Raw genomic sequence first — 576716 nt, forward strand, 5'->3', positions numbered from 1 at the left:
CCGCACTATGTATTCTACATTATGAAGTGGAAACATACAACAGAGACCAGAGCTGGGATAGATTTACTTGCCATGTTGCATTGATTTCTCACACTGTGATTGAGCTGTGCATTCCTAAGTGACTTGCTTTAGATTTAAAAATACATACCAGTTGAATGTAAAAGAATGGAAAAAGATATTTCCTGCAAACACTAGCCACAGTAATATCAGACAAAACAGACTAGAAGACAAAAATTATGAGAGATGAAGAAGGTATATAATAATTATAAAAGAGTTAATTCACCAATAAGATATAACAATTATAAATGCACCAAACAACAGAGCCCAAAAACCTGCTAAGCAAAAACTGCCAGAATTGAAGGGGGAAAGTTCAACAAGAGTTGGAGACTTCAGTGTCTCACTTTCAATAATAGAACAAGATGCAATATCAACAAAAAAAAAAGAAAAAAATACCAACTCTATAAGCCAGCTGGACCTAATACACCTAGAGAACACACCAACCCACGACAGAATACACATTCTTATTAAGTGCATATGGAACTTTCTCCAGGATATCAATCACATGTTAAACGACAAAACAGTAAAGATTGAAATCATACAAACTAAATTGTCCAATGATAATAGAATAAAATTAGGAATAATAATGAAATTGTGAAATCCACAAATAGGTGTAAATGAAACTGTACTTGATAATGAGTCAGGGACGCCTGGGTGGCTCAGCGGTTGAGCATATGCCTTCGGCTCAGGTCGTGACCCCGGGGTCCCAGGATGGAGTCCCACATTGGGCTCCCTGCAATGGAGCCTGCTTCTCCCTCTGCTTACGTCTGCCTCTCTCTGTGTCTCTCATGAATAAATAAATAAAATCTTTTTAAAAAAATGAGCCAAAGAAGATATGAAGAAGAAAAGAAGACCTCGAATCAATTACCTAATCTCTTAAGGAAATTGAAGAAGAGAACAAACTAAGCCCAAAGCATCCAGAGGAAAGGAAATGGTAAGGATAGAGTGGACATAATGAAATAAGCAGGGGGGGGGGGGGGGGGGAATGGCGAAAATCAACAAAACCAAAAGCTGTTTCTTTGAAAAGAACAGCAAAATGATGGACCTTTACACCATGAAAAAAAGACTACTAAAGGTCAGAATTAACCAACCAGAAAATTACTTGTGATTTTACAGAAATATAAAGGATTATCAAAAAGTTTTATGAACATTTATACACCAAAAACATAGATAACCTAAACCAGAATGCAGCAGAAAGAAGGAAATAATAAATAGAGCAGAGATGAATGAAATAGAAAAGTCAATAGGAAAAATATCAATGATAACAAAGTTATTTCCTATAAAAGATGGACAAATTGACAAACTTAGCTAGACTAGAAAACAGAGATGACTCAAATTACTGACCTCAGTGATGAGAGTGGGGATATTACGGCCTGGTGTGAATAAAGCAGATTATAACAGTGCTAACAGATAATCTTGATGAATTAAAAAGTCACTTGAATCACACCAAATACAAAAACTGACTCCAGAGGAAATAATCTTATGTAAAATGAGAAATTGAGTCAGTACTCAAAAAATCTTCCAAGAATCGGGGGATCCCTGGGTGGCTCAGTGGTTTACTGCCTGCCTTCGGCCCGGGGTGTGATCCTGGGGTCCCGGGATCGAGTCCCACATCAGGCTCCCTGAGTGGAGCCTGCTTCTCCCTCTCCCTGTGTCTGCCTCTCTCTGTGTCTCTCATGAATAAAGAAATAAAGTCTTAAAAAAAAAAAATCTTCCAAGAGAACCTCTAGTTTCTGGTCCAACTTGTATGGAGTTTAGTCATCACTTTCCTAACCAGTGAAAAGCTGAACAAACAACCACCCTTCTTGGATCTATCAGAGGAGTGAGGTCACAGGACACGCCACTCCCCAAAATTACAGATACAGAGAATTACAACTTACCAGACCAGTTATAACCTGGGCAGGAAAACCTGAACTGTAATTGGCAGATTGCTGAAAGCTCAGTGCAGCGCGAAGTCCAGGAGGGCCCCAGCATAGGGGACCCTCACACTTAGGTTGAGTTTTACCTCCAGCAGTGCTCTGCAGGATTCTCACCGTGGGTGTCACGGATGAGTCCCCTCAGGCTTCTCTCCTGCAGCAGAAGGGGAAAAGGAGACATTTTGAAATATCCTAGAGCATGCTGCTCTTAACCAGCCCTCCTCTCAGGACAAATTATTTTACCATGGCCTAGGTGACCTGCAGGAAGGGAAATCCCCATCTCCGGTCCCCTCTGGCCATCCTTTACTACCTGAAGGAATGAAAAACAAAAAAACAACTGTCAAGCCCTTGTGGAGTTCAGAGCCCAGGGACACAGGTGGTCTAATCACAGACCTGGTTGTAAGCCTGTGGAATGCTTCCTCTTGCCGCCACCTTGCCAGTATATTACTAATGCCTATTTACTGTGGTTCCCTTTCCCCAGCGCATCAGTCTGGCTTTCAACAAAGACTTAAGCATAATAAAATTAAAAGGAAAAAAATAAAACCTCAAACACTCTGAAAAGACCGAGTAAGTATCAGAACCAGACTCCAATATAGCAGAAATGTTGGACGTATCAGACCAGGATTTTTAAAATGATGTTGACTAATGTTGAGAGCAGTAATGGAAAAAGTTAGACACCATGTAGTAACAGATGGGTAATAGAAGCATAGAGATGGAATGATCTAAGAAAGACTTTAAAAACGCCGAAAGAGGGACACCTGGGTGGCTCAGTGGTTGAGCATCTGCTTTCAGCTCAGGGCATGGTCCTGGGGTCCTGGGATGGAGTCCCACATGGGGCTCCCCACAGGGAGCGTGCTTCTCCCTCTGCCTATGTCTCTGCCTCTCTCTCTCTCTCTTAAAATCTTTTTTTAAAAAAGATCTAAAATCAATAATTAAGTTGTAAAACCTCAAGTTATAAAATTTGTAGGAGAAACCATAAGGAGAAAGCTCCTTGGAATGCCTGAGTGGCTGAGCGGTTAAAGGGCCTGCCTTCAGCTCAGGGCATGACCCTGGAGTCGAGGGATCTCACAAATGAGAAGGTGCTCAGAATCACTAATCATCAGAGAAGTGCAGATTAAAACCACTATGAAATTTCACCACACACATTAGAATGGCTATTGTTGAAAATACAAAGGATAACAGGTGTTGGCAAGGATGTGGAGAAAAAGGAAACTTTGTCACTTGTCTTTGGGAGTGTAGACTGGCGCAGCCACTGTGGACAACAGTATGACAGTTCCTTTAAAAAATTAAAAATAGGGAAAACTGGGTGGCTCAGCGGTTGTGCATCTGCCTTTGGCTCAGGGCGTGATCCCAGGATCCGGGATTGAATCCCACATCAGGCACTTCTCAGTATATATCCAGAGGTAATAAAATCTGTATCTCAAAAAGGATACTTGTATTACCATATTCATTGCAGCATTGTTCATAATAGCCACGTGGAAACAATCTGAGTGCCCATAGATTGATGGAGGGATAACAAAATCTGGTATATATACAGTGGAATATTTGCTCAGCCATAGAAAGAATGAAATATTGCGGTTTGCAACAACATGGATCTAGAGGGTATAATGCTAAGTGAAATAAAGTCAGGGAAAGACATACCATATGATTTCACTCATGTGGAATTTGAGAAACAAATGAACAAAAAAAGACAAAAACCAGACTCTTAGATATAGAGAACAAACGTGGTTAACAGAGAGGAGGTGGGGGAGTGGGTAGGGAGGAATGGGTGAAATAAGTGAAGAGGATTAAGAAAACACTTAAGTACTGAGTAATGTATAAAACTGTTGAACCATATTATACACCTGAAACTACCACTGTATGCTAATTATGCTGGAATTAAAATTTTTAAATGCAGCATATATATATATGTGTGTGTGTGTGTATGTATATATACATATATGATGGAATATTATTCCTCAACTAAAAAAAGGAAATCCTGCCATTTCCTTTTGACAACATCGGTGGCCCTTGATGCTCAGTGAAATAAAGCAGAGCAAGACAAATACTGTATGACCTCACTTATATGTGCAATCTTAAAAATCCAAACTCCTAGATAAAAGTAGATTGATGGTTGCGAGGGGCAAAGGTGAGTGAGTAGGGAAAAATGGGTAAAAGTGGTCAAAGGGTACAAACCTCTGGTTATAAGTAAGTCCTGAGGATATAACGTACAGCATGGTAACTACAGTTAACAGTATTATACACTTGGTTGCTAAGAGAGGAATTCTTAACGTTTAAGTTTAAAGTAAGCAGAAGAAAAATAAAAATTGGAGCAGCAATCAATGAAATTGAAATAGGAATCAACAGAGAAAAGTTAATGAAACCAAAAGCTGCTAATTTGAGCTCAGCGGTTGTGCATCTGCCTTTGGCTCAGGGCGTGATCCCAGGATCCGGGATTGAATCCCACATCAGGCTCCCTGCGTGGAGCCTGTTTCTCCCTCTGCCTCTGTCTCTGCTTCTCTCTCTGTGTCTCTCATGAATAAATAAACAAAATCTTAAAAAATAATAAAAGAAAAATTAAAAATAGAACTACAATGTAATCCAGCAATTTCACTTCTCAGTATATATCCAGAGGTAATAAAATCTGTATCTCAAAAAGGATACTTGTATTACCATATTCATTGCAGCATTGTTCATAATAGCCACGTGGAAACAATCTGAGTGCCCATAGATTGATGGAGGGATAACAAAATCTGGTATATATACAGTGGAATATTTGCTCAGCCATAGAAAGAATGAAATATTGCGGTTTGCAACAACATGGATCTAGAGGGTATAATGCTAAGTGAAATAAAGTCAGGGAAAGACATACCATATGATTTCACTCATGTGGAATTTGAGAAACAAATGAACAAAAAAAGACAAAAACCAGACTCTTAGATATAGAGAACAAACGTGGTTAACAGAGAGGAGGTGGGGGAGTGGGTAGGGAGGAATGGGTGAAATAAGTGAAGAGGATTAAGAAAACACTTAAGTACTGAGTAATGTATAAAACTGTTGAACCATATTATACACCTGAAACTACCACTGTATGCTAATTATGCTGGAATTAAAATTTTTAAATGCAGCATATATATATATGTGTGTGTGTGTGTATGTATATATACATATATGATGGAATATTATTCCTCAACTAAAAAAAGGAAATCCTGCCATTTCCTTTTGACAACATCGGTGGCCCTTGATGCTCAGTGAAATAAAGCAGAGCAAGACAAATACTGTATGACCTCACTTATATGTGCAATCTTAAAAATCCAAACTCCTAGATAAAAGTAGATTGATGGTTGCGAGGGGCAAAGGTGAGTGAGTAGGGAAAAATGGGTAAAAGTGGTCAAAGGGTACAAACCTCTGGTTATAAGTAAGTCCTGAGGATATAACGTACAGCATGGTAACTACAGTTAACAGTATTATACACTTGGTTGCTAAGAGAGGAATTCTTAACGTTTAAGTTTAAAGTAAGCAGAAGAAAAATAAAAATTGGAGCAGCAATCAATGAAATTGAAATAGGAATCAACAGAGAAAAGTTAATGAAACCAAAAGCTGCTAATTTGAAAAAATTACTAAAATACCTAAGTAATCAGGCTAAGAAGAAGAGAAAACAAATTGTTCATATCAGAAATGAACAGAAAGGGCATCACTCCAGCTGGATAAAAGAACAGTAAAGGAATACTATGAACAACTCTATTTGATAACCTAAATGAGATGGACCCATTTTTTACTCATTATCTATTTGATACCCTAGGTTAAGAACAGTTCCTTGTAAGATGCAATCTGCCCAAACTCACACAAGAAACTAACCATTTAAATTGGCCTGTATTTATTAAAGATATTGAATCAATAATAACTCTCCACGATGGCACAAGACCAAGATGGTTTCATGTAAATTCTACCAAAAATTGGGCAGCCTGGGTGGCTCAGCGGTTTAGCACTGCCTTCGGTCCAGGGCGTGATCCTGGAGTCCTGGGATCGAGTCCCGGGTCGGGCTGCCTGCATGGAGCCTGCTTCTCCCCCTGCCTGTGTCTCTGCCTCTCTGTGTCTCTCATGAGTAAATAAAAGTAAATAAAAATAAATTCTACAAAAAATTTAAGAAAAAAACTTACATCGGTTCTCTATAGTCTCTTCTAGAAGATAAAAGAAGAGGGAATACCCAATTTCTGCACTTACCAAAAGCTACAGTAATCAAGATAGTGTGATATGTATTGGCAAACAGATCAGTGAAGCTGAATACAGAGCCCCAAAGTAGACCAATATAAATATAGGGAGCTGATCATTTACAAAGGAAGAAAGGTGATTCAGTGGAGAAAACAGTCTTTTCAACATATGTTGAGAAACAGGACAACATTTAAAAAAATGAATGTAGGCAGTTAATTTACAAAAATTAACTCAAAATGGACATAGACTTAAATGTAAAACACAATACCATAAAATTCCTACAAGGTAACATAAAATCTATGACTTTGGACATGTCATTGACTTTAGATACAAAATCAAAATCACAGTCCATAAAATAAATAGTTGATAAGCTGAATTTCATTAAAATTAAAAACTGCTGCTATGCTAAGGACATGGTTAAAAGAATTACAAGATAACCCCCAGCCTTGGAGAAAATATCATAAATGGCTATTATCCAAAGTATACAAAGAATTAAAACTCAATGATAAGAAAACGTATGATACTAAATAATAAGTGGGTCAATGAGGAAACCAAAGAGAAAATAAAAAACAGATTCAGACAAATGAAAATGAAAACACAGTGGTCCAAAATCTTTGGGATATAGCGAAAGCAATTCTAAGTGTGAAATTTGTTGTAATACAGGCCCGCCTCAAGGAATAAGAAAAATCTCAAACAATCTAATCTTGTACTTAAAAGAACTAGAAGAACAAACAAAACCTAATGTTAGCAGAAGAAATAATAAAGAGCAGAAAAAAATGAAATAGAGACCAAAACAAAAAACAAAAACCCCAAACCAAAAACATAGAAAAGATCAATGAAACCAAGAGCTGGTTCTTTGGAAAGAGAAACAATCTTGATGAACCTTTAGCAAGACTCATCAAGAAAAAGGACCCAAATAAATTATATTGAAAGGAAGAGAAGTAACAACCAATATCACAGAAATATAATGGATTATATAAAACCAGTATGGAAAATTATGTGCCAACAAATTGGACATTGGACAATAGGAAGAAATACAAATATGAACAGACTAATTGCTGGCAATGAAATTGAGTTAGCTATTAAAAAACTCCGAACAGAGATCCCTGGGTGGCGCAGGGATCCCTGGGTGGCACAACGGTTTGGCGCCTGCCTTTGGCCCAGGGCGCGATCCTGGAGACCCGGGATCGAATCCCACATCAGGCTCCCGGTGCATGGAGCCTGCTTCTTCCTCAGCCTGTGTCTCTGCCTCTCTCTCTCTCTCTCTCTCTCTGTGACTATCATAAATAAATTAAAAAAAAAAAAAAAAAAAACTCCGAATGAACAAAAGTCGAGGACCAGCTGGATTCACGGGTGAATTCTACCAAATGCTTAAAGAAGAGTTAAACTATTCCAAAAAATAGGGGAGGAACAAATGCCTCCAAATGCACTTTACAATCCAAAAAGAGAGAGAGAGAGAGAGGAGGACATCTGGGTGGCTCTGGTTGAGTGTCTCTCTTCAGCTCAGGTCATGACCCTGGGGTCCCAGGATTGAGTCTCTCATCAGGCTCCCTGCATGGAGCCAGTTTCTCCCTCTGCCTGTGTCTCTGCCCCTCTCTGTGTCTCTCATGAATAAATAAATAGAATCTAAAAAAAATATTTTTTTACAAGGCAAGCACTGCTATGAAACCAAAACCCGTCAAAGATACTGCAGAAAAGAAAACTATAGGCCAATATCACTGATACACATGGATGCAAAAATCCTCACCAAGTATTCACAAACTGCATTCGACACTACATTAAAAGGATCATACACCATGATCAAGTGGGATTTATTCTGGGGATGCAAGGGTGGTTCAATGTTTGGAAATCAATCAATGTGATGCATGAGGTTAAAAAAAATCATGATCACCTCAATAGTTGCCGAAAAAGCATTTGACCAAATTCAACATCAATTCATGATCAAAACTCTTAACAACATGGGTTTAGAATATACCTCAAGATAATAAAGGCCATATAAGAAAAACCCACTGCTAGCATCATACTCAGTGGTGAAAATATAAAAGCTTTTCTTTTAAGATTAAGGACAAGACAAGGATGCCTGCTCTCACCATTTTTATTCAACATAGTACTGTTAGTCCTACCACAGTGATCAGAAAAGGAAAATAAAAGACATCCAAATTGGTAAGAAAGAAGTAAAACTTTTGCTATTTGCAGATGACATGATATATATACAGAAAACCCTGGGGTGGGTGCCTGGAAGGCTCAGTCGGTAGATCATGATCGCAAGGTCATGAGTTTAAGCCCCGTGTTGGGCATGGAGCATACTTACAGGAAAAACAAACCAAAAACAAACAAACAAAAAAACACACAAAAAAACCCCTAGGCTCCACTATTAGAATAAGTGAGTTCATATGGTTGCAGAGTACAAACAATACACAGAAATCAGTTGCATCTTTATACACTAATAAAGTAGCAGAAAGAGAAATTAAGACAACAGTTTCATTTACAACTGCACCAAAGAAGTCAAATACCTAGGATTAAACTTAACCAAGGAGGTGAAAGACTTGTAGTTTGAAAACTATAAAACATGAAAAAAAATTGAACAGAGCACCTGAGTAGCTCAGTGGTTGAGCATCTGCCTTTGGCTCAGGTCATGATCTCAGGGTCCTGGGATCCAGTCATACATCAGGCTCCCCACAGGGAGCCTGCTTCTCCTCCCCCCCCCCCCGCCCCTCCCCGTGCTCCTGCACACATTCTCTCTCTCTCTCTCTCTCTCTCTCTCTCTCTCTCCCACCCCCTAAATAAATAAATAAATAAATAAATAAATAGATAAATAGATAAATAAATAAATTCTTTAAAAAATTGATGACACAAACTAATGGAAAGGTAGTCCATGCTCATGAATTTGAAAGAATATTGTTAAAAGCCCATACTACCCAGTAGTATCTACAGGTTCAATGCAGTCCCTATCCAAATGCCGACAGTACTTTTCACAGAACTAGAACAAATAATCCTAAAATTTGTGTGGATCCACAGAAGACTCTGAATAGCCAAAGCAATCTTGAGAGGAAAAAAAAAACAAAGCTAGAGGTATCACAATCCCAGACTTTGAGAGATACGACAAAGCTATAGTAATTAAAGCAGATTTTACTGGCACAAAATGACAAATGAATCCATGAGACAAGATAGAGACTCCAGAAATATAGCCACATGTATATGGTCAATCTACAACAAAGGAGACAATATATGACAGGGAAAAGCCAGACTCTTCAACAAACGGTGTTGGCAAAACTGGACAGCCACATGCAGAAGAATGAAACCGGACCACTTTCTTACACCATCCATAAAAGTAAACTCAGAAATGGATTTAAGACTTAAATATCAGGCCTGAAGCCATGGAACTTCTATAAGAAACAGTAATTTCTCTTACATTGGCCTTAACATTTATCTCGCCATGTCTCCTCAGGCAAGGGAAGCAAAAGCAAAATTAAACAATTGATACTACACAACAATAGAAAGCTTTTGAACAGCAAAGAAAGACATCAACCAAACAGGCAACTACTGAGTAAAAGCAGGTATTTGCAAATGATATGACCAATAAGGAGTTAATATATAAAATATATAAATAACTTATGGGCAGCTGGGTGGCTCATTTGGTTAAGTGACTGACTCTGGATTTCAGATTTCACCTCAGGTCATGATCCTTGGTCCTGGGACCAAGCTCTGTGTTAGGCTCTGCATTCAGTAATGCTATAATCCACTTGAGAATTCTCTCCCTCCCCCTCTCCCTCTGCCCCTGCCCTTGCTCTTTTTCTCAAATAAACAAATCTTTTAAAAATAAATAAGAACTTACACAACCCCACACCAAAACAACCTCCCAAGTAATCCTATTAAAAATGTACAGAGGACCTGAAGAGACATTTCCAAAGAAAACATGCAGATGGCCAACAAACACACATAAAAAGATGCTCAACATCACTAATTATCAGGGAAATGCAAATCAGAACCTCAATGAGATACCACCTCACACCTAGTCAGGATGGCTAGAATAAAAAATACAAGAAATAACAAGTGTTGATGAAGATGTGGAGAAAAAGGAGCCCTTGTGTGCTGTAGGTGGGGATATGAATTGGTGCAACCTCTATGGAAAACAGTATGGAGATTCCTCAAAAAATTAAAGAGAAATACCATATGATCCAGTAATTCCTCTGCTGGGTATTTACCCAAAGAAAATAAAAACACTAATTCTAAAAGATAAGTGCACCATTATGTTTACTGCAGCACTGTTCACAATAGCCAAAATATGGAAGCAACCCAAGTGTCCGTGGATAGATGAATGGATAAAAAAGGTGTTGTGTAGGGACACCTGGTTGGCTCTGTCAGAAGAGCATGCAAGGGTTGACCTCAGAGTTGCAAGTTCAAGCACTGTGTTGGGCATAAAGCTTAGTTTTATTTATTTTTTATTTTTTTTAAATATTTTATTTATTTACTCATTTGAGACAGAGAGACAGAAAGAGAGAGAGGCAGAGACACAGGCAGAGGGAGAAGTAGGCTCCATGCAGGGACCCTGACGTGGGACTCGATCCCAGGACTTCAGGATCACGCCCTGGGCCGAAGGTGGCGCTAAACCACTGAGACATCCAGGCTGCCTTGCCTCTATGAATTTGATTATTCTATGTATTTCACATAAATAGAATCATATTATAAATAGCCTTTTCTTTGCCTGTATTATTTTCACTCACAATGTATTGAAGGTTTATCTATGTGGTAGCATATGTCATAATTTCATTCCTTTATACCATATTTTGTTCATCTATTCACCTGTTGGTAGACAACTGATTGCACCTTTTTTGTTACTGTGATTAATGCTATTAACATTGATACACAAATGTCTGTTCTAGTCCCAGCTTCAGTTTCCTTAGATATACACCCTAAAGTGGTATTGCTGGTCATATGGTAATTTTTAATTTTTTGAGGAAGGAACCCCTATACTATTTTCAAAAGCAGCTATACCATTTTGCATTCCTGCTGTCCTATGAGCAGTGCACAGGTATTCCAATTTCCCCACGTACTTGCCAACACTTGTTTTCTGTTTTTTTTTTTTTTAAATAATGGGCATCCCGGGTAGCTCAGCAGTTTAGCGCTGCCTTCAGCCGAGGGTGTGATTCTGGAGACCGGGGATCGAGTCCTGCATCGGGCTCCCTGCATGGAACGTGCTTCTCCCTCTGCCTGTATCTATGCCTCAGTCTCTCTGTGTCTTTCATGAATAAATAAATAAAATCTTTAAAAAATAAAAAATAAAAAAAAATAATGACCATCCTAGTAGGTGTGAGGTGGTGTCTCATTGTGGTTTTGGTTTGCATTTTCCTAACATTAGTGATGCTGATCCTTTTCTCATGTACTTATTGGTGATTTTATATCTTTTTTGAGGACATCTCTTTGCCCATTTTTAAATTGGGTTGTTTATTTGTTGTTGGAGTTTTTGTATACTCTAGATATTGATCTCTCATCAAATATTTTTTCCCATTCTGTGAGCTGTGTTTTCACTCTCATAATTGTGTCTTTGGACACAAAAGTTTTAAATTTTGATGAAGTCCAATTTATCGTCTTTTTTCTTCTGTTGCCTGTGCTTTTTTTTCTAAAGATTTTATTTATTTATTTTAGAGACAGAGTGTGTGCATATGCATGATGGGGGAGGGGTAGAAGGAGAGAGAGAGAGATTGACAGAGTCTCAGGAAGACTCCATACTGAGCATGAACCCAAATCAGGGCTCCATCTCATAACTGTGATATCATGACCTCACCTGAAACCAGGAGTTGGACTCTCAACCGACTGAGCTCCCCAGGTATCCCACTGTTGCCTGTGCTTTTAGCTCCCCAGGTAACCCACTGTGCCTGTGTCACGTCCAAGAATCATCGCTAAATCCAATGTTACAAAGCTTTTGCCCTTTGTAGTCTTTTGAGTTTTATAGTGTTAGCTCTTAGTTTTATTTTATTTTTTAAAAATTTTCATGTAAATTCCAGGTAGTTAACATACAGTGTCCTATTAGTTTCAGGCGTACAATTTAGCGATTCAACACTTCCATACATCACCTAGTGCTCATCACAAGTGCCCTACTTAATCTTCATCACCTGATGGAGGGAGGTGGGTGGGGGATGGGCTAAATGGGCACTTGTCAGGAGCCCTGGGTGTTGTATTAAGTGATGGATCACTGAATTCTACTCCAGAAATGAATATTGCACTATATATTAACTAACAAAATTTATATATTTTTAAAAGATTTTATTTATTTATTTATTTATTTATTTATTTATTTATTTATTTATGTGAGATAGAGAGCGAGAGACAGAACACAAAACACAAGCAAGGGGGAAGGGCAGAGGGAGAGGGAAAAGCAGGCTCCCCGTTGAGCAGGGAGCCTGAGGTGGGGCTCAATCCCAGGACCCTGAGATCATGACCCAAGCCAAAGGCAGATGCTTAGCCAACAGAGCCACCCAGCTGCCCCCAAAATTTAAATTACAAAAAAAGTGAGGAAGTGGGCAAAAAACAATAATCCCCATGAGCTGTTCCACCCATCACCCACTCACCTCTGGTCTGGTAACTATTAGTTTGTTCTCTATAGTTAGGTGTCTGCTTCTTGGTTTCCTCCCTTTCTTTTTTCCCCCTATGATATTATTCAGCCATAAAAAAAAGAATGAAATCTTGCCATTTGCAATGACATGGATGGAGCTAGAGGGTATTATGCTAAGGGAAATAAGTCAGAGAAAGGCAAATACCATTAGATTTCACTCATATGTGGAACTTAAGGAACAAAAGCTCTTACTTTTAGTTCTTTGACCCACTTTGAGTTAATTTTTGTATATGGGGTAAGATAAAGGATGAAATTCATTCTTTTGCATATAGAACTACACTTTTCTAGCACCATTTGTTGAAAAAACTGTTCTTTCCTCATGGCACTATTGTCAAAAATCATTTGACCATACACACTCAAGGGTTTATTTATTTATTTTTTTTCAAAGTCTTTTTTTTTTTTTTTAATTTTTATTTATTTATGATAGTCACAGAGAGAGAGAGAGAAAGGCAGAGACGGGTGCCCGATGTGGGATTCGATCCCGGGTCTCCAGGATTGCGCCCTGGGCCAAAGGCAGGCGCCAAACCGCTGCGCCACCCAGGGATCCCTCAAGGGTTTATTTTTATGCCACTACTGTACTGTTCTGATTATTATAAATTTGTAGTAAATTTCAAAATATTCCTATTAATATTTTTGAAATTGTCTTAATTTCATTTTCATATTTGTTACTAGTCTAGTTAATGGAAATGAAACTGATTTTTGTATTTTTTCCTACTACTTTGTTGAACTCATGTACTAACTAATATTGTGTGTGTGTGTATTCCTTGGAGTTTTATATATATATATATATATATATATTTATATATATATATATAAAATAATGTTCTCTGGGAATATAGTTTTACTTCTTGCTTTCCAATCAGCATGCCTTTTATTTCATTTTCTTGCCTAAATTCCCGAGTGGGATTTCCAGAACAATGTTGAATAGAAACGATGAGAGAGGACATCATTGACTTGTTTCCGATGTTTAGGGAGGAAGCTTTCAATCTTTGACTATTGAGCATGACGTTAGCTGTGAGTTTTCATAGATGACCTTTATCAGCCTGAAGAATTCCCTTTTATTCCTAAGTGGTTGGGTATTTTCTTTTGTGAAAGGATGTTGGGGTTTTTCAAGTGAACTCTGCATCTATTGAGATGGTCATGCGGTTTTTTTCTCTTTCATTCTATCAGTGACGTTATTACATGACTTTAATATGCTGAACCACTCTTACATTCCTGGAATAAGATCCTGGTTGGTCACAGTGTATAATCACTGTAATGTGCTGCTGGATTTGGTGTGCTAGTCTGTTGTTAACTTTGCATTTACATTCATGAGGAACATTTATCTCTAGTTTTCCTTTTTTTTAAATATTTTATTTATTTATTCATGAGAGACACACAGAGAGAGGCAGAGACACAGGCAGAGGAAGAAGCAGGCTCCCTGTGGGGAGCCCAATGTGGGACTTGATCCCAGGACCTCGGGAACACGCCCTGAACCAAAGGCAGTCGCTCAATCACTGAGCCACCCAGGCATCCCTGTCTCTAGTTTTCCTTTCTTGCTGTGTCTTTGTTGGGCTTTTGTATCAGCATAAAACTGGCCTCTGAAAATGAGTTGGGAAGTGTTCCTTGTCCACCTATTTCTTGGAAGTGTTTGAGAAGGACTGGGGTTAACCTCTCTTAATGTTTTGTAGAATTCCTCAGTGAAGCCATCCTGTTCTCAGCTTTCCTTTGTGGGAAGGCTAAAAATAGACTATTTCATTGTCCCATTAAACCCATGGTTTACATTCAGGTTCACTCTTGGTCCTGTATATTCTGTGGATTGTGACTTGTATCTACCCTTCATCATCATATCAAAAAGAATGATTTTGGGGATCCCTGGATGGCTCAGCGGTTTGGCGCCTACCTTTGGCCCAGGGCGCGATCCTGGAGACCCAGGATCGAATCCCACATCGGGCTCCCGGTGCATGGAGCCTGCTTCTCCCTCTGCCTATGTCTCTGCCTCTCTCTCTCTCTCTCTCTGTGTGACTATCATAAATTAAAAAAAAAAAAGATTTTATTTATTTATTCATGAGAGACAGACAGAGAGAGAGAGAGAGAGAGAGAGAGAGGCAGAGACACAGAGGGAGAAGCAGGCTCCACTCAGGGAGCCCGACGTGGGACTCCATCGGGGTCTCCGGGATCATGCCCCAGGCCGAAGGTGGTGCTAAACTGCTGAGCCACCCAGGCTGCCCAATCCCCACGGTTTCTGAGGAGGAGTCCAACATCATTCTTACCTTCCCTCCTCTTTAGGCAGGCTATTTTTCCTGCAGTTTGAATGTCCTCTGCTAAGGTGTCACTTCATTTGGCATTTATCCTGTTTGGGGTCCTCTGATCTGTGGTTTGGTGTCTGACATTAATTTGGGGCAAAAGTCTCAGTCATTATTGCTTCAGCTATAGCTTCTGTTCCTTTCTCTCATTTTCCTTGTTTGAGTGGTCGCCCTATGCACATGTTACATCCTTTGTAGCTGTGTTGGATATTCGGTGGCATTGTCCCAGTCTTTTCTGCTCTTTGCTCTTTACTTTGGGAGACTGTTGGCACATGCTCGTGCCCAGAGGCTTCGTCACCAGCTGAGTCCCGTCTACTGATGAGGCAGTCACAGGCATTCTCTGGCTTACTTTTGGTGGTCTCTAGCATTTCCAGAATTTTTTCTTAGATTTTCCATCTGTTTACATGACCCATCTGTTCTTACATGTTGTCAGCTCTTCCAGCTGTGACTTTAGCATATTAATCCTACTTATTTAAAATCCCCCATTCTGATTCTTTTTTATTTAAATTCAATTTGCCAACATGTAGTAACCTAGTGCTCACCCCATCAAGTGCCCTCCTTAGTGCCTGTCACCCAGTTACCCCCCCTTTCCACAACCCTTTTTTCGTTTTTCAGAGTCCAGAGTCTTTCATGGTTTGTCTCCCTCTCTAATTTTACCCACTCAGTTCCCCTCCTTTCCCTTTTATTATTATTATTATTATTATTATTTATTTATGATAGTCACAGAGAGAGAGAGAGAGAGGCAGAGACACAGGCAGAGGGAGAAGCAGGCTCCATGCACCGGGAGCCCGACGTGGGATTCGATCCCGGGTCTCCAGGATCGCGCCCTGGGCCAAAGGCAGGCGCCAAACCGCTGCGCCACCCAGGGATCCCCCTCCTTTCCCTTATAATCTCTTTCACTATTTCTTATATTCCCCGTATGAGTGAAATCATATAATGATTGTCCTTCTCCGATTGACTTACTTCACTCAGCATCATACTCTCCAGTTGCATCCACGTTGAAGCAAATGGTGGGTATTCGTCCTTTCTGATGGCTGAGGAATATCCTATTGTTTGTAGACCACATCTTCCCCGTTCTGATTCTTCCAACATTCCTGCCATTTGTGAGTCTGGTGCTGATACTTGCTCTGTCACTTTAGACCATGTTTTGTCTTTGTGTTATATCTTGTAGGTTTTCCCTGAGAGCCAGGCATGATGTATTGGGCAAAAGGAACTCCAGTCAATACCTTCAGTGGTGTAGTGTCGAGTATGGGAGCAGGGCAAGGGATCTATAGGGTATGATTAGATCTCAGTCTTTTGTGAGCCTGGCGACTGAGCTCTGACCTGCACACGTCCCTCAGGGTTTTCCCCACCATGTGTGGGACAGGATGGCTGGAGGAGGCTGGAGCTGGGTATTTCCGTCTCCCCATGGAAGGGTAAAGGGGTGGAGCATGGGTATGTGCCTTCCCCCAGGTTGCTTAGACTCTGATAAAACTCCAATAGGTGAGGCCTCATAAAATAGTTTCTTCTGAAGGTGGATCTTTTTAGGAAGAGCAGGATGCTCTGCATATTTCAAAATGGTTACTTTACCCCTGCCTGCCGTTTTTCAGAGTTGACAGTGAGACCCTGATGGCCTCTTGGAGGTACTCTCATAAAAGTGCAGAGGTCCCAATGGCTGGGTCCCCGGGAGTTTTTATTCTTCAGTGTTGTCCACACGGAGCCTCCAGCAATGAGATCATTATAGTTCAGGTTTTCAGGCCCAGCACCGACTTCTGCAGGTATTTGAGCATTTCTATCCTGGTATTTGTGCTTCCCTGTGTCTGCTGGTTTGGCTTGTTTCTCCGGCGGCAGCTTGCCCTGTTACCTCACTTCTCTGACAGAGACTTGTCGATTTTTAGTTCAGTTGTTTGCCTTTTGGAAGGACAGAGAAACAACTTCCCAGCATTCTAATGCAAGACTGGAAACTAGAATTCCTCTATATGTTTAATAGGTAACATCCATATATTCAAAATTCAGGAAGGAAAACAAGGATATGCAGAGTAAAGATTTTATTTTCACCACATTTTATTTATAATATGTAACTGTTACTAGTTTGTGTATTATCTCAGAGATAGTGTATACTCATGGGAATATTTGACTTATTATGTGTTTATCTATCATCTATCTATCTATGTATCTATCTATCTATCAATCTATGTATCTATCTATCTATGTATCTATCATCTATGTATCTATCATCTATCCATCTATGAATATTTAATAGGCTCCATGCCCAATGTGGGGCTTGAACTCACGACGCCAAGATAAAAAATTTTGTGCTTTCTGACAAGACGGCCAGGAGGTCGTATTGCATATTTCTTATACCAGTGGCATCATGGTATACCCAGTATCTTATAGTTTACTTTTTTTCACTCAACAATGTGTCGTGGAGATTGTTCTTTGTAATGGCTGCATAGTATTCCTTTGATGGATAATTTAGATGTTTCCAATAGTATTTTTTGGTCAGCTACGTGCATTGCCGTTTTCTGAACTATTGTGCAGAGATTTTAAATTTTTTTTAATGTGGTAAAATATTTGTAACCTAAAATTTACCATTTTAATCATTTTTTTTAAAGTTTTTTTTTTTTTTTTTTTTTATGATAGTCATACAGAGAGAAAGAGAGAGAGGCAGAGACACAGGCAGAGGGAGAAGCAGGCTCCATGCACCGGGAGCCTGATGTGGGATTCGATCCCAGGTCTCCAGGATCGCGCCCTGGGCCAAAGGCAGGCGCCAAACCGCTGCGCCACCCAGGGATCCCTAATCATTTTTAAATTCAGTGGCATTAAGTACATTCATGTTGTACAACATTCATACCACCCATCTTCAGAACTTTTGCATCTTCCCAAACTGGACCCCTGTCTCCATTAAACACTAATTGTTCATCCTCCCTCAGCCCCTGGCACCCACCTTCTACTTTGTCTCTGAATTTGACTACTCTGGATACCTTTAATTTTTAACGTAGATAAGTTACCGATCTTGTCCTTGATGGCTAGTGCTTTTCTATGTTCAGAGATGACAACGATGCCCTCATTAGGAGGGTTAGATGACCTCCTTGGTCATGCTGTAGCACAATCACCTCCTTGCCTGGATTTCCCTGGAGGGTAAAAGCTGGAGAGGGAGGTGAGCAGGTGGACAGAGAGCAGACGCTCTGGACAGCAGATCCTGAGAATGTGACCAGTGCAGGAACAGCATGTTCAGCATCACTCATATCTTTGCATGAGAAGGGGCTGTGTGCCAGGAAGGTGCCCCGACTCAGTGTCCAGTTTAGGGCATATTGGAGTTGATGGGATTGGTCAGGATAGCAGGATTGTGCCCATGATGAGTTCAGGTGACCGGAGTATCTCAAGGTTCATGCTCCAGAACAGCTGCCCCATTTCCGGTACTTGAGCGCCTCAAGGCCACTGCAAGCAGGATGCCCCTCTCCTCCTAATTACAAAGGTCACTTATGTCTTTAATGCCAAATTCAAATGTTACAGAAAAATGCAGTGCTCCTCATCATGGTCTGATCCCCAAAGAAAACCTCAGTCTAAGTAAGGCACATATATTTTTATTTACTTTTCTATTCAGACACAAACATTCATTCTTGTACTTTACATACATGGCCATCTTTCACATGCACATAGTGATGGATCTACCTCAGTTAAAAATAAATAAGTATAGAGAATGTATTCATTTAAATTTTATTGTAGAAGTGTTTCATGAATACATTCTCCGAATCAACAATATATGAGGAAAGTGGCATTGCTTTCTTGCTTCTCCCTCTTACCTCCTCCCAGACAGAATAATTTCCATCCCCTCTTCTTTGTATTTACACACACACATTTGCTTCACAACTGCAGACTTGGAGCAGCACTCACGCCAGCGCATTTGACTCATTTTCTCACTGGCTGTGATGCTCGAGTATTCCATGATTCAGTGCTTGAGAGCCACCTGGGGAACCTGTTAGAACAGGCCTGCAGAGCCTTGTCTCCTGGAGTGGCGGTCAGCGCAGCCTGGGCCTGTTGAGGTGCCCACGTTGGGAACCATGTCCTGTCCAGGTGCTTGTACAAACACTCTGTGTATTTGTTTTGTAGGGTGGTTTTTAGGCATGGAAATGGTGAGTCAGAGGATTAGCTGTGACTGCTTTTACTGATGTGGCCAAATTGAGCCCCAAAAACCCAGATCCCGCTCCCCCAACAGCACGTGTCCTGTCTGTCCCTTCCTCATCACCTGGGGCAAACGTTGTAAAGATTGCTTTTATTTTGCCAGTCTGATGTATTTTAAAATACGTAATTAAGTAATTACAAAAGCTGAAAAATGAATTCCTTTTTTGTAAGTAAACTTTTTATTTTGGATTTACACAGACGCTGCAAGACACTGAGTCCCCAGCTTCCCAGCATGTTGTACCTAATTATGGTTTGTTTCCCAGAATGAAGAAATTAACATTGATCCAACTCAACTATTTGGAGTTTACCATTTTTCCTACCAGCATCCTTTTCAGATCCCACATTGCGTTTAGAGGTAACGCAATGTCTCCTTAGGCTCCCGTGGTCTATGTCTCCCATGTTCCAGACACTTTGAGAAATCCTGGTCTGATATTCTGTGGAACACCCCTCAATTTGGGTCTGTTTGGTATTTTTCTTATGATTAAACGGGGTTACAGGTTTTGGAGGGAAACAACAGAGGTGACTTGCCCTCTCAGCAGCTTACGTCACATCAACGGATACATGTGGCTGTACCCATCCTTCAGACCTAACTGTGAACGTTCCAGACTCACATGACAGCAGCAACAGGAGGTACTCATCACTGGCCCCTACTTACCAGTGTTTTTGCCATCTTGTTTCTGGATGGCTCCTGGCTTCTTAGTCACCCAGCTGAGGATGACTCTCCCCATGGTCACTTCAACACAAGCCAAAGGGGTGAGCTTCACTGGGTGAACCTGCATCATCTCTACACCCCCTGAACCAATCCCTGGGTTGATGTAATTCCTTGAAAATACAGCTCTTGACTACACACAGGCTGAGGTTATAAGCCAGCCTTGAGACTAGGAATGAGGATAACTTAGGTCAGACCAATGGGCTGAATAGAGGACGAGGTACTTCTCCTAATGCTTTTCTAGCCTTTCCTTCTTGTCCTCCAGCCTCTGCAGGTGGATCCACTTTCATCCATGTTGTTACTGTGCTGCTTTCAAAGCACTGTCTCTGCCTGTTGTCAGCAATATATATACCAAGCTGGGGACTAGGTGGTGTGGGGTGGGCATGGTCTACCAGGTGCATCTGTGGAGAATTTAAAAACAATCATGAAACCAACATGTAATCTTTAAGATTTTATCTATTTATTCATGAGAGGCCCAGAGAGAGAGATGTGGGACTTGATCCCAGGACACTTGATCCCAGGCCTGAGCAGAAGGCAGACACTTAACCAGAGCTACCCAGATGCCCCCCAAATTTAATCTTTTTATCATCATATGCTAGTACTTATAGTGTGACAAAATTCTTTTTGAAAAGCAAAAGCCCAGGTCGAGAACATTTTCAGCGCCACAGAAGCTTCCTTAAGGAAAAGTCTTAATACTTAGTGTGATCCTAATTCTCTGTTCAGATGCTGATAAACTCAATCTCGAAATATTTGGGGTCCCCTGGCCTTGTGAGGGTGTGTGAAGGCCTTCGGTCAGTCTCCCTTGTGGACTACTTCCGTCCTGAGTGGGCCGTTTCTACTCTGCCTTCAATCATCCCTGGGGGGTTCCCGAGCAGCCTTCTACCTGGGCCAACCCTCAAGGCCACAGCTGGTTTTCCTGACTCACTGGCTTCTGTCTTATTGCTGTTCCGCAAGGACCTGCTGGGTGCCCAGTGGTGTCTATGCCATCTTCACAGCTGGGTCTGTAGCTCCTTTTGTGTTGAATGATTCTGAGGCTGGATTTTCCTCCTATACCTCAACGCAGTGTATTGCAACAGATTAGATTGTAGAAACAGATGTGAGAATCCAGCAATCTTCTGTGAATCCAAACTTTAAGGAAATTTGCAAAATTGTAAAACAGTTAACACTGGGAAATATGTTTTTAAAAATGTAATGTTTATTTACAAAGATCTATCCATTTATTTTAGGGAGCGCCCTGGAGCGAAGCCCAATCCCACACAGAGGTGACGACCAGAGCGCACATCAAGAGTTGGACGTCAATCCACTGTGCCACCCAGGCCCCCAAAAGTGTAATGTTTATTTTTAAAGGAAAGGTAGGGACGCCTGGGTGGCTCAGCGGTTGAGCGTCTGCCTTTGGCCCCCAGGGTGAGATCCCACGGCCCCAGGATCGAGTCCCCGGGCTCCCAGCATGGAGCTTGCTTCTCCCTCTGCCTCTCTCATGAATAAATAAAATCTTAAAAAAACAAAGTAAAGTATTCTTAATAACGGCAAACATGCACACACACACACAACCCGCATTAACAGCAGCTTTCTGAGGCATCAGTCATCTTCGGAGAAGAAAGTGGTCTTGAGAGTGGGAACCGCTCCTCTTTCGGTGACTGCGGCCCAGGAGGCCATGGGGTGGGCGCTGCGGGAGGAGGGGGCGAGCCTCCCGGCCCAGCCGACCCCTATCCCCCAACCGCCCCCAGCAGGGGGTTCACGCCCCGGCCTAGCGCTCAGGGCTCCGAGAAGCCCGCTCCGCCGGCAGGGCGCCTCCCCCGCCCCCGGTCTCCCCCACCCCACCGCACGGGACTGCCGGGCTGACTCCGCGTCAGGTAACAGGCAAACGGAGAACCACCCGCATGACGTGAGTCACATGCCTTGTTACAGAAAAAGAAGCGGGAGCTCAGACACGCCAAGGGCCTTGCGGGGCTTGCCCGACTGAGCAGACGAGGCTCATGGACCACCCCCACCCCCGGCCCGCCTGCGCGCCCCCTCCCCGCTTGCTGGCCCGGCCGGCCCGCGCGGCCACCCCCGCTCCCCGCCCCACTTTCCGGCCCGCCGGAGCTCTACTCCCCGTCAAGCCAGTCCTGGGCGCCAGACAGCCGCCGGTCCCCTCCCGCTTGCCTCACTTCCGGCGCCCGAGCCGGAACCTTTCCGATTCTGAAATCCGCGCTCCGGAAATGAGTCACTGTGCCAGCATCAAAGATGGCTCCCTGCCCTTCCGCCGCAGTGGTCAGTGGAGGAGAAGCGGGAGCAAACCCGGAAGTTGCCCGGCTCATCCATGGCAGCCACCGGGGGCGTGGCTTCCGGCGGCTGGAACCTGGGAGTCGGGGCGGCAGGGTCGAGGCGAGGCCGCGGCTGCGGCTGACAGGGGCTCCTCCCCCGACGGCGGCGGCTGGTGCCCAGGCGGACCCGCGGCCCCCAGCTCGGGGCCGCGAGAGGCGCCAGGGCCGCACCGGGGAATGGACGAGGGGAAGATGGACGAGAATGAATGGGGCTACCACGGTGAAGGCAACAAGAGCCTGGTGGTGGCCCACGCGCAGGTGAGCGGCGGAAGGTCGGCGCGGTCCCGGGCCCTCACCCCGTCACGGGGCATTCCGCGTCCCCCAGGGTGGGCTCCACGACCCGCCAGCCCCCCGTCCCCCACCTTCCGCCCCCGCGGTCCCACACCTCCCCCAGCACCCTTCCCCCGCCCCGGACGCACGCGGTGCCAGCTCCGAGCGGCCCGCCGGGAGGCCGCCCCGGGGAGGCTGGCGTGGGGGTCGGGGTGGCCCGGGAGGGTGTCGGGGCAGCCCAGAGGGTGTCCGGGCGGCTCGGGAGGGGGTCGGGCAGCGCTGCAGGAAGCATCCAGGGGCCTGGGGCGTTGCTGCAGCTGCTGCTGGTAATGGGGCCTCGCGCGGGCGCGTCTCCCAACCGGTAGAACGTAAAGGGTTTCTCGTAATCCCGTGAGGACACCCCCGGGACTGACCCGGGGAGGAAAGTTCGTGGGTCTATGTGGCCTCCCGCCCCGCTGGCGATTTGCTGCTACCACTAGGCTGGGGTGGGGGGCAGGGGAAGAGTCCCGGGTCCCCAGCGGGTAGGAGTTTGGTGCCGTCCCAGCCCTCTCGTTGTCGCCCAGGGCACTGTCCACCTTTGCGGAGTTCCCAGCGTGGACTCGCTGGAAGGAGGAGGCAGCCGGTGGGGTGCAGGAGAACCGAGAGAAGGTCATCCCCCTGGACGCCAGTCGGCAGCCCCTCCGGGGGTTCTGCCCGGCTGTGCGGGGTGACCTCGAGGGGACCTGCAGTCACCTGGTGGCCGCTGGAGTCTGCCTGGGTTTTCTTTCCCCCGTTAGCACATCAGGGGGCTTCGCTCCACGTCTTCACACCGGTGACCGACAAGGCTCAGCTAAAGCCATATTTGGTGGGCGGCTGTGGTGTTGAGGGGGGGGCGTTGACTGGTGCCCCCCAGCCCCTCAGAACAAATGCCTTCATTCCAGTTCCTGGGAGGCCGGTGCTGCACGGTCATGTTATCAGCCCAGGCTGGTTTTCCTTTCTCTCTCTCTCTCTCTCTCTTGACCTCATGGTCAGGCCTCCCTGGGCCCATGCCCTTCGTGTTCAGTGTGAGTCCGAACTGGTTCTGCACTTACTCCTTCCTGGTGGTTGTGGGTGTGGTGGGGAAGGACTCCTATCTGCTGAAGTTTCTGGTTGTGCCTCTTGAACGCAGGGAGGCCTTCTGCTTCTCGTGGACCTTGAGGCGTGGGGCAGAGCCCGGGAGGCAGCGCAGGGGAGGCCGAGTGTGCAGGGGTGAGCACCCCAGACTCATTTCACGCCTTCCCAGGGCAAGGGCAGTTTCGCCAGGTTCTCCAGGTTGGGAGAGCACATTCCCTCCCCTCCTGCGACAGAACAGCCAGCCAGTCCTCTGCCCCAGGGTCTGCCCTGAAGGAACATATGGTGGAAGAGCTTCTGGCTGGCAGGTGGGGAGGCTCTGAGGGGGCAGGATTGTGAACTGCGGGGCTCAGGTGTGCAGGAGCATGTGTGGGCTCCGGAGGTCTGGGCAGTGAGCCCTGCGGGGAGGCTGGTTCCTCACAGGGTGCTTCCAGGTGGTCCCTCCTCAGTGGGCCAAGGGCTCGTATCTGCTGCCCTGGGCCTGGCACTCAGCACCCCTGGGTCCAGCGCTGGCCCTTCATGCTACTCTGATGCTGGGGCCTGCCCAGCACTGTACTGCTGGGACTCTAGGCACCCACCGCATGGAGGGGTCCTGGACAAGGGCATCTCCCCAGTGGGCGTGTGCTGTCCTCCCCCACCGCAGCCCGAGGACGCTGTCACTGTTCTAGCAGTGGTTATACCTGTGCCCTCACGGAGCTGTGGTCAGGCTGTGGCCACCCTCGCCGGCTGTCTTGTGGGATTCCTGTCTCTGCTGCTCCTGCAGTCACCCTCTGTGCCTTCTTGTCTCAGTGGCTTCGGGTCTGGCCTGACCTGCGAAGGTCCTTGGAGTCCTGGCCTATATGCCATCTCTGAAGCGTCCTCACCTCAGGGTCCTCACAGCCCCAGGGACGCCTTGCTCTGTTGGCAGGCAGACATGAACGACCTCCCAAGTAGAGTCTTCTGCGAACGTTCGAGGGAAGCAGCTTGTTTCTGCCTTTTCCGGTTTGACAGGCTTCCTTCTGAGATCCCGCGGGGGTGTTGGATCCTGTATCTGCAGCGTTTTGATGCCCGGGTTGTGTGTCTGGGTCCCTGCGATGTGAGCTTTGAGCAGTTGGGGCCGTCGTCTTCTGTCTTGGGTCCAGGGTTTCTGTCCGTAGAGCAAACGTGCTGGCGATGTTGCAGGCAGACGAGAACTGTGCTATTTTGGGTTTATGTGTTGGAATATGGCACATTCCCAAGTCCTGGCCACTCCCTTCTTTAGTTTTCTGCTGAATCTAGTTCAAAGAGTCTTAAGTTTTTGTTCCTTCTAGTATTTTTTTTTTTTTTAACAAGTAACTTATTCTGTATTTGGGATGTTTAGTGATGGTTGTCCAGGTCGATGCAGCCGATGGGATTCCTTCCCTGGGGAGGCCTCAACAGTGAGCTCTGCATGGCCCTGGCTGTGATTTGCCCCCTGGGTCACTTGGGCTCACACATTAGGCTTTGTTATTTCCAAACCATATTCCTTCTGGCAGTTTCCAGCCCTGCCCCTGGGGAGCTGAGCTGGCCTTCCTGGCTCCCTGGGCTGAGCGGGTGGGCCCCAGGGCCAGGTCTCCAAGGTGGCTTGCAGGCTTCCCCTCCTACCTTGCGCTTCCTGGGTACAGCAGTTGCCCTGTTGACTAGGGAGTTCAGCAAGGTTTCTATGTCTCCTGCAGGAGGACCAGGTGCAGAATGGGGTCCCCCACCTTGCTGTGAGTGTGTTTGGACACCTGGGGGGCCTCTGGGGGCTTCGAGGGCTCCCTGCATACTTGCTCATGCTTCTCTGGGATGCCCTCACTGTGTGTTCAGACCCTTCTGTTTCTCTTCTGGCTCTCGGGTTTCCCATCCCTTCAGGGAGACCACCCAAGGGTCCCTTCTACCGTGGCCCCCAGATGTCGGCCTCGCTCCACTGTCCTGTCCTCAGCCCCACTGCTTGAATCCCTGACTGTGGCAGCGGTGGGTGCAGACAAGGCAGTCGGAGCTGTTGAGGAGAGTCTTGCCTGTGTGGGCCCCTGCTGTCCCACGCAGCCCTCCCGTGGCTTGGCCCACGACCTGCCCTGTGTGAGGCTGTGTGACTCTTGTGCCCCCAGCGTCCTGCGGGTGGGCATTCTGAGCTTCGGCGGGGCCTCCGGAGAGGTGGGGCTGGCCTGACTCCCCCTCACTGAGGGCTGAGCCTTTCCCGTGAGTTGCCTGGTCCCCACTGCCTTGGGGTCTTCCAGGCGTGTCTTGAGCCTAAGATGGCTGCCCTGCTGGCACCTGCGGGTGCACTCCAACCTCGTCTGTGCCCAGGGCCCTGGAGCCTCGATTCGGCCACAGGTTCCTTCCCTTGGGTGTCTCAGGGCCCCTTTAGCATGTTGGATTTTGTGGTCTTTCATTCTTATTTCTAATCACTGCTTGCTGTCTCTGCCCAGAAAACACAGAATATCGGAGGAAAGGCAGTGAAGAGCACACAGTATTTTCCCACTAAGAAAATCATTTTGTCACCACTTTGATGTACTTTCATTTTTATGCTTATGAATCCTACATTTCCTTTTGTGTTTCCCACTTTTTCACCCGCTCTCACAGCATCAATGGGTAGAAAACCCTTCGCCACTGCGTCAGGGCTGGAGAGCCCTCCGCCAGTTGGACCCAGCTAGGCTGCACCGTTAGGGTCTTAGTGTTTGGAACAGAGCTGGGTTCTTGCTGGCTCGCAGGTGTGTCTCCGAGGCTGCCTGGAACAGATTTGCTCCCTTGGAAGCAGCAAACGCTTCTGTCCCCTTCCTGAGTGACAACTCGTGTCCTCCAGTGTGGGCTTCGGGGGGTTTGATATGCATGTGTCATGTCTGTGGGAATCCTAGATTCCTGCGTGGTGTCCTTGAGGGCATGAACGGGGTGGAAGGCCCTCCGTTTCCTGCAGGGTCTCCCCAGCCCCTCCCTTTCTCTCCACCTTCTTGGCATTTTGTGCTGGATGTGAAGAAATTCCAGTTGTTGCTCCCTGGGGACACCATCACTGCTGTTGAGTCCATTCAGACCGTTCCATACAAACTGAGTGTGCACATACCTTTTTTAAAACTTTTTATCGGGCAGCTTGGGTGGCTTAGTGGTTTAGTGCTGCCTTCAGCCCAGGGTGTGATCCTGGAGACCTGGGATTGAGTCCCATGTTGGGCTCCCCGCATGGAGTCTGCTTCTCCCTCTGCCTGTTTCTCTGCCTCTCTATGTGTCTCTCATGAATAAATAAATAAATCTTAAAAAAATAAAAAAAAAATAAAACTTTTTATCTTCTGAACTTTTAAAAATGAAGTGTAACAAACCTACGGAATGTGCCTGGATTTTAAGTGTATTGCAGAGTGTCTGGACCTGTCATCCGGTGACCAGGCCTTTCTAGAACGTTCGTCAGGGATGGTCCCACCACCTGCGGGGTTGCCATCAAGTCTTGGTCTTCCCAGCTTTTGAACTTGATGTGAGCGGAACTTTGCCCATATGCCTCTCACCCGTGCGTGTGTCATATATGCCGTGTGTACCCCTTGCTCCTTCACCAGTGGATGACGGCTGCACCTGTGTCTGTGGACGTTGGTCTTAGTTTCCGGCGCCCCACACTGTGGACGGGTTCAGCCCCAGTGCCATCGTTGGCACCTTGGGTCATTTCCAGTTTACTTGGAATTAACCACACTCCCGTGTCCGTGCACTGCAGTTACTTCCTTGAGGTTGATTCCTGGGCATGAGCTGGCGGGGCCAGAGGTGTTCCGTCCCTGTTTGCCCTCCCCACAGCCACCCCGCGGCCCCAGACTTGGGCGCGCACTGACCGGACTTCGTTTTATTTCCCAATAGCGTTGTGTGGTGCTGCGTTTCCTGAAGTTCCCTCCAAGCAGGAAGAAGGTAAGATTGGTGGGTTTGCCAACCTGTCATTAAAACAGTTATTTAATAAAATTGATTTATTTTCCTGATATGGAAGTATTAGTGCTGATTGTAGACACTCAAATGTGACGCAGCAGTCAGTGCAAAAGTGGGTTGTCCATAGTTCCTGCAGGGCCAGTGTTCTGACCCCGGGTCACTGTGGGCCCCCTGGGGAGACTGTGGGTGCTGAGCCAAGGGTGGGCAGAACCCTGGGGCTGGGCTCCGTGCTGTGCTGCGGGCATATGCTGGTCAGAGTTCCAGCAGGTGGCATCAGGCTGGCAGGTGGCATGTGGGGTTTCTGGCCTGCACAGTCGGTGGGTGCTGCTCTGCTCCCCACCCCACCTGGAGCAGAGTCTGTCTCCCCCCAGGTGGGAAGCGGCAGGGGTGGTTACAAAGAGCAGGCTGTGGGGTGGAAGCTGGGCTCTGCAGAGGGATGAGTCAGTGCCTGGGTCAGAGATGTAGCTGGCCGGCAGGTGAAGTGGATGACTGTGGAAATGAAGGTTGTAGGTGAGGTCAGCCTCATAGAGGGAGGCTGGGGCACTGTTGGGGGGCTGCTGCGGGGGGGGCGGAGCTAGAGTTGGTGTGGTCAGCCGGGAATGAGGTGACCCCGGGCTGGCGAGAAGCATGCAGGGTGGTGTGTTCCCTTTGGGATCAGAGTGGAAACCAGAGCCTTGTCCAGGCAGCTTGCACCACCCCCCACCCCGAGCCATGCACACCCGGAGAGGCCACGTTCTCTGGGTGCCTCGTCAGCCTTTCCTGCAGGCTCACTGGGTTAGCATCTTCCAAGGCAGTAGTTTGTAATTGTTTTATGACTTGCATGACATGACCCCGACCACGGGGAGAGGGGACTAAGATGGGGAGCCTGACGCCAGGAGCTCTGGCCACAGCTGTCAGTGCCTCTGGGCACCCCGGGGTCTCCTGTCAGGCGTTCCTCCCACACCAGCCTCGGTCTGCTCGTGATCTGGGACCCTACAAGCATCCGCAGCCTGCTGGCCCCCCCAGCCCTGCCATTCCCCCTGGGACTTGCCACCCTGGGCCAGAAGGAGGGATTCACTGATTTCCTTTCTCTCCCAAACCTCACAGCCTGTGAGGTAATGCCCCTGACTGAGGAGGAGGTGCTCTACATCTGGGTGCTGAGGATAAATCCAAATACCTAGTGGTTTTGGGCCCAGAGAGATTTTCAGAGTGGCATTTGTCAGAGGGCATGTCCTGGGTGGGAGGAGGACAGGGGCCTGGGCTGTGGGACGGGCGCTCCCTCTGCGTAGTGTGATCCCCGCCATCCAGGCCTCCTTGTGCTTGTGTTTTACAGACGTCAGAAGAGATCTTTGAGCACCTACAGAACATAGTGGACTTCAGCAAGAACGTCATGAGAGAGTTTTTGGGGGAGAGCTACGTCCATTGTGGGGTGAGTGACTTATTTACACAGTGAGAGTTCACAGGCCCGTTCTATATCAGGAGTACCATTAAGAGTAGCAGCTTATCCACTGTCATTTGGACCTCTGTACTTCGTGACGACCCCGTGTTCCTATCCTGTGTGCTTCTCTCTGTGCTACACGGCAGGATCAGAGCCACTAGTTCTCTTCCTATTTTCTAGCTGAGAAGCAGGAGGTTCGGAGAGACCACTTAAGACTGCGTCTGCCGGGACCCCTGGTCCCTGCCACCCCGCCATTATGGGGGGCGCTCCAGCTTGGTGCAGCTCCCGGTGGGGGGGGGGGAATCTGCCACAGGTTGGCCCCCTGGGGAGCTGGTGGGGCAGTGTTGGCTGAGGAGCTTCAGCCCTACCCAGTGTGGGCTCACGGGAAGGGGTGTGTCCCTACGACCTGACCCTGGCTGCCCAGGTCCCAGTCTGGGGGATATGCTGTCCTGGGGTCATGTCTCCTTCCTATGGCCCCCTGCTGGCCTCCTAGATCACCCCAGGGTGGGGGTGGGGGCTGCACCGGTGGGGAGGCTCCTGCGGTCCTCCTGGGGCCCCCCAGAGTTCAGTTCAGCTGTGAAGGCAGAAAACCCCTGGCTGTGGGGGCCCGGTGTGTCTGACTGGCCTGGATGGTGTCTGAGTGGATGCAGCCATGCTGATTCCCAGCGTCAGCTTGAGGAGAGGGTGATTCCTCTGCCTTACCGCACATGGGGGGCTCTGGGCCTTTTTCTTGGGAGGATCTGTGCCGAGGGCAGTGGGGAGCTGGGGGTTCCAGCTGACGGGGACTGGCAGGTGGAACAGCGTCAGGATGTGCCCCCAGGGCCCAGGGGGGCGCTCTGGCTCCAGGTCGGGTTGTGTTTGTCCCAGGTGGACAGGGCTCTGGGCGAATGAGGGAGCCTGCTAGGTCACATCCTGGGAACATCCACCCCACGGACATGCCTCCTCTGCATCCCCTCCAGGGCAGGTGCCTGTCAGCGGGCAAGTTGGTGGGCTACGCCGTCCGCTGAGCACATCTGGGGAGGGAGTCCTCAGTTAGTACTTTGTGTGGTGCTGGCCACCTGCCCTGCTGATGACCGCCCCCGGTCCATCCATCTGGCAGGATGGCTTGGTCCATGCAGGCTCAGGAGGCTGAGTGAAGGCTTGGTAAATGTAGCCCGGTGTTAAGGATCCCTAAAACAGAACTAACTCATCATAAAATTGGGAATTTAAAGTTGTTGGAAGAAATGCAGTTCTACTTTTACCTGGTGTCTGACGTGGCAGGGTGGTGGGTGGACTCAGGGCTGGGAGTAGCTGCATCACTTTTGGCTCCCCATGGGTCCTGTCCGCCGCTTGCTGCGCTCCCCTCACAGTGGCCTCAGCTGTTGTGGGTGCCAGCGTGCAGGCACGGTAATCTGCTGGGGGCGCACCTTTCACCTGGAAGCCTGTCGCTTCCTCCGCAGGAACCTTTGTGTCTGTGTGATCGGGTTGTGTCCTTAAGATAACAGCAGTTTTTCCTACTGAACTCACATACTGAGTCATTTGTTACTATGGGAAAATTAACGTAACATAAAATTAACCATTTTAACCATTTTTGAGCGTGCAGTTCTGTGGCGTGGGCACATTCTCGCTGTTGTCTGGCGCGCCGAGTGTTTCCTACATGTTGTTACAGGAAGTGGTGCAGCTGCCGTTAGATTTCGTGAAGCAGCTCTGTGTGAAGATCCAGTCCGAGAGACCAGGTAAGCCTTCCACCTGCAGCTCTTGTTGGTGATTTATTTTATTTATTTATTTATTTATTTTTTCTTGGTGTTTTAAATATTACATTTGGAACATGTTTGACAACGATTTGTATGATATGAGGTCAATGTAGTTTTCAGCAGTTTTGCCAGAAACTTCGTTCTCAGCCTGAAGTGCTAGGAGCTCATCTGAGCCATGCCCCACACAGGGGGCCGAGGGAGCTGGTGCAGCGTGGACGCGGGGAGGGGACGGGGCTGCCTGGGCGCTGTGGGGTCAGCTGCCCTGAGGATCATCTCCCAGAAGCTGGAATCCACCTGCCTGCCCGTCCTCCTGCCTGCCGCCCTTCTACCTGCCTGCCCGCCCGTCCATAGGCCCACTCGTCCTCCTGTCTGTCCACCTGCCTGCCTGTCCACCTGCCTGCCTGTCCTCTTGTGGGCGGTGGAGGGTCGTGAATTTCAGTGGGTGGAGCTTCCCTCTTTGCCCCCGTGCCTTCCTGCACTTGTTGGTGGCAGTAACAACAATAAGTGCATCAGAGCTTTTCCTTTCAGGGACTGGATGTGGTGCCCGTGGTGTGGACGGAGGCCCTGCTGCCTCCTGAAGCAGCGCCAGCTGATGTCTGGTCCTGTGGTTGTGAGGGAGAAGGCTTCTGGTCTGGGGCACCTTGCGGAGCAGGGCTCCCTGGCGGGGGAAGGAGGCTGGGCTGGGTCTCGGCCACTCCCCTCGGGGTGGGGACAGACAGGCGTGCTCTGGGGGCTCTGCATCAGCCTACATTTGAAACGACTGTCTAAACGTGTGCCATGTACAGTCGTGAGAACTGCCCTTGTGGTAACGCCTCGCGATTGGCCTTGTTGCCTGAACAGGGGACAGCCCCCCGCCCTGGGCCCTGAGGCTGCGTCCTGCTCGTCTGGCCTGCGCCCAGCAGTGGTGGGGAGCATGAGGCCCCCGTATGTTTGGGGGCCCCCACAGTGACCTCAGGTCTGCTGGTTTGCTAGAAGGACCTGGACCTCTCTGTGGCCTCATGGCTAAGGCTTCTCGTCCCGCAGGATGCAGATGACACCCAGACGAGGGCAGTGGGGCACTCGGGTGCATTTGGGAGATGGTGAGCTCCCAGGCAGCCTTTCTGCCGGCCCCACATGCACGGGGCTGGCTTCTCCCACAGGGTGTGACTGCACACAGGGAGGGCGCTGGCCACACTACAGGGCCTGTGCCTCCCCTCCCCAATGGAGCACAGTGTCATACTTGTGTGACCCAGAGGCCCTAGATAAACATGGCAGGACCCCAGGAGCCTGGGGCCACAGCCTCTAGGGCAGGGATGAGCCTCCCCTGCAGAGGTCCCCATGTAGCCAGCAGCCATCTCTGAGTCTTGCGCCCGAGTCTTACAGCTTCTCTTGGCTCTTCCAGAATCTCGCTGTGACAAGGACCTGGACACTCTGAGTGGCTACGCCTTGTGCCTTCCCAACCTAGCCCGACTTCAGACCTACTGTTTTGCAGAGCACCGGCCGATTCTGTGTGTGGAGATCAAGGTGAACTGTGTCTACGGAGGGGGAGGGGGTGGGGGTGGGCTGAGGGTAGACATCTGTGTCTGCTGCCTGTAGTGCAGGGTGCAGCCAGCCAAGGCTCCCCTCCGCGCCTGCTCCCCTCTATGTCTTCCCCCTCAGCCTCCTCTCCCCACTCCTCCCCAGCCCCCTCCCCTCCTCCCTATCCCACAGGGCCTCCCCTCCTCTCCCCCCATCCTGATCCCACCTCTCACAGAGTCTGCTTGCTCCCCCTCCTTTGCATCTGTCACCTCACCTGCTGCTCTGGTGCTTCCCACTGGCCAGATCCACAGGTTGATGCCCATGTCTGGTGCTTCCCATGGGGCCAGCTGGGGACCAGCCCTGGCCAGTGGCCACCAGAAAGGACTGTGCTGGTTCTGCCCTCCCTGCTTCCCTGGGGGAAGCTGCCTGCCAGGCCCCATCCCCTCCTTCTAAGCTGAGCCCCTTGGCTGCTGGGTGACACTGTGCACGGCCCTCCAGGAGCTCCCACTAGGAGCTTGTTCAGGTGCCACATGTTTGATGGGTGGCCATGCCCTTCCTTTGCGTCCTACCCAGGAGAGACGAGAGAGCCTCGTGTTACTCTTCCAGAGGCACATCCTCCCCCCTCCCCCCGCCATGCAGGAGAGCCAGGGCATGGCATCAGCTGTGCTGCCCAATGTGCCCGTGTCCCCCCTCCCCCCGTGTCCCCCCCCCCCAGGGAAGCCTCCCAGATGTCCCAGGCCGTGATTCCTGGGTCGTGTCCCCTGGGTGCTCTGTGGGGCCTGATGTCCTGTTCGCCCAACCACAGGGTGAGTGTGCTGGGTCCTCAGAGTGCTGACACCAGGCACTCATTGTCTGTGCCCCGAAGGCAGCAGATGGGGGTGCCTGGGTGGCTCAGGCGTCGGACCCATGACCTCAGCTGGGGCTGTGACCTTGGGGCCATGAGACCGAGCCCTGTGTGGGGCTCTGTGCTGGGCGTGGAGCCTGCTTGACGTGCTTTCTTTCTCTGTTCCTCTGCCCCCTGCTCACGTGTGTGTGCTTGCTCACTCTTGAATGAATGAATGTTGGATGGCAGTGGGTGTTCTGGGAGCCCAACAGCTGTGGATGGGCCTTCCTGGTCAGCCTGTATCCCAGGGAACAGGGCTGCTATTTCGAGCTGGGGCAGACTGCACTCCTATAGGCCTTCTTGTCGCGTCCTGTCACAGAAGAAATGCAAAGCTGCCCTGCATTGTCCTCTGGCCACTAGTAGGGCACCTCTGCTTTCCCCACGAGAGCTCTGGCCTCAGACTCTGTAGTGGCAAAGATTTTATGTGCTGTGAGGAGGCAGGTGCCCACTCCTGCCGGGGCTGCAGATAAAAGCAGCTTTTGGGGACAGATTGATTCCTCCAGTATCTTATCTGTCATCTCGTCTCCTGAATGGATTTTTTAGGATTTATCCCTAAACGTTTTTTTCTTCCTTGTTTATTTTGCAGCCAAAATGTGGGTTTATTCCTTTCTCAAGTGATGTTATGCACGAGGTGAAGCACAAAGTGTGCCGTTACTGCATGCACCAGCGCCTCAAGGTGAGATGCGCGGCCAACGGCGTCTGCCCGGGCCCCAGGGCCAGCGTGGGTCCCAGGTGTGGCCGGATGAGTAAAAGAAAGTGTAGATCCTCCTTTTTTCCTTTACTTTTTCTTTCATAAGTAGTTCATGTTCACCTTTTTTTTTTTAATCTCAAATTGAGATGTAGTTCACATATCTTAAGTTCACCCATTTAAAGTGCATAATTCAGTGGATTTTAGTGACTTTGCATGATGGTGCTGCCATCATCACTCAAATTCCAGAATAATTTCATCACCCCACAAAGCATCCTGTCCCCATTAGCAGCCACTCCCCAGATCCCATCCAGCCAGCCCCTGGTAGCCACCTGCCCCGTGGATCAGCCTGTTCTGGACATTTCACATGGATGGAATCCCGGCCCCTGTGGCTTCAGCTTGAACACTGTTCCATTGTATCATTCATCTCTTGATGGCCGTGTAGGTTGTTTCTGCCTTCCAGCTGTTGTGAGTGGTGCTGCTGTGAACATGCACGTACATGTGCTTGCTTGTTTGCATCACTGCTTTCATTTCTCCTGGGTTGAGTCCTAGGAGTGGAATTGCTGGGTCTCAGAGAGATTGTTTAGTTTTTTTTAGCAAATGTCAAGCTGTTTTTCACAGCTTATGCGCCATTTTGTATTCCTGCCAGCAATGTCTGAGGGTCTGATCTCCTCACATCTTTGCGGGCACTTGCAGTGTCTGTGATTATAGGGGACCCCGGGGGGGCATGAAGTGGCACCTCCCTGTGGTTTTCATCTGCGCTTCCCTGATGGTTTACTGATGTTGCCTATATTTTCATGTGCTTATCGGCCATTGATATTTCTTTTGAGGAACATCAGTTCAAGTCCTTTACCCATTATGAATTGGGTTATTTTTTGTTGAGTTTTAGGGGTTCTGTATATATTTTGGATATTCTTTATCAGATGTGTGATTCGCAAGTATCTTCTCCCATCCTGTCAATTATCTTTACTCTGTTGAAGGTGTCCTCTGATGCACAAAAGTTTTTAATCTTACTAAAGTTTAGTTTGTGTGTTTTTCCTTTTCTTGTCTGTGCTTTTGGTGTCAATAGCTAAGAAATCATTGCCTAATCCAAGGTCATGAAGCTTTTCCCCTATGGTTTTGATCCATTTTATGTTAATTCTTGTATTTGAAAGGAGATAAGTCTCCAATTTCTTTTGCATTTACTTCTAGTTTTCCCAGTACCATTTGTTGAAATGACTGTTCTTTCTCTATTGAATGGTCTTGGCTCCCTCATCAGAGATGTTTTGGCTGTAAATGTGGCTTGGTCTGGGCTCTGTTCTGTACCAGCGGCCTCTGTGTCAGTCCTTATGCCAGCCTGGTGCTTTGTTTTGATTCTATAGCTTTGCAGTCAGGTTTGAAATCAAGAAGTTTGAGTTCTCCTGCTTTGTTCTTTTTCAAGATTGTGTTGGCTTTTTGGGACTCCTTATACTTACATATGATTTTGAGGATTGGATTTTTCATTTTTGCAAGAAAAGATTGAGGTTTTTGACAATCGCAGGAGCTTGTAGATCACTTTGGGTAGTGGTATTGCCATCTTAACAGTATTAAGACTTAAAATCCATGAACACAGGCCGTTTTTCCACTTATTTAGGTCTTAAAATTTCAGCAACATTTTATAGCTTTTAGGGTGCAAGTCTTTTACCACTTGGGGTAAATATATTTCTATGTATTTTATTCTTTCAGGATATTGTAAATATGATAAATGGAATTACTTTAATTTTCTTCTCAGACTGTTTATTGCTGGTTTATAGAAACACAATTTTTTTGAATATTTTATCCACTTATAAGAGTGAGAGCACAAGCAGGGAGGCAGAGGGAGAGGGAGAAGCAGCAGACTTCTCACTGAGCAGGGAGTCCAATGTAGGACTCAATCCCAGGACCCTGAGATCATGACTTGAGCTGAGGACAGACACTTAACTGACAGAACCACCCAGGAGCCCTGAAGCACAACTGATTTTTGTATATTGATCTTGTACCTGTAGCTTTGCTGAGAGGTTTTCGTGTAGATTCTTTGGAATTTTTTAAGTAGAGGATCATGTCATCTCTGAATAGAATTTTCTTTTCCAATTTATTTATTATTTTTTTAAGATTTTATTTATTTATTCATGATAGACATAGAGAGTGAGTGAGGCAGAGACACAGGCAGAGGGAGAAACAGGCTCCATGCCGGGAGCCCGACGCGGGACTCGATCCTGGGACTCCAGGATTGTGCCCTGGGCCAAGGGCAGGTGCTAAACCGCTGAGCCACCCAGGGATCCCCTCTTTTCCAATTTAGATGTCTAGCTTCTCAGGGAATTGATAGGGATCCCACTGAATTGCAGATCAATTTAGAAGGTATTGCCACCTCTGTATTCTGTGAACACAGGATGTTTTTTCCTTTATTTAGGATTTTTTTTTTTTTTTTAAATTTTTTATTTATTTATGATAGTCAGAGAGAGAGAGAGAGGCAGAGACACAGGCGGAGGAAGAAGCAGGCTCCATGCACCGGGAGCCCGATGTGGGATTCGATCCCGGGTCTCCAGGATCGCGCCCTGGGCCAAAGGCAGGCGCCAAACCGCTGCGCCACCCAGGGATCCCCCTTTATTTAGGATTTTAATTTCATTCAGTGATGTTTTATAGTTTCAGTGTCTAAGTCTTAGACTTAAAAAAAAAAAAAACATTTATTCATGAGAGACAGAGAGAGAGAGGCAGAGACACACAGGCAGAGGGAAAACCAGGCTTCCTGCAGGGAGCCCAATGGGGGACTTGATCCCAGGAGCCTGGGGTCACGCCTTGAGTCAGAGTCAGACGCTCAATCACTGAGCCACCCAGGCATCCCTCTTAGACTTCTTTTGTTAAATTTATCTCTAAGTATTTTATTATTTTGGATGCTCTTGTAATTTTTTATTTCATTTTAAGGTTATTACATAAAAATATAATTGATTTTTTAAATATGTGTATTTCACAATTAAAAATATATAACATAAAACTTACCATGTTAACCATTAAGTTACATTGTTGTGCAGCCATCACCACCACCCATCTCCAGAATTTTTCATCATCCCAAACTGAAACTGTTAAAACAACTCCATATTTCCTTTTCCTCAGCTTCTGGCAACCATCATCCTAGTTTCTGCCTCTGAATTTCACTACTGTAGCTGCTTCAGATAAATGGAATTATACACTATTTGTCCTTTTGTGACTGACTCATTTCATTTATGTTCTCAAGGTTTTCCACATTGTGAAATATGTCAGAATTACCTTCCTTTTTAAGACTAATAGTCCATTGATTATATATACCACATTTTTAATCCATTTATCCAGTGATACACACTGAGTTGCTGTCTTTTGGCTTTTGTGAATCCTGCTCTTTTGAACATGGGTGTGCAAATATCTCTGAAATTCTCCTTTCGGTTCTTTTGACTGTATACCCAGAAGTATGATTGTTGGTCATATGGTAACTTTGTTTTTTTAAAGGTTTTATTTATTTGTTCATGAGAAGCAGAGAGAGAGAGAGAGGCGGAGACACAGGCAGAGGGAGAAGCAGGCTCCATGCAGGGAGCCTGATATGGAACTCGATCCTGGGTCTCCAGGATCACGCCCTGGGCTGAAGGCAGTGCTAAACCACTGAGCCACCTGGGCTGCCCGGTAACTTTGTGTTTTTTGTTTTTTGTTTTTTTTTTTAAATTTTATTTTTTTTATTTATGATAGGAATACAGTGAGAGAGAGGCAGAGACACAAGCAGAGGGAGAAGCAGGCTCCATGCACCGGGAGCCTGACGTGGGATTCGATCCCGGATCTCCAGGATCGCGCCCTGGACCAAAGGCAGGCGCCAAACCGCTGCGCCACCCAGGGATCCCAACTTTGTTTTTAATTACAGGGAACCACCATACTGTTTTCCACAGCACCTGGGCCATTTTACATTACTGCCCAGGGTACATCAGAGTTCCACTTTCTCCACACCCTTATCAACACTTGTTTCTGTTTTCTGATAGCAGCCATTCTAATGAGTGTGAGGTGAGAAATGCACCTGTTTTTTGTATATTGATATCCTGCCATCCTTCATGAACCTGTTTCTTTGCTCTATTTTTTTTTTTTTTTTTTGGGTGGTGGTGGTTTTTTATAATTTTCTGTGTACATGACCAGATCACTTGCAAAGAGGGATAGTTTTACTTGGTCTTTCTAATCTGGGTGCCTTTTGTTTTTTTTCCGTAATTGATCTGGTTAGAACTTGTAGTAGAAGCTCGAGTGGACATCCTTATCTTGTTCCTGATCTCAGGCGGAAGCTTTCAGTCTTGCATCACTGAATGTAACATTCATTGTGAGCTGGTCGTAGACATTTGTTTTGAGTTTTTTCTTTTTTTTTTAATCATAAAAGAATGTTAGATTTTGTCCTACATTTATTGAGATAATCATGAGGTGCCTTCCTTTCTATTATATTGATTGACTTTCACATGTTGAACCACCCTTGTATTGCTGGGATAAAGTTCATTTTTATTGTGGGTATGTAGTCCCTTAAATGTGCTGCTAAATTTGGTTTGTTTTTATTGAAGGTTTTTTCTTTTTCTTTCTTTTTTTAAAAGATTTTATTTATTTTCACGAGAGACCGAGAGAGAGAGAGAGAGGCAGAGAGACATAGGCAGAGGGAGAAGCAGACTCCATGCAGGGAGCCTGACGCAGGACTCGATCCCGGGACTCCAGGATCACACCCTGGGCTGAAGGCAGGCCCTAAACTGCTGAGCCACCCAGGGAGCCCCTTGAAGGTTTTTTCTTAAGAGATGTTGGCCTGCAGTATTCTTTTCTAGTGAAGTTTTGTCTGATTTTGGTACCAGGCTGGTAACTTTGGGTTCACAGAAACAAGTTAGGAAGTGTTTCCTTCTCTCCCTTCTAATTTTTGGAAGAGTTTGAATATCGGTCTTGATTCTTCTTTAATCATTTGATAGAATTAAGTGAAGTCATCTGGTCCTGGGGTTTCCTTTTTTGGGAGATTTTTGATTACTGATTCAGTCTCTTACTGTTATTCTGTTCAGATTCTCTATTTCTTCCTCAGTTTTGGTAGTTGTGTGTTTTTAAAAATTTGTGCATTTCATCTAATTTGTTGATTCATAATACTCCTCTAAAATTCTTTTTTATTTCTGCAAGGTTGGGAGTAATATCCATTCTTTCATTAATTTTTTTCAGATATTTTTTTGATCTGGCCAAGGGATTGTAATAGTTGATCTTTTCAAGAAACAACTTTTGATTTTGTTCTTTTTCTTCATTTTACCCCCTGTTCTTCATTTCATCTTTCTCTGCACTAATCTTTACTCTTTTTTCCCCTTTATCTGCATTGGACTCAGGTTGGCCTTATTTTTCTAGTTGGTGAGTGTAGAAACTTAGGTTATTGATTGAAGGTTTTTCTTTTTTTTCATATAGGTATTTTACAAGTATAAATTTCCACGTAAGCACTGCTCTTTCTGCCTCCCATAAATTTTGGTATGTTGTATTTTCATTCTATCTCAATTTTCTGATTTCCCTGTTGATTTCTTCTTTGACTCATTGATGGTTAGGAATGTGTTTAGATATCTCATATTTGTGAGTTTCTCAAGAAAATTTTGTTTTTTTGCTATTGATTTCTAATTTCATTCCACTGAGTTTGGAGAACATTTGCATGACTTCATGCCCCCTTGAGAATGTTCCATGTTTACTTGATTAGAATGTGTATTCTGCTGTTTTGGGGTAAAGTGTCCTCTAGATGTTTATTAGGTCTAACTGGTTCAGTGTGTGGTTCAAGTCTTATGTTTTGTTGTTGATTTTCTGTCTAGTTACTCGTTTAACATTGTAAGCTAAACAGTCTAGCTCAGTTAATAACAATTTAATTTCACTGGTGTACAAAAACTCTGCCTCTTGTAGCTTTGTTGCCTCCCCCCTCGTAAATTAATCTTTATACAAAAAAAAATTAATCTTTATACTTATTTTGCTCGTCAGTACAGATTCCTTTGGCCAGGTGAGGGACATTCTGTTTTTAAAAGGGGATGGGATAAAAAGTTATAAAAAGAATATATATTGTCTTTTATGTTTACCTACCAGTGTAGTTCCTTTAGCACTGTGCTCTTTATTTCATCATGTGAATTCAAGTTACTATCTAAGTGTTCTTTTCAGCCTGAAGGTTTACTCTTGTAGGGCAGGTTAGTGAACACGTTTGGTTTTTTTAGTTACCATTTATCTGGCCGTGTCTTAATTACTCCTTCATTTCAAAGGATAGTTTTATAGATGAACTTTTGGTTGACAGTCTTTCAGCACCTAGATTTCCTTGAATTCCTGCAACTAGTAAGTCTTTGCTCAGGGCCCCTGTGTGTACACGGGGCCACCGTCAACACTCAGCCAGGCGCTTGCAACTCTACTTAGCCTTCACTTCCTCAGATCCTCAGATCAGCAGAAGGTGAAGGCCTTTTTAAGGTCTTTCCAGAGCCTGTGCATGGCCTTGTAGATGCTCAGGTCATGCTGGAGCTTTCCAAAGCCCTGTGTAGATCTCATTCCTCAGCGTTTTCTTTTTTAGCTTTAGGTTAGCCTAATTGTTTGTTAAACTGTTATCCACTCTCTCAAATAGCCATGAAGTTAAACATTTGCCTCTGATGGTTTTCACAAATGCCACTTGGGAGAATGTCCCTTTTGCACCTGGAAAGCTCTGAGTCAGGTAATGAAGATGGGAAATGAAGAGAGGTCACATAATGACCATTCTTTGAGAATGAGAGTTTGGAGAAACTCCTGCTTAGTTCAGCCCTGAAGCCTCTGGTGGCTGCTGGGCTTCTGTTTTTACCAGCATCGGGCTGTTTTTTCTTTTTTAAGATTTTAATTTATTTATTCACGAGACACAGAGATAGAGGCAGAGACACAGGCAGAGGGAGAAGCAGGCTCCATGCAGGGAGCCCGATGTGGGACTCAATCCTGGGTCTCCAGGATCACACCCCGGGCTAAAGACGGTGCTAAACTGCTGAGCCATCAGGGCTGCCCTGGGGCTGTTGGTTTTTAAGATTTCCTTGGAATTAGAAGAGTGGATAGAGCATTAAAAATACCACAAACTTCACTGTTTTTAGATGTGGTCATTTTTCTTGAGTAAATGGTCCCCAGAGTGTTGCAAGCCTTTGGTTACTTTTCAGAATTCTGAAAGTTTTGATTCTGACCGTTTTCTCCTTGCCTCCTTATGGAGGAGAGACTTTTCCAGAGGTCTTTACTCCCCACTTTTACTGACTCACCTCACCTTTTCTTGTGGTGTTAACAACTTGAGCTATTCCTTTTAGGAGATGATTTTCATTGTCACTATTCATTTGATGGATTTTTAGGAACTGCTTTTTACTATGAAGCAGTACCTGCTCATTTAACTGGTAAGATACGGAATTGTAGGAATTAGGTCACCTGATTTCCCAGAGGTAACCCAGTCAGTTTCCACATCCTTCCAGACTTCTCTCTCTGCCAACACAAATATACATGTTACCCAGCTGGAAATGAGATGATGCTTTTTCCCATGTGTATTCTAGCGTGTACTTACATGTGCATGGACACATACTTTTATAAAGCAAATATGGGGTCTCACTATATGTTGTTGCTTTGTTAATTGCTTTTTTCACTTAACTAATCCTTGAGGACTATTGTGTATCCTTCAAGGCTTTTTCAACATATATTTGGATATATGCACGTATGGAGACAGTTTTTTTTTTTTTTTTTTTAAGCAAAGTAACATCATTTCCACTTACACAAATTGCTTTTTTCCTTGAGTAAATGTTGGTGATTTTTCATTTTGTCTTTTTCCCGTAAGTAGCTGGCTATCATTTATTCATTCCTTCATTTAGCATATGGCTGCCTTTTTTTTTTTTTTTTTTTTTTTTTTAGGATTTTATTTATTCATGAGAGAGAGAGAGAGAGGCAGAGACACAGAGGGAGAAGCAGGCTCCATGCAGGGAGCCTGACGTGGGACTCGATCCCGGGTCTTTAGGATCAGGCCCTGGGCCAAAGGCAATGCTAAACCACTGAGCCACCTGGGCTGCCCAGCATGTGGCCTTCTATGTTCTGGTCCATGGAGCAGATGCGCTGCCAAGTTGTTTCCAGATCTCGCTATTAGAGTCAAGCTGCAGTGAACATCCTTGATCTTGTGACTCCTCAGAGATTTGCCAAGTCAAGGGGTACCCATATTTAAAATTTGATGGAAACCAGCAGGTTAACTTTCAAAAGGTTGTGCCAATTTATCTTCTCTCTGAAAATATGAAATTATTTGTTAGCCACACTCTCCTCTTCATGAATATTACAACTTTAAAAATTTGTTCATCTGATTACCATAATTTAGCTGTGTCATTTTGAGAAGGTCCCTGCTGCTAGCTTCCCTGATCCTGTGGAGAGTGGGGCTAGAGCTCCTGAGTTTGGGTGAAGCCCTGGCTGCAGCTATGGCCTCTGCTGGGCCCCTCAGCACCCTGTCAGCTCACGGAGGCGTTTGCCCAGTGCTGCCCATCAGTCATTTACTCCACTTGCTGCTTTAACAGGTGGAAACTGGGAAGTGGAAGCAGATAAGCAAATACTGTCCCCTTGATCTCTACTCAGGGTAAGAGAGCACACCTTGGTAGTGCCACCTCTGGGAGGTGGGGTGCAGGGAGCGGGGCCCTCTCCTGCTGGTGTCTAGGGCCCTGGGCAGAGCTCCAGGCTCTTGGCTCCCACAGGTGAGCCGTGGGAGGCAGCAGCTGGGGAGTGGAGGGGTTTGGGGGCAGTATGGGCGGCCTCCCCCACTAAGATGGCTCCTTAGCCCACAGAGCCTGAGGACCTCTTAGGCTCCCAGTAGCACGTCCTATCCCCTGAGCCATGGGCCGGTGAAAGCAAAGACTGCATGTGATTCTATCAGCAGTGTCTTCTCCTTTTAGAAACAAGCAGAGGATGCACTTTGCCTTGAAGAGCTTGTTGCATGAGGCCCAGAACAACTTAAAGATATTTAAGGTAAGAGTTGTGTTTGCATGGATTTGAGATGTGGGTGAGAAGGGGCTTCGCCGTCCAGTCCCTCAGCCTCACAGGCCTGGAGTGGGGGTTGCCGCCACTGCGTGGGGGCTGCAGTGTCTCCTGCCCCAAACCGCAGGCCTAGCCCTGGCCCCCTCTTGGTGGCAGCCTCTGGTGCCTGGTCCTGCTAGCATGTGGCCTGGCCCCGCGCCCCTGCCCTGGCCCTAGAGCTCCTGCTCACCCTTTCGTGTGCCGCCTTCCTGCCAAAGGCCCATCTTGGGTCAGTGGTCTTATGATGGTTTTCCCGGGCCTCATGGTCATCAGACACCCAAGTTGTGTGCCTCTTGCTCTGATGTGACAGGAGACCCAAGTGGGGGCAGGGGGGGCATCACACATTCTCCTGGATCCCAGGGCCCAGGGGTATGAGGAGGGCCCAGTACACACTTTGTGGACTGACATGTTGTGTGCTACCTGGGGACAGGGCAGGCTTGTCCTCTGTCCCAGCAGCTGGCTCAGGCTCCCTCTTGAGGCCACTGACGGCCTGGTCAGGACCAGAGGTGGTGCTCCAGGGTTGTGTCCCTGACAGGGTGGGCAGGATGCCATGCTTTCTGGCCTCAGGGGGCTCCTGGGGCTGCTCAGCATGGCCTGTGGCTTGAGAAGGGTTAGGAGGGAAGTCCTGCCCCACGGGGGACAGCCACAGGCTGAGTGTTGAAGGACCTGGATTGTCCTGAGGTTGTTGACCTCATCTTTCAGGTAAGGGAACCAGGGGACAAGGAGTCGGTCACACCTGGGGATGGCTGCTGCTCAGCGTGCAGGGATCAGGCCCCGAGGGGTTATAGGACAGCCCCCCAGGGGTCCCTGCTTGCTGTCCTGGGAATGTTGGTGCCATGAGAGTTTCTTTGCTGGACATGGTTTAAAGGCAGGGATGGTCTTGGGGATGAGGCTATCCACAGTGACAACATGGGTGGCCTCTCCGCCTGCAGGAAGGACAGAGGTCCCCAGATACAGGTGCCCCTGACTACTCAGGGTCATGCTGACCCTGTCTTCGGGGAGCACGGGGGTCACAGGGCTCCTTGAATACCAGGCATGAGTCTTCTGGGGTTTGGGCTTCGGGTGGTGCTTGCCTGAGGTTCTCTTTCCTTTGTTCTTTTCCCCATCAGTCAGCGACGCGGTGCGCGTGGGGGCAGTTTCCCTGGAGGGTCACGGTGTGCAGGGCCCAGACAGGCACCCATCTTGCACAGTGGGCATGGCCATGGGGGTGACGGGTCCCTGTCTCTCTTCTTGAAGAATGGTGAGCTGATCTATGGCTGCACAGATGCCCGCAGCCCTGTGGCTGACTGGACGGAGCTCGCGCACCACCTGAAGCCCTTTTTCTTCCCTTCTAACGGCCTGACTGGCGGGTCCCACTGCACGAGGGCTGTGATCCGGGACCTGGTGCACGTCATCACCCGGGTGCTGCTGAGCGGCTCCGACAAGGGCCGGGCGGGGACCCTGTGGCGGGGGCCTGGGCTACGGGGTCCCCGTGTCTGTGAAGCCAGCCCTTTCAGCAGGAGCCGCCAAGGTAGGCCGGGCGGGGAGGGCTCTGGGGGACGGGGGGTACCTGCCAGGGTCCTGCCTGGCCTCACGGAGCTCTCGGAAAAAACAGCCCGGAGCTCTCGCGGGGGCAGCTTGGGCCATTAGGGCCTCCTTGCGGCCACCCTGCTGGGGATGCTCCTGCCTCACCTTCCCTGGGGATCTGGGGCCTCCCCAAAACCACCACCCTGTGTCTCTATGTCCCTGTAGTTTGCTGAGTACCTCCCCACTGGCCTGTGGGCCTGCCTGGCCACCCTGCAGGGGAGGATCTCCTGGGGGCCCGCAGCTCCAGGCCCCAGGGTGGGGTGTCCCAGCTTAGAGGCAGCTCGGCGGCCCACCTGGGTTTGTGCTGAGTGTTCTCGGGCTCCTTGTTGTCCCTGGGCTGCTTGTGGCCTGTGCACAGGAGCCGAGTCAGGACCTCCTTAGGCACTGACGAGGAACGCTCCTCATTCCTGTTTTGGGTTGAAGGCCCCATGGGGTGGCACAAGGGCAGCAGCCTGTTCCTGCACAGTGTGGGTGCTGCTGTACTGGCCAAGCAGTTACCCCGGGACTGCACGGCACCAGCTGTCTGCTGCTTCTGCGAGTTGTTCTCAAAAACACATTTTTTGGCCTTTTTCTTGAAAAAGTGATACATGATCATTTCAGAAAATTGTGGTGGAATTATGCCCACATTTGGGCTTCTGAGCAGATGGCAGCATGTGGTGGGTGTGGAGAGCCCCAGGGACTGCTCCCCTGGCCCCTCCCGGACATGTGGCGTCAGCAGGACCCTGGGGTGTGTCTGAGGCCACACAGCCACCCTGGAACCTGGTATTTTGGCCTAATTACCAAATGTGTGTCCACAGTTGTAGTTCTTGAATTTTTACTGATGATGAGGTAGGCATTCCGCGTTGGTCCCCCATGGGTCTGTGCTCTCACGTGGTCGTGTGGCCAAGTGGGTCCTGCCAGCAGTGGGATGTCAGAGGTCAGAGTGTCTCCCACTGAGGGGAGAGGGGCCAGGACTCACGGATGCCCTGGTGCCCTACCAACCCTGTGCTGACTGCTCTGCCGTGGCATGTTGGGCGGTTCTGCCCGCTGTCCTGTGTGACCCTGGGCTCTGCAGACACGGCCTTGCAGGGGAGGATGTGCTTGTGATTTTACACTTCATGTCTGGCTTGCTTGTGTAGGCAGAGGGCTGTCGAGGCACGGAGGTTGGGGCTGACGTTTGACCAGGAGAAGTGCGCAGACACGCAGGTCCCTTGCTGTGTCTGGCGCCTGGCCTGGCACCCCAGCAGCTCCGTGAGGCAGGTGCGGCCCATGCCCAGGCTTCCTTCGGTCCTTGACTGTAAACCTCTTGTTTTCCTGATGTTCTTGGTAGGAAAAAACAGCCCGGAGTGCTCGGGGTTACCGAAGGGCTGTCTTCTGTACAAAACCCTCCAGGTGCAGATGTTGGACCTGCTGGACATCGAAGGCCTCTACCCCCTGTACCGGCGGGTTGAGCGGTACCTGGAGGAGTTCCCTGAGCAGAGGTGAGGCCCGGGCTCTGAGCATCCTGGGTCATCCCAGCAGGAAGACCACCTGCCCTGCCCCGGACTCTGCTCCTATGAAGACCCGACCCTGTCCTGTGTCGGCTGAGCCTGCAGGGGGCAGTGCTGCTCCACAGCTGACCAGCAGCTTCTGCCCCGGCTGGCGGGCCTTCCTGGACAGGGTCCTGCGGTCGCTGGGGCCACAGGCATGGGGCCGGCTGTGGTGTCCCCCAGTCTGGACCCCCCTCCGCCCCCTGTTCCCTTTGCCTCTGGCCTGGATGCCATTGGTCATGAACAGGACACAGCCTAGGCTCCTGTTGTGCTCTTGCTCTTTTAAAACTCTTGCTTCAGACAAAGCCTAGTGTTAGGAAGATGCGGGTTTTTAGATGTTTAAAGGCAGGGGTGCTATTGTTGAATTGTTAGCTGTTTAAGAAACCCTCTCCAGGCAGCTCTGCCATCTGGTTTTTTGTGCTTTCTCCTTCAGAAAAATGTTGCAAATAGACGGGCCTTATGATGATGCGTTTTACCAGAAACTGCTTGATCTTTCCACTGAGGATGACGGGACGGTGGCCTTTGCGCTGACGAAGGTGGGCCAACCCTTCTGGAAACACTTGTGCTCCATAGTCTCTGATTTAATGCAGACTTGGAGCTTTCCCAGGATGCGTCGCTTCCCTTCCCGGCTTCTGAGGTTTACCGCACAAACCCTGGGGAGTTCCACAGTGGCATTTTTGCAGGGGCCCGGGTGGTGGTGACCCACACCTCAGCTTTCAGGAGAGGAAGATTTCCTTCCCCCACGTATGTCCCTCCCCCTGCAGCTCCCACTGGGGCTCCCCACCGAACCCAGGCCTAGCCCTGCCCCTCGGGGCATCAAGGCTCCCGGGACATGGAGAGCAAGAAAACTGCATCTTAATTTTCACTCACCTTTGACTGAAATTCAGCGTTTCCTCCACTGTGAGTGTGGCAATAGCCACTGTCGGGTCAGCAGGACCCTCGATGTTGCCCTGAGAGAACCAGGGCCCTTGTCTCTCACTGTGGTGGCTGCAGACACCCCACATTTCCTTTAGCTGCTGCTCCTGAGGTTTTGTGCTTTGTCCTCCAGGAGGCAGGGATTGTCACACATTGGTTTGAAAAATATTCTGATAGCTGATATTGTTCTGCCATTTATGATCTGCGTTTAAAAATGTCAGTGGGAGGGAGATTGCAGGCACCCCGGGCTGTCAGGGTTTGGAGCGCGGCACAGGTGGTGCACTGCCCAGAGGCTGTCTCTGTGCGAAGGGGTGGCTGCCTGCAGCCCTCGGCTTGCCTGCCGCCCCCGCCTTTGTCTGGTCCCCACTGGGCGTTAGTTGCTTCCTCTCCCGGGGCTGTTGTGGTGCCAAGGAAGAGGATAGAGGAGGTTGGGGGCCATGCCCTGAGGTACTCAGGGCAGGAGGCAGCCACACATGGAGTCCTTGCACCGGAGTAGAGCCACAGAATCTCCCATGTTGTCTGCAGCTTGGGCACAGGGATTGAGGACCAGGTAACCCACTGCTGCCATTTTCCACAGAAGCGGGTATTTGACTTCTTTTATGTACGTTTCTCTAGGTTTCAGAATTGCTACAAGATAAACACGGATTATTTTTTTATTTCTGTTTTTAACCTCATATGTAAACCTAATCTTTGGTGAGGGACTCAGGCAGTCCTTACGCTGACCAGAGTGCATAAAGTGAGCACCAGGCTGGGCTAGTGCGGGCACAGAGACAGCTCACTCATCCCTGCTGGGGGCAGAGAGGAAGTCACCTGGGGAAGCAGTGGCAGCCTCTCACCTGCCACCTGCAAATGCCCTACCCACCAGCCTCACTCCTGGGCCTGGGCCGTGGAGAGGGGACTGCTCATGCTCATAGCCCTGAGCACTGGGCACAACCCGTGTCCAGCAGCAGGCGGTCCACAAGGCAGCCCACAGCAGGTTGCATACACAGGCCGTGCTGGCAACAGATGGCCTGGCTGGGTCTCCAGGTAGCTGTGCAAGGTGACAAAACCAGTCCCAGAATCTCACACACTAGGACTGTTTCTATGACATTCTTGACGTGAGAGTGGTGAGCAGTGGCTCTGGTTGGTGGCGGGGGGGTGGGAGGAGGGCGGGTATGGCTCCACCAGGCCAGCCTGGGGCATTCAGGTGGTGACAGTGCTCCGCCTCCCTGTGGTGGTGCATGTGGGCCTACATGTGACCACACCCATGTGTGTGCACACGGACTGGACTAAGGTCACAGAGTGGAGCAGTGTCACTGTAGTTTTTCCAAGATGTCACCATTGGGGGAGGCTCGGTACAGGGTCCTCAGGATCTGCGTTATTTGTCTCCCCCCTGCACGTGAACCTGCCATGACCGAGGTGGTACGTCTCCATGGTCAGCCATGTGTTTCTAGGCACCCCCCCGCCTCTCTGGGGGACGGACCCATTCTCTGCATCGCTCACGGGCGGCTGGAGGTGTCCGTTTGGGGATGCCAGCAGCCACCTCTCTGTTTTAGGGACTTAGGCTCTGGGGGTTGGATTCTGAGGAAGGTGATTGTGAAGGGAAGCGGTGGAGCAGGGTGAGAACATTCTGAGGCTACAGACTTCATTCTTTCAAGGGCTTGTTGAAAGAAGCCCTGTAGCTCTGAGGAGGGGGTCATTGCCTTTATTTACTGCCATCCAGGGAGACCCTGGCCCCCTGGAGTGTGGAATCCAGAGTCCACGGGCTTGTTCTCTAAAGGGCAGACACTCGAGACTGTGCAGATCAGCTGGCCTTTTGTTGCACCTGCTTGCACTTGTAGCCGTGGGCACACCGAACGAGAGCAGCTGCGTTCTAGTAAAACTCTTCACAGAAACAGGTGCAAGGTGCAGTAGGCCCCTGGCCTAGAGTTTCCTGACCTCTGTGTGCTTTTGCTTGTCAGTTTTTTCCTAAAGATTTTGTTTATTTGACAGAGTGGATGTGAATAGGGAGGAAGGGCAGGGGGAGGGAGATGCAGATGCCCTGCTGAGCAGAGAGCCCCATGCGCCCCAAGATCGTGACCCGAGGCCAAGGCAGACATTCAGCTGATGGAGCCCCCAGCGCCTGAGCCTTTTTTCTTTCTTTCTTTCTTTTTTTTTTTTAAGGAAAGTTTTTTTTTTTTTTTAAGATTTTATTTATTTATTCATGAGAGAGAGAGAGAGAGAGAGGCAGAGACACAGGCAGAGGGAGAAGCAGGCTCTGTGCAAGGAGCCCGTTGTGGGACTCAATCCTGGATCTCCAGGATCACACCCCAGACTGCAGGCGGCGCTAAACCGCTGCACCACCGGGGCTGCCCCGCCTTTTAGCTTTCATGTCGTGTGTTGCCCTGCTGCTTGGGAAGCTGCACGCTATTCCTTTCCCTGTGGTGCTGACTTTTCTAGCCTGCTCTGCGCCTTCCGAGTCTGATGCTAATTGGTGACATAGCACCACGTGGACCTCCAGGGGAGGAGCTACGTCCTTGCCACTTCTCTCCCACCTCTTGTGCAGCTGTGGTCTCGATTCCTCTTGTCTTGTTCTCTAAAATCACAGTTCACAGAATTGCTTACTCGTATCTTTGCCCAACGTTCTTGCATCTCTGATCTTTCCTGTTTCCTCTTTTTTCTGTAACAGCTTTATTAAGATATAACTTATGACTGGCCTCCTTCACTTAGCATGTTTTCCAGGTCCATCTGCTTCATAGCATCATGTATCTATACTTCATTCCTTTTTACAGCTGGAGAGTACTCCATTCTGTAGATACATTTTATCCATTTATTATTATTTTAAAATTTTTTTATTTATTTACTCATGAGACAGAGAGAGAGAGAGAGGCAGAGACACAGACAGAGGGAGAATCAGGCTTCATGCAGGGAGCCCGACACGGGACTTGATCCCTGGTCTCCAGGATCATGCTCTGGGCCGAAGACAGTGCTAAACCGCTGAGCCACCCGGGCTGCCCCCATTTATTATTGATGGACATTTTGTAGATTATGAATAACACTGCTGTAAATATTTGGGTACAAATCGTGTGCATATTTTTACTTTTCTCAGGTAATATTTAGGAGTGGAATTGCTGGGTGAAATGGTAACATATGTTTAATTTTATTGGGATTTGCCAGACAGTTCCAGACTGGCTGTCCCATTTTATGTCCCCACCAGCAATGTGAGAGGGTTTGCCTCACTTTTAATGATGTAATTTGTCTTGTTGAGCTATAAGAATTCTGTACACAGGGATACCTGGGTGGCTTAGAGTTGAGCATCTGCCTTTGGCTCAGGGTGTGATCCCGGGGTCCTGGGATCGAGTTCCACATCAGGCTCCCCACAGGGAGCCTGCTTCTCCCTCTGTCTGTGTGTCTCTGCCTCTCTGTGCCTCTCATGAATAAATAAATAAAATCTAAAAAAAAAAAAAAAATTCTGTGTACTGTGGGTAGTAGACCCTTATCAGATATGATATGCAAATAATTTTCTTCATTCTGTTAGTTGTCTTTTTACTTTCTGAAAATGCTCCTTGATACAAAAATGGTTTTGATTTTGATGTTTAATTTATCCATTTTTTTCTTGTAGTCATGTTTTTGCTGTAATATCTAAGAATCCATTGCTAAATCCAAACTCATGAGTATTTTCCTGTTTTCTTCTAAATTCTTTTTGATGTTGTTAAAGATTTTATTTATTTATTCATGAGAGACAGAGAAAGAGACAGAGACACAGGCAGAGGGAGAAGCAGGCTCCTTATAGGATCACATCCTGAGCCAAAGGCAGATAGATGCTCAGCCATTGAGCCACCCAGGCACCCCTCTTCAAAGAGTTTTATAGTTTAATCTCTTATGTTAATTCTTTGATCCATTCTGAGTTAATATTTGTATATGATTTGATGTAGGGTTCCAGCTTCATTCTTGGCATGTGAATGTCCAGTTGTGCCAGCAACATTTGTTGAAAAGACTTATTTTTTTTTTCCCCACAGAATGGTCTTGGCACCCCTGTTCAAATCAGTTGACAGTAGATATATGGGTTTATTTCTGAATGCTCAGTCTTGTTCCTTTTATCTATATGTTGTGTTTATACTTTTGTTTGTTTGTGTTTATACTTTGACTTAACATGTTTATATTTATGTCTGGGTTACTATTGCTTTTTAGTAAGTTTTGAAATTGGGAAGTGTAAGTTGTCCAATTTTGCTATTCTTTTTTCAAGATTGTTTTTGCTATTTGGAGCCCCTGGTGGTGATTCTATATGAATCTTAGAATCAGCACACCAGTTTCTACAGAGAAGCCAGCTGGGATGGTGACAGGGGTTGTGGTGAAACGGTAGATCACTTTGGTTAGAATGGCCATCATTACAATAGCAAGTCTTCCAATTTGTTAACATGGGATATTTTCCAATTTATTTAGATATTTGGTTTTCTTTCAACCATCATTTGTAGTTTTTAGAGCTTGCATTTTGTACTTTGAGTTTATTCCTGAGTTTTATTTTTCTTGATGTTGTAAATGTATTTTTCTTAATTCTCTTTTCTGATTCATTGTTGCAAGTGTATAGAGATACAGTTTGATTTTGTATAGTGATCTTGCAACTTGCAACCTTGCTGAATTCCTTTATTAGTTCTGACAGATTTTTAGTAGATTACTTAGAATTCTCTCTGCATAAGGTCATCTGAGCATGAAGAAAATTTTCTCTGTTTCCAATTTAGATGCCTTTTAAGTTTTTTTCCTGCATAGCTGCCCTTGCTAGAATCTTTAGTATAGTGTGGAATAGATGTTGCAAGAACAGGTGTCCCTAATCTGTTCCTAGTCTTGTTGGGACAGTGTTCAGTCTTTCATCATTATGTATATGTAATGTTAGCTGTGGGTTTTTCACAGATATCCCTTATCAGGTTGAAGAAGGTACCTTCTTTAAAAAAGAAAAAAAAAAAAGGTACCTTCTTTTCCTAATTTGTTGAGTGTTTTTATCAAGAAAGGATGTTAGAGTTTATTAAATGTCTTTTCTGCAGCAACTGAGATTATTGTGCTTATTTATTTTTTTGGTAGACAGGGCATAATATTACTTTGTTTTTGGATGTTAAAACCAACCTCACATTCCTGGTATAATTATCACTTGGTCATGGCATATGATCTTTCGTGTATGTTGCTAGATTGAATTTGCTGTTATATTGTTGAGGATTATTGCATCCGTATTCATAAGAGATACCGGTTTGGAATTTGCATTTGGTTTTGGTATCAGGTAATACTGGCATTGTCAAGTGATCTAGGAAATGTTGTAGCCTCTCACTTTCTGGAGGGGTTTGAGAATGACTGATGTTAATTTTTCTTTCAATATTTGATAGAATTCAATGGTGATGCCACCTGCACATCCACTTAGCTTTGTAATTGGTGTTTTTTTTTTTTTTTCCTTTTTTTTTCTTTTTATTTATTTATGATAGTCACAGAGAGAGAGAGGCAGAGACACAGGCAGAGGGAGAAGCAGGCTCCATGCACCGGGAGCCCGACGTGGGATTCGATCCCGGGTCTCCAGGATCGCGCCCTGGGCCAAAGGCAGGCGCCAAACCGCTGCGCCACCCAGGGATCCCTGTAATTGGTGTTTTGATGCCCAGTTCAGTCTCCTTATTTGTTAGAGATTTGATGATATTGTCTATTTCTTCTTGAGTCAGTTCTGATAGTTTGTGTCTTTTTAGGAATTTGTCTCTTTTATCTAAGTTGTAGAATTTATTGGCCTAAAATCTGTTTTTTCTCTTCTTCAAGTAAACCCTTTAGAAATTACGTTAGTAACGTAGTGAAAGTCTTTCGGAAAATTCTACACTCTGTTTATCTGGATATGTTTATAATTCTCCACAGTATTGAAATTTTTTCTATGTAAGAAGAAGGGGTTCAGTGTTTTTCTCCTAGTGTTAAACCATTCTGTGGAACATCATCTGACCAGGGAGTGTGCTGCTGACAGGTCTTCTAACTGTCCTTTCTCAGGAGGAGAGTGTTTCCTATGCCTGTTTTAGGAGCTTGTTGTTCTCATTATTGGACATTTCAGTGCATTGTGATTAGGTATGGGGTACCTTGTATTCATTTACGCAGCTCTCTATGAACATGTGCTTCCTCTATTTGTGGATTTATATCTTCTATTTCTGGAAAATTCTCAGCCATTTTCTCTTCACATATTTTCTGTTCTCCATTATCCTGTTCTCTTCTTTGGGGACTCTAGATATAGAGCAAACCTCATTTTATCTTCTCACATGTCATAACTGTACTTCCTATTTTTCATCTTTTTGTAATACATTCTAGGTATTTTTTCAGTTCTGCCCTCCCATCCACGCAGTCTTTCTTCACTTGTGTCTAATCTGCTAGTTTGTTGAGTTTTCCCATTTCAGTGGTTCTGTTTTTTATTTCTCAAAGTTCTGTTTGGTCCATTTCCATATCTGCTTGGTATTTTTGATAGTTCCTCGTTACTTGCTCAATTTTAAATTCCTTTTTAAAAATTTTTTTATTTATGATAGTCACAGAAAGAGAAGGAGAGAGAGGCAGAGACACAGGCAGAGGGAGAAGCAGGCTCCATGCACCAGGAGCCCGATGTGGGATTCAATCCCGAGTCTCCAGGATCGCACCCTGGGCCAAAGGCAGGCGCCAAACCGCTGCGCCATCCAGGGATCCCTCAATTTTAAATTCCATCTTTTACTTCTTTAAACAATCTTTGAAGCTATTTATGTTCTTTACTTGATATCAGATAATAAAACTTCAGAGATAATTTCTGTGTTGTTTTGGCTGATTCATCAATGCTGTATTGTCTGTCTGCTTGGGTCTTTAGTGGTCCATGATTGTGAGTTCATGTTTGGTCTTTAATCTGTGGGAATTCTGGGGACCCAAATAGGAGATGCTTTCCTCCAGGGAAGATACAGAGGTTCTTTGTAGAGAAGATACAGAGCTTCTTAAGCTGTGGCTTAAGAGAGAAATCTGTTTAGACCCCGTACTAACTGGGGCTTATTCCTCGAAGCAGTGCTTCCACTGACATCTGCCTGCAGAACAGCTGAGACTTCTTATTTGCTCCTTGCTCAAAACCCTAGTTTTGGCTCTTTTAGGGGTGAATGGCAAGAAGAGGGGATTGAATTAGCGATTTCCGATTTCCCTTACCTTCAGTAGGCTGAAAGTGTACTGAAAGAAGGTATTTTTTTTTTTTTAAGATTTTATTTATTTATTTATTTGAGAGACAGAGAGTGAGTGAGTGAGCATGACCTGGGAGAGAGGTAAAGAGGGAGAAGGAGAAGCCGACTCCCGGTTGAGCAGGGAGCTTCATGTGGGGCTGAATCTCTGGCCTCTGAGATCACACCCTGAGCTGAAGTCAGAGGCTTAACTGATTGAGCCCTCCAAGTGTCCCTGAAAGGTATGTTTATAGGGATTTAGTTGTTTTGTGGGAGGGCCCCTGGAAATCCTCTGTATTCCCTGAAAGTGACATTCTCTGTAGTATGGTCATGTTACTGTCATTTATTTGGGTATTGTTTTTAATTTGTTATTAAAAATAATGTTGACATTCCCATTTTTGTACTTTAATCCTCATGCACTTAGGCATATCTGTGAAGTACATTATTGGAAGTAAAATTGCTAGATTGATAATAGATTCCATCAGTATTGTCCTTCCAAAAAGATTCTGGCAATTTATGTTCCTTCTTGCAACAGTTGAGGGCCCTCTTCCTGCGTGCCCCCCAAAACGCTATTTGTTACCAATATTTAGAATTTTAATTTTCTAAACTTTTATTCTCAACCATTTATATTGTGAAATATAGCACGGCCCAGTGATGCGTCACAAAGCAAACTCTTGTGGAATTACTTATGTCTGGACGTAGAACACTGGGAGCCAAACATAATCCCTGTTGTTATTCTGCCACTTATTCCTCTTTTTTTCTTCCAAGAACTGTTGTATTGACTTATATTTCTTGAGTTTAGTTTTGCTTTTGAGCTTTATGTATGGAATTCTACCTTTTTTTAAAGAAGGAAAAACAACTCTATATACTGTTTGTAAGATTCACTCATGTTACTGTGTGCATTTCTATACTTGCATTGCTTTATAGTGATCACTGAATAGATATACCATGATTTATCCATGTTACTGTTGATGGATGTTTGGGTTCTCTGTTTTGGGCTGCTGTGGATAAAGCTGCTTATAAAACATTCTTACCCAGATCTCTTGGTGTACATGTTACATGTTTCTCTTGGATGTGTTCCTAGAAGTGGAATTTCTGGGCCAGAGATTTGAGCATATTAGCTTTAGGAGATACTGCAAAACAGCTACCTCCTTATATTCCCTACAACTGACTAGAGTAGTTCCCATCGCTCCTCATCTTCTCCACCACTTGGCTGTGGCTTTTTTAGCCATTCTGGTGACTAGTGGTGGCTTGTTGTGGTGATGAGATTAAGCACCTTTTCATATGTTTATTGGCCATCTGTGTTTTGCGTGAAGCCTCTTGCCCAGGTTTTGTATGACTCTCTTTCTTACTGATTTGTAGGAGTTCTTTATGTATTCTGGATAGAAGCCCTTTGTCAGATATATGTGCTACTGGTGTCTTTGACTGTAGTTTGTTACTCTACTCTCTTACTGGAATACTTTTAAGAATTCGGAAGTTCATAATTTTAAGGTAGTTTAATTTATGTCTTTCTTAAGAAGTGTTTATATTGGGCAGCCCAGCCCAGGTGGCTTAGCGGTTTAGCGCCACTTTCAGCCCAGAGCCTGATCCTGGAGACCCAGGATAAGTTCCATGTTGGGCTCCCTGAGTGGAACCTGCTTCTCCCTCTGCCTGTGTCTGTCTCTCTGTCTCTCATGAATAAATAAGTAAAATCTTTAAAAAAAAAAGTGTTTATATTTTATCAATCTTAGGGTCCTCCAGGTATTAAGAAACCTTTATTGTTTTGCCTATCTCATTTGGTGGGTATGGCATGAGGTAGGGTTTTATTTTATTTTCATATGGAATTGTCCCAGAATCACAGGAATTATCCTTATCACTAGAGTCAAAACAAGCCTTGATACCCAGTAGAGCAAATCCTTTTACCTTCTTCAAGAATGTCCTTTTCCTTGTATTCTTAACCTTTGCTTGTGTACATAGATCTTGGAATTAACTTGTTCAGTTCTACAAGGAAAAGCAGTAACAAACCTGTTGGGATTTTGATTGGTTTGGCATTTAAAATGACAACAGGAGCTAACAACTATATGACTCTCTTTCTTACTGATTTGTAGGAGTCTTCCAACATGGGCATTTTCTATTATTTTAGGTGTTATTAAAAACTAATAAAAGTGTTTTAGGGTTTTCTTTCTTCTTTCTTCCTTCCTTCCTTCCTTCCTTCCTTCTTCCTTCTTCCTTCTTCTTTCTTCTTTCTCTCTCTCTCTCTCTTTCTTTCCTTTCAAGATTTTATTTATTCATGAGAGATACAGAGAAGGGGCAGAGACACAGGCAGAGGGAGAAGCAGGCTCCATGCAGGAAGCCTGACTCCATCCCAGGACTCCAGTATCACGCCCTGGGTGGAAGGTAGGCACTAAACTGCTGAGCCTCTGGGATTCCCTGGGATTTTCTTTAGAGAGGTCTTATATTTTATTAGATGTACTCCTAGATATTTGATGGTTTTAGATATAAATGGTATGTTTTAAAATATATTTTTTAAAGATTGTATTTATTTATTCATGAGAAACACACACACAGAGGCAGAGACACAGGCAGTGGGAGAAGCAGGCTCCATGCGGGGAGCCTGATATGGGACTTGATCCAGGGACCACATTATCATGACCTGAGCCAAAGGCAGATGCTCAAACACTGAGCCACCAGGTGCCCCTAAAATATTTCTTAAAAAAGATTTTGAGAGAGAACTCACACAAGCAGGGTCAGCAGCAGGCAGAGGGAACAGGAGAAGCTGTCCTCCCTGCTCAGCAGGGAGCCAGACATGAGGCTCAATCCCAGGACCCCAGGACCATGATCTGAGCTGAAGGCAGATGCTTCACTGACTGAGCCACCCAGGGGCCTCTCTTTTAAAATATTTCATTTTAGGGGCCCCTGGGTGGCTCGGTTAAGTGTCTGACTCTTGGTTTGGGCTTAGGTCATGATCTCAGGGTGCTGGGATCGAGCCTCACAGGTTTCCTGTTCAGCGGAGAGTCTCTTTGTCCTTATTTCCTCTCCCTTGCCCCTCCATGTGCACGCACTCTAAGATAAAGACATTTTTATATTTCATTTTAAAGTGTTTGGGATATAGAGGAATGCAATTGGTTTTTCTATTTGACCTTTTATATATGTCAACCTTGCTAAACTCACAGATTCTAACCACTCACTTACAGCTTTTGGATTTTGGTTATATGGAATCATATGTCTATGAATTTGATTATTTGCTTTCTAATTCTTATGCCTTTTACTTTGGTTTGCTTAGCTGTATGTAGTTATGACAGTTAGAAATCTAGTCTCATTCCCATTCTCAGAGAAACCATTTTACCACTAAGTTATTTGTTGTAGGTTTTTGGGGTTTTTTATTTATTTTTTATACAAATAACAAATATTTTGATTAAGGTGTTTTTTGGAATTAACTTGTTTGTGCATACACAAACATGTATGCAAACACACACACAAAAAAAACATTGTGGGTGATGTTTTTTGTAATGTCTTTGTTAAGTCTTTGTATTGACAGTATGCCTGCCTCATTAAACATATGAAGAATGTTTGCTCATTTTCTGGTTCTCTGGAAGAGGTGAAGAAAGAACTGTATCATTTTTTTCCTTAAATGGGCACCCAGGCGCCCCTCATAATCTTTTTTGTATCGACTACTAGCAACATTCCATTATGGTGGGAGAACACAGTCCATATGGTCCTTTGAAATCTGAGATTAGCTTTTGATCCTTTGAAATATGTTGTAAATTGTTTTATATATAAAGGTCAATATATTTAAAAAATGCTTCTGTGCATACTTGGAAAAAAGGTGTCTTCTCAAATTGTGCAATGTTTTATATCTTCCCATTAGGTCAGAATGTGTTCAGATCTTTTATAACCTTATTTTACTGTCTGCTTCTTCCAAAAGGAAGATGTTTTGAAGTTTTACATAATAATTATGGAATTTTCTGTTAGTTATTTTGGGGCAGGCTATATTATCAGCTTCCTTAAATTTGTGATTGTTAAACCCTCTGGTAAATAAAAATTTTCATTTTCAAGTGTCATTTATAATTTTCAATGTCCTTATCTCTGTAAAGTTTCCTTTGATACCAGTGTAACTTATCTAGGTTCTTTTGGTTAATATTTGCACTGCATTATCTTTTTTCTGTTTTTGTTTTTCTTGTTTTTTTTTTTTTTTAATATTTTATTTATTTATTCATGAGAGAGAAAGAGGCAGAGGGAAAGGTAGGCTCCGTGCAAGGAACCTGATATGGGATTCGATCCTGGGACTTCAGGATCACGCCCTGGGCCAAAGCCAGGTGCTAAACTGCTGAGCCACCCAGGGATCCCCTCTTTTTCTGTTTTTAATATTTGTGTTTGTAATTAACCATTTATCATGGTTTGATATTTTTTTACTTGGGTTTAATTTTTACCGCCTATTTTATTAGGTTTCTTTTCTTTCAGGTTATTTATTATTATTATTTTTTATCATACCATTTCTCCTCTCTGTTGGAAGTTTCTGAGTCTCTTGCTTTTTTTCTCTTAGTGGTTATCCTAACCTTTGCAGCAAGCGGTTGACCTCTAGCACCTTCAATCTGTTTTTGGACAAGAAAATTCTTAGAGTGTATTTTACTGTCCCTCTGACTTAAATCCTATTGCTGTGTATTCTCTTGTTTTTGTTTTTGTTTTTGTTTTTTTTTGCATTCTCTTGTTTTAAACTCCAGGAGATGATTACCGTTTATACAGTCTGTGTCCTTTTACCAACATGTTTCTCTGGTGTTGCTCTTTCTTGGCCCTGCACCCCAGAGCTTTTACCTCTGGGATGATGATGTCTGAAGATACTCTTGTGTCTCCTCTGTGTAGGTCTGCTAGTGACTCAGCCTTGTGTTTGTTTTGTGATGTGTAAAAGTGATTTTGTTTTTTTAGAGTCATTCTTGAGTCTGTGGCTTGATGTCTTTACTCAGTTTTGGAAAATATTTGGCCTTATTAACATCTTCAAATTTGATTTCTGTCCGTTTCCTTCGTATTTTCCAGCTGTTTTACTTAACATGCTTCATTCTGGATATTTTTCCTTGGACCTATCTTCCAGTGTAGCAAGTCTCTTGAATTTTTCCTAATCTGTTAAAACTATCTCTTAAATTCTTAATATTGATTTTTATATTTTTTCAGTTCTAGAATTCACATATAGTCTATAGTCTCCAGCTCTCCTCTCATTCTTAATTTTGGTTTTTATTCTTTGACCAGAGCAGCGTATCTGTCTGGTACCTATAGCAGTTGGGGACCACGTGTATGTCTGCTAACCTGGGACTGGGGTATTTTTGCAAATTTTCACTCATGTCATGTGTTATACCTGCATATTTTAATTTGTGTGCCAGTTACTGTATTTTACAGTTCTTTAGAAATTATTTGTAAGGCCTGGGATAATGTCTTCTTCCAGAGGAGATCTTGGGTTTGCTTCTGCTGGGGGCCAGGGAAGCCCTAGCAAGTCGGGGGTCCTCTCACCCAAGTTTTGGTGACTCCTCTCTTTGAAGCAGGGCTGCAGGTCCTGGAAGGCTGCTAACCTGAAGACAGGGTTCACGGTTCCCCAGCTTTGTGTGGTTGTGCCGCAGTTGGGCTGGCCCTGAAGACACAGGCTTTACTCAAAGTGAAAGTCTAGCCTTTCCATTCTCCATTCTGTGTCTGACTATATTTGTAGTTTTGTGCATCTGATAAGTGAAAAATGTTTGGTATAATTTGCATTTCCTTGATTAGTAGTGAGTGAGAGCTGTTCAATCTAACAAATTCAAATGATAATGTGAAACTTCGAAAAACAAAGGGGGTTTTGCAGCTGGTTCCTGGACTGTGGTGGGGTGCGGTCCTGGTGCTGACCTCTCCGTCCCCACAGGTGCAGCAGTACCGGGTGGCCATGACTGCGAAGGACTGCTCCATCATGATTGCGCTTTCCCCCTGCCTGCAGGATGCGAGGTGAGCTGCTTCTGCTGTCCCCTCACACCTAATCGTGCACTGCGGTTTGCTTAGCTGCTTGCTCTCTATAAGTTTGCGATTTTTTTTTAAAGATTTTTTTGAGAGCAAGCGACTATGAGAGAGGCCACGAGCTAGGGGGAGGGGGAGGAGAAGCAGACTCTCCACCAAGCAGGGAGACGATGTCGGGGTGCGATCCTGAGACACTGAGATCATACCTGAGCTGAAAGCAGATGCTTCACTGACTCAGCCACGCAGGCACCTCTATAAGCTTGTGATTCAGTTGGAAAGACATTTAGAGAGAATAACTTACAATGTCCTATTAGGGACTACTATGATTTTCTAAGAATATACTCCAAAGACTTAGCAGCAGTTTGGATCCTATGGTAGAAATTCCTCTTAAAGCCCCACGTGCCCACTGATGTGTGGAGGCCAGAGGAGCCTCCTTGGCCCTCACCTCGCCTATGGGGCAGCACGTCTGCCATTCGGCTTCCTGTTGGCAGGTCTCCTTGGATGTTAGTATTGTGTCTGGTCCCCTCCCCTTCCTTTTTTTAGGAATTCAGGATGAACCTGATAATCTTTTCTTGCTAATTAGATGGCGTCCTCAGCAGTGATCCTTGTGGTGCCAAACCCCACACAGTGTTTGTGGAATGTTCTACATTCTTCTGACATGTGTTCCTGGGTCATGATGACCTTATCGTTGGCTGCCAGCCACCCCTTTTTGAACTAAACATTCCCAGGGCTGCTGTTCCCTGGCAGGCACAGAGCAGAGAGGAAACACATAGGGATGTTCAGAAGGTGTGGCACACACAGAGGCTGTTCTGTTTAGTTGAGGACCCCCGTGATCCCGTGAGGAAGTGCCTGCCGTGCGCTGGCGTGGTCACATGACAGGAGCATGCAGAGGTCACCCGCTGCCCTTCCTGAAACAGGCCTGCCCTCAGGAATGCACGGGGCTGGCCCGGGCTTGGCAGGCCCCACCAGCTGCTTGGCAGATGCGGTCGGGGCAGGGGTGGAATACAGGCCCCGGAGCCCCGTGGGGCAGCGTGGAAGAGTCCAGCATTGGAGCGGAGCCCTGGGCTCACGGGAGGTTGTGCTGGACACAGCGACATGTTCTGTAGCTTGAGCGCCGGTTGGGTCATGGCTGGGACCCCAGTGGCTGAGCCCGGATGCCCTCTCCCCACAAGGAGCACTTGAGAGCAGGCATGGAAAGTGAGAGCCTCGGCCTTGATTAGCTTCCTTAGAACAGGAGTGTGTTCATTTTCCCCTCCTCCCAGGCAGGAGCTTGGGAAATTCGTGGTATTTGGGATGCCTTCCAAATCTAGAAGAGTAGGAAGTGTGGGGAAACTAGGACTTCTGAGTATTTTTCTTGGGCTTATCTGAGCTTATGTATTTAACCAGTCGTCGGACGTGAGCCTCTGAGGGCTGAGTGAGATGGATACACAGCAGTTTTAGTACAGAGTTCAAAACTGGCCTCTCAGTGGTTGGTTTTAATACAAATAATTGTTCGTTTTTTTGTTATAAGCACATGACTGTTCTGATGTTTAGAAAACACAAAACTAAGCCTTAAAAACAAAACATCAAACACTGCAGATAAGATGTGAGACTAAGGCACGAAACCAGATCTCTCTCCCCAGAGGAGAGGAGCCTCGGGGAACGAATGGGCTTCTCAGCAGATGTGGGAAAAAGTGTGTGAAGGAAGTTTGCTGCGGCGGCAGGCTGAGGAAAGGCTGGGCCTGTGTGCTCCTGGTGGGCGTCACAGGGTGTGAACCCTGAGCAGGGTGGGGGTTTGAGGTCCGTGTGTCTTCAAGCTGCTCTTTCCTTTGCAGCTCCGATCAAAGGCCTGTGGTTCTTTCATCGAGATCCAGGTTTGCTTTCTCTGTGTCTGTGCTGGACCTTGACCTCAAGCCCTACGAGAGCATTCCTCACCAGTACAAACTGGACGGCAAGATAGCCAACTTCTATTCAAAGACTGTACACGCCAAAGACACGGCCATGATGTCGCCCAGGTTCAAGGAGAGCGAGGACTGCACGTTAGTCCTCCATAAGGTCTAGGCGCTTTCTTCGGGGTCTCGGAGCCTCGAACACACAATGCGAGGGTTGGACGAGAGCGCTGTTCTGTTGTGCTGGGAGACCTCTGGCTGTGAACATGGTTGCTGTTTAGCCCTTGTGCAGGTGGGACTGCGTCTGGGGGACCGGGAATGGAAGGTCAGCAGACGCACCCTCCGGGATGAGGAGGTGGGGGCTCGTGCGCGTGTCCCCACCCCTTCCTCCCCACCTGGGCTCATGTCTAATCTCTGATGTCAAAGCCTTAAGACCCAAGGTTTGGCGCTCCTACCACCACATGCTAACGTAGAAAACTTGAATTGTCCCATACATCTTATAGTTTGGACTTGAAGGAAAACATGGATACTACTGGACCTGTCCCAGCCGAGTTACGTGGTCACTGTTTTCTGTGCGAGCCTCTGGTCAGCACAGATGTTGTGGGCGCTGTGCTGCCAACAGGCGGGTGGCTGATGTGGACGTTGGTCCTGAGTTGTTGTGGACTCGGGGTCTCTGTGGAGGTGCCACGGCCACTGCTCTGCACAGGGTCATTGGGGAGTGGGACTCAGGTCACGGGCAGACACCACTCACATGAGCACTGAGTCTCTTTTTAGCTCAATGATTTTCTCTTTTACTTCAGTGGAGATGAGGTGTTCCTGCCCCAGTGTGGTCGCTGCTGCCCAGAGCAGGGGTCAAGGCGACTCCACGCCAGGTGCTCTGGGTGTGCAGGGAGCCCCGCCGGAGCTAGTGTGGCGCATCCCTGCTCCCTCAAGATGAGTGACTCCTGGCTGGCACCAAGAGGGTTCTCGTTGGGGTCACCGTGGGTGTGCCCGGCTGCTATGAAAACTGTGGGGAATCTTGGCTTCGGTTTTTTATTCCATGGTAGGTTGTACAGATTATTTATATCATTGTTTTGAGGGACTAATGAAGGTTTATTGTAACATAAGATTATAATAGTGAAACCACGGGATTGTATGAAAATGCTACATGAAAAATAATATTTTGCTGATTGTAAATTTTTGTGGGGAATTTTGTGATAACTTGAGAATTATACTTGTTTGAATCAAACCAGCTCTCAGAATTTATTCAATGTTCTAACATTTACATCCTCCACACTTGAAGGTTCAAAAAGGTGCCAAATGACTTGTGGCTCCTCTGTGTGCACTGGGGGGCAGGCAGCTGGTGAGATGCCCCCACAAGGACATGGGAGGATGGAAGCATCGGTGTTGCTGGTGTGTGTGAGGTGGGCTTGCCCGGGGTGCGGCCCTGGGGTGTGACAGGGGGAGGCCCTTTGGTGCAGAGGCCTCGTGTGAGGGGACAAGGCTGCATTACTGCATTTTTTAAGCTGATTACTCCACTTCTATGTGAAGACCACAAAGAAAGAGTGGGGGGCAGAGCAGGGTGGCAAGGTGGGTAGTGTGTCGCCCTGGTGTCTGGAATGTCTAAGGACTGTGGCCCCTGCGTGGCAAGGGGAGGGCCAACCCTCAGGACGCCTCCACCCTTAGACTTGGTGAGAGGGGACCAGCTGCTCCCCCAGATCCAAGGATGGACACTTCTGTACTTTCTGAAAAGTTAAGCTTTTTTTTTTCTTTTATTTTTTTTAGTAATCTATACCAACATGGGGCTCACCTCATGACCCCAAGATTAAGAGTTGCATGCACCCCCAACCAAGCCTGCCAGGCATATGATCCATGTCTGGCATTTTGTTTTCAAATAGTCGTGTTTATTTTTCCACATCCCATCAGCTTATATATCATGTGCTGAAACTGCACAGACACTGTGTCCTAAAGGTGTGGTTTTTCTCTGGAAGCCGGTAACTGTTTACGTGGGATGAAATCACACACCTGCGTGTTTGCCGGAACCTGGTTGTCTGCTGGGCACAGAGATGTTATCAGGCTTTCTAGAGCAGCTTCGATGCCCAGCACACCCAGCAGGGTTCTGAAGCGGAGGGGCGCTGTCTCCAGGACATGGTGCTGGTCTAGCTCCAGGGCTGCAGGGAGAACATGTGGCTGAGATGCTCTGCCAAGGCTTCCCCCAATGCCTCCACCCCTTGACAACTGTCATGACTGTGAGCCAGGCATGGACTAGGCACGGACCTGCACGCCAGGGCTGGGAACTGTCCCTTCTCACCTGTACTTTCAATTATTGGTAAATGGATATAAACCGTACAGATTTCCAACTTTTGATTCTTGCCATGAAAACCAGATGCCAGAAGCAGGCGTCAGTTGGGCACGTAAGTCCTCAGCACTTCCCCTGTGGGCCCCTACCTTGCTGTGGCACTTTGGGGAGAAGATCCAGCTTCGGAAAAACCTTCCCTTCTTCCTCCATGTGCATCCTCCAAACGATGACCAGCTCGAACCTGGAAGACGTGAAATCCATTCCTAAGTGCTGTTTGGAATCTGGTGAAGCGTCAACAATGTGGCACTGTCACCCTCCCTGAGCAGGTGCCCCTGCATACATCTGCCCACCAACAAAGAGGGAACGGACCCCAAGACCCAGCAGAATGCTGTTCCATCCATGATGTAGAGCAACAGGGATGTGTGCTGCTCTGAGAAGCAGCAGCGACAGGAAGTCGAGCTGCTACCCCCAGGCTCCTGCTGCCAGCACAGGGCCCATGGACTCAGGGGTCAGAACCCAAATGCCCAAGACCTGGAGGTGGCAGGAATACACTGCTAACGGAGCAGAAGCACCGAGGCCGAAGTGCACACAGCTACCCGAGCCCACAGGAACTTGCTCTGGGGTGATGCTGACGGACGCAGGACGTCCGAGAAGCCCGCAGTTATGGAGCCATTTTAAGGTCTGAAAACAAATCGTGTAGGCCGTGCACATGCCTCAGGTGTGTGGGGGGCGGGGTCCCCACAGGCACACAAGGGCCCCAGGGGTCCTCCCTACCTTTACCACAGCCAGCCAGTGAGGACAGAGCCTGGCCTGCAGGGGGCCTAGCACCACAGCTGCGGCTGCACTGCCCTCGCCCTCACAGTTCTGTTGTCTCGAGGTCACCTGACACTCGCATTCTACCACTTGGACCCCTCATCTGGGTGCCAGGGAGGCTGCCCTGTGGGGCGTCCACACTCACCCTGGCTGGCAGGCGCTCCGGACCCCCATGCAGCTGGACGCAGCCCCCTCTGGTAGGTGCACGACTTCCGGGTACTTGTCCTGGGGGAGATGAGGCAGGAATGGGGCATTCAAGCGGCATCCATCCATGCGTGTTGCAGTGCCCTGGCTGAGGCCTGCTGCCGGGACCGTCCTGGTCCCCACACCATGCAGGCTCCACGCCACACAAGCCCCACGGTGCACACGGCACATCCTCATGAGGGACAAGGAGTCAGGATTTCCCTGGAGTAGTGCGTCTAGGGCCGGCTAGGGCTGGGCCAGGGCGTGCAACTGGATCTCTCCCAGGCATGTTCCCGTGCACCCACCCCTGGCTCCAAGGAGTGACACCTGGTCCCTTGTCTCTGTTCCATCAGTTCCCGGATGTCTGCAGGGGACCCTGAACAACACGGGACTCCCGCCTCCTTTCCATGCATCCAGACATGCTGTCCACCTGCTGGCACGCGGACCCTCCATAAATTCTGCTCTCACTTCCACTGCCTTGAGTTTGACGTCTATCGCACTGTCAGGGCCCCTCTGCTGGTCCCCACAGGTGACCCCATCCTCCAACCCAGCCGACCCATTCCAGATCCTTCCGCATCTGCATGGCCCCCACATGCCCACACGCTCTTCCCTGCAGGTCAGCAGATTAGGGAACAGTATCCTCCCCAGGCCCCTCTGTGGTCCTGCTCCTTGGAGACTTGGGTGACCTGCACCCCTCGTTCTCTGCAGCTTCAGCACTTGGCCTGACTAGGCCCTCACGCAGAAGCGCCCGGGCAGGCCCCTGCCACCATGACCTCCCACCCTGCCCATCTGAGCGGGGGGCGGGTGCCACAGTGACCTTGTGTTGCTCTCCCCCAGAAGTGTGCCCACCACTCTGCTAACGGGATCTCAACAGCTGTGCCAAGTCCGCTTCATGAGACCACATGCCATCCTAGAGTCAAAGGTTTTCTCTCTGAGAAGGAAAGAAAGTGGAATTTCATAGATTTCTAGGCTTGTGACTATAAGGCAGGCTCAGCTTTCCCCTCCGCCTAATATTCTAGAAAAGCCACAGGGGCGTGGGGAGCTCTACTCTCCCAGAACCAGCACCTGAGCATGGCCTGTGGCAGAGGGCCCGTGGGCTCCCAGGCTGCATGGGGGACGTCTTCTCTCCCTCCGCCCACTGGGCAACCCTGAGGTCAGATGTGAGCCTGCCCTTGCTCCCTGGATCCTCATGGGACAGAGTGGCCAGGCTGGTGGGGTGGATGGCGGAACCGAGGCTTCAGACTGCTAAGGACACATGTGCTGCATGTGCAGAACGAGGTCTTGTGGGGACAAAGATGTGGCATAGCCTCTCCAGGAGCAGCCTGTGGAGCCAGAGCTCCCAGACCCACATGTGAAAGATGCCGACGGAGCAAGAACACGTCCAAACACCAGGCCATTCTGACCAAATCCTGGGCTCGGCCTGGTTTAAGCTTACAGTTTCTAATTTCAGTAAAACTGCGTATGAGAAAATATATACCTACGTGTTTTAAGTGAAAGTGCTGGTTGATTTGTAGACCTCAAGCTCTTCTAAATTAGTAACAGCTGCAGGAGGGACACCCGGAGGATACTCAAGCACCGCAGGGCCGGGGCCCAGGGGCAAGGCCACCTCACCAGCAGGAGGCGGCAGTGTTCACTAAGACTCCCTCCCTCCCTCTCGCTTATAAAATAAAAAGAAAACAATCAGTAGAAATGCTGACACAAGGAGGAGGTCAGGCACTTGGTGTTTGTGCAGAGTGCATGGGGCTGCGTGCGGCTGGGGGCAAGCTCCCTCTCACCCACGGGATGGCCGTGGCCTACACACTGGCCCCTTACGCTTGCCTGGCGACCTCAGGTGCTTGGGGCAGAGGCACACATGTGAAGGAGGTGGCGTGGGACAGACCCCAGGCGGCCAGTGGTGCCCAGAGATGGGTCTCGTGAACCCTGGTACGCGCTGCTGCAGCTCTGAGGCCAACGAGCACACTTCAACAGCAACTTCGGGCCACGTGTGTTACTGCGTGATGGGAGTTGTGCTTTCCTGGTGGTGAGAAGGCTGGGAAGAGGCTTTGCACACGGGGCATCAGCCTTCATCCTAAGTGGGGATTTGACATGGGTATCTGTTCGGATGTTTGCCCCATGCCTGGGGGTCTGTGCCAGCTGGTGGTGGCTGCAGGGACGCTGGTTTGGGGTCAGACCCTTCCAAGCCCGAGACTTGCTGTGCAGTTGAAGTAGTGGCTGGTCCTAAGGGAACAGAGTCTTCAGGAGCAGACTGGAGAGGCCCGGCCTCGTGTGCTGAGCCCAGAGGGGAAGGCGCAGGGCGCCTGTCTGCCTCCCCCTCACACATGAAGCTGAGATGCACCTGAGTGTCCACACACACGTGGAAGCCCCGAGCCCACACCTGCCGTGTGCCCCAGGCACTGACCCGTGTGACCAGCCTCTCCTGTGCATGTTTTCAGGGATGTGCCCACCGTGTGGGTGCCAGTGCCCTTCTTGCTGCCCGGTAACACCCCCTGTGGATGGCTGAGCTCTGGCTCCTGGAGATGATGCTGCTGCGGGTGCTGTGGGCACCTGTGTTCTACCTCGTAGTTACGCACTGGGGGGTGGCTGCTGAGCCGTGTGGGGCTCCACCCCCTCGTTTGTAGGATTCTATGGACAGCATCTGACCATCCTTGTTGCTCATGGGTTTAAACAGCGCCGCCCTCCTGGTGGGAGATCACCGTGGGTCTGCTGGTTGTTGGTTGTCAGGGATGGACATGGATGCTGAGCCTCCTCACATGGGCTCCCTGGTCATCCTCACCTTCTCTGGGGAGATGTGTGTTCAGATCCTTTGCCTAATTTTCAAACTGGGCTATTTTTATTATTGATTATAATAGCTTTTTTTTTTTTTAGATTTTATTTATTCATGAGAGACACAGAGAGAAGGCAGAGACATAGGGAGAAGCAGGTGTCCCACGGGGAGCCCGACATGGAACTCGATCCCAGAACTCTGGGATCACGCCCTGAGCCAAAGACAGATGCTCAACCACTGAGCTACCCAGGAGTCCCTATAGTAGCTTTTTATAGAGTCTGGATACAAAGCACCTGTCAGACTGTGGATTTCTCCCATTGTGTGGACTGTCTTTTCATGTCCTTACTGGTGTCACCTGCATAAAGTTTTTAATGTTGACAAAGTCCAATTTATCTATTGTCTTCTTGTGCTTCTGGTGCCACAGCTAAGAAACCACTGCTGAGCCCAAGTCACAGAGATTGACACTTGTTTTTTTTCTAAGAGTTTTTATATTTTCAGCTTTTAAAATTATTTCTTTGCTCCACGTTTACCTCTCTGTAGCTGGTGAGAGGCAGGCCACAGGCCATGTTCATTCTCCAAACTGTGACTGTCCAGCTGTCTCCATATTAGTTGTGGAAAAGACTGTTCCTTCCCCCATTTAATTGGTTCTGGTTACGTGCTAGTAACATCTTGTATTTGAAAATGGCTGGTCCAGAAATGTGTGAGGTTTCACCAAAGGACAAAACAGCCCAGACTTTCCAACAGATGGTGCTAGGATGACTAAATGTATTTATGTAGAAAAATGAGCCTCCATGCTTCTCTCATACACAGAAATGGATCACAGATCTGAGTGTAAGAGTGAAAACCATAAAACTTATGAAAAATTTAAAAATCCTTGTAGTTCTGGGGGATCCCTGGGTAGCTCAGCGGTTTAACGCCTGCCTTTGGCCCAGGGCGCGATCCCGGACTCCCGGGATCGAGTCCTGCGTCGGGCTCCCAGCATGGAGCCCGCTTCTCCCTCTGCCTGTGTCTCTGCCTCTCTCTCCTCTCTCTATGACTATCATGAATAAATAATAAAAAAAATTTTAAAAAATCCTTGTAGTTCTGGGTTAAAGATTTCTCAGATACAAAAACCAGGATCTGTAAAAGAAAAATAAATTGGTAACTGATATATTAGCTTCATTAGAATTAGAAATTATCAGCCTCGGGCTACATGGAAAGGCCACTAAAAACTCATTAACAAGACAACCCAAAGCATGTAATGGTGGAAAGATTTAAAGATACCTCACCAAAGAAGAGAGGTGGCAGGATAATGGAGGTATTGGTGCTCGCTGGGGAAACGCAAATGACATCCAGCGAGATAGCCACCCTGGTAGGTACGTGGTGCTAACAAGAGAAAGACTAAAATACCAAGTTTAGGGAAAGATGTGTGAAGCGCAGCATCATCCGTTGCTGGTGGGAACCGTGGGTCTGGTGGCTTAAGGGTTGATACCTAGCACGTACCACATGATCAGCCTGAGTATTCTCCTGAGAGAACCCAACACGTGCCCAGAGAATTGTATGCAACTGTTCACTCATCAGGGCCCAAACCCAGAAACGAGGCCGGTCCCCACCGCAGGTGTGCAGACCACCCGGGCCGTCTGCACAGGGACATCCAGCAGCGTCACCCACACAGGAGCATGGACATGAGCCTGCAGGGGGAACAGAGGTCCCGGGGAGGGGGGTATGGGCTGCAAGGGCATCTGTCAGGACTCAGCAAGCCAGCAAAGCGAGTGCGTTATCCTATGAGAACGAGACTGTTTCCACAGGAAGTTCCTCCAGTGTTGGGGCTGGGGCAGCTATGCCCTCTCAGCTCAGGGCGCTCTCCCTGAGGGCCTGCTTGGCACCGTGCTAGGTGCAGGGACCCTGTGGTGAGGGCCAAGCAAGTGGCCCTGGGGTTCAGGCCTGAATGAGAGGAGGTGGGGGCACCCAGAGCTCAGCTGCTGCTCAGCTTTCCTGGCTGTGCTCCTAGAAACATCCCTGCCGTCTGTGCCTGGGGATCTGGGGTGAGAGGCGGGGAGCAGCCCCAGCCTCCATGGGTCCCTGCCCGCCCTCAGATGCAGGCTCCCAGCCCCACACCCAGGCTCCCAGTCCCAGAAACCAACTGGGAAATGCTGAGCAGCTCTGGCCAACTGCTGGCCGGGCACAGGGAATATGCGTTAGTAACACTACCAGCTGACCTGCTCCCGGCCCCCAGCGTCTGCAGGTGGTGTCTGGCCCCAGCCCATCCAGAGCTGCCCCCCCACCCTCTGTCTTGTTCTGGGGCTCTTGGCAGGGACCGGGGATCCCAGGGACCCAGCCCGTCAGAAGTGAGGACATGGGGGTTTTCCGACAGAAGGTCCCAGTGAAGGGTCCCTGGCTGTCAGGAAGGGCTGCACGTCCACGTCAAGTCTGCAGCAGCCAGTTCCCACACTGTTTACATTTGTAAATGGGGAAAAAAAATCAAAAGCAGATTTGGTGCTTTTGGTGAAAATGATACAAAATTCAAACCCAAGCGGCCATGATGAGGTCCCGGAGGCGCAGGTGCACCCTCTGTCTGGTGGGTGCACCCCCCCCCACTCCCGACACTGAGCACAGGAGTTGGGAGGGAACTGTGCCACAATCACCTGTGTGACGCCGTCTCCTCTTGGGAAGCGACCCTGGATGACTGTTGAACCCAGTGACCGGGGAGCATCTGTGCCACAGGGGCCTCAGCACCTTTGTTCCTGAGGGCCCAGGATGCCACCTGCTCCGCTCTCTTCCTTTTGACTCACTGTCCCCAAGCCCCCCCTCATCCCCAGGCCTCCAGCAGAGGTGTGAGCCCTGTCTGTGCTGCTGTGTCAGTCGCAGGACAGTCTTGAGACCTCCACAGGGCAGCCTTCTAGCCTAAATTCCCAGGTCCCATAACCATGTTTCTTTCTATTTCCCTATAGTTTCTGCTACATTTTTTGTATTTCATTTTACTTGTATTAAGCTAAAAAAAAATTCTCAAAAAACCCCTCAGTTGCACATTTACAGTTGCCTGTTTCAGTTTTATTTATCCTGGGTCTGACCTTGCATCTGCAGGGCTTCTGCCTGGACAACAGCGTGCTGTGCACGGCCCAGCCCAGGGGCGTTGTAGAGCCCGTTCAGTCCGTGAGGTGGAGAGTGCTGTTCTCCTGTCAACAGCCCACCGGCCCCCCAGAAAGTCTAGATGCACGGTGTCCCCTGCACAATCCTGCCCCCGACCGCCCACCCGGTTCTGAGAGCAGCTCCCAGGGGCGGGGGCCCAGCGCACGGGGGACACGCCATCCGTATCACCCACCCCCTGTCCATCCAGCTCAGGGTGAGGAGGGCCCGTCTGTCCCACAGACCTCCAAACCTGTCCGTGCTCCCTCTCCACAGCAAGCAGCACTTTTAGGAAACCAAGCCGTTGCCAGCATGAGAGGTCACAGCATGAGGTGTGGCCACAGGCACCTCATCTGGGAAACATCAATGGGAGGAGGAGCAGAAGGCTACGGGATGCATAGGGAGAACCATCTACAAACACCATTCTCTCCCATTTGAGAAACCAGCTGGGGAGCGTGTGGCGGTCCGTGCGCAGCAATGGGTTGGGGTGTGAGGCCAGAGCCCTCACCGGCGAGCCCTCACCGGCCGGCGTGGACGGAGCCCCTGCGAGCGCGCGGCCCCTCCTCAAGCAGTCATCACAAAGGTGAGCTACACTAGTTTCTTTTAAAATCATCAGAAATGGTCATTAAGAAGCTGAATACACACGTGTAAATGGAAACATGCTAGAAACTAATCTTTAGAGGTAATTTCACAAGTTTCCCTTCGTGTAAGTGTGAATATGCAATCGTGCTCGCAAAAGAACAACATGCATGTGGATAACGGAAGTAACAATCTAAATATTCACAGGTGATTTCATCATCACTAAGGTGTGAACTCTCGTTATCTCATAAATGTCACAGGAACATTGCCCAAAATATTGATACTGGCTTGATAGTTACCAGGGTCTCATTTAATTTTTTTCCTCACTTTGACTTTTTAAGGTCTTAAGTTTATCTGACAAAAATACAAATCTCACACACAAACGGCCACACACAATTCACCTTTACCCGAGGGCCTCATGCCCCCAATGTGCACGCACTCACGCCGGCCTCACGCCTGCTGCGTGCTGCTACCAGCAGAACGCACATTCAAATGAGCCTGACAGGCATTCAGGAGGAAATCCTGACAGTCACTCAACATGACACAACAATAAACTGATTCACACTTCAGGCTGTCAGGTCCCGACCTGAGCTTGTGAACGTTCCACCACAGAGCAGATCCTGAGTTTAAACAGTCATAACACAGGGGACCCTGTTATTACAATCAGCTAGTACCGGGGTTCATGCTGGCAACACGACCCTGACAGCAGCCACACAAACGTCTGCTGGGAAACACGAGCATCCTTCAAGGCTGCTCACATGCTCCACAGCACAGGCCAGGTGAGGACGTGGCCCGGCTCCCGACCCTATGGGGAATGTGTGTCTTCCCGTCTCTTACTGAATGTGCTGTTTTCCTGGCATTCCTTTCTTCCTCAGACGACCCTCTGTCACTGTGGGGCCACCTTCCCCTTGCACAGGCTCCAAAGGACAGACTCAGCCTTTCTGTGGTGGGGCCTCTGTGTCCTGTCTTCACGGGGTGCCCCCACTCTGCCTGCTGCCTCCTCTATGCATGCCTGCCCCTGTGCGTCCTCTGTGGCCATTCCAGGAGTGCTGGGCAGGCCCAGGGAAGGCCATGTGTTTCCATCCTTGACGTCTGAGGCCTCTCATAGTTAACGATTTTTTTTTTAAACATTTATTTATTCATGAGAGACACAGAGAGGCAGAGACACAGGTAGAGCGAGAAGCAGGCTCCCTGCAGGGAGCCTGATGTGGGACCCAATCTTAGGACCTGGGAATCATGACCTGGGCTGAAGGCAGACACTCCACCGCTGAGCCTTCCAGGGCTCCCACGGTATTTTTAATTAAACTTGATGATTAGTTTGGATATAGAATTTAAGAGTAACTTTATTTATTTTTTTTTTTAAGAGTAACTTTATTAATATCTTATTTACTTATTGGGGGGGTGCAGAGAGAGAAAGAGACTCCATCCCAGGACCTGGGTCACAACCTGAGCCGAAATCAAGAGCTGGGTGCCCACCTGCCTGAGCCCCACAGGCAGCTCCAGGGCGACATATGTAGATTTATTTTACACACAGAGCTGATGACAATGGACACTGGGTGGGCCTGTCCCTCCTGTGTGCAGGATGGCCCAAGTAGCCCAAGTTCTGTGTCATCTCTACATGTTGAATTGCAGGATCCCTTCATGAGGTGGGGTTTACAATGACGCCCATTTGAAGAATAAGAAAAACATGCCTCAGAGACACACATGCAGAGCCCCTAGGGCAGCCAAGCTGAGCCGGGCTCCTGACCACAGGTGACCCAAAGTCCAGCTCAAGGCTGCACGCCGACTTGGGACAGTCCTGCCGCAGGCCTCTGTGCAGAGGATCTTCCAAGATCCTCTACCAAATTAAAACAACAAATAAACCTTACTTTGAGGACAATGTCAGATAGACAGGAATGGGGTCAACGGGGTGCAGTTCCCACAGGATTTCCATCCAATGTGAGGTGGCACGTTTGCCAGGACTACGAACCCGTATTGACACATCCCTTTCATAACTGGCGCCTATACTTGGTCCAGTTTCCTCAGTTTTTACTTGCCATCCTTTTCCAGCCTCAGGACTCCCAGCCTGGATCCCACAGGGCAGCTGAGATGAGAGGGAGAGGGAGGAAAACCCAACAGGGCAGCCGCCATCCTGCAAGGTTCACATGGGGCTCCCATCTGTCACTCCAAGGGGGAAGCACAGTTGCTCTTTGGTCCTAGAACAAGGGCCACAGGCCCCGTGGCTGACCCAGCAGCACTGTCACCGCTGGCCTGGGCAGGGTGGGGGGAGGCCATGTGGCCTTGGGCTTGACCAGAGACTCAGAACACGTGAGAACACGGAAAACACTTGGACCTATTGGTGTCTCTTCAGACCAAGAATGCGTGCTGATCCCTATTTTCATCACGGAGTTTCTCTTGGGGAAATGAGGGCAGAGGATTTTCCTTCTTGTCCTGAATTGCTTTCTCCTGCTCAAGCAGCTCCTGTAAACATGCTTCATGTTCCTGCGCACTTACATGATGACCTGGCCTGACCCACGTGGGGGCGGCTGTGGGCCGCCGACCTGCCCACTCAGGAGATCATCCTCACAGACTATGGGCTCTTCACAAACGGCCGATGACCAACCTGCACCAACTAACAGGTGGACCGAGCCTTTGCCTGCAGGGCCCCTCGGCTAAAGAGAGATGAGGGGGTCACAAGCGGCTCCTCCAGGCTGTGCAAGGTTGCATGCTGCCCTGGCAGGTGCCTATGGGGGCTCATCCTCCACCTCGGTGCGACCCCACGCTTGGGTGACCCTTTCTTGGACCGTTTGAGCCATTCCAGCCCATATTGCTCCCGGAGCCACTCACTCCCTTTCTGCTCAGCCTGTGTGAGTTAGGTTTCTGTTCCAATCCTCGGTCACCTGTGTTAAGAGAGTTCTAATAAAAACCCTGGAGACTCTGCTAAACCGTGGCTATGTCCTGATAAAGGACAGTTCATTTCCTGAACACCAGGGAGATGCAGCAAAAACTGTGCTGGGACGTCACAATACACCTGGATGGCTGCAAACAAGTGACAAGGCAGGTCTGGACATGGTGTGATGATAGCCCTCCCATGTTGCAGGCAATGCCCCTGAAGCTGAATGTGTCTCCTCAGAGCTTTGCAGTCCCACCCAATCTAAATCCGTACCCGTGTCACCGGGAGACATGTGGGAAGCAGCACTATTTACAAACGCCAGAACCCGGGAGGCACCAGAACAGAGTCCTGGGTGAATACACTGTGGCTCACTCGCAGAACAGAAGGCCACGCTCCACGTGGGGAGATGCCCAGACACAGCACAGTCACGCTCCGTGGTGGCGGGGTGGCAGGCTTTGGCCCTGCGGGGAGGGGGTGTGGGGGCTCGTGCTCTGCTTCCCCATCCGGCTGGTGGCCCTGCAGGTTCATTCTGTGAACAATTATCCAACAGCATGTTTACAATGTGTGCCCTTGTATTTCTATCAAAGTAAAACCAAGGAAGAGAGCATCCCTGAGTGCGTGACGCTTCGCTCTAGCAGAGAAGGCAGACAGAGGGGCCCCCCTGTGCTACCACAACCTCGGTAAAGGACACCTCGTCCCTCCTTCATCCGGAAGTCTGCTCAGTGGTCTGGGTCTTTTCGGCACTCATGTGTGCCCGGAGGAGCAGTGACCCTACACGCAGTCAGTCCTTGCACGGATACTCCAGGGCTTGGCGCCGGGAACTGATCCTCCTGCAGGACGAGCACCTGGAAGCCCCCCTCTTGGGACAGAGGTCCCTGAGTTACTGTTTTGGGGGCTTTCGAGCCTTTTCCTGGCTCATGACTGATCACAAGGGCACACCTTTCAGTAGGTATTTTTTTTATTTTTCCCTGGAAAAATGCACAGTAGTTTTTACTGCTTTTCTGTGCATTCTGAGTCATGTTTTCAGGACATTACCACTCTCCTGGTATTTCAATGTGTGGAAAAGCTTAAAGTTGTCTGAAAACATGGAGATTTTCCTGTTGACTCCCTGTTGGCTCATTTACACAAAAGCTCAATTGCCTAACACTCTCTATTCTGAAAACACAATCCACATGATTTTGTTGAACTAGAATTAGTTGGATCACATTTGATATAAAAGGGCCAAAACCTGAAACTTAGAAATCTTTGCTGCATGAAAATCCGAATGTAAAAATGTTTGCGCGTCTATAAGCTTTTATTTATCTTTCTTAAACTTCTTCTGTGAATAATTCAGCTGATCAGAGGCCGAGGCTGAAGTGGGAAAGGCCTGAAGAATATTGAGCTGTACTGGGAACAGAGCGCTGCTGAGCAGAAGGGCTGAGGGGAGCTCAGGCTTGGGGCCCCAGAGGCTGCGGCATCCACGGTGCAGCTGGCAGCAGCGGGAAGTGGAACCAGAGGCCGGGTCACAGCTAGGTTGACCATTTCTTTTCTTTTTTTTTTTTTTAAGACGAAACAGCCAAAGGACAGATTCCAGTTTCCTAAAAGTGGTATTTCAGCCTTGGACAAATACAAATTCTAAGCTGTTTTTAAAATCAAGTAGCTGTAAGCACAGCATTTACACTTTTGTAACAAAAGGAGGGTTCTTTTTGTACAAGTGCCACACACAGGATGCCAACCAGATAGGGTTAACTGTCCTCATAAAGCAAGAAAATGCATAGATAACAAAGCTTGATTCTGGAAAAAAAACTTAGAACAAGTAGTTAACAGTTTGTTATATTTGCTCTCATCCTGCAGAACAGGAGGGAGAGGGCCCTTAGCCCAAGGGTGCCCCACGGACCCCGGGACTGGACTGGCTGGCCTTCCAGGGTCACCTGCACACACTGGTTCCTTTCCGTCCACACCTTTGTATGCAATCGTGGTGATGACACTCTTGCTGAGGCCACTAAGGGCTGGTGGACAGCCTCAAGACCTGCTGTATGCAAACATGGTTATGGACGAGGGAAAGCATGACTAATCAATCACAGGAGGTAGACAATTACCTCAAACACGCTTCTCCTGAATAACTAAACTTTTAAGTTCTTGGGGAAAATATAATCAGCACTTTTTTTGGGGGGGGCGGTAGACAGTGATGGTCACACTGTGCAGTTTGTGTTTATCAGGCAAATACACTATTTTAAACACATTAAAAGCATCATAGTCAAAGCCAGAATCAAAGCTGGTAGACTCAGGATATATGAACATATGGTTATTCTCAACTTACATTACAACTGTACTTTGTAAGATAAGGTAGTTTAGAAAGGCATTCAGTAATAATTTTAAATTATTCATATACAGCTTGAGACAGGATAGTTCCATAAAAAAAATTTCTAGGATGCTTAGGATAAAATCTACCATAAAAGCTTACAGAATCCCTTCACACCCACTAGACCAGCTACAATAAGAAAGAGACGGACACCTGGTGGTTCATTTGGAAGAGCATGCAACTCCCGATTTCAGGGTCCTGAGTTTAAGTCACATCAGGGGTAGAGGTCACACGAATAAATAAACTTTATTTTTTTTAAATTAATTTTTATTGGTGTTCAATTTACCAACATACAGAAAAACACCCAGTGCTCATCCCGTCAAGTGTCCACCTCAGTGCCCGTCACCCATTCCCCTCCAACACCCGCCCTCCTCCCCTTCCACCACCCCTAGTTCGTTTCCCCGAGTTAGGAGTCTTTATGTTCTGTCTCCCTTCCTGATATTTCCCAACATTTCTTTTCCCTTCCTTTATATTCCCTTTCACTATTATTCATATTCCCCAAATGAATGAGAACATACACTGTTTGTCCTTCTCCGATTGACTTATTTCATTCAGCATAATACCCTCCAGTTCCATCCACGTTGAAGCAAATGGTGGGTATTTGTCGTTTCTTTTTTTTTTTTTTTTTTTTTTTTTTTTTTTTTTAGGTGTATAAACGATTTATTAACAGACAAGGTTTTTTTTTTTTTTTTTTTTTTTAGGTGTATAAACGATTTATTAACAGACAAGGTTTTTTTTTTTTTTTTTTTTTTTTTAGGTGTATAAACGATTTATTAACAGACAAGGTTTTTTTTTTTTTTTTTTTTTTTTTTAGGTGTATAAACGATTTATTAACAGACAAGGTTTTTTTTTTTTTTTTTTTTTTTTAGGTGTATAAACGATTTATTAACAGACAAGGTTTTTTTTTTTTTTTTTTTTTTTTAGTATTTGTCGTTTCTAATTGCTGAGTAATATTCCATTGTATACATAAACCACATCTTCTTTATCCATTCATCTTTCGATGGACACCGAGGCTCCTTCCATGGTTTGGCTATTGTGGCCATTGCTGATAGAAACATCGGGGTGCAGGTGTCCCGACGTTTCATTGCATCTGAATCTTTGGGGTAAATCCCCAACAGTGCAATTGCTGGGTCGTAGGGCAGGTCTATTTTTAACTCTTTGAGGAACCTCCACACAGTTCAACTGTGTGGCTGCACCAGTTCAAACGTTTAATGAAGAAATCATACCTATTCTACTAAAGCTGTTTGGAAAGATAGAAAGAGATGGAGTACTTCCAAATTCGTTCTATGAGGCCAGCATCACCTTAATTCCGAAACCAGACAAAGACCCCACCAAAAAGGAGAATTACAGACCAATATCCCTGATGAACATGGATGCAAAAATTCTCAACAAGTTACTAGCCAATAGGATCCAACAACACATTAAGAAAATTATTCACCATGACCAAGTAGGATTTATCCCCGGGACACAAGGCTGGTTCAACACTCATAAAACCATCAATGTGATTCATCATATCAGCAAGAGAAAAACCAAGAACCATATGATACTCTCATTAGATGCAGAGAAAGCATTTGACAAAATACAGCATCCATTCCTGATCAAAACCCTTCAGAGTGCTGGGATAGAGGGAACTTTCCTCGACATCTTAAAAGCCATTTACGAAAAGCCCACAGCAAATATCATTCTCAATGGGGAAGCACTGGGAGCCTTTCCCCTAAGATCAGGAACAAGACAGGGATGTCCACTCTCACCACTGCTGTTCAACATCGTTCTGGAAGTCCTCGCCTCAGCAATCAGACAACAAAAAGACATTAAAGGCATTCAAATTGGCAAAGAAGAAGTCAAACTCTCCCTCTTCGCCGATGACATGATACTCTACATAGAAAACCCAAAAGCCTCCACCCCAAGATTGCTAGAACTCATACAGCAATTTGGCAGTGTGGCAGGATACAAAATCAATGCCCAGAAATCAATGGCATTTCTATACACTAACAATGAGACTGAAGAAAGAGAAATTAAGGAGTCAATCCCATTTACAATTGCACCCAAAAGCATAAGATACCTAGGAATAAACCTAACCAAAGAGGTAAAAGATCTATACCCTAAAAACTATAGAACACTTCTGAAAGAAATTGAGGAAGACACAAAGAGATGGAAAAATACTCCATGCTCATGGATTGGCAGAATTAATATTGTAAAAATGTCAATGTTACCCAGGGCAATTTACACGAATAAATAAACTTTAAAAGAAAGGGGCAAGTGTTAGTGCGAGTGTGGCACAGGGGAATGTAACACGGAGCAGCCACGTGGTGAAGCAGTGTGGGAATTCCCCTAGAATTCTGGAATGATCCATTTGTGCAGGAAGCAGGGTAGTAATGGTGCTTAGTTACCAGGTGCCATGTCTGCCCACAAGCCAGAAGGACACAGACCATCTGTCCATCCTGCCACCCCAACGCCCCTGCATGGAGGGAGCCCAACAAGGCCTCTGCTGTCTGTGATGCATCACCTCCCCTCCGGGACCCAGAGCAGGGCCTGCTGATCCAGGCTTCTTAACCCAACTCACATTTTCTATCTAATGATACTTCGTTGTTTTGAATGATTTTTTCAAATAAATCTCCTAATTTTCTCTGTAGCAATGTTTAACCTATTGTTTGATTTATCCACTGGCTTTAAGATTTTAAAAATTCAATGACACTTTTAAAAAGCACATATCAATTTGTTTCTTTTTTTAAATAGGTTTTTGTAAAGACCTGTCCTATATCTGAATTAGATTTCTAGTTGTTCAGTTATTATGTTGATGACCTTAAGCTTCTACCACAGAGTTTTTGTCCAGGGTTCTAGAATTCTCACTTAATGCAAGTTTGTTTTTTTCAATTAATGTGTAGTTTTTAACATGCACTAGCTTCAGCGGGTTCATTTCCTCATGTGTCAGTTCTGCAGGAAGGGCTGTAACTGCCCATGGCCACAACCTACCTTCCTTCCAGGCATCTCCTCCTACCTGGCCCCCTGCAGCCCTGGGGACCTGCCCTGGCTTTCGTTTCTCCCCTCATTTCCTACTCTTCTTTTTTTTAATTTAACAACATACTTAAAACATGTTAAACTTAATCCAAAATTTCTGTACATTTCAAATGGGGGTGGGTGGGTGGGCAGGAAAACAGGTGTATTATCTCATCCTATTTCTAGAAGCATCCCACTCTTCTTTTTGGTAAGAAATACCCCCATTTCCCTTTCTCTTACATTATGCAGGTGTTAACACCACATTCCCACTATGGCAGTTAAGTGGTTAAAGATCAGACTGCACCCTCATCACCAATTCCAGGCCTCAACCCCTCCATAGTGAGGGTCTTACGGTTCTTCTCCCACCTGCACACTTCCCTAGCCCCACAGCCAATAGAGGAATCATGGAGCAGAAGCTGCTGGCGGGGATGCATGATGGTGCAGCTGCTCTAGCAAACATACTCACCGTGTGGCCAGCAGGCCCCTGTCCAGTATTTATACGAGTAAAGTAAAGCTTATATTCAGAAGGGCTCAGAGGTACAAACTTTCAGTTCCAAGTCTCGGGGACATTATGCACAGCACAGTGACCACAGTTAATAGCACAGTGTTACATGTTTGAAAGCTGCTACAAGAACTTAAAAGTTCTCATCACAAGAAAAAGCAATCTGTGTATACCCAGCGCGTTGATGGACGTTAGAGTCACCGTGGAGATGATTCTGCACTGTAGACAAGTATTAGATCATTATGTTGTACACGCAGAACTAATATAATGTTATAGGCCAATTTCACTTCAATAAAGAAACACTAATGTTCACACAAAAATACTAAAACGTTTATAGAAGCTTTAATTTTAATCATCCTAATGTTCTTCCACTGGTAAGGCCCATCGCCTGGCCATGGACATGCATACACTGTGCGTTATTCAAGCACATTCTGCTCAAAGACCCAGACTGGAAAGCCTGCATACCGTATGGGAGTCTGGAAATGACAAAATTACAGGTTCACAAAAGAGCTGGATGGTTGCCAGGGGCTGGAGGTGAGACTGACCGACCGCCAGCTGGATGGTTGCCAGGGGCTGGACAGAGACTGACTGACCGCCACGGGTCACCAGGGAATTTGTGAGGATGGAGGGAGTTCTTGATTGTGGGGGTGGTCACAGGACAGTGTGCATTTGATGAGTGACTGAAGATTCACAGGTGTATGAAGATCATCCCTCAGGTTAAAACAGCTCAATATAAAGAATTTTAATAAATCAGATCACACTACACCCACTGTTTTCTCTCATTCTTTGCCCAACAATGTGTACTGCAGACCTTTTCCTGCGTTCCTTTAGTGGCTGCGGCCTATCCACCATGTGCACGGATCAGGAGTGTATCAGCACACTGTGGTGGTGGTGGTGGGAATCTCCTCAGGGGAGGGCAGGTGTGGGCACCAAATGGGTGTCTACCCACTGGCACCTTGTGTCTCTGGGCGCTCTCCTAGGGCATAAGGCTGTTCTCCAGACACAAGAACTCAGTGTGAACATCAGGACTGACAGTGCCACACATCACCAGAGGGCATGACTGAGTTCTGACTCCTACAGTGAGGGTCCTGGGGAGCGTGTGTGACTGGCTCTGTCTCTCACTATGGCCGGGTGAATGCGCTGGCACCAGTAGGGAGCAGATGTGCAGGGGGAGGAGGCCAAGGTTGGAGACTGGTCAGCAGTCTAGTATCAGAATAGGGTCCGGCTCCTTGTTACATATTATCACTAATTTCTTGATTCTCTAAACAGCATTCACATCTCTCCAACAGTGTCCTCCCTCAAGAATGTAAAGTGATTTTTTTTAAAGATTTTATCTATTTATTCATGAGACACACACATACACACACACACACACACAGAGGAGAGAGAGGCAGAGACACAGGCAGAGGGAGAAGCAGGCTCCACACAGGGAGCCCGACGCGGGACTCGATCCCAGGACTCCAGGATCATGCCCCAGGCCAAAGGCAGGTGCTAAACCACTGAGCCACCCAGGGATCCCCGTAAAGTGATTTTTTTTGTGGAGTTGAGAATAAAGGCTGAATCTCTAAAATATGTATTCAAGGAGCACAAGGCTGGCATAGTCTGTGGAGCATCCAGCTCTTGATTTTGGCTCAGGTCATGATCTTGGGCTGTGAGACCCAGCCCTGTGTCAGGCTCTGAGGAGTCTGCTTCCCCTCTCCCTCAAATAAATAAATAAAATCCGTAAGATGTGTATTCAAGACCTTCTGTGACATCCCCCCCCCCCAGCTGGCTTGCTAGCTTTTGTGAATGTGTTGCCCCATTCATGAATGTACACAACCTGTAAGAGTGAAAGGAAATAAAAGGGAAGTCTTGGAGGATGACTGAGAATCAAAGTTTTAAACAAGAAAGTAAAAACAGGGAAGTTTTTAGGTAGTTGCTTTAGCATAAATCCTCCAGGAATTCAGGAAACACTTGGCACAAGACATTAGTGACTACTGCACCTCCTGGCACAGGTGCCTGCACAACAGACCATGGGCCTAGTTGGCTACAACAAACATGGAAACAAACCCTGAGCACCTACTCTGTGCTCAAAGCATGTGAAGCACACAATTGGGAGAGGCCTCCTCTGATCTAGAACACCAACAGTGGCTGGAACCAAGTGGACACACACCTGGAATCGCTGCCCGCAGTGGACACAGTGGACGCAGCTGCGTGATGGACGGGGGCGGGGGGGCAGAGGAACCAAGAGAGCGGCCCCCCGAGAGAACACGAAGACAAGGCAGGCACAGCAGTTCGATTTGGCTTCATTTCCCACTTGACACAGGGCCCGAGCGAGGCTCAAGGTGGGTCAAGAGCCGAAACAAAGGGGAGCCTCTGCTCCAGGGACAGAAAGTTTGGCCATGGCCCAGGGCTCTACTGGCCTATCCTGCCCTCCACAGACACAAATAAGGTATTTCCACCATGAAAACATTAAAAATTTACTTTTGCTGTTCTGAACTACAGACACCAAATGTCATAAACAGATGATGGCATGGCTGCTATCATGCTGATTTCAGAATGGAATTATTGTTTCATAGAGCCTACTTGAAATTAGTCTAAAAGCAAAACAACCCTCATCCATTAAGGAGTTTGCTCTTTGTATATTATGACTAATGGTTTTTAACCACCCTCAAGAGAAAAAAAACACCTCTCAGTAATTTAACTATATATTCAGAAAAATGCCAAGGATGAAATAAAGCATTTACAGTCCTGAATATGATTAAAGGACAATTCTCCTGAGAGAGCCATAAGCCATTCAAAGTTTCTATAATCAGGGCAGCCCAGGTGGCTCAGCGGTTTAGCGCTGCCTTTGGCCCGGGGCGTGATCCTGGAGACCCCGGATCGAGTCCCATACAAGGGTCCCATATCGGGCTTCCTGCATGGAGCCTGCTTCTCCCTCTTCCTGTGTCTCTGCCTCTCTCTCTGTTTCTCATGAATGAATAAAAAAATAAAATCTTAAAAAAAAAAAAAAGATTTCTATAATCAGGACACAGCCTGGGTGGCTCAGCAGTTTAGCACCTGCCTTCCGCCCAGGGCGTGATCCTGGAGTCCCAGGATCAAGTCCCACATCAAGCTCCCTGCATGGAGCCTGCTTCTCCCTCTGCCTGTCTCTCTCTCTCTCTCTCTCTTTCATGAATGAATAAATAAATAAAATCTTAAAAAAAGATTTCTATAATCACTTATAAATACTGTTGTAAATGAATCAAGCTAAAAGGAAATAAATTAATAAATACTCACGGCTTAACAGGTACAAAGTTTGCAGTAGGCCACACAACAAAGCATCAACACACGTCTCCCTCACCAAGTGAACATAAACACTGATTGGAAGAAAGTCATATTAAGTCTTTTCTTTTTGCTACCAAAGCTTCCCCTTGGACACAGGCTCTGTGCAAGTTGTTTTGTGGAACATGCGCACACACACACACACACACACGCAGACATGCACACACACACACACACACACACACGTGCACACTCCTTCATATCACCACTGCCTGGCTGAATTTGTCTGACTGCACTTGACCTTGACCCCGGAAATCGCAGCTGACAGGACCAGGGTGAGCGTGGAACGCAGTCAGGCCCCTTCAGGTTCTCTGAAGAAAGGTGACCCAGGGTCAGACCACCCATCCGGGCAGTTGCACACACTGAGGGTTTCCAGGCGTGGGCTGAGTCCTGCCCACATGCCTGTCCACACAGCAGGAGCTGGTCTGCAGGAGGAAGACGCACAGAGAGCAAGGGGAGTGTCCTATGTAAGGGCTGCCTGGAGCATGAAGGCCACCCCACTTCTGGTCCCCGGCCCCCGAGGTCCCTGCTGCCCTCTGAGACGAGGGTGTCCTTCCGGGACACAGTCTTGGGACGTGGGCTTCTAGACTTTAGCCAGTGTCTCCACAAACACAACAGTCCTAGCTCTCTTAGTGACCATGCAGATTCAGGGTGAACATGGAAGATGACTGTCTAGGACAGGAGTGAACAGGGATGTGAAAGGAAAGGACTGAAGCAGGCTCCAAATTACTCATTTTCACCATTGGTCAATCCCGAGAGTCCTGAGACAGTTTTTAAACAGTTTTTTCAGCTTTATACTTATTTTCTTGTGGAGAAAGCTCACGACCTCTTTGTTCTGCTGTAGTTTAAAAGTCTCACCACAACAGACTTTTGTTAAATTTTTTGCTCTTTGCCTTTTTTCTGAGCTTTTTAAACATCCCCCCTACCCTCACCCCGGGCTGGGAAGTCACACCTTTTTCCGCTTGTCCAACCTGAGACACTTGGTCATGCTCTGCTCCTTGGAGACAACATCAGTCTCTGTCCTCCCTGTGAACAAATGACTGCACAACAGCACTCTCACTCACTCTTGTACTGCTGTGTATTCTTAAATTCTAGCTTAAAAACACAGACCTCTGCATTCTTTGGATTTTATTATACAGTCATTGTTTGATGTATTTACCATATTCTTTGCTCTTTATTGCCTCTTGTATCTCAAATCTTCCTTCTGGGATAGTTTTCCCTCTACCTGAAGAATATCCTTTTGCTCTGACAGGAGACTCTACATTGTCTTTTTCTTTCACGTTTTCCCAGTTTCCTGAAGATGTAATGGAAACAAAACGTGTTGGCAGGCATTCAGGGGTAGGATGAGTGATCTGATGCTTGTATGTATCATGAACGACAACCATGTTAAGTCTAGTCAACATCCTGTGATGAGAACTTTGAGGATCTACTCTCTGAGCAAGTTTCAAGTAACGATACTTGCCCTGCACCCCCAGGACTGACCCCCCTCCAAACCTTCTGAAGGTCCAAACCTTCTGACCCCTCCACCATTTCCCCAGCCTCTCAGCCCCCATCCCTGGCAACACCCGTCTGCTCTCTGTACTGATGAGTTTGATCATCTTTTTAGATTCCACATGAGAATAGGCGGCGTTGGTCTCTCTCGGTCTGACTTGTCTCACTTAGCGTCATGAATGCCCCAAAGGTCTGTTGTTGTTGTCAGAAACAGCAGGATTTCATTCTCCTCAGGGCTAAATGACATCCCATTGTGTGTGTGTACGTGTGTGGGCCACATTTTCTTTATCCATTCCTCTGTCAAAGGACACCAGGTAGTTTCCATCTTGGCTACTGTGGTAATGTTACAATGAACATGGGAGTGTACATATACTTCACTTTCATTTTTGAAAGATTTTTTTTTTTTGCCGAATGTAGCAGGTTTGATTGCATTTTCTCAGTATATTGAAGTTATCAGTGGACTGGTTTCTGGTTTACACAGCTGCTGCAGAAAAGTCAGTTTGCTACTTTGAAGGTGAATTGGAATTTGTTGTCCCGCTGGCTGTTCTACCGATGTTGTTCTTCTCTTTGGTATCTGCAGTTTCACTATAATGTATTTAGGTGGGATTTTTTTTTTCCTGCTTGGATTTGATTTGGTTTCTTGAGACCAAATCTTAAAGAGTGAATGGAACATATATAAAGAATGTAGGAGAACGCATGAGTGTAATGCACATGTAGCGGTCTGGCTGGCATCCCAGGGGCCGCTGCACCCTCTGCCCAATCACATACCTTCACTTTCCTCTGACAGCAACAATTACCTTGACTTTTTTTTCTTTTAAAGATTTTATTTATTTGAGAGTGACAGAGAACAAGTGATGAGGAGAGACAGAGAGAGGGAGAAGCAGACTCCCCGCTGAGCAGGGAGCCTGATGCAGAACTCGATCCCACGACCCTGAGATCATGACCTGAGCTGAAGGCAGCACTTAACTGACTGAGCCACCCAGGTACCCCAACTACCTTGACTTTAATGAAAGTAACTTCCTCCTATTTCTTTACAGTTTCCACATAATTGTGCAACCCTAAAGCCTGTCTTCAGCTTCACCCAGTTTTAAACCCTGTGTAGACAGATTCATAAAACATATTGCTTCTATTCCCCAGAATTCTATTGGTGAGAATCTTCCACTATGCTGTGCATAACTCCATATTGTCTGTTCTTTCCAATTCTCAGTGATACTTCATGACATGAATATACCAATTTATCATTTTTTCCCATTCTACTGTTCAAGAACATTTGGGCTATTATGAATAATGCTGTGTTGTTCTAGTGTGTGTTCTTTTTTTGTTTGTGTAATTTTATTTATTAGAAAGACCAAGTGCGCATGAGCAGGGAAGGGGGCACTCATCCCTAACAGCTGATCCTGTCAGTATTTTTACTATTAGTCATTCTGGTAGTTATGCAGTGGTATCTCATGGTGATTTTAAATACATTTTTTCCTTGGGATGCCAGGGTGGCTCAGTTGGCTATGCGTCCAATTCCTGGTTTCCCCTCAGGTCATGATCCAGAAATTGAGCCCCACATGGGGCTTCACATGTACCTCTTCCTGTCTCTCTGCCCCTCCCCACGCTCATGCTTGATCTATGAATAAATAAATCTTAAAAGAAAATATTTTCCCTTACTTTACTACTGAAGTGGAACATTTACATGTGTTTAATTTGAACTCTTATTTCTGTGAACAGTCTGTTCAAACTACTTCCCTCTTATTTTACTGGTTATCTTTCCCTATTGATTTCTGAAGTTCTTTACATATATTGACTGGTATATACCAAACACTCAATAAATGTATCTCCCATATACACTGTGTATGATTGCTCTTGCCACTCAATGTAGCCACACCAACAAATACAAACCTACTTTGTTATTTTGACAGCAGTAAGTAAAAGCTCTCTCAAACTCCCCTTCCTCTGTCTTGAACCACTACAGTGGTCCTTTCACTTCAGAAGCCAGGCTATGCAGTTCTCTTTCTGAAATGCAGAACTGGTTATGCTCCTGCCCTGCTGCTTCTGGGTAAAGCCCCAGACCTTCAACATCACTTTCAAAGTCTCTGGGGATCTAACTGCTGTTCTCCTGGACTCAAGCCTGCAGAACTCACGATTGCCTTTGTTTCCCACCACCCATGGGTTTCATGGCAGACCCTTCCCCTACACTGCACTCTTGACAAGAGCCTCGTCCTTCGCCTTACCCATCTGTATCTGATGCTTAAGTAACCTTTGAGTTTCGGTTTACATGTGACTGCAGTCATATTTAACAAACTTGCATTTGTTAGGCTTGAGACTATGCCAGACATACAGACAAGTCAAGAAAGCAGCCAGAGATTACCAGGCAATCACATTCACCTGGAGAGAAATTATAGCCTAAGGTTAGGAGAAGGAGGAGGAGGGACCATCAAGGATGAGACAGGGTTGAAAAGACCTAGAGACCTGAGTTGGATGGAGGTGGGCCATGTGCTGCGTGCTACTGACCCAGCTCTGACAGCTCCACACAGGTGTCCCCTGCCCATTTCCATCGCGTACCACATTCCTGCCACAGAAATCATCACATGTCCAACACAGAGGCAGCCATTTGTCTGATCCCTTAGCAGACATGACTCTAATCAACTCTAAGGAAGAACTATGTTAGCTTTTATCATTGAGAGATTTCAGCAACGAGCTTGAGACTCACTCAGTAAAAACTTGGTGAACTGAATCACCAACACACACATGTGTGCGTCCTTGAGTTTACACACCACTTGGGGAAGACGGAGTAGGGTAGCCAGGTGCCAGGGGAGAGCTGCCTGGAAATGGGGGCCTCTATGAGGGTGTGGGAAGAGCAGGCATCAGAAAGTGCAGGCTCAAGCTCATATAAGGGGGATCTTCGTTTGCTTTCAGTGCTATTTACAGCACTGTGGCTAGATGGAGGTGACACCTGAACCCTTCACTGGCAGAAAGATGCAGGATAAAGACGGGCATTGCATTTCAGGTAGTGTTATATATGCATTACTTGCCTCAACAGTTGGTATGCTTATGGATTATTTTAGGCTTTACATTTTCTAGTAATATCTAAATTTTCTATTCTGCTATAATTTGGGGAGAGAGGTTAGTCATTCTTTTTAAAATCAGCATTTCATTTGGGCAAAATGAGAACTTATATCAAAAGCAGTATCTTTGCACATATACAAAAAAGTCAGTAATTTCCAGAACACTAGTCTTACAAAAATCCCATAAATCCTTAACAACAGTTTGAAGACTGTATCCATATTTCTGGCAGAATTAAAATTAAGCTTTCTCCTTAAGAATGGAAATACAGCATAATAAATGAGGTGAATATGAATTTTTTCCTACTCCTGGACACAAAGATTCAAATGGAAATGAAAACATGACATCACCCACCAGTAATGAGGAAAAAATGAAGTCGTGGACAAACATACTTTGTTCTGATTTATTAAACCTCAGGCGAGCTTCACTTTATCCCCCATGAGTGATGGGCAACACTGGTTGCCAAAGCCTTCATTTTTACTAAATATCTTTGTAAACATTGTGGTTGCTCTGGTCTGTGGCCATGTCCCTCAGACAGTGTATCAGTGGAAAAGAATCCCCATTCCCAGCAAATGTTAAAACTGCCATGTGTCATCTTCTCACAAACCTCACGCATGGGTTTCAGAGTCTCTGCAGGACAAATACAGGAAAAGGCTAGTTCTGGAGGCTGTGGAGCAGCAGCTCCTCCCAAAGCAGGAACGCCACGTCTAAAGCGCCAGGGAGAAGCACGTGAGGGGAGGGCAAGACCCTGCCCCTGAGGAGGGTGTGGCCTGGCCACCGACCCTCGCTGGGGGCAGCTCCCCATGCCAGCTGGGCCCTGACCGCTGGTGGTGACGGTCACTCCCTCTGCTATCCAGGCCCCGGCACTCTGGCTCTCACCCCCTAGTAGCTGCCTCTCATGGCCTGACAGGCATGGGGAGCCGTGTAGAGAGGAGGGCTGCCGCTGCCCGGGTGGCACCCAGCGTGGTCTAGCTCAGGTCCCAGGGTGGAGCACTAGGGGGCCAGCGGACCAGCAGCTCCAGCTGGACAGTGGTGGAACACAAGACCGGACCAGCTCAGAGTCGCTGGTCCCCCACATCCCAGCAAGCCAGGAGAGCTATTCAAGTCCAAAAAGCTCTAGTGTCCTCAGGTTTGGGAGTGCCTCAGCTGTCCTCCTTTGTGGATTGGAGGGTAGGCTGTGTGCCATCGGGCCAGAGGGCCTACAGAGCTGGTAGGTGCAGGGCACCCAGAGCATGCCGGGCCCAGTGCTGAAGCCCTCACTGTCCATCCTTCGCTGCCCTGCCTGGTGTGCAGGGAACAGGGAGGACTGCATTCTGCCAGGGGATGTCCTGGGAATGTCTGTCCAAAGTTCTTTTAAAATTCGACAGAAGTATTTAACTGCCGAGTGACGTGCATTCCACCTTTAACGTTGAATGTACACTCTTATGGCAAAAAAATGACTGACTATAGTTTTTAAGAATGGAAATTAAATTATAAATACCAAATATGAGGGGCTTTTTGGTACAGAATTTATCTTGTAACTGTTGTCTTGAACTCTGGTCAGAATATTACAAGTGTAACAACAGGTTGGTTTGGAGAAGCAAAACAATACGCTGGCTTCAGGGACATAATATAAATGCATGTCTCCAACCAAACCTAAACCTAAATAAACAGCTATAAAAAGCAGAAAATTGAACTAACTTTTAAAATCTTTCAACCAGCAGAACCAGTAGATACATAAATCTTGCATCTCTTTTAGAGCTTAGGACAGATCTGTGGCTCATGGGCATGTGTTAGAGCAATGTGACCAGTGCTTGATCATGTGGGCTCAGTGAAGGAACAAGATCACTGGGGAAAGCAAAGACAGGTTGACAGGGGGCCAGTAAAAGATGAGGAGAAAGAAAAGCAGCAAGAGGGAAGAACAGATTTACTTCCAAGGATCGGGAAGCCAGTAAGATGATGACAAGACAGGAGAAGGCTGGCCAGGAGGCTTTAGGGCTGCTGGGACATTAGCAAGGGCCCTTCCATGACAGATACCAGCATCGCTGCTGCATGAGGGACAGGTGGGAGGGAAACAGGGAGGTGCTTCCTATACTTTTCTAGAACTTGAGAAAGTGGGAAGAAGGGACAGACAGGGCGCTGAGGACAGCCAGATGGGACACAGGAAACTCAAGTGTGCCAGTCAGCGAAGAAAAAATCAGGCCTGCCCAGTGCCACACTCCTGCTCCAAGGACACCATGCATCAGGCTCCACCATGATCCCTCTGAGACAGGGGCCATGTCCAACACCTGTGTTTACAGTCACTCTCTCAAGACAGGTGAGTCACCCCGATTCAGGCCACAACTGCCAAAGGATGGGCACTGGGAGGTGTGAATTCACATCAGGAGCAAGCTGGGACACCCAAGCTCATGGAGACACTGTGCAGTCCTGTAGGCAAACCTGCTCGCCCCTCCCAGTTCGGCCTGCTGTGCTTCCACATCCCCCAAACCAGATTATCGCAGAAGGGTGTCCTTGGTTTGAGTCGCACTCTCAAGAGCATTCCCCTAATCTCAGGAGCAAAGTACATTTAGAAACAGGTGGCATCAGAGGTCATCCTGGGGAGCTGAGCTGTGTCACAACGAAACCATACATGCAAGCCCTTACGTACCTGGACTTCTCCACCCATAGTGTTGTCTTCCTTAAATACTATGGTTTCCACTGATGATCCTCCTTGGCTTCCAATCTTAGTCCACCCTTAGTCCTGGGTGAGAGGGGGTCTCTGGATGGGGCCCTCCTCTGGCCACTGACACCCAGAGCTCCAGCCCAACTGGTTTTGTTTCCAGGGGCCTCACAAGCCCCTTCCCTGGCTTGGTCACCCTGAGGACACACTGCAATGCTGTGGGTGACCTTGGCCCACAGGATTTGCCTGTATGGGCTGGGTGTTCATGGCTCGGGGCATCACACAACACCAGGTAGAAGGGAAGTGTGGCAACTCAGCGCCTGCTCCTCCCTGAGCCACCACATCACCATGTTCTCACGGATGCAAACTCTGAGGAGTTCAGGATTCTAAGTGTGATCCCAGCTCTCTGGGTCATTATAAAGGATACACGAGAGGGGAAGAGAACGGAGCCCAACATCATTGATTGGTGTGTAATTCTGCACGTTTGAAATATTGCACATGAGCCTTTATCTGAACCCCTCTCACTCCCTTCATCCTTTCCAGTCTCTCGGACTAAACGTTCCTTACAGCAAAGCAGGGAATGTCACTCTGGATGCTTTACTCAAGTCTCAAAATAAGGAACTGGACTCCATCAGATTTTTGCCTCCCATCCAGGCTTCAGCACCCGGCATCCTTGCCTTCTCACCTGGCATGTCCAGCATGGAGATGTGGGGGCTGGGCCCAGAGAGCTGACCTAGAGCTCTCTGGCAGCCCACGTGGGCCACTCTAAACCTGATCACTTGGGAGAAGGGGAGCCCCCAAGAAGGACGGACCCCCAAGGTCCTGTGGCTTCACACACCACCTCCAAAAAGCAGAATCAATGGGATACAATGGTCAAGTCTGTGTATCTGGGTCCCAGCAGAATGTCTTCCCAGCTGTGTGGATGCGTAACCTCACCTGGCAGCTCAGGCGGCAGGTGTGCTGGTGAGAAAGGGGGTGTGCGTGTTGGTTTACGCCAGAGCCCACATCAGCCTGTCTGTACCTCTGTGCACACATACCGGCTCTGGTCTCCAGGCTGCAACAGGACATAGCCGCTTCCCACGTATAGCCTCTCGGGTTCCCTTTCTCAGTCCCTGCAAACAACCAGCTGAAGCGAGGCAACCCCATGCCTGGCAGGGCCACTGCTCTCATGCGACAAGGAGCCGAATGGACCAGTTGCACCAACGGTCACGACCAAACCATCCTAATTACCCCAGCTCCTTCTCATAAGAACTAGAAATGGGGGAAAGTCTTCTGCTTTGTTCTGCTTCAACAATGGCTTGGCTATCCTTTCATCCTCATATTCCATATACCTTTTAGAATTTGTCAGGTTCCACTGGAAAAGGGGGGTATAAACTATACTTAAACTGATGCATCAACTCCCATCAGTTTAAGTAGAAATAGTGTCTTGTCCCCTGAGGGTGGGACCTCCTTCCTCATGCTGCTTCTTTAATTTCTTTCAACATTTTCTCTAAAGAGACCTTGCTCATAATTGCTTAGATTTATTCCTAAATACTTGTTATATTTTTAAATATATTTGCTATTTTAAAGCAAATCTTCCTTTCCTTTCATTCTCTAACTGTAGAAAGAAACAACTGATTTTTATATATTGTGTATCTGGAACACAAGTTGTAGGATTTAATGATTTCTCTGAAAATTATTTTTGATTTTCTACATATATAACCATATCATCTGGGACTAATAAGAATTTTTTTCCTTCCATTACTTAATTTGTTTGTTGTATCTTTTTCCTTTCTTCTTTTTCTTGCTTTCCTCCACTGGCCAGGACCATCATGAGCCTCCTCATCTTGTTCCCAGAAAGGGGAAAATTTCAGTATTTCACCACTGAATATTTTTTAAATAACAACTTTACTGAGATATAATTTACATACCATAAAAGTCACCCTTTTAAAGTATACAATTTAGTGGTTTTTAGTACATTCCTAGTGGGGAGTCATCCCTACTGCCTATTTCTGACAAATGTGGTCGCCCCATAAAGCAACCCTGTCTCTACCCTGCCACCCCAGAGACCACTCATCCATTCCCCACCACGGATTTGCTTGTTCTGGACACTTCACATAAATGGAATCTTACAGTATGTGTCCTCCTGTGACTGGCTTCTTGCGCTGAGCACCGTGTTTCTGATGTTTATCCACATGGAACAAGTATCAGTGCCTTCTTCCTTTTTATTGCTGAAAAATATTCCACTGTGTGCATGGACCACATTCATCAGATGGGACATTTGGGCTATTTCCACATGTTGGCTGTTATGAACAGCATAGCAATGAAATTAGAAATTCATGGATAAATTCTTGTGTGGATATGTATTTCATCTCCTCATGGGCACACAGCTAGGGGGTGGAAGTATGCTGTTTTGTAGATACTGTCAGTCTAAGGAATTCCTCCCTTCACTAGGATGCAAAAGTTTTCTTTCTTTCTTCTTTAAATAGTAACATGATCGTATTATGTTTGGATTTTTTGTTTTGTTGTGCTGTGTTTTTAGTTTGGGTTTTATCCTTAAATTAAGCAGGTATTTCTTGAATAAGCCCAATGTACTCATGATGTATTACCCAATATATATTGCTGATTTGGTTTGTTAATATTTTAAGTTTTGTGAATCTATGCTCATACATACTATGATCGATACTTTTCCTTTCTTGTAATATTCTTGCAGGCTGTTATATGGTTATATGAGCCTTAAAACACTGTCTGATAAAATTTGTTGATCAATTATACAGGCCTGTGATATTCTTTGTGGGAAGATTTGAAACTATGAATTTGACTCCCTTAATAGACAATTCTGATTTTTTATTCCTGAGAGTTTTATTAAATTGTATTTTCTAGGAATTGTCAGATCATCTAGCTTTGCTGGCATAAAGCTGTCAATAATGTACTCTTTGTGTTCTTTTACCTGCTCTCAGAACCTATATGACGTTTTCAAGTCTTCACACTGGTGACCTGTACTCACCCTCTGTTCCTTCATCAGCCTTGCTACTGGTTTTATTAGGTCTATTAAAAAACAAACCCAGCTTTTGGCACTGTAGATACTATAGGCTGTAAAACTGTTTTCTATTTCATTGATAATTTTGCTCCTTGACATTTCTGGCAGACTACCCCAAGGCAGGAAGCTACCCAGAGGCTCCAAGTGTTGTTTACACCACACTGGCAATTTTAAATTCTTATAGTGATCAAGAATTTTGTCTTTGATGTAGAACCACCCAACCTGCCAGTATTTGATACAAAAAAACCATGCACTTTTAAAATCTATGCCACTTGTATGTATTTGTATTACCTATTCCAGAATATGAAAATCATTAAAAAAAAAAAAAAGCAACAGCGAATTGGGCATTCTATATGTTTATGGTAATCGTACACATTACAGAATCTTTGAAGAAACATGGGCAATGACTCAGGAAGGGGCACATTGACGACGTCACGGGCGCATTCACACACTAGCCCTCCACTTACATGTGAATATTCCTCAGACCTAAGTCAGGGCCAGCAAAAGAAGCAACTGTCGTGTCTTGGTGTGAATTAGCTGAAGGCATCGTTGGCATAGGAAGGGAGACAAAACAGATCCCAGGAGGTAACACCCATTTCTGAGAGGGACCTCTGTAAAATTTCCAAAATTTTGCTGTATTGAGGTGCTACCTACAAGGTTGTCACATGGAAAACAACCACACCCTTATAAGAAAAACTAACTCACTGGTACTCCACACCACAGGGGTAAAAATTCTCCAAAGCGGACTTTCCTCAAACACATGTTCTGGAGCTGAACCCAGGCTGGCTGCCCCTGTGGCCTGGGTGCCAGAGACCCACTCGCATCCTGCGTGGGCTCAACGCCAAACTGCAGAGCAGCTGTCGGAGCTGAGTTTCAGGACATGGTTATGGCTGCAGTAATAAAGGGGAGGAGACCTCCAATACCAGTATTTTCCATGTACTATGTGGTTAAAATAGTTTCTGCAGAAGGATTCACGTAACAATCAATTAAGCCACAAAATGTTAGAGCTGAGACCTCAGAAACAAGAGTCCTGGTCTCTGCAGCCCCTCTGTCCTTGCATCATGCTAACTATTGCTCTTCCTCCGCAATGCTACTTCAAGTCACCTCTTTCTGGTTGTTTAAATTCTTTTAAAAAGTTATTCTTTTTCTGATCTGGTTATGAAAAGCTCAAAATGTTATAAAAACATGGATTACATAGTAAAGTCCCTGCATAATTCCAACACTCAGAGAGAACCATTATTAATAATCTGAGATTTACTTATTCTTGTTTGTTCTGCAGAAGGGTGCTCACTCTTTGCATTAGAAGAAGGTACAATAACAAAGCACATGCACAGTTCTGTCCTCTTTTCCTCTGGGACATTGTAGACAACTTTTCAGGCCTCTGTAACAAGTATCCATCTCTCCACATAGCTTTGTGGCAGCACACCTTTCCCTGGTAACACAGACCTCTCCTGCTCCCTCTGCTGCTCCCCCTTGCTCTCTCTTGGTCTGCATGCTCTGTCTCAGATAAATAAATCTTTAAAAAAATAAAAAATAAATTTTAAAATAGCCATTATATAATTACCTAGCCTATGACAGGCATTTTGCATACGTTACTGATTTTATTTGCCACAAAATTCTAAAGGTAGGTACTATCATCTCAGTTGTACAGAAGAATAAACTTTAATCAGAAACAACAGTAATTCATCCAAGGTCCCCATAAGCGGCAGCGGGGATGCGGGGCAAGTCTGGAATCCTGATTGATCTTTGACCTGCTCAATTGTAGATTAAAAAAAAAAACCTAGGCCAAAGTAGACAACCAATTCGCCTGAGTAACCATGATCAGAAGGCTCAAAGCTCCTTTGCTCATTTTCCTGTTATGACCTCAAGGTTGGAAGTTACATAATTTCAATGATATTAATATGTAACAGCTCTTTGATTTGTCTTCCTTTGTTAACAACACTGCCTTCTGGACTGAGGGAGCAGGCACAGAGGAGCCAGTGAACGCTACTGAAGGCATCCCAGGAATGCACAATGGCAACAATGGCGTCTCTGTAGTCTGGTAAAGCTCAAGTGGTATCATGTTGGCGGGTGTGAGCTTTAAGATTTTCTTAAATGCAAACAGTCAATGGAAACCACATTCTTAATCAGCCTCTACTGTGCTTCCAGCCCCGCCTTCCTGGCCTCCAGACTAACGCCTTCCCTGCTTTCTGCTTCTTCTGCAATTTAGAAAAAATATTTCCCTTGGTAACCATCTTCCCTGGTTACTCTCTTGGCTGTTCGCACAAAGATCTGAAAAGCATTTATCCCCAAGGGAAACAGTTATTTTAGATTTTACTAAGAAGTCAGTTAACATTTCTCAACAATCCTCTTTCTTTGTTTTAAAGAAAGCTCTGGTTTTGTTTCATTTTCAGCTGGAGACTTAAATGACACCAAGCAAAACCTACTTAGTTTAGAATTTCAGGTAAAAAAGCTTTAAATTTTAAGTTTCTACTAAAGCATGTGGAATGGTTTTAATATTTGGGCGTTTTATGTTGCAAATGTGTTTAACACTTGAGGATATTAGCTCTTACTAATAGATTTTAAAAGCTTAAAGTGTGCATTATGCTGCTTACTTGTTTTTTTCAGGATGAATACTTCCCAAGTATTTTGAACTTTTATGGAATTAGGATTAAATTTATTCTTATATGTTTAAATAGAATTACATGTTCAATAGAAGTATAAAAGTTGGTTTGAAAATTATATTCTTTATTTTTAAGACCTAAAAGAACACAAAGTATTAAAAATGTTTCTCGTTTTTAAGCCTGTTGAGTAAAGTTAAAAGAGACAACAGACATTTTGTTTTGTGTAAAAGTTTAAAATTCTCAATTTAATATTCTAAAACTTACTTAAGACAGTTGATGAAAAACTTTACATGGAGAAAAACAGTAAGTTAACCAAGACTTACAGATGGTATTTATGTCAGGATAGAACAGGAAGTGCTAGAAAGAAAAATTTACTTGATCAAAATAATACCTACTGTGATTAGAGTACCATAAAATTTTACCTCTAGAAACATATTTACTCAGTTGTAAAGATGATTAAAGTATTAAATGCACTGAAAAGGTCTATAAATCACTGAAAATAACAAAGGCCTAGGCATCAATTATAAAATCAGTATTTTGAGGCCATTTTGTAAAAATATTTTAAACATTTCAATGAGACTACTTAGATTCGGACTTTGTTAAAATTGAGATATCTCTGTAAATTTATTTTTGTACATGTATTTAGATTTCTGGATAAATAAAGGTGAGCCAATTTGGGGGAGGGAAGAGAAAGCCTAAGGGAGATATCTCCGGGGGAGGGCGAGTCCAGGTAAGGCCCTGGGACTATGGACACCTGAGACCCTCCTGGAGTTTCCCCAGAGCCCCTGTCCAGGGCTGAGCTCCTCATAACTCTCACCCATTTCAGAATGGGGAGTCTGCACAGACGGCTGTCAATGCAAGACAATTTTGAGAACTTGCTGCACACGAGGCGCAGCCACAACGCTCTCCATCAGAGCCCACATCCCCGCCTCTGGCCCAACTCCTCACCCTCTGCCCCCCTGCAGCCCACTCGGGCCCCTTGCCTACCTGTCTGCTCACTCTCGAATCTTTTACCATATCAACTGCCCGGTGGCTAACATGCATACCCTTCACATGTTAGTTCTCCTAAAACTAGGGTAAATTACATAAATGTGTTTTAATGTAGTTTCATCTCAGTGACCTCCAGCAGAGGTTTTGAAGAGACAGTAATTCCTGGACATACATACTGAGCAAAGGTCTGCATGCTGAGGTTAGCAGACAAGACAGGCTGCTCCTTGTGGAGTTGGAGTGAAGTGGTGGTGCGTCAGAGGGTAGTCCATGGGTGAAGGGCCCGGGAGGAGGACTTGGAAGATGGAGTTATAAAAAGAATCAGTGACTTTGAAGAGGACAAACCTAGTGGACGGCGCCCGCTCTCCTCTCACTACACCCCGAAAGTAACAGAAGATCTCTTGCAAACAAAGGCCAGGGGAGTATGCAGCTGTCCTAGGAGGTAAGAGGGGAGAAGCCCCTCAGACTAGGAAGAGGATGAGCAAAGGAGAGCTTGGGTGGAAGAGCAAGATGTCCGTAGATCTAAAAGATCTCAAGAACAAATTAAAACCAAAACTGAAAACAATCCTACTCATTACAGAAAGACTTGGAATATTAAAGATGAGGTGAAAATATTGCAAGGGGGGGGAAGAGATTTGTTACAAAGAGATGAGGCTGACATTTAACTTAGACTTCTCATCAGTAACACCCGACCTACAAGCGAATGGGCAACAGCTAACATTTTGGAGGAAAACAATTTTGAAATCATTATTCTACTTCCAACTAAACAATGATATATTCTGACTTAAGATTTCAAACATTTTAAAACTCAAAACATTCTTTTAGAGAAAGAGGATATATTTTAGCAGGAAAAAAAAGTGATCCGACGGAACTTCTGGTTCTGATAATGCAGACTAAGCATTTCAGGGCAGAAGCTGCTGAGAATAATCAGAGAGGAAAAGAGCAAGACTAATATTTGGGATAGAACTGAAACAAACCAGCTTTTGAACAGCTTTTCTTCTGAAGGCATCTAGAAGGAAGGTCCAGAAGAGGCAGCCTAAGAATTTCTGTGTAGCTTTAAAACAGCTTCGGGGGGATGCCTGGGTGGCTCAGGGGCTGAGCATCTGCCTTCAGTTCAGAGAGTGATCCCAGGGTCCTAAGATCGAGTCCCACATCGGGTTCCCCGCAGGGAGCCTGTTTCTCCCTCTGCCTGTGTCTGCCTGTGTGTCTCTCTCGAATAAGTAAATAAAATCTTAAAATCAATCAATCAGCCTCAGGAGGCAAGAGATAAAACTCTAGGAACTGGGGCACCTGGGAAGGCTCAGTGGGTTGAATGTCTGACTCTTGATTTCTGCTCAGGTCATGATCTCAGGGTCATGGGATGGAGCCTGTATCAGGCTCTGTGCTCAGTGACGCATCTGCTTGAGGTTTTCTCTCTTCCTCTGCTCTTCCCCACCCTGCTGCACCTGTGTGTAGGCTCTAACTCTCTCTTAAATATTTATGTGAAATCTTTAAAAACAAACACAACAGAAAAACGCCATCTAGGAACAGGGCCACAGCAGCAGCAGGGTGAAGGGAGGGTGATGCGCTTTAGTCCCAGGCTTTGGTTTGAGACCAGTTTCATCAGTAACTAGGTACAGAGAGGCTGCACTTCACATCACTCAGTCTATACCTGCTGGTGCTTAACTTCATGCCCGAAGCAGATGTAAATCCTTCTGGGATAAAGAATGTATCATCCAAGGCTTATACAACAGCTGATGCGCAATCAAAAACCATGAGGCATACAAAGAAACAGATCAAGACTACAGCTCCAAGGAAATAACAGACAATAGAAACAGACAACTCAAGCGTCCAGAAAATGGGAGTTTTCAGACACAGAGTTTTTAAAAAATGTGATTAACATGTTCAAATAGTTAAAGGATAAGAATGACACTGAGAATCAGAAACAATGAAAAGTCCCTGAAAACTTAAAAATGAAACCCCACAATAACAGAAACAAGGTGTCAATGGATGGATTTCTGCTGGAGAGACAGTAACCTGGGACAGAGGTTAAAGGAATGACCAGAATAATTCATGGAGTGACAGGGTGAAGACGACGAGAGAGCAGACACGGGGAAGCCATCACACCTGCAAGCTTGGCTCTGAATAGAAACAAGACCGAAGTGGGACAGTATTAGGTGGAGATGAGGGCTAACAAACCTCCAAATTTAATGAGGGCTGACAAGTCTCCAAATTTAATGAACATGAGGCCACAGATTCAAGAAATTCTCTAAGTCCCAAAAAGGATAAAAACAAGAAAATCTGTACAATAGAGCAAAGCAGCTGGAAACCAAAGCCAAGGACAATATCTCAATAGCAGCCAGGAAAAACGTTACTTTTAAAGGAGAAAGTAAAAAAAATAATAATAATAAAGGAGAAATCATCAAGTTGGCAGATGACTATGGAATAAAAACTAAGGAAACAAGATGTTGGAATGAAATCTTCAAAATGCTGAAACAAAAAAACTTGTCAACCTACACTTCCATGTGAGCAAATAAATTCTTTCAGAATGACATAAAATATAAATCTTTTCAGATACACACACAAAAAGAACTGGTCGCCAGCAGTCCTGCATTAAAGCAATTACTAAAAAGTGTTCTTCAATCAGAAAGAATATAACCCTGACAGAAGACTGGCCCTGTGGAACAGAATAAATAGAAACAAAAGGATAAATGTTTAGGTGATTCTAAAGCAGTGGTTTTCGGGCGGGGGCAGGACAATCCCTCCATCCCCCAGGATACACCTGCTGATGTGTGAAGACATTTTTGCTCATCATCATGGAGGAGAAGGTGCTGGTTGTTTCTACTGAGTAGAGGCCAGGGATGCTACTAAATATGCAAAGGCCAGCCTGCCACGAAAAAAGAATATCTAACCCAAATGTTAATAGTGCTATGGTTGAGAGAGCCTGACCTACATGAACAATCACTATCATCATCTTCTGAGGACTTAACATATCTAAAGGGTTAACACGATGGATACAGCAACCATGCTAGGATGTGGTGACTGGAGGTAGAGCTGTCCTGGCCCTTGTATCATCCAGGAAGAGGGAAAGGTACTAGCTCATATTTATACTAAGACTTGATAAGTTAAGATGTATGTGGTCGTCTCTACAAAGAACAAAACAGTAAAAAGTGTAAATTAGTAACAGAACAATAAAAACTCAGTAATCAATTTTAAAAAGCAAGCAAGAATACAAAAAAACAAAAACAAAAAACAAAAATCAAAAAAATCCCACAAATGAACCACAGAACAGGCAGGACAAAGCTGGAAAACAGATTTAAGCCCAAACATGTCAAGCGTGACATTAGGTATAAACAGACTAAATACTCCAATTAAAAGACAAAGATTGTCAGATTGCATTTAAAAAACTCCATGGTATGTAATAGAAAGTATATTGAAAATATAAGACTATAGTAAAATTAACAGTAAAATGATGCAACAATTATATCAAGCAGATGTGTACCAAAAGAAAGCATCTAAGTTACCAAATAAAGTAGATTTATGCAAAAACTACTAGAGATATAAAAAGTACCTAATAATAAAAGCACCAGAAAGATGTAACAATTCTATAATTATAATTCTATAATTGTTCTATATAATTTGAATATACCTACAACAGTCTCAAAATACAATAATAAATATGACAAATGACTTATAAATATTACACTGTATCCAAAAATAAATCCGAGGGATAATATTGTTCAAAAACAAAGGAGACTCTATTATTATTTTTAAACTGAAAATTAAAAGAACACAAAAATACTTCCAAAATGGGATCCCTGGGTGACTCAGTGGTTTAGTGCCTATCTTCAGCCCAGGGCATGATCCTGGAGCCCCGGGATTGAGTCCCACTTCGGGCTCCCTGCCTGGAGCCTGCTTCTCTTTCTGCCTGTGTCTCTGCCTCTCTCCTTGTCTATCTTTGTGTCTCTCATAAATAAATAAATAAAATCTTAAAAAAAAAAAAAAAAAAACTTCCAAAAGATATCTGCATGAGAATATTTGTAACAGTGAAAACCTGGCAAAGAATTTAAATATCTGTCACCAAATTGTTAAATAACTTATGGAATGAAAATAGAGTGGACAGACTAGATGGATTTATATATATTGACATATATGTCCACAGTTTATTAATGAGTGAAGGGAAAATAGGTTGTAGCATAAGATATATTAAACAATTCCATTTATGTTTAAATATATGAGTTTATATATGTTTAGAGGGGTCACAAAAAATGCACTGAACTAGAGAGTGGAAAACTAGGTCCCTTAAGACAAATTCTGTTTTTTAAACAAGGTACCATGAGAACATAGTCACGCCCATTCTGTTTACTTACTGCCTGGAGCCTACTTTGGGCAACAACAACAAAGCTGAGTAGTTTCAACAGAGACGGTTGGCCCATGAAGCCTAAAATATTTACCTTCTGAACCTTGGAAGAAAAAGTGTGCCTGTCCTTGTACCAAACTATGAATTATGATTAAGGCAATGTATTTTTTTCTGCCTTATAAACATATACATCGTTTTGTATATACTTTAACACATTTAAACATCTAAGGAAGATGTTAAAAAAACTATAAACTCTGGAGAGAGGAAAGTGTGTGAACATGGCTTGTATCTTTATTTTTTAATTTAATTTTTAAATACATTTATTTATTTAAGTCATTTCTACTCCAACATGGGGTTTGAACTCATGACTCCAATATCAAGGGTCACACATTCTTCAAACTAAGCCAGCCAGCCACTCCCACAGCTTCTATCTTTAGATCTCTTCTGGGCTTTCCTATGGACAACAAACTGGAGCCCACCCTAGCGAAGAATGTGCAGCCAGAGCGACCTGAGCACTAAACAGTCTGCCAGTCCTGGGGAAGGAGACTTGTAGGACTCGGGGCAGGTCTGCATGGTACACAGTGGAGCACCCTTATAAATGCCCGAGGTTGCTGAGAAACACAGCTGCACCTGAGCACAACAGAATTCAAACCGGAAGTAGGATCATTCAAGGACCATTCAGTTCCCGTCACATGAGCATATAAGACTTGGAAATGAGAGCAAAAGAAAACGGCATCTAAACAGGAAAAAACCCTGGCAAAGAGATCACCGTATGGAAATGGTTTGTTTATAAGTTATCACTAAAGACCCCACCTAGTCATGATTCATTAGACTGTGCCTGTAAACAGTGTGCGTCTATCTTATTAAAAACCTCTATATCTGCTCCTCTAAACCAGGGCTTCTTTATGTAGACACTGACATGGTGGGCTGCCAGGGCCCTGTCACGGTGGGTGGTCCTGGGCTCTGTGGGAAAACCCCCACACATGGGGAGTCAAGAGTGCCCCTCCCATTGGTGACTAGGAGGGGAGTCCACACACTACCAAATGTCCCCAGGGGCAAACGTGTCCCTGGCTGAGAAGCACTACTGTCAGTGGTGGGCTGGCAAGCTTGTCCTGCACACAGTATTTATATTTGCAGGCCGTCTGTTAGCATCTGTTCAACTACTCAACCACGCCCTTTAATGGAAAAGTCGCCCAAAGTAACACACAGATAATTGAGCATGACTGCTCCTGTAAAACTTTATGTAGGAGTACTGAAATCTTAATTTCATATGATCTGTCAATTATTCTTCTTTAAAATTTTAAAGCCATTTAAAAACATAAAAGCCACTTTAGCTTGTCAGCTGTATTTAGAAACAAGCAACAGATGACTCTATTTGGCTTCTAGTCTCCCAGTGTCCTGAGCATGGATCTGACCCATGAGCCCCAGAGTCTGGTCCCCATAGTCCCCCATGACAGGACTCCACCTGTGTCTGAGGGAAGTGTGAGGCCATACAACATCACTAGAAGGTTCCCACCAGTGGGGATTTTGTTCATTATGACTTAGATGTGACCCCAAACAGCCACCCTGATATCAAGGCAGTACCCCAATCCAAATACAATGGCGAGGACTGTTGAAAATTAAAGTGCGCTTGAAGTACACACGTAAAACCATAACCACAATCAAGAAAATGAATATACCCACCATCCCCAAAAGCTTCCCCATGACCCTTGGTAATCTCCTACACATGCCTAACTGCCAACTCACCCCCATTCCTGCTGAAGCAAGCACAGATACATTTCCGTGCAGAAAAGTTTGCATCTCCTACAAATGGAATCATGTATACGCCCTCTGTATAAGATTTCTTTTATTCAACATAATTATTCTGAGGTTTATCCAGTGTTGCTATGTAGTATTCCACTGTATGGATATGGTACCATTTGTTTATCTACTAACACACTGCTAGACATTTGGATGGCTTCCCCTTTTTGTCTAGAGCAAAAAGCAAGCTGCCATGAACATTCACAATTAAGTCAGTGTGTGGACATATGTTTTTGTTTCTCTTGAGTGAACATCTAGCAGCAGAATGGCTGGGTAAATGGTAGGTGAATGCTGCACTTTAGAAGAAACTGCCAAACTGTTTTCCAGAAATGTTCATGTGGTTTTGCATTACCAACAGCATTGTAAGTGAATTCTAGTCACTCCACGTACTTGTCAGCACCTGCCACAGCCTCTTTTAAGTTGTTCCAACTGATGTGCATTGCTATCTCACTGAGGTTTTAATCTGCATTTCCCTAATGACGAATGGTTTTGAACACCTTCTCATGTGCTTCTTTGCCATTTGTGAATCTTCTTTGGTGACTGTGTTCAAAACTTTGGGCTTTTAAAAACAGAGTTTTCTTTGCATGATTGAATTGCAAGACTTCTTTACTCTTGATACATGTTCCTTCCTGAATATATATTTTGCAAACATTTTCTCCAGTATGTGGTAGTATCCTATTGTTAATAGTGAAGAGAAAAAGCTTTCAATTTTGATGAAGTCCAATTAAAAATGTATTTCTTGCTTTTTATTGCATACTTAAGTAATCTTTGCTAAATCCAAGGTCATCAGAATTTTTCTTATATTTTCTTCTACAAGTTTTATACTTTTTGCTCTTATATTCATTTATGATCGATTTTCTGTATTATACATGACTATGCACTTACTCTAGGTACCATGTGTTGAAAAGATCCTCCTCTCTACATTAGATCGCTCTCCCAACTGCCTGTGCAGGTTTGGTCTCCTTCTGAACCGCCCATTTCGTCCCAACACCAGCATCACACTACCACTACTTCCTCACCTTTATAGTGATAATCCTCCAAATGTGTTTCTCTCTCTCTTCCAAGGTTGCTTTGGCTATTCTAGGCTCTTCACATTTACATAAAAATTTTAGAATCACCTTACCATTAAAAAACAACAAAACAAAAAGGCCCTGTTGGAATTTTGGCCAGCTTTGTGACAAACCTATAGATTAACTTTATAGAATTGAGAATTTAAACCTGAGTCATCTAACCTATATACACTGTATATATCCCTTATATAGGTGCCTTTTCCATTTACTTCAGCCATACTTCATAGTTTTCAGGACTGCAATCTTTTACGTCTTTTGTCAGAAGTATCTCTAAGTATTTCACATTTTAATGCCTTTTTATTTTAGAAATTTTTTTTTAATTTTTATTTATTTATGATAGTCACAGAGAGATAGAGAGAGAGAGGCAGAGGCACAGGCAGAGGGAGAAGCAGGCTCCATGCACCGGGAGCCCGACGTGGGACTCGATCCCGGGTCTCCAGGATCGCGCCCTGGGCCAAAGGCAGGCACCAAACCGCTGCGCCACCCAGGGATCCCTGCCTTTTTATTTTAAATGATGTTGTATTTTTAACTTAACTTTCTCATTGTTGTTAGCATATTGAATTAATCTTGATTTCTGTATATTGATCTTATATCCTGAAACCTTGCTATAAACTCAGCTGCAGCTTTTTTTGTTGGCATAGGATTTCTACATACATGAATAAGACATTTGTGCAACATCAATTTCTTTTCCAGTCTGGATGCATTTTGTTTCTTGGTCTTATGTTACTGTACCAGCCAGAACACCCAATAAAATGTTGACTGTGGGTCGTGAGACCAGACATCCTTTCATGTTCCTAATCTTTTTTTTTTTTTTTTTTTTTAAGATTTTATTTATTTATTTGAGAAACAGAGGCAGAGACACAGGAAGAGGGAGAAGCAGGCAGAGGGAGAAGCATGCTCCATGCAGGGAGCCTGACATGGGACTTGATCCCGGGTCTCATGCCCTGGGCTGAAGGTGGCACTAAATCGCTGAGCCACCCGGGCTGCCCCATGTTCCTGATCTTAATGGGAAAACACTGTATTTCAAAATTAAGCACGGTGTTAGCATGTTTTTATATATGACAATGATCAAATTTAGGTTCACAGAAAGTTGCAACTCACAAAACTACATTGACATGTCATTATCAAGTCCATAATTTTCATTACAGTTCACTCTTGATGGCATACATTCTATGGATCTGGACAAAAGTGTCACAATAGGTGTCCATCATTATGGTACCATACAGAGTATTCTGACTGTACCCTAAAAATTCTCTGTGCTCCATCTATTCATCCTTCCCCCTGGCACCAATTCCTGGCAGCAACTCATTTTTACTGTGTCTACAGTTTTGCCTTTTCCAGAATGTCACAGAGTTGGAATATTACAATATTAGCCTTTTCAGATTGGCTTCTTTCACTAAGTAAAACTTTTGACTGGCCTAACTTTTCATGGCCTAATGGTCCATTTTTTTTTAGTGCTTATTAATATTCCCTTGAGTAGATGGACCATTGTTTATCCACCTACCTACTGAAGGACATCTTGGTTGCTTCTAAGTTTGCTGTAAACATCCGCATGCAGGATTTTGTGTGAACATATGTTTTCAGGCCCTTGGGTAAATACTGAGGAGCATGATTGCTGGGTTACATGGTAAGAGTGTGTTCAGTTTCTAAGAAACTGCCAAACTATGTTCCAAAGTGGCTGTGCCAGTCTGCATTCCCTCCAGCCACGAATGTTGAGTTCCTGCTGCTCTATATCCTTCTTAGCATTTTGTGTTGTCTGGTGTTTTTTTATTTTGGCCATTCTAATAGATGTATAGATGTCCAGTGGTATCTCATTGTTTTTTAGTTTGAGAGAGAATGTGAATGGGAGGGTGGGACAGAGGGAGAGAGAATCCCAAGCAGACTCGATGCTCAGCACAGAGCCTCATGCAGGGCTCAGTCTCACAACCCTGAGATCATGACCTGAGCCAAAATCAAGAGTCAGATGCTCAACCAACTGAGCCACTCAGGCACCCCATTTCAGTGTTTTAACTACTATCTACTATTTTTAAAATCTGTATGAGACAGCAGAGTAGAAATTGTGGATGTTGACTGTAGATTTATCTTCTTTCTGTAGTTCCACTTGCACCTTCATGCTATTTGGAAACTGTATTATTCAGCATATAAAGGTTTGAGATTGTTTTGTCTTCGGGAAGAATAGATCCCTTTAACATTATGCAAGGCTTTCCTCATGCTTGGCAATATGATTATCTTATCTACTTGAACTTATGTTAATACAGACACTCCATTTTTCTTTTGATTAGTGTTACCACAATATAAAAATTTCCCACCCTTTTAATTTTAACCCATTTGCATCTTTATATTTAGCATGAGTTTCTTACAGGCAGCAAAAGTTGGGTCATGCTTTAAAAAAAAAAATCTAACCTAATAGTCTATGCTTTTTAATTGTGGCATTTAACTAATTTACATTTAATGTGTTCTATAAATTTGTTTTGGATAATTTTTATTATTCCATTCGATCTCTTTTATTGCCTTATTTACTATAACTCTTTTTTTGTTTAGTGGTTATCTTAGGGGTTCAAGCATATGCATCTTTAACTTATTATGGCTTGGGAATCCCTGGGTAGCTCAGTGCTTTAGCGCCTACCTTTGGCCAAGGGCGTGATCCTGGAGTCCCGGGATTAAGTCCCACATCGGGTTCCCTGCATGGAGCCTGCTTCTCCCTCTGCCTGTGTCTCTGCCTCTCTCTCTCTCCTCTGTGTCTTTCATGAATAAATAATAAAATCTTTTAAAAAATAATAACCTATTATAGCTTATCTTCAAGGGATATTATTCCACTTCATAGAAAAGAACCTTACCACAGTATGTGCACATCTCCTCTTTCCTCCTTTATGCTTCTGTTCTCATACATTTTAATTCTACTTATGTTGTAACCCCCCTAAATACAGTATTATTATTATATGAACATAATCTTTATGGACCATTTTTCCTCCACCTTTGTGTGCCTAAGTTTTCACCAGACTCCCAAACACCTACTGGGTGATCTGGAACATGGTCACATTATTGCATACAGTGGATTCTTCAGAGATGCATGCTGTTCATTAGTCTGGGGTGGACTGTTTCCCTTGTTGTGCCAGGGCCCTTCTGAACACTTTACCTGATGCCCTGTGCAGGTTTCCCAGGCTGACTGGTGGGCACCCAAACTCTGGCCATCTTTTACAAGCCCCAGAGATTTTCCCTTTTGTGTACAGTAGTTCTTTCTGCCGTGTCGAGAAGTTCACTCATGCAGACATGCTAATCAGAATTCAGCTGAAGACTTGAGGTCTCTGGAAGGCTTTGCGGGGGCAGCCCTCCTCTCTACTATCTGCTCTGCAAACTCTTGCCCCAGGGAAACCAGGACTTTGCTGGGTCCCCTCCCTGAGCTGCAGCATGAAGAGAGGCTCACCTTGGACTTGTTTGCCCTCCCGACCTGTCCAGAGGTCAATGTCCTATGCTGCTTCATGTCTAATGTTTGAAAAACATAGCCTCATGCTTTTGTCCTAATTTTAATAAGTTATCTTGGGTGGTGTCTCTGTTACCCCATTTTGGCTAGAAGCAGAAGTCACAAAACTGCTATAATGGCTGATGGGTTCTCTATGAGGTGACCATGAACTAACTTTTAGCTTCTCTAGGAGTCGCTGCCTCCTGGATCCACTCTGGTCACTAATTGCACAACTGGAAGGAATATCAGCAATGCGGGGATGGCAACCCCGATGAAGAGTGCTCACATTCTTGACCTCTTGGTGATGTACACATGGAGAATGTGTGTGACATCTGTACTTAGGCAAAGACCCGTGGTGGCAACCTTGTGTTTGCTACAACCATTATAGGTTTCTATTGGTAGAAGTCACGATATTTGGCTAGACTGACACAGATCATCCTCAGTTCCTGTACATTTAGGGGGTAGGCACTGTGGCATGAGGAAGGCCTCAACTCACCTCCCTGTACATGGTTTTCCATTCAGATGCCCTTTGGGGTTCCTACAACCTGCCCACAGATTTTCAAAGCAGACCTGTAACATAGTAGCGTCTGATGTCAGCAGAGCACTTTATTTCACACAGAAAGGTTGAACCCAAAGCTTACAGGGCCTATTTCCTAAGGTCCCAGCAAGATTGCTGGGTTCACAGTCTATGGCCAAGGTTTTGACCCTTTGAGCCTTCAAAATCCCTCCTCTGCAGCTTGGAATTTTAATCTCTGTACATGCATCACCTTAAACCCTTTACCATTCCTTCCAGGGTGACATTTTCTGAAATGTTAACAGTTTTGCTCTGACCAACAGAGGTGTCACTCAGTGAGGCAGGCTGTGAGGAGGGGTAAATCTCATCACCAAGCAAGGCTGCCACTTAAGCTAATGATCCTAGGTCCTTAGCATCCCTGAGGTTTTAGGTTCTCCTCCATCTTGCGGTACTGACAGCGAGGGAACCTGAGTGAACAGCAGAGGGGAGAGCTGCCAGGCAGAGGCCATGGGGGAGATGCCGGCTCTCAGTTTAAAGGGGAATAGATGCCATGCAGACTTCCTTGCAGGACTAACCATGGTCAAAGTTGTGGCCAGGTGAATCCTTTAACCAGCCCCTACAATCAATCACCTTGTGGAAGGTTTCTCTGTATTTTCTCTGCTCCCTGACTTCACAGGGCCTGGACAAACGTGTTTAACCACACTACCACAACCACATGTGGTCTTCAGCACCAGATGTATGAGTATTCATTTCACCAATACCTTTTTCACCTTTACAACATGCAAGGTCCTGTGGTGCTCTTGAGACCAGTTACTTAAGAGTTTTTCTTTGTCTGTCTTACATCTTTACAACTGACGCTAGTTGGCTGTTATTTTTACAGGGTGCAGTCATGCCCCTTCTTCCTAACAAAGGAAATTATAAAGCCAGAGGACAGAAGAACCAAAGAGCAGAGCAGGGGACAGGGCTGAGGGTGGGGCAAGTCAGAGGATGACCTGGCAACCCTGGGTAGAGCAACCCTGGGTAATCTGAGGACACAGCAAAGCTGTCCAGAGATAGCTCACCAAAGCACAGCTTAGAGGCCAAGCAAACGGTCTAGTAATTGGAGCCTTACTAGCACACCCGTTTGTGTACCACTGTCTGTTCTCACACTGTAAGAGCCAAGTGGAGTAGCCGTGACACACAATGTGTAACCTGTAAAGCCTAAAATATTTAATATCTGGTTTTTAATAGAAAAAAGTTGCCTTATGCCTGATCTAGAGGTAAAGATATTAATTAAAAGTTCTTTGATTCTGATAGAAGAATTCTAGATTCTGATTTGGCAGTAACACAACAGCACATAGTCCACATATTATGTGTGTCATTTCTCCAAGATGCTGTTGAGGCACACAAGCGATAATAAGCCAATTTTCAAAGGTAAAAATTAGGCACTACTAAATCTAAAATTCTGCTTCCTTTTCATTCTAGAAATTGGATGGTGAAAAAGGCAAGCATGAAGTTTGCAGGTCTGCTTTGTGTCCTTCTGCTTATCGTTTTTCAAACCGATTTTGGACAAAATGAAGAAACACCTAGGAAACAAAGGAGGAGGGTGTATTACAGAAGATTGAGGAAAAGCTCCTCACCCAGCCGCAGATCCAGCGGGCAGCTGGGGATCCAGCAGACAGTGGTCACACCAACAGCAACAATTCCTGTGCTTAACCTGGATTATAGCACAGAGGAAAAGTCTGACTCCTTTTTAAGTTTTCTTGTAGTAGAATCAAGCTATAATGTGTTACCAGGTAAGAAACCAGTAGGGGAGGGAGGAGAAACAGAACCTCCATAAAGATAATTTTCCAAAAAATTTTTTCAAGTTATTATATGGTTATTAATATATTATAATTTTAGGTTATATTTTCAAATTAATATATACTAAATATATATTTTCAAATTATTATAATATCAAGATACTCTATCTTTTGGTTTAGTCTATAATAAGTTTTGAAATAATTTAAAATTTCATTTATAGAATTTAATTATAATACAAAATTATAGCTATCCCACAACTATATTTATAAAACCATAGTTACTATTTTGGTCTATTATTTTCTAGTATTTCCTATGCCATGTATTTCAAATAGCTGGATTCATAATACAGATAATATACCTAGTAAGGTTGTAACTTGCTTTTTCATTTATAATGATAGAGCATCTGGGACACAGAAACAAATTATTCAGATGATTCTATGAATACATAGCTGTTAACTATTTTCAACCAAAAAGTTGCCTTAAGCCACTGAATTTATCTTATGCAGATGAAACTGCTGGGTAGGTCCTGAATGGTGAGGGAAAGGAGGGGATGGGGGGAATGAATGTGAGAGCCCACCCACAGGTGGGACTGGGGATTCTAGGTTGGAAGGCAGCATCTGCTCTCACATTCCAATCAAGGCAGGTGGTCTGATGGCTCCCTTGGTTGACATACTTGTCCACATGTCTACAACCCTGGACATAGAGAAATCGCTGTACTGAAAACAATTCACAGGAACGGCACCAATGATGTGTGAGCTAGTTTTCAGTAACACAGTAACTCTAAAGAAACGGTCAGTTGCAATGCCTGGCTCTGCCTTCCCCGTCTGCACACTGGCAGGAGTGAGACGTGGGCTCATCATTGGTGTCATTCTTGCTCTCTGCCCTCTGGCACCCAAGGGAACTACCACGCCGTGTCTCTTCTGAATTTAGGTAAGGCTGCATCATTTGTTTTGGTCAAGGTACTGAGGCACTTTTAGGGCTTGTGTGGGATTCACAACCTCCCATCCCTCCCTCTGCTTTGGAGATGCAGAAGCTGCTGTCTCTGTGACCATCACTACCGCAGCCCCAGTGTGCCCAGTGGACACATGGCACAGAGGAGGAACTGCTGAGATCTGGGGGGGAGGGGGGTGCTGCTATATAACTAAGTCACCCAGACAGATATGGTACAGAGGTACGGCTCAGAGCCTAAACCACAGGCTGAAAGCAGAGCACACAGAAGCCTCTATTGGGTCACGTATCTGGGGTCTATTTACCCCATGTGAGAACGCACCCTGGTGTGATCCTATCCGTTCAACTCGACACTGTGCTCACCCTCATCCACCATACTGGCGACCATATGAGGAACTTACTATGCTCCCACTTCTCTTCTAGGAAAGAAGGGACACTGTCTGGTGAATGGGATGACCATGTACAACAGAGCGGTGTGGTCTCCTGAGCCGTGCACTACCTGCCTCTGCTCAAATGGAAGAGTGCTTTGTGATGAGATGATGTGCCACCCTCTGACGTGCCCCCAGACAGTTAGGCCTGAAGGGGAGTGCTGCTCTGTCTGCTCTGACACAGGTACAAGTATTTACCCACAACAAAGTATCACATGTGACAGTCTTCAATTCTGTTGTTTTTGTTACTACCTTAGCTTTTAGATTATGGTAAACTAGTCATCAAGGTACTTAGAGTACTGGCAAGTAATGATAAACATACCAGGTATTTGGGAAAATCAATGGTAGGGGACAGAAATACAGATCTTGCCTGTGTAGTTCTGGCTCCATCCGGAACCCCTCTAAGGGGCAGGGACAGTCTGCAGAGCCCACAACACCCTGTGCTGTGCAAGGGAAGAGCATGGCTTGGCTCCCTGCATGGAGTTGCTCCCCTAATTCAACTCAGTGCACGCATAGGTTAAGACTGCAATGAGGGATGACCAAGGACTCCTGACGAACACAGGGAAGGGGGTTTACACTTCGAGAGAACAAAGCCCAGTGTCTCCTGCCACCAGCAACCTGCACTCATTACCACTCAGGAAAGTGGATAAGTGCTGGTGCTTGGCCCTACAGGAAAGCCCTGGGGCCTGCGGGGCACTCACCAGCCCCTGCTCTCCATGGCTCATACTCGGGGACAGCAGATGCCCCCAAGAAGAGCCCAACCAGTGCCTCAAGAAAGAGACAAATGGGTGGTAAATTCATGGGAAGGAATAGGCATTTCCTCTTATCTACAGTTAAGGCAGCTTGTTTCCATGCACACAGGACAGCCACGGGGTGGGTACCAGGAGGACTTCAGAGCACTTAGGAGCTAGCTGTATGCTAGTGCATACGACCGCCTGTCTCACTTGGGGGCTGTGCCTCTAATAGTGTCAGCAAACACACAGGTAGGATTCAGGAATGAGCAGACAGGGTTCAAAGGCCTTGTAATAATCTTGAAATATTGAGGTTATTTTGGAAAAATAAACTTGGATGTACAGGAAGGACTGTAAATGTTTCAATATGATCGCTTCAGCTTCCTGTCCCTTATTCTTTCCTATTTTCCTCCTGCATGTTCTGTGAAGGATGTGAAAATAACCGACTTTATAATATATACTGGGTTGAAATCTCAAGTATTCATCAAGCAGGCCTATCTCCTGAGTCCCTTTCTTGGGTGATTTGTGTACAGTATCAAACAACAGCAGAGCAACGACCCAGGAGACCCGCATGCATGGGGCCCCCTTCTCCCCGCGCTCCTGTCACCAGTGGGCCTGCCCCCCTTTTTGCTAAACACACACGCAGGTGACACCGGCTGCAGTTCACTCTGCTCCCATCATTGTAGAACTTTTGAAAGGATGGTTGTGTGCACCTCTAACCCAAAACAGCATTATCTGGATCCAGGAGGCCTCCCCTAAGTGTCAAGCAGTAAAAATTTAAGTAGAGAGTCTGGAAGGGAGAAACAGGAGAACTTTCTATAATCCTGAATTTCAGAAGATGCTTTTGGGCCTATGGGGCTGAAAGAAAATCAGACAAAAATAGCAACAAATCTACAAACATAAGCCAGTTCCAGTAGCACAAGCAAGTAAATACATGTTTGTTTGTTTTTTGTTTTTTTTTTTAAATCTACGATAGTCACACAGAGAGAGAGAGAGAGAGAGAGAGAGAGAGAGGCAGAGACACAAGCAGAGGGAGAAGCAGGCTCCATGCACCGGGAGCCCAACGTGGGATTCGATCCCTGGTCTCCAGGATCGTGCCCTGGGCCAAAGGCAGGCGCCAAACCGCTGCACCACCCAGGGATCCCACATGTTTCAGTTTTTTTTATCTGACTCTTACATGATCAAAACCCCGATAAACTGAACAGTATCTATTATAAAGGTCACCTCTCATCGTAGCGAAACCTCACACAGGTAGTACTTCCCATTTTGCATCATGTGGCAGTATTATTCCCTCTTTATTACCAGGTAGCAAGATGTTTTAGTAAAAATAAATATTAAGGCCACAGGAAAAAAAATTGCTTAAAACAAATCTTATAAAATTGGTTTTAAAATTACTCAAGCAAAAATTTCAAAAATGCACTTTACCTTTAAATTGCACTCAAATACCTGGAGGGAATAATATTTACTAACCTGACTTTCACTATGAGTTTTCCTTTGACTAATGTTACACTTCACCCCTGCTGTATCCTCCCCGCATGGCCAGCAACCTCCCATCTGCAGCTCACTGGTACAGCATTAAGTGATAGGAGTGAATTTTCTGGTGATTCTTCAGAACAAACAGAACCTACCAACTCACCTCACCAGGTGGAAATGGATCAAGCACTACAAAAAGAGGAACTTCAATTTGAGGAGAATGAAGAAGAAATTAAAGAAGATAAAGATAAGGAGCAAAAGAAAAAGATCCTTGGACCTGGAGGGCAGGGAAGATCTCTTGCTGAGGAGCAGAGGAGAGGAGCGACAGGGAGACCACGAGCAGTGGGGAGGCCAGCTCATCAGCAGGGATATCCAGCAAGGGAGGAGGCTGAGGAGGACAAGGAGGCTGAGGAGGAAGAGGAAGAGGAGGAGGAGGAGGAGAAGGAGGAGGAGGAAGAGGAGGAGGAGGAGGAGGAGGAGGAGGAGGAGGAGGGCACCATCAGAGGAGACATGTTCAGGGTGTGGTCCAGACCCCGGGGCCCCCCTCCTCCCCGGGGCATGCCGTCTGTGCCGAGCGGGTGCTCCCTGTCCTACAGGACCATCAGCTGCATCAGCGCTGGCCTCTTGCAGATACCACCACTGACAGGACCAGAGATAACAAGCCTGGAGCTCGCTGGTAAGACACGGGGATGTATCTTCTGCTTTGTGCTTTCCAAGTAACTCACTCGCCTTGCCTTGTGAACGTCGTATTTTTAATCTCATGATATGAGTTGATCCCAGACTAACTTCACATCCACAATTACATATATAAACTTTGCAGAACAAATAGCATAGTTAGGTACAAAGCAAAGTTCCCCAAACCAAATCAGGATTTCCCACTGACTTTTTCCCTAAAGTCAGCTTTGCTGAGGTATAATTTACATGCAGTAAAACTTATTTTTAGCAAGTTATTCTCTGAGCTTTGGCTGATGCATACAGTTGCAGAACCACCCACACAGTCAGGACCCACGGTCGCCCCTCCTGCGACCTGCCCTGGGCTCTGCTGAGGTGATGGGTCTCCAGGGCTTGGCCCTATCCTACTGCGTCACCGTGGAGGGTCACTCAGGACCCTGCACTCCTCAGGAACTGGTCCTCCCCACTGCTGAGTGTGTTGTGCTTATGTAGATGGACCACAGGTGCCGGTGACCCTGAGGGGCATTGGGGTCACTCCCAATTTGAGGCGACCATACATACAGCTCTATAAACATCCACACACACACACAAAAAAAAACAAAACAAAAAACATCCACACATAGGTCTGTGTGGACTAGGCTTCTGCTAAGGTGCACACCAAGGAGTGGAAATGCTGAGTGACAGAGTAAAGGCACATTTAGCTTTCAAGGAAGCCACCCCATACTTCCCAAGGGGGCTGTGGCTTTCATGCAGGAGGGTTCCTGCTGTCCTGCATCCTGCCACTTGTCTTTCCATCACTGCAGCCATTCATGTGGGTATGGAATGGTCCTGAGCAGAGGAATGGCAGGGCCAGGGGGTGTGAGGCTGGTTGGTGGGAACCCCGGGTGTGTGTCCATCTGTGAGACAAGACCCACAGCCCAGCTGCACTCTGAAGACGCTGGGGTGCGAGAATCTGAATGGGATTTCAGACGTGTCTCAGGGGCAGTCACAGAAATAAACTGCCAGGAAATAATAAGTAACCTTATAAATACATATTCAATAGATGACATCTGACAGCTTGGTTCAGGATGGCCAGTCTTTGAGAGGACACCATGCTCACATGATCCCATAGGGAAATCTCTCATGCCCAGCAGCTCAGACACTAGCAATATCCTCCCTGCCACAGTGGGGATGTCAGGCCCCACCATAAGAAATCCCAATCTGTGGAAGCCTGAGGTCTTATGAAATACGAAAGACTTATGCTCAGTCACGTGGTCTTGGTTTTGAGAAGGTCACCACATGGTTCTTATAGGACTGTTTCTGTTAAGCTTACTTACAGTCTGGGTTTAAAAATCATCAACTAGCCACTTAACCAAACCCCATAAATGTAAAGCATGTAGAAAGTTGTGTAGACTGAAGCCATGTAATTACAACATTAGATCTGGAGCTCCCTGCGCTCATCTAGAGAAGGAAATTTCAGCAAGGTAAGTGAGATGACAGCATCCCATGGGTGACAGTGTGGGGTTTCTGGCCCAGGGACACATCAGTGGGAAAATCAGTTTCTATGTAAGCTTCCAGAAACACATCTCTGTTATAAAATGCTAACAGTTGTCTAGCTGTCCTCATAGCAGCTTCACCTAAAACAGGAAGGCCACCAGCACAACAAGCCTGTGACTGGAGGCCCCAGGATGGTGTTTTCTACATTTGCATTTGCTCATACAGATGCTGTCCTTGTTATGGGTATTACTTTCTCCTCTGAGTAGAGCTCCCCTGCTGTCTATGTACATTCATGAATACACGTATGCAGCCTTGCACATGTGCACACAGAGGTCAAAACCACACTGCTGTGTTTTCTAGGCAATTCCATCACCGCCATTCCCGACGAAGCATTCAATGGATTGCCAAATCTGGAAAGGCTTGATCTGAGCAAAAATAACATCACCTCCCCAGGCATAAGTCCCAAAGCATTCAAGGTAAATATACATGCTCCACCTGGTGAGGAAAGATCCCTGTGGACAGCTCTGTGCTGGCAGAAGGGAAGGGAGCAAAAGGAACATGTTTGCACTGTAGTGTGCTCCTAAGTCAAGAAAGTTCCCTCTTCGACATTCCTAACGCCTTCAAGGTTTACCTTGAGTACAGTCTGTTGTTTACGTGATTCTAGCTGGTTTTTCTATGCTTCACCCTTAGAGCAGCTACAACAGCAAAAGTGACAGGACTAATGTTTTGAACTTATAGAGCAGTTTCTCCCCAAGCAGCTGAAAATATATTGAAATATGATCTCTTAATATGTGAGGTATTTCTGAGAACAAAGGAGAGCTTCTCTGGAAACTGTTAACATTCTCAGGCCAGAAAGAGCTCTATTACTTTGTGTCGTGGGCAGGACCTGATGAACACGTGAGCCAGAGGAGGTTCTGGAAACACAAGTGGGCTCAGATGAAAATCAGCACAGGGAATAGTGGGGGAAAGACAATGAGCCTAGGCAAACTTTCCCCCCTTTACAGCCCTTCGTACAAATCCTGGGCTGGTGTCCACGTTCAAGCCGCAGATGCAGAGTCCTTGTCACATGACAACTGGGACTCACGTTTCCTGTTTGATTAGAAAGATTCATGGGAGAGCATCTCCCTTTCTGTTTTTGGGATCCTCTGTCCCATTCTCAAACTGCTGAAGCCTGACTGAATGCCTGGAGCTGAATCATCTGTGAGGCATCGCCCAAACCCACCAGCTGCCATGCTTCACTGTAGTGGGGCAGGCAGTTAGGCAGATGGGCACATACCCACCAGGCTGTGTGGGTGCCACAGAGGAACAATCTACCGCCCTGATGCACTTCTGCCATCATTAGTGCTGTTTTACCACTGTTTCTACTTAGCGTACAGTACCTGGTAAGGATTCACATGACTGCTCACTGCCAGCATCCATGAGATTCAGATTACCGAACTACCTAATTAGCTTTGTGTCTCAGGCTGAGAAGGTGGAAACCTACGATCTAGCAAAGTATGAGCGGTCTAGCAGAGACAGCTTTGTCCCGCTCACTAAAGCCACAGTACAGAAAGGGGGAGTGGAGGGGAGAACACACAGCTTATGAGGGCCGGAGACAGGGCACGCAGGTGTGTAAGGCAAAGGTGTCACTGCACTCTGACTCCTGAAGCAGACGCGCAACTGTACGTCTGTGACCACATGAAAAGGTAATCTTGAGATTTGCTTTTTAAGCATCTGAAGAAATTAATGCGCCTGAATCTGGATGGAAACAACCTGGCAGAGATTCCTTCAGAACTGCCATCTGCATTAGAAGAACTTAAAATCAATGAGAATGGTCTGCAGGCTGTCAGTGAGGAAAGCTTATCAGGTATGTAACATCCAGTTCACACATGCCCTTAGGGTCTTTCTCCTGTGGTCATGTGGGAACTTTATGGGCACCACGGCCATATGAACAGCTGATAAGTATCTTAGGCCACTTTACCAGTTAAGTTGATGAAATTTATTTTCTCCTCGGATGGCTGACTCTGGACCAAACTGAACTGAAGTGGTCACATTGTGAACTCGGCACAAAAGAGGCAACGACATTAACTTTTCCCAAATGCTAGCCAGGGTCTGTGGTGGGGTTACACGCTTCTCCAAACACAGCAAATGTTACCTTCTACCCTCCCAGCAGTCTAGCAGCTTCTGAGGTGCGGTGTCCCACACTTTCTACCTATTTGATTTGAAATATTTTTATGTTGATGTTCATAACCCAAGCCAGAAGCAGAATAATGCAATTTCATTATTTCTTTTCACTCCCAAAAAACTTCATAGGAACAAAACAGTTCTGATGATGGGAAAAAACACAATACCAAGAATTGCCAAGTCTGAAAATTACCGAGTTATGGAAATACTCTGTTTCCAGATGGATTGCAGGGTACACATGAAACATGAATAAACACAAATTGCGATGGGCTTTGTCATATGGAAAAGACATTAGAAAGCACAGTTTTCGACTGTGAGGTGAGGCAGAGGCTGGAAGAGCAGCGTACTGACGGGCTGTGGGTGAACTGCTCACCTTTCTTGTTGCGTTTTCAAGATGACAGGTCACAGAACAGAAGCACCTACTTGGAAGGGGTGCTCACACACTCCCGGCAGCTGCTTCTTTGCACACACCCCCTTCCTGTCTCCATAGTCCAAGCACCACGCAGGCCTTGGCCATGACCAGGGGCTCAGGTCACTGTGCCCACACAGCCTCCACACCCTGCGCTGAGCCCACCACCTGGACTGTGAAGCAGCTGCCAGCACGCAGGGTGCACCTGACCGCAGCCTCCCCATTGCTAGATGCTGCTCTGGCTGCAAGGAGGCCCTGGCTTGGCCACCAGCCGCCTGCTATTCTTCCATGTGCTCTTGTGGCAGATGTCACATTACAAATAGCTCCATAAGGAGCAGAGGAGGGGCGCTACAGGGGGAGAAACAGCAGGCGCAAAGGTGTGTAGAAACAGAGGTTATCAGGTGCTGTGGGGAGCACGCGCAGTTGGCCCCCACTCTAGATACCTAGGGACTGCAGCCTGCCATGTCCATGACCCCATGTTGCTCCCCGCCCTACAGCGGGAAGACATCCTGCGTATAAACTCCTGTCTCCCACACCTGACCTATGGGAAACTGCTCTAGCCCCACCCTGTCTCCTGTCACAGGGGGACACACACCTATGTTCCCTACACACATGATACATGCGTAAACCAGAGAAGAACTGTAGACTGATGTATGATATCATGAATCTACACTGTGTGCCATGTCTCTCATCTCTCTGACGTCACATACTGACCATTAGTCTACTTTTATTACTTGTTTTTCATGGGAAAACTTCCATTACATTTCAAAACCTCAACTACGTACAAGATAAATATGCTGGATACTCAATATCTTTAGTTTTGGAAATCAAAGGAATATGAGAAAATATAACCACTTCTCAGTTTATTGCTTGGGCTTCCTACTTCCTCTGATGCTAAACACATCTGTCAGGTGCGTGTTTTAGTCGCACTGTCACTGCCTGCAGAGGAAAGCTAGGCCTTACTGCCTGCACCCTATTTGCAGATGGTCAGCGTAGGGCTGGCCCCGCTCCTCCGCTAAGCACAGACACGTGGGTTCTGACCTGCCCGTGTCTACCTGGCTGCCTCCGCCTCCCCTCTTGTACCTACACCCTCCTGTCCCTGGGAGCCCAGCCCCACCCACTCTCCCACCCCACCCCTGATGGTACTGTGCCTTGCTCTTGCTTGGATCACGTCTTGTTTCTCTGGTAAGCCTGGAAGCAGGAACAGAGCCGTACAGGGTGTTCAGTGCAATGCCCATGACTTGAGTTGAAGATGAAAACATTCCTATTCTGGAAATCTTGGCTACTGAACAAACTCCAAAGTTACACCCTGAATGTCTGACTCAGATGCCTCTGGGTATCATCACTGCTGAGCTGTCCATTCTCCTGTAGAATTCCAAGTGATCTGGATCATACCACTCCTGAGGCCAGGAGAAACAATGCAGGGAAACTTGTTTGTAAAAAAGACTTTCTTGGTATCTCAGTTCAAGTGCATGGACAATTCTTGATCCTTCTTTCCAAACATCCATTTGGCTGCCAGGACGTGAACAAGTGTGACAGGAATTCATTGCTGTAACTCCCTTGTTCAGAGACTGACATTTGCCAGGCATTGTGCCCCCATGTTCCCCGTGCACCCCTAATTTTAATGCTGCTGTGTCATATGCACGTCCATGTCTTTGCAAATGTTTAAATGACCTCCACAACCTTCTACTTCTTGCCCACCTGTGTCCTGAGTCCCCAGTTGGCCCTCGCTGCCCTGGGGGGGCCGCTCAGCTTCTGTTCCTTAGACATACTATAGCACGGTGACTGCTCAGTGGGCCTCTCCCTTGGACCACGTGTGGCCAGCATTTGGTCCCGGCTGAGCAGGGCATCTGGGGTGCACAGAGCACTTGGGAGAAGACTCACCATGGGCGATACCAGGAAAGAAGCAACATCCACCATCCAAATAAGCTGAACATCTCACATGACATTTTGAAAGATACAGAAACTGCATGGTTCTTTGATTTTCCTAATATTCTGATAATTAGGTTTTATTTTTTACAGACCTCAATCAACTGGTCACCTTAGAACTGGAAGGAAACAATCTCAGTGAAACCAATGTCAATCCCTTGGCTTTCAAATCTTTGAAGAGTCTGTCCTACCTACGTCTGGGAAGAAATAAATTCAGAATTATACCACAGGGTCTTCCTGCTTCTATTGAGGTATCTGTATCTTTCCAACAATGTGCTACATTTTAAGTACAACATGCTTCAATAGGACAAACAGTACTATTCTAAAAGATTACTGTGATGTAGGTTAAACACACAACATCACACTGTGATGTTTGGGGGCTGTATACTGAATTTGCTATAATTTGAGCACTGTCGTTTCTTCAAACAATACCAAACTGTGAGTCAAAATTATTAGTAGTGACCCTTGATAAAGTAGAAAATTGGTCTTACTGACAGCTCTTGGGGAGAGCACGGAGAAGATGGGCTGAGAATTTAAACAGAATTCCAACTTGCAAGACAGCTTCCACCCCCCCACCCCAAGGCCTTTCCCACCCTGGGCCCAGGCGTGTGGCCTTTCTGGCTGCAGCAGGGGACACACTGCACACAGTCTGGGGCCCTCACTGCCCAGTGCGCCAGACTTCCTGCCCTGAGAGCAGAGGGCACACACAGGATTCCTCGGCAGGAATGCAGGATGGAGCCTCCCCACAGCTGGCGGCCTGGGTCTGACATAGTGCCACAGCACTTCCTTTCTTTGTCTTCCTATCTTGTTAAACATATCAGTTTAGAATTTATCAAAATTGTAAAAATGAGGTTCTGATATTGGGCTTTATGTCAGAATCTCTTGGATTCTAAAGAAATACAGACTCCTTATCCTACCCCATATATCCTCCATCAGGTTCTTTGGAGGCTGGGGTCAGTAATTTATAACTTTTTACGTTAAGGTTTTAATACATAATGCATGCACACAAAACACAACCTGAATAATATGGAGCAGCAATGTGTCTCCATCTGTGCCTGATTTTCTTTCCAGAGATCCCAGTCACTGGCATGGGAGGCAGCGTACATGCAGGCCTGCGCACTCTTCTTCCAGGACCCTGCCGCACAGACACAGAGTCCCGTGTGTGGATGAGTGTGCTCTGACTGCAGTACATTTAGGTTGGAAGTTACGCTTTAAAAAGCTCACATGTGATCCTAATAGGCAATCAAGTTCGGGACCGCTGATATGATTCACCCCTAAACACATACGAAGTTAAAAGCAAAAAGCTAGAAATTGCCTTCTTCATATTTAACACATCACAAAATTAAATGAAAATAAGGGAAAATTACTACAACAGGAATAGAGAATGAGGACATAGACCAATGTCTATTTCTCATCTCCCAGGTTCTTGAGTGAAGAACTCCCAGTAACACTAACTGAATTTAACCTGAAGGCAGCTCACTGTTGAAAATAACAGCTCTAGGAACGCCTGGGTGGCTCGGTGGTTAAGCGCCTGCCCTGGGCTCAGGGTGTGATCCTGGAGTCCTAGGATCGAGTCCCACATCAGGCTCCTTGCATGGAGCCTGTTTCTCCCTCTGCCTATGTCTCTGCCTCTCTGTGTGTGTGTGTGTCTTTCATGAATAAATGTATAAAATTTTAAAAATTTTTTCTTAAAAAAAAAAAAAAGAAAAAAGAAAGTAACAGCTCTAGGGCAGCCCGGGTGGCTTAGCGGTTTAGCGCTGCCTTTGGCCCAGGGCGTGATCCTGGAGACCCGGGTTCGAGTCCCACGTCGGGCTCCCTGCTTGGGGCCTGCTTCTCCCTCTGCCTGTTTCTGTCTCTCTCTTTCTCTCTCTACTCTCTGTGTCTCTCATGAATAAAATGAATAAAATCTTAAAAAAAAAAAAAAGAAAGAAAAGAACAGCTCTAGCAAACTTGACCCTGATATTAAATGAAGGCTCTTAATTAATTTTTAATTAATTATATAATACAAGCAAATCTAAAAGCTGGCCGGCAGCATGGACTCCCTAGAGCCGGGTTTTGGTGGGGACATGTATCTCCTGGGCATAAGGTGTGGGACCACATGCCTCATCCTCTCTCCAGGCCTGAGCATCTCAGCTACTGACCAGGAATGGTCATTTCTACCCATTTTCTAGGGTTTTGAAGCCCAAATGACATAATTTACATGAATGAGTTTTGTAAATTAGAGCGCTTTATACAATTATGGTATGCTGTATTTTGCAAAATTACATAGTTTAAAAAACTCGTTTAATTCCATGACCATGAAAGACAGTACCTTTTATTTCACTAAAAGGACAACTTATGAGTTCACCCAGAAGCACAGCAGAAGACTCTCCAGATAATACTAATGAGAACAGTCCACAGTACCATCTCCGTGTCTATGAAACTCAATATATGTACCAACCAACACAAAGGAAAACAGTCTCTTCTCATCATTACAGGAATTATACCTAGAAAACAACCACATTGAAGAAATAACTGAGATCTGTTTCAACCACACCAGAAAGATCAACATCATTGTGCTACGTTACAATAAACTTGAAGAAAACAGGATTGCTCCTTTAGCCTGGATAAATCAAGAGTGAGTACACAATGCTCTTTGGCTTCTGGGTTTCTGCGGTTTCTGCACGGTGGGGAGGTTAGGGTCCAGCCCTGGGGAAGTGCATTTACTGATGGCGCCCCTCTCCCTCCCACAACTTGGCCCCATGCCTGAGCTCCTGTCATTTACAGCAGGACTGGGGTTGGGGCGACCATGGTCACTGCTGCTCTGCTCACCCTGCCACAACCCCAAGTAGTGAGTTACCCAAGGTCTCTCCACCTCATAGCTGGTCATGAAGCTGAAGGGAGACCATCTCTGCTCCTGAGGAGGATGTAAGAGGCCCCCAGCCTCACCCCACGATGGGACCTCTCAGGGTTCCCTTGTCCTATGTCACACTGTCTTCATTCCTTCAAACCATTTCTCTATCTCATAAAATAGACTCAAGGGGCTTGACCTGATAGGGAAGGCTGGACGTAAGGTCCATCTTCCTGGCAAGGACACAGGGGTCCTGCCTATTAGGAGGAGCAGGACAGGTCATGGCAGGGAGCCTGGCAGGCTGTGTGGTGAGGGCACGAGGGCAGGAGAGAGGGATGAAGGGTGTCAAGGTTCAGCAGGGCCCAGCAGGACATGGTGGTGGCAGGGCAATTCAGAAGCCAGGCAGCCACCTTTCCTAGATCTCATTTCTCTGCAAGCCCCAGATGCCAGGCCATGAGAGCAGGTGTGGAGCAAGAGCGCAGATTCCACACCACCACCATGTCCTTGCTGGAACCAGGGGTGATCTCAGGCAGAGGCAGCTTGACAACAGCCAGGACTCTGGACTTCATTTCTTTCTTTCTTTCTTTTATTTGTTTTTTTTAAGATTTTATTTATTTATTCGAGAGAGAGAGAGAGAGAGAGAATATGAGAGGCAGAGACATAGGCAGAGAGAGAAGCAGGCTCCATGCAGGGAGCCTGATGTGGGACTTGATCCTAGGACTCCAGGACCATGCTCTGGGCTGAAGGCAGGCACTAAACCTCTGAGCCATCTAGGGATCCCTGGACTCCATTTCTGATTCATGTTTGACCCTAGAAGAGAGTGGCTGTGTCTGAACCTGATGCTCCTGGTAATGGAGCAGGCTGCACACAGCCACCTGACACAGGAATCTCTACGGCCAACCAGGTGGTGGTGGGAAAAGGGCCAAGCATCCCAACTGGACCTGTCCGAGCCCGGAGTTAATGGTTCCTGCCTTATGCTCCCCCCTCTCGCCTTTCTCTGCTGCAGAAATCTCGAGTCCATTGATCTCTCTTACAACAAGCTCTACCACGTCCCATCCTACCTGCCCAAGTCGCTACTGCACCTTGTGCTCCTTGGGAACCAAATCGAGCGCATCCCAGGCTACGTGTTTGGCCACATGGAGCCAGGCCTGGAGTATCTGTACTTATCATTTAACAGACTCTCAGATGATGGTGTGGACCGAGTCTCCTTCTATGGGGCGTATCATTCTCTCAGAGAGCTGTTTCTGGATCACAATGACTTAAAATCTATACCACCAGGGGTACGAGAAATGAAAGCACTACATTTTCTGAGGTTGAACAACAACAAGATACGGTAAATTTTGGCCTTTTCAAGTATTGATTTAAATTATTGTAGTTGACAGAGGATATGATTACACAATCATGCATGATATGATGTCTGGGATTTACTTATAAGGGGAAAAAGGAAAGAGATCACATTAAACAAGACTGGAACACATTTGTAATGACTGAAGGGGGTGATAGGTACACGACGATCCATCATAGCTCTTTCCTACATGTGTGTACATTTGCAAACTTTCACAGTAAAAATCCTTTAGAAAAGAACATGACTACATAATACTGGGAACCAGCTTCTACTAACGTGTGATTTTAAGAACTAATCGGCAGAGCATAAAACCCAAATATATAAACTGATCTATCCAGATTTTTTTCTGAAGGTAAAATTCTGAATAAAATTATTGAGACTCAGCTTCTCTCACTTTTGGGGACACAGTTTCCTGTCTGCCTGAAGAGAATGAAGGTCTCCAAACACAAACTCCTAAAAAAACAAGAGGGAAAGAATCATGGGTGGGAGTGGGGAGGCTTTGTAAGAGGTTGTGAAAAGCCATGTGGCTGAGTGCTTCCTTGCTACTGCGTGAGGACACACACAGGGGTTCCGCTGTGCTGGGATTCAGGTGGTTGCAGTCTGGAACCTCCATGAATATTGTTCTCCTCCACCTTTGAACCAGCGGTCTCACTCACAGATGACTTTGCTGCAAACTCTGACTTCCTGAGGGGCAACGAAATGGCGACTGGCTTTTTTGTTACCTTTTACACATTTGGTAGCTAGAATCCCTTTGTCAAGGATTTTTCCCATCAGCTAGGGCCACTTTGTTACTCTGAAAGGTAAGATAAATGCTCAGGTCTTTCTTTAAATGTCCAATCAGACCAGAAGCTGGTTAGAAATATCTGACTATGTGAGGAGACAGATGTGAGCTAAACAATGTGATGATGATCATTCTGAATATATACAAATATCAAATCATGTTGTATACATTAAAGTAGTATCATGTTGTATGTTAATCCTGTCTTTATACAACTGAAAAATGATAGATATGTATTATGTATGAATGGGAAGGACCATGCAATATATAAAAATGTTAATAGGAGATGTCTCAGGGGGAACAAAAAAGAAGTTGGTGCCTAACGGCTTCTCTTTTATTATTTTGTTTTTGACTTTCTCTCTCTGGAGAATCAATGTTAACTTATAGTTTAATACATGTGGAATGTTTTAATCAACGATAACTACTGTTCTTAAACCCCACTCTTTGGCCAGTGGGAGCCCTGTGTAGGGCTTTCTTCCGGAGGGCCCCACACCCCCTCACTGCAAGCAGCACTCACACACCCAGGCTGGGGACCAGACATGTCCCTCTCTTCTATTTCGAGGCCTTTTTTTTTTTTTTTTAAAGATTTTATTTATTTATTCATGAGAAAGACAGACAGACAGACAGAGAGAGAGAGAGAGAGAGAGGCCTTATAGTGAACTGTCAGGAAATATATATTTTGTAAAGAAAAAGAACAAGACTTCATACTAATGTTCTCAATTCAAATGTAACCATATAGATTAAATTTGTTTCTTTGTTTTGTTTATCTTCTACTGGGAATCTAGGTTCCCAACAAAATTAACTTTTATTTTACAATATACAAAACACAGTTTCAAAGTGAGAATGCTAGTATTATGACTACAAAAGTATCAAATGAAGAAAACATTGTTTTCAGGAGCGTTCTCTTAGTCTTTAGCCTATGTTCCATGAGGGTCTGTCGCAGAAATACAGTGGTTTTCTCTGTGACAACACATCAACAACCTGACAGATCAGGGGTTTGTTTTTGGTTTTTAGAAATTGTAATTTCTTTTTTAATGTTACTGTCACTATGTTAAATGTTTATATAATTCCAAAGTTGGAACTGTAAAAAGGTATATGAAGAGAAGTCTTTCTTCTATGGTCCCATATACTATATTCCATCATTCCCCAGAGTTTAATTCTTTTAAAATTAATTTGTACCTTTCCCCAGTATTTCTTTTTGCAGACATAAGCATACATGCAGATTCATATTTCCCATCCCCTCCCACAATTCCAACACAAATTATGACACAGAAAGATTTTTCTTTTCTCTCTCTCTAGTGTTTTTACTTCTTACATTCCGTAATTATCAGCATATCTGCTCCTTACCAGTAAGTATAGAGAATTTCCTTATTCTTTTTACAAGTGACCAGTATTCCATTACATGATTATTTCATTTAACCAGCTCCTTACCTGTTTCCCTTCTTTTACTACTACAAATAATGCCATGATGCCTAACTTTGTTTGGACAGCATTTTACATTTTCCCGGTCTCACTCTGCGATAGGTTCCTAAGCTGAGCAAAGGGAGATGATGCTTCCTGGTCCCTGCACGTGGGGCTGTGCTGTCCTGAGCTCCCACCACGGTGTGTGGTCCTGCACAGCCCCAGGACCAGACCATGTTGATGAGCTTTTGAGTGTTTTTGTGTTGAGGCAAATCTGGTAAGTGGCAGTGGTGTGCCAGGGTACTTGAAGTTTGCATTTCTCTTCTCATGAATGAAACTAAGTGTCTCTTCATGTTCCCACAACATTTCATTTTTTTCTTCAGTGAACTGGTTAGCCAAGCATTTGCCCCTCTTCTCCTTTCTCTCCATAGGTTTTGAGGAGGGCTTTGGATATTAGCCCTATAACTGTAAGTTGCAAAAACATTCTCCTAGTTTTTCATGTCTTTTAACTTTGCATTTTTAAAAGACCTGTAGCCAATTTATTAATCTTTTCTTTTAGTGTTTCTCATTTGTGAGTCAAGGGAGATTTTTTTTCACACTCCTAGGACATACTTTATTCTACTCCTATAGCTTCATTTTTCACATTTACATCTTTGACATATTTGAAATTTTTTCTAGTGTCGAAGAAAAAGATCCAATTTTATTTTAAAAACAAAAATTTTAAACAAATGTACAACTAACTCCGAAATGATAAAGCCTGAATATTGCTTGGACCATTTATGACTTGTACATTTATTTTTCCTCAGGAATATTCTTCCAGAACAAATTTGCAATGCTGAAGAAGATGGAGATTCGACCCTGGAACATCTTCACCTTGAAAACAATTATATTAAAACAAGAGAAATATCATCCTATGCATTTTCGTGCATAAGATCATACTCAAGTATAGTTCTTAAGCCACAAAATATCAAGTGATTCCAGGTTTTTGTTCATCTAACTCGTATTCCTGCATGTGTTGTAGCCACTCTTGTCATTGATAAAGAGCACCCACCAGACCAGCCACCCTACACAGAAAACCAACACCTACCCCAAAGTTACTTCACTAGCAGTTTTAGTGAAAGCTTCAGCTTCACACTCCAGAAAAAAGCCCTCTCACTGCAAGCTTCCTTAGAGAACAGGATGTTATTCACTGTGGACTAAGACTGGGAAAATCTGGAACAAAATAATCATGTTCTTTACAGCTGACCTGAGTATTGCTGTTAACTGAAACCCTCCAAGTCCCTTTAAAAATTACATGTGTTATGGTTCAAGACCGAGAAGTGTATGGCAAGAAAAAAAGAACAGATGGAATTTATGAATAAGTGTTCTGTTAATGATCCTACTGTTAAAACAATAACCTATTCATTTTCTATAAGATGCTATGCTATAATTATTGGTAAAAATATACTTAATGATTGGCCTTATCTAGTACCTTCTGTTAATCACACATGTGAAATTAAAACACTACTGTCATGTTAATTTCTTGGTTTTGAGAACTAGTGTGGTTACATACTGGTTACTAACATTAGAGGAAGCTGGGAAAAGAGTGTATGTGAATTCTACACAAATTTTTTTTTATTTATTTATGATAGTCAAAGAGAGAGAGAGAGGCAGAGACACAGGCAGAGGGAGAAGCAGGCTCCATGCACCGGGAGCCTGATGTGGGATTTGATCCCGGATCTCCAGGATCGCGCCCCGGGCCAAAGGCAGGCGCCAAACCACTGCGCCACCCAGGGATCCCTCTACACAAATTTTTGAAACTACTCCAGGTTAAAAATTTCTGTCAGTCTAAAAAATTAAATATTTTAAGATCACCCTCATTATTCTTTATTCAAGATCAAAAGATTTTATGGAAAGTAGTGGATTTGCTTAAAACATATTAATTGTCCTTGCTACAACCTTATGAATATAACCGTAAGGCATGCACTTTTGAAAATTTTTGCTACACTGGTCATTGTTAGCACCTACCTTTTGTGCCCTAATGTGTTCAAAAGTATCATTTTATTTAGTTCAATTTAACATCAAGCTCAGTATTTACTATGTACTAAAACTTACCAAAACCATATGGTATTAAAATTTTCACTATGTAATAATCTTTTGTGCTTATTTCTAGATAATTTATAAAGGACACATACAGAAAATGTGTTGACTTCTCTTGCTGCTCTCAGTTTTGTGTCTACAAAATATCAGACTAGGAGCTTATATTTAGGTCACTCTAATTTTTCAACTTCAGTGACTTGATCTCATAATAGCACTCTCTCCAACTGAGGAAGAGAGTTGCCCCACTTCACAGGCCATCAGAGAACCAGGGAGCAAGGGAAATATCTGTGTGTGGCATGCAGGTGAATGCACTTATAACCAATCTCTCAGATAAAAGTGACAGCCACCAGCATATTCCATGTTCACCGAAGCAAGTTTCCTGAACTTTCAAAGATGTGAGTTTGATTTTATCCCATTTAAGCTAATTCTATTTATTATTTTCAAAAAGATTCATTCATTCATTCATTCATTCATTCATTCATTCATTCATTCATTCTAGAGAGACACAGAGGGTGGGGGAGGTTGCACAGGCAGTGGGGAGGGGCAGAGGAACAGAATCCCAAGCAGACTCCTTTCTGAACACAGAGCCTGCCACTAAGCTCGATCTCACAACCCTGAGATCATGATTTGAGCCGAAACCTTAGAGTCTGATGCTCAATCAACTGTGCCACCCTGATGCCCCTTATTTTTTTTTTTTAAAGATTTTAAGTTATCTCCACACCCAGTGAGGGGCTCGAACTCACAACCCTGAGATCAAGAGTCACATATTCCACCAACTAAGTCAGCCAGGCACCCCAAGCTAATGTTATTTCTTAGCTCTTCCTTCTCAGCACCCTCTCATAATAGCTAGGATTTTGATATTATAACATGAATAATAATAATAATAATAATAATAATAATAATAATAATAATACAATGAAGACTGTTAGAATCAGGACAGGTGGCTAAGAGCAGAAGTAGAATCTTATAGAACAAAAAGTTGAGATTTATAACCAGTTTAGGAAAGTAAGAGATTGCTAATTTAAATTGGCTACATTGAACATAAGAGACAGGTAAGCACAAGAACATACAGTTACTCATCCCTTTGACAAGAACCCTTCTAATACACTTCCTGCCATGTGAATATAAATGCACTGACATCAATTGTTTAAGGCAGACTGGGCAGCAAAGTTTAAGGGGAGTCAACAGAATTTGCATCCGGGGACAGTGCAGATGGATACCGAGCCATTCCTTCACTCATTTCTCATTCTGACTGGACTCTGTGTTCCAGATGCTGTTCTAGAGAGAGACAAGGATAATAAACAGAATGACAAGGTCTCTCTTTTCTGGGAACACATGGTGTGGTAGGGGAAATAAGCAGGACATCACAGAGACAGTAACATCAGATACAACGAAATCAGCAGAACAGGGTGGTGATGTGGCGAAACATGCTGGGGTCCTTAGCCCACAGATCCTGGGTCTTGAGAGTGTGCAAGCCCCATGAACCACAGTGAGGCACTGCCACCACTGCAGCCTTGGAGGGAGCCCAGGCCCTGGTGTAATTACAACCCCACTGTGTAACTGGGACACTCTGACAAGAACAGAATCTCTAGGAAGGCTGAAATTCAGAGTGACTGGAGAAAGCATTGCTCTTAAGTTGGAAGACACTTTTATTTCTGATTTTAAACTTAAAATACAAAAAATATGTCTAGCACTGAATTTGTTCAGTCTTGAAATTTCATCATGTCCTGGATAGGAAGTTTTAATTCCATTTAAAAAAAAAGATAAATGTCTTTAAAGCAAATGATCTTCACAATATAATGTTAAAAACAAAACAGATGTTCTGTTTGGCTTCAGAAATATGTTGTAATTACTAACACATATGTACACTAGGAAAGTTCTGGTATAGCTATGACCTAAAATATTCATGCTGTGTCATCTTTGCACATACATACAAAGAACGCTAACTATATTTTTAATTTTGAGATATGACTTAAGATTATTACAAAAAGCACTAAAGATATGACATGGTCAAAGACACATAAAGCCTGGAATTATAAGGAAATAACTACACCAGCAATTAGGCCTGGGTGCCCACCTTGATTTCCAATGATTAATTATACAGTTATTCTACTTGTCTGGGATCCCTTGGTTCAATTATAAAATAATGTGTCTGGAACAGATCAGTGGTTTTCCAGCATGGTGAGTCACAGGTTTGTGGTGCCCTGGGGTGGAAGTGTCCCTGAAGACTACACAGACTCTCCTTCAGACAAAGCAACTTTGCTACCTTCAGATTAGATGCTCCTGCCTCTCTTCCTTTCCTTAAGAACCAAGAGACAGGGGCCATCTGAATCACAAACCAAGTTTTAAGATTCACCAAACATGCACCTGATCCTTCACTAACCCTCTGCCCAGTTCCACCACAATGGGGTGGGACTGCTGCCCTCTTATTTTGGGAACACAGATGAGGACGCTGCAGCAAGGGTGGGTGTCACTTGGAAGCAACACAGGGTATGTGTCTGAACCTGGCTTACTCTGCTTCTTCTGACTGAAGTCCAAAAAGTGGAAAGTCTAGACACCTGAGTGGGCACTGGGCACCTGGTATGGTGGGTGCTGCCAATAGGGGTGAGCAAGATATAACGCCCTCTCTGTGAGTTGGCGCTGTCCACTGATTCCACACATCACCTAGGGAGTCTGCCTCACCAAGACAAGTTAATTACTCTGTAAGATGACTGCTTTCATTAACATAGAAAAAAAAGAAAAATTCATTTTTTTTGTAGTGTCTTTGTCTGGCTTTGGTATCAGGGTAATGCTGGCCTCATAGAATGAATTTGAAAGCTTTCCTTCCTCTTTTACTTTTGTGGAATAGTTTGAGAAGAGTAGGTAATAGCTCTTCTTTAAATGTTTGGTAGAACATGGCCTCTGTGAAGCCATCTGGTCCTGGACTTGTTTGTTTTGGGGAGTTTTTTAATTAGTGATTCAATGTCTTTGCTAGTTATTGGTATGCTCAAATTTTCTACTTCTTTCTGACTCCTTTTTGGGAGGTTATAGGAGTCTAGGAATTTATCCATTTCTTCTGGGTTGTCTAATTTGCTGGCAAATAATTTTTCATAATATTCTCTTATAATCCTATTTCTGTGATGTCAGTTATTATGCATTCTCTCTCATTTGTGATTTGAGTCCTGTCTCATTATATTTTTTAAAGACTTTATTTATTTATTCATGAGAGACAGAGAGACAGAGAGAGAGAGAGAAAGAGAGAGGCAGAGACACAGGCAGAGGGAGAAGCAAGGTCCATGCAGGGAGCCTAATGTCCCGGTCTTGATACCGGGACCCCAGGATCACGCCCCAAGCCAAAGGGAAACACCCACTGCTGAGCCATCCAGGCGTCCCAAGTCCTGTCTCATTTTTTCTGGCAAAAGGTTTATCAATTTTGTTTACCTTTTCAAAAAAACCAGCTTTTGGTTTCATTGATCTGTTGTATTGCTTTTAGTCTCTATTTTACTTATTTCTGTTATAGTCTTTAGTATCTCCTTCCTTCTATTGGTTTTGGGTTTTGTTTTTCTTTTTCTAACTCCCTTGGGTGTAAGGTTAGGTTGACTGAGATTTTTCTTCTTTCTTGCGGGAGGACTGTATTGCTCTAACTTTCCCTCTTAGAACAGCTTTTGCCGCATCCCAATGATCTTGGATTGTGTTTCAAGTGTGTTTTCATTTGTTTCCATTTACTTTCTGATTTCCTCTTTGATTTCTTGGTTGACTCATTCATTGTTTAGCAGCATGTTATTTAGTCTCCATGTATTCGGTGTTCTTTTCAGATTTTTTCTTGTGACTGATTACTAGTTTCACAGCATCATGGTCGGATAAAATACATCATACGATTTCAATCTTTTTGGAATTTTTTTGAGGCTTGTTTTGTGACCTAAAACATGACTTATTTTGGAGAATGCTCCATGTGTACTTGAAAAGAATGTGTATTCTGCTGGTTTTGAATGGAATGTTCTGAATATATCTGTTAGGTCTATCTGGTCTAATGTGCTGTTCACAGACACTATTTCTGTGTTGATTTTTGGTCTGGATTATCTGTGCATTGATTTAAGTGGGTGGTTAAGGTCCTCTATTATTTGAAAATTATATATTAGTATCTCTGATGAACAGAGATGCAAAAATCTTCAAAATATTAGCACTTAAAACCTACAATATATTTTTAAAAAAGTTATTCACCACAATTAAGTGAGATTTAAAGGGTGCTTCAATATTTGTAAATCAATCAATGGGATACATGACATCAATAAGAAAAAGGATAAAAATCATATGACCATCTCAATAGATGCAGAAAATGCATCTGATAAAGCACAACATCAATTCATAATTAAAACTCTCAACAGGGGTGCCTGGGTGGCTTGGTCAGTCGGTTCAGTATCTGCCTTTGGGACAGGTCATGATCTTGGGGTCCTAGGATCAAGCCCCACATTGGGCTCCCTGCTCTCCCTCTCTCTCTGTCCCTCCCCTGCTCATATTTGCTCTTGTTATCTCTCTCTCTCTCAAATAAACAAAATCTTAAAAAAAAAAAAACCTCAACAAAATAGGCTTAGAGGGAATATACCTCAACCTAATAAGACCATATATGATAAACCCACAGCAAACATCATATTCAAGGGGGGAAAGTGAGAGCTTTCCCTCTAAGGTCGGGAACAAGACAAGGATATTCAATCTCACTACTTTTATTCAACATAGTATTGGGAATTACTAGCCATGGCAATCAGACAAGAAAAAAGGAGTACAAGGCATCCAAATTTGTGGAAGAAGTAAAAGTTTCATTATTTGCAGATGACATGATACCAAATATAGAAAACCCAAAAGATTTCACCATAAAACTACCAGAAGGTAAATGAATACAGTAAAATCAGAGGATACAAAATTAATATATAATAATCTGTTGCTTTCCTATAAACTAATAATGAAGCAACAAAAAGAGAAATTAAGAAAACAATCCCATTTACAGTTGCACCTGAAATAAAATATCTAGGAATAAACTTAACCAAAGAGGTGAAAAACCCATACTCCAAGATCAATAAGACACTGAGGAAAGAAATTGAAGACAATACAAATGGAAGGATATTCCATTGTCAATGGCTTGGAAGAACCAATATTGTTTTTAAAAAAAGTCCATACTACCCAAAGCAATCTACAGATTTAATACAATTCCTACCAAAATATCAACAACATTTGTCATAGAACTAGAATAATCCTAAAATTTGTACAGAACCCCAAAAGACCCCAAATAGTTAAAGCAATCTTGAGAAGGAACAAAGCCAAAGCTAGAGCTATCACAGTCCCAGATTTCAAGATATACTACAAAGCTGTAGGAATCAAAATGGAAACAGACACGTTGAGGGGTGCCTAGGTGGCTCAGTTGGTTAAACATCTGACTCTTGGTTTCGGCTCAAGTCATAGGGTTTTGAGATCAAGCCCAGTGTCAGCTTCTGTGCTGGGCATGGAGCCTGCTTGGGATTCACTTTCTCCCTCTCCCTCTGCTCCTCCTGAGCGCTTGCACTCGCTCTCACTCCCTATGAAGAGAAGAGAAGAGAAGAGAAGAGAAGAGAAGAGAAGAGAAGAGAAGAGAAGAGAAGAGAAGAGAAGAGAAAAGAGAAGAGAAGAGAAGAGAAGAGAAAAAAAGAGACACACTGATCAATAAACAGAATACAGAGCCCAGAAATAAATCCATCCTCATATGGCCAATTAATCTACAACAAAGAAGACAAGAATATACAATGTGGAAAAAAGAGTCTCCAACAAATGGTGAGAAAACTGGACAGTTATATAAAAAAGAATGGACTGGACTACTTTCTTATCCCATACACAAAAATAAACACAAAATGGATTAGAAATCTAAATGTGAGACCATAAAACTCCTAGAAGAAAACACAGGCAGTCATTTCTTTGACTTTTGACTATGATTTGTCAATCATAGAAGTATTTTTTCTGGATATGTCTCCTGAGGCAAGGAAAATGAAAGCAAGACTAAACTATCGGGACTACACCAAAATAAAAAGGTTTTGAATAACAAAGGAAACAATCAACAAAACAAAAAGGCAACCCATTGAATGGGATAAGTTATTTGCAAAAGATATAAATGATAACAGATTGATATCTAAAAACATAAAGAACTTACATAACCCAACACCCCAAAAACAAATAATCCGATTGTAAAGGGCAGAGGATCTGCCCTTTCTCTAAAGATGTGGAGATGGCCAACAGACACATCAAAAGATGCTCAAAATTACTCATTATTAGGGAAATGCAAATCAAAACCACAATGATATTTCATTTCACACCTGTTAGAAGGCTAAAATCAATAAGACAAGAAATAACAAGTGTTGGTGAGGATGTGGAGTAAAAGGAGCCCTTGTGCATTGTTGGTGGGGATGTGAATTGGTGCAGCCTCTATGGAAACAGTATGGAGGTACCTTAAAAAATTAAAAATAGAAATACCATATGATCCACTAATTCCACTGTTGGGTATTTACCCAAAGAAAATGAAAACACTAATTTGAAAAGATATATGTACCCTTATGTTTACTGCAGCATGATTTACATAGCTATGATATGAAAGCAGCCCATGTGTCCAATAGATGAATGAATAAAGATGTGGTGTGTATGTACAATGGAATATTACTCAGCCGTATAAAGAATGAAATCCTGCCATGTGCAACAACATGGACAAATCTACAGGGTGTAATGCTAGGTGAAATAAGCCAGACTAAGACATATACCATATGATTTCACTAATATGTGGAATTAAAGAAAAATTAATGAAGGGAGAGAGGAAGGAAGGAGAGAGAAACAAAAAATCAGACTCTTAAATACATAAAACAAACTGGTTGACAGAGGGGAGGTGAGTGAGAGGGAGGGGTGAACTACGTGAAGGGGATTAAGAGCATGTTTATCATGATGAGCACTGAATAATGTATAGAGAATATTGAATTCTCTACACTTGAAACTAATACTGTATGTTAATTATACTTCAATTAAATTGAAAAAACATGACAAAAATTACCCACAGCACTAGTTGAAATCTGTGTCTGCACACTGTCCTCTGGTATGTATGGACACTTCCCAGAGCAGTGAGCTCAGCATGACTGGCCCATTCACATACAAGAAGATGATTATTTCAGTAACTGTTCAATGGTATGTAGTATAGATCTTTAAATTCATTCGGGGGCCCCTGGGTAGTGCAGTCGGTTAAACATCCGAGTCCTGAACTTGGCTAAGGTCATGATCTCAGGGTGGTGAGATCAAACCCCGTGTTGGGCTCTACGCTCAGCAGGGAGTCTGCTGGACACCCTCTCTCCCTCTGCCCTCCCCCCCACTGACATGCTCTCTCACATAAATAAATCTTTAAAAAAAATTCATTGGGAAGTGTTAAGAAATCATAACACTTGCTTTAAGATATCTGTAGATTTGGTAAGTATGTGAAAATTTAAACCACAGATGATTGGATATATAGCTAAAGGATAAACCCCACCATTTTTACAGGAGGCACACACTGCATTAAGCATAGTGTTATGTGCTGTAGGCAGAAATTGTTTCCCTGAATTGACAAATTTAGATCTGGGGTAACAAAGCCTATAGTGTAACAAGGGGGTAACTGGCACTGAATTCAGAGGAGGAAAGAGCACCATGCTTGAGGGGCTTTGACACGAGACCTGAGTCAGAGGAGTGGAGGGATGAGTGGAGTCAGGAGGCTCAGGAGAGCTGACCGACCACAAGGACAAGTGAGGGTGTTATGAGATCTGAGGGAGGGCCGTTCTGAGCACTGGTGTCGGGAAGGGGCATGAACAAGCACCTCATGGCTGGTGCGACCGGCACAGGTGACAGGAGGAGGAGCAGAAACAGGAACAGGTGTGGCAAAGACTTGTGCAGAAATATGCTGGGACGTCTGGTTGCCAGCTAAGACACAGAAGAGAAGGGAGCCAGAGAGAACGTGGCAGAGAGGCTGACAGGGACAGTTTGGGCCGGAACATGATGAATTTGGGGGTTGCCACAGAGTGCAGGCAGAGTGGTAGGAGGAGTGGTAAAAATGGGAATTCATAGGCAAGGACAACTCTGAGGGGCCTGTGACAAGACGGGTAAGGGAGCTGAACCCTAGTGGGCACTGGCTGCCAAAGGCAAAAGGGAGAGGAGGAGCCAAGCCCACAGCCAGTCTCCATCTGACCTGACCATGTGGTCTGACCACGTGGTGCTTCTGGGGAACAAGACAAGATGCATCTAGAAGCCTGGCTCTGCACAATGTGCCCCCTTCCCACCTGGCGCTGGGGATATGTGCCACCACCCTGGTGACAGATTTCATAACAAAAGTTAGGTGCGCACTGAGTATTTATTGCATATGGGGTACTGCATGTAGACGGAGAGGGGATATATCGTGTTTCTCAAAAAAAGTTGTAAAACTAGAACAGAGACAAGCTGTTGCTTGGATTCCTCCACTCTGTGCACCAAGTTGGTGCTAAATGACTGCTGATGCCAGGTCTCAACTGATCAGCTCACAAGCCCTCCAGCATTGAAATCAATACCATTCCTGAACAAAACAGAAAGGCTTCTGCAAACTTTGAGGACTTTTAAAGGAAAAGTGAGAAGCTGAACTGAAAAAGATTTATATAGGGTCCTAAAATTAATAATTTATCTTATTAATATTTCCTGACATGGACAATCAGAAAACACAGAGTATCTCATAAACAACTAAGCACTGCTTTGACGACTGGGAATATGATTGTTCTGCATAACAACAACACTGACTATGTTCTGGAAAGCCATCATTTAAATATACCAAGAATTACTAGGTTCATGGATGCTGACATAAAAGAAGGAACTACTCAAATTCTGCTGTTTCAGTGAAACCTCAAAGGGTGGTTAAAACCCTCTCTGACATCTATTCTGCCTCCTTCTCTTATTTAGAAAACAGTTTCCTTCTAAGAGATACATTTACAGACTGAAGATGACTGAATTATTCTTCTGTCCATAGTTGAATGTGAACACAGATCCTCAGTCAACTTAAAATTCGTAAATATTAGAAGGGTGCATGAGGGGTGTCTGGGTGGCACAGTGGGTTAAATGTCTGACTCTGGATTTCAGCTCAGGTGATGATCTCAGGACCATGACACTGAGTTACTCGTTAGGCTCTGGCTGGGCATGCTGCCTGCTTAAGACTCTCTCTCTCCTGTCTCTCCTCCCCACTCCTTCTCTAAAAAAAAAACCAAAACACAAAAAACCCACACATGGAAACAGAAGTTTCCGGTCAGCTCTAACTTACACAAGAAGACTCCAGGGTCTGCAAATCCAGAAGTCTACTGAAACATGAGGTATCTCTCTATTTTTATGAATGTCTCTTGTAGCTAAAAATCAAGAACAAGTATGCTGGCTCTGACCTGGAGCCCTTATTAGCTGTGGACTTGGTCATATAACTTAGACTCTGATTTCCAGTCTCCTCACCATGACATTAGAGGGACCACCATCTACTTTTCCAGGCTGCTGGAAAGGTCAAATGAGGGAACATCCATGACGTGTTGGGCACAGGGTGGACATCTGTTCCTGCAGTGACAGGTATCAGGAAACTGGCAGACAGGCAGGTTCAGTGACTCACTCAAGGTGGCCTGGTCTCTTACTATGGTAGATATTAATTATTCAAGGTAATCAATTCCTTAACAGGGTGGAAAAAGGAGTGGGCATATTGCACTGGGCCAGGGGTCAGCACACACTCTGAGGAGGGCCAGGCTCCAGCGGCATGCTGTGGCACGTCAGTGGCCCTCCCAAGCTTGGAGCCTTTGCTCACACCCTCTAGAGGAGCAAAAGCAACATAGAGTATGCTCAGCCAGGGTCTCCAGAAACACACAGTGAGTGTGAGATTCAACAGAGTCAAAATTACTTTTCATCACAGACTTGGGAGTGATTTAGAAACTGATTTGAAAAAAAATCCTCATTATTATAAAAAAGAAGAGTAAGTCTGACTTACTGTCTCACTGTGATTACTTATAACACCTAAAATGGGGGAAAAACTATTTAAAATAACCAGTCAAACTAGAAGAGTATGTGATCAAGGAACATGTCCTGCAGATAAGATTCCGACCTCAGAGATGAACCACGAGGGGGTCTGTAGCCTTGGCCTCCCCATCCCCCAGACGGTTCTCCAGGGGAGTGTGTATCTCACAGCTTCCCTGTGAGCAATAGCTCCTAGAGAACCTAATCCAACAGCACATGGGCGTTTGTAAAGGGTCTAAAGAGACAGCAGAGACTGCTGTCAACAGGGCAGGGCAGTCGTGTGTTTGCACACATCTGAGCACGTGCGCCCGAACGCCTCTGCGTCCTCTAACATGTTATTCACATGTCTCTGCCTTGACACGCTGAATGGGGATGGTTGAGACTGTGAGCCATGCTGGAATTTGGTCTGTCACCAAAGAAGTGAATGTTTCTAACTCTACAAATAGGTCTCAGTGATCACACAAATGAAAATTAAAGGCATGATTATTTCTTCTTTGAAGTTACATTTCGCTCTACATGAAAATGGATACAATCAAAATTTAGAGTCAAGCATAGTTTTTCCTTTACACAAAATGTGAAGAATGTGAATCCACACAAGGGAAAGCAGATTACATTAAAAATAACATGTGATTGCACTGAACACGTCTTAGTTTGGAACAGAAAAGGAATGCATCATGCTATTGAAATGTCATGGTGTGTTTCTAAGTAACAGAGTCTCTGTGGTCAAATAAACTATCAATTGATAGAAGCAAATCTTTTTATAAGTTGGAATCTGCTAAAGGTTGATTTGTTTTACATAAGTTGAGAATTCTGTTCACAATTACAAATTTATACTGTCTAAAATACTAAGTCTAGGGCAGTAGTTCTTAACTATTTGAAGGATGGACCCCTTCAAATCATATCGAGGATACAATAAACCAATGACGATCCCTCCATGCAGAAAAACACACGTCTAACTCATGCTTCACATCTATCAAGAGATTTATAAAGCCTTTTCAATCCTCTACGGATTCCTTGAGCCTGGGTAGGAAACCCTATGTAGGGTGACAGCTTACTTAAAATTTTACATGTAAATATTTCCCTGAGGTAAGGATAAATCAGTTAAAATTAAGGCAAATTGCCTCCCCACTCCCCAGTTACTTAGCAATACTTTTAAGGCCATAGAAAAGTTGAAAGAACAAAACAACAAACATCTCTACACTCTTCATACATTAACCAATTAATACTATTTTGTCCATTCATTTTATCTCTTTCTCCTGTGTCCGCATCTATGCACACATAAGAATTTGCAGGGGACAGGCTAGAGCATCTGAATGCAGATGTCACAACACCATCATCCACGACCGGAGGAGAAAACCCCTGAGAACACAGCTTCTGACGTCACCGTGGGACAATGATCACAATCACTCACATTACCAAACACAGGAAATACAACACTGACTCAGGACTGTCGCACTCAGCGTTCCCCAGTCCCAATCACATGCTTGGAGGCTGTGTGTGTGAATAGTTCATATGTGGACCCCCAGTCTCCTGTGAGCGACCTACAGCAGCACCCTTGCCCAGGGGAGTGTTGCCCCCTCGCTGTTTTGAAGCATCCCCCAGCCAGCTATCTTGTAAAATGTCCCCTGACCTGCATTTGTCTGGTTAGATGTACATATCTGGCAGGAATCCCACACAAGTGATGTTGGGCAGGCGTGTTACTGGTGATTCTGGGATATCTGGTTGAGGGGCCAGCACCTCCCCCTGGTCGTTAGACACAATCTATAAGGTAAGACTTTGGGTCTGTGTGAGTCTCTCACCATCCAGTAACTCTCCACATAGTTGTCTGAGCATCCACAGACTATCTTTGCCTAAACCTGTTAGCACTCTGGAGGGGCCCCGCAGGTGAATTTCCAGCTCTGCTTCCTTCTCTTCTGACCAGCTAACACTCTTCTACAGGAAAACTGTTGTCCCTTTGACTCTCTTTTCTGTTATTACAGGACTTTGCATGTGACATGCTACTGTCAGGGCCAACCTTGTGCGTTGTAAGGGGGTCATGCTGTGTCTTCCCGCTAGCTTCTGCGCTCCACCCGTGCATCCACAGTAAACTCTGCACACTCTGGTGCTGGCTGGTGTTAGATGTTTCAGGCATATCTTACGCCTTCCCTGACCCCAACCTGTTACTTGTCATTTCTCCTAGGAGCCTTGGTCCTTCTAGTGGGAAACGGTCCTTAGAAACACAGATTTGGAAGTCAGATGCATGAACTTCTGGGTTTTCTCAGTGGGAAGAGCTAAAAAGTTTATTTAAAATAAAACTACAAAAAAATAATAAAAATAAATAAATAAGATAAAACTATTAGGACGCCTGGGTGACTCAGTGATTGAGCATCTGCCTTTGGCTTGGGACGTGATCTTGGAGTTCTGTGATCGAGTCCCACATCAGGCTCCCTACAGGGAGCCTGCTTCTCCTCTGCCTGTGTCTCTACCTCTTTCTGTGTCTCTCATGAATAAAATCCCATAAAATAAAATAAAATCCTATAAAATAAAATAAAAATAAAATCCTATGAAATAAAATAAAAAATAAAATCCAATAAATCAATCTTATAAAATAAAATAAAATCTTATAAAATAAAGTAAAATAAAACTATTACCTGTCCTCACTCCCCAAGGCAAACAGACTTTTGAGGCATTATTTAAAAATATCTGACACCCATACAAGATTGTAAAACGTATTGCAGTATGTCCTTCAATATTCATAAATTCAATTCATTTTATTTTTTTAAACTTTTATTTTTTTTAATTTTTATTTATTTATGATAGTCAGAGAGAGAGAGAGAGAGAGAGAGAGAGAGAGAGAGAGAGGCAGAGACATAGACAGAGGGAGAAGCAGGCTCCATGCACTGGGAGCCCGACGTGGGATTCGATCCCAGGTCTCCAGGATCACGCCCTGGGCCAAAGGCAGGCACTAAACTGCTGCGCCACCCAGGGATCCCTCAATTCATTTTAAATGACAACTTATGTCATTAACTCATTTTCAGAGCAAACCCTGCAATGGGCTAAGGGCACAGGGGGTAGTGGAGGGCAAGAAGACTGGGACCCGGGACCAGGAGCCTGCAGGAAGGAGGCTGCTGCCTCAGTTCAGACAATTGCTGGAACTGCACAGGAGGTCAGGGCCAGCTTTGTTAGACTGGTTTTTTAAGATATGCTATAAATTTGGGCTTTGACATAAAACTTCCTGTTTTTTAAAAATACCATATGCTCCAAACAAAACACATCTGCAGGCTGAATACTGTGCACAGATCATGACCTGCAGTGTAAGTAATTAATCCTAAACCACAGAGCCCAGTCCACCCTGACTGCCCCCCCATACAGCCTCCAGATTACAGTATTTATATCCTCAGGTTTGATAGCTCTGAGCATTCCTAACATCGTACTTGCAGGGCAAACTCCCTCACATCCTGCCAGGCTTCCCCCACAGTTCTTCCCTGCTTTTCCTCACAGCATTCATAGCATTTTGTGGAATGAGTGATCAACCACACAAGTCCTTGTAGCAACTGGGGGAGATGCCCCACAGTCCACCCCAATGCTCTCAGAAGGCAGAGCGTACCAGATGTTGCCGGAACAGACATCACACAACTCAACCTCCTGGTGATTCCTGGGCTTGGGAAGGTGTCTCCTGAGGCCACAGACACCCTCCTCCCTCTCCACCCACTTCATTCGAAATTTGCCAATGATGCCCTACGGCCTTTCCAGTTCTCCTTTGTTTCGGCCATGACCACTGCTCCCCATTTCCCAAAAAGGAGGAGGTCAGGAAGGGGTTGGAGAAATTATACACAAGTATGCTTGCATGGCGCAGTTGGTTAAGTGTTTGATTTTTGGTTTTGGTTCAGGTCATGATCTCGGGGTCATGGGACTAAGCCCCATGTTGAGCTCCACATTCAACGGGGTGTCTGCTGGAGATCCTCTCTCCCTCTCCTATTCATGTCCTCTCTCTCTGAAATAAATAAATCTTAAAAAAAACCATATGCAAGTTTGGCTTAAGCAATTTATTTTTATTTTCACTATGGTTGGAATAGATCAGGCTATACAGGAAATCTGTGGTGAGGTTCCTTCTGTGACCATCAGCATTTCTGTTCATAAAATGCCAGTGTAGAGAATATCACTTGTTCTGTTTTGTTTATAATAATATGCAGATTATTCATAATTTCTAACAATACTGTTTTGATAGAGTAAAACTAATTCTCCAATGTTTAGAGCAAAGCCTGATGAAGGAAAAAAAACAATAAAGATAACAAACGTGTAGAAAAGAATCAGGTCCCACCCGAAGGACGACGTCTACCAGAACCAAAACTGGAAGATTTTCTCCTCACGACACTTTAGGGAGATGAAGCACATGGTGGTGTTTGGAATGACTATAGCACAGGTGCAGGAGAAAACCTGCAGCATCTCTGTGGTGGTGTTTGCAGGCATTCCCGCAGGGCCGGGGAGCTGAGTTCACAGAATAGGGCAGAGCAGCCTGGCACCCCCACCCCAGCACCGCTCCTGGGCCTGCTTCTTTCCCCACACCTCTAACCAAAGATTGAAGCCATGTGCGGGGGCAGACATGGTGGGGGGGGGGGGCTCGCAGCAGGCAGAGGAGGAAGGGGCTATGACACACTGTCAGCAAAGCAGTGTCAGAGAAGAGCCTCCCGGTCTCTAGGTGTGAGGCAGAGGCAGAGGCAGAGAGGCAGGGAGCCCTCATCCCATGGAGGAGCAGCTACTACTCACCCCTGCCCAGGGCTGCCAGGTGAAAAACAGGAGCCACAGGCTGGCAAGGCTCCACCTGTCAGGAGTGCTACAAACCCCCTCACGCTAAGAACAGCAATTCTAAACAGATACACACAAGAGCCCTGCGACAGACTGAAGCTCGCCCGAGTGCTCCCAGGTGCACCCCGAGGGAACATACACGTGAGCTCTGACTGGGGGCACAGTCGTACACAAGAGCACACCGCACAGTACCAAGAAACGGACTACTGCACTGGAACAGACCCCAAAACACTGCATGCCAGGTGAAGAAAGCTAGACCCAGAGCAAGCTGCCACGGCCTCACTGACGGGGTGGCAGGTTCCCGACCCATACCCGGTTTGTGGCCGAGCTGTACCAGTATGATGTACTTATGTATTTATTATTGTAATACAGACTTGTGAAAGTCAAAAAAGAAAACAACACATGATGCAGGACAACAGAACTCTGCTCTGATGAAACCCAGGTTAGTATGTGCAGTCCAACGCCTCAGTTACTCAACACATACACACAGGAACTACACACAACAGAATAAATGGGAGCACGTGCACCAGAACCAAACAGGATTCTAAGCCAGAGCAGACCTGCAGCTCTGGGAGGCTACACACTCGAGCTCCAAGGAAGTGCATCTTCTTTATAGGGACTGACCGCCCACACCCAGGGGCACCACACGCTCCCTGTGGCCATGGCTGCTTCACTATGACATGTGCCACTTCTTGGGGTGGTGGCAAAGGACAGGAGAGTCGACTCTGCGAACCCACGGGAAACACACTTTATAGACAGGCTGGCCCCCAAATCCAGGCATCAAGAGACTGCTTGCAAGTACCTGGCACTGGTGGTACAGAAAGAGGCCTCTCTGGAGGGATGAGGTCCCAGCTGCTATGGGAACTGGGCATTCTCCTAGGGGTGAATGGTAATGTGAGTGAACACTGTCCGTCCAGACAATGGTGTCCTCCTGCTGCCATGTGCCCCTAAATGCCCGTGGTGACAGCTGATCTCCCCTGGAGAAGGAAAGCCCAAGCTGGGGTGCCCTGGAGCCATGGGTCCTAGTCCCTCCTCATATAGGGCCAGGGCCTTAGGCAGGGCCCAGTGTGCAGGGACCTGGCCCACCTGTGCAAAGTCTGGGTGAGTATGCTTGGTGTGACAGCTTCAGCTATCAGAACGAGGCAGTAGCATGGCCCCCTCTCAGGTGTATTTGGAGCTGGGTTTACACTTCAGTGATGTTAGTACTTTTTACCAAGATTTGTAAATATCTTGTTAGTCTATAGGGGTGAGTGATTTTTAAATTTGTAATATATCAGTATTTGTTCATGTAAGAATTTCATAAAGTGTTTTTTCAAATCAGGTATTTCTTGAATGACTTTGACTGCACTTTCAATGGCCAGTTGCCATGCATTATTAAACCCTCTTTTTTTCTTCAGAATCTTCCAGTAGACGTCTAGAGTTTAGCTAGAAGTCTTGGCTACGATACAAACAGTGATGGAAAACACATGAGCAGTAACAAGTTTTAATCTCGCCCCTTAGTACTACCATGGGCTAATCTGTGGAAGCAGTGTATTCTGGTGTCGGCCAGGGTGCAGCCACAGCAAGCTCCGGAGCAGTGTGTTCCTCCGTTCATGTGACCCCTTCTCACCTCTCCTTCCCCAGCACCTGGGAGCAGTGACACTACAAAGACGCAGTAAGTGCTGGGAGCTTCTGCGCAAGAGGACTGACCCTCTTCTTACAAGGTATGTTTTCAAGCCTCTTTTTCATGTACAGGGAACAATTATTTTACAGTTGATACTAAGGAGACATTAATGTTATTAACATAAATGCTTGCAAATTATATGATTGAGTTTATCTGCATAATTCCTTAAAAATCAGTACTTAAATACATAACTTAGAATTTTATATGGGGTGGATTTATTTTCATGTAACTGACTTTTACAGTTAAATGAAAACCTGTTATTATGTTTCACCATAAATGTAAATATGACTGATTTTAAAAATCGCCTAAACATTTTGCACATACAATGTTCTTTTAGGAGAATAACATGATCTTAAAATAATTAATGATGATGAAGTTCAGGGCTATCACAGATACATGGAGTCAGACAGTTAATACGTCTTTCAAAATGTATGAATTATTCACATATCAGTTTCATGTACACATTTGAAGTCTCCTATTTTTCTTGATAAATGTCTTCCTTATTCTTATGCAATAAGATGGCCTTGGACAGTTAATGTGGAGTTCATCTAATTCCAAGAAAGAATAGTTATCTGCAATCCTTCAACTAGCGCCATATCCAATAGGAAAGATCAGAAACTTCTTTTCACAGAATTCCTTTGCCAGAATTTAAAATAAAGATTTCCTCTTTCCTCTCCCAAAGTAAATTCTTAAATTAAGTCTTACATGATGAGAAATTAAACCGTGTACTTGATACTCTACTCGCTCACTTGACGCAGAGCATTCCGTCTGGTCAGCGTGCTCAGAGGTGTGGCAGCCACAGCTCAAGTCACAGAGAAACCCCAGGGCTCTGTCTCTCTAAGAATCAAGTGTTGTCATTTTTTTTTTTCAATCCCACCAAGAATCACTGAGTTGTTTAAAAAGAAACTGCAAAGAAATCACACAAGCCCACACACATGTGAAAGTACCTTCATGTTTTTAATTCGTTTTTGGTATTTCGCAACACAGTGTGGTGGAAGTAAGTCTTTGTTTCCACCAGCTACTCCACTAAAAAAAGAATATTTGGGTACCTGATCTGAAGCCTGATTAACTTTACAAGGTCAGATTAACTTTACACGCACAAGTCTCAAGGCACCGTAGGAGATGGTAGAGAACGAAAGGGTAGGAGTTTTTGTTAAGATGTACTGAAAAACTAAGGAGGATCAAAAACTGGATTAAGAGGAAAGGCAGCCAACAGTTTTTTATCAGACACAATTGATACTTCTGGGGTAAAGATAATTATGTCTTTAAGGACAGTGTGGTCTTTAAAGGTGTCCGTTTCCTTCCAGAAGGTCCTGTAAGTGTCCCCGTGCATGTCTGGATGCTGCACCTCCTTGCTTGCTCACACACAGGGCTCAGCCTTGACTGACCCAGACCCAGCCCGATGCCCTCTGGGAGCACACCTTTGGTCACATTTACATCCTGAAAACTACTCCTGGCACTCTCGAACTGATAGGGATGGGTCAGCCAAGGGGAAAGCTGCAGACCTTTAAGCACGGGATTTAAAAACACAGTAACTTATTTTCCTAATAATAGCGTCTGAGAGGAAATACCATTTCACTTAGACAAATTTTCCATTCTAAGTTTGTGGAACATTTAAGTGGAAAATAGGAGTTTATGCAAATTCAGAAAGCTACTTCTTAGCTCCATTTCCAGTCCTAACAACCCAGCCAAACCGCGTGCCTGTCCTCTCTGAAGGGAGTCTGGTTACTGTCTGGAAGTCACTGTGGGATTGGGCCTGCCTGGGGGAGCCGCGGGGGGCCAGAGGGGGAGGGCAATGCAGAGTGAGGAGGCTGGCCTTGGCCCCTCTGCTGTAAAAGAGGGCAATGGGAGCAATGTCTCAGAGGCCCTTCCTGGCTCCAATGAGCCAGGGCTTATTAAGAACAGCAGTAGCACTGAAATACTATTCCAGATAGTATTCTGATTAAAAGAAACTTGAAACCAAAGTCCAAAGCTTTCCATGAGTAATAAACTCTGGCAAAACTGGTATAAACTGGGGAAACACTGAGTCTTCCTGAGAACAAAACACAAAGTTTTAAAAATAGCCTAATTTAACTACTGCCCAAACTAATCAAATAAGAACTTAAGCCTAAATATAATAAACTCAAAAATTAAAAAATAAGACAACCAGAAGTCACATTATTTTAAATAATATTCCATATTCTTTCTGAATAATAGGGAAAAACACTGCTATACAGCGTTCCCTCCTGGACATCCCAGTATTTTTCCACAGATATAAATTGGTCAAGTAGAATAGGGCAAAGTTTGGGGCCTACCCTCACTTGTACTTTATCACCTCAGATGAATGGTGTAAATGGTGAATTCCTCATGGAATCAAGGCTCACCTGACTTCTCTTAAGGAGCCAGGATGTAAAAGAGTGCTAAGGTCATATTAATCTTATATGGCTAACAGAAGTCAGCAGTAGCACAGAGAGAAGGCACTTCTGGTCTCAATATAAAGAATTTCCCATCAAGCACAGATGGACAACAGTGGAACAGATGCCCCTCGAGGAGCACTCCCTGGAGTTATGCAAGTAGAGAGAGGACACGCTAACTGACCCAGCATGCTCCAGGGAGGCTCCAGCACCTGAAGGGAGTTTCAACTAGGCCTCCGCAGGTCCCCTCCCTCAACAAGGATGCAGGAACAAGGGTGCTGCTCCACCAGCCAGCAACCACAGACCTGCCACTGCATGCTCTAGCAGCCAGTGTCCCCACCTGCTCCGGGGCAGGGACCTCCTGACCCCATGGGTGGGCTGGTCTGCAGCCCTGAAGCCTGGCTTGCCCCTCCCCTTCACCTGTGTGTGGCCGCCTCACACTGCTGTCCCTCTTGACTTAGACACACTGGACCTAGCCTCCACCTGGCTCCCAGGCACTGCTTGGTTTGGGCAGGGGGAGTCAAGGCCAGTCCACAGCCCCATGGCCAGGCCAGGGAAAGCCCAGAAGTGTTCCTGGCTTCCTACTTTTTGGAGCTCTGACATGTTTCTCTTATTAAGTGTATTTGTTAAGGTTCTATGGTTTTCTTAGGTCTATCATTTCAGGTAGAATTCATGTTACATAGATTTCTCTGGTCTAGACTGGGAACCTACAAGCCCATGTATCTACTCTTCTCTAAGAAAGTACTAAAACTCAACCCAGCAATTTAAAAATAACTCTTGATTAAACTCCTCATCTCCCATGGACCAGGGTAATTGGTGATAGGACTCAGGAAACCATGGCCCCCAAGGATTCCCCAGGTGGGCACTGCTGAGTCTTGATTGTAGACAATGTCTGATGCTACAGAAGTTGTGGGAAAAGGCAAAAATATATGGAGGACTAGAGCAAATTCTGTCAGCAGGCTGTTATTTAAAATATCTAAAAACCAACATAATTTTTAAAATATGCCCCTAAAAAGAGGAAAAATAATCCTTCACTCAGCAGCCTGAACTTATTAGGCTTGTATATTCCCTTTCAATCTTTTTTTAGTGTGTGTTTTATAGATGGTTTTATATCCATTGGTCTCTAACAGTAAACTGAGGGTATGAGGAGTAAACAGACCTCTCGTGAAGAATTCTGCTCTAAAGTCTGGGGACCACACACCTGGAGATACCTCCAAAGTGCCGGCCACAGGGCACACAGTCAGCACGGCCTACTTGGAGTTCAGCTCTCTTTACTAACTTAAGTATTTGTTAGTTTTTCCATGAATGCTCCTGACATTCCAGCATTGGCTTTCACAACAAGCCCATGCTTGGCTGAGAGTAACAGATCAGGAGCTGTGGTTTTATTTTTTGAGGAGGGAAAGAGGAGAAGGAAGAAGAGGAGGGAGGGGCTTTTACCTCACAGATTCTGCAACTTAACACTGTGGCTGGTACACAGCAGGGCCCTGACAGATGCCCACTGGGACACTGCAACAACCTAAAGCAAGAGCAGAGCCAGGGGCAGCTGTGGACATAGAAGACAGAGCTGCAGAGCAACGTTAAAGAATAAGATGGTACCAGGGATAGGCTTTGGGGTGGCTAAGGACCCATCCAGGGCTGAAGGAGCTGGGGAATGGGGGTTCTGGAAGGTCAAAGTGAAGCTGGGAACCAGGAATCACACAGAAGCCTAAGGTCAAGAAACATAGTGGATCAAAGCTGGGTATGCAGTAAGCAGAAATAATAGTGGAAATGGAGTCCAGCTGACCTTCCCAGGTGCCCGTGTCAGGGTTCCTGGGGGACCGGACACACAGTGGGAACCTGTCCGTCCCTGGGCCAGCTGACAGACACTGCCAGCACAGGCTTTCTGCACCGCTTAGTCTGACCACACAGCCACGCCCATACCTGCTCCCCCAGCCCAGGCAGTACACACACCCCTTCTTGTGCAGACTGGCTGGAGAAGGAGAGATGACAGAGTGTGTGGGCGAGGCCACTGCATTTTAGGATGCAAGAGTGTGCTCCCACATAGTCGGCAGGAGAAAACGTAGACAACAGGCTGGGAGTGTGAGCTCTACCTCGGGTTCTAATTCTTTTGGTTATTTGGCCTTGGGGGTAGGGGGCACTGAAGCTCTAGGTGCCTCCTGTGCCTCCCTGTTAACGCAGGGGCGTGTCTGGAATCACGTGCATTGATGCTTCCATAAGGCAGGGAAGTAGGAGGAGGCCAGGGCTGGTTCTGAAGTGAATTATTAAAAGTGTTGGCCATTCTCAGGAATGTCCTGTCCTTAGTGTAATCAAGTGTGGGTTAGCACAGAGAAATCTCACGTATCTGGCTGGTGACATCCAGCTACACTGTGGAAAAAGTGTTCACATTGCCATTTTGATTTCTAAAAGTTAAATAACATTAATTGTCAGGTTAATAACTGATGATAGAATTTTTCATCTTCTCCTAGTGATTAAAAGGCATATCACATACAGATGAACACTTTAATTCATTTCTGATGCCTAAGTCCAGAAAGAGCAAGGCCATGGAGAGAGGTTAAAGCTGATTTCTGGGTTCTGGGAAACTGTAAGCAGCTGGTGTGATTCAAGGATTTGGAGAACCAGGTCTTCCTGAGACTGGACGAGCTTGGACTGAGTCTGGAAGTCCTGGGGAGCTAAGGCACGGTGGTGTTCAGGCACAGCAGGCCAGCTGCACTGCTGGGGACCTAGCTAAGGGGTATCTTGGGAGGGCGTGCACGCCCTCTGGCCAGGGCATGGCCCTACCAATGGGCATCTGTATGCCGCCAACGACATGCCCCAAAGAGAAGACCAGCATAAGTCTGTTTTAGATGATTTCATAATGCTTTTAATTTCAAAAATTACAAAGACTATGCTTCACAAATGATAGTTACAAAACCATAATATGTAAACACACCTATGTGAAAATCTGCCATGAGATGAAAACAGATCTATGCTCAGAAGGTTCTGGATCATTTGTTCCAGTTTTGTGTGGGCTTTAAAAATACAACTGAAAACAACCCCGCCCCTCAAAAAAACCAAACAAATAGAACTCAGTAGGAAAATGGGTAAGAAAAGAGTAAAAAAGGCTGGCCCTCAGATGCTCTGGATCAGGTATTAGACAATGGAACAGATTAGAAGGAGGAAATCCAAGTACACTGTGGAAAAAGTGACCAAGTCTGAGAGTGAGGCTGGCAGTGGGGAGAGGGGTCATTACAGATGACTTCCAGATGTGAGGCCAAGGGGACATGTGGGTTTTACTTAAAAAGGGACATAGATTTAAGGTAATGCAAAGATATGGGGAGTAGGGAGTCAAGTATGATCATCTGTTTCTGTTGTTAAAAGCACTCATTAGTTTCCTAGGTATAAGAGTAGTACTTATCAGCCATTATAAGTTAGGGGGAAAAAAAAGAAAGATGACTCATGTCATTCGTTTTACTACCCAGGATTGTCAATTAGCTATATCTGTGACAAGTTTTTGTTTGAGTGCGAATATACTTTACATGTGGATTGTTTTATATTTGCCTTTTTGTAATTTCAAAATTACAATGCTCCATATTTTTTTAAAAGATTTTATTTATTTATTTGAGAGAGAGACAGGGACAGAAAAAGTATGCACACAAGTAGCAGGGAGGGGCAGAGAGAGAAGCAGACGTTCTGCTGAGCAGGGAGCCTGATGTGGGGCTCGATCTCAGGACCCCGGGATGACGACCTAAGCCAAAGGCACATGCTTTACCGAATGAGTCATCCAGGCACCCCAATATTCTTAAGCTTCTGTGTAAATATTCTATGGGTTCAAAAGTATTCCGTGGGATATATACACCTTATTTTACTATTTTGCTTTAATCATTAGTATTATCTTTAACTTTTTGCTATTGCATATAATTCTGTGATGGACATCTTTATGCACATTAGAATTATTTCCCTAGGCTAGATTACAAAAAGAATTAATGGATGAAAAATAAAGATATTTTTAAAACTTCCAATGCATACTTGCAAACTGCTTTCTAAGAACTTTTTATAAATTTACTCTCATCCTAGCAACAGGTCAGAATGCCATTTTGTTGTGCACTTACCAGCTCTGAGAAATGCTCAGATGCAAAAACGGATTCTGTTTAAACTTTAACTTAATTTCAGTGTCTCCTCAGTCGTAGGCTGGGCCCTGACACGAGACGATATGAAGGAGTGCGTGTTCCTCGTGCTCCTGGTGTTGTGCTCTGCCAAGCCATCATCTCGTCCTTCATACATGATGCTGAAGAACATGATGTTGAAGGACACGGAAGATGAAATGGATGGCGACCCTGATGACGACAACTCTCTTTTTCCAACAAGAGAGCCAATTAACCCCTTCTTCCCCTTTGATCTGTTCCCAACATGTCCATTTGGATGCCAGTGCTACTCAAGAGTTGTACACTGCTCTGATCTAGGTAAGAACATTTCGCAACTTGTTCTGGAGAAAATACCATTGACAAAATTAAAAGGATAGGAGGAATCCTCACTGAAATTTCAAAAATCAGCTAATTGTAAAGCAATTTTTCATTTAAGTTTTTTGAAAATACAACAAACCCAAAGTACATCCAAACTTATCTTAAAAATCCAGAACACCAAGGGAAGCAGTGGGAATTTCATATACAGAACATCATTCCCTTCTCTTCTCAAATTTGAATCAAAATGGTTCATTTCAATTTCCCTCAGAGAGAACGGACATCACTGGTTTCATTTCAGGATGTCAGCAGGTTGACAGTGTGCTTCCTACTAATATCCTACAAGGACAAATAGCCTGTCTAGAACAATAAACAGGTTATAGAGTTTGTGAAATCTCTAATCTAGACATTTTAAAGTGAATGTTCTTTGTTTTGAATGATTTAGACTTAGAACTGTCTTGAAGTGATTGAACTAAATCACTTTCTAAAGTCTTAAAAATGCAGAATTCTCAGCTGAGTACTTTATTTTTAAAAATATTTCTAATGGGGATCCCTGGGTGGCGCAGCGGTTTGGCGCCTGCCTTTGGCCCAGGGCGCGATCCTGGAGACCCGGGATCGAGTCCCACGTCGGGCTCCCGGTGCATGGAGCCTGCTTCTCCCTCTGCCTGTGTCTCTGCCTCTCTCTCTATCTCTCTGTGACTATCATAAATAGATAAAAAATTAAAAAAAAAATATTTCTAATGAAGATGCTCTCTTCATGAGAAAGATAGAGGGGTACCCTGATACCCCACTCAGGAAGAGGTGTGATGGAGAATGCACACCAGGGGTCACTGTACCTGGCCATTTCCAGACGAGGGGAATGCTCAGACCTGCCCCACTGTGGGAAACCAAGGTGTGGCACACATCTGTCATTTTGAGCCTGGAGGCCCATGACGGCCACTTCTAGGGTACATATGAGCAGCTGGTGCCTCTGACAGCTTTAGACTTACTTCCCACTGCCACGGCATTTGTGGCAATGTCAAAGCTTGTTACAATCCACTGTGGAGACTTCAATAAGGTACATGTTTGAGGGACAACTGAGCAAAAAGCATTCATTAAAAAAGAAGCTTATGATAAGCTAGTATCACTGGGAATGTCTTGATATCTTGTGAGGAAGAGATGACAAGCTGCAAGTAAGGTCCAAGAATGGCTTGAGTAGAAGCACATCAGAATGGGAAGAGCAGTAGAGAGGAGAAATGCAGGAGCCAGGACAGATGGGGCAAAAATAGGCCAGGGTTAAGAAACAGCAGAATGTGCCATTGTTTCTGAGCTGCATCACAGGCAGGAAAAACTCACCCTAAGTATGTAGAGTTAGTGCAAGTGAAAGCACTTTGTAAGGCAAAAGTCAGGATGAAAACGTATATATCCACTTTAACGCAGCTGCATGCAAACTTGACCGACTCTGGGGAAGAGTGACCAGGGAGACACTCATCTCTGGCACAGACCATCCTCGTGTGGTAGCCTCCACACCCGCTCCCACTTGTAGACTTGGGTGGAAACACTGTGCAGCTCTGTTCTAGGATGTGACTGTCACCACAGAACTGAGAAAAAAACCAACTACTACTTCAGCCATCTGGCTGGAAACTGTGTGTTCCTTGCACAGTCTCTTAGATATTTAGCTTTGAAAAAAATCTGACAAAATTTACCTATGAATTATCTGTAAGAGTCTGATACAGCACTGTGGGTGGTACATACCTCACCTCTCTCAGGTGAGGACAACCATGAATAGGGTCTGGAGCCCTATCACTCTTTCTCCCTCAGTAAATGAATCTCTTTTCAGAGCTTCCAATTTTATCAAGGGTGGGGTGAGCAAGGTCTGTACAAGTCTAAGTTATCCAGTGCTTGCTTTCTGCAGAGCTGCCAGCTTCCTCTAAGACCTTCTACTTCATTTCCTAAGACCAATATCCTCTCCTAACAAAACAACTACCTTGGTAACCTGCCAAGCCCCCCCCCGCCCCCCCCCGCTTTTATCTATGGTTAAACTTCGTAAAAGCAAAAGAGTGAGTCATCACTGTAAACTATGGAGGGAAAAGTACTCAGGGCTTCAGAGTCAAGTGCTGACATTCCCAGTATTTTGATACTAAACCCTTCCCCAGGGCTTTTAAATATACTCTTGCTCTTTAAAGGAGCAAGGATGGCTCCCCCGAAAGCATACTAACATCTGAAACTCCCTGTAAAATGCATAAAAAAAGATGAATTGATGAGTGAATGGTAAGTATAGTAAAATGTTGATGGTAGAAAGAATGTGGGTTTTTACTGTAAAATTCTTTCAACTTTTCTGAATGCTTGAACATCTCTACAATAAATGTTGGGGGAAAAAAGAAGGCCCCATGTTTGTCAAGCCTAACTACTGTAATGGCCTGTCTGACAACGAGCAGGGTGGGAATGCTTGGCCATCTAGGGAAAGCCTGAAAAGTAAGGAAGAAATGCACCATGTACCTACCCCTCTTGGTAATTTCCTGCTGTTACTGAATTCAAGACAAGAAAAAACAATGAAGTCTTTTGGTAATGTAACTAACATGACTGAGCACCTATCCAGAGAGCACAATGCAACTGTACCCTAACCTGAGCTGAAAGAAAGAAAGCCACTATTGAACCTGCAAGGAGGAGTGCTGACGGCGGGGGGGGGGGGGGGGGGGGGGGGGGGGGGGGGGGTGCCCAGGGAGCTTCCAGCCAAAGCAATGAGGGAGAGGGTTTCAGCAAAGGTCTATTGCACATCCAGACATCAACAGGGAGTTAAGGAGGAGTAAGTTTTTGTAAATCAAATAACTGAGTTCATTATTAAAGGAAATATGCAGTAACATTTTCAAGAATGTACATGAGAATAATTAATTTTCTAAGCACAACTTCCTACATGTTGAGGCTTCTTAAAATGATCAAAACCCACAGGTTCCAATTCAGCCCTACTACAGCCAGAGAAGCAGCAGAGAATGTTCCTGCTCCTCAGCCCAAGTGCATCAGCAGATGCTGCCTGTTAGTGGCAGTCACCTGCCTGTTGTTGCATTAGCATACCTTAATTTACCTCCTTATCTGTCACCTTGTGCAAAGGAGCAGTGACAGCTAGACCCAGCTAGACATCTTGCAAAAATACATAAGTTACCTGGAAAGGTCTTCAAGCCTTTCCAAAGAGTAATGTGTTTGTTGTTTCGTAATGCTAACAATGGATTTTAACAAACATGTATTTCTATTATATTAGAAAACTCCTCCTCAGCATATCATGTGTGAATAACATGTTTGTTTATTTCTCAGGTTTGTCCTCCGTCCCAAGCAACATTCCATTTGATACTCAAATGATTGATCTTCAAAACAATAAAATTAAGGAAATCAAAGAAAATGATTTTAAAGGACTCACTTCACTTTACGTAAGAATATATATGTTCATATTTAAGTGAAAATCTATCATTGCTAAAAGGATTACTCATATTTTGTGTAAACAAGTCTTACTTTTCTGTGTGTGAAGAATGACAAAATCCCTGATATTAAGTAGTGTTCTAGTTAATGAGAAATTAGAATTAATTCAATTTAATTCAAGTGATGTTAACTAAAACAAAAGCCAAGTGAAAGGCAAGGGGCTAAGAATTTAAGTAAATGGTCCTAAAATGGGCTTGTGATCTACTTAGGTAATCAGTCACTATACACTAAAATGATTAAGATGATGATTATTTCTAAGAACTCACTAGCATACAGTATAAGAAAATCTATTGACTTATCTGAAGACAGCATAAATCTGAGAGTAGGACATACATTGTATCTAATTAATAATCTTGTATGGCTTTTTTCCCTAGGACTTTAAAAATGAAAAATAATTTTCCCTTATAATTATTAATATTTTAATTTTCCAAGATTTAAAAGATTCTTGGTTTTCTATGTAACACTTAAAGCCTCCAGATTCTAGCAAGTAAAATTTCTTTTTTTTTTTTTTTTTAATTTTTATTTATTTATGATAGTCACAGAGAGAGAGAGAGAGAGGCAGAGACACAGGCAGAGGGAGAAGCAGGCTCCATGCACCGGGAGCCCGATGTGGGATTCGATCCTGGGTCTCCAGGATCGCGCCCTGGGCCAAAGGCAGGCGCCAAACCGCTGCGCCACCCAGGGATCCCGCAAGTAAAATTTCTAATTTATTTTGGACCTGGGTTTGGGAAGAGCCTGATTCCACACATCACAGCCATGGGAGGGTGTGTATCCATTCTTCCCCTCCCCATGGTGGGAGAGTGGAGGTTGCCCTTTGAGGCCATGTTTGCACATTCTCGTGCTGTGCTGGAGGGCGGAAATATAAGGCCTGTCACGTCCAGGGCAGCTATAGCACTGAGAGGAGAAGGCAGAGACGCCATATCAGCCACCCATGTAGGCCTATTCTCCTCCTGTCCTCTTCAGGGCCACCCTGCCTTCCCATCACCTTTGGGTCAGCACATGGACCCTGAGGACCTGCCCCAGCAGGCAGGGAAAGGGAACTATTCAGTCCCATAGTGCAAACAGTTCTTGTCAGCTGCACAAGTAAGGACAAGGAATGTGCTCTACCCTGCCAGCAGAGCCATGCTTTCCTGTGCTGCCAGGACTGGGCTCCCAAGGGCCATGACTGCTCCTTCCCCTTCAAATATAGCGTGCACACAGCTTCGATCTGGTAGGGCTCCCTATGTAATAAAGTTTTCACATTAAAAAAAGAACGTTTGGAAGAGCATGTATTTATCTTATAACTGAGGTTCCACTTAAATATTAGGACAATCCCACCAAGAACCTATCCAGTTCATCCCACCAACTTCAGATCACAGACATTTCTGGAGAATGGCAAGGCCATTATTAATTCTCAAAAGAATACCGCCTATGAATGCTTCTTCAACTTTATATTGAGCTACCCAACTGCAAGAATAAATTAATGTTGTACTCAAGTTGTTTTTTTTTTTTTTTTTAAGATTTTTATTTATTCATGAGAGACACAGAGAAAGGCAGAGACACAGGCAGAGGGAGAGGCAGGCTCTGTTCAGGGAGCCCTGCAGGACTCGATCCCCAGACTCTGGGGTCACACCCCAAGCCAAGAGCAGATGCTCAACCATTGAGCCACCCAGGTGCCCCAATGTTGTATTCAATACTAATATCATAAAGAGTTTAAAATTTCATTTGTCATATAATTTTATTACATTTTTTGGAGTATCTCAGGGACTTGGCCCACTTGTGCTCCCATTATTCACTGAGAAAGGAGACTGAAAGGTGTCAGGAGCTGTGTTAGCCCTTAGTTTCCATCTGGTCAGTTTATGTGGCACTGCGTGGGAGGGGCAGTAGCTTCTGGAGTCAGGCCGGCCCGGCTCAAACCATAACCCCGTCAGAAGTAGGCACCAGGACAGTGGCTTGCCTTGCTCAGCCTGGCCTTCCCCTACTGTGAAAGAGCTGTAACAAAGCTATGGGATTCAGAGCGGCTCTTCAGGGGAATGAATGCACCTGAGACGGCTCTGGAAGCACTGCTGGGGGCTCTGTGACTGCCACTTCTGGAACTTCCATGTGAAGGCCAACACTGCAAGTCTGCTGTGACTGGAGATACTCTGCTAAGCCAGGGTGCAGGGGCAGCCCCAGGTGGCCCTCCATCTGCACTCACTCCATTCTGCATTCCTCACACTTCCTTTTAGGCCCCTCTGGCAACTGCACATCCCACGGGGAGGATACAAACAACTGCCATGCACATAGCTGGATCTTACTGAGGTACACACTCCCTTTGGCAGCCCTGGCAGGGGTGGCCTAAACAAGTGCCCACCATGGCAGAACAGCAGGACACAGGGCCCAACAGGACAAAGGTCCCTCCCTTCCCTCCATGGTAAAGGAGAGAGAGCATTTCTGCCAACTTAGTATCATAGGCTTGAGTAAGGACTCAGCAAGTTCTAATTCCACTCTTCCCCAGACATCAGCACAGCCAAAGGGGAAGAGCACACACTTAAATGGACACGTTCCTGATTCCAGTTCTGCAGCCAACCTTGCTCCAGGTGAAACCTGTAATGGACAGTTTGCCTGAGAGGAGGGGCAGAGAGGGGCCCATAGGGCTCCTGGCTGGCTCAGTCCGTGGACCGTCCAACTCTTGATCTTGGCTCAAGTCTAGATATTGAGGTCATGAGCACAAGTCCCGCATCAGGCTCCCCACTTCATGTAGAGCCTACTTGAAAAAAAAAAAAAAAAAGTTGGGCAGCCCTGGTGGCCACCGAACAGTTTAGCGCCATCTTCGGCCCAAGGTGTGATCCTGGAGACCCAGGATCAAGTCCCATGTTGGGCTCCCTGCATGGAGCCTGCTTCTCCCTCTGCCTGTGAATCTGCCTCTCTCTCTCTCTCTCTGTCTCTCTCATGAATGAATAAATAAAATCTTAAAAAAAAAAAAAAAAGCCTACAGTAAAGAGAATAATGAAGGGAGTTTAGCTCCCAAAGCATGTGTATTTCTTCTGTGGAAGAAGCATCCCGTGAATAACTCTATAAGGGCATATATCAAGTCTGGAAACATGGGGAAGGTTGGGGTAGGATGGCATTGGTGACAAAATTCATCAACAGAACGATTCTAGAGCTGCTCTTTAAAGGAAGCAGAGGTGGGGATCCCTGGGTGGCGCAGCGGTTTAGCGCCTGCCTTTGGCCCAGGGCGCGATCCTGGAGACCCAGGATCGAATCCCACGTCGGGCTCCCGGTGCATGGAGCCTGCTTCTCCCTCTGCCTGTGTTTCTGCCTTTCTCTCTCTCTCTCTCTCTCTCTCTGTGCGACTATCATAAATAAATAAATAAAAATTAAAAAAAAAAAATAAAGGAAGCAGAGGGATGAAAGGTCCCTAGGAATGAAGCCACCAGCTACCGCTCTTGGGACACATGGTGTAGCCCCTGTTGCCCAGCGCACCCAGACACTGAGCTCAGGCGCCGTCCACACATCTCATGGGTTTGACTCTGGACACTGCAGAGCTGGGCTGCTGTCTGGGAGTGGAGCTGCTCCGAGGCTGCTCCTACGGGGCCCTTAGAAGGGGTTGAGGCATTTCTCAGTTCTGCTGCCTCCCCAGTGTCTGAGATATGCCTGCATGCCAAGGGCACGATGTAGCAGTTTACCCTATAGGCCTCCACTCTGGGAAAAACACTTCGCATTAGCAAACATAAAAGAGGTAAGGTTTTAAAAGGTGATAAAAATCATACAAAAACATATTTGGTGTGGCTGAATAGATATTTATTTGCAAGTATGTGTGCTGAGTGGGGGGTGGGATAGAAGAGGAACAAAGGGAGAGAGAATCCTCAAGCAGGCAGACCCAAGTAGGACTCAATCCCAGGACCCTGAGATCAGGACCTGAGCTGAAAACCAAGAGTCCGAGGCCTAGCCAACTGAGCCACCCAGGAACCCCCTCAAGAGATATTTAGATACAATACCATCAATCACTTCTATGAAGGGAAATGGGGCACCAGAGGGGGAGGGCCTGACTACATGAACACATCACCTACTGAAAGATAAATCAAAGGCCTGGAACCACTCTGTTCCAACTCAGTAGTAAATATCTGTTTTTGGTTAGATTGGACTGGGGAATTATTTACATAGTTAATAAAGTATGTGAATGATGTAATTTGCAGGGGTTTCCACAAGTGGCTAATCACTGCAGAATATTGGTAAATCATGTCCACTTCATAATATGGTGTCACTCTTTATGCTTTATCTAGGCTTTGATTCTGAACAACAATAAGCTAACAAAGATTCACCCAAAAGCCTTTCTAACCACAAAGAAGTTGAGGCGGCTCTATCTGTCCCACAATCAACTAAGTGAAATACCATTTAATCTTCCTAAGTCACTAGCAGAACTCAGAATTCATGATAACAAAGTTAAGAAAATACAAAAGGAGACATTCAAAGGAATGAATACTTTACATGTTCTAGGTAAGTTTATGCAATTGGATGAGACATTTTGGAATTATATGCAATATGCAAAGATAGAGATCTTCATCACCAACAATTTAAGACTCGTAATTTCCAAAATTAACTTTTTAAATCTAAAAATCTTTATTTAGCTAAGCCATTTATAAATCAAAGTATCAAACAGCACTTATAGCCCTTAAAAAAATATGCCATTTGTAACACACTCTCTCAAGAATCCCCTTTGAAACACCTATTGTGGTTTCAGTTTTCTGACTTCTTCCTAACTGGCAAAATCTGTTATTTGACTTTAATTTAAAGGTAGTATTAAAAAAAAATAGTTATGCTTACACCAAAAAAAGGTAGTATTTTTAATGTATTGTATAAACTACTCTAATACAATGTACAAAATTAATTCAGAGATTATTTGCAGTGTATATCTAATTTACAATACCTGCTTTAAGACTGAGCTTAGGAATTTCCTGTGACATTGTAAACTCCACCATATTTTACTTCTAATGCCCACTATCTAACCATGCCACCTCCCTCTCAAAGATTCATTTAAAATTCTAGATCGATATTCTCATTCACTTCCTCACTTAGGTCAGGCAAATGCCTGGCATTTACCAAATAGTTTCACTTACTGACATCTCCTCAAACTTATATTTGTTAATCAAATAATTTCTAATTGAGTAATAATTTTAAAAGCTTAGGTGACAAATGTATACTGGAAAACACATGTTTTATGAGGGATTATCTTTTTTCTAATATAATATTAATATAACAAAATATCATGCTCACGGTCAGAACAAAGTTGATAACAAGTCACTGACTTAGTAATTCAAAGCAAAAATCTTTTATATTCTATATAAGAAATCTACTCTAGTATTAATCTACTGTAACATAAGCATATGTAATACAAAGCCGTCTTTTACTGACAGCAACAGAAAGGGGAACAGATAGACACAGAAATTAACACCCGGAGTGAAAAAGGTGCAGGATAAAACTCGAACTTCTCAATGTTCTTGGGATGTCTGTGCCTGCACTAGGTCTCCTCCAAACACAATGGCTGCATGCTAACTTATGTCATTTGTCTCCACAGAAATGAGTGCAAACCCTCTGGATAATAATGGGATTGAACCAGGGGCATTTGAAGGAGTGACAGTGTTCCATATCAGAATTGCAGAAGCAAAACTCACCTCAATTCCTAAAGGTTTGTATTTATTTAAGATAAGGTATTTTAAAACATTGTCACCTTTAAATGACCATGAAATGTATTACTATAAACTGTATACACTGTCAAAACCACAAGGCAGTCAGAATCCTTTACATCAGTGTGTGTGGTCAGGGTACTGTGACATTTCCTGTTTTTTCACAAACATAAAGAGCCCTACATAGTGCCTTTTTCCCCCTCCAGTGAGAACAGAATCTTTTTGTCTCCCCAGTGAGAATAAACATTAAGAAGTAATGAACTTTTTATTGCTTCTCCCTCCTAACATTTGCTCATTTATACCCATCATTCTGTGAAGTATCTGCTAGAGGTGCACATTCTCTAGAGAAGGTGGTCAGGGAAGATGCAAGGGGCCAGAGGACCTTCCCCAGCCATGCAGCAGTGGTTGGGGAAGGGGCCTGGAGGGTAGACCAGGGCAGACACTGGATTTGGGGGGTGGGGGGAGTGTGTGCACCCTGTACCCTGTTTATTCACTCAGGTGCTGTGCATATTAATGGGCCAATGCACAGAAAGGTCTGTACCATTAATTCACAAGCACCCAGTGAATGCTCCCGCCTGACATGATGGAGACTTGCTCTTTATGACAGAACCTAAAGCCTAGTGCCTCAAAATAAAATGCTCCTTAAATTTGCTACTGGACCAGTTTTCTAATGTTTTACTGAAAGCTCTCAGTGCGGCGATAAGCTGGAGAGGTTCTCCTTTCTTGGGAACCCTACTCAGAGTCTGTTCCTCTTCTCTGACAGGGATGCTTTCTCTCTGCTATGATGATGACCTGAGTCAGAAATAATCCCTGTGGTTAATAGTATAGTTTCCTTGCAAACAGCTTTGTCTTTCAGTGTCCACAGAAAAAGCAGAGACTTCATCGAAATTTTTTTCTACTATTCACCTAATCCAGAAGAGATTAACAAACATCAACTCTTAAGTTAAAGGACTAAACAAAGCTGCTCTTAGGAATCAAGTGGTGATCTTCCACTTAGGAGGAAAATCATATAAAACAAAAGTGGAAAGACAATTTGTTTATACAGGAAAAAATCAGTTTAATTCAGAATGACACAATTAAAAAGCTGCCTTATTTAGCTTTCCATAAGATGGCGGTTTTTCAACAAGATACCCAAAATGATTTACTTCTCATTTTTACACCACCACCAACACAAATATATGCCACCTAACAGGTTCCATACATAAAATGCCTCTGACAAGCTGACAGTAGACGAAAGAGAGGGGTAGGCAGAGGGCAGGACAGGAGGGTCAGGGAGGAGAAAGACTGGCAATCATTGCCCCAGGGCTGTGCCCAACAGCAGCCTCTCCTGCCCTGCAACACATCCTGAGAGCAATTCTCTTCAATTTTCAGTGTACCTTAAAAATGAAGGTTTAACTTCTCATGATGTTTTCAAGATTTTTCCAAAGGCTTAAGGAATGTATCCCATCGTTAGATTTTATTTAAAAAATTTTATTTATTTGATGGAGAGGGAAAGCACAAGCAGGGGGAAGGACAGAGGAAGAGGGAGAAGCAGGCTCCCCATGGAGCAGGGAGCCCGAAGCAGGACTCAATCCCAGGACCCTGAGATCATGACCTGAGCCAGAGGCAAAAGCTTTAACCAAATGAGCCACCCAGGTGCCACTATCTTTGGAAATTTAAATTGGAATTAAATCTCTCAACTTATATAACTACTCTTTCAAGGTCTTTACCACATTCAAAAGCCAGTTAAGTTTTTATCATTTATTTGCTAAAATGTGAAGGCTGACTGCTGAAATCCGATCATGACTACCCCTCACGGCAGGATGAAATTAGGCAGAGGTCCCAAGGGCCCTTACAAGTGAGACCTGACACATTAACACAAGTTGAGTGAAATGTGCCCTTCTCCTGGTTCATTTGGAAAACTCTGCTACAGAAGAGTACTGCATGGAGGGGAGAAGACACCTATTTTTTTTTTTAAGATTTTATTTATTTATTCATCAAAGACACAGAGAGAGAAAGGCAGAGACGTAGGCAGAGGGAGAAGCAGGCTCCAGGCAGGGAGCCTGGTGTGGGACTTGATTCTGAGACCGCGGATCATGCCCAGAGCCAGGGGCAGGTGCTCAATCGCTGAGCCACCCAGGTGTTCCAAGAAGGCACCAGTTTGACCACAGCGTGGGAATAGAAATATCTGTGCAAAAGCATGAAGCACGCTAGGGTTTGCTGATGGTTACTGAGCTCTCACCCAAACTCCTACATTGCTCATTTACCCTCCAGGGGCTCCCCTTTTCTCTCGGGCTATCTACTTTCTCCACACCCTAGCAAAGGGAACAGTCCCCTCAAGTTCTACAAACCCTCTTCCAAAAAGTTTCCCTGACTGCTCAACATGAACAGATTTGGGACGCCTGGGTGGCTCAGTGGTTAAGAATCTGCCTTCTGCTCAGGGCATGATCTTGGGTCCAGGGATCAAGTCCCACATCGGGCTCCCCGCATGGAGCTTGCTTCTCCCTCTGCCTGTGTCTCTGCCTCTCTCTCTCTCATGAATAAATAAATAAAGTCTTTAAAAAAACTAAAAGTTTAAAAAAAAAAAAACATGAACAGATTTCTCTGATTTGCTACAACATATTCTACAATAGGCTGGAACACTCTGATGCTTTTTTATTGACTTCTGTATGTGTGATGGATTTACTCAACTAGTATATAAGTAAGTTCTCTGAAACAGAACCTCCCCTCCTTTCTTTGACATATTGGAGTCAAGCATCAGAATTCAAGTAATCAGAACTCTCTCAGTTTAGAATTGTTTTCTTGCTCTCTAGTTTTTTTACTTTTAAAACCCAAAGTAGACTCCGGAATCAACATAAATTAAGCCAGCAAGAGTACTGATATTTATAAGGATGCTTCAATTACCTTCAACAGTCTTAACCACTAATAAAGGAAGGAAATGTTTTTAGTAAGAGTTGGAAAAAAGAATACTTTCCCCAGGTAGCGAACTAGAACCCATTGTTGACAAGTAACACATTATATATACATATATATAAGCCTAATAAAATAAGGTGTGATTTAATTTTCTGGTTGATCTGGGGAGGGCTGCGGTCAGAACATACAGGGCTGAGAGAAGAAGGTACCCACAGTCATCAGGTACCCTGCATGTGCCAGGTTACACTGTGGATGCTTCTCTTTATGGATCCAATATATCAAACGGAGTAAAAACCCATGTGTTCATAAAAATACTAAAAAAAATTTCACTGGTTATCTCTGGGCATTGCACCAATTCATTACTTAAAAGAAGCAAGCATTTACGCTGCCTTTTCTGTAAAAATTGTATTACATAGTCACTAAATAATTGATGCAGGAAAATTCTTTAGCTATGAATCCTACCTGATAAATGCGTTACGCATGAAAAAAATCAGAAAATCACCATTTTCACAGTCATAAAGAAACAATGATCTTATAGTACTCATAAACAAACCCTAAGATCCTCAGGTGAAAGGCTGATCTATTAAATTTAATCCCATCTCTATATCTAACCACTAGTTCATAAAATAAATGATATGTGGAAGGCATCATTAGTCCAATCCACAAATGAGTATCTCAAATCACTATCTGAAAGAAATCAATGCAAGACAGGGAAAAAGGAAGAAGTGTATACTTAATAATAGAAGAAATTTTAAGAGATGGGAGAACCCAATGCATTCTGCAAAGTTGTATTTGGATCCCGACCTGAACAAATCAACTGTAAAACAACGTATCTAAAGTATCATCTCAAATCCCATTAGCCGAAACACTGACAAGATGCTTCTGTAGACACAAGAGGACCTGATGAGTTGATGACATCTGGTGATGAAATGACAATATGTATGGAATTTGATTTTAAATGCTCCAGCAAAAAACAAGTGAATGAAGAAAAACAAATCCATGAACAAGCCAATGACAGACAAGTAACATGGTGGATGAAAGACATGTGGAAAACTGGACACTACAGTGTGGTGACTCATGACAGCAGCTTCTATTTCTGCATGTGCTTGAAATTTTTCATGATAAAACGTCGAAAAAAATTATCCCTTAAAGACTGCCTAAGTCTACAGCGTGAAACCTAACAAGTACATAAATAATCCATGGGGGCTTGGCTTTACTCAATCTAACATGTCGCTCTCTTTTCTTACTCCTAGAACTACCATCAACTTTACTGGAGCTTCACTTAGACTATAATAAAATTTCAACTGTGGAACTCGAGGATTTTAAACGCTATAAAGACCTGCAAAGGTAAAATCTCTTCTAACCCCAACTCAGAAGTGGTGGTGATACACTGGAGATACTAATGAGACCCCTGGGGGAAGCAGAGGGACCTAATCAAGTCTGTCAGTGTCACGAAGATAAAATGAACAGGGATAGCTGTTCCTTACTCTGTCTTGGGGATGGTAGAGGGATAGCAAGTGAAATAAGGGAAAGAACTTTTCAGATGTCCTTCTGGTTGGTAAAGGTTAGCTACAGAGTTTAGTGATAGTGGAGGAGAAGGACAGCCATCACAGCTGGAGATAGGTTAGGAAGTGCAAGCAGGAAGTACCTTTCTGTGAGCACAGATGGGTCCAGCTTCTATTTCCCACACAACTGTGGTATCTTCAGCCAACTATCAACATCTGCTTAAGAGTTGATACAATTCACACCATGTTTAGGCTGGGCCTCGGAAACAACAGAATCGCAGATATCGAAAATGGAAGTCTTGCTAATATACCACGAGTCAGAGAAATACACCTGGAGAATAACAAACTGAAGAAAATCCCGTCAGGATTACAGGAGCTCAAGTACCTGCAGGTAAGATGCTCTTGCACTTATGGTTTGTAGATACTAATACTCTCCTTTGTTTTTGTGAGACATACGAGTATCTGAAGCACACACCAGGCAAACAGCAAGGGTAACTCACATGGATGACTCTGCAGGTTGCCCGAGAGGTGTTCTTAAGATCTGGCTTCTAAGCAGACTGTAGCTAAAATGCTCAGGTACCCTTCCATCCTCCATGTTCTCCTACTGCTTAAGCCACAGCTACTGTTGGCAACATTACTGATTTGGCTAACTTCAGGTTTCAGGGGTGGCAGGGGCTATGCAAAGGCATAACTGGTTAGGAGTAATCCAAGGAGGATCATCTATCCTTTCATTCTGGAAACATTTCATGAAGATCATGTGGACAAGATCCCAGGCATTTTCATTACCAGTGCGGTGCTAGATTAGAAGTGTATATGATTTTTAAAACTTGAGGTCAGAATAATCAAAAGTCAATATTTGGAGTGTCATAGATTCACATTTCTTCTTCATTGTTAGGAAGAACCTTTTTGTTTGAATCTAGCAACTCCTGACTAGGTGGGAGGGACACTAGAGTCCTTGAAGCATCTGATAAAGTTTTAGATTCTCCCAAGAACAAAAAATTAAGACAATATTTTGTACATAATTTTAGGAGTTTCACAGATCTCCCTGATTTTTATCTATGTTCCTCAACATAGATAAATTCCTCAATTAAGAGGAATTTATCTTAATTCCTCAAATTAAGAATCCCTACTTAATCCCATTTCACTTTAGTCCACTTTTCTCATGGGTTTTCCTTGATTTACAACATCCTCATCTTCCAAGAAGCAAAACCACATTGAAATAAAAACTGGGCCTTGAGTCACTTGCTTCTTCTAGATTTCTTCCCAATTTATCTTTAAATAAGTTTTATCCACTACAGTTCTCTGAGACAAAAGCCATCAAAATGGGAGGGGTATAAGCAGATGTTCATCTCAAGGCTATGAGTTTTACTTTTTCAAATGCTGCATCTAAATGTCTAACTAGTGAGCATAACCTGAGTCTTTCCTTTCTTAAGCTACCCCCAATTTGCATTCTTTATTCACAAGTTAAGAATTTACTCTGATTCCAACTTCTGGCTGCTCTTAATCTACCTATATTCTTGCTAGCATTGTTTTTTTTTAATGAATAGAATTAGAACACAGAAAAAAAGAGAACTCTAAAGAAGAACACATGAAACATGCATGAACCATACAAAGCACCTGTCACAGAATCCCCAACACTGACAGATGGCACGGGGAGGGGGCTCAGATCAATCTCACTATAATGGAAAGCACAATGTAGAGGTAACACTAGCCAGAATTGGTACCTTAGCTTTGCCTGCAAAAGGCTTCAATTCTTTCATATGCCAATATGCTGTCGGTAGACTGCTCTCACTTCTCAGAAATCTCAGTTGCCAAAAAGACCAAAGAAGAATTTAAGGGGCTGTTAAAGGGGGTGGAGGGAAGACCCTATACTGTCCGTTATGAGCAATAATTTAAAAGACATATACATAGTTATATTTATTCATGAGACACATACAGAGAGAGAGAGAGAGAGAGAGAGAGAGAGAGAATGGCAGAGGCACAGGAAGAGGGAGAAGCATGCTCCATGTGGGGAGCCCAATGTAGGACTCGATCCTGGAGCACCATGACCTTGCCCTGGGCTGAAGGCAGGCACTCAACCGCTGAGCCACCCAGGCATCACAAGACATATACATAGTTATAAATCTCTTTTTTTCATTGGTGCAAATAAAGATTTGACTACTGATTCTGTATTACACATATGTATTCAAGTTGTTAACAGACATATTTTTCTATAAAGCAACTTACAAAAAAGCAGCTTTACATTTCTTTGCCTTGATCAAAGAAAATGCTAACTAACAATTCATATTTACAAAACCTAATCTTGGGAGCACTGAATTTCATTCTTCTGCTCATCACTAGTACTTTTAAAACACAGTATTGTAAACATGACACTGCAGTAAGTGCACACACACACCCTGCTACATAGGTAAGAGGAGAGGAGGAGGGAGGCATGTGCTCTGGGCCACAGCAGGATGACTCTGATGTGCTACACTCCCACAGCACTTCTGTGCATCATAAAAGATCCTGAGTGGATATAATAAATATTTAACAAGCATAAAAAGATATATTTTAAGAGAAATACATTCAAATCAGTGTGAAATAAATGGACAAATGAACCCATGATCAAATGTGGACTATAAAATGAAACTCTTAATTTTATATTTATTGTGTACTTTTAATCCATTCTTTTCTCCTGCCACAGATAATCTTCCTTCACTCTAATTCAATTACAAAAGTGGGAGTGAATGACTTCTGCCCAACAGTACCGAAGATGAAGAAATCTTTATACAGTGCGATAAGTTTATCCAACAATCCGGTGAGGTACTGGGAAGTGCAGCCTGCAACTTTCCGCTGTGTTGTGAGCAGAATGAGCGTTCAGCTCGGGAACTTCAGAAAGTAGTAATTAGTAATATCCATTTAATATAAAATTTAAGAAGTGTTACATTTGGAATACTTGAACTCTATTAAAAATGGTGGTATTATGCAAACAAGCAAAAACTGTTCCTAAATGGTAAGTCTGACTTACTTTATGACAAAAAATTTCAACAGAATTTTGCAAAACTATTGCTACATCAGGATCAAGAGAAACAAGCATTTACTGCAGTTTCCCTTTGTATACAAATGATTTTGTATAAATCATATGCTTGAACATTCTTTTCTTAGTAACAAAAAAAAATAACACATTCAGTTTTTAACACTTTGTTATCAAGTGCATTTAAAAAAGAACTGTACTGTAATTGGAATGCTTGACTTACCAAAATTTGTGCTCTTTTATTTGCTGTTATGTTAGCAAACCAAGATTGACAAGAATGGTTACGAGAAGAGTACATTACACTCTTCTTATTCTTTCTTTAATAACTCGAGTAGTACTGTAATACTTCTTTCTGTTAATGTTAAAGTATGGTTTCATATAATCTTATTCACATTCTCCTATCTTAGAGCTTTACTGTCTTTATGTTAAACTCCTTATAATAAGGCCTTCCGTGTTTATTATCAATTTGACAGATGCTATTCATAACATCTGGTTTCAGATTATAGCACAAAGTTTTTTTTAATTTAATTATTACCTGATTATAAAACCTCCATAAAAATACATGAGTGTTTATATAAAATCTGTAATTCACAGTCTTTATTATCTCAGTTATTATAAGCTTTCAACAATATGTTAATTGTTGGGTCATAGGGCAATGTCACCTCAAAGCTAAGGAGTACTTTCAAGATGTCCCTTGTAAGACCTTGGCTGGAGGAGTCTAGACACTGTCCATTCTACACAAATTGTCTACTCAAGTACGATAAAGGAAACAAATCTGTAAACACAACTGATACAACTGTACAGAGTACAAAGCAAAACACAAAGAAACTAAAGGTCTATATAAAAGCTAAGAGTATCCTATGTATTTTTTATTTACATTCAACATAGGCAGAACTAGAAAATTAAAAAAAAAATTAAAATACTGGCTTGAAATAAAATACTTGTGCTTTGGTTTAATTTTTCTTCTCCCATCCAGGAATAAAAACTATTTTTTCAGAAAACTATAACATATATATAACACTTTTAGCATAGTATTCATGCCTTCGCATAGGACCATTACTGAAATACTCCAAATTATGCTTGTGCTATGAAACAAAATCACCTTTATTTTTTTAAAGATTTATTTATTTATTTATTTATGAATGAATGAATGAATGAATGAATGACAGACATAGAGAGAGAGAGAGAGGCAGAGACACAGGCAGAGGGACAAGCAGGCTCCATGCCATGAGCCCAACGCGGGACTCGATCCCAGGACTCCAGGATCGCGCCCTGGGCCAAAGGCAGGCGCTAAACCGCTGAGCTACCCAGGGATACCCAAAATCACCTTTATTTTAAACTACCACAAAAACTAGATTTTAAATAATTTTGAGGGTAGTAGAAAAATATTCCAAATATGTAAGGTGGAGCGGAGGGTTTGACCATCCCGGTCAGGAATGAGTAAATAGGTCTGTTCTTCCTTGCAAGGGTCCCCAACTTTGGCACTGTTGGCACCCATGGCTGGACTGTTCTGGGATTGGGATAGGGGGTGGACTGTCTTTTCCTTTGGTCTCTGCCCACAAAATGCCAGCAGCACCCGCGTGCCTAGCCCCACATGCAACAACCAACAATGTCTGCAGACACTGAGAGTTGGGGCAGGGAAGTGCAAGTAGTGAGGGTGGAGTCCAAAGGCAACTGATTGAGAACAATGCTTTACAGGAAATTTACTTAATTTCTAAATTCTGACCCAAATTTGGAAACCTGGAGCAAAATAGCTACTTTTGTTTTATAAAACTATAGGGACAAGATCAAAGTTTGATTAATACAATTAAAGTGCCTGAGTGGCTCAGCTGGTTAAGCTTCCAACTCCTGATCTCAGCTCAAGTTTTGATCTCGGGTCATCAATTCAAGCTCCACACTGGGCTCCATGTTGGGTGTGGAGCCTACTTTAAAAAAAGTAAAGAAAATAAAGAAAATAAAAGTTAACCACCAGTAGCGATATGACAGGATGACTCCAGGGATGTAGAGCTTTGAGCTGGAGGAACAAAACCAGAAATCCAGTTCCATTTATAGTCCTGGCAAGTCACAATCTCTTTGAGTCTGTCTCCTCATCGACAAAGGGTAGTGGTGACAATACTTATCGGTAAGATTGCCATTTAGATTAAATTACAAAACATATATGAATTTTCACAGAACAACAACAAATAAAACTAGAATTTGCAAGGTGCCACAGAAGACTCTAAATAGCCAAAGTAATCTTGAGAAAGAATAAAGCTAGAGGTATCACAATCCCAGATTTCACGGTATACTACACAAAGCTGTACTAATTTAAAAAGTATGGTACAGGCACAAAAATAGACTCAGATCCATGGAACAAAATATGAGCCCAGAAATAAAGCTGCTTATATGGTCAATTATAACAAAGGAGACAAGAATATGCAACAGGGAAAAGAAAGTCCCTTCAATAAACAGTTCTGGGAAAACAGGACAGCTATATGCAAAAAATAATGAAACTGGGCCACTTTCTTACACCATATACAAAAATAAAGTCAAAATGCATTAAAAACTTGATTTTGAGACCTGAAACCATAAAATTCCTGAAAGAAAATAAAGGCAGTAATCTCTTGAACATTGGCCATAGCAACATGTCTATAAATATAGAGGCAAAGAAAACAAAAGCAAAAACAAACTATTGGGACTACATCAAAATAAAAAACCTCTGCACACCAAAGGAAACCATTAACGAAAAGGCAACCTTCAGAATGGGAGGAGATATTCGCAAATGATATATCTGATAAAGGGTTAGCATCCAAAATATATAAAGAACTTATTTAATTCAACACCCAAAAGAGGAAACTATCCTATTAAAAAATACGCAGAGGACCTGAGAGATTTTTTTTCCATAGAAGACATATAAATGCCGACAGACATATGAAAATATGTTTGACATTATTCATCAGGGAAATACAAAGCTAAATCATAATGAGATATCACCTCACACCTGTCAGGATGGCTAGAATTAAGACGACGAGAAATAATAAGTGTTGGTGAAGAGGAGAAGAAAAAGAAACCTTCATGCACTCTTGGTGGGAATGTAAATTCATGTAGCCAATATGGGAAACAGTATGGAAGTCTCTCAAAATTCAATGTCAAAATACTGTATAATCCAGTAATTCCTCTATTGGGTATTTACCCAAAGAAAAGAAAACTAATTTGTAAGGATATACACACCCCTGTGTTTACTGCAGCATGATTTACAATAGCCACGAAACGGAAGCAGCCCACATGTCAAACAGATGAATGGATAAAGAAGATGTGGTGTATATGTACAACGGGATATAACTCAGCCATAACAAACGATGATATTGTACAATTGACAACATGAACAGACCTTGAGGGTATTAGCTAAGTAAAATAAGTCAGAAAGACAAACACTGCATGATTTCACTTATGTATAGACTTAAAAAACAAATGAACAAATAGACTTAAATACAAAGAATGAATTAGTAGTTGCCTGAGGGGAGGTGGGTGGATCGATGAGTAAAACAGATAAGGGGATGAGGTACAGAGTTCCAGTTATAATATAAGTCAGTCACAGGGATGAGAAGCACAACACAGGGAATGTAGTCAATGATGCTGCAATAATGTGTGCAGACAGTGACTACACTTACCAAGGTAAGCAATGAGTAATGTACAGACTTGTTAAATCACTATGTTGTACATCTGAAATGAATAGAATACTGTGTGTCAACTATACTTAAATTTATTATTTATGTATTTATTTTTAAATATTTTATTTATTCATAAGAGACCTACAGAGAGAGGCAGAGACACAGGCAGAGGGAGAAGCAGGCTCCATGTGGGGAGCCCGATGTGGGACTCAATCCCAGGACCCCAGGGATCACACCCTGAGCCAAAGGCAGATGCTCAACTGCTGAGCCACCCAGGCGTCCCAACTATACTTAAATTTTAAAAAAGTATGTTAAGCTGCTCTGTAATCCATAAATGTTCATCAAATATGAGTATTATATCAATTACTGACTAATAAGACAAATTAAAGATTAGGAAGATGTTAACATAAAGAGAATATAGTACAATAATCACTTTAAAATTAAAATATTCTAAAGTTCCAATAATTCATTTTTCTGTAATATATCATAAAAATAAAATTTAGCCACTTATAAGAACATAAGTAAAAGTCAAATGTTCACTGAAATAGTAGGAATCCAAGTCTTAAAAGTAATAATTCTATTAATAAGGTTAATATTAAGGTTAGAATCATCTGGGCAGCCCTGGTGGCTCAGTGGTTTGGCGCTGCCTTCAGCCCAAGTCCTGATTCTGGAGACCTGGGATCGAGTCCCACGTCAGGCTCCCTGCATGGAGCTTGCTTCTCCACCTCTCTCTCTCTCTCTCTCTCTCAATCTCTCTCTCTCTGTGTTTTTCATGAATGAATATATAAATAAAATCTTCAAAAAAAGAAAAAAGGTTAGAATCATCTAATCAGATCAGTCTATTATCTCAGTAGCAGAGCTTAAAGTAGCTAAGCTCATCTTTTTCTAAAAAGAACAAAAATTTTTAAATGTGGGAAATGATTCCTGAAATCACTGCAGTTAATTTCCTGTTGTTAATGTTGTTTTTCATCCTACAGCTGCTAACCACTTTTGGTTGTAAGCTTACCAAAAAATGAATCACTAGTAAAAATCATAAACAACCAAACTGAATTAAAGTTTTCTACCACAAACCCATTCTACGGTAAGCACAAAATATTACTCACTTTAAATCCACTAAAATTTGGGGAAAAAAATCACTACAACTTACTGGGTTTATTAAGGACTTCAACATAGAAAAAAATCTCAAAGACCACCCATGCATCCATATTTTCTCCCAAATAGTACAATAAAAATAATCATTGGATTTATGGAAAAAAACATAATACTTTTTGAAAATCACTTGAAGTCATCAAAACTAAAGTTTATTATTTTTTTAAGATTTATTTATTTGAGAGAGAGTGAGCACGAGCAGGAGGCACAGAGGGAAAGGGAGAAAGAATCTTAAGCAGACACTGTGACAAACAAAGGTGGAGCCCAAGGCAGGTCTGAACCCTGAAATCAGGACCTGAGCTGAAACCAAAAGTTGGATGCTTAACATGCTGCACCACCCCAGCATGAAAGCTAAAAGCACCGCTGAAGTTTTAAAATCAATTGTGTTCCTCCTTAAACTACTGCATTCTTTCTCTTTCCTTCAAAATTCCATCTTTTTTTCCTTGGAAAGAAATGCCTTCCTTCTGTCCTCATCACCTCTATGCTCACATGGTCCTCAACCTATTGTACCTGACTTACCAATTCTCTTTTCATAAAATCATACTGTGTGATAACCTTGAACAATACTAACTGGTGCTTAAAGAACATTTTCACCTGCACCCACTAACTGCTATGAGGCAGGTACCTGTACTTGTATTTTAGGTGTGGAAACTGGAAAACAAGCTTAAACATCTGGCATGGATCTAGGGCTGGGTCCTGGCCTTTACCCTTGATGGCACACTCCTCGATCACCTCTCATTCTTACAAAACTGTGTAGGCTGCTTACTTCCGGAGGCTCTTTGCTACTTAGCCTCCAAGACCCCATCTTCCAGGCTGCTCTTTCATGACTAGCATCCCCCAATATTCTTCTGTTGGCCTCTTGCCTCTGCCCCGCAGCAGTCTTGTCTATTTCTACTTATTCAGCCATAACCTTTAACTCTGAAGCCCACTTCTCAAATGTGAGCCTTGCTGGGCAGTAACTAACTCTTAAAAGCAGACACAAACATCGGGAGCTTGAACACTCCAACAAAATCAATCCTCAACGATGTCCTCAGATTCTCACCATCCCTCTTGGCCTTTTCTTCCCCAGTTGCTTGGGTTATTCCTGCCGTTTTGCCTGTCCCTCCTGGTCATTCTCATGCACTATTTCACAACGGTTTCATTTTCTAGGTGGAATATTGAAATAGTCTAGGTTCCTGGACTCATTTTGCCAATCCAACCCTAACATGACCCACCAAACAGACCTGCATGCAGGCTGGATTCATTACAGTCAGTCCCCGCGTCGAAAGCCTAAGACTGTTCTCACTGATCACTGAATTACAAAAATTTCTTAACCTACCTTTCAGGACTGTCCCATGATCTCCATTTGAAAATAATGATTCTAAAAATATTGTTATTTCTTAAAAATTTTAGTTCCAGTAGTTAACATACAATGTTACATTAGCTTCAGGTATACAATGCAGTGATTCAATAATTCTAATACATTATCAACACTCATCACAACAAATGTACTCTTAACCTCATCTATTCAAACAATGATCTTTAAACTTTTTATTCCATGCTAATATCGTTTTATGCCCCAGCCCAAGATAACTTACTGTTTCTCCAAAATACTCTGTACTTTCTGGCTTCTCTGTACTTGTTCATGCCATCTTTGCGTTCACCAAAATCATACAAAACCTCAAATGTCTGTGAAATAAATCACTCGCTAGTTCTTCCTGGATTCGACCAGAGCAGAGGTGCTTCTCACACCCCACCCAAATCTCCCTAATATTGTGTGCTTCTCCTTTGCACTAATCACAATCGAACTTAGCTCAGATTATTCCCTTGGTCTTTCTCACATTCTCCAGAGGGCTTTAGCCATCCCGGGTACAAGCACTGCTTCCTCATCTGTGTTCACCCCGCACCTAAGGTGAGCACACAGCCTTGGCTCAGTACAGGTTTCTGAATTAAATCACTGAGGGCAAAGGAAAAACTTTTATCCTCACCGTAAGAACATGATGTGTTTTCATCCTGCACATCTCTTCCTGGTAGCACCCTGTCCCCCCAGCTCTCCCACAGGCCGTATGCTCTACGACACCCGGGGGACAGCACCCCATCCCCCAGCTCTCCTGCAGGCCATATGCTCTACACACCCAGGGGGCAGCACCCTGTCCCCCTAGCTCTCCCGCAGGCCCTGTGCTCTACGACACCCAAGGGGCAGCACCCCGTACCCCCAGATCTCCTGCGGGCCCTGTGCTCTACGACACCTGGGGGTAGCACCCTGTCCCCCCAGCTCTCCCATGGGCCATATGCTCTACAACACCCAGGGGGGAGCACCCCCCCAGCTCTCCTGTGGGCCCTGTGCTCTATAATACCTGGGGGCAGCACCCCTAAGGCATTCACTGTTATCGTGGAGACTGAGGACAGTTTTATCACAGGATCTGGGGATCTCTGAAAAAGACTCTCCTCCCAATTCAGCTAAGGAGCGGGGAAGCAAGGTGTGCTTTTCCAGGTGTGAACATGGAAATAAAGAGAACCTCTTTAAGATGAACCTTTCCACGGACAGAGGAAGAGCGTACAGGGGGCTGAAGAGGCAGAAACACAGGGACAAATTAGGCCAAGGCAAAAAGCAATGTGCCATTCATAGCTTTCCATGCAGGGCACAACAGGTCATGAAGTCCTGATATTAAGGCTTGCATCTTGGGCTCAGTCAGTTGAGTGTGTTGTTCACACCTTCAGTTCAGGTCACGATCCTGGGGTCCTAGGATCAAGCTCCCACTTTAGGCTCCCTGCTCAGTGGGGAGTCTGCTTCTCCCTCTCCCTCCCCCTCCACTTGCTCACACACACTCTCTCAAATAAGTAAAAAATTTTTTAAAGATTTATTCTTTCATGAGAGACACACAGAGAGAGAGAGAGAGAGAGAGAGGCAGAGACATAGACAGAGGGAGAAGCAGGCTCCTTGCAGGGAGCCTGATGCAGAACTTGATCCCCAACCACTGAGCCACCCAGGCATCCCATAAGTAAAATCTTAAAAAAGAAGATAGATACATACATACATACACAGATACATAAATAAATAAAAGACTTGTATCTTGAGTCTTATTTGTTCAGGAAAATATACAATAGGAACAAAAGCAGACAAAACAATATAATGAACTTCCATGTACTTCTCAGTTTCAAAACTTATCAACTCATAGCCAATCCTATTCATTTATGTTCCCAATGCTATTTTAATAACAGCTTTATTGAGAAACAATCCATGTATCATACAATTCACAACTTTAAAGCACACGGTTCTTTTTTTTTTTTTTTTAAGATTGATTGATTGGTTGATTTAAAGATCAAATGCATGTGCACAAATAAGGAGAGGGGTAGAGGGACAGAGAGAATCTCAAGCAGATGTCCCGCTGAGCACAGAGCCCCACACTGGGCTGGATCTCAATACCCTGAGATCATGACCTGGGCCCTGATCAAGAGTTGGATGCTTAACCAACTGAGTAACCCAGGTGCCCCAGTTCAATGGTTTTTACTGTATTTGGGGTTAGCATCATCACCACAATCAATTTTGTAACATTTCATCACTCCAAAAAGAAACCCTTTACCTGCTGAAGGTAATTCCTGCATTAGGTAACTGCAAATCCACGTTCTGGCTCTATGGGTTTTCCTATTCTGGATACTTTGGAATCATTCAGGATGTAGTGTTTTGTGTCTGGCTTCTTCTACTCAGCTTTTTTCAAGATCTATCCATGCTGCAGCTGTGTTTATCACTGAGTAACATGTCACTACCTGGACAGCCCACATTTACTGATCAGGTGGTGGACATACAAGTTGTTTCCATTCCTTGGCTATTACGAATAATATTGCTATAAATACTGGTGCATTGCAAGATTTGTGTAGACATCTGTCTTCATTTTTCTTGGATACATACTTAGAGGTGTTACTGGCAGGTAAAACAGTTTTGTGTTGAACTTTTTGAGGCACTGCAGACTACTTTCCATAGTGGCTGTGCCATTTTACATTCCCATCAGCAACACACAAAGGTTGCAATTTCCTCACACCCTCACCAACACTAGTGACTGTCTCGCCATTTATTTTTGTTGTAGTCACCTTTTTCACTGCAGCCATGCTAGAGAGACTGCAATGTGGTAATTCACTATGGTTCTGATTTGCATTTCCCTGATGACTGGTGATGTGATGTGAAGCATCTCTTCTGGTGTTTAGTGATCATTTGTTATCTTCTTTGCAGAAATATCTGTTCAGATCCTTGACTCATTTTTAAATTGGCTGTTGCTGTTATTATTACTAAGCTGTCTGGTTCTCCATCTATTCCAGACCCAAGTCCTTTATCAGACATTTGACTTGCAATATTTTTCTCCCATTTTCTAGGTTGTTTTTCTACCTTCTTGATGATATCCTTTGGCACAGAAAAAAAATTAAATTTTGGTTTTGATTAAACTTCTTTTGTTTATTGTGCTTTTGGTGTCATACCTGAGAAACTGTTGTCTAATCCAAGGTCATAAAAACTGACATCTATGCTTTCTCCTAATATTCAGGAATCTCGGCTCTTACTTTTAAGTTTGTGTTCCATTTTCAGTTAATTTTTGTGTGTTACATGATGTGGACCAGGATACAAACATGCTCATCACGCCAGAGGCTCTCCTGCACCCTTCCCAGTCAACACTTCCACCTCTCCAAGTAAACAGTTTATTAACTCACTGCTCTAATCAGAACTTCACCAGCAGCAGCACAGCTCTCTCCTTAAAAACTTTTTATAATTTTTCTTCATAACTGTTAACCTGAGTAAACAAAAGTAAAGACAGTTCTGCTTCCTGGGTCCATAGATACCCCTCTAATCCATATGTCTAATCATTTCAGTACTCTGAAGAAATGAATGCATTCCTCTCACCTAAAGGGTACTTGCAGCAATATTATATAATTCCACAGAGAACACACAGAGGATGTCGACTACCAAGTCTTAAAGGTGACTCCAAGAATTCTAAGATGGAATTAAAGCAAAGGGTTGGCTATGAAGTGGTCTCTTCCAAATAACAGAAAGATAAGGTGGCATACAGAACAAAGGGAATGACAGAACTTTGGATCTAAAAGCAGCCTCATTTAAATTTCTAGGATGAGGGAGCCGCTTCCCCTGAGGGAATAGGTGTTGTTATACCTCCTGACAAGCCTCTGGGGTTGGTTAGCAGCTGTGATCCTACAACTATGGGGATTCTACAGTCTCTGTCCATTCTGAGTCCACAGAAAAGCCTATCTCTAATTCCTCACATTATCTTTAAAAAGATACATTTCTAGATATTTCTAGATATTAGACAGATTACCTAATTTTCACCATGGGAGGGCAGTCTTATTCTAAGATGCTGCAGAAGTCTGAAAGTAAAGATAAGAACTAGATATATCTGAAAATAGTGTTAAACACTACTTTCACATTTTATTTTTATTTTTTTTTAAATTTATTTATTTATTCATGAGAGACACACACAGAGAGAGAGAGAGAGAGAGAGAGACAGGCAGAGGGAGAAGCAGGCTCCACGCAGAGAGCCCAACATGGGACTCGATCCTTGGTCTCCAGGATCACGCCCTGGACCAAAGGTGGTGCTAAACCACTGAGCCACCCAGGCTGCCCTACTTTCACATTTTAAAAAGGTAAACAATGACACTTATCTAGAAGCAGAAATTGTCATACATGGTCTAGTAAAAAATACACTTAGGAAAACAAAGGAATGGAATATATGAAAAATTCAATAAGCAGCATTATGCTTCGTATACTTATAAAATATCTAAGTATCCTCACAAGACTGTAAGCTCTTACAAGAAAAAAAAAAAAAAAACCCAGGGGATCCCTGGGGTGGCTCAGCAGTTTAGCTCCTGCCTTTGGCCCAGGGCATGATCCTGGAGTTCCAGGATCGAGTCTGACATCAGGCTCCCTGCACGGAGCCTGCTTCTCCCTCTGCCTGTGTCTCTGCCTCCCTCTCTCTCTCTCTCTCTCTCTCTCTTTCTCATAAATAAATAAAATCTTTAAAAAAAAAAACAAACAAACAGCAGCCTCTAGCATTTATCAAGTCCATACATATGGCAACAACAAAGTAAACATTTTAAATGCCATGTTCCAATACCAGCACTCAATCATCCTGCTAACTTATGAAGGTACACATTCACACACTAATCCCCCAAGTCACAGAGAAACACAAAGGGTTTGCAATAATGAAAATGATTTGGGAAAAGAACAAAGTTGGAGGGTGTGTGATACCTAATGGCACAATATTCTGTAAACCTGCTATAAGCAGGAAGCCAGCAATGGGGCAGAACTGAGGATCTAGAAACAAACGTTTGCATTCATGGTTAATAGATTTTTGACAAAGATATCCAGGTAACTCAATGGGGTAATTAATCATCTTTTCAACATATTATCCTCAGAAGTTGAATATTGATGTAAAAAAACTGAACTCAGACCCTGACCTCACAACACATACAAAAACTAACTCAAAATAGATCACAGACCTAAATATAAAAGATCAAACTACAAAATTCTGTGAGAACATAAAAAATCTTTAACCGTTTAGCCAATTAATTCTAGCCTTGACACCAAAAACCATAAAACAGTCATAAAAGAAAAATATAATTTGAGCTTTACAAAATTAATGTGTATGTTAAAAGACACTATTTAGAAAATGAAAATCTCTGTCATGGATGGGAAGAAAAAAGATTGCAAGCTGTATATCTGATAAAAGAACCTGTATTCAGAATACATAAAGAAACCTCACACTCATAATAAGACAAACAACCTAGTTAAAAACAGGCAAGGGGCGCTGGGCTGGCTCAGTTGGTGAAACAGTGTAATCCTTGATCTTTGGGTTATAAGATCCACATTCAATGTAGAGATCACTTAAAAATAAAATCATTAAAAAAGGGGCAAAATTTGATATACAGGTTTAATTTCAGTCTTATCTAAATTCCAGCAAGACTTTTTGTAGATATAGACAAGATTATTCCAAAACTTATGTGGAAAGGCAAAAGCATCAGAAGAGCCAAAACAATTCAGAAAAAAAGGGAGGAATCTTTCTGATTTCAAGGTAGCACCAGATGCTGAGGAGGATGTATGATCTCTCATTCTTGGGGAGTGGGAATTTAAAATGGTGTAGTCACTCCAAAAAATTTTTTCAAACTAAACATTTGCTTACCATATGACTTAGCAATTACACTCCCAGGCATTTCCCTGAGAAAGATGAAGACTGATGTTCACATAAAAACCTGTATATGACTGTTAACAGCAACTTTATTAAGAATAGCCCCAGACTGGAGCAACCAGATGGGCTTCCACAGATGAGGGGGTAACCCAACTGTGCACATCCTTATGATGGAATAGTACTCATTAATAAAAAGGAATGAACTATTAATATACAACTTGATCAACAACCTGGATGAATGTCCAGAAATTATGCTGAGTGATAAAAGTCAATTCCAAAAGGTTACACATTACATTGTTCCAGTTTTATAACATTCTTGAACAAATTTTAGAAACAGATTAGAGGTGCCAGGAGCTAGGGATGGGAGGGGAAAAAAAAAAAAGATTTCTGTGCCTATAAAGGCAGAACATGTGGAATCCCTGCAGGGATCATAAATGTTCTCTCTCTGACTGTATCACCCTCAATATCCTGGTTGGGATAACATACCACAGTTGTGCAAAATGTTATCATTAGAGGAAACTGGGCAGAGCATACATAAGATCTCTCTGTACTATTTCTCTTCTTTTCCTTTTTTTTTATTTAAAGATTTTATTCATGAAAGACAGAGAGAGAGGCAGAGACATAGGCAGAGGAAGAAGCAGGCTCCCTGCAGGGAGCCCAATGCAGGACTCGATCCCAGGACCCCAGGGTCATGCCCTGAGCCAAAGGCAGATCTTCAACCACTGAGACACCCAGATGCCCCTCTCTGTACTATTTATTACAAATGTATGTGTCTATAACTATCTCAAAATAACATTTTAACTAAAAAACAATATCAAGGAGTACTGATTATAGTAGAATGCAAGGTATTGGATAAATCAACACCAGGGACCACATTAAGGATGGTTTTATAAAGTAACCTGATAGTTAACAGACAGCTCAAGGGAAAAGAACGAAAAGTCCAAAAACGACTCCGTCAGTTGTGGGAACAGGGAGGCGGGGGGGCTTTCACACTGGACAGGGGAGGCGGCTGTTCAATTAACGCTGCTGGGACATGGGCAGAGCTGCCTACAAAACAGGAGGTAACACTTTACAAGAACTATAAATTCTAACAAAGCAGAGATTTAAATGCAAAAACAAAAAAACAAGACAAAACAAAAAAACAACAGTGGTCCTAGAAGACAGTGTGCAAACCAATGGAAAACTTTTCTGATCATGTAGAAGTGGGGGAGGTAATTCTGACTCTGACACAAAGCTCAACAATATAAAGTCTTCGTGGCAAGACTGTCAAGAGCAAAGCCAAAGACAAATGATAAACTAGGAAACATGGGATCCCTGGGTGGTGCAACGGATTGGCGCCTGCCTTTGGCCCAGGGCGCGATCCTGAAGACTCGGGATCGAATCTCACGTCGGGCTCCTGGTGCATGGAGCCTGCTTCTCCCTCTGCCTGTGTCTCTGCCTCTCTCTCTCTGTGTGTGTGTGTGTGTGTGTGTGTGACTATCATAAATAAACAAAAATTTATTTAAAAAAAAAAAACAAACTAGAAAACAATGGTTTTGAGTGACGGCACATAGACCTAACTTCCCTTATAGAGAAATCCTAAAACTCAGAGAAGACCTATAAAACACAACAGAAAAGAAAAGCAAAAGATACAGATAGCTCCAGAAAAAAGCAAACACAGCTGTAAAATACGAGAGAGATTCAAACAGACTCACAGTAAGAGTCATTTAACCTAGCAGATCACCAAAGACAAAACCTTGATACACTACACGAAGGAGGATTTTACACAGGCATTCTGTGGAGAGCAATTACATACGTGCATGCCCAGCCTACAGATGTAACCCTCAAATATAGTTGCACAGATGTGCAATGACATACAAAGTGTTATTAACTGCATCAATGTATTAAACAAAGACCTAGAAACACTGAAAATTTCATGCAAGAATTCTTTTAAAAAATGGCAATTTTTAAATATACATATTTGCTTCTGGGTATATCAGATATCTCTGGAAAGATTCACAAGAAAATGACAACACTATATTCTACCAAAGGTCTTAACAGAGTGAAAAGTGTCCCTGAGTCATACAGTGTGGTGGTCCTTAGCAGTGGCCGCTGGGATGGGAACCTGGTGGTTGGAGACAGAAGCTGCAGGAGTTTTTGTGGTTGTACCCTTATGACATAAGAAATACATATTTGGTGTCTGCCCCCAGTTCCTGATACAGAGCTCCAAAACCACTTGGAATTTCCTGGGCGACGGGAATATCATTCATTCTAAGGAGGGGACTCTGGAGTGGACTCCAAGGGAGTCCAAGGAGTGGACTCCCTGATGGCTTATGGATGAGGGCTGGTCATGAGAAAGACCAGCCAGGACTAGAAGCTTGGAACTTTCAGCCCCTCCACCCACTCTCTGTTCTGATGAAGAAGGGCTAGAGATTGGGTTAATTCATCCATCACAATTGCATGAGGAAGCCTCCACAAAACCCCCTAAAGTACAGGGTTCAGAAAGATTTCAGGTTGGCAGGCACATCCATGAGCTGAGAGCAGAGCATACCACAATTCCAAGGGGACAGAAGCTCCTGGGCTCAGGGCCCCTCCAGACCTCATATCATATATCCCTTCACCTGGCTGTACACCTGTATCCTTGACCACGTTCCTCATTAAATAATAAACCAATAAACATAAGCATCTGAGTTCTGTGAGACATTATAGCAAATAATCTACCCTACAGAGGGGGCGGTGGGAAACTGGAGACCTCCTAGTTGTGACTGGCACCCAAAGTGGGGCAGTTTTGTGGGACTGAGTCCTTAACATGTTGCATGTGATGCTAACTCTGGGCAGACAGAGTCAGAATTGAGTTGAACTGTAGGACATCCAGCTGGTATCTGAAGGAACAGGAAGGAGCAGGGCAGCTTGAGGCCAGAAAGCAGCCCAGACACACAAGTCAACTGGTCCAAGGACAAGAACAGGCAAGAGGTAGGCTGTCAGGGTTTTTCCAAAGGAGAAGTTCATGTTTGGGATTTATTTTTAATTTTTTAATTAAGTAAATAAATAAGCAAGCACTACATTTTAATTCATTTATTTATTAAGATCTATGCTCAACATGGGGCTTAAACTCACAATCCAGAGATCACGAGTCACATGCTCTACTGACCGAGATCTATGCTCAACATGGGGCTTAAACTCACAATCCAGAGATCACGAGTCACATGCTCTACTTTTTTTTTCTTTAAGATTTTATTTATTTATTCATGAGAGACAGAGAGAGAGAGAGAGAGAGAGAGAGAGAGAGAGAGAGAGAGGCAGAGACACAGGCAGAGGGAGAAGCAGGCTCCATGCAGGGAACCCAATGTGGGACTCAATCCCGGGTCTCCAGGATCAGGCTCTGGACCAAAGGCAGGCGCTAAACCACCGAACTACCCGGGCTGCCCCTTAGGTTTGGAATTTATTTTTAAGATTTATTTATTTATTTTAGGGAGAGATAGGGTGAGGGGAGGGGGGCAGAGAGAGAAGGAGAGAGAAAGTGAGAATCCTCAGGCCAACTTCCCGCTGAGCGTGGGGTCCCACAGTGCTCAGTCCCAGGACTCTGAGATCATGACCTGATCATGGTGTGGATACACTGAAAGTCTAACCGACCAAGCCACCCAGATGCCCCTGTTTGGAATTTATTTTAAAATATGAGGCAACACCAGAGGATTTTATGCAAAAGCTCTGTACAATTAGACTTATTTTAATAAGTCTATAATGAATAATGGAGTGGAGAAGGAGAAGGAGAACACAGGGAGATGAATCAAGAGACTACTGAAACATCTGAGGGAGAAGTCAGTCCCTGGAAAAAAGATGGTGGCAGGGTAGACCATACCAAATAGATACTGCTGTGCTAGATCTCAAAGGACTCAGTAACAGATCCAATTTGAAAGTGAGGGAAAGAAGGTGATTTAGATCAGTGGTTCTCAAGTTTTCACGGCACCTGGGACATTTGTTAAAAATATAAGTTGCTGTGGGGCATCCAGAGCTGTTGGTTCTGTGGGTCTGAGGTACAGAGCTGCTGCCACCTGAGTTTTAAATTAGCAGCCCTGGCAATTCACACACTGATGGGTCTCCTACACATTTTGGGACGCGCTCATTTCAACAACTCCCAACCTTCTGGCTTACATCAGACCGTGAGTGAAGCTAGGACAGGTACATCATTTATGGGAAAAGAGAACAATGTGGGAAATGGAAAGCAGTAAGGGTGGACACTCCTCACAGCCCACACGGGTTAGAGGGACAAAGTCAGACTCCACTGGGCACAAGTGGTGGCTAGTACTGGATTACTTCCGTAGGGCTTCCTGAAGGCTCTGACAGAAGCAGTCGAGTGTGCCTCCTTTGAAACGTGATTTCATGTGGAACGCCACGAGGCTGAGGCCTCCACGCATGTCAGAAGCCTATGAGGACCATGATGCTGACGCTGGCTGCCTCTCCAAGTGTACCCTCTCCCTGCCCAAATCACTCAGCCCCAGCCATACTGTCTTTTCCATTTTTTTTTTTTTTTATTTATGATAGTCACAGAGAGAGAGAGAGAGAGGCAGAGACACAGGCGGAGGGAGAAGCAGGCTCCATGCACCGGGAGCCTGATGTGGGATTCGATCCCTTGTCTCCAGGATCGCACCCTGGGCCAAAGGCAGGCGCCAAACCGCTGCGCCACCCTGGGATCCCCTGTCTTTTCCATTTTGATACCAACTTGGCTTGCTCCCTCACTATGCTCAGGTCTCTGCTAAACTACCTAAAATACTAACTCCCTTTCTTAAAAATTTATTAAATAGACTTTATCTTTTAAGGCAGTTTTTAGGTTCATGGCAAAAACTGAGAAGGTACATAGATTTCCCATATCCCTTTCTTTCTTAGCAACTCCTTACTTTCTGGTGCTTGTAAGGTATCCAAGGCTCATCTTGTATGCTCCATGCCCCAGTCCTGGAATCAGCCATTTCTTCAAGAAGGCTGTTTCTTTTTGTTTTGTTTTGTTTTGTTTTTTTTTTTTTTAGTTGCAGAAGGTGTTAGAAGCCAAGATCTTGGAGGCACCTGAGTGGCTCAGTCAGTTAAGCATCCAACTCTTGATTTGGGCTCAGGTCATGACCTCAGAGTCCTGTGACTGAACCCTACTGGGGGCTCTGTGGTCAGCGCTGAGTCTGCTTGAAATTCTCTTTCCCTCTCCCTCTGACCCCACCCCTGGCATGTGCACTCGCTCTCTCTCAATAAATATATAAAATCTTAAAAAAAAAAAAGAAGCCAAGATCTGTGTGCTGGGTTTTTGCTGCTGCTGGAGAGTCACTGCCTCTATGCCTTCCCAGACTATGGCAAGGAGACAGGTGTGTGTACACCGGCCCATGTACACACACGTCTACAGACATTTCTAGATGGAGCCACCAGTGTATGTATTAAGCTGAACATGGGTTCATATCGATGTCTCCAGTTCTGACCTATTACCATGTGCACCCCCTTATCTGTAGCCTCCCTCCAGCAGGGAGACACTGTGCTCCTCCACTGGCCACACAGATAGGTAACCTCTCTGTTCCAGAGCAGGAGGGTGAGAACTGACACTGTGCTCATGCTCACTCATCTTTTGCTTTATTCTTCTTCACTGTGCTCTGCACCACTTCATATGTTTATTCTCTGTTTTCCAGTTCCATGTCAACAGGCAGTTGTGCTGCTGAGTCCCCAATACTTAAACTCCTTTGAACAAATCAGGTGCTAAATAAATATTAGCTGAATGAGCATAATGAAAAAATCCCTAAATTTCCACAACTAAGCAGATCTGTTTGGCCTTTTCCCGCCAGCACTAGTTAACTTAGCTATGAAGGTACTATATCTACTTCAAATAATTTAGACTTTACATCAATTCAATGGACTTCTTTCTTCAATTGCTGCAATTATATGCACCAAACTGAAACAATGAACTATCAGAATCACTTAGAACGTCTACTTTTCCTATAAGGTCTGACTTGAACCAGTGCTCCCCATACTCTCCTGCCTCCCAACCTAAACTTCCTGGACACCATCCACCTCTTTCAGATTTCCTAGACATGTGATTCTAAGTACTCCAGCTATCTACTGATAAATATTCTTTCCACATGTGTTAGGAACATGAACAACAATCATGATCACAAGTCCACATCACAGTGTTAAATGAAGAATTCTATGAAAATTAAGATTTTGATTTTACATTCATCTTCCAAAAGAACTGTGAGGGCACATAAACTTAAATTCTTGGAAAAATTCACATATTTGCTCTCTCTTACTTAGTATGGAAGCCTGAGGTTTAAGAACAAAGACTAATAGAAAACATATGGAAAAGATCAGTAACAAGATGAAATCTTGGCCCAAATACAGTCTGCCATGTTTCACATACCAGTGTCTCAAATAATAGACAAGATTTGTACAGTACTGCCAAGCATCACTTGAAACACAGCATGCTTTTAAAAAACCTGAAGTATAACAAAATAAACCCTGTGATTTCTTTGTAAAAACCTAGTGGTAAACACTATTTGAGGACACAAAAATAAATTCCAGAATTCACTTTACCTTATTAGTTTGTACAAACATTAGAGTCTTCCAAAGCACAAACTCAAAGTTCACTGCCAAGAAGTACAAGTTTAACTTTCTGTTTAAACTATGAAAACACTAGTAAAAAAATTTAGCATTTAAGCTGTTAATCACTACTCCTCAGGAGAAAAAACTCAGTGAAATGAGATTTTCTGTATCTACAAAATAAAGGAAATAGAAGTCAGTCAACAGAAGTTCCTAATGCCATCTTAGTCAATACGATAAAATTATTTTTTGTACTAACCTAAAGAGGCAAATCAGAGATCTATCTTCTGAGTGCAAAACACTAAATTCCATCACCAGATTAATGTTTGTTTCAAAAGTTAGTAGCAGGCATTCTAGTGCATATGTTTAAGATAAAGGTGAGAACGGTGATAGCAAATAGAAAAGAAGGTAAATTCTTTGTGTGGAAAAGTTATATATTTAATGTGTCACTAATGATACATCCCTTCATTTAAAAAGTAAACTAGAGGAGTGCCTGGGTGGCTCAGGTGGTTAAGCGACTGCCTTCAGGTCAGGTCATGATCCTAGGGTCCTGGGATCAAGTCCCACATGGGGGGCTCCCTGCTCAGAGGAGAGTCTGCTTCTCCTTCTCCCTATGCCTCTCCTCCTGCTCGTGCTTGCTCACTCTCTCGTTCTCACACAAATAAATAAAATCTTAAAAAAAATAGTAAGCTGGATATGAAATGCTCTATGTTTCTAACCTTGGTTCTTTGTCTTCATGAAGGGAAGCCCTGGTGTGAACAAGAGATTTCAGACAAGCAACATTTCAAGATCTGAGTTCCACCTTAAATTGCTGGGACATGAGCTCCATGTTACAGAGGACCTTAATTTGGAGAATTCTTTGGCATGAAAATGAAAATAAAAACAGTAATCAGTACATGCTGTTTCATTTAGTTCTGTTTGCTTTTCATATTAGAGGAAATTCTTGCCACACCTCAAACCAAAATTAAGGGGAAAAGAAAGGGACATAAGCCACATCAATCTGACCAACAGCACAAGCATCTCAATTTGAATCCACAAAGTTTTGGATAATGAAAAGAAATACATAATTTTAATTCAACCCAAGTGTTTTCCAAGCAGATTATATTTGCTTAAATTGCTACAGTAATTCAAGGACAGCCCTGTCTGGACACACAGTTACTGTGGATTTTTAAGAGACTCAGTTAAAGAATTTAGGAATATCTGATTCAATTTACAGGATTTGCAAATTCATCAACCCCTGAAAACTAAAGCAAACTCAACAGGTATGATGATAAAATAATTTTCAATTTTTTTATAAAGAAACTGTTCCTACTGTTAAAACTTTCTAAGTATATTTGATTTGTTTAACATTAAAATAGATTGCAGCCATCATAAAAGCACAGTATTTGGAAGCAATATCTGATAAAAGCTACATTAAAACTTTGATTAGCAAAAATATTCAGAGAAAGAAGTAATATAGTGGTTTTAATTTTCTAATTTAAGATTTACCCAATAAATAATCTTTGTTTAGATTTTTTTTTTTTGATTCAGAATGAAAGATTCTTAAGTTAATGGCATCACTGTCTCTTCTCGCACTCTCAACTTTAAAAGACAGAAACTGGCAAATACTTGTGAGCCGTACATCTGAGCAGGGTGACAGATTCTGCTTGCAGGGAAGAAGCGTATTTGTACAGATTTCACTAGAAATTTTCTTAAAATTTCTGTTGACCAAATTCCTGCTACTAATGTAGTTTTGCTTTCTTTTGCCTCTTTCTGAAAGGGAAGATGTGAGTGCTCTATCTGGTACTAAAGAAACAGTTTCTTGGGTTCCAGTTAACTAAGATTTAAATATATTATGGCTAAAAGTAATTTTGAAACTTTCATATTTTTAACAGCAAAAGAGTCTTATTACTTCCTTAGGCCCTGGGTGTAATAGGGATGTATACTACTTTACTTTTATACAGTTAAATTTAAAACTGCTTCGGAAAAAAATCTGAGTCCATATACTAATATCCTGGCTTCTTATATCCTAGTTTCTATGGCATACCAATAAAATGATTGTCTTTAAAATAATAAAATGCAATGAGGCTTTACAAGTACTTTAAATATTTGAGAACAAAGTTTGATCTCATTTTAATTAGAACTTTCTTAAGAAAGCACCAAGTGAAAAAAAAAAAAAAAGAAAAGAAAGAAAGCACCAAGTGCTTTTTCCCAAGAGAAATGTTATGATATAGAAACATTTATAGCTATAATATGAAAAATTCACATTACTGGATATTTTTTAAAACCGGTAACATATATTTTCCTTTAAAGATTCCTTCTCACATCTGTTAATTTTTTACTGCTATGTGTAATGGGAATAGCATGCTGTGATGGAGATACCACTAGGAGAGAACAGCCATGTTTTCTGTGACCATGTCCATTTAAAGAAACCATTTCTATACCTAGAAAAAATCAGTATTAGTGGCGATAAGCATCGCTGACAGGATGTAATCTGTAACTTACTAATCTAATTATCCATTCAACAAATATTTGAGCACTTCTACACTGTGCATTGTACTAGATTCTGCCAAAAATTAGGTCAGGAAGTGGGAGGACTGACTGTTTTGCTATGAGCTATCCTATAGGGAACAAGACATAAATTGTAGATCATAAAATGCGGAAGTAATAAAAATATGCTTAGCAAATGGCTGGGGAGAGGTCAGTTGAATGGAAAGTTTGGATAAAAAAATAAATAAAGATGTCATTAGAACTGGGACTCACCAGTGATGAAGTTGAAGACTAAGATGAACAGGAAATAATGGGCCTGTGGATGGAGACGGGATTGATTTCAGACCAGAAAACTGGACTTGGTCAGAGGAAGTGGGACCAGGCTGGGCTGCAGAGAGCCAAGGTCCTGATGATTCAGAAGAGAAACTGTCCTTAGGGAAAGTCTGTCTCCTCAGGTAGCCAAGAAGACCAAAAGCTGTCAACACTAAAGAATCCCTGTATTTTCAGAAAGACTCCCATCATGAGGTCTTGATCCCAAGTCAAAGGTACACAATTAAGTGCAGGATCAAAAGTACCCCCCAGGTCTCCTTTTCCTCCAGTAACTTCTCATAGTTGTTGAATAGAGTCATGACTTTCATCCTCAAATGTAAGGTTACTAATTGATTATTGCTAATATTCTTAATACAAGGATGAAATTCAGAGCTCTGATGAGCAATGCTCATTTTGAAGTTCATCTGGCAACAGGCAGCTTCCGAGACCCCCCTCTGTGCCTGACTGCTCCCCGCACCCCCGCACCCCATAGCTGCATGCCTCTGCTTCTCTGTATACCTTTGTGAAACACAGCAACCTTACAGTAGAATCCCCTGGTGCAGTAAGACTGAGGTATCACTGAGGCATATGTATTTTTTTTTAAGATTTTATTTATTTATTCATGATAGACACACACAGAGAGAGAGGCAGAGACACAGGCAGAGGGAGAAGCAGGCATCATACAAAGAGCCTGACGTGGGACTCGATCCAGGGTCTCCAGGATCACGCCCTGGGCTGCAGGCGGCGCCAAACCGTTGCGCCACCGGGGCTGCCCCGGCATATGTACTTTAAAAAGTTAATACGCTTCACTATAATGAGTACCATAAAATACTACATATTTAATACATAAAATATTATCAACTAGTGAGTAAAATGTATAGCATGTTCTATATCCATTCCTGCTAATCTTCCAAGATCTGGACCAAATGATACTTATAAAGACTGTATGCCCAAAGCAGGGTTAAGCCACTGTACCCGCAGCACTGGGCTCTAGGCAGTAAACCTGATGTCCCTCTGTCTGAGAATACAGTTTGCCATGTTGGGTCTCTCCATAAACTATACGCTCTCCACAGAGGGGACTACGTCTTCACATCTTCATTTCTGTGTTCCCCACCAAATACAGTGTCTCACCCCCAGAACCGCAGACAATCATTAAGTGAAGTAAACCAGCAAACTAAGTAACTACTACTATTTGTAAGGTGGTTGACTAGCCATGTTCACATACATCTAGCACAGGTCACTAATGAATGCAACACACCTACTGAGAGCTTCCTGGCACCCAGTGGGGTTAGCAAGTGCTAAACAATGCCCTTGGGTGAGACCACACTCCCCATGGGACTCTTTCCTACTTCACTCACAAACAATACAGTGTAAAGATCACGACTCAACTACATGAATGAATAAATTAGGTGTTCATTCCCTGAGTGCAGATTCCACAAGTCAGAATTCAGATCCCGTACATTCTGGTCCAGATTAGCTCTAACAGTCTTACTTTGCTCCTTCAACAGCTAACCACTATTTTCCAAACACCCTGCTCTTAATTGCTTATGCATTTTGCTCATCTCTTCTATCTGGAAATCTTCCTGGTCTTTCTCTATAACAACCCTAATATTCCTTCAAAGGCTATCAAACGTCACATCCTCCACGAATCCCATGGATAAGAAGGAACAATGCATGTAGTCTATTTAGATTTGTAAAAGAAAACTATGAGTTTCAAAATCACAGATTGTTTTGAAAGATCAAGCCATTGCAATTTTGACATATTCTATAGGTAGGGATGAGATTAAATATAACTATATATATAAATATATATAAATATACATATTCATATATATATATGAATAAATGATTGTTTTGTTTGATCTATTCTCTTGACAAAAAAAAAGTTCACAACGTCATCATCCAAAACTGGTAGAGAATGAAGCTTTAGAGGCTCATCTAGGAGCAAGGAAAAGGAATGCAGTAAGGACATATCCTGAGCAGTACTGAGTGGTCATGAATTTAAAGTGAGACCACCTGGCATGGTCTGTTTTCTCTCCACTTATTCTGCTGCATGAGTCAAGCTGCAAGTAGACAGACAACTGAAGGAGTGGAGTTGGAGTTTACTGGAAGAATACAAGGATGAAAGGGGCCAGAGGGTCTGGGGTGTGAGCAAACGCGGGACAACAGTGATGTCTGCCAACTGTGGGGTCCAGGCCACCAAGAGGAACCAAGTGTGCTGGGAAGTATGAATGATGGGCAATGAAAACACAGCAGGATCCATGTATTTAGATCCCACTGAAACTGAGGAATCACTGCAGTTGGAGCCATTACGTGGAGAAGGCTATAAAGTTTGGGTGGGAAGGCCCATGTTCTGGGTATATGCGAGGGGGGAAAAAAAGAACAAGAGTCCCCGACACTACTTAAATATTGACTCCAAATCCCACATAAACACATAATTACACTTGACACATTTTTTATTTATGACAAGAAAATATACAAGAATCTAAGATGTTAGGGTCTAGGGCAGACTTTCTCAAATAGGATCTGTCAGAGACAATGATTTACATAACTATTTTTTCCAATTATCTCAATGATGAAAAATAGCTCGTACTATTCTAATGGCTAATAGAATAGGAGATAAGTCATTCCACAACACACAAGGACACATTAATGTTAATTCTCATGAAACACAGAATGGGAGAGGGAGAAAAAAATAGCCTCAGAATCAGAGGCATGTTCTTCTTCTTTTTTTTTTTTTTCTTTTAACTTTTACCTAAATAACAAACTTATTCCACCTGGATCACTTTCTAATTTGCAAAGCACTTGTCCATGCATATCTCACACGACTGTCACAACCACGGTTGAGTTAAGCGGACAATTACATTTCTCATTTTCTTGATGAGGCAAGAGGCAGATATGTTAAGTGGCTTGACCATCCTAAGTGACAGGCCGGAAATAAAGTCTTCAGGCTCCTCGTCCAGTACAGCAACCATCACTCACCACGACTTCACATTAACAGCCTTTCTCAAGCTCAGTGCTCCCTCCTTTCAATCGTACCTGCCATATACCCTCCTACTCCCTGTACTGTGCACATCTTTCTGATTTTCCACCAAACCTCAACTCCTGGGAGACAAGACAGCGTGTTTTCAATATCTGTTTATCTAGGATTTAACTCAAAAATATTAGTGGAAAGAAGAAAATATACAGAATAACCTATTAGAAGATAGAAGTTTGTAGGGATCCCTGGGTGGCGCAGCGGTTTGGCGCCTGCCTTTGGCCCAGGGCGCGATCCTGGAGACCCAGGATCGAATCCCACATCAGGCTCCCGGTGCATGGAGCCTGCTTCTCCCTCCGCCTGTGTCTCTGCCTCTCTCTCTCTCTCTGTGACTATCATAAATAAATAAAAAATTAAAAAAAAAAAAGAAGATAGAAGTTTGTAAATATTGTGTGTATTTGGGATTTGAAACAGTTATTCAAGTAGAGTCAGAGACAAAATAATTGGATTCTGGAAATGGTTTCATGGGGGAAAATTTGAAGTCATGATTAGGCTTGGACAGAAACACTGAGATGAAACATGATAGGTATTTTTAATATCTCAAGCTCTTACATAAAAGGGAATGTTTCATGTTTTTCTAAGGGCAGAAAAGAGCATCAGCAAACAGAAGTTACAGTGGGAAAAGGTTGGTCTGGGTGTTATTCTATATGTTGGCAAACTGAACACCAATAAAAAATAAATTTATAAAAAAAAACAAAACGAAAAGGTTGGTTAATATTAACCAAGACCAAGACTGTCTCCTCTCATAGGTAGTGTCCATTGCTGAAGGGACCAAATAGTGGAACACTCAGCATTTTCAGTGGAGGGAGTACCTAGCTTTGGGGCTGAGTGAGGTTGTGTTATCACTGTGAATATATAGTAAGCAAGACAAACTAGGATTCTCTTCAAAGCTGGGTATGTAGTCCAATTCAATGCAAAATGTGACTTTTTTTTTAATACCATCTTATTGGTACTTAAACATTAATTTTGGCTTGAGTATTGCCCATTTATTTTGGACAGTCTTTTATATATTTTAATACAGATACAGATATTACACATTTTTATGCAATTGTTAATTTATACAAAAATTATTCTAGGATTAACTCACTTTTCCCACAATATATTTGCTTTCTTTTGTAATAGGACAAAAAAAGAACATGGGCTTTCTAAGTCAAGCATGTGTCCTTTTCTTCTTTTTTGGAGTTAAAGTATATTGCCAGTATGAAAGTTATCAATGGGATGAAGATTATGATCAAGAACCAGATGACGTCTACCAACCAGAATTTCCATTTCATCAAAATGAGGACTTTCAAGTTCCTTTTCATCAGCATATGTTAGGCTGTGCCACTGAATGTTTCTGTCCACCCAACTTTCCATCATCAATGTACTGTGACAATCGCAAACTCAAGACTATCCCACGTGTCCCAGCACACATACAGCAAGTCTACCTTCAATTCAATGAAATTGAGGCTGTGACTGCAGATTCATTCATTAATGCAACACATCTTAAAGAAATCAACCTCAGCCACAACAAAATTACTTCTCAAAAGATTGATCTTGGTGTGTTTGCTAAGTTGCCAAATCTACTACAACTTCACTTACAGCATAACAATTTAGAAGACTTTCCATTTCCTCTCCCCAAGTCTTTGGAAAGACTTCTTCTTGGCTACAATGAGATCTCTAGATTGCAGATAAACGCCATGGATGGGCTAGTGAACCTGACAATGCTTGATCTCTGTTATAATCAGCTTGAGGATTCCATGTTACAAGAAAAAATACTTGCCAAAATGGAAAAATTAATGCAGCTCAACCTATGTAATAACAGATTGAAAGCAATGCCTCCTGGTCTGCCTTCTTCACTGATGTACCTATCTTTAGAAAATAATTCAATTTCTTCTATACCAGAAAATTACTTCAACGAACTTCCCAAACTTCAGGCTGTACGAATGTCACACAACAAACTACAAGATATCCCATATAATATTTTTAATCTTTCCAACCTAATAGAGCTCAATGTTGGACACAACAAACTGAAGCAAGCATTTTATATTCCAAGAAATTTACAACACCTATACCTACAGAACAATGAAATAGAAAGTATGTAAAATTTCATTATTTTAAAAGACAGGATAGTATGCTGACCTTTTAAAGAACAAATCTTTTTCAAACTCTATGCTTTACATGTTGCTGAAAACAGTTAATTTTAAGTAGCTGGGGAAATGGCCGAAACTGGCCTCAGAAAGTGTCTTATAAAGTTGATAGCCTTTCCTATTAAATGTTATCAATATGAACACTGACAAGTAGTACTGTGGAGTATAAGGAAAAAAGAGGAGTATCCTGAGTAGTTGGAACTATAAGTGATTTTTACTTTTTTCTTTTTGAGATTATTTTTACTAAGAATTTACTACATAATAAATAACTAAATAGCAATGAACCTATCATTTAAAAATTTTTTAATCCCAGTATAGTTAGCACACAGTGCTGTATTAGTTCCAAGTATACAACACAGTGATTCAGTGCTTCCATACATCACACTGTGCTCATCATGATAAGTGTACTCTGAAAGCCATCATTTACTTTGATAACATATAATTTATCTGTAATTTTCTTCATTTTATTATTTGATTACTGTAAAAGCTAATTAAACCTAATTCTACCTGTAAGCATTTTAATTAATAAGACTGTATCTCATATTTTAATAAAATCCAATGTAGGACTCCAGATGTAATGCAGCAGGATTAATCTTTATTTTGTATTTTTCAGGTATCAATGTTACAGTGATGTGTCCGTCTGTTGACCCACTGCATTACCACCATTTAACATACATTCGTTTGGACCAAAATAAGCTAAAAGAGCCAATAACCTCATACATTTCCCTCTGCTTCCCTTATATACACACTATTTATTATGGTGAGCAAAGAAGCAGTAATGGTCAAACAATACAACTGAAGACCCAAGTTTTCAGGAGATTTCAGGATGATGCTGATAGTGAAGAACATGAGGATCACCAAGAAGGTCCAGAACAAGAAGAAACAGAAGAAAACACTGACCATCACTACTATGGAAGTTAAGAATGGCAAGAAACTATATAGGTATATGGTTATGATTTTATACATTATTATTCAATATAAGTTTAACTGAACATGGAAGGCTCACAGTAATATACCTAGAATCATGTATTAGTATAAGATCAGACTGAATTTAAGTTGTTGCTAACACTGGCATCATTACATAGGATTCAAACTTACTTAAGAGGATACCAGTCTTTGGAAATATAAATTAAAATGACAAGTGGGAATAAAAAACTAAACTTGAAAGCTGAAAAAAAAAAAAAAAAGCAAGTATGCCATCTCTAGTAATAGTAACTGTTCTAAGAGTGATGAAAACAGTAGCACCAGAAGCCGAGAACTAGCAGAGGACAGGGTTGAGCTGCCTGGGCTTACATTCATATAAGAGGAAGCCATTCGCTTAGGAGTAAATTACTTTCTTTGTCCTGACTCCCAGAAAGCTTTCACACTTTTTTTTGTATATATTTTTTTTTATTGGAGTTCAATTTGCCAACATGTAGCATAACACCCAGTGCTCATCCCATCAAGATTTCACATAAAAGTGTGAAAGCTCAAGTGACTGAGGGGGGCACTTGAGCTTTCACACTTTTATGTGAAATCTTATCACCATGACATCCACTTTCCTGGCTTTACCACTTAGAGCAATAGAGCATGCTCCTGATTTTCAAAGAGGCCATACTACTAAGGATTCAAGACATGTGGCTTCATAAAATCAACTGTTTTTTTTTCTCTCAGAGCACCAAAGCAACAAAATTCTCCAATCTGTATTAGGATAACTGAAAAACTACCAAACTGTCTCATCACAATCTGTATTTTAGCAGATTTCAGCAATTGTCCAAAACAATCTGTCCTCCATTTTAACTGGGATGTTTTTATAGTAAACTCACGAAAGTTTTTTGGTTGTAGTTACATACAGATTTGCTAATAAATAACTGCTTTGCCCATAAGGTTAATTTAGTACACAATATACCAGCATTATTAAAACACTTTCATTTTCCTAGCACAGTACAGTAGAAACATATATATGCATCAGCCAGGATTTATTTAATTAGTGCTAAAGTTGAATAGAGTTCCTTTACAATTTGAACAAGCTTTGATATTTTCTTTAAAACCTTAGAAGCACCTATTATTTAATCTATCATTTTGAAGTATTTTAAGTACGCCTTGTAATGAAGATAATGGAAGTCCTGCGATGAACTCTCCTGGTTTACCAGCTAACATTTCAGTCTCTCAGATGAAGAATAAACACAGATGGGCTGACCTACAAGGGGAACCCAAACAACAAATGGTAACAATTTGGACAACCGGCCAGGACCAGACAAGTGAAACTTTATTTTAAGTTTTCAAGTGGTGAGTCTTTATTTTGCTAGAGATAAGAGTGCAAAATGAAGCCCCTAATGCTCTTTATTTCTCTGAGAAGTTATTAGCATTTAGCAGAAACAGAACACCCACCTGTCCCCAAGAACAACCTCAACAATTCATAATGAACACAAACACTCTATTCATTCATTTAATTAACATTCATCAAAGCAGCTGGTGTGTAAGGCTTAGCAATAAGGGCAAGAAACAGAACTATGTGCACCTGTGACATCTCAAGATACAAGGGTGAGGGTAGCAGAGCAAAATGCTGGGAAGGTGGACAAAGCACACTTTCAACACAGGTTAAAAAAAATTAAGGACCACCTCCCCCTTTATTGAAATTTTTAAAAATAGGCTTATAAATTTAAATATTATGAGCTAATATTGTAAAATACTATGAGTGTTTTAGGAGATAAAAGAGATACAACTATTTCTAACCTAAAGCAATTTAAAATCTAATGAGAGGCCATCAGGGAAATGTAAATGAAAACCCTAATGAGAGACCCTCTCTCACTCACTGGGATGGCTAGAACTTAAAAGACACATAACAGATGTTATTAGCAAGGAGGCAGAGAAAGTAGAACACTCACACACTGCTGGTGGGACATCCTATGGGTGCAGCTGTTTTGGAAAGCAGTCTGCAGTTCAAAAAATCAGAGTCACTTACAATGCAGCAATTCTACTCCTAGATACATACTCAAGAGAACTAAACAACACACATGTTCACACAGAAATATATAAACAAATGTTCAGAGCAGCACTATCCATTAATAGCCAAAAAGTAGAAAGTGCCCAAATGTCCAGCTGAAGAATGGATAAATAAAATGTGGTCCTGTACACAAAACGGAGTATTATTCAGCCAAGAGAAGAAATGAAGTACTGATACACCATTCTACCACATAAATGAACCATGAACACATCATGCAAAGTGAAAACTCAATCACAGAAGACTGCACATAGTATGATTCCATTTCAGTGAAATGCCCAGAACAGGAAAATCTATAAAGACAGAGTTTTGGTTGCCTGGGACTGCAGGGGTAGGGAAGAGAGGGAATGTGGAAAATAACTGTTAATGAATAGAGGGTGTTTTTGAGATAAAAAAATGTTCTAAAATTGACTGTGGTGATGGCTGTACAAATCTAAAAATACTAAAAATGATTCATAGATTTTTAAAGGGTGAACTGCATGAGATGTAATTATCTCAATAAAGCTGTTAATAAAAAAAATAAAAAAAAGCTGTTAATAAAAAGTTTAATGAAGAAATTAAGATCAACTCATTCTAACACAAGGAAGAAAGAAAATCTAACATGGCAGTAACTATGAAAGACGATGTGAGCACAGACGGATACCCTAATTTTATTTCTGGTCAGGACGTGGTAAAGTAGCTCATGGTTTCAAGAAGAGTTCAGGGGTGTGTCTGTAAACAGGTTACCCAGCTGCAGGGCCCAAGGAGGAAGCAGGTTAACACCATCTTTGCTACCTGAAAATGACCTTGAGGAATGCATACCCACCCCAAGTATCTCTCATTAAAAAACAGAACCCAATGCTTTCCGTCAGAGAAAGTGAAGAATAAAGTACTTCACTAACCAGCACATCAAGATTGCACAACTATCTACCATAGCTATAGGCAAAACCAGTTGATCTAGTATTTACAAGAGGGGGGGAATGAAAATTCATCTGTTTTCTTATTACACATAAAAGTATTAATTAGCTACTAAGCTGAACTGTATTTGTGACCATTGACAAATCCAAAGCATTCCATGAACCAGGTTTAGTTAACATACAAAGGCATAATACACAACTAGTTTTTTAAAGGACATAAAGGATATTTCATAAATTTACTCACAATAAAACTGGTTGAAAATGGTTAGCTTGTGCTTACATACCGGAAACCCTCTACATTTTCCCTTTATTCCTCAGGTTGGGACCACTAAACTAAAGTGCAGATGTGTGCATATCATGTAACACACTTAGCCAACTCCAAGGGGAAAAACAGAAGAAATCAATCTTGTCTCTACTGTATACTTTTGCTGTTGCAAAGAATTCATAGGACCTGAAGGACGGCTAGAACTAAAACCCTGGTTTCCTGATTCCAAAACCATTTTTTCCCCCAAATCCTGGAAATAAAGTTTAACAGCAGCTGGAAACAAAATTAAACCATAACAGCTAAAAAATCTAAAGTTTCTTATATGTCCCAAATTCCTAAATAAATATAACTGTCTAGCAAGTAAATATCACATCTCATGAAAATTACATGGAGCTTACATTACTTTACTAACTTAGGCTGCGAATTTGCTATACAGGGATGTATATACTACTTGGAAAAACTCACTAGTACAGTATGTTTTTAACATGAACCCTTCCTCACATCAGGTCATAACTCTCCCCTCATTAAAGTTCACCCTTCAGTCTGGTAAATACTTGGGTTCTCATCTTTATCTCATCTCACCACATGACTAACTAGGCTTCAGGCAAAAGAAGATTTGAGATGGAGATCAAATCATAGACTTTCCATAAAGTCCTAGAATGTTGCCTAAAAGGAACTATAAATATCTAGTAACTCAGCGATTCTCAGTGGCAGCAATTTGGCCCTCCAGGGTAGGATACTGTGATTTGTAAGAAATATATTAGGTCTTTATATTCATGGTTCCTGGCTCACAGCTCCCAAAACCTCTTTCCTAAGCACAGAGGGTGATTAAGACGTCTTTTGTTATGTTAATGAAGATGACTTTGGGGGCTGCCAGGAGAACCAAATGAACTTCAGTCCCAAAGCCACGTGCAATCTGTGGGGAGGGGAGATAAATCGGCTAGAGGTTGACTTGGCCAATGGCCAATGACTTAGTCAATTAGGACTATGTAAGGAAGCCTCCATAAAAACCCAGGATGGGTAACTGGGGCTTCCAGTTGAACAGAAGAAGATGCCAGAATTGTGGTGCACCTAAGCTCTATGCCTTCCCTAGACTCTGTCCTCTGCATCTCTTCAATTCACTGTGGAGTCAGTTCCTTTGTCACAACCTGTAATAAACTGGTAAGCTTAAGTGTTTGGAACTTCCAAAGATGGAGTGGTAGGGACAATTCTCTGTGCCATGACCCTTTGTGAAGCCTAGAATAGGTCCTATGGCAAGAGCCTGTGAGGGCCTCTCAGGGCTGACTGTAAGAACTTTGGACAAGAGAATTAGTATTTGAGGGGCTTTACTAGCATGTCTAGGATGCTGCTGCAGGAACTCCCTAATGGGGATGGCAGTGCCCGGAAATGCAAGGAAGAGATTCTTATGAGCAGGGAACCTCTTTTCCATGCCCCCAGGACTGATTCTGGAGCTGTGCAGAAGGCTGCACTCCACTGTCACGTGGACAGTGCCCTATGGACAGCTCTCTACTGAAGAACAAAGAGCTGCCTGGTTTAGGGACAACAGTTCCAAGGTAAATGGACAACATCCTGTCTGGAAGGCCACCACCCTGACTAGAGAATATAAAAACAGATCAGTGTGGTGTGTGGAGCTGCATGCTGTTTTTCTAGCAGTGATGAGGAATCGAACAATGTTAAGAGACCCTATGTATAGATTTTTACTCATTCATGAGCAGCGTCCAATAGCCCAGCCATATCGTCAGGTAGAACGGCATTGGAATCTTGGCCTACTAACAGGAATGTCCATATGGAACACAGCTCTACGGAAATAACTGTGGGTATTTTAGAAGTGTATTAATGTTGGACATGTCAATACCCACCAGAAAACCTGCCTTCTAGTTTTGGAAGATGAGTAGATTCAACATGCATGCATCCCCAAGTGCTCCCTAGAGACGGCCACCTGGGCCTAGGAAACGAGTACATTTGGGGAGACTGCAGCACTGCAGGGACTGGCTGAATCTAGAATCTCTTGCACCCTCTGAGGCACAAAATGCCGATATGAACTGTTCTGGCAACAGGAGAGACAGAGGCTACAGGTGCTGTGTAGCAGAGACCCTATGGGAAGGTCCTGACGTGTCTGAGAACGCACCCCGATGTGGTCACCTTGGAGGCTATCAAGGGTTCCTGACAGGAAGAGGTACTGACTCTGGACTGGGCTTTGCTGACCTGGTGATAGATGCAAACGTTCAGAGTGATACAGAAAACCAGAAAAGAAGATATTCCACAGCCAGCTGTCCTCTCCTCAGACCAAGGAACTCACCTAATGTCCAACCGCAAGCAGAGAGAAACAGCTTACGGAAAGAATTTTATAGAGCACTAGGATGGGCAATTAAACATTGGTTGTCTAAAACAGGAAAGGTTGGCTTACAAGCCTGCACAGGTGTGCTCACCTCAACGTGAACATGAATGTGGCTAAAGGAGTGTCCCCACTGGATACATTTATGTGTTTTCTGGTGGATCTGGGAAAGAGTGTGTGTGGGGGGGGAGGTGCCTTTGCTCTTTGTTCTCTACATCACCTCAGCTTTTTCTTTTTTTCCCCTAACTGACGCCACTACAAGGGTTGGAAGCAAGGATGATTCCATGTCTACAGCCTTTCCAGTGGAATTCCTAGGGGCCTGATGGGGCAAAATGTGCCTTCCCCCACCTGATAAAAGTGGAGCTAACCATGAGCAACACTGCGCTTCCTGGTGGTAAAATGAACCTCCAGTGCTGAATGTGCCTAACCTCATCTGAACAGAAGTGGACTGAAGGGGATGGACTCACCATGCCAGTACTGCTGCCTGCAACCTAGACCAGGACAGGAGCCTGATCCAATACCCCTCTCTGAGATGGGGAAGTTTGGGTATAAACAGAGAGAATAAAAAGCAGTAGCTAAAGGTAAGGGAATAAGTATGTTATGTAATGAGGGAAATCCAGCGTTACCCAGACACCCAGACAGAGGCTCAGAACAAGAGATACTGTCTCAGCTCGATGATACCAGATACCTGAAAGGACGTTACTGAGACCACTCCTGCTTTTAGAACCTCACAAGTTGGCACAGAAGCCTGCAAACCTAAGTGGCCTTGCCCTGGGAGACATTTTCATAAGATATGAGCATGGACTGAACAGTTTTTTTTTTTTTTAAGATTTTATTTATTTATTTATGATAGAACTAGAGACAGAGAGAGAGGCAGAAACACAGGCAGAGGGAGAAGCAGGCTCCATGCCGGGAGCCCGATGTGGGACTCAATGCTGGAACTCCAGGATTGCACCCTGGGCCAAAGGCAGGCGCTAAACCGCTGAGCCACCCAGGGACCCCATGACTGAACAGTTATTAATGACTGAATGGGATTCTGGCAGTGCACCAGCATCTTTTGACTTTTATCATTGTTTGGCGGTGAGGGACCCATGTTCAAGGACCAGGGGATGGATTGCCGTGCTGTGATTTAGAAGTATGTGTTTGGTCATTCAAAGGGACAAAGTATTGAGATAATACTGGTTTGTCACAGCTGATGGGGGTGAGGGGTGGAGGAATGCTACTGGCATCTAGTGGGCAGAGAGTGGGGATGCTGCAAAATGTCCTACAACGCACCACAAAGAATGATCTACTCCAAGATTTCAATAGCGCGGAGGTTGGAAAAACTCAGCAGTAACTACAGTCCAACAGATAAAAACACTGAAGTCCAAAGAAGTTAACTTGTTCAAGATCACTGCAAACCAGGGAAGTGCCTTCAGGGGAGAAATGGCATTTTAGTAGTCTGAGTGCATTTGTCTGCACTTCTGGCAGAAACTGGTGCCCAATAAATTTACTTCACGGATGAATACCAATAAAACTGTATTCACTGGTCATGACTTCCCAAGGAGAGATGTTATAATTCACAGTATATTTTTCTGTAGTACAAAGGATCACACTGTATTTGACATTAGTAAAGCGTCCCATCTCTAGGATTCTCTAAATCTGACATTTAACATCTATCCTGTTCACTTCTCAACAAATCTGCCACACAGTGCGAAACAAACTAACCAGTATTTGCTGTTTCATTTTAAGATATTTGCAAAGACTCTGAATATTTTATTGTATCCTTAAAGCCATAAAATTGACAATTTCTATCAGCCCAAACCAGAGAATATCACAAAATGTAAAATAATTCACATTCAAATAAAATCATGAGCATTCAAGTCTTAGATTTTCCAAGCTATAATTTGAAAGACTCTAAAGACAATTTTAAATAGAAAAGGACAAATTGGTATTCTTTTCTGTTTTATAATAAAATTTATTCATACCCATATCTATTGGATTTTTGGTTTAGAGGAGAAAGAAATGTTACCCTGAATGCTAAGAGCACCAAAGAGTGATAAAATGAAAGTGAATCTTTACGATGGTCATATATAGTTATCTAAAATACCATTTAAACTTTTAAAAATCAAATTTACAATTTAAATGATTTTTATAGTTTCCTTATTTTAGCAAACGAAGCTATCTTTACTATCAAAACTCTGAATTACAAATCAAATGTATTTTTTAAAAGCTGATTTCTCAGACTTGGATTTTTATTACATGTAACTAAAATAAAGGAGGGGGGCCCCAAATGATTAAACTACATGATAATTTATACTAAAAGTAATTTTTGCATTGGAAATTTCTTGACTATATACTAATTATGGTACTACAGCAATATTTTTACCCCTCATAAAATTAAGAGCACAGACTAGGTTTTGATTTGGTGTTTTATTTCATTGAAAAAGCAGAAGTTTTTATCTTCTGGGAAAGCATTAAAATAAAAAGCAGGACTTTAAAGCTATGTCATCTTTACAAATAATACTCATGAAACCTTAGTGCTCATTACACAAGGTACACATGTGAAAAATAACACAAGCTTACGGTAATTAGAAGCAGACCAAGCACGGCAGCTGAAAATGTTTCAAGCACAGCTCTCCAGTACAACACACTACATTTCACCCCAGAGAAAGAATGTTGGCAAGGATCTCTACCACATGCAAACTGCATTTAAAGCTGCTGGGCCCTGAAACTCCATGCAGCAGTTTGAAACTGATCCACAGCTTTCCTCCTTCACCTACCACTTGGGGCTAATACACACGCATGAACTTCTATTGAGGAAAACCACAAAAAGCTTCAAAAAGCTACAACGGTAGGCTCTTCTTTCACATATTCTTTTAAATATCATTTGTTAAGATGTGGGATTCATCGAACAGTCTTGATAAATGCAAAGGCCACCTCTAATTTTTAAGTTTCAGTTACCTTGAACAATTGTAACAAGCACTTAAATATGTCACTAGATAATTTTAACATCCCTGCAGGCAAGAACCTTGCTGCAAAAGTCACAAAACCAGGCTTTTTAGCCACTGATTTTTGACAAGCTGGCATCTACAATGCAGCACCAGCAACTCTGATTCTGTCTGAAATTACTTTAAAACTCTGAAATGCGCATCACTGAGAAGCCTAAGAGAATCTTCCTCAAAATCCTTGATTAAATTCTGTATTTTTTCTAGTCTGCAATACTGTGTTTTTCATAGTATAAATTCCAAAAGCAATGCTATTAACTAAAAACAATGATGTCAATGAAAATTACAAGACTAAGAAAATTAAAATTATGGCTTTTCCCATATGCTTTATCACCTAGAAGTGTTAATGATTACTTTTCATGTTAAATTTAAAGTTTTAAAACTCTTGGAACTTATTTCTATTCCTACCATTCCTACCATTACAAATCAAGGTTCTTATAAAATAGCAAAGTTGAAATATGATATTTTTAACTCACATGAGACAGGATCATGAGTCTTCATTTTAACTATTTAAACTACAGGTATCCTAAGACTTCAATTGCATACAAGTACCTTTGTTTAAAGCACCTTAATTATTAACGAACTGAAATTTTCAACATTGCTTGGGTTTTGACAGAAAAATAAATAAAACCATTTTCTGAAACTATTTTTAAGAACGTCACTGATACATGAAAACTTTTAGCATCTAATTAAAGATCACTAAGGGTTAAATATTGTTCTCTGGCCCCTACTGAGTATACTCTGCCAAAAGTCCTCTAAGCTTTTAAATATTGCTTCGATGGTCTGCGTTTTTACTTCCAGGGAAAAAGAGAGCATTGTCCCACAGTCAGCAGGCCACTAGCTTATTAACTTCCAGTCACCTTGACTTTGCTGACATGAAGACTCTGCAGTCTACACTTTTTCTGCTCCTGTTTATACCTCTGACAGAGCCAGCACCACCAACTCTGCAGGACTCACGCATGACCTATGATTATGGAACAGATAATTTTGAAGAAACCTTGTTTAGTCAAGATTTTGAGGACAAATATCTGGATGGAAAAAATATTAAGGTACTTTATTTCTACCCTAAATTAAACTTCTAAATTAGTCACCCATTTAAATGCATGGGTTTTTTTCTATTGTGTCTGATAAGGTAAGGGGAAAGAAAAAGCACTTTAAATGAAAGTAATTCAAAATATGCCCAAGATTATATTTTTAAAGTATGCATGTCTCCCAAATTAATAAAAAGAATCTATTGTAACCAAACAGTATCTATAGCAACCAACATAAAATTTAAGATGATCTCTTACTGGTTGAAGATTTATAAGTAGTGTTATACAATGCCCTATATTTGTGTATTATATTGCCTCAAAATAAAATAGGAGAAATGTGTATTAGGAGAAATAATCTTGGATTACCAGCTTAAGGTTTATTATTTTAGAAAGAAGTGGTTCGTGGAAATAAATACTGCTTATTTTGGTTTCTACAGCATTTCACAATAACTTACATATGGTAACAAAAAATGAAAAACGCCTCAATGTGAGGCTTAATTTTTAATCAGTTTCAACAATTTAGACTAACAATTTGTACGAAGTGACTGTAATTGTCCTTCAGTTAATACTCTGCAGGGATGACTTCACATCTTTCATACTCCACTTGCATGGGCTGAGTAATTACTTGTGGTTTTCTTGGCACACAGAAATGAACGCTGGGTAAGGAAAAAGTTAATGCAGCACATAAGTATCTGCTCCTGCCTACTCTGTGTATGCGTGTGTGCCATGCACGCATGCACACATAGAATGGAAAATGAGAAAGGCAGCCAAATATATAACAATGTTGATTTTTTTTTCTTTTTTAGTACACAGGACCAAATGTTAACACTATAATTTCTTTCAATGGAGTTAATATGCTGGTATTATTTTTGCCTAATATTAAGACAAAAAGGATTGGTACCACTAGTCATAGCTTCAGAAATTCTTTTTAAAAGTGCTTATCATAACAATCAACTATTGGCTTACATGGATGATTAGAATCTTTAAGTTAAGAAAATAATTTCAAAATTCCATGATCTCTAAAAAGTAGTAAGTTCTTTGTTTCTCTTCACATTGCTTTAGAAGTTCTGCTCTTAATATAAATGTAGGAACTCGTATTTGTGGATTAAAATTCAACAGCACTTAATATACAGATTCAGAGTGGAGGGGCTGTTCAAGCAGAAGCCATGTGGGAGGAAAAAGGAGTTAAGATGGAGATGGAAGGCAAATGTGCTTTCAGAGGGTACACACTGGTGGCCCCACGCCATCTACATTAAGTCTAATGGCAGAAAATGTTCCCTTCCAGGATAGGAGAGAGTGATACAGACCCCCAGGGCTAACAGCCTGGACTGGAGGTCCCAGTGGGGCAGGCAAAAAGAATAAAAGGGCCAGGTGTACTGCAGGCATGTAGGTAATGATGGGCCACATGCAGAAGAAGCCAAAAGCCTGCTCAGTGCCCAGCACAAGCACCATGACTTGTGCTTCAATCCTGCTGAACATGGTAAAATCTGCCATCAGGAACTCAATTAAGGCAAGACCATAAAGAATAATTAAAAGACCTACCCTACATAAAGAGGATCTCATTTCAAATTTCACTTCAGAAAAACTAAATTCTGAGTCAGAGAGCCCCTTTCAGCTCCCATTTGAAATTTCAATATATTAATTAGGAGGCACAGAGTTCAGCTTTTGGAGATTTAAAAAACAAACAAACAAACAAACAAAAAACAGACCTGGTTCTTTCTTATACTCATGGAGTTGACAGTCTGGAGTGAAAACAAGCTACACAAATATTTGCCTTATAAGTTAATGAATGATGAAGTGGAATTATGTATGCAGCACAAAAGAGATGCCACTATGACCATGAGAAGACAGGTGCTGTGATCCTACGCTCTTTAGTTTTAAGATTTATTTATTTGAGAGAGGTGAGGAGGGGTAGAAGGAGAGGGAGAAAGAATCCCGAGCAGACTCCCTGCTGAGTGTGGAGCCCAACGTGGGGTTCCATCCCATGATCCTGAGATCACAACCTGAACTGAAACCAAGAGTTGGATGCTCAACCCATTGAGCTACCCAGGCACCCCATAACCTTAAGTTAAAACTCAAAATTAGGCTTTTTCAAACCTAATAACAATTTTTTACTTTTCTAATAGGAAAAAGAAACTATACTACCTAAAGAGAAAAGTCTTCAATTACAAAAAGATGAGCGTGTAATGCTACCACCCCTCAAGAAGGAAAATGATGGTAAGTGTGCATACCCTCTCATCTAATTATCTTAAAAGGAGCTTTAATAAATAGATAATGGAAATTTATTCCTTATGGTATAAAAAATGACCTCAAGCTATATTAAATTCAAACAGTGGACTTTTATCTCCAATGATAAAGTCAGCTGGTGTGTTAGTTGGGACATCCACTGCCACCCCGTGCTATGAGTGAGAATCATGGGGCAGGAACATTCAAGAACAATCCGAGTCCCGAGTATATACTGTGTGCTTCCATCTGTATAAAATCAATTTCAGAAACAGTGACTTAACAACAATGATCTGCAAATACTATGTGCAACCTGAGGATAATGGAAATAAAATGAATTCTTAATTGCAACAAACAGAAGACACAGAGATGGCTATATATATAAATAATATATGCTTCAATGAAAACAGAAAATTATAAAATAACATCTTTCTTAATTGTTCCTATGTATTTATTTTTGATCAAAGAACAGCATTTCACATGACAACATTAAAAAAACACACACACACTAATTGGAAAGACATCCCTTGCTCTTGAATAGGATGATTCTGTATCATAAAGATGTCAGCTCTCCCTAAATTTACAATAACCTACTTTAAAAGCTGGTGAAGTTGATTCTCAAGTTCACATGGAAAAATCAAATCTGCACAAATAGCTAGAGACTCACAGAAAAATGACAGTTGTCCTCAGGAACCAGATGTATCTCATAATAGAACACAAAGTCTCTGTGTTTAAATACATGTAATACTGGTGCAAGTACAGAAAGTTCAGAAATAGAAATACATATAGAAATTTAGTATATCATAGAGAAGTCACCTTAAATCACTGAAGGAAAGATGGTATTTTTAAAGATTTTATTTTTAAGTCATCTCTACACCCAACATAGAGGCTCAAACTCACAACCCTGAGATCAAGAGAACAAGGCTCCACCAACGGAGCTGCTAGGGGCTTCAAATCATGGTGATTGTTAAAAAAAAAAACAAGGCTGTTAACTAACTGGAATATAAATAAGAACTTCAGGGGCACTTGGGTGGTCAGTTGTGAAGCGTCTGCCTTCTGCTCAGGTCATGATCTCAGGGTCCTAGGATCGAGCTCCACCACGGTCAGGCTCCTTGCTCAACAAGGAGTCTGCCTCTCCCTCTCCCTCTGCCTCTACTCCTGCTCTTGCTCGCTTGCTCATGTTCGCTCTCTCTCAAATAAAGTCTTTAGATAAATAAATGAAAACAAAAAAAATTTTAAAAACTAGTGTTGGACAACTGAGTGGTCAACTGAAAAGAGACAAAAATTAGATCCATACTTTACCCAGAAAAACAAATCCCTCCATATAAATTAGGGTCTACATGTAAAAAGTGAAACAATGCAAATATGAGATGATAATCTGGGTGTGGGATGCCTCAAAATCCAGACAAAATACTAAAAAAGATCAATAAATTTGACTTGATGAAATCAAATGTTTTCGTGGTAAAGAGCATCATCATAAATGAAGTCAAACACAACTGAAACCTGAGAGAAATAAAGTTAGTATCCCTAATTTATAAATAACACATAAAAATCCAGGAAAATATTGACTAAAAATCCATTGGAAAAAAACAGCAAAAAATATGAGGACAATTCAAAAAGTGACATAAAAATGACCCTTAAACATGTGAAAAGATGTTCTATCTCACACATAGAGAAATGTAAGTTTAAATTGCCCTGAGATATAAATTTTTAACCTATCTGATAGCCACAAATTAAAGCTGTTATATTATACCACTGGCAAGGCCATGGAGTATCAGATACCCTCATATATTGCTGGGAGGAATACAAATTAGTATAATGTCTTTCGACAGGAGTTAAAAAATTATCTAACAGAACCAAACATGCATTTACTTTGTGATATAGCAATCAACTTCTAGGAATTTACCCTACAGATATACCTCTGAAAGGAAGAATATACATACATACCATCATAGAAGCATTGCTCACAAATGCAAAATTCTGGAAACAATCTAACAATCCATACAATGAAGACAGCTTGGATGAAGTATAGCAAATCTACACCAGGGAGGGGGATCCCTGGGTGGCTCAGCGGTTTAGCGCCTGCCTTCAGTCCAGGGAGTAACCCTGGGGTCCCAGGATCAAGTCCCACGTCGGGCTCCCTGCATGGAGCCTGCTTCTCCCTCTCCCTCTGTCTCTGCCTCTGTGTGTGTGTCTCTCATGAATGAATAAAATATTTATCAAAAAATCTACACCGGGGAATACTACTCAATTATAAAAATGAATAGGGAAGATCTCTATGAACAAGAAGTGATTTCCAGAATATATTACATGAAAAAAAAAAAAAAAAACCACCTCTCATCAAAGTGCAAAAGACTATGGCATGCTGCCTTTCATCCAAGAAAAGAGATGAAAGAATACATCAGCTCACTTGTGTGGGAAGAAACTCAAGAAAGGCAACCTGTCACAGAAGGGACCAGTGGTGGAAAGGAGAGAGAGATGGGGGGCAGGAGGGTCTGGGACTTCCCTGAGTATACACTTTCTGTATAGATTTGATTTGAGAACAAGGCTATATTTCACACAGGTAAACTAACAAATCTATTTATAAAAAAAAATCAACAAAGATGAGATAGAAATGGCATACAATTGGAAACAATTTCATTTTAAATGAATAACATAACACACTAAAAGGAAACAAATTTAATCCAAGTGACCCTTAAACACAGGATTTTGACTATAGGCCTTCAGGCTAAAGACAAAATAGAATGGACAAACAGTACAATTCCAGGTTTGTTTTCTACTGTGTTACAGGTCAACAATAATGAAACTAATGCGTGAGTGCTGGGTAAACACTACACTGGGTAAATTACTAGTACTGAGTAAAATACTACCCTGGATAATGAGAGCCAGGTTTCTCAGAGTGGGAGAAATTGCTATAAATGTGGTGAGGGGGAAGGCCAGAGTGAGCATGGTGGTGCTGGACTACAATAGAAGACCATAGTTTGGACACAGAGGTACAGACATAGGTACAGACCCCCGTTTTACTCTACTCTGCAAATGCTGCATTTCTTATTTTTATTTTTTAACACAAATCGAAGGTTTATGGCAACCCTGTGTGGCACCAGTCTACCGGCACCATTTTTCCAACACCATTTGCTCACTTCATGCCTCTGTGTCACACTTCGGGAACTCTCAAAATATTTCAACTTTCCCCATTTATTTGTAACGGTGACCTGTGATCAGTGATCTTTAATGTCAACACCATAATGTGGGGGTACCATGAGCCATGCCCATAGAAGACAGGCAACGTGACTAATAAATGTTGTATGTGCTCTGACTGCTCCAGGGACCAGCCATCCCCCCATCTCTCTACTCCTCTTGGAGCCCCTCTAGGCCCTGAGACATGACCCTATTGACATTAAGACATTGGATGACCCTACTGTGGCCTCCAAACATTCAAGTGAAAGGAAGAGTCACACATCTCTCACTTTCCATCGAAAGCTAGACATGAAGCTTCCCCCGAATACCCGTCAAAACCCAAGACAGGCCAGAACTGAGGCCTCTTGTGCCAAACGAGGAGCCCAGGTCTGAAGGCAAAGGAAATGTTCTTGAAGGACATTCCAAGGGATACGCCCTTGAACTCCCCTGAATGATGAGAAAGTGAAACAGCCTCACTGATGACATGGAGAGTCTGGTCTGCATGGAAGCTCAAACCAGTAACAACATTCCCTTCCGCCAAAGCCTCACCCAGAGCCAGGCCCTGACTCTTCAGTTGTGCACAGGCTGAGCAGCTGTGAGGAAGCTGCAGAAGGAAAGCTGGAAGCTGGCAGAAGGTGGCGGGGGTAAGGACAGAAGCTGTCTCCATGATGTAAACGTGCAAGGTGAAGCAGCGAGTGCTGACAGAAAAGCTGCAGCCAGTGATCCCGAAGATCCAGTGAAGAGAGTGCACGGAGGTGCTCACACTCAACTACAGATTTTCCATACAGATGAAACAGTCGTCTGTGGGAAGATGCCATCTAGGACTTTCACAGCTAGAAAGAAGGCAATGTCTGCTGCAAAGCTTCAAAGGACAGGTAGACTTTGTTAGGGGCTAATGCAGCCAGTGACTTTAAGTGGAAGCCAATGCTCATTGACCCTTCTGAAAAGCAGCCCTTGGCAATCATGCCAAATCTCCTCCACCGACGCGCTTTACATGGAACAACAAAGCTGGGGACAGCACATCTGTTTACAACATGGGTGACAGAATATTTTAAGCCCATGGTGGAGACTTACTGCTCAGGAAAAATCATTCCTTGCAAAACATTACTGCTGGATGGCACTGCACCTGGTTACCCATGAGCTCTGAGGCAGATGGAGAAGATTCACATCACTTTTGTGCCTACTAACACAACGTCCATCTTTAGCCCATGGAGCAACAGGTAAATGACTTTTTTTTTTCCTAAAGATTTTATTTATTTATTCATGAGAGACACACACACACAGAGGCAGAGACACAGGCAGAGGGAGAAGCAGGCTCTCTGTGGGGAGCCTGATGTGGGACTCAATCCCAGAACCCTGGGATCATGATCTGAGCTGAAGGCAATCACTCAATCATAGTCCTCAATCACTGAGCCACCTAGGTGCCCCAATTTTTCACAATTTGCATATTTAACTCAATAACAATTAAATTTTTAGCAGGCTTTTTGAAATCAAGAAGCTGACTGAAACTGATGTGGAAATGCAAGGAACTCAGAATAGGCATAACAGTATTGAAGAATACAGTTGGAGGATTTACAGTACCTAAAATGCTACAGGAAGCACAAAATTGTATATTAGCATAAAAATAAACAAGAAGGGGCAGCCCCGGTGGCTCAGGGGTTTAGCGCCGCCTACAGCTCAGGGCGTGATCCTGGAGACCCAGGATCGAGTCCCACATCAGGCTCCCTGCATGGAGCCTGCTTCTCCCTCTGCCTGTGTCTCTGCCTCTCTCTCTCTCCTCTCTGTGTATTCTCATGAATAAATAAATAAAATCTTTAAAAAAAATAAAATAAATAAACAAGAAGCATCCAGGAATATATTTAGACAATAGGGTCAACTGGTTTTTTACACTAAAGCCAATGCAACATACTGGGAGAAAGATAATCTTTTCAAAAAAATGGTGCTGAAAAGTCAGGTAGTTCTAGGTTGAAAAAGAAAGAGCTTTGACTCTTTCTGAGACCATATATAAAAATTAACTAAAAATGGACCCCAAACCTAAATATCAAGAGCTTACCCTATATAACTTTTAAAAAAAGGATAATAATGTAGTGTTGCAAAGATCTCTTAAATACAACACAAAAAGTACAACTATAAAGGAATTAACTGTTCTTCATTAAAATATAAAATGTTCAGAAGGAACAAGCCTCAACATCATCAAAGCCACATACAAAAGACTCAGAGCTAGTATCATCCTCATGAGGAAGAATTCAGAGCCCTCCCCCTACAGTAAGGAACATGACAGAATGTCCACTCTCACCATTACTATTTTAACACAGTACTGGAAATCCTCATCACAGTAATCATACAACAAAAAGAAATAAAGGCATCCAAATCGGCAAGGAAGAAATCAAACTTACTATTTTCAGGCAACATGATACTCTATGTAGAAAACCTGAAAGACTCCACCAAAAAATTGCTAAAATTGACACAAATTCAGCAAAGTCGCAGGATATGAAACCAACATACAGAAATCTGTTGCATTTCTCTACACCAATAATGAAGCAGCAGTAAAAGAAATCAAGGAATTGATCCTATTTACAAATGAACCAAAAATAGTAAGATACCCAGGAATAAACCTAAGAGGTAAAAGATCTGTACTCTGAAAACTATAGAACACTTATGCAAGAAACTGAAGACGACACAACAAAATGGGAAAAAATTTCATGATCACGTTTGTTCCTAGAACAAACGTTAAAATGTCTATACTCCCCAAAGCTATCTATATATTTAATGCAATCTCTATCAAAATACCAACAGAGCTAGAAGAAACAATCCTAAAATTTGTATGGAACCACAAAAGACCTCAAATAGCCAAAACAATTCCGAAAAACCAAAGCAAAGCTGGAGGCCTCACAACTTCAGACTACAAAGTCATATTATAAAGCTGTGGTCATGGGCAGCCCCAGGGGCACAGCGGTTTAGTGCCGCCTAGAGCCCAGGGCGTGATCCTGGAGACCCTGGATCGAGTCCCACGTCGGGCTCTCTGCAAGGAGCCTGCTTCTCCCTCTGCCTGTGTCTCTGCCTCTCTCTCTCTCTCTCTCTGTGTGTGTGTCTCTATGAATAAATAAATAAAATCTTAAAAAAATAAAAAAACAAAGCTGTGGTCATCAAAACAGTATGTTACTGGCATAAAAGCACACACATAGATCAACAGAACAGAATACAGAACCCAGAAATGGACGACCCACAACCATATGGTCAACCAATCTTTGACAGAGCAGGAAAAAATATCCAATGGAAAAAAGTCTCTTGAACAAATGGTGCTGGGAAAACTGGACAGTAACATGCAAAAGAATGAAATTAGGCCACTTGCTTAAACCACACACAAAAATAAATTCAAAATGGATGAAAGACCTGGGGTGCCTGGGTGGCTTAGTGGGTTGAACATCTGACTCTTGGTTTCTGCTCTGGTGGTGATTGATCTTGGGATTGTGTAATAGAGCCCCATTTGGGCTCCGCACTTGGTGTGGAGTCTGCTTGTGATTCTCTCTCCCCTTCTCCCTCTGCCCCTCCCCCCATTTACACACAACACTCTCCCTCTAAAAGTAAGTAAAATCTTAAAAAAAAAAAAAAGATGAAAGATCTAAATGTGAGACAAGAAACCATCAAAATCCTAGAGAACACAGGAAGAAACCTCTTTGACCTCGGCCACAGCAACTTCTTATTAGCCATGCTGCCAGAGGCAAAGGAAACAAAAGCAAAAATGAACGATTGGGACTTGGTCAACATAAAAAGCTTCTACATAGAGAAGGAAACAATAAAACTAAGAGGCAGCATAGGGAACGGGAGATGTCATGCGCAAATGACATAATCTGATAAAGGGTTAGTATCCAAAATCTATAAAGAATTTACCAACTCAACACCCAAAAAGCAAATAATATAGTTAAGAAATGGGCAGAAGATATGAATAGACACTTATCCAAAGAAGACACACAAATGGCTAACAGACACATGAAAAGATGCTCAACATCACCTGGCATGAGGAAAATACAAATTAAAACCACAATAAGAAATCACCTCACACCTGGCAGAGTAACTAAAATTAACAAGACCAGAAACAACAGATGATTGTAGGGATGAGGAAAAAGGGGAACCCTCCTGCACTGTTGCTGGGAGTGGAAACTGGTGTAGCCACTGTGGAGAACAGTGTGGAGGTTCCTCAAGAAGTTAAAAATAGAGCTACCCTATGACCCAGCAATTGCACTACTGGGTATTTACTCAAAAGATACAAAAATACACATTCAAATACACATTAGAAGGGGCACATGCACCCCAATGTTTATAACAGCATATCAACAAAAGCCAAACTATGGAAAGAGCCCAAATGTCCATCGACAGAGGATGTGGTGTGTGTGTGTGTGTGTGTGTATATATGATGGAACATTACTGAGCCATCAGAAAGAATGAAATCTTGCTATTTGCAATGATGAGGATGGAGTTAGAGGGTATTACGCTAAGTGAAATGAGTCAGAGAAAGACAAATGCCATATAATTTCACCCATACGGGAAATTTAGGAAACAAAAAAGATGAACAAATGGGAAGTAAAAAAAAAAAAAAAAAAGAAAGGAAGAGAGAGGGAAGCAAACCATAAGAGACTCTTAACTCTAGAGAACAAACCGAGGCTTGATGGAGGGAAGTGGGTGGGGGAGGAGCTAGATAGGGAATGGGCATTAAGGAGGGCACTTGTGAGGAACACTGGGTGTTGTATGTAAGTGATGAATCACTGAATTCTATTCCTGACCAATATTCTAACCAATATTATTATTCTATTCTAACCAATATTACACTATGTATTAACTTACTAGAACTTAAGTAAAAATGTGGAAGCAAAAGAATGTTTCCCAGTCAAAAGACATTGATAAGAAAATAAGACAAGCCACATGGAGGAAAAGATTTGCAAAACAGAAATGTGACAACTTATACCTACAATATATACTCATAATTCAATAACAATACAAAAAATCATTTTAAAAATAGGCAAAAGAGGGCAGCCCTGGTGGCGCAGCGGTTTAGTGCCACCTGCAGCCCACGGCGTGATTCTGGAGACCCAGGATCAAGTCCCACATCAGGCTCCTGCATGGAGCCTCCTTCTCCCTCTGCCTGTGTCTCTGCCTCTCTCTCTCTCTCTCTGATGAATAAATAAAAATCTTTTAAAAAAATAAATAAAAATAGGCAAAAGATATGAACACTTTACCATGAAAATATGTGGAAGGCAAATAAGTTTATAAAAAATTGCTCAACTTATTAGTCGTTGTGAAAATATAAATTAGAACATGAGATACCACAACATACCTCCCTGGAATGGCTAAATTAAAAAGTCTGATCAAACCAAATGCCAAGGAGGACGTGGAGAACCTAGAATTCTTAGGCACTGCCGAAGGACTGTGATACCGCACAACCTGTATGGAACACAGTGTGGGGCTTTCCTCTGCAGGTGCTCAGCCACTCTGATCTAGCCTATTCTCCCTAGAGAAACAAAAGCATTGCATCCACACAGACTTCTACATAAATGTTCACAGCAGCTTTCCCAGGAAATAGCCAGAAAACCTGGCTGAAACTGAAAACCAAAAACCCATAAGGAAGGACTATATTAATACCATGAAATACTACTCTATAATAAAAAGGAATGGACTGCTGATACATGTGATAATAGATGATTTTCAAAATAATCATGCACAGTGGAAGAAACTGGATAAAAGCATATCAGTTTGTATTTTTATGGTTTTGTTTCCCAATTTAGAAATGCCCACGTGCCTGTTGTGTGTTTGCTTAAGTGGTTCTGTATACTGTGAAGAAGTTGACATTGATGCTGTACCACCCTTGCCAAAGGAATCAGCCTATCTTTATGCACGATTCAACAAAATTAAAAAGCTGACTGCGAGAGATTTTGCAGATATACGTAAGTTAATTTTAAATAATTCATTTTAACTCATGTTAGTATTAACCTCATATAAACACATTTTTAGGCACTTGTGGCCCATCACATCTAGGGTAGTCACAGCTGGAGTATTTAAGTATCGACATACTTCACAAAAATCGACTGGTTTGTTGGTTCATCTCCTATCCATTCAAGTGTCCCCTCTCATCTTTCTTTATTGGTGACTTCAGTGTCTATGTTGACAACCCATCTAACATTTGGGCAACTATGCCTTCTCAACCTCAGGACTTTGAGACTCGTTTGCCTCAGCCCAGCAGGAGCACCAGCATAGTTGGAGTGCTTCTCTAATCCCAATGACTGATTCACAATGCTACCTTCACCACAAGCATAGAGTCTGCTTTTCTGTACTCTAACTCAGGGTTCTTAAACCTGGCTGTGTACTAAAAACAAAAATACTGCTACCAGGCCCTAGTCTCAGAGATTTCAATTTAGGTCTAAGGAGAGGCCCAGGCATGGTCACAAACCAGCACCAAATTCCTCACACAATTCCCATGTGGAACTAATGCATTTTTTAACTCCTTTCTGGGATGCTGGCCTCTAGGGGCCGTGAGTGCACCACATTGCCCCACTTCTGTATTGCCAAGTCCCAGGCCTAGATCACAACTTCTAAAGGATCCTCTCGCCTGCTATGTTGTCAGGTGCGTCTGAAGAAAATCACGCCCAAAAACGCACACTGGCCCACTGCACATTTAGGAGACCCACCTTAAGAGCATTCATGCTGTAACTGGTAGCTCCCAACCGGTCCAAGGACAATTTTGCCTCTTTAGTTGTGGATGTACACTTTCAAACTCACCTACTTGGTAAAATTTGTGACCCAAAGTCTCTATATGTAGACATGTGCATGGTGGCAACACACCTGGGTTACCCAGCCAGTGTCAAACAAAGTGACCTCTGCCATCCTGTATCAGCTCTTACACTGGAAAGTGTCCTATCCAGTCTTCTGAGCATCACACCTTCCAAACTGCTGTGCTTTTTCCTATTTAACGTGGTCCCCAAGTGCAGTGCTCAAGCTGCTCACAAAGACACTGTGTGAGGTCATCTTCATTCCAGCGTGAGCTGCAGTGCTCATGGCCATGATGAGTTCAATGTTAACGTATCACTAATATATACTAACTACAGTGCTTTACAACAGAAACATGCATAGAATTTTGTACCAATTGATTGATGTAAATGTGTGACCAGAGGCTCACAGGAACCCAACCCTGTATATTCCCAGGGAGCAATGGTCCATAGTCATTAACTCAGTGTTTGCAGGGACCACCACAAATAATGAATGAGAAGTGACTCCATTTCCTTACCATCCTAGACATATAAAAGTCAAACACACAAACTGAATGTCTGTGTCTGCATCACTTTAACAAATTAGGGAATGTTCCTATTTGTTGTTATTAAGCAGTAAGGTATAGAGAGATTAAGATAACATACCTACACTCACAATGCAACATGCTGGTGTAAAGTCCAAAATATACCTACATGATTCTATTCAATCAAATATTATGCTTACTTCCTATGATTTGCAACCAGAATTTGTTTCAAACTGCCTCAGCATCCTGAGAATTCAAACACAGAAGGATGGAAGGACACTATGAACTTTAAGTTTCCTTCCAACCCTGAGATTCCAGGACTTAAGTGAGAAAGGCCATCAGGACCAGGCACAGAGCAGATGCTCACCTTGAGTTCAACAATGTTTACTGATCTACTAATTACACTCTATTAGATACTAAAAATAAAAGGTATTTGAATGACCTGTTAAACCAATGCTTTTCTTCAGTCCACATAAATGAAACTTTAACTTCAAATTTTTTGTATATTTTCTGTGTATTTTTCCTTCAAGCTAACTTAAGACGACTTGATTTTACGGGAAATCTGATTGAAGATATAGAAGATGGTACTTTTTCAAAACTTTCTCTGTTAGAAGAACTCACACTAGCTGAAAATCAACTGTTGAAACTTCCAGTTCTTCCTCCTAAGCTCACTTTATTTAATGCAAAATACAACAAAATCAAGAGTAGAGGAATCAAAGCAAATACTTTCAAAGTAAGTATTTTATACTATGACCACAGTATCAGTTTTATACAACCAATGATGATATGATAAAAGAAATACTGTTCTAAAATTTTTATATTTAAAAACTATTTTAATTTCATAAATGAAGACATTATTTCCACAATAAATAGTCCTATTATTGGGCTCATTCAATCTAGTTTTCGTGCACCTCACTTGAAGTACATAACTTTACCTTGTTTCGTGGGACTACATTGTGTTGCAGCTTTTTCACCTGTTCACACAGCAAATACTCATTTACACAGATGTGGTTTGTACCCTCATGGCACCAGAATGCTATAAAACCTCAAAATGGGAGTTTTCCTGTGTTTCTTTTCCTTACCATATTAGTAATTTACACATGCCAGAAAATTATTGTTCCAAAAATAAACACTGAATTTTACTTTTTCTACTGAAAAATATTAGCCCATAAAATTCTATAGGCTTTCTTTTGAATTCTAATAATCACAACTAGTATAAAATCCTATATGTACTAACATTAAATACATTTCTTAATTTAATAACTCAAGATACAGGTACAGGAAAAAGGTAAGGTAGCTAGGCTGTGTCCAAATGCACAGCCTATGGAGAAATCACTGTTTCAGCCCAGTCCTGCACAGGTGATAACCCGCTCCAGGTCCTGGGAGGAACCCCAGATAAAAAGATGATTGTGCTACTATTGGCAGCACACCTCATCAAAAGGGAAGTTTGTGGCTTCTAGTGATAACAACTAATAGAAACTCTATCAAGTATTATAAAGTTAATGATAATCACACAAATGTACAATTTGTCCACAAATGAATAATCTGTCAGAAGATGTAAAATACTCCATTTTTCTTTTTTTTTGTTTTTTGTTTGTTTGTTTGTTTACACTTAAGGAGTTCTTTTTCAGCTGTAAGGAACATTATTCTAAAGGCACATCAGAGTTCCTCAAAAGTTAAGGGATTATCAGGAGACTTTTCAAAACAGGACTCACATTAAAAACAAGCAAACAAACAAATCCATATAATGTGAAGCTATGTGATTCTGACTGGTAAGCCATTGACTAACTGGAATAGTAAAGACCAAAAAGGAGTGGATCAACACTTCACAAAAGAAGGGTTTGAATATTCTGAATTTTACACTTGCATTTCATCTTGAAATCATAAAACAATACACAGCAATGAGCTTGCTGATCATGAAGAGTAATTCAACATAGACCTTTCCAGGGAAAAAGTCAAACCTAACTAAAGTATTTAATAAATTGCTCTGGGAAACATCTTACTAACAAGCACATCAGTTAGGAGCATGGGCACACATCATTTTATTGTACGTCATTTTACTGTGCTTCACAGAGACTGTGTTGTTACAAACTGAAAGTCTGTGCCAACCCTGCATGCAGCAAGTCCACTGGCGCCACTTTTCCAACAGCATTTGCTCACTGTGTCTCTGCACATTTTGCTAATTCTTGCAATAATTTAAGCTTTTTTATTATTATTACATTTGTTATGGTGATCTGTCATTAGGAATTACAACTCACTGAAAGCTCAGATGATGGTTAGCTTTTAGCTGTATTCTTTAACTAGGATATGTACACTGTTAGACTTAACACTACTGCACACTTCATAGACTGCAGTATAGTGTAAATGTACCCTTAATATACAACAGGAAACCAAGAAATTCACTGGACTCACTGTATTGTAATATTTGTTTTATTGTGGTGGTCTGGGACTGAACCCACAATACCTCTAAGATATGTCTGTATTCATTTTGCTAGAAATTAGGTCAGATGAGCCAAGAGAAATGTGGGGATGCAGGAGGGCATTATCATCCTTCATAAAGGACGAAAATACACTACTTCTGAAAACAAAAAAATCCTCAAAACCAAATAACTACCAAACCAGCAATTAACAGCACTGATAGGTGTTACACCAATACCTATATACACTTGTATACACACATATATATATTCACATACACAGGTACACACATGTATATGCATGTACATGTGTACACAGCAGGAGTCCTGTGAAAGTAATGTACTGATCTCAGTGATGCTCAAGCCAAGTACCTTTTCCTTACAGAAACTGAACCACCTCTCCTTCCTCTACTTGGACCACAATGCCCTGGAATCTGTGCCTCTTAATTTACCAGAAAGTCTCCGTGTAATTCATCTTCAGGTAGGATTGCTCCTTTCACAATATCTGACTTTAATTTAAATTACTACTGGTCAGTCTTGGGACTCACTAGGAAATTCATTTATTCACATGTAAATTTTGCCTATCGAAATATTACTATATTTAGAGTCCAGCTCATTCACCTGCCTGAAAGCCCCGGCTGTCCAGAGAACCAAGAAAGGATCAGCAACCTAGGTATAAGGCCTATTGTTAGAGTACAGTCTGTTGTCAGGTGTGCCTTTAGCATCTCCCAGTTAATCTGACACATGGGGAGGCCTGGGTGGCTCAGGGGTTTTAACGTCTGCCTTCCGCCCAGGGTGTGATCCTGGAGTCCCAGGATCGAGTCCCACATCGGGCTCCCTGCATGGAGCCTGCTTCTCCCTCTGCCTGTGTCTCTGTCTCTGCCTCTGTGTGTGTGTGTCTCATGAATAAATAAATAAAATCTTAAAAAAAAAAAAACTAAGCTAAAATTGGTCTTTCATCAACACAAGAATTCACATTTGTCCTTTTTACTTTTTTAAGGAATTTTTAAGGACATGGTACCCATTTTGAATTGACACTCTAGAATGGGATGGTTTCTCTAGCTAGTATAATCTTATTTATGCTTAGAATTTTCTGCCACATGGATATTACTCTGAGTAATATGTAATGTGTTCTTCCAACGTAATACCATAGGTGTAAAAAGGCGGGGGTTGGAGGGAGACTCTGGTCGTGCTGAAAGAGTTTTATTATTACGAGGATACACAGGATACACAATATTTTCAAAATCAATTTTTAGATAGAATATTCTGCAAGATCCTATTACATAGCATACAAAAGGTTGATTTCAAACTTCTGAACAATTTTTCCCTTCTATTTTTCAGTTTAACAACATAACTTCAATCACAGATGATACATTCTGCAAGGCTAATGACACCCGTTATATTCGGGACCGCATTGAAGAGATACGCCTGGAGGGCAACCCCATTGTCCTGGGAAAGCATCCCAACAGTTTTATCTGCTTGAAAAGATTGCCTGTAGGGTCATACTTTTAACCACTACCAATGCAGCATATAAACCAAAGTATACACATGCATGTAATCTGTCTCAACAATGTCTAAAGGAGCATAAATATTTAATATTAATTTTGTATCCCACTATGAGGAATTTTACGTTTTAAACAAGGATGTTCAAAAATCTTATACATAATAAGCAAAATTGAATCCAAAGTTCAAAACAAAGTAATGTAAAAATATTTAAACAGCATTATAAAATCCTTATAGTTTATACCATACTGCCATTTAAAAGGTATGTTTTTCATATAAATACCCAAATTTAAGAAGCATTAATTCCATTAATATTGAAATGAAATGATTAAGTCCAAGAAATTTTCAACTATTTGTCTTTCCTGGCCTTTACTGGATCCCTAAAGCATTTAAGGAAGAAGTTCCAAAAACTTTGAAAAACTAAGTATTTCCAGTGATCTCCCATTTTTCTTTTATGATTCACACATTATTCATTATGAAGTAGGAACTCTGTTTTCCCTCTATTAAGGCAGCTATTATATTTTTCTACCCTGAGAAATAGGGTATTACTCTCCTATCTAGGCAAACCTTTCCAAATAAAGCATAATTTTACTCTCTGATAAAGACCTAATAGAGTAATATGCAAAGTTATTTTGTTTTGTAGTCACACAGTTAAAGGCTTTAGTAAAACAGTACAAAATTTTCCTTCCTGTAAATATTAACATTCCAAGTCTACCATAAAACATTTTAAGGAGTCAAGCAGACCACAATCAGTACGCTCATAAAACAAAACGAAGAAGTTGAATGTCCATTCTATTTCTCAAAAAATAGCTATGAAGTTCCTCATTGTAAAGGCTTTCAAATATGACAGGTACTGAGGAATCCTTTTTTACCACCATAGCAATGAGAATCTCATGGTTAAATCTGTTCAAACCTAAGACATGAAAACAGTTCATTTTATGGTGTTACTGCACACCACAGTCATGCAAACTGACTGTATCTTCACAAGAAAGCTTTGGAGCAACATTTTCTAAAGACTCAGGATTAACTGATCATTTCACAGTGTGAATTCATCTGCACTCTAATAGTGATGACTCATGATGGAACAACGCTGCAGGATTAAAGTTCCTAAAATAACCTTCCCTCTTGCCCAAAACCCACTCAAAAGTCCCCACACTGCACTGGGGTTACTTCCAAAACTACCAGTGCTTTGGACACATGAGTCTGAACTATGTACATAAAAATTTCCAATACTGTTTCCAACATAAATCATACATTAGAATCAAGTTGGTCTCCATTTACCATATTTTTAAACATTTGTTTCTGGCTTTCCTTAAGTAGAATGAGCTCCTATCTGTTTTTCAATCTTTCTCCCATTTGTCAAGGTTGACCAAAAGATGAGACTTTTTCATTAAAACATCTGTGATCTCTTAAGGTCATAATAATTACCCCTATACGAGTTATTAACTCATTTATTTTGATAGTAATCATTAACTATATACTAGTTTCTCATTATTTTGTGTGCATGCCTCATTTTTCTGAAAGCTCACTAAACACATCCAATATTCTCTTTATACTTTCAATGTACCTAGCATAATAGTGAGCACATCTGAACTGAATATGCATGAATAGTGCAAAATAAAATTCATTTAAACCAAGGGCTCTGTTTTATTGGGGAAAAATAGAATTTTTATCACAATTTTGAATAAATGAATGGAAACAAATTATAACTTTATCTGGAAAAATAAATTTGATAAAAAGGAGAGCTGAGTGGTGGGACTAACACCAGGAAAAGTGGTCAGAGGAGACATCTCTCATGTTTCTCTCACTCTTTACCTAACTGAAATTAGAGAGGGGGGAAAAAACCAAAGTAACTCGAATTTTAGAGAATTCAAAAGAATGTGATTTACATAAAATAATTAGGAAAGAACACTGGTAGGAGGTCTGAATTACAGAATTATCTTAAAAGACTATTTCAGACTTCCAGATAAGAAGATATGAATAGAAGTACCTGACAACCTCATATATGCCATTTGGTCACAAATAAAGGAATCAGGGAAAGTAAAATTTTGTTGATCCCATTATCTTAAAGAAATAGTATTCATTCTTGACACTGATAATTAAAGAAATTAAGGTTTAGGAACACTGGGTGGCTCAGCGGTTGTGCGTCTGCCTTCAGCTCAGGGCGTGATCCCAGAGTCCTGGGATCAAGTCTTGCACTGGGTTCCCACAGGGAGCCTGCTTCTCCCTCTGCCTATGTCTTTGCCTCTCTCTGTGTGTCTCTCATGAATAAATAAAATCTTTAAAAAAATTAGGGTCTAAAAATAATTTACCCTTACAAAAGTTCCTGAAACTAAAGAAGCCGTGCGCCAACAGGGGGGACACCCTGTGTCTATGGGCTGGAAGACAGAACAGTTACTATGTCCGCATCACTCACTGCAATCCAGACTCAGCATAGTCCCTATCAAAGCCCCAACTACATATTTTGAAGAAACAGAAAAACCCACGCTAAAATTCATAAGGAATCTCAAGGGATTCCAAATAGGCAAAAGAAATTAGAAAAGAATAAGATTGGAGAACTCACACTTTCTCATTTCAAAAGTGAATTACAAAGCTACATTAATCAAAAGTGTGGTACTGGCCTGGACAGGAACATATAAGACAATAGAAGAGACCAGGGATCCGAGAAACAAAACTTTGCATTTACAGTCAAATGACTTTCAACAAAGCTGTCAACCTAGGAAAATCAGATATCCGCATGCAAAAGAATGCAGGTGGACCCCTAGCTTTAACTCAAAAGTTTAACTCAGGGCAGGCCTGGTGGCACAGCAGTTTGGCGCCGCCTGCAGCCTGGGGTGTGATCCTGGAGAGCCGGGATCAAGTCCCCCATTGGGCTCCCTGCATGGAGCCTGCTTCTCCCTCTCCCTCTGCCTGTGTCTCTGCCTCTCTCTGTGTGTCAATAAATAAATATTAAAAAAAAAAAGTTTAACTCAAATTGGATCAAACACCTAAACTTAAATTTACAAGCTTAAGCTATTCAATGTCTTTATGACATTGAATTTGACAATGATTTCTTGGATATGACATCAAAATCACAGATAACAACAAAAATCAATAAACTAGATGTCATCAAAATTAAAAATTTTTGCACATCCAAGGATACTATCAAATGAAAAGACAATCCAAAGAATGGGGAAAAATATGTGTCAATTATATATTTGATAAAAGATTAATATCTAGAATATATTTTTTAATCTCCTATAACTCAACAAGAAAAAAAACAACCCAATTTAAAAATGGGCAAAGAATTTATTTTTTTTAAATATGGCTTAATTTTTTTTTTTAAGATTTATTTATTCATGACAGACACAGAAAGAGACAGAGACATAGGCAGAGGGAAAAGCAGGTTCCCTGCGGAGAGCCCTCATATAAGACTCCATCCCATGACTCCAGGATCATGACCTGGTCTAACCAAAGGCAGATGCTCAACCACTGAGTCACTCAGATGTCCCAAAAAATTGGCCAAGAATTTAAATAGGCATCTCTCCAAAGATCTATCAATGGCACAAATAAGATCTATGCACATGAAAAGATGCTCAACCATCACTAATCATTAGGTAAATGCAAATCAAAATCACAATGAAAATACTACTTTACATCCATTAGGTTGGCTATGAGCCCCAAAAATCAAAACAAAGACCCAAAACATTGGCAAGTATGTGGAGAAACTGGAAGCTTTATGCATTGTTGTTGGGAATGTAAAATAATATAACCACTGTGGAAGAGAATATGAGGTGCTTCAGAAAATTGGACAGAATTACCATATATGACCCAACAATTCCATTTACAGGTATTTATGTGCTAGAACTGAAAGCGGGACTTGAACAGGTATCCGTACACCAATGTTCACAGACGCATTATTCACAATAGTCCAAAGATAGAAATAAAGCAAATGTCCATCAAAAGATGAATGAATAAACAAAATGAGGGATATCCATACAGTGGAAGGAATATTATTCAGCCTTAGAAAGTAAGGAAATTCTTCACTGTGCTACAAAATGGATAAACCTTGAGAATATTATACTGAGAAAAATAAACCAAACAAAACATATTAGATTTTATGATTCTGCTTAAATGAGATACCTAGAAATTCACAGAAACAGAAAATGGAATGGTGATTTCCAGGAGCTGGGAGAGGAGGGAATGCCAAGTTAGTATTTAATGGGAACAGTTGCAGTTTGAGGCCTAAGACGTTCTGGAGATAAATATCGGTGATGGCTGCATAACAGAGTGACTGTTTCTTTCCATTCTAGTGACATATCACCAACAAAGACCAGCTCACAGAAGTACTAAATCCTTTACACTTTTACACCTGCCTTGAAAGCACGTAGAGGCAAATTAACTTTATAAATGGGACTAGCACTCACAATTCCCATAGCCTATTCAAATGTAGAAGTAAACCAGCTAGTTAGGTGGTGCATTACCACCACCGCCAGCATACTCCCAATCATGACTGTATTTTACCAGTTGTTGTGAAGCAGTTATTTCACTGTTCTCATGCAAGACCACATGCCAGTAAACAACAGTAAGAGAATTCCTCCAGGGGCCACAGTACAGGTATAGGCATATTTCATCCTAAGAAAAATTCTATGCCTGACAGGTTTTACTAGCTCAACCAAACAGAATGCAAATAATAACAGTAGTAGTGGTAATAGTAATAATGATAATAAAAAAGAATCCAAATAAATAGTACCAGTGATAAAAACAATAGTCATGAGCATTATTAGTTAGCCTTTTGAGATACTATTCTCTTTCAGAAGTGGATTTTGTGTGGACCACTGCTGTCAATATTGCTGCCTTCCAACTAAGTAGAACGTGATGAATTGTAATGCAGCCAAACATAATTCTAGTTATGCCAGAAAACAGAATAAAAGGAAGTCCTTGAATGTATCCGTATTAGACTTAAGAGGCATTACTATACCAGAATCAGGTTTCAATACTTAAACCTGAAATATACAATAATTAGAAACTCAAAATACACAGAGTATGACTCCGGAAGTAAAGATTATAGTGCTAGGTGATAAGACCACTATGATTACATTCTTTTCAGCATTTGTATTTTACTTCAAATGTCCTTGACAGATTAATTTTTCAAAATGTGTATAAAATAAGAATATAACTGCTTCTTTCCAGATATCCCATAATACAAATGACTCACTGGTTTGTACAAAGGCATTCCTAAGACCTCATTTATTTCAAATAACTGCAAATTCCAGAACCCAATGAAAATATTTTCTATTGTTTGAAAACTTTAAGGAAAGAATGTTATGTTAAATCCCCAAATTAATACCAGCTTCACTTTTTGGATATGTTTAAATTTAAATTAGCTTCACTTTTCAAATATATTTAAATGTAAAAACTTCAAACTCACCTTCAAGTGTTGAAATGTGCGCTTACGATAGTCACACCACTCCACAAAAAAGCGTAGGCTTCGGAAAAACATCAATAGATCTCTTCTTTCTTCTGCTCTGTAGGAATAGAAGATTCTAGGATTCATAAATATCTTAAATGAATGCTTCATCCTGGCATTTTTAATCTTGTTTTTATATACCCTAAAGCTAAAAAAAGTACTTGATATATTTCTGTATTTTGAAATCTTGAGTATGTGCCCCTGTGTGGTTGCTAATTCTAATTTCTCAGTCTGAAATGCCATTTGCCCCATCTTAAAATGTTTAAATCCTATTCATCTTTTAAGATATCACTCAAATACCACATTGTCCTTGAATTCTATTTGATGACCATGGTATATAATTAAAGACTAGGGACGCCTGGGTGGCTCAGTGGTTGAGCATCTGCCTTTGGGTTGGGGCATGATCCTGGGATCTGGGATCAAGTCCCATGTTGGGCTCCTTTCGGGAGGCCTGCTTCTCCCTCTGCCTGTGTCTCTGTCTCTCCGTGTCTCTGATGAATAAATAAATAAAAGCTTAAAATAAATAAATAAAGACTATCTCTGGTCTATATCCCTTGTTTCGGGCATAGAGCTTCCAAAACACTTGGAATTCCTTAGTGACAAGTATGTATCTCTTATGTTAATAAGGTGACACCTGGTGGCCCCTAGATAGCCTCAGGATGGGGGCTGGCCACCACAAAGACTAACCACATGCTTAGCAGGTTTGAAATTTGGGCCAACCAGACCTCCAGAAAGGACAGGGGGCTGGAGTAGTTTCATCACCGGGCCAATCATCCCATCAACTATGCCACTGTAATGAAAACTGAACAAAAATTCTGCACAATAAAGCTCAGTGGAGCTTTCTGGTTGGTGAACATGCTGATGTGCCAGGAGGCTGATATGCTCAGATTCCACAGGGAGAGGGCCTAGAACCTCTAGGTTTTTCCTTCTCCAACCCACTCAACCTGCCCCATATCTTGACTTACAGACTGCTTCCATCTGCCTATTCCTGGGTATAGCTTTTACAATAAAATGATAATCTTTACTATAATACTCTCAGTGAGTTTTCTCAGTCCCTCTGACAAACTAGCAAATCTGAGTGGGTTGTGGGAAGTACAGATGGTCCCTGATGCTTGTGTATGGCATCTGAAATGGGCAGTCTTGTTCAGGACTTTGTCATTAACCTGCAGGTCTGCACTAAATCTGAGTAGTTGGTGTCAAGACTGAATTGAATTACAGGACATTCCAGTTGGTGTCAGAGATTATTGTCTGAACAATGACCTCACCCCCACACCATGTCCTATTTCAAAATAGCTAGAAATAATTTCATTCCTATTTTCTGTGAGCTCCCATGGAATTTATCTCGATGCTCTTAATACTCTACCTATTGTTTTATTGACACCCACAAAATAAGCAATTTGTAGGCAAAATGAGCTTATTCACTTATCCATTCATTCAATAAATGATTGTGGGAGTTGAGTTCCCATACTAGTCATGATGGAGTAGCACACTCCACCTGAACATTCCAATTAGAAGTTAGAAACATGGGGATCCCTGGGTGGCGCAGCGGTTTGGCGCCTGCCTTTGGCCCAGGGCACGATCCTGGAGACTCGGGATCGAATCCCACGTCAGGCTCCCGGTGCATGGAGCCTGCTTCTCCCTCTGCCTGTGTCTCTGCCTCTCTCTCTCTCTCACTGTGTGCCTATCATAAATAAATAAAATAAAAATTAAAAAAAAAAAAAAAAGGAAGTTAGAAACATGGCCATTAACACACAAAGCAAATATTGGAAGACTCTGAAATGTGGACAAAGGAGGACAGGAATGGGTAAGAAACTTCAGGAATTAAGGGAGGATTGGGTGATAAGTTCCTTGGGGTTTACTTTTGCCTCCTGTATATCCCAATCTGGATGCCACAGCAGACTGTGACTCAGAACTGCCAAAGGTTGGAGGGAGAGGGAGAGGGAGAGGGAGAGGGAGAGGGAGAGGGAGAGGGCGAGGGCGAGGGCGAGGGCGAGGGCGAGGGCGAGGAGAGGAGAGGAGAGGAGAGGAGAGGAGAGGAGAGGAGAGGAGAGGAAAGAGGTCTCAAGGAAAGATTATTCCCTCTAGCCAACAGGGGTCGTATAAAACGAGTAAAGGAGGTACAGTGCTGTTGGTGATGCATTTTTGGGTTTAACACCAAAAGCTAAGGCAACAAAACCAAAACCAAAACAAGGATCATATCAAACTAAAAAACTTCTGCACAGCAAAGGAAACCAACCATACAATGAAAAGGCAACCTATTGAAGGGAAAACATATTGGCAAAACATGTATCTGATAAAGAATAGATAACCAAAATATACAAAGAACTCAAATTTTGAATAGCTCCTCACAATCCCAGTACAGTTCTTTCTGCCCAAGGGTCCTATCACTGTGCTTTAATAAAACCATCTTTTTGCACCTCCCCCACACACACAAAAAAAAGAATAAAAGGAACTCATAAAACTCAATAGCAAAAAACTACAATCAGATTACAAAATACGCAGAGGATCTGAATAGACATTTTTCCAGAGAAGATACACAAATGGCCAGCAGACAAATGAATAAAGGCTCAACATCACATTTGGAAAAATGGAAATCAAAACCACGAGAGATCACCGTGTACCTATCAGAACAGTATCAAAAAGACAAGAAACAACAGGTGTTGGCGAGGATGTGGAAAAAAGAATCCTCATGCACTGTTGGTGGAATAACACAAACTGGGGCAATTTATAGGAATATACATTGCTGTACTGTGGAAAAAAGTATGGAGGTTCCTCAAAAAATTAAAATAAGAAGTACCACATGGTCCAGCAATTCCACTTCTGGGTATCTAAGATAAATGAATACACTAACTCAAAAAGGTATCTGCACCTCCAAGTCCACTGGCAACATTACATACAATAGCCAAGACATGGAAACAACATAACTGCCTATCAATGAATGGACAGATAAAGAAATTCTGGTATATAATAAACACAATGGAAAATTATTCAGCCGTAAGTAAGAAGGCAATCCTGTCATTTGCAACAACATAATGGGACCCTGAAGGCATTCTGTTAAAGTGAAATAAAATCACACAAAGACAAATATCACATAATATCAATTACATGTGAGATCTTAAAGAAACAAACAGATACAGAGACTAAGATTGGTGGTTGCCAGAGGGAGGAGTGGGGAGCGGACAAAATGAGCGAAGGTGATCAAAAGGTACAAACATGCATTTAGAAAAATAAATGAGTCATGGGGATGTAACATTCAGCATGGTGACTATAGTTAATATTACCATATTATATACTTATTTAAAAGTTGCTCAAAGTATAAACAATTCAGAGAACTTCAGAGAAACAAATTGTGGTGTTGGATGTTAATCAGACTTACTGTAGTGATTTTACAATATATTATATGTTGAACCATTATGCTCTACACATAAAATGAAGACAGTGTTATATGCCAACTAAACCTTAGTTTTAAAAAAAATCCAACATTCAAAATCAAGCAATTTAATCCACTGAACATAATGTTTTAAGTTTCCTCCATGATTTATTACTTAATGGCAAAAGTTTTCAAAAATTAGGGAATAAAATTTTTGAAGTGGTGGTGGGAGTGTGGGCATGCAGAACAGAACCCTAACACCCAAGGGGTTCCCCTTCCTCCCAACCAGCCAACTGGCACTGCTGACAAGAAGCAAAAGCCAGCAAAGAAGCAGAATTGTCACCTCCTGATGGAATGCTGCAGCTGGGAGACTGTGGAAAGAGGATGTGTCTACTTGCCCGACCTGACACCAAGCAAAACCAAGACAAGAGGAGATGCCGTCCCCACCCTCCACCAGAATGGCTCCTGCAAACACAGCAAGATGCTTTGTTAACTTTTCCCACCCTCTACTAAGTGATCCCAAGCACAGAGTGGGGAAAATCAGGGAGAAGGAACATAGAAAGGGATCCTTTACATCTGTGTATGAAGTCCTGAGATCAGTACTGAGTGGCCCTCACACAAAACTGACCAGAAACAATGAAGCAAAAATACCAAGAACTGAAATACACAGCAGAATACTGCCCAGAATTCAGAGAGGCCTCACGGCCGTATATGAGAGGGACAAACCACAATAGCCCATAAACTATAACAGCCCTTAAACTATCGACCATAAGAGTGAGCCAGGATGTGGGTCTGAATAAAACTGTGTTGACAAGGACAACTGCAAAAATGGCAAAGTAGAGACTGTGAGGACAGTCCTTCCCCAGTAACACCAAAAATCCCCACATACCGGTCAGAATCACAATTATGGGAAATTGGGAAGACAGTAAAATGTTTATAGCAACGCAGCACACACACGTAACCAGAAGGAAAGGCTGTAGTGTTCTAGCTTATGCTAACCATATCTACAACCCGAGCATCCTGCTTTCTCTGTGGAACCTCATCTTGGCCACAGCACACTGGACCTTGCTCCCAAAGAACTGTGTTTCTTTTGTGTTCCCAATTGAGTTCTGTTTGTTTGGATTGGTCTGTAGGGTCCCTGAAGACTAATGGAAGGGGCCTGACAATTCTCCACATAACTCACAACTTTCCTCAACACATAACCTTGCAGAGGACATTTCTCAAAGATACTGAGAGTCAAATGAAGAAGCCAGTGCCAACTGGCACAAAATAACAATAAGAGAAACAACAGACACGCTGAAAGCCAAGGGAGGAAATGGTGTAGAGTGAGAATCTTTAGAAAATAAAGAATAAAGAGGAACTAGAAAACCACACGAATATACAGGGCAGGAAGTATACTCAGGAAAGACCTGAGACAACCACACACTTTCATGTCTGGCTGGTCTTTAAGCTCAAGACAAACAGGGAATCAAGGCAAAGACAGAGTGTGGAAAGGCCTCACTAAGTGCAAAAGCAATGTCCCAACACACAGCCAGAATGCAGAGACCAGAGAGAAAATATTTTTGCTTTTGGTTTTTTCATGTGTGTGTGTGTGAATATTCAAAATGTCCACATTCAACAACCACAAAAAATTTAAGCTTGCAATAAAATGACACAGCTACAAGAAGAAAAAAAGTTAAAAGAAACTGTCCTTGAGGAAACACGAACAAATGGAACTACTACACAGACTTTATTATTATTATTATTATTAAAGATTTTATTTATTCACGAGAGACACACAGAGAGAGAGGCAGAGGGAGAAGCAGGCTCCATGCAGGGAGCCAGATGTGGGACTCGACCCAGAGACTCCAGGATCACTCCCTGGGCCGAAGGCAGGCACTAAACTGCTGAGCCACCCAAGCATCCCACTACACAGACTTTAAGTCAACATGTCCTCAATATGTTCACAGAACTCAAGGAAACCAACAGAATAATATGTATGACAAGGAATATTAATTAAGAGACATTAGAAAAAGGAAACAAAAATCTTAGAGCCAAAAATTGCCAAAAATGATATGAAAAATTCACTAAAGGGTTGGACATATTTCAGCAGAGAATCCTCAGAATGACAAGACGTAGCTCATCAGATAAGGAATCATGAGTAAAATTAATTGCTGATTTATCATCAACAACCATGAAGGACAGAGACATCGGGATGACAAAGTGCTAAAAGAAAAAGAGTTAACCAAAATTTCTATGTCTGGCAAAACTACCATTTAGGAATGAAGGATAAATCAAGACATTCCCCGGTATCAAAAAGCTGAGGGACTTCATGATTAATATACCTGACCTACAAGAAATGCTAAAGAAATCCTTCAGGCTACAATGAGAGAATACTGCATAGTAACTCAAAGTCTTTTTTTTTTTTTTTTAAAGATTGTATTTATTCATGAGAGACACAGAGACAGAGAGGCAGAGAACACAGGCAGAGGGAGAAGCAGGCTCCATGCAGGGAGCCCAACATGGGACTCAATCCCAGGGCTCCAGGATCAGGCCCTGGGCTGAAGGCAGCGTTAAACTGCTGAGCTACCCGGGCTGCCCCTATTGATTTGTTTTTAAATCATATAGGAAAAAAGTGGGGTTATAAATCAAAAGTACATTAATATTATATTTGTAATTTACCTGTTTAACCAGTGTTCTTTATTTCTCCGTAAGACTTTGAGTTACGGGCAGCCTGGGGGGCTCAGCAGTTTAGCGCCACCTTCAGCCCAGGGAGTGATCCTGGAGACCTGGGATCAAGTCCTAGGTCAGGCTCCCTGTATGGAGCCTGCTTCTCCCTCTGCCTGTGTCTCTGCCTCTCTCTCTCTCTCTCCCTCTCTCTCTCTCTCTCTCTCATGAATAAATAAAATCTTAAAAAAATAAAAATAAAAAAAATGCATAGAGCAATAATGTGAAACTTATGTTAATGAGAATGCTATGTATAAAAGTGTAATCTATCATCCTAACGATATACAAGAGAAGGAAACAGAGTTTCTGCATACCTCTGAAAATAAGTTGATATTCATTCACACTAGGCTGTTACAAGTCTAAGATGTTAATTGTAATTCTTAAGGGAACCAGACAGTAATTAAAAACTACACAAATAAGAAAGGAAAAAGGAATCAAAATGGGGCACTCTGGGGACCCCAGGGTGGCTCCGTGGTTGAGCGTCTGCCTTCTGCTCAGGGCATGATCCCGGGGTCCTGGGATCAAGTCCCATATCAGGCTCCACGCAGAGAGCTTGCTTCTCCCTCTGCCTGTGTCTCTGCCTCTCATGAATAAATAAATAAAATCTTAAAAACGGGGCGGGGGGGGACTATGAAAATCAATTCAACATAGAAGAAGTTAATAATAGAGGAATAAAAATGTCATGGCACATAGACAACAAACAGCAAAATGTCAGAAGCACATACTTCCTCATCATTAATTATTTTTAAACATAAGTGGATTAAACTCTCGAACTAAAAATCCAATTGGCAGAATGAATTTTTAAAAATATGATCGAAAGAACAAAATAAAAAAATAAAAATATGATCCATCTGTATGCTGTCCATAAGAAACTCATTTTGGAGACATATACATACACTAGAGATTAAAAAAGTAAAAGGCTTAAAAAAGATACTCCATGCAAATAATAACCCAAAGAGAGCTGGGGTGACTATACTATAATCTGACAAAACAGAATTTAAGTCAAAAATTGTTACAAGATGGGATTCCTGGGTGGCTCAGCGGTTAAGTGCCTGCCTTCAGCCCAGGGCATGATCCTGGAGACCCAGGATCAAATCCCACGTCAGGCTCACTGCATGGAGCCTGCTTCTCCCTCTGCCTATGTCTCTGTCTCTCTCTCTCTCTCTCTCTCTCTCTCATGAATAAATAAATAAAATCTTTTAAAAAAATTGTTACAAGAGGCAAAGAATTACATTATATACTGATACAGGGGTCAATTCATCAAGAGGATACAAACATATCTTATAAATATATATGCTCTAACAAAGGATCCCGAAATATATAAAGGATCACCCGATAGAATTAAAGGGAGAAATAAGCAGTTCCATGACAACTGGACATTTCAATGCCCTACTTTTATCAACAGATACAACTAGACAGAAGATCAGTAAGAAAATATAGGATCTGAGCAACAGTATAAACCATTAGATTCAACAGACATAAGAACCATGCCACCCAACAACAGCATAATACATATTGTTCTCAAGTGCACATGAAACATTCTCAGGACAGACCATATGTTTTGTTTGATCACAAAACAAGTCTAGATATACTTTTAGAAGATAAAATCATACAAAATATCTTTTCCAACCACAATGGCATAAAATTAGGGAGTTGATAAGGAAAAATGAAAAATTCACCCAATATGTGGAATTAGACATACTCTTCAACAACCAAGTGGTCAAAGAATAACAAAGAAAATTAAAAAATAATCTGACACAAATGAAAACACAAGATAGAAAACTTATATAGAGCAAAAGCAGTGGAAAGAGAAAAATTTATAACTATAAACACCAATATTAAAAAAAAAGAAGGAAAGTCCTATCAATAGCCTTACTTTATACTCTAGAAAAACAGAAAAGCAAACTGAACACTCCTGGTAGAAGGAAAGAAATAGTAAAGACTAAAACAGATATAATGCAATAGAGAACAGAAAAATAAACAAAACCAAAATTTGTTCTTTTGGAAAAAAAATTTTAAAAACTGACCACCTTTTTAGTTAAGTGGACTAAGAAAAAAAGACAATTCAAATTACCAAAATCAGAAATGAATGTGGGCAATATTATTAATGATCTTACAGAAATAAAAAGGATTACAGGAGAATGCTATAAACAATGTATGGCAACTAAATTAGATAACCTGAATGAAATCTGCAAACTCTTAACAATATACAAACTACCAAAACTGACTCAAGAAGAAATAGAAAATCTGAATACACTTGTAACAAGTAAAGAGACAAAATCAATCACTGAAGTTTCCCAACAAAGAAATGTCCAGGACCAGATGGTTTCCCTGGTGAACTCTCCTAAACACTTATGGAAGAAATAACATTAATCATTCTCAGACTCTGAGAGAAAAGTAAAAAGAGAAAAAGAATATGAGGCCAGCACTGTTCCGATACAAAAGCCAGACAAAGACATCACAAAGGAAGAAAATTATGAATTGACACCCTTAAATACAGACAAATGTAATCACTTATATGTATTTTAAAGATTTTATTTATTCATGAGACAGACAGAGAGAGAGAGGCAGAGACACAGGCAGAGGGAGAAGCAGGCTCCATGAGGAAGCCTGATGCGGGACTCGATCTGGAGTCTCCAGGATCAGGCCCTGGGCTGAAAGTGGCACTAAACCACTGAGCCACCTGGGCTGCCCATTGCTTACATTTCTATACAAGTGATGAACGATATGAAAATAAAACAACTCAAAAAAAAAAAACCCTCAATTTATAATGCCATCCAAAAGAATGAAATACATAGGAATAAATCCATACAAGGTCGTCAAAACTTGTATACTGCAAACTTCAAAACATTACTGAAAGATATTTAAGTAAGCCTAGAGTCTGCTGGAGATTGCCCCTCCCCTGCTTGTGGTCTCACACACACACACACACACACACACACACTCTCTCTCTCTCTCTCTCTCTCTCAATCAATCAATATTTTTGTAAAAAAAAAAAAATCTGTGTTCATCGTCAGGAGACTTAACACTATTAGATGTAAATATATTTCAAAGTTGTCTACAGATTCAATGCAATCCCTATCAAAATCCCCATGGCCTTTTTTTGCACAAATAGAAATCCAACCTTAAAATTCATAGGAATTCCAAAAACAATCTCAAAAAAGGAGGAGAAAATAGGGAAGGAGGACTCCTACTTCCCTACTTCAAAACATACTACAAATCAACAGTTGTCAAGACAGTATGGAGGGCAGCCCCGATGGCGCAGCGGTTTAGCGCCACCTGCAGCCCAGGGAGTGATCCTGGAGACCCGGGATCAAGTCCCTTGTCAGGCTCCCCGCCTGGTGCCTGCTTCTCCCTGGGCCTGTTGTCTCTGACTCCCTCTCTCTCTCTCTCTCCCTGTCTCTATGAATAAATAAATACAATCTTAAAAAAAAAAAGTATGGAATCAGTAAAAACATAAACATATATATAACTGGAATAAAATTAAGTCCAGAAATAAAATAATGATCTATGTTCAATTTGTTTGACAAGGGTGCCAAAACCATTCAATGGGGTAAGAATATTCCCTTCAAAAACGCGCAGGGATGAGAGGATATTTAACTGCAAAAGAATTAAAGTGGAACCTTTACTTTTACACCATATGCAAAAATTAACTCAAAATGGATCAAAGGACTAAATACAGAACTAAAGTATAAAACTCTAAAAAGAGGGATCCCTGGGTGGCTCAGCGGTTTAGCACCTGCCTTCGGCCCAGGGTATGATCCTGGAGTCCCGGGATTGAGTCCCACATTGGGCTCCTGCATGGAGCCTGCTTCTCCCTCTGCCTGTATCTCTCTCTCTCTCTCTCTCTCTCTCTCTCTCATGAATAAATAAATAAAATCTTTTTTAAAAATAAAAAGAATGCAGAGAAGCAAATATTTAACCTTGAATTTGGCTATGGTTTCTTAAATATAACAGTGAAATGATGAACATCAAAATAAAAAATAATGTAGACTTTATAAAACTTAAAACTTTTGTGCAAAAGATATTTATCAAAGTAGTAAAAAGACAAATTACATGGTGGCATTTGGAAAACCTGTATCTGATAGGTGTCTGGTTCCCAGAATGAATACTCTTAAAATCCACTGTAAAAATCATAAAAATGCTACAACAAGCTATCATGAATATTGTTGAAAAAATATAAAAATAACATTTTTACAGAAATAAATTTTAAAAATGAGTCAAATGAATAATTTAGAACTGAAAAATACAATAACTTTTTATTTTTATTTCGTTTTTATTTATTTGAGAGAGAGCATGAGTGGGGGACAGAGTGAGAGGGAAAAGCAAACCCCCTGATGAGCAGGGAGCCTGACACAGGACTCCATCCCAGAACCTAGATATCATGACCTGAGCCCAAGGCAGACGCTTAACCAACCGAGCCACCTAGGCATCCCCAAAATACAATAATTTAAATACAAATCTCACCAAATGAGTTCAATAGCAGAATGGAGGTGGTAGGGGAAAGATTCTGTGAACCGAAAGATATATCAACAGATTCTGTGAACCGAAAGATATATCAACAGATTCTGTGAACCGAAAGATATATCAAAAGATATATCAACAACATCCAGTATCAACAGAGAAAACAGATTTTGGGGAAAAAAGAGTTCTTCAAGAAGTTGTGAAATAATAATGAAAGGTTTAACCTTCATGTCATCAGTCTCATAAGGAACAGGGAAAAAGACCTGAAGCTACAAAATATTATCATTCACATAGTTTCCTTTAGCTCCTTGAACATATTTAAAATACCTAATTTAAGGTCTGGCAAATCCAACAGCACCTGGGTGGCTCAGTGGATTAAGCAACCAACTCTTGATTTCAACTTAGGTCATGACCTCAGGGTCACAAGATTGTACCCCAAATTCAGCCCTGTGATTGGTGGAGAATCTGCTTGGAATTCTCTTTCTCTCTTTCCCTCTACCCCTGCACCCCTAGTCTCAAATCTTTAAAAATTCTTTCTCTTTGTTCCTCCTATATACCTCCAACCCCCACTTGTTCCTCCCCCACTCCCCCTTTAAAAAATATTAAAAAGATGAAGTCCTATATCTGGATTTCCTCAGGGACAGTTTCTATTGATTAATTGCTTTTTTCCACCGGGCCATACTTTCTTGTTTTGGTTTTTGTTTTGCAGGTCTTCTAATTTTTGTTGAAAACTGAACATTTTAAATATAGTAATAATTCTTTAAATCAGATTCCCCTTCTCTCCAGGGCTTGTTGTGTTTTTTTGTTTTTTGTTTGTACAGTAACTTTTCTGAACAAATCTTTACAGTCTATACTCTGCTGTGTGGCTACTCAAGTCTCTGCTCAGCTACTATGTGACAAAGATTTACTCTATCTCCTAGAACCTATGTGTCTCTCAGTCTCTGCCAAGGGACTCTCTGTATGCCGTGGGGCACATCTTCAGCACTCAGCAAGGTGAATGACAAAGCTCCTTTTGCCTTCACTTGCTACTTCCACAGAACCTCACAATCAACCAGTAATGAAAAAAGTAGTCAAAGCCATCTCAAGTGTCTCCTGCACATAAAGACGACCCTCGACATACACACACTGATGTTCCAGATTCTCAGGAATATATCAGAAGTTTCAAAGTCCTTATGGTGATCCCATTCTCTAGCTTTTCCTTTTAAGATTTTTACTTAACCTATTAATTCCCCCAACTGTTAATGCTCCACCTCAGGCAGCCATAAAGTTTAAAACTGCTTCAACGGTTTAGCGCCTGCCTTTGGCCCAGGGCGCCATCCTGGAGTCCCGGGATCAAGTCCCATGTCGGGCTCCCGGCATGGAGCCTGCTTCTCCCTCCTCCTGTGTCTCTGCCTGCCTCTCTCTCTCTCTCTCTCTCTATCATAAATAAATAAACCTTTAAAAAAATAAAAAATAAATAAAACTGCTTCAAAATATCTTCAACAAATGCTCCCAAAGAAAAGTCTTTTGCACTGGATGAGCTCTACATCAGGTCCAGTAAATAGAGTCTGGCAAGTGAGCTCTTTCAGAGAACTAAGTAAAACAGGTCAAATAATAGTTCACTGGGAAGGAGTCTTAGTTTTTGTTTTGATTTTATTCAAATTTAATTACTTAACATATAATGTAGTATTAGTTTCAGAGGCAGAGTTCAGCAATTCATCAGTCTTATATAACACCTAATGCTCATCCCATCACGTGCCCTCCTTCATGCCCATCACCTGGTTACCCCATCCCCCCACCACACTCCCCTCCAGTGACCCTCACTTTGTTTCCTACGATTAAGAATCTCTTATGGTTTGTCTCCTTCTGATTGTCTTATTTTCTCCTCTCTTCCCCTATGATCCTCTGTTTTGTTTCTTTCTTAGATTCCACACGAGTGAGATCATACAATAACTGTCTTTTCTGATTGACTTATTTTGCTCAGCATAATATCCTCTAGTTCCATCCACTGGTTGCAAATGGCAAGATTTCATTATTTTGATGGCTGAGCAGTATTCCATTGTGTGTGTGTGTGTGTGTGTGTGTGTGTGTGTGTGTGTGTATCACATCTTCTTTACCCATTCATCTGTCGAAGGACATCTGGAATCTTTCCATAGTTTGGCTTTTGTGGACATAGATGCTATTAACTATGGGGTACAGGTACCCCTTTGGATCATTACACTTGTATCTTTGGGGTAAATATCCAGTAGTGCAATTGCTGGGTTAGGGTAGCTTTATTTTCAACATTTTGAGGACCCTCCACACTGTTTTCCAGAGTGGCTGCACCAGTTTGTATTCCCATCAACAGTGTACCCAGGTCCCCCTTTCTCGACATCATTGCCAACACCTGTGTTTCCTGATTGGTTAATTTTAGCCATTCCAACTACTGTCAGGTGGTATCTCACAGTGGTTTTGATTTGTATTTCCCTCATGACAAGTGACGTGGAACATTTTTTCATGTGTCTGTTGGCCATTTGTAGGTCTTCTTTGGAGAAATGTCTGTTCATGTCTTCTGCCCATTTCTTGATTGGATTATTTGTTCTTTGGGTATTGAGTTTGGTAAGCTCTTTATAGATTTTGGATACTAACCCTCTATCTGATATGTCATTTGGAAATAACTTCTTCCATTCTGTCAGTTGTCTTTTTGTTTTGTCAAGTGTTTCCTTCCCCGGAGAATTCTACCAAACATTTAAAGAACTAATACTTATTCTTCTGAAGCTGTTTCAAATATAGAAATGGAAGGAAAACTTCCAAACTCTATGAGGCTAACATTACCTTGATCCCCAAACCAGACAAAGATCCCACCAAAAACGAGAATTACAGACCAATATCCCTGTTGAATATGGATGCAAAAATTCTTACCACGGTACTAGCTAATAGGAACCTATAGTACATTAAAAGCATTATTCACCATGACCAAGTGGAATTTATTCCAGGGCTACAAGGGTGGTTCAACATCCACAAATCAACAGGATATAACACATCAGTATAGAAAGGATAAGAACCATATTATCCTCTCAATAGATACAGAGAAAGTGTTTGACAAAGTACATCATCCTTTCTTGATTAAACCTCTCCACAGAGTAGGGAGAGAGGGAACATATCTTAATATCATAAAAGGGAAGGAGTCTTTGAAGTAATCTCAACTATTCTGCTCCTGCTCCCTCTGGTGGCTCACAGGCTTGCTGGTTGCACCATGATTACAGGCTACCACAGAGCTGGTAAGGGACTTGGAAACAGGGCATTGAAGAAACCACTTACCAAGGTTCTGCTATTTTTCCTAAATAAATGCTCCCTGGATTGCTGCTAGACTTCAGTTCCTTTCTAATGTTCTGAACAATTTGATTCTGACACCTCTGGCCAGTTTTCTTGTTGCTTTCATGGAGGAGAGAATCTTCAAATGTACTTACTTACTCTATCAGTTTCACTGATAATCCATGCCTTGAATTTTAAAAAGACTCAAAAAGGGCTCTGTATTGACCATGTGGTTTCTGTATTCTGATACTTTAACATATGAAGCCTTAAGGACCCTGGAGGAACCATCCCTGTCAAGGTTACAAGGTGTGAGCATGCTTTTCTTTTCTTTTTTAAGATAGGCTCCACGCCCAGTGCCCAGTGTGGAGCCCAACATGGGTCTTGAACTTACTACCAAGAGATCAAAACCTGAGTCAAAACCAAGAGTCAGCCATTCAACCAAGCCACAGAGGCGCCTCAAGTATGCTTTTCAAACACGATGCAACCAGTCCACACCCCAACACCACCTTTATCAAGCTCCCCAAATTCTGGTGGCCATCTACCTGCCCTAATTACCCAGTATCAGGTACAAGACAACCAGAGACAACCCCTATGCCCCAGAGCCTCCTGAAATTATTCAAACTAGTTAAGTGTAAGCCTATTCACCTTGCCTCACCTATTCCTTCCCTCAAAAACCACTATCATAATCCCCATCTCCCTCTGCCTCCAGACCAATGCCAGTGCTTCTCCCTGGGGCCCAAGGTGAGATGGTGTGCTCTTCCTCTTGTTGGGAACTGTAACAAACTATCTTTTCGACGGCAACTATCTTCACATCTGTTGGCCTTACCATACTCAACTAATAAAACCTATTAAAATAGGCTCCCATGCATTTATTTTAACCTTTCACAAAGCACAGATGTATATCAAATGTAAAATGCTGGCTCTTGTACAGAGCAAAAGGACTACCCCAGAATATATAAATAGCCGTAGTGAGGTTTATTTTTTCCAATCTTGGTCATTCAGGCAAATGGTCCCTTAGCAAGTGATAAACTCACTGGGGCTGCTCTTCAGGGAGACCTCACCAAATTGGTCTTCATGCAGATAGAGTTATACTATAGTGCTTTTTCTGTGATGGTGACCATTGTGAGGCAGCTCATGATCACTGAACAAATGATGCTCTAAAGCCACTTTGAAGCTAGTCTTAGTGAGCTTAGGATGACAACTCCACGAAAGCTCCTGTGTAAGTCAGCACAGTCAGTACAAACTGAAATGTGATTCATGAGAAATGAGCATGTGTGTACTGTTCATTCATGGTACCTGTACAATGATTAATCTGAGTAGTTTCTTTCCAAATCGCTTCCAGTTATGGCTTTGTATGATTTTCTGTGTTGTCTTCTTTTCCCCGAAGGGAGTGCTTTTCCAAAAAAACAAAACAAAACAAAATCCCAAAAAATCCAGCATCTGACACACAGAATTCATTCTTGAGGAATCTTTGTAACTAGATCAGTTGAGTATATTGTAAATAGTGGTAGGCATGTGTACTTAGTGAAGGAGTTTAGGAATCTGTACCACAAGTAATACCAGACAATAAGCAATCTGTAAGTTGAAGTAATTCCATGTAGAGTGGGTGGCTCCAAGGGACAGTGTTTTGTAGATTCAGTTTTGCTGAGAGGCATTCCCCAAATACTGGCAATCACTCCATGTTATAAAGGAAACCTAAATCACAAATGTTCTAATAGCTCTACTGTTCCAATTCCAGTAAGTTCCACTATTTCTCAAAAGTACTTTTTTTTAAGATTTGTTTATTCATGAGAGACACAAAGAGAGAGTCAGAGACATAAGCAGAAAGAGAAGGAAGCTCCTCACTGAACGGGGGGGTGTGATGTGGGACTCGATTCCAAGACTCCAGGATCATGAACTGAGCCAAAGGCAGATGCTCAACCACTAAGCCACCCAGGTGCCCCTCTCAGAAGTATTTTTATTCTTAACTTTGGGAATGGGGCAAAAATCTTGTAAATAATAATTACTTTCTAAATTAGATACCTTTCCCTTACCTTACACATTCCCTATCTCCTATCCTACATTATGTTTCCCCATACTACTTTTTCTCTAAGTATTACCTACTTTACATATTAGTTTTGTTTACTGTTTCTCCTAGTAGAAAATAGGTTTATGTGGACAGAAATGTTTTGTTCTGTTCACTGATACATATCAAGCAATACAGCAATTCTGCCACTTAGCAGGTATGCACTTTCATTCCCAGGGCACTTATACCAACATTTACTAGCCGGTATTAATTCTGCTCATTCACTAGTTTAGATTATCAGCTTCAAGAAGTCAGAAAACTAGGGATCCCTGGGTGGCGCAGCGGTTTGGCGCCTGCCTTTGGCCCAGGGCGCGATCCTGGAGATCCGGGATCAAATCCCACGTCGGGCTCCCAGTGCATGGAGCCTGCTTCTCCCTCTGCCTGTGTCTCTGCCTTTCTCTCTCTCTCTGTGTGATGACTATCATAAATAAATAAAAATTAAAAAAAAAAAGAAGTCAGAAAACTATGTATCTTTTTCAGCATTATATTCTTAGATGCTAATACACTACAAAGCATATAATATGCATTTGATATACATGTATTTATTTATATTTACATTTGTAAACTAGAGCAGGAGAGGTATATTTTGAACCTGGAAAATCTTTTTCTGCCAGAATAGAAGGAAGTGCTCAAAACTATGATAAGGTAAGGGACACCTGCATGGCTCAGTGGTTGAGTGTCTGCCTTTGGCTCAGGACATGATTCCACAGTGCTGGGATCAAGTCCCACATCAGGCTCCCTGCTCAGTGGGGAGCCCGCTTCTCCCTCTGCCTGTGTCTCTGCCTTTTCTCTGTGCCTCTCGTGAATAAACAAATAAAATCTTTTAAAAAAAAAAAAGAAAACTAGGGCAGCCCCAGTGGCACAGTGGTTTAGCGCCGCCTGCAGCCCAGGATGTGATCCTGGAGACCTGGGATCAAGTCCCATGTTGGGCTCCCTGCATGGAGCCTGCTCCTCCCTCTGCCTTTCTCTCTGTCACTCATGAATAAATAAATAAAATCTTTAAAAAAAAAAAAAAAGAAAACTATGATGAGGGAGTATCACATGGATTCAGGAGCCAGTTTGAAGACATTCCTACTGGTCAAGTCTAAGATAATTTAAACACCAAAATTAATAAAGAAGAGTAAGGAATTATAAATATTCTAAAAAATAATGAAACCATACTATAATAAATAGGCATGTACACATACACACATGTAGGGGAGAAAGGAGATCTATTTCTTAAGCACAAGGCTTAGTATCTATTGAGATAAGTGGAGGAAGAGCTAGAGTTGAAATATCACCATTTTGCAACCATCACAACAAAGAGTGATCACACAAGAATTACTAGGGGCTAAATCTAGGTAGAAATTTCAATGAAGAGTAGTATCTGCATGGTCATAAGTGTTTGCCCACAGACTGCCTATTATTACAAGAGAGGGAAAACAAAACAAAACAAAACAAAACAAAACCCAAACCACTGATGATACAGTGGAGAATCAAGCAACGGTATGACTCAATGAAAATTACTGCCACCTACAAGGGCAGAGAACTGAGAAGTACAAAATATTAGCTGTATAGTATTTTGCTTGAAAACACATAACAGCAACTGATTGTGAAAAAAAGTCAAAGACCAAATAAGCAACATTCTAATTTGGGATAGGAAAGATAAAAGAACTGTATTTTGCAAAGATGGCAAAATAATGAAACAAAGTAAGGCTCTGGAGTTGCTCCAAATTAAAGAAATCTATAAAGTCATGACAATTAAATGCAATACTTGACACTAGATTGGATCAGGGCAAAGAAAAGGGAAAAGAAAATGCAAAATATGACATCATCAGATCAACTAACAAATGGGAATAGAGATGGCAAATTAGATGAAAGTATTGGATCAATGTCAATTTATGAAGTCAATTACTGTGCTGTGAATGTAAGGGAGTATCACTATTCTTAGAAATGTACACTAAGTATATAGGAGAAAAGAGCCATGATAAATGCAATGTGTTCTAAAAAGGCTCCATCAGGAATAGCAGAAGAAACAGTAAAAATCTGGGAAAATATAACAAAACTATTAGTCTTCTCTTAAGTTTTTAAAATTATGTATGATGATCAAAAGTGAAAAAGCACTAGTGATGGGTTTTCAACATGTATGTGTGAACATAATTCCTATGAAAACCACAACAGTTACCATGGATGAAAGGGAGAAAGGGATGTATGTGGCTGAAAGCTTCCAGATTGTACTCAATCTAACTAGACCACTGAGAGTTAGGGTATACATGCTGCAAAATCCTGAGGCAGCCAATAGAACAGACAAAAACCCACATATGGCCAAAGTCAGTCAATAAAATTAAAATGCAATTGTAAAATAATATTTAAATAATCCACAAGAAATCAGGAAACAGGAACTGAGGAATAACAACAACAACAACAACAACAACAAAAAACAGACAAGGAAAATGAAGAAAACAAAAAGTAGGTGCTAATACACAGCTCCGTAAGCATCTATTGGACAGGAAAACTGGAGATTAAGTGTTCAGTTTTACCCTGGTACTAATACCTTTTTAACATGTGAGAGAACAAATTACTTTCCAAAGAATATAGAACCATAAAAAGCAGCAGCTGCATCATTACAGCTTACAGGCCAAAGTGACATATTTTAATCTCCATCAGGTAAGGAAGCAAAAATAAGCTCTGAATGAGGAAGGTAGCCAAGGAAAAAAACTTAAAAATACCAACACTCCAAGTTTAAACACACACACACACAGACACACACACACTACAGACACTAGACAATCAGAGAGCCGACCTATTACATTGATTAAACACAGAACTTTATTTAAAAGTGTACTGAGTCGCAGTCCCTTCACGCCCATTCGCATCTCCATGAAGGACAAACTATTACAGCACACAGTTTTCCATTATCAAAAGACACTGTGTATGTGTTGGCTCTTACAGTTTAAAGAGTGATTGTAATTTATCTATTTTTCCCAAGCATAGTCCAAACTTCACTAAATGTTAAACAGATGTCATGGATTTCTTTCACAGAATTTTGGCAGTGACACATTTCAATTTGAACTAGAATAGTCAGAAGAGTAAAATAACGCCAAATGTCTTTTTCTTAAGGATAATGCAAAACATAAAGAGAAATGTAGAATAAAGATTCTAAAGTTTAAGTAGGTCTAAAATCAGAAGAATACAGAAGCTAATTACTCACTAAAATATTAATATTCACTCTCAGATATTGCTGGTGGGAATGCAACACGGTATGGTCACTTTGGTAAACAATGTGCCAGTTTATCATAAATTTAAACATGGCAATCCCATAACCCAGCAATCCCACTTCTGGTTTTTACCCAAGAGAAAAACTTACATCATACAAACACCTCTAATGAATATTTACAGCAGTTCTATTTATAATCATTGAGAACTGGAAATAGCCCAAATGTCCTCCAATGGGTGGATAAACATGCTAGTATCAGTATATGAAATACTACTCAGAAATGAAAAGATGGATGAATCTCAATTCATTTACTTTATGCTAAGAGGCCAGTCTATGAAATTTCATTTATTTGACATTTTTAAGAGGCAAAATCCTAGTGATGATCACAGCAGGTTCTGCTGGGGGTAGGGAGTGGGTTGTGACTATAAAGGGAGAATATGGATGATTTCTGTGCTGATGGAACTGTTCAATATCCTCATTGTGGTGGTAAGCACACAGAAACCAGCCAATCTGAGTAATACATAAGAAAAAGATTGAAAAAAAAGAACAGAGCCTCAGAGACATGTGAGACAATGCCAGAGGTTTTATATTCATATATTCAGAGACCCAGAAGAAGAAATATATATATTTAAGTAATATGTAAAAAATATAGCAAAAACCAATTACTATAAAATATTTAAAAATAATCAGTCACAGGTGTCTAGGTGGCTCAGTCAATAAAGATCTGCCTTCAGCTCAGGTCATGATCCCAGGGTCCTGGGATCCAACCCAGTGTTAGATTCTCTGCTCAGCAGGAAGTCTACTTCTCCCTCTCCCTTTGCCCCTCCCCCCATTTGTGCAAACACTCTCAAGTAATCTTTTAAAAAAAGAGGTGCCTGGGTGGCCTAGTGGGTTAAGCATCTGCCTTTGGCTCAGGTCATGATCTTGGGGTCATGGGATCAATCAAGTCCCCCATCAGGATCCCTGCTCTGTTGGAGCCTGCTTCTCTCTCTGCCATTGCCTCTCTCTCTCTCTCTCTCTCTCTCAAAAATGAATAAAATCTTAAAAAAAAAAAATTCAAATAAGAATGCCTGGCTGGTTCAGTCAGTACAGTATGTGAGTTTTGATGTTGGGGTTATGACTTCAAGCCCCATGCTGGGGGTAGAGTTTACTTAAAAAAAAAAAAAAAACTAATAAAAATATTCAAATTATCCAGAAAACATATGAAAGGAAAACAGAAGAACAAAACAATGCAACAGAATATCACTACTAACTGGGTAGACCTCAATCAAAATATTTCAACGATTATATTAAATGTAAATGAATCATAGATCTAAACATAAAAGTATATTTTTTTAAATGTAAGAATTCTTATGACCTGAGGTTACGTGAAAGTGACAGACATACCAAAAGTATATAAAATCTTATTAAAATAAAAAAATTTTGCTCTTTGAAGGATAATGTTAAGAAAATGAAAAGACAGGGGTCCCTGGGTGGCTCAGTGGGTTAAGTGTATGACTCTTGATTTAGGCTCAGGTAACGATCTCAGGGTCCTGGGATTGAGCCCCACATCAGGCTCCATGCTCAGTGGAGAGTGTGCTTGAGATTCTCTCTCTCTCTCTGTCCCTCCTCCTGCTCATGCTCTCTTTCTAAAATAATTAAATAAATCTTTTAAAACAGGAACACCTGGGTGGCTCAGTGGTTGAGCACTTGCCTTTGGCTCAGGTCATGATCCTGAGGTCCTGGGATCGAGTCTCACATCAGGCTCCCTGAGGGGAGCCTGCTTCTCCCTCTGCCTGTGTCTCTGCCTCTCTCTGTGTGTGTCAAGAATAAATCAATAAAATCTTAAAAAAAAAAAATCTTTTAAAACAAAAGATAAGCTACAGAATGGGAGAAAATATCTGAAAATCACATATATGACAAAGGACTTGTATGGAGAATATATAAAGAACTCTCAAAACAATAGTAAGAAAACCAAAAACCCAATGAAGCCCTGAGTGGAAGACTAAATAAGAACTTCCTAAGGAGAAACAGATGGCAACTGAGCACATGTAAAGATGCTCACACTATTAGGAAAATGAGATATACTACTAGAATGGCTTGATTCAGGCACACACAAATACCATGTGCTGCAAGAGCATGCAGAGCTCTCATACACTGCTGGTAAGAATGTAAAATGGCACAAGCCTTTGGAAAACCATCTTGGCCATTTCTTAATGTACTTAAAATGTACACCTACATATGACCCAAGAATCTAACTTCCAGGTATTCATCTGATATAAGCCCATAAATGTTCTCTAATAGGTCAGAGAGTAAATGTTTCAGGCATGCTGGCTACATGGTCTCTGTCATAATTATCTCACTCTGCCACTGTACCATCAAAGTGACTATAGACAATACACAAAGAAATGGGCACGACTGTATTCCAATAAAACTTCTAAAAAATTAGGCAGCTGGTCTGTGAACCAATTTGCCTATACTTGCCTAAGAGAACTGGAAACTCACATTCACACAAAGCACTATGCACAAATGTTTACAGCACTTCTATTCATAATAACAAAAAACGGGAAACAACCCAATGTCCCTCAAAGGGTAAATGGATAAGCTGTGGAATTCTCATACAATACACTACTATTGAGCAATAAAAAGGAAAAACCTATTGGTACATGCAAAAACACAGATGAATCTCAAAGGTATTACCTTGAGTGAAATAAGCCAGTCTTAAAGTTTACACACCATGTGATTCCATTCAGAAAAGATAAAAACTATACAGACGAAGAACAGACCAACAATCATCAGAACATATAGAGAGAGATTTTATTTATCATGAAAGACACACAGAGAGAGAGGCAGAAACATAGGCAGAGAGAGAAGCAGACCCCTGCAGGGACCCCAATGTGGGACTCGATCCCAGGACCCCAGGATCACGCCCTGAGCCAAAGACAGATGCTTAACCACTGAGCTACCCAGGCGTCCCTAAATATTTTTGAAAAGAGAGAGAAGGTAAATCATAAAAAATAACTGAGAAATGACCAGTCCTGGCAGTGAGATGAAAGATCAACAGATGGGCTGAATAGCAGAGGAGACATAATTTGAATAAATAATTGTGCTTTACTGGAATATATATGTAAGGAGATAATCTAGAATAATTATAGGAAAAACTGTTAAAAATGTATTTTTTTAAAAAAGGAATATTTTTAAAAGACACAACTTTTACAAATGACAAGTACTGCCCATGAAAATGAAAATTCAGTGGATGGGAGTTAAAAAGCAAATTAGAACATAAATAATTTCTGAACTGAAATACAGATCTGAATAATCATGAATAAATACAAAGATACAAAGAAATAGAAAGTGTAAAGGGTAAAACAGATGCAGAAGACGAATAGTGTGTCCCAAATTCTGGAATGAGAATTAGGGAAAAAAAAAATCAATAAAGAGCTCCGCTTCTACTTAGGATATAAAAAGCCTCAGAGAAGACCATCAGCACATAATATCAAGCCAATCTGAATATTCTATAAAACCATAACCTTTCTTGAGTCCATTAGAGACCCAAAGTCACAAAGCAACCAAGTAAATAAAAATTTTCTCCCTCAAAGGAAAGACATGACACAAATTGTTCACTCTTGGCTAAACTTAGGGGAGGATAGAAGCCCCCCCATACAAACAGGTAGCAAGAAATTAGCTATTATTTCAGCAAACCTTAGGGGCATGTATGAGATAGCATGTCATTTTGGAATAGATAGGAACCCCAGGCACAAAGGGACACCACCAGAGAAACCAGGGTCCTGTCCGTGGCACAGAAATGAAGAGGTGATCAGTCACTGCTAGGGAACCAAATGAGGCTAGAACTCTTCTCTCATGGGTACCAAAATCCCTGAACCACTAAAAAAGAGGCAGCAAAGCCATGAAGAAAAAAATCCCTTGCTTCCAAGGGAGGAGCACAAGTCAAACCCATCCGACTCTGGTAGAAGGACAGAAAACACTCCTGTTACCAAGACAAAGATCCACTGCTTCAGGAAGAGGAGCAGTGACAGAGACCACCTGTTCCCTGGGAGGGCCAGGAGACCCACCGGGCCCAGGGTCCCATACTAATACCAAGCATCCATCTGCTACCCACAAGGAGAGGGACAAGGAACTCTCTCCTGCCCAAGACCAAGCCCAGATGCAGGCTGGCTTTGGCTACACTGGGAGGAGAAGCAGGAACACTGGGGAGCCCAGAGTGGCGGTGGATCATGAAAATACAGAAGTCCCATTATTCCTACCATGAGCATGGCACGAGTAATAAGCATCTACAACTGCCACTGGGGGAACGTCCAGTGTGTGGAGAGACGGTCCCCTAAGAAAGGCAGAAAGAGGGCAGCCCAGGTGGCTCAGCGATTTAGTGCCAACTTCAGCCCAGGGTGTGATCCTGGGGACCCAGGATCAAGACCCACATTGGGCTCCCTGCATGGAACCTGCTTCTCCCTTTGCCTGTGTCTCTGCCTCTCTCTCTCTCTCTCTCTCTCTCTGTCTGAATAAATAAATGAATAAATAAAATCTTAAAAAAAAAAAAAAAAAAGAAAGGCAGAAAGCTCCTGGAACACCGAGGAGAACACTCCAGCTCCCAAAACCCCATTCTAAGCATAAGGAAGAAGTGAACTTGAATTTGCATCCACAGCTGGAAGAATTTGAAACCTGTGGTGATATGGAGCCTGAAGACAATGGAAAACAATCAAAATCTCAAACACAGCTCAACTGCTGAAAACCTTTGATTAACCTCACACTAACAGCATGATAAAAGAAATGTGTCCACTTCTCAACATAAACACTATTTGCTTGAGTCTCTGTTTTCCACAGATAATGTCCATTATGCAATTAAAAAAAAAAAGAAAGAGAGATGCCTGGGTGGCTCAGTGGTTGAGCATCTGCCTTCAGCTCAGGTCATGATCCCGGAGTTCCAGAATCAAGTCCCACATCAGGCTCCCCTCAGGGAGCCTGCTTCTTCCTCTGTCTATGTCTCTGCCTCTCTCTCTGTGTCTCTCATGAAAAAGTAAATAAAATCTTAAAAAAAAAAAAAAAAGAAAGAAAGAAAGAAAAGAAAAATCATAACATACAAAAATTCAGGAAAAAAAAAACAACCCAGATTCAGCAGAATCAGTTTCAAAGATGACCCAGACGTTGGCACTATCAGACAGGGATATTAAAATAACCTTGATCAAAAGTCAAAAAGACAAAAAAAAGTATGGAAGGTGCCAGGGGCTGAGTGGAGAGGAAGATGGGAAGTGACTGATGCATATTGAGTTTCAGTTTTACAAGATGAAAGGGTTATGAAGATAGATCATGGTGCACACACAGTTAAATACATTCTGGGGGTGCCTGGGTGGTTCATCGTCTACCTTCAGGTCATGATCCCAGAGGATCCTGGGATCGAGTTCTGCATCAGGCTTCCTGCTCAGCACTTCTCTCTCTCCCCACTTGTGCTCTCTTAGATAAATAAAATCTTAAAAAAAAAAAAAAATCCTGAATGTATTTAACACTACTGAACTGTACCCTTAAAAATGGTTAGAAGGTAGTTATATGTACTTTACCATAATTTTAAAAATGAGGGAGGGAAAAGGATCTAGTACAAAGATATATGAAACAGTATTGTATCTTGAATGTGGTGGTGGATTTACAAAGCTACAGAAGTGATAAAATTGCATAGAACACACACACATACATAAGTGTTTATAAAAATAGTAAAACCTGAAAAAGCTCTATCCGTTTTACTAATGTCAATTTTCTGGACGTGTGGATATACTTTAATGACATGAGACATAACCTATTGTCAGAGGCTCGATGAAGGATATGTAGAATCTCCTTGAAAAAAATGTTTAATAACTTCCTGTGAATCTATAATTATTTCAAAATTAAAACTTTAAAAATGTGTGTGCCAAGATATGAAATAAGATTGGTAAGATATTGATAATTGTTGAAGGTGTGCAGCTACAGGTGACTTATACTATTATTTTTACATAGATATGAAAACTTCCAAAATGAAACACTAAAGAAAAAATAGCTATGATCAGTATGTTAAAAGACTTAGTGGAAAAGTTGTACAAATGCATCAACAAGTGGGGAATTTCAGTAGAGAGAAATTAAAAATTAAATGAGGGACACCTGGATGGCTCAGCGGCTGAGCGTCTGCCTTCAGCCCAGGGTATGATCTCGGAGACCTGGAATCGAATTCTACATTGGGCTCCCTGCAGGAAGCCTGCTTCTCCCTCTGCCTGTGTTTCTCTGCCTCTATCTCTCATGAATAAATAAAATAAAATCTTAAAAACATAACATTAGGGACGCCTGGGTGGCTCAGTGGGATGCCTGGGTGGCTCAGAGGTTGAGTGTCTGTCTGCCTTAGGTTCAGGGCATGATCCTGAAGCTCAGGGATCCAGTCCCACACTGGGCTCAGAAGGAGCCTGCTTCTCCCTCTGCCTGTGTCTCTGCCTCTCTCTGTGTCTCTCATGAAAAATAAATAAATCTTTAAAAACATGATATTAGAGGTGAAGAAATCTTTCAATGGGCTCACTGGCAGGTGGAACTTCAGCTAAGGAAAGAATCTGTGAACTCAAAGATAGAGTAATAGAAATTATCCAAACTGAAATAAATGCAAAGAAAAAAGAAAGAGTAAAAGAAATAGAACAAAGCATTCAAACCCTGAGACAATATACCAAATGCCCTGATATATGTGCAATGAGCACTGCAGAAGAATAGAAAACAGGACAGAAGAAGTATTTGAAAAGATGTGGTTTAGAATTTTCACACTAACACACCCTAGAAATAACACAAACTGTGGAAAAACATTAAAAGGTTTCAAGTCCCAAAAGACAAAATTAACAATTACAGCAGACTTCTTGTCATGACCTATGTAATCCAGAAGACACGGAAGGAGTATCTTCAAAGATGTGGAAGAAAAACTGCCACTCCAGTTATCAGTCGTCAACACCACATTCCTGGTTTTCCTCCCACATCTCATACGGTTGTTCCTAGTCCAGTTTCTCTACTGGACCCTCTCTTCCTTCAGCAGTACAGTCAGAATTCCACACGGTCCCCTATTTCTCTCTATTCTCTCCATAGGCAATCTCATTCCTTGAGCGCAAGGCTTTAACTTCTACCCACTGGCAGAAAACTCTGGGGTTCCATCTCCTAGGGCCTCACGTACTAGGCAGGCCTCATGTCAGAGCACGCCCCAGCTGGCACCCTGCTCCAGTCACTCTCACCTCCTGTCAGTTGCTCCCTGACAGCATGCTCCCTCCTTGCACAGTGCCTACATACAACTATTGTGTTGAGGACCTCTTTGTTAGTTTACACCTACACATTTTTCAGATGTTGGCTCAATTTTCAGGAAATGATGCTGTCTGTATTCTCCACAAAAGTCAGATTCCTGATGCAGGCTTCAATAACATTATGTAACTCTTCTCAACAGTACTGAGAACAACCACAATTTTAGATTTCTACCATTATTTACCTTACAACTTCACCAATAGGTGAATAGGCTATAAACTCCACATGTATCAAAGATTTTATCTGTTCTTCCTCACATTTTAATGCCATGCACACAGTTAATCTGTAACACATTTTCATTGAATGAAAAAAGGATATAGAGACTATGGGCTTAATATATAAGCCATATATATGAAATAAATATAAGCCATTATAATGTTATACTTTCAGAGACATTTTGATATTTACTTATCAAAAAAAGAAAGGGTAAATTTAAAACTGTAGAGTGAAAACAATCCCTAAAAAAATAAAAATTTACAATATCTTACCTAGACACAAATTCACTTAATTCTGAATATTCGGTGGGCTCCATTATTATGTTGAGGTCAGTAATAACAGAAGACAAACTCTCCTTATTCTAAAATAAAAAAGTTTATATATCAGAAAGCAGTAAACATTTAAATAAAATATAAAGACAAAAATAGTTTTTAAACATGCAAAATGAAATGCCATCAGGCAACAGGAAAGGTAATCAAGAAAAGGCATGGAAATTATTGGTTATTTGTTAAAAAAAATAAAATCAGATCTTTACTCCAGACCAAAAACCAAAATGAACTCCAAATGAATTACTTACTTAAATGTAAACACTAAGACCATAAATATTAGCAGAAAATACAGACATTTAACTGATTACTGAGTAAAGAACTTTCTAAGCAAATAGAAAAAACATAAGCAAATATAATCACATAAGAAACTCAATATTTATATACAAATGACTTTATAACTAAAAAAAAAAAAAATGAAGATTTTTTACCATAAACATGACAATGGGAAATGAAAACTGAAAAGAACTAAAGTAAAATACATGAATTAAAAACTCAAACGAAGGGGATCCCTGGGTGGCTCAATGGTTTAGCATCTGCCTTCGGCCCAGGTTGTAAATTCAAGCCCCATGTTGGGTGTAGAGATTACTTAAAAATAAAATCTTACAAAAAAAATTGTAAGTATGTATTGTGATGAATGTTAATTAGACTTTGGTGAACATTTTGCAATATATACATATACTGAGCCATTATGTTGTATACCTGAAATATGTTCTTTGTCAGTTATACATTAGTAAAAAATAATATAATCCCGTATCACAGGCTCTAAGGAAAATGTACCTGATATACTGATATTCAAACCCAAATGAAAAAAAACATTGATGTCTGATGCAGTGTGCTAAATTTATTAGCAGTATATAAATTATGGAAAGTTAATAGGATCTTTTCCTGATGTCTGTACCCACAATTCTTAAGTTTTAGAGAAGAATGAGAACTATAGACTTAAGTTGACTGGCTTCTTTCACTTAAGGTGATTGATGTTTTCAGGGTTTGTTCATGTAGATATCCTTACTTCATTCTTTTCATTTTGTGATTGAATAATATTCCATAGTGTGGATATATGACAATTTTGTTACTCATTTATAAGTTGATGGGCATTTGGGCTGTTTTCATCTTTTGGATATTAATGTTGCTGTAATCATTCATGTTGGCTCAATTTTAAGTGTATAAGAAGGCATATATTTTCATTTGGCTGTATATCTAAGAATACAATAGAATTATTGGGTCAAATGGAATGACCTGATGATGACTAATGATGTTAGGAATTATTTCAGTTGCTGTCTGCCCATTTGTACTTCTTTGAAGATATATCTATTTGAGGTCTTTTGCCCAGTTTTTAATTGGGTTGTCATTTTATTTTGAGTTTTAAGAGTGTCTATGGAATTTGTTTTTGATTAGATATGGTGGTAGATGCACACAGACAGCCAGTCTACCTAAACTGTAGCTGTTCCTAACAGTTTCCACTGTATCTTCAGGCAGCTGAAAAACTAAACAAAGATATCAGTTTCTATTTCTCTAGCCGCTAAAAGTACAGAGACAAGTCAGAGAGTGTCCAGACAAATGGGAAGTGTCAAGAAATGTCCACTGACTTTGTTCTTAGGAAATACTGAAAGTTGCTAGATCTATTCCCATGAACACATAGTAGCCCCAGACAAGAGCGCAAATGTGGTGCCAAGTGTTTTTAATCTTCATTTAGGAGTTATGCAAACATACTGTCATGAAACGAATTAATAAGTAATCTCTACACCCAACATGGGGCTTGAATTTACAACCCAAAGACCAACAGTCTCATGCTCCACTGACTGAGCCAGCCAGGCGCGCCACAAATTTTTTGTTAAATGAAGTTTTAAGGTTTAACCACTTAGCAACTTTGAAATAAGCAATTAAGTATTAACTACAGTTGCCATGGGTCCCCATGACTAATTTAAAGCTAAAATTTTGCACCTTTTCAGTCCCTTCACCCACATTGCACACAACCCCAGTACCCGGCCTCTGGCAACCATGAATCTGATCTCTTTATCTTTGAGCTTTGTCATTTTTTTTAATGTTTTTGGCTTTCTTAGATTCTACATATAAGTGAGACCATATGGTATTTGTCTTTTCCTAACTTATTTCACTTAGCACAATGCTCTTAAAGTCCATCTAGGTTATCACAAATGGCAAGATTTTATTGTTTTTCAAGATTTTTTTTTTTATCTGAGAGAGCGTGTGTGCGCGCACATGCATACATATGTGCACATAAGCTGGGAGGGGAGAGGCAAAGGGAGAGGTAGAAGCAGCCTCCCTGCTGAGCAGGGGCCCAACATGGGGCTGGATCTCATGATCCTGGATTAATGACCTGAGCTGAAGGTAGACGCTTAACTGAGACACCCAGGAACCCCTCATTCTTTTTTAATAAATGAATAATATTCCAATATATGTATCACATTTTCTTTACTCATTCATCTGTGTATGGATACTTGGGTTGTTTCCATATCTTGGCTACTGTAAATAATGCAATGAGCATGAGAGTACAGATATCTTTTTTGGTGTTTTTTTTTTCCTTCAGATAAATACCTGGAAGTGGAACTGCTGGATCATGTGGTAGTTCTATTTGTAACCTCTGAAGGAACCTCCATACTCTTTTCCATACTGACCACATGAACTTACATTCCCACCAACAGTACATAAGGCTTCCCTTTCTTGTCTTCTTGATAATAGCCATCCTAATAGGTATGTGGTGATATTTCATTGTAGTACTGATTTCCATTCCTTGATTTTTCATGTTTTCACATATCTGTTTGGCCATCTGTAGGTCTTCTTTGAAAAATGTCTATTCAGATCCTCTGCTCATTTTTATTTAATTTTTTTCTCTGCTCATTTGTATTTATTTATTTTTAATTTTCTTTTTCTCTGATCATTTTTAAAACAAACTAGTTATTCTGTAATTGCGTTATGTGAGGGTTTTTTTAAAGATTTTATTTATTTATTCATGAGAGAGAGACAGAGAGAAAGGCAAAGAAACAGGCAGAGGGAGAAGCAGGTTCCCTGCAGGAAGCCCAACGTGGGCCTCGATCCAAGGACCCTGGGATCATGCCCTGTGTCAAAGAAAGAAGCTCAACCACTGAGACACCCAGATGCCGAGTTATAGTAGTTCTTTACAGATTTTGGGTATCAACCCCAACCCCAACAAATGAATTGGCAATATTTTCTCCCATTCGGTAGGCTGACTTTTCATTCTGTTGATGGTTTCCTTTGCTGTAGGGAAATGTTTTGGTCTGATGTCCTACTTGTTGATTTTTGCTTTTGTTGTTTTGGCTTTTGGTATCAAACAAAAAAATCCACACCAGGGTACGTCAAGGAGCTCACCACCTACGTTTTCTCCTAGGATATTTATGGTTTCCAATCTTACTTTCAAGCCTTTAACCCATCTTGAGTTCAATTTTGTCTATGTTCTAAGGCAGTGTTCCAGTCTCACTCTTTTACATGTGTCTGTCCAGGTTTCTTTTTATGATAGTCAGAGAGAGAGAGAGAGACAGAGACACAGGCAGAGGGAGAAGCAGGCTCCATGCACCGGGAGCCCGACATGGGTTCCGATCCCGGGGCTCCAGGATCGCGCCCTGGGCCAAAGGCAGGCGCCAAACCGCTGCTCCACCCAGGGATCCCTCTGTCCAGGTTTCTGAACACCATTTAGCAGTCCTTTCCCCACTGTATGTTTTTGACTATCAAATTAATTTACCACATAAGTGTGGGTTTACTTCTGGGTTCTCAATTCTATTAATCTTTTCATGTCAATACCATACTGTTTTGATTACTACAGCTTTGTAATACAACTTGAAATCAGGAAGCATCATGCTACCAGGTTTGTTCTTTCACAAGATTTCATTGGCTATTAGGGATCTTCTGTGGTTCCATACGCATTTTAGAATTATGTTTTCTGGGATCCCTGGGTGGCGCAGCGGTTTAGCGCCTGCCTTTGGCCCAGGGCGCGATCCTGGAGACCCGGGATCGAATCCCACGTCGGGCTCCCGGTGCATGGAGCCTGCTTCTCCCTCTGCCTATGCCTCTGCCTCTCTCTCCCTCCCTCTCTCTCTCTCCCTCTCTCTCTCTCTGTGACTGTCATAAATAAATAAAAATTAAAAAAAAAAAACATAAAAAAAAAATTTAAAAAAAAAAAGGAATTATGTTTTCTATTTTTGCGAAAACTCCCACTGGAATTTTGACAGAGATCGGACTTGAATTCATAGATTCCTTTCAGTACCATGGACATTTAAAAAATATTAATTCTACCAATCCATGAGCACAGACTATCTTCCCACTTATTTGTGTCTTAATTTCTCTCATCAGTGTCTTAATAGTTTTCAGGTCTTTGATCTCCTTGGTTATGTGTATCTCTAGATGTTTCAATCTTTTTGATGCAATTGTTTTTTAATTTTTCTTCCTCATAGGTTATTATTAGTGTACAGAAACAACAGCTTTTTGTATATTGATTTTGTATCTTACAATTTTACTGAATTCATTTATTAGTTCTAATAATTTCTTGCTGGATTTTTTAGAGATTTATATATAGAGAGAGTACCATGTCATCTTCAAATAGTGACAATTTTACTTCTTCCTTTCCAATGTGAATTCCTTTTACTCCTGTTTCTTCCCTAACTGCTCTGGCTAGGATTTCCAATACTATATTGAATAAAAGTGGCATGGGTAAGCATCCCTGTCCTGTTTCTGACCTCAGAGGAAAAGCTTTCATCTCTTCACTACTGACTATGATGTGGGTTTCTAGTATACGCCTTTATGTTGCGGTATGTTCCCTCTATAACTAATTTCCTGGGAGTTTACATAAAAAAGGGATGTTTGATTTTTGTAAAATGTCTTTTCTGTCTCTACTGAGATGATCATGTGATTTCTATTCTTCATTTTGTTCATGTGATATATCACATTGATTACTGCAATTATTAAATCATTTTTGCACCTTGGAATTAACCCCACTTAACCAAGATGTATGATCCTTTTAACATACTGTTGAATTCAGTTTGGTAATATTTTGTTGAGGGTTTTTGCATTTAGATTCATTGCAGATATTGGCATGTAATTTTATTTTCTTGTGGGCCTTGTCTGATTTTGGTATCAGGGTAATGCAGGGCTCCTAAAATGAATTCATGAGCCTTCCCTCTTTTTTCTTGTATTAGAGAAAGTTTGATATTAATTTTTCTTTGAATGTTTAGTAGAATTCACCAGTAAACCTTTCTGGTCTTGAACTTTTGTTTGTTGGAAGGTTTTCAATTCCTGACTTAACCTTACCAGTAATCAGTCTCTTCAGATTATTGCTTTTTAACTCAGTCTTGGGGGTTATAGGTTTCTGGGAATTGATCCATTTCTTTTAGATTGTTCAATTTGTTGGCATATCATTGTATTATTTTCATATTTTCCTTTCTATTTTTGTGGTTTCAGCTTTAACATCTCTCTCACTTCTGAGGGAGTTCTCTTTTTACTTGGTGAGTCTAACCAAAGGCTTGCCTATTTTTGTTTATCTTTCAAAGAACTTGCTCTTAGTTTCATTTGTCCTTTCTACTGCCTTTTTAGACTCATTTATTTCTGCTTTAAGCTTTATTATTTCCTTCCAACTTGGGCTCCTTTTGTTCTTATTTTCTAGGCCACTGAGGTATTAAGGTTGGTTGTCTAAAATTTTTGTTCTTGAAGTATAAATTCATAGCTATGAACTTCCCTCTTAGAATTTCTTTTGCTGTATCCTATAACTTTGCTATGTTGTACTTTTATTTCCCCTTGTCTCAAGGTATTTTATTATTTCTCATTTACTTAGTTAACCTGTAAATTTTTTTATAGCATGTTGTTTAATCTCCACACATTTGTGAAGTTTCCAGTTTTGTTCTTGCAACTGTGGTCAGAAAAGATACTTGCTATTAATCATCTTAAACTGTCAAGACTTGTTTTGTGACAGAACATACAATCTCTCCTGGAGAACGTTCCATGTGCACTTGAGAAGAATGTATTCTGTTGTTTGTGAATGGAATGTTCTATATGTGTATGTTAAGTCCATCTGGTCTAACCTGTCATTTAAAGCCCAGGTTTCCCCACTGATTTTCTATCTAGATGATCTACCCATTGATGTAAGCGGGGTACTAAGGTCCGCTACTATTACTGTACTGCCGTCCATTTCTCACATTAGGTCTGTTAATATTTGCCATATATTTAGGTACTCCTATTTTGGGTGCACAAATATTTACAAATGTTTTATCCTCATGTTTATTAACCCCTTTGTTGTTATATAACACTCTTCTTTGTTTCTTATGAATCTTAAAATAAAGCTATTTTGTCTGATGTAAGTATAGCTATCCCAACTTTCTTTTGGTTTCCATATACATGAATATCTTTTTCCATCTATCCCTTTACTTTCAGTGTATGTTTGCCCTTAGGACTGAAGTGAGTCTCTTGTAGGCAATGTATAGATGGGTCTTGTTTTTTTTAATTCATATAGCCACTCTACATCTTTTGATTAGAGAATTTAGTCACTCTACATTTAAAGTAATTAATAGGTAAGTACTTACCATCATTTTGTTATTTTCTGGCTGTTTTACAGTTTCTCAGTTCCTTTCTTCTTCTCTTACTCTCTTATCTTGTGGCTTGACTTTCTTTAGTGGCACACTTAGATCATTTTCCCATTATCTTTTGGATATCTACTACAGGTTAATGGTTTGTGGTTACTTACATATAACTTGTATTTATAAGTCTAAGTTGATAACTTAAGTTTAAACACATAATAAAGCTCTACATTTTTACTTATCCAAATAAGTTTACATCTTTTTATCATGAGTATCCCTTAACTAATTATGTATTTCCACCTTTTTTTTTTTTTTAACTTTCACACTAGATATGTAAGTGATTAACTCTCTACTTTTACTATAGATTTGCCTTTACCAGGAGATTCATACTTTCATGTTTCCATGCACTAATAAGGACCCTTTCTTTTCAGCTTAATGAAGCAGTCCCTTTAACATTTCTTATTAAGGTCAGTTTAGTGGTCAACTCTAGGTTTTGTCTATCAGGAAAACTTTTCTCTCTCCTTCAATCTGAATGACTTTGTAAGGGAAAGTATTCCTGATTGGGAATTTTTCTTTTTCAGAACTTTGAATAAACTGTGGTACTCCCTCCTGGCCTGAAACATTTCCACTGAAAAATCTGCTAAAAGTCTAAGGAGGGGGTTCCCTTGTTATTAACTGCTTTTCTCGTGTTGCTTTGAGATTCCCTCCTTTTTTAACCTTTGACATTTTAATAATAATGTGCCTTGGTCTCTTTTAAGTTCATCTTCTTTGGAACTTTTTGGGATTTCTGGGTCTGGATGTCTGTTTCTCTCTCAAAGTTAGAGAAGTTTCCGCTGATTATTTCTTCACATAAATTTTCTGCCCCTTTTTCTTTCTTCTGAGATTCCTATAATGCCAATGTCAGTTCACTTGATCTTGTCCCATAAGACCCTTAAGCTATCTTTCCTTTATTTATTCTTATTTCTTTTTGCTTCTCTGATTGGGTCTGTTCCTCTGCCCTGTATTCCAGTTCACTGATCCTTTCATCTATTTAATTTAGTCTGATGTTGAACCCCTCTACTGTATTTTTCAGTGCAGTTATTATATTCAATTGTCGTTTCTGTTTTGAATGCTTTTTTTCTCCCCTCTTTGAAGTTCTCACTGTGTTCACCTATTCTTCTCCCAAGTGCAGTGAGCATCATTCTGATTGTTACTTTAATCTCCTTTCTGTAAATTATTATCTCCATTTGATCAAGGTTTTTTCTAAAGTTTTATCTTCTTCTTAGTTTGGAATATAATTCCTTTGTTTCTTCTTTTTTTTTTTTTAATCTGAGAGAGAGAGAAAGAATGAGCAGTGGGGAGGTGCAGAGGGAGACAGAAGCACACTCCCCACGGAGCAGGGAGCCCGACAATGGGGCTCAATCCGAAGGCCCTGAGACCTAGACCTGAGCTGAAGGCAAATGCTTAATTGACTGAGCCACCCAGGTTCCCCTTTCCTTGACTTTCTACATTGGTTTCTATGCATTACATGAAACAACTGCTTCTCCCAGTCTTGTATGGTTGGACTTACACAGAAGATGAGACTTATCGTTCAATATTGCCCTAGCTCTTGATTGTCTCTCAAATCTTTATCATTATTATGATATCATTATTCAAGGAGCCTATTTTATTTATTTATGATTTTTTTTTTTTTTTGAGAGAGAGAGAGAGAGAGAGCTTGCGGTGGGCAACAGCAGAGGGAGAGGGACTAGTAGACTCAATGCTGAGCATGGAACCTAATGCAGGGCCCAATCCCACAACTATGAGATCATGATCTGAGCTGAAATGAAGAGCTGGATGCTCAAACAACTGAGCCACCCAAGAATCTCTATTTTTAATAGTTCTGGTAGTTGAGGATGTGCCAAGACCAGATATTAATTAAAAATTTCTCAGGCAGCCTGGGTGGCTCAGCAGTATAGTGCCGCCTTCAGCCCACAGCCTGATCCTGGAGACCCAAGTCAAGTCCCACATCAGGCTCCCTGCATGGAGCCTGCTTTCTCCCTCTGCCTATGTCTCGTGCTCTCTCTCTCTCTCTCTGTCTCTCTCTCTGTCTCTCATGAATAAAAAAAATCTTAAAAAAAAAATTCTCTACTTTGGAATCATTCTGTTTTACTGGGTTTCAGGAAGAGTAGTTATAAAAACATTCTTAGCCATTTTCCCTACAAACTGACATTGAACTAATTTATTATACTGCATGGAGTTTAAACACTGATACATGTTAATTCTGATGTTCTCACACCAGACAGTATATCCAGAGAATGGAATTGTATATTCCAGTGACCTCTGATAATAACAGCTGCGACAAGATGGATAATCATTCAAGCTCCCTTGATGTATTTCCCTATAAAATAAGGGGGTTGGGGTTAATAGTCTATAAGGTCACTTATGGTTCTCACATTGTATTACTGGGATTTTATTTAAACAATATTTTCTAAGCAGGATAATTAAAAACTAACCTAAATGATAAAATTTTCTGGTGGTTAAACATCTCCCTCTAGTGGAAATTCTGTTTTTAAAAAATGTTTAGGATCACAGAAGATTGTATCTTCACTTTTTTCCCTATTAGTCTCAACTATAAAAATCTGCCCAATGTGTAAAACGGTAAAACCATTTTAGAAGGCATTTTGGTAATACCAGGATTTACATGTACATCTCCTATGACCTAGAAACTCTACTACTCTAAAGGCATATTTACACAAGTAAGCCTAGAATATGTGAGGATTTGCCTTTACGTACTAAGTTCTTAAAAATTCTCATCAGCTCATTACATTTGAATTCCAAGCAACAAAGAAATATAGATAGTCCCTTGTTTCCTACTTCTCCAGAAAAGCCCAGGAGTCCCACATGTGACTTAATCCTAAAACCTTCCTTACTCGAGAGTTGTTTATTTGTAACATCTTTTTCTTTTTCTTTTTTTTTTTTTTTTAAGATTTCATTTATTTATTCATGAGAATAATAGAGGGAGAGAGAGAGAGAGAGAGAGAGAGGCAGAACACAAGGCAGAGGAAGAAGGAGGCTCCATGCAGGGAGCCCGATGTGGGACTCGATCCCAGGTCTCCAGGATCAGGCCCTGGGCTGAAAGTGGCCTAAACCGCTGAGCCACCCGGGCTGCCCTATTTGCAACATCTTACTTAGCAATCTGTTTCTCAGGAAAAATCATAAAATTGGAAAGAGAGACACCAAGTGTTTTTAACATATAGCCAGGGAAAGTCTGCAGCAAATTCAGTAAAACTGAGCAGTTCAAAGATTCCTATTATTTTGAAATGTGAATAACAACTTACCAGTATTTTAGAGATTTACCAGTTCCTGTACTCTTTGTCTATCAAAGAATATCAACTGTTCCTCTTGTAGATTTTTTTTTCCCTGCATACCCCAAAGCACATTGGACAGAAACTACTGATAGTTCCCAATACTTATACTTCTTTCTTGCACCAATTTTTCACTGTTCTCAAGGCCATGTATAATGCAAACTGAATTTCCAGGCTCCCTTGATACATTATTGGCCAATAGAATGCAGGTGAAATGATGGATGTTGCAACTTCTAGAAAGTATCCTTCAACAGAAAAGATAAGCCCTTGTTTGCCCTTCCCCCTCCCCAACACCTGAAGTGATCATCACACCATGATTTGGAAGCCACATGGGTAATGGCAGAGCCTGAAACTCATAAAGTCACCATACCAGTTCTTGAAAACTTAGCTTATAATTTTGTGTAAGCAACAGAGAAACCTCTAGTACTTCTAATACTTTGATCTACCTTTAAGTTTTCTGTTGTATGCAACTCAACTAATTCTTATTTAGCATGTGAAATGGTAGTATACCTTTAAGCCATTACTAAATGGTCACAAAATTTTCAATCATGCTTTGGTGGTATGAGATCATAATATTAAGCTCAATATACTATTAATAACGACATTAGGTATGGAGTGGTGCCACCATTGCCCGGTAGAAGGCAGGGAACATGGTCACTGCAGCAAAGCCCACAAGGCTCCAGTCTTGTGTGTATTGCCTCACGTAGCCAGATCACTGGCAAGCCAGATCATTACAGAAGTTGCCCAGTGCCAATTCATGATGAGAATGCCAATGCAGCACATCATAGTACAAAATATATCCCCAAATTGTGATGTCATCCTTGAGCTGACTCATAATGGGACCAAGCTACCATGGATATTTTTCTTCAGAGGCTTAAGGTAAGCAAAACATGCAACTTAAACAAAATGAAGTTTAAAAACTGCAGTCTATTTTATCTCTTAGACCATAGCCTCACTAATGAACAGGCTAGTCAATCTTTGGGGACAATCCATTCTGGAATGTATAGCTCTACTGAGCAGCTGGTTCACCTCAATTTCAGAGGACTAACCTCTTTTCAGCTGGACTTATGGACAAGCTTCCCAAGGATGAGCCTAGTTTTGCCAATAGTCTAGCTACTCTCCAGATAACCCATGGAACAACTGTAAAAGATAAACACCAATAGCAAATATAGTCCACAGGACCCCAAGGCTACTAGGATGCTCCTGAGAAGTCTCCCGGGCAATGTCTACACTGTCAGTACAGATTTCTCAGACATGGAGATGGACCTTGGGCCTATGATTCCACCAACCTGACATGGACTGTAGGCCCAACTCCTTAATGGAGGCTAGAATGCAGGGGAGTATGTGGTATATCACCATTCTGACTTTAAGATCACATTAGCACCCCAGAGAAAAAATTCAGCTGGTATAACTATGCAACCCTTTGCAATGGGACAACATCCAGGAGTTCCTGGGGAACCCAAAAGAGAAGCATGGGTGTCCTGGCACAGACTCTATCCCAAATGAGATCAATCCATTTGCATCCACATTCTATTTCAGTCTTTGACAGATGATCTTTGAGGTAATGCAGAATAGTAATTTCACCTTGGTGACCCTACATGGTCCTAAGGCCTGGTGACAACCTGGAAATGTTTACCTCCCCTAAGGCCACTCATCACCCATGCCCTGTGTCATATCCTGCTCAACCAGTTTTGGCAATGGTACACTATGAATGTTCTTAGTCACTTCAGCAGTGTTAAAGGGGGAATACTGCTGAGGTGGGAGCAAGTTGGGAGCTCCGTCATCAGATGAGGGGCCTAGACATCCCTCAGCCCCTTCTCAGTCTGCCAGGGCCAGATAGGGACAGCCCAGATAACAAAGTAAGCACTCTTGGCCAGTTGAGGGGGCTGACACCTTAAAATTTAGGGCTGTTTTTGTGGCTGAGGACAAGGATCAGGAATTCTAGCACATGACTATGAATGTAAGCAAGCATCTTGTCTGTAGGACTTGGGTTATGCCAACTGGTCTACATCTGCTTTGGTTATCCAGTAAGTTGAGGCCAAGAGAGCCTGCCTGCCTATCCCTGTGTGTCTCTTTTACACATACTCCAAGTAGGCCTAGTTCACAAAACCAACTGGTTGAACTGTTTTCTGCTATCAAAGTTTGTGCCTAGGCCAAGTCAATTCTTGAAATCATGTCTGGATCTCACTCTTCTTAGAGCCATATTTTGAAGGTTTCTGACCCTGTTCTGCCCAACTCTGGACATATGCTGCACATTATCATTCTGTCTGCTTTCTGATTTTATGCAAAGTCTTAGCCAGTACAGATGTTCTCAGACAAGTATCTTGTTCCTGCGTTGTGTCTTAGTAGTCCTGTATAATTTAGAATAACCACAAACTATCTTGGAATCTAAGCCACAGCCCCAAAGAGTCTTCAGGTGGTTGTGGTTCCAAATGACCACAACCTCATGAGAGGCTCTGAACAGGAACTCCCAACTCAGCTGCTCCCAAACACCTGCTCCACAGAAAAATGAGTGAGATAAACATCTTGTTGTTTTAAGCTATTAAATTTTGGGGAAATTTGTTAAGCACCAGCAGATAACTAATAAATAATAGATAGCTGGCATAGACCACGAGGGCATCCAGGACTATTGCCATGACATCAGGACTTGCTCTGAGAGAGGAGAAACTTGCTATCTGCCTTCCAATAAAACACATAAGCCATCAACAAGACTCTTTCACATGCAATTGCTAGAGCAGTTATACTGTTAAAATGGTATCACTTTGCACAAGTGTACAAGAGGGCCCTGAACCATGAACTCCTCCTCAGCTCAGCCACTGCTTAAGGCTGGGGTGTGGGAACTGCCTAATCACAGCAGCAGAACCTCTGTTACCACAATATACTCCATTTACCTGGATTTCCAGAATCTCAAATTCAAGTTGAAATGTAATCATGTGGCAATTTCCTGATAATCTGTGTTTCTGCAGAACTTTCTTTATACCTGTTGATCAGAAAAGAAAAAAAAAATTATTTGCAAGTAAGTTTCCTTCAAATATCTATTATTTAATTTTGTGTGAAAATGTATAATACATACGGGTATATGTATGAGAGTGCATATTAGTATTTACATTGCAAATACCTGGAAAACATGTACCAAACTGATTTACCTGCAAAGTTAACTTGTTACTTTTAATCTAACTTCTCAATTATACTAAAGATTTTTTAAAGATTTTTTATTTATTAATTCATAACAGACACAGAGAGAGAGAGAGAGAGACGCAGAGACACAGGCAGAGGGAGAAGCAGGTTCCATGCAGGGAGCCCGATGTGGGACTCGATCCCAGGTCTCCAGGATCAGGCCCTGGACTGAAGGCAGCACTAAACCGCTGAGCCAACTGGGCTGCCCTATACTAAAGATTATAGTAAAACATGCTAGTATAGGGGCATCTCGGTGGCTCAGTCAGTTGAGTTTCCAACTCTTGATTTCAGCTCAGGTCATGATCTTAGGGTCGGGAGATCAAGCCCCATGTCTGAGCATGGAGCCTGCTTAAGATTCTCTCTCCCCCCTCCAAAAAAAAAAAAAAGATTCTCTCTCTTCCTTTGCCCCTCTCCCCAATTGAGCTCTCAAAGGAAGGAAGCAAGCAAGCTACTATAATCCTAAACAAGTTTGAATCATAACTGTTGGATTGGGTTTTTTTCCAACACTATCTGATTCTAGTTAAAAACACTAAATGGAATCCACCTATTTATCTTTTACCTTTCAAAATTTATACTTCAATGCGTAAGATGCTCTATTCCTGAGCATACAACTCCATACTTTTTGAGATGTTTCCTATGTAACCACGACTGAGATAAAAGATACAGAAATTTAAAAAAAAAAAAAAAAAAAAAAAGATACAGAAATTTAAAAATACACCATAAAATTGCCTCATCGCCTTGGCCAGGTTATATACTACCCACCCCCCAAGAGATAACCACTAGTCTGACTTTAAATCATCTAATTTTGCTAACAAAGGCATTCTTAGAAGAGCACAACTCTGCAAGGATAAAGAAGAAAAAGGAGAGTAAGTTAGGTTTGGAAGCTGAAAATTAAATGGAGGAGCTAGATATCACACAGAAAAGAACTAAGCTGGCAGACTTATGAAAATTAAAACCTAAGTTAGCAATGGGGGAAGCTCAGTATTAAGTCCATTCAAAAGCATTCTGAACAGGCAGCACGAAGTACCTCTGCAGATGAGGGTCAACTCAGGAAGACTCAAAGTGGGAAAACTAAGATTTCTACACTAATACAACTTATACCTGGCCTAACCTCACTCTCCCATCCTCTCTGTATTCCATCTCTTCCTCTCAAGTATCTCAAGTGCCTAAATTCTGTCACCCATTTCTGTATATATTTCAGACTTCCACGGAGATGAGCTACCCAAGACCCTTGGAGGATCAACTCATGATCCCTGTCATGGGGGTTATATCAGTGGAAAAATCAGGAAGTGATTCCAAAAGTGACTCCTTTATTTTTTCTCTTAACATTTTATTTATTTTTTTTTTAATTTTTTTTTTAATTTATTTATGATAGTCACAGAGAGATAGAGAGAGAGGCAGAGACACAGGCGGAGGGAGAAGCAGGCTCCATGCACCGGGAGCCCGATGTGGGATTCGATCCCGGGTCTCCAGGATCGTGCCCTGGGCCAAAGGCAGGCGCCAAACCGCTGCGCCACCCAGGGATCCCAACATTTTATTTATTTATTAGAAAGAGAGAGAGTACAAGCCAGGGTAGGAGGATGGAGGCTGAGGGAGATAGAGAAGCAGATTTCTCGCTGGGCAGGGAGCCTGATATGGGGCTCAATCCCAGGACCCCAGGATCATAACCTGAGGTCGGAAGCAGATGCTTAAACAACTGAGTCACCCAGGCCCCCCCAAAAGTGATACCTTCTTTAAAAGATGATACTCTTGTCCAAAGCTCCCAAATTCCAATGCATAGCTGAATTAGCTTCCCTTTATGAGTTAGTGCATCACAGATCCTTGGCAATAAAACTTAGTCAATGAGACTAAGAGCACAATAGATGAGGCAGCTCTCCTTATCAGTGGTGAACTCCTAAGATTTACAAATTAATGGTGCTGTTCTTCTTTCAATTTCCAGTAATTATTTCTATTACTTGACTATTAAGACACAATGACAAAGCCTGTGTCTTTCTTAGTATCTTCCTCAGACAGCTTTAGAACAGTATAATGCACACCATGATGTTAAAAAGATACTTGACAAAATAAGTTTACCACAACCACACAAATAGTTACATTAAAGAATTTTATTTTTTAAGATATATTCATTTTTAAGAGAGAGAATCCATGGGGGAGAGGGGGAGAGAGAATCCCAAGCAGACTCCCCACAGAGCACAGGGCCCAACACAGGGAATAATCCCACTACCCTGAGATCATAACCACCTGGGGCAAAGTAAAGAGTCGGACACTGACTGAGCCCCCCAGGTAAACTTACCTTGCAGAATTCTGATTTAATGTCATGACAACCAGTTTCCTATGCATAAGGTAAGCTTTAATATCACTTCTAAATTAAAATTAATGCTTACTCTTTTCTGTCTTCTCAGTGCTTGTTAAGTCCTCTGTCTTCATAGAGTAATTTATTATATTGATACCAGTAAGTGTGCTTAGAAAAAGAAGTTCTGATTCTAAATGTTCAAGATGACTTCGCAGATCTTTTGAAGAGGCCCATCCTTCAGAATCTGATTGATATATTTCTCGAAGTGATTTTCTAAAAAGCAAATAGAGTAAATAATTACTCCAATGAAGAAACCACTAACAAATATTTTACCTAATAACTACAAATTTCTTAAACCATTTCCATTTTCTTACTCTCTTCCCACAAAAACTACCTCATTTTTCTCAAAACCAAAGTAGCTATTAACAGTGTAATCTTTAATCTCAAATTAACACAAAGCTAACTTAATTATATCACTATATTTCTACCTATTACAAACAACTGTAAAATAAAGTATATCAAGAGTACTCTGGGGCAGCCTGGGTGGCACTGGGGGCAGCAGTTTAGCACCTGCCGTCAGCCCAGGGCGTGATCCTGGAGTCCCAGGATCGAGTCCCACGTTGGACTCCCTGCATTGAGCCTGCTTCTCCCTCTGCCTGTCTCTGCTTCTCTCTCTCTCTTTCTCTCTGTCTCTCATGAATAAATAAAATCTTTAAAAAAATAAAAATAAAAATAAAAATTACTTTAAGAGATGCCTGGGTGGCTCAGTTAAGCATCTGTCTCTTGATTTTGGCTCAGGTCAAGATCTCAGGGTCAGGTGATTGAGCCCCACATCAGGCTCCTTGCTAAGCAAGGAGTCTGCTTAGGATTCTCTCTCCCCTTCTTCCTCTGCCCCTCCCTACACTTGCACGTGTGCTCTCTAAATAAATAAAATCCTTTTTAAAAAAAATTACTTCAAGCTGAGAAAACAAATGAAACCAAGAAGCAGTCTTCATGTACAAATGATAAATTCCTGCCAAGTAAATACCAAGTATCACAGAAGACTATAAATGAAAAAAACTTCAAGGTATTTCTGACAGAGCAAACTGATAAAAGAATTAAAGTATCACATGAAAGATAGATACATAGAATCCATAAAAAAGAACCTATGGCTGAGAAAGGAAAGAATGGGGAGTTATTGTTTAAATACAGTTTCAAAAAAAAATAAATAAATACAGAGTTTCACTTTGGGATGATGAAAAAGTTCTAGAGATGGACAGTGGTGTTGGATGCATGACAATGTGAAAGAACTTATTAGTGCAACTGAATTGCATACTTAAAAAAGGCTAGAACAATAAATTTTATGTTATATATATTTTACCATACACCAAAAATAGACAAACTGCATATTCTCATAGCAGTGATTTACTTTGAGCAAAATATCATTACTGCACTTTAATTAATGTCATGAGTTTCAATGATTTGGAGTTACATGCATTATTGGCTTTGTAGTTTTATCATTTTTTTTAAAGATTTACTTTATTTATTCATGAGAGACACAGAGAGAGAGGAGAGAGAGGCAGAAGGAGAAGCAGGCTCCTTGCAGGGAGCCCGATGTGGGACTTGATCCCAGATCCTGGGATCATGCCCTGAGCTCAAGGCAGACGCTCAACTGCTGAGCCACCCAGGCATCCCAGTTTTGTCATTTGTTAATTCAACTTAGCATAATTTTTCTTGGTCAAAATTAAGAGTTCCACAAGGAAATTTTCTCTGTTAAAAGAGATCTACAAAAGACCTGATTTTAAAAATCGATGATCTAGGATTCTGGGAAGCTGGTGGAGAAGGGAGCACCAGGAATCCGCTACCCCACCTAAACAATAATTACACTGACAAAATCTGTATGATCAAATTTGTAAACCTGTGGAGTCTGCTGAAGGCCTACAACTTCCAGGGGAAGGCTTGAAGTTAACTGCAGTGACTTTTGGGCAATTTCAGCTCTTAGCACAGTAGTAGCTATGTATCCCTCACTCCAACAACAGGCACAAAGCTGTGTACATGTTCCTGAAGCAGGGTGCACATACTTTAGAAAAGCAAGAGGCAAAAACAGACTCTGTCCACCTAATACTGGGTATCTGTGCTGATTGCTGCTTCTGACCAGAAAGGTACAAAGAGATAGCCTTGATGCTGCTGCTTTTCCCTTTGTTACTCCCCTCCATCTGAGGTGAGATCCAGGAGAGTTAAAGAACGACTGTTCTTTTCTCCCCCCCTTATTGTTGGCTTTTCCCCATTTAAGTCACACATTAAAGATTAAGACATTCAAAATTGACTAATATATAAGGAAAACTTGAAAGTGACTACACATGCCCAAGGAAAGGCTCAGAAAAAACCTAAGAAGACAATTAAGTTTGCACCTCAGGCTTATCTTCAGCACACAGCCTAAAAATTAACAAAGCTAAACACGCAAGCAAGCAAAAACCACTAAAACAGCAAGCCATAGGGATGGGGTGGGAAATCAGATTTCCAAAGTCACCACCTTATTAGATTAAAATGTCCAGTGCTCAACAACAACAAAATTACAAGGCATCCAAAGAAACAAAGTATGACCTTCAAAAAAAAAACTTTAACAAGATTTGTCCCTGAGAAAGACTTAATGGCAGATATATTATACAACGACTTTAAGACAACAGTCCTGAAAATACTCAAAGATAGAGGATATGAAGAAAATTAAGAAAATGATGTGTGAACCAAATGGAAACTTCAATAAAGAGATTTTTTAAATCCTAAGAAGAAATCAAAAAGGAATTCTGGAGCCAAAAGGCACAATAACTAAAATGAAAAATTCACTAGAGTGATTCAAAGGCACATGTAAGCAGGCAGAGGAATCAGTGATTCTGAAGATAAGACAACAGACATTATTGAGGCTGAGGTCCAGAAAGAAAAAAGACTGAAGAGAGGAACAAAGTATAAAGGATTGTATGGGACACCAACAAAGAACCAACATACGCAACATAGGAGTCCCCAGAAGACAGAAAGAGACCACCAGAAGAAATAATGATTGAAAACTTCCCAAATTTTATGAATGACACTAATGAAAATACAAGAGATTCAACAAACTCCAGAATGAACTCAAAGAGACTCACACCAGATGTAGTCAAATGTTCAAAAGCCACGCATAAAGACAAACCTTGAAAGCATCAAGAAAAAAGCAAACCATCACATACAACGGTTCCTCAATAACATAGGAGACCTCCTCTCAGAAATTTTGGATCAGGGGTTCCTAGGGGGCTCAAGTCAGTGAAGCATCTGCCTTTGGCTCAGGTCACGATCTTAGGTCTTGGGATCAAGTCCTGCATCAGGTTCTCTGCTCAGCAGGGAGTCTGCTTCTTCCTCTCATTCTCCCTCTGCTTGCGCTCTCTCCCCTCAAATAAATAAAATATTAAAAAAAAAAAAGAAATTTGGATGCCAGAAGACAGTGGGCCTATATAATCAAAGTGCAAAAAAAAAACAAACAAAAAACTGTGAAGCAACAATCCTATGTATACCTCATCCAACTGTGCTTTGCTTTGTTGTGCTTCCCAAAAATTACATTTTTTACTAAAGATTTGTGGCAACCCCGTGTTGAACAAGTTTAATGGTCCCATCTTTTCCAACAGTATTTGCTCATTTTGTGTCTCTGTATCACATTTTGGTAATTATCACAGTATCTCAAACTTTTTCACTACTATTGCATTTGTTATGGTGACCGAGGAAGTAGTAAACAAAAACACTTCTTGCCTATCATATCATTAATACTCAGTACATAGACAGAAACACCCACCCAGTTCCTTGTCCTTCCTCTGAAAGAGGCATATTCACATACTTTAAAAGTTGCTGCCTGAAAGTCTGGTTCAAATCAGCCTGAATCTGATAGATGACTGTCCCCACTTTCAGACACTGACAAATCTTGTCATACCTTGAGTTCTTGACAATCACTAAGAATAGAATAGACTGCTAAGACAATCACAAAGGTTTGAGAGACAACCAAGACCAAGAGCAGGACTGAACAAAAAGCTCATCTATTACATGAAGCCACACCTACAAAAACTGCAAAAATATGGCTCTTTTATCTAGGGCAAAGAAACCAGCAGTCATAGAAAATGAAACAGAAAAATATGTTCAAAATGAAAAAATAAGACAAAACCTCAGAAACAGATCTAAATGAAACGGAGATTGGTCAAACAGTGAGAATTTCAACAAGAGGGAGAAAGCATAAGATACTAAATAGAAGTTGCAGAGCAGCTTGACTACAATAAATGTACTACATTATTCAACAGAGAAGTTTAACATCAGACTAGATGAAGAAGTATCAGTAAACTTGAAGACAGAGCTGTGGACGTCATCCAAATAGAGCAGCAAAAAAGTAAAAAGAATAAAACAAAAAGAAGGTAGCTTAGTGGGGTTATGCACAAAAAACAAACCAACATTTGAGTTTAGGGGTCCTAGAAGAAGGAGAGAGAAAGAGGCAGAAAATTTATTTGAAGAGCTGAAAATTTACCTTTCTTTTCCCTGGAGAAAGAGGGATCCAGATCTAGTAAGCCTAAGTAAACCAAATTAGATGAACCCAAAAACCCATATCAAGACATTTTACAAAGTATCAGATGTTAAAGGACAGAATCTTCAAAGCAGCAAAAGAAAGAAAACTTGTTTCGTACTAGGGAACCCCATAAGACTATAAGCCGACTTCAGCAAAACATTGTAGGCTAGAAGAAAGTGGTATGATATATATAAAATAATGAGAGTGAAAAAATGCCAATTAACAATACTCATTCTGGCCAAATTGTCTTTCAGAACTAAAAGAGAGCTTTTTTTTAGACAAGAAAAGTTAAAGCAATTCACCACCACCAGACTGGCCTTACAAGAAATGTTAAAGGGAATTCCTTTAACATTTTTAAATCTTAAAAATAATAAAATAAACATCAAAAACATGAAATGTGCGATAGAAGAGTAAAAACAGAGCTTTACAATGCATTTGAAGTTATCAAATTAAAATATAGCCATAAATACAAAATATATAGAACATTGCACCTAGTTCCTTTTTGTTTTTGTTTTTTTTTTTTAGGATTTTATTTATTTATTCATGAGAGACACAGAGAGAGAGAGAGAGAGAGAGAGAGAGAGAGAGAGAGGGGCAGAGGCACAGGCAGAGGGAGAAGCAGGCTCCATGCAAGGAGCCCGACGTGGGACTTGATCCCAAGTCTCCAGGATCACAGCCTGGGCTGAAGGCGGTGCTAAACCGCTGAGTCACCCAGGCTGCCCTCCACCTAGTTCTTTTCAAGCAGAAATGGAACATTCTCCAAGAGAGGTCATATGTTAAACATAAAACATGACTTAACTAATTTAAGACTGAGATCATATCAACCAACTTTTTCAAACACAATGCTTGAACCTAGAAATCACTTACAAGCAGAACACTGGACAATTCACAAATACATGGGGATTAAACAATATACTACTGAGCAACCAATGGGTCAAAGAAAAAAAATCAAAAGTGAAGTCCAAAAAACCTTGAGAGAAATGAAAATACAGCATAAAAAACCTCATGGGCTGCAGCAAAAACAGTCCTAAGAGGGAAGTTCATAGCAGTAAATGCCTACCTTAATTAAGAAACAAGAATCTCAAATAAACAACCTGATTTTATACAAGAAACTAGACAAAGTAGATGAATGAAGCCCAAAGTTAGAAGGAATGATATAACAAAGATCCAGGCTGCTGGCCAGAGAGGTGGAGGGGGAGGCAGGATGGAATGGTGACAAACAGACTCAAAAAAAAAAAAAACAAAAACAAAAACAAAAAAAGTTGAAAGCTCGATTTTTGAAAAAATACATAAAACATTATCTAGAATTACTAAGAGAGAATTCAAATAAAATCAGAAATTAAAGGAGATGTTACAACTGACACTACAGAAATACCAAAGATAGTAACACTATAAAAAAATAATACACCAACATATTGGCCAACCTAGAAGAAAATTCCCCAGAGCATACAACTCCCAAGACCAAATCATAGAGAACAGAAAATGCACATAGAGGTGTCTGGGTGGCTCAGTTAAGTGTCTGCCTTCAATTTGGGTTGTGATCTGAGGGTCCTGGTATCAAGCCCTAAGTCGAGGTCCAGGGAGTCTGCTTCTCCCTCTCCCCCTCCCCCTGCGTCTGCCTCGCCCCCCTGCTCATGCTCACTCTCTTGCTCACTAGAGTTCTCTCTCAAATAAGTAAATAAAATCTTTAAAGAAAAAAAAACAAAAAAAAAAGTAAATAGGCCAATTATCAGAACATTTAGTTAGTAATCAAACTCTACCTACAAAGTAAGGTCTAAAACTAGACAGCTTCACTGGGGAATTCAACCAATAATTTTTAAGAAAATTAACACCAACCCTTCCCAACCCTGTTATCTTTCCAATAACAGAAGAGGAACAAACGCTTACAAACTCATCTTACGAGGACAGGATTACCCTCATATCAAAACCAGACATGAAAACTGTAAGAAAATTACAAGCCAGTATCCCTGATGAGCACAGATGCAAAAATGCTCAACAAAATATTAGCAAACTGAATTCAACGTTAAAAGGATCACACACCATGATCAAATCAAATTTATTTATTAAAAAATTTATTTATTCATGAGAGACACAAAGAGAGAGGCAGTGACATAGGCAGAGAGAGAAGCAGGCTCCCTGTAGGGAGTCCAATGTAGGACTCGATTCCAGGACCCCAGGATCATGCCCTGAGCCAAAGGCAGATGCTCGACAGCTGAGCCACCCAGGTGTCCCTGATCAAGTGGAATTTAGTCCAGGAATGCAAAGATGGCTCAACATTAACAAACAAGCTGATATATAACAAACTTAAGGATAATAATCATACGATCATCTCAATTGATGCAGAAAAAGCATTATGACAAAATTCAACATCCATTTATGGTAAAACCTCTCGATAGTAGGCACAGAGGGAGTATACTTTAACTTAATAAAGGCCATATATGACAAAGCAACAGTTAACATCACACTCAAAAAGCTGAAAACTTTTCTTCCAAGATCAAAAACAAGGCAAGGATGCCCATTCTTGCCACTTTTGTTCAACATATTAGAAGTCCTAGTCAGAGCAATCAGGAAAGAAAAATAAAAGAAATCCAACTGGAAACGTAAAACTGTCACTATTTGAAGATAACATGATATTCTATACAGAAAACCTGAAAGAATCTCCAAAAAAAAAAAAAAAGTTAGAATAAATACATTCAGTAAAGTTATTAAAAGCAATACACAGAAGTCTGTTGTGTTTCTATATACTAATAACCATCAGAAAGAGAAATTCAGAAAACAATCCCATTTACAATTGTATCAATAACAACAACATACCTAGGAGTAAATTTAACCAAAGAAGTGAAAATCTGTATCCTGAAAACTGTAAGACATTGATGAAAGAAACTGAAGGCACAAATAAATGTAAATATATCCATATTAATGGACTGGAATAAGTAATATCATTAAAATGTTTATACTACCCAAAGCAATCTACAAGTTCAATGTAATCCCCATCAAAATGCCAATGGAATTTTTCAAAAGACATAGAAAGACAATTCTAACGTGTTTATAGAAGCACAAAGAACCCAAATAGCTCAAACTATTTTGACAAAGTAAAATGCCAGGGGATCCCTGGGTGGCTCAGCGGTTTAGCGCCTGCCTTTGGCCCAGGGCATGATCCTGGAGTCCCGGGATCGAGTCCCACATCAGGCTCCCTGCATGGAGCCTGCTTCTCCCTCTGCCTGTGTCTCTGCCTCTCTCTGTCTCTCTCATGAATGAATAAATAAAATCTTAAAAAAAAAAAAAAAAAGCAATGCTAGAGGCATCACACTTCCTGATCTCATGCTATATTACAAAGCTATAGTCAAAATAACGTGGTACTAAAAAATGTGTTTATATATATGTACATATATATAATATATACATATATACACATATATTATTTGCATAAAAACACAAAGATCAACGGAATAGAATAAAGAATCCAGAAATAAATGCATTCATATAGAGTCAATTAATTTACAACAAAGAAGCCAAGAATACACAATAGGAAAAGAATGGTTTCCTCAACAGAAGTAGGAAAACTTGGTAGCCAATACTAAAGAATGAAACTGGACCACTATCTTTCACTACATACAAAAATTAATTCAAAATACACTAAAGACTTGAACATAAGACCAGAAACTATGAAACTCCTAAAAGAAAGTAATGGCAGTAAACTCTCTGTATCTATCTTGGCACTGACTTTTTGGATTACATATCAAAAGAAAATACAACAAAAGCAGAAATCAACAAGTGGGACTACATCAATTGAACAATTCCTCTACAGCAAAGGAAATCAGTAAAATAAAGGCTAACTATGGAATGGGAGAAAATATTTGCAAATCATGTTATCTGCCAAGGAGTTAATATCCAAAAAATATAAAGAATTCACATAACTCAGTAGTAAAAGAAAAAAAATCTGATTAAAAAATGGACAGATGGGATGCCTAGGTAGCTCAGTTAAGTGTCTGCCTCTTGATTTTGGTTTAGGTTATGATTTCAGGGTGAAGAGATTGACGTGGCGTCCAGTTCCACACTGCTTAAGAGTCTCTCTTCTCCATCTCCTCCTGCCCCTCCCTACACTCCCCCCTCACACATGCACTACACATTCTCTCCCTCTCTAAAAAATAAGAGGGGGTGGGGTCGGGGCAGAGAATCTGAATAGGTATTTTTCCAAAGAAGATATACATCTGGCAAAGAGGTACATACAAAAGGTTTTCAACATCACTAATCATGACAAAAATGCAAATCAAAACCACAATGAGGTATATCTCCTCACACTTGTCAAAATGGATTATCATAAACACAAGAAATAAAGAGTTGGTGAGAATGTGGACACAAGCGAATCTTTTTGCATTGTTGATAGTAATATAAAGTGGTGTCACCAATATAGAAAACAGTATGAAGTTTCCTCAAAAAATTAAAAATAGAACTAACCATGTGAGACAGCAATTCTACTTCTGGGTACTTATCTGAATGAAACTAAAACGCTAACTCAATAAGATAATATGCACCCTCATGTTCACTGCAGAATTATTTAGAACTTAACTGTCAGCAGATAAATGAACAAAGATGTAGTGGATATCATAAACTGAAATATTCAGCCACATAAGCAAATCTTTCCATTTGTGACTACATGGATGGACCCTGAGGGCATTATGTTAAATTAATTAAGTCATATCAAGATAGACAAACATTATATGATCCCACTGATATGTGGAATCTTAAAAATCCCGAACTCATAGAAATAGAGTAGACTGATGGTTGCCAGGGGCAAGGATGAGGGGTTTGGGAAAATGCGTGAAGGTGGTCAAAGGGTACAAATTTCCATTTATAAAATTTTAAAAGCCTGGGGATGTACTGTACAGCATAATGACTATACTTAATAGTGTATTGATATCTGAAGGCTGATAAAATAGTAAATCTTAAAATTTCATAAAAGAAAAAAAAACTTGTAACTATGTGTGTATGGGCATTAACCAGACTTAGTGTCATAATCATTTTGCAATTTGTACAAATATCAAATCATTATATCGTACACCTGAAACTAAGATAATCTTATATGTCAACTATACCTCAATAAAAACTAAAATAATAATTGGAGACTTCAATACCCCACTTACAATAACGTACAGAACTACAGAGAGTTAAGGAGAGTAGTGAAATAACACAATAAGCCAATTAGACCTAATAGATGTATACAGAACATTCTATACAACAGACAAATCTAACAGACATAAATAAATTCTTCTCAAGTGCATGTGGGACATTTTCCAGGACTGGGTAACAAAATAAATCTCTATATATTTTAAAATATAGTTATCATACAAAGTATCTTCTCCAACCACAATAGTATAAGGATAGATTATCAATAACAGAAGGGAAACTGAAAAATTCACAAAATTGTGGAAGTTAACATACTTTTAAACAATCAAAAGACTCAAGATGAAACCACAAGGGAAATGAGAAAATACTTGAAGACAAAAATGAAAATACAACATACTAGAATTTAAGAGACATGGGAAACGATGGCCGGGGGGCGGAACAGATGGTGATAGGGGAGCAGTGGCATTTGTAACGTAAACACTTAAAGAACAAAAATCCCAAATCAACAACCTAATATTACAACTGAAAAAAAATGAACTAAACCAAAGATAACAGAAAGAAAAAGATAATAAAGGTTAGAGCAGAGAGAAATGAAAGATAACAGAAAAACAGAGAAAATGAATGAAACCAAAGGTTGGCTCTTTGAAAGGATCAGTAAAACTGACAAAACTTAACCTAGATGGGACTAAAAAAGAGTGATAATGGGCACCTCACTGGCTCAGGTGGTAGAGCATGGGACTCTTGATCTTGGGGTCATGAGTTTGAGCCCCATGCTGGGTGTAGAGTTTACTTAAAAAGAAAACAAAACAAAAATAGACTCAAATTACTAAAATCAGAAATGAAAATAGAGACATCACCAATTCTACAAAAATAAAAAAGATTATGGGAGTATTATGAATAACTATATGCCAATACATTGGATAACCTACATGAAATGGCTAAATTCCTAGAAACACAAACCCTACCAAGATTAAATCATGAGATAAGAAATATGAATACTTATAATTAGTCCAACTGAATCCATAATAAAAAAATCTCCAAAAAAGAAAAGCTCTAGACCTGATAACTACATGAGTTAATTGTATTATACATTTAAATAAACACTAACCAATCCTTTCCAAACTTCTTCAAAAAGTTGAGGAAGGAACAATTTGTAACTCATTTATTAGGCCAGCACAACCTTGATACCAAAGTCAGACAAAGACATTCCAAGAAAACTACAGACCAAAATTACTTATGAAATTAATGTAAAAACCCTTAACAAAAGCAGTAAATCAAAAGCAGCAGCATATAAAAGAGATTACACATCATGACCAAATGGAATTTATTTCTGTAATGCAAAGATGGTTCCACATAGGAAAATTGATCAATGTAATATACATTAACAGAAAGGGGGAAAAAAAGACATGGTTATCTCAATTAATGGATAAAAAGCATTTGACAAAATTTAACACATTTCAATGATAATATACTCAAAAACTAGGAACAGAAGGAAATTATCTCAAAATAATAAAAGCCATATAGCAAAAAAGATAAGGATGTCCACTTTCACCACTGAAACATGGTTCTGGAAATCCTAGGTAGAGCAATTAGGCAAGAAACCGAAATAAAAGACATCCAAATTGGAAAGGAAGTAAAATTATCTGTTTACAGATAATATCTTATATGTATAAAAGCCTAAAGATTCCATACACACAAAAAAAAATGCTACAATAAATGAATTCAGCTAAGTATCGGGATATAAAGTCACCACGCAAAACTCAGATGCATTTCTATAAACCAACAATGAACGATCTGAAAGGCAAATTACAAAAACAATTCCATTTACAACAGCATCAAAAACCTTACTTAGGAATTAACCTTAAAAAGGAATTTACCAGCTGCCTTTGGCTCAGGTCATGATCCCAGAATCCTGGGATCGAGTCCCACATCAGGCTCCCTGCTCAGCAGGGAGTCTGCTTCTCCCTGTCCCACTCCCTTCTACTGGCGCTCTTTCTCTCTCAAAATAAATAAAATCTTTAATAAAAAAGAGAATTTACCTTAGGAAGGTAAAATATTTGTACAATTAAAATCACAAAACAGGGCAGCCCCGGTGGCCCAGCAGTTTGGCACTGCCTTCAGCCCGGGGTGTGATCCTGGAGACCCAGGATCAAGTCCCACAACAGGCTCCCTGCATGGAGCCTGCTTCTCCCTCTGCCCGTATCTCTGCCTCTCTCTGTGTGTCTGTCATGAATAAATAAAATCTTAAAAAAAAAAAATCACAAAACATCACTGAAAAAATCGTTCCACATAAATAAAAACACATCTTATGTTAATGAATTAGAAGACAATATAAATAGGTAATAAAATATCAGTATTACCCACAAGCAATCTATAGACTCAATGCAATCCCTACCAAATTCCCAATGAGGATTTTTGGAGAAAAGAAAAACCCATCATAAAATTCAGATGGAATTTCAAGGGATCCCAAATAGCCAAAATAATCTTGATAAAGAACAAAACTGGAGGACTCATACTTCCTGACTTCAAAACTGAGAGCTAATCAAAACAGTGTAGTAGTATTGGCATAAAGACAGATGAATGAATGGGTTAGAAATAAAAGAACCTACAAATAAACCCTCACATATATGATCACATGATTTTTTTAAAAAAGATTTTATTTATTCATGAGAGACACAGAGAGAGAGGCAGAGAGGGAAGCAGGCTCCATACAGGAAGCCCGATGTGGGACTCGTTCCTGGGACTGAGGGATCACACCCTGAGCCAAAAGCAGACACACTCAACCAGAGTCACCCAGGTGCCCCAGATCACATGATTTTTGACAAGCTTACTAATACCATTCAAACGGTGCTGGAAAAACTGAATATCTATATGCAAAAGTATGAATTTGGACCCTTCCCTAATATCACATTGGATCAAACATCTAAATGTAAAACCTAAAACAAAACTCTTAGAACAAAATATTGGACAGAAGCTTCATAACATGGGCTTTGGGTAATGATTTCTTGGATATAAGCAGCAAAAGCAGATGTAACCAAAGGAAAGAATAGACAAATTGGACTTCATGAAAGTTTTAAAAATTTTACAACATGTCACTACCAAGAGAGTAAAAAAAGCAACTCACAGAATGAGAAAATCTCCTATTTGCTAATCATGTATCTGATATGGTTTTAATTTCTAAATATATCAAGTACTTCTAAAGCAACAAAAACCAACCTGTTTGAAAGTGGGCAAAAGACTTGAACAGACATTCCCCCAAAGAGGATATAAGAATGACAATGTAGGACCTGACAGTTGGCTTTTCTTATCCTGAAGCAACTACCTGACAAGCTCTGATTGCAGAGGCATCTGCTATTGCCAATAAACAGCGCCAGCCACAGGTCTCAAAAGCCAGATTGCCTTCCCACACTGAAAATTCCTTTAGAGATCTTGGTTAATTTCAATAACTGACCATTTGGGCCACTTGTTTTTTTCTCTTCCTGTGCTTATGGTCCTACTCTTATGTTTAAGTTCACCAATAAAGTCTGAGCCCTTGAAACTCTAGGCCCCCCACCCTCAACGCCAGTAAAAGCAGAACCACATCCCTATTCTCTTGTTCTGTCTGTCTCCCTGTCTGCACCAATAACCTGGTTGTGTGGCTCCCATGGCATGTCTTGTACACTCCAGTATCATTAATAATAAACTATTTTTTCCTTCAAAGTTTTCTAAAGGTTCTTGCGGAATGGTATCTTGCAATCCTAAGAAGCACAAGATTCAGTCCAATCACTACAGGTTTGGAAAGGGGAAAGGTCTCTGGGAAGCTCACTGGCTCCAGGCATTCATAATCAATAGCATTACTACAGAGAGGCTGTGACCGGTACAAAATGATAGCCAATAAACACAGATGTTCAGTATCACTAATCATTAGAGAACGGACCTCACACCTATTAGAATGACTACTATCAAAAAAGAAAACAAAACCAGGAAAAAAACAATATTGGGGAGAATGTCGAAAATATGGAACCCCCACGCACTGTTGGTGGGAATATAAAATGGTACACCCACTGTGGCCCGCTTGTCCCTCTGCCTCTGCCTGCCGCTCCCCCCCAGCTCATGCTCTTTCTCCATCAAATAAAATTAAAAACAAAAACAAAATCCTGAACATGTAGTATCTCCCACAATCTGTATCTGTCTTCCCTTCCTGACTGGAGGTTTGAGAAGGCATATTGCATGAGTGGTCTACACACCTCACTGGACTAACACTGACAATCCTGTGGCCAGGAGTCTAGCTGCTTCACAAACTTTCAAATATGCATAAAACGTGTGTGTGTGGGGGGGTGTTAGGGGGGGTGTTAAAAAGCACAGGACTCATCAGGTGGGGGTGGACCCAGGATTTTTATTTCTATGTAACTGTCAGGTAACAGTAACGCTTCCAGCTGGGGAGCACCCCCGCGCAGCAAGGGGCCTCAGCTCATTGGCACCTCGCTCGCCAAAGAACACAGGTGTCCCGGGTCACAGGCTCTCCTCTCCCTTTGCCCAGTTCCGGCTACCTTCACTGTCCCCATCCCACCCTGCACCTGAGCACTTCCGGCCGCACTCCTCCTCCTCCCCACTTTCTGTGGCCCTCTCCGAGTTGGCTCAGGAGGAGGTCTCTACACCTATCAAATCAGGGTCCACTGAGAAAACGAAGATAGTTTCCTTCCAACCGTTTGCAAGTTAGAGAAGGCAGGTGCATCCTGACACTCACGGACCCTCCAGGAAGGGGGCTGGGCTTCCAAGTTAGGTTCCCAGGTTCCAAACCCTCTGCGACCTGATCTCCCCAGACTGTGCACAGGCAACAGGCCTCCCCTGAGCCGGACTTCTTACTCCTAACGGTCACACGGCACCTTCCTCAGGTGTGTTAGGCGGTAAGAGGTGATGCCCGAAGGGCCGCGGCATCTCCTGGGGTGGGGCCTACACACACACACACACACACACACACACACACACACACACGGGCGGCCCCCCTCCGCGCGCGCGCGCACACACACACCCGCGGGCGGCCCCCTCCACACACACACACACACACACACGCACACCCGCGGGCGGCCCCCTCCACACACACACACACACACCCGCGGGCGGCCCCCTCCACACACACACCCGCGGGCGGCCCCCTCCACACACACACAGCCGCGGGCGGCCCCCTCCACACACACACACCCGTGGGCGGTCCCCTCCACACACACACACACACCCCCGCGGGCGGCCCCCTCCACACACACACACACACCCCCGCGGGCGGCCCCCTCCACACACACACACACACACCCGCGGGCGGCCCCCTCCACACACACACACACACACACCCGCGGGCGGCCCCCTCCACACACACACACACACACACCCGCGGGCGGCCCCCTCCACACACATACACACGCACACCCGCGGGCGGCCCCCTCCACACACACGCCTGCACCGCCCCCGCCGCGGTCCCGCAGTCTCCCAGCTTGTTTTCTCAGTTATTCCTCCGCGCCTCCGCCCGCCAGGGCCTGGGAAGAACCCGCCAAGGCTCCGCTTTCCTTTGCCAGCTCGACCCTCCGCTGCGGAGGCGCCGGGGAGACGGCGACGGGTGCGCGGCCCTCAGACCTTCGCCCGCCCCCAGTGCCCGCGGGCACGTACTGCACAAGCCCAGCGTCTTTCCCCGCTGCCCGCGGCTCCTCGCACGCCCGCCGCAGGGCCGCGATCTCGGCCTCCAGGGCGCAGACCTCCGCCCTCTGGGCGTCCATGGCGCGGCACTAAGTAGCTGCGGCCTGAGAGACGCGGGCCTAGCCAGCGCTTCAAGCCTCGCGCGCCGCCGGCTCGATCCATCCCGAAGCTCGGCGGGGGGGGGGCGGGGCGGCGGGAGCCCCGGGCGTGCCAGGTTCGCGCGCGCAGAATCTCGAGCTTGCCGCCCTCGCTGCCCTCCTCGCCCCAGCCGGCCCCAGCCGTCCCTGCCCCCGCACATAAAGGGCTGGCTCCCACACGAAGCCCGAGGGCGCGGCAGCCTCCCCCTCTCCGAGTGGACTGTGGAGCCGCCCGGGCGAGCGAAGCTTCCGGGACCACGTGACCCGGAGCCTCAAGCTTTTCCGTCCGCTCCTTCACTTTGCCATGCTGGTCCAGGAATCAAAGAATCCGAGGCGATGATTGAATAGTAGGAATTAGGGATTTTCGGTTTGGCGTCCTGAGGACATTGAGGGCAGGATGATGGCGGCCTCGCGGCACTCCAGAGGGCCGCAAACGAAGAGTACGCGGGAACTGAGTACGGTAGCGGAACCCTAGGAAGCTGGATTGGAAATCCGGGAGGAAGGAAGACAGACCGCGCCTATTGGGCCACGTGACTAGAAGTTAGGGACCTGAGCACCGTGGGGCGCGGACCGCGCGGTGGTGAAGTGGACTTGGGGTGCGGGAGGAGGCGGGGTCGTCTCTGGGTCTTTGGGAGGGAAGGGTGGGGGGAGGCCCCTGGAAAGCTGGGGGCGGTAGCTCACGCCCCGAGCTCTAGCGCGGCTCTGGGCGCTGTTCGGAGTCGCGCGTGGTGCGGTAGGGGTCTGGCAGTCTTGGGGGGTGGGGAAGGTCCGTGCCCTCTAACCCCAGAAGGGCTTTCCAGCACCCTTCCCGGTGCAGCCTGCCGGGCTCTGAGATCAGAGTAGGTGGTCACGGTGTGCTTCGGCGCGGGTTCACCCTACCTGAGTCGCCGCCGTGCGAGCTGTGGAAAAACGGCCTGTCCTCGCCTCGCTGGGCAGACGCCCGCGGTGTGGCCGCGCGGGACCTGCCTCCCCCGTGTGTCCGTCACGGACGGAGGAGCACCGGTCTGTGCCCAGGCCACGTCTCGTCTCCACCGGTTGCACTCCAAGTGGGCGAACGAATGAAGGGAAAACACTAACAGCTGCACACATCAGTGGCGGGGAAGTGTGTCCGCGTCTGCGCGGGTGTACGACTGCGGTTACGAAGTGCGTTCCCAGGACACGGACTCAGCGCCTGAGCAGAGTGTCCCCGGATAAAATTCGGAGGGAGACCCAGGTCCCGGCGACCCATGTGATCTGGAGGTTCGGGGAAAGGAGCGGGGGTTTGCTGCGGAAGTGACAAGAAGTAGGAGACCGTTCCGAGTGGGTGGAGACGTGTTTTCCCCGCAGGACATGAGGGCAAACGACGCGGTAAAGCGCCTGTTCGTGGGCGGCCTCGGCCGGGACGTGACCTCCGCGGACCTACGGGACCGGTTCAGCAGATTCGGGGACGTTTCCGAGGTAGAGATGATCACTCGGAGAGATGACCAAGGTAACTCGTCCTCGTGGGTCCTTAAGGCCTGTTCAATCCCTGTGGAGTGTCATAGAGTAGGGAAGCCCTAGGGCGGAGTGGTGTGTGTACAGCCCATGCTGCGAAGGTGTGATATAAAATGTGGAACTGGCCCAGGTTTACATTTCTGAAGTCAAAAGGCATTCTAAATTGCAAAACATCTGCTTTCTGAAACATGCAGCTTTCCATTTACAAAGCTAAAATTCTAATATTTACCAGGTGTCCTGTTAGACTGTAACATACAATTGAAACTTTAACTGCTTAACCCTTCTTTTTCTTTTGAAATATTTTGATACGTGCATACAAAAATGCAATCTTTGTATCCAATGAAAAACAAGATTTTTCTTTGAAAAAGTAAGATTCCAAAGGTCATTGTTCTAAGTTAAAAACTTAATCATTTTTACATTCTGTGGGTAAAAGTTTAATCCTTTTTTTTTTTTTTTAAGGAAACCCACAGAAAGTCTTTGCATATATCAACATCAGAGTGGCAGAAGAAAACCTGAACAAATGTAAGTAAGATTGTTCTATTCTTTCTATTTGCCAGTTGATGTCACTGTATAACTTAGAATAACTTTGGTACTAAATCTAAACCTTAACCACCACTTGAGAAACATCCAGAGCAATAGCCATGGTCAAGAGAATCCCAACATCCTACAACTCAGCAGATTTAGGTCCATCCCATTTGGCGGCAGCAGACATATGGCAGATCATTGCTCAAACGTGGTATTCTCAGATATTTTAGACAAGAGAACACATGTTCATAGAAACTGTTAAACATTGAATATTATGCCAATCTCTTCCTTTCCTGGTGTGTTCATTTCTCAGGCAGCATATTCTTTTCATTAATTATCCTTAGGGGGGCTTTACAGCATGCCCTTGTAAGACTATATTCTTAAAATTATGAAATCTCTATCAGTAATGTGTGCGACTTATTAGAGGCTGCAAAGTCAAGACACTGAAAAGAAAACATGCTAATGGAGAAAGAGAGCCATCAGCCTTCTGTGTTCTCATTTGCCAAAAAAAAAAAAAAAAAAAATTGATGTATTCTCTTACTTAGTGAGAAATAAGTGGTGGTTAAGAACAGCTCTGCTATGTGACTTGTGACAAATTGTTTAACCTAGAAGCCCCCGTTTACTTATCTGAAATGTGACAGAGATACTGCTGATGTCATCACCATAAAGTTTAAATTGAGTAAAACATTTGTGCTTAGTGTAGTACCGAAAACATAGAAACTTCTGTTTGTGGTTATTACTAATGAAGTTGATGGTAGGTAATAAGAATCCGCTTTTGGGGCGTAGCAGTTGAAACCCAGTTTAGTCGTCTGCAACTAATTTATTTGCAAGTTACATAGCAATAATTAGCGTGAGACAATGAAGTTCTACAGGATTTCAGTGTTTTCTGATTCACTCTCTAAAATTAATTCATGTTTTATAGTTTTAGTAGGAGTGATAACGATGAAATGTCAAATAAATGTCATTCACCTGAGGTTCCTAGCATATCTTTGTGGAAGAATGATAAATTTCGCTCTATGTTTTACACGTTTGCTTTATTCAGTTCTTTCAGGAACACTGGTTGATAGAGAACTTAAGGACTCCTTGGTGGGTCACAGAGCTGACACCAGGATCTAGGCCTTTTCTCCCTTGGTCGTGTTTGCTGTATCTCTTCTGTGCCTCTTTGTGAAAAACAAGTGTGCTTTTTTGGTACTAGCTAATTAGAAAAGGCACATACTGCCATATATTTCTGCATCACTATGTATTTGGGTAATAATTCTGTGCTTTATAGGTATGTCTATTTTAAATAAAACAAAATGGAAAGGTGGAACACTACAAATTCAACTGGCAAAAGAAAGTTTTTTGCACAGGTAAGATTTGTTCTGCATGAATTTAAACCCTATTTCATTATATTGTAAGTGGTTTTATACATTTACATAATTGATTTGAAACTATCAAGTAGTGTGTTACTGTGATCTTAACATTCAAACATTATAAGTAGAGCTAAAATCCCTTTTTTTTTTTTTTTTTTTTTAAGATTTGATTTATTTTTTCATGAGAGACACAGAGAGAGGCACAGACACAGGCAGAGGGAGAAGCAGGCTCCATGCAGGGAGCTCGACATGGGACTCGATCCCAGGTCTCCAGGATCACACCCTGGGCTGAAGGCGGCGCTAAACCACTGAGCCACCCAGGCTGCCCTAAAATCCCTTTCAACTGTGACTCCCTACAACCCCAGATGCACAAAAAAATGCAGTATGTTTACATATGTTGTTTTTTTTTTTTTTTTAAGATTTTATTTATTCATTTGACACAGAATATACAGGTAAGGGTAGCAGAAGGCAGAGAGAGAGGAGCAGACTCCCCACTGAGCAGGGAGCCCAACTCGGGACTCAATCCCAGGGCCTTGAGATCACGACCTGAGCCAAAGTCAGATGCTTAACTCACTGAGCCACCCAGGAGCCCCCAACATATGTTTCAACTTAGGGTATATTTACCTACTTCATCTTTGTAAACACAACCTTCTGTGAGGCTGTAGATGATCCCCCTTTTTTGTAATGATTTAGCACTGTTTTAGAAAATAGACTATACCACAGGGTACTTGGTTGTCCCCCTCTGATGATGGACATTTAGACTTTTCCACTTCTCATAATAGATGAACCTTGAGGATGGTCTTACATAGTGCAAGGGGTTTTTGGGTTTTTGTCCACAGAGGAGTTGCTATATCACAGGCTTATGTACATTTAGAATTTTAGTAGACGTTACCAAATCGCTTATGTTGATTTTGGCTGTTTATGATATAATCATACAAAGACACAAAGATAATAGGAAGTCCCTGTATGAGAGGCATAAGGTTAATTTTGCAAGTGACTTAAAAATAAGGTATTGTAATAACCATTAGAGCATATTAAGATCCTGAGAGATACTATTCTCAAGGAGAGAGATTCTGTGGGTTTGGGAACTTTCCAAATAGGAACCAGTTTAGGGATGTATAGCTGGCGTGACCAGAAGAGTTGACTAAGTTGTTCTAGGACCAGGAAATGGGAAGTAGACTACGGAAGGCAGAGTTTGAAGGACGGTGAGAATCTGACACGGCTTTTCAGCTCAGGGCCTCTGTGAACAGGGTAGTGATGGGACTTTATCCATTAGCAATTCAGTGCCTACTCTGCAGGAGGTAGAGCCCTGGTTCTGAGCAGGGTGAGCATGTAGTGCTGCTCCTTGGGAATATCTGGGCATGTGTGCTTAAAAAGCATGACTCTGGGATCCCTGGGTGGCGCAGCAGTTTGGCGCCTGCCTTTGGCCCGGGGTGCGATCCTGGAGACCCAGGATCGAATCCCATGTCGGGCTCCCTGCATGGAGCCTGCTTCTCCCTCTGCGTGTCTCTCCCTCTCTGTCTCTCTTTGTGTGACTATCATGAATAAATAAATAAAATCTTTAAAAAAAAAAAAAAAAAGCATGACTCTGTCATTCTGGAAGGTGGAACATAAAGGAGACAGACCAGAGGCAAAGAAGCCCATGAGGATGGTCAGTGTAGCTGCCCAGGCCTGAATAAGTTGGGGGAGTTTGAATTGGAAGCTTGAAATGGCATTCTACATTCTTTCCATTTAGAAGGTGAAAATAATCAGGACTTGGCAGATTGGGCTCTGAAAGGCACCTCTTTCTCATAAAGAGTGGAGCAATTGAGGATAGAGGGGAAAATTGAGAGGTCCTAAATAATCACTATGAAGTGAAACAGCTTTACAGGATCTAAAAAAAAAAAAAAACATTGTTGAGAGCATGGTTAGCTTTCAACTCTTTTATTTATTTATTTTTATTCAGATTGGCCCAAGAAAGAGAAGAAGCAAAAGCAAAGAAAGAGAAATCAACAATAGGCAATACCAGCTTTTTGGAAAAGATGAAAGTGGTGGATTTCCATATGAAAGCTGTGCCAGGAACAGAAGTGCCAGGGCACAAAGTGAGTCTCTACTGGCAGCCTGAGTAGCCCAGGAACCGAGTCCTCAGTCTGTGTGACCATGGGTGCTGTGTCTAGAGCAGTTGCTTTTTCCCTTGCTTTGAAGCACAACCCAGGCAGTGCTCTATGGTTTTCAGAGTGTGTTTACAAGTCTCCAGTAAGCACAGTTCTCCCTCATCTTACAGGAAGAAATCAAAATCCAAGTGAAGGTGGGTCTCCCAAGGGACATATGTGGTGAGGCTACAACTTTTAATGATTGGTGTTTTTGTTGCATTCTACATGATTTATATGGGACTCATAGCTGCCCCACTTGTCCTTGTTTTTCTTTACTCATACACTCTTTTTGAAAACTCATGTTTCATCATCAAAGACAAAACCCAACAGTAATCATGACTTACTATAAGTTTGATTTTTAAAGTTATGTTTATACAATGAAGTTATTTTTTTCCATTTCTGACATACATAGTAAATGTATTCTTTTTTTTTTTTTCTTTTAGAATTGGGTTGTGAGTAAATTTGGAAGAGTCTTACCTGTCCTTCACCTAAAGAATCAACATAAGCGTAAAATATCCTTTCAGTTGGCCTTTCAAAGTAACTATTATTTACCACAGCAGCGGATACTTACAGAAGTTCACTTCATCCCATTAGAATTTCACTGCCTCTGTCAGTAAATTTTAGATGCTTAAATTTTTATGTTCTACATCTCTAGGCAAGATAAGACCTACCTGCTTACCAGTATGAAATAATGAGAGGCAAGTGAGAGTGTAAAGAGGTTTTATACTAGTGAGTGACATAAGTGACACTTGTCAAAGCACTTGAACCTGTTAACTTGTTTGACATGATTCAGGGCCATTCCCTCGGTACTACAGAAGGGTGAGGCAGCTCGGCTGTAGTGAAAGAAGGCATTGGAGGAGGTGGGGTATGGTTTGCATAGCAGAAAGTGATAGGAAGAAGACCAGGCAGAGGGAAGGTGGTAGGTAGGAACATGTAGATAGATGGGCAGGAGAATGGTGAATTGAAGTCATGTGTACCCTGGATGTGCAAATGTGGATACCTGTTCCCTTGAGGAAATGAAGTCAGATTGTCTAGGACCTTGAATTCCTAGCATCACAGGCTTGTGGATAGAGCTGTAACCTTGTGTGCCAGTCAGAGAAGCAAAAGCAGCTCCAGGTATTCCAAAGGGGATGTGGTATATACAACTGGGATAAACAGGTGCTGAAGGAGCAAGCAGCTGATGGTCAGTATGTCCACTGCAGCAGACCACTACCACCCAGAGAACCAGAGGTATGTCCTCATTACTCACAACTGCTGTGCTACCTGGGGCCCCTGGAGGCCTGGCCACACCTGCTCCTGCTCCCCTGCCAGGGCCCCTAATGTCAAGGAAAGCTGACATCTTCTCAGCCTTCCCTGTGTAGCAGCCACCAACAGCAAGAGGAGGACATTCAAGGACAGTGTGAAGCTGGGCAACAAGAGACACCGCCTGGCACATCTCACATATTTGGTGTGCCTTCAGTAGTTACCAAAGGCTAATTTAGTTGTCATTAGGAGTGATCTCCCAAAGCAACATATGCTTGCCTATTCATGTTTTAGAAAATCAGCAAATGCTAGCTGTCATCACAACACTTTGACATTAACTAGAATTTTTCTGGACAATGTCAGCAACAAAACAGGCCTGGGAGAGAATTACTAGCTTTCTAATAAATATCTACAAAATGGGGCTCAGCAGTTTAGCGCCGCCTTCAGCCCAGGGCCGGATGCTGCAGAGCCGGGATCGAGTCCCACGTCAGGCTCCCTGCATGGAGCCTGCTTTTCCCTTTGCCTGTGTCTCTGGAGACCCGGGATCAAGTCCCACGTCAGGCTCCCTGCATGGAGCCTGCTTTTACCTCTGCCTGTGTCTCTGCCTCTCTCTCTCTGTCTCTCATGAATAAATAAATAAAATCTTAAAAAAAAAAAAAAAAAAAAAAACCTACAAAATGCGGAGAGTGACCAGAATATGGAATGGATGTTACTGAGCTGGGAGAATCAGAGCTAGAATGAGCCAGTACTGAGGAGGCAGGAATGGCCAAGTACAGTTGGAGTGAAGGATGTGCAACACCCAGCTGTGCCCTGCTCATGCCCCTGTGCCCTGCTTTATGGTATCAGTACAGGTTCACAGAGAACTGCTTGTGGCCCCTGTGCCTGGAATATAACCTGAACAGGTTTGCTTTTCCTGCGGGTGAACCATGATGGTGCTCGGTTTCAACTCTGGACATGCCAGTTTCACAGACCTGAGGTCACCCAGGGAAGTGCCCATATTGCTTGATGAGAAAGGGAGGGCAGGCCAAGTAAGGGAGCTGCTCAAGATCAGACTCGTCCTTGTACTTCACCACAGTGATGGGTTTTCCTAAAATCTGGTGCTTCTGTTTTATTCCTTGACTTGTGGTAACATCATGAAGTATGACCCATCAAAATACTGCCACAACCTAAAGAAGATTGCAGAGGATGTCACACATGCCACCCCTGTCTCCAGCCTCACCTGGGAACTGGAAGGCGGGGATAACCCTATGAATAAGAAGCAACGAGGGGAGTTCTGTGCTGTTCACAGCCCCCTCCAGAAGAGAGTCAAAGTGCAGAAGAACGAGGCACCTGCTGCATCTCCAGCTGTGAGAGCCAGACCCCACACGGTCCGGAGGAGTCCACATCCCACACAGCAAGACGCAGCACAGGAAGTGCCCTGTAAACCCATCACTACTCAGTCACCCCATGCCCCTGCTTCTCACTGCCAGAAACTTAAAAACGTATTTGTTCAGACCTCTGGCATGGGAGCTGCCAGGAGCAGAGATCATATGTCTGATGACGATACTGATTCTGAAGAGGAGATAAGACTAGTGATTGCTCGAGAGGAAAGCCTGGGGAAAACCACATGGTCCTCAGTGGGTGACTCTGCAGATGAGCCATTTGAAGTCGTACGAGGGGACTTCAAGTCAAGTGTCCAAAAGCTGCCTTCCGTAACAGCGTTAGGCATCAGTGGCGTCTCCTGCCAGGATGGGGAAGGTAATGTTCTAGGAAATGAAAGCAACTATGATTCAGGAGATACAGATGAGATTGTCACAGCAAAGAAAAAGGCTGGTAAGATCAAAAACACAGAGTTTTCACAGATGGAAAGGTCTGCATGCAAGAAAACATCTTTGAAAAATAGAAGAAACTGTGAGCTTTCAGATCATTGTGTTAAAGCACAAAAAAGAAAGACTAACCCAGAGCAAGCCGTTGGTGCTAGGGTTACACCCCACTGCAGCAGCAGGGAAGATGCAGGTTCTGAGGCAGAATTCTCTGAGTCTTCGGGAGATGAAGAGTATGACGCCATGATGAAAAACTGCCTCCGTGTGCAGCTCACGTTAGCTGATCTGGAACAGCTGGCTTGTGGTGACCTTCAGTCTCCAGAAGATCCTGAGAGCAGTGGCCAGGAAACTACCGCCAAGGCTGACAGGGCTCCAGGTGGCCTGCAGAGAGCCCGGCCGTGTATCCGTCCCGAGGAGATTGTGGCTGCCCTTTTAGAAGGAGAAGAGAATGCTTGTGAAAAACAGAAATCAAAGGAAAACAACTTAAAGCCAAAATTCCAGGCTTTCAAGGGGGTGGGCTGTCTCTATGGAAAAGAATCAGTAAGAAAACCCTTAAAAGAGAATGTTGCCTCTGACAATGTAAATACAGATCAGAATTCCTTGAAACTTGGTCCCAGCAGCATGTCTGTGGAGAAGGGGTGTCCACCTGCCTATGGCTCATCAAGCAAAATAACTCCTCTCCAACATGCAAGGAGGACAAATGACCCAAACCAAACTCAACCTCGAAAGAGACAGTCTGCTTTCAAGAGCCAGGATCACATGATGGTGTCCCCTAGCAGTTTGGAAGTGGGATGTAGAAATCCTATTCCTAGTCTGTTGCCATTAAAAGATGAGAGATCTTTAAGTATTGGTACAAAGATCCTCACGGTAGGCTTTGATGAAGACTGCTGCCACAGGACCAGGGAGGCTGGAGAGGGCTCCGGGCAGAGTGGCCAGCCAGCGACTGGGAAAGCACCAGGGGACTCTTCCAAAAGAGATGCTCAAGAAAGCAGTGCCAGCTTCCCTCTTGGTGTGAACAGTTATTCCAGGGTTGATGCTAAGCAGAAGCATGCTGAAGACAATCAGAAGCGTTTGGCAGCCTTGGACGCAAGGCAGAAAGCTAAGGAAGTGCGGAAGAAGCTGGTTCATAATGCGCTGGCGGACTTGGTGAGTGCGTTCCTGGTCTGGGCACCACAAGTCCACCCTTCCTTCCTGTGGAGGCATCCCAGCACCCACCCTTCTCACGCTGTGTTCCTTGAGTTAGAAGCTTTTGTCACCTTGTATCTTTATACCAGAGAAATCGAGATTGAATTCTGTTCACTGAAAACATTTTAAAGTTTTATTTGTGATTTCTTTTCCTTTGGAAGCTATAACTGGTGTAATTCTGTGATGCGTCCTAATGTGTCAGAATTCACATATATATTCTGCTAAGATTCTCTATGCTGACTTTACCCATTCTTTCAACAACCATGTCTGTGAAGTCCCGGCCATCATAGCAGTGCTAGGCCTGTGGAATGAGGATTGAGGTGCCACTGGCGGCCATTGGCTCATGGTGTTGTGGGCACAGAGCCGTAGTTCAGGCCCATGGAAGCCAGAGAGAAGAGTGCCCATGCACCCCAGCAAGTCAGCTGGGAGGAGTGGTGGGGGGCTCCCTCAGCCTGAACAGAGTCTAAGGTAGAGGGATCTATGGGAACTGGCTGATGGAGGCAGAAGGGTGGGAAAGGAGAGGAAAGACATTCCGGGGGAAGACGGGGGCAGTTTGTACAAAGGAGAGTTTGCAGTCAGTGTAACTGGGATGTACAGGGACGAGGATGCTGGAGTGAAGAGCAGGGCAAGTGGCAGGAAGGCTCTGGATGTGGGACTTTGTTCTGCGGCTGTGGAAAGAAGGGGGTGAAGATTCGTGTGTGTATATTGAAACAGAAATCCACACACTACGGCTCATAGGCATCCAGCCCAGGGCCCGTTGTGGTATAGCCTCCAAGCCAAGAATGCTTTCTATGTTTATAAAGCATTTTAAAGAAGAAAATACAAGACCAGGATTATATGTAGTCTACAAAACCCAAAATATTTTCTCTCTGGTCCCTCACAGAAAACAGTAGCCAGCTCGACCTGGGAAAGATGGTTCAGGCCCTAACAACAGGGGAGGTCATGAGCCAGAACCAAGGCAGTGACAGTGGGAATAGACTTAAAAGATACCAGGAAGGTCCACACTTGGAACTAACTTGAGGACCAACTGGGCAAGAAGTCTTAATTTTCCATCTTAGGAAACAAGTGGGTGGTGGCATTCACACTAAGGAATGAGACAGGGCCTTGGCCAGGAAAGGAGACAAGGGGCTGTCTTATGGTTTGATACCTTTGTCCACTCCTCTAGGATGGTCATCCAGAGAATAAGCCAACACACATCATTTTTGACTCTGACGGTGACAAAGAGGAGCAAAGCCATCTGGGTGAGGAGCCCATGGAGGTAGGTAGCTGAGGACATCCTTGTGGGCATTCCACCACTCTTGGCTACCAGGGCCTCCTCACAACGGCCACATTCAACATGAGGTCCTCCTGAGCCCCCAGGGCACCTCCGACCACCATTCGCACCAACACCTGGGGCCTTGGAGACTTTCCCCCATATGAATCTCCCCTCACATAATCTGCCAGGCAGCATCACTACTAGTGAAACCCTGCAGACAGTGCCCCCCCACCCCCAATCCAGCTGTCCTCAGAGCTCCCCGCTTAGTGACCCAAGAGGCCATGCCAATGTGCTTGAGTTAGGAGTTTCTATACTAACCATCGACCCTTTCCTGGGAGATGCATCTGGGTTACTGGTTCTTAAATGAGAGAGGAAGATTGCAGATTGCCTCAGTTGTTAATGAGCACTGCTGTGTGCGTCCACCATGTGTATCTCTGTTCCAGGAGTCCATGAGCAGAGCATCTGGGAGGCTGTTTGATAGCAGCGAGGATGAACAATCTGGATCCGAAGATGATAGTCACAGGTTCCAAATTAAACCTCAGTTTGAGGGCAGAGCTGGGCAGAAGGTTAGTGAAGACCAGATAATCCCACCTGCAACATGTCATCGTTTGTGGTGCACTGAGTCCACCCGGGTAGAGCTGCTGTCTGGGACTCCAGGGTGTGGGAGGGGCACGTGCAGGGTCTTGTGTAAGAGCATGGTCATGGAAACATGGCTCCCAGCTGAGCTGTCTGTGTGTCTGTGTAGCTCATGGACTTGCAGTCTCACTTCGGCACCGACCACAGATTCCGCATGGACTCCCGATTTCTGGAGAGTGACAGTGAAGAGGAGCAGGAAGGTAAATATCTCACTGTCCCAACAGTCCTGATGTCAGAGCTGGGGGTCCCTGTGAAGTCAGGTGGTTGACAAGACACTGCACTCAAGACCTGGAACCGTGAGGCTTGTGCTGCCCTTCTTCCCGGAACACAGTTAGGTCTTGGGTCCCCAGAAAAGCCATTCCTTCCACCCTGCCAGCTTTCTAGTTACCACTCCCATCTTTTTCATTCTAAACTTGAAATTAAAGCATAAAGTGCATGTAATTCAGAAGCGGTGGCTTTTTATTGAAAATGCACACTCTGATTCTTTGAGGTGAGTATTCTATGTAGTCTATGTCTCTGAAAACCAAGGTTCATAGAGTAATTTTTACAGGGTCCACACCAACTTGTGTTTCTGAGCCATGGAATAGCCTGCTTTGGGTGCTGTGACTGGAGATTGCCTTCTGAGCTTTGGCCTCTTGAATCTGTGTTCCCTCACAGCTGTGGATGCCTGGTTTGTCAAGTGCCCTGGCGTTACCGCAGGCTCCCACCTCTGCAGCCTGCCTGTGGCTTCTGTCGCTATTGACCACTTTGAGATGTTCTCTTCCCCCTGCAGCCTAACTCCCCTCATTTTCCTCCTCATTCTCTTTGCTTCTAGGTTAAGATGCTTCCTGAGGTCCTTAGGTTCCCTGTGGCTTCAGCCTCTCCTTGTCCATGAGTTGTTTCCACATGTGGGTCTCCTCTGCTCCAGACTGTTCTGTTCCCAGCGCCTGATGGACGTTTCTCACTGGTGTCTCTGCTCGCAGTAATGCTATGCAAGCCACCTGTGGTTCTCTCTCCAGCAGCTCAGACCCCCCTGTATCTGCTGGTGGCACATCCATCCTTAGCACAGTCAGAGGACCTTTTATTTCATTCCCTCCCAACTTTTCAGGCTTAATTTTTAGTGAATCACAATGACTCTTCTGCAGGCAAGTGACACAGGTCAAAATGAAAATTGCCATTTTTCAAAGTGAAAGTTGTCGCATATTAGCACATTCATGTGATTCAACCTAATACACTGTAAACACTGCATTTTCTTCAATGTATGTGTTCATTTTGTTTCCTACACCTGGCAGACACCCCCTCAAGGGATCCACTTTTCTTTCCTGCCTTAGACTACACCTGGTTTATAAAGCATTTCTTGATGCAATTGAACATAGTGTCTACCTCCTTTGAATCCTTAGACATGTGGGGGATTTCTATAGAGAACTTACTTAAACTAGTGTTTTATTCAGGTATCTACTTAGTTGCTTATCTTCTGCAGTGAGTTCAGGGATCTTCCAGGCATCTCTGTATTTTGGTCTGTAATCCAGACTAGCTGTGTTTGTTGTATGATGTTTGCGTTTCTTGTCATTGAAGATAACAGTGTAACAGCGTTTGGGTCCATGATGCCCTGCGTGTGTAGGACACATAGCTCTTCCTGCAGCATTTATTATTGAATCAAAGGCCGAGGAACTGTCTCACAACGTGATAGGAGAGTTGCCATCCATCACTATCTTTCATTTTTAAGTTGACATGTAATATAAAATAGGTTTTTAGAGTGTTAGAAAGTCAGAGTCTGTAATCTCCATGGTTTTGTGATTGGCATCTTGCTATGTTACATTACCTTAAAACTTTGACTTTACCTTAAAAACTTTGACTTGTCACTGAAAGCCATCAAATGCAGATTGTTTTCATAATTACAGGTGGAAATGAGACTTTTCATTTGTTGGTCATGTGACTTCTGGATTCCCTGTGGCACTGAGGGTCATGGGGTTGGGGAGCTTAGGAAAATGGGTTTGGATTTTTCTCCTGTCTGAACGTGCTTTGCCCATGTTTGATACTTGATAATTGATGATTGAGGCTCCTCAAGTTGTTTGCCAAGAGATTACTAAATGTCCCTTTCCCTCTAAGAGGTAAATGAGAAGAAAACAGCCGAGGAAGAGGAGCTTGCTGCAGAGAAGCTCAAAGCCCTGAACGTCGTGCAGAGTGTTTTGCACACCACCTTGAGCAACTCTATGCACAAAGGATCAGTAGCTGCCAAGAAATTTAGGTGTGGTTTATGTTCTTGTCTGTTACACCCTATTTTCCTTGGACATAAATGCCTAATTGAACTCAGTTTAAAACTAGGCCATTAAAAAAAAAAAAATGAGGCCATTTTAACATCCTAGGGAGGGCAGTTGGCAAAATGTATCAGACCCTCAAAAATACACTTATTGTTGACCCAGTGGCTCACTTCAAGAAACTAAAATTTTTTCTCTATTTTTGTGCTTAGATGTCAGAGCGGCATTGCTTTCAAGTGAAGCAGCTGGGCAGTGGTTTCAATATTAACTGTAAAACTATATAAATGTAACTTTTCATTACAGAAAATTTTAAACACAAAATTTGTAGAAACTGGTGTACCAGTTGGTGACTGGAGAACCCTGGTACACCGGCTTCTCCAGTCACCAACATGTGATCACTTCTCTGGTTTTTTTTTGTTTTGGGGGGGGCTTTGTTTGCTTTTCTTTAAGCTCTTTGCCCAACAGGGAACGTAAACTCACTATCTGGAGATTAAGAGTCATGTGCATTACAGACTGAGCCAGCCAGGCACCCCCACTTTTCCTTTCTATACTTTTACTCACTTCCCCCTGTTTTCACTACTAAAATACTTAAAATATAATTAAATTAAATTTATGTTTAATTATATTTTATAATTAATTTTAATTTAATTAATTTAAAATATAAAATATTTTATGCAAATCCAGCTTTATCTGTATTTTAGTATGTGTGAAATAATTTTTAATGTTAAAAAAAGATTCAGAGAAACTCCAAACTAGGTAACTTAAGATATGACTTTCTGATAAGATTCTGATACTCTTCTTTGAGTGTGTGGTTTTGTCTTGCTCAAAAACTGGAATTGTCCCAATGTTGAATTATAATTTGCTATTAATTTTTTGCATTATGTTCTGATTTCTCTCTGCCAACTTATTCATGTCCGTTATGTACACAGGGACGTCGTACGTTATGATCCAACAAGGCATGACCACTCCACTTACGAGAGGAAGAGCAATGATAAACCAAAGGAAAGGTAAATCAGGTACTTCTCTCTGTAGCAGGATCATAGAAACTAATCTCATTTCAGACAAGGAGAGAAATAGACAGTAACCCATCTCCGCCCATTGGTCCGCATCGTATTTGTTTAGGACCAGGGAGGGAAAAGTTAGAGTGAAACTATTGTCATGGTGGAAAAGGTCTTCCCTTTAAACAAAGGGATCTCATGCATATAAGTGACACATGTTCCTGGGCCCGTGTGGTGTCCCCATCTTGTATTACTGTCTCTTGTCTGTGGTAACACATCACCATAGACTTGCTGAAAACCACAGAAGGTATCTTCTCGCATTTCTGGAGAGTAGGAGCCTGAGATCAAGGGTATTAGAAGAACTGTGTTCTCTTAGGAGGCCGGGGGCAAACGTCTGTGTCCCACCTCACTCCTGGCCTCCACTGACTGCCAGCAGTCCATGGCATCCCTTCACTGTGGCTGCCATGGCCTCCTGTTCTGTGTCTTTCATCTTTGTGTCTATTATGGGGACACCTGTGATTGCACTTAGGGATAATCCTGGAAAATCTCCTCTTTGTGAGGTACTTAATAACTCTACAAAGACCTTTTTTCCAAATAAGGGAATATTCACAGGTTTTAGAAATTAGGGCCTGGACATATCTTTTTGGGGGCAGCGATTCAGTCGCCTACTCTGCTGTAGTGTGATAGAGCTGCTGTTTCCCGCGCATCTGCTGTCACACTCAGTTTGTTAAAAACTGCAAATACATGGAGCAACCACTACTCTGCCTGGTTTAGTGCCTTTATTTTCCTACCATTAAAATCACTAAGGGCCATGCGGTATGCTGAGTTAGAACCTGGAATAAAAAAGACATTTGGTGAAGAAAATGGGAAAGTGAGAACAAGGCTTGAGTTGAGTTAACCGTAATGTATTGATAGTAACCTTTTAGTTCTGTTGACTGCGTTGTATTTACAGTGAATGCTGCCATTCGGAGAACTAAGTGAAGGCTGTTTGGGATTGGTGTCTCCCAGAGCAGATGACCCAAAGAGAAGGAGGAGGCCATAGCCTTCAGTCTTAAGTCACTGACAATCTGCCTTATTCAGTTTTCTTGAAACAAGTCACCAACTCCAGCCCATATACTGTGATGGGGGTGGGGGGCTTGGAAACTACACCTCTTAAGGGGAGAAGTAATGAGGAATTTGTGAACATACTTGAAACTGCCATAATCTGCCCATTGGCCACAGATTGTGTATACATTCTTGCCACATGCAGGATACACTCACCCCTCCCTGGAGGCCCCAGAAGCCTCACTTGTACAGTATCTGTTCACAGTCTGGGGTCCTCTCATCCAAATCAGATCTAGAGGCAGATGAGGCCCAATGGTCATGGCTCCTTTAGTACAGCTCTTCTGATGAGAGACAAGAGGACTGTGAGCTTACAGGGACAAGTCACCTTTCCCTCCACAAACACACAGTGGTGGCACAGGCTCAGGATGGCTGCTGTCAGCCCCGCTGTTCACCTGAGGGAAGCAGGAGGCATGGGGGTCACTGGCCCACAGCAACTCTAAGGTCCAGACCGGGAAGTGTGGGCAGTTTTTGGCTAGAACCACAGGACTGGTAATCTCTGTGGTTCTTGACTCTGCCTTCTGAATCATCCTTTTGTTTTAGTCAATGGTGGCATGTGTTGGTGACTTAATGATTTTTCTCAGCCTGCTCTTTGCTTGTAGAAATGTGGGAATCCAAAAGCCTCATCACTGTAGAATGCCTTTATACCTGTCGATCCAAGCTGGTGTTTCCGCTAATCTATTTCTCTTAAACTATTGGAGGGCCTCCTGTGAATCTTCTTGAGGTTTACTCTCATGAGGCAGAAACCACAGCCACCAGTCATTTCTGAGAGAAGCTGTTTTACTGTAGGCTTCTGCTGAGACGCCACCTGTAAAGTCTTTAGGAGTTTTATTGGTCAGATGGTTGAGGTTTTTGAGCTATGACGAGGGTCTTAACAAAGGAATTTTCTTTCTATTTAGACTGGGGTCTATAGATTTCTCTGTTACAGATCAGACAGGAAGCATATTGTCTGTTGTGGTGACTCTGCTCTGCCTTCATGAGAGGGAAATGGCCATAGCTGATCAGAAGCAAAGTGAAGGAGGCTGTGTTCTAATAAAAGTATTAGCCAGACACGTTTACACTCACATAATCTATCCATGTCACAAAATCGTGTTTTTATTTTTCCAGCCATTTCAAAGCATAAAAGATATTCTTAATCTGCAGTCCACATATAATTAGGCAGCAGCCTGGATCTGGTTCTTGGGCATAGTTTGCCAGCACCTGCTTTAGACCATGTTTTCCTGTGTCTTAGATTGGATCTTTGCTTAGAGGCCATTACTTAAATTTCATGTCATTTGCCTTCTAGAAATTAGGGGTCTTCCAAACCATGAGGTCCAAGCTCCTATAAGAAAGTCTTTAGTTTCACTGTCTGCCCATTTTGTACCACAGGCAGCAAGAAGAAACCAGCAGATACCTTCAGACCCTCCCAGACGTCTTCCTAGCTCATTCCCTATTTGTAGGCATTTCCCAAGTTCTCCTTTAATGGAGGTGACACAGTGCTGTCCAGCTTTGTGCCGTAGCAGAGCAAGGATCCCTTCCATCTGGGTTCCAACAGCATTTACCTCAGTGTCCTTTTAGGTCCTATTTTCTGTGGGTCAGGAATTTAGGGATGCTTCACTGGGTAGTTGTGGCTCACGCTCTCAGAAGACTTCCTGCAGGATGACCCACCCACATGTCTGTTGGCTGGAGGCCTCAGGTGCTTGCCTTACGTGTGGGCACTTGCGTGCTCTTCCAGCATGGCAGCTGGCTCCCCCCAAAGCTGGCGATGTGCAGGGGAGAACACAAGAACGCTGTGGTGCCTTCTGTGACCCTCAGTAGTCACACACCCTTCACATCTGCCTCATTGCATTCTTCAAGGTCCATGAAGCCCAGCCCACACTAGGGAATGGCAGAATTCCACATCTTAAGGAAAAAGGATCAAAGGGTCTTCGGACCACTTTTAAAACCACCACATAGTAGTTCAGGGATAATCTCATGGAACTGACTAAAGTACGCCATTTTTCATAGAGCTCAGTTTCATGGGCATCTCTGTCTTAAATCCTAGCAGGTTGGTGTTTTAAATGAAGTATTAAAAATTTCTTTCCAGGGCAGCCCCAGGTACCTCAGCGGTTTAGCGCCGCCTTCAGCCAGGGTGTGATCCTGGAGATCCGGGATCGAGTCCCAGGTCGGGCTTCCTGCATGGAGCCTGTTTCTCCCTCTGCCTGTGTCTCTGCCTCTCTCTCTGTGTGTGTCTCTCATGAATAAATAAGTAAAATATTAAAAAAAAAAAAAATTCTTTCCATGATAGTCTCTCCCAATAAGATAACCATTTAGGACATCTTGTTCACTTACTATTCTAGGTAATACAGTTAGAATTTTGGCCCAGTATTATTCATGATATGTGGAGTGGGCTATAATAGGAAAAAGGATTTTAATTTTTTTTTTTTTTTTAAGATTTTATTCATGAAAGACAGAGAGGCAGAGACGCAGGCAGAGGTTATCAGGCTTCATGCAGGGAGCCTGACGTGGGACTCGATCCCAGGTCTCCAGGATCAGGCCCTGGGCTGAAGGCAGTGCTAAACTGCTGAGCCACCCAGGCTGCCCGGATTTTAATCTTTTAATAGCTCAAAACTCAATGTTGGAAACAGCTATGTAAGGTTTTGTCTGAGATCAAAGAAAATAAATGCAGAGCAGGAATATAGTAACATCAGCATTTCATATCAAGATAGACTTAGCATGTTTATAATTCATTTTTAAAATTTAATTATGACAATCTTTTTACACCAATTTTGTAAAACAGCATTTTAGAACTTAGAAGTTAACAGTTTAAGCATGTTTGTTTTGTAGTGAGGTAACAGGCATGTTGCAGTTAAGTGATTTTGTTGCTTAAAGCTAATATCTCAGGTGTGATTTCTGGAATGTGCAGAGGATAGGATGATATGATTTGTGTATAATGTTTGGAGTTGCTTGGCATAGTTTTGTGTATTAAAAGCTTATTGGTCAGTTTCTGCTTTTATGAATAGAGTCTTATATGTGAATCCTCTTGGTTGTTGAAAGAATGAGATTTGTTTTCCAAGGTGTTCTTGTAATTTCTGGCAACTGATGGTCTATTTGTGATGTGTCTGTAAATTTTACTGCAGTAAAGCAAAACGGAGGAAGCAAAGGGAGGAGGCCGAGAAGCTGCCTGAGGTGTCTAAGGAGATGTATTATAGCATTGCTGCGGACTTAAAAGAAATATTTCAAGCTACAAAAGTTTCCAGTGAAACAACAGACAACACACCCTCTAATGAGACTTGTGATGGTGAGAAAGTGGAAGTCCATAACCCCACCACTCTGACGACTGGGGCTGAGCAGCCTAGCAGCTTCACCTTCTCCTTTTTCGATTCAGATGTTAAAGATGTAAAAGAAGGTACTTTTTAATTTTTTTTTTTAACACTTTCCCTTCAGGCAGCTTGAACGTGATTGATTCTGTGTTAAGTGTAATGGTGCAACATTAGCAGAGGGAGGAATTTTTTTTCTTCCATCAGATGAACAATATAAGATTCGGTGTCATATGGCCAAAAACAACATAGCAGGAGCTCAGTGTGACACCAAGGGAAGCCAGAGAGTGACGTGCAGCCTGCCTTCTTCTGAGTAGAAACAATCCCCAAGAGTATATAGTAAGCCCTTCATCTAAATAGCTTCATGCCTTACGTGCAGTTAGAAAAGCCAGGACCTGTGGGAAGCCAGTGCCATCTGGTAGGGAAAGGAGGAAACACACTCCTTGGCTCTAGACAGGTCTACTTTGTCATCCATATGCCAGTTGTTTCAGACATTCTCCATGGAAGTGGGCGAGAACCTGAAGAAAACAACAAACATACAATTTTGCATTCCATTTCAGAAAGTTTACCTGTAAAGGCCAACATGAGCCAAAGTTAGCAATGCCTGTTACCTAGGGACAGTCTCCCCTGGTAAGAGAGACCACTGTTCCTCCTCTGGTGTTCACAGTGGAAAGAGCGTTCCTGGAAGTTCACTGTAAACTCCACAAGAGTACATGCTCACATACACACAGTGTATGTGAAGATCAGCACTCAGTACTTCATGTCAGTTCTGTGCTCCTCCAACAGGAGGACAGTGGTCCAGTTTTTCAAAATTAGTTGTAATTAAGATACGGTGGTACAGTCACCGTATGCTCTGTTGACAGCATGCTCTGGCCCATGTTGTCCGTTTAAGGACCAGGGTCAGTTGCAAACTCTTGAGTGGAGCTGCTGTGATATTGACGGTAATTCCTACAGCCGAGAGCCAGGTGTGAGAAACTGGCCTTGGAATGAGCGATGAGACCCCTCCATGACCTAGGAGGTATGACTTTGGTGCTTGGGGAACCTGGGGCACTGTGCACAACTTTCAGCAGCTCCAGAAAGTGTAAACATACATTCCTTTCCTCAGTGATGAATACAGGAGGGAAACCTGTATTCACTGCATTGCGCTCTATTTTAAGCTTCTCTTGCTAGCACAAGTGCTACTCTTTGGGTTCCTTCTTTTAAATTATGTTGCCTGTTTATAAACCTTCGGTTTTTATGTCTTTTTATAGTATTATCATATTCTTTATCAGATCACCCTGGCAATGCCAAAAAGTAGGACACCTTCTCTCAATTCGTATTTAAAAATCTAAAAAGATGCTACCTATTTTAAATTAATGGTTAAGATCCTGGACACTTACAGATATATGTGCATGGTGAAAGTGACCAAATGAGTGTGTGTGGCTACAGCCCTGTCCCCTTCTGTTGCCATGACAACACAGACACCTACAGAGCCGAGGCAGTGAAAATTGGGAAGGTTGTCTGGCAGGGAGCCTCTCGTTTCCAAGACAGCAGCTCCGGAGAGGAGGATGTTGCTGAAGAAACAGAAGGCAGGAAGTCCAGGTAAGCAGTTTCTTTCTGCAGAAAGCCTCAGACCTGCTGATGGAAGGATCCACAAGACAACGTAATTTCCTTCTCGGCTCCTTTAGAGTTCTCTAGCCTTTTTGTGATGGGAAGCATGTTTCCTCTTCCTTCAAACTGGGTAGCACTGGATTGGGGGGTATGAAGTCCCTGGTCTGGAAGGAGGACCCCGGAGCCATCCCACAGGAAACACTGGCTGGTTGGGGTAGCAATAGTGGGATGAGACCGTCGCAACCAGTGTGGGACTTCAAACAGTCCTTGTTACCAAAGTTTCAGATACAAGAGAGGAATCCTGAATGGAGACAAGGCAGAGTCACTTTAAACCAAAATGAGCAAATAGAGAGGAGATCTATTTAAGGAATGGTTCACTTATATTTGCAGTGGAAACATTTCATCTGAAATACTGAAATAAACTAACCAGTATCTGTCTCTCTCTCTCCTCTTTTGCTTCAGAGAAGTATCATTACCTGAAAAAGAGAGCACTAGATTTTTCTTTTTTTCTAAGAATGATGAAAGACTCGGTGGTAAGTCCATTTCTCCGTTAAGTGGTATAAAACAGGAAACAGTACAGTTCTCACCACTACACATTCCAATACAGAAACACACATCCAGGAAAGAAGCATTTGGCAAAAATTGTGACCCTTTGCAATGCCATGTGGTTTAGCGGTCCCTGTTAGGCTGATGCTGATGGACTTGTTAAGCCCTGGAATACTGAGAGCTCCCACTCACACCTCCCTCCCTCATTCGTTATTGATGAAATTTTGGAATATAGGTGGGGTTTAGTGGGGTGAAGTCCAGAGTTGGCGACCAAAGAAGAATTCTTGAGATGTCTTTGATATGAAATGGTGGTCTTATTAAATATGGGGACAAGACCCATAGGCAGAGCTGCTGCCCTGGGCCTGTGAGGGGTGGCTAATTATATACCTGGGAGTTGGGAGGGGTTTGGAAATAGCATACTCTGTAAGGAATTTTGGAAGCCAGGTTTCCAGGACCTTGAGGCAGGATAGCTATTGTTAGGAAGAGGTCACTTACCTCCGTCTAATAAAACCTGAGTCATGAGACCTTTTGGATGTATATGGGTGGGCCATGTGCTTCGGGGACGATCACCAACATGTATCTTGGGAGGTTAAAGATAAAGGAAATTTATAAAGGAGTTTTTATATTCCTTTGTAGTTAAAGTGGTTAAAGTAGTTAGTATAGTTAAAGTAGACTAACAGGATCCTGGGGGTCGGGCTAAGATTGCCTTCTGCCCTCAGCAAAGTATTAACATCAAGACAGTTGAGTCCATAGAGGAATGTCCCTCTGCCTGTTTCAAGGATTTGTCTATGTGCTGCCTGGGACTTGTGCTTTGTCCTCAGCTAGTCCTCTGTTCCCCCATCAATTATCATCAACAAGGGCTTCTTTGTTATGGGAACTTGCTTAGATTCCAGACCTGCAAAACTGTTTTTAGGACCCTGAAAGTTCAGGCTCTTGGTGAATTCTTTTCTTAAAGCCTAGCACAAACAGAAACCAAGATACATAATAGTAATACATAAACAGTAAAATCCTAGAAGTTCTATATTTTCATTTTGGTTCTTTTCATTTTGATTTTATTTTTTTATTCATGAGAGAGGCAGAGATATAGGCAGAGGGAGAAGCAGGCTCCCCATAGGGAGCCTGATGCGGGACTTGATCCCAGGACCCCAGAATCATGCCCTGAGCTAAAGGCAGATGCTCAACCACTGAGCCATCCTGGTGTCCCTCTATATTTTCATTTTGTAAAAAAATGGATATATATTCTTAAAATTAACAAATTAGGGGGGGGAAATGGTGTTAACTAGAATTGAAGCCCTTGATAATGCCAGCGCTAGTGTATCATCCATTTTAAAGGCATTAATCTCCTGCTTGTAGGTTCTGATTTATTCTGGAGAGGAGTGGGAAGTAATATTAGCAGGAATTCTTGGGAGACTAGAACAAACAACTTGCGAATGGTGAGTAACTATCTCTGTATTGATTGTCTCCTAAAATGTGCTATTTCGTTAGTATTTGCCTGGTGTAATGTTTCAGACACAAAGGGTAGCACCTGAGACCATGACTTAAATGCTCAGTTCCAGCGCACGGAGGGGCACTGTTTAGGTCACACACCTGGTGCAGGTTAGCAGCCTGCAGAACAGCCAACTTAGGGACCCGAGCTCCAGCCACACTTAAGTATCAGTAAATCACAAGATTTTTGGAAGACTAAAATACAGTTTCCATGGCAGACATTTAGAAAGTTTGAATACTCTTTGTTCATTCAAAGTGAGCACTCCCATAGTGGTTTACATAATTCTAACATTGAATAACCTGAATTTTATTTTTATAGCTACTGAACACCTTGAAAATGATTCACATTTATTTTTAACAAAGGCTTGATGTTTTTATAGGACTGTCGGAAGAAACATAAAGATGCCAAAAGGAGAGTGAAACCAAAATAATAAATGTCAGCATTGGTTTTGATATGTGAAGAAGCCTCGCCTATGGAAATTGGGTGATGCAGAAAATAATTTTAAGTGAGAAAGAATTCGTAGTGAAGGAGTATTAAAATGTGCTTGATGGATATCATTGTCTTTTTCTGTAGATTTCCTTTGTATCTCTTCCTAAGTAATTTTTCAAAAAATAACCTGAATTTTTTTTCAACAAAGCATAAGATAATCCCCCAAAATATTTTTTATATATCATCTCCATGCTGTCCTCAGTAACTACTGGGTATCTTCTAACACAGGTTTTACATAAAGTCTTCTTAAATGTATGAGTAAGAGCACTTTTGTTTGCCACGTTCAGCTTTGTGTGAATTATAAACTACTTGACATACTTATTTCTGATTGTATAGAATATACTTTACCTCCATTTTGCCTTTTTTCTTAAAGAAGTTGAATACAAATCAGCCTGAGTTCTGTACTTGTGTCCTGATGAACAACTAACTGAAATGCAAGACATTTCAGACAAGCAACACTTGCATATAACAGCCAGCACTCATAACATCATGTGCTCTCCTTAATGCCCATCACCCAGGTACCCCATTACCTATTGACTTCCTACTCTAACAATTGAGATTCAACTCTGATCTGAGTTGTGGATTTTGACCACATTTAACTTTTTTCCTAGAATCTCCCCACACACACACACACACACACTCGCTCAACTTCTGGATTTAGCCTTATCACTTTTCAACAGTGCGATAAAGTTGTTTCTCAATCCAACTTTTAAATTATCAGAACTGTCATCCCCACCTTTTCTCCTCAAGGCATCTCTCCTGCTCTAATCTGGAATGGCTGGACAGATGATAAAAATGAACAACACAGAGTGGAGTCCTTCTGGTTAATAAGCTGAAGAAACACTAGTAGATGTAGGTGCCCAGCTGAGTTCCTGACTAGTTAGTTTCCCCCTTGAGCAAGGCCACGAGACCCCAACTCTCATCCTGGAGTGGGACTGTGAACAAATGCTTGCACAGACTCGCCCAGGGATGCAGGAAGCTGCTGCAGGATTGCTCTGCATTTGTAAGGCCTCCCCTCTCCTTCAGTCTCTGGTGCCAAAGCCTGAAGCCCGCTGCCCTTCCGCTCCAGCTTCCCTTTGGTTTTGAACTAGCAGATCCAGGTGCCAGCAGACCCATGGCACTGACAATAAACTAAACGAGCAGATCGATAAAGCAGCAAATACATATTTTCATCACAGGAAATGTTAAGACAGGGATAACTAAACCTGGTCAACAAGCATTTCCTTCCCTTCTATTGTGTTACTGTGTGCGTGAGGCTCGTGAACCATGGCTGTACAGGAGGACGAAGGGACTCCGGAGGGCTGCGGGGCCCCTCTAGGGCTGTGCCGGTAACCCGCCCGCAGGTGCCCCCTCCCCGCAGTACCAGTGGCCCGTCGCAGGTGGCCCCGCAACCCTGAACCCTTCAATGGTCACGCAGGTCGGGGCTGCACGGCACAGCCGCCCGATTACCATGCCTGAATACGCACAGTCCCCAGCCCCGAGCCCGACACCGCCCACAGCCGTTCCGCCGGAGCGCACGGCCGCCTTCCCAGAGCGTGCCGCCGCGCGTCAGGGTGGGCGTGGCCGGGGCCCGTACAACCAATCGGCATTCGGCTTGTTGATGGGTGGCGGGCGGCGCACGCTGGTTGGCCGGCGCAGACCAGCCTCTCCTCCCTGCCGGGCGCTGTCAGAGCGTTGCATCACCTCTGGACGCCCGACGCGGCGTGCACGCGGTTCCCTCTTGGCGCGCCCGCACCCGGGCCCTTCAGGTACCTACGCCCTGCCCGCGGTCCTCTTCGGTACCCCTGCCCGCGGAGACGCCCCCAGGTCACCCGGCCCTCTCCGCGGCGTCGCCCCACGTACTCCAACCCCGTGCCCTGCCCGCGGGGTCGCCCCAGGTCACTCCCCCTGCCCTGCCCGCGGGCCCCTTCAGCACCGCCGCCCCGCCGCGCCTGCCGGGTGGTTGGCTGGCTGCGAGAATCAGATGTGGTAGTTTGCTACGTTGAGAGGCGGGCGAAGTGGCTTGCGGGAACGAGTGGTGGTACTCCTCCCACCTGCCTTTTCAGTCTAGTCCACTTCATGGGCTCCTCCCGGCACAACCCTTCCAGCATTGGCTTTGGAATTTGATTTTGTTTTTTAAGATTTATTTATTTGAGAGAGCCCCAACGACCGGGGAAGGGACGCTGGGGTGGAGATGAAGAGAGTCTAAAGCAGGCTCCGCATAAGCGGGGAGCCTGACCTCACCATCTCGAGATCCTGACGTGAACTGAAATCAAGAGTCAGTATCGCTGATGGAAATAAGGGCGCTGGCCCAGCGATTCCTTCAGACAAACACTGAACCCTGACGGTACACGTGCTTCTGCAGGCGCTTCTGCGGGCACCGGGCTTGCAGCTGGAGAGTGTGGAGCAGACCACAGTGTGTAAGAGAAACAGACTCAGGGAGGGCTATTCTGAGGAGGAGCGAGCATCCTTTCAGCGATATTTCAGCAAGGTGGCGCTGAAGTGCGTGGAGAGAGGTCCAGATGCAGGAGAGCAGATAAGGAAAGGGGTTTTGTTTCCCAGCCGCGTCCGAGACAGATGTACCTAGAGCTGGAGTTTTGTAAGAGGAAAAGTCAGGAGGAAAAGTGTGCATATTTTTGGGGAGAGAGGAGTGACTGAATTTTTTTTAATACGAAAATGATACTTTCAGAGCTCCATTAGGAAGGTGGTATGTCAGGTATACCGTATTTACTTTTCTCTTTATTTTAAAAGTTTTGTAATAAAGCGAATATATACCAAAAAAAAAAAAAGAAGAAGAGTGGTATGAGGTAATAAGTAAAGACCCGTTTTTTGATGCCGTACTCCACTCCCATAGTAGTTTGGTAGGTGTAGCCTTCTAAATTCAAATACAAAATTACTTAAACATAGATGTTATTTACATATTTATGTTTTAAGTCTCTTCTTGTACTTATTCATGGATGTTTAAGTTGTTTTCACATATTTATCTGTAGGAGCAATGCTTCAGTTAACATCTTTGTGCATATTTTTATACATTTGTGTAAGTATATCTGCAGGGTATAGTTAAAAGGATATGACTACGCTGAGAAAAGGCTAGAGATAGACCTGCCTCTGGGGTTCAGTTTGACTTAATGTGACATATTATGAAGACCTGGGAAGAAGAGAAAACAGAAATAGAATTAGAGGTCAGATTGACATGACCTTGGTGATCAATTGGATGTGGAAATTATCTGGTACTATTAGGGGGACTCAGATTTCAGGTAATGGGAAGGAATAGTGGAACTGCTAGTGCACACGGGAGCAGTTGTGGCAAGGAAGAGCTTAAATTTGTATTGTATCTTGTTATGTTTTTAGAAGATGAGAGCACAGGGGAGAAACAGGGAGAGGGAGAGAGAGAATCTTATGGAGGCTCCATGCCCAGCATGGAGCCCGCTGAAGGGCATGATCTCAGACCCTGAGATCATTACCTGAGCTGAAATCAAGAGTCAGGTGCTTAACTGACTGAGCCACCCAAGGCACCCCATGGATATTTATTTTAAAGATATTTTTGTATGCATTTTTAAGATCTATTGACATAAACACAAGTAAAAGTCAAGGAGGGTATCTAGAAATTTCTAAGTAGAAGGTTGACACTAGGGAGATCTGGGAGAGTCTGGAATACAGAAGATTGGCGGGTGAGGATTGTGTTAAGAGGAGACTGCTACCCTTAGCACAACCTGGTTACTAATCTCCCTCCTGCTCCCCACACCCCACGCCCTGTGGATACTGGATGCTGTTTGCAGGTACAGCTCTCCAGTGGATGTGAAGGGCCAGAGCAATCCTGTGATTTATGCATGGGGGCTGTTTCTCCTCAGCAGCCGCCATAGCCCGGTCACTGATACATGGTCTTCTGTGCCATTATGTTGAGTTTGTGTTTGGCATAATAATGCAGTGATCCTTAATACTTTGTGGAATAGGGATGCCTGGGTGGTTCAGTTGAGTGCCTGTCTTAGGCCTGGCGTGTGATCCTGGGGTCCTGGGATCGAGTCCCGTATCGGGCTCTCTGCATGGAGCCTGCCTCTTTCTCTGCCTTTCTTCTCTGTGTGTCTCTCATAAATAAATAAATAAAACTTTAAAAAAAAAAAAAAAAACTTTGGGGAATAGAAGCTCCCTAGAAAGTTTGTAAAATTTATGAGCCATCTTCACCCAAAGCTTAAATCTCATTTTCTCGAAAACTAATTAATTAATTAATTAATTTCAGGTACATTATCCTGAATAACAGAACAGTTCAAGAGTATGACTTACAAACTTTAATGTGCATGCTAACCCTCTAGAATCTTGTTAAAATGCAGCTTCTTACTTCTCAGTCCAAGGTGGTTCTGGTGAGTCTGCTGCAGTCAGTACCCATAGAACTGGCCTTGACGAGTGAGAAGTGACAGAAATGTGTTGGTTCCCAAAGATGTTATAATCTTCAGATGAAGCTCCTTCAGTTTCAGGTGGACCCCTCATAAATCATTAAGTGCACAGACCAGTACCCTTTCCATCCATGAAAGGCCAGACATTGTAACAAGATCTGAAGATCCAAAATGCCGTTCAACTTCTATTTAATACCAGTTAATGACACACTTAGTCAGAAATGGATGCCTGGATTCATTAAATGGCCCCCATGTTCTTTTCTTATTTTTTTTTCCTAATATAAACCAAAAGACAGCGTCACATCTCAAAAATAAATGAAAGAAAAGGAGAGACATTGCTGGTTTAAAAAAAAAAAAGCTTAAAAATTAAAAATGTTATATATTTAAAAGGCTTTTTTTGGATGGCATGGATCAGTTACTGTGCTTAGGTTTTGATGTTTTCAGAATTTAAGTATATAGGTCCCTTTGTTCCTGGACTGTTAAGTTCTTGAGTTTTTAAGATTCTCTAGCTTCTCTGTTATTTTCTTATTAGCAGTATTGTCCCCTTTTAATCTGATGTTGGCTTAGAAACCTGGTCACCAACCTTATTAGAATTATTATGTAAGAATAAATAGGCTTTGAGGAGGAATGGGCTGTAGGAAGCTCACTATATAATTAAGCCCCAGATTGATAAAGTGTTTCTGCAATGGTTATTAAGACTCTAAAAAGCCACTATAAGACTTATCTCACTGGGACTAAATCCAGAATGTATACAGCTTGTCTCTTGTAAAAAGCATGAGTAAGCAATAAAAGGGATAAAAGAGAAAATTGGAATGAGCTGGCAATTACTTGCCTATAGAAGTCTTCATCTTTTTAGCTTTAAATTCTTTTTAGGTTTTATTTGTTCTCCTAAAAGAAATGAGGTTATCTCAACAGAAGTGTTTTCTGTCCTGTGAGTGTGGGTAAGAATTCTTACCTACAATGAGATTTACTTTTTCAGGTTATTAATGAATTTTTAGTGTGCTTACATAGAACTTACAAGATTTTTTTGTTTCTTCTTAGAAGTATATTATCTACAATTTTTTAATGTTATATTATACTTAAGAAATAAGTGGAGAGGGATCCCTGGGTGGCGCAGCGGTTTAGCCGTCTGCCTTTGGCCCAGGGCGCGATCCTGGAGACCCGGGATCCAATCCCACGTCGGGCTCCTGGTGCATGGAGCCTGCTTCTCCCTCTGCCTGTGTCTCTGCCTCTCTCTCTCACTGTGTGCGTATCATAAATAAAGAAAAATATTTAAAAAATTTTATAAAAAAAAATAAGTGGAGAATATGATTTTAAAACAAGTTTTACAATAATCAGAAAGCACTGGGGAACCTGGGTGGCTCATTCGGTTCAGCGTCTGCCTTTAGCTCAGGTTGTTATCTTAGGGTCCTGGGATAAGCCCCATGGTGAGCTCCCTGCTCAGCTGGGAGACTGCTGCTCCTCTTTCTCTGCCCCTCCCCCTGCTTACGCTCTCTCAAGTGAATAAATAAAATCTTTAATTTTTTTTTTAAGATTTTATTTATTTGTTCATGAGAATACACAGAGAGGAGAGAGAGGCAGAGGGAGAAGCAGGCTCCATGCAGGGAGCCCGACAGGGGACTCTATCCCAGGTCTCCAGGATCAGGCCCTGGGCTGAAGGTGGCGCTAAAATAAAATCTTTAAAAAAAAAAAAAAAAAAGAAGACAACCCATAGAAAGGGAGAAAGTTTTTTGCAAATTCTGTAACAATTAGGGACTTTCGTCTAGAATATATGAAGAATTCTTAGAACTCAACAATTTAAAGACAACCCAGGGCAGCCCCGGTGGCCCAGCGGTTTAGCACTGTTTTTTGGCCCCGGGGCGTGATCCTGGAGACCAGGGATTGAGTCCCACGTCAGGCTCCTGGCACGCAGCCTGCTTCTCCCTCTGTCTGTGTCTCTGCCTCTCTCTCTCTCTCTCTGTCGTAAATAAATAAAAATCTTTAAAAAATAAAAATAAAAAATAAAACAAAAGAACTTAATATTATATTATAATATTATACTTAGACATTGAAGTATGAACCCAGTTTAAACATTGGACAAAGGACAAATGGTAATGTCTCCAAGTAAGATACAAATATTGCCAATAAGCATATGAAAATGTGGTCAACATCACTAATTATTAAGGAAATATAAATCAAAATCATAACGAGATACCACTTCATACCCACTAGAATTTCCTATAATCCAAAAATGGACAGTCAGGAGTGAGGATGTAGAAAAAATGAAATACTTTTTTTTTTTTTAAGATTTTATTTATTCATTAGAGACACAGCGAGAAAGGCAGAGACACAGGCAGAGGGAGAAACAGGCTCCATGCAGGGAGCCCGATGAGGGACTCAATCCCAGGACCCTGGAATCACGCCCTGAGCCGAAGGCAGACACTCAACCACTGAGCCACCCAGGGGTCTGAAAACTGAAATATATATTCACTGCTGGAAGAAAGTAATATGAGCAGCAGCTTTAGAAAACATTTTTTGGTAGTTTCTCTCTCTCTCTCTTTTTTTTTTTTTTTTTTAAGATTTTTATTTATTCATGAGAGAGAGAGTGAGGGAGAGAGGCAGAGACACAGCCAGAGGGAGAAGCAAGTTCCATGCAGGGAGTGTGATGTGGGAGTCAATCCTGGACTTCAAGATCACGTCCAGGCCAAAGGCAGGCACTAAACCACTGAGCCACCCAGGGATCCCCATTTTTTTGGTAGTTTCTCAAAAGTTAAACAGTTACCATATGATCCAGCAATTCCACTCCTGGGTATATACCCAAGAGAACTGAAAACATGTCCACATAAAAACTTACAGCTGAATGTTAATAGCAGGCATGTTCATTGTAGCCGAAAAGTGGAACCATTCCTAATGTCCATGAATTGATGAATGGATAAACACTGCAGCATATGCATACAAGGAAATACTTATTCAGCCATAAAAAATAATGAAGTATGAAGACATGTTACAACATAGATGAACTTTGAAAACATAATTCTGAGAAGCTAGATACATGATTCCATTTATATGAAATGTCCTGAATAGGAAAACTCAGAGCAGAAAGCAGATTAATGGTTGCCAGGGAGCTGGGCAAGAAGGGAGTAGGGAATGACTATTAACAAACATATCCAGGCTTTTGGAGTAGAGCAGGCAGGGCATTGGTGAAGATGTTCTGGAATTAGAGCATGCTCATGGTTGCACCCACAGAATTGGTTTGTGTACTGTATTTCAAAAAAGCTGTAATGTTTATTTTACAGTATCCTGTAGTGTCATGGATACTAATACCAACCCTCATTTTAACATGCCCCTCTGCTATTCCTAGACTTCTCTGTTGAAAGTAATACACTTGATTTTCTCTTGCAGCAACAACAAAATGGTTCAGCAAGTTCCAGAAAACATCAATTTTCCTGCTGAAGAAGAAAAAATCTTGCAGTTCTGGTCCGAATTTAATTGTTTTCAAGAATGCTTAACGCAATCTAAACATAAGCCAAAGTATGTGAATTTCTTTCGTAATGGTAGAATCCTTAAAAACAGTCATTTCTTAGACTGAGTTCATGAAGGCAGAAACGTTATCCTTCCTTGTGCTCCCAGTCACCTAGCTCTCTATGTAGCAGGTACTTGCAGCAGTAGTTATGTGTTGAATGGATGAGTTTCTAATTTTATTTATTTATTTTATTTTTTAAAGATTTATATATTTATGAGAGAGAGAGAGAGAGAGGCAGAGACACAGGAGGAGGGAGAAGGAGGCTTCATGCAGGGAGCCTGACGTGGGACTCGATCCTGGGACTCCAGGATCATACCCTGAACCAAAGGCAGGTGCTAAATCGCTGAGCCACCCAGGGATCCCCAATGGATAAGTTTTAAATGAGAGTAGATGCTGCTCTCTTAGGTCTAAATAGAGGGTTTTTTTTAATCACTCTTTTCTCATTGTTACCACCCTCATTTAAGCACTAGACTGGTCTTAGCTTCCTGTTGGAGTACATCCTGCCTTTGTAGTCTCCATTCACTTAAAAACCAGTCATTTCTTTATTGTTTTCTTCATATGTCTCTGTGTTCAAAAACTATGAGATAGGTGCTTGTTCCTGTTTTACTGATGAGGTAACTCAGGATGGGGATGAACTCCCTTTATGTCATGTAACTCATAAACAAAGTGTGGGTAGCCTGATTGGAAGTCATCCCAGCTCCGCCATAACTAGCTTTTTTGAAGGCAGGACCTTTCAGTAAATAACTAACCATTCACGTCTGTGAATTTTCTGGTCTTGCTGCTTTTCTTCTCCCTGAAGACTGTGATAGGAGCTGTCTATAGAAAAATGTCCTAAATTTTTGCTGTTTTAAATTAATTTAACACATTTTTATTGTCTCTGTTAGATTTACGTTCTACGATGGGCCTCCTTTTGCAACTGGACTGCCTCACTATGGACATATACTTGCAGGGACAATTAAAGATATAGTTACCAGATATGCTCACCAGAGTGGGTTTCACGTTGACAGAAGATTTGGATGGGATTGTCATGGCTTACCTGTGGTATGTTTGGGTCACCAGCCTTATAATAATCTGATTTTTTAATAACCATTGGATTTTATCATATAGTATATTAAAGTATGGTGAATTTTTCCTATAATGTACTTTGTTTCTACAATACTATTTATAGTTTGCTTTCTCTATAGATTTTTTTAGACCGAATTTTTAAAAATCTGTGTTATTTTCTAGAGTTGCTGAATTGCATTTATTTTATAGGGCAGGGATATTAACAATCTTATTGCAAATTTTCAGGAATATGAAATTGATAAGACACTGGGAATCAGAGGACCAGAAGATGTAGCCAAAATGGGGATTGTAGAGTATAACAATCAGTGCCGAGCAATTGTGATGAGATATTCTACTGAGTGGAAGGTATGTTGGGTTATTTTCAGTAAGATGAACAAAAACTTTAATTTTTAAATGGGAATTGAAAAGGTTTGCACTCCTTTGGTGCTTTTTATGAGATACGTCCAAAAATATGGCTGTTTGTATGAGGTTGTGACATAAGAGGATTGACCATCTTCTTTAAAGAAGTATTTTTGCTTCCACCTACAACCCTATTAAGCTGTTAGGTTAAACTGCACCCTCTCTTCTGGTTTCTATATGCTCGACTTTCTTCAGTGTTTAGTCTCCACCTTCTCACTGTGTATGACAGGAATCAGGCTGTCCTAGCAAGTAAATTAACTTGAATGTCACAGTAAAAAAATTCAGGTGTTAAAAACAATTCCAGTTTGGCTTCAGTGTACTATTAATTTGACTCCCATCCTACCTGCTGCTGTTCATAAGTCCTGTGAATAGGCTGACAGAGCTCCAGCCTCTCTTGTTCTAATGGTAGAGGAGCAGGGGACCCCTTTCCTCCCTGGTTCTCCAGCTAGTGTGTCTGTAGATCTTAAAAACATGTCTGACTCTCACTCTCTTACCACTTTGTCTTCTCAAATTTGTTGTTATTCAGAGTTCCCTGTTCTGCCGACAGTATTAGTCTCCTAGGCTGCACACATTATCCTCACTATTAAATCAAGTGCCAAATCCTATCAAGTCTTTCTTCTTCAGGGTCTTATCTGGTCATTGCATTCCTCCAGCCTAATCCCTGGCCTCCTACTTGCCTTCCTGCATTTAACCATCTTCTGATGGGGCTCGTGTTCTGGTTTTTTGCACTCAGCCTGCCAGGTTCTCTCCCCCGTGAGCCTGCTCATCATGGTCCTCTCTGCTCAGAATTTTGAGTACCTTCTCTTCTTTGATAAATAAAATCTGATTTCATCAACCTGAAAATCAGAACTCCTCAATTCTCTCCCTAACTTTAATTTTTAAATTTTTTTATTAAAAATAACATTTTTTTAACCTAACTTTGTTCAGACTTTCTTGCCTGGTTGTCAGAGGGAAAAAATCTAATGAATTTTGTGTTGTGGCTTTTTTTTTTTTCTTTTTCTTAAAGAAAAAATTTTTTTTAAGATTCATTTATTCATGAGAGACACAGAGAGAGAGAGGCAGAGACATAGACAGAGGGAGAAGTAGGTTCATCATAAGGAGCCTGATGTGGGACTCAGTCCCCAGACCCAGGATCACGCCCTGAGCCAAACACAGATGCTCAACCACTAAGCCACCCAGGCGTCCCTTAAAAATTTTTTTTTAACTTTTCATTTTAAAATAATTCAGACTTACTAGAAAATTTCAGAAACAGAATTCCTCTATACTCCTCTCTTACGTCCCAAATTCTAACACCTTCAATAATCATAATTTTCAAAAGCAATAAATTAACAGATACAATGTAATAGACCTTCTTCAGATTTAACCCCCTTGTTCCAAAATAATTTCTGATCCAGAACCCGGTCTAAGAACACACGTTGCATGTAGTTGTTATTCCTCTTTATTTTACTTCAATCTGAAGGATTCCCTCAGTCCTTGTCTTTCATGACCTTGTCACTTTTGTGTCTTTTTATTATTTTTTTTAAGTGTTATTTACTTACTTAATCTCTACACCCAACATGAGGTTCGAGCTCACAACTCCCAAGATCAAGGATCGCATGCTCTTCCCACTGAACCAGCCAGGCACCTGACCTTGTCACTTTAAAGAGTACAGACCAGTTATTTTGTAGCAAGTCCCCCAAAGTCTGATGTTTTCTCATGATTATGTTTAGGTTATGTATGAATTTTTTTCTTTTAAAGATTTATTTATTTATTCATGAGAGACCAGAGAGAGAGAGAGAGGCAGAGACACAGGCAGCCTCCATGCAGGGAGCCTGACGTGGGACTCAATCCCTGGTCTCCAGAATCAGGCGCTGGGCTGAAGGCGGCACCAAACCGCTGAGCCACCTGGGCTGCCCTATGTATGCATTTTTGACAAGAATGCTCAGAAGTGACATCTGCTGTTCCCAGGAGGCCTGCCTCATTCGTGATAATAATTTTCTTCACTAACATAATATGCTAGGTTTCTCCATTGTTAGTTTGCAATTTTTCCTTCCTAATTAAGTATGCTATGGGGAAAGTCTTTACAAATATCCTATTTCTTATACTTCTCTTTATGAATTTTAGCATCCATGATGATTCTTGCCAGCAACAATTATACCTATGCTATTTGCCAAATGGTAGTTTGGGTAGACTTTTATGAAGAAATACTAATATTTATAAGTAACATCATCTGCATGTAGAATGAATGCCAAGAAAACTGTTTCTTAATCTTACGTAGTATGCTGTTTACAATATAGATTTAATTGAAACATTGGTTATTTTGTTTTCCCAAAATCATTGTATGTGGTGATGATAGAAATGAAATACACTGATGCACAGTAACAATTATCATTTTCTAATAACTCTAATATTCATATTTTTAAAGTCCACTGTTACCAGACTTGGCCGATGGATTGACTTTGACAATGACTACAAAACTCTGTATCCACAATTCATGGAATCTGTCTGGTAGGTTTACTTGAAGTGTAAATATAATGAATATTCTGTTTATTGCTTAGCACAGAGATTGTCTAGCATGAATCATTCTTTCAGATTCACAATTATTTATCTAAAATTTGGGGGCTGATTTTTGTTTGTTTTTAAAGCTTTATTTTATTTTTTTAGAGCACTTTTAGTTTCACAGCAAAATTGAGAAGAAGGTACAGAGATTTCCCATATTCCCTTGCACCTATACATGTACAGCCTCCTCCACTACAAACATCCCCACCAGAGTGGGACATTTGTTGCCATTGGTGAACATGCACTGACACATCACCACCACCCAAACTCCGTAGTTTGCATTAAAGTTAACTCTGGGTGTTGTGCATTCTTTGAGTTTGGGTGGATGACATATAGGCATCATTCTAGCATCATACAGAGTATTTTCACTATCCTAAGAACCCTCTGTGTACCAACTGTTTATCTCTTTCAGCTTCTAGATTTTCTTTTTTTTACCTCAGTAAAGTTTGGATTCTGCTAAGATAATAGGATACACATAATATTCTGTGGTATATAATGGCTCCAACAGGTTAAGCAGCAACCTGTAATCAAATACATTAGAATTTTTCAATTTTAAACAATGTTTTACATATGATAAAAAAGTAATGGCCTGGGGGAACCTGGGTGGCTCTTCGTTACGTTGCCTTTAGTCAGGTTGTTATCTTGGGTCCTGGATAAGCCCATGGTGGTCCCTGCTCAGTGGGAGATGCTGTCCTCTTTCTCTGCCCCTCCCCCTGCTTTCTCTCAAGTGATAATAAATCTATTTTTTTTTTAAGATTTTATTTATTTGTTCATGAGAATACACAGAGAGGAGAGAGAGGCAGAGGGAGAAGCAGGCTCCATGCAGGGAGCCCGACAGGGGACTCTATCCCAGGTCTCCAGGATCAGGCCCTGGGCTGAAGGTGGCGCTAAAATAAAATCTTTAAAAAAAAAAAAAAAAAGAAGACAACCCATAGAAAGGGAGAAAGTTTTTTGCAAATTCTGTAACAATTAGGGACTTTCGTCTAGAATATATGAAGAATTCTTAGAACTCAACAATTTAAAGACAACCCAGGGCAGCCCCGGTGGCCCAGCGGTTTAGCACTGTTTTTTGGCCCCGGGGCGTGATCCTGGAGACCAGGATTGAGTCCCACGTCAGGCTCCTGGCACGCAGCCTGCTTCTCCCTCTGTCTGTGTCTCTGCCTCTCTCTCTCTCTCTCTGTCGTAAATAAATAAAAATCTTTAAAAAATAAAAATAAAAAATAAAACAAAAGAACTTAATATTATATTATAATATTATACTTAGACATTGAAGTATGAACCCAGTTTAAACATTGGACAAAGGACAAATGGTAATGTCTCCAAGTAAGATACAAATATTGCCAATAAGCATATGAAAATGTGGTCAACATCACTAATTATTAAGGAAATATAAATCAAAATCATAACGAGATACCACTTCATACCCACTAGAATTTCCTATAATCCAAAAATGGACAGTCAGGAGTGAGGATGTAGAAAAAATGAAATACTTTTTTTTTTTTTTAAGATTTTATTTATTCATTAGAGACACAGCGAGAAAGGCAGAGACACAGGCAGAGGAGAGAAACAGGCTCCATGCAGGGAGCCCGATGAGGGACGCAATCCCAGGACCCTGGAATCACGCCCTGAGCCGAAGGCAGACACTCAACCACTGAGCCACCCAGGGGTCTGAAAACTGAAATATATATTCACTGCTGGAAGAAAGTAATATGAGCAGCAGCTTTAGAAAACATTTTTTGGTAGTTTCTCTCTCTCTCTCTTTTTTTTTTTTTTTTTTAAGATTTTTATTTATTCATGAGAGAGAGAGTGAGGGAGAGAGGCAGAGACACAGCCAGAGGGAGAAGCAAGTTCCATGCAGGGAGTGTGATGTGGGAGTCAATCCTGGACTTCAAGATCACGTCCAGGCCAAAGGCAGGCACTAAACCACTGAGCCACCCAGGGATCCCCATTTTTTTGGTAGTTTCTCAAAAGTTAAACAGTTACCATATGATCCAGCAATTCCACTCCTGGGTATATACCCAAGAGAACTGAAAACATGTCCACATAAAAACTTACAGCTGAATGTTAATAGCAGGCATGTTCATTGTAGCCGAAAAGTGGAACCATTCCTAATGTCCATGAATTGATGAATGGATAAACACTGCAGCATATGCATACAAGGAAATACTTATTCAGCCATAAAAAATAATGAAGTATGAAGACATGTTACAACATAGATGAACTTTGAAAACATAATTCTGAGAAGCTAGATACATGATTCCATTTATATGAAATGTCCTGAATAGGAAAACTCAGAGCAGAAAGCAGATTAATGGTTGCCAGGGAGCTGGGCAAGAAGGGAGTAGGGAATGACTATTAACAAACATATCCAGGCTTTTGGAGTAGAGCAGGCAGGGCATTGGTGAAGATGTTCTGGAATTAGAGCATGCTCATGGTTGCACCCACAGAATTGGTTTGTGTACTGTATTTCAAAAAAGCTGTAATGTTTATTTTACAGTATCCTGTAGTGTCATGGATACTAATACCAACCCTCATTTTAACATGCCCCTCTGCTATTCCTAGACTTCTCTGTTGAAAGTAATACACTTGATTTTCTCTTGCAGCAACAACAAAATGGTTCAGCAAGTTCCAGAAAACATCAATTTTCCTGCTGAAGAAGAAAAAATCTTGCAGTTCTGGTCCGAATTTAATTGTTTTCAAGAATGCTTAACGCAATCTAAACATAAGCCAAAGTATGTGAATTTCTTTCGTAATGGTAGAATCCTTAAAAACAGTCATTTCTTAGACTGAGTTCATGAAGGCAGAAACGTTATCCTTCCTTGTGCTCCCAGTCACCTAGCTCTCTATGTAGCAGGTACTTGCAGCAGTAGTTATGTGTTGAATGGATGAGTTTCTAATTTTATTTATTTATTTTATTTTTTAAAGATTTATATATTTATGAGAGAGAGAGAGAGAGAGAGAGGCAGAGACACAGGAGGAGGGAGAAGGAGGCTTCATGCAGGGAGCCTGACGTGGGACTCGATCCTGGGACTCCAGGATCATACCCTGAACCAAAGGCAGGTGCTAAATCGCTGAGCCACCCAGGGATCCCCAATGGATAAGTTTTAAATGAGAGTAGATGCTGCTCTCTTAGGTCTAAATAGAGGGTTTTTTTTAATCACTCTTTTCTCATTGTTACCACCCTCATTTAAGCACTAGACTGGTCTTAGCTTCCTGTTGGAGTACATCCTGCCTTTGTAGTCTCCATTCACTTAAAAACCAGTCATTTCTTTATTGTTTTCTTCATATGTCTCTGTGTTCAAAAACTATGAGATAGGTGCTTGTTCCTGTTTTACTGATGAGGTAACTCAGGATGGGGATGAACTCCCTTTATGTCATGTAACTCATAAACAAAGTGTGGGTAGCCTGATTGGAAGTCATCCCAGCTCCGCCATAACTAGCTTTTTTGAAGGCAGGACCTTTCAGTAAATAACTAACCATTCACGTCTGTGAATTTTCTGGTCTTGCTGCTTTTCTTCTCCCTGAAGACTGTGATAGGAGCTGTCTATAGAAAAATGTCCTAAATTTTTGCTGTTTTAAATTAATTTAACACATTTTTATTGTCTCTGTTAGATTTACGTTCTACGATGGGCCTCCTTTTGCAACTGGACTGCCTCACTATGGACATATACTTGCAGGGACAATTAAAGATATAGTTACCAGATATGCTCACCAGAGTGGGTTTCACGTTGACAGAAGATTTGGATGGGATTGTCATGGCTTACCTGTGGTATGTTTGGGTCACCAGCCTTATAATAATCTGATTTTTTAATAACCATTGGATTTTATCATATAGTATATTAAAGTATGGTGAATTTTTCCTATAATGTACTTTGTTTCTACAATACTATTTATAGTTTGCTTTCTCTATAGATTTTTTTAGACCGAATTTTTAAAAATCTGTGTTATTTTCTAGAGTTGCTGAATTGCATTTATTTTATAGGGCAGGGATATTAACAATCTTATTGCAAATTTTCAGGAATATGAAATTGATAAGACACTGGGAATCAGAGGACCAGAAGATGTAGCCAAAATGGGGATTGTAGAGTATAACAATCAGTGCCGAGCAATTGTGATGAGATATTCTACTGAGTGGAAGGTATGTTGGGTTATTTTCAGTAAGATGAACAAAAACTTTAATTTTTAAATGGGAATTGAAAAGGTTTGCACTCCTTTGGTGCTTTTTATGAGATACGTCCAAAAATATGGCTGTTTGTATGAGGTTGTGACATAAGAGGATTGACCATCTTCTTTAAAGAAGTATTTTTGCTTCCACCTACAACCCTATTAAGCTGTTAGGTTAAACTGCACCCTCTCTTCTGGTTTCTATATGCTCGACTTTCTTCAGTGTTTAGTCTCCACCTTCTCACTGTGTATGACAGGAATCAGGCTGTCCTAGCAAGTAAATTAACTTGAATGTCACAGTAAAAAAATTCAGGTGTTAAAAACAATTCCAGTTTGGCTTCAGTGTACTATTAATTTGACTCCCATCCTACCTGCTGCTGTTCATAAGTCCTGTGAATAGGCTGACAGAGCTCCAGCCTCTCTTGTTCTAATGGTAGAGGAGCAGGGGACCCCTTTCCTCCCTGGTTCTCCAGCTAGTGTGTCTGTAGATCTTAAAAACATGTCTGACTCTCACTCTCTTACCACTTTGTCTTCTCAAATTTGTTGTTATTCAGAGTTCCCTGTTCTGCCGACAGTATTAGTCTCCTAGGCTGCACACATTATCCTCACTATTAAATCAAGTGCCAAATCCTATCAAGTCTTTCTTCTTCAGGGTCTTATCTGGTCATTGCATTCCTCCAGCCTAATCCCTGGCCTCCTACTTGCCTTCCTGCATTTAACCATCTTCTGATGGGGCTCGTGTTCTGGTTTTTTGCACTCAGCCTGCCAGGTTCTCTCCCCCGTGAGCCTGCTCATCATGGTCCTCTCTGCTCAGAATTTTGAGTACCTTCTCTTCTTTGATAAATAAAATCTGATTTCATCAACCTGAAAATCAGAACTCCTCAATTCTCTCCCTAACTTTAATTTTTAAATTTTTTTATTAAAAATAACATTTTTTTAACCTAACTTTGTTCAGACTTTCTTGCCTGGTTGTCAGAGGGAAAAAATCTAATGAATTTTGTGTTGTGGCTTTTTTTTTTTTCTTTTTCTTAAAGAAAAAATTTTTTTTAAGATTCATTTATTCATGAGAGACACAGAGAGAGAGAGGCAGAGACATAGACAGAGGGAGAAGTAGGTTCATCATAAGGAGCCTGATGTGGGACTCAGTCCCCAGACCCAGGATCACGCCCTGAGCCAAACACAGATGCTCAACCACTAAGCCACCCAGGCGTCCCTTAAAAATTTTTTTTAACTTTTCATTTTAAAATAATTCAGACTTATTAGAAAATTTCAGAAACAGAATTCCTCTATACTCCTCTCTTACGTCCCAAATTCTAACACCTTCAATAATCATAATTTTCAAAAGCAATAAATTAACAGATACAATGTAATAGACCTTCTTCAGATTTAACCCCCTTGTTCCAAAATAATTTCTGATCCAGAACCCGGTCTAAGAACACACGTTGCATGTAGTTGTTATTCCTCTTTATTTTACTTCAATCTGAAGGATTCCCTCAGTCCTTGTCTTTCATGACCTTGTCACTTTTGTGTCTTTTTATTATTTTTTTTAAGTGTTATTTACTTACTTAATCTCTACACCCAACATGAGGTTCGAGCTCACAACTCCCAAGATCAAGGATCGCATGCTCTTCCCACTGAACCAGCCAGGCACCTGACCTTGTCACTTTAAAGAGTACAGACCAGTTATTTTGTAGCAAGTCCCCCAAAGTCTGATGTTTTCTCATGATTATGTTTAGGTTATGTATGAATTTTTTTCTTTTAAAGATTTATTTATTTATTCATGAGAGACCAGAGAGAGAGAGAGAGGCAGAGACACAGGCAGCCTCCATGCAGGGAGCCTGACGTGGGACTCAATCCCTGGTCTCCAGAATCAGGCGCTGGGCTGAAGGCGGCACCAAACCGCTGAGCCACCTGGGCTGCCCTATGTATGCATTTTTGACAAGAATGCTCAGAAGTGACATCTGCTGTTCCCAGGAGGCCTGCCTCATTCGTGATAATAATTTTCTTCACTAACATAATATGCTAGGTTTCTCCATTGTTAGTTTGCAATTTTTCCTTCCTAATTAAGTATGCTATGGGGAAAGTCTTTACAAATATCCTATTTCTTATACTTCTCTTTATGAATTTTAGCATCCATGATGATTCTTGCCAGCAACAATTATACCTATGCTATTTGCCAAATGGTAGTTTGGGTAGACTTTTATGAAGAAATACTAATATTTATAAGTAACATCATCTGCATGTAGAATGAATGCCAAGAAAACTGTTTCTTAATCTTACGTAGTATGCTGTTTACAATATAGATTTAATTGAAACATTGGTTATTTTGTTTTCCCAAAATCATTGTATGTGGTGATGATAGAAATGAAATACACTGATGCACAGTAACAATTATCATTTTCTAATAACTCTAATATTCATATTTTTAAAGTCCACTGTTACCAGACTTGGCCGATGGATTGACTTTGACAATGACTACAAAACTCTGTATCCACAATTCATGGAATCTGTCTGGTAGGTTTACTTGAAGTGTAAATATAATGAATATTCTGTTTATTGCTTAGCACAGAGATTGTCTAGCATGAATCATTCTTTCAGATTCACAATTATTTATCTAAAATTTGGGGGCTGATTTTTGTTTGTTTTTAAAGCTTTATTTTATTTTTTTAGAGCACTTTTAGTTTCACAGCAAAATTGAGAAGAAGGTACAGAGATTTCCCATATTCCCTTGCACCTATACATGTACAGCCTCCTCCACTACAAACATCCCCACCAGAGTGGGACATTTGTTGCCATTGGTGAACATGCACTGACACATCACCACCACCCAAACTCCGTAGTTTGCATTAAAGTTAACTCTGGGTGTTGTGCATTCTTTGAGTTTGGGTGGATGACATATAGGCATCATTCTAGCATCATACAGAGTATTTTCACTATCCTAAGAACCCTCTGTGTACCAACTGTTTATCTCTTTCAGCTTCTAGATTTTCTTTTTTTTACCTCAGTAAAGTTTGGATTCTGCTAAGATAATAGGATACACATAATATTCTGTGGTATATAATGGCTCCAACAGGTTAAGCAGCAACCTGTAATCAAATACATTAGAATTTTTCAATCATAACACACAATTGTTCATACTAAGCTGATAAAGAATGTAAATGGCCTGATGTAAATTAAAGGTTTGTTTGTTTTTGCCAAATTAGAACCAAATTTTGGAAAGTAAGTTTCAGAAGTAGTTTTCTGTTTGTTTTTGTTTTGTTTTTTAAATAATTAAGTCTAAGAGATTGTGTACTTGAATTTTATACTGAGGTAAGTTGTATAGTGTAATCACTTGCATAGCACTTTTAGAATGAACGTTACTTCTTTTTACTATTTTTTTTTTTTTAAGATTTTATTTATTTATTCATGAGAGACACGGAGAGAGAAAGAGGCAGAGACACAGGCAGAGGGAGAAGCAGGCTCCATGTGGGACCCGATCCCGGGACTTCAGAACCAGGCCCTGGGCGAAAGGCAGGGCCTAAACCACTCAGCCACCTAGGGATCCCCATCTTTTTACTATTATAAAACAAGTGTTGCAATTCCAAAGTCCTAATAGCCGGACCTCTTAAAACAGAATGAGAATCATTACATATCCTTACTGGGCAAATGGGCACTATTATTATGATTGCAGAGTGCCCTAAGTACATACCTCAGGCCTTAAGGAAGTTCTACTTTTATTAAATTATGCATAATGACAGGTGAGTTGCAAAGCTGTTTGTTACAGTGCACTTGGTGCTGCATTGTAGGCACTTGTGGCTCTTATTGCCTTCCTATCTACCTGCTTACATTTCTGTCAGTCAAGATCTGATCTATTGTACATGGTTGGCACAAGTCCTTTGCCTTTGAGGAGCTAGATATCTTGGTGGGCAATTCTCTGACCCTATGACTTGACATGCCAGAGACTTTGGAGAGGGGGCTTCTCATCCACTGAGCAGCCAGAATTCTCATGATTAGAGAAACTCTAAAAACCAGGATTCAGATTAAACACCTGGGGGGAAAAAAGTACTATTAATGCTCTGGATTAGGGCTGTTGAGTGCTTAAATGAGGCTAGTGTGAAGGTTAAAAGACAAAAGTGAAACATAAATATAATAATTAGGCAATACACAAAATAAAAAGATGTAAAATGTGACATCAGAAACATACAACATGTGCAGTGGGAAGAGTGAAAATGTGTTTTAGAATGCGTTCAAACTGAGGTTATTATCAACTTAAAATAGACCACTGCATATATATGCTATTACATGTGAGCCTCATGGTATTCACAAAGCAAAAACCTATAGCAAATACAAAAAAGATCAGAGGAGAATCTTAAGCATAATACTAAAGAAAGTCATCAATCATAAGGGAAGAGAGACAAGAAGAAAGGAACTATAGAACTATAAAACAGCTGGAAAACAACAAAATGACAGTAAGCACATACCTATCAGTAATTAAATGTAAATGGACTAAAATCATCAATCTAAAAACAGTGGCTGAATGTATTAAAAAAATAAGACCTATCTATATATTGCCTACAACTCACCTCAGGGATGCCTGGGTGGCTCAGTGGTCAAGTGTCTGTCTTTGGCTCAGGCCATGATCCTGGGGTCCTGGAATCAAGTCCCACATCGGGCTCCCTGCAGGGAGTCTGCTTCTTCCTCTACCTATGTCTGTGCCTCTCTCTGTCTCTCTCATGAATAAATAAATAATCTTTAAAAAAAGAGAGAGACTCACCTCACATGTAAGGAAACAGACTGAAAATGAAGGGATGAAAAAAGATGTTCCATGCAAATGGAAACCAAAAGAAAGTTGGGGTAGCTATACATACCAGAAAAAGACTTAAAAAAGACTATGTAATAAGAGACAATGGCACCGTATGAGAAAAGCACCAATTTAACAAGAAGATCTAACAATGACAAATGTTTATAGAGCCAGAAGAGGAACATCTAAATATATAGTATGATTATTGTCAGACCTAAAGGTAGAAATTAACAATACAGCAATAGTATGGGACTCTAATAACCCAATTATTTCCAAACAGAAATCCAATAAGGAAACATTAGACTTAAACGGCACAGCAGACCAAGTGGACTTAACAGGTATATATAGAACAAACAACAGAACACACATTCTTAATTGCGCATGGAAACTTCTCCAGGATAGATTACATGATAATCACAAAACAGGTCTTAATAAGTTTAAGAATATTAAAATCAGGGCAGCCTGGTGGCCCAGTGGTTTAGCGCCGCCTTCAGCCCAGGGCGTGATCCTGGAGACCCAGGATCGAGTCCCACGTCGGGTTCTCTGCATGGAGCCTGCTTCTCCCTCTGCCTGTGTCTCTGCCTCTCTCTATGTGTCTGTCATGAATAAATAAATAAAATCTTTAAAAAAAAGAAAAGAATATTAAAATCACATCAAGCCTGTTTTCTGACCATGTGGTATAGAACTAAAAAATCCATTACAAGAGAAAAAGACTGGAAAAGCCACAAGTATGTGGAGATTAATGTGTTACTAAGCAACTAGTGGGTCAATGAAGAAATTAAAAAATTAAAAGAAATTAAAAAACACTTTGAGAGAAATGAGAATGGAAATACAACATAACTAATCTATGGGAAATAGCAAAAGCAATTCTGAGAGGAAAACTGGTAGTGATAAAGGCCTATTTAACAAACAAGAAAACTCTCAATCTAACTTTACACATACAAGAACTGTAAAGTAGAACAGAACGCCAAACATTAGTAGGAAGAAAGAAAGAATAAAGATAAGTGCAGAAGGTACACCTGGGTGGCTCAGTGGTTGAGCGTCTGCCTTCAGCTTGGGGCTTGGTCCCGGGGTCCCGGGGTCCTGGGATCAGGTCCCGCATCAGGCTCCCTGCATGGAGCCTGCTTCTCCCTCTGCCTGTGCCTCTGCCACTCTCTCTCTCTCTCTGTCTCTCATAAATAACTAAATAAAATCTTTAAAAAAAAGAAAAGTGCAGAAGTAAATGAAATAAAAACTAAAAAGAGTAGAAAAGATCATTGAAACTAAGAGCTGGCTCTTTTAAAATAGAAATATTGTTAAACCTTTAGAGCCACCAAGAAAAAAATCCCAATCCCCAAATTTCTATGGAACCACAAAGACTCCAAATAGCAAAAGCCATCTTGAGAAAGAAGAACAAAGCTAAAGGTGTCCTGCTTTTTTATTTCAAACTATTTTACAAAGCTATAGTAATCAAAACAGTACACTATTGGTATAAAATCAGACATATAAATGGAACAGAATAGAAAACCCAGAAATGAACCCATGCTTACATGGTTAATTAATCTATGACAAAAGAGCCAAGAATGTACAATGGAGAATGGACAATTGCTTTAATAAATGGAGCTGGGAAAGCTGGACAGCCACATGCAAAAGAATGAATCTAGACTAGTGTCTTTTTTTTTTTAATTTATTATTATTATTTATTTATGATAGTCACAGAGAGAGAGAGAGGCAGAGACACAGGCAGAGGGAGAAGCAGGCTCCATGCACCGGGAGCCCGATGTGGGACTCGATCCCGGGTCTCCAGGATCGCGCCCTGGGCCAAAGGCAGGCGCCGAACCGCTGCACCACCCAGGGATCCCTAGACTAGTGTCTTATACATAAAATTAACTCAGATGGATTAAAGATTTGAATATAAGACCTGAAACCATAGAAGAAACCTTAGGCAGTAAACTATGCGTCCATCCTAGCAATCATTATTTTGGATATGACTCCAAAAGATTGGCAGTCAAAGCAAAAACCAAATGAAATTACATCAAACAAAAGAGCTTCTATACAGCAAAAGAAGCCATCAATAAAAAGAAATGACAACGCCTTGAATGGGAGAAAATAAATTTGTAATTTGTATCTGGTAAAGGATTAATATCCAAAGTATGTAAAGAACTTCTAAAACTCAGTAGCAAAAGAAAATTTGAGTAAATGGGCTGAGGACCTGAAGATATATTTTTCCAGAGAAGACATGCAAATGCCAACTAACCTGAAAAAATACTTAGCATCACTAATCATGAGGAAAATATAAATCCAAAAAATATATATATATATAAATCAAAACCACAATGAAATATTACCTTATATTTGGCAGAATGGCTTCTATCAAAAAAGACAAATGATTGGTATAGATACTACGGAAAATAGTATGGAGGGTCCTCAAAAAAATTAGAAACATCGTAGTCAGTAATCGTACTTCTGGGTATTTTTCCAAAAAAAGAAAGAAAACACAAATTCAAAAAGGTATATGTGCTATTATGTTCATCACAGTGTTCTGTACAGTAGCCAGGAAATGATGTCTGTCTAAGAGTGCGTTGATGGATAAACAGATAAAAAAGAAGTGGGGTGAGGGGGTGCCTGCGTGGCTCAGGCGGTGAAGTGTCAAACTCTTGATTATGGCTCAGGTCATGATCTCAGAGTCAGTGAGCTCGAGCCCTGAGTCGGACTCCGTGCTCATGGTAGAGTCTGCTTGAAACTCCCTCTCTCTTCCCCTCTCTGACACTCTGCTTGCAAGGGTGTTCGTTTTCTGTCTCTCTCTCTCTTTCAAATAAAAGAAAATATTTTTTAAAAGATATGGGAGAGGAGGTCATGGTGGCTCAGTCAATTAAGGGTCTGACTTTTGATTTTGGCTTAGGTCATGACCTCAGGGTTGTGAGATCAAGCCCCACATCAGGCTTCGCACTGAGTACAGCCTGTTTAAGATTCTCTTTCAACCCCCCATCCTTTCCCTCTAAAAAGAAAAAGATGTGTGTATGTAAACTATATAAAATATCCTCAAGCCATAATAAAGAGTAATTCTTGCTATTTGTGACAACATAGGTGGACCGTGAGGGTATTACACTAAGGGACCTAAGTCAGAAAGACAAATACCATATGATTTCACTTACATGTGGAATCTAAAAAAACAAAACTCATAGACATAGCAGAATGGTGTTTACCAGAGGGAAGAGGGATTGGCGGTGGGCAGTGGATAGAAGGGGTTGAGAAGTACAGACTTTCAGATACAAAATAAACCATGGAGATGTAGCATACAGCATGGTGACTATAGTCAGTAATATGGTAGTGCTTCATGAGTCTTGAAGTTCTCATTATAAAACAAAGTTGCTGTGACCTTGGTGGTAGACAGTAACTAAACTTACTATGGTGATGACTTTGCAGTGTGTTCTAATATCAAATCCTCACATTGTATGCCTGAATCTAATATGATGCTACATGTTAATTGTGCCTCAATGAAAAAAATTATAAACTTGGGAAACTTTATATAAAACATTTTTAATCTTTATTTAAAGCCAAACAATACTATGAAAAAATATGCACATTTTCGCATAAAAATGTATTTTAGCAAATGAGAACGTTTTAATTCATTTATTATACCAAGCACATAGGAATTGGATTATAAAAATTATGCATAAAGGCAGAAGTAAGGGTTCCCACCAATGCTTCCTGACATCCAACTGGGACTGGTGGGTATTCCCCACAGGAAACCCCAGGATAACTGTTACCATTGCCATATCAGCACCTTGGTACATTTAGCATAAAGCAACATGGTTAATGTTTAATAAAAGTTTTTGACTAACTATAGAAGAAATATCCTAATCCCAATTGGTTTATGCTTTTTAAATTGCCTTATAAAACTACCTATTATAGTAAAATTTAAGCAATACACCAGAAAACTATTAAGAAAAGCAAAAACTCTGAAATCCCAACCATAGTTAACATATTGGTAAAAATCTTTTTCCACATCTCTAAAAAATGTAATAAGTATATGGTTATGTACAGTTTTACCCATTGAGTACCTCAATGTACAATATGGTGTCGATTGCTTTTCTCACACAACTCAAGTCATGAACATCTTTCCATGTACAGTTATTACCACTTTTAATGTACACAATATTTGATACGATTCTGTCCTAATTTACCAGCTGGTAGCCAGTTGAGAGACATGGTTAGCTGATAGAATGTCTGTAGACAAACTGGTATAAATGAGTTTGGAGAGATGGGATTTTGGTTGTATCGTAAAACGGTGTCTTTCATTGCTAGGTGGGTCTTCAAACAGCTCTATGACAAAGGCCTTGTATATAGAGGCGTGAAAGTCATGCCTTTCTCCACCGCGTGCAACACTCCACTGTCCAACTTCGAGTCTCACCAGAACTACAAGGTGCGTGTGATGTCATTGGGTGTTAACTTATGCACAGGGAAGTCGAAGGGTTGTAATCCCAGGAACTAGTCCCAGTGAGAAATGTTAGCCTGGGGAATCTGTCAGGTTGACGATTCTTATGGAGTGCTGCTAATGTACTGATCACTGAGCTGAAGCTGTATGCAGAGTGAAAGTGAGGGATTCTTTCCCCTGTGGAATTGGGAGTGTTGTGTCCTCATGTGACAGGCCCTGCTTGCTTCCACTGTATCTTTGTGCCTCTGCCCTGTTTCCCTCCAGTCACTGCTTTTGAAAGAGTTCTTGGCTTGGATGAGAATGACTTGTCTGAGACTTCGTGTTATTGTTCATTTGTGGAATTTGGAAGCAAATCTGATTTGTCCTTGGTTGATGGTATTAGGATCTTTTTTCGGATGAAGGGAGTCACCACATCACTGCTCTGATAGAGTTTAGATGGATCTTATCACCAAAGCACACTCACTGCTTTATCTTCTCTCCACAGGCATAACGGCAATAAGTTGAGTTTGAACCATGGGCGTATATTCAGGAGGTCATTCCTCAGACTTGAGCTGGTCCTCATTGTTTGTAAAGGACACTCATTTGTCTGAAATTTGTTTTTTTGTACATTGTTTAAAACACAAGAAATGTTTATTTTTTAACATTACCATTATAAAAAAAAAAGTTCTCAGTCATCCTTGATATGTAATATTCTAAAGGTTTAATTAATTCCTAGATGTCATCAGTGTTTATATTTCATTGTCTCTCAAATACCTTTTTCCTTCAGTTCTTTGATGTTGTTTTCTTTTTTAAAAAGATTTTATTTATTTATTCATGAGAGACACACACAAAGAGAGAGAGAGAGAGGCAGAGACACAGGCAGAGAGAGAAGCAGGCTCCATGCAGGGAGCCCGATGTGGGATTTGATCCTGGGTCTCCTGGACCAGGCCACGAGCCAAAGGCAGCACTAAACCGCTGAGTCACCCAGGCTGCCCTGATGTCGTTTTCATTGGGATCTAAGGAAGGTCCATGCATGGCAGCAAATGTCTTCCTGTTTTCATCTATGATCTCCACTTCCTCTCTTTCCCCCTTTTTCTTTCCATGCAAATCATTGTTTAGGAAACAGGTTTTATCTTCTAGAGTTTCCCACAGTGAATTTTGCTAATTATGTCTCTGTAGTCCTCAGTGTTTTGTAGATTTGTACTTCATCCTGTGTTTGTTGGTGTCCTTCATTCAGCATGTGCATCTTTAAGAGAGGTCAGTGTTGACAATGGCATTTGTTGTGTCTGGCTTTTCTCTCTCAGCATGATGTTTGTGACAGCCATCCGTGTTGTGTGTAGCTATGGATCTTTTATTCTAGCTTCCGTGCAAGTGAGTAGTCCACAATTTACAGATTTATAGCACCTTTCTCTTCCCCACGTCCTTCCTCACAACCTGAGAGGAACCACTGTGAATTCGATATTTCTTTCCATTCTCATTTTTATACGTTTACTGTCTGCCTACATATTCACAAACAGTACGTAGCATTCTTAGGCCTATCTTTAATCTCATCCATAGTACTCACTCTGTACCTTGCCTTTCATAGGAAATAGTATGTTTTAAAGATTCTTTGTCTGATACATGTAGCTTTAAGTTAATTTTTATCTGCTATGTAGTGTTTTGTAGAACAAGTAGATTGCAATGTCTCCTTTTTTTCTTTAAGACCCTTATTTATTTATTCATGAGAGACACAGAGAGACAGGCAGAGACACAGGCAGAGGGAGAAGCAGGCTCCATGCAGGGAGACCGATGTGGGACTCGATCCAGGACTCCAGGATCACACCCTGAGCTGAAGGCAAGATGCTCAACTGCTGAGCCACCCAGGCGTCCCCATTGTCTTCCTTCTTTTGATAGACCGTGTGAGTTGTTTTGAAGGGTATAGCCCTTTTTCTTACTGGGGGCAGACAGTGTTGCTAAGAACATTTTAGCTTAACCCTTGTGTACTTATGCTGAAGTGTTCTTTGGCTTCTAGATTTCTACGTTAGATCCCCATACTAGCTTGTGAGCTTCTAGAGCTCTCAGGGGGCAGACTCTTCTGTAAGTAAACAAGTACATTCTCTTGGGATGAGCAAGATGTGCAGAGGTAAACTGACTTACAGGATAGAGTACTTCTAGCTGTTCCACAAGGTAAACCAATTGTGTTTAAAAAAAATTTTTTTATGTTGTGTAAATTTTTAGACATTGTACTATATATAAATGACTTGTACCTTACATTCTTTTTTGTGTCTGGCTTCTCTTGTTCAAGATTATATTTGTGAAAAGTCATCTGTGTTGTGTGTACTTGTAAATCATCATTTTAATTACTGCCTAGCCCTTAATTTACCCACAGTACCATTGATGGGCATTTAGGTAATTTCCAGTTTGGGAATCTTATCAGTAGTGCTACTGTGAACATTATAGAAGTTGTCTTTGGGGAGCATCATGCACATTTCTTCTGTGGGTTACATGCCCAGGAGTGGAATTACTGGGTCATAGTGTGTACTTAACATTGAGCTCTAGTATTGGGGTGGGCAAACTGTGAAGTGCCAGATAGTACTTCAGGCCTTGTGGGCGGATGATCTCTGTTGCAAGTATTCAACTCTTGTCAAAACCATTCCTAGCTCCTGGGGTGTGAGAACACAGGTGACCATCTGGGTTGGCCCAGGCGCCATGGTTTGCCTTCTCCCACTCTCAAAGGTACCAGCGCACTTCTCCAAGCTGGGTGTCCTGATCTGTGCTCCTGCCAGACAGATCTGGTTACTCTGTAATCTTGCCCCACTGAGGGTTTTCTGCCTCCTGTCTCTAGCCATTCTACATTCTGTGTTGGTTGCAGCAAAGGTTTATTTTTGTTTTTTACTTCTGACATAATTTTAGACTTATAGGAATGTTTACCTTTCATGATAGTCACCCTCTTCCACCTTGTCTGTGTTCTCCGCTCTCCAGGGCATGGTGGGAGCCCAGGGCCCTGGGAGAGCAGGCTGAGGATATGATGTCCCTTTTCCTGTAAAGATTTAAGTATATATTTCTTAAAATCCATATTCTTAAATAATTGAAATTAGAGAATCAACATTGATAAAATATTACCATCTAATCTGTAGGTTGTACCATCTAATCTGTAGACCATTAATCTATTAATGGTCCTAGTAATGTCATTTTCAGCAAAAGAGAATCATAGGGTATGTGTTTTGCTTGGATGCTCCATCTGCAGCCTTAGAACAGTGCCATGGTGTCTGATTCATGACACTGGCCCTCGAGGCATGCAGGCCGGCACTTCCTTCAGGTTTGTCTGACAGTTCACATGTGAATGAGGTGAAGCTTATAGAGCTCATATTTCTCAGGGTACTTTATTTAGAATGCAGTTAGTTTGTTGGAATCAGGAGATAAGCTTATTTTTTTTAATTAATTTTTATTGGTGTTCAATTTACCAACATACAGAAAAACACCCAGTGCTCATCCCGTCAAGTGTCCACCTCAGTGCCCGTCACCCATTCCCCTCCAACACCTGCCCTCCTCCCCTTCCACCACCCCTAGTTCGTTTCCCCGAGTTAGGAGTCTTTATGTTCTGTCTCCCTTCCTGATATTTCCCAACATTTCTTTTTATTAAATATTTTTAAATCCTTGATATTTTCATGTTACCATAGAGGTGGAACCAATTTTTTTACTTAATGAACTGAATTAATATTGGCATATTGCAACTTAAGTACATGGTGTTTTAAAATGGCTCATCTTTATAGTTTGGAATAAAGAATAACTCTGTCTTCTAAAACAATTATTTTTGACCTAACCTATTATGGATTTATTATAAAAATAGGTCATTATAATAGTGAAACTTGTAATCCGTATTCCTCTTAATATACTTAAAGTGTTTTACTTGTGATGACTAAGGTAAGGTAAGGTCATTGTTAAAACATTTTTTAAAAATATTTAAAAAAATAGGGATCCTTGGGTGGCTCAGCAGTTTAGTGCCTGCCTTTGGCCCAGGGCGTGATCCTGCAGTCCCAGGATCAAGTCCTGCGTTAGGCTTCTTGCATGGAGCCTGCTTCTCCCTCTGCCTGTGTCTCTGCCTGTGTCTCTCTGTGTCTCTCATGAATAAAGAAATAAATTAAAAAACAATAATAAAAAATATATAAAAATATAAAAAAAGCATTTGGAATTTATATTTTTTTTTTATAAATATGGCAACTGGTTTTTATTCTGGAAATCTATTTATTCTTTAGGATCAGTTCTCTTTTCTTCGGTATCTTACTGTTACGGATTTTGTAAAAAGGTATCTTATTTTATTTCAGGATGTTCAAGACCCTTCAGTGTTTATAACTTTCCCTTTGGAGGAAGACGAAAATGTGTCTTTGGTGGCCTGGACAACCACTCCTTGGACTCTGCCTAGTAACCTGGCCCTGTGTGTTAATCCAGAAATGCAGTATGTGAAGATTAAAGGTAAGTGTGGGCCTGATTGTTTATGATGGATATGGAGGAGATCATTTTAACTTATTTTGGGATAGAATCAAAGCTTACATTTCTTTTGGAGTAAAAAATAGAAGTTTTTGATAAAGTGTTAGACTTAAACAGAAGAATAACCTTTAAAATAACCTGAAAAAGAAATGCACATAAAAATTAATATAGTAGATATAAATAAATGGTCCTTGTAATTTCCAGATTTTAATACTTTTACACATCATGCCCCTATTAGCAGATGAGGATCTGGAGATTGATAGAGGTGGTGTCTCATCATTGCTAGGAATCTCTGATGTGTATTTTTTCATTACCACCAACCAGTTAACGTCATTCAGACACTAGCTACCTGGAGATAGCGTCAGATCACACTGGTTAAGGGTTCGGGCCTACATGGCATCCCCCCACAGCCTCACTGCAGATGCCATTTGCAAGTTCTGTGCTTCTAATATTACCATGATCTCTCCTTGATTTGGATTAATTTGCTAGACAGGCTCATAACTCAGGGAAACAGAGGCACCTGGGTGGCTCAGTGGTTGAGTGCCTGCCTTTGGCTCAAGTCGTGATCCTGGGGTCCTTGGATTGAGTCCTGCATCAGGCTCCCCATAGGGAACCTGCTTCTCCCCCTGGCTGTGTCTCTGCCTCTCTCTCTGTCTCTCATGAATAAATAAATAAAATGTTTACAAACATTAAAAAAATCTCGGGAAACATTATAGTGGTTTATTGTGAAAGGATATAAAGGATACACAGGAATCATCCAGTGAGGTACATGGGGTGAGGTTTAGAAGGGTCCTGAGCACAGGAGCTTCTTCCCACCATGGAGCTGGAGTGGGTTGCCCTCACTAAGTGATGTTACTTCATGACTTAATTACGTTAAATCTCTGGCTGTTGGTGATTAAACTCCACCCTTAGGTGAACTAGGGGCTTTTCTAAAGTCCCCTCATCTGTATGACAAAGGACACCTTAATGGCAGTTATCACTTAGGAAATAACAAGGGTTTTAGGAGCCATGCCAGGAAGGAAGCCTAAGACTGAAATACATAGTTCTATAAATCTGGTACCAGAACTGGAGAGAGTTCACCAAACTCCTGATGAAGCTCTTTCCATAGAGATTTATATGAAAAAAGACCATCGTTACCTTCAGGTTTAGATAGTTGATGAAAGGAGGAAAAGCCAGGGAAAAGAAGGGAAAATTGTAGCCAGAAAGACACAACCGTACAAGATAGATGACATGATTTACAACAGCTTATGAGGCAGGTGGAGGATATGGGGAACCCGGGAGGTGCAGGCCTGGAAACCATGTGTTTTTATTACTTAGCAGTGGCCTGGGAGCTGATAGAACCAGCAGCTAGCTTCTCGTGCTCTCAGCCGTGGGCACAAAGCCTCTCCAGGCAGGGGGAGATCCCGGTGTCTCCCTGGGGATATGGCCCTTCTCTAGTGAGCCTATAGCCTGGGGGGCCATCAGGCGGACAGTTCAGTACTGTCCTTCCTCTGCCTACATGCGACTCGCCTACTTGCTGGACCATGTGTCCTAAGTTTTATACAGAAAATGTTGACACTGCTGACAGACACTGGTGTTGCTGGTGCTAGTGGGTGACAGTGTTGTTCATAGTAACTTTTCAGTGAATTGCAAAGGCCTTCACAGTGATCTATAGATACTGATGTTTCTTATAGTGAACTGAGCATATGTCACAGACTTTAACAAATCCTTGGTTATATCAGAGGCGCCTGGCTGGCTCAGTTGGAAGAGCGTGCAATTATTGATCTCGGGGTCATGAGTTCAAGCCCCAAGTTGGGTGTAGACATTACTTAAATAAAAACCTGGGAAAAAAAATCCTTGGGTGTATCACACTTTACAGGTAGGACTTTAAAATAGTCTGTGTTTGTAAGGTGAGTCATCATTTGCTATTAAATTGTAAATGTGTCTACATTTATTCTAGCTTTTCTGTTCCCAGGATAGCATCCTCTAGAAATACTCTAGTAAGGGTACAAATATACGTGCAATGGTATTCACAGTAGTAACAATCTGAAAATAACTTCAGTGTCTAGTATTAGGTGATATGTTAAAAATGATGTGTACTTCCTTAGAATGGAGTACCAGGTGGCTATTTAGAAAAATGAGGAAGGGCAATCTGTACTAACATATGGAAAGATGTTCACAATATAGTATGTGTAGACAAAATGAAAACTGTACTGAGTTGTATCCCATAATTTTTTTTTAAAGTAGCCATTCACCTAAGATGTCTGGTAGTGTACACTTAGAAAAATATCTGGAGGGGCGACATTCAGATGGTAGTGTCCTGCGGGGAAGAGAGATTAGCTAAGACTTTTACTCAAGGAGTTTTTTGTTTATTAATGTTACAAATTTTAAGCCTTCACATATATTACCCTTGGTTGGAGAAAATAAGTTTCCATAAAATGGAGAGAAGTTCAGTTAAGTGCATATGCTGTTTTTGGCATCTTTGCATCTGGCAAGCAGTGTGCACTGGTGCCCTGAGCACACGGGTGCAGCAACACAGGACCCCATGAGGAGGAGCGTACTGGTGCGTGTCTAGACCCAGCCAGTCTGAATGTCACTGAAGTCCACTTCTTCCCTTGCTCTTGTAGATGTCACCAGAGGAAAGTTATTCATCTTGATGGAAGCCAGATTACTAGCCCTCTATAAGGTGGAGGCAGACTACGAGATCCTTGAAAGGTGAATATACAGATTGATTTGTGTGCATGTGTGTGTTAACTTTGAAAGGTGAGACTTTATTCCCTGTAAGCTCTGTTGTTCAAGTTCAGTTGATGTTACTGAGTGGGTTCAGCTCATGCATTTCAGCATTAACAACAAAGAAACAAATAAACCAGGAGCCAGTTGTAACCTGATGTGTCTGCAGTTTCATTTCTTTGAGGATTTTAGTCTAATTATGAGTTTACCTTTCTCCTTTTTCTAGATTTCCCGGTAGCTATCTCAAAGGCAAGAAGTACAGGCCGCTGTTTGACTACTTTGTGCAGGTAAGCTTAGGACCGTGCTGTGCAGGTGCTGCCTACCTGGGTCAGGGTCACTGACGACTGCAGTGGGGGTCACTGCGTTGCTGTCTGGACGCAGAGTCTGAGTAGTAACAAAGTTTAAACTGTGCTTGTGTTGCTCTCTTGTTTTAATAATCCTATCAGAATGTTTTTAATACTTTTCTCAAATTATAAAAGGAAACACTTAAGTTTGTATATTTTTACTGTTTATAGTCTACATATCATCCAAATTTATTGGGATTTTTGGTTTGTTTTATAAGTTTAAGGTAGTGCTAAAAATAAAACCTGTGTGTAACAATAAACAGTTCATTTTAAGGAGACTGATGAGGTGGGTTTTTAGATCTAGGCATGAAGGCAAAGCTCATACATGTGGTAACTTAGTTTTCTTAAGACTCACAAAGCTGTTTTGGACAGTTTTCATTTTCTGATAACAGAGAATCCATGGCTGCAGTTGCAAGCCCCACCACCACCACCAAAAGATTAGGGTCATCAGGAATTTCCCATTGATCCCTGTCTATTCAAGGATGGAGTTTGGTTATTGCAGTGACCTCTGCCATTTGGACTCTGTCCACAACACTGCTCACATCTGTCTCTTCATTTTTGTTCACTTTGAGTGTTTTCCCATGTTTCTCATCTCCCAGTTGCAGTTGGCCCTTGAACAACATGGGGGGATCAGAGGCACCAGCCTCACCTACAGTGACTTCTGACTCCCCCACACATAGCTACAAACACCCTACTCTTGACTGGAAGCCTTGCCAATAACACAAGCGGTTAACACATTTTATATTTTATGTGTGTTATATGCTATACTGTTAAAGTAAGTAAGACAAAAAGTATTGTTAAAAAAATCATGAAGAGGAAACACGAAGTAATATTTTCAGTGGTATACATATATTTGTTGAAAAAACTTCTTGGTGTTTTAAGCAGTTCTGAACACTCTGTTTTCCCAACCATTAAGTATGTATAAAAGTTTTTCTCCACAAAAAGACACAAAAGTCCAAAGCCCAAACACATCTTTCTTAAAAACCATGTCCATTTTTTATTCTGTCCTAGAATAGAGAAAGCCAGCTTTTCTATAGTATGAGGTTAGCAGAACAATGATACATAAGCCAGAAAAAGTTAGCATTTGTGCACAAATATCAATTAACTTACAAGTACAGACATAGCACTTCCTAGAACAATTGCTCAGTCGAATATGGTGTACGGTAGAACTGCAGCATGATGTGGAGAAGTAGGAATGTTTACAGAATCATATTTGGGGATGTGTGATGCAGTTCACTACTTAAATAGGCAAAAGGAGAAAGGTAGCATCTCAGCAAGTACTAAAAAGTCTGTTAATAAAACTCAGCTCCCGTGTTTAAGTCTCTTGGGAAACTAGGAATAAAAGCTTCTTCACGAGAAAAGAAAAAATAATCCCCATGTTGGTGCGCCCGGCGAGAACGGGTGACTGTTGGGAAGGCAGTGTCTCACATCCTGGTGGCCTTGGCTCAGCAGCTGTGGCCACGTATGGGGTGGAGCACCCGCTAGGGAGGAGTCTGTGCCAGGCGGCCCCAATGCAGCCCCAGAGTCCAGGTCCCAGAGAACTCGGGAGCAGGGGTGCCAGGGATGTGGGTCTCCCTGCACAAGGCTCTGCCTGCCCTGAGGGCCCGTTCTGTAGCCTAGCCTCTTGCAGGTGCTGGACCCACCGCCCTGTCACTACAGGACCTTCAATGCTGCCTGGCCTCAGGGCCCCGGGGCTGCTGACAGCCTCGGCAGGCTCCCCAAGTACTCCAGGCAGCACATGTGACCTCTGCACTCGTTGCCTTCATTCTGGTTCCCTGAAGCCTGGGCTGGGCAGTTATAAACAAATGCCTTGTGGCTTTTGCCATCCACTCTTAGAGAGAGCAATATGTTTAAGTAGATCCGCATCCCACGTTGTTCGAGGGTCATCTGTGGGTTTCTGCTCCCTGAGAGCCTGCCGCCACTTGCCACCCCCTGCTCTTAAGTGTTCTCCTTGTAGCCGACCTGCTTCTGAACCACATCCTCTGATGTTGCTGCAAACGTACCCTTTGCTTCTGTCAAACTGGCCCTTCCTTTTTCTTCCCTCCCTGCCTTTGATTTCATTAAGTTTTCCTCTTGTTTAAAAAGATCCCTCACCTTTGTTACATCAGATGTGCTCAAGTACAACCCATTCTCAAGGCTGAACGCACAGACCATCTGAAAAAGCATCTTTTGTAATGCCTCTGGTTTCTCCTGAAAAATATCATTATTATGTTCTTCTGTTGCATATCTTAACATATTTTGTTTTAGGTTGGATTTGTTTTGTCTTAAACTCTCTCACTAAATCTGTGGCTCTTGATCTTTCTGACCACAGACCCTGTTGAGAACCCAGAGAGCTCTGTGCTCTCAGCACATGCACCACCCGGACACTCCAGGCAGGAACTTGGGGCTTAGAGGTGTGTCTGGAATGTGCACCTGCCACATACTCCATTCAGTAGCTTCCTGAATTTCTGGGGCCTTCAGCATTTTAGGCAGGTGCTAGAAAATCTTTGTCGTAGGCAAAGTGGTGTGGTGTAAAACTAAGATACGTGTGTTCTGAACTATCAGGTGGGAGCTGTGAGAGCAGGTGCTGTGAATGCTGACTGCCCGGCCTTGGCAGGGCAGTGTCTGGAGCTGGACAGAGAGGCAGGACGCCATGGGGGTTCATCTATGTCCACTAGAAACACATACTACTTGTTCCTCAGACTCCAAGGGCACACATGCTCCCACTCCATGTTTGAATGCTTGAAGACATACCTTTCAGGCAACAATATTTCCAGGTGATGTAGGTTACAACAGTGAGACATTCGTGGCTACTTTTCCAAGTTTGGTTTTAGACAACTGCTAAAGAATTAAAGAGCTGTAACATAGATGAAGATGACATTGTATTAGAGCCAGGAGACCTACACTCAAGCCCAGTGTTTGTCACTGTTGTGTGATTTGAACAAACCATTTCATCTTTGTTCTGAGTTTGATTCAATATTTTTGGATCATTGGAATATTGTGTGCCTTTTTCACGAGATCACCGGATTAGATGTGATTAGGTGTGAACATCATTTCTGAAAGTACTTTTTACAAAGGCAGAAAGACAAGAAAGTGAAGGATGGATTTGGCTGAACCCATGTGTGGAAAGAGAAAGGAAGAGGTAAAGGTAGAAGTAGGTCTACAGCATTTTATGTAGAAATAGTGCTTCCTCCGTACCACAGCACATGGAGCGCCTTTAGCTAGAACTTGTCACTCTAGTGCCCATGGTTTGCCTTATAGTGGGGCTGACAGGAAGGTGACTAAGGGCACCCTGGAGGTGTGCATGAGAAGCTGCACACCGGGTGTAGGGGAGGTTGGGAGAAGTCAGGAAAAGCCCCGTTTTGCCTTTTTTTGTTGTTTTGTTTTGTTTTACTTTTTAAGGTTTTATTTATTCATGAGAGACACAGGCAGAGAGAGAAACAGGCTCCATGCAGAGAGCCCGATTGTGGAACTCAGTCCCGGAACTCCAGGATCATGCCCTGAGCCAAAGGCAGTTGCTCAACTGCTAAGCTACCCAGGCATCCCAAAAGCCCCATTTTGTGACTAAGAAGTTAGAACATTTTCTCTGCAAGTCTTCAGATAATTATCATAGAAAAGACTTAGCATATTTCTTCCCAAACCAAATTATTCTGTCTTGTTTCTGAAAATAATTTTGCCTGTTAAAAATTTTGTCAGGGACACCTGGCTTGTTCAGTGGTTAGAGCCAGGTGGTTCTTGACCTTGGGGTCAAGAATTCGAGCCCCACATTGGGTGCAGAGATTTACTTAAATAAAATTAAAAAAAAAAATGTTTTTTAGATTCTTACCAAACACTGTTATGAAATTAATATAAGATGTGCTGGTGTTTCATTGATTTTGCCTGCTCTTGTGTCTATTCCAGCTCAAGGAGAATGGTGCTTTCACGGTGCTTGCTGACAGCTACGTGCGGGAGGAGGAGGGCACCGGAGTGGTACACCAGGCTCCTTACTTTGGGGCTGTGAGTAGAAGTTTTGCAGGCATGACTGTGGGAAGGGAGGGTCATGGCCTGAGTCGTGTGTGTGTGTGTGTGTGTGTGTGTCTCATGCTCCTTATTATGGGCACACTGTGGGGTCCAGCTCTGCAGGCCCACTGCCCCCAATATCAAACCTCTGTGTGCTGTGTGTTTTCACCTGAGCTAAGCTCTCAGAATAGTGAGTCCAATCCCGGGTGTCTCCCTGAAAGGCACTCTGTGTCTTCCTTCTATCACCACTTCCTCAGCTGCACTCTGCACTCTTCAGCGTGTGGTTCTGTAAGCTCTGGAAAGGGCGTCAAGTCACGCTGTCACCACAACGTCAGTGTGTGGAGAGTTGCACACCTGCACCGTGTTCACAAGTAAATACTGTGCTGACAGGGCAGAGCTTGACCCCTCAGAGCTGGGTGGTGTGGTTAAGTTTAAATTTCACCCAGAGTAATTTTTCTAAAAATGCAATCCTTTGGATGTAATTTGTATATGACTAAAACACCCACCAGGGACCGACTAACTCCATCATTTTGCTTTCATATGTAACTTCTGCAGAGATTTTTAATATGAATATCTTTAAATATACACAGAAGTAAAGAGATACTGGAATAAATCTTAGGTTCACATCTTCCAGCTGCACTAATTATCAGCATTTGGGAATTCTGATTCTTCTGTCTTCCTTCTCCTCTTCCCCCACACCTTCTCCATCTTGGTCTGAGGGTTTTGAAATAAATTCTCAACATCACAGTCTTCATCTGCAGGTGCTTCTGTACACATCTATGCCTGGTTAGGACTTTTATTTTTAATACTGGCACCTTGCCATTGTTGTACCCAATAAAGTGAACTCTTCCTTGGTATCGCCTAATACCTGTCCAGTGTTCAAGTGATGGAAGCATTCTTGATAATACTGTACTAGCCAGATGTTAGTCGTTCATAACTACACTGGTAGTAAATAATAAAAAGAAAACTTCCTGGTTTTGATTGTGATTTAGGTTTTCCTATTAAAATGAATTTGTCATATACTGGATATGTTTTTCTTTTTTTGTTTGTTTGTTTGTTTTGTTTGTTTTTTTAGGCTCCACATGTGAGTGAAATCATGATATTTGTGTTAGATTTATTTCATTTAACATAACCCTCTGGTTCCATCCGTGTTGTCAGGCATGGTGAGGTCTCATTCCTTTTGATGGCTGAGTAATATTCCATTGTACATATACACTACATCTTCTTTATCCATTCATCTGTTGGACATGTGGGCTGCTTCCGTATCGTGGCTATTGTAAATCATGCTGCAGTAAACATGGGGGTGCAATATACATTTTTAATTAGTATTTTCATTTTCTTCGGGTGAATAGGACTGGATTTGCTAGACTGCATGATATTTCTGTTTTTAATTTTTTGAGGAATCTCCATGGTGATTTCTTGAGTGATCGCATCAATTTACATTCCCACCAACAGTGCACAACGGTTTCTTTTTCTCTTCATCCTCCCTAGCACTTATCATTTCTTATCATCTTAATTCTAGCCATCCTGAGAGGTGTAAGGTGATATCTCATTATGATTCAGATTTGCATTTCCCTAATGAGTGATGTTGAGCACATTTTCACATGTCTGTTGGCATCTGAATGTCTTCTTTGGAAAAATGTTTCTTCAGGTCGCCATTTTTTAATAGGATTATTTGCTTTTTTGGAATTGAGTTATATAAGTTCTTTATATATTTTAGATACTAACCCTTAATCAGATATGTTATTGCAAATATCTCTTCCCATTGAGTAGGCTGCCTTTTATTTTGTTTATGGTTTCCTTGCTTTTGAATCCCTTGACCGGGGAGACATAGCTGTATAAATGTTGCCATGGCTGTTGTTCAAGAGATTACGGTCTTTTTCTTTTAGGAGTTTTATGGTTTCAGGTCTCACCTTTAGGTCTTAAATACATTTTGACTTTACTTTTGTGCATAGTGTAAGAAAGTGGTCCGGTTTCACTCTCTTCTGCATGTGGCTGTCGTATTTTCCCAATACCATTTATTAAAGAGACTGGCTTTTCCCTTTCGTATATTTCTTCCTGCTTTGTCGTAGATTAATTGACCATATAAGCACAGCTTTGTTTCTGGGCTCTCTATTCTGTTGCCTGGATCTGAGTCTATTTTTGTGCCTGTACCATGCTGTTTTGATTAGTACGACTTTGTAGAATACCTTGAAATCTGGGGTTGTGACACCTCCAGCTTTGTTCTTTCTCAAGATTTCCTTGGCTATTTGATATCTTTTGTGGTTCAAGCAAATTTTAATATTATTTGTTCTAGTTCTATGAAAAACACTGTTGATGTTTTGATAGGGATTGCATTAACTCTGTAGATTGCTTTAGGTAGTATGGACATTTTAACTATTTCGTTCTTTCAGTCTATGAGTATGGAATGTCTTTCCATTTCTTTGATTTCTTTGTGTTATCTTTAATTTCTTTTATCAATAACATATAGTTTTCAGAGTACAGGTCTTTCACCTCCTTGGTTGTTTATTTGTAGGTATTTTGTTACCTTTGGTACAATTATAAATGGGATTGCTTTCCTAATTTCTCTACTACATTATTAGTGTATAGAAATATCAGATTTTCGAGTTAAAGGTTCTTTTGATAGGTGGAATTGGCTTGCTATTAACATGAGTGGTAAAGTCATGTTGTGAGTGCTAGCAAGAGTGCTGATCGGGAGTCGAAAAATAGTAATGAGAAATTAAGGCTGTCGTTAGGTTGACTTAGATAGAATAGGTATATTAATTCTGCATCCTGCAACTTTACTGATTTCATTCTAATAGTTTTTTTGGTGGAGTCTTTTTTTTTTTTAATGATTTTATTTATTCATAGAGACACACACACAGAGAGAGAGAGAGAGAGAGAGAGAGGCACAGGCACAGGCAGAGGGAGAAGCAAGCTCCATGCAGGGAGCCTGATGTGGGACTCGATCCAGGGTCCCCAGGATCAAACCCCAGGCTGCAGGCAGTGCTAAACCGCTGCGCCACCGGGGCTGCCCTGGTGGAGTCTTTAGAGTTTTCTGTAGTCATCATGTCATCTGCCAAGTGGCAGTTTAACTTCTTTCTTACCAATATGGATATCTCATTTTTTGTTGTTGTTTGGCTTCTGTGGCTAGGACTTCAGTGCTGTGATGAATAGAAGTGGTGGAAGTGGATGGACATCCTTGTCTTGTTTCTGATCTTAGGAAGAGCTGTCAGTTTTTCACCATTTTAGTATAATGTTAGTTGTATGTGGATTTTTCATATATGGCCTCAGTTATGTTGAGGTATGTCCCCTCTCAACCCACTTTGTTTTTTTTCACAGGTGGGTGTTGAATTTTGTGGAATGCTTTTTCTGTATCTATTGAGGGGATCATACGGTTTTTACCTTTCATTTTGTTAATGAGGTATATATCATGTTGATTGATTGGATACTGAACCATTCTTGCATCCCCAGATTGAATCCCACTTGATTGTGGTGAATGATTCTTTTACTATAGTGTTGAGTGGAGTTTGTGAATATTGAGCATTTTTGTGTCTGTGTTCACCACGGATACATGTGTGTCATCTTACTCCTCCCTTAGTGGATGCCCTGCTGTATATAGGGCTCTGTGAGGTAATGGCTAGGGAGATGATGTAATCCCTGTCCAACTGTAAGGCTCCAGGATTGTCCAAATGATCCTGAATTAACTTCAGCTAAGAGGATAATTAAAGTTGATTACAGTTCTGTGTCAGAATACTGAAGCATTTTCTTGTAAATCTATCACCACCCACACTCCTATCTCATTCCCTTTCTCCCCAGGACGACTATCGGGTCTGTATGGACTTCAACATCATTCAGAAAGACTCTCCCCCTGTTTGCCCTGTGGATGCCTCAGGCTGTTTCACAGCAGAAGTGACAGATTTCATGGGACAGTATGTGAAGGTCTGTGTCTCTGTCATCACGTGTCTTTCTTTAATCAGCTTTTTATTAAGTAGATTCCAGTATCTGTATTTTTTTTCCTAAGAAGTGGTTTTTCTTTTGTTTGTTTTGCCTTGGCACATATAACCAGAAAAGATAGGTATTATCCTGAAGGGTGTAGTGTCTTCAGAGGAGCATGCTGTAGTTTCACAGGCAGGAATCTGTGAAACCAGGCACTGAAGCAGCTTCTGTGGCTTCAGGGCCATCGCTGCTGGAAGACCTCACTACCTCACATGGTATGGAAGTGCTTATTCAACACCAAAACTTAGAGTGTACCTAAAATGTAGACTGAGTATTTTATAATCCATGTGTGATTTCTACCTTTTATTTATGGTAGAGACATCAGAATATCAGATTGCAATGATACACTTAATTATCTTGTGTTACTAAGTTTCGCAGGAAATTTTAATGGCTAGATTTTTTTTTTTTTTAACAGGATGCTGACAAAAACATAATCAGGACCCTGAAGGAAAGAGGCCGGCTTCTCATTGCCAGCACCCTCACTCACAGCTACCCGTTCTGCTGGAGGTGAGACAAAGTGAAGACCCCCAGCTCGAGCTTGCAGCCTGTGGGGGACGCATAGTGCATGTGCCCCTTCTGTCCGTCTGTGGTTCCCCTCCCATTTGTACCCTGTAGGGCTAGTGTTGGCAGCCTGCCCTCTTGAGTCCATGAATGTACGCTTACTGTTTTCCTCAACACTTGTCTGAGAAGTGTCAACATGTACAAATGTTTTATGTTGGGGCCACATTTCTTTAGGATGAGACATATCTCTAAAATTTTGTGCTGGAACCTGGCAAGAGAGAGAACATGACACAGGTTAGATTCCAAGACCTTGCCATGCCGATAGGCATGGAAGTGGAATGCTCGGTGGTATCAAGCTTCTTCCCACATTGCCTCATTGCTGATGCTGACGTCATTTCTTAGACACCTGTCATACGCCAGCAGAACTATACTTTCTTTCTTGTTCTTTTATGGTTTTTACCTTGGTGTTATGGAGGAAGATGACCAGTGCCAAGGACATAGGCATTAATATTAGCAAAAAAAAAAAAAAAAAAAGGAAAGGAAAAAGAGTATCAGCAGAAGGCCAAAGAGGTGGTGGTCGTGGTGGTGGCATCAGTAAGAAACTAAAAGTTGGTGTTGCCGTGGGTGCCCGTGTGCCTCCGTCTGACCAGCCGTGCCCTGCACTTCTGCTCCTCCAGGTCAGATACTCCCCTGATTTACAAGGCTGTGCCTAGCTGGTTCGTGCGCGTGGAACACATGGTGGACCAACTCCTGCAGAACAACGACCTGTGTTACTGGTGAGCAGCAAGATGTGTGTCTTCAGTGTCCTGTCCCCTGCTTAGGGGGCACTGGCTTACACTTGCAAGCTCATAATAACTATAATAGCCATCTTCCATTGTGTGCTCTAAAGCTATTTTTTGTTCTGTGTTATCGGGACCACAAAATAATTTAAATATTACATGAGAGAAGTAGCATCCTTCCTATGATAAGGCCTGCGGAGGGAGGATTTCTGTTTTCTGTTAGCTTTAAATAACAGTCATTTTCAGGATAAATGTTCATTTTTTATTATACCTACAGAAGCCATTTGTACTTACTGCTTTTGATGTGTGCTGAGTCGTAGACCATGCTGATGGGCATTGCGGGCACAGGAGCCTCTCTCAGCTAGGATGTGACCCGCAGGGAGGGGTTACTCCAGCCTGCAGGGCTGAAGGAAGGAAGGCTGAAGCTGCATATCACAGAAGACAGTTTCAATCACTGCTTCCTACTTCCACAAGAACCCAGCCTGACTTAAACACTGTATTTGTTTTCGAAGAATAGGGAGAATCTGGGGGCAATAAAAGGAAAGGATTATGAACTATAGCTTTCTTTCTTTTTGTCTGTTTTGAGAAAGAGCAAGCATGAGGAGGGGAGGACAGGGAGATAATCTTAAGCAGACTGCACAGACTGAGCACCCAGCCCGACACGGGGCTCCCTCTCACAACCCTGAGATCACAACTTGTACTGAAATCAGGAGTCGGAAACTTAACCAACTGAGCCACCCAGGTGCCCCATGAGCTGTAGGTTTTCTATACTTTCTAGCAGATTGATCCTGATTGCTCAAGAAAACAGTTTTTCATTTTTTATTCCTTGGAAGTTCTTCAGTTGCCCTACTGTGTGAAGTGCAGGAGGTAGACTATTAGGCTGTGGCCTTGTGAGGGTGCAGACCCATAAACTGACCTTTATAATTCGGGGCACCGCTGGGGTGCCCGACCTCAGCTGCTGCTTGGAAGGATTTCCTGCAGAGCTGAACCTCACAGATTAAGCTATGACTAGTCCCAGGCATTTGAAACCTTGGGGGAGGGGCATGGAGGGAAGGGGGCTACAGGGTGAAGGCTACCACGTGGACCACCCAGGAACCTGACGAGGCAGCCACCAACCAGCCACTCATAGCCCAGCCTGTCATGTAGGGACAGAAGCCCTACTCATGAGCGTCCATGAAAGCAGTGTTGTGTGGATGCCCTGAAAGACGAGTCTGCATGAGACAGGCTGGCTGGATCGCAGTGACTGGCCAAGGGCTGCGGCCATCCCCTCACCAGGGAGCAGTACAGGGGAGCATGTGTGCTGTGGGGTTCTTGTTCCAGAGCAGGTGAATTCAGATAGAGGCAGCGCTGTGAGCTTTCTGTGCTGTCTCCGCAGGAGTGAGCACAGCATCCAGGGCAGCGTCAGCCCACAGAGTACACAGAGAGTCATGTGGATCTCCACAGGTTTACTTACTAACGTCTCGGGGTGGCCGTCTGACCTGTTTATTGCAGGGTCCCAGAGTTCGTGCGAGAAAAGCGATTTGGAAATTGGCTGAAAGATGCACGTGACTGGGCAGTTTCCAGAAACAGATACTGGGGCACGCCCATCCCCCTGTGGGTCAGCGATGACTTCGAGGAGGTGAGATAGGGGCCATGTGTTCTCGTGTTGATTTTGGCTGAAACACTTTGTTAGTGCATGTGGATTAGTTCTTTCTTTGTTCCTTTCTTATTTCATCTGTTTCTCTTTATTCCTTCCTAGAATTGTATAAATAAGAATTTGTTTGGGGGTTTAATTTTACTTTATTTTCATTAAATATAACTTTTGTAAATCTCCCTCTGAAAGAATGCAGTTTGTATTTTTCTCAGGGAAATCCACAAGTTGAATTGTTTTTCTTCTGTTGCTCACCCCGTTTTCTCTCCTTGTGAGGAACTGATGATCAGACCTGCACTGAGTCATATCATGTGAAACCCTCCTTGTAGCAGATAAAAAACATTACCAAAGCATTGCCAACCTTGAATTTGTAAAATCAAGTGGCTGTGTGTATAAATACGTGTATGGGTCTAGATGTACGCCATGCAGCCTCTGTCCAGCACGGACACACTTAGGGCACAGGGACATGGAGGGTGGCCAGGAATCTGCGGAGTCAGACCTTTCAGGACCGAAGAGGAAGGGCTGAGGATGTTATGTTCCTGAGCTGATAGGCGCCCTGGGCAAGAACCCACCGCAGCTCCTACTCAGGCTGCCAGCATGTCAACCCTGTCAGGCCCCAGCGGCACAGAGGGCAGCCTTCTTGCCTGAGTGTAACCCTGAGTGATGTCTTGTGATCTCACTGGTTTGATCCAGTCCATGCATAGTCATTTAGTTCTAGCTTTGATTTGGAAAGATTCCAGATTAAAGAGCCAAATTCATGTGCCAGGAAGACGCTGAGATGTCTCAGAATCACAGTCTAGGCATCTCACTTTCCCTGGTTACACTGGGCAGAGATTTGAGCCTAGTAAGCTCTCGGCAGGTATGCGTCTGGAGATGTCATGAGGTCCTCTCTGAGTAGGGACTCCTAAGACAGTGGCAGGTGTGGAATAGTGGAGCCCACTCACCCCTTCGGTGACCTGCAGTCTCAGGTGAGTGTGAGCCACATTGGTGACACCTGTCCTGAAGGTCAGAGGTTTCCGAGCTGAGCATGAGTGTTGCATAGACAAAAGCTGTGTGGTCTTTGGCTCTGAGGTTCCCTTGCCCTTCAACTTTGCCCTGACAGGTAGTCTGCATCGGGTCGGTGGCAGAACTGGAAGAACTGACAGGAGCAAAGGTCTCCGATCTCCACAGAGAGAGGTCAGTTTGTGAGCGCTGGGGTCACACCCGTCCTGCCCTTCAGAGAGCACCGACATGGTCTCTGGAGCAGGTGGCGGTGCTGTGTGCAGAAGTCGACCGCTCATCCCCTTAATTGCCTGTTGATGGTTCCTGCACTGCTGGGGAGGTGGGCTCTGTGCTAGAGTCAGCTGTGGGGCAACATGGGTCTGAACCCCAGGGGAGCCCTCCCAGTACCTCTGAAGACCTGTGGGGCTGCCAGCACGCCCGTTTGCTGATGTGTATGTCATCTTGTCGGGCTGTGTTTCTTCTTGGCTATTAAACTGTAAGATTTTCTGTGGTTAAAATTCATAGAAGTGTCTTTGCTTCGTTCTCAGTATTGACCACCTGACCATCCCTTCTCACTGCGGGAAAGGAGTGTTGCGGCGCATCTCCGAAGTGTTTGACTGTTGGTTCGAGAGTGGCAGCATGCCCTATGCTCAAGTTCATTATCCTTTTGAAAACAAAAGGGAGTTTGATGATGCGTTCCCTGCAGACTTCATCGCTGAAGGCATTGACCAGACGAGAGGATGGTACGTTCCTTGTTCCTTTAGTCATTCTACTGATTCGATTTCACCCTGAGCACATGGCGTTTATCAGCTGGGTGCTGCAGAGATTGTGTCAAACAAGACAGGCTCTGCTCCTGCCCTCTGCCCCTCACCGCCCCATGCACTGTTCAAGATTTTTTGGGGTTGGGATCTCTCACTACAGTGAAGCTGTGGTTTCAGAGTTTGCATTATTTTATTGAGATTTTGGAATAGATTTCATATCCTCAAAGATTAAGTGATACAGACCAGTATGCGTTCTCGACCTGTTTAAGTCATTTGCAAATATTTAATGAGTACTTAATGTCCAGTGGTTTGGATGCTGACGTAAGGGTTCACTGGAAATGTACTCCGATGTTAAAGATAACTTTATAAAATTACCATTCCAAAAAATCCAGGCTGGGGAAGAAGGACACACTACAGTGGGGAGCGTTTTGGCATTGGTTTGTCTGGTGCCTGGTGAAAGTGATGCCCTCATTTTCTGAGGTGGAAGGTGAGGTACTTTCTCCTTGTGGATGAGAAGCTCAGCTGGGCCAGGTTCTAACTACACTGTCATTAGTGATGTTGCAGAAGTGTCTGAGGAATGTTGTTGTCGTTGTCTCCTTACACCCTGCTGTGGACATCCCAAATTGAATTCCAGCCTTAATGTTCCAGAAGGTGTTATTTTCAGTGTCCACCCCATTTTTCTTTTAGGAACAGGTCCAAAACCCTTCTTAGGGGAGGCCAGATGCCTTGCCCCTAAGCTGTCTGAGGACTGGTGATGGCTGCCAGCCGTTCACCGTCCTCACATGGTCGCTGTGTGCTCGCTGCCTGCCTCCCCTTCCGTTACGCTTGGGCTGCCTGTCCCACCTATCCGGTCCGTCCACGTCCTGGGGTGGCTGCAGGGCTGTGGTAGATTCAAGGGAACAGGCTAGTTAGCAAGGCAACAGCAGAGACATCATCCGTGCTCCTGCAGACTCAGGCCTTCTGATGTCCAACGTGAGAATGTCTTCTGCATGTTTTGTCATCAGACTGTCCCATGTGACCTTGTGCTGAGGTCACATGTGTCTCTGCATTTCCAGCCCAGTGTAGCTGGAGGTCCTGACCGGCCGCCCAGTCCTGTCCCTGCTCTGCCTTGTGGCCGCCAGCCAGTGCTGGCGAGGAGACAGTACTGTCCTCAGCTGCTGGGGCCAGTATCTCACTCCAGGCCTTCATTTGCTTTAAATCACATTTTATTTTTTTCTAACCTGACTGTTTTGTGGTTGGTCCTGTGTGATTTTTCAGCACACCTGGGTGATTCTGATGTGTTACCAGATTAAGAACCTTTGCTATAAAGGATAATTAAGTGTAACCAATCTGAAGTAGAAATTCAGTCCATTAAATAAACCTAGGAATGCTTAAGTTCCCTTTCTCTTGTCGCTGATATGTTTCTTTGGATTTTTCCAGGTTTTACACCTTGCTGGTGCTGGCCACTGCTCTCTTTGGACAGCCGCCTTTCAGGAACGTGATTGTGAACGGGCTGGTCCTGGCAAGGCAGGTGCACATTGTCGTGTAGAGGCTGGTCCTGGTCCCAGCCCAGCCCCCTCTGCTCTGGTAGCCACTCTCTGTGTGCACGGGCACTTGGGCTCACCCCAACTCTGCCATCACTATGTCTCTGTACTCCCTCTCCAGCACACCCCATGCCACTCACTTCTCATCCCCAGGGGAGGGGCAGTTGGACAGCTAGGCTAACGGGGGCAGGGCAGGCATGCGTCCTATGGTAGTGCTGGTGATAAAGTTACAGTGGTCGTTGAGAATTGGACCAAGTACATGGGTGCCTGTAACCCTGGCTTCCAGAGCTCTCCAGGATCATGGGGAGTCTTTTTTTTTCTTCTATCGCCTATAGTCATAATGGTAAAAATGGAAATTAATAAGAAAAGACATTGCTGTGAGTACCATGCCTTGTGTCCTGTCCGAGGGGTGATGGCCCCGACACCGTGTAGGCCCTGTAGCAGATGTGCGTCTTTTCTCATCAAAGCCCCACAACTGTTGAGGTGGATTCTTTTCTTGCTCAAGTTTGACATCTGAGGAATTTGAGGGACAGAAAAATTAAGCAGCTTCATCAAAGTCACACAGCAAACGATGGTAAATTCGTGTTTCATACCCAGAGAGTCTGGCTCTACAGTCTGCTCTGCGGCATTTTTTTTTTTAATTTTTTTTTTTTTATTTATTTATGATAGTCACAGAGAGAGAGAGAGAGAGGCAGAGACACAGGCAGAGGGAGAAGCAGGCTCCATGCACCAGGAGCCCGACGTGGGATTCGATCCCGGGTCTCCAGGATCGCGCCCTGGGCCAAAGGCAGGCGCTAAACCGCTGCGCCACCCAGGGATCCCCTTCATTTTTTTTTTTTTTTCATTGAAAATGTTATTGAATTTAGGTTTGCGTGCAGCTGGGAGACTATGACAGCCCTTGTGTGCTGTGCCTGCTCAGGTTGCCCCGAACATCAGGTTTTTTCAAATCCAGTGTTCAGCACTGGGCCAGGCTGTCCGGCCCCAGTCCTCCTGACACTGCCCACTTGCGCATCCTCATGTGCTGCCATGTTGGCTTGTATTTACCAGCAAGGTCCAGGTTCCTGGTGTGGTCCTTCGTCACCCTGGTCTCTGGCAGCCACTACCTGCTCCCTCTCTCCTAGTTCTGTCATTTCACGTATGTGACCTGTGACCTTAGGGACGGGCTTTCCCACTCAGTGGGATCCTCTGGGGATGGTTCCGGATGCTGTGTCCTCCATCCCTCCTCACTGCCCAGACCGTGAATAGAGCTGTGAGCTCCCGTCACAAGTTTTTGCATTGATGTGAGTTTTCATTTCTCTGAAATAGCCGCTGAGCCTGTGTTCTTAGCTGAATCACCACGGGGTTCAGAGAGAAGCTTGGGTGTTGCTGTGTCTAATCCCACTAGCAATTCTGTGTCCCAATCTGCACATAACCTGGGACCATATATAAAGAGACAATCAGCATCTCTCTTTTGTTTTTCAAGTGATGGTCAAAAGATGAGCAAACGAAAAAAGAATTATCCGGATCCACTTTCAATCATCCATAAATACGGTGCCGATGCCCTCAGGTAACGCCAGCCCTCTGCCTTGTGTCTCATATCCTTTTTATGTAAGCATCGCCTGTTCCTGTTAGTCGTGTTCCATAGATTTGGAACTAAGAGCTAAGCATTATTAGCTCTTTCAAGCTCTGTGTCTGTTATGGGGATGGTTACATTGGTGTGGTGTTGGCTCCAAATCCACAAGGCAGTTTCTCACTAACGAGTGCTTGGAAGCCCAGAGGTGTTGTGAGGACCAAGACCTGTGCTGTTCCCAGGCTGGCTACTTGGGCCTCTGCCTCACTCCTGCCCCAGCTCACCATCTCATCCATTTATTTCATTTCTGTACATACTCCTCAAAAGAGCCCTGTGAGCATATTTATGCTAGAGCAATTAAACATTAATACTGAAACGCTTTTTTTTTTAAAGATTTTATTTATTTAATCATGAAAGACAAAGAGAGAGAGGGGGGCAGAGGCACAGGCAGAGGGAGAAGCAGGCTCCATGCAAGGAGCCCGACGAGGGACTCGATCCTGGGTCCCCACGATCATGCGCTGGGCGGAAGGCGGTGCTAAACCGCTGAGCCACCGGGGCTGCCCCTGAAATGATTTTAAAGAAACGTGAGCCATTGTTGAAATGTTAGTCCTGGTCATGCCCACAAAGTGTGGGGAAAGGAGCCACCACGGTCTCATTCCGCATTGTCCTGTGGCAGACACAAGACCCACACCCAGGGGCTATGCCTGAGCACATTCAGGCTGCCCCGGAGTAGTTCACAGGGTGTCCGACCCCCCAGTTAGCTATTAGACCACCCCTGGCACACCGGCAACCTGAGCCAGAGAAGTCTTCGCAGTGGGACTGTCCATAGGATGTCTGGCAACATCCCCACCTCTTCCTTCTGGGAGCCCACTGGTGGCTGCTCTTCTGTGAATCCCGTGCCTGTGCATGGCGTCCTGGGAGGGGGTCCGCACTGCTCCCTCTTGGTCCACCCAAGGCCCGCATGCATACGAGCACAGGGCCTGCTTCCTGGTTGCTCAAGGGCCCCATCCATATGAGGTTAGGTCTCCCCTTAGTATCCGCTGGTCTCTTGCACAGAGTAAGAATTCTGTCAGTTTTACATTGACCATAAGAAGAGTATTCATAATTCTCTCCTTTTATATTAAAAAAATGCTGATTTTGGTGTTTTCAGTATCAACAAGTCTAGTAATAGTACTTGTTTTAATCTGTATATTCCTCTTCTATTTAACGTTTTTCCTCATTCAGATTATATCTGATCAACTCCCCAGTGGTGAGAGCAGAAAACCTGCGATTTAAGGAGGAGGGTGTGCGTGATGTCCTGAAGGATGTGCTGCTCCCTTGGTACAACGCCTACCGTTTCTTCATCCAGAACGTGCTGAGGCTGCAGAAGGTGTGGGTCAAGTGGGTTTGCTCAGGTCATTGCTCCATGGGGGCGTGACAAGCAGTCCCTGTGGGTAGGGCTCAGAGCCACTGGGGGCTGTCGTGCATCCCCTACAGAAGAGCCGCATTGGAGGTTCGTTCATTGCCCCACTTGCCTCCCGTCATGGAGCCAGGGCTGGTGGGGGTAGGGTGAGGCTGCTGCACGCAGTGCTCTGAGGGGGCATCTCGGTCCAGACTCTGAAAGTGAGAGACGTTCCACTGGGTCGTCAGGGAAACGAGGGTTGTGGTGTGTGTGCACTTGAGTCCTGGCCTGGGAGGCTGCCCTGCCTCTGCTCTCAGGGCTCCCCTGGGGTCAGACCCTAGTACCACGCATCCCTTACATCATGCAACCTTATTCCTTTCCGGAAATTGGCTGGAGCCCTAAGCTATGAATATCTCTGCTCCTCTCCCACCGCAGGCTTCTCCCTGGGCCCTGGTATCGCTCCTGCCTCTGTTGTTGCCACCTCCTGGCCAAGTGGGCCTCTGTTCGTGTGGGGCTTGGGAGCACAAGCAGGGGTGTAGGGGCCAGAGGCCAGCTCCATCAGCATGCTTGGATCAGGGCTGCAGTCCCGTCAGCCTGGCGTTGCTGCTGCATGAGGGGACGTGAGGCACACCTTCAGCCCAGGGAGGGTTTTGTAAAGGAAATGCGAGTCTGACAGAGCATTCTGGGTAAAAGGGACAATTTTAGCAGAGACGTTAATTCCAAGTGTGTGTGTTCAGTCTATAGGCAATCATCCCATCCTAGCAGCCTTACTAGCTTTCCTTCATCAGGTTTAAAGTGACTAAACCCTGCATTGAAAAGATTTTGGAGTATTTCTCAACTTGTAATCACTGTTTGGTACAGAGAAATAATTTTTTCCTAAATTCTATTTATTTCAGTAAAAATGCAATTCATTAACTGGGGACTTAATATCCCATTTAAAGCTTATTTAGAAAGTGTTGCTGAGAATTAGAAATTTAAATTGCCAGTGAGGTCCAGGGTCTTGTGGATTGCTCTGGGGGCCTACTTTTGGGTGATGTGATTTGAAGTGTTCATTTCTATACAGTAATTTCCCCTAAGTGTGCAGATCGATGCAATAATTGTCACTTTCCAGGAAGAAGAAATGGAATTCATCTACAACGAGAACACAGCTAGAGAAAGCGCTAACATCACAGACCGGTGGGTCCTGTCCTGCATGCAGTCGCTGGTTGGGTTCTTTGAGACGGAAATGGCAGGTATGACTCTCCTGGACTGTCCTCCTGGAAAGAAGAGCTCTCCTCTAATTGCTTTTCATATTTATCCATGTTTTTTTTTTTTTTAACACAGTAAGTTTTATAGACATTTTGAGAGATATAGAGCAGTAGGTTATTGGTTGTTCCTTTCAACCTTTCAAATGTTATTTTCGTTAAGACTTGCAGAAACGTACTAGTCTCAGCCTCACCCTGCGTGCCACAGGCACCACATGGGCTTCCAGGGTTTTAACCCACCTACTCTGTTCCTTACGGTGGGTACTATCCAAGGACACCTGGGGACAGCAGGGCCTAGTCATGCCTGAGCACATGTGTGCCGGCTGGGGTCTGTCTCCCTGGGAACCAGAGGTCAAGCAGCCGTTGTGTCCACGGCCTCTGCAGGGTTCCCGGTGCCATGGCCTGCCAGCTCTGTCCCTCAAGCCCTCAGGGTTCTGAGGACCTGGGGGTCTGCAGTTCTCGTCAGGGAGCCCAGCAGCCATGCTGTGAGGCCTCGGTGTGCCCTCCAAGGGTCGACACCTAAGCACAGGGAGCTCTGGCCTCCTAGAAGGTGAGGGGCATGATGAGTCCTGGAAGTCACCTGTCTCCTTGAGGCCAGGCCGCTGGCGCCTTGATTCTGGTCTTGGTGAGCTGCCCTCTGCCTTGGTGGCTTCTCGTCATGGAGGTCTGGACCAGAGGCCTGGTCACTGAACACTTATCAATACAAGTTATATTTGTTGGTAATTGTTGGTCTCACTCTTGGTTTTGGGGTGTGTATGTAATGGGGAGTATCAGTTAACAGAGAGGTGGATGGGGAATCCTAAAAATAGGCCCACAGCTTCAACAAGACTGGCTGAGCACCCCTTCCTGATCACCCCCTGGGTTCCTCAGAAGCCCTCATGTCTGTCCTCTACCACCCATCCCAGCTGTCTTTCCTGTTCTATAGCCTCTGGGGAGCCCATTCTTCTGACAGCTGGGCTGGGCTTTCTCTGGAGGGGGTTGGGGTCCACCTGCCCCATGGGTCAGCCGGACTATCCTCACATTGGCAAAGTGGCTCTGCTTGGAAAGCCCTGGCCTGTGCTGTGCTTCACCCTCAGGGGTGTCGATGCATTTAGCATGTCCTCGCAGATATTCAGGGCAGCCCGGTGCAAGGAAATAGGGCTTTGGTGGTGCTGCCTCCCCTCACCACACCAGGAAACAGGGCCACAGGGAGCCATGCGGCATGCAGCCTGGGCCTCCCCACCCTGGGTCCTGGGCTTCTGTTTTCCTCATTGATCACGGGAGCCTGTAGGCACTCACAGGGTGGTGGTGTGCATGCCTGGACACCCTGACAGCCACGTAGCACACCTTGGGCAATGCCGTCAGTGCGATGTGGCTTTGATTCTTCCTGCCTCCCCTGAGGTGGCAGGGCCCTTGCTGCCCCAATATGCTCAGCTGTTCTCACCGCCTGGTCATTGTTCTCAGCCTACAGGCTGTATACCGTGGTACCTCGCCTGGTCAAGTTTGTGGATGTCCTCACCAACTGGTACGTCAGGATGAACCGCAGAAGGTTGAAGGTGAGTGCCCAAAGGCTGCTGCTGGGAGCAGCAGGACTGTGGGAGGATGACTGTCGAGAGAACAGAGGCTTTCCAAATGCTCTGCGTTCTGAAGCTCTTTCTCCTTCTCCTTTTCACATTGCACGTAAGCTGTATTTATCACCATTTGATAGATAGGAGCCTGTACGTTCTAGAAGTCCACTTGCAAACCTTCAAGACAGCTCAGGACATGTCCTGCTGGAGTGAGAGTCTCAGGGCCATACAGGACTCAGCTCCACAGATTCTCTTAAAACACAGAAGAAACTCATGTAAACTCATACAGATGTCAGCAGGGCTGGCTGTGATCTCAGGAGGGGCCCCTTGTGTCGTCCTCTAGAAGGCCAGTATGTGCAGACAGTTGCCCTCTGGGGATGGGCCAAGTGATGGAGCCCCTGCCTGCCAGTCTACACCCAATGGGTGAATGATGAAAGCCCTTCACAAAACAGTGATTTCATTTTTGTTAAAATAGATCACACACCACACACCCATGTGCAGAGGGGCTCACTGCTCGCTCTACACGGTTCACATCACCTGTGTCTAGAACTCCACTATGGTTGACTTCTCTAATTTATAACCTTTACTAGTGTTTTTCCTATGATGAATTAGTGTCGTTACTTCTTAAAAACACAGTATATATGTTTTTTTTTTTTTTAAGTAATTTAAACTTCCTGTTTGTAACCGTCTGCATGTGTTGCATGTGCACAGCCTCCAGGCCCTCAGAGGTGGGGAGCGCAGGACCCACGCCAGCCTCCTGCCTATCCACCTCTGCCAGCCTGTGCACTGTGCTCTCTGGGCCACCGCTCTTCATTCACCTGACCAGATTCTCACGGTCTCCTTCACTAGGGTGAAAACGGGGTGGAGGACTGTGTTACGGCCCTGGAGACCTTGTTCAGTGTCCTGCTGTCTCTGTGCAGACTGATGGTAAGGCGTTGTGGCAGTGCCCTCGGTCTGAGGCTAGTCTGGGCTCATCTCACAGACCCAGACGTAGAGGGAATCATCAAACAACCTAAATCTCTAGCCCCATCCAGAAATCTTGTGTCTCCTCTATGTCAGTAAGGGCTAAGAGAGATGTGCTGCCAGAGCTGGCTCTTCCTGTCCACCACTATAGAGCACTTTGGGCCAGCGTGCTGGCCTCGAGACGGCAGAGCCACAGCTCCCTGTGAGCATATGCCTCGTCTTTATGTGGCTCCTGCTGATGTAACAGGGAGGCTCCTGAAAGTGAAGCTAACCAAACAAACATATCACAAATGATGTTTTACTTGGAACGTGTTCCTACCAATTGAAATACTCAGTGATACACAAGTGAAGGTGCCAGTTTGGGTTCCCTGTGTCCTGTCACTGCTGCTCCAGCCTGATGGTGTGATCCTTCCCTTCGCTCCCTGATCACACATGAGCAGGAATCTGACCTCACTCCCCTTCACCCTAGGAAGCATTTCCCCCAGCTCGGCGACAAGGTTTCTGAGGTGTGAGGATATTTGGTCATGGCCAGGCTCCTGTTTTGATTACAGATTCCCTGAGGGATGCACTGGGGCCCCAGCTGTACCTCTGCTGCTGTGCCACACAGGGTCCCTCCCACCAAGTTCAGAAAGGCCATTTGTCTCCCGATGGCGTGTGGAATACAGGCACGTCCCCACACGTGCGTGCAGAGCTGCTGTTTTCCTCTCCCTGAGGTCAGTTAGCAATGGCTGTGTGTGAATGACATGCCTCCCTCTGTCCTCATGCAGGCCCCCTATACACCTTTCCTCACCGAATTGATGTACCAGAATCTAAAGCTGCTTATCGACCCTGTTTCTGTCCAGGACAAGGACACACAGAGCATCCACTACCTCATGCTGCCCCACGTTCGGTAAGAATCAGCCTCCCCACCAGCCTCCCCTCCTCACTCTGTATGCCTGTCACTGGGGACTGTCACTGGAGGCCTGTCACTGGCCTCCCCTGGGGACTCCCTCACACCCCACCTCTGCCACCAGAGAGGAGCTGATTGACAAGAGCACGGAGAGCGCGGTGTCTCGGATGCAGTCTGTGATTGAACTGGGACGAGTGATTCGAGACCGCAGAACCATTCCAATAAAGGTTTGATGCCTTATCATATTTTCTGTGCACAGGCCCAAATAATCAGACCTTTGGAATATTTTCTTAAAAGAGAGCACTTCCAGGAAGGACATTGGTTTTTGTTCTACTATAGGATGTGAAAGACTTAGTGCTGGGTAAGCCTGAGCAGTCTGGAGCTTTAGATTTGAATAAAACATGCAACATTTTCCTTTCATGCAGTTTCAAGGGTTGGCTGCTTGGTAAACTCCTTGTCCCCTTCCTCCTAGTATCCTTTGAAAGAAATCGTGGTTATCCATCAGGATCCGGAAGCTCTTCATGAGATCAGGTCTCTGGAGAAGTATATCATTGAGGTAAGAGTGCTGGTTCATCTGTTTCATCTGAATAGATGTCTGTCTTTGAGAACATCATCAGGGCTGGCACTCTTCCTCCCATACATCAGCAGCTCCACGTACCTAACTGTCCACGGAATCTCACACATTGCTCAGAGTCAGCATGGGGTTTTGCATTTTTACAATGTAATTGTAATTGTCTAAAAGCAATTCCAAGATCAGTGGATTTCTTTACCTTGGTTGGGTCACTGAGCATCTTCATCCACTTACCTTCTCCAAAGTACCCTTTGATAATTACCCAAAAAACTATTCCTTCAAATCATCAAGTAACAAGTGGGCGGGCGTTGGTTGTGAGCAGTGTACCCGATACACTCCGGCATCGGGTACAGGGTGAGTCCCTTCCCACCTACCCAGCCTGGGGATGTTCATGAGGCGTTCCCTACCAGGCTGTTGGAGTGCTGTGCGTACACACACACATACACACACACACACACATGTATACATGTCAGTGCACATGCCATTGTCTTTGTGCTAAAGAGGGCCATGTTTATAGTCTTCAACTTGCATTTTTTGACCTGACAGTGTTTCATTTTTGTTATTAAGATTTTATTTACTTAGAGGGTGAAGGAGGGGCAGAGGGAAAGAGAGTCTCAGGCAGACTCCCCGCTGAGTGTGGAGCCTGTGGGCAGACTCCCCGCTGAGTGTGGCTGGATCTCACGACTCTGAGATCAGGACTTGAGCCAAAACCAAGAGTCAGACCCTTAACCAACTGAGCCACCCAGGCGCTCCTCTAAGTCTAGAATCTTGTTAATTGAGTTTTGCTCAATTGTCTTGAATGCTCTGGAGAAGAAAGATTTTTTTTTTTTTTAAGATTTTATTTATTCATGAGAGACACACAGAGAGGCAGAGACACAGGCAGAGGGAGAAGCAGGGAGCCTGATGTCGGACTCGATCTCAGGACCGTAGGATCATGCCCTGAGCCAAAGGCAAACACTCAACCACTGAGCCACCCAGGTGTCCTAGGACAAGAAATATCTTTAAGTTATTTATTTATAGAGTTGTACAGGCATTAAAATTTTATGATATTGTCATCACCCCAAAAAAAAGCCCAGTACCCATTAGCATTCACATGCCATTTTTGCCTTCAAGAGCCCTCCATGCCCTGGCAACCACATGCTCTGGATATTACATGTAAACAGAACCCGACAGCAAGTGGTCTTTTGAGGCTGGCTTCCTTCACGTGACACCAAGGGTCATTCATGGTATAGCCTGTGTCGGAGCCTCATTCCTTTATTTCGCTAAGTAATATTCCCTTGTGTGGATAGATGACATGTTTATACTTTCCCAGTTGGTGGACATTAGGGTGGTTCCACTTTTTGACTGTTGTGACTAATGTTTTCAGCAACGTTTGCATGCAAGTTTTTGTGGACGCGTGTTTTCATCTCCCACTTGCTCTTTCATCATGGCTACCAATTACAGGAATTGAATGTTCGAGAGGTTACCTTGTCTACAGATAAAAACAAGTATGGCATTCGCCTCAGGGCAGAACCTGATCACATGGTCCTAGGGAAGCGTCTAAAGGGAGCCTTCCGGGCAGTCATGGCGGCGATCAAGCAGCTGAGCAGTGAGGAGCTGGAGCGCTTCCAGGAGAGTGGTGGGTGTCTGCCCTGCCCGCACCGTCCGTGGCCCCCACCTGGCGTACCTCACCCCTGGGCTCCTGCTTGACCTACATTGTCACAGCCTCTTCTGGTTATAAAAAAGTTTATAACGTAATTTTGATAATGTAGAAAAAGGAAAGGCTGAAAATGATCCCTGAGCCATCACCCATCCATTTACTGCAGACTGAGTGCCTAGTCTCTGCTGGTGCTGGGCAACCTAAAAATTCTGGTATGCAGTCACTAAGCGCAGCTTCACAAAGTGGAGACCACACTGTAATTGTAAATGTATTTTTCATGCCTATATTTTTATATTCCACATTCACTTTATTATTTTATAATTTTTACTCTGTATGCATCATTAGTCTGTAAAGAGCTCTTTTGAGAACTATTGCAATGGTTTTCCTTCGTGGGGATGCATGTTGGCTCTTTGGATTGTTTCCATTCTTCTACTATTGGCAGTAGTACGGCAGTGAGCATTTTCACACGTCACTGTTCTGTGGAATCAATTCCTTTGGGCTGAATTTCTAGGTAGAATGACTGAACCAGGTGGGTCGACCTTCGGTTACACTGAACCTGCACCTGCTCATAGAAGCCTAGAAACTACCCTAGTGAGAGGGAGAGCAGAGCCCCTGGTATCAAGGTCATTGCCTGTGAAGAAAAAACATGATGGTTTTTAGAGTTGTGTGAATGAAGACCGGAATGCATTTGACAGAAAAGATTAAAAGTAGATTTTGAGAAAGGAACTTAACAATAGGTTTGGAGCTGCTTCTAGGGAGAACTGTACAGAACTTATCATGATTTCTCTAAGACATCAAGAATTCAGTTTGGTCTCTTATTTGAGCAAGACTGGATTTGGACTAATTTAGAAAATACTTTGTAAAGCCCTCATGTTTGGCTGGCATTGGGAACCCAGAAATGAGTGCGACAGACATCGTCCTAACCCCCCATTGAGGATTTGTGGAAACAGTGGTAGTTTTGTTACGTGCCCCAAAGGAAAAGTCTAGGACAACAGAAGGAGGTTAGCAAAGCAGACTTCGCCCCTGTCCTTTCCTTCGGGGGACTTTGCAGGTGCCCAGGAATTCTCAGCTCTGCCACGAGTAGAACTTGGGTCTTGCTACGGCTGCTTGACCTCGTGCAGCCATCTTGGGGCACAAGGTGTTTGATTGCCTGGGCTCCTTCCGAGATTAAAAGTCATGAGGAGAGATGGAAGGACTCAGAATTCAGATGAATGCTTATGGGTAATTGGGAAAAATGTCCCATAGAGGCCCCATATTCTTTTTTGATAAAATACAAGCTAGTGACTAAAACTTGAGTCATTACTTTTTTTGTTTTTGTTTTTAAGATTTTATTTATTCATAAGAGACACAGAAAGGCAGACAGATAGAGGGAGAAGCAGATCCCTGTGGGGGGCCTGATGTAGGACTCCATCCCAGGACCCCGGGGTCATATCCTGAGCCAAAGGCAGATGCTCAACCACTGAGCCACCCAGGTGTCCCTCTAAACTACTTTCTGAATGGATTTCTATGCTGATGAAAAGCAGAGTAGTTTTCAGAACAGAGTGACGTAGTCAAAATGACAGCCCAGTGCTCAGGGACCAAGATCATTGTGGGTGACTGCAGCAGGCTTCCCTGAAATCTGGGAAAATTGCATCTCCCACTCTTCATGCATTCTGCCTACTGTGGGAGGATGGCACCCAGACCTTGACACTGCTTACCTCATCCTCTTCCCCACTCTGCTCAGCAGACAGTGGAGCACCAAGGTCCTACAGCCAGTGAGGGGAGAGCCTGGGTCCTCCTGGACTGTTGAGCCTGCCTTCTTCTGTGCATCATCCTACTCTGTGTTTATGATGGGGATACATCATCTTGGGGCATATGCCTTTGGACCTGGGTGCCTGTTTACATGGGTAGATGTTGGCAATGATTTAATTGTCTTCAAGGCAGTGTGCGGCAGTGTAGGAAGTCTATTGCATCTTTGACTGCAATGATGACGTGAGTCGGGAGAACATGACCCCTCCAAGTCTCTACAACTTGATGTGGTGAAGTTTTAAGATTTGGGATGATGGTACTGCAGGTGGTTGGTGTGAGGAGGAGGACACAAAGGGACTGGCTGACAGTGGCAGTTGCTTCTCCAACAGGGACCATTGTTGTCGAAGGCCATGAGCTGCATGAAGAGGACATCCGTCTCATGTACACCTTTGATCAGACAACAGGAGGGACGACGCAGTATGAAGCACACTCAGATGCCCAGGTATGTCTCTTTCCTACCCCGTTTCTTTACCAGAAGGTAACAGAAGAGGAAAAAGTATTTACCTGTGCCTTTCCTGAGTGTTGACAGCTTATCTCAGAGTAAATAAACTAGGTATTCATTTTAGATGGGCTTTGTCAAATTACTTCATTGTTTGCTCTTAACATGCACATTTTTAGCATGTGTGTAAATAGACATTTTATGGCTTCTGCCTGTAATTGTCCCATGTATTGGGCCCTACAGAAATGAACAAGATGTAACCCTACCCTTCAAGGAATGAGCCAGTCATAGAGACAGTGAAGTAAGCTAGTTCTTACTCTTGTGCCTCACAGGTTATCTGGTAGAAATGAGCAAAGAGCTCCTTTCCAAATCCTGGCGTGGAGACAGGTGAAGGGAGGATGCCCTAGAGGAGGATGTGTAGCAGTTCTGGATCCTAGGGCCAGCGCTTTTTGTTGTGATGGGTCAGAGTATCTCTCTCTGCTCTTGACCAGCCTTCTCTGGGCAGACAGTTCATAAGATCTGCAGGGTGGGAGTTGCGGAGCTTGTGGAAGCCCCTCTGTGAGTAACAGGCCATGTGCAGGGGACATGGCGACTACCATGTGAGGAAGGCCAGCCTCCTCAGACTGCTCAAGCCTTTCACAGTGGCTTGAATTAGATGTAGGCCAAGCTCCATGTGAGCAGACAGCATGAGGAGCCACCAGGAAAGAAGCTAGGAGAGGAGGCCAGGAGAATCTGTATGTACCCTGATGGCGGCCAGCATGAAGAGTCCCTGAAAGAAGTAGCCTAGTCTTCTGAGATTGCTGACATGGTTCATGTTCTAAAGGCTGGGGGGGCTCTGTCCTACCTTGCCGCCGTGAAGTGGATCAAGTTGTTCACCTTCCTGATAAAGTTTTCTCAGAAATGTCTGTGGGACTGGTGCTTGATTTACAAGTGTATCCTTCTCTGTGCCGGCTGTGATACCACATCGTCATCGACATCCTTCACCACAGATGGCGTAGGAAGTAGGCGAAGTCAAGAGATGTGTTTTAAGTCCTGTCAAACTTGTTGTAGTCCTTGTAGAAGGACTGCATGTCTTGATTCTTGATTCTTGATTCACACTGATGGACCATCAAGCCCATCGTGACGAGCTGTGCAGCCCTTGACCCCACTTCCTGCAAGGGCAGTGACTGCTGGACTCCTCATCACACAGATGAGCAGTTCCACGGGAGACTCACTCCCACATCTCCTTGAGTGGCACCTGCAAAGAAAAGGAGGCGCTGGACCAGTCCTGGTGGAAGAAATAACTCTTTACAAAGAAGCACCTGAACCATAATAAAACTAGTTTAACTTTATCTCCTTTGCTCATTTGGATGAATAAATAGTGTTACATGACAGACTTCTCAGAATTTGACTCCTAGACCATTTTGCTGAGTTTAAGAGAGCCATTCCTCCTTGTTTGATTGTCATGCTGTGCACTGTTCATTCCTACAGGCTTTGGTTCTCTTAGATGTCACCCCCGACCAGTCAATGGTAGATGAAGGAGTGGCTCGGGAGGTCATCAATCGCATCCAGAAACTTCGCAAAAAGGTGAGTTTGTCCCGTTAAAAACAAGCTAATTGGGAGTTTTGTTTGGTTTTTCGGTTGTGGGGGAGGACAGGAGAGGCAGGTAGTAAACCATTGTAATTGAATAATGAAAATTAGCCACTCATCTGCGGTCCGTTCCCATTGTGCTCTGCAGGAAAAGTAGGCCCCTTCCACTCCCTTCTCATTCACCGCAAACTGGACGTGGCTCTTTTGTTTCTCCGACCAGGAGCTTTCAGCCAACCTATGCCTTGTCCACCTCTGTCAGTTCTTCAGGGTTTCTACAGAATCATCATCTGGATGTGCCTCCTGAAAGGCACAGAATGTTGGAGATGGCAGTGGGTATTTGAGGAAGGGCTCCTAGCTCAGGGAGACATTGTTGGATCTGGACAAAAGGGTGGTTCTTCCTCACAAGGGAGCTGGGAGCCAGGGCAGGTGCACAGGCCTCTTGCCTGCCCACCAGGAGAGGGAGCCAGCAGCTCCCACCCCTCAACCCTGAGGAGGGGCTCCTGCACCTGCCACCGGTCCTCCTCAGGCTGGGTGTCTGAGACCTGCAGTTCCAGGTCGCAGGAGTCCACTCCAGCTGGTGACGGGATGTGTGTAAGCTCTGCCTCAGTTCAGAGCTTCGGGAGTGGGGAGTGCTTTTTTGCTCAGTCACTCCTTTGTTTCTGAGGAACATTGGGCAGGAGCACAGGAGTGTCAGCTCTGTTCAGCACTATACATTTTGATTAACAAATGTGTTTCCCTTTAAAATTTTCTGTATGTGCTTTCAGTGCAATCTGGTTCCGACTGATGAAATAACAGTTTATTATAAAGCAAAGTCTGAAGGGAAGTATCTGAATAACGTTATCGAAAGCCACATGGAGTTCATATTTGCCACCATAAAAGCTCCCTTGAAACCGTATCCAGTTCCAGTGTCCGATAAAATCATTATTCAAGAAGAAATGCCGGTAAGTTCTGGGTTCTGTTGAGCTGTGAAGAGACTTAAGGTTAGATTTTATATTGTTGATGGGGTGACCCTTTGATATTCTGCCCCCAGTATTGATTGGTGTCATCCTCTGTGCTGGGGTACAGGTGGGGCCCGGGAGGGGTGTCAGGGAGTAGAGGCAGGGATGGTGGAGCTGTTCTCCTGGGGAATACTGTCAGGGGACCAGGGGCCATGGGCCTACTTTACCTAAAACCAGAGAGGTTACTATTGTGGATCCTGTGGCTGACTTGAGCAGTTGACTTGAGCAACTAACTTTTCTGGTAGTAGGTCGTACATAAAATTACAGTTCCATTTCCTATTGGCACATTTTAGACGCAACTATGAAAATCTAATACCAAGACATGGAAGATACTGGCCATAATTCAGAAATAGGTCATTTATAACAAGGGAGGGAGTTCTTTTCTGTATTATTCATTGACTCCATCATTTACCCCTTGTCTCACTCCTTTCTGGGGGGCAGATTATACCAACAGGCAGGGGCTGGGTGTCACTGTTGGGCTTTTCAGTGGGGCAAGGTACAAGGTGGTTTCATTTTCTGTTTTGTGTATTTTTAAAAGAACAAGGTGCAAAGAGAAACATGAAGGGAAAAGTCATAGCTTTGCCTATTTCATGATGAGAGTGAATATGCTCTTAGAATTGTATGGAACTCTTGGTATGAAAAGTAGCTGCTGTTAGTTGGTGACACTGTGGTCGATGCTGCAATTACTCAGTCACATACTCTCATGTGCTCAGTTAAAGGGTTCTGCCCTGGAAATTACACTCACCAGAGGATCATCCCTGCCTGGTCCTGTTTGTGCATATGTCAATCTTAACATTTATACAAATGGCAGCGAGCAAGGTAAGAGTAAATGAATCCATGGCTTGTACTTTACTTTTTAGTTAAACCTTTGAATGTCTTTGAGGCTATTATAAGAATTAGTAAAATCATATAACTTTCTGTCTAATTGCCATCGGAAGGAATCCACAAAAGTAAATGATTGGACTTGCACTTCCAGGAAGATAAGAAAAGACATACTTTTCCCTATTCTTCCCTCAGCATACAACCAAACACCCTGGGTAGGATATATAAAAACAAATATCATAGGACTTTTCAAGGGGGAGGGAAGAAGGCTGATTTTTCTTTTTGCCTCATGTATCCCAGACTTGGAGCTAAAGGAACCAGCAACCTGGAAATGCCTAGTGCAGACAAAACGCTCAAACAAAATTCCTCTTTAGACAGAGGACCAGGAAAGGTGCACCCTAGCAAGACAGAAAACTTCTAGACAGTATCTGTTCTACTCCAGCTGAACACAACAGAAGAAACTATGGCCCCACTGGCACTCCCACCAGCAAAGACCAAGTGGGAAGCCTAGACTTTTGTCAGAGCCTCAGACGGCTACGACCATCGTGGTTTCAGAGAAACAAACACAGTGAGCTGGGACGTTTACCCTCCTTAGGCAGTAAGAAGCCCCTCTGCCCAGTACTATGAGTAAGACCACGTGGGAGCCTGGACTTCCATTCCTACCAGGCAGTAGTAACAAGGCATTCCTCCCCTCACCAACACCCAGGGGTAATGAAGCCACATAGTCCCACCATGCCGCTGAGGTATCTATGAGGCCACAGGAGCAGTAATAAGGCACCCCTATTCTTGGAGGCCAGGGAGGTACCCGTTGAGGCTTACAAGAGTGTAGGAACTCTCTAATCTTGCCCCTCACCCCTGCAGTGTTGAGGAATCCTGACCTCTGTGACAGTGCAGCTGAACTGGGAGCTTAGACTTCTCCCACCAGTGCCTTTTCCCCCTGCCAGTGTGTTGTCGAACAAAGTCATCTAAAATAGATGACTTAAATAAGAACCAGAGTCTCAGGACCTAACACATCCAAGTATGGGTTTTTTTTTTCACATCCAAGTTATAATTGAAAATTAGTCATCATATCAACAATGGGGAAGATCTTTAGCTGAATGAAAAAAGACAATACATATGAACACCAAGATGACAGAAATATTAAAGTTATCTGACAGAGGGGTGCCTGGGTGGCTCAGTCTGTTAAGCATCCAACTCTTGATCTCAGGTCAGGTCTTGATCTCAGGATAGGGAGTTCAAGCCCCATGTTTGGCTCCCCAGGATGGAGCCTACTTAAAAAAAAAAACTTTTTTTTAATCTGGCAGTGCATAAAGCAGCATAATAAAATTTTTCCATGGGGCAATTATAAACACAAAAGAAATAAATGAAAATAGGAAGCCTCAGCAAAGGAATGGATATCAAGAATCCAATGAAAAATTTAAAACTCATAAATACAAGACTAGAATACAAAACACAGTGGATGGTTACAATGACAGAATTGTGTTCGCATTGACTGGAAGATAGAGCAATAGAAACTACTATTCTGGACAGAAGAGAATTTTTTTAAAAAATTTGAATAAAATGAACAGTCTGAAGGTTCAGTGGGCTATTAACAGAAGTTTAATATTCTATCACTGAATTTTGGGAGAACTAGAAGGAACGACAGGACTGAACAAGTATTCAGAGAAATAATGGCTGAAAACTTCCTAAGTTTGGCAGTACATGAGCACCTATAGTCAAGAAGCCGAGGGAACCCTATGCCCCATAAACCCAAAAGAATTCACATCAAGACATGGTGTAGTCAAAGCCCTGAAAACTGAAGAGAAAGAAGACATGCTGAAAGCAGCAAGAGAAATATGCTCCCCTAACCTAACAGGGGGAAACAATTAGAACACTATTGGATCTCATCAGAAACCCTGGAGGCTAGAAGGCAGAATAATGCTGGAAGAAGAGTGCTTTTGACCCAGAATTTGGTATCAAGAAAAATACTTTTCATGGTGAATCAAGACATCCCCAAATGAAGGGAGACTAAACTCTTTACTAGTTTGACTTAACCTGAAAGAATAGGTACAGGAAATTCTTTTTTAACAGACTTTTTTTTTTAATTTTTTATTTATTTATGATAGTCACAGAGAGAGAGAGAGAGGCAGAGACACAAGGCGGAGGGAGAAACAGGCTCCATGCACCGGGAGCCTGACGTGGGATTCGATCCCAGGTCTCCAGGATCGCGCCCTGGGCCAAAGGCAGGCGCCAAACCACTGCGCCACCCAGGGATCCCAGGTACAGGAAATTCTTAAAACAAAGAAAAGACTGGGACACCTGGGTAGCTCAGCAGTTGAGCATCTGCCTTTGGCTCGGGGTGTGATCCCAGGGTCCTGGGATTGAGTCCCACATCGGGCTTCCCGCATGGAGCCTGCTTCTCCCTCTGCCTGTGTCTTTGCCTCTCTCTTTCTCTCTCTCTGTGTTTTTCATAAATAAATAAAATCTTTAAAAAAAAAAAAAAAAGACAAAAGAAATGTGGAGACATCAGGACAGAAGAAACAATTAAAAAGTCAAAATATAGGTAAATTCAACAGGATTTCCCCCTTGAATTTTCTAAATTATTTGGTGGTTATAACAAAAACTATATCATCTCTGTGTATACACAAAAAACATTTAAGAAAATTAAAAGTAGGAAAGAGCAAAGTGATGTGAAAATAGGTCAGGTTTCTGTGCTTCCCTCAAACTGGCCAAATGCCGACAGCAGGCCAGTTGTTGTGTGTATATGAGGTAACACCTGGTGCCACCACTAAGCCTCTTCCTGGAGATTCACACAGAAACACTACAGAAATAAAAATGGAATTCTAAAATATGTTCACATAACCCATAGGAAGGTTAGAAAAAGAAAACAACAGAAGCAGAAAATAGGACAGAGAGAGCTTAAGCTTACCATCAGTAATTACACTAAATAGGAGAAGGACCTGGCTGGCCCAGTGGGGGGGAATATGTGACTCTTCCTCTCCAGGCTGTTAGTTCAAGTCCCACCTTGGGCATAGAGGTTACTTTTAAATAATAATTACACTAAAGGTAAATGGTTCTGAATAAACCAATTAATAGAGATTGGCAGACTTAGGATAAAACACGTTACCAACTATATGCCGTATATAAGGAAGTCTTCAAATGTAACAGTATGAGTAAATTGAAAAGACATACCATACAAATGTTAATCAAAGAAAGCAAGAAGGGGCACCTGGTTATTTCCATCAGTTAAGCATCTGACTCTTAATTTTGACTCAGGTCTTGATCTCAAGAGTCGTGGGATCGAGCCCCATGTTGGGCTTTATCCTCAGCAGAATCTGCTTCTCTCCCTGTGTCTCTGCCTCTTCCCCCTCATACCTGCTCTCTCTCTAAAATAGATTTTATTTATTAATGAGAGAGTGAGAGGGAGCACAAGAAGGGGGAAGGTCAGAAGGAGAAGCAGACTCCCCACTGAGCAGGGATCCCAGGACCCTGAGATCATGACCTGAGCCAAAGGCAGATGCTTCACTGACTGAGCCACACAGGTGCCCCATAAATCTTTAAAAAACAGTAAGAGCAGGAATCAGTACAATTGAAAAAGAGAACAGTAGAGAAAATCAATGAAACAGTGTGGTTCTTTGAAAAAATAGAATCAATAACAAAATTAATAAGCATCTGGTGAGATTGCTTTAAAAGACACTATTTACCAACATGAGCAAAGACCAGATATCAGTACAGACTGCAGAAATCAGATACGTGAATCCCAGGGAGAGCTCTCCACACATAAATTTGACAACTTGAGTGAAATGAGCCAATTCTTCAAAAGCACAAACCACCTCAACTCCCCCAATATAAAATAGATCATTTCAGCATCTCTTAGCTATTAAGGAGATTGAATTTGTAATTTAAAAGCTCTCCAGAGGGATGCCTGCGTGGCTAAGCAGTTGGACAGCTGCCTTCGGCTCAGGTCATGATCCTGAGATCCGGGATCGAGTCCTACATTGGGCCCCACGGGGAACCTGCTTCTCCCTCTGCCTATGTCTGCCCCTTTCTCTCTCTTTCTCTCTCTCTCTGTCTCTCTCATGAATAAATAAATAATTAAAAATAATAATAAAAATAAAAGCTCTACAGAAAGTTCACTTATCTGGTTGAGTCTAAGACCATCACTGATAATGTTGCGCAGTGCACACGTCCATCAGAAAGTGAGTACTACATACTAGTTGAATGTACTGTATCTGTAAGTTTTTCTATTTCAAAAATATTTCTAATGAAAGAAGCAAGTTTCACAGTTACTCATACAGTGGGGCAGCATTCATGTGTGAATTCATTTATATGTTGTATATAGATAAACACGGACTTGAGAAACAAAGTTCATGTTAAGTTTGTCTTAGAAAAGGGAGGAAATGGATGCCCAGTGGCTCAGTGGTTGGGCACCTGCCTTCGGCTTGGGTCGTGATCCTGGGATCCAGGATCGAGTGCCGCATTGGGCTCCCTGCAAGGAGCCTGCTTCTCCCTCTGCCGATGTCTCTGCCTCTCTCTCAGTCTGTGTCTCTCATGAATAAATAAATAAATCTTTTTAAAAGGGGGGGGGAGGATGATCTGAGGAGAATAATAAAAGAAGTATCATTTTTTAAAATTTCCTAAAGTTGGACCCAAAGGATTTTGCTAGAGAATTCAACCAGACTGGAAAAAAATTAACACCAATTCTACATAGATTCTTCTGGAAAAAAGAAGAGGAAAAAACCACCAACTCACTTTATTAAGGTAGCATTGAGACCAAGGCCAGATATAGATAATACAAAACATTATGAAATAGGATACAGCTATAAATACAGAGAGTTTTGATAGGTGGGGTTTATTCAAAGGATATAAGACTGGCTCAGCATCCAAACACCAGTCACATGAATCCACCATATTAACAGGCTAAAATATCAATTGTTACAGAAAAAGCATTTGACAAAATTCAACATCCATCATGATTTTAAAGAAACAACTAAGAAAAACATGGAGAAAAATGTGGACATCTACACATAAGCCTGCTGGTGACATTATACTTAAAGGGAAGAGATTGGATGTTTTCTATCCAAGATTAGGGCAAGAGTGCCTATTCTCACTGCTCTGACTCTGCATTACCCTGGACTAAAGCAAGAAAAGAAAGGGCATAGATTCGAAGGGATGAAATAAGATTGGCCCTGTATGAAGAGAACATGATGGTCTATGGAGACACTCCCAATGACTTTGCAGATTAACGCGTATGTCCTGGGACCCCTGCACTGGATTGCCCACCAGCACTGTCACCAGGTAGCACCTGGTGGTCGTGTGTACTTCGGGCCCATGACAATGGTCTCTAGACTGCTACTCTGGTTCCATGCTGTGTCCGTGATCCTGTGGAAGGAGGTGATTGGACGGGCAGTGGGTGTGCATCGTGGTGTCCACAGGCCAGGGTTCTGTGTCACCCTCAGTCACAGGGCAGCAGCAGGAGCAGCAACAGGACAGATGGGGCCTATGTCCCCATCTGCCGACTGCCAGGACTGCTGGGCCCCACTCTAGCAACGGTATTTTCCCAGGATTCTTACAGGTGCTGCCTTCACGTGATCTGGTTTGTAATTGACCTTTAGGCTGAAAGCACTCACATTGTGAGAAAAAAAAAAACTACAAATGATCTTTAAATTTATTGTTTTAAAGTATTTTTGGTGTTGTATATACCTTCTGGGTTCATGCATTAATTGGTGGGATTTGTTTTCAAAGTTAAACATACAAAAGTCAATTCAATTTTTGTATACTAGCAACAAACAGAATGATATTTAAAGTGTGATGCCATTTACAGTTGCTCAAAAAAGAGACACTTAAGTGTAAATCCGGTAAAACATGTACAGGACTTGTTTGCCCAAATCTATAAATTACTGATGGAAGAACAGACATGCTGTGTTCACAGATTCTAAGAGTCAATGTAGTAATAAACACATCAGTTCTCCCCAAATTAATACACAGGTTTAACTCAATTCTGATCAAACCTCAGCAACATTTTTTGTAGACACAGAAAATATCCTAAAATGTCTCTGGAAAAAGGAAGGAAATAAAATAGCTAAAACAACTTTGAAAAGTAAGACAAGAATGGGAGAAACTGCTGCACCGAGTTTCAGGATGTCTCAGATGATGGTGGCGTGAGCGTAGTGCAAGCACAGGCCCATGTCCCCGGGGGGGAGAACCCGGAAATATGCCCACATGTTGCCTGCAACTTCTAGAAAGGAGCAAACACAGGTGAGTTGAGGCATCTTTTCATTTTGTGGTACCAGAGCCTTTGGTGTCGGTATGCAAGTGAAGCCCTGGAGCTACGCCCTTAAAAGGAAAAAGGTCAATAAATTGACCTTCCTCAAAATTTAAAATTCTGCTCTGTGAAAGATCCTGTGGAAAGAATAAAAGCGTGAGCTACAAGGCAGGTCCTTGCAAACCATTTCCAGCCCTGGGGGTGTCCAAGGTACACAATGAACTCTCACCACCCACAGATGATGGGGAAGGGACAGGAGCAGACATTGACCAGAGAGGACATACAGGTGCTGGGTTGTCCTGGAGTTCTCTTTCAAATTTAACTTTTGTTTTTCCCTCAGTTTCACTCATACTTGTGGTTCTTTAGGTGGAGTATTGCTTCTGGAAAACCCAAAAGGCGATAACAGGTTGGATGTTTTAAAGCTGAAGAGCATCATTACTAGTATTTTTGATGTACGGAATTCCGAGCTGGCTGTCCTCCATGGTGCAGTGGGTATGTGGAAAGGGTCAGCTGTCCTGGGACATGCGGTGGCCCCACAGCCATGCCTCCTCCCACATCCGAGCAGGCCTGGCCCTCGGCAGCCCAACTGGGATGGTGACTCCCCAACCCACAGACCCGCCCTAGTCCCTGCAGCCCTCAGGAGATGGACCCTCCCATCCTGCCCACTCCCTGCTGTGCCTTGACCTCACTAAGCACTAGTGACTCTGTCTTGCGAGACCCAGATCATCAGTAGGACAAGCTAAATTACAAGAGAGACCTGTTAGTCCCTCCCCTGCATTCTACCAAATGTGATCTTTGGGGACAAGGTCATTGCCAACGTGATGAGGTAAGAGGGTGTCACCAGGAGCACTGGGGTCAGGGCCATGTGATGACGAAGGCAGAGCTGAAATTGGGGAGCTGCAAACAGAAGGCTGGGAGCCTCCAGGAAGTAGGGACACAATGGGGCAGGGCCACCCCATGGGCTTCCAAGGGGCCAGGGCCCACAGAACACCTCAATTTTGATGTCTCGCCTCTGAGACTAGTTGCCTGATGTCGTGAGCCCCAGGGTTGTGGTTCCTAATGGCAGCTATGGGAGATAAGTACCTGCTCTTTAGTAAGAATCCAGATGCTCATTTTCAGGAACTTCTACATAGCCTAAAGGTGGAGCTGCCAGACAGGCAGAGACTAGGGCAGGCCTGAGGTGCCAGATGCCGTTACCTCTGTGACCAGGCCCAGGGCAACTAAGGGAGCCACGGGTGTGGGTCTGGAGCAGATGCCCTACACCCCTACTCCCTGGGGACCTGCCCCAGCTGTGTGGCTCGTCCCATTCAGCCCACCCATGTTTATAACCCTAAGCAGTGTTCAGTTTTAGATAAATGAGATCTGCGTGTGTTTGTGTGTCTTATTTTTCACGTGTTTATGGGTCAAAACTATTCTCTTCTGACTGTAATTATCATTTTTTTTATTATAATGCTTTTTTTTCGACAGTGAAGTTTAGCATGTAGGAGATTTTAAGAGGATCTATAATATCAGAGAACATACTAAAGGAGAAAAAACAATCTGCCATATGCTTTTAAGTTATTATGCAGTCTGTTTTGCAACATTCAAATTTCCTGTTATTTGCATGTCATTTAATCCCTATTTTATGGAGAAGGTGGTATCCTTTGACAAAGAGAAATCAGGTAGAAAATATCACTGCAAAGGTATAGTTTAATAAGTGAATGACTTCAGCTCTGCATTATATACCCTGAGTGATTTGTCATTGCTGTTTTTGTTGTTACTTCTAGAAATACAAAACCAGACTGATTTACTGAGTCTTAGTGGAAAAACACTTCGCGTGGCGGCAGGGTCAGCCCCCGCTATAGTGGACGGCCCCAGCACTGCACTCTGCCGTTACATCAACCTACAGCTCCTGAACGCAGGCCCGCAAGGTGGGCCCTCCCCACTAGCTGCCAACAGCTGCACAGGCAGTTGGCGGGTTGTGGGGTCGTGGGGTGCTGGGTGGCAGGACTTCCTTTCTCAGTCCACCTCTCCCACGGCGTAAGGTGCACTCCTATGCTCCCAGGGGGCACAAACGGGCTTGTTTCTCATGGTGTGTTTGTGTGGAAATACCTCCATCTGCACAGTCAGGGAGTGTTACTGCTAAATGAAGTGGTATTAAATGCAGAGCCACTGAAATGCTTAATTTTGCCTTATTTTTTTCTGGGAAGCATCCTGAAATCTGTTGTGCACATCTGTGCTCCAGTCAGCAGGCTAGATGGATGTGTAGTCTCCCTTGGGCTCTGGGCGCTCATCGTGTACTGCATGTGCTCATGGAGTAGCTCTTCCCCAGCCACAAGTGTTCAGACCTGTTGCTAATTCCACTGCCCCCTCCCCCCGCCGCCCCCTTGCAGACTGGACACCAGCTCCCAGGTCCTGCTGGCTCTGGGAGCCTCTGCCCTGCACGTGGCCTGCAGCTGGGGTGGGGGGGCATCCACCTCTCAGAAGCTGACCCAGTGGTGCTCTCTTGCGCAGAGTGTGTGAAGGGAACAGTGGGCACACTCCTGCTGGAAAACCCGCCTGGGCAGAATGGACTTACCCACCAGGGCCTCCTGTATGAAGCAGCCAAGGTGTTTGGTCTTCGCAGCAGGAAGCTCAAGCTGTTTCTGAACGAGACTCAGACACATGGTGAGATCACAGTACCTGCTATATCTGCTTTATTCTTTGTTTTCTATTGTCTTTTTTTACATTTTTTTTCCTTTGGCTCTTTCTCCAGAAATCTGCCAACTAGAGCGTTAGAATGATAATTTTTTTTTTTTAAAGATTTTATTTATTTATTCATGATAGTCACACAGAGAGAGAGAGAGGCAGAGACACAGGCAGAGGGAGAAGCAGGCTCCATGCACTGGGAGCCCGACGTGGGATTCGATCCCGGGTCTCCAGGATCGCGCCCCGGGCCAAAGGCAGGCGCCAAACCGCAGCGCCACCCAGGGATCCCTAGAATGATAATTAAAAGGATGATTGCTTTTTGCTTTGAAAATAACCTTAAGGGATCCCTGGGTGGCTTGGCAGTTTGGCGCCGCCTTTGGCCCAGGGCCTGATCCTGGAGTCCTGGAATCAAGTCCCACGTTGGGCTCCCTGCTCCACGTTCTCCCTCTGCTTGTGTCTCTGCCTCTCTCTCTCTCTCTCTCTCTCTCTCTCTCTCTCTCTCTCCTCTGTCTCTCATGAATAAATAATTAAAATCTTAAAAAAAAAAAAAAGAAAGAAAACCTTAAAATTATGTTGGTAGTTATTAAAAACACATGCTTCTTGATAAATTAGCACGATTTGCTGGTTCTAATGGTATCTGTACCTCCCAACACTGGGAATGTCAGCATAATGAACTTGGTTTAAGAGAAAAATAGTGTTAATAAAATTGCAGCTTGCGGTTTAAATTGGTCTAAAGCTCTTCACATTTGTTAGCAAAAGGGGTGAATGGAATTGAAAGTCTTAGGCAGAGCTTTGGAACTCTTTTTGACAGACTGGCCAGGCAATTACTACTTAAAATTTTTTCAAGATCCTAAGACTACTAAAATGCTCTGGGATTTGGGTTTTGAGTATTTATTTTCAGGCTTCATGGCAATTCCTGTTTTCCATTGTGGGAGATAGAAAGATACCCTGGCCTAAAGGAAAGGAAGAAAACAGCCAGAACATTTGGGGCCATATTGCATTGCCTATGCAGCTTTGCTTTTTAGTTTCTCATGTTGGCTTTACATCACCCTTTAAAAACAAATGAAACATTCCATTTTATGAATAGTATTTGCCCCGTAACAAGATGAAATCTTAAAAAAAAAAAAAAAACAATAAACAAGATGAAATCTTAAAAAAAAAAATCTTTTAGAATGATGACAGTACAGCAGTTGGTGGGAAGCTGATAACTGGCATTGTGCCTCCATCACGTGAAAAGCATGCACAAAGGCTTTTCGCAGCAAGCACATCAGAGTGGAGAGCCCGGCCCAGTCACCTGGGAAGGACTGTCGCACCTCTCCTCAAACCCCCTCAGGTCTCACTGCCCCATCGTCAGCAGCCCGTTCCCTCCCTTCCTCCCGGGTGCACTTCAGGCACTCCCCATGGTGTGGCTGCCACTGGGACCTTTTCCCCAGATAGCTCTTCTGTGTGCTCATCACTTGCTCCTGTCACCACAACTCAGCCTCCCAGCCTGCGGTCGGCTGGATGCTCTGACGGCATCTGACACCTCTGCGCGTTCCGTCCTGTCTTTGGTTTGTGCCCGGGTGTACGTGTTTCGGTAAAAGGGTCCTTTGTTCCTCCTCAGAGAGCCCCTGTCTTGAGTCCCTTCCCTCTTCCTTTTGTGTGTTTCTTTTTTGCTATGTTCTTAAGTGTTTCCCACGGGGATTACAGATAACATCCTGAATTAGCAGCCATCTGGTTTGAGTCAACACCAGTTTGACAGTTTGACTTCATTTGCAGAATCTCTGTGCCTGTACAGTTCCCATTTATACTCCCATTTATATGCTGCATTTATATGGTGCAAATGCTCCCATTTATACTCTGCAGAACCTGCTTTGTGTGCCTCAAAACATAAATTTTTAATTGTGTCTTATGTATTTGTTTTTTAAGTCCTGTAGAAAAGAAAAAGTGGAGTTACAAAGCAGACACGGGGTAGCACGCAGCTCTGCATTCCTGGGTGTCCTGGCCCAAGGCCCTCCTGGGGTGTGGACTCCCTGTGCTTTGGTTATTCAGAGTGTCTTCACTGCCCCTTGGCTCCACCAAGCTGCTCCTGCTCTGATCATTAGGCACAGTTGGCTAGAAAAGCTATTATTTTCATAGCTGAAAGCTTGGCGTCTTCCTGGGCCCCTTGTGTGCGTGCATCCTGCCCTGGGCACACGTACAGCTTGCTGAATGGCACAGAATGCCTGGTTTTCAGAGCTGGGTGGCTGTTCCAGGAGACGCCATCCTGGAGGCTTTCCAGCCAGGCTGTGAGCCTGTGGTCAGCTGTCACAGGCTGCAGCGGCAACCTCTCACCCTGGCAGCTGTGGACTTTACCCAACAGCGTTTTCAAGCAATGCTGCGCTTTTCCTCCCTGAGTGAGTTCCAGAGTGGAGACAAGCACCCCATGTGAGCTCCCCAGGCAGCCCCTGATCGGGTTAGGACACAGGGTGCCTTTGCTCAGTTCCTCCTGAGCCCATGGGGACCTCAGGATATGAGGACATGAGGGCCTGGCGGCCAGGCACACATGTGACAACCACAGACCTGTCCCTGCAGGTTGCCTTCTCAATGCAGATTCGAATGGTTGCTGTGAAACTTTGGTTGTTTCTAGAATCCTGACAACAGCAGTTTGTGGTGTTTCTGTTTAAACCCCATTTAAAGGAACATTTCTGTTGTCTGGGGACACTCAGTGCAGGCCAATTTCACTTCAGTTACTTGGGGCCATGGGGGTGTTTGGATGGAGGAGGGCCAGAGCCTCACGGGGCTGTGTCCTGTCTGTCCCGGCCCCACAGCCAGGCAGAGTGAGGCAGGTTCTCATATGGTTTGCTGAGGCCGGCCCCAACACATGACCATAACCAGGGGCCGTGAGACTGGGGGTCCTCAGTTCTGGAGGCCAGAGGCCTAGTGTCAGCAGGGCCGCATTGTTTTTGGAGGCTCCAGGGCAGAATTTGGCCTTGGCCTCTTCGCACTTTGGTGGTTCCAAGTGTCCTGGACTTGTGACCCTGTCCCCCTGACCTCTGCCTCTGTGGTCACAGGAGGAACGTGGGCATATCCTCTGGAAGGCTGTGGTTAGACCCACTGCATCTTCTTGACTATCTTTCAAACAGAAGGATCTGTTTGAAAGCACTCTGGCCGTGGGCTCCTTATTCGGGGGGCAAGAGGGGCAGGTAGTGGATCCGGTTCATTGGACTTCCCAGGCCATAGACCCCAGGCTTTTTCTTGTCTCACTTTGATACCTTTAGGGCCAAAGTTTTGGGCCACCAGGACAGCCAGAAAACCAAAATGTTCAGGTACCTCTTGGAATTAATGATTTTTGGCCTAAAGATTTTCCTCATTTTTCTTTCCTTGCTCGGTTTCTTTTCTTTTCTTTTCTTTTCTTTTCTTTTCTTTTCTTTTCTTTTCTTTTCTTTTCTTTTTTCTTTTCTTTTCTTTCTTTTCTTTTCTTTTCTTTCTTTCCTTCTTTCTTCCTTCCTTCCTTCCTTTTCTCTCTTTCTTTCTTTCTTTCTTCTTTCTTTCTTTTTTTTTCTTTCTTAATTTTCTATTACACTTAAAAGTTTTCTGCTACATTGTTGAGGACTGGAGCCTCCTCTGTACCTGGGTTCCTCTCTACCTCCAGTTTGCTGTCAGGGTTCCCTGTGTCCTCAGCCCTCCCTGGCTTAGGGTCCCATCCTCCGTCTCCACCAGAGCTGTCCTCCTGTGCACCCCTCCCGTGACAGTGTCCTCACTCAGAGTCCCCTGGGGCTCACCATTAGCTAATGCGTCAGAATGTCACTTGACGCATGAGATCCTGTCTATTCTGGCCCTTGTCTGCCTCTGGTGATGCCCACAGGCTGTCCTGCCATCAACAGGCTCCTTCCACTTTGCCTCCGACATACCTGGTTCTTCTGTGTGGTTGGTAGTAAAGCTCAGCGTCCTGTCTTGTTCCACGCAGGTGAAACTTTGAGACTCTTACTTCTTCCTTATCCCCAAGTGCACCAGTCCCAGGTGCAGCCACACTGTGGACATGGAGAGGCATCATCTCTGGTTCTGTGCATATGCAGGCACCTGGCCAACACTGACCAGGGCAGAGCCACACTTGTGGGAATTCGACCTGTGACTCACAGAGCAATGCCCTGAGGTTGGTGAGGCAAGTTGCATCCGTGAGACCACGAAGGCTCAGTGGCCCACCCAAGGTCACCGAGAAGCCTGGGGCTCTGTGCAGCCCAGTGTCTCTGCCCAGCCTCATTTTCATTGTGTTTTTTCCTCTCAAAGTTGTCTTTTATAAAACAGTGCTAATTTGGTAAATTACAAGGATCATGTAATGGTTTCATGCTTGTTCCACAAGATGCTCGGTATCATCTCAGACCCTGTAGTCATCTATGAGGAGGCAGCTTCAGGACAGATGTCCAGCATTCCTGCTGGGACATTGGTCCTTCCCTTTGAATTCAGATCTGCTAGAAGCAAAATGCCCCCCAGTGGGTGAAGAGCATTTTAAGTTTTTTCTTTCCTCTCTCGCTCTCTGAGTTTTCATCTATTTCGTGTGTTTTTAAGAGTTTGAGAGAAAGAAAAAAAAAAGATTTTATTTGAGAGAAAGCAAGAGCATGAGGAGAGGGAGAGGGAGAAGCAGACTCCCCGCTGAACAGGGAGCCCCATGCAGGGCCCTATCCCAGGACCCTGAGATCATGACCTGAGACAAGGGAGACGCCAAACCAACTGAGCCCCCCAGGCGCCCTCTGTTTTATGTGTTTGGTCCTCGTAAGATGTTATAGGCTTATCGTGTTCTCGTACTTCGTAGACCCACACACGGCAATTCCTCCTGCTGTATGGAGTTAATCTCTGGAGAACGATGAGGAAAACACCTGTTTGGGGCGGGGGGTGTGGATGTCTGGGTCAGTGCACAGGGCTATTGGGTTGAGGGGCTTTATTCCAGAAGGTCAGCCCAAGACTTCTCACCCAAACTGTAGGGAGTTAGGCGACTTTGGCAAATGCAGGGAAGAGGCCACATAAGACCTTGTCACTTCTGTCACCAACTATAAGTTCAGAGGGTTTTCCAGAATCACCCTTGGGCTTGATAATATACTAGCAAGATTTACAGAACTCATGGAAACTATTGCACTTAGGGCCACATTTGTTATAGGAAAAGGTACAGAATCTGGGAGGGGTCCAAACACACGGCTTCCAGCTGTCATCTCCTATGGAGCCATGAGCAGTGTTCCCTCCTCCTGGCTCCAAAGCATGAACGGTGGTGCCCATGCTGTGTTACCAACCAGGCAGCTCCCCTGGGGCTGGGGGTCCAGCATTTGCAGTGAGGCTTCATTACATGGGCACCATTGGGTCATTGCCCACAAGGTTATGCCATGTCGGCTGATAGCATGTGAGTGAAAGCTTCCACCCATACATCATGTAGCTCGTCTTTGTGGCGTGGCTGCCTCCACCTGGAGTCACCTCACCAACAGAAACCCTCAGGGACATTCAGCAACCCCTGTAACAAAGTACTCTCATCGCTCAGGAAGTCCCAGAAGCCTAGCGGGTCTCCCCCACAGCCTGAGAAGGCCAGATTCCACACACAGGCAGTCAACGGATTTTCAATATTCATACAGAATAGGTAGAAAATTAATTTTGTTTAATCTTCTTTTTATTCTAGAAATTACAGAAGAAATCCCCATGAAGGCTTTGAACATGAAGACTGTGTATGTTTCTGTATTACCGACGACGGCAGACTTCTAACGGTCATCATCCTCGTGGTGGAGTCGGCCTATCCCTGGCACACACGGAAGGTGCATGTATGATTTGCTACTTTGGGTACACAGTGGAAATGGGACTGATTCCTCAGGTGACTTGGCACCTCACATACACAAGTCCCTGTATCCCGCACAGCCAGGTTGGGGGCAGGCCGCACCTCTGCTCACTTCTGCACTTGCACAGCATGGAAGTGATTTCAATGGCAGATATTTATCATTCTGTAGCATTTTAAAATTTGTTTGAGATGTCTTGAAGGAATGTGTTAAATATCTGCTACCTGGATTTTCCTGGGTAATTTGATGGAATACGTTAAGCTTCAGTAAATTAGAACAATAAATAAATTTTCTCTCAGACAATAAATGTGTTAGAAATAATATATCCTTCCATAGTCGAATGAAACTTGGAATGTGTAATCTTTAAAGAACACAAAAACTTCATAGTGACTTCTTTGTTGAGACACTGCTGAACATTTAATTTCACTTCTTCCCCAAATCCTCTGTCAGAGAAGCAGATGCCAAGACAGAATCGGCTGCAGGAGTTTATTGGGGGAACACAGATGATGGGTAAAGGTGGGGATGGGTGGGACATGCATGTGGGTCTGGCACACGTGGACAGAGACGTTTTTAGAAAAAGCCCAGACTGTAGGGGAGCCCTGGGAACGTCTTGGTCAGGGGTTCCTCATAGGAAGAATCCAGAGCTGGGCAGACATGACCTGGCTTGTCACACCCACCTTGGTCAGTCCGTGGCCGGATGCCAGTGGGGCACAGCGCAGCCACCACACAGACACCTCAGTTGGATTTGAAAAAGTGCAGTGGTAGGAGGCTATCCACCAGCTGTCCTCCTGCACCCAGGTCTCCTAGAGGGGAGCTGAATGGGTGCGTCTCTGCCTGCTGCAATAAATGTATTTCAACTCCACAGAGTTGGAGAGAAAAACAAAAGAACAAGTGTTGGCCAGGATCAGAGAAATTGGAATTCCTGTGCACGGTTGGTGAGAATATAAAATGTGGTCACTGTGGGAAACAGTATGGAGGTCTCTCAAAAACTTAACAGATGGCCAGCCCAGGTGGCTCAGCAGTTTAGCGCCACCTGCAGCCCAGGGCCTGATCCTGGAGACCTGGGATCGAGCCCCACATCAGACTCCCTGAATGGAGCCTGCTTCTCCCTCTGCCTGTGTCTCTCCCTCTCTCTCTCTCTCTCTCTCTTTCTCTGTGTGTGTGTGTGTCTCATGAATAAATAAATAAATAAATAAATAAATAAATAAATAAATAAATAAAATTCTTAAAAAAAAAAAAAAAACAGATAATCCAGTTACCTGAACCAATACCCCAGAGAACTGAAGGCTGGGTCTTGAAGGAGGTATTCAGCACACCCAGGTTAACTGCAGCGTTATTATCTAGTATACACGTGCAGTTGAATAGCATCCAGTCTCTAAAAAGAAGGATGAGCCTGCAGGACGTTACGGTGACTAGAACAAGCCAAAGAGACAAGTGTTCCAGGATTCCACTTCTGAGGTCCCCAGAGGAGCCAAGCTCATTGAATGAGGCCAAGTCCAACCATGGCTGCAGCAGGATGGGGGGGGGGAGATTGTTCCACAGGACAGGACAGGTTTTGGGTTTGCAAGAGGAAGAAGTTCTAGAGGTCACACCTGTGAATATCGTTAGTACTTCTAAACTGTTCCAGTAAAAGTGGTTGGTAAATTTTGGGTATCCGTTACCACAATTTTAAGATCCTTTTACTGTAAAAGGGAGAGAAGCCAGCCTGAAAGAGCTCCCGCTGGCCAAAGCCGGAACGGTTTGAACAAGAAAATAATTAAGTATTGGATTAAAATCCAAAGAATAAAATAAACTTCCATGAGTCCATACTTCTATAAATGACTATAAATGTGGCCCCCGATAACCAGTCACCCGTCTAACCATGAGGAACACCTCAGACAAACCCAAATTGAGACGTTCCACACAGTACCTGACTCAGAACCATCAAGGTCATCAAAAACAAGGAATGTCTGAGAAACTGCCGCAGACCAAAGAGGACAAAGCATGTTCATTAGGGCTGCAACATGAATTTTGAAGGAACAATTCAGTTTGTAACAAAGTCATGGATCTACAGACCCAAAACTCAGAATTCTCCCCAACTGATATATAGATTCAATGTAATCTCAATCAAAATCCCAGCAAAATATTATGGTAAGTGAATAGAGAAATTCAAATACCGTATGATTTCACTTATGTGGAATTTAAGAAACAAAACAATCGAGCAAATGGAAAAAAGAAACAGATAAATGAAATAGACTTAACTACAGAGAATACAGTGTGCCAGAGGGGAGGGCCATGGCGGGCAGGGGAACAGGTGATGGGGCTGAAGGAATGCTGTGACGAGCACCAGGTGATGTATGTAAGTGATGAATCACTATGCCGTACGCCTGAAACTAATATTACAGTGTATGTTAACTACTGAAATTTAAAGTTATTTAAAATCCCAGCAGGGTTTTTTCTATAGGCATTAGCAGGCCTATTTAAAAATTATGTGGCGGGCAGCCCAGGTGGCTCAGCGGTTTAGCGCCGCCTGCAGCCCGGGGCCTGATCCTGGAGATGCGGAATCGAGTCCCACGTCAGGCTCCCTGCATGGAGCCTGCTCCCTCTGCCTGTGTCTCTGCCTCTCTCTCTCTCTCTCTTTCTATCTCTTATGAATAAATACATAAGATCTTTTAAAAAAAATAAAAATTATGTGGAAATGCAAAGGATTTAAAAGCCAAATAAACTTTGAAAGAGAAGTTAGAGGACTTAAATAATCTGATTACAAGACTCTAATAATTAGCTTCGCACAGTGGAAGTTTTGTAGCCAATGAGGTTTATCTGAGGTGCACAATTATTGCTAATTGAAAACTATAATAATTAAAACTATGGTATTGGCATAAAGATATAAATAGATCATTAGAACAGAGAATCCAGAAAAAACCTATATATAATTTTTTTTTTAATGATGCCAAAGACATCAAGAGGAAAAGGATAATCTTTTCCCAAAATGGTATTGGAACAAGCAGATTGATGTAGTAGACATGCATACACAGAACCTCAGCCTATACCTCTCCATATGCAAAAATTAACTCAAAATACATCAAAATATAAACATAACAGACTCGTGTATTTTGCCACAATAAAAATATGTTAACAGAGGACTAAATGTAAGAGCCAAAACATCATTTTCTGTGAGGAAACAGGAGAAATTCTATCCCTAGTGGGATAGGTAGACTAGCCCCCAAAGATACCTACCTACACCTTAACCCTGGAACCTACAAAAATAGTAGATGCCACAGAAACTGCAGATGTGATTAGGGCTATAGGCCCTAAGGTTATAGATGCTCCTGATTTATTTATTGGCCCCAGTCTAATCACAGGAGCTTTTGGAAGCAGAGAACCTCTGGCTGGAGGCAAGAGAAATTGGCAGAAGGATCTGCCGTGCCTTTGCTGGAGCCTCTCATGCCTCCTAAAACAACTGCCAAACATTCCAAGTGCAAGACAATTATATCCGTGGAGTTAACGGTTACATAAATTAGAAATACTGGTCCCAGCCTGTCCATAACCAATGTCGTGACTGGACCAGCTTATGTGGCTCTTACAATTGCAGGACACTCAGCGATAAACATCAGGGACAGTGAGAAAACGGTGTATGAGCCGCACATCCCAGGAAGCAGCGAGCTTGCCTGGGGTTCCATGTTCACTGCGGTCCACGGTGGGGACCTAGAGTTTCAAGGGCTCGCTCTTTTATCGGTGATCATAAACTTAAGAGCCGGAATTTAAAGCTGAGGAAGAGAAAAACAAGCAGCCCAAATGGTCACTGATTACAATTAAGCAAGATCTCCAGAAACAGAGGAGCCTGATGGGGGAGGGGGTGGGCGGGGTCTTTCTCTGGTCTTGTAGCCAGCTTGGTGTCGCTGGAGACCACCAGCTCCCTTGACCCTCATAAGCTTGGGATTGCAGAGTGACATGTGAGGAGTCCCTGTAAGAAGCACACCCACCCCCACCCTGAGCATCACCGCTTTCTCCAGAACAAACAGGGTTCTTGTACCACTGAAGGGACAAGCTACAGTCTCCTTGGGCATCTTTCTACAGAGCCGTGCACACTCTGTCCTAACTAAGCCTTGGCAACATATTCTAGGTCACTATCCATTACCTAGTTGATTTAATGAAATCACACTGCAAACAAAACCGTAGAAGCCCCGGGCTCATGAGCACAGAGGCAATTTCCCATCACTCCTGCGCACCGCAGGAAATGCCAGTACCCGAAACTCAGATGGGATGGCCTGCACCTTCCAGGTCACGTGGGTTCCCCGTCAAGGACCCACACTTTGCCACCACCCGTCCAGGCAAACCAGGAGGTCCCGCTTGGTTATCCTGAGATAGGTGCTTTACCACAAAATGCGCTTTGGAAAGGGATGGAACAAGCTGCGGAAACCCAGGATGCCTGAGCTCAAACCCTGTAGACCTTCAAGTGGGCGAGCAGGAGAAGGGGCTCCTCCCCAGGCTGGGAGTCGCAGGCAAGACGATCTCTTAGAAAACTCCAAGCCTGCCCTTCGGGCGCCATAGAGAAAGCATGGCGATTGGGGAGTTCTATGGCTCTCCACGGGCTTCTATTGATGTAGGACGGCTCTGGGCTGGGCTCAGCCTGGCTTGCTTCTGGGGCCTCGCCATGGCTTCTCCCACCTCCCATCACAACAAAAAGGAACCTCGCTCCCAACTCCGTCTCTCTGTCTCTGTGTCTGTCCGTGGGTCTCACTGAACTTCCTGAGAGCTCATGGCTGACACCCCAGGACGGGCAGGGTGTAGCGGCTCCGGGGCTTCAGGCAGTCTCCCTCAGCAGGACAAAGAACAGAACGCGACTCTGATGTCACCTTGTGCTGACAGCCTTAACATCATCCTCTCCCGTGACTCAAGGCCACTGTCTCTGAGCCTCCTGCGCCCATGAAGGCCACCTGCCAGTGTAGACGCCCCACAGCCCTCCCCTAGCTGGTTGTGAGCAGAGCCTAAGCTGTTTCACCAGCTGGACCCTCCACCCCAGGCTCTGCCAGTGTGGACATGGATGCACCACCCTTTTAGAAGTTCTAGAATTCTTGGCACCCAGGTGAGGACCACTGCCCTGGACGCACAATCTTCACAAAGAAGAGAGCTCAGGGAAGGAATGGGTGACACAGGGTTGTGTATGCTTCTGTTGCATCAAGAGTCACAAGTCACCCTGATGAAGAACATTTCAGAAAATTCAGACTTTATCTTATACTTCTAGTATATGCAAGGCTGCGGGCTTTGGAGACACAGGAATGGAACCCAGACGTTTACTCTTATCTTTATTTGACATGTTTCTTGTAGGTTATCTGCTTCCAACACGATGCAGCGTGTGCTCGGGACAGAAACAGCCCTGCTCTGAGGTTTGGGGAAGTTATCCTGACCTTGGCTGGCAGCCCAGGAGCAGGGCCCACCAGCGTGAAAAGTTGAGAATTGTCTCTATGGCCCCGCAGCTCTGGTTCCAACCTGGGATCAGCTGAGCACCTCTCAGAAATTATCAAGATTCAAGCATTGGGGGAAAAAGAGAGATCATTTTATTTAGGAAGCCAGCAACTGGGGAAGAGAGTGGACAGATGTCTGCAAGGCCACCACCCTCCCCATCCAGCAGGCGGGGGCCTGGGTCAAAGCTGTGAGCAGGGGCACGGGGTTTAGCCAGCCATCTGTCCTTCAGGGCTTCCAGGTTCCTCTGTGCTGCCAGGAATCCGCTGCCCGCTGTCTCGCTTCGGGGACACCAGATCACTGGGGTAGCTTCTGAGTACTGTCAGGCCTTATCTTCTGAAACTCTGGTCCCTTGTTTCCTCAAAGCCAGTGGTCCACAGGGTCCCAGGGTTGGCTCTGCAGCAGACACAGGGCAGGCTTAAAGCGGGTGTGCCCTCACAGGGCGGCTGTCACAGATCCCCATCAGTCCTTCACTGCGTTTGTATGAACTATGGGTGCAGGTCCATCCTCGAGAACTGGTAGGGTGCGGAGTGGCTCTGTAGTACAAGGAATCAGCGCCACTCAGGGTGTAACTTCTGGTCCTTTGTTCCAGTGCAGGGGGTCCTAGAGCCATTCCCGTGTGTGAGGTCACTAACCTTATCCCCGGGCTGTTCCCAGAACAGTCACAGTACATATGAGCCCAGGGTTATCATCCCTCTAAAACGGATCCAGTACCAGCTGGTGTCCCATAGACTCGGTCAACAAACCAGTCCCAGTCGCCTTGGAGAAGTGAGGAGTGGCGGTGTAGACATCTGGCAGCTGAGTGGCTTGCAGCCTGGTTTTCTCTGTACTTATGTCCACCTGTGCTGATGTATCACTGCAGCTCTAACCTGGGAGCTGGCTGTTGTGCCCAAGATTGCGTATCCGAGAAACCACCAAGGAGCTGACACTGATGCAAGCTCACGAGGGTTTATTTGCAAGCTTGAGTTTGGGTCCAAGTATACCCGACACAGCAGAGCAGGGACTTGGACCCCGAGGTTAAGAGGCATAGCAGTTTTATAGCAATTTACCCTATAGTGACCATTTGAACTAGCCTATCACTCTGGTCAGAATTGGTGCGCAGATTTGGCAGGCAAAAGGTGGGGTTTACATTCTTTGGTGGTTAGGGGTTCCGAATTCCTATATGAGCCGGTTTCCCGTAAGGGTATGCTCAGCAGCTTGACTAGGGTGGGGGAGTGCCTTAAGCAATAAGCAGGCCATGTGGGGGTTATACATGAGATGGTGGGTGTAGCACAAAATGGAGTTAGTCCTGCTCTGCTTGTCCAGGGGTAGGGGATTTTTGTTAAATTCCTTGGGTCCCACACTGGCAAATTGGTGAGCTGCAACCCTCACCAGGGAAGCAGATGCACACAAAGAAATGCCATGGACTACTCCTGGGAAGTCCCAAAGCACGTGAGTCATCTTGGGGAGCTACACTGACCACGAGCAGAAGAAACCACAGCTGTCTGTGTCCAGGGGGTCTCTCTCCCCCTAGAATGAAACACACCCCTGTCTGGGGGGGTGATTGAACCAGGATCCAAGGGGAGGAGTTTAATTTCTCCTTCCAGCCATTTGCGAGCTCCAGGGTAAGAAAGAAACAAGGGCTCTGGATGAGGAGCCACCAGGCGGACTGTCCATGATGTTTCTCTAGGTCAGGGGCACAACAGAGGAGAGGTAGGTGTTCTGTCTTCCCAGAGGCCTACAGGACGGTGGCCGTCCAGTGACTTCCAGAAGAGTGGCCACAGGCTTCTCCCCTTCAGGCGGTGCTCTGTTCACCCTGGTGCTCGGGGCCCAGAATGTCCCACCTGCACGTTTAACAGATGTACATGGTCAGTGACACATCTTGGGGTCCTGTCCACTCTTCTGCCCCCTGATGGTCAGGTCCTCGTTTCTTCTGGGCTTATCCCCGGACTGGAGGGAAGGGAGGAATGGGAGGGCTCCTTGCTGGGAAGAGCAGACTATAGCCAAGCAGCGCCTGGTATCATCGCTGTATATACTGTTTGCTTGGTTTCCACTGTACCCACATGAGCGCAGGGCGTGTTACATGGTCTGAGAGTGTGTCCCCTGCAGGCTCAGTGACGCCCACTTTGGGGAACAACCCGTATTTGGAGGAGATGATACTTGATCCCATTTCGAGTGGGTTTCCTGACATTTGGGCCGAAGGCTTCTTCAGGGTGCAAGTCACCTCAGTGATGTTGCCAGCTGATGGGGCTTCCAGATGCATGCAGAGGACGTGAGTTGCCGAGATTTCCTCACTTGTTGAGTCACTTCGGACACAAGCGAAGGAAGGGCAGTTATCACTCTCCACAGTGTTGGTGGTCCAAACTCAGGAATTATTTCTTTTTTTAAGATTTTATTTATTTGTGAGAGACACAGAGAGAGAGGCAGAGACACAGGCAGAGGGAGAAGAAGGCTCCCTGTGGGGAGCCCGATGTGGGACTCCATCCCAGGACCCCGGGGTCATGCCCTGAGCTAAAGGCAGACACTCCACCACCAAGCCACCCAAGAGCCCCAGGAATTACTTCTTTTCATAGAAGTTTTGCGACATCAGAGGCCTCTTCTGTGCATGTGGTGGGACCCCACCAACCCCGAGAGGGGGTCCCAAACCCAGCAAAGACCCTGGGCTGCCCCATTATCCTTGGCGTCTGGCCGGTCTGTTCGCCATCCTCGGTAGGAAGGTTCCCCTGTGACAGGGACGTCTTTTAGGCTCAGGACTGTTTCAAGCACACAGTTCACATCTGTCAGTCATGCTCTGGCTGGTTCCCTCCTGCGCGGCCTTGGGTTGGGGCACGCCAGAGCTTGGGCAGCAGGACAGCCCGTGAGTGTCACGGTCCATGATAAAGCAGGGCTACCGTAAACCCCCTTCCTCAGGCTCTTTCTTCATCCCATGCGGTGTCATGAGCCTTCCTTCTGACAAGTCTTTCTGAAGGATTCAGGCTGCCCGGATCCAAATCTGCCATTCCTCTGGTTCCTGCCTTCCTGGGAGCCCATCCCTTGGTGTCCTGGATGAGCTACCTTGACTCACAGAAGGACCACCTGCAGCAGATTTAAAATGTCCTAAGTGTGTTTGTGTCCTGTTACTGGAGGCCAGGAATCCTCTCTTTCCAAGCCTCCTTAGAGCCAGTAAAAAATGTTTGTTTTTCTCCCCAGAAAGTTCTAGGACTCTGGTCAAGGCTGGCAGCTCTGCCTTTTGTGCTCCTGCTCCTGCAGGGAGTGGCTGCCCTGTTTGCCTGTGCTCACACGCATTCCATGAAGCAGCTCGGTCAGTGAATGGTTCCAGCAGGCATCCTCCTGCCCTGTGAGGGCCAGGGCCCTGTCCAGATAAGGTGCCCTTGGGTTGTAAAAGGGGCACCATCCCATCCGGGGGTGGAGCCTGTGCCCCTTCCGTTCCAGCCTCTACGAGAGGCGGAGTGAGGTCGACTTGGGCACTGCTGCTGAGCCCACACTTGGGACCCAGATCTAGGAATTTTGGCATCGGTCCCTCTTCCTCCCACCCTTCCCATTAGTCTGACCATTGGAGAGGGAGTCATGTGTCTTAAATTTTCATTTATCCTTCTCTCTCCGGACCATCAGTTGGGTCCCTTCCCGTGAGGTGTCTTCATTTTTTAATTTTTAGAAAGATTTTACTTATTTGAGAGTTAGAGATGGCGAGCACAGGAGCAACCACGTGGAGGGGGGGGGGAGGTGCAGAGGGAGAAACAGAGTCCCCGCTGCGCAGGGAGCCCTACCAGGACCCCGGGATCATGACCTGAACCAAAGGCAGGTGCTGCACCCGCATCACCGACAGAGCCACCCAAGTGCCCCTGTGCTTCAATTTTTGAGAAATGTCCAAAACTGTTTTCCCAAGCAGCTGCACCATTTTCTATTCCCATAACGTCATCTATGGTTCCAGCTTCGCCACATCTTTGCCAACACAACCTGTTCCCTGTCTTTGGGTCTCAGCTGTCCTAGAAGGGAAGGGGGACCTCATGGTGATCTTGGTTGCATTTTCCTGATAACTAATGATATTAAGCACCTTCTCATGTGCTTGTTGGTCATTTTGTATCTTATTTGGAGAAATGTCTGTTCATCATTTGCTCATTTTAAATTGGGTTGTCTTTTTATTGTTGAGTTGTAGCAGTACTTTATGTATTTTGGATACAAGCCCCTTTTAAGACATATGAGATAAATTTTTCTCCCATTCTGAGGTGTGATATTGTAATTTATAGTAAGAAATATACATTTGGTTTTCATCCTCATTTCTTTTTCTATTATATTTTTCAGAATTTTAAATATTTTTCACTTTCTTTGAAACACATTATAGATCAATGTTGTATGTAACCCATTATCTGTATCATCTGAATAGTAATTCAACAATCATAATAACAGTAAGGCAATACTAGACTAGCAAAGATAAGAAAATCAGTAGTGTGCTTACTTTAGGTAATCTGTTGTAGTAGGTTTTTGCTAGAATATCTAGATAAGACAGAGAAGACCCTAGTTTTAATTTTTTTAATGTCCATGTAATTGCCTCATTGTACAGATTCCCCTTTACGGGTCTATAACTATCCATTCTATTACTCGTTAACTCCATCCATTCTTTGATGTTTTCAGAACTATGAAGCTTACCTCTATTTCTCACATTTTCCAACATTCCATTACCAGCCAAGTATATTCTTTTTTTTTCAACCAAAGTATTTTCTTTATTTTTTATTTTTTATTTTTCAAAGTATAATTGACATACAATAGCCTATGAGTTTCAGGCACTCATCATAGTGATTCAATATTGTTATACATTATGAAATGACCCCTATGAGAAGTTTAGTTGCCAGATATCACCAAAGTTACAGTATTACTGACTGTGTTCACTGTGTTGTTCTTTCCAACCCCATGACTTATTTATAACTAGAGGCTTGTGCCACTTGATTCCACCCCCCCCTTATCTCACCCCACTCTGTTCACCAATGTTGTTTCCTGTATCTATGAGTCTGTTTTTCTTTTGATTGTTCATTTGTTTTGCTTTCTAGATTCCACATATGAGTGAAATCATATGGTATTTGTCTTTCTTTGTGTGACTTATCCCACTTGGCATCATACCCCCTAAGTCCATCCAGGCTGTTGGAAATGGCAAAGCTTCGTTCTTGTTATGGCCGAGTGATACTCTTTTATTTATGTACATTGAGTTCTAACCCCCAATACCTCAGAATGTGATCTTATCCAGAAATAGTCACAGCAGATGTGATTAGTTAAAATGAGGTCATGTTGGAGTAAGGTGTACCCCTGATCCAATATGGCTGTCGTCCTTCTGAAAGGGGGAAACTGGACATAGGGAAACACACTATGTAACAAGGAAGGCAGAGATTTACAAACAAGGAAGCCCAACGATAGCCAGCAAACTACCAGAAGCCAGGAGGGAAGCAAAGCACATATCCTCCCTCGAGCCTACAGGAGAAACCAACCCCGTCAACACCTTGATTTTGGGCTTCTGGTGTCCAGACTGAAAGACAGTAAGTTTCTGTTGTTTAAGCCACTCAGTTTGTGGTAATTATTTTCTTTAAAAAATTATTATTATTCAGTTTGTGGTAATCTTTAATAGTTTTTAAAACATATTTATTTGAGAGAGAGAGAGAGAGAGAGAGAGCATGAGCAGGAGGAGGGGCAGAGGGAGAGAAAAAAGCAGACTCCCTGCTGAGCATGGAGCCTGGTCTGAGACTCAACCCCAGGACCCTGGGATCACGATGTGAGCTGAAGGTAGACATGGCTTGGCTGACTCAGCCCCCCATGTACCTCAATTTTTAGTTTTTTATTAAGACTTTTTTAGAGCAGTTTTAGGATTATAGAAAAGTTGAGGGGAAAGTGCAGAGATTTCCCATATACCTCATCCCCCCACTCACAGCCTCCTCAGCTAGCACATTTCCTACCAGATGGTACATCAGATGGTACGTTTGTTACAACTGGCGAACCTCCACGGACACATCATCATCATCACCCAGAGTCCACAGATTCACTCTCAGTGGTAGATATGCTGTGCGTCTGGACAAATGTACAAGGACATGTTTGCATCATCATGGCATCACATATTTTCATTCCCTAGAAACCCTATGTGTCCCACATCTTCGTCCCTCTCTGTCCCCCAGCCCCTGGTGCCACTGGTCTTTTCACTGGCTCCATACATAGTCCTATCTTTCCTGGAATGCTGTATAGCTGGGACCTGCACCCTCACCTTACACATGCCTTATAGTAAAGATAATGCATGCCTCCTTATAAAGGTCAAGGAATTAATGATTTCTTTGAAGTCTTCCAGCACAATAGATAATACCTAAGGAGTGACCTAGTGGAGTCACTGGGTCATCATACCAAGACCACTGAATCCTTGAGACCCCTGTTTCTGGAGCACAAGTGACTTATGGAGGACACCTAAACACTTATCTTTGTTCCTGGATACCTGAGAGGACACATGCACCAGACCTCAACCCTCAAGGAAAACCCCAGACACCAAGCAAAGAGGAGACTCACTCTTCTTTCCTTTCTGAGTCTCCTGGACCCTCTGTGTGTATCTGTTCCCTCTAGGTCTTCCATAAACTCTGCTCTCACATCCTCTCAGCTCACATTCAATTTCCATACTGCACAAAGCCAAGCACCCTCTTGGCAGGTCCTGTGAGACCCCCTCTGGGTCTGTGGACCCAGCCAGCCTGCATCAGCCTGACCTTTGCTGCCTCACCAACCCACACAAAGCTGGGTACTTGTTTAACCTCATGGATGCTCCATGTTCAAACTAGAATTACTATATCCCAGTTGACTTCAGCATCAGCCCACTGCCAAGGCAGAAACAAAAGAACACCATCGTTTTGCGGTCTTAGCATCTTTAGCAAGGAATACTCCCCATTTCTTTCCAGTAGTCCTCTGCTCTTTTTTTTTTTTTTTTTTTTTTTCAGTCCTCTGCTCTTGACTTGTGTGGATGTTCTCATCCTCAAACGGTGGGGACATTTTCTAGGATTTCCCTGATGGATATGTCTTTGGTGGGAGAACCAGAGGAACTGGAAGAAGGCCTTGTTTAGGGACCTGATGCTCTATGTGGACATTTGAGTTGTTGCTTACTACTGCTCAGTTAGACTGACTCCTTGAGGAACAAGCATAATCAACTATGATTTAATCTTTCTTTGTGGCTCCAAAGGTCACCTTTTCATATTGACTGTAGACCAAAAAGCAAATTTCTTTGAAGGTTTGTTTCCTTTCTGTTCTTGCCTTCCTTCCTTTCTTTTGACCTAACAGAAGTAGAGATGCCTATACCACTCCACGCATTATTCTAGTAATTTTTCTTATAAAATTTTTGTTAATATTAGAGAAACAAACTCACCTTCCTCTATTAAAAAAATGCATTGAGTTCTATATACCAACAACAATGAAAAAGATTAAATCCAGGTGAAAAAACTTTCAATAAAATAAGATGACTGACCACATAGGATAAAACACCTGGAATTAATTCAAAGTAAGGAAGGTGAGTGATTATTCAAAATATGTGTTTCTATCACTCAATAAAAAATAAACCCCACAGGGGTGCCTGAGTGGCTCAGTCAGTTAAGGGTCTACCTTCAGCTCAGGTCATGATCTCAGGGTCCTAGGAGTCTGCTTCTCCCTCTGCTCCTCCTCCCCGCTGGCTTGTGCTCTCTCTCTCTCTCCCCCAAAAATAAATAAAACCTTTAAAAAACACCACAAAATAATAGGCCAAGGAAATGCAATCAACAGAAACAGAAATATAAATGGTTAATAAATACATACAAAAGATGTTCAAACTCAAAAGCCATTAAGAAATGCAAATTATAATGAGATACAACCCATTAGATTGGTCAAATACTTTATCTTTTTGAATAATAAATGCATAGTAAAACATACAGATTCACAAGCACAACCACAGAATTTACAAAGTAGAAAGAAAGGGTTACAGTAAAAAGATGTCTCATGACACCTGGGTGCCTCAGTCAAACATTTGACTTTAGTTCAGGTCATGATCTCGGGGTCCCATGTCAGGCTCCCTACTCAGTAGGAAGTCTGCTTCTCCCTCCCTCTCTGCCTCTCCCTACCTTTTGTGTGCTATCTCAAATAAATAAATACAATCTTAAAACAAACAAACAAAAAACGTTGTGTCTCCCACCCCAGGGACCCATTCTCTGGTTCTGTGATCCAGCCAATTTATGTGCTCTGACAGGGCAATCCAAGAATGTAAAAGTGTGCACAGACATACCCCTTGCAACACAGTGGCTAGCATGGTAGGCAGTTTCTCATACTGTTCATGGAAAAGTCAGGTTCATTACATTCATCAGCATCTTGAAAACACTTCAACCCAGTACTCCTACCGCCAGAATGCTCGCTTCCTGACCACATCCATGTGTATGAGGAAGTTCCTTGATTCATTGCTGGAAACTGCCAAAAATGTAAACCACTGAATGAGCCTCTCTAGACTCTAGTTATCCAATCTCATGGAGAAAATTTTACCCAATATACAAAAATCACACAAACTGACGACGGTTGAAGCTGGTGATATATGGAAGTTCCTGAAACTCTTCTATTTTGTGTTCTGTAGAGAGCAAGATGGTCACTCATGTCAAGCAATGATGCAAGCAGCCAAAGACACTGCGGCTCAGACCAGATGCCATCCAAACCAGCACAGGCTGACTGATAATCAGCAGAACCAGAGGGGGTCTGTAAAAGTCCAAGACTGGTTAAGTCCTTTAAAAGGGGGCGATTGGGCAGCCCAGGTGGGTGGCCCAGGGCAACCTGAGTGGCCCAGCGTTTTGGCGCTGCCTGCAGCCCAGGATGTGATCCTGGAGACCCGGGATCGAGTCCCACATCGGGCCCCCTACACGGAGCCTGCTTCTCCCTCTGTCTGTGTCTCTGCCTCTCTCTCTCTCTCTCTCTCTGTATCTCTATGAATAAATAAACAAAATCTTTAAAAAATAATAATAAATAAATGGGGGGTATTTGGGATTGCCTGACTGTCTCAGTTGGTGGAGCATGAGACTCTTGATTTCAGTGTTGTGAGCTTGAGCCCATGACAGATGTAGAGATTGCTTAAATAAATCTTTTTTTTTTTTGATAGTCACAGAGAGAGAGAGAGAGAGAGAGGCAAAGACACAGGCAGAGGGAGAAGCAGGCTCCGTGCACCGGGAGCCCGACGTGGGATTCGATCCCGGGTCTCCAGGATCGCGCCCTGGGCCAAAGGCAGGCGCTAAACCGCTGCGCCACCCAGGGATCCCTGCTTAAATAAATCTTAAAAAAAAAAATAAGATTTTTGCAGCAAACTGTCAAACTTTCCAGACGCTGACTCTTTCACATCTGACCGTATCTAAAAGGCAGCTGCCACGGAAGGCTCTGCTGAACTGATCTCAGAACAGAAAAGATCCTCCACTGCATGAACGTAAGCAGTGTGTGCCAAGGGCTGACCTAGACTGGACTGAGGCCTTCCTTCAACTGCTCACTCACAGACTGACTTCACATGTGGTTCATTAACCTTCTACCTTTTGTTCTATCATGTTTGTCCTGTGACTTTATCTTGTGCTTTGCTTGATGAGACATGTAAGGAGCCAAGTTAAACATGTAGTGAAATATCATTGAGTTTACAATTATGTTAATCTTGCCTGAGGACTGGATAAAGTGGACTCTGTGTGTGTGTGCCTTTGTAGTGTGCTTGTGACACGTGTATTTAAGACTTTCCATAACATGGGATCCCTGGGTGGCGCAGCGGTTCGGCGCGTGCCTTTGGCCCAGGGCGCGATCCTGGAGACCTGGGATCGAATCCCACGTCGGGCTCCCGGTGCATGGAGCCTGCTTCTCCCTCTGCCTGTGTCTCTGCCTCTCTCTCTCTCTCTCTCTCTGTGACTATCATAAATAAATAATAAAAAAAAAGAAAAAAAAAAAGACTTTCCATAACAAGGAAATCATTGTTAGATGATAGAGCCTAATCATTGTCATCTCCAAGAAATACTGCAAAGTTGCAAATGTAATCCTTTATTTTTTAAAGATAAACTTTGTTTCATTATCTCCAGTTTGCAAAGTCAAGTCACAAGATGTTCTGTCCCATAGCTTCCTAGGAGATTTTGGTCTTCCTCAAGTAGATGTTCTCTAAAAGCTCCTTTTCTGTCCCACTTCCTCAAGGATGACAAGGCCTGCTGGTTTTCCTTTTTCACTGCATGTCCTTGCTAAAGCATCCTGAAATCCATTGGCAAAGCAAAAGGTAATGCAGGGAACCTGATGTGGAACTCGATCCCAGGACCCCGGGATCATGCCCTGGGTGGAAGGCAGATGATCCACCACTGAGCCACCCAAGCGTCCTAGTTTTCTTTTAGTGTTATTTAGTGTGCTATAGCTTTCTCTATTACTTTTAATCTATTTGTATCATTTTTTAGTAACTGTTTTTGAGTTTGAATCCATCCTCCAGCTTTATTGATATCTAATTGACATATAATGTTGTGTAAGTTTAAAATGTACAATGATGATTTAGTGCACATATATATCATAAAGCCATCACGTGATGCCTGGGTGGCTGAGTGGTTGAGTGTCTGTCTTCGGCTCAGGCTGTGATCCCAGTGTCCTGCATTGGGCTCCCTGCATGGAGCCTGCTTCTCCCTCTGCCAATGTCTCTGTGTCTCATGAATGAGTGAATAATATCTTAAACATAAATAAAACCATTTCAAAAATAAGGTTAGTTAACATATCCATTATCTCACATCATTACATTTTTTTTATTGAAATATAATGGACATATAACTAGTTTCAAGTGCATAACATTATTTGCTATAGCATATATTGCAAAGTAATCACCATTATAAGTCTAACATATCACCACAGAGTTACAATTTTTTTTTTACAATTGAGAACTTCTAAGTTCTATTCTCCTAGTAACTTTCAAATATGCACTACTGTATTATTAACTATAGTCACCATGCTGTGCATTAAAGCTCCAGGTTTATTTATATATTTTTTTAATTATTATTTTTTTTATGATAGTCATACAGAGAAAGAGAGAGGCAGAGACACAGGCAGAGGGAGAAGCAGGCTCCATGCACCGGGAACCCGACGTGGGATTCGATCCCGGGTCTCCAGGATCGCGCCCTGGGCCAAAGGCAAGCGCCAAACCACTGCGCCACCCAGGGATCCCCTTTATTTTATTATTTTATTTTATTTATTCATGAGAGACACAGAGAGAGACGCAGATACATAGGCAGAGAGAGAAGCAAGCTCCATGCAGGGAGGCTGAGTAGGACTTAATCCCGGGATCACAACCTGAGCCAAAGGCAGACGCTTACCCACTGAGCCCCCCAGGTGCTCCTAGAGCTTGTTATTTTCAAGGTAACCTTCCTAAAGGTTTATTTTCATCCACCTTAGGCGCCCTGGGCCAAAGGCAGGCGCCAAACCGCTGCGCCACCCAGGGATCCCCTCCAGGTTTATTTATAAATGGAAGTAGGCACCTTTTGAGAATCTTCAGCACCCTCCTCTCCCAACCTTTGGCAACCACCAATCTATTCTCTGTATCTATGATTTCAGGTTCGTTTTTGTTTTTTCATTTCTTAGATTCCAAATAAAAGTGAGAACATACACTATTTGTCTTTCTCTGATTTAAATAAGTCCCATCCATATTGTTGCAAATGGCATTTCCTTTTGTTGTGGCGAAATATTCCACTGCGTATATGTACCTCATTTCTTCATCCATTTGTGTGTTGATGAACACTTAGGTTGTTTATTTTTGGCTGTTGTGAATAATGCTGAAATGAAAACAGGAGGGCACGTACCTCTTCCACACACTCATTTCAACTTTTTTTTTTTTTCATTTGTTTTTTTTTTGAAGTTCGATTTCCCAACATGTAGTATAACACCCAGAGCTCATCCCCCATCAAGGGCCCTCCTCAGTGCGGGTCACCCAGTCACCCCCCCACCCCCGCCCACCTTGTTTTCTACTGTTTTTCAATTTCATTGTTTCTACTTTTTTTGTTTGTTTGTTTGTTTCTACTTTTTATTATTTCCTTCCTTCTTACTACAGGTTTATTGCTCTTCCTTTTTTAGTTTATTGAGGTGGGAGTGTAGGCAGTTGATTCAAGAATTTTGTTCCTATGTAATGTAAACCTTTGCAATTTTCCCTGGTACAGAATTTCCTCTCACCACTGCCTTAGCTACAACCTACACATTTTGAGATACTGCGTTTTTATTTTCATTCATTTCAGTGTATTCTAAGATTCTCGAGACTTCTTCTTTTGGTCTATGGGTTACTTAGAACTGTGTTAATTTACAAGCGTTAACTTCCCGTTGTCTTTTAGTTCCCAATTTCTACTGATGCCACTGTGTCCAGAGAACAGAGCCTGTACGATTTCAGTTCTTAAATTTTGTAAGATTTGTTTTATGACCCAAGTTAAAATAAATCGCGGTAAACGCTCCAAAGGTGCTTGAATAGAATGCATACCCTACTGTTTTGGGGTGTTCTGTAATTGCTGATTGGCTCAAATGGTGCTGCGCGCAGAGGCGCACGCAGAAAGGCTTTGAGCAGCTCCGAGGAAGAGGCTCCGGTTTTCTGGCTTACTGCCAGAGCGGGGCCGCCGCTAGCCGCCTGACGGCTCTGAGCGACGCAGTCTCACGTCACTTCAACATGGCCGCCCGCAGGCCTGGCTGACGATTGCTGCCATGTTGGGCTGAGTCAGCCATTTGGAGGGGGCCGATTTTAGCAGAGAGCCATGTTGAGTGGGGAGACCTCCCGCCAAGCAGCAGCGGCGGAGCATGCGCACACCCAGGCGGCGCCTGAAGGAGTCCCGCAGGGACTGAGAGAGAGCGAGAAAGGAAGTCGGCCAGGTTTAGTCACTGCCTGAGGTAAATGGCCACGGTCCTAAGAGAGCTTGGGTGAGGGGCAGGTGAGTACAGCGGTGGGAACGTCGGGAGCTGAGCGGAGAAACGTGTCTGAAGTCTGTGATTAGCATCGGGTCAGTGATGAGGGCGGGCAGTGGATGAAATAATGGAGCCCATGGGGTCTCCGTCAGCGGGGGCGAATCGGGGCCCTCGGGGTCTCCGTCGGTTGGTCGGCGGGGGCAGGCCCGGGTCCCCGGGGTCTCCGTCGGTCGGTCGGCGGGGGCAGGCCCGGGTCCCCGGGGTCTCCGTCGGTCGGTCGGCGGGGGCGGGGCGGGGTTTGTAGGGTCAGTGGGAAGTGATAACTGTGGAGACTGAATAGTGAGGAATCTGAGGGATGAGTGATGTTAGACATTAATTGATATCCTCTGTTTTTTAGGCTTTTTGGTTTAGGAATATTTATGATTTATTTGTGCTATATTTTGCTAGAGATTTAAAAATTATTGCCATGAAGTTGCATAAATTTTCATTTACCTCATTTTGATCTGTTACCCAGATTAGTAGCTACTTTGCTACTCATAATATGTTTTTCTTTCTTTTTTTTATTATTAGACGTCTCAAATTTTATTTTATGGACCATTTAAAAGTACATTTAAAGTATGGACCAGTTTAAAGGACCATGGTTGTCTTTATAATCTCTGCTTTTTTTTCTTCTTAAAGATTTATCTGTTTAGAGAGAGAGCAGGTGTCCACAAGAGGGGTAGGAGGGGCAGAGGGAGAGGGAGAGGGAGAGAATTTCAGGCGGGCTACTCTAAGGAGCCCCAGGGGAGGCCCCATCCCAGGACCCTGAGATCATGACCCTGGCAGAAATCAGGAGCCGCACACCCAAATGACTGAGCTACCTATGTGCCCCATCTCTACTGTTTTTATATTAATTTAGTCTCTCCCTTTTTAAAAGATACTTTCTCTTATTTTTTCACTTTTTGATGTAAATTGTCATTCTTCCCCTTATTTTTTCAGTTTTATGCTGCATACTTATAGGAGTATAAAATTTCCTTTATATCTTAATTTATGAAGTGTATAGTTTTATTTATTTATTTATTTATTTTTTTGAAGATTTATTTTAGAGAGAATGTAAGAAGGGGGGGGGGCAGACTTCCCTCTCCCACAACCCTGAGATGATGACCTGAGCCAAAATCAAGAGTGGGAGGCTTAACTGGTGCCTCTTCTTTTCTTCCCTTTTTTTTTTTTCTTTTCCTTTCTTTTCTTTCTTTATGAGAGACACAGAAAGAGAGATGGCAAAGGGAGAAGCAGGCTCCATGCAGGAAGCCTGATGTGGGTGGACTTGATCCCGGTACTCCAGGATCTCGCCCTGAGCAAGACAGGGCAGACACTCAACCCGGGAGCCACCAGGCGTCCCTTCTTTTTCTTTTTTAAAGTAATCTTTGCACCCAACATGGGGCTTGAAGTCACAACCCCAAGATCATGCTCTTCAGACTGAGCCTGTCAGCACCCCTATGAGGTGTCTAATTTAAATTTGATGTTTTTTGATCCTGAGTTATTTAGGAGACTTTCTTCATTTCCAAAGTAAACAGATCTTAATGATCTGTTTTATTTTCAAGTTGACTGTGTTGTAGCAAAATGTGGCCTGTAAAGTATCAATATTTAAAAATGTATCAAGGTTTTCTTTGACTTATACAGTAAACTTTGTTCAATGGATATAAGAGAAAGAGTGTATTTTGTTAGTATGCTGCCGAGTTCTCTATGTATATTAAATAGTCTACTTGTAGTTTTAAATCTTTTTCCTCTTTTTTAGTTTTTGGTCCACTTGATTTATTGTATTCTGAAAGAAACAACAGTCTCTCACTGAAGGTTCACTTTATAGATCTATGGGTGTTTTGTTTTTTGCTAGTTTTATTCGTATGTGTTTTGGGTTCAGGTATGTATTTTGGGTGCAGGCATACGTACATGTAATGGTTAATGTATTTTGTATCATTTTTTTCATTTATCAAATGCTATTATTAAAGAATCCCTCTTTTCAACAAAAAAGCACATTAACTTCGAATTTCACTTTGATACTCATATTGCCGTCCTTCTTTTGTTTTTATCTCATTTTGATAACGTAATCTTGCCCAGGGCTTTATTTTGTATTCATATTTATCTCATTGTTTATGTTAACTACCTGTAAATAAATAAATACATTTTGGTTTTTCCAAATCCAACATATAGTCTCTGTTTGTCAGTAGGATCATTTTCTCTCTTCAGTTTAACGTTGTAATGGTTTACCTGATTTTGTATCTTCCATTTTATTTTATTTTATTATTATTTTTAAAGATTTTATTTATTCATGAGAGACATGCAGAGAGAGAGGCAGAGACACAGGCAGAGGAAGATGCAGGCTCCCTGCGAAGAACCCAATGTGGGAATCTATCCTGGGACTTTGGGACATGCCCTGAGCTGAAGGCAGACGCTCAACCGCTGAGCCACCCATGCATCCCTGTATCTTCCATTTTAATGTTCACTATTTAAGTCATTATTTTCTACATTTCCTTTTCTTTTTCATACTTTCTACTTTCAGAAAATTCATGAAATTTCTGTTGACTGATTTCATCTTACACTCCACATAACATCTGTCTTTTCCTGAGGTAATTAGAAATATTTTCTTCTAGGGTATTATTAATTTTCCATTAATGGCCTCATTGCATCACTGTCATCGTCCTTTTTATAATTATATTTCTTGAAAAATAATTAACATTTTTTCTTTTTTAAGTGTTATTTGAGAGAGTAGAAGTGGGGGGAGGGGGCTGAGGGAGGAGCAGACTCTCAGCAGAGAGCCCTCCCCATCGGGCTTCATCCCAGAAGGACCCCCCCCCCCCCAATGCAGTGCTTTTATCATACCGGATCAGGACCTGAGCTGAAGGCATACACTTAACTGACTGAGCCACCCATGTGCCCCAAACAGTATTTTTCTATTTGGGATTTCTTATCTGATTCATTTTATATATATTTGTAATACTTTATATTTTCCTCAGATAGAGATAGTCTGCAAGTGCTTTTTGAAAAGCACTTTGTTTCTTTCTCTGGCCCTAACAGAGAAATGATCTTTTAGATGATATTTCCGATACTTAATTTTCATTACTGCGGGTGAAGAATCTTGATTTTTGGAAAATTTTCTCTGTAGATGACCTGTTATTTCACATGCACATTAGATTTATGTGTTTTCAATTTTTTAATTTGTCTTTAAAATTCAAGAATAAAAAAATAAAATAAAATAAAATTCAAGAATAGGGGGCAGCCTGGGTGGCCAGCGGTTTAGTGCTGCCTTCAGCCCAGGGCATGATCCTGGAGACCTGGGATCGAGTCCCACGTCGGGCCCCCTGCATGGAGCCTGCTTCTCCTGCCTGTGTCTCTGCCTTTCTCTCTCTGTGTCTCTCGTGAATAAATAAATAAAATCTTTATTTAAAAAAATAATAATAAAATTCAAGAATATCCCCAGATTTGTACATTCATTGGGTTCCTTATATGTTTGTGTGTGTGTGTACGTTTGTGAGGAAGGCTAATGGTATAGGCCTAGTGGTGTGTGAGTGATGGTAAGTGTGCTTGAGTGCTTTCCTGGTCCTGTTGTAGGTGCAGGTATGTCTGGGATTGGGACTCTTAGGATGGTTGATGGAGATGCATGGTGGGTAGTGATAAAAGTGTGGAGGCCAGTAATGGGAGCCCATGCTCCCATTGTGATATAATATGGGATCACAGTTATCCCATATTGTGATATAATAAGAAATAGATATTTTAATCTTCGTCTGTGGTTCCCAGCACAGAGCTCCTTAAACCTTTGTAATTTCCTAAATAGTAAGAGCTATAGGAGCACCTTTTGTTCCTGGCTCCTGGAATAACTCCAGAGAAATGAATGTGAATGAATGTTTTCATTATTCATAATAAATTCCTTTGAACCACACCTGAATTTATGTTAATGAAGTAATTTTTGGAAAGCCCTCAGATAACCACTAGATGGCGGCTGGTTGTGAAAGGAACTAACCATGTGATTAGAGGGTTGGAACTTGAAACCCATCCCCTGGATGGAGGTTGAGTCCATCACCAATGGCCAGTTATTTAATTAATCATCTGTATGAATAAAGCTTCCATAAAGCCCCAAGAACGTAGAGTTTGGAGAGTTTCTGGGTTGAGCACATGGGAGAGAGGGGCACCCTTTCCCATATACCTTGCCCTATGTGTTTCTTCCATCTGGTTATTCCTGAGGTATGTTCTTTTATAATAAATTGTTAATCCAGTAAGTTAAATGTTATCCTGAGTTCTGTGAGCTGCTCTAGCAAATTAGTGGAACCCCCCCAAGCTGGGGGTCCAGGGAACCTCTGATTTAGCCAATTGATAAAGTACAAATAACAACCTAGACTTATGATTGGCATCTGAAGCTGGAGTAGGGAGTACTCTTGTAGGACTGAGCCCTCAACCTGTGTAATCTGATGCTAACTCCAAGGTGTTGATGTCAGAATTGAGTTAAATTGTAGGACACTGTGCTGGTGTTGCAGAATTGCATAGCGTGGAGGTCCCTTTCTCTGCCAACTTCCAACACATACACATTTGGTGACCAGAAATATTGAGAATAGTACACATAGATGAGTTTTTTTCGTTTATAGGGCATGGGATTGATTGGTGGAGAGCCAGGGCCATTGGAGGCTCTGTGATCAGGAACTGTAGAATGAGTGATTTGGGGTCTGTGGGCAGCAAGATGAGGGAACCAGTGATTCTGAGGTGTGAATAATGGCTTCTGAGGAAGGTCATTGTGCAGCAGCAGACAGTGGAGCACATTGAGGAGTGGGAGTGAGGAACTAGGTGATGACTTGAGCAGACTCTAAAGTCCGATGACCTCTGGTATAGTAAAATGCATTCTGCATGGATTGCTGATACTGCAATAATAGCAATAGCTAATGTATAATAAGAATTTATATGCTGCACGTGGGCTGAGTGCTTTTTAAGTGTAAGTTTGTTTAGAAAGTATGAAGATGGAGAAACTGGAACAGAAGTGAGTTCTCCAGATTGTCACAGCTAGAAGATGTAAGAGCTGGGATTCAAACATCCATTGCTTTGGCTCTGTACTTCTTATTGTCCCGTGTGCCACCTGTTCCACACTGTATGAGGCTCTTGGGAGGACAGCTGAGTGGCTGTCACCATGTGGTGCTCTCTCTGCAGGATCCATTTGTGTTTCCACAGAGCCTTGATGTCAGAGCATTCAGTGAGCCTTCAGAATCTCTGAAGAATCCACTGACTTCTGGTCAGTGGGTGTCAATGTGATAATTCCACACTTACCAAGTCATACCTAGTCATTTGTCATCTACACCTTCCTTTCCCCATATCATTTCTCTTCTGGATTATTATTATTATTATTTAAAGATTTTATTTATTTATTCAGGACTTTCTCAGACTCCAGCCCACCTTGGCTCAATATTGCTGGTCATTTTTGGTGGTCCACCTGCCCTTGGGCTCCTAGGAAGATTGCAGTTCTAAGATACACAGAGATGAGGCCCAGTGTGAACATGACATCCAAGGAGAACTTGCCCACGGGATCCAGCTTACATCCTGCCTCTTTGGGAAGGTGACAGCTCCTGTGAAGGGGGAGAGGAGCCTCAGAAGCAGGACTTTTTTTAGAACTGGGCTTGCTAAAACGAAACAATCCTTTTGCAATGTGAATGGTGTATCGCAGATATTCTATACTTCAAATCTGTTTGTTGTAGTGAGAGGGATTTTTTTTTTAGAAGTCTGTCTATCTATCTATCTATCTATCTATCAGCACACATGCCCTGGTGGCAGGGGCAGAGGGAGAGGTAGGGGGAGAGAGAGAATCTTATGCTCTGTGCCAGTGTGGAGTCTGATGCTAGGCTCCATCTCATGACCCTGAAATCATGACCTCAGCCAAAAATCAAGAGTGGTATGCTTAACCAACTGAGCCACCCAGGTGCCCTGAGATTTTTGTTTTTTAAGTCTTATTATAGAAAATTTAAATGTACACAACTTTAAATATACAATAGAGAAAATAATACAGTGAACCCCCAAATGCCCGTATCACTGAGTCTCAGTAATTATCAGGTATTTGCCAGTGTTGTTTCATGTATTTTTAACTACTTACTTTGTTTTGACCATAATATTTTAAGATAAATCTCAGATACCATGTCATTTTACCCACAAATACTTCAGCATACTGGTCCTGATGTAGACTTTTCTCACAGCCACCTAGCTATTAACCAGTCTAACAGTAGCTCCCCAAGAGTAAGTAGTTCTCTCATTTGATACTCTGCAGTAAAGTTTCTCTGATATCTAAAACATTCCTGGGATCCCTGGGTGGCGCAGCGGTTTGGCGCCTGCCTTTGGCCCAGGGCGCGATCCTGGAGACCCGGGATCGAATCCCACGTCGGGCTTCCGGTGCATGGAGCCTGCTTCTCCCTCTGTCTGTGTCTCTGCCTCTCTCTCTCTCTCTGTGTGTGTGTGTGTGTGACTATCATAAATAAATAAAAATTAAAAAAAAAAACATTCCTTTATTAACGTTTTACTGTAAAAATTTCAAAAGTGTGAAAGCTGAGCGAGTAATCTGATGAACCCCCATATGCCCATTGGTCAGTGGGTGTCAAGTGATAATTCCACACTTACCAAGTCATACCTAGTCATTTGTCATCTACACCTTCCTTTCCCCATATCATTTCTCTTCTGGATTATTATTATTTTTTATTTTTTATTTATTTTATTTTTTAAAAGATTTTATTTATTTATTATTATTCATGAGAGACATAGAATGAGAGAGAGAGAGAGGCAGAGACACAGGCAGAGGGAGAAGCAGGCTCCATGTGGGACTCGATCCGGGGTCTCAGGATCATGTTCTGGGCTGAAGGCAGGTGCTAAACCGCTGAGCCACCCAGGGATCCCCTATTATTATTTTTTAAAGATTTTATTTATTTATTCATGAGAGGCACGGAGAGAGACAGTTAGACACAGAGGGAGAAGCAGGCTCCATGCAGGGAGCCTGACGTGGGACTTGATCCCTGGTCTCCAGGGTCACACCCTGGGCTGAAGGCAATGCTAAACCGTTGGGCCACCCGGGCTGCTCTCTTCTGGATTATTTTATTTTTATTTTTTATTTTATTTTTTTTTTAAAGATTTTATTTATTTATTCTTGAGAGATAGAAGGAGAGACAGAGCCAGAGACACAGGCAGAGGGAGAAGCAGGCTCCATGCACCAGGAGCCCGATGTGGGATTCGATCCCGGGTCTCCAGGATCGCGCCCTGGGCCAAAGGCAGGCGCCAAACCGCTGCGCCACCCATGGATCCCTGGATTATTTTAAAGCAAATCTCAAACATGTCATTTCACTTATAAATATTTCAATATATAAACCTAAAAATAAGTACTTTAATTAAAAATAGCTGCTGTGCTATTATCATACCTTAAAAGATTATAATTTAAAAATACCATTTCATGTAGATTGGATTGGTAGGTAGATTTAGAGGCTTGGTCAGACTCAGGTTCCTTTTTTATTTTGAGGTAAGACTACTTCTTAAGTGGTGGTGTGTATCTTGATCTGAATGATAGATGCACATGTGTGTAAAGAAGGGAGAAGTGCTAGATACCTAATATTTATGTATTTCATCTACATTATGCATAGTTTGAAAATTAACAAAGAAGTAACTAAAGTGTTTATGTTAGTGACTAGGGGCACCTGGGTGGCTCAGTATTTGAGTGTCTGCCTTCAGCTCAGGGAGTGATCCTGGGGTCCTGGGATCAAGTACTGCATTGGGCTCCTTACAGGGAGCTTGCTTCTCCCTTTGCCTATGTCTCTGCCTCTCTCTCTCTCTTTCTCATGAATAAATAAATAAATAAAATATTAAAAAAGAAAAAAGTATTTAATAGGAATACCTCTAATATAAAAGATAAAAGCAAAAGTAAATCTTAATGGTCTGTCATAAAAAAATATTGTAGGGCAGGTCTAAGGTAAAATAGCCAATGACTAATAGTAAAATGATTAGTGTGTGAGTTTTGATTAAAGCCTGCTTCCAAACACAACAGCAAGAAAAGGTCTTTCTGAGATAATTGGGGTATTTTGAATATGAGCACAATATTAAAATGATATAGAATTACTAGTTATTTTCTCAGGTATAATCTTTTCAGAGATTTATGTAAAGTATTTAGTCATGAAGTGTCATGACATCTGCAACTTTCAAATGATTCAGTAAAAAATGTGTACACATACATACATCTACTTGTGACTTTATGTGTATATAGAAAAATTAAGCAAATATGGCAAAATACTAACTGTTGAAACTAGGTGGGAGGTATGTATGTGTTTTTTGAACTAATCATTTAACTCTTCTTTGTGTTAGAAAACTCATTAAAATTTTTGGAAAGAGGCACCTGGTTGGCTCAGTCAGTATCTAGGGGTCCTGAGTTTGAGCCCCACATTGGGCATAGACATTTTTTTTAAGATTTTATTTACTTATTCATAAGAGACACAGAGAGGCAGAGACGCAGGCAGAGGGAGAAGCAGGCTCCTCCCAGGGAGTCTGATTCGGGACCTGATCCTGGAACTCCAGGATCACATCCTGAGCCGAAGGCAGATGCTCAACCGCTGAGCCACCCTGGCGTCCCTTGGGCATAGACTTTAAAAAAATTTAGGGGTGCCTGGCTGGCTCAGTCAGTTAAGCATCTGGCTCTTGATCTCAGCTCAGACCTTGATATCACGCCCTATCATTGGACTCCATGTGGGTTGTGGAGCCTACTAAAAAAAAAGAAGGGAGAGAGAGAGAGACGGAAAGAAAGATTTTTATTCTATTCTGTTTGTTTATTTATTTTTAAGATTTCATTTATTTATTCATGAGAGACACAGGCGCAGAGTGTCTCAGCCACCCAGGTGTCCCAAAACAAAGATTTTTAAATAAAAAAGTAAAAATATTGGAAAATAAGTGACTCAGATCAGCTTTTAAGGTTTGTTATTAACTAGAACCAAATCCACTTACCACATTGTAGCCAAGAAAAAGTTTCAGTTGAAGGTACCCTTTTAAGAACTGTAAGCAAGGGACTTCTGGGTCGCTCAGTAGTTGAGTGTCTGCCTTTGACTCAGGGCGTGATCCTGGGGTCCTGGGATCCAGTCCCTCATCGGACTCCCCACAGGGAGTCTGCTTCTTCCTCTGCCTGTGCCTCTTTCTCTATCTCTCATGAATAAATAAATAAAATCTTAAAAAAAAAAAAAGAACTGTAAGCAAAGGAGAAAAGTGAAAAAGCTGTAGGCTCCTCTTTGGTCTTTCCTGTGAATGTTCTCACTAGTTGGGATGGGCTATTCACAGAAGCTCAGAGCAAACTCATTATAGTCTTTAAAAAGTTACTTTGTTTTTTTACTAGCAAATAAGAATATAACAATTACCTGTAATTTTACCATCACCCAAATAATATATCCGTAAATATGGTAGTATATTTCCTTCCAGTTAATTTTCTTTTTTTGTGCGTGAATATTTTCATATACCTGTATATGCATGTATGTGTGCATGTGTATGTACACACATTCAGTGAAAATGGAAACATACTGTTTCGTACATCTTTTTACTTGTCAGTTTAGCATGTTTTTCTACTGTAATTTAATTTTATATAACTTTATGTTCTCAGGATAGCCTATAAATTAAGCAGTCTACAATTATTGGATATTAAGATGTTCTGGCTTTTATATTTTGTTATTAGCCATGCTGTGGTAAGACATCTGCAATTAAATTTTTGTGCAATACAGGATGATTTTTTTGATACAGTTCTAGAAGTAAGTTTTTGGGTCAGATACATGGATGCTAAGTGATGTATGTGTCCATGTGTGACACACTTCCTTTACTCATCTGTCCCTCTATCTCTTTTCTCAGATCTCTGCCTCTTTCCCAGAAGAGCCAGAAATGACTAAGTCCCTGGTGAGTTCTTATTTCTTCATATATTTATTTGTTGCTTTATTTTCTAGTGGATTTTAGGAACCATTTAATAATCTGCATAGTAAGACACAGAAGCATAAATAAATAAAAACTAAGATCAGGGAAGAAAAATGAAGTGACTATTAACTCCAGGTCAAGCTTGGAGTATAGAAACATGTGACTTGTGTGGTTTTATGCAGCTGTGAACTTTGAACTGTAAGATTATCTCTGATCTTCCTGAAAGACCTGGCAATAATGGAAATGAGATGCTGTTTCATATTGTTGATAAGTAATTTATTTCATCTGTAGTAAAGATATCCTGGTTCTTGATATTTGAGAAAATTTTTGACAGCTCTTCAGGTGGATGGAGACAGAACTGTGTCTTCAGCAACAGCTCTGTTAGTAGAAGTGCACTGACAGGTTTTCTGTTCTTAGAAAGCAGTGCTTCTCACACTTCATATGACTTCAGATTCTTATTTAATAGGATTGGCATTCTCACAGGATGTCATTGTTCCTTGTCCAAGGACTACCTTATAAAGCAGAGTTTTGAGGCTTTATGATGAATGCGTGTTGAATTTTGTTAGGTGGTTTTTCTGCATCAATTGATATGGTCATGGGATTTTGTTTCTTTGGTTCTTTAGCCTATTGCTGTGATGGATTACATTGATTGATTACATTTTCACATCTTGAGCCAGCCTTGCAACCTTTGAATAAATCCTATTTGCTCATGGCATATACTTCTTTTTGTGTATTTATATGTGCTAGTACTTTGTTAAGTATTTTTATTTCATATTTATGAGGGATACTGATCTAATTTTATTACTACTGTGTATGGATGAAAGTTCCAACTCCCCACCTGGCCTTTTCCCACACCAACCTCTGGAGTGTGAAAGGAGCATCTCTGTCTTTAGCTAGGCAAGAGTGGGAATCTAGGCTACTCACTGGTTCTTTGCTAATGGGTGTGGGATTAGGCCCAAAGTTTCTTTTTTTAATTTGTTGTGTCTGGCTGGAGTATGTTCTGCATAAAAGTTTTTTGCATTTCTAGGTTGCCCCTTTGCTGGTCTTTTAGCCAGAGAGTTTATTTTTCTTTGAGCTCTCTGTGTTCTCTTGTTGGTGGCTGGTTATAGGCTTTCCTAGCATCTGTAAGGCTGTATGAAGCAGTTTCAGGAACTCATGTTGTGTAGTTCCTTGGTTCCTGAGGTCCTTAGCCAGTTCACCGTGTTTTCTTCAGCTTACAGAGTCTTCTTATATTTGGTTTATGGATGATGTCTGTGGTTTTTAGATGTACTTAGTGGGTTGAGAAGGGACAAGTACATCTATTCTCATCTTTCCAGGAATGGAAGTCAGTCACTGATTCTTTTTTTTAAAGAAGTACTTATTTTATATTAAGCATACTCTTATACATTTTTTTCAATTATATTTACCTCTTTGTTCCTTGGATTTTAACTTTTAAAAGTAGGTATTTCATTTTGAATATCATGAAATTAGACTTGTATTTGCTTAGCTCTCAAATTCTAGCTCTGTGAACTCAATTGAACTGTGTATTTTAGTACTGACTTTCATATGTTTATATTGGTACTTCTTGGCTTTCAGGTTTAGGCAGTATCTACTGACTGGAAAATAAGAATTTAACTACCTTTGAGACACTTAGTCCCTCAACATTCACATGCACATTTCTTATGTACCCTTATGATAGGATGCCATAGTATTAGGTAAGTCAATAGGCTGTATTTATTATGAAGAGTATTTTAATTATATTCACAGGTGAGCCATTTACTTTACCTTTTGTGCACTACTTTTTGTTTTGCCTGTAATCAGTAATTGTTCGGTTTGATCGTTTGTTTCATTTTCTACATATGTGTACCTTGTGATTATAAAATGATTAATTCCATAAATCTTCCCAGGTATAGAAAAATCTTTTCAATATGTTAAAATATATTAGATAATAACATTAATGGTAATCACAAGCCTTACTATACTGCTTGCTGTTTACCAGGCACTATAAGCACTCTCTCTATTAACTAATTTAATTACAACTCCTATGAGATATCTATAATCATTATCCTCACTTTACAGAGGAGGAAACATCCACAGAAAGGGTAAGTAACTTGCCCAAGATTGCACCACTAGTAAGTGTTGAAGTCAGGTGGAAGCCAAGGAATTTGGCTTTAGAATATAGGCTCTTCATTTCATCTCTAAAGAAACTTCACTCATAGTCTTTGACCTGCTCAGAGTTTGATACTCAGCTACTGACTTGGGGCTTCCCTTTGGCATAGTCCTAGGAATTCCTCTCATGTCGCTTAAGTGTTGGATTTCTTGTTTTAGGCTCCTTCTTGATTTATTCTTTCATTTTTAGAGCCTGTCGTACAGTAGCTCTCTATAAAGTGTGTGGAGGAAGTCAATTTTTTGAGACCTTGCCTATCTGGAAATGTCTTTATTTTACACTCAGTAACTTTATAGTTGGGTTGGGTGTAAATTCTAGATTGTAAATCACTTTTACTCATGATTTTGAAGCCATTGTTTTTACTTTTACCATCTCATTTTCTCTTACTAGATGTGGTAATAAGAATAATTGCCCCCAAAGATGTCCACTGGAAAGTGTGGATATGTTGCCTCACATGGCAGAAGGACTCTGCAGATGTGGCTAAATTAAGGAATTTTTTTTTTTTCATAGGAGACAGAGAAGTAGAGACATAGCAGAGGGAGAAGTGGGCTCCTCGCTGGAAGCCCAATGTGGGACTCAATCCCAGGACCCGGGATCACGCCCTGAGCCGAAGGCAGATGCTCAACCGCTGAGCCACCCAGGCATCCCTAAATTAAGGATTTTTAATTAGGGAGATTACGCTGGGTTTTCTGGGTGGGCCCTGTGTAATCACATGGGTCCTTGTAAGTGAGAGAGGGATGCAGGAGGCAGGGAGAGATTGGAAGATGACACTTGGAAGATAGATGACGCTTTGAAGATAGAGGACGAGGCCATGAGCCCCTAGAAGTTGTGTAAGTCAAGGAAACGAATTCCCCCTTTAAGTGTCCAGGAGGAATGAGCACTGCAAACATCTTTACTTTGTTTTATTTTATTTTATTTTATTTTATTTTATTTTATTTTATTTTATTTTATTTATTTATTTATTTTATTTTAATTTAATTTACTTTTATTTTATTTTATTTTATTATTTTATTTTGATAGTCACACAGAGAGAGAGAGAGAAAGAAAGAGACATAGGCAGAGGGAGAAGCAGGCTCCATGCACTGGGAGCCCGACGTGGGATTCGATCCCGGGTCTCCAGGATCGCGCCCTGGGCCAAAGGCAGGCGCCAAACCGCTGTGCCACCCAGGGATCCCAACATCTTGATTTTAGTCCAGTAAGATCCATATTGAACTTCTGGCCTTCAAAACCATGAGATAATAAATTTGTGTTGTTTTAAATTTGTGGTATATTGCTGCAGCAGTAGGAAACCATTACAGATTTTGGTCCCTGGTAGTGGGTTGCTACTGTAATAAACACCTAAAAATGTGGAAGTAGATTACGAAGTAGATTTGGAATTCAGTAGTGGGCAGAAACTGTAAGAATTTTGAAGAACAGGATAGCAAGAGCCTAGGCTTCCTTAAATGGACTGGTAGTAGAAATATGTTAACCACTCCTCTAGAGGACTCAGAAAGAGGTGAGGAGCACAGTAGGAGAAACCTGTGATTTAGAGAATACCTAAAGTGTTATAAACAAATTCTTGATAGAACTGAGTATTCCAGGTGCTGCTGGTGATGACTGCAAGGAACTGAGGAGCATGTCACTGGAAACATGTCACAACTCTGTTGTGCAGTGGCAGAAAGCCTAGATGTGTTTGTCCTGGAGTTATGTGGAAAACATTTATAGTAGTGAATGTGGATTTTTCTCTGAGGAGATTTCCAAGCAAAAGGTTAAAGATGTAGCCAAGTTTCTTCTTCCTGATTATAGTGATAGGTGACTGTTAAGATGGATTGAGAAGACAGCTGTTAAACAAAAAAGGAACCAGACTTGATGACTTGGGCAATTTTCAGGCTATCAAGATTCCAAAAGGTGCCAAAATTCGTTTCACTGTCAAGAAAGCTGTTGAGAGGAAACCAAGGATGTGGATAAATGTTTTATGTATTTTTCTAGGTTTTGGGCAAATAGCAGGAAAAATAGCACGTACTCCTTTTATTTATTTATTTCTAAGAACGAGAAGTCTCAATCTTTGCTTTTATTTTATTTTATTTTATTATTTTATTTTTTAAACATTTTATTTATTTATTCATGAGAGACACAGAGAGAGAGAGACAGAGACCAGACAGAGGGAGAAGCAGGCTCCATGCAGGTAGCCCAATGCAGGACTCGATCCTGGACTCCAGGATGATGCCCTGGGCCAAAGGCAGGTGCTCAACCGTGGGGCCACCCAAGCATGTGTTATTTTATTTTTTTATTGACACGCAATATTACATTGGTTTCAGCTGTATAACACAGTGATTTGACAAGGCTATACATTGTGGTATGCTTACCACAAATGTAGCTACCATCTGTCACCATATAACGCTGTCATGATACTATTGGCTCTATTCCCTATGCTGTACCTTTTATCCTCATGACTTACTCATTCCGTAACTGGAAGTCTGTACCTCCCACCCCCCTTCACCCATTCTACCCCTACCCTCTGTCAACCATTAGTTTGTTCTCCGTATTTATGGGTTTATTTCTGCTTTGTTTTTTTTTGTTTTCTTGTTTTTTTTAAATTTTAAATTTTTATTTATTTATGATAGTCACACAGAGAGAGAGAGAGGCAGAGACACAGGCAGAGGGAGAAGCAGGCTCCATGCAGGGAGCCCGATGTGGGACTCAATCCCAGGACTCTAGGATCACACCCTGAGTCCAAGGCAGGTGCTAAACCGCTGAGCCACCCATGTATCCCCATGTTCATTTATTTTTTATATATAGAGAGAATATGTGTGAGCCTGGGGAGGGGCAGAAAGAGAGGGAGAAGGAGATTCCCAAGCAGACTCCCTGCTGACCAGGGAGCCCAACACAGGGCTCAGTCATGACACTGAGGTCATGACCCAAGCTGAAACCAAAAGTTCGAAAGCTCAACTTACTCAGCCACTCAGGTGCCCCACTACACCTTTACTCATTCATTTATTGATATGGACTCTGGGATTGCTTCTCTAACTTGACTGTTGTAAATAATGCTGCAGTAAACATAGGGGTACATGTATCTTTCTGAATTAGTGTTTTTGTTTTCTTTGGGTAAATACTCAGTGGGTGACTGGATTATATGGTATTCCTGTTTTTATTGTTTTGAGGAACCTCCATACTGTTTTCTTTTTCTTTTCTTTAAAGATTCTGTTTGTTTATTCATGAGAGGCACAGAGAGATAGAGAGGCAGAGACACAGGCAGAGGGAGAAGCAGGCTCCATGCAGGGAGCCCGACGTGGGACTTGATCCTGGGTCTCCAGGATCATGCCCTGGGCTGAGGGGAGTGCTAAACCCCCGAGCCACCTGGGCTGCCCCCATACTGTTTCCTGGAGTGGCTCCATCAGTTTGCATTCTCAGCAACAGTGCACATCCTCATCAACACTTGTTATTTCTTCTTTTTGATACTAGCCATTCTGACAGGTATGAGATGATAAATCATTATAGTTTTGGTTTTTATTTCCCTGATGATTAGTTATGTTGACCTTTTTTTTTTTTGTGCTGTTGACTATGTATATCTTTTTTGGAAAAATGTCTATTCCGGTCCTCTATTTTTTTTTTTTATTTTTTTTTATTTATCTATGATAATCACAGAGAGAGAGAGAGAGAGGCAGAGACACAGGCAGAGGGAGAAGCAGGCTCCATGCACCGGGAGCCCGATGTGGGATTCGATCCCAGGTCTCCAGGATCGCGCCCTGGGCCAAAGGCAGGCGCCAAACCGCTGTGCCACCCAGGGATCCCCGGTCCTCTATTTTTAATCATTATTTGGGTTTTTTTGGTGTTGAGTTGTCTAAGTTCTTTATATATTTTGGATATTAACCCTTATTGGATATACCGTTTGCAAATATCTTCTCTCATTCACTGGGTTACCTTTTCATTTTGTTGATCTTTCCTTCCCTGTGTAGAACTTTTTTATTTTGTCGTAGTCCTAATAGTTTATTTTTGCTTTTGTTTCCTTTGCCTAAGGAGACATATCTAAAGTGTTGGTAAAGCCATTGTCTAAAAGATTATTGCCTATGTTCTGTTCTAGGAGTTTTATGGTTTAAGGTCTCACATTCAGGTCTTTAATACATTTTGAATTTGTTTTTGTGTATGGTGTAAGAGTATGGTCCAGTTTCCTTCTTTTGCATGTAGCTGTCCTGTTTTTCCAACACTGTTTATTGAAGAGACTGGCTTTTCCCTTTTGTATATTCTTGTCCCTTTTGTTATAGATTAATTAACCATATAATCATGGGTTTATTTCTGGGTTCTCTTTCTGTTTCATTGACCTATGTGCCTATTTTTGTGCTACTATTAAACTGTTTTGATTACTACAGATTTGTAGTATCTCTTAAAATATTGGATTGTAATACCTCCCACCTTTGTTCTTTGATTGCTTTTACTATTCAGGATATTTTGTGGTTCCATAAAAATTTTGGTCTTATTGTAGATCTGTGAAAAATACTTTTGACATTTTAATAGAAATTACATTGAATCTACTGATTGCGGGATCCCTGGGTGGCGCAGTGGTTTGGTGCCTGCCTTTGGCCCAGGGCGCGATCCTGGAGACCCGGGATCAAATCCCACGTCGGGTTCCCGGTGCATGGAGCCTGCTTCTCTCTCTGCCTGTGTCTCTGCCTTGTCTCTGCCTCTCTATCTCTCTCTCTGTATGACTATCATAAATAAGTAATAAAAAAAATTTAAAAAGTATTTAAAAAAAAAAAGAATCTACTGATTGCTTTGGGTAATATGGAATTTGAACAATATTCTTCCAATCCATGAGCGTGGTATGTTTTTCTATTTGTTTGTGTTGTCTTCAGTTTCTTTCTTTCATCAACGTTCTATAGTTTTCAGGGTACAGGTCTTTCACTTCTTCTGTTAAGTTTATTCCTATTCCTAGACATTTTATTCATTTTTTTTAGACATTTTATTCTTTTTGATGCAATTGTAAGTAAGTAATTTCTTAATCTGTCTTTCTTTTTTTTTTTTTTTAAAGATTTTATTTATTCATGAGAGACACGGAGAGAGAGAGAGGCAGAGACACAGGCAGAGGGAGAAGCAGGCTCCATGTAGGGAGCTCGACGCAGGTTTCGAACCCGGGTCTCCAGGATCAGGCCCTGGGCTGAAAGTGGCACTAAACCGCTGAGCCACCGGGGCTGCCCATTAATTTTTCTTTCTGATAGTTGTTAGTATATAGAAACATAACCAATATCTGTACTTTTTGCATATTAATTTTGTATCTGCTTTACTGAATTTATTTCTAATATTTTTTTTTTTTGGTGGAGTCTTTAGGGTTTTCTATGTATAGTACCATGTCATCTGCAAATAGTGACAGTTTTATTTCTTCCTTATCGTTTGGATGCCTTTTCTTTTTTCTTTCTAATTGCTATGTCCTGGACTTCCAGTACTATGTTGAATAGAAGTGGTGAAAGTGAATAGCCTTGTCTTGCCCCTGAAATCTAAAACAGTAAAATTTCAATTACTAGTAATGAAATTGAACTGATAATGAAAAAACTCCCAAGAGACAAAAATCTGGGACCAGATGGCTTTACATGTGAATTCTAGCAAACATTTAAAAGAGTTAATACCTACTCTTCTCCAACTATACCAAAAAACAGAAGAGGAAGGAAAGCTTCCAAACACATCCTAAAAGGACAGCATTACCTTGCTACTAAAACCAAAGACACTACAAAAAGGAAAACTTTAGGCCAATAACTTTGATGAACATAGATGCAGAAATCCTCAGCAAAATATTACCAAACTGCATTCAACAATACACTCAAGGGCTCATTCACCATGATTAAGTGGGATTTATTCAGTCTTTGCTTTACCTTGAATGTTTAGTCCATTTATGTTTAATGTAATGGCTGATTTACTTGCATTTATATATACTTATTATTAGTTTTGCATTTGAACCATTAATTTAATATTATTTCCCCATTCCTTTCTTGATCTTCTTTTAATTTATTCAAAATTCTACTTTTTCCTTAGTTAACTTGCTCATTATATACTTTCTTTTATTTGTTAGCATAGATATAATATTCATCTTTAAATCATTATTTTTTTAAGATGTATTTATTCATGAAAGACACAGAAAGAGAGGCAGAGACATAGGCAGAGGGAGAGGCAGACTCGCTGCCCAATATGGGACTCGATCTCTGTGTGTCAGGATCACAACCTGAGCCAAAGGCAGAGATGCTCAACCATTGAGCCACCCAGGCATCCCTCTTTAACACATTATTATTTCTACTCCTTTCTCAATAATTCTAGGATTCTAAATCACCTTAATTTCATTTACTGTCTCACTTTTGCATTAGTATTTTCATGCATTTAAATTCTACTATGTTTTAAAAATTGCTAGATATTACTGTTACTGTTTTTTGCAGTTTTATAAAGTTGGATTTGAGGAGCTTCTTGAATCTTTGGGTTGATGTTGTTCACTGATACTCTCAAATACTGCTTTTGCCTCACACTCTCCCCCCTAGTCTTTTCCGACTACAATATATTATTCCTTTTCACTGTGTCATATATGTGACACATGTCACATGATTTTGTGTTTATTTTCATTAAAAAAAAAATCTCTGTGATTCAGTTTGGATATCTTCCATTTTCTTGTCTTCTATTTTATTAATTCTGTATTCTTTTTTTTTTTTTTTTTTAAATCTTTTTTTTTTTTTTTTTTTTTTTAATTTTCTTATTTATTTATGATAGTCACAGAGAGAGAGAGAGGCAGAGACACAGGCAGAGGGAGAAGCAGGCTCCATGCACCGGGAGCCCGATGTGGGACTCGATCCCGGGTCTCCAGGATCGCGCCCTGGGCCAAAGGCAGGCGCCAAACCGCTGCGCCACCCAGGGATCCCCTAATTCTGTATTCTGCTGTTATACCTATCTCAGTTCTTGATTTAATGTATTAAATGTTTTAACTTGAATTTTCATTTGATTCTGTTTTTTTTTTTTTTTAAGATTTTATTTATTCATGAGAGAGAGAGAGAGATGGGGGTGGGCAGATACATAGGCAGAGGGAGAAGCAGGCTTCATGCAGGGAGCCTAATGTGGGACTTGATCCTGGGACCCTGGGATCACGCTCCGAGCTGAAAACAATATGCTCAACTGCTAAGCCACCCAGGCGTCCCTTGATTCTATATTATAAATCCTAATTCTGGGCAGCCCAGGTGGCTCAGGGGGTGGTGCCTGCCTTCGTCCCAGGGTGTGATCCTGGAAACCCAGGATCGAGTCCCACATTGGGCTCCCTGCGTGGAGCCTGCTTCTCCCTCTGCCTGTGTCTGTGCCTCTCTCTCTCTCTCTCTGTGTCTCTCTCATGAATAAATAAAGAAAATCTTTAAAAAAAAAAAATCCTAATTCTCTGATGAAATTCTCCATCTTTTTATCTATCTCCAGTTGCCTGTTGGACCATTTTTATTGAATATTTTTTTACCTGATTTTGGGCATTTGAACCTATCTTTGGTATGCCTAGGAGAGAGAGAGAGAGAGAGAGTGTGTGTGTGTGTGAGAGAGAGAGAGAGAAACAGTGTATGAAGCATTGTAAAGGATCTGGATGATGGTAATTTTTCTCAACAGAGGATTCATCTTTTTCTTGGCACCTTTATCCAGTCAGGCACAGTGTTGGATCAAGGCTGAGTTGAAGCCTTAACCTCTGGTTCATCTTGACCATCCAGGATTTTCTGCTGAGAGCCCAGTTTGTCCTTTGTGCACCCTCCTGGCAGATGCCCAACTGTGTTTTCTTTCCAGACTACTGAAATTTTGCTTTGCTTTTTCAGACGCTATCTGGTTTTTAGTCTTTTGCCCATGTAGCCCTAGAATTTGGCAGATGTCTCAAGGGGAAAACTGGTGTTTGTTTGAGTCCTGTTTTCTCTATCATCCAGCTACAGCCTTCTACTGGTTCAAAGGTGGATTCTTATCTTTGCTAACACCTAGAATTGATAAATACTTCCAGTATAAAAGTGGCTACATACATCAGCTTAAATTTTCAATGTTCTCTCCAGAGTCTTAGCTCCTAATAGCTTTCTTGTACTTTAAAACAGATGATTTCAGTATTTCATCTGGCATTTATAGTTATGCTTGGAAGAAACACCGGACTCCCAAAAGCTCTTGTGTCCCATCTGGAGATGGCAGTGCCTCAAAGAGCCCTTTTTATATACCATACAGTTCGTCCATTTAAAGTATATGTTCATTGGTTTTTAGTATATTCACAGAGTTGTGTAACCAACATCAGTTTTAGAATATTTCCGCTAACCTCCCCTTCCTCCTATCCCTAGACAGTTACTAATATTTCTATAATAATAAGTACTCCTGTTCTAAACATTTTATATTAATGGAATCATAGAATATCTGGCTTTTTGTGACTTTTACTTCAAGATTCGTCCACATTATAGCATATATCAGTACTTCATTCCTTTTTATGGCTGAATGACATTCTGTTGTATGGATATAGCACATTTCTTTTTAGCCATAATTAGTTCACAGACATTGGGTTGTTCTATTTTTGAATATTATGGATAATGCTATTATGAACATTCATGTGCAAGCTTTATGTGGACAAATGTTTTCATTTCTATAGGGTATATGCCTAGAAGTGGATCTCTTGGGTCATATTATAACTCTATGTTTAACTTTTTGAGGAATTGCCACTGTTGTGCAAAGTGGCGTTCCATTTTACATTTTTACCATCGCCACATGAAGATTCCAGTTTTTCTACTTCCTCGCTGATGTTTATTATTATGTATTTTTTATTGAAGCCATCCTAGGGGGTATTTTTCCCTGATGATAAACAATATTGAGCATCTTTTTTATTATAGTCACCTCAGTGAATTTGAGCATCTTTTTTATTATAGTCACTTCAATGAATTTGGATTTCTGTATCCCTTATGACTAAAGATATTGAGGATATTTCCATGTGCATTTTGGCCATTTGCATATCTTTGAAGAAATATATATTCAGATCCTTTACCCATTTTAATTGGATTATTTATTTTTTATTGAGTTATAAGAGTTCTTTATGTTCTTTATATAGTCTAGATACAAAGTCCCTTTTTGGACATATAATTTATAAAATTCATATCCCAGTTTTTGGGTTGTCCTTTCACTCTTTTCATGATAGTCTTTTTAAGCACAAAGGTTTTAGTTTTAATTTTTTAAAGGTTTTAATTTTAATGAAGTCCAGTTTATTTATTTATTTTTTTCTTTGCTTGTGCTTTTGATTTTTATGTCTAAGGAGTTATTGTCAAATCCAGTGTCAAAAAGATTTACTCTTTTATTTAATTGTAAATTTGGCTAAAGATAAGAACATTTAGGCCTTTGGTCCACTTTGAGCTAGTTTTTTTTTTTAAGATTTTACTTATTTATATGAGAGCCAAAGTCAAAAATAGTGACAGAGCACAAGCCGGGAGGAGAGGGAGCAACAGGTTCCCCACTGAGCAGAAAGCAAGACATGACCTGAGCCGAAGGCAGATACTTAACTGACTGAGCCACCCAGATGGCTGAGCCCTGAGCTAATTTTTTTATGATATGAAGTAGTGGTCCAACTTCATCCTTTTACCTGTGGATATCCACTTGTCCCAGCACTATTTGTTTAAAAACTTTTTTTTTTAATTTTAAATTGTTCTGACACCCTTGTTGAACATCAGTTGACTATGAATATGAGGGTTTACATGTGGATTCTCAGTTACATTCCATTGACGTATATGTTTCTCTTTATGCTAGTACCACACTGTTTTGGGGGAAAAAAAACCTTTTTTAAAATCTTTTTTATTTTATTTTATTTATTTATTTTTTAAAAGATTTTTTATTTATTTATTCGTAGAGACAGACAGAGAGAGAGAGAGAGAGAGAGAGGCAGAGACACAGGCAGAGGGAGAAGCAGGCACCATACAGAGAGCCTGACGTGGGACTCGATCCCGGGTCTCCAGGATCACGCCCTGGGCTGCAGGCGGCGCTAAACCGCTGCGCCACCAGGGCTGCCCTAAAATCTTTTTTATTTTTTTATTTTTATTTTTTTAATTTTTTTAATTTTTATTTATTTATGATAGAGAGAGAGAGAGAGAGAGAGAGGCAGAGACATAGGCAGAGGGAGAAGCAGGCTCCATGCACCGGGAGCCCGATGTGGGATTCGATCCCGGTTCTCCAGGATCGCGCCCTGGGCCAAAGGCAGGCACCAAACCGCTGTGCCACCCAGGGATCCCCTAAAATCTTTTTTAAAGAAAGAATGGACTTACTCAAAATTGAATGGCAGAATATATTTTATTGTTCACACAAAGTGTTAATGACATGGCCTAGAAAATGCACAAATCATAGATTTACATATGAATTTTCACAGCTTATTTCTTTGAAACCAGCACACCAATGAAAACAAGACCAAAACTACCCAGAATATCATCAGTACCACAGAAAGAATGGCATATTTTTAATGTTTTATTTTTTCCTTCAAAATAATAATATGTGTTTTAGTGAGGACCTTATTTGTTGTAATATGTTAAAAATCATTAAAAGTAAGTTCCTAAATATCTTATTTCCATTCTTCAATCCTCATCCTTCACATTGAATAGGAATGTGTTTTTCAGGGATCAGTGTCATTCAAGGATGTAACAGTAGACTTCAGCAGGGAGGAATGGCAACAATTGGACCTTGCTCAGAAAAGCCTATACAGGGATGTAATGCTGGAAAACTATTTCAACTTGATCTCAGTGGGTAAGCACAACTCCACTATATAAGGAATAAGGCTGGGCTGTTTGAGTATATTTTCATTCTCAGTGGAATTTTTTAATTCTTTGGGATTTCTGAGGTATGTGGGAGTTCTAAAGACTGCAGGATATGTGAAATGTGTAATAGTTTTGTCATTTTGTCCTATGTTATTAATTATCCCTTTGGGGTATTATGAAATATACCTTTGTTCTGCATGAACTTTTCTGAAAAGTAAATGAATGTCTCACTGAATGGCCTCTGAAACCAAGTCTTCTACCATTTCCTGTTAATAGGGTGTCAAGTTCCCAAACCAGAAGTCATTTTCAACTTGGAGCAAGAGGTGCTACGTATGCTGGCTGGTGACATCTGCAGTCACAGTCATCATGGTGAGTAGGAAAAAACCAGGAGCGGGGGAAGCAGTGTGAGTGAACCTCCCCTGGAATGGCAGAGGCTGTCAGCTGTGAAGCACTGTTGATGTGCTGCTTTGGTAACTAGTTGGTCTACTCCCCTGGACATCTGAAGGCCCTCCCCACACAAGGCCTCTTCCTGGATTAGTGTCTTTATCTTTGTAGGAGGGAATGTGCTATAATTACTGGTACTTTGGATCTAGGATCCTGCTTTATGCTTTTTCTCCCTTTCTCTAGCATTTTTATTCTTTTTACTTTCATCACATCAAGGTCTTCAATCCTTTTCTTACACATTCAGAAACTCATTGTTTCACCATTTTAAAAAATTACTGTGGGACATATTCTTGTAAGTTGTTTTTCATTTTCACTCTTTCCCTGAGTGTTTCAGAATTGCCATTTAGAGATAGCCTTCCTTTATTATCTCCTGTGCCTCTCCTCTGTCAACTTTGAGGGTACCATTAGTACATGTAGGGGGCAGCTTTTTGCTAAATAGGACACTAGTAGTTATGTGTTCTGACATTTTCTTTTTATTTGGCTAGTGTAATACAATACTGAGTTGATCTTTCTAACTGATTTACTTTGACATTTTACAAAAAGTTGTACTTTGTTAACAGGAAATTGATTGTATTCCTTAGTTTTTATTTAATTTTATCATAATGTATTTACCCCCCATTTTGTTTTTTTGTTTTTCCCTTTTAATTCTCACTCCTCATGTTTGTTGTTATCCTTAGAGGTAACTGCTCTCATGTAGTTGATATGCTTGCTATTTATCCTTGAATTTGTAGGGTATTTGTAAAATTTAAATTGTTGATACTTTTTAATTTGTAGAAATGGTACTATGCTGTATGTCCTACTCAGTTTATTTTTTTCCTCTTAGCACCAAATTGATTCATGTTGCAAAGTGTTTTTTAGAAAAATTCATTGCTCCTAACTGATGCATATCCTTCCATACTTTGGATATATATCACATTTTACTTGCCCAGCTTCCCACTATTACAATTAGTATTGTAATAAATTTCTTCATGAACTATTCTTTGGGGATGAGAATTTCTTTGGAAAGAGTAATAGGATTGCCTATAATTGGGTTATAATATTTTATTTGATGGAGTATGACCACATTATTTTCTAGATTAGATATGTCCTTCTACAATACAATACAAGAATATCAGTTTTTCTGTATCCCTGCCTCTATTTCTAATAATTTCTAATAATTTGGCCAATCCAATGGATTATAATTTCTAAATTACTACTTTGTGTTTCTCTAGTAAAATATTTTGAAAATCTCATCATGTATCTAGTAATAGATTCTGACTTCATTACTCTTTCCAGTTTTATTGAGAAATAACTGATAAATATCACTGTATAAATTTAAGGCATACTACAGGATTTGATTTGCATATATTATGAAATGATTACCACCATAGCCTCAGATAAATCCATCTTCTCATACAGATACGATTAAAAAAAAGAAAAAAGGGGGAAATTGTTTTTTCTTTTGATGAGAATTAAGGATCTACTCTTAACAGCTTTTCTGTATGCTGTACAGCAGTGTTAGCTCTAGTCACTGTGCTGTGCATCATATCCCTAGCACTAATAGCTGGGGGCTTGTACCTTTGACCACCTCCCTCCACTTTCTCTCCGAGGCCCTCTGCCTCTGGTAACCACAAGTCTGATCTCCTTTTTTATGAATTTGAGTTTTTTTTATTATTATTTATTTTTATTTATTTATTTTTTTAAGGTTTTACTTATTTATTCATGAGAGACACAGAAAGAGGCAGAGACACAGGGAGAGGGAGAAGCAGGCTCCACGCAGGGAGCCTGATATGGGACTTAATCCCAGGTCTCCAGGATTATGCCCTGGGCCAAAGGTGGTGCCAAACCGCTGAGCCACCGGGGCTGCCCAATTTGTTTTTTTTTTTTTTAGATTACAAATGTAAGTGAGACCATGTAGTATTTATCTTTTGCTGACTTAATCTCACTTAGCATAATGTTTTCAGGATCCATCCACGTTGTTGCAAATGGTAGGATTTCCTTATTTTTTTATGGCTGAATAATATTCCATTGTATATATACATTACAACTTTATCTATTCATTTGTTCATTGATGGACACTTAAGTTGTTTCCATGTCTTGACTATTACAAATATATCTACAGTGGATGTGGGGTTGCAAATATCTTTTCAAATTAGCATTTTTTTTTCCTTTGGATATATTCCCAGAAGTGGAATTGCTAGATCATATAGTAGTTCTATTTTTAATTATTGATGATCCTCTATACGTAGTGGCTACTCCAGTTTATAATCCCACCAATGGTACATAAGGATTCCCTTTTCTACATATCCATGCCAGCATTTGTTATCTTTTGTCTTTTTTTTTAAATTTATTTATCTTTTGTCTTTTTGAAGATGGAAATTTCTAACAGGCATGAGGTGGTATCTCATTGTAGTTTTTTTTTTTTTAAGATTTTATTTATTCATGAGAGACACAGAGAGGCAGAGACACAGGCAGAGGTAGAAGCAGGCTCTGTGCAGGGAGCCTAACGTGGGACTTGATCCTGGGAGTCTGGGATCACGCCCTGAGCCAAAGGCAGACCCTCAACCACTAAGCCACCTAGGCGCCCCTCTCATTTTTTTTTTTTTTAGATTTTTAAAATTTATTTATTCATGAGAGACACAGAAAGAGGCAGAGACATAGGCAGAGGGAGAAGCAGGGTTCCTGCAAGGAGCCTGGTGTGGGACTCCATCCCAGATCCCTGGATCACACTCTGAGCCCAAGGCAGACGCTCAACCACTGAGCCACTCAGGCACCCCACCTTTCATAGTAGTTTGTTTGTTTGTTTGTTTGTTTATTTATTTATTTATTTATACAGAGAGAGAGGCAGAGACACAGGCAGAGGGGGAAGCAGGCATCACACAGAGAGCCTGATGTGGGATTCGATCCAGGGTTTCCAGTATCATGCCCTGGGCTGCAGGCGGCGCTAAACCGTTGCACCACCAGAGCTGCCCTCTCATAGTAGTATTTTTTTAAAATATTTATTTTTTATGATAGAGAGAGAGAGAGAGAGAGAGGCAGAGACACAGGAGGAGGGAGAAGCAGGCTCTATGCTGGGAGCCCAACGTGGGACTCGATCCCGGGACTCCAGGATCGCACCCTGGGCCAAAGGCAGGCGCCAAACCGCTGAGCCACCGAGGGATCCCCTCTTGTAGTTTTAATTCACATTCCCCTAATGGTGATTGAGCATCTTTTCATGTACCAGTCAGCCTTTTTACACATCTTCTTTGGAGAAATATCCACTCAGGTCTTTCACCCATTTATTTTCTGATTTAGATGATATTTATTTATATTTTTTCAGTTTTTATTTAAATTCCAGTAGTTAACCTACAGTGTCATATTACTTTCAGGCGTACAATATATTCAACATTTATTTAGCACCCAGTGCTCACCACAAGAGCACTCCTTAATCCCCATCACCTATTTCTTCTTTTCTTTTCTTTTCTTTTCTTTTCCTTTCTTTTCTTTTCTTTTCTTTTCTTTTCTTTCTTCTTTCTTTCTTTTCTTTCTTTCTTTCTCTCTTTCTCTCTTTTCTCTTTTCTTTTCTTTTCTTCTCTTTCTTTCTTTCTAGATTTTATTTTTTTCTTTATTTGAGAGAGAGAGAGAGAGTGCAAGAAAGAGTGAGCACTAGTGGAGGGAAGTGAAAGGGCAGAGGGAGAGGGAGAAGCAGGCTCCCTGCTGAGCAGAGAGCCCAACTCAGGGCTTGATCCCAGGACTCCCATATCATAACTCGAGCCAAAAGCAGATGGCTAAACAATTGAGCCACCTAGGTGCCTCCCCTATTCTGTATTTCTCCATCCCCTCACCTATTTCCCCCCTTGTAACTGTCACTGTGTTCTCTCTCTCTATTTTTTTCTTTTTAAGATTTTATTTATTTAAGAGAGAGTCTGCATGAGAGTGCATGAGCAGTGGAGTTGGCGGGGGCGGGGCAGGGGGCGGATGGCAGAGAGAGATAGAGAAGCAGACTCCCTGCTGAACAGGGAGCCTGATGTGGGACTCCATCCCAGGACCCTGAGATCACTACCCGAGCCCAAGGCAGATGCTTAACTGACTGGTGCCAAGGGTATTCTCCCAGGTTGGGGGCATAAGTATTACATGATCTTGTGATGGATAGACCCCTTAATTATGATATGGTATTCTTCTTTTTCATCTCTTGTTATTGTCTTTGCTTTGTATTTTATTTTACGTTTTTAGTGGGCAGAAGGTGAGAGGAATCCCAAGCAGGCTCCATGCCCAGCACATGAGCCAAATGAAGGGCTCAGTCTTACAACCCTGAGATCATGACTTGAGCTGAAATCAGGAGTTGGACACTTAACTGATTGAGCCACCTGGGTGCCCCTAGTCTTTGGTTTAAAATCTAGTTTGTCTGCTTTAAGTACTGCTACTCTGGCTTTCTTTGGACATCTATTCACATGGTAAATGGTTCTCCATCCCCTCACTCTCAATCTGCAGGTGTCTTTAGGTCTAAAATGAGTCTCTCATAGGCAACATATAGATGGGTCTTGTTTTTTATCCATAGGACACCCTGTATCTTTTGATTGGAGAGTTTAGTCCATTTACATTCAGAGTGATTATTGATAGATATGTATTTAGTGGCATTTTATTATTTGTTTTGTTGTTATTTCTGGAGATTTTCTATGTTCCTTCCTAGTCTTTGTCACTTTTGGTCTCTTCTTTCCACTGAGAGTCTTTTTTTTTTTTTTTTTTTAAGATTTTATCTATTCATGAGAGATGCAGAGGCAGAGACAGAGGCAGAGGGAGAAGTCAGGCTCCATTCAGGGAGCCCAATGCGGGACTCAATCCCAGGACTCCAGGATTACACCCTGAGCTGAAGGCAGACGCTTAATGAGCCACCCAGGCGTCCTGAGAGTCTCTTTTAATATTTCTTGCACGACTAGTTTAGTGGTTATGAACTCCTTCAGTTTTTGTCTAGGAACCTCTTTATTCCTCTTTCTATTTTCAACAGTAGCCTTGCTGGATAGAGAATTCTTGTCCTTTGCCCATATTTTAATTGGGTTATTTGATTTTTTGCTCTTGAGGTGAGTTTTTAAGATATATTTTGGATATTAACCTCTTATCAGGTATATGGTTTGTAAATATCTTCTCCCATTTCATGTATTTTCATTTTGTTGTCTATTTCTTTTACTGTTGCAGAAGCTTTTTAGCTTTAGTTCTACTTGTTGATTTTTTTTTTAAGATTTTATTTATTTATTATTAGAGAGAAAGAGAGAGAAAGAGAGGCAAAGGGAGAAGCAGGCTTCATGCAGGGAGCCTGACATGGGACTTGATCCTGGGTCTCCAGGATCACGCCCTGGGTTGAAGGTGGTGCTAAACCGCTGAGACACCTGGGATGCCCCAATTTGGGTTTTGTAGCTTTGCTTTAGGTGTCACATCTGAGTTCATTTTCCATGTTTGACTGCTGACATCCTCTAAGTCTCATCCTTCAGTCTCACATCTAGGCAAACCAATAAGAAAGCCCAAGTGCTCCCTCCCTTGGTGCTGATGGGAAGCTGCATAGGAGTAGTCAGCCTGGCCCCACTCTGCAAACACCATTAAAAAAACCAGTCCTTTTCCTCTCTCTCAATCTACTTTGAGCCTGCTTGGGAGCTCTCCCTTGAAAGTTTCATTACCAAAAAAAAAAAAAAAAAAAAAAGAAAGAAAGAAAGTTTCATTACTAAGTAACAAATGGTTTCATACCTTATTGGTGTGTGTGTTGCATAATCACTCTTGACATCTGAACCAAATTGGAGTGGGGTTCCGTTCTTCCTCTACAGATGACTTAACAGATGGTTCAGTGAGTAGGATGTCTAGACGGTCCCTACCACCACAGGAGTCTTTTTCTTCTCTTAATATCAGGCTTCCCTGCCTGCTGATGACTACATACTTTGAGCTGAACTGCTTTATGCTGCATTTCATGAGTCTTATAAGCCTCTATCATATATATAACCATCCCACTTGAAGTTATTAGCATTTAGGGACAGATGTGTGTCTCGGATTGAATTAAGTGTCTCAATTCCTGCATAGGTTGTGACCAGCATTAGGCTTGGCTCAGGGAAACAAATACGGTGTCACCATTGGTATGTGTCTCAAGCAGCCATTGGCCCTTGTATAGAATACTCAGGGTAATGAGTGATAGCTTTTGCATATAAGGGCCCATCAGGTGGCCAGTTATGTGAAGGAAGAGCAGGTATAGTACAGCATGCTAAAAGCAGAGCACTCTCTTTTCAAAATTTTGTCAGGTTCTCTTGGCAGTTTTTGATTTTCCCTATGGCTCATCTTCTCAAATAATTCTTTCTGCCCTTTATAGTAACGTTTGTCTTCTAAAAAATATAATTTGGATGCCCTCTTCCTCTTACTTTCCAGTGATATTACTCAAAACCATGTCTATTTTGTCTCATGCTTTTAGGTTATTCTAACCCTATTTGGATGGGCTAATCCTCCCCACCCTGCTTTTTTCACTAGTTTATCTTAGGTGCTACTAATAGATTTCACTGCTTAAGACACCATGTTTGGAGTGCCTGGGTGGCTCAGTTGGCTGAGCTTCTGACTATTGATTTTGGCACAGGTCATGATTGAGCCCCACATCAGTCTCCATGCTCAGCACCAAGTCTCCTCGTACCTGTCCCTTCCCCTCTGCCCCTCTCCCTGCTTGTAGTCACGCTTTCTCTCTAAATAAATAAATAAATAAATAAATAAATAAATAAATAAATAAATATTAAAAACAAAAACACCGTGTTTATCCTGTCATAGCTATATGGAGCCACACTAAATGTACTGCCTATTATATAACACCTGACAAATTCTTCTCTCAGTGGGTTTGTAAACTAAAGAAAGTAGTTTGCAATTCATATTGCCTCATATTTGCAATTCATGTTGTCTGTGTTTAGTGCCCATGATTATGTTTACTTTGTTCTAATGTTTTTGTTTTTTTTTTTAAGATTTTATTTATTCGTAAGAGAGAGGGAAAGAGATTGGGAGGCAGAGACACAGGCAGAGGGAGAAGCAGGCTCCATACAGGGAGCCTGACCTGGGACTCTACCCGGGGTCTCCACGATCATGCCCTGGGCTGAAGACAGCGCTAAACCACTGAGCCATCCAGGCTGCCCTGTTCTAATGTTTTTTAATGATCCCCCTGCATCTATTTGTTTTGCAATATGTCTGCCTAGTCAGATATTTATTCTTTTGCTTAGTCTTCACTTTCCCTTGAGTGTACATGACCAGTACAGCATACATGGCTTTTTCTTTTTCTAATTCAGCAGTCCACAGAAACAGACAAAACTACATTAAATTATGTGATAACTGAATTTTCTCCCCGTTTTTCATTTAAATGTTTCTGTAGAGAATTATTTAGCAAAATTAAATTCTTGAATTTATGTGATGAGCAGAGGAGGTTATTTTTCTCTTTGTGAGCAATGTAAAAAATTTTTCTGCTAGGAACAATTCTAAGGGCCAATAATTATATTAGGAAAGGAAAAAGAACTGCATGAAATGTTTAAAATGTCAGCCATTGTGCATTAGGCATTGGTTACAGTGCACATATGTGCCAATTAAGTATGAATATGAGTGGCTCAGAATATCTGGTCTTTGTTTTTATTTTAAGTTAAAGAAAAGAAGGACCCCAGATGATCTGTGAAAGAACAATGAATTTTAAATAGGAACAGAGGATCAGAAAAAATAGCTGAATGGGGAAAAAATATAGTTGATCCATGGACAGCGTGAGGGTATATGACCCTTCATACAGTTATGAATCCACATGTAACTTTGCCCCAAAACCTAGCTACTAATAGTCTCCTGTTAACCAGAAGCCTTATTCGTAACATAAACAGTCATTTAACACATATTTTGCATGTTAGATGTATTACATGCAATATTCTTACAACAAATTAAGCTAGAGAAAAGAAAATGTAATTAGAAAATCATAAGGAAAGTAAATTTACAGTACTTTACTGTGTTTTTTGAAAAAAATCCATGCATAAGTGGACCCATGCAGTACAAACCTGTGTTGTTTAAGGGTCAACTGTATATGTTTAGATTTAGCAATAAAAGAGACTTTAGTGACAAGTGGGAAGATAGTTTGCATATGCACATTTTATTGACCTGAAATTATGATGCTTTATTTTACTGAAATAGCAGTTGAATCAGTGGTAACAAGAATAATTAAACTTTTTAGTACATAAATAAATTTTTACACTAACATTGTTGATAGTAATGTAAATGTGTCAGATGTAATAATAGGTTTGTAAGCTAAAGAATATGAAAGATTGCCAAAGATCAAAACCCATGTTCAGGATTCCATTATTAGATGTTCTTAGGATTAATAAAAGCCATTAATGTGTGTGAGTAAAAATGTAAAATAGCATCTAAAGAATATGTCCTGGGACATGACAGGGCCCTGGAGGCAGAATAAAATGCATATGAGGTTAGACTGTGTCTATATTCAAGAACTCTAGTAGAATAAGATAATAGTATCTATTTTTTATATAAATATTTACTGAGAAGTTACTATGTCTTATATGCTCTTCCAGAATTTGGAATATTAATGATCTTATTCTGGGCAAGAATAGTGTATTGGAGAAAGCCAAGCTCCTATCACCAAGAGACCCCAAGAAATAGTGAACATAAACATAGTGAACATAAACATTGGCCCAGCATCACATGACAGCTTCCAAGTCATTACACGGCCATCCCCTAGAGCAGAGGTTGGCAAACATTTTCTGTAAAGGCTCGGACGTCATTATTTCAGGCTTTGTGAGCCATATGATTGCTGTCATTACTACTTGGTTTTGCTGTTGTTGCCCCAAAACAGCTATAGGCACTACATCAATGAATGAGTAATAAAATAAAATAACAAAAAAACTTTATTATATATTTATTAAATATATGAAATTTGGATTTCATGTATTTTTCATGTGTCATGTAATTCTTTTATTATTTTTTTTACCATTCAAAAATGTAAAATCCATTTATAGCTTTTGGGTGGAGGCCTGGATTTAGTCTGGGGGCCATAGATTTCTAAACTGTGCTTACGACATTACCAGCCACAGAGCTGGGTGCCACAGTCTGGAATACAGTCAGCAGGAAGAGAAGAGGGTTGTGGACACATGCCTATATCCTTAAGACATGGGCTTTGTCACAACAAACATAATTTTTACTCCCATTTGACTGGTAAGAACTGAATTACTTGGCTTCACCTCACCATAAGTGAGGCTGTTGTTCAGGGGCAGCCATGAATTTGGTTACAAACTTCATACTGCTGAAGAGAGAGGACAGGTTCTGATGGAAGACTTTCAGGCCCTGAATCAGGCAGCTATTCCTTTCTCTTGTTACATGCCTCCTGTTGAGTGCATATATCTCTGCACCCCAAACTAGAACAAAGGATTGAATCATGGACATTTTTTGTCAGTTGGCTGTCAGAATGAATGAAGCTATAATAGTTTTACTCTAGGGGTGCTCGGTGGCTCAGTTGGTTCAGCACTGACTCTTGATTTCAGCTGAAGACATGATCTGAGGTCATTAGATTGAGCCCTGCTTCAGGCTCTGCACTTGGTGTGGAGTTAGCTTGTCCCTCTCCCTCCACCTTTGTTACTTCCCCCATCGCCACTCACGGATGTTTGCTCTTTCTCAAATATATTTTTATTTATTATTTTTTTAAAGACTTTATTTATTTATTCATGATAGAAGCAGAGACACAGGCAGAGGGAGAAGCAGGCTCCACGCCGGGAGCCCGACGTGGGACTCGATCCCGAGCCTCCAGGATCACACCCTGGGCCAAAGGCAGGCACTGAACCACTGAGCCACCCAGGGATCCCCTCAAATAAATACATCTTTAAAAAAATAGCTTTACTCTACATGAATCAATTGGTATTTAGGACACAGTGATTGATGCAGAAAGCGAAAATAGATAAATTAGTGGTTGAAGGATTAAGAATAATAAGGATAACAAGAATATAGACTCACATACTTTTTTTTTTTTTTTTTTTTTTTTAATTCATGAAAGAGAGAGGCAGAGACAGAGGCAGAGAGAGAAGCAGGCTCCATGAAGGGAGCCCCATGAGGAACTCGATCCGGGGACCTGACTCTTCTGTGGCTTAGTTTCCTCATCTGTAAAATACAGACAGTACTGATATCAAGAGCAGGGGTTGTGATGATTAAATGAATTAGTTATAGAACTTAGAACAATGCCTGGCATATCTAAATGCTACTGCTTCTTATTTAGTAAGCATGAGATAAGTATTCATTTTATTGCTATATTTTAAATATAAATTTATTACTACTCATACATGTTTTTACATATATTTGTTATATAAAGTCTCTTACAGTTCTCTCTATTCCTGAATTAACTTTATGTATTCTCCCTTTTGTGTTCTCTTAACTGTTCGTTGTACATTTTATTTTTTCCTTCTTTCTTAGATGGGGATATTGGTTTTGAAACTTCACAGCATGGAATGTCTGAAGAAGTTTCCATCCAGTTTGAGAGAATTAATCTTTTCACAAGCAGTGACCCATATTCCATTTTAGAAGAATTGTGGCAAGATGATAAACAGACAAGGAGATGTGAAGGAAACCAGAACACAAGTGCAGATCATGTCGTGTTTATCAACAAGGGAACACTATTTAATGAGGGAGACTGTGAATATAAAGGCACTCAGAAAATTGATCATGTAAACACATACCTTGTTCCTGCGAGAAAAAGACTCCAGAACTATGACTCATTTGGAAGGAGTTTGAAGCCTATTGTAAGCTTATGTGATTATAGAAACAATGCAGCAGAAAATCTTGATAAGATTATTGGATGTGGTAATATTTTCACTCATATGGATTCTCATACAGAAACACATGCTTGTGAATATAACCAGTGTAAGAAACTTCTGAGTCATGAGCAAGCTCTCATTCAACATCAAAAAATTCGTACTGGGGAGAATCTCAGTTTATTTTCTGATTATGTAAAAATTTTCACCAGAAAGTCACACCTCTTTGCACACCAGAGTATTTATACTGAAGAGAAACAGCATCAATGCAGCAAATGTGAGACAGTCTTCAGTCAGAAGCTCCAACTTGCTGTTGCTCAAAAGGCTTCTGTAGGAGGGAAACCCTGCACATGCGCTGAATATGAAAAGGACTTTTCCCTCAAGTCAAATCCTGAGAAAACTCACACTGAGGAGAATCACTGTAAATGCAGTGAATATGGAAAAGCCTTTATCCAGAAGTCAGATCTGTTCAGATGCCAGGGAATTCATATTGGAGAAAAACCCTATGAATACAGTGAATGTGGGGAAAATGTCTCTCAGAATTCAAATCTCAATGTACATAAAAAAATCCATACTGGAGAGAAACACTTTGAATGTACTGAATGTGGAAAAGCCTTCACAAGGAAATCAACTCTGAGTATGCATCAGAAAATTCACACAGGAGAAAAACCGTATGTATGTTCTGAATGTGGGAAAGCCTTTATCCGGAAGTCACATTTTATTACACATGAGAGAATTCATACTGGAGAGAAACCTTACAAGTGCAGTGACTGTGGAAAATCCTTTATAAAGAAGTCACAACTCCATGTGCATCAGCGAATTCACACAGGAGAGAATCCCTTTATATGTACAGAATGTGGGAAGGTCTTCACTCACAAGACAAATCTCATTATACACCAGAAAATTCATACTGGAGAGAGACCTTATATATGTACTGAATGTGCAAAGGCCTTTACTGACAGGTCAAATCTAATTAAACACCAAAAAATTCATACTGGAGAGAAACCCTATAAATGCAGTGATTGCGGAAAATCATTCACCTGGAAGTCACGGCTCAGGATACATCAGAAATGCCACACTGGAGAGAGACATTATGAATGCAGTGAATGTGGGAAAGCCTTCATCCAGAAGTCAACACTAAGTATGCATCAGAGAATTCACAGAGGAGAAAAGCCCTATGTATGTACTGAGTGTGGGAAAGCCTTCTTCCACAAGTCACACTTTATTACCCATGAGAGAATTCATACTGGAGAAAAACCCTATGAGTGCAGTGACTGTGGGAAATCCTTCACAAAGAAGTCACAACTCCATGTGCATCAGCAAATTCACACAGGAGAGAAACCCTACAGATGTGCAGAGTGTGGAAAGGCCTTCACTGACAGATCGAATCTCTTTACACACCAGAAAATCCATACTGGGGAGAAACCCTATAAATGTAGTGACTGTGGAAAAGCCTTCACTCGGAAGTCAGGTCTCCATATACATCAGCAGTCTCATACCGGAGAGAGACACTATGAGTGCAGCGAATGTGGGAAAGCCTTTGCAAGAAAATCGACGCTAATTATGCATCAGAGAATTCATACAGGAGAGAAGCCCTATATTTGTACAGAATGTGGTAAGTCCTTTATCCAGAAATCACACTTAAATAGGCATCGAAGAATTCATACTGGAGAGAAACCCTATGAATGCAGTGACTGTGGGAAGGCCTTCATTAAGAAGTCACAACTTCATGAACATCATCGAATTCACACTGGAGAGAAACCATTTATATGTGCTGAGTGTGGAAAAGCTTTCACCATCAGATCAAATCTTATTAAACACCAGAAAATTCATGCCAAACAGAAACCCTATAAAGGCAATGACTTTAGGAAAACCTTACACTGGAGGCCACAGCTCAGTGTATGTCAGAAATCTGATTCTGGGGAAGTAGAGTGCTCGGTGCCGCAGTCATGGTGTGGGGATACAAAGTAGTGAGAGGCTACTGCTTCACTATGAAGCAGGAGGTGACCAAGCCACCATATCTCTGGTCAGAAGCGTGAATGTCTGGATCACAGAACTGGTGTCCAGTTACATGTATGGGGGAGACACTGAAGAAAGTGCTTAAACAATGTGTTTGGGCCAAGGTTAATTACTGGACTCCTGCAAATAATAGTAAATATGCCAGCAGAGGACTTGGTAGACTTTGTTTCATGTTATGGATAAAAGGCTTTATAAATTCAGGGCTGTATTCACTATTGACCAAAGCAATTTCTTAATGAGTAGAGTGCTAAGAAAATTTTTCATTGTCTAAGGATGCTGAAATGAGGGCAAAAGTATAGACAATTCAAGCCTGTAACTAAGAGAAGTCAGAAGTTTTTGTGAAAATTGACATAAAAGACACAAAGGAAGGACCTCCTTTTTTCCTTCAGGAAGTCACTATTATTTATTTTTTACAGTATCAGTGTGTAGAAATTCGGATAAACATTTTTTTTATTTGACTTTGAGATTGGCAAATTAGAACCACAGTTTTTTTTTTTTTTTTTAAGATTTATTTATTTATTTATTCAGAGAGAGCGAAGAGAGAGGCAGAGACACAGGCAGAGGGAGAAGCAGACTCCATGCAGGAAGCCCGATGTGGGACTCGATCCTGGGTCTCCAGGATCACACCCCGGGCTGCAGGCGGTGCTAAACCGCTGCGCCGCCAGGGCTGCCCAGAACCACAGACTTACTTGAACATTAACAGGCCTCTAGTTATCCAGTATGTTTCCTTACTTAATAATTCCCTGCCATGGCACAGGTAACTCACACCTAAGAGGCATAAAGTTCTGCCAGCTTATATCCATCCCCAAAGTGACCAATGAGATAAGCAGCAGCTCTACAGACTATTTATTTGTTACCTTAGAACTGGCCCTGAGACCACGGGACTAAGCCTTGGGTCACAGATATAAAAGTCTTAGCCTCATCCACAGAAATCTGTAATTTTTACTGATTTCTGTTTGGAAAAGAGACAAATTAAGAAAATGGGTTTCAAAACCTAGAATTCTTTCCTTCTAATTTTGTTAATACATTCTCTACATAGTCATCACATGCTACATCATCTTTGGACACTACTGTTTGCCTTTGAGTTTGTCTTCTTAGAAGACAGAATTGCACATTTGGAAGAGTACTCTTCCTGTCCCCTCTCAGTCTCTACAAATTAATCTTACTGTGTTTTGAACCCTCTTTCTATTCTTAGAGATTTATTCCATCAGATTCTAAAAGAAGTGTTTTATCTTCCAGAATATTCGTGAAATTGTCTCTCCTTTTTAGTTTTCTATATTTTGAGTCTTTGTTTTTATATACATTCAAATTTAGAACTCTTCCTGGTTACTTGAACCCTAATCATCATGAAATGTCCATTTTTATTGATACTGATAATTTTTTTGCCTTAAGATTTACTACACCAGAAGTTAATACCGTACATATACTTCACTTATTGAAGGCTGATATAAATTAGTACCCATATCACTCTCTGGACGAGGTGAGCAGCTACAAAAGTAGCTCCTTTATTTCCCTCTTGAGTTACATGGTATTAATGTTATGCATTTGGATTTTTATGTAGTTGATGTCGTGGTTATTGTCTCAGAGTAGATATTCATCTAGATTAATCCTCATACTTACCCTTTTTATTACTTTTTTATTCCTTCTTTTCCTTCAAGTTTCATTCTAGAATAATTTTTTTTTTCTACTGACTGAAGAAGACCCGTTAGCAATTTTTTTTTAGTGTGTGCTTCCTAGTGACAAATTTTGTTCTTTGGAAGATGTATTTATTTTGCTTTCATTTTTGAAAGATATTTTTACTCAATATAAGATCCTAAGCAGACAGTTCTTTTCTGTTAGTATCTTGAATATATTTTGTTAAAGTCTGTGTTTCACTGTTTTGTTGGAAAATAAGCTTTCAATGTAATTACCTTTGAAGGTAATGTGCTTTTACCCCCTTTTCTCTAGCTCCTTCAAAATTTATGTCTTATCAGGCACCTGGATGGCTCAGTGGTTGAGCATCTGCTTTTGGCTCAGGTCATGATCCTGGGGCCCTGCAGGCAGCCTGCTTCTCCCTCTGCCTTCGTCTCTGCCTCTCTCTGTGTCTCTCATGAATAAACAAAATCTTTTTAAAAAATTCATGTCTTAGGCTGCCAAAAATCACACATTGAAATGCCTAGGTATGATTTTCTATGTATTTGTTTGGGGTTTGGAGTGTTTTTTAAATCCTTAGCTTAGTTTTTTTTTTTTTTTCCTTCACATTTTTGGAAATTTCTTGATATTACCTATGTATTCTTCAGCTTCATTACCTTGCTCTGCTTGTCTAGAAATAACCCCATTATTTACATCCCCATTAACTTTTCTCCATTAGTTATTTCAGATTTAGTGATGCTTATCTTCTCTTATACCTGATGATTTTAAATCAACGACCAGATACTATAAACTAACAATTGTAGAGATACTGAGATGGTCTGGTTGATATCTTCTTCCAGAGATTTGCTTTTCACTCTAACAGGTAGCTAGGTGAGAGCATGAGCACCCCTGCTTGTTTTTCTCCAGTCTTGTAGTGAGAGTCTGTAAAACTGGGCTCCAGTCTCCATGATGGCTTGTCTGGTGTTTTTCACTCTTATTTCTAGGGGATACTCTAGAGACGTGGACTTTGCCAGATATCTCATTCTGGGAAGGAACTTAATTTGTCTAAGAGGCCCCATAAGCTTGTCAAAAACTTTAACCTTTCTTGCCCAGTATTTGCTTTAAAAATGAGCACACTTTTTTTTTTTTAAACATCGTATTTATTTATTTGACAGAGAGAGAGAGAGAGAGAGGCAGAGAGAGTACAAGTAGGCCAAGCAGCAGACCGGGAGAAAGAGAAGCAGATTCCCCGCTTAGCAGAGAGCCCAACTCGGGGCTTGATCCAGGGACCCTGGGACCATGGCCTGAACCAAAAGCAGACATTTAACCGAGTCACCCAGGCATCCCTGCAAACACCTCTTTTTAATAAATAGCCCCAAATTCCAGAGGTTCTGTCTTTTTTTTTTTTTTTAAGATTTTATTTATTCATGAGAGACAGAGCTAGAGACAGAGGCAAAGGGAGAAGCAGACTCCCTGCAGGGAGCCTGATGCAGGACTTGATCTCAGGACGCCAGTATCATGCCCTGAGCCGAAGGCAGATGTTCAACCATTGAGCCACCCAGGCATCCCCAGAGGTTATGTCTTATCTTTAATCTTATTCCTGTAGTTTCTTACTTCTTGGTAGCTCTCAGTGCCATCACAAAATTAAATATATTTAATATTTTCTTCCACCATTTTTAGTTTTAATTACCAAAACTTTCCAAACTAAAAAATGAAAGTGTTCTGATTTGTGACACTATTCCCATTTCTTTTGGTGGTAAAAGTTAAGACATTTACTGTTTGTTTCAGATTTTGTGAACTTTGATACATAAGGGGAAATTACCTTTCTTTGGTAGTGTCAAATTTTATTATGGTAGTTGCCAGACTTTGGCAAAAAGAGATTGACTAAAAGACTCTTGTATTTCTTTTTTAATAGTATGGTTTTTTTACCCCCTTTGGATGGTAAATAGGAAGTGAAGTTAATGAAAACTGGTCTAACAGCCCAGGGGTTTGAGAATAAGGATTTCAAAGATTAATTAAAAGGATTATTGAGATAGTGATTCTCAACCTTTTTATTCCCAGACACGTTACTTACTTTTTAAAAAAGGTTTATTTATTTATTTATTTTTTAAAAGATTTTATTTATTTGTTCATGAGAGACACAGAGAAAGAGAGGCAGAGATGTAGGCAGAGCGCACCATGTGGGGATCCCAATGCGGGATTCCATCCTGGGACCGCAAAATCACTCCCTGAGCCAAAGACAGATGCTCAACCGCTGAGCCACCAGGGGTCCCTTATTTATTTTGAGAGAGAGCACAAACAGAAGGAGCAGCAGAGGGAGAGGGAGAAGTAGCCTCCCCACTGAGCAGGACTCGATCCCAGGACCCTGAGATCATGACGTGAATTGCAGGCAGAGACTCAGACACTCAGCCAACTGAGCCACCTGGGCACCTCCCCAGGCACATTTAAAAAAACACAGTGCTACATTATTGAGCTGAAAAAAGAAGAAACATTACCTTTTGTCAACAGGGTAGTAACATCTAGGAGAAAGGAAGACTTCCTTTTACTGGTCTCCACCTATTTGAAGAGGGACTGGGAATTGATTTGGGAATGGATGATGGACAGTTAGGTGTTAAATGGGAGAGCTAAATCTTACTTAGATGGAATTCCAAGGTTGGTAAAAATTGAAGGCATGTGCAGTAAGGACCTTACCAGGGAGAGTAGTGTGAAATAGACATATCTTTTTATGCCACTACTATAATACAGTTCATTTATATTTATAGCAAAGCTTTTTAAAAACAATTTTATAATCTAAATTTTTAAATTAAAAAGTAATTTTTAAAACTTCATTCTGAGTTTAAAAAAATGTAAGAAAACTTTCATTCAACCGAACATTTAATCATGCATCAGATAATTCATAGGAGAGAGTAATTTTCTGTCTTACTAAATGTGAGTAGGGCTTCATTTACAAATCGTTACATCATTACAGAGAATAGCAGAGAATTCATGCTGGAAAGAAAACTTATGTATACAATAACTAAAAAATCACCCTTAAAGTGAAAAGTTAACTTTTTGAAGAGCAAATTCCTATATGAGAGAAATAACAGATCAGAAGTTGATTTTTCCTCAGAAACTCATTTTAGAGAGAGAAACCTATAAAAGCAATTACTGGAGAACCACATGGAAGTTACAAAATTCCTGCTGCAAATAGACAAATGTATTTCATGTGGAAATAGCTTCTTTCAGAAATCAATTTTCAGTATTTGTGCATGAGTGAAATTGTATTTCCTGAAAATGATAAACACTTCTCTGAGTTTGAACAAATTAAATTACTCCTTTGACAGAGTTGTTGTATTTTATTTTTTTATTTTTTTAAGAGATTTTTTGTTTGTTTTATTTGAGAGTGAGAGAGCAGCAGAGGGAGAGGGAGAAGCAGGCTCCTCGCTAAGCAGGGAGCCTGATTTGGGGCTCGATCCCAGAGACTCTGGGATCATGACCTGCGCTGAAGGCAGATGTTTAACCAGCTGAGCCACCCAGGTGCCCCGAGTTGTATTTTAAAAAGTCTTTGTGTACAGTTTATATCTTACCAGACATCATAAAAATGGAGGAGAATAACTTTTATGAGGATACATCATTTTCCTAAAATGCCATAAAATTCATATCAGGAGGAAACTGGAAGAGCTTTTCCCATAGAAGCATTTTATAAGAAATAATTTTCATGTTTATTGGTTAAGTTTCATGTCCATGTCTTAAACCAGTTGGGATAATAGGCCAGCCCAATAATTGCCTTTCTTTTTTTTTTTTTCTTCTTAACTTTTTATTTAGGAATGGTTTCAGACATGTAGAACAGACAGTGTTTCAATAATAGGAAGGGCAGAAAAAATTACATAGTAACCCTTCACCCAAATTCATCTGTTAACATTTTGCTCCATTTGCTTATCAGCAATATTGGCAAAAAGCAACCAGATTTTATGAGTAAGACAGCTAATTTTCTATTATTTTTTTTTAAGATTTATTTATTCATGATAGAGAGAGAGAGAGGCAGAGACACAGGAGGAGGGAGAAGCAGGCTTCATGCCAGGAGCCCGACGCGGGACTCGATCCGGGGCTCCAGGATCGTGCCCTGGGCCAAAGGCAGGTGATAAACCATCGAGCCACCCAGGGATCCCCTAATTTTCTATTATTTAGAAAAATATTACAATTCAAGGGAAATGAAATTTGAAGGCTTCTACCTTTTCTTCCACCACTTTCAAGGCCTTTATGCTGTCCTTATTTCCCAAAATGCAGATGACAGTTTTAGCATGGGACTGAAACACTGTAGCGGATGGAGGCCAGCATGTGAATGAGATGAGATGGGCTATGCATGGGTAAACATGGCACTGCCATAGCAGCAAGGTACAGGCTGAAAAGGCCTTTTCCCTCCCTTGTGAGGACTGGACCCCCAACATGGTAGAAGTAACATAGAGGTAGGAAAGGACAGTACCCAGGATAGGAGCCCCCACCCAACAGAGGGCAATGCCAACTCACTGACAGAAATGCCCACAAAAACCTTTCTTTTAATTAAATAACATTGAAACACACATGTAAGTATGACTTATATTTTATCTCTTGAATTCTGCACTTTGTCCAGTTATAGCAAACCAACAGTCTGTCACTAAATAAGCAGTGGTAATCAACTTCATAGTTTTCTTTTTACTTAATCATACATAATATATGTGCGCACATGAGTGTGATTTCATTGTCTTAAGCTGGGGTTATATTACACAGTTTTGCATCTTTTGCACTCAAGAATAACTTAACTAGCTGATAAAGTCTGTGGTATGGACAGGTCATAGTTTGTTCGGCCCTCTCTGCCACTGTTCACATTTTTGTCATTAGAGAAAATGGTCCATAACCACCCTCAAGAGGTGGGAGAGTGTAATGGGCTAATAGGCAGTCATAACCATGCCATTACCTATTGGAGCTTTTCCTCTTTCTGTAAGCTACTTCTGGCAGTGAGACTGATGGATTGAATTGTGTTTTCTTATTTTGATAGAAATTGTCAGATGTTTATGGAATAAATAACAGTAGCATTTCATATTTCCCAACATCAGTATATAAAGCCACCCTTCCCCTCTACTAAAAACAATGGTTACTCTAACTTTGAGAAGTTTTCTGATTTCAAAGTGATAACTTACTTTAATTTACATACTAATATACCTCTTTAAATGTTTCTTGGCCATTTAATTAGCTAAGTTGCCTTTATAAACCTTACAAACCATTCATCTTTCTTTTTGGATTGTTGTCAATTTGTGACAGGTTTATTTTTTTATGCTAAAGGTAATAATTCCTTTAAGAAAACTATTGCTTCACTCTTAACTTTGTATATATTTTCCCATTCACATAATTTTATTTTTTACATGTTTAAATGTGTTTACAGTTTCTGAATTTCTAGTTTGAGTTAACCTCATGGAATAACATTTTTAAATGTCTTTTTTTGGTGTATGTTGTATATCTTTTGGGAAAGTAATTTTTTTTCCCTTGGGCATGGATAGCCACTTTCACAATTGTAGACATGTTGGTTTACAGAGCAAGTCCAGTGCTTCTCCCTCACTACTTTGTTAGCATCTTTTGAAGTTGGTAGTGGCCAGGTGACTGACTCAGGTCAGGACAATCAAAACACTGGTAGATGCATTCTGGGAAAACCTTTGCTTTCCTAAGAAAAGGGATAGTTTTAACTGATGCTATCAATTTACCCTTCTTCCTGCCTTGCACATGATTCCTGGGAGAGTGGGAACCTTCTCTCAACTGTAGGAGAAAGAAACACTGGTCATGACAGTATTTAGTCAACACTAATAGCAAGTTACCTCCAGACTTTTGCTTGGTGATAGAAATAAAAGGTTTTGTATAAGCCATTGTATTCTAAGTTTATCTTGTATCTGAAAGCATGCCTAAATTTATTCAGGCATCAAGATGTGTAAAGTAATCCATCTTTTTTCCCCCAAATTTTTATGTATAGTTCGTTAACATATAATGCAATATTGGTTTCAGGAGTAGAATTTAGTGATTCCTCACTTATACACCCAGTGCTCAACAGAACAAGTGCCCTCCTTAATGCCCATCATCCATTTATCCCATCCTCTACCCACATTCCTCCATCAACTCAATTTGTTCTATAGTTAAGAGTCTTTTATAGTTCACTTCTGTCTCTTTTCTTCCCTTATGTTCATCCTGTTTTGTTTCTTAAATTCCATATATGAGTGAAATCATATGATATTTGTCGTTCTCTGTAATCCACCTTTTCTCTTTTACAGTAGAAAAATATTTAAAAACCCCAGTAGATACTCCACATGAACTTAAAGTAAGGTAGAGAGATAGAAAATTTACATAAGATTTGTAATGAGTAAGAAGAACCACAAGTGATATTGGATCAAGGATCAATTAATAGGATCAAAAAGAATACTACCTAGAATGAATGATTTTATAGCAAGACAGAGTTGACCAAAATTGAATAGGAAATTAAAAAGATTGATAGCTATAAGATAAATTATAAATATCGTTACAGAGCAATCATTTAAAATGTACCAGAACCACAGGAAGAGATTTCTTAAATAGGTCAAATAATAAATTAAAAAAAAAGAAAAAGAAAAAGTTAAATTTGGCTTTTCTAAATTAAAAACTCTTGGCACTGCTAAGAAAATGAAAAGGTAAGATACAGAATGGGAGAGAATATTTGCAGTAGATATCTGACAAAAGATCTGTATTCTGAAAATACAAATTTACAACCAAATTGTAAGAAGGCAAGTAATCCAATAAAAAATGGCAACAAACTCAGACAAATTGTTCATGAAAGAAGATGTGACATGGCCAAGAAGGAAAAAGGATTTTCAACATTAGCCATCAAAGAAATGCGAATTAAAATACAATGATACCTCTATGCATTCATTAAAAAGACTAAAATTAAAATGATTGGCAGCAACAAATGTTGGAAGATGTGGAGCAACTGGAAATCCTTTGCAGCAAGTGGAAATTTGAAATAACCCATACACTTTGGAAATCAGTTTTCAAATTCTTGAACAGTTAAAATACACAGCTACCATACAACCTAGCCATTCCACTCCCATATTCAATCCAAGAGAAATGAAAACTTATGTCCATATGGATTTGTACATGCTTGTTGATAGTTTTATTCATAATAGTCTCAAACTGAAAATAGACCTCCTGTCCATCATCAAGTGAATAAATGTCCAAAATATGGTCTATCCATAAATGACTATTGCAGTGCTCTTCAGCAATAAAGAGCAGTGACTACTGACATGTGCAACACAGATGAATTTCAAAGTCATTTTGAATAAAAAGCGAGTCATAAATGAGTATCACACACTAAATAATTGCATTTATATGAAATTTTGGAAACTAATAGTGAAGTGACACAAATAGTGAAGTGAAATGCAAACTCAGTGACACAAAGATTGATTGGCGGTTGCCTGGTGCTGGGGGCAGGGAGGGTTGGCCTTTAAAGGTGTATGAGAAATGTTTTAGGGGTGATGAAAATGTTCTGTATTTTTATTGTGTTAGTGGTTTCATAGATGTATACAATTATCAAATGCATTGAACACTAAATGGATGCAGTTTATTGTATGTAAATTATATCAATAAAGTTGATTTTTAAAAGGCAACAATGAAGAGATGGATTCATAATCTCATTTTAGTACATGTTTAGAGACCAGATAATTTTATCAATTCAAATTACTCCAAATTCTAGAGATAGCATTTCTCAATATATTTTTATAATTCCCAATATATTTTATATTTCTCATTTTTTTTGTTTTGTTTTTTTTTTTTTTTTTTTTTTAGTTTAGCACCATTTATTAAGTGATCTCAGCTGTTGTTGTAGCTTCTGTGTATCAGCCTGTTCTTAAAACATAAAATGCTCTTCCAATTCCTCTTGTCCAGGACAGAAGGATCTTCCAGGTAGCACGCCAACAGAACAAGAGACTCTGATGATGCCAGCTTCAATGATGGTGCCATCCAGAGAGGGAGAGGGTCATGGCACATTCAACCGCGGCTTCCAGAGGTTTTGAAAAAGGAGCCTTTGGGGGCCCAGCCTGCCTGGCATTTTGATGCTGTCGGTGTGGGTTTTGTACTCCATAATGGTGTTGGGAGGTAGGTTAAGCACTTGCCGAAGGGTATCCCGGATGCGGGCTGTGGTTGCTTGGTCACTGGCAGTCTTATTCCATATTGAAATAATGTCCTCCTGAAACCGGACAGAGACCACAGCCCCACAGATCTCCTCCCCAACCATGAACTGTTCCCCCAACATGGCCAGGATGAGATTCTCCCAGCAACGGGATGCCAAGCCCTTCTGCAGTCGAATAATCCACTTGCCACCATTTTTATTTGCATCATCCTCCCACATGGGCTTAATTCCTTCTTTGAAGAGATGGAAGTCACTGTGGCCTGTCAGGTCCCCAGGACGTACCATGTGGCTATAAAACCTCCAGAACTGCTCCACCTTCCTCTTACTGCTGCCCTGACTTTTGTCTCGTTCTGTTTTTTCCTTCTCACCATCTTTCTGTGTGCTGTTTTCTTCATTCTGATCATGGTCCCCACTGTCATCATCTTTCAATGAGTCGAACTTGTTGTTCATCCTCTCACCGCCGCCGTCGCCACTGCCTCACCTTCTCATTGTTTTCATTGAAATTTAAAAATATACCATCACTATAAAATCATCATAGTAAATACAATGCAAAAATAAGGAATTATTGACTCATCACTTATGATGCAAATATAAATAAAAGCATATAGAATGAGTCTTGCAGTATATAGTTATTTAATTCTAAAATTCAAGAGTAATGGAATATCAATGAGAGTGACTAAGTTAAAAGAGGAAATATGTTTTAAAATATTTACTGAAAAGTATTTGATTCACTCTTTAATAAAATAGGTATGGTAAGAAATTACTTAAATATATTTTGCTAATAGCAACAGCAAATACTTTATTTTTTAAATATTTTATTTATTTATTCTTGAGAGACACACAGAGAGAGGCAGAGGGAGAAGTAGGCTGCCTGTGAGGAGCCTGATGTGGGATTTGATTCCAGGACCCTGTGATCACGACCTGAGCCAAAGGCAGATGCTCAACACTGAGCCACCCAGGTGCCCCAAATTTTCTTAACTTATGTTGAAACTTCAGTATAATTTGAATAACAGTAGTACTAGTGGATATCCTTTTACCATTTTTTAAATAGGGATTTTGATACAGATCTTTATATCAAAAAGTTTGAAATATTTTGTTTTATTTATGGTAAATTCTTAGTCCATCTGCAGTTTTAATTCTGTATATAGTGTAAAGTAGTAATTTTTTCAAACATATATTTGAGAATGTGTATGTGTGAATGGGGAGAGGGGCAAGAGGGAGAAAATCTTCAAGGAGACTCCCTGCTGAGCATGGAACCCAACTCTGGGCTTGATCTCATGACCCATAGGATTAGGACCTGAGCTGAAATCCAGAGTCAAATGCTTAACCAATTAAACCACCCAGGTGTCCTTAATAACCATTTTTCACCATCATGTTTTGACTATTCTCATTCTCCATCATCTGGAACATCTGGAAACTAACTTCTCCAACACAGTAAGATCCCAGAACACTTTTTGTCTTTTTTGGGCTCTCTTCTTCATTAGGAAACCTTAAATCCATGTCACTACTAGACTAAATTAATCAAGAGAATGCAGTAAAAATGGTCAGTCAATTCTGAGGCTGCAGTTAAGATTTGTTTTGTTATATTGAAAATGTAGCTACTTCTCTTCACTATATGTGCTTTTTCAGTTATGTTCAGTGATTTGAGTGCAGGCACAGTACAAGCAGGATGTTGGATTGGACCAGAGTTGGAGATTGATTCAAAAGTTATAGTGATAGCTCAGATAATCAAAGCTGAATAAGCAAAAAATGAGATGAGACAAAGATTGGATTGTGAAAAAGTATTGCTACTTACTAAGTAGAAGTTTCTATGAGGGATGGGTTTAAAGTATATTTCCTAATTCTTTTAGTTGCCAAACTCTTCTTTCACAGTTACAACATTTAATACAGATACTGTATTTATTGAACACTTCTGTTATGCCATTGACCTGTAGTCTTAATCCTCACAATTCTATGAGAATAGTTATTCTTCATCAAATGAGAGTATAGGGGTTCAGGTTAGTTAAGTAATTTACTGTGATACAAAGGTAATGGGACTTGAAAATATTTTAATAGTGTTCTAGTCATTTCCATATGGAAATCATTAGTGAAGTATCCTTTTCTCTAAATCTACTCATTCTACTTTGTCACTGCTGGAACCCTCAATGAGTTCTTCCTTTCTTCTGTCAGTGACATTTAAAAATAGGTAGATAGCAGTTGAGGAGTTCCTACAAATACACTATGCAGTATTCATGGACTTCTGTTTATCCTCCATTTTTGTAGACCTACTTAGCACCTTACTTTTATTTTTTTTATTTGAGAATGTTTTCAGCCATATACTCCTACTGAACCTGATTTTCTCATGCAATTTCTGCCATAGAAGTTTTATTTTTCATGGAACAGGAATACATTGTATGTATACTTTCTTGTTATTTTTCAGATTTACACTGCATGTGTAAGGTGTTATTTTCAAGAAACAGCATTTTTGAAAAAGAATCACTTCAGTGATGTATAATGGAAATATTAAAGAACCACCTTGTTGGATCCAATCTTAGAGGCTTATCTGAAATAGGACAGAGAACCGAGGAGGAATATTTCAGACAAGGGAAGTATGAAAAAATGCCCATATTCAGCCAGCATCCAGCAGCACACATTCATAAGATTTTTCATAATAATTCTGAAAAGCTGCATCAGAGATTTTATACAAACAAGCCACCTTATGAATGTAAGGAATGGAAAGCTTTTAGTTATGGATCACAACTTACTCGACATTGGAGAATTCATACTGGAGAGAAACCCTATGAATGTATGGAATGTGGGAAGGCCTTTGGTCATTCCTCACAACTTAATCGACATCAGAAAATTCATAATGGTGAGAAATTCTATAAATGTAGGTAATATGGAAGGCCTTTATTCAGTTATTACACCCTATTCAACATCTAAGAATTCATACTGATGAGAAGCCATACGAATGTAAGGATTGTGAGAAGGCTTTTCCTTGTGGCTCAGAACATACTCATCATCAGAGAACTCATACTGGTAGAAGCCCTATGAGGGTAAGGACTGTGGGAAGGTCTTTGGTCTTGGTTCACACCTTCCTCAATGTTGGAGAATTCACAGTGGTAAAAAACCTTATGAATGTAATGAATGTGGTGAGATCACATCTTATTGGACATCAGAGAATTCAAGTGGTAAGAAATGCTAAGTATGTGAAGAATGTGGGAGGGCCTTCCTCTGGAACTCCAAACTTGCTCAGTGTCAGAGACTTTATATTGGAGAAAAACAACAACTAATACTGTAAGCAAAGTGCAAAGGGTCTCCCTTTATAACAGACAATTCATAGTTAGAGTAATCTTACAAATAAAAATAATTTAGAAAATTATTCAGAGGTCATACTTGAGTCAATATCAGAAAATGCATACTGTGAGAAATACTGTGAATGTAAGAATTGTGGAAAAGCCATTAATCTTAGCTCAAAACTTAAATATTACAGAATTTATATTGGAAGGAAAAAACCCTCTTATGAATGTAAGCAATGTGTCTTTAATCATGGCTCAAAATTATACATCAGTGTTTGTAAGCTAACTAGAACAGAGAAGGGAAGAATGGGAAGGCTGTTAGTTATGGTTCACCTGCTGGTCAGAAATTTTTTTATAAGCTATGTGGCAAAGTCTTCACAGCTCAGAATCTAATCACAGCTTTTCAATATCACAAAATTTATAATCATGAGAAAACTATGTGAGGAATACAGAAAAATTTGCTTCATAATTTATATCTTAGCATGAGAAAATTTATTTTGGGTCAGTAGTATTTGAATGTTACTGTTAATGTTATTTGAATGTAGAAAATCCATCACATTTAAGACTTTACTGTAAACTTGAACTTTTAGTAGAAAACTTTTTTAAAAAGAGAGACAAACCATAATATAAACTTTTTTAAAAAAGATTTTATTTATATATTCATGAGAGACATACAGAGAGAGGCAGAGACATAGGCCGAGGAAGAAGCAGGCTTCCCATAGGGAGCCCGATGTGGACTCAATCCCAGGACCCCAGGATCACGCCCTGAGCCAAAGGCAGACCACTGAGCCACCAGGCATCCCCCTATAATATAAACTTTTAACTACAGAGAACAAGCTGAGGGTTGCTGGAGGGGAGGTGGGCAGGGGATGGGCTAGATGGAGGATGGGTATTAAGGAAGGCACTTGTTTTGAGGAACACTGGGTGTTATATGTAAGTGACGAGTCACTAAATTCTCTAGTATTACACAATATGTTAACTAGAATTTAAATAAAAACTTGAAATAAAAAAAATTCCCACAAAACTTCTTAAAACCCACATTACATATTGTAGTTCTGTCATTTTCTTACTACTGGGGCATTGAGCTAGTTAACTTCCCTGTTTACTTAGTTTTAAAGTGGAAGGAATTAAATATTTCAACCCATATATTGTCTGCCAAATATTCCCATAAGTGTTGACAGTATCACTACCACTAGTAGTATTATGAGACAGTGAAAATGAATGCAGAGGCGCCTGGGTGGTGCACTCTATTTATTTAGGTGGCTCTCTCAACTAAGTGTCTGACTATTGTTTTTGGCTCAGGTCATGATCTTAGGGTCATCAGATGGAGCTGTTGGGAATCTGCCCTCAGCAAGGAGTCTGCCTAAGTCTATTGCCTCTCCCCTACCCTACAATAAGTAAATAAATCTTTTTTTAATGAAGAATTCTTCCTGTTTAACATAGGAAAGCTTTTATCTCCTACTGCATGTAAGAAAATTATCTCCAGAATAATAAATATGAACAGGCCATTATTTGGATCTTTTTTTGCCATGTCTGCAAGTTCATACTGGGAAAATAGTAACCCCACGATATAGTGATTGTAGAATCATTAAAAGCATAGCTTCTAGACACGTTTTATTAGGTAACTTTACTGTAACAAATCCTTAAAAGCAGAAGTTGTATAGTTTTTATTTTCTACAATAATTATGGATGTTAAAAGATTCTAGGGCCTTTTAAGCATACAGTAACTATCTGTATGCTTAATTATTTAAAAAAATACAACAGAAAATAGACTTTTAAGGGGAATGACTATGAACTGGTAGAAGATATAGGATGTGGTCAAAGCTGTTTTCAGAAGTTAATACATGCATTATTATTAAAAAGTCAGGGGCAGTTACTGAGCGTTTTCACACTGTACCTTAAACATGTTGGGTACCGCATATTTGTTGAATAGTTATGAATTCAACTCAAGAAATGGGAAAAAGTTCTAAAAAACCCTGAAATGAAGATGGAAGAGTCTAATAAAAGATTAATGAAAACAAAATCTAGTTTATTTGAATTTGCTGGAGTAGACTTTGTCATGTCACATCAGAAAAAAAACTGGTCATAATTCAACACTATGAAAGAGAAATGAATTAAAAGATAGATGTGATGAAGATGTTTGTAATACTAATTTTATTACAAGAAATTTGAAAATCTAGAGAAAAGGCATAATTTTATGTCACAAATTGATTCAAGGTAGAAGTATCTGAAGACATCAATAAAGGAATAACATAGTTACAGATCTTTTCTCTTTAGATGTAGTTAATTTTACAGGTAATACCTGGAGGGGACAGATATCAGCTCATTATATTACACATTATTCTGTTAAAAATGCTGGAGCAGTGCTTCTCACACAGGCCACTGTTTCCCCTCCCATTCGTAACAATTTTTGATTGTTAAAAATATGGAGGTTTATAGGGCAGATTGTTGTTAAACCTACCATGTACAGGACAGCCCCCCACCTCACCGCAAAGAATTACCTGGCTGGAAATATCAACAATCCTGATCAGAATACCTGGGTTCAAGGTTTGTACAGTAAGAACAAATACTAGATCAGTATCAATCAAAGTATTTTTGATCTTTAACATTTGCACAGCTTTCATTTAGGTTTTTCACTGTTATTTTGTATAAGCTTTTGGGTTACTCTGAATATCATTTTTTGGAAGTTTTTTAGTCTTTGGTATCATTTGGTGTATATATTTGGGTATGTAATGCATGTGTAAATGGGTAAGTATATTCCATTTAATCATATATATTTTTTCTTTGTGGTTTCTTATTTTTATGTCTGTCTTAAAAGTATTCTCCACATACAAGATTAAACAAATTAATATCCTTCTTATAATTTGTTTTCTATGTAGATTTTAAGAGACTTGAGGGGTGCGGAGGGACGGAGGGAGAGAGAGAGAGAGGGATGAGAGTCTTTTTTTTTTTTTTTTTTTTGGGATGAGAGTCTTAAGCAGGTTACATGCCCAGTGAACCTGCTGCAGCGCTTGATAACATAATCCTGAAATCATGACCTGAGCCGATGTCAAGAGTCAGAAGCTTAACTGAGATACCCAGGTCCCCAGATTTTAAAAGGTTTTTGAGGGTTATGTGGCAAACAACTATATACCTACTACATAGAATTAACATTTTAACAAATTTTCTTTCTCATTTTTCTTGGTCTGTTCTTCATTTTCACTTTTCTAGTTTCCCACCTCTTCCCCTGCTATTGGGCGCTCTATCTCAAGTAAAGAAAATCTTTAAAAAACATGAAAATCCTTTGAAACCTCCCTTTTCCTTAACTCCCCCAACTCCCAAGTATATAACCAGCCGCCCCTCACAACCTCGGAGCAGCTCTTTCTGCTCAAGGGTCCTCTCCCAGTGCTTTAACAAAACCACCTTTTTTTTTTTTTTTTTTTTTTGCACCAAAGACGTCGTAAGAATTTTTTCTTGGTCCTCAGTTACCTCATCCCACCAAACCTCACCTATATTCTAAAACTACCTCACTCACAAGTGGTTTTTAGACCTTCAACGGCCATTCCTTTCTCCTCCAGGTGCCTCTTGGAGAAGGATCCAACTGGGAAAGTGGAAGATTCACAAGACGGCAGGATTTTCTTGGGACTCTAGATTGACCAAATTTGAAACTACCCAGCTCCAGCCCCTACCAACGGCCAACCACTACTCACACGCAGGGCCTTCCTGCCAACTCCCCGCATCACAGGGGCTGGTCTGGGAAGGAGTCTGGCAGGGGCGCTGGAGACAAAGGCGCTCCCCCACCCCCCACCAGGTGCGGCAGAGGGTCACCGACGCCCTCGGGGTCGACGGCGGCCGCACACACCTCCGTTAGCCTCCACCACCGCCCCTCGCCCTCCAAAAGCTCTCACCAGGTCGCCCTGCCCAGGATTTGGGAAGCCCCCACTTTCCGTGTCCTCCGGGCGCAGTCGTGAACGACCCACACTGCCCTGCCGATCTGATGCGCTTGTGCCCCCAGAACCTGTGCCCACAGAGGCCGAATTCTCCCGCCAACCCCTAAAGAAGCGCCCAAACCCCGGGGTAACAAGTTGCCACGCGGAGCCTGAGAGAAACGGGGTGCGTCGCCCGCTAAGTGGCTCAGGACAGCGAGGCCCGTACCTGCAGGCCTGTACCAAGCCCACTCTCACGGGCGGCAGCCAACCTGGCAGTCCCGGATGGTCCCGGGAGAAGCGTCTTCCCGGGGAGCCCACTGCCGGGGCGCCTAGCGTCGCGCGGCGGTTCACTCCGCAAACATCGGAGAACCGTTGCGCAGAACTGTAGAGGCGCGGGGACGGCCAAGGGAGGCGCTGGGCACGCGCTGCGGGGATTCCCGGGAAGTGTCGCGCAGAGCCGTAAAGGCTGTGGTTCTGACGAGCGAGACGCCGGGTTCAGGCGCACATTCCTTTGCCTCGTCGCGCAGCGCCGTGAAAGCGGCGGGAGGACGAGGGAAGCGCTCAGCTCTGGAGCTGGGACTCGGCAAGAGTCGCACAGGTAAGAGCTGCCGGCCCCACAAGGCAGGTGGCCCCTCTGCTGCTTCGCGTCTGCCTGGTCGCCCCTGAGAAATTCTGAGTTTGCCCCAGCTCCGGGCCTTCTCGGTGGCGGTTAGTGCCGGGCTGATCGAGGATGTGGGAGTTGGTGGGTGGAGCGGCTGCTTCCGCGAGCCGGGGAGGGGTCTAGCGGTGTTCGGAACTTGGGCCATTAGGAATATGTGTTTGGGCCAGGATTGGGCAGTGTCACGCCCGTGAGACTGTTTGGGATGCTGAGTAGGAATCCACGAGGAGGGCAGCCCGGGTGGCTCAGCGGTTTAGCGCCGCCTTCGGCCCAGGGCATGATCCTGGAGACCCGGGATCAAGTCCCACGTCGGGATCCCTGCATGGAGCCTGCTTCTCCCTTTGCTTGTGTCTCTGCCCCTCTCTCTGTGTGTCTCTCATGAATAAATAAATAAAATCTTAAAAAGAAAAAGGAATCCACTAGGATACGGGGGGTGGAGAGAGTTGCTGTGACTGACTTCGGCAGGTAAAGGAATCCACAAGGATACGGGGGGTGGAGAGAGGTGCTGTGACTCCAGCTGGTGGGTCGGGTGATGGGACAGGAGGTTCGTGAGTATACGAGAGCCATAAACCGCTGACGTTCCTCTTTGACCGGTCAAAAAAGCAGTATATTTCACATGTGGAGCTGCAGCAAGCATTTAAAGTAGATAAAAACACGTTTATTTCAGCATGTGTGCAAAATCCAAATTTGTTTTTAAAGAAAGAATATTTTGCCCCTATTAGGCCCCTATTTTGGCTAAAGCTGTGAGGGAAGATGTTCACTCTCTTCTTTGATGGATATTTGGGGATTCCAGGGATTTGGCCTAAATTTGCCAGCTTTGGGCTAAAGTAAAGCAGTTAGGTTCACCAGGCAGTGTGTACGAAGAGCTCAGAGTTGAGGAAGATGGCAAGTGCCTAGGTCAGATAGTGTGCTCATTTTCCGAAGAGAAAACTGCTTCAGAATAGAGGCTGAACACAATCGGACATGTGGCTCGACCAGTTTACAGTTCACAGACCACTTAACACGTTTCTCTGAAGATTTGTTTTCCATTTATTTTCACCGTCATTATTCTTCATCTGATTATAAATAATAGAATCCAGTAGGGTAGTTGGGGATAAAATTTTACTGATGACATTATTAAAACAATAGTTTAAGGATGTAATGGAAGTAAAGACCCCCTTTCCCGCTTTACAATAGATACTAATAAGAATAGAAATAAACAACCTGAAATAAGACCTATTTTAGGAAAACTATGAACAGTGTAGCCTGAATGGCTCAGTGGTTGAGAGTCTGCCTTCAACTCAGGGCGTGATCCTGGAGTCAGGGAATGGGGTCCCTCACTGGGCTCCCCTTGGGAAACCTGCCTCTCCCTCTGCCTGTGTCTTTGCCTCTCTCTCTTTATCTCTCATGAATAAATAAGTAAATAAATCTTAAAGAAAAACCACAACAACTGTGAACACTGCAGAAAAATGTAAACCTTAACTAGAAAGACACCCTAACTGTATGTAGGGAGAAACATCAGCTATCAGTTCACAGGACCAAAAAATAAATAAGGATCTAAAACAGCTAACGTAAAGTAGATTTTATGCACAAATCGTGATTTTAACACTGTGATAGGAAGATAATACCATCTTCTTAAGTGCATGTGAAACATTCATAAAACTAATAATATACTTTTTTTTTTTTTAACTTATTCATGAGAGACACAGGCAGAGGAGGAAGCAGGCTTAGGCTCCCTGTGGGGAGCCCAATGCAGGACTCCATCCCAGGACCCTGGGATCATGACCTGAGCCAAAGGCAGACGCTCAACCACTGGGCCACCCTGGTGCCCCTAATAATACACATTTCAAAGAAAAAAGTAATTTCCAAAGAATAAGAGTACTCTTTTACCCAAACTAGAAATTAATTTTTGAAATGATATATACCTGGAATTTAAGAAGCTTCCAAAAATAAACTCGTCCAAAGAAAAAATGCAAAATGATATTGCAAATTTTAAAAGAAAACTGATAAAGCACAAAATGTCAAAAACTACAATACACACTTAAAGCAATTAAATAAAATTTTATAGCCTTAAATTTTTTTTATAGCCTTAAATTCTTTTTTTTTTTTTTTTTAAGATTTTATTTATGCATGAGAGGCACAGAGAGAGAGGCAGAGACACAGGCAGAGGGAGAAGCAGGCTCCATGCTGGGAGCTCAATATGGGACCTGATCCCGGGACTCCAAGATCACGCCCTGGGCCAAAAGCAGGCGCTAAACCGCTAAGCCACCCAGGGATCCCCAAAATTCTTTTTTTTTTTTTTTTAAGATTTTATATTTATTCATGACAGACACACAGAGAAAGAGAGGCAGAGACATAGGCAGAGGGAGAAGCAGGCTCCATGCAGGGAGCCGGATGTGGAACTTGACCCGGGGTCTCCAGGATCACACCCAGGCTGAAGGTGGCGATAAACCGCTGGGCCACCGGGGCTGCCCATCCTTAAATTCTTAAGACAATAAGAAAGGGGAATAAAGCATAAGTTCTAGAAATGGACTGAAGTATATTTGGACAGTGTATATGAACTATGGCATAAAAAATCACTGGGGAAAGAGAACTAAAAGAGAACTAAGATTTCAGTTTAGGAGAAAAAAAACCCAAATAATTGGGTTTTTCTATCTAAAAATCTAAATAATTGTAACATTATTGAGCTAGAGTATGAATAGACAAGGGGAATAAAGCATAAGTTCTAGAAATGGACTGAAGTATATTTGGACAGTGTATATGAACTATGGCATAAAAAATCACTGGGGAAAGAGAACTAAGAAAGAGAACTAAGATTTTAGTTTAGGAGAAAAAAAACCCAACAAAATAAACCAGAACAAAACAGAAGAGAATAAATTATAAAAGTAAATTGCAAAATTAATAAGGCTTAAAGAGAAATGAAAAGTATGTAAGTGAATAATAAGTAAAAAAATGAAGTGTAATAAAAACCAAAATAGTCCAACCACTCACCATAAATTAAGAAAAAAATGAAAAAATGAAGAAAAATATAAGAAGTGACCAGGAGAAATAGCTGTGAAAGAGGAAATTTTAACGGTAAACTACTTTCACAATTCTGTTTTTTAAAAAAGACTGATTTATTTGAGGGAGAGAGAGTCCCAGGCGGACTCTGCCTTGAACTGAACTGGAACTTGATCCCACCACCCCAGAAACATTACCTGAGCCAAAATCAAGAGTTGAAGGCTTAAATGACTCTTAACCCAGGCATCCCTATTTTTACAATTTTGTGTAAAATAATAAAATGAGAGTAAAAATAAAGCTTTGATAAATTAGTAGATTCCTAGGAAAATCCATTTATCTAAAGTGACAATTTATGGTGAAAAGCATAAATTTATAAACAGATTTTGTTAGAAGAAATGTAACCTCTCACCAAACAGCATCAGCCATAGAAAGTTTCACAGAAGAATTCTACCAAGAAGATGGAAAAGCTGTAGTTAGCTTTTCCACATAAAATATTTGGGCCAGGGGATCCCTGGGTGGCGCAGCGTTTTGGCACCTGCCTTGGGCCCAGGGCGTGATCCTGGAGACCCGGGATCGAATCCCATGTCGGGCTCCCGGTGCATGGAGCCTGCTTCTCCCTCTGCCTGTGTCTCTGCCTCTCTCTCTCTCTGTGTGACTATCATAAATAAAAATAAATAAATAAATAAATAAAATAAAATATTTGGGCCAAAAGCTGAAGGAAAATATACAAAAAGAACTGTAGACAAATCTCAGTAATGAATATTGATTTAAAAAATTTAAATATTGGCAAAACCCAACAGGATATTAAAATAAAATCTCACCATGTTGAATTCATCCAGAAATGCCAGCACACCTCAATATTTGGAATTGAATCATCATAACTAATCATATACATAGATCTAAGGAAAAATGTCATAGAATTTCTCCTCGAAGCACTTGAAAAGATCTTTTACAAAGTCCAACACCCATTTCCTCCTTTTTTTTTTTTTTTTTGGTGGGGCTTGAACTCATGACCCTGAGATCAAGACCTAAGCTGAGATCAAGAGTCTGAGAACCAACAGAACCATCCAAGCGCCCCTCAACACCCATTTCTAACTTAAAAAAAAGATCACTGCAATAAGTATTGATATATCCCAGGCCTAAGACAATTAACATCCTTAATATGTAAAACAATAGAAATATTTTCTTAAGTTCAGAATCAAAGCAAGTATGTTAACTTTTTACTTTTGTCATTAGCCAGTGATATCAGTGAGAAAATAATGAGTTGTATAAATTTAGAAAGAAGTGAAACTATTTGCAGAAGAAATAAAATATATCTAAAAATTTCAACAGTCAATTAAAAAAATCCTGAGTGATGCATCAGGATTTTATTTTATTTTATTTTATTTTATTTTATTTTTATTTTTTTGCATCAGGATTTTAAATACATAAAATTAATAGCCTTCATTTTATTTGAAACATGTTATGACAATAAGGGAAATCTCAAGATATTTTTTGAAAAGAGAAAACACTTATTTAAAACCAGAATGTGTAGGGATCCCTGGGTGGCACAGCGGTTTGGCGCCTGCCTTTGGCCCGGGGCGCAATCCTGGAGACCCGGGGTCGAATCCCACGTCAGGCTCCCGGTGCATGGAGCCTGCTTCTCCCTCTGCCTGTGTCTCTGCCTCTCTCTCTCTCTGTGTGTGACTATCATGAATAAATAAATAAAATCTTAAAAAAAAAATAGATAAAACCAGAATGTGAAAATGTATAAGAAGAAAACTTAAATAGACTTTGTCAAACGCTGTTGTAAAGATACTACTTCTTTCCAAGTTGATATAGAACTTTAACATAATTCCCCAAACAAGCAAACAAGGTTTCATGTTGGAGATAAAAGCTGAATTTGCAAAAAATTTAACAATTAAAAAGCTGGAAATCTTGAAAAGGACAGACAGTGAAGGAGGTTTTGCTAACAACATAGGCTAGATTCTAAATAATTGTAACATTATAGAGCTAGAGTATGAATAGACAAGGGTTTGAATAAAGCATAAGTTCTAGGGATCCCTGGGTGGCGCAGCGGTTTAGCGCCTGCCTTTGGCCCAGGGCGTGATCCTGGAGACCCGGGATCGAATCCCACGTCGGGCTCCTGGTGCGTGGAGCCTGCTTCTCCCTCTGCCTGTGTCTCTGCCTCTCTCTCTCACTGTGTGACTATCATAAATAAATAAAAATTAAAAAAATAAAATAAAAAAATAAAAAAAGCATAAGTTCTAGAAATGGACTGAAGTATATTTGGACAGTGTATATGAACTATGGCATAAAAAATCACTGGGGAAAAGATGAATTCTTTAATATCATTGGGACAAGATAACCATTTTGATAAAGATAAAATTGAGTCCCTACTTGACAACATAAACCAAAACAAATTCCAAGTATGTTAGAAATCTAAATGATTTCTAGCGGGCTCCCTGCATGGGGCCTGCTTCTCCCTCTGCCTGTGTCTCTGCCTCTCTCTTTCTCTCTCCTCTCTGTATTCTCATGAATAAATTTAAAAATTTTAAAAATCTTAAAAAAAAAGTCTAAATGGGAGAAACAGATCCACGCAATTACTAGGAGAAAAAGAGAATTCTTTCATAACATGAGTATGGGTGAGGACCTTTTAGTAAGGGGCACCTCGTGGCTCAGTGGTTGACCGTCTACCTTAGGTTCAGGTCATGATTCCAGAGTCCTGGGATCGAGTGCCACATTGCGCTTCCTGCAGGGAACTCGCTTCTCTCTCTGCCTGTGTCTTTCCCTCTCCTTCTTTGTCTCTCATGAATAAATAAATAAAATCTTTAAAAAATATTTTAAAAGATAATTAAAAATGCAACTGATTAAAAAACACTATGGCAAAAATATAATCAGAATAAGATAATGAATTTGGAACAATATTTGCAATTTACTTCACAAAGGGCTAACACTAATATATAAAAAGTTTCTTAAAATTTTCATTTGTTTTATTTTTATTTTTTTAAAGATTTTATTTATTCATTCATGAGAGACAGAGAGAGAGAGAGAGAGAGAAGAGAGAGAGGCAGAGACACACAGGCAGAGGGAGAGGCAGGCTCCATGAGGGGAGCCTGATGTGGGACTCAGTCTTGGGACTCCAGGATCATGCCCTGGGCCGAAGGCAGGCGCTAAACCGCTGAGCCACCCAGGGATCCCCTCATTTGTTTTTTAATTGAAGTATTATTAACATATAGTTTTGTTTCAGGTGTATAATATTCAGTAATTCTATATATTACTCTGCTCATTATAATTGTCTCTTCATCTCCTTCACCTATTTGACCCATCTCTCCCCCCATGTCCTCTCTGGCAAACACCAGCTCTCTATATTTGAGTCTTTTTGCCTCTTTTGATTTCTTTTTTTTTTTTCCTCTTTTGATTTCTTAAATTCACATAACAATGTTATATGGTTTTTGTCTTTCTCTGAGTATATTTTATTTAGCTTTATACCTTTGGATCCATCATGTTGCAGATGGCAAGATTTTATTCTTTTTTGTGGCTGAGTATTATTCCATTGTGTGTGTGTGTGTCTGTGTGTGTGTGTGTGTCTGTGTGTGTGTGTGTGTGTATGCTACATCATCTTTATCCATTCACCTATGAATTGACACTTGGGTTGTTTCCATATTTTGGTTATTGTAAATAATGCTACAGTAAACATAGGGGTACATATTTCTTTTTGGATTTGTGTTTTCATTTTCTTTGGGTAAATACCAGTAGTGGAATTACTGGATTATGTGATAGCTCTGTTTTTAACTTCTTGAGGAACCTCCATACTGTTTTCCATAGTGGCTACACCAATCTGCATTCCTACCAACAGTGCACAAGGGTTGCCTCTTCTCCACACCTTGCCAGCACTTGTTTCTATGTGATTTTAGCCATTCAGAAAATTATGAGGTGATGTTGTAGTTTTGATTTGCATTTCTCTCATGAATGATGAGCATCTTTCATGTTCTGCTGGCCATCTGCATGTCTTCTTTGGATAAATGTTTATGTCTTTTGGACTTTTTTAATTGGATTTTTTTATTGTTGTCTTTTTTGTGTTGAGTTGTATAAGTTCTTTATATATTGTGGATATTAGCCCCTTATCAGATATATTTTTGCAAGTATCTTTTCCCATTTAGTGGGTTGTCTAATTTTAGTTTTATTGGTGGTTTCTTTCACTGAGCCAAAGTGCTTTTCATTTGGGTATAGTCCAAGTACTTTAATTTTTATTTTGTTTCCCTTAGCAAAAGAGATATACTAGAAAAATCTTTCTATGACTGTTATCAAAGTGATTATTGTCTGTGTTGTCTTCCAGGAATTTTATGGTTTCAGGTCTCATATTTAGGTCCCTACTCTATCTTAAGTTTAATTTTGTGCATGGTGTAAGAATGTGGTCCAGTTTCATTCTTTTGTATGAAGCTGTCCCATTTTCCCAACACCATTTGTTGAAGAAGACTGTCCATTTTCCATTGTATATTCTTTTCTTCTATGTTGAAGATTAATTGATCACATAATTGTGGGTTTATTTCTGGGTTCTTTATTCTGTTCCATTGATCTGTTTTTGTGCCAGTATCATTCTGATTTGATTACTACAGCTTTGTATATAACTTGAGGTCCAGAACAGTGATGCCCCCAGCTTTGCTTTTCTTTTTCAAAATTGCTTTGGTTATTTGGGGTCTTTTGTGGTTCCATACAAATTTTAGGATGGTTTGTTTAGCTTTGTGAAAAAATACTGTTCGTGTTTTGATAGGGCTTGTATTAAACATGTAGATAACTTTGGGTGGTAGGGACATTTTATTTTTTATTTTTTAAAGATTTTATTTTATTTATTCATGCGAGGCAGAGAGAGAGAGAGAGAGAGAGAGAGAGAGAGAGAGAGAGAAAGGCAGAGACACAGGCAGAGGGAGAAGCAGGCTCCATGCAGGGAGCCCGACATGGGACTCGATCGCGGGTCTCCAGGATCATGCTCTGGGCTGAAGGCAGTGCTAAACCGCTGGGCCACCAGGGCTGCCTGTTAGGGACATTTTAACAGTATTTGTTTTTCCAATTCATGGACATGAAATTCTTTTCATTTGTGTCATTTTCCGTTCTTTTCATCAGTGTTTTATATTTTTAGAGTACAGATAGGTTAAGGTTATTTTTAGGTATTTTATTATTTTTAGTGCAATTGTAAATGGGATTGCTTTCTTAATTTCTCTTTCTGCTATTTCATTATTAAATGTATAGAAATGCAGCATTTGGGATCCCTGGGTGGCGCAGCGGTTTGGCGCCTGCCTTTGGCCCAGGGCGCGATCCTGGAGACCCGGGATCGAATCCCACATCGGGCTCCCGGTGCATGGAGCCCGCTTCTCCCTCTGCCTGTGTCTCTGCCTCTCTCTCTCTCTGTGACTATCATAAAAAAAAAAAAAAAAAAAAGAAATGCAGCATTTCTGTATGTTGATTTTGTATCTGATGATTTTACTGAATTCGTTTATCAGTTCTAGCAGTTTTTTTGTGAAGTAATTTGGGTTTTCTATACATAGTATGTCAATTGCAAATAGTGACAGTTCTATTTCTTCCTTACCAGTCTGGATGCCTTTTATTTCTTGTCTGATTGCTGTGGCTAGGACTTCTAGTACTTTGTGGAATATGAGTTGTGAGAATGGACATCCTTGACTTGTTCCTGACCTTTGGGGGTGTTCTCAGTTTTTCAGCATTGTATGTTAGCTGTTTTTAAAATATATATCTATTGGATCCCTGGGTGGCGCGGTGGTTTGGCGCCTGCCTTTGGCCCGGGGCGCGATCCTGGAGACCTGGGATCGAGTCCCACGTCGGGCTCCCGGTGCATGGAGCCTGCTTCTCCCTCTGCCTGTGTCTCTGCCTCTCTCTCTCTCTCTCTCTCTCTGTGTGACTATCATAAATAAATAAAAATTAAAAAAAAATTTTTTTAAAAATAAAATAAAATAAAATAAAATAAAATATATATCTATTATTGAGATATGTGCTTTCTAAACCTATTTTGTTAAGTGTTTTTTATCTTGAATGGGTTTTTTTACTTCATCAGCTGCTTTTTTTTGCATTTAATGTACTGGACGTGATTTTTTTTTTTTTTTTTGGTATAGTCATGATTTTTACTCTTTGTGTTGTTGTATCACATTGATTGATTTGCAAATATTGAACCATCCTTGCATCCCAGGAATAAGTTCCGCTTGATCATGGTGAATGACATTTTTGATGTATTCTTTGTTCCCTTTGCTATTATTTTATTGAGGATTTTTGCATCTGTTGTCAAAGATATCGCCTGTAGTGTTGTTTTTTTAAGTGTCTTCATCTAGTTTGGTATTAGGGTGATGCTGGCCACATATAATGCACTTGGAAGCTTCTCTTTCCCTTTGTTTTTGGAATAGTTTGAGAAAATAGAATTACCATTCTTTAAATGGTAGAATTTCCCCATGAGCCATTTCTTCCTGGACTTTTGTTTGTTGGGAATTCTTTGATTACTGATTCAATTTCATTGCTAGTAATCGGTCTGTTCAAATTTTCTATTTCTTCCTGACTCAGTTTTGGGAGGTTATATATTTCGAGGAATTTATCCATTTATTTTGGGTTGCTCAATTTGTTGGCATATATACTTTTTTGATAGTAGTCTCTTAGAATCTGTTGTATTTCTATGGTACTGGTTATTTTCCCTCTCTGATTTAGTTTATTTGCCCTCCTTTTTTAAGTTCCTCCCCTTGTTGAGTCTGGCTAAAGGTTTATCAGTTTTGTTGTTTTCAAAGAACCAGGTCCTGGTTTCACTGATCTGTTGTTGTTTTTCTGTTTTGTTTATTTCTGTTCTTACTTTTATTATTTTCCTCCTTTTACTGTGTTTAGGCTCTGTACTTCTTTTTCTAGGTCTTTTAGGTATAAAGTTAGATTGTTGAGTTTTTTGTTTTGTTTTTGAGTTAGGCCTGTATTGCTATGATTTCTTAGAACAAATTTTCCTGCATCCCAAAGATGCAGGACTCATTGTGTTTTTATTTTCATTTGTCTCCATGTATTGTTTTATTTCATCTTTGATAATCTTGGTTGACCCATTTATTGTTTAGTAGCTTGTTATTTAACTTCCATGTATATTTGTTCTTTCCATATATTTTCTTGTGGTTTATTTCTAGTTTCATAGCATTTTGGTTGGAAAAGATGCATGATACAATTTTAGTATTTTTGAATTTGTTGAGACATGTTTTGTGGCCTGACATGACTGACTATTCAAGGGTCTGTTCTCCGTGCACTTAGGGGGGAAAAAGTGTATTCTAGCTTAGTATGGAATGTTCTGTATATATCTGTTAGATCTGTCTAGTCTAGTGTTGTTATTCAAACCCATTGTTTCCTTGTTGATTTTAAGATTTTATTTATTCATGAGAAACAGAGAGAGAGAGGCAGAGGCATAGGCAGAGGGAGAAGCAAGCTCCATGCAGGGAGCCTGACGTGAGACTCGATCCTGGGTCTCCAGGATCAGGCCCTGGGCTGAAGGCGGCGTTAAACCACTGAGCCATCCGGGCTGCCTTGATTTTCTGTTTCTATGATCTATTCATTAGTGTAAGTGGAGTGTTGTAGTTCCCTACTATTTCTGTATTACTATCAATTTTTTGCTTTATGTTTGTTAATAGTTGCTCTATGTATTTGGGTGCTCCTGTTGGATGCATAAGTATTTATTGTTACAGCTTCTTGTTGGGTTGTTCCCTTTATGATTGTGAGCATCCTCTTTTTTTTTTATTAAAATATATATTTACTTATTTTAGAGAAAGAGCACACACGTGTGTGAGGGGTGGTGGGGGTGGGGAAGAGAATCTTCAAGAAGACTCTCCACTGAGTGTGGAGCCTGAAATGGGGCTCAATCCCAGGACCTCGAGATCATGACCTGAACCAAAATCAAGATTCTGCATCTCAACCAACTGAACCACCCAGGCACTCCTCTTTGTTTCTTGTCTTTATTTTAAAGTATATTTTGTCTGATAGAAATATTTCTATCTCAGCTTTCTTTTAGCTTTTGTTTGCATGAAAATTGCTTTTTCATCCCTTCACTTTCAACATATATTTGTCTCTGCGTCTGAAATGAGTCTCTTTTTTAAAAAAAGATTTTATTTATTCATGAGAGAGACACACACACACACACACACACACACACACACACACACACAGAGACAGAGAGACACAGGCAGAGACACAGGCAGAGGGAGAAGCAGGCTCCATGCAGGGAGCCTGACGTGGGACTTGATCCCAGGTCTCCAAGATCACGCCCTGGGCCAAAGGCAAGTGCTCAACTGCTGAGCCACCCAGGGATGAAATGAGTCTCTTGTAGGCAAGTATAGATTTGTCTTGCTATTTTTTATCCATTCTGTAACCCCATGTCTTGAATGGAGTGTTTAGTTTCTTTACATTCCAAGTAATTACTGATTGGTATGTACTTATTGCCATTTTGTTACTTGCTTTATGGTTGTTTTCGTAGTTATTCTATTGCTCTTTTCTCATGGTTTGCTTTCTTTAGTGATATACCTGGGATTCCTTTTTCTTTATTTTTTGCATATGAATTACAAGTTTTTGATTTGTGGTTACCATTATAGGTGTATACATGACATATTCTGCATATAGCAGTCTCTATTAAGTTGATGGTTGCCTAAATTTGAATTCTAAAAGCACTAAATTTTTACTTCTCTTTCTCCCATGTTTCAGGTATATAGTGTCATACCTTGCATCTTTTTGTGAATCCCTTGACTGATTTTTATAGATATGCTGAATTTTATTGCTTTTGTGCTTCTTAATTTTCTTCCTCCTGCTTATGGTCTTTTCTTTCCCACTCACACAGTCCCCTTTAATATGTCTTGTAAGGCTAGTTTAGTGGTGATGAATTCTTTTAATATGTTTGTCTAGTAAATTCTTAATCTTTCCTATCCTTAATGGCAGACTTGCCATTAAGTCACTGTGAAGTGGTGCTGGCTTCTATTGGGGTTGTTTGCACACTGCCATGCTTGTGGCGCTGCTTTGAATGGACTCTGGTAACGATATTTTGGAGGCTGGGAATCTGCAGAACATGGGGGTAGGGTGCATTGCCCTTAAAGTCTCTGCCAGTCTGCTGTGTGAGGCGAACTGCAGCCACCTACGAAGACTTTGGAGGCGGAGATGGAAGGGGTGAGTCCACAGAAGGACACGGGCCTGCCTGCACTGTTAGGAAGCTAGAGGGTGTTCAACTGCGCTGGGTCCCATAGATGTCCCTGTATCTACGCTGTGGGTTTGGATGTTGGATGACACTCACCAGCAGCTTTGCTCTTGAAGACATCTTCCAAAGATTCCTGCCCCTCAAGCACCCACTCTGAGATTAGTAAATCTTCTTGTATTCCCCAGGCATTTTTGGAACTGCTGAGTCTGTGCTATATCTCAGTGGGGTTGTTCGTTGTGCTTTTTTCTTTTTAAGACTTTATTTATTCATTCATGAGACACACACACAGGCAGAGACACAAGCAGAGGGAGAAGCAGGCTCCATGCAGGGAACCCGACATGGGACTCAATCCCGGGTCTCCAGGATCAGGCCCTGGGCTGAAGGCAGCACTAAACCCCTGAGCCACCCAGGCTGCCCAGTTGTGCTGTCTCTTTAAGGGCAGAGATTCAGTTTACTTTTACTGTCCTGCTCTCCCAGAGCCTAGGTCACTGATTCTTAAAATTTTAGGTGCTAAGGCCCACTGGTTGAAAGAACTTGCTAAATCAGGCCCCCTTGGTCTTCTGAGTCAAATGGTAAGAGGATTTGTCGTCTTTGGGCAGGTTCTCATGTCTGAGGTGCCTGGAGGGAGCATCTGCTTTATTCCTCTCTCTACGCCCTTGGCACTCTTCTGTGGACAGTCCTATGGGTCTGTTTGGCTCTAGACCGCAGGTCCACCTTCCTGCCCTCCTCAATGTGATCTCTTCTCTACATTTAGCTGTGGAGTGCCTATTCTTTCAGGCTTCAGTCACTTTCTGGGTTATTTACACTGATGCAGGTATTACCTAGTTGCATGCATGGGGCAAGGTGAGCCCAGGATCCTCCAATTCCACCATCTTCCCAGAAGTCGTGAAATGCAGATTTTTTATTGCTTTTGTATTATGCAACTTTACCAACCTTTTTAGTTCCAATAGTTTTTTTCCATAGTCTGTAGAGTTTTCTGTATTAAGATCATATCACCTGTATAGAGAGACAGTTTTACTTCTTGTTTTCTAATTTGGATGCCTTTTATTTTTTTCTTCCCTGATTTTTTGGCTCAGATTTTCAGTATTATGCTCAATAGTGAGTGGCAAGAGTGCCACTATAATTTGAGAGTTTTTTTAAATCACCGAAGGATGTTGAATTTTGGCCAGTGTTCTTCTGCATCTATTAAAATGATGAGAGTTATAGACTTTCTTCTAGCAATGTATCACAGTGGTTGATTTGCGTATGTTGAACCTTCTTTGTATCCCAGTGATAAATATCACTTGATCATGATGAATTGTCCTTTTATTTTTTTTAAGATTTTTACTTGAGAGAGAGAACACGGTGGGGGGGGTGGGGGGGTGGGAGGGCAGACGGAAAGGGAGAAACAGACTCCCTTCTGCTTTACATGGACTTTTTATGAAATGATCTTGTAAATGTATTTTAAGATTTCTTAACATTTTCTTCTTTCTAGCTTAATTTTTGTAAGACTGCAGTATGTAATAGATGTAACATACAAAATATGTGTTGACTTATTGAAAACGCTTCTGGTTAAGAGTAGGCTATTAGTAGTTCAGTTTTTGGTGAGCAAGTTACAAGTGGATTTTCGACTTCATGGGGGGGGGGGTTGGCACTTTTACCCCAACATTGTTCAGTTGTACTTAATGCCCAGTAGAAAAGTTAGCTACCAAAAACGATAGCTACCAAAAAAATGGGGCAGGAAGATCCAGCTCCTTTAGAAATGCAGACCTGGGTCACAGGAGAGGTGCTGGCAAGGACCAGAAGCACATATATGTGTAACAGGTATTGTTGAGGTGCCAGTTATTGTCTTCTAGTTCCAGCCTGTCCTTTACTTGGCATCCATGTTCTGCTTTGCCAGATGGCTCTGTGTTAGCCAATAAAGGATGCTAGACAGAAACGGTAGACTGCAGACGAAGGGGGATTAACTGACTCCTTACTGTCTTTTCACTTCTCACAGCTTCATTCTCATGACGATCCTTCACGCTTGCAGTGGCGGTTCTTCCGGAGAGCAGCAGTCAAACCCAGTTTGCAGCTTTTCCAACACATGCAGAAACAGGTACACTGTGTCAGCCCCAGCCATCACCCCACAGAACTTATCCAAACCTAGAAATTCCATTACTGGCCAGGTGGCAGCCTTTCCCAGGAAAACTGCATTCATTCCCTCAGCCCAGGGAAACTGTATTCAGTACCTTGGAGTTCTCAGCTGTGGTCCTGTGATCAGGGATGTCCCTTTCCCCTGGGAACTTGCTAGAAGTTTAGATATTTTGAAGCACCACCTGGTCTACTAAGTCCATAACTCTGATGTGGGATCAGGAATCTATGCTTAACAAGCCCTCCACCTGAGCCTAATGAATGCTGAAGTTTGAAAACCAGTGCCTTCGAGTTCTCAGTTCAGTCTTGGTTGCCTAGTTAATAGTTTTCATTAAAAAAAAAAAAAAAAAAGAATTTCATTCTGTTTAAATAACTGGTGTGGGACACCCTAATAGAGTAGCGTTCTGCCAAAATGCATAAAGAAGTATCAACACCCAAGTTTTCTTAAACTCTTTGAGAAAATGGAAGAGGGAACTTTTCCCATGTCATTCTGCATGACACATTACCACAGATATCACTAGCAAAGATCAGTAGCCCCTAAGAACACAGATTCAAGAATCCTAAAACAACAACAAAAAATAGTACTTTGCATCCAGCAGCATATTAAAGTGGTTATGCACCATGACCAAGTGGGATTTATCTCAGTAATTAATGAAAGGGTGGATCATCCTATGAAGATCAATCTGTGTAGACACCACATTAATAGAATGAAGAATAAAACACAATCATCTCAATGCAGAAAAAGCATTTAACAGAATCTGACATCTTTTCCTAATTAAAAACAAAAAGAACAGTACTCAACAAACAGTACTCACAAACTCAAACAAAAAGAAAAGAGGGTAACGTCCTACAACATGATGAAGGGATTATATGAAAAACCTCCAAATAGTATCATACTCAGTGATGAAAAGCTGAAAGCTTTCTCCCTTAAATTAGGAACAAGACAAGTATGCTTGCTTTTGCCACTGCTCAACCATAAGTTTTAGCAAGAAAATTAGGCAAAAATAACTAAGAAATACCTAACTGGAAAGGAAGAACCTATATCTATTTGGAGATGACACGATCTAATATACAGTAAACCCAAATAAGTCCATAGAAAAAGAACTATTGGCACTAATAAATTCAGCAAAGCTGCAGGATACACCGTAAACACAAAAATCCATTGTATTTCTGTACACTAGTAATGAACAATCTGAATGGAAAGATACCCTATGGCCGTAGGAGGGCTTAAATACTGTTCATGTAGCAACAGTACCCAAAGTGATCTATGGGTTCAGTGCATTCTCTATCACAATAGCAACTGCTTTTCCTCCCTTTCCAGAAATGGAAAAGCTGATTTTAAATTTCATATGAAATTTCACATGAAATGAGAGACACTGAATAGCAAAACAATCTTTATTTTTTTTTAAAAGATTTTATTTATTCATAGACACACAGAGAGAGAGAGAGAGAGAGGCAGAGACACAGGGAGAGGGGGAAGCAGGCTCCATGCAGGGAGCCCCATGTGGGACTTGATCCTGAATCTACAGGATCACACCCAAGGCTGCAGGCGGCGCCAAACCGCTGCGCCACCAGGGCTGCCCGCAAAACAATATTTAAAGAGCAAAGTTGGAGGACTCATACTTTATGATTTCAGAACTTTTTTTTTAATCTTTATTTATTCATGAGAGAGAGAGGCAGAGGAAGAAGCAGTCTCCATTCAGGGAGCCCGACGCAGGACTCGATTCCAGGTCTCCAGGATCAGGCTCTGGGCTGAAGGTGACGCTAAACCCCTGAGCCACTCGGGCTGCCCCTGATTTCAGAACTTACTGTTTAACAATAGTAGCTATCAAAATCCTGTGGTATTGGCATAAGGACAGACCAGTGGGGTAGAATTGAAAGTCCAGAAATAGACCACACACGTCATTGTTCATCAGATTTTTGATAGTGGTGCCAACAACTTTCGGGGGCAAAGAATCTCTTTCAACAAGTGATGTTGACCTTACTGAATATTCATGTACCTCTGAACTGTTCTAATTCATTCAGAATATTGAAATCTGCCTCAGATCACATATAAAAAGTGATTAAAGATGGGTCAAAGACAAATGTTAAAGGTCAAAGTATAAAATCCTTAGAAGATATGGTGGGCAGATTTTCATGACTTTGTATTTGGTAATGGATTCTTAGATACCAAAAATATAAGCAACATTTTAAAATTCTGATGAAACTTTTTTAAAAAAAGATTTTATTTTAGAGAGAAAGAAACAGTGTGTGTGGGGGGGGGAATCTGAAGCATGTAACCCAACATGGGGATCGATCTCACAACCCTGAGATGCCCTGAGCCAAAACCAAGAGTCCTGTGCTCAACTGAGCCACCCATGAGCCCCAAATTAAAACTTTTCAAAGGACATGATCAAGAAAGGGAGAAGACAACTCACAGAACAGTAGAAAACATTCATTCACCAATCATATTGATAAGAGCTTGGTGTCCAGAATATGTAAAAAACTCTTACAACATCCCAATTCACAAATGGGCAGTGGATTTCTTCTCCAAAGAAAATACACATCTAGTTAACAACATATGAAAAGATGTTCAACATAACTGGCATCAGGGAAATGCAGATCAAAACCACAGGAAGATACCACTTTAAACCAGCTTGAATATTTATAAAACAATGACAAAACAAGTGCTGGCAAGGATATGGAGAAATTGAAGCCTCCTCCCATTACTGATGGGAATGTAAAATGTGCAGCTGCCATGAAAACACTTGGACAGTTCTGGAAATGGTTAGACAGAGTTACTACGTAAATCATATCAATTCCAATCCCAGGTATATATCTAAGAGGAATTAAAAACGTGTTCACATAAAACTTGGACAAGATTAATAGGATTATTCATAATAGCCAAAAAATGGAAAGAAGCCAAGTGTGCCTTTACATTTGATTGGTAAGTGAACAAAGGAAATGCACATATATACATACATATGATAGAGTACCACCATTCATCCTGAAAAAGGAGTAAAATTTGACACATACTTCAACATGGATGAACACTGGAAACACACTATGTGAAAGAAGCTGGACACAAGAGGTCACATATTGTAGGATTCCATTTATAGGAAATGTCCCAAATAGGCAAAACCATAGAGACAGAAGATGTATTACTGGTTGCCAGCTGATGGGGTAAGGAGAATTGGTAATGACTGCTAATGGATATGGGGTTTCTCTTTTGGGATGATGGAAATGTTCTGGAGATAGCCTTAACAGCTGTAAATCTTGTAAGTTAAAAACCACTGAATTGTAAATGGTTAAAATGATATATTTTATCCCAGTTTTGATATGTAGCAGTTAAAGATGTCATGAGAACATTTTTTAAAAAACTTTGGCAAAATATACATAATGTAAAGTTGACCATTCTTAGCGGCATTCAGTACATTCATACTTTTATGCAGCCATTCTCACTCACCACATCCTTCTCTAGAACTCTTCTCATCTTGCAAAACTGAAACATTACCCATTAAACAGTAATTCCCCCCTTTACCTTTCCCCTACTTCTGGCAGTTAGTATTCTACTTTCCATCTGTCCGAATTTGACTAGATATTTCATATAAATGGAAGCACACTTATATGTCCTTTTGTAATTGGCTTACTTCACTTAGCGTGTCTTGAATGTTCATCCATGTTGTGGCGAGTCAGAATTTTCCTTCCTTAGGCCGAGTGTCTCATTGTATATAAATGCCACACTTCCTTTATCCACTCGTCCAACAGCAGACGTTCAGGTTGCTTCCACCTTTTGGTTATTGTGAATAAATGGGTGTACAAATTTTATTGTAGATGAAAAAGTTATGATTTATTTTTGAAGGGAGTCTGTTACAAATTAGTATTTTTTAAAATATACGTCCTTTTTTTTTTTGCATTAGCTTAAAGATTAAGAATTTAAAAGAGAACCCAAAGATCAATGGTACTGTTTGCTTTAAAGAAACACAAAAGACATAGAAGTATCCATTGCAAATTTATTATGCATTAGGAAGCTTAACTTAAAAACCAACAGCATAGTAAAAAGATATGTTATCTCTGTTCATAGCAGAACAGGTTTCAAAATATATTTTCTTTTAAATGTATTCAGTCAGTACACAATCCTTTTATAAAAGTTGTATATATATTTTTCTTTCAACACCTTCATTACATTTATAAATACAAGATTTACACAGCACCCCATCAAAAAAAATTAAAACTCCTTACAAATATCTACATATATTTCATACCTATAAAACTTCCAGAGGAGTGCTCTGTTAAAGGTGGGTGGGCCCTAATTAATGGTCCATACTGGTGCAGCAAAATACATATAAATCTGTAAAGTTTTCTGTCCATAAAACATCTCAAAAAATTAGCAAGACACTTATTTTGAAACTGAGCTTCCTAAACCACCATATTTTAGAAAAGAATCTGATGTGCATATTCCCATGAAATTCAAAAGTCAGATAAACAGAAAGACCGATTGAAAACAGATGCATACAACAAAGCAGTTAAGGCAGGAGTGAGATGAACAGGAAGAACTGAGGAGACAGAAGATGCAGCCAGGAGCAGATGCTAATAGTGGGTTCTATGAATCTTAACTTGGATATAAACTTTATTGGTTTCAGTCACTAATGCTTACCCCCACTTAGGAATATTTATATTACTGAAAACTTTCTTAGAAACTCCCTTCAAGTTCTGTGTTACTACCAGAATACTTGTGTGTTCTTCCATAAAATCACCTTGGATCTGACCAAAACAGGTCCAGTGATCTGAGTTGCTCATTCTTCAGAATTTAAATTTTTAAGAAAATTTCCCTTTATCTAATAAAGGTGATCACTGATCAATATTCATGTCCAGAGGTGTATATGCTGAATTTCATTCTAGCCAAGAAAAGGAAATAGAAGGAAAGGAGAGTAAGACTAGGGTTTTGTTGACCTTTGAACAAAGGCAAGAGATCCCTGATACTGAGTGACTCTTGGAGCGGCCACTCATAAACACCCATGGGCTCAGCGGGCACAGAGGAGAGAAACAGGAAGGAAGAAAATAAGCAGGGATTTTTTTTACCTCAAATCTTGCCAGATGGCAGTCCACTTCCACCCTGCACCTTCCGCTAAAAAGGAGATGGAAAAACTGCTATCACCTTCTTCCAGAGTTACTCAAGGAAAGCCATCCTACCAGAGATAAGGAATCTTTATATTTGAGTTTCAAAGTTTGGACTCCAGGTGACTTTGAGAGTTGAAACATTTGCAGGAAAGTACTTCAAATCTTGTTCTAATGTACAACAGCAACAAAAAGGAAGAGGTGGAGGGATGGAGAGGGTCACTTCTCAAACCTGGCCCTGTAGGATGCCACTAGCATCTCCCCTCCAGCACCATGAAGTCTCCTTGTGGTGTGGCTCCCCACGGCTCTGAGAGAAGGTGTGTGCAGAACCCCCCTTTCTACCAAGTTTACAGCTCAGTGCACTGATTCCCAGACTCCTCGAAGGAAGAGAGCTCCCAGATGCTGTTGTCTTGCAGTAGTGGCTCAATGTCCTCATCACTGCCCCGCTCTGGGGTATTGATCAGGCTGCCGCTGATGCTGTTGCTATGTTTTTGAATTCCACTGCCTTTACGGTATTCAGGGATGAATAAGGCAACCAGGAAAGACATAAGAACTATACATGCCCCAAATAAAAATGGTGGGCCTGGGATGACAGCTCCCTAAGGCACACAGGAAAAAAATGGAGACAAAGGATTTGGTTAGTATCCTTTTGGATTAGTAATAAAAATTTAGCCCTGGACTCCCCCAAACCATCAAAAAGTAAAAAATTCTCTCATAGGGATCCCTGGGTGGCGCAGCGGTTTGGCGCCTGCCTTTGGCCCAGGGCGCGATCCTGGAGACCCGGGATCGAATCCCATGTCGGGCTCCCAGTGCATGGAGCCTGCTTCTCCCTCCGCCTATGTCTCTGCCTCTCTCTCTCTCTCTGTGACTATCATAAATAAATAAAAAATTTAAAAAAATTAAAAAAAAAATTCTCTCATAAGCAAATGTTTCATTAAGTACCAAGGCAAATTCTAAGAGCCTGTCTTCGGAACAGGAGAGAGGGCAACTAGGCATTGTTCTTTGCACCACTTCTCAATAGCTCATGTGGCAGTTGTGGACTTCCTGCCCCATCCTATGACCTCACATCATACACTCTGTTGATGAGCATTAAGAACACTTTTATACAGAAATTTACATTGAAGAAATATCAAATAGTAGAAAAAGCACTCGAGCTAAATTTCTAGCAGGGATTTAGGTCATTTCAGATTTTATTTGACCTCACTGGGCTTCACCAGAAGACAGCATTCTGATTAGAGTACATGTTTAGGTAAAAATGGAGTCTGAACAAAAGTAGGACAAAGCTTTTGCAGAAGATATTACATCATTGAAATTATCCTTCCCCAATCCCAGGAAGCACTGAACATATAGCATTTACTATCAAATACAATAGAAACTTAAAAACATTTTCCGAATTTAAGTTCTGATTTTGCTATAATCAGACATAATGGTTGTTATAAAACTAGACTTATCACCAAATTACCTGCAGGGCAGCATTTTCAGAATTCAGTTCTGGTTCTAACTCTGTCAGTTCAACATGGAACATGTAGAATATGAAGCCATACAGTGCTGGCCCCAGGCCATTACACAGTCCTCTTATTCCAGTTATGATCCCCTGGGCAACTCCTACATCAGAACAAAGAGACGGGAGCCAGTCTTTTCAGAAAAGCATCTCAAGATTAGGGATTTCACGGTATTTTCTTACCAACTGTGATATATTGCTTCAGCTGGATTAAGTAGTCTGTGCTAAGGGAAGGAGATTAGGGACTTGCCCATCATAGTTTCATTCAGTGCACAAATGTATTACTGGTTTTACTGTGTCCTTTTAATGTTGCCCTAAGATCTATAAGAAGATGAAGTGATGTTTGCAAAATCTCTTTTGGGGCTAAATTCCCCCCATAACAGCTAGATTCTTCCCATAAATGGAGAATAAAAAATGAAAAAACTTAAATGTTCTCCATTTACAGGCAATTTCCACTTTTTTATGGAATTAGAGTTTTCCTCCTTTCCTCATCTAATGGTGCTTTTAAAGTAAATATCTGCCCTTTGTCTCCTGGAGCCCTGTGTGGGAGTCCACAGCAGTCCCAACATTGTATACTCCTAGCAGGCTCCACAGACTCTGCTCCTCATGGTGTCCTTCACTGAAAAATCCCAGAAGTGCCACTTCTAGGTATCTCTGGTTCTAATGTGGCAGATAAAATATTAGCTTGAACCATATGAAAAGGATGTTTCCATAAGTCAAAACTGTTCAGATACAATTCAGCTTAATGTGTTTCAGTAATGTATGCTAACATTTAGAGACATCTGTAGTAAAACAGGCATAATAAGGGACACCTGGGTGACTCAGTGGTTGAGCCTCTGCTTTCAGCTCAGGGTGTGATCCTGGGATCCCAGGATTGAGTCCCACATCGGGCTCCCTGCATGGAGTCTGCTTCTCCCTCTATGTCTCTGCCTGCCTCTTCCTCTCTTGAATAAACAAACAAAATTCTTCAAAAAATAAATAAAACACCTAATAACCACTGGAAAAAAAATAAAACAGGCATAAGAGCCAAAGAAAATTCATGTCACGAAAGACCAGATGGTGCCTGTCAGACGTCAAGAAGACAGTGCCCACTCTCCACAGCTGGCTGACTTCTTCATACACAATACCTCCCCAAGGACACAAAGCCAAGTGAGTTCCCACAGTCAGGGTGACACACAGGACCTGTGGCCCTTTAGGTAACGCTTTAAAAATGGATACGAATAAGACATCTCATTTCTGATGTTGGAAAAGCAGGTACAACGTAATCTTTTCTAATCTAGTTTCTTATTAAAGCTTCTTAAAGGGTTCTAATGCATTTAAAAGATTTTCCTTCTAAACTTCACTACTTCCTGACTACAGTTAGGTGAGTTATTAACAGATGGAGAAGGAAAGGATTAATTCTGGCAGTGGTTCCCACTTGACAGAGGTTCGAGAAGGATGAGGAGTCTAGATGGTACCATGGTCACCTACATTTTCATTGTGTTTCTCACTGGGCATGTAACAACTACGCATATGTATTTATCCTCAAAAATTCATTTCCTAAATTAAGCTAATGGACTTTGACAGATTCCAAATTGACAGAATCTCAGTGATTAAATAAAGACCTCATTACTTTACTAATTAGTCTATTGTTATTTGACATACCTGTTAAAATGATTAGTTAATTCTGGTGTTAACACAAAAGAGGACTCAAAACTAAAAAGAGAAAATAGGTAGTTGTTTTTTTTTTTTTTTGATAGTTCTATTTCTAATCCTTAGTATTCTGAACTGCTTAGTCCAGATTTAAAGAAGATCAAAGCAGGAAGGAAAATAGGTATAATTGCTGAGAAAGGACCAGATGGCTGCCACCGGCTCCGGGACATGGAGAGAGGCTCAGAGCCTCTCTACTTCAGGTATATTTTTGCAAAAGGAGAAAAACAAGAGGACAGTGACCTCACCTTGCTGATCTGACTCTGCATTCCGAGAGACAAGCGCACTGACTGCTGGAAATGTGATGCTGGACATGGCGGCCACGGTCCCCGCTGCCCACATCATCCTGTAATGACAAGACCAGCGGCAGTCAGGTGGCAAGCCAGCCCTAAGGAGTTTGATGTTCAGAGCACAATCTCGCAAAACCACAAAAAGCTTTCTGTTTTTTTTTTTTTTCTAGTTAGGTTGTATTTATTTTTCCCTCTTTAAAAATTGATTTTTTTTTTTTTTAAACCTGGAAGGTCCTGCATCATTCTGCCAATACTGATCCTTCACAGGTGGGAAGGTTTTATTTCATGTTACCTCTTCAAAATCTGTTCTTCAACCCTGTTTGCCCATTATTATCTTTAGATATAAGCTCAATAAAGTTCAGAAGGATTTGTTTCTATAAACACATCTTCCTCACTGATTTTTACTTTTCTCTGTACCTTCACACTGACCCGAACTTCTCCGTTGCCACCCCTCAAGAAAGTGTCCTGTGCCAACCAGCGCAAACAACAGAGAAGTGCAGGGTCACTACGAAAGGAATGTGTCAGTATGAAGTATGAGCGTAAGCAAAGTGAAGCCCTAATGGGAATGAAAACTTGTTTGGCCAGACTTCCTTGGGGAAGGCTAATGTGCACATCCTTACTGAAAAGAAAATCTTTTAAATGCAGCATGAGTCCGACCGAATTAGCTACTGAACCAAAGTTCACAGGACTGAAATCTAAAAGAACAAGAATCAACCACTGACCAGATTTCTAGCTCCTTTAAGTTATGTCATCAGCTTATATGTGTAAAGTGAGGATCAACTGTAGTATGTAAAACAGAGATAGAAACTGTTACTTGGTAAGCAGGCACACATATTTCTTCTTACTCTGCAGGAGTTATGATGAACATCCTTCCTGTTTGTGGGAATCTCATATGCTTCCAGTAATAACTGCCTTAGGGCACACATAGTTTTGGAGACTTAGATCTTAGTGATTTAAGTCAGATGCTTTATGTTACAGAGCTTACGTCACTATCAGAATCACTCCACTAATTATGGCAGTGAACCCCATTTACTGAGGCAGAGGCAGTCTTAACAAATACTCTTAGATTACCTACTTTCATTCTTCCCCGAATTAAGTCCAAACACCCTTTTTGAAATGTTGAATGTACCAAGCTAGCAAAATAACCCTTGTTTATTAATAACACTCAACCAACTCAAGTCCCTCTAAAAGATGCTTCTTCTGTCTGTTCGTATATGAGAATCCAAAGAAGAGGCTTACCAGGCCTGAGATCCAAAACCATACCAGGCTAACTGAAATATCTGGAAGCCCAAGCCAAGGAGGACAGTATTCTTATTCCCTAATGATCTCATCAAGATGGTAAGAAAGACTGTCTGTAAAAACAAAGGAGAATCTTGAGAAATCATGCAAGTGCACAGATGTGATGCAAGCGTGATAAGGGGAGCATGTTTATAATGACCAGGACCTCTACCAGCACATGGCCTGGCCAAAGAGCAGGGAGGCCACGTGGTACTGATGGCGCTCTCAATCAGGTCCAAGGCTAACCTGGGGCTCAGGGCCTATAACCCCCTCCCCAAAGCCTGTTTATCTCATGCTTTGCTAGCACTTTCTAAAAGGAAGCTGTTCACCAATTATGATTGAGGAGGACATGACTCAGACTCCTTGGAGAAATGCTGATCACCTAACCACCAGTGAAGCACAAACATTTAGAGAATATGTGGAATTCTGCTGGAGGTTAACAGTATCAGCAAGTTGGACTAATATAAATTTGACTTTAACAAATACACACTCTGCTAAAAATGGCTAGCTCAGATAGTCTTAAAGACACAGGATGAGAGAGGAATCTGGGCTAATCAACTAACCACAGTTGCTATAAAAACAACCCAAAATCATGAGCAACTTGAAAAGTTCAATATAATTTGCATTCATTGATACGGTTTGGTAAGAAAAAAATAAAAGGCTTTTGTCTTCATATAGTCCTTTGAGCCTTGTCAGTTCTGAAGTTGGGGCCAAAGAGTTTCATAGCCTTCTAGTTTGTCCCTGAAGAGCATTCTGCTATAAAAGCAGCATGAAAAAAATAAATAAATAAAATAAAAAAAATAAAAAAATAAAAAATAAATAAAAGCAGCATGAAGCCAATTCAAGGAAATGGCCCCTAGGAAGTTCCATGTGATACTGTGAACACACCCAGGCCTATCAGCCAGTTGATTTAAAGGTATGCCCTGCCTTTTGTGGTCTTATTATAGGTGGGGAAAAGTTTATTAATGTTCTTTACTCATTTCATAGATGCACTCATTTACCACAGTTCTTCAGTCCTGGGGATAACAGGGTTTGAAACAGTTACTGATTTTCATTTCTGTTTTTCACTGCTACTAATTTTTCCTCATTAATCAGGAGAATGTTTCTATATTTTAAGTTATTCTGCAGTATCTGGAGTTCGATTGTTGGTGGTTATAAAAGCAAATTGTTATTTGAATTGACCCAGTAAACAGGCATGCTAAAAAGTACTAGAAAGTTGTATTAAATTCCTCCTAAATTACAACCTCAACATTCTCTTAAAAAATGATGGTTTTGGGGTGCCTGGGTGGCTTAGTTGGTTGGGCATCCAACTCTTTTGATTTCAGCTTAGGTCATGATCTCAGGGTCCTGAGATGGAGCCCTGTGTTATACTCTGCACTCAAGTGTGTGGACTCTGCTCGAGATTCTTTCTCTGCCTCTGCCCCTCCTTCCCTCCCCCAAAACATGGTTCTGTAGACTGTATTCATGCCTGTTTACTGGGTTTGTTTTGTACCAGATATGAGATGGCAGGAGGAGAAGAGGGGGGCGAATACTGACAGAGGGGTGCTGGGGATCCCCATGAGCATTTATTTCTTTGCAGTTTCCTGCACATCTAGTTTTTTCCAAATAAAAATGTTAAAGAAAAAATGGGTAAAATGACACTCACCTGAGCTACAATAGACAGAATGCCTACCATAGCTATGAATGCTGCAATCTTAACAGATCCAAAACCTATGACCTGTGGAAATGGGAAAAAAAAAAAAATTGTAATATAATAGATACTATAAAAATCCAACCCTCCAAAAATCCAACATCAAACACTAGAGAGAACATGAAAATGATCTGACTTTTGGTGCTACCAGTAAGAATCTGTTCAGTAGCCAAGTCAGGCTCTCAATCTTGGCTGTACATTAAAATCATGTGGGCAACAGAGAAGGGGAGTGGGTGAGTAATGAAATGCTGTAACCCGCTTAGACCAATTAAATCAGACTCTGGGCCCAGGCCCCGGCATGTTTTAAAAAGTTTCCATGGTGATTCTAGAAGCAACAAAGTGAGCTGAGAATGATTTTGAAGCCTCTTAACCTTAACAGAAACTCTGAAAAGCCTAAAACTTTTTTAGGTTTTAAATATCAAGTTTTTAAAAAGTTAAATAAAATCCTATAAAAATCAGAAAAAAGATTTATAAATTATTGTATAAATTCTACTCATTTATTAAATGATTGTCTTGCTTCATGTCACACAACTAGCTAACAAGAGATAGAATCTGATGTTCCCAAGTCAGTGCTGCTGACAGTGGCCTATTACCACTAATCAAATGCAACTAAAAAAGTTAGATCCTGAAAAGTGGAAGTGGCCTTATTTATGGATTATTTCTGAGCCTGTATTTGTAAATATAAATATAAACATATACATATTTAAAGCAGCTTTATCAAGACAGAGCTTAAATATCCTTCAATTCATCCACTAGATGTATACAGTTCAGTTGTTTTAGAATATTCAATTGTAGAAGATGTCATCACGGGATCCCTGGGTGGCGCAGCGGTTTGGCGCCTGCCTTTGGCCCAGGGCGCGATCCTGGAGACCCCGGATCGAATCCCACGTCAGGCTCCCGGTGCATGGAGCCTGCTTCTCCCTCTGCCTGTGTCTCTGCCTCTCTCTCTCTCTCTCTCTGTATGACTATCATAAATAAAAAAAAAAAAAAAAAAAAAAAAAGATGTCATCACTCCTCAAAGAAACATGGTATCCTGTTGGGAGTCCTATTCTCCCAGCCAGTGATACACTTCTTGTCTCTGGATTTGTTTATTCTGAGCATTTCATATAAATGGAATCAAACGATATATGATCCCAGTTTCTTTCATTTAAACAATTATTTTTTTAAAAGATTTTATTTATTTATTCATGAGAGAGAGGTAGAGACACAGGCAGAGGGAGAAGCAGGCTCCAAACTACTGACCACCTGGGCTGCCCCCAGTTTCTTTCATTTAGCATATTTTCACAGTTCATACATGCTGCAGCATGTACCAGTGCTTCCCTGCTTTTTTATTGCCAAACAGTAGTACTCCACCATACAGATTTGCCACATTTGTCAATCCATTTCATCAGCTGATTGACATTTGAGTCATGTTTCTACTTTTTGGCTATTACAAATATTTGTGTATGGGCAGCCCAGGTGGCTCAGCGGTTTAGCGCCACCTTCAGCCCAGGGCATGATCCTGGAGACCCGGGATGGAGTCCCACATCGGGCTCCCTGTATGGAGCCTGCTTCTCCTTCTGCCTATGTCTGTCTCTCTCTGTGTCTCTCATGAATAAAAAAATAAAATCTTAAAAAAAAAAGTTTCGCAGCCCTGGTGGCGCAGCAGTTTAGTGCCGCCTGCAGCCTGGGGTGTGATCCTGGAGACCCGGGATGGAGTCCCACATCAGGCTTCCTGCATGGAGCCTGCTTGTGTCTCTGCCTCTCTCTCTCTGACTAAATAAATAAATTAAAAAAAAAATGTTTCTTTGAAGACGTATCTATTCATTTCTTGTGGCTAGATACGTAGGAGTAGATTTGCTGGAAACCCTATGCTAAACACCTTGAAAACTGCCAGATTCTCTTCTGCCCCATTTTACACTTCCACCAGTCGTGTGAGAGTTCATTTCTCCATACCTTTGTCTCATTACAGTCATCTTAGTAGGTGTGGAGTGGTATCTTGTTTTGATTTGCATTTCCTTGATGGCTAACATTAAGCATCTTTTCCTGTGTTTATTGGCCATTTGTTACCTTCCTTGGACAAGTATCTGTTCATTTTTTTTTAGAATTTTTTCAGTTGGGTTGTCTTTTTATTCTTCATTATAAAAGTTCCTTATCAGATATGATTTACAAATACCAAATGCAATTTTTTTTAAAGATTTATTTATTTATTCATTCAGAGAGAGCAAAGAGAGAGGCAGAGACACAGGCAGAGGGAGAAGCAGGCTCCATGCAGGAAGCCCGATGTGGGACTCGATCCTAGGTCTCCAGGATCACACCCCAGGCTGCAGGCGGCGCTAAACCACCAGGGCTGCCCACCAAATGCAATTTTAACTCAAATGTGTGTGAACTGCTCTTAAAAGCAAGCACAACCACAAAATAACAGAAAACGATTATGATTTATTGTTAAGTGCTGGTGGTAGTCACATAAGCAATATGTAAGGAAAAAAGGTAGAAAAAGAAAATATCCATAGTTGTTTATTCTGAAGGAATGCGGTTTTCACTACCTAAAGCTTTCCCATTTTTCCTACATTGGATGCACAATTAATTTAATTATAAATGCACATATAATTATCTACATTAAACATGCTATCTCATCAGTCTTCCCACTAAATCTCCAGCATGTGTCCACCCAAAATGAGCAAAACCAAAATAGAACTGGTTGGAGAACAGTTTTATTTCTAAGCCACCATATAAAATATTAGTCTCACACTTCCCAGAAAACTGAGAGAATGGTGAATTTAACAAGTTTCAATTAAAAATATCTCCAAAAATAGAGGAATTTATATTAGGAGGAGGCCTACTCTGTCACATGGAGGAATCCCCTAGAAGGACTTCTAGGGAAATCTGTAAAAGACCAGTGCAGGATTGTTATGGAAGGCAACTCCTGTCTCCCCAGTCCCAGAGAACTGAAACAAAAGATGGAAAGGGAGCTAGTTTTTTTAAAAAAAGATTTTATTTATTTATTCATGAGAGGCACACACAGAGAGGCAGAGACACAGAGGTAGAAGCAGGCTTCATGCACGGAGCCTGACATGGGACTCGATCCCAGGTCTCTAGGATCAGGCCCTGGGCTGAAGGCGGCACTAAACTGCTGAGCCACCTGGGCTTCCCAAGGAGCTAGTTTTTAACTTGCTTTAAGTCAACTGCCTTTTGTGGGGACAGGGTAAAGTATAAACTTTTAAAAAGAAAAAGGTCAAGGAGAGATTATTTTGATCATTGCTTGTGAGTCCCCTTAAAGTCTACAGCAGCACTGAGTTATAGCCTACTGAAGATGTCCCAGGTCAAGTCACATTAAAAAAATTTGACTTCCCCCTGAAATTTAATGAAGATTTAAAAGAGATTATGATAAGTTCTATTTTTGCTAATTCCCAAGGAAATTTCTCCGAGGGTAAACATTTTATAATATTTTAAAATACTGTATTAAAGGGCCCCCAGTGGCTAATTATATGTCAGTGCCTACACTTATAATAATTAGAAGCAAGCTCACACATTTTTTTCTCTATACTTTTTTCCCCAAAATACCTTTAGATAGATCCTAACCTTTGATTTTCTTCATGTTCTAAACTTACTAGGTACACATTACCCACCTGTCTGAGATAGAGAAAAAAACTTGAATATTGTCCAGCTTCAGGAAGGTATGAAAGAAACACGGTGATACAAATTAGTAAGACGGTAGAATCTTTTCCAACTTTCTTCAGTGACTGGCAATAAGCAGAAAGAAAAACACATAAAAAGCAAGAGACAATAAAGCCACTGATATTCCACAATACTGGCTTCCTTGTTTTGTTCTATTAGGATGAATTATAAAAGTTGAATGTATTACAAAAGCAGGTGAACATTAACTCTATGGTTACAAGTCTTCTAATTTCAGCGTTACATGTTTTGAAGTATTACAGCTGAAAAACAAAATTAAAAAAAAAAACCACACAAATATTTGCTCATCTTTGTTAACCATACTGGTTCACATCCTATGAACAGACCTGAAAAACCACTGCTCCAGTACCTTTTCTTTCTCCTTCATTCATAATATAACCCTTTTAAATCCTTTAACAGTTCAGGGCATTTATTATAAATAAATTTACTATATTCTTTAAAATATTAATATTCAGTTTGCCTGTAAAACTGGTAGACAAATAAGTATGCACCAGCCATGGGGTCAGTGACAAGAACTAACCAGTAACAACTTCTGAATGTCACAACTTTGTCCAAAAGTTCTTTTTCCATTCCTTTTTACACAGAATTGCTGACCAAAAGGTGTGCTATTATCTAAGGACTGGAGAGTGCTTCACTGCAATTCTAGGGTCACCATAATTGTAACCTTTGTATGATTAACAGCAAAAGCAGCTAATGTGGAGATTTACTGAACACCAGACATGAGTTAATTTACATATATTCACAGAATCCCCACAATAGCCCTGAAAGAGTATACAGCAGTAGTCCCACTTCACAGAGGAGTTTCTGGGTATATCTTGATCACTACATGACAAGAAAGTGGGAGGCCTGACTGGCGCCCAGGTCCATAGCTGGTTTCCTTCTCAATGTCTGGCATAATGGCACCAACCATTAGCAGGGTCCCTAGGTCATGACCTGAGGGGCCTTTTTAGATAAGATTCTGATCAGTTCTTTTTCTTTCACACATTTTTCATAAAAAGTAAACTTGGGTGAGATTAAAGCAGCAATCAAATCTCTGGTTATTTTTTTCTGCACCTATTTTCTTCAAGAACACTTTCAGGTCAGACAAGGTGAGAGAAGGGGAGGGATAAGATTCTTCTCCGTTTTTCTAGTTGTGGGATCCTTCCAAGAAATTTAAAATGCCAAAAATTTCAAAAAGTTATAGAAAACAAGGAATACATTCAATCTGCAAAATACAAATTCAAAGCCTCCGATCAAAGTGGATATAAACAACCTAGAAAATAATTACTTTAGTCAAACCAAATTTATTCATATTTTCTGAATTTAAGTGAATGAAACCCACCACTTCAAATGGCCACCTTCACTCTGTTTACAAAAAAAAAGTGAAAACAACCCATGCAGTAAGAAAAAAACAATTTCCTTCCTAAACCCTCATCAGGGATTAAGCGGAGGTTTTTTTTCATTCTTTCCTTAGGCTATCACACACTTGACTTAAAAACTATAAATTTAAATGAATGAATGAATGAATGAATGAATGAATGAATTAATTAATTAATACTATAAATTCTAAGGCTGCCTAGGTGGCTTAGTTGGTTAAGTGTCTGACTCTTGATTTTGGCTCCAGTCAGGAGATTGAGAGCCCTGTGTTGAGCTTCACGCTGGGCATGGAGCCTAGATAAAATTCTTTTTTGTCCCTCCCCTGCTCTCTAATGAAAAAAAAAATTTTAAGGAATTCCTTGTTGCATAGATAACTTCAGTCTCTTACTTGCAATTAAATTGTTTTTCTATATCTACTGGAGAAAGAAAAGGATATTTACCGCAAAAGGGTCTGCTTGTTTCCAAGAAATCTTAGCTCCCCAGGAAAGCGGTCTCATTTTCTCTGACAGAGATTCTGGAACAGCCAGTAGGATGAAGCAGATGTCCAGAAGAGCTACTACTGTGGCCACCAGCACAACGAGGCTGTCTCCGTAACTGGCTGAAAGGTATGCTCCAATGGCTGGGCTGCTGACCAGACTGGCTGCAAAGGTGGCTGAGACCTGTGGAGAAAGCCCCCATCTTGTACCATATCCACATGCAGAAAGCACTCACACTGAGTCTACCTGCTGCAGGTGCACACTTACGTTCCTGGTTCTTATGCAGGGTCCCACAGGCTTGGACCTAGAGCTATCCTTCCCTGGCTTCAAACAAAACAAAAGGTATGTCCTCCTCCAGCCTGTTCAACAACCCAGCCAGATTTTTTTTTTTCACTTTTCTCACTGTAAACATTTTCAAACATAGGGAGGTTGAGAGAAGTGCACAGTGCACAATGTCAGAGAGAATACACCACCCCAACCACACCCCTTGCATGTAGATTGGAGTTGAAGGTAATTAAGACCCAGCGGACTCAGGGAAAGCTTTCTGGCCTCTTTCAAAGTGTAAATGAATTTAGGGATCCCTGGGTGGCGCAGCGGTTTGGCGCCTGCCTTTGGCCCAGGGCGTGATCCTGGATACCCGGGATCGAATCCCACATCGGGCTTCCGGTGCATGGAGCCTGCTTCTCCCTCTGCCTGTGTCTCTGCCTCTCTCTCTCTCTCTCTCTCTCTCTCTCTCTCTCTCGGTGTGTGACTAATAAATAAAAAATTTAAAAATAATAATAATAATAAAAAAAAAGTGTAAATGAATTTAGATTGGGGGTCTAAGCCAGGAAGAGCACTGTTGCCAGAGAAAACTTTTGATATCAGAAAGGCTTATTTGCATGGCATGGCAAACAATGATTTACCAAACGTTCACACTCATCCTCTGTGAACAGTCTTCCTCCCCGCTGAAATCCCAGACCCCTACCCCTTTTCCTTAGCTCAGGATGGCATATAAGCTTCCACTACCCAAATGCCGTTGAGTCTCTGAGGTCTTTGTGGAGCTTTGTACAAAATTAAATGTTTTCCTCCTGTTAGACTATGTCAATTTAATTATTATTAAGCTAGCCAAAGAACCTAGAAGGGAAGAAGAGAAAAATTTTCCCCTCCAACAATGCCCACATGTCAGCATGTTCACCCATTGGACACACGCCCACAGATTGCTCACTTGACATCTTTCCCCCCTGAACTACTCTAGTCATGATTATCTGACCTCAAGGGCTTCAGCCTGCTATCCTGTACAAGTCTTTCTTCGCCTACAGAACTGCAAAGCCACAATCACACCTCAGAAAATTAGAAATGATTCTCTAATACTCAATTATCCAAAACAAGATCTCCTGTAACTATTATTATGCATCCAACAATTTGCTGAATAAATGTCCTTTGCCTACAGTACCACATCCAAATAAGTGACACACAACCAGCAATACAGGAACAGTGGATTGACATGGCTGAGGTCCAGCACCTGTCCAAATGAAAGAGGTGCACAGGGGCTTCTGTACTTAGCACCTGTTTACTATTCACGGTTCCTAAAGAGAGAAGCTAACAAGAAACAAATCAAGTCAACTTTTGAAACAATTCTGCAACTGACAACTCACAACTTCCTGCCAAATTTCCAACCCTAAAACTAGAGGATATATTACTAGTAATTTCTATCTTGCTATTTTAAACTTCATAAATCTCCTTTTTTATTTCAGCTGCTTTAGATTTTTTTATGTAAGTCAGTATTTACAATTTATTTTAAATCTTACTTTCCAGTACATTTTATTCTTTTTTTCCAGTACATTTTAAATAGAATGCTAATTAATTACTTCTCTGGTTAAAAAACCATAAACTATAATCTTACCCATCCATACGCAGTACTTCGCTCGTGTTCTTGAGTGACATCAGCTACATAGGCAAATATCACAGAGAATGTGACCGAGAAGACTCCAGACACAGAGATCATTGCAAAATACCACCTACAAAAAGATTATTTTAATTACCCGGGAGAGAAGAAGTGTGCATACACTTTTATAACCAGAGCCAAAGATATCATATAAAGATTATAAACCAAGAAATAAATTTATAAACAAATTAGGGCAGCCCCAGTGGCTCAGTGGTTTATTTTATTTTATTTTTTTAAAGATTTTATTTATTTATTCATGATAGAGAGAGAGAGAGAGGCAGAGACACAGGCAGAGGGAGAAGCAGGCTCCATGCACCGGGAGCCTGACGTGGGATTCGATCCGGGGTCTCCAGGATCGCGCCCTGGGCCAAAGGCAGGCGCCAAACCGCTGCGCCACCCAGGGATCCCTGGCTCAGTGGTTTAGCGACGCCTTCGGCCCAGGGCGTGATCCTAGAGACCCGCGATCGAGTCCCACATCGGGCTTCCTGCATGGGGCCTGTTTCTTCCTCTGCCTGTGTCTCTCCCTCTCCCTCTCTCTGTGTCTCTCATGAATAAATAAATAAAATATTAAAAATAAAAAATACATGTATATGTATATTTAAAGATATAAAGGACAACTAATAAAATGGTAATCAAGATGGGGAAGAAGTGGAAACACACCAATTTCTTAAGTGCTTAAAGGATGTCAGTACATGCAGCTGAAAAAATGGAAAGAATAAGGGTTAGACTGAGTGGCTCAGCTGGTTGAGTGCTGCCTTCAGCTCAGGTCATGATCCCAGAATCCTGGAATCCAGCCCCCTGTGGGGCTCCTGGCTCAACAGGAAGTCTGGTTCTCCTTCCTCTGCCCCTTCCCCCACTTCTCTCTAATAATGTGCTCTCTAATAATAAAATCTTAAAGCATAAATAAAAGAGCTACCCAAAAGCAGAAATCACAACAAAGACAATGTAGTTAAGACTAAAATTTCAATCATATACACAGATGCTTAAAAAAAAAACTGGTTATTACTAAACAAAATTTCACAGAACAAAAAGTAGGGTTTATCCTAGGACATAGGATATTTCAATATTAGAAAATCTATTAATATAACTCTTCATAGTAACAGGTATTTTTCAGTGCAAAGTTCCCTTAACACTCAAATGATAAACCATTACAACATTTTCTTTATAGACAAGAGATATTAAGTCCATCATTATCACTTATTTAACATTATTCATTAATCAATATAAGCAAAAGCAGTAACATAAAAATGAAGGAAAGAGGCAAAATCATTTCAAGATCTAAAGAAAATTTATTTTAAGGTACTGAGGACATTTTAAAAACGCCTTCATTTATTGGAAAAGCATGACTTCTTGAACAGAAAGACTCAGTATCAAAAGTATTTGATAAAAATTCATCATCTAGTAGAAAATAAAATGATCCACACTATGGGTAACCAACATATTTACAATATAACAAACACTGACATAAAATTATCAGATAATCAAAAGAAGACGTTTTCACATGGAGCCAAAAAAAGGAAATATTAATGCATTAGGAAAAAAAAAGAAAAGAAAAGAAAAAGAGACAGATAAAGAAAGAAAGAAACAAACAGGGGCACCTGGGTGGCTCAGTGGTTGAGCATCTGCCTTCCACTCAAGGTTGTGATCCTGGGGTCCAGGGATCAAGTCCCACATCGGGATCCCTGCATGGAGCCTGCTTCACTCCCTCTGCCTGTGTCTCTGCCTCTCTCTGTGTCTCTCCCATGAATAAATAAATAAAATTTTTCAAAAAATAAAAAGAAACACAAAAAATCTTCTATTCTAAGGTGTGCTCCTCACACCTTATGACAAGCATCTCAGCAACAGAAATTCTAGCCAAATACCATCCTTTGGAACCAAGGAAAACAACTATGGTACAGCTCAGGTGCAAATTCCAACCATATTTGGTACTTCATTATATGCTAAATATTCTCTCCCTATTTATCATGAAAAAAAAAATGAGATCAAATTCAAATTCATAGTATGATTTAAAACAGGCTATGGTCTGGGACGCCTGGGCGGCTCAGCGGTTTAGCGCCTGCCTTTGGCCCAGGGTGTGATCCTGAAGTCCTGGGATTGAGTCCCACATCGGGCTCCCTGCATGGAGCCTGCTTCTCCCTCTGCCTATGTCTGCCTCTCTCTCTCTCTCTCTGTCTCTCATGAATAAATAAAATCTTAATAAATAAATAAATAAATAAATAAAATCTAAAAAAAAAAAAAACAGGCTATGGTCTAATTACAGTATACTCAAAAGTGACTGCTATCTATTGACATAAGCTATGTTCATTCAGTGCCCTAGAGCAGTGAAATGACAACACATTTGCAGGTCACTGAGCCACAGGGGTGAGTACAGGGACTCTCAGTCCCCTCCCAGGGGTCCCAATACTTTAAGTGACTTGGTAGCAACAACAGCTGTGCTCAGAGACATCTTAAACACCTTAGAGCCCAAAAAGGCTTTCAGTATTACATAAAGATCAATAAAAATACAGGTATCAACTGCTTTAAAATGGTTAAGAAAAGCTTTGCAGATGTATTATTCACATGTGACCCAAAACAGTCAGTCATGTTGGAGGGCCAAGCAACTCACCACGGGCTGATCCTCATCAGTGGAATTGGGAAGCAGGTGAAGAACACAGTGCCTAGGAGGAAGGGTTTCCTCCCCCAAACATCAGACAGAGCACCTATGAGGGGGGCACTCAGAAAAGATAGCAGGCCCTGGAGAGGAAAGGAGAAGCAAAGGTCAAATTGACAATGTGATTGCCCAATCACTTGTAATTCTTACTTTCTAAATGCTCCCATTTATTTTACCGTCCCCAAAACAGAGTAATTTGAAGTATTAAATACAAACTGTCATTTAAAAACATTCTAATGAATTTCTAGTCATGCTGTTAGAAAAGGGAAAAAGAGGGATGAGCTTGTTTTTCAGGAGAAACCAGAGAGGGGGTATGAGCTGTGTCCACCTACAGGGACCCACGAGATGAACACACCAAGCACACAGGAAGAGGCCAGAAACTTAATACAGTTAAAAAAAATATGTGTAGCCCAAATCAACTGCTGCACTGAAGACCTCTCTTGTCCACCTGGCCCCTGACCCTGGTCCTCCCTACAATATGTGCTCCCCGTGATGAGCTGCAAACCTCTGCTCTCATCCCTTCTTTTCAAGCCCTGGAGTAGTCTCAGGGCGCCTGGGTGGCTCAGCTGGTTAAGGTCAAATTCTTGGTTTCTGCTTGGGTCATGACCTTGGGACCATGAGACTGAGTCCTGCATCAGGCTTTATGTTCAGTGCAGGGTTGTTTCTGATTCTCTCCCTCTTCCTCCCTCTCTGCTCCTCCCCTCCTTGGGCGCTCTCTGACTCTAAAATAATAATTTAAAAAAATCTTTAAAACCCTGCAGTGGTCTCCACTCTGCAGTCTAAATTTTTCAGCAGGTATTTATGGGTGAAATAATGAATGTCTCAACTTTGCTTTTATAAAAAATGGGTGGGGGAGAACTGAGATGAGACTAGAGTAGGAAAACGTTGATAAATAATGAAAGTGGGTGAGAAGTACATGGATGTTCATTATAGTTCCTACTGTTTATCTGCAATGGCTTCAGCAGTGCCTACAAAAAGGACCCTCCCAGATCTGGCACCTGACAACATGTCCTGTGCTCTGACTCTAGAGGCAGTTCTCTGAGCATATCACTCTCCTCTGTGCCAGTGGGCCTGCACTGTATCTCCACACACATCCCACAGGGGGCCTTGGTAGGTAAACCACCAGACATTCTTCACGACTCCAGGGGGAGAAGCACCTCCTCCTGTATCTATCTCTTAGCTCCCCACACTGGTTTTTGTGGGTGTGAGACAAACTCCTCCCACGTGGTACCTCTCTCTCCTGTCATTTCAACATTTGTTATTTGTCCATCTTCTATACAGAGACATGGGCAGAGGGAGAAGTATGCCCCCTGCAAGAAGCCCGATGTAGGACTTGATCCCAGGGCCTGGGATCATGCCCTGAGCCAAAGGCAGACACTCAACCACTGAGCCACCCAGGTGTCTCTGTATGCCATTTTTAAACAGAAGATCAGAAAGCCAACCATTAAAATTATATTTAAAATAATATAGTTTTTACAGAAAAAAATATTCTGTCTTCCAGATTATAGACATAAATGGTAATTAATCCATTAAAATATTATTTAAATCAAATTCTTCCTGACAGCAATAGATACTGAAAGTATCTTCTGGGACAACCTACTTTTTTACTAAGACACTAAAATACAATCCCACACAGCTGACCCCGGAAGAACACAAGGGTTGGGCACAAACACCCTCGACCTCATGCAGTCAGAGATACACGTAACTTCGACTCCCCCCAAAACTTAACTAAGAGCCTACTGCTACCGGGAAGCTTTATCAACAACAGCCAGTTCACAATATTTTAAAAGTTTTGGGATCCCTGGGTGGCGCAGCGGTTTGGCGCCTGCCTTTGGCCCAGGGCGCGATCCTGGAGACCCGGGATCGAATCCCACATCAGGCTCCCGGTGCATGGAGCCTGCTTCTCCCTCCGCCTGTGTCTCTGCCTTTCTCTCTCTCTCTGTGACTATCATAAATAAATAAAAAATTTAAAAAAAAATTAAAAAAAATATTTTAAAAGTTTTATGTATTTATACACTGTATTCTTAAAGTAAGCTAGAGAAAAGAAAGTGTTAAAATCATAAGGGATTTTTACATTTACATTTTTACATTTACAGTCTGTACTGCATTTATCAAAGACAAAACAAAACAAAAAGTCTTCATACAAGTGGACCATGTAGCTCAACCCTAGGTTTGTTCAAGGGTCAGCTGTACTTGCTCTTTGGAAAACGTGGATTTCTAAAATATCAAAGACTTCTCCTATCCTAGAGTGATTTCTTCACTGCTCCATCTGGCCCTACATCCTATTAGGCTTCATTATTAGAGCAGCACATTGAGGACACCTGTACCCTGATTGATGGGGCAAGCACTTTTCAGTCCAGAAGATAGGACATAATTTGCAAATGAGAACAAAACGTTTAAAAATTAGCACCAGGCAGACCTCAAAGCTCTTGTCCTTATCAGAAATATTGTGATTCTCATTACCCACAGTAGTTATGATCTATAAGGCTGCCACAAACACTGAGTTAGAGAATGTGGAACCACTCCTCCTTAGGGAAACACAGTGTTAATTTCCTGCAAGGCTCTGGTCACCCGTTTTCATTAACCAATCAATACACAACCATGATTTGTGTGTATTTCTGTTTAAAGACACTTTATTTAATATATATTGTTGACTTATGAATACTGAACTCTTGGCCAACAGCACCATGACTCATGCCTGTTTAGGCACTCAGGCTTATCTGACAGTATATTAAACAGAAAATGAGAAAGCCAAGCATGGTGCAGTCAGCACCATGACTCATGCCTGTTTAGGCACTCAGGCTTATCTGATAGTATATTTTCTCCATAAGGCATATCACAGACCTCTTGCACTTAGAGATACTAGTTAATACTACATGTGAGGACATTTTAAATAGCCAAATCACCAACAAAAGACACAAAGATGCACAAAATGTGGCACTAAATGGACTGCAAAAGGATACATGTACAGTATGGGACTTCAAGCAAGTAGACAGAAGTTGGACCTCAGCTACACTCCCCACCTCACCTAGGTGCATGAATGACACAAAAGCACTGTAATGATCTGAGGTTACAAATAAACTCAGTGAATAAGTGAATATGCAAATATAAATCCAAACATAATGAGGATCAACTGACACTATGCTATCATAGTCCAACCAGTACTAGAGACCACATGGTGTGTAGGAGTCGTGGTGTGGACAGCAAACTGCACCCATGGTTCACACAGTCACTGCAGTTAGTTAACTTCCCAGAGGACATGGGTGTTGAAGGTAACATAATTGGCCAGTACTTCTTTTTAAAAAGATTTTATTTATTTGACAGAGAGAGAGAGAGAGAAATCACAAGCAGGAGGAGCAGCAGAGGGAGAGGGAAAAGTAGACCCGACCCTCACTAAGCAGGGAGATTGACCCTGATCCCAGGACTCTGGGATCTTGGCCTGAGCTAATATCAAAAGTCAGATGCTTAACCAACTGAGCCACCCAAGTGCCTTGGCCAGTATTTCTGACATGACTTTTAAGCTCTAATTTGACACAGTAGCAGTTAAGAGTTTATTGTTCAATTAAATGCCATTATTCACTGAACATTTTAAAACATACAAAGAATGACAAATACAACTCACCTGAAACCAATATACGTGAACTTTACACTTTATATACCATCATAAAAGTTTTCTTAACCATCATAAAAGCTTTAAGCAATGTTTTCCTTAACATAAGCAGTTGGCAAACATTTCACTAATGTTTAAAATAGTTGGATTACTATTTTTAGAATTAAAAATGTTTTTCTTTCAAATAGTATAATTAACTTTGCAAATGAATGTGAGGGAGCAGTGGCTCCACTGAAGAATAGAGTACAAAGTCATTTTACATTTCTGATAATTTCAGTTTTCCATGAAAAGTTCACACACTGTGACAAACTCTCAGTATTCTTCAATAAACTATGAGGAACTTGCAACATGTAGACCTGGTTACCCCAAAATGAGATTTGTTCATTTTGATATTTTATATGGTAATTTACTAATAATGACCTTTATCTCATTTCTTAAAAGATCAAAGAGAAAATTATATACAAATGGAACTGTGTTTTTTTAATAAAGATTTTATTTTATTTTTTTAAGATTTTATTTATTTATTCATGATAGACATAGGGGGAGAGAGAGGCAGAGACACAACACAGGCAGAGGGAGAAGCAGGCACCATGCAGGGAGCCTGATGTGGGACTTGATCCCGGGTCTCCAGGATCACACCCCGGGCTGAAGGTGGCGCTAAACAGCTGCACCACCAGGGCTGCCGAAAGATTTTATTTACTCAAGAGAGATGCATACATAGCAAAGGGAGAAGCAGGCTCCCTTCCTGTGGGGAGCTTGATGCAGGACTTGATCCCAGGACCCCGGGATCACGACCTGAGCTAAAGGCAGACGCTCAACCACTGAGCCACCCAGGATTCCCTGGAACTGTGTTTTTATTTGTATAATTGACATGTACAAATATTTTCATCTATACTAACACAAGGTCCTCTCTGGGCTAGGGCCCACTGAGACCCTGCACAGTATAAAGCTTCCCTTCCCAGGGTATGCATCAATCAGCAAGAGGGCAAATGAGAAATGTGTCAATCAAAGTCTGGAAAAGTGAACCTGCAAAGCTGGAGAGGGGTCAAAGAACAGTTGGTGCCAGAGACTTCAAGGAAAGAACAATATGGGCAGGAGGGCTATGGTGTTTTGTTTTGAGATAAAGGAAAAGAAGTACGGAAGACTCATTAAAGGAAAGAAGAAACAAAAAGCAGATGAAAGTGAAATTAAATTGTTTTAATAAAAATATAAGTAAACAGATGTTTCCTTAATTTTAGAAGTAGTAGGGCTACTCCTTCAAATTCTAACTCCAAGAAAGCCCAGTGCATTTTAAAGTAATAACAATAACTTTGTAGCATCCACACACACCAAATTTTTCCACGCCTTTCCCATGCATGTCCTTACACTGTGAGGTAGGTGTTATTATGGTAAGCAGCTAGCCCAAGGCTCATAAGCAGCAGAGGCAGGAGTAAGCTCAGATGTGAGGTGGCTCCAGAATCTGAGCCCTAACCCTGAAGCCCACGATTCAAACCAATTATTAAAATAATCTGTTAACACTTTAGGGTCTCCAACCTAAAGCACATAAAGTACTAGTCTTTCCTACCTGTGGGCGCTCTTACACATTTTTATTATAAAGATTTATTTACTTATTTCAGAGAGCAAGAGCAGGAGGGGCAGAGGGAGGGGGACAGAGCTGAAACCAAGAGTTGGATGCTTAACTGACTGAGCCACCCAGGTGCCCCACAACTATTTTATTAAATGGATAAACTAGCAGTCTGTCATGAAAAGACTGTATTTAAAATTTATGAAGTTATTTTTAAAGTAGGTAGTCTGAAATTTTTATTTACAAATAAAAAGGATAGTCTTTTTAAGTTCTTGTCCCAACTAAGAATAATTCCCTGTAGGGACACCTGGGTGGCTCAGTGGTTGAGCATCTGCCTTTGGCTCAGGGCATGATCCTGGAATTCCGGGATCGACTCCCACATTGGGCTTCCTACAGGGAGCCTGCTTCCCTCTCTGCCTGTGTCCCTGCCTTCTCTCTCTCTCTCTCTCTCATGAATGAAGAAATAAAATCTTTAAAAAGAAAATTATTCCGTATGTATGTGGGCATGTGTTTGTGTAGGAAAACTATTCTGTACTTACTAATACCAAGGAGTAGCTTGAGGGAATGTTAGGTCACACTCTCAGGGTCATGACGTTGAGCCCTGCATCTGGCTCCACACTGTGAAGAGTCTGCTAGAGTTTCTCCCTCTCCCTCTACACCCTCACAGCCACCCAAATAAATAAATAAACCTTTTTCAAATAAAAAATCAGCCCAAAGTTTCTGTGTGTCCTTAATGCTAAGCTACTATGCTAAACATTGCTCGATGATTTAATTCATTTAAGTAGCAGAATGAGACAGCTGAGCAAGTCCTGGGACTACAGAAACTTGACCCCTGGAAGAGCATCCTGGCAGAGGGTTTACATGACATTTCCCTCATTGGAGCTGATGGTCCATTCTAGACTGAGAAGCAGCACATCTGCATGTGAACCTCTGTGGCTACCCCATTAACTGGCCCTCTGGGTCTTCTACTTTCTCCCTTTTCCCAAGCCTTCATGGTGATGTCAAAGCTAGAAAAGATTATAACTTCCTGCTTTAGAGCCACCCACTGCATACTGATCAGTCTAGGTGTAATCCAGCCTTGGACACATGACTTGCTGAGTTTGGGACACTGATTAAAGATGTCTAATTTTGTAATAAATATAAAACATGCTAAAGAAAATAGTTTCGGGAAGTTACAAGGCAGACACTGGGTCATCAGACCAATTGGTCTTAATGATGCAAATGATTATGGTGACTCCACCAGCTATTAACCAGCAGTCATAACTAGATTTTATCTGCCAAGTCACACCATGGCATCTCAGTCTGGTGTTACTTTTTTTTTTTTTTTTTTGGTGTTACATTTTTTACAAAGTGTAGCTAAAACTACTATGAAAGTTAGTTTTAGGTGTCCCCTTGGCTAGGCTATAGTACCCAGTTACTTAATCAAGTGCTAGAGTGGGTGTTCCTGTGAAGGTATTTTGTTTTAGTCTGTTTTAAAGTAAAGGGCATTACTCTCAATAATATGGGAGGGGGCTCATCCTATTAGTTGATGGTCTAAGATGAAAATCTGAGGTTTCCAGAAGAAAAAGTTCTGCCTGCCATACATATTTCAGACTTGCCAGCCCCAAAATCATGTGAAGTCTATTTCTTAAATCTTTTAATATATATTATTTATATTATTAATCTTTTAATACTAGTGAAAAGAAAAAACATGAAAACTAATATTTACCAATATTTATTTACACTGTAATTTAAAACCTTAAGAAATAAAGTATATTTCCTTATAAAAAATGTATCAAGGGACACCTGGGTGGCTCAGTGGTCTGGCACCTGCTTTCGGCCCAGGGCGTGATCCCGGAGTCCTGGGATCAAGTGCCATATCAGGCTCCCTGCATGGAGCCTGCTTCTCCCTCTGCTTGTGTCTCTGCCTCTCTCTCTCTCTCTCTCTCTCTATGTCTCTCATGAATAAATAAATAAAATCTTTAAAAAAAAAAACTTATCAAGAGTCATTTAAACAGTGCTTGACTTCCTACTAAGCCATATTACTAATGACATGCAGTGAGGATCTATCTTCTGTACATTGGCAAATTGTCAGACCTCTTTCTAAATCTGAATCAATTTCCAACATTTTGTCCTTTGTGTTTTCAATGTCATGAAATACCATCCCTACAATTCCTTTAATGTGAAGCCTTCTGCTGACTTCACTTCCTCTGGGACATCTTCCTCATCACACTGTTCTTCTTTACACTGATGAGTTTATCTTTACTAAATTCTGCTGGCTGTACGCCTCAACCAGCTTATTTCTTCTATAACTATGCAGAGGTTCTATTTGATCTCACTTCTAGCATTATCAGTAATTACTTCTCACTGCACTTCCAACCTTATTGGCTGAGTTCCTTTTCAATAATCCATTTCTGTCAACTGTCATATGGGTTTATCACTGGAGACAAGGAGGCAACACAGCTACATGCTTTGCTGTCTGTGCAGGAACGAAGAGATACACAGTGATGAGTCACCAACATTTTGAAGTACCATGAATGGTTACTGATCATGAGGTTCATCTTATTTTTGTAGTGTTCTGTGGACAGATGAGCCAGCAGCAGTTCATACTTTATGCAGTTACTCACAGTTAATACACCATGGTAACAGAGATTTGAACTATAATGTTGCAGGGGGCTGGTATTTTTTACCTGAACTTGAATAACTCCAATTTGTGCACACTGGAATGTGCAAAAAGAGGGCTGCCTATACTTCATATAGTTTTTAATGTCATGGAGAAATTACTATGATATAATTAGTGATTGCTGATGGATACAAGAACAAAATTACAGTCTCTGTGTAAACTGGATCTTGACTATTTAAAAATGCATAGAAAAAGACTGGAAAGGGACGCCTGGGTGGCTCAGCAGTTGAGCGTCTACCTTCGGCTCAAGAGGCATGATCTCGATTCCAGGATCAAGTCCCACATCAGGCTCCCTGTGAGGAGCCTGCTTCTCCCTCTGCCTGCGTCTCTGCCTCTCTCTCATGAATAGATAAATAAAGCCTTAAAAAAGAAAAAGACTGGAAAGAAATATTAAATCAATATTTACTGCGCATTGTCATTTGCCAAGAACTGTTCTAGGTGCTGAGGATAACAGTAAGCAAAGCAGACAGAAATTCATGCCTTCAAGAAGGTTCCAGTCTAAAAGAGAAAGGTTGAGAAGGACACACAATAACAACACAAAGCAAAATATATAGCATGTCAGAGGTGAAATTATAATGCTTCTGGAGAAAAAGCAGAGTAGGGGGAATGAGGTGATGAGAACAGGCTACATTATTCAAGACAGTAGTCAGTAAAGGCTTCACTAAAAAATGACATCTGGTAAAGAGCTAAGGGTTAGGGAATGAGGCCAGTATTTGGGGGAAAGCAAGCAGAAGAAAAACAGAACCTGCAAAGCCCTCAAGCAAGCACAGACTAAGGAAGCTTTGCTTGGGGCAAGGTCAGAAGAGAGTATAGAAGAGACCAGGGATGATGCCAGAGTAGAAAATGGAGCAGAGATGGAATTGGTTAAGAATGCCACAAGCAGAGGATCCCTGGGTGGCTCAGCGGTTTAGTGCCTGCCTTTGGCCCATGGCATGAACCTGGAGTCCCAGGATTCAGTCTCACAACAGGCTTTCTGCACAGAGCCTGCTTCTCCCTCTGCCTGTCTCTGCCTCTGTGTGTGTGTCTTTCATGAATAAATAAATAAAATCTTTAAAAAAAAAAAAAAAAAAGAATGCCACAAGCAGGGGTTTGCTTGGGGGGCTCAGTTGGTTAAGCATCTGCCTTTGTCATGAACCCAGGGACCTGGGATGGAGCCCCCCATCAGGCTCCCTGCTCAGCAGGGAGTCTGCTCCTCCCTCTCCTGGCTTGTGCTTGCTTGTGCTCTCTCTCACTATCTCTGTGTATGTGTCTGTCTTTATCTCTCTCTCTCTCAAAAAAAAAAAAAAAAAAAAAAAGCCACAAGCAGATTGTAGTTATCAGGATCTCTACTTTCTGAAAGGAGACCAGGGAGTATTTTCATCATAGATCTATTTTCAAAGTACAACCAAAAAATCTGCTGCTGGAATGGGTTTGGAAAAAGAAAGGAGTCAAGACCGACTCCAGGGATTTTGGTCTGAATGAGAATGACATGACCAGTAACTGAAATGAAGAAGGCTTATGAGCAGGTCAGGCTGGAGAGGAAGATCAGGAACTTAGTTTTGGTGTAATAACTTTGAGATGTTTATAAGACAAGGAAAGAGAGTGTCAATAAGGCAACTGGGTACGCAAGTCTGGAGTTCTGAGCTAAGGTCTAGGAAGATATCTATTTGAGAGTTGAAAAGTGGTTAAGTCTGATAATGTCATCCAGGGAGTGAGTGTAGAGATAGAGGAAACTGTTGTCCAAGGCTTGAGCCACCCATATCTCCAAAGTCTGTGGGATAAGGAACACATATGACTTGTCAGAAAGAGAGTTAAGAAAGATGTTAATTTGAAAACATAATTAAAACCATCAAAATATCAAGTGATCTAGCAATTCTAGTGCTCCTTGGTGTATTCCTAGGGTGAAGTGAAAACACAGAGCCACATGAAAACTTGTATACAAATGTTCACAGCAGTATTGTTATTCAGGCCAAGAAGTGGAAGCAATTCAAATGTTCATCACTAACAGATGAACTATGTATGTTCATACAATAGAATATTATTTGGCTATAAAAAGAATGAAGTACTAACATGTGCTACAACACAGGTGGGCCTGAATGACACCATGGAAGTGAAAGAGGGCAGTCACAAAGACCATTTTAGAGTATGATTCCATTCGTTTTTTTAAAAAGTGTTTTTGAGATTTTATTTATTTGAGAGAGAGAGAAAGCAAAGGCAGGAGCAGAAGCAGGACAAGCTGAGCATAGAGCCTAACATGGAGCTCGATCTTAGGCCTTCACTATCACGACGTGAGCCGAAATCAAAGTTGGATGCTTAACTGAGTCACCCGGGCTCCCCGTATGGTTCTATTTATGATGTTAGAACACGCAAATCTAAGAGGCAGAAAAGTAGATCTGTGCTTGCTTGCAGCTGAAGAGGATGGGGGCAAATGAGTGACTGCTAATGGGTATAGGAGTTCTTTTAGGGGTGATGAAAATATTCTAAAATTGTGTGCTGATGGCTATACAAGTCTGTAAACACAATAAACTCACTGAATGTATACTTTTAATTGCATGGTTGACTTGCATGGTATGTGTATTTTCCCTGAATAAAGATGCTAGAGAAAAACCTAAAATTGGAGAATTCACAGTCTATTTTCTCTTGTATCCTTTAGTGGTGCTCACCGTAAACATAAACTTTTTCACCCATGTATTACGACAGTACACTTACAAGGTACAAGTTAACTGTGGAAAATCTAGAAAGAAAGAACATAAAGAAGAAAATGGCAGATCATCCATAAATCCACATGCTTTCACACTTCAGGTGACTTCGTTTTAGTCACGTTACCCCACTGCTTACCATATGTATTTTGGTAAAAACAAAACCAAAACCATACTATAGTTTTACAACCTTTTTGGCTCACACATTATGTGGTGTTATTTAGAAATGCTTTCTTCCTGTACCAGGATTACATCATATGGCTGTGCCACAAAGTACTTCTTCTAAGTTTAAGGCATTTTTGCTTCCATATTTACTACTACTAACAGCCCTTTAACTAAACTTCTGAATACATGATTAGAGCAATTTTCTAGAAACTGACTTGCTTTGTTAAAATAAGTGAATGTTTTGAGGTTCTTTAAACACTGCCTTCCAACAAACATTATATGGCCTCATTCATTTGGAGAATATAAAAAATAGTGAAAGGGATTAAAGGGGAAAAGAGAGAAAATGAGTGGGAAATATCGGAGAGGGTGACAGAACATGAGAGACTCCTAACTCTGGGAAACGAACAAGGGGCAGTGGAAGGGGAGGTGGGCTGGGGGTTGGGGTGACTGGGTGAAGGACACTGAGGGGGGCACTTGATGGGATGAGCACTGGGTGTTATACTATATGTTGGCAAATCGAACTCCAACAAAAATATATATATACAAAAAAATAAAAATAATAATAAATGAAAAAAAAAAAACACTGCCTTTCAGGAAAGCTACACCAATGTATCCTCTTATCAACATGTATGGGGAACTAATTTACCACAAAGTCAACTAGTTACTGTCAGTTGAAATTTTCTACCAATATCTATGTGAAAATATAATCTCATTTCATTTGGGATTCATTGCTTACTAGTAAAAAAACTATTTTTACACTGACATCTTTTGTAAACTCCTAGCTTATATCCTTCCTTGCCCTTCTGGGATATCAATCATTTTCCCATGTTTACTTTGAGAGCACTTTTATATAGTCCTCCTATTATACATATTGCAAATAACATTTTGTCATTTTTCTTAATTTTTATGATGGTGATTTTGACCTTACCAATGTTAAAATACTGATATAAAAGACTCAATCTTTTCCTTTATAAATTCTTTTTTTAAAAAAAGGAAATCTTTTCCCAAATTGGTAAGAAAATGGTCACCAGGGGATCCCTGGGTGGCGCAGCGGTTTGGCGCCTGCCTTTGGCCCAGGGCACGATCCTGGAGACCCGGGATCGAATCCCACATCGGGCTCCTGGTGCATGGAGCCTGCTTCTCCCTCTGCCTGTGTCTCTGCCTCTCTCTCTCTGTGACTATCATAAATAAAAAAAAAAAAAAAAAAAAAAAAATATTTAATAAAAAAAGAAAATGGTCACCAAAATTTTCTTCTAATAGTTTTTGTTTTTTACATATTTCTCTTTGCAACATTTTACTTGGCTCATGAAGGTATTGTGCTTATTGTGCTAACAGCTTTACATATACTAGCTCATTTTATCTGTATAATCACTTTGTTAGATCTTTTATCTTTTTATAAGATTTTTATTTAGAGAGTGCATGAGCGCATGCATGCAAGGAGAGAGGAAGAGAAATCTCAAGCGGATCCCTGGGTGACTCAGCGGTTAGCGCTTGCCTTCAGCCCAGGGTGTGATCCTGGAGACCCGGAATCGAGTCCCACGTCAGGCTCTCTGCATGGAGCCTGCTTCTCCCTCTACCTGTGTCTCTGCCTCTCTTTCTCCCTGTGTCTCTCATGAATAAATAAATAAAATCTTTAAAAAAAAGAATAAAAAGCCATTTTAGGGGCACCCACGTGGCTCAGTTCATTAAATGTCCAACTCTTGATTTCAGCTGAGGTCATGATCTTTGGGTAGTCATATCGAGCTCCTAGTTGGGCTCAGCTGGGAGTCTGCTGAAGAGTCTCTCTCTCCCTCCTTCTGCCCCTCCCCCCAGCTCATGCTTGCTCTCTGAAATTAATAAATCTTAAAAAAAATAAAAAGCCGTTATTGTAAACATTCTCAAATTATTTTTGAAAATAGGAAAAGAATAAATAGCACTCATTACAAGTAATGCTGCTCAAGGCTGAGAATTCAGCAAATTATTAGTGCATAACTTTAAGTGTACTCCAGAGCTCACAGATCAATACTATCTAAGCTGGGAGGGACACATCCGACACTATTCCTGTATAATATACTGTATAAAGTGGGACTGGAATATAACATTCTATTTTAACCTCTTATTTATAAGCTTTTCTGATAATGTCATATTAAAATTTAAAGTGAATGAAGGCTAATTACATGGTTGTAAACTTAGTTGTGACTAGAACACACAGCAGCTTTGACAAGACTATTATTCAGCCAATTAAATCTTGATGCTGCCTTCTTCCTCAATATCAAAGTCAATTTCAAGAGCAGATAAGAACATGATAGGGCAATTAAAAGCTCACATAATTAAACTCTTTATAAACTGCTATGTATATGTCAATAAAAATGAAGTACTGCTTTTACCAGTAAACCTTTCTATGCCTTATGGACTTGGGATATAGTTAATTTTGACACTGATAATCCAGTTAAAAGTTTAGATTTAGGTCTCCAGAACAAATAATGATTCTTTCCCTACATCCCAGTTAAACTTCCAGAGTTAAACTACTAAGGATTCCTGCCTTTGGTTCCTTGTGAACCACACAAAAACTGTTCTTACCTTCACACCTTGAATGAGACCATTCATGAGGAATGTGTGTTGAGGAAATGTTTCATGTAGAACCTACAAAAAGCAAATAAACATCAAGAGAAATTCAAAAACAAATTAAAGGGAAAGATTTTTGCCTCTATTAATGTTAGATTAGGTAAATAAGATGAACCCTGGAATGAAAACATTTTAAGTATCAGTGAAGTATGAAAAATATCCTATAAGTATGAAAACATAAAAAATGAGGTAGAAATCTAAATAAGGCAAGAACCTACACTCGAGCACTCTGATGCCTTTCTTACAAAAGCATTTGCAGCAAATATAAATTAATTGGATATACTCTTCACCACCACTAATTATAAGCAGGTACCACAAAGGGTTATATAAACTCAAGTATGAACCTGCAGCCTAGCTTCATGTGACCTAGGTAGTCTAGGAAGCCTCAAGCCTTAAATTTAGATCACAGTGATTCCGGACTGGTAGTACTTCTGGTATCTAGCAGAAAAAAAAATCTAAAATCAATCCTGAAAAAGCATCATCTAGGCCTCAAATCAACCATTTTTTTTTTCCTCAAATATAATGACCAGGACATAATCAAAGGTAATGAGATACAAAAGGAAATATGACCTCATGAGCAACAAACAGCAACAAAAAATATATATATTATAATAGAAACAGACTTTCAATGACTTCACATTCTGGAATTACTTAACAGACTTTAAAAAGAATATGCTTGGGGCACCTAGGCAGCTTAGTTGGTTAAGGGTCTGACTTCAGCTCAGGTCATGATCTCAGGGTCCTGGGATTGAGCCCCATGCTGGACTCCTCACTCAGCAGGGAGTCTGCTTGCCCCTGCCCTCACTGGTGTGCTCTCTCTCTCAAACAAAATCCCTTTTTTTTTTTTATATGAAGAATATACTTACTATAGTCTAAGATACAGAAAATAAGCTTGAAATTTTTGAACTAGAAGCTGTAAGAAATAAGAAAGTCCAGAGATTTTAAAAAGAAAAAAATTCCAAAATAGAAAAAAAGTATTGACTTAAGTTCAGAACTCAATGGAGATGTTTAACAAAAGTAGACATCGCTAAGAGAATTTCTGAACCCAAAAGTAGGTCAACAGACCATCCAGAATGCAGCATGGAGACAAAAAGACAAAAAATAAAAGAGAAAGCAAAAGCCCCAGAGGATCCTGTAAGGAAATCTAACACAACTTCAATTAAATTTGTCTTGTAATGATAATGAGGCAGACACATTTCAGGAGTCAATGGCTGAAGATGTACTAGAACCAATGACAGACATTAGTGCAGAGATTAAAGTAGCGTAATAAATCCTAAGTAATATAAAAAGAAATCCAAACTCACAATCAGAAAACAAAACAAAACTTAAAAGCTGCAAGAAAAATACAGACAGACTGCCTAGAAAGATGGCTTTGTTGGGCAGCCCAGGTGGCTCAGCAGTTTAGTGCCACCTTCAGCCCAGGGCCTGATCTGGGGTCCTAGGATCGAGTCCCACATCGGGCTCCCTGCATGGATCCTGCTTCTCCCTCTGCCTGTGTCTCTGCCTCTCTCTCTGTCTCTCATGAATAAATAAAATCTTAAAAAAAAAAAAAAAAAGATGGCTTTGTAACTCCGCTAACAATGGAGCCCAGGCAAGAAGCATGCTATCCTATCCTCAACATAATGAGGAAAAGACAACAAATGCCAACCTACAATTCTATACCCAGTTAAAATGTGCTTTAAGTACAATTTTCAACCTAGCAAAAACTAGTTTCCTAACTTACAGTAATCTAACTTACGCACTCCACCTAATGATATATGTGTGTGTGTGTGTGTGTGTGTATATAAAGTTTCCTTACTTCAAGAAGGAAAATAATCTAGATGCAAGATGTGAGATGCAAGATGAAATAAACAGCAAAGAAAATGGTGAATATAAATAAACAGTGATGCACACGACAAAATGATGTGTCTTGCAGGTTTTATTTTTAATTGTGTGGAATTAGAAGATGTAATGACATTGGAATAAACAAGGTAAATAAACACCAAGTGTTTACATTCCTTTACCTCATTCCTGCTGACACTGCTGTCCTGGATGAGGGTGAAGATACTGACATTAGAGACTTCAGTAAGTTTGCATGGAATGCTATGAAAGTAAAATGCATTCGAAGAAATTATTTCCAACCTTTCCTCTAACAAGATTCTTTTTAAGGTTTAGAAAAGGTTTGTTATCTCAGCTAGTGACATTTGAATTCTACCTATTTGTACTGGAAAGACAGGAAAGTAAATAAAGAACAGCAAATATCTCAAGTTAAAAATCACTGAAGTTCTCAGAAGAACCTCAAAAATAACAGATTTCATAGGGCACAAAATACAAAAATGTTCTCTAAAGAAAACAGAATGCAAATCAGTATCAGTAGTTTCATTTATTACATGCATCACAAAAATATGGTCAAACAGCAAAACACAAGAAAGTTAGTATATCTTTAAAAATGTTTCTCTGACCCTGGGTATGCCACTAGGTGTAGGATGTATCCACTGTCTCACAACCCTCTCTTCTCCCCTTCTATATTTATCTGTCTCTGTCAAACTGACGCTGAGAACCTACAGATATTTCTGAGACTCCCCTTGCTCATGGGCTTTCTCACAGTTCCTGCCAGGAGGAAACAAAAGGTGGAGAAGTGCCAGTAAATACTACACCAACTCCAGGGCTGCGTGCATGCTGTCAAAGGGACAGAACTGCCCATCCTCCACTGCCTCCTGCTCTGTCCTCTGATCTCCCCCTAAAACAACTCTATACTCAAAACAACCTACACATGCATTCACTTGTGCAAATGATACAATCCACCAACAAGACAAAACCACTTAAATCTGGCAAAACTATATCCATGATTGAACAATGGAGTATGCATTTATTGGGCTGTACATTACACTAGAGAGATCTAATGGGATGTCTGGCTATATGAGGGAACATTTCTGGGCAATAGTGCCATGATGCAGGAAGTTCCTCTAAAAATCTTCGATATGTGCTTTTCAAAACTCTTCTACTTTTTCCTAATGCAGGGTAGAGTGGGGAAAAAAGAAAGCAGTTAAACTTTATTGAATAAATAAGTAAAACAAAATAAGACAGTAAAAAAAAAAAAAGCTAAACCTTCGTAAAATAAAGCAGCTATAACGAAAACAGCACTATTCTCATTTTGATAAATTCAAAAAATTAAATATATTATACAAATAATCTAACTGCAGAGAACAGTAACTGTTACCATAATAAATTAAACTTCATGATAAAAAGTATATTAAACATCTCTGATAAAATCAAAGCTTTTATTTTTAACATTTTCCTATAGATAATAAAACTTAAGGAAGATATTGCCTTTATTCTTCAGAAGGACTATCGTAAGCATTAAATATAATGGTATTTCCTTTTCTATTTTTTAAAGGTTTTATTTATTTGACAGAGAGAGTGAGAGAGCACAAGTAGGGGGAGCAGCAGGAGAGGGAGAAGCAGGCTCCCCACAAAGCAGGGAGCTTTGATGCAAGGCTGGATCCCAGAACCTTGAGATCATGACTGAGCCAAAAGCAAATGCTTAACTGAGCCACCTAGGCACCCCTATAATGGTGTTTCCTAGGGACTGAAAGTTTAGAGTTGAGCGGACTTCTGGTACAATGAAGCTCATAAATAACTGCATGTACATCATAACATATACATAATGTACATAAATACACATCACATACACAGCTGGTTTTCTGCACTTCTACCTAAAATTTTACCAACAGGAAACTAAATTTACAGTATTCCTGGAAAGCTAGGGTACATGTGAAAGTTGAAGCAACAATAACATGTAAAAAGGTGAAAGGAAAAATCTTTGAAAACGTAATTTTCCAGAGTCCAGGAAAGCAAACAGCCCAGAACCAGAGGAGGAAAAACATCTACAGTTGAACAGGTTATTAAAAGGTTATAGGGATCCCTGGGTGGCGCAGCGGTTTGGCGCCTGCCTTTGGCCCAGGGCATGATCCTGGAGACCCAGAATCGAATCCCACATCGGGCTCCCTGCATGGAGCCTGCTTCTCCCTCTGCTGCTGTGTCTCTGCCTCTCTCTCTCTCTCTTTCTGTGACTATCATTCATTAAATAAATAATTTTAAAAAAAGGTTATAAAATGAGGGGTGCTTGGGTGACTCAGTCAGTTGAGCTTCTTCTGCTTTAGACTCAGGTCATGATTTCAGGGTCCTGGGATCGAGCCCAGTGTCATTGGGCTCCCTTCTTCCCCCTGTTCCCGCTATTCTGCCTACTTGTACGCTCTATCAAATAAATAAATAAAATCTTTTTTTAAAAAAATAAGGTTATAAAATGAGCTCCTGGTATCTTGCTCTCAAAGCTGCTGACTTCTGTATCTGTGCCCAACACAAGAATCAAAATGCATAATTCTCTGAACTGGGACTTCTAAATGGGATCCCTGTAGAACCAAATGGATTAAAAAATGATAGTGCCCCAGATCCCTTATATCTATAGTCCTACAATAAACTACTTCATCAGTATAGAGGGATCTCTGAACAACCACACTGTCATAAATCAAGAGCTCCTACAAGCAACACTCGTGTTCAATTCTGAGGAATAGAGCTTTCCATCTGGGCTGGAGAACAATAATCCAACTTTCAGAGACCAGAGGTGCCTAAGGCACAGGTGGCAAATTGGCAAGCTGATCTTTTCTATTTGTATTTTTTTTTTCAAGTGAGATAGTTGTCAGCGTGTAAATTTCAGGAAAATTCATACTCCATATGATTTTCTAGCGTGTCACAGGAAGTCAGAAGATTTCAGAACATAGGGCTTGAATTACCACATCACTGATTAGCTGAGTAAGCAAAGTGGCTGCTGCAGTTGAAGGAGCATATATTCCAACTGTAACATTCCTACCCCACTTCTGACATTTACATTACTTGCCTACCCCAGAAAACATTTGTTTTCATAATCTCTGATCTAACCCCTCATTTGTATATATAAACATGTATAAAATTCAACAACAAATGTGAAAATCACTGAAAGGTTTAAAATAAACCTTATTTTAAACCTTTCAACAAATGTGAAAATCACTGAAAGGTTTAAAATAAGTATGACATTCAAGAAAATGCTACGCACATTGAAAACAATGTGCTACACAGGGACCTACACCAAAATAAGCAAAACCAGTTTAAAAAAAGTCGTTAAGAACTGATCAAAGTCTTCAAGAACTGATTACAAGAGAAAGCACAGAAATACATAATAAGAAAGAATGTCAGAATGGATAAATACATAGTATTACAATGTACTATAGTGTTTTAAAAAAATACAGAATTGGGCAGCCCAGATGGCTCCATGGTTTAGCGCCGCCACCTTCAGCCCGGGGCCTGATCCTGGGGACCAGGGATGGAGTCCCATGTCAGGCTCTCTGCATGGAGACTGCTTCTCCCTCTGCCTGTGTCTCTCATGAATAAATAAATAAAATCTTTAAAAAACAAAATACAGAAATTAGCTGCATAATATATAAAAAAGTAGAAAAGAAATGTAACTCAAAAGGTGTCAGAATAGGCAGACAAAAGACAGCAGTGGGTATAAAAAATACATTGAACATAATTAACAAATTTAACATACTTACCATATAGAGAATACTACACTGGGGAATACTTGTTCTTTTCAGGTCACATAGAAAATTTATAAGAATCAACCATATACGAGGATACAAAACAAGCTTCAACAAATTTCAAAGAACTGAAATAATTCATGTTCTCTGACAATACAATCTAGAGAAGTCCCCAAATATTTAGAAATTAATACACTTAGAACAATCCATGCGTCAAAGAAGAAATCACAAGAAATATTAGAAAACAGAATAAACTGAATGGTTATATCAATACAACACATCAAACTCATGAGTGCTTAAAGACCAATTTTAGGTTTGAAATACATAAAACGGAAAACCAACAAAGGGCTGAAAACAATGTTGTTGTTGTTGTTGTTGTTGTTGTTTTTTTTTTTTTGAAAACAATCTTCTAACCTTCAACATAAAGAAGTGAGAGAGGGCAGCCCGGATGGCTCAGCGGTTTAGCACTGCCTTCACCCAGGGCATGATCCTGGGGACCCGGGAGAGTCCCACATCAGGCTCCCTGCAAGGAGCCTGCTTCTCCCTCTGCCTGTGTCTCTGCCTCTCTTCCTCTCTGTGTCTCTCATGAATAAATAAATAAAATCGGGATCCCTGGGTGGCGCAGCGGTTTGGCGCCTGTCTTTGGCCCAGGGCGCGATCCCGGAGACCCGGGATCGAATCCCACATCGGGCTCCCGGTGCATGGAGCCTGCTTCTCCCTCTGCCTGTGTCTCTGCCTCTCTCTCTCTCTCTCTCTCTGTGACTATCATAAATTTAAAAAAAAAAATAAATAAATAAAATAAAATAAAATAAATAAATAAAATCTTTAAAAACAATTTTTTTTAAAAAACATAAAGAACAGCAAATCCAATCCAAAGAAGTAACAAAAAAAGGTAATAAAAAAAGACATCAGCAAAATGAAATCCAAACATTTAGTAATGAAAATCAACAAAAACCAAAAGTAACTCCTCTGAGAAGACTGGAATTGATAATTCTTAAACTATTAGGACTACACCAAAATAAAAATCTTTTGCACAGTAGTGAAGGAAACCACAACAAATGACAACTTACTGAATGGGAGAAGACATTTGCAAACCCAAATTGGGGCTAATACCCCAAATATTTAAGGAACTTGCACAAACCAATACCAAAAAAAAAAAAAAAAAAGAAAGAAAAAAGAAAAAAAAAAAGAAACCACTACAAATAATCCAATTAAAATGGGCAGAGGACCTGAAGAGAGGTTTTTCTAAAGACTTATAGATGGCCCCAATGGACACAAAAAAAGATGCTCAACCTAACTAATTATCAGGGAAATGCAAATCAAAACCACAATAAGACACCATCTCACACCAATAAGAATGGCTAGTTATCAATGGCTAGGAAATAACAGGTGTTGGCGAGGATGTGGACAAAAAGGGAATCTCACGTACAGTTGGTGGGAATATAAATTGGTGCAGCCACTATGGAAAACAGTATGGAGGTTCCTCAAGAATTAAAAATAGATGGGACGCCTGGGTGGCTCTGCGGTTGAGCACCTGCCTTCGGCTCAGGGAGTGATCCTGGAGTCCCAGGATCGAGTGCTGATCAGGCTCCCTGCATGGAGCCTGTTTCTCCCTTTGCCTGTGTCTGCCTCTCTGTCTCTCATGAATAAATAAATAAAATATTTTAAAAAAACACCTGTCGAATCACCATGTACACCTGAAACTAATACCATACTTTGTAAAAATACAAAATAAAAATAAAGGAAATTGTGAGACACACACACACACACACACACACACACACACGGGAATATTATTCAACTATAAAAAAGGAAGGAAAGGGACACCTGGTCAGTGGTTGAGCATCTGCCTTTGGCTCAGGTCATAATCCCAGGATCCTAGGATTGAGTCTTGTATCAGGCTTCCTGCATGGAGCCTGCTTCTCCCTCTACCTGTGTCTCTGCCTCTCTCTGTGTCTCATATATATATATATATAAATAAAATAAAAAATAAAATAAAAATAAAATAAAATAAAATATAAAATAAAATAAAATAAAATCTTAAAAAAAGGAAGGAAATTCTGCCACTTGAGACACCAATGGACCCTGAGAAATAGGCAGAGAAAGACTAGTATCATATTATCTCATTTATATGTGGAAGCAAACAAAACAAAACACAACAAGCTCACAGATAAAGAACAGATTGGTGGTTGCCAAAGGCAGGGGATGGAGAGTAAAATGGGTGAAGGGGATCAAAAGTACAAGCTTCTAGTTATAAAAATAAATATCAAAACTAAGTGAGTGGGATTTATGGAAGGGTAGCCTAATTTTCAAAAATCAATAACTGACCACATTACTCAAATAAAGGAAAAATCTAGTTGTTATCTGATTATATGCAGAAAATTCATTTAATAAAATTTAACACCTATTTAGGATAACAACTGTAAGCAAAACAGTAATAGAAGGGAACTTCCTTTCTCTGATAAAGAGTATCTACGAAAACAAACCTACAGCAAATAATACACTTAGTGGTAAATTTTAGATCTACCACCAGAGATCATCTCTGAGATAACGATGCCCACTACAATTGCTTCTATTCAACATAGTACTTGAGTACTTGAGCAATGCAATAAGAAAAAGAAAAAGGACTGGAAGGAGTTAAAAACTATCATTATTCACAAAATATATGAATGTGTATGTAAAAATCTGCAGATAAACACTTAGGATTAATAAGTGAATTTAGACAATCACCAGATACAAGGTCAAAATACAAAAACAAATGGTTTCAAGTACCAGCATGACAGAAAATTAAACCTTTACCCTTCTCCATGAATGTCCTAGCCGGCTAAGCACCAAGCGTTCAGGGACTGACTGGGAACTTGCCACCTGTCTTGGTACCCTAGTTATGTCAGTAACAGCCTCACAGCCCTGGAGTATGAACTGAGACACAGTTAGAAAAGCAGCAGTGAGATGGGAGACTACAAGCAGAGCCAAAGTCCACATTTCCAATGGGAATGGCAACCATCTGGGAAGGAGATACCTTTATTTTCTCTGGCCGGAGACAGGAGGCCAGCTCCCTTCCCAAACCTCTCACTTAGCTTATAACATCCTCTGCTGGACACCTGCAGATGCCCTAGGCCTGGTGATACCCAAACAGCTCTGAAACCAAATTGCAAAGGGCCCTGTGGCCAAACCTCACCTACAGTCTCCAGGACTGGACCAGATTCCCTGCTTGAAAGCAGAGGATATGACTCAGACACTGGATCTGAACAGATTCCTGGGAAAACCTTGTTTCCAAAAAAGGGCAAAGGTGTATACAGGGAAACATGGAGGGCAGAGTTCTTCAGCAGAGACATTAAAAAAAAAAAGTTTTTTAACCTTTACAACTATATTATTATATCAAAAAACATTAAATACCTTGGAGTAAAACTAGTGAAAAATCTATGCAGTGAGAAATATAAAATATTATTCAGATAAATTTTAGAGACTAGATATAAAGAGGATATACCACATAAAAGACTGAATATTGTAAAGATATCAATTCTCCTCCAATTAATCTATTGTCAATGTAATGACAATCAAATTTCCTATCAACACTGAATATTGAAGAGCCGATTATAAAATGTATATAGATAGATAAAAGGTGTAGAATAGCCAATCTTGAGGAGGAAGAACCAAGCCAGAGCAGTTATACAAGATACCAAGATACTGCTACAGAAATCAACACAGCATGGTATTGACACAGGGCATATACATAAATAGAATACAAAACTTAGAAACAAATCCATATGTATGTGGTTGCCTAATTTATGATTAAGTTGACACATACAATGGGGAAAAGAAATTTTTCCCCCAATAAATTAGGCTGGTTCAACTATGCATTATTCATATGCAATCAAAAGGAATCTTGACCTCTACAAAACACAATGATTTTTTTTCTAGATGGATGGCAGATTGATGTGTGAAAAAGAAACCAATAAACCTTTGAAAAAAGAAAGTTTCTTAAACAAGATTTTAAGAAAGTACTAACCTTAAGGCAAAAAAAAAAAAAAAAGAAGAAGAAGAAGAAACTGACCTGCCTAAGCTAGAGTCTGGCTAGTCACAGGGTTAAATCACTATAGAAAAATTTTGGCAGTAATTATATGCTGAAGTTGAATAAAACCCTGCAATTTTAGGGGATGCCTGGGTGGCTCAGTGGTTGAGCATCTGCCTTTAGCCCAGGGCATGATCCTGGAGTCCCGAGATCGAGCCCCACATCAAGTTCCTTGCGGGGACCTGCTTCTCTCTCTGTCTAGGTCTCTGCCTCTCTCTTGGTGTGTCTCTCATGACCAAATAAAATCTTTTTTTTTTTAAGATTTTATTTATTTATTCATGAGACACACAGAAAGAGAGGCAGAGATATAGGCAGAGGGAAGAGAAGCAGCCTCCATTGTCACAAAGCAAAATGACAGAGGAGGTAACAAAACTTCCCAAATTTGATTTAAAAAAGAAAAAAGTGAATTAACAGACCCCAGAAGCTAAATAAACCCCAAGTAAAAGGAACACAAAGAGATCCACACTCAGACACATTAATGCATAAACTATTGAAAGACAAAGAGAAAATCTCTAAGCAGAAAAAAAGGAAAATGAATTCACCACATATATTAGAGACTGACAAATTATCTGTAAAGGGACATAGAGTACATAGTAAATATTTTAGGGTACATGGTTTGTGTTGCAACTCAACTCAGCCATTGTAACACAAAAGCAACCACATTCAACAGACACTGTTGTGGTCCAACAATTTTTTATTTATGGATACTTCCACCTGAATTTCATATTAAATATCTTCTTTTGGTTGTTTCCAACCATTTAAAAATGTAAAAAGCATCCCTTAGTGCACAGACCACACAAACTCAGGCAGTAGGCCAGATTAGGTACATGGGCCATAATTTATAGACCCCTGACATAAAGGGGAACAAAGATACTTATTATTAGCTGACTTCCTATCAGATAAAATGGATGCCATAAGGCAATATAATAATATATTAAAAGTACTGAAAAATCTATTTAAAAAATTAGAATGTAAAAAAAAAAAAGAATGTATTATATTATAAATATTACGATAGGGAGACCCACTCCTGTTATATTTAGATGTTAACTCTTCTTAAAATTGTAGGAAAGTTTGGAAATCAGCACTGTCTTTATTTAAGCATTCAGAAGTTTACTGGTATAAAAGTATGCTACAGACTACAACATACAACTAATACATATAACGCACAGTAATAGGACAAAAATAAATGCCAAGCAAAAGTCAGTACATCTGCTTAATTAAGGCCCATTATATCATAACAGTGAGCTGTGCAAGAGAAAGCAAAGATTTAAAAAACTATGATCATATATTATAGATACTCTTAGTGAATGCTACTTATCTCATTTTAACAATAAAAGGTAAATTTACCCACAAGAGGGTAATTTCAGGTACTTGGTCAAAAACCACTAGAAAACTATCAAAATCATAAGATGAGCCTGAACATTTTGATTCCAGAAGCCAAGACAAGCCTCCGTGTGACTAGAGTTAGAACTTTACTTCCTTTTCATGTAGAGAGCAAAGTACTTACATATTATGCTCCAAATGGCAAAAATAGTCCCATCTCATTTTATCTCAAGTCCCAAAAGGAAAGGATTAAGTGAAGGAAGCAGAAAAGGCTAGACTACAGAGGAAATAAGGGGCAAATAAGATGGAATATGGGGTTTTTTTTAATAAATGAGCACATACTCTCAAAGCAAGGACAAGAATACTGAATGTGGTGGGAAAGTAAAGAACATTCTTTATTAGATCACTGTATGAAGAGAATGGTGTATTGGAGTATACTGTATCCTTGAATCTCTAGCAAGATTTGAGGAAGGTCAGCTTGCAAAAGAAAATCTGCAAATTCCAAGAATAAAATTTTCCACTCATAGGACCAGTATTAAGTATATCTTTATTGAAATAAGTGCTATTTAAACATATCTAAAGATGTTTATATTAATAGCTTTATTTACAGTAAAATGAGATCAGGCCCTCTAACAGACGATGCACGTTTTCAAATAGAGGGTAGAATGTAAGGCAGGGATGGAGAGTCATTTTTATGCATAAGCTACTACTAGCAGAAGGTAAGGCCAATGAGTGAGGTCAACTTTACAAATTTACTTCAGTGTCTTAGGGGTTGAGAACTTTCTCATGGTACTTAATAAACTAAAATTGTAATACAGGACATGAGACAGGCAACAAATTACACAGAGTAAATGACTAAGAAAAAGTAAATTTTACACTACTTCAGTTTGGGCAGCTTATACACTTCTAGGGATGCATCCATTTCTTCCAGGTTGCCTAATTTGTTGGCATATAGTAATATGTTCTTATAATCATTTGTATTTCTTTGGTGTTGGTTGTGATCTCTCCTCTTTCATTCATGATTTAGTTTATCTGGGTTCTTTCTCTTTCCTTTTTCTAAGTCTGGCCAGGGGTTTGTCAATCTCACTAATTCTTGTAAGCAACCAGCTCCTAGTTTCGTTGATCTGTTCTAGTGTTCTTTTGGTTTCTGTTTCATTGAATTCTGCTCTAATCTTTATTAATTCTCTTCTCCTACTGGGTTTAGGCTTTACTTGCTGTTCTTTAGCTCTTTTAGGTGTAATGTTAGATTGTGTATTTGAGATCTTCTTGTTTTTTGAAAAACACTTGTATTGTTATATACTTCCCTATTTAGGACAGCCTTTGCTGCATCCCAAAGGTTGTGAACAGCTGTGTTTCATTTGATTCCATGAATTTCTAAAATTCTTCTTTAATTTCCTGGTTGACCCACTGTTTAGTAGGACACTATATAACCTTCAAGTATTTGAGTTCTTTCCAAATTTCCTCTTGTGACTGAGTTCCAGTTTCAAAGTATTGTGGTCCAAAAATATTCAGGGAATGTTCCAGAATCTTCTATTCTGGAGAATGTTGCATGTGCACTTGAGAAGAATGTGTATTCTGTTGCTTTCGTATGGAATGCTCTGAATGCATCTGAAGTCCATCTGGTCCAGTGGGTCGTTCAAAGCCCTTTTTTCCTTGTTTGTCTTCTGCTTAGATGATCTGTCCATTGCCAAGAATAAGGTGTTAAAGTCCCCTACTATTAATGTATTATTATCAATGTGTTTTCTTTAATTTTGTTATTAATTGGTTTATATAACTGGCTGCTCCCATGTTAGGGGCATAAATATTACAATTGTTAAATCTTGTTGGATAGACCCTTTAGTTATGATTTAGTGTCCTTCCTCATGTCTTATTATAGTCTTTGGTTTAAAATCTAATTTATTTTGGGACGCCTGGTAGGTTCAGTGGTTGAGCATCTGCCTTCAGCTCAGGTCGTGATCCCAGGGTCCTGCGAATGAGTCTTCCATTGGGAGCTTAATTGGCTGCTCCAATGTTAGGGGCATAAATATTACAATTGTTAAATCTTGTTGGATAGACCCTTTAGTTATGATTTAGTGTCCTTCCTCATGTCTTATTATAGTCTTTGGTTTAAAATCTAATTTATTTTGGGACACCTGGGATGTTCAGTGGTTGAGCATCTGCCTTCAGCTCAGGTCGTGATCCCAGGGTCCTGCGAATGAGTCTTCCATAGGGAGCTTGCTTCTCCCACTGCCTATGTTGCCTCTCTCTCCGTTTCGCTCATGAATAAATAAAAATAAAATTTTAAAAAATAAATAATTAAAATCTAATTTCTTTTGATGTCCATTAGGATGATAAATAGATTTCCATGGGATCCCTGGGTGGCTCAGCAGTTTAGCGCTTGCCTTCCACCCAGGGCACGATCCTGGAGTCCGGGGATCGAGTCCCACATCGGGCTCCCTGCCTGGAGCCTGCTTGTCCCTCTGCCTGTGTCTCTGCCTCTCTCTCTCTCTCTGTCATGAATGAATAAATAAAATCTTTTAAAAAAAAAATTTTTCCACCCTTTCACTTTCAATCCACAAGTATCTTTAGGTCTAAAATGAGTCCCTTTTCTAATGGCTGAGTAATAGAAACGACAAATACCCACCATTTGCTTCGACATGGATGGAACTGGAGGGTATTATGCAGAGTGAAATAAGTCAATAGGAGAAGGACAAACATTATATGGTCTCATTCATTTGGGGAATACAAAAAATAGTGAAAGGGAATAAAAGGGAAAGGAGAAAAAATGAGTGGGGAATATCAGAAAGGGAGACAGAACATGAGAGACTCCTATCTCTGGGAAACAAACTAGGGGTAGTGGAAAGGGAGGTGGGCAGGGGGTGGGGGTGACTGGGTGACGGGCACCAAGGGGGGCACTTGATGGGATGAGCACTGGGTGTTATTCTATATGTTGGCAAATTGAACACCAATAAAAAATAAATTTATAAAAAAAATAAATAAAATGAGTCCCTTGTAGACAGCATATTGATGGGTCTTGCTTTCTAAGCAATCTGATACCTTATGTCTTTTGATTAGGGCATTTAGCCCATTTACATTCAGAGTAACTACTAAAAGGTATGAATTTAGTGCCATTGTATTACCTGTCAAAATCCTTGTTTCTGTAGACTGTCTTTATTCCTTTCTGGTCTATGTTACTTTTGGGCTCTCTCTTTGCTTAAGGGATCCCTTTTAATATTCCTTGCAGGGCTGGTTTTGTGATCACAAATTCTTTTAGTTTCTGTTCGTCCTGGAAGCTCTTTATCTCTTTCCAATCTGAATGACATCCTTGCTGGATAAAGTATTCTTGGCTGCATATTTTCTCATTCAGCAACTGGAATATATCATGCCTGTCCTTTCTGGTTTCTGTGGATAGATCTGCTGTCAATGTAATGTTTCTATTCTTGTAGGTTATGGATCTCGTTTTGAGCTCCTTTCAGGACTTTCTCTTTGTCTCTGAGATTTGCAAGTTTCACTATTATTATACGCTGGGGTATTGACTTATTTTTATGGATTTTGAGGGGGGATTCTCTGTGCCTCCTGGACTTGGGATGCCTGTTTCCTCCCCCAGATTAGGGATGTTCTCAGCTATAATTTGCTCCAATATACCTTTGGGCCCTCACCCCTTCCCTCTTCTTTTGGGATCTCAATTATGCAAAATTTCTTTAACTTTATAACATCACTTATCTCTCAAATTCTCCCCTGGTGATCCAGTAGTTGTTTATCTTTTTCTCAGCTTCTTTATTCTCTATCATTTTGTCTTCCATATCACTAATGGTCTCTTCTGCCTCATTTATCCTAGCATTTAGAGCCTCCAATTTTTTTTTTTTTAAAGATTTATTTGACACAGGGGATCCCTGGGTGGCTCAGCGATTTAGTGCCTGCCTTTGGCCTGGGGCGTGATCCTGGAGTCCCGGGATCGAGTCCCACGTCAGGCTCCTGGCATGGAGCCTGCTTTTCCCTCCTCCTGTGTCTCTGCCCCTCTCGCTCTTTCTTTCTCTCTCTCTTTCTGTGTCTATCATAAATAAATAAATAAGTAAATAAATAAATCTTTAAAAAAAAAAAGATTTGACACAAATAGCGAGCCCAAGCAGGGAGAGTGGCAGGGAGAGGGAAAGGGACAAGCAGGCTCCCCAAAGCGTAAGGAGTCTGAATGCAAGGCTCGATCCCAGGACCCTGGGATCATGACCTAAGCCAAAGGCAGATGCCTAACTGACTGAGCCACCCAGGTGCCTTAGATCTTCTATTTTTTATTGCATCTCATTAATAGCCTTTTTTATTTTGACTTGATTAGATTTTAGTTCATTTCTCCAGAAAGGGATTCTCTAATGTTTTCTGTTTTCAAGCCTAGCTAGTAACTTTATAATCATTATTCTGAACTCTAGTTCCAACATCTTTTTTTGTTTTTTAATTTTTACTTATTTATGATAGTCACACAGAGAGAGAGAGATAGAGGCAGAGACACAGGCAGAGGGAGAAGCAGGCTCCAGACCGGGAGCCCGACGTGGGGCTCGATCCCGGGTCTCCAGGATCGCACCCTGGGCCAAAGGCAGGCACTAAACCACTGCGCCACCCAGTAATCCCTCTAGTTCCAACATCTTACTTAAATCCATACTGATTAGGACCTGGCAGTCAGTACTGCTTCTTGTTCTTTTTCTGAGGTGAGTTTTTCTGTCTTGTCATTCTTACAGAAAGTGGTCACTTTTCTATTTGCAGAGTTGTGCCAATTCTTTTCTTAGATCTCCAGTTGAGTTTGCAGGTGTTTAGAATCATCTGATAGTTTTCTAACTGAATTCCTGAGACTAGACAAAAATAAGGTCTCCTATTCCTCTGGCATCTTGGAAAGTGTCCAAATCTATACTACTTCAAACAGAGCACTTCTAGTGTGTGCTAGGATGCAGATAGTCAGATTGCACAGAATATTAAAATGTAGTTACTGTTCTGTATCTCCAAATCCTTACCTTAAACTATTTTTCTCACCTCATGGAAACAGGACAGAATGCTGTCCACTTGGGGAAAAAAAAAAAAACACATGTACCATCATCCTAATAGTTACAACACCATGATGGGTGACAGATGCAGGATGTCAAGAACTAGTTATCTGACAACAATAAACCCCAACATAAAGGAACAGGATAAATGAACTTCTGCTATAATAAAATAAACTATAATTTTGTCCCTTTCTTACCAGTTCTCTGTCCAACCAGAAAAGGTAGAAAGTAGAGAGGATATGCCAGAGAAAATCTTTTTTTTTTTTTCTTCTCTCCAAAAGGAGAAAGGAACCAGCCCTGCCACATCAGAACAGAAACAGAGGTAGCAAACTGTGTTGTAAAGGCTGAGGAAGATAAGACAGTACAGGACACTTAGCTTAATTTAGCAACACGAAGGACTCAGAAAAAAGAGAATGAACCCATCTATTAATTCAGCAAATCTTCTATGACACTGTAGTGTCAGAGTGATGCTAGCAAGCCTGTACTCCACAGACATAAGTGTATATTTTAGCCAAATATTTGCAAACAGTAAAACTGCTCAGAAACTGCAAAAAGAAAGTAAAGCAGCATTTTAGCTGGCTTATAAGGCTGCATTGGGCAGTAAGAAAAAAGCCACATCGACTTTGGGTGCATATTAAGATTAACTAATTAATCAAAATTAAGAGATCTGGCAGCCCGGGTGGCTCAGTGGTTTAGCGCCGCCTTCGGCCCAAGGCGTGATCCTGGAGTCCCGGGATCGAGTCCCATGTTGAACTCCCTGCATGGAGCCTGCTTCACCCTCTGCCTGTGTTTCTGTCTCTCTGTCTCTCTTTCCCATGAATAAATAAATAAAATCTTAAAAAAAATTAAGAGATCTGACAATCTGTGATCTAGGGCCAAAAAGGTCTCCAAAGTTTTTAACTATCTGGAAAGTGGTTTTACAATTTCTAACAAGACCTCAAAAACATTATTCTTCACTTAACTTTGAATTCTTAATACAGACTGATTATAGAATTAACTCTATATTGAGAAACCTGTAATATCACTACAGCAGATTTCTAGTTCCACAAGAAAAATACTATTTAGGGACGCCTGGGTGGCTCAGCGGTTGAGCGTCTGCCTTTGGCTCAGGGCGTGAACCTGGGATCCGGGATGGAGTCCCACATCAGGCTCCCCATGGGGAGCCTGCTTGGGGAGCCTGCTTCTCCCTCTCCCTGTGTCTCTACCTCTCTCTCTGTCTCTCGTGAATAAATAAAATCTTCAAAATAAATGAATAAATGTATGTATGTATATACGTATGTGCCAGAATTAAAAGCTGTATAGCAAAGTCTTACATAAGGCTAACACCCTCCCTCTAAAGTTCCCTATTTTCTAAAGCTAATTTGGGAACAAAGATTATCTGTATTCAAAGTGATTCTCTGGTAAGGCAAAATGGTGACTGGGAAGCGTTAACCCACCAATGATTTTATTTTTTTATTTATTGACACTTTTTAATTGGAATTCAATTTGCCAACATATAGCATATCACCCAGTGCTCATCCCGTGAAATGCCCCCCTCAGTGCCTGTCACCCAGTCACCCAACCCCCCGCCCACCTCCCTTTCCACTACCCCTAGTTCGTTTCCCGGAGTTAGGAGTCTCTCATGTTGTCACCCTGATATTTCCCACTCATTTTCTCTCCTTTCCCCTTTATTCCCTTTCACTATTTTTTATATTCCTCAAATGAATGAGACCATTTAACGTCTGTCCTTCTCCGATTGACTTACTTCACTCAGCATAACACCCTCTAGTTCAATCCACATTGAAGCAAATGGTGGGTAATTGTCGTTTCTTTTTTTTTTTTTTTTTGTAATTGTCGTTTCTAATGGCTAAGTAATATTCCATTGTATACATAGACCACATCTTCTTTTTCCATTCATCTTTCAATGGACACCGAGGCTCCTTCCACAGTTTGGCTATTGTGGACATTGCTGCTATAAACATTGGAGTGCAGGTGTCCTGCCATTTCACCGCATCTGTATCTCTGGGGTAAATCCCCAGTAGTGCAATTGCTGGGTCATAGGGTAGCTCTATTTTTAACACTTTGAGGAACCTCCACAGTTTTCCAGAGTGGCTGCACCAGTTCACATTCCCACCAACAGTGCAAGAGGGTTCCCCTTTCTCCACATCCTCTCCAACATTTGTTGTTTCCTGTCTTGTTAATTTTCAACATTCTCACTGGTGTGAGGTGGTATCTCATTGTGGTTTTGATTTGTATTTCCCTGATGGCAAGTGATGCGGAGCATTTTCTCATGTCCTTGTTGGCCATTTCTATGTCTTCTTTGGTGAAATTTCTGTTCATGCCTTTGCCCTTTTCATGACTAGATTGTTTGTTTCTTGGGTATTGAGTTTAATAAGCTCTTTATAGATCTTAGATACTAGCCCTTTATCTGATAGGTCATTTGCAAATACCTTCTCCCATTCTGTAGGTTGTCTTTTAGTTTTGTTGACTGTTTTTTGCTGTGCTGAAGCTTTTTATCTTGATTAAGTCCCAATAATTCATTTTTGCTATGATTTTTAAAGAACAATTTAAGACAACTGAATTTTTTTTTTTTATTTACTCATGAGAGACAGAGAGAGAGAGAGAGAGAGAGAGAGGCAGAGACACAGGCAGAGGGAGAAGCAGACTCCATGCAGGGAGCCCGACATGGGACTCAATCCCGGTCTCCAGGATCAGGTCCTGGGCTGAAGGTGGCGCTAAACCACTGAGCCACCCAGGCTGCCCCAAGACAACCGAAATTTAAGGTCAACTTAAAAACATCTTCTTTTTTCAATTTTAAAAATATTTTAATTAAAATAATTGGGGCGCACCTTCGTGGCTCAAATAGGTACCTGACTCTTGATTAAGGCTCATGTCATGTCAGGATCACAGGGTCCTGAGACTGAGCCCTGTGTCGAGCTCTGTGCTCCACATGGAGTCTGCCTGGGATTTTTCTCTCCTTCTCCCCCTACTTTACGCACTTGCACATGCGTGCGTTCTCTCTCTAAAATGTAAATAAATAAAATATTTATTAAAAAATAAACTAGTGATTAAGCACCCAAAGCCTACATGCCTATCCTTTCTTAAGCATCTCCTTTCCTTTAACCACACATGTATCAAACATCCAGGTTCTTGCTAAGAAATTAATAGAGCCTCTGCAAAGAAATGACTGTAAGTTAGCTACCAAATATGGAAATTTAGACATTATTATGATTATCATTTTCACTGTTACGAGGCATGTAATTACCAATCAATTTACTAGGTTCTTGGTCAAAGGCCATCATATCCATACAAATTAAGTTACAAAGCTCAATAAAACTTTGCAAAAATTTCCCCTAGTGCATCTCTATGGTCTTCCTAAATACATACATTTCACCCACAGAACTTCCAAGAATATTTAACATGCAGCCCAGGTGTTTTGTTGCAGGTAGTTCAGTCTACACAGTGGATACAAACCAGTAGAATAAGCAGTCTTAAACTGCTGCCCAGTGTTTCTCTCAAACACATAGGTAGACATTTGGCCCTTAGAATATATGCTTAAGAACCTCTCTTCTGCTTTCAAGACAAGGACCTGTTTAGCAATACTTACAGTTAACATTGGAGTTGTCAACAAGCCCCACGCAAAGAATTCTAGGAAGATGACAACAGCAGCATGGTATACACTTGGTCTGCCAAAGCCTTGTAGCTAAAAAAGGAAGAAAGTTATTATGAAAAACAGCAGACAGAAAAAAAAAAAAAAAGCAGACAGATACAAGATCCATTTTGCTAAAATGGTATCTAACAACAACAAAAAATACTGTATGAAAAAATGCTGTATAAAATAAACTTAGGACCTACCTATATTATATAAGATGAAACTTCATTCTGTGCCATCCCTGATGAATGAATCTTGCCTAATCATAGAAGATGCCAAAGTTATAAACTTTTTACTTGTCCCATCAACACAAATAACTGAGCTTTGGCTGAGAATCAACCGGGTCTTTAAGAGACTGAGGTTCTAAGACCTGACTATTCTATCTCTTGCTAACAATGTGTTCCTCAGCAACTTGGCCTTTTATGTAAAGAGAAAGGCAGGCATGTAGGTCACTTGCTCAAAAGCTTCAGGGGCATCACAGATAATTTAAATGATGGGGGAGAAAGAATAAGGAAAACAGAGTCCATACTAAGGTGTCAATATCCAGCTTTTTGTTTCTGTTACATTTGGGGTTTTTTTGTTTTTCAAGATTTTATTTATTCATGAGAGATAAAAAAAAAAGACATGGGCAGAGGGATAAGCAGACTCCCTGTGTGGAGCCCGACACAGGACTCAATTCTAGGACCTGGGGATCATGAGCCAAGCCAAAGGCAGACCCTCAACCACTGAGCCGCCCAGGTACCCCTGTTTCTGTCACATTTGAAGACTGTCTATTCTGCTAGTTGTCTGCAGCTTATGACTTCCGGAAATAAATCGATTTAGCATGCTTTGCTACCTACCACTTGGTAGTAACTGGAAGTGATGCCTGCAGTAAAATCCATGCTATGTCTATGCTTAATATTTTTAAGTCTTTAAAAGTTATAAAGAAGGCACCTGGGTGGCTCAATGGTTGGGCATGTGCCTTTGGCTCAGGTCATGATCCCGGAGTCCTGGGATCAAGTCCCATATTGGGCTCCCCACAGGGATCCTGCTTCTCCCTCTCCCTGTGTCTCTGCCTCTCTCTCATGAATAAATAAATAAAATAATAATAATAAAAAGGCAGAAGTAAATCTGCATCACTTGACTGGAATCTAATCATAAGGAAATGATTGATCAGACAAATCCCAATTGTGGGACATTCTACAAGACAACTGGCTTGGTCTCCTTAAAAATGTCAAGGTCATAAAAGATGAAAGTGAAGGTAAGGAGACTCATGCATATTGAAGGAGGGCAGAGCCACAACAAAATGGGGGATCTTGGACTGGATCCTGGGGGAAGGGGAGCAAAAGGATAAAATCTGAATATGGACTTTATATAAAATAATCATACAGGTGTTCTCGATTTCTGCAACTGTCAAATGGTTTGGGGAAAAAAAATTGGTACATACATAGTTCCTAAAGCAAATGTCACAAAATGCTAACTGCTGAATTTAGATGAAAGGAATATAATTTTACTTTTTATTTTTTTGTAGTTTTGAAAATTTTCAAAGAGCCAAGAACAAATGTTATTAAAAATACAAACTTGTAAATTTCTAAATTTTCACAATGTCCAATGAAAACTACTTTTAAAAGCCATTAAATAAGACAATTACAAAAACAGAAAGCATTGTACAAAGTTTAAAAGAATATTTAAGCATGTAAGAACTCAACTCTCCAAGCCAAAAGCCCTTGAACATAACCTTCAAAAAGTACTAGATTTCCATAGTCCTTTACTAAGAGAATAGTGCATGGAAATGGCAGCAACTCTTTAGCATCTGCCTGTGATTTAGCTTTCTGAGACCCAGCTGCTAAGACATGGAAACTTGGCTATCACCCTTGCTCTCCCCACACTGCCTTCCGTCTAGTCCTCTAGCATCTCTTGTCTAGATTAGAGTAGCTTCCTACATTTGCTCCTTCACCCACTGCACATCAGCCACCATGCCCCCATTTATTTATTTATTTTTAAAGATTTTATTTATTTATTCATGAGAGACCAGAGAGAAAGATGGAGAGAGGCAGAGATACATGCAGAAACACAGGCAGAGGGAGAAGCAGGCTCCATGCAGGGAGCCAGACACGGGACTCAATCCTGGGTCTCCAGGATCCTGGCCTGGGCCGAAGGCAGGCACTAAAATGCTGAGCCACCTGGGCTGCCAGTACCATGCCCCATTTAAATAGAAGTCAGAGCCTGGCAACTCCTCTGCTCCACTCTCCGAAATGTCCAGGGCATTCACCCCACACCCCACTTGTCCAACATCTCCCTACCTCCTTGTTATGTTCTTATTGTTTTCTAGAGGATTTCCAACAAACTTCGTAATTCATTTTTGTCTTCTGCCCATGGAATGGTAATTTAAATGCTATGAAGGAAATTATTTTTGTCTTTGTTCAATGATGTATCCAAATAGCCCTTCTCTCACCCCACTAAAGTAATAAGCAATCCACAAAATATGGAAGAAGGATCTCTTCTTCTGAGACGAACATCTTTTCTCTGATCTTTTTAAACAGCAAAACCTAAAATGTAGAAACATTTTTGAAGCAGAGGCCCAGTTTCTTCAATATGGGCAAAGAAAAAAAAAGAAAAAGGAAAAGGAGGGAGAACTATGTTTGAATATAGATTAAAAGAAATTTAGAAATATTAACCAAAATCAGTATGTGAGACTTTGGAGTTTAACACAAACTACCTGGAAAAAAAGGCAATTGTGAGACAATCATGGAAATTTGAAAACGGATTGGGTTATTAGCTAATACTAAAGAAGCAGACTCCTTGTAATAATAGTATTGAAGTAAGGTGTGTTTTTTAAAGATCCTTCTCTTAGAGATACACACTAATGTATCTGTGAAATGAAAAGTATGTTCAGAATCTGTTTTAAAATCTACAGAAAAAATGTAGAAGTGGTGGCAAAAATGAAAAAAAGTAAATCAGCCTATATGCATTACTAATAATTTCTAGTTATTTGGGTAAAAATTCTGATAGTCACCCATCCCACACTACAGAACAATTGCTTCCAAACACTGGGTGAACATGTCAATAAATATCCCAACTATTTATTGCTCTTGAATCATTCGTTTTATTTATTAAGCATCATGCATACAAGAATCTCAAAAAACTCTGAAAATAGCACACAGTAGGAAGCATAAGAAGGCAATCCTATTTCTCATTTGCAGTTTCTATGGTTTGTTGCTTTCGTCAGCAATGAAGCTCTATTTAGGGAGACCACTGAGATAGAGATCCATGTGGCAGCAATGCTGAGTAAACATAAAAACAGATAAACACTTTAATCTGTGTGATACATCTTTAGGATATTATGTTATCTTAACACCAAAAAAACAGATAACCTTTTTGTTTACATGTTATATATAGGTTTAGATGCATCAACTAGAAATTGTTTAACAAACACCTGTTCTAAAACGCACACCTTCTTATTCTCACCTCTACATAAATTACTTTAACTAAACTATCATTTATTCCTAGCCAATACCAGTGCTACATAAGAGAAATGTAGTATGACAGGCAGGCAGGCCTTGGTAAGGTGGGAACTTAGTGTGGGCAACTGGATATAAGAAGGTGACAAAAATAAATCTGCATTCCCTCCAATTCTTTCTAAGGTCTTGGTGGCCAGTATGCTGATAAAAACAGTATCACAAGTTTCTCCCCTAAATTATCTGAGCTAATCAGAAAAACTTTAACAAAACCTAACCAATCATTTCTAGTTGAACCTAATCTAGTGCAGCCTCTCTGGGTCAGTTCAATGTCTTTTCTCTCCATTTGCCCCTTTATAAATCAGTACAGATCTTGAGATGTTTAGATGATAAATATGTGGTGATGTCCTTATACATTCATCCTACCATCTCTCCCACAGGCAACTGCAACAGTCTCTTAACCCTACCCTGACTTCACTTCCCTGCCTTCTCCAAATCTTTCTTGATACTATACTCAGAGTGATCACTCTAAAATAAAATATACATGTCATCCTATGATACCTGCAGAAGACGGCAGAAACTGAGCTACAAATTCTGAACTTCATTCCTGTGCATGTAATCTTTTTGCAATGTGACTATGCTGTGTATGCCAACAGAAAGTGGAGTCTATTTCTCCATATCCCTGGATCTGGGCTGGCTTTACAACTTGCTCTGACCAACAGATGTCAGGTGAAGGGACAACATGGACGTCTGAACCTAGCCTCCAGAGGCCTTCAAGACCACATGAAAACACCTTCTAGACACAGGAGGATGAAAGCATATGAAGTCCTCCCTACTAAGGCCACCTAGGCCAACCAGTGAACAGCTATTACCAACTGCCTGACAGAGGAGCAAGGCCGTCTTAAATCCAACAACTGCATCAAGCTTGCAGATGACTACAGAAGCACAAGTAACTCCAAACAAATCCAGTGAAGAACCCCAAGCTGAGCTAGCCCAAACAACGGTCATTAATGGTTGCTGTTTTAAGGCCACTAAATTTGGCTTTATGTAGCAATCCTCAAGTGATAAAGTCCCCTCCTCTGCCCTCATGTTTAAGTTTAAACTCTTAAAACTGTCTTGAGATCCCTTTTACAGTTCTCTAATCTCATCCCTCAGCCCACACATACTTGAAAATCAACACAGGGAAACTTCTCTAAAGTGGAGCCAAAAGGCCCTCACTCCAGAGTGTGAACTCGTGATTTTCCTAGCATACTGAAGTTAGCTTGTAGGTGAATAAAAGGCATGGTCCCCAGTATTGTGTTTAAAAGACTGTCTGGGATCCCTGGGTGGCGCAGCGGTTTGGCGCCTGCCTTTGGCCCAGGGCGCGATCCTGGAGACCCGGGATCGAATCCCACGTCGGGGTCCCGGGCATGGAGCCTGCTTCTCCCTCTGCCTGTGTCTCTGTCTCTCTCTCTCTCTCTGTAACTATCATAAATAAATAAAAATTAAAAAAAAAAAAGACTGTCTGTATACTACCCATCATAGGAAATATTAAACACTGAATGGGGGGGGGGGGGGCCGCAGGTGGAGGGAAAGGGAGAGAGACCCTGAGATGATGATCTGAGCTGAAACTAAGAGTCGGATGCTCCACCAACTGAACCACCCAGTCACCTCTATTTTAAAACAACTTAAAACCTACAGAAAAGTTGCAAAACCAGCACAGGGTTCTGGTATATCCTTCGCCAAACTTCCTCAAATATTAATGTCTTTGATAACTATGGTACTATTACCCAAACCTAGAAATTAACATTGCTATACTACTTTAGCTAATTTATATGTGTTATATGAATGTCACCATTTTCCCCACTAATGTTTTCTTTTTCCTGATTTAGGATCTAACCCAGGACTTAGCACTGCATTTTGTTCTCATGTTTTCTTGGATTATTCCAATCTGAGATAGCTACTAAGGCTTTTATTTTTTTACTTTCGTGATCTTTACACTTTTGAGAACCACTGATATATTCTTTACCAGTCATTTTGTAGAATGCCCTTCAATTTGAATTTGTTTTAATACTCTCATTATTAGATTGAGGATATGCATTTTTAATTTTTTCTTCAGCTATAATTCACATTCCATTACATTAGCCGTTTTCAAGTGTACAGGTCAATGTTTCTTGGTATATTCACAGGTTGTAAAATTACCACCATTATCTAGTTCTGGAATATTTTCATTACCCCAAAAAGAAACCTAATATCCATCAGCAGTCACTCCCCATTCTCTCCTCACCCCATTTCGTAGCAATGACTAATGTACTCTATCTCTATGGATTTGTGTATTCTGGAGTCATATTAAATGGAATTCACAAATTGAATCATATAATATGTTGCCTACTGTGCCTTGCTTCCTCCATTTAGCATGTTTTCAAGAATCATCCATGTTCATCATTCAATTTTTTTTTAAGATTTTATTTATTTATTCATGAGACAGAAATAGAGAAAGAGAGAGAGAGAGGCAGAGACACAGGCAGAGGTAGAAGCAGGCTCCATGCAGGGAGCCTGATGTGGGACTTGATCTTGAATCTCCAAGATCACGCCCTGGGCTGAAGGTGGCGCTAAAATGCTGAGCCACCTGGGCTGCCCCATCATTCAATTTTATGGCCATATAATACTCCATTATGTGAATATATTGCTTTTTATTTATTCAATTGTAATAAAATTACAATTGTAATCAAAAAGCTGTATAGGGGCACCTGGAGGGCTCAGCAGGTTAAGCAACAGACTCTTGGTTTTGGCTCAGGTCTTGATCTCAGGGTTGTGAGATCCATCCAGCCCCACATTGGCTCCACAATCAACAGTCTGCTTGAGTCTCCCATTCTCCCTCTGCCCCTCCCCCTGCTCATGTGCATTCTAAATAAATAAATAAAATATATATATATTTAAAAGCTGTACATACTGTGGGTGAAAAAAACTACTTCAACTTACTATGTCAGTTAATACCTCTAACATAAAATGTTTCTTAAAAAAAAAAATAAAGAAGATAAAGACTAACAACCCAACAAAAAGTTGGGCAAGAGATATGAACAGTTCATAGAATAAGATATCAAATAGCCCTTCAACTTTATTCATAATAAGAAAAATGCAAAATCAAGCTATAGTTAGACATAATTCCTCACTATTGGAATGGCAAAAATTTCAGAAGTTTGACAATATGACCACACACTGCTAATGGGGATGAGAAATGGTACAATGTGGCAATACTTACATATTTATCTTCTGAAGCAACAACCCCACTCTAGGGATTTGTCATAAGACAATATGGCAAAAATATGAGGTGTCATGTGCATATGGCTACCATAGTAGCCAAACAAAAAGCAAGGTACAGAATATGTGTAATGTACAGTATCTTTTATAACTGGGAGGACTGAAGAATATGTGAATATGAATGCTTACACATTTGCTTAAACAAAACACAAGATGTCAAGAAAAATAAGCATCCAAGCTATTACATACCGGAAGGAGAGAAGGGAGTTAAAGTGACAGGATGGAAGCTAGATTCCATATGTTTCTTGATACTTTAAACTTTGGAACCAGGTAAATCTTTTAGCTAATTCTAAAACAAAATCAAATCCAAATTAAATATGTCAAACATACCTATTTATCGAGTTGTGGTTCAGCTGCTTTAAAACACCAAATCTGAATGAATATCCTTAGAAGCTATATTCTAAGGGTAAAAAGAAAATCAAACCTTAAACCGTTTTAAGTAATGTTGGTAGTAATAATGTTTTTATATTCTGAAACTTTCAAATATAAGAATACAATAAACAAGTTACTATGCTATTGTCACTAAGAACCAAGATTTCCCTTGTAATAGAGAAGATACAAATATAAAATCAAAATAGAAAAATTTGAAATTCTAAATTTGGTTTAAGAAAATATACACACTATGATATACATTACCTTAATGAGAAAACAGTTAAAATTTTCTAGTTCTAGCCACTGAAAAGACCTAGAAAAAATTAGCAACCATACAGGTGTAAACACCCCTTATGGCCCAAGATTCTGTTCTTCGAATATCATTTCCCACTAAAAGAAAATGGGGCTTTTTGGACAAAGCTGATTCCAGGTTTGGGGCAAGAAATTTATTTGATTCTGGAACCTATCTTGCCAAAAGCAAAGATGTTACTGAAAACTATAGTCACATCAAAAGGATTCAGGAGCCAACCTGAGGAATTACTACTGGACAAAGACTGAGTAAAAGAGTAATATCTGCCATGGATTGAAACATATCATATGTGTTCAATTTTACAAGTTCATCAATCTTTGGAGGATGCTAGAAAACCAAGCCATCATTCTGAAAACTGCTAAATAAGGAAAATGGAAAAAGGAAGCATTTATCCCGCTCTTCTGTATCCTAGGATAACCAAATATTTGACTAGGAAAAGTTCTTTTTAGGAATTTTGATAATGAATGAAGGAATGATTAACTTAAAATCTTGCCACTTTGTGGGATCCCTGGGTGGCGCAGCGATCTGACGCCTGCCTTTGTCCCAGGGCGCGATCCTGGAGACCTGGGATCGAATCCCACGTCGGGCTCCCGGTGCATGGAGCCTGCTTCTCCCTCTGCCTATGTCTTTGCCTCTCTCTCTCTCTCTCTCTCCCTGTGTGTGACGATCATAAATTTAAAAAAAAAAAATCTTGCCACTTTGTAACCTCACTAATATAGTCAATTTAGGCAACAACCACTAATGGCTATTAAAACCGTTAGGTAAAAGCTGATATGTTACTTTATAAGGGAATTAAGCTGACAAGACTTCCTTAAACCTGATCAATTATAACATCACAAAGAGAATCAAAGGTTATTTGCTGCATGATGAGATACACAACTGTTGAAGTAGGGTGATGAATATGGGGGAGTATTCATAACAAAATGTAGGAAAACTAAAAAGCTTCAAAGAGGTTGTAAAAAAAAAATTGTAAGAGCTACTTGTGGTACCATTAACAGTGTTTAAGAATACCTGTCTCCCCATATCCTAAGACTGCAAATAATTTTTAAGCATTTTCTAGTTAGACTTTTTAATGTTTATTGTTTATTTAATGTTTATTTAATGTTTATATCATTTTATTTTGCACTTCTGTGATTACAAGAGAAGTAGAACTTTCTCCCTATACTTTTCTGAAAGTTATTTTTATTTGTCTACAAACTGTTCATTCCTTCGCATATTTTTTCATTGGAGAATGGAATCTTTCATGTTTATTTATAGGACTTCTTCACAGAATCAAAGATATTTATATGATGTAATATAAAATCATTCATTCTCCCTCACCTACTGGCACTTATACGCTTTAAAAATAAATGGCACAAACAGATAATTCAACAATAATAGTTAGAGACTTCCATGCCCACTTATAATAATGGATAAAACAATCAGAAGTTCAACAGAAGCAAAGATTTTAATAACACTACATTAAGTAAACCTAACAAATATTTACCGATCACCCCACCCAACTACAGCAATACATTCTTCTCATGTGTACACAAAAATACCATAAAACAAGTTTAAATAAATTAAAAAGACTGAAATCATATAAACTACATTCTTTTGACCACAATGTAATAAAACCAGAAATCAGTAACATAAAGAAATATGGAAAATTCACAGATACATGGAAATTAAACAATATGCACCTAAATAGCTATAGGTCAAATAAGAAATCACAAGGAAGGTCACGAAACTTTCAGATGAATAAAAATAAAAACAACATATCAAAGTTTGTTGAATTCAGTTAAAGCAGTGCTTACAGGGAAGTTTATAGTTGTAAATGCCTTATTATTAAAAAAAAAAAAAAAAGGAAAAAAAATCCGCTATCAATAACCTAACTTTTCACCGTAAGAAACCAGAAAAGCAAAACTAAACCAAAGCAAGAAAAAGTAAATAATAATGGGTTACAGCAGGAATAAATACAACAGTGAACAGAAAAGCAACAGAGAATTATCAAACTATCATACTTTCAAAAAATAATGAAACTATTAAAAAATTAACAAATCCTTATTGAGACTGGCCACAAGAAATAGAGGGAAGATTTAAATTTCTAAAATTCGAAGTGAAATATTTATCAGCAATTGTAAGCCAATGGATTGGATAATCTAGATGAAATGGACAAATTCCTAGAAAAGTCTACTAAGACTGAATCATAAAGAAATAGGATATATGAATATACCTAGAACTAGTAACAGTATTGGAACAGTGATCAAAAATCTCCCAATAAAGAAAAGTCCTGGATTTCATGGCTTCATTGGTAAATTCTACCAAACATTTAAACAAGACCAAACGTCCATCACTCTCAAAGTCCTCTCAAAAATGAAGAGGGAACACTTCCTAACACATTCTGTGAAGAAAAAGCATTTACCTGTACCAAAGAAAAAGATGCAAGAAATAGTGCAGATTAATTTCCCTTATGCTAACGATACAAAAATCCTTAACAGGATACTAGCAAACTAAATTCGGCAGCCTATTTAAAGGGCTCTAATAGGGATCCCTGGGTGGCTCAGCGGTTTCACACCTGCCTTTGGCCCAGGGCGCGATCCTGGAGTCCCGCGTCGGGCTCCTGGCATGGAGCCTGCTTCTCCCTCCTCCTGTGTCTCTGCCTCTCTCTCTCTCTCTATCATGAATAAATAAATAAAAATAAATCTTAAAAAAAAAATAAAGGGCTCTAATAACTATGGCCAAGTGAGATTCATTCCTGGAATATAAGAAAAGTTCACATATGAAAATCAATCAACAGAACACACCACATTAAAATGAAGTGGGGGGGGGAATGGACACAGGATCATTTCCACTAATGCAGAAAAAGCATTTGACAAAATTAACAGCTCTTCATGATGAAAATTCTTAAAAAGTAGAAGAAATTATCTCAATATGGTAAATGGCACATAGGAAAAAATCCACACCTAATATCACAGTCACTAGGTGAAAGGCTGAAAAAAACGTTTGTTTTAAGATCAGGAACATGAAGAGGATGTTTGCTTTCAACACTGTATACAACGCAGTATTGGGAGTTCCAGCCACAGTAATTACAGCAGAAAAAGTTAGCCTACAATAGCAGCAGAAGCACCAACAGACACCATGCCAAGACCTGATCAAAGCAAATTACAGATCCTACCATTTTATCTTTACTGAATTGCGATAGAAACTATTATTATTCCCATTTTATAGATGACAAAACTCAGATGCAGAGAATCAAATAACTCGCCCAAGTTGCACAGTTACTAAGTGCCTAAGCCAGTATTCCAGCCAGAGAATCACTCATCTCCAGAGTGCAAGTTACTAACCACTATAATACTTATACCACCTTTCTCAGAGAGGCCAAAGTTCTCCACAAATGGAAATCAGCACATACATATGACAGGTGTCCTGGACTGCGGCAACCTGAGAAAGAGGTGCAGGAGCCAAATGTAGACAGTTCCTCAGGCAAAGTGCAGCCTTTTACTTACCCACCCACCCACCCCCTTTTCCAAACTAGTGTGGCCTGGCTAGTGTGTATCTGGGCAAAAGAACAATCTCCACCAAACTCCTGACCTGCTTTCTCGACGTCACCAGAAAACACCAGATGAACCAGCATCTAGCTTTTGTCAATCAAGTCATCTGCTTTCAACTGGAAAAATATAAGGTTGAAAGCTACTCCCATTTGTCCCAAACATGATTCCCCAACTCAAAGATCACAGTACACAGTAAATGTCAAATGACTTTGTCCACATGAAAGCGGAAGAGAGAGGCTGTCATATACACCAACCTACTAGAACTGAGTTTCCACAAATAAACCCTTGAATCTATGTCCTGCTTTTTTGGCAAAAGTGCCAAATCCAATAAAAAAGAATAGCTTCTTCAACAAATGACACTGAAACAACTGAATTTCCACATGTAAGCTGGAACCCTACCTTACGCCATATACAAAAGTTACGCCATATACGCCATCAGATCTAAGCTAAAACCACAAAGCTCCTGGAAGAAAACAGAGGTAAATCTTGGATTTGGTCATAGATTCTTAGACATGACTCCAAAGCAACAAAAGAAACAAGCAATAAAAGAAAAAGTAGACATTGTGCTGCATCAAAATCAGAAAGTTTTAAAATGAACCAAAACCCTGAATATAAGACATAAAACTTTTACAAAATGACATAAAGGGAAAGCTTCATAACACTGCATTTGACAATGATATCCCCCGCAAAAAAAGAGACAGCAAAAGTAAAGACAAATAAATTGGATGTTACCAAAATTTAAAACTTCTGCACATCAAAGGATACCATTAACAGAATGAATAGACAACCTATGGAGAAAATATTTGCAATGCCTGTATCTGATCAGAAGGTAATTTCCATAATTTATCAAGAACCACTATAACTCAAAATAACAACAACCACCACCTAATTTGAAAATGAGCAAAGGGATCCCTGGGTGGCTCAGCTGTTTAGCACCTCCCTTGGGCTGAGGGCGTGATCCTGGAGTCCCAGGATCGAGTCCCACATCGGGCTCCCAGTGAGGAGCCTGCTTCTCCCTCTGCCTGTGTCTCTGCCTCTTTCTGTGTCTCATGAATAAATAAATAAATAAAATCTTAAAAAAAAAAAAAAGTGAGCAAAAAACTTGTATTTCTTCCAAAGAAGATATACAAATGGCCAATAAGATATGAAAAGATGCTCAAGATCACTAATTATTAGTGAAATGCAAAATCAAAATGAGATAGTACCTCCTATTCATCAGGATGGTTACTCTCCAAAACAAAACAAAACCCAGAAAATGACAGGTGTGGTGTGGATGTAGAGATATTGGAACCCTTGTGCAATGTTGGTATGAATTTAAAATGGTGCAGCCACAAAGGGAAAAAGCATAGCGGTACCTCAAAAATCAAAAATGGAATTATCCAATGATCCAGCAATTCCACTTCTGGGTAGGTATCCAAAAGAATTCAAAGCAGGGTCTCAAAGAGATATTTATTTGTACAATCATGTTCACAGTGGCAATATTCGCAATAGTTAAAAAAAAAAAAAAGGAAGCAATGAAATACTCAGCACATAAAAGGAGAAACAAAATGCAGCATATACATAAAATGGAATACTATTCAGTCTCAAAGGAAATTCTGAGACACACTACACATGGCTTCAACAATCTTAAAACATATTTCAACGTGTGTCAACAACAACACTGAGGACATTATGCTGAGTGTCACAAAAAGATAGTGTATGATTTTACTTATATATGAGGTATCTAGAGTAGTCAAACTTATAGAAACTAAAAGCAGAAAGGCAGTTATTAGGGAATGGGGGACAGGGTAAATGCTATGTAATGGATGTAGAGGTTTAGTTTAGACAAACTGAAAAATTCTAGAGAATGGTTTCACAATAACATAAATATATTCAACACTACTAAACTGCACACTTAAAAATACTTAAGCGGTTGGGGCCCCTGGGTGGCTCAGTTGGTTAAGCATCTGCCTTTGGCTCAGATCATGATCCTGGGGTCCTGGGATGGAGCCCCACATTGGGTGTCCTGCTCAGTGGGGAGTCTGCTTCCCTCTCTGACCGTCCCCTTGCTCATGCTCTCTCTCACGCTCTCAAATAAATAAATAAATCTTAAAAAAAAAAAAATTAAGGGGTGCCAGGGTGGCTTAGTGAGTTAAGCATCAGACTAGATCTCAGCTCAGGTCTTGATCTCAGGGTTGTGAGTTCAGCCCCACAGTGGAGCCTACTTAAATAAAGGGAAAAAAAAAACTTAAAACAGTCAATTTTATGCTATGTGTATTATATTGCAATATTAAAAATTTCTTAAATCAACTATATTTCTATATATTGGCAACAATTGTGAATCTGAATTTAAGAGTTTACATTTTTTCTTTTTTTTAACACTTTTTTTTTATTATTTATTATTTATGATGGTCACACAGAGAGAGAGAGAGAGAGGCAGAGACATAGGCAGAGGGAGAAGCAGGCTCCATGCACCAGGAGCCCAACGTGGGATTCGATTCCGGGTCTCCAGGATCGCGCCCTGGGCCAAAGGCAAGCGCTAAACCGCTGCGCCACCCAGGGATCCCGAGTTTACATTTTTTCATATGTTTATGCTATTATGTACAACAGCATCAAAAAATGTGAAATAAAAAAATATATGAAATAGGGTATAATCTGACAATGTGAAAGACCTATATGCTGAAAACTACAAAACATAGGTGGAAAATTTTAAATAAGATCTAAAATAAATGGAGCAGTCCCTCCTTCATGGATGAGAAGACTCAATGTTGTCTTCAATTATTTCCAAACAGATCTTCAGAGCCAACACAATCCCAATGAAATAGAAGCACGGGTTTTTGTTTTTAAAGATTTTATTTATTCACGAGAGTCAAAGAGAGAGAGAAAGAAAGAGAGAGAGAGAGAGAGAGAGAGAGAGGCAGAGACACAGGCAGAGGGAGAAGCAGGCTCTATGCAGGGAGCCCGATGCGGGACTCGATCTGGGGTCTCCAGGATCCCACCCTGGGCTGAAGCTGGCGGGAAACCACTGAGCTGCCCGGGTTTTTGTTTTTGTAGAAGTCTACAATCTGATTCTATAGTTCTAAAATGCAAAGCACCTAGAATAGCCAAAACAATTTAAAAGAAAAGTTGGAAGCCTAACACTATTTGTTTCAAGTATTACATACCTCCAGTAATACAGATTTGTGGTACTGATACAAATAGATGAAACAAAGAATCCAGAATATATGGACACATATCTGGGTTAAGTGAATTTTGACTACAGTGCAAACACAATTTAGAAAATAAAAAAGTCTTTTGGGGGCACATAGGTGGCTCAGTTGGTTAAGCAGTGGACTCTTTAGTTTCTACTCAGGTCATGATCTTGGGGTTGTGGGACTGAGCCCTATGACAGGCTCTGAACTTGGCAGGCTCTGAACTTGGCAGGCTCTGAACTTGGCTCTGAGTCTGCTCAAGATTCTCTCTCTCCTTCTTCCCTTGTACCCCTCCCCACCACATGCTCTTTCTTTCAAATAAAATCTTTAAAAAAAAGTCTCTTCAACAAATCATGCAAAAATCAGTTATCCATACACAAAAAATGAACTTCCATCCACACTTTGACTTTGTATATTATAAACTAATTCAAAATGGTCATAAACCTAATTGTAAAATCAAAAAACCTCCTAAAAACATAGAAGGAAATCCTTATGATGAGTTAAATAACCATTTCTTAAATCTAAAACCAAAAACACTATCCATAAAAGAACCAATTAATAAATTTCATCAAAATCAAAAACTGCTCTTCTAAAAACACAGCTTGGAAGAAAATATTTGCAAAGTATATATCTGATAAAGGACTCACATCCCAAATATAAAAGGACTCTCAAAAATCTATTTTAATAAACAACCTAACAACAACAAAAATAGGCAAGACCTAAACAGACACTTCACCAAGAGGATACGAAGATGGCAAATTTATGGAAAGATGTTGAATATCATTAGCCATAGGGGCATACAAATTAAAACACAGTACGATACCACTATTAAGGATCTATTACAAGAGCTTAAACTAAATGTCGAGAATGTTGAAGAAATGGAACTCTCATAGTGTTAGTGATCATGTAAAACTGCACAATAACTTTAGAGAATGGTTTGGCAGTTTTTTAAAAAATTTAAACAATACACCTACCATATAATTCAGCCATTCCACTCTTATAAAAGTATTTCCCATACAAAGACTGGCAGACAAATGCCAGTATAAATAAAGTTATATAACAACTTTATTTATACTAGTCAAAACTTGGTGATAAACCAAATGTTCATTAATGCTGAATGGACAAATTGTAGTACAACCATATAATGGAATACTACTACTTAGTAGCAATTCTATTGCACTAAAGAATGGGAACGCACTGATTTATATACAACATGGATAAATCTCGAAATGATTTATACAGAGGAAAAGAAAGCAAAACGAAAAAGAGTATATGCTAAAAAATTAGAATTAATATATAGTAGCAGAAAGTAGATAAATGATTGCCTGGGGGGTAGGTGGAGAGAGGATGTAAAAATGGGCACAAAGAGGGCAGCCTGGGTGCCTCAGTGGTTTAGGGCCGCCTTCAGCCCAGGCCCTGATTCTGGGGACCAGGGATCGAGTCCCATGTCGGGCACCCTGCATGGAACCTGCTTCTCCCTCTGCCTGTGTCTCTGCCTCTCTCTCTCTCTCTCTGCATGTCTCTTGTGAATAAACAAATAAAATCTTAAAAAAAAAAAAATGGGCACAAGGAGATTTCTGGGAGTAATGGATATATTCCCTATCTTGATTGTGGTAATGATTTCACAAGTGTATACGCATGTCAAAACACAAACTTGTACTCTCTAAACATAGTTTTTACTACGTCAATTTTACTTCAATAAAGGTATTTTAGAAATATAAGCAAATACAGGGCAGCCCTGGTGGCGCAGCGGTTTAGCGCAGCCTGCAGCCCAGGGCGTGATCCTGGAGACCCAGGATCGAGTCCCACGTCGGGCTCCCTACATGGAGCCTGCTTCTTCCTCTGCCTATGTCTCTGCCTCTCTCTCTGTGTGTCTCTATGAATAAATAAAATTAAAAAATCTCAAAAAAAATATATAAGCAAACAGAGAACTATGTATTAAAAAGCCAGGCAGCTAAAGAAAAGTTGACATAACTTCACAGATATTACATGCTTTAGCAGGTTACTTATTACAGTTGATTACAGGTATTAACGACACATTTCTCTCCAATTCTCATTAAGCAATGCCCTTACTACGCCACAATCTCTCCTGGGCATGTGTTAGACTTCGTAACCTACTGGTGAGGGTTCTATGAGACACTGAACTGGAAGGAAGGAGGGGAGAGGAGAGGGAGAACACATGCAAGAAAGAATGAGAAATAAAAAGATGCCTCCATCATGTAATAAAGCATATTTATCTCATACATATAGTTACAGCATCCTTAACAATGAAAAAATGTATTATGAAGAGAAAGTTGTGTACTTTTACCATTACTACTGAACCCTTCCCTGGATATTCTAGTTCATATAACAGAAATACAGAAGAAACAAAATTATTACCACTTGCAGAACTAATGACTAGAATACCCTAGAAAATTACTTTTTTAAAAGATAAAGTGAAAATTACCATTGTCAACAATAAAAACAGTAAGGATCTTCTGGTAGTTTAAAAAGGATTAAGAAGCTATTAGGAACAACTTGATGCCAATTAATTTGAAGGTGAAATGGACAAATTCCTACCAAAATACAACTTAGTAAAACAAACAAAAAAATCAAATAGTAGGCCCAGATTGTTATACAACTACATTACCCCCGCCTAAAAGGCATAAAGTTCTATAATTATTTTATCAATACTACACAAAACCTTCAGAGAATAGAAACCAGCACTCCCCAACTTGTTGTATAATGCCAAAGCACATTGTATAAAAATAAATGATAAGCAAAAAAAAAAAAAAGAAAAAAGAAAAAAACTAAAAGACAAGCTTATGTCATTGTTAAGTTCAAAAAACTGGCTTAAAGCTAGATTGAATAACTTCTTTATTGATTTTTATTGATCGTCTCCTAAACTACTTCAGATTAAAAGATGCACAGCTGTAGTCCATATCTTCAAAGATTTAATCTAGTAAGAAAAATGGTGGGAAAGGATGTTCAAATATCCTAAGAAGCAGTGTCTACAAAATCCTGCCTATATACCAGGCCTGAGAACAACACAGCAGCAAGGATAACCCTGTGTTATGACAAAGGCTAGCTGTGATGATAGTAAACTGACCAGAAATTTGTACAATTCTAAATATGAAATATAATAGTTTCTTTGAAAGCACCACATATTATTTGCCTTTCTAAATTGCAGTATTAACAATGCTCACAAATGCTTTGAGTTTCTCCCCTTATCTCCTATAATTTACTCAAGAGAAGTTGTTATGCCAATATCCCAGTACTATTTTGTTATTGAAATGATCATACTGTTCCCTAACAGTGTCCAGAAAGAATTGAAAGCTTATAGTTGGGAAGTCTGGGTGGCTCAGGTCATGATCCTGGGGTTGTGGGATCGAGTCCCACATCAGGCTCCCTGCAGGGAGCCTGCTTCTCTTCTGCCTAGGTCTGGCCTCTTTCTGGTCTCTCATGAATAAATAAAACCTTAAAAAAAAATAGCTTAAAGTTAATTGTTCTCTAGTATGTTCCTAGAACCTCTTTTATCTTTTTACAAACATAACACAGTTGTTTTAGTGTTTAGCCACCCAAGTGTCCTTTAGTGTTTTTTTTTTTTTAACCTGAAGCTGCTCTTCAGGATTATTTGTTTTGTCTACGTAATAAATAATATTCTTGCTCTCAAAAATCAAAATTAGCCTTAATAGAAAACCCTCCAAAACAGTCTTAGGAAAATCTATTTCTGAGACATCAAATGTCACCAGAAAAATATTAATCCTAAGAGGCCTTGTATTAGGGCTCTTAACCCATTTCCAGGCATTGGCTTCTGGGAGTCCAAGAACATCCTGAAATAGTATGCTAAACTTAGTTGGGTTTTCTTTGCAGCAAATCCTTATTTTCATCAGATGCTCATGGGTAAATGATGCCAAAAAATATTTTCCCTTACCTGGCTACGAAGGCTAAGTATAATGGAAAATATACATTTAATGATAATGCAAACAATTCTGATAAAACACCTCAAGTTGTTTGTACACACATGATTAGGGAAGGATAGAGAAAAGAGGGAATAATAAAACAAGAAATTATTTGCTAAACACAGATCCCTTTTCTACAAGGCAATGATCTCTTGAGCAAATACTTGATTCCCTTCTGTTACTCAAGTCAACACATTTTTCCACCAATCTCTTCAGGTCAATACATCTCTTTGCCAAACAAGGTTGAAATAAGTTGTCGGCAGGTTCCCTGTGCACTGGGCAGTCTTCCCATAATTATTAGCATCTAAGAACCTGAAACCATGAGTGTCACTAGAATCAAGCAGTAAGGAAATTCCAATACATTAAATGAAATCAAGTCATGGAGGCTGGAGAACATAGCTCCTAGAAGTGATACTAAACAGAAAGTGCAAGCAGGAAAGATGCATAATTTGGGGGTACCAGCATACAACATGAACCTATATGATTAAAGGCATTCATTTGTTTTCCCAGCCACCATACATTCCCAAAAGCACCAGTGTCTGAACTCTGCCATCTGCCCATGCTAGTCATTTCACTAAGCACAGCAAGCATCAAGAAAACTCTGGGACACCTGGGTGGCTCAGCGGTTGGGCGCCTGCCTTTGGCTCTGGGCATGATCCTGATTCGGGGATCAAGTCCCCAACATGAGCCTCCCTGTGGGGAGCCTGTTTCTCCCTCTGCCTGTGTCTCTGCCTCTCTCTCTCTCTCTCTCTCTCTCGGTCTCCCATGAATAAATAAATAATATAAAAAAAAATAAAAAGAAAACTCAAGACAGTATTGATCACCATTTATTAATACTGACTCCGTGCATCTTCAGAGACTAGGAACTGGACAGAAATGTACCTGTGCCCCTAACCTCTGATTAGCATCAGGAGAAGGAATTAGGGAAAGAGTCTAAGTTTCCTTGAGTAGACATCCCTCAAAAGTTCCAGCTCTAAGCACATAAAATTAGCAACTTTAATTTTTAGTAAATGACTGCCAGGAATCACCTATATATTCTGATCAATCATTCATGCCAAAAATACTGAGAACTAATAACAGCTAATATTTACTGAGAACTTACTCAATGCAAGATTACAGTAACCCTTACAATCCTCTGTGGTAAATACTATTATTAGTTGGGAAAAGTTATGTAATTTGCCCAAAGTTATGCAGGTAATAAAAGGCAGGAAATGGGATTCCAAGCATGCTCACCTAATCACTCTGCTATACTGCTTCAACCTGCCAGGTTATTTTTTTTATCCTATAAACCAAAGGGAGCCAATGAAAAAACTTAAAGACAGCAGTAATTATCATATTTACATGTGAGGTCATGCTGACATTATGGACAACAGGCCAATGATAATGTAAGTAAAGGCCCCAAGAGATAAGTCAGAATCTAAGTCAAAATGCTAAGGAAATGAACCATAGGGATGCAGAGAAAAAAATAACTTAAAATCTCGGCCTGGTGGGATCCCTGGGTGGCGCAGCGGTTTGGCGCCTGCCTTTGGCCCAGGGCGCGATCCTGGAGCCTCGGGATCGAATCCCACGTCGGGCTCCCGGTGCATAGAGCCTGCTTCTCCCTCTGCCTGTGTCTCTGCCTCTCTCTCTCTCTCTGTGTGTGACTATCATAAATAAATAAAAATTAAAAAAAAAAAATCTCGGCCTGGTAAAATCTGCTAGACTTAGTAATGCACTCAATGTTGTGGGCACAGAGAGAGATGAAGGAGGCTACCTCTCATGTTACTAGCATGGCCTCTGGTTGGTAATTATGGTCTGTCAATTCAAGGATAGAAGAAGGACCTGGCAGTTTGGTTTAGTTTGGGGGGTGGGGGGAGATGACAAATCTACTTTTTAAATAATTAAAAACAAATCGAGAAAAACCAATTCTCTGGAATTTCCTCCCCCCCCCCCCCAAATAAAATTCTCTTTACAAAATGTTTCTTTGAAATGAGGAACCCCTAACGCTTTTTCAAAAATAAGACCTCACTTGAGCAAGGAGGGTCCTACAACATTGCTAAGCTCTCAGAAAGATCGGGCACTGAGAAGCAGGGTTGTGTCGGGACCTTGATAGTGCAGCCTGGTTCCCACAGAACTAAGACTAGAAACCAGCTCTTCTGGCTCCGTTCTACCTACTGCTCCTTCGATTTCACCGCCGACCCCCAATTCTACTAATGGGGACTCCCATCACCAAACAATAATCATGCAGCATTGGTTAAAAGCAAATAGAGGTATGTCTGCTGAAACTGCATACATTTAATTTTCTCAAAATTTCTAGTTTTCTCGGGGTTAGTTGCTATATTTCCTGTCCTAAATAGACAAGACAAAAAAAAAAAAGGTCTTTAAGAAGTGACTGGCTCTCTAGGCTTACTTTACCACAGCAAAGCACAGCGCCACCAACCAAGCCTGTTCTCCCGAACGCAGGCCCGTGAAGTCAGGGCTCCAGAGCCGCGGCTATAGCTCCGAGATCCGCCCTCCCACCGTCCAGAGGAGGCGGGAGCCGAGGCGCTCGCTGCCCAGCCCGCATCGCCAACTTCCCTGGCGGAGGGCCGAACCACGGTCCCAAAGGCCCACACACATCTATTTAGGCTCGGCCAGTCGCACGTCTGCAAATTCCCGAAAGAACTAAATTACTTATACTCAGCCCCGTGTCTAGCGTTCTTTGAAACGACAACCACCCCCACCACCACCGAGTTCCGTCAGCCGACGAGCGGCGCTAGGAAAGTCCAGCACTGAAGGAGTCCAATGGCTGAGCCCGGAATGGACCGGCTTTCCGAGAGCCGGAGCCGACGCGGACACTGCACGTCTCCCCAAGCCCCGAGGGACGCAGCGCCTGGCTCCGCACCCCCGCCCCGGCTGCCGCCCCGCACCCCAGCCCTGTACCTCAGCCCTGACCCCGCACCCCCGCCCCGGCCGCCGCCCCGCACGCCGGCCCTGCACCTTAGCTCTGGCCCCGTGCCCCAGCCCCGCACCCCGGCCCCGGCCCTGAACTTCAGCCCCGGGCCGCGCCCCGGCCCTGCAGCCCGGTACCCCAACCCCGCCCAGCCTCCCCTAGTCTGGGGCCTCGGGCCGAGCGCCGCGGCCAGGACCCGCGCTCGTGCTCACCGAGATGCCGCCGGCGGCCTGCGCGCCCGGGCGCTTCTCCGGCATGGCTCCCGCCGCGGGCACAGACGCCGTCTGGTCCTCCGGCTCCGGCGGCGGCTCCTCGCTCATGCCGCGGCCATGCCCGCGCCGGCTCGGGACGCTCCGGGGCGACGGCGACGCCGCGGAAGCGGCGGCGGGGCCCGCGCCCTCATGGGCTCTGCGGCCCGCGGCGGCCTGCGGGTCGGGCGGCGGCGCCAGCGGCGACGCCGAGGGCTGTAAGGGCGGCTGGAGCTGGAGCCGCTGAGGAGGTGAGGATCCGAGCGCAGCTGCAGAGGCCGCCGGAGGCACCCGCCGCAGCCACTGCGATTGTGGTGGCTGCCAGCGGCGTCAGCGGCCCCAGGACGCTCAGGAAGCCCCGCCCCGCGCCTCAGCTCCCGCCTTAGCTCCCGGCCCGCGCCGAAGGGCTCAGGCAGCGCCCCGCCCACCTCGGGCTGGGCCTCCAGGTCTCTGGAGCCGCGGGGGCTTCCGGACCTCGCCGCGCGCCGGAAGGACGTCATCCCCCAGGACCGCCGCAACGGAAGCCGGCTGCGCTCTCTGTTTCCTGCGACACCGCCCAGTCTGGCAAACCGTCCTACATGCGCGGGGTTTTTGTAACGAGGGCTCCTCTGGAATGATTCCTGGCGTCCTCACCAGGTACAGAAATGGACACGTTCCGACAAGGTCTGGAATCCAGAACCGGGAAAGTGCTACGTGCACTGTAACGAACGTGTTCTGTTCCTCTCCGAACTCTAACGAAGCTGCTGGAGAGCTCAGGCTGTGGGATGCGCGGGAAGGGCGGTATTGGGAACATGCAGGCCCATGGTTCCAGCAGGGCGAGTATGAACTGATAGCTAGAATCACAGAACTTCATGTGTGAAGTAGGGATAGTGGCTCGAGGCTAGGTGAAGATGTGCAGAAGGAGGAAGCTACACTGTCGTGAGACTTTGTGAAACGGTACATCCTACTTTGTAACTTGGTAGCTACAAAGCTAACAGGCAGGGCTGCCGCACCAGTTTGAAGAACAAATATAGTTAGAATACTTTGTCCTGGTAGATGGTTGAGCATTCAGTCCTCCTTGAAAGAAGAGGAATACCTTGAAACCCCGAAGACCTTATGCCTTTCTCCTTCTTGGGGAGACCCAGATGGATTTAACAATGAAATAAGACCAATCAGTCCACTATTGATTTACAACTTGTGTTATTTCTGAGAGAGTTAATAAAAGGAAGCCAGAAGGGGGAGGTCTCATGCCCCACCACATCCTGGCACCTGTAAACCCAATGGGAAGAGACACACCCTGCAAGTCCATGCTGCTTTGCTTTAGCATTATTCCAGCAGGAGGGAGAAATGTTCTCTCCCAAGCTTCAACAGCCCCACCGGTGAAAAGCCATTATACTCAATCTCCTGGTTTCCTCCAGTGGACTTGCTGTTGGTAACAGCCCTCCCAACTTTCCCTGTAAGAGAATCTTCCTCTTCTGGGTTCTTGGGGCTAGTCTGTGGTTTTGACACACTACCTTGCTTTCTTGCCCTGGATTGCAATTCTCTGATATTTCTCAATAAGCCCATTTTTTGCTGGTAAAATAACTGACAGCCTTACTTTTAAAGTTAACGTTTCAAACAGTTCGTGCACAATCCTAAAGATTTTTGTGTGTTCTGACATAGTCTGCACACTGGCTAGGTGCCTCCCAGGCCTTGAGCTAGTAGAACTTTGGTGTCTGAGTCACCTCAGGCTGCTACAACAAAGTACCAAAGACTGGATGGCTTAAACAACAGAAATTTATTTCTTACAGTTCAAACGGCTGGAAGTCTGAGCTCAAGGTGCCAGTAGTCAGATTATGCTGAGAGCTTTTTTTCCTGGCCACCTTACTGTGTTCTCACAAGGACAAGCTCTCTGGTTTCTCTGATAAGGATACAAATCTATCATGAGCACTCCTGCCTCCATGATCTCATCCAAACCTATCTCTCAAAAGGCCGTATCTCTAAATAGCATCACTTTAGGGGTTAAGGCTTCAACATATGAATTTTGGGAGAGGATACAATTTAGTTCATAGCTCTTGGTGTACAGAACTATAGCTTAATTTAGACTTTCTGTTCAGACATTGCCTCCCAAAGCACATGAATCTCCAAAATTGGTTTTTCCTGAGAGAACACCGTTCTTTTCTTGATCTCTGGTGACCAACCTGGATTGCCTCTTAATGCAGGGACTTGTTGCTACTTGGCCTTGATTGAAGACTCTTTAGTTCACAATAGAAGACTGATGGGATTTTAGAACTCACCAGTATGAAATTGAGAGTACGAAATTTCCCAACAATATCTCAGGCAGGTTGTCATCTAACCTCTACTTAAATATAGCCAGAGAAGGGATATAACACACCAAGTTCACTTATGGAAGGCTTTAATTTTTTGGAATTATATACTTTTATTGAGCCAAAGACTGCTTGCCTGTTTCAGCTATGCTTTTATCCTTCTACCCTCTATATCTACACAAAAATGTGTTATTGCAGTTGTTTAAAATGTCAAGAATAACCTGCCATCTTTCCTGATTATCCTCCAAATGCATACCAGTTTATGAAAATCCTGCTTAAAATGCATTGCCATAAATATAACACTGTATTGATGATGGTACTGTGAGGTCTGGTCCTTTCATCTGGAGACTCATAAAAGTAATTTTTAAAAGGTGAATTGTATAATTACATTATGTTGAGAGCTATACCATAGGAATTAAATAGACCCTTACCCTTACCTCTTCATTAATTGTGCACTAATCAAAGTCAAAGACCTGGGAGTCCACATAATTTAATTCAACATCTTAGACTCTAGGAAAGTAACTGAAAGATACATGTGTTACCTTATTTCATCCAAAAGTGGTTTAGATATCTCTGTCGTTTGAATTCATATTATTAATGGAAAGATGTTCTTCTGTTAATAGGTTTGCAGGAGGAAAAGTCTTCCCCTGGTAGGAAATAACTGTGTGTTAAATAATAACAAAATTAAAATGTTTTCTTTTTTTGTTGCCAGATTTCCTCTAGCTTTATTTTTTTTTTAAGATTTTATTTATTCATGAGACAGAGAGACAGAGACAGAGAGAGGCAGAGGGAGAAGCAGGCTTCATGCAGGGAGCCTGACATGGGACTCCATCCCGGGTCTCCAGGATCATGCCCTGAGCTGAAGGTGGGCTAAACCGCTGAGCCACCTAGGCTGCCCTCCTCTAGTTTTAATATGCTGATGGATATCATGATTTTCCCTAGAGAACATATAGTAAGTAGTGTTTCTCAAACACTTTTATTCTTGAAATACTGATTAATACCTTGTAGAGGGGGATTCCTGGGTGGCTCAGTGGTTTGGCACCCCTTTGGCCCGGGGAGTGATCCTGGGGTCCCGGGAGTCCCGCATTGGGCTCCCTGCATGGAGCCTGCTTCTCCCTCCGCCTGTGTCTCTGCCTCTCTCTCTGTGTGTTTGTCTCTCATGAATATATAAATAAAATCTTAAAAAAAAAAATACCTTGTAGATGTGTAGGACACCGTTGGGAAGTACTACCTTTTATCTTTCTTGATTTTTAAAGATAACAACATGAAATAGTATAGAAGGATATGCATACAATACTGCAGCATAGAAAGATTGTAAAACAATGTGTTTGATCTTTTTAGACACGATCAAAAAAAAATGAAAGTTCTTTCTTTAATAATGATTGGCTTGGGCAGCCCGGGTGGCTCAGCGGTTTAGCGCCGCCTTCAGCCCAGGCCCTGATCCTGGAGACCCAGGGTCAAGTCCCACATCGGGCTCCCTGCATGGAGCCTGCTTCTCCCTCTGCCTGTGTCTCTGCCTTTCTCTCTCTCTCTCTCTCTCTCTCTCTCTCTCTCTCTGTGTGTGTGTCTTTCATGAGCAAATAAATAAAACCTTTTAAAAAAATGATTGGCTCTAGAATTAAGAATGTATTTGGTATAAATTTCTTTTAAGATTTTATTTATTTATTCATGAAAGACACAGAGAGAGAGGCCGAGACACAGGCAGAGGGAAAAGCAGATTCCCTGCAAGACCCCAATGTGGAACTTGATTCCAGGACCCTGGGATCATGACCTAAGCCAAAGGCAGATGCTCAACCACTGAGCCACCCAGGCATGCCTCATATAAATTTCTGATCTGGAGCTATGAATATGGAATAGTATACCTTTATAATCAGAAAAATAAAACAGATCAGTTTCCCAATCTAAAATAATATAATGAATTATACACTTTTTATTAGTTTCCTATTGTTAACATACCAAATTACCGTAAGTTTAGTGACTTCAGTCAGCACCAATGTATTATCTCAGTGTCTGTGGGTCAAGAATCTGGCAGAGTTTCACTGGTTTTGCTGAGGGTCCACAAGGATAAAATCAGAATGTCTGCTGACTCCATATTCATCTGGAAGCTCAGCTAATTAAAGATCTGCTTCCAAGCTCTTTCAAGTTATTGCTGGAGTTCATTTCCTTGTGGTCTTATGACTAAGGGCCCCATATTCTTGCTGTTAGTCAGCTACTGCTCTCAGCATCTAGAGGCTGGTTCTGTTACTTGCTAAATGGTGCTCTCCACAACAGTTTGCTCCTTCCCACTTCTCTCAGACTTCACCTTCCTATGAATAGCTCACTTGAGTAGATCATGTCCACCCAGGATAATGTCCCTTTTGATTAACCCAAAGACAACTTATTGGTAGCCTAATCACAGCAGTGATATTCCATTATATTAACTGGTCCTGCCTGCAGTCAAGTGGAGGGATAATGCAGGGTATGCACACTAGAGTACAGGAATTGTGAGGATCATCTTAGAATTCTATCATACCATATGCTTTAGAACAAGGAACTTCTCTCACTTATCTTTGTAGTCCCACGGTCTGGCTCAGTGCCCAGAACATAGGAAATGTTCAGTAAATGCTTGTAGAATAAATTAAGCCAGGTTAATTAAGCCAGGTTAATACTGTTTCAAACAGGCTGTATTTAGGAAGGAAGACCCCCTAATATGGATTGGAAGTCTTTCCTCCTTCATTTTACTGGACTCTTACAGTATATTGTGTGTTGTTAATCCTGTTTTGGAAGACAGGAATGTTCATAGGTACAGGTGGAACAAGTGGCAACCCAAAGAATTGTGAACAGGTGTTAGGATGCATTCCTCTTGTTCTTACCTGGTATGTCTGTGCCAAGGATTAGAACTTTAGCTGCAGTTATTAGTTGAGGTTCATGTGGATCAGGTATTTAATTTTTTTTTTTTGGTATTTAATATTTTTAAAAACCCTGTGGTTCTTTAATTGGCAACTTTTAAGAAATATACAGAAGGAAGTGGTAGCAGTAGTAGTTGAAAGACTGACTTGAGCTGGGATCTATTTCACCACTTATTGCTTGTGTAACCTTGAGAAAATGGTGTAACCTCCCTAATCCTCATTTTCCTAATCCTCATTTTCCCCATTTACAAATTTGAGGTATTAATACCTACCTTATTATTAGGACTATTGTGATGATTAAAGAAAGCATATTATGTGGTTATATATATGTAGAGATGATTGAGACAATTAGTTGAGATTATTTTGTAAAGCTCTGAATCATTTTCTTTTTTTTAAAGATTTTATTTATTCATGAGAGACACAGAGAGAGGGAGAGGCAGAGACATAGGCAGAGGGGAGCCCGATGTGGAACTTGATCCGGGAACTCCAGGATCATGACCTAAGCCAAGGGCAGATGCTTAACTGCTAAGCCACCCAGGTGTCCCTCAATTAGTTTCTTTCTGGATATTCTTTCCATCTAGTGACTCTGGAAAAAATTGAGTAACGTTTGAAAATATTACACACACACACACATTGCAGAAGCCTTTGACTTTCTTGCTTCATTATTATTATTATTATTATTATTCATGAGAGACGCAGAGAGAGAGGCAGAGACATAGGCAGCGGGAGAAGCAGACTCCATTCAGGGAGCCCAATGTGGGACTCAATCCCAGGACCCCAGGATCATGCCCTGAGCCGAAGGCAGACGCTCAACCGCTGAGCCACCCAGGTGTCCTTGTTGCTTCTTTTAATGTGCTATTTACACTTCCTCCCTTGTTGAAATAGTATTGGGGTATCTCAAGAGCACTCCTTAATCCCCATCACTTATTTAACCCATCCCTCACTCACCTCCATCCTGGTAACCATTAGTGTGTTCTCTAGAGTTAAGAGTCTGTTTCTTGGGGATTAAGGAGGGCACTTGTGATGAGTACTGGGGGTTGTATGCAGTATATTGTACTCTTGAAACTAATATTACAGTGTATGTTAACTGGAATTTAAATAAAAGACAAAACAAAATTAAATCACATTGTAAAGAAAATATTATTGGGTTTTGCTCTTTGTTGCATTACTTATGAGTGGGCTACTTTTGCTCACGTACTTAAATCTAAGCAAAAACAAGAGGAATTTTTTTTTAAGTAGATTCTCTCTAATGGCACATATACGAGTTTCAAGCGTCTATGAAATTGTTCCATTCTTCAAATGAATGGTCCTCAACCTGAGTCAGTTTTGCTTTCCAGGGGGCTTTTGGTAGTTTCTGGAAATGTTCTTCATTGTAACAACCACCGGAAAGAGGAGATTGCTAAAAGGCTAGGGATAGTAATAAACATCCTACAATGCATAGGATAGTCCCTAGCAGCAAAGCATTATGTGCTCCAAAATGTCAATGATACCAAGGTTCAGAAAACCTGTTTTACACAAAGGAATTTGTACAGTGCATTGCAGTCAGCGTATTATTTTGGAAAGAAAATATATGCATTACCTCTTAAATCATGGTGGCTTACACAGTGGAATACCACAGAGCAATGAAAATGAATGAATTATAACTATTATAACTATTCTCAATAACATCACTGAATCTCAAGATGATGTTGAGCCAAAGAAGCCAAACATAAAAGAATGTAGACAATATGATTTCTTTTACATGACTCAAAAATACAAAAAAATTGATTTGTGTCGTTCAAAGTCAGGGTAATAGTATTGTAGAGGTTTCTACAGGGCTGATTATGGTCTCTTTCTGGATCTGGGCTCTGGGTACACAGATGTGTATATTTGGTGAAAATTCATCAGTTATATACTTAGAATTTGCCTACTTTTCTGAATGAGTATTTAATATCACATCTTTTTTTTTTTAAAGATTTTATTTATTTATTCATGAGAGACACAGAGAGAGGCAGAGACACAGGCAGAGGGAGAAACAGGCTCCATGCAGGGAGCCCAATGCGGGACTCAATCCTGGGACTCCATGATCATGCCGTGGGCCAAAGGAAGGCACTAAACCACTGAGCCACCCAGGCATCCCTCAACATCGTTTTCTAAACAAGAGGGAAAATATGAGCACAATGTCATGCTGGTTGATTATAATTATATCACTGATGAGCTAGAGTATCATTTCCAAAAACCAGAAAAATTTGTAAGCCATTTTCTTAAGATACACTCACAGTAGAGTTGTTCTAGAGAGAGCAATGGAGATTTTTGAAGTTTATTTTTTCTTTACCATAGCATCCACTAAAAGTTGCTCTAACATTGGCAGGATATATGGGGCAAGGTGTGATTCTACTAAGGCTAATCTTAAAATCAGTACAAGATAAGGATGTCATTATAATGTTGGTAGGAATGCTAACAATACTGACTCCATCTTTGGCCCCTTATCTTGTTTGTGTTTGTGCAATGACCTTCCTCAGGGCTATGTGTTCCAAGCGCTTTGGAGGTTAATGTATGCCATGACCAAAATGCAGGAAGGCTTGTTCTGATCTTCCCTAAATTTCTTTAATTAGTAGAGATAACATAGTTTCTCTCCCTCCCTTCCCTCTGGCACACAGATGACCCCATTTTAGATAATTAGTAGAGAGAGATAACAGGGTTTCTTCCCCTCCCTCCACTCTGGTACACGGATGGCACAACTTTAACTCTGTAAAATCTGTGGATTAAGGTCTAGACTTGTCAGAGAGTAGCTGCACAGCATCTGGATTGTCATCTGCCTGATGCCCCTCACCAACCCCCCACTGCCATTAAGTTACCCTGAATAAAACTGTGTAAATGATATGGAATAGCTCACTTCATTTTTTCGGTCTTAAAGTGACTTCTCAGTCTGGAGGATACTTTACTATCCCTCTTACACCTTCTAACAATTGTTGATCAGTATTACCATGTCAGAGCAAAATGTGCTAATACAGTTCTTTTTTAGGATTTTTAAAAATTTATTTGACAAAGACAGGGCACAAGCAGGGGTTATGGCAGGCAGAGGAAAAGGGAGAAGCAGGCTCCCCACTCAGCAGGGAACCAGACAAGGGACTCAATCCCAGAGCCCTGAGATCATGACCTAAGCTGAAGGCAGATGTTTAATTGACTGGGTGGCCCAGGCACCCCTGCTAATACAGTTATTTTTTCCTAAGAGGAGGAATACAAGAATTTATTCATTTTGTATATTTTTGTTGAGTTGTTTTTTTCTATATAGATGAATTAATCATGCTTCCTTACAGCGGAATTTTAAGAGTGAGGTAAACAATACTGCATTCTTTGTCACTGAGGACTCCCAGCAGTCCTTGCTGCTACCATGTTCATCTGCAGCCTTAGCTGCCAAGGGTCTCTACCGTATTTACTGATACTAACTTCAGCTGACAGAGCTGCTGAGAGTCCACACTGCCTCACTCTAGAGCTGGAGCTTCCAAATCCCACCTAGCCAGCACCCTCACACCCAACTGTAAGTGAAAGTCTTTGCCCAGTAAAGCTAATCTCTAAAGTCTGGAAAGGGGGACTTCTTTTTCAAATGCAAGGTCATCAATGTAAGGCTATAAGAAACACAAAAAAATCAAGAAAAGAAACCACCAATGTAAGAAAATAATTTTCCTGTTACAGTTCCCAGTGGAAGTCTATGAAACTTCCTGGCAAAGAATTCAAAATAATTATTTTAAAGAAGTTCAGTGAGGACACAAAAGGACACAGTCAACTCAATAAAATCAGGAAAACAATACATGAATAAAATTATTCCACAGAGACCTCTTTCACGAAGATGGCGCCGAAGGCAAAGAAGGAAGCCCCTGCCCCTCCCAAAGTCAAAGCCAAAGCAAAGGCTTTGAAAGCTAAGAAAGCAGTGCTGAAAAGCATGCACAGTCACAAAAAAAGAAGATCCGAGTGTTACCTACATTAGGACGACCCAAGACCCTGCTTCTCCGAAGGCAGCCCAAATATCTTTGAAAGAGCGCCCCCAGGAGAAACAAGCTTGATCACTATACCAACATTAAGTTCCCCCTGACTACTGAGTCAGCCATGAAGAAAATAGAAGACAACAACACACTTGTGTTCATTGTGGATGTCAAGGCCAATAAGCACCAGATCAAACAGGCTGTGAAGAAGCTCTATGACATTGATGTGGCCAAGGTCAACACCTTGATCAGATTGGGATCATCTAAACTGAGTCCAGCCGGCTATAAATCTAAATATAAATTTTTTCACCATAAAAAAATTATTCCACAGAGAAATGGAATTTAGAGAACAATGATAGAAATACTGGTACTGAGGAATACGATGAATGAAATGGAAAACAATAGAGAGCTTCAACAACATTCAAGAAAAATCTGCAAACTCAAAGGTCATTTGAAAGTATCCAATCAGGGGATAAAATGAAAAAGAGTGAAGAAAGAAAGATTAATGGGAAAGCGTCAACAAAATCAATGTTTGAATTATGGAATATACAATATATCCTAGAAGTAAAAGAGAGAAAAAGGAATAGAAAGTATATTTAAAGAAATAATGGGGGCAGCCCCGATCGTGCAGCGGTTTAGCGCCGCCTGCAGCCCAGGGCATGATCCTGGAGACCCTGGATCGAGTCCCACGTCAGGCTCCCTACATGGAGCCTGCTTCTCCCTCTGCCTATGTCTCTCTCTCTCTAGCTGTGTCTCTATGAATAAATAAATAAAATCTTTTAAAAAAATAAAGAAATAATGGTTGAAATTTTCCCTAATCTTGTGAGGGAAAAAGACATCCAGATTAATTAGGCTGAAAAGTTTCCAAACAGGATAAATCCCAAGAATACCTCAGGATACATAATGTACAATCAAATTGCCAAAGAATTAAGGACAAAAATAGTATTTTAGAAGCAGCAAGAGAAAAGCTTCTCCTCATATATGAAATAATTCCTTTAATATTATCAGTGAAGATTTCTCAGCACAGACCTTGCAAGCAAGGAGAGAATGGGAAGATATATTTGAAGTATTAAGAGAAAAAAACTGTCAACCAAGAATAACTATACCCAGCAAAATTTTCCTTTGAAAATAAAGGATAAGACATTCCAAGACAAGCAAAAACTGAGGGAGTTCATCACCATTAGACTTGCCTTACAAAAAATGCTTAAAGGAGTCTTCAAATGTAACTGAAAACATGCTCAACAGCAGCATTAAACCTTATATCATGCTGGTAAAGGTAAATGTACAACAAATGCTTACACTGTAATGGTTGTTTATAAGTTACTTTAACCCTAACACAAGGGTTAAGAGAAAAATTTGCTCATGGATACACAACATAAATTCTGAGTACAAGAGCACAAAGTATATGGGGGAGGATAAAAGTGTAGAGTTTTCCTATGCTACTAAAATTTAAAACTGAGGTTTATAACTACAGGATATTCTATGCAAGCCTCAGGTTAACTGCAAAGGAAAAACATACAGTAAATACAAGATAAAGATAAAAGAATCAAAGAAGGGGGCACCTGAGTGGTTCAGTGGTTGAGTGTCTACCTTTGGATTGGGGCATGATCCCAGCATCCTGGGATCAAGTCCCATATTGGGCTGCCCCCAGAGAGCCTGCTTTTCCCTCTGCCTATGTCTGTGCCTCTCTGTGTCTCTCATGAATAAATAAAATCTTTAAAAAAAAAGAATCAAAATCACTAAAATATAAATCATCAAATGATGAAGACAGCAATAGTGGAGGAGAGAGACAAAACAACTACAAAACAAAACCATAAAGAGGGCAATAGTAGGGGTGCCTGATGGCTCAGTCAGTTGGGTGGCTGACTCTTGATTTCAGCTCAGGTCATGATCTCAGGGTCCTGGATTTAAGCCCTCATCAGAGCTCCAGGCTCAGTGGGGAGTCTGAGGATTCTCTCTCCCTTCCACTCTGCTCCTCCTCCCACTCTCTCTCTCTCTCTCTCTCAAATAAATAATCCTTAAAAAAAAATAAAAGGGCAACAGCAAGTCCTCATTTATCTATAATTACTTTAAATATACTTGAATTAGCCACACCAGTCAAAAGGCATAGAGTGATTGAATGGTTAAAATAATATTATGTAGTGGTCTGCTAGCTACAAGCAACCCCCTTTAGATTAAAGACACACAGGCTGAGTGAAAGAATGGGAGAGGCAGCTGGCTGGCTCAGTTGGAAGAATGTGTGACTCTTGATATTGGGGTTATGAGTTCAAGCCCCATGATGAATGTAGAGATTACTTAAAAATAAATCTTTTAAACAAACTTTTTAAAAAAGAAGAAAAAAGAAAGAATGGGAAAAATGTTATATGTAAATGGTAACCAAAGGAAAGTGGGGGTGGTATAATTATATTACACAAAATAGACTTTCAGTCAAAAACTGTCTTTCAGTCAAAAACGCCTAGGTGGCTCAGCAGTTGAGCATCTGCCTTTGCCTCAGGGCATGATCCCGTGGTCCTAGGATCGAGTCCCACATCAGGCTCCCCACAGGGAGCCTGCTTCTCCCTCTGCCTGTGTCTTGCCTTTCTCTGTGTCTCTCATGAATAAATAAATAAATAAAATATTTTTTAAAAACGGTCTTTAAAGACAAGGTCATAATATAATGATGAAATTATTAATTTAACGTTAAGATATAACAATTATAAAAACATACACGCCCAGCATTCTGAGCACCTAAACTACAGGCCAGTATTCCCGATGAACACAGATGCAAAAATCCTCAATAAAATGTTAACAAACTGAATTAAAGAGCACATTAAAAGGACCATACACCATGACCAATGGAATTTATCCCCGGGGCACAAGGATTGTTCAGTGTATACAATAAATATAATACACCATAAAAACAAAATGAAAGAAAAAACCCACCACATAATCATCTAAACAGATTCAGAGAAAACTTTTCACAAAATGCAATATCGTTCATCATTAAAACTCAACAATATAGGTATAGAAGGAGCCTAACTCACCACAATAAAGGCCATATATGGAAAGCCCTTATCTAACATAAAAATGGGGGGAAAAACGAAAACTTTCTAAGATCTGGTACAAGGCAAGGTTGCCCACTTTAGCCACCTCTCTTTAATGTAATACTAGAAGTTCTAGCCAGAGAAACTTGACAAGAAAAAGGAATGAAAGAATCTAAATGACAGACGAAGTAAAATTACCTTTGCAGATGACATGGTATTATATATAGAAAACCCTAATGACACAACAAAAATAATTACTAGAAATAATAAACACATTTAGGGGCAGCCCGGGTGGTGCAGCGGTTTGGCGCCGCCTGCAGCCCAGGGCATGATCCTGGAGACCAAGGATCAAGTCCCACATCGGGCTCCCTGCATGGAGCCTGCTTCTCCCTCTGCCTGTGTCTCTGCCTGCCTCTCTCTCTCTCTCTGTGTGTCTCAATAAATAAATAAAATCTTTTTAAAAAAAAGAAGTTAGTCAATATTCCCAAAGGAAATAATAGAACATAGATCTCACCCCACCCCACTCCCCGCCAATCATTCTGTAGCTTTTTAGGGAATGAATTTGAGAAGGGTGAGAACAAAAGTAAGAGAACCAGGTTATTTCAATAGTCCGTGTAAGTTGTGGAGACTTGATTAGGGTGATGGCAATGGGGATGGAAAGATACAGATTGCAGGCAGAACCAAAAGGCCTCACTGAATAACTGGATGTAGGAGCAGTCTGCTTAAAATAGCCAGGTTCCTCACATCCTTTGTGCACAAATGGAATACTTAGAATAGTGGAGTTTTCACTGAGACTAAAGCTTCGGGACTGCTTACTAAAGACAGTGGTGCTTCTGGTGGAGTCATGGGCCTTGAAACGGAAATAGAGCAATTGCTGAGGTTCTGTGAGTGTAACAGCATGTGGCAGACATTAGGAAAACCAACAAAAAGTAAAAGGAACTGTACTCAGGAGTGCAGGAGTGAAACACATTAGGATCCCATCGCCAGGAACACCTTGGTGGCTCAGTGGTTGAGCATTTGCCTTTGGCGGGGGTCATGATCCTGGGGTCCTGGTGTTGAGTTCCACGTCAGCTCCTTGCAGGGAGCCTGCTTCTCCCTCTGCCTATGTCTCTGCCTCTCTCCTTCTCTCATGAATAAATAAATAAATAATCTTTAAAAAAAAAAAAGGATCCCATCACCAGTGCAAGACTTAATTCCTTTGATAACCCCGGCATAACTTCTCACTTCACATCACCTTCCCTTTAACACACACATATAGGTACACCTGCTTAAAAGCACGTCTCCAACTGCATGCACGGGCCTGTAATATTCCTTCTAGGCAGCTCCTAGAAGAGCTCTTTGAAGGCAAGGTGCCTGGCAAAATACCAGTTCTGAGGGATCCCTGGGTGGCGCAGCGGTTTGGCGCCTGCCTTTGGCCCAGGGCGCGATCCTGGAGACCCGGGATCGAATCCCACGTCAGGCTCCCGGTGCATGGAGCCTGCTTCTCCCTCTGCCTGTGTCTCTGCCTCTCTCTCTCTCTCTATCATGAATAAATAAATAAAATCTTTAAAAAAAAAAAAAAAAAATACCAGTTCTGAAGAAATCCATTATATATATCATATATTTCTAAGAAGAATATAATAGAATCAGCCGTTCAGGTTATACAAAGAAATTCTGCTGTGGTTTCTATCGGAGTTAATAATATATAATAAGATGTCAAAGATGAAAATTTCCCTGAATGGGATTAATGACATTTTAGACTTGGCAGAAAAGATAAGTGAACTTGAAAATAGCAATAGAAGCTATGCAAAATGAAACGGATTGAAAAGAAAAACTGGAAAAGAAGTGGAGTGCCTCAGTGTGTGGCAGATTCACATACTAGCTTATTATATAATTTGAGTCCCCAGAGGAAGATGGGGAGGGGCACAGAAACTGAAGAAATATTGGCCAAAATTTTATAAATTTGATGAAGTCTATAAACCCACAGATCCAAGAAGCTCCGGAATCCCCAAGGATCCCTAAGGACAAGAAACATGAAGAAAGCTACACCAAAGCACATCATAATCAAATTTTTAAAAACTAGTTATAAACAGAAAATCTTACAAGCAGTCCCTCAAAAGAAATACATCATATATAGAAGAGCAAAGATAAGAATTAGAGCATATTTTTCTTGGTAACAAGCAAGCTAGCAGGCAATGGAGCAGCATTGTTAGAGTATTGAAAGAAGAAAAAAGGTCAATCTCAACCTAGAATTCTATTTTGTTCATATCATTCCATTTTGGCCACTGGGGACTCTATCAGGTTTTCTCCTGTGTCCTCTAAAGAAATCACATTTAAAAAACAAACAACAACAACAAAAAAAAAACTTTATTTTCTGACATTACAAGATGCTCCAGGGTCATCTTGTATTTTCTCTCTCAGCCCATCTTTAGAATCAGCAATTTCTGATTCCTTTTATTAGAGTGGTACTTAGAAATCAAGATTTGGGCAGTGGGTGTGCTTGTTGCTACAGACATGTCAATGTATCTAGGCCCTCTCATGTATCCACATATCTATGTTTCTTTTTTTTTTTAAGATTTATTTATTTATTTATTTATTCATGAGAGACACAGAGAGAGAGAGGCAGAGACACAGGCAGAGGGAGAAGCAGGCTCCATGCAGGGAGCCTGATGTGGGACTCCATCCCGGGTCTCCAGGATCATGCCCCTGGCTGAAGGTGGCGCTAAACCACTGAGCCACCAGGGCTGCCCCATATCTATATTTCTAAATCTGTCTGTTATTTGAAAGAATTCACTTTAGTTGCCCCCCCCTTTTTTTTCATGATAACTATCCTTACTTAATTTTTTCAATTTCTTGCATTACAGAGCAATTCCATTTAGCAAATTTGGTTAAAAGGTAGAAGTGATTTACCTTTTTTTAAAGATTTTATTTATTTATTCATGAGATATATATATATACAGAGAGAGAGGCAGAGACACAGGCAGAGGGAGAAGCAGGCTCCATGCAGGGAGCCCGACGTGGGACTCGATTCCAGGATCAGGCCCTGGGCCGAAGGCGGCGCTATACCACTGAGCCACCAGGGCTGCCTGTGATTTACCTTTTGGAAAAAAACTATGTTTGGCTGTAGTGTATACTAGGATGATTCAGAATTAGATTGAATAGGCAAACATTTCATAAGGAAGGATGGAATTCTGAGTGAGCTAGAAACAAAGTGTTTATCCTACAATGTGTATGAACTATGTAAAAGGTGAGCAACTTAAGGACTTTCTTCCTTGCCCTACTTCTCTGTTTCACATGTTGAATATGTGTTGCTATAACCTGATACAATCTCTATGACCAAAGCAGGAATTGTGGCTGATATAGTTCGGCTCCTCCTTCTTGCCACCCCCTCATAATCAATTATCCAATATTACTTGTAGCCTTTCTCACCTCCTGCCTCTCTTTCCCTACCCACACATCCAAGCAACCATTGTGCCCTATATATTCTCTATCTCAAATCATTCTGCACCTGCTCACTCCCACTGCCACTGCTTAGTTGATACCCTTTTCATCTCTTAGTAACTTAGTGTCTCTTTGTGTTTACTACCATCTATGTATGCACTCTTCAGACAAAATTGGTATTTCCAATACAAATATATTTCCTTGCTAAAAATTCTTCAAAGTATCCTGATTTTATGCAAGGTAAATCTCCAATTCATTAGCATGCCCTGGATCTCTAGGTCTGCCCATCTCTCAGCCTCATCATCTGGCATCATTCTATGCCCAGTCATTGTGCTCCTATACCTGAGGCTTCTTCTGTCTAGAATAACCTGCACCCCTCCCCCTCAACTCAGGTATTTCCTCCACCTAGTATTCTTCATATCTCCTCTTCTGTATCATACACCTTTCCTTGTACCTTCTGTGCACTTCGTGCATATTTCTCTGTCAACGTGTAATTCTCTAAATGTTAAAAACATAGTTCTCACCCAAAGAGTTAGCGGGCACATGCCAATATTTTGTTTATTTTAATTCCAGCTAGTTAACATATAGTGTTATATTAGTTTCAGGTCTATGACATAGTGATTCCACACTTTCATATGTCACCCGGTGATCCTCACAAGTGCACTCCTTAATCCCCATCAACCATTTCATGCACACACACACAACACACACACACACACACACACACACACACACGGTAACCATCAGTTTGTTCTCTATAATTAAGAGTCTGTTTCCTGGGTTGTCTTTCTCTCTCTCTCTCTCTCTCTCTCTCTCTCTCTCCTTTGCTCATTTTTTTTTGTTTCTTACAAACGAATTCCACATATTAGTGAAATCGTTTATTTTATTAATGCTAAATTAGATGCAGAAAAAATAGAAAAAAAATCAACTGATCAGTTTCTTATAGGCTAACTCCTAGCTTTACAGGGGTATACAATGTCTGGGCCTAATTAATAAGAAATATTGAAAAATAAATAATCAGTTATCTTCCTAGAGAGTTAGATGACCCTTAGGTGGGATTGTTGAGCAATTGTCTTCTAATATAACATTGATGGATATGGCATCTCTTTTTTTAATTTCCAAGTTTGAAGAAATTTTTCCTAGCATTATCTGTGACTACTTTGGTAGTGTACTTTTTAAAAAAAAGATTTTATTTATTCACGAGAGACACACAGAGAGAAGCAGAGACATAGGCAGAGGGAGAAGCAGGCTCCCTGTGGGAAGCCTGATGCAGGACTCCTGGGATTATAACCTGAGCCCAAGGCAGATGTTCAATCACTTAGCCACCCAGGTGCCCCCTGATAGTGTACTTTTTAATCCACTCAATCCTGGCACACACTATGAACCTAAGGGAACTCAGATCATTGGTGTTCTAACTGGGGCATGTATACCCCTTGGGATATGGGAAGACTTCCAGAGGTTCCATGGCCGTGAATAGCTTTTAGATGGCCGATTTCCAGATTCTCACCTTACATGTGTACTCTTTTCTACAGATAACCTGTTCTAAAAAGCATCTCTGTTCTGCAAGTTCTTCTTTCTCAACTTCCCTTCCACAGCTATCTTGCTCTCACTTCACCAAAGCCTCTGATCCATTGGAAATCTGATTGTGGAGCATGGATTTAAATACTTCTGAGAGCTGATAAGAGGATAGTTTGAGAATGATCTAAGCAACAGGCTCCTGTCAAGTGTCTTGTCACAGACTTTTAGTACTGTGTTTATTTGAATTCAAGAAATGGGACAACACATGGGACTCCTGGGTGGCTCAGCAGTTTAGCGCCTGCCTTCGGCCCAGGGAATGATCCTGGAGTCCCGGGATCAAGTCCCACATCAGGCTTCCTGCATGGAGCCTGCTTCTCCATCCGCCTGTGTCTTTACCTGTGTGTGTGTGTGTGTGTGTGTGTGTGTGTGTGTGTCATGAATAAATAAATAAAATCTTAAAAATATTTTTTTTTCCTGTCAGAATGGGAGTTGGATTTGGCTGATTGGTTTGACACCAAGGGACTGCTTTAGCAAGTAGGTCAAAGGGTGGTTATTTTCTATAAAGTGGAAGACTCAAATTGTCTCCAAGAATTTGACAATACTATGTTAAAAGCCTGTCTGCAATATCCTGGCAAATATATTCTTTGTATTTGTAAACTAATGATAAGGCAATTTAAATAACCTAAAAATGTGTGTTGTGTTGAATAGGTTCTGTTTGTTGGCTTGTTATTTAATATTCTTTTAAGAAGCAACCATCAAAATCCTGAAGACCACTGCCTGGGAAGAAAACTCCAGACCTCCAAACTCCACCTGAAGCCATAGCCAAGACTCTCACCTTTTTGCTGTTGACTCACTGAGCTGCTTTCCATGTTTAGTGCTGCTTCTCCCCTCAGCCTGGTCAGCTGATCTAGGTCCACTGATTTGACCTGAGCACTCTCTATGTTGGCTCAAAGCTCACTTTCTGTGTCCATTTATCACTGACTCTACTCAAACGGTAGAATGCTCCTAGGACTTGAGCCCATTTGGCTTTCTGTGGATTGTGTTTGGGAAATGTAGGTCAACCAATGCATTCTGGCTCATATTACTGTGGAAATTAATAAAGGAAAGCCTCACTGAAGTAGACTTGGGAGGCTGGAAGGGGAGGTTCCAAGGGCCAGCACTACTATTCAACATCAATTACGGGAAGAAATGTCAAGTACAGGCCCCAATAATAATAATAGATGTTCACTGCATCTCCTGCAAGAAATCAACTATCCCTGCAACTTGGCCAGTGAAAAACTCATCACCCTGAACTCTTGCTTTTCTTCAATGGGTATTCACTCAAAATAACCCCTCCCAACTTCCTCCATCTTCTCTGTGAAATCACTTATCTCCTTGTTGGACTTGCCTTTGGTTTTGCTATAGCTTGCATGTTCTGAATTGCAATTCTCTGTTATTCCCAAATAAACCTATTTTGCTGGCAAAATAACTGACAATGTTATTCTTAAGGTTAACATTACAATAAAATTTAAAGTTCCTAATGTCTTTCTCTGTGGCTGCTACCTTTTATCTTGTGCACACTTCTCTTTTATTGTACTCATTACAACTATTTGTTTACCAGTCTGTATTTCTTTGTAGACTCTCATCTTTTTGAGAAAAATGCTTTTTATTATTATCTGTTGACAAATAGTTGAACTGAAATAAACTCATCCAACCCAAATAAACTGAACTAGAAGCATCTTGAGGACAAATCCATGTCTTATTCACAATTGTATACCAATATCAACATACAGAAAGAATAACAGCATACTTACTGAAAGTTAACTAAAGCCAAGCTTGTGCTAACTCATTAATACACAGTCAGTGCGTCAGGAGAAATCTGTGGGCATTATCTGCATTTAAAATGCAGAAAAACAGGGGTGCCTGGGTGGCTCAGTGGTTGAGCATCTGCCTTTGGCTCAGGTCATGATCCTGCAGCCCTGGGATAGAGTCCTGCATCAGACTCCCCTTAGGAAACCTTCTTCTCCCTCTGCCTATGTCTCAGCCTCTCTCTGTCTCTCGTTAATAAATAAATAAAATCTTAAAATAAAATAAAATCCAGGAAAACAGAAATAAAGAGATTGATTATGGTACCCAGGGCCACACCACCAATGAGTGGTGGTGCCAGGATTCAAACTGAGCTAGAATGACCCCAGAGTTTCTCACCACAATTTGATATTATCTCACAAATTGGATTTGTCGAATTGGATAAATAATGAACAAAACAGCTCTGTGTTACTGATACAGCTTCTACAGGCTTTGCAGAGACTGTGGATCAGATGACCCAGGTAGACATGGATTAAGAGAGGAACATTCATCTCATCTAAGAACTGCGTGGAGCAACAGGAGGCTAAGCCTCCACCACTGACCTTGCATCCAGGGCTCAAAGGGCACCAGACATTACAGTGTAAAGTACCACCACCAGAGAGAGACCCAACAGTACAGTGGACTTACATTGAAAGCCAGTGTGAGCAGGTGCATGTGGTGATAGAGTCTAAGAGCTGTGAGATTGGTATTCATGTTCACATGGTAGCACTGTGTTACTAACAGCTGGGAAATCTTGGAATACTCTGTTGTCACTACCATTCTTCAAAAAATTATGAAAGTATTCCATGGTTCTCTGAGTACATCAACCTCATTTATGCTTATTTTAAATCTTTTGCAAAAAAAAAAAAGTGCTGAATAAAGCTTTCTCTCATTTCCTGTTAGAACATTTTGTTGTGTTTATGAAGTCTTTCTTCATACTCATACATTGACTTGACTTTATTTATTTTTTTTATAAATTTTTATTTATTTATGATAGCCACAGAGAGAGAGAGAGAGGCAGAGACACAGGCAGAGGAAGAAGCAGGCTCCATGCACCGGGAGCCCGACGTGGGATTCGATCCTGGGTCTTCAGGATCGCGCCCTGGGCCAAAGGCAGGCGCCAAACCGCTGCGCCACCCAGAGATCCCTGACTTAATGACTTTAAAATGGATCACAACACCATGATAAAGCTTCAACAATGCTCTGATTATTTTCCAGTTCTCAAAAGTTCAGCCACTATAACCAGTATCACCTTGACCAAGTTACTTCATATCCATGAAACAGTGTTCTCATATATTAAACAAGGATGAACTGTATTCTACTATTGTTTCATGATTTCAAAGACAATGACAGGGAGCATGACCACATAAATGCTTAAAGTGGATTACTTTAGTATTTTTCCCTTAAGACATTTCTTGTCAGGTTATGATTTATCTGCCATTAGTGAGCCTTTATTCAGAGTGCAATCCCAAGTTTAGCTTTGTTTCCATAAAAATGCAACTATATACACCTGAAACCAAGATAACACTGTACGTTAATTATACTGGATGTAAATAAATAAGCAACCTCCACGATCTGAATTAAGGCCAACGGCCAAATGTAACCTGTGTAGAAAGCTAGGGTTTCTTATAGTCCTACTTGAAAGCCATTGGGCTCTATTGAAACCCATAAAACAGAGACAATAAACTCAAAGGAAAATACAATCTAAATCACTGAAACAGACATATATGCAATCTATTGATTACTGAATACAGTTTATCCAAATAGATGTGTTGAAAGATTATAGATAATAAAATATTGAATGGCCAGGCAAATTATCAGGGATTTTATCAATTTTTCAAAGAGTAATGTTGTTTCATTGACACTGTAATATAAGAGATATAACAATCAAAAGCTATTGCTTCCCAACTCCTCCATCCAAAAACTCTCAGTGAGGAATTTCAGAGTAAGTGATTTGAACTATTACATGAAGAATAAAATTCTTCATGCAAATATTTTCATAGGAATATATTATAAAGCTTTTCACCACCCAGTGATCCAGTAGAAGAGAGATTAATGAAAATTCACTGTAATATTTGGTGTCATTGTATAATAGAAATAAGATAACCATGTAGACTGTATGTAGTCTCATTTAATTACCAAATATGTGCACAACCTATTTACTTAATGTCTAGCTTTCTTGTAGAAATCAAATCAGCTTTATTAAATAGCATCTCATATCAGTGTAATAGGGAGGAGAGAGTGATGCTCAAACCCATCTTCTGCTTTAGAGCCTCTGATTAGATGATCATCTGGCCTCGTTTGCATGGGACTGAGGAATTCCCAAGATGTGGGACACTCAGTGTTAAAACCAGGGCAGCCCTGATTGTACTGGGATGGATGGTCTTTTATACACCTCTAGTTCTTTTAAAATGTGTGGAAGATTCAGGGGCGCCTCGATGGCTTAGTTGTCTGCTTTCAGCTAGAGTCATGATCCCAAGGTCCTGGGATGGAGCCCTGCATTGAGCTCCCTGCTCAGCAGAGAGCCTGCTTCTCCCTCTCCCTCTGCCTGCCACTCCCCCTGCTCTTTCTCTCTCTGTCAAATAAATAAAGTCTTTAAAAAAAATGTATGGAAGATTCTTACATCTTTATCCTGGAACCTTTATGCTTGCATGTAAGGTTCTCCCAGGCAGTCACAGAGCTGCTTGATGGAAAGGGCTAAGGAATCTGGGGCATCCACCTCCTCATTGGAACAATAGCTCCAGGTGATCTTGCTTCATGAGGGCTGGCAGAGGCTGCTGGGCAGCTGAGGCAGGGCTCTTCTGGGTGACTTTTGTCTTTGATATTCTTTGCCTTCTCTTTTGACAGGCTTGGCTCCTACCCCTAGCAGGGCCCCCACATGTGTTTCCTGTGACTCATGCCCACAGACACTCCCCTACAGGGACTACTTGTTCTCAGCATGCTATTAGCTCATTGACAATGATGCCAACTACTGAAGCTCAAGGCATGACCTTTTCCAGTGGTATTGAGGTTACATCTGATCATCCTAAGACTGCTTTCAGCAAGAATCCTATTCAGCAAGATCCTGTTTGGCCAGAATCCCCTCTCACCTTGGTGTTTCCTCTTAATTTTCTATCCACTGACCTGCTGGGCTGTAAATTCCCTTTTTTCTTTGTTGTATTTTGAGTCAAACCCTCTGTCTCTCTCCCCCAACTACACAACCCCATTGTAGTAGACCACTTAACGTCTTCCTTACTACCTTTAACAAAAGTAATAAGTGGGGCGTCTGGGTGGCTCAGTTCGTTAGGCATCTGTCTTTGGCTCAGTCATGATTCTGGGGTCCTGAGATTGAGACCCTTGTGGGGCTCCCTGCTCCTTGGGGAACCTGCTTCTCCCTCTCCCCTTACCTGCTGCTCCCCCTGCTTGTGCTCACCCCTTTCTCTCTGTCAAATAAATAAAATCTTTAAAAAAGACCCAAGTCATAAGTAATTTTTTATTAATAACATAAACAAAAAAATTAAAAAATAACATTAACACACGCTCATTTTTTGTATGTGCAAAAGAGTTATCACTATACATTCATTCTTATCATGGACATTTAAAAAATTTTAGTCTTATTTTTATTCTCATCTCTGAGGAGATCTGAAAGGTGAGTGTTCAAAACACCAGGAACAGCTTGTATAAGGCCCAGAAAGGAAATGAGTTTGGGGCGGCTGAGAGACAATTGAGAGCAGCAGAGAGAAAAGTAAAGCCAAGAGGTGTGGCCTCCATGAGGCAATTTCTCTCCAATGTGGTAGAGTCCATCAGGGGTTTCAAGAATGACACAATACTTTGGGTGGTGCAATGCTTTCTTTAATTCTAGTGTGGCCAATAGGATATAGGGGCAGAGTGGACACAAGGAGACTAGTCAGGAGGCTATTGTCATGATCTAGGTGAGAGATGACAGTGGGCATGGTGAGCTACTGAATTCTAAAGTGTTTCAGAGGAAAGGTGTGATGATTGGGCTGTGAGGCCAAGTCAGATTAAGGCAGAGTATGTGGATCTCCTTTTTATGAGGATGCTGGGATCCTCTGATGTGACAAAGGCAAGCAGGACAGGAGGGACAGTATGGAGGTCAGAGCTCACTGGTCTCAGTAAGGAAGCAAGTGCCAAGTCATATGATGCCCTAGAGTATGAACCTTGGGCAGCCAACATGACTCTGACCCCCTTGTGAGCATCCATGTATCTCAGTCTGCATGGATCACAACTCATCTTTCTCTTGTGGGTAGGCATCAAATTGTTTCTAATTTATTTTTTATATTTTGAGGGTTTTTTTTGGGGGGATGGGAACATCATCAGTAAGCCTGCACATATATATTTATAGTACCTGAAATGGGTACCTGGGTATAAACATGTGTTGTCAATTATAATTAATTAATAATGTCAAGTTGCCTTCCAAAACTGTAGTCATGGAAATCTAATGGACTTACTAATATTCTATGCACAATGTTTATAATAAAAATATAGACCTTTTGGCTGAGAAGGGAGCAGAGGATGTTTTAGAGCCTAAGACTACACAGGATTGTACATCCCTGGATGCTAGAAGCTGACAGCTGACATGAGTTTGGTCTTTGGGGCACCTGGGTGGCTCAGCCAGTTAAGCATCTACTTTTGTCTCAGGTCATGATCTCAGGAGCCTGGGATTGGGCTCCAAGCTCAGTGGGAAGTCTGCTTCTCCCTCTCCCTCTGCCCCTGCCTTCTCTCTGAAATAAATAAATAAATCCTAAAAAAAAAAAAAAAAGAGTTTGATTTTTAATTTTGTGCTTCCTTCACTTCTTTTTAAGGGAGTTTAAGGAGCTTCTTGAGGGTCCCATTCATGTGCAAAATAGGGTCAACCATATGAGGTCTTGGGGAGCTCCTAGTATCTGGTGCCTCTGCAGTACATTCTATCATATTTCTTCGGCCTTCATGAGATATGGACAGTAAAGTACTTAGAAGTCAATTTACACAGCTGGTACTTATCCAATATTAAAAGTGAAACTGTCAGGCATCCCAGGTGGCTCAGCGGTTTAGCACCGCCTTCAGCCCAGGGCCTGATCCTGGAGACCTGGGATTGATTCCCAAGTCAGGCTCCTTGCATGGAGTCTGCTTCTCCCTCTGCTTGTGTCTCTGCCTCTCTCTCTCTCTCTCTCTCTCTCTCTCTCGAATAAATAAATAAAATCTTTTTTTTTTTAAAGTGAAACTGTCATGGAGTATACAAGAAACTACCAGAAGGAGACACAAAAAACTCCTGAAGCCTTATTTTTCTGATCCCTTTTTAAATTTTTTGTGAAATGAATTTTTATGGAGTGATAAGTGACAAACTAATATCTGAAAATAGAAGGATGAAAACCAAACCAAAACAGGGGAAACTGGGTGGCTCAGTGGGTAAAACATCTGACTGTTGATCTCTCCTCAGGTCTTGATCTCAAGGTCATGAGTTTAAGCCCTGTGCTGGGCTCTATGCTGAGTATGGAGCCTACTCAAAACAAAACAAAAACCGACAAGTTGAATGGATTGTAATGAAGAAATTGCAATGCTACTCCCCACTCTGGGTTTAGATAGGGTTGGGTTCTGACTCAGCAGCTTTCTTTTCAGTTGTTCTCAGTGATGTGCTAGTGAGAATTCAGTAAGTCCTCTTCCTCTGCAGCTGGGATCAAGCCCTCTCCTCTATCTCTCACTCACTCAGATACATATAATTATTTTTATCACCTCCTATGTGCCATTAGCCAACATTCTATCCACACATAGCCTGTGTCCCGTGGGTCTCCCCCAGCTGTGCTTTGGAGTCATCATTTACAATCCTGGATCCCCCAGAGAGTCCATGTGCTTGGTGCTGGGGCAGGCTGCCGCCAACCAGAACTAATGACAGTTTCTACCAAGCCCCAGCCTTCCCAGGAAACTCCTCCTATTGTGACACTTTTCATTCCATCTCCCTGCAACTTTTGGGGTCTCAGAGACAAGGGTTCTGAGCCAGATTTTGAGATGCTGGTCTGATCTTTGTGTGAATTCCTCCCTCTCGTGGTTACCTAGAGAATTGTCAATCTTGGGACTGGCAGGTGCTGTGCCTGGAAGGTAGACTATGTTCTGGGCCATGATCCTTTTCAGAATTGCACTGCACAGGCAGGTTTCTGCTGTATGTGTGTGTGTGTTTCTCAGTATAACACAGATGTCCCCAAGTTCTCTAGATTTCCATATAATAAGAGTTTATGAGCCCACCTGAGCAAAGGCTGGAAGTCCAGCCTTTTCTCAAGCCTCTGAATGTGTGCTTGTCCCACCAGTTTTCCAGAAGGCTGTCTGCATCCTTGTTCTTAACTCTTGCTCTATTTTCTGCATACAACCTCTTCTCCAGACCAAAGCTGTTCGCAATACACAGTTCCTTTTCTTGGTTTTCCAAGCATCTCAATTCTCAAGATAAGATATTGGTTCCAACAATAAAGAAAACATTAGTACAGACTTCGGGATAATACTGGGGGTACTTATCATAAGAAAAAACCCAAGTATCACATAAGGATGACACTGGTCAATGCCTGCTCAGTAAGGAAGCTGGCTGGCTCAGCTCCTGGCCTGCATACCTACATGGTGCCAAAGATCTCTTTTTTTTCTTTTCTTTTCTATTTCTTGATCTGCACACTGTCTCCAGACCTTTGTTCACCATGAAGAAGCCTCTCCTACTCTTTTTTTTTTTTTAAGGTTGAAGCGAAATTTATGGAACATAAAATTAGCCATTTTAAAGTATGTCAAGTTGTGACATACTGATCCCGGGGTCGTGGGATCAAATCCCACATTGGGTTCTCTGCACTGAGCCTGCTTCTCCCTCTGCCTATGTCTCTACCTCTCTCTGTGTGTCTGTTCAGGGGCAGTTCAGGGGCACCTGAGTGGCTCAGTTCAGGGGCACCTGAGTAGCTTAGTCGGTTGAGTGCCCAACTCTTGATTTTGGCTCAGGTCATGATCTGAGGGTCCTGGGATCCAGCCCCTATCTGGTTCTGAGCTCAATAGTGAGTCTGTTTGTCCCTCTCCCTCTGCCCCCACCCCCGCTTATGTGCTCTCTCTCTCTAAAATAAAGAAATACATCTTTTAAAAAATGAAGTATAGGATTCAGTGGCATGTAGTACATTCACAACTTTGTGCAACCATCACCTCTACCTAGCTCCACATCGTTTTTACTACAGCAAAGGAGACTGGGTCCCCATCAAGCTATCACTCCCTAACAGTAACCACTCACTTCTCTGTCCTCCAGCACCTCACAACCAGCATTCTATTGTCTATCTCTACAAATCTGACTACTCTAGGGCAGCCTGGGTGGCTCAGCGATTTAGTGCCACCTTCAGCCCAGGGCATGATCCTGGAGACCTGGGATTGAGTCCCGCATCAGGCTCCCTGCATGGAGTCTGCTTCTCCCTCTGCCAGTGTCTCTGCCTCTCTCTCTCTCTCTCTGTTTCTCATGAATAAATAAATAAAATCTTTTTTAAAAATTTGACGACTCTAGGAATCTCATAAGGTAGAATTATGTAGTGGTGTATATATGTGTATGTGTGTGTATATGGCTTATTTCACTTAGCACAATGTTTTCAAGTTTAATCCATGTTATAACAAATTGCAGAATTTTCTTTTTTAAAGAAAACTAGGGATCCCTGGGTGGCTCAGTTGTTTGGCGCCTGCCTTAGGCCCAGGGCGTGAACCTGGAGTCCCAGGATCGAGTCCCACATAGGACTCCCTGCATGGAGCCTGCTTCTCCTTCTGCCTGTGTCTCTGCCTCTGTGTGTGTGTGTGTGCGCGCGCATATGTGTCTCATGAATAAATAAATAAAATCTTAAAAAAAACTAAATAGCATTCTATTGTATTTATATATCACATTTGTTTATTTGTGCATCGTGTGACAGGTGTTTGGGCTCTTTCTACCTTTTGAATGTCATTAATAGCTCTCATGAACATTTGTCGTAGTTTTTTTTTTATTCATGACAGACACACAGAGAGAGGTAGAGTCATAGGCAGAGGGAGAAGCAGGCTCAGTGCAGAGAACCCAATGTGGGATTTGATTCCGCGACCCCAGGATCACAACCTGAGCCAAAGGCAGATGCTCAACCACTGAGCCACTCAGGTGCCCTACCATGAACAGTTGTATACAAGGTTTTTCTTAAATTCCATTTTCAGTTCTTCTAGATATATACCAAGGACTATAATTGCTGGTTCATAATTCTGTTTAACTTTCTTTTTTTAAAAAGATTTTTTTTTATTTATTCATAAGAGACATAGAGAGAGAGGCAGAGACACAGGCAGAGGGAGAAGCAGGCTCCATGCAGGGAGCCCAATGCAGGACTTGATCCTGGGTCTCCAGGATCACACCCTGGGCTGAAGGTGGCACTAAGCCACTGAGCCACTGGGGCTGTCCTCTGTTTAACTTTCTGAGATACCTCTGAACTGTTTTCCACACTGGCTACACCATTTTACATTTCCACCAGCAATGCAGGAGGGTTCCAATTTCTCCACGCTCTCTCCAATACTTTTTTTCTGTTTCTCTTATTTCTGTTGTAGTTGTGTGAAAACAGATAAAGAAAGCCTTGATTAAGAGCAGAGTTGGGGGATCCCTGGGTGGTACAGCGGTTTGGCGCCTGCCTTTGGCTCGGGGCGCGATCCTGGAGACCGGGGATCGAATCCCACGTCGGGCTCCCGGTACATGGAGCCTTCTCCCTCTGCCTGTGTCTCTGCCTCTCTCTCTCTCTCTCTGTGTGACTATCATAAATAAATTTAATATATATATATATATATATATTTTTTTTTTTTTTTTAAAGAGCAGAGTTGGGAAGCCCTGGATGGGGACTGTCATGTGCGCACCAGTCACTGCTGCCTGCATAACCAACGGCAAGAAAGAAGATAATTCTTATCTTTTTTTAAAAAGATTTTATTTATTTATTCATGAGAGATACAGAGAGGAGAGAGAGAGAGACAGAGAGGTAGAGACATGCACAAACACTCAACAATCATATGAAAGGTAATTACAAATTCCTTGTAAAGGTCAAGGAATTAATGATTTCTCTTTTTTTAAGATTTTATTTATTCATGAGAGGCACAGAGAGAGAGAGAGAGAGAGGCAGAGAGACACAGGCAGAGGGAGAAGCAGGCTCCATGCTGGGAACCCAACGTGGGACTTGATCCTGGAACTCCAGGATCACACCCTTGGCTGAAGGCGGCACTAAACTGCTGAGCCACTGGGCTGCCCAAATTAATTTCTTTGAAGTCTTCCAGCACAATAGATAACACCTAAGGAGTGACCTAGTGGAGTCACTGGATCATCATGCCAAAACCACTGACTCCCTGAGACTCCTGGTTCTGGGGCATAAGTGACTTATGGAGAACACCTAAACACTTATTTTTGTTCCTGGATGTCTGAGAGGACACATGCACCAGACCTCAACCCTCAAGGAAAACCCCCAGACACCAAGCAAAGATGAGACTCACTTTTCTTTCCTTTCTGAGTCTCTGGGACCCTCTGTGTATATCTGCTCCCTCTAGGTCTTCCATAAACTCTGCTCTCACATTCTCTCAACTCACATTTGATTTACATCTTGCACAAAGCCAAGCACCCTCTTGGCGGGTCCTGTGGGACCCCCTCTGGGTCTGTGGACCCAGCCTGCATCAATTTGATACATGTATATATTGCAAAATGATGACCACAATCAGGTTAGTTAACACTTCTATCACTTCACATAATTACCATTGTTTTTTGTGTGGTGAAACATTTAAGATTCACTCTTAGCAACTTTCAAGTATATAATACAGTATTGCTAACTGTGATCACTATCTCTACAGTACATCTCCAGAATTTAGTCATCTCATAACTTGTATTGTGTACCTTTTTTCAAAATAAAGATTTTATTTATTTATTTGACAGAGAGATAAGAGAGAGAGAGAGAGAGAACAAGCAGGGGGGATGGTAGGTAGAAGGAGTGAGAGAAGCAGACTCCTTGTCAAGCAGAGAGCTTGATACAGGGCTCCATCCCAGGACCCTGGGATCCTGACCTGAACTGAAGGCAGATGCTTAACTAACTGAGCCACCCAGGTGCCCTAGTTTGTACCTCTTGACCAATCTCCCCACTTCCTGTACCACCCATACAATCTGGCTGCCCCTGGAAACCACCATTCTCTGTGAGAGTTCTTTACATAATCCACATAGTAGACCTAGGATTCCCTCTAAAGGAGATCCTGGATCCTGGTGTCCTCCCTGGGAGTCTAGACTCTGAAGTGTTCTGACAAGGCCTAGTTAAAGAAGAAAAACTTCCCTTCATTCACAATATTCTAGAACAAAAGAGAATATTGGTAGCCTAGTCTCTTTTTTCCCTCCTTT

At 41.9% G+C, this 576716-nt stretch overlaps 13 protein-coding genes, 1 non-coding gene and 1 pseudogene across 28 annotated transcripts; 12 read left to right on the forward strand and 3 right to left on the reverse strand.

The window, feature by feature from the left end:
- Positions 1-21375: 21375 nt before the first annotated feature.
- IPPK (inositol-pentakisphosphate 2-kinase) lies at positions 21376-62852 on the forward strand. The gene is made up of 13 exons (XM_041745729.1): positions 21376-22499; positions 27405-27452; positions 28780-28875; positions 30533-30599; positions 31999-32120; positions 33584-33673; positions 42199-42257; positions 42571-42643; positions 43928-44201; positions 45567-45717; positions 46199-46301; positions 59668-59747; positions 61571-62852. Exons 1-13 carry the CDS (start codon positions 21912-21914, stop codon positions 61794-61796), a joined length of 1977 nt encoding a protein of 658 aa, XP_041601663.1. The 5' UTR covers positions 21376-21911; the 3' UTR covers positions 61797-62852.
- Positions 62853-63355: 503 nt separating this feature from the next.
- LOC121485690 (centromere protein P) lies at positions 63356-285376 on the reverse strand. Of its 2 annotated transcripts, XM_041746388.1 has the most exons (9): positions 285116-285376; positions 269888-270069; positions 267218-267306; positions 254408-254496; positions 227526-227622; positions 189815-189857; positions 64861-64940; positions 64052-64143; positions 63356-63774 (listed from the first exon to the last, which is right to left on the reverse strand). In XM_041746388.1, the coding sequence occupies exons 1-9, from the start codon at positions 285220-285222 to the stop codon at positions 63621-63623; spliced, it is 933 nt and encodes a 310-aa protein (XP_041602322.1). In that variant the 5' UTR covers positions 285223-285376; the 3' UTR covers positions 63356-63620. The 2 variants fall into 2 exon arrangements, with proteins under 2 accessions (XP_041602322.1, XP_041602321.1); XM_041746387.1 differs by lacking the exon at positions 189815-189857.
- ECM2 (extracellular matrix protein 2) lies at positions 95472-128827 on the forward strand. Of its 6 annotated transcripts, XM_041746378.1 has the most exons (11): positions 95472-95601; positions 95954-96003; positions 109798-110108; positions 111487-111675; positions 113766-114371; positions 116204-116319; positions 117554-117689; positions 120438-120595; positions 122822-122961; positions 124181-124507; positions 127505-128827. In XM_041746378.1, the coding sequence occupies exons 3-11, from the start codon at positions 109805-109807 to the stop codon at positions 127671-127673; spliced, it is 2145 nt and encodes a 714-aa protein (XP_041602312.1). In that variant the 5' UTR covers positions 95472-95601; positions 95954-96003; positions 109798-109804; the 3' UTR covers positions 127674-128827. The 6 variants fall into 6 exon arrangements, with proteins under 6 accessions (XP_041602312.1, XP_041602313.1, XP_041602317.1 ...); XM_041746379.1 differs by lacking the exon at positions 95954-96003 and having other exon boundaries at positions 95479-95601; XM_041746377.1 differs by lacking the exon at positions 95472-95601 and having other exon boundaries at positions 95849-96003.
- Positions 145028-169508, forward strand: ASPN (asporin). Of its 2 annotated transcripts, none has more exons than XM_041746386.1 (8): positions 145028-145276; positions 151779-152068; positions 155354-155466; positions 159760-159973; positions 161052-161162; positions 165306-165399; positions 165810-165948; positions 168241-169508. In XM_041746386.1, the coding sequence occupies exons 2-8, from the start codon at positions 151819-151821 to the stop codon at positions 168436-168438; spliced, it is 1119 nt and encodes a 372-aa protein (XP_041602320.1). In that variant the 5' UTR covers positions 145028-145276; positions 151779-151818; the 3' UTR covers positions 168439-169508. The 2 variants fall into 2 exon arrangements, with proteins under 2 accessions (XP_041602320.1, XP_041602319.1); XM_041746385.1 differs by having other exon boundaries at positions 145031-145276; positions 151790-152068.
- OMD (osteomodulin) lies at positions 187828-198528 on the forward strand. Its single transcript, XM_041746384.1, has 3 exons — positions 187828-188334; positions 194010-194963; positions 195630-198528. The coding sequence occupies exons 2-3, from the start codon at positions 194024-194026 to the stop codon at positions 195935-195937; spliced, it is 1248 nt and encodes a 415-aa protein (XP_041602318.1). The 5' UTR covers positions 187828-188334; positions 194010-194023; the 3' UTR covers positions 195938-198528.
- On the forward strand, positions 204197-223752 carry OGN (osteoglycin). The gene is made up of 7 exons (XM_041746389.1): positions 204197-204328; positions 205284-205531; positions 207640-207730; positions 216694-216852; positions 218726-218928; positions 220998-221093; positions 221954-223752. The coding sequence occupies exons 2-7, from the start codon at positions 205358-205360 to the stop codon at positions 222122-222124; spliced, it is 894 nt and encodes a 297-aa protein (XP_041602323.1). The 5' UTR covers positions 204197-204328; positions 205284-205357; the 3' UTR covers positions 222125-223752.
- A 542-nt stretch (positions 285377-285918) lies between the features above and the next one.
- On the forward strand, positions 285919-308669 carry NOL8 (nucleolar protein 8). 2 transcript variants are annotated; one of them, XM_041746375.1, is made up of 17 exons: positions 285919-286518; positions 286606-286747; positions 287212-287274; positions 288548-288626; positions 290575-290710; positions 291205-291273; positions 293134-294951; positions 296156-296248; positions 296689-296811; positions 296991-297081; positions 298970-299108; positions 300048-300125; positions 304316-304584; positions 305956-306076; positions 306548-306618; positions 307985-308064; positions 308497-308669. In XM_041746375.1, exons 2-17 carry the CDS (start codon positions 286609-286611, stop codon positions 308545-308547), a joined length of 3420 nt encoding a protein of 1139 aa, XP_041602309.1. In that variant the 5' UTR covers positions 285919-286518; positions 286606-286608; the 3' UTR covers positions 308548-308669. The 2 variants fall into 2 exon arrangements, with proteins under 2 accessions (XP_041602309.1, XP_041602310.1); XM_041746376.1 differs by lacking the exons at positions 285919-286518; positions 286606-286747; positions 287212-287274; positions 288548-288626 and having other exon boundaries at positions 290667-290710; positions 293133-294951.
- Positions 308670-310263: 1594 nt separating this feature from the next.
- On the forward strand, positions 310264-320444 carry LOC121485189 (isoleucine--tRNA ligase, cytoplasmic-like). The gene is made up of 5 exons (XM_041745280.1): positions 310264-310354; positions 316358-316486; positions 317363-317519; positions 317769-317888; positions 320347-320444. The coding sequence occupies exons 2-5, from the start codon at positions 316368-316370 to the stop codon at positions 320431-320433; spliced, it is 483 nt and encodes a 160-aa protein (XP_041601214.1). The 5' UTR covers positions 310264-310354; positions 316358-316367; the 3' UTR covers positions 320434-320444.
- Positions 312336-312467, forward strand: LOC121486029. The gene has a single exon (XR_005986510.1). It is a non-coding gene; the product is annotated as a small nucleolar RNA SNORA84 (small nucleolar RNA).
- A 2618-nt stretch (positions 320445-323062) lies between the features above and the next one.
- Positions 323063-385855, forward strand: LOC121484920 (isoleucine--tRNA ligase, cytoplasmic). Its single transcript, XM_041744737.1, has 33 exons — positions 323063-323212; positions 324093-324249; positions 324499-324618; positions 327076-327158; positions 333712-333829; positions 338125-338272; positions 340894-340981; positions 341223-341283; positions 345220-345315; positions 349117-349239; positions 349712-349803; positions 350475-350573; positions 352068-352194; positions 353309-353382; positions 353736-353930; positions 355368-355454; positions 356934-357017; positions 358245-358389; positions 359513-359633; positions 361089-361180; positions 362042-362119; positions 362923-363044; positions 363169-363271; positions 363517-363600; positions 365059-365233; positions 367372-367484; positions 368952-369047; positions 369815-369991; positions 370762-370867; positions 377481-377606; positions 378881-379024; positions 379608-379760; positions 385402-385855. The coding sequence occupies exons 1-33, from the start codon at positions 323094-323096 to the stop codon at positions 385482-385484; spliced, it is 3789 nt and encodes a 1262-aa protein (XP_041600671.1). The 5' UTR covers positions 323063-323093; the 3' UTR covers positions 385485-385855.
- A 2456-nt stretch (positions 385856-388311) lies between these two features.
- LOC121486058 lies at positions 388312-388436 on the forward strand (annotated as a pseudogene).
- Positions 388437-403642: 15206 nt separating this feature from the next.
- On the forward strand, positions 403643-449507 carry ZNF484 (zinc finger protein 484). 6 transcript variants are annotated; one of them, XM_041736766.1, is made up of 6 exons: positions 403643-403884; positions 413717-413761; positions 426494-426635; positions 426923-427015; positions 437498-439450; positions 449380-449507. In XM_041736766.1, exons 2-6 carry the CDS (start codon positions 413747-413749, stop codon positions 449505-449507), a joined length of 2331 nt encoding a protein of 776 aa, XP_041592700.1. In that variant the 5' UTR covers positions 403643-403884; positions 413717-413746. The 6 variants fall into 6 exon arrangements, with proteins under 6 accessions (XP_041592700.1, XP_041592695.1, XP_041592659.1 ...); XM_041736761.1 differs by lacking the exon at positions 449380-449507 and adding an exon at positions 409245-409427 and having other exon boundaries at positions 426509-426635; positions 437498-440346; XM_041736725.1 differs by lacking the exon at positions 449380-449507 and having other exon boundaries at positions 437498-440346.
- LOC121480324 (eukaryotic translation initiation factor 4E type 2-like) lies at positions 449471-457098 on the reverse strand. Its single transcript, XM_041736790.1, has 2 exons — positions 457036-457098; positions 449471-450104 (listed from the first exon to the last, which is right to left on the reverse strand). Exon 2 carries the CDS (start codon positions 450071-450073, stop codon positions 449471-449473), a length of 603 nt encoding a protein of 200 aa, XP_041592724.1. The 5' UTR covers positions 450074-450104; positions 457036-457098.
- Positions 455364-473146, forward strand: LOC121478549. The gene is made up of 4 exons (XM_041733639.1): positions 455364-455448; positions 456692-456957; positions 457019-457407; positions 471603-473146. The coding sequence occupies exons 1-4, from the start codon at positions 455364-455366 to the stop codon at positions 471931-471933; spliced, it is 1071 nt and encodes a 356-aa protein (XP_041589573.1). The 3' UTR covers positions 471934-473146.
- Positions 473147-475708: 2562 nt separating this feature from the next.
- On the reverse strand, positions 475709-547767 carry MFSD14B (major facilitator superfamily domain containing 14B). 2 transcript variants are annotated; one of them, XM_041736774.1, is made up of 12 exons: positions 547419-547765; positions 526188-526283; positions 506604-506666; positions 493321-493448; positions 490674-490788; positions 488753-488971; positions 486890-487003; positions 483237-483308; positions 481553-481665; positions 480272-480369; positions 478296-478438; positions 475709-477432 (listed from the first exon to the last, which is right to left on the reverse strand). In XM_041736774.1, exons 1-12 carry the CDS (start codon positions 547524-547526, stop codon positions 477181-477183), a joined length of 1521 nt encoding a protein of 506 aa, XP_041592708.1. In that variant the 5' UTR covers positions 547527-547765; the 3' UTR covers positions 475709-477180. The 2 variants fall into 2 exon arrangements, with proteins under 2 accessions (XP_041592708.1, XP_041592715.1); XM_041736781.1 differs by lacking the exon at positions 506604-506666 and having other exon boundaries at positions 547419-547767.
- Positions 547768-576716: the final 28949 nt, after the last annotated feature.

Source organism: Vulpes lagopus, chromosome 2, assembly GCF_018345385.1.
Source record: "Vulpes lagopus strain Blue_001 chromosome 2, ASM1834538v1, whole genome shotgun sequence".
Taxonomy (NCBI): Eukaryota; Metazoa; Chordata; class Mammalia; order Carnivora; family Canidae; genus Vulpes; species Vulpes lagopus.

What these genes read in the sequence shown, in the direction of transcription:
- LOC121480324 (XM_041736790.1), bottom strand. Translation starts at nt 450,073, where the DNA reads ATGAACAACAAGTTCGACTCATTGAAAGATGATGACAGTGGGGACCAT.
- ECM2 (XM_041746378.1), top strand. Translation starts at nt 109,805, where the DNA reads ATGGTGAAAAAGGCAAGCATGAAGTTTGCAGGTCTGCTTTGTGTCCTT. An exon ending in CTCTGTCTGCTCTGACACAG is followed by an intron (nt 111,676 to 113,765) that starts GTACAAGTATTT and finishes CCGCATGGCCAG; the next exon opens with CAACCTCCCATCTGCAGCTC. An exon ending in GTCTTCCTGCTTCTATTGAG is followed by an intron (nt 120,596 to 122,821) that starts GTATCTGTATCT and finishes TCATCATTACAG; the next exon opens with GAATTATACCTAGAAAACAA.
- LOC121478549 (XM_041733639.1), top strand. Translation starts at nt 455,364, where the DNA reads ATGTACAGGACAGCCCCCCACCTCACCGCAAAGAATTACCTGGCTGGA. An exon ending in TCAGAATACCTGGGTTCAAG is followed by an intron (nt 455,449 to 456,691) that starts GTTTGTACAGTA and finishes ACCCCCCACCAG; the next exon opens with GTGCGGCAGAGGGTCACCGA. An exon ending in AGAAGCGCCCAAACCCCGGG is followed by an intron (nt 456,958 to 457,018) that starts GTAACAAGTTGC and finishes TAAGTGGCTCAG; the next exon opens with GACAGCGAGGCCCGTACCTG.
- OMD (XM_041746384.1), top strand. Translation starts at nt 194,024, where the DNA reads ATGGGCTTTCTAAGTCAAGCATGTGTCCTTTTCTTCTTTTTTGGAGTT. An exon ending in ACAGAACAATGAAATAGAAA is followed by an intron (nt 194,964 to 195,629) that starts GTATGTAAAATT and finishes TGTATTTTTCAG; the next exon opens with GTATCAATGTTACAGTGATG.
- IPPK (XM_041745729.1), top strand. Translation starts at nt 21,912, where the DNA reads ATGGACCACCCCCACCCCCGGCCCGCCTGCGCGCCCCCTCCCCGCTTG. An exon ending in TCCCTCCAAGCAGGAAGAAG is followed by an intron (nt 27,453 to 28,779) that starts GTAAGATTGGTG and finishes TGTGTTTTACAG; the next exon opens with ACGTCAGAAGAGATCTTTGA. An exon ending in GCATGCACCAGCGCCTCAAG is followed by an intron (nt 33,674 to 42,198) that starts GTGAGATGCGCG and finishes CTGCTTTAACAG; the next exon opens with GTGGAAACTGGGAAGTGGAA.
- LOC121485189 (XM_041745280.1), top strand. Translation starts at nt 316,368, where the DNA reads ATGGTTCAGCAAGTTCCAGAAAACATCAATTTTCCTGCTGAAGAAGAA. An exon ending in CAATCTAAACATAAGCCAAA is followed by an intron (nt 316,487 to 317,362) that starts GTATGTGAATTT and finishes TGTCTCTGTTAG; the next exon opens with ATTTACGTTCTACGATGGGC. An exon ending in GATATTCTACTGAGTGGAAG is followed by an intron (nt 317,889 to 320,346) that starts GTATGTTGGGTT and finishes ATATTTTTAAAG; the next exon opens with TCCACTGTTACCAGACTTGG.
- OGN (XM_041746389.1), top strand. Translation starts at nt 205,358, where the DNA reads ATGAAGACTCTGCAGTCTACACTTTTTCTGCTCCTGTTTATACCTCTG. An exon ending in TGGATGGAAAAAATATTAAG is followed by an intron (nt 205,532 to 207,639) that starts GTACTTTATTTC and finishes CTTTTCTAATAG; the next exon opens with GAAAAAGAAACTATACTACC. An exon ending in TCCGTGTAATTCATCTTCAG is followed by an intron (nt 221,094 to 221,953) that starts GTAGGATTGCTC and finishes TCTATTTTTCAG; the next exon opens with TTTAACAACATAACTTCAAT.
- NOL8 (XM_041746375.1), top strand. Translation starts at nt 286,609, where the DNA reads ATGAGGGCAAACGACGCGGTAAAGCGCCTGTTCGTGGGCGGCCTCGGC. An exon ending in ATAATGCGCTGGCGGACTTG is followed by an intron (nt 294,952 to 296,155) that starts GTGAGTGCGTTC and finishes CCACTCCTCTAG; the next exon opens with GATGGTCATCCAGAGAATAA. An exon ending in GTAGCTGCCAAGAAATTTAG is followed by an intron (nt 299,109 to 300,047) that starts GTGTGGTTTATG and finishes TTATGTACACAG; the next exon opens with GGACGTCGTACGTTATGATC.
- LOC121484920 (XM_041744737.1), top strand. Translation starts at nt 323,094, where the DNA reads ATGGTTCAGCAAGTTCCAGAAAACATCAATTTTCCTGCTGAAGAAGAA. An exon ending in TGAACCGCAGAAGGTTGAAG is followed by an intron (nt 361,181 to 362,041) that starts GTGAGTGCCCAA and finishes CTCCTTCACTAG; the next exon opens with GGTGAAAACGGGGTGGAGGA. An exon ending in TGGAGAAGTATATCATTGAG is followed by an intron (nt 363,601 to 365,058) that starts GTAAGAGTGCTG and finishes TACCAATTACAG; the next exon opens with GAATTGAATGTTCGAGAGGT.
- MFSD14B (XM_041736774.1), bottom strand. Translation starts at nt 547,526, where the DNA reads ATGAGCGAGGAGCCGCCGCCGGAGCCGGAGGACCAGACGGCGTCTGTG. An exon ending in AGGCCGCCGGCGGCATCTCG is followed by an intron (nt 526,284 to 547,418) that starts GTGAGCACGAGC and finishes TTCCTTTTTTAG; the next exon opens with CTACAAGGCTTTGGCAGACC. An exon ending in GGTTTTGGATCTCAGGCCTG is followed by an intron (nt 480,370 to 481,552) that starts GTAAGCCTCTTC and finishes TTGTCATTACAG; the next exon opens with GATGATGTGGGCAGCGGGGA.
- LOC121485690 (XM_041746387.1), bottom strand. Translation starts at nt 285,222, where the DNA reads ATGGACGCCCAGAGGGCGGAGGTCTGCGCCCTGGAGGCCGAGATCGCG. An exon ending in GCACATTTCAACACTTGAAG is followed by an intron (nt 64,941 to 227,525) that starts GTGAGTTTGAAG and finishes CATCTCCCCCAG; the next exon opens with GACAAGTACCCGGAAGTCGT. An exon ending in CGGAGCGCCTGCCAGCCAGG is followed by an intron (nt 64,144 to 64,860) that starts GTGAGTGTGGAC and finishes CACGTCTTCCAG; the next exon opens with GTTCGAGCTGGTCATCGTTT.
- ZNF484 (XM_041736725.1), top strand. An exon ending in TTTCAACTTGATCTCAGTGG is followed by an intron (nt 426,636 to 426,922) that starts GTAAGCACAACT and finishes TCCTGTTAATAG; the next exon opens with GGTGTCAAGTTCCCAAACCA. An exon ending in CTGCAGTCACAGTCATCATG is followed by an intron (nt 427,016 to 437,497) that starts GTGAGTAGGAAA and finishes CTTCTTTCTTAG; the next exon opens with ATGGGGATATTGGTTTTGAA.
- ASPN (XM_041746386.1), top strand. Translation starts at nt 151,819, where the DNA reads ATGAAGGAGTGCGTGTTCCTCGTGCTCCTGGTGTTGTGCTCTGCCAAG. An exon ending in ACTCACCTCAATTCCTAAAG is followed by an intron (nt 161,163 to 165,305) that starts GTTTGTATTTAT and finishes TCTTACTCCTAG; the next exon opens with AACTACCATCAACTTTACTG. An exon ending in CGCTATAAAGACCTGCAAAG is followed by an intron (nt 165,400 to 165,809) that starts GTAAAATCTCTT and finishes CACCATGTTTAG; the next exon opens with GCTGGGCCTCGGAAACAACA.